Genomic DNA, 448941 nt, shown 5'->3' with positions numbered 1-448941 from the left:
AACACAAATAGCATATGTTGGCAAGAATGAGGAGAAAAGGGTACCCTTATACACTGTTGGTGGGAATGTAAATTGGTGCAGCCACTATGGAAAACAATATGGAGGTTTCTCAAAAATCCAAAAACAGAACCACCATATGGCCCAGCAGTTCCACTCCTGGGCACATACCTGAGAAAAACAAAAATATTAATTCAAAAAGATACATACACCCCACTATTAACAGCAGCACTATTTACAATTGCCAAGACATGGAAGCATCTCCAGTGCACATCAATAGATGAATGGATAAAGAAGATGTAGCACATATATGCAATGGAATACAACTCACACATAAAAAGAAGGATATTTTGCCATTTGTGGCCCTTCATTCCCATTTTTATTTTTGCACTTCAAAAACCAGAATTTTATAACTGGCATAAGCATTTCCATTGCATCAAAAACAACAAACTAACTAGAAATAAACCTAACCAAGGAGGTTACCTCTACTGTGAAAACTGTAAAACATTGATGAAGGAAATTGAATACGAAACAAAGAAATGGAAAGATATCTTGTGCTCTTGGATTGAAAGAATCAACTTTATCAAAATGGCCATACTACCCAAAGCAATCTACAGATCCAATGCAACCCCTGTCAAAATACCCACGACATTTTTCACAGAACTAGAACAAACAATTCCAAAATTTATATGGAACCATACATGACCCCAAATTGCCACAGTAATCTTCTTTATGTCCTTTTTTTCCCTCTACTTTTTGTTCCCTTTTCTTGTGGTTGGTTTGGTGGTGCTGAATTCTTTTAGCTTTTATTTGTGAAGCTTTTGATTTCTCCATCAAATCTGAATGAGAGCCTTGCTGGATAGAGTATTCTTGATTGTAAGTTTTTCCCTTTCATCACTTTAAATACATCATGCCACTCCCTTCTGGCCTGTAGAATTTCTGCTGAAAAAAATCAACTGATAACTTTATGGGAGTTCCCTTGTATGTTATTTATTGCTTTTCTCTTGCTGATTTTAATATTTTCTCTTTATCCTTAATTTTTGTCAATTTGATTATTCTGTGCCTTGGTGTGTTCCTCTTTGTGTTGATCCTGTGTGGAACTCTTTGCACTTCCTGGACTTGGGTGACTATTTCCTTTCCCAAGTTAGGGAAGTTTTTGATTATTATCTCTTCAAAAATTTTCTCAGGTTCTTTCTCTCTCTCTTCTCTTTCTGGGACCCCTATAATTCGAATACTAGTGCACTTCCTGTCCTAGAATTCTCTTAAACTAACCTCATTTCTTTTCCTTCTTTTTTCTCTTTTCTGTTCTACAATAGTGATTTCCACTAATCTGTCTTTTAGCTCATTGATCTGTTCTTCTGCTTCATTTAGTCTACTCTTGGTTCCTTCTAGTATGTTACTCATTTCAGTAATTTTATTCAACTGTTTGGGTATTCTTTATATTTTCCAATTCTTTGCAAAAAACTTTGCTCTGTGCAACTATACTCCTCTTGAGTTCTGTAAACATCTTCACCATCATTACTCTAAACTCTTTCTCAGATAAATTGCCTGTCTCCTCATCATTTATTTCTTCTTTTGGGATTTTACCTTGTGCCTTGACCTGAAAGATATCCCTCTGCCACCTCATATTGTCTATCTATTTGTATTTTTAGATAGTTGAGTTACATTTCTAGACCTTGGAGAAGTGGCCCTCTGTGGGAGATGTCCTATGAGTCCCAGCAGTACACTCCTCTCCGTCACCCAAGGGCCAGTGTCCAGCCGGTCCCAGTGTAGTCTGGCCTGTGTTTGTGGATTCCTTCCACAGGCTTTGGGATTGTTGTTCTCTAATTTCTGGTATCTGCCCCCTGGTGAATGAGGCTGGACTAGAAGCTTATGCAGGTTTCCTGGCAGGAGTCGGCGCCTGCCCAATGCTGGGTGAAACTTGGTCCTGGACCTCTGGTGGGTAGGGCCATGTTTGTGGCTCAGGACGTCTGCCAATGGGTGGGGCTGTGTTCCCACCTAGTATGTTGTTTGGCCTGAGGCTTCCCAGCCCTTAAGCCTACAGGCTGTTGGGTGGGGCTAGGTCTTGGTTCTAATGATCCAATCAAGATGTCAACCTCCAAGAAAGCTCATGTAGATGAACACTCCTGGAATTTCTGCCACTAACTTTTACGTCCCCTGGGTGAGCCACAGCCATCCCCTACCTTCCCAGGAGACCTTCCAAAACCAGCAGGCAGGTCTTCATTCTCTTGGGAAGTGTATACAGAATCTGCTGTGTGCCAGGTCCAAGGACAGAGTCAGTGATCTCATAGGAACCTGGGCCAGACCTGCTTTAGCTTGAGCATTTTCTATTGACCTTTCTTTGGGTTCACTGAACTTGTTTTCTGCTGTGATCAATTTGCTGTTAAATCCATCTGAAGAGTTTTTAAGTCTAGATATTACATTTCTCAAATGGCTACTTCATCACTTGACACAGGTTTTGAAGTTTTCTTTTTATCCATTTGCTCCCTCTTTTTCTCTATTTTCTTGAACATATTTACAATAAAGTCTACTAACTTGAACATATGGATAATTTGGTCTATTTTATTGTTTTTTCTGTCGATTACTAGTAAAAATTTTCTTGCCTCTTTGCATGTGTCCTGATTTTTTTTTTTTTTTTTGGTATGCCAGATGTTGTGTGTAAAGGAACCATGAAAAACTAAAGTTATTGTTGTCTTCTTCCAGAGATGGTTCACCTTGCCCTCTGTTATACAGATAAGATGAGGGGTTGATCACCTCAATCCATTCAGGAATAAGCATCCAAGGAACTTGATGTTAGTTTTACTTAGACTAATTTCACCTCTGTTTTCATATGTCTCAAAGATGAGAACCATCTTGTGTTTATTGTAGGACAGTGCCCCTAGGGAGGATTTTTCTCATCAGTACTGTGACACTGAAAAATATTTTATTCTGCCTTTCCAGTCCAGCACCTAGCTTCTTGTATCACAACTCAGCATTCAGCAAATATCCCATCAGGCAAACTGCCTGTACACTTGGAGTTTCTCTAGATTTTAAACCAGCATACCAGGCCATATTGTGGTCTAAAGATCTGCTGGTGTCTCTTCCCCTAGTATAGTCCCTTTGCCTGATCCTCAGCCCTTGCTTGGACTCAGCAATCTCCATAAGGAAGAAAAGGGTAAGATCGGCTCACCTAGGAAGAGCTCTTCCTTCTTTGGAATGTTAGTTCATTTAGTCTTTTTTGCTTCCACTATTCTCAGACATATGTAAAAATATGATTTCTATAATGTATTCATTTTTTTCCTACATGATGCACAAGATTAATGGCATGCCACCACCTATTAAATATTACTGGAAAGTAGAAATTGATTAGCTAACTTTTTAATCCTCACAACACTTTTATGAGGTAGATACATTTCTCAAACAAGTTGTGTAACTTGCCAAAGATCGCTTAATAGTAAGTAATCAAGGCAGGAGATCTCATTCCAAAGCTATCTCATCCCAAAACCAAGGCTGATAATAACCATGAGAATATATTGCCTCCAATGGATGGGAATATCCTTTCTCAATAGGTAAAGAAATGCTAATTCTGACTTCTAACTGAAGATCTGAAGGGAAGATCATTTTTAAAACTCCCTTTTGAGATTCATTTTTGAGTCAGCTATGTAAGTAAGTTACTTTAAATTCAAGGCACATCTCTCACCAAAATTTTTCTGTAGAAACTAAATTACCTCTTCCTATTTCTCAAGACCCAAGAGATAAACCTCACTCAGTCAAAAACATTGTTGGTCCTATTTTCTTCAGGAAACAGGAGGGACAACTCAAATTTTCTGTGTCCTCCTCCCACAGAATACTATAGTTAATTACAATTCACTTCAGGAATACAAATACATCTAAGGGAACACCTCCATCTTTTGTTTTCATTTTTGGAGTGTAAGTGCAGTGACCTCCTAAACTGCTTGCTTAGAACAGCAAAGGTTAAGATAACCAGAGCAGAAATGGGAAAATCCACAATCAATTTCTGTTTTGAAAAGGGCCAAAGAATAACCAGATGAGAGCCTAGAGGCCAAAAGGCAGCTGGGGTGGTTTGTGGCTGCAAAAGGTAAGTCACAACAGAAGCTACAACATTTAGAAAAACACTGGTGTTTACTCTTTGTGGGTCTTTGTCTAAGAAAAATGTGATAATGATAAAGTGCCTTCTATATACCGTTTTATGAGGAGAAAAACTGAAGATGCAAAGAATCAGAATCTCTCCCACTCACTCTACCAGCAGGGAGGAACTTCAGAGTTGTCCACCGCAAAATTCAATGTATGGACTTACCGAGAATGACTTGGTTGTTCGGTTTTAGGAAAGGAAGTGCTACCTGATGCTGCAGAAAGACCAAACAATCTTATACAGAAAGCAATTGTCTGCTTGAAAGCAGAATTTTACAACTAACGCTAAAAGAGAAAAAAAAAAAAAAAAGGAATCCATAAAATCCCATCACAGGCTTTTAAATATTTCCATTACCTTCTGCTACTTCCCAATCAACCAAAGAAGGCAATGATTTCCATGCATCGGCCATGTCTGGCAGACTTGCTGGTTCATTTCCTGGATTTTATCACTCTGTAAATTTTGATGATTCAATTATACTACCATCAAATGATGTTAAAATGTCACTCTTCCTGTATTAAAAAAAAAAAAAGGAAGCCTTTAAAACTACCTGCCAGTATAACAATCAATAGCTGCTTTTACCATTTGAAAGGCATTCTGTGTATATTTTTGCTAGTCTTCACAAAAACACTGCAAGTTATGCATTTTATTTTTATTTTGTAGATTTAAAAAAAGCTTAGAGTGGCAGGTAATTTGTCTAAAGCCAAATAACCAGTAAGCAATAGGGTTAAGAGTCAAATCATGGTAAAATTCCAAAGCCTAGGTCCTTCGTACAAAATGATTCTCCTATTGGAATAGTCTTGTCTCCTCTTCAGTTTGGTTACAATCTGGCCTCCTGTCTTATCCTTCCTCACTACCATCCCCACACCTTGGCTGTTGGGTTTTAGGAAGGAAAGTGCTACAGATACTCCCCTCTCACCACCTTCATTTCTACCCAAATTGGTCTATTCCCTCAAATATTTTTGTACTTACTTTCTCTTCTGTATCTTCACACACATAATTGCTCCTACTAATATTATTTCTAATCCCTGATCCTATGAAAAGCTAATCTACCCTTCAAGTGCCTGCTGAGATTCCACTCCTTCCAACAAACCTGCCCAAATCACTTTATTTCCTCCCTCCGCTCTCCATAGCAATCTCTCCCTTCCAGATATTTAAATAGCACACGTTCTCTGTACTATTTGCTCATTCATTCATTCAACAGATCTTCATTCACTTCAAGCACTGGAAACACAAAGATGACTGACAGTGAAATCCAATACCATGTGTTTTAAATTATATTAATACATATGTACATATACACATATATATGTTCAACAATATTAATAACGGCTGACATTATTGAGTATTTACTATGTTCTGGGCACTATTCTAGGCCACTTATATGTTCTAGCTTATTTAATCTTCACAGCAACTCTTTGAAGTAAGTACCTTTTCACCTATGAGAATACTGACACAGAGAGGCTAAACAAGTTTCCTAAGGTCACACAGCTGGGAAGTTGGGCAAACTGGTTTCAGAGGTTGTTCTTTCAAAACCACTACCCAATGTAGGTTCAGAAGCAGCAGAGAGAAGGCAAGGCTGCCTCACAGAGGTTTTACAAAAGAGGTAATGTTTTATGGTGTCTTGAAGGAAGATAAGAAGTTCATCAAGGGAATCAAGAGAAGAAAAATGTAATGGATATTGTCGTTGATTCTCTAACATCCAATCCAGTCTCCTTCAGCAACTGCGACGTTTGCAAACACTTGGAAAAGATGTAAACCCCATAAGTGGCCCACGACTGACCTAAGTAAACCAGGTCAGTAATTCCAGTAATTCCAGTACCCTGGCCCACGATCCAGAAACCCAAGCTTAAGAGCATTTCTTTGTAACAGAAATTGGTTCAAGGAGGTCCACAAGATCACACTAAAGAAAGAAGTACTCTTTCTCTTCTCCAGGACATAAGTGAGGAATCATTGAATTGCCCTGGTTGCTACTGGCAGGCATTTTACAACAAAGAAGAGGATCAGCATTAACACAAAGGTTGCTGTCTTAGCCTACGTTCCCCTCACTTAAGCCAGCATTTCACCTTCCACCTGCTCTTCATCCCAATTCTCTAACATAGAAAGTCTTAGTCGCAGTGACACTGCATGCCAAGGCTTAGCACCAGCCTCCTTTCACCACCAGTGGGGTCCTCATTGCCATCTGACCAGTGACTGATCCAGTCACAGAACCCACCCTGACTAGTTTCCAGATCCCCTGCTGGTACCAGTTGTCATAGCCTAGGTTTTCCCCTGAAAGCAGAGCCTGAGGCAGGGGTTAGTTTTGTTTTGTTTTTTTTCACATGCAGATAGTTTGTTTTGATAAATGAGCCCAGGAAACAAGAGTAGGGAGACTCTGAATAATGAAAAAGGGAAAAAAGAAAAGTAAATTCAAGGGCACATTATCAAACTAGTCACTACTGTTGGCAACTGGACATTGGTCTTGTTGGGAAACCCTGAGGAATTATACAGAGTATGACTGAGAAATGTCACCCAAGCGTTGAAGAAGTGAAACATTTATCTGCCACTTTTCATCTCCCCTTGGTCAAAGGTTGGTGCATGGACTGTTAATTTCACACTTGCAGGTGTGCGTGTACAGAAGTGTCCAGCTGGTCCTCCAGTTGGCTCGGCTGCCTCACAGAGCCTTCACAAAAGAAGAGATGATTCTGTGACTGGATCATTCACTGGTCCTCTAGTTGGACCAGCTGCTTCCCAGAAGACTCCCATATCTGGTATTAGAAAAGCCCTGGGGCAGAAAGCAAAAAATACACTGTGCAGCTGAAACAAGGTGCTGATACACTTGGGCAAAGCTGAGTCCTACACTCACAGCTGGATTAAAGGTGGACTGAGAGGACAGGAGGTGGGGCACAGGAGGTGTTCACCCAGTAGTACCAGATGCCAGAGAGACATAAAAAACTCCTGCCAGCTCAAGGCCACCATCCACTGTTAGAATCTGGCAACCTCTGTACCCCTAGTAATGTGAACACATTCACTTCCTTATTGTTTAAGCCACTTCTTCCTTCTTAATCCCCTCCTTTATTAAAAGGAAACTACTAGAAAAAATATGTATATATTTATGAATTGTGGCATGGCAAGTAGCAGCAGGAAGGCAGTCAGAGGTATAGAATTTGTTGGCTACGGTACAGGATTTGTTTACTTCAATGGTTGTGAAGCCTTGATGGTACCTTGTCATCCATGTTCAAAATGTACCTAAGCTACTCAGTTATTTATGTGAAATAAAGCATGCTGTCTTTTCTGTAACCTGGAGCTGAAAGTATGCCCATCCTTACAGAGATACCGAAGAAACAGTCATGTACAAAAGGAGCAAGGAGTTCATTCATCAGCTCAGTTTTTCATTCGACAAATTTAGGGTGCCTCTTGTGTCCCAGTCATTGTTGCTGCCCTCCCTGGGTATACAGAAGGGAAACAGACAAAACTGCCCCAACAGTCTAGCAGGGGAAAAAGACAGTAAACAAATAAATAGTCAAGGGATGGGGAAAGGTAAGACTGACATACATGTTTAAAGGATCAGCTGTTTCTGTAAGGGACTGGGGTGGAAGAAAGGAGCCCATTTAGATGTTCATGCAGTAATTTGGGCTGGAAAAGATGGCAGCCTGGGCAAGAGTGCTGAGGGTGCAGGTGACAAGAGGAGTTCATTCCCACCCACTGTACTGTGCACAGCAGCAAAATCTTTGAGGAAGGAAATGTCTGGGGAGGAAAATGGATTCCAGAAGGAAATGGAGAAGGGAGGCCACTGGATAGGCGTTGGGGGAGGACATCTGATTCAGCTGGAAGGACAGTTGCAAATTGAGAAAGAAAGAAATGTGCCTTACGAACTGAATCCACTTTGATGTTAATCAATAGCATAGGATCAATAATATTGGAATATTCTAAGCACTTTTAATCGCTGAGTTATGTTTCTTTAAATACAATACCATGCAAAGACTGAACTATGTGGGACCCAACAGACATAGAGTTACACAGGCTTACACAGAATGAAATTTGTCCTGTTTAACACATTTTGAAAGTGATTTTCAAATATTTTTACCCTTATGATTTTCTTACTCATAAATTTTTCCCTCTGAGATATATTAAGTACCAACTCCTGCAAAGAAAATTAGATAGAAGGCAGTTTAGATACAAATCAAACTAGAGTCATGATCAAAGCGTCTCAGCAGATAGAATGTAGTTTAGAAATTAAGTTAGCCAAGTTTGAACTTCTTGCATTAATCATTTCATAATTCATATTTTCAAATATTTACAGCTCATTGAACAAGCCTATTTTCTCTTCCTGTGGAAAGACGCTTGGTGCTTGAGGGGCCCTGGGATTCAGTAAGGATAATTATGTGAAGTAAAGTGTGAATGACAAGTGACTACGAAACCAAACTTTTGTGATTTGCTTTGCCTTCTTTGCAAATTCAGTAGAATGGTGAAGTAGGGGGGGAAATTGAATGACCATTTGGGCAGGGAACAGTGGATGACCTCTTTACTAACAAATATTGGAGACAACACGTTCTTCCTTTCAAATGCGGGTGTACTCTGAGTGGAAGCTCCATCATGCCTCTGTGTGATCACAGTCGAAATACCTCGGTTTTCTAAAACAGTGGACCATGTAGCACCGACGAAGAATAGTAGGGGAAGTCCTGAAAACATGGAGTCGGGGAACTAGGGTTTGGTCCTATCTTTGCTACCAGCTAGCTGTGTGGCTTTAAGAAAGTAACATTCCTTCAACAAATGGTGTTAGGGAAAACGGATATCCACATTTGAGAGAATGAAGTGGAACCTTTACCTCATACCGTATATAAAAATTAACCAAAAGTGGAACAAAGATCTAAATATAAGAGCTAACCCTATAAAACTCTTGGAAGAAAACAGGGGAAAAGCTTCATGACATTGGATTTGGCATTGATTTTTTTGGATATGTCACCAAAAGAGCAAGCAACAAAAGCAAAAATAGCTAAGTTGGACTACATCAAAACTGAAAGCATCTGTGCATCAAAGGACACGCTCAACAAGGAACGCACAAAGTAGGAGAAAATATTTGCAAATTATACATTTCATAAAGGGTTAATATCAAAAATATATAAAGAATTCTTACAACTCAAACAAAAAAACAAACAATCCAATTAAAAAATGGATGAAGGACTTGAAAAGATATTTCTCCAAATAAAATATACAAACGCCAGTAAGCACATGAAAAGATGCTCTATAATCACTAATCATTAGACAAATGCAAGTCAAAACCACAGTAAGATATCTCCTCACACCCAACAGGATGGCTATTGTTAAAAAAAAATGAAAGAAAACAAGTGTTGACAAGGATGTGGAGAAATTGGAACTGTTGTGAACTGCTGATGAAAATGTAAAATGGTACTGTTGCTAAGGAAAACAGTAGGGTGGCTCTTCAAAAAATCAAAAATACCATTTGATCCAGAAATTCCACTTAGGAATATGTGCCCAAAAGATTAGAAGCAAGGACTCAAAGAGATATTTTCAGACATGTTTATAGCAACATTATTCACAATAGTCAAGAGAAGAAAACAACTCAAATGTTCATCTACGGATGAATGGATATGCAAAATGTGTTGTAATCATGCAATGGAATATTATTTCAGCCTTAAAAAGGAAATTCTGATACATGCTGCAACATGGATGAACTTTGAAGACATTATGTTAATGGTGGTTGCAGGAGGGGAATGGGAGTTGTTGTTTAATGGGTACCGAGTTTCAGTTTTGCAAGATAAAGAGTTTTGGACATGGATGGTGGTGATGGTTACATGACAGTGTGAATTACCTAATGCCACTAAACTGTATTAAGTAAGTGGTTAAGATGATAAATTTTGTTATATGTATCCTATCATACTTTTTTTTTAAGAATTTTAAGACAGTAAATAGAAAATGCTTTCACAGCATGAGATATACAGGAAATGCTCCAAAAATAATAAATTTTATACTTATTGCATGAAGTTTCTTGAGTGGAAGCCCAAGATGGTCCCATTATGTCAAGAGTTCCTTTCTGGGGAAAAGAAAGCATGTGGTGAGATTACATCATCAGAATTTTTAGAAGTGCCTGAGAAATCACTTGGTGTGATTATCTGAAAAAAAAAAAAAATGTTACAATGCCTTGCCAACCCTTAGAGTCCCTATTTCTAACGTGAAGTGTTTGGACAATTCATTAAATCATTATAAGTTCTTCCATCGCTCATAGTTCTCTATTCAAAGTCAATAGTTTGTAAACTGTATTCTGCAGTTCTAGTTCTCTAGATGAAGGGCAGTCATTTGAGTTCTGGAAGCTTCAGGACCACACACATGCACACACCCACACATACACACACACCCTTGAATCCAGCAGAGATGCTCAATTTTTACATATTGAGGTTATGTTCAATATTCACTTTTATAAAACACTTTTCTAATCTAAAAACATGGAAAGCTATGTTTCTGAGGAAGCCAGGTAAGTGAATTTTTCTGATAAATGAAATTTACCTCCTTTAAGTACAAAACTTTCATTTAAAAATCTATGTGTGGTAAAATAGACAGAGAAAACAAACTTATGATTACCAAAGGGGAAGGAGGGGAGGGATAAATTAAGAGTTTGGGATTAGCAGATACACACTACTATATACAGAACAAATAAATAACAAGGTCCTACTGTATAGAACAGGGAACTACATTCAGTATCTTATAATAACCTATAATGAAAAAGAATATGAAAAATAATATATACATGTATAACTGAATCACTATGCTTGCTGTACTCCAGAAACTAACACAACACTGTAAATCAACTATACTTCAATTAAAAAAAAATCCTATAAAAACTGACTCTTGTTCCATACCTTCTGAAAGAGGATTCCTTGACCATAGCCTGATTGGTAAAGACTTGGCTTTGCCAAGAACTATGTGGTGGACTCTGCTCTACTATAACTATGAGTTTCTGTCCTCCTTTCAAGAAAAACACAAGACTTTGAGACAAAATGAAATTAACAACTCCCAGCAACCCAGTTCTTATTTTTCTCCCATATCAGTGCCCCTTCAATGTTCACCTGCCATCCACACCTGCCTGGTTCCACACCTCCAGCTTTGCACGGGCTGTCACCTCTACTTAGGACACCTGCTCCTCCTTCCTTCAGTCTAGTCTTCTTCTGGCTGAATTCTTGTCATCATTAAAAACTCAGCTCATTTGTTCCCACTTAAGGAAGCCACCCAAGCTGGGTGAAGTGCTTGTCCTCTCATCCCCAAACATCCTTACCATCTGTCTACCAATATATACACATGTATACCCTGGCACGTACCATTTTTTACTATCATATCTCTTTGGTAGTCTTCTCTTTAACTAGCTATATGCTCCTCAAGCCAAAGTCTATGTTCTATTTATGCCTGTATCCTCAATGCAGATGACAGGGCTGGAGTATTTACTACGTGCTTTTTAACTGAACTAAAATAATTTTATGCCATCTTAAAGGTTCACAAATAATTGACCCGTTTTTCAAAGCCAACTTTCCTTGAATTCATAGGTGAGTTTTCTACCATGCCTCGCCTTTTAGTTACATCTAGATAATTGAATATTAACTCCTGTGAACAAGAGTTTTTAATGACATAGAAAAATGCAAATGGAGTGAAGTAAGGAAAACTAAACACAAAGCTGTACAAACTTCAAAATTTTGTCAAAGGAGTAGCGTATATGGTACATGTATGTAGAAACTATATACACACTATATATATATATCTATATGCAAATATTATGGAAATGCATCAACATAGTTAACAATGTTCACACCTCATAGGGATGTCTATAGACATTTTAAAAATATATTTCTGAGACCTCTAGCATCTAAGGAGTTTGGAAGTCACCACTCTGTCCTAACAAGTAAAAAGCTGAACCAACTGAAAAATCAACAACTCTTCTTAGATCCATAAGAGAAATGAGATCCCAGGAAAAACTGCTGCTCCCAACATTGGAGAGATACACAGGCAGATACAAAGAATCGCAATTTACCAGAGCAGAAACCCAGGAGTGGAAGCCCCCGCAGGCACCAGTACTGGGGCTGGAAAATCTGAACTATAACTGGTGAATTGCTGGAGGCTCAGGGTGGACCCCATCTGTGAGATAGGAACTCCAGAGGATGAGGAGAGGGATAAATTGGGATTTGTAGGTACTAACTACTATATATAAAATAAACAAGCAGATTCTACTGTATAGCACAGTTGGCCTATTATGGCCTATAATGAAAAAGAATATGAAAAGGAATATATATACACACATGTATAACTGAATCACTATGCTGTACACCAGAAATTAACACAACATTGTGAGTCAACTATACTTCAATTTAAAAAAAGAAAAACAAAAAAACTCCAGACGAACTCAGCCCTACCGGGCCCCACGCTTTTGTGAGTTTTACCTCCAGAGGCTTGACCAGGTTCTCACAGTGAAGAGGGGAGAAAATTCCACTCATGCTTCCTGTAGGGAGAAGGGGAAAGTGGCCATTTCAAAATATGCCAGAACTTACCTCCCCCCGAAAAAACAATTAAAAAAAAAAAAAAAGCAAAATATATCACAGTATTTTATCCTTCTTAAGGAGGCCTGCTCTCAAGAGAAACTATTTTGCCAGAGCCAAACCTATTAGGCTTTTGTCTGGGCCTAACCAACCTGAGGGAATAGAAATACCCAAGTCTAGCCCTCTCCAGCCATCCTGTCCCACTCAAGGGGGCAGCGGGACCGAGAGGCATTTGTGAAGTTCACAGCCAAGGGGCAAAGGCTCACGGAAAGCCTGAGACTCGATTACAGAACTACAGAACACCTCCCCTCCCCTCACACCTCACCATCCACGACTAAAGGCCTCTTTGCTGCAGTTCCCTCTACCTAATGCATTCAACAAAAAAGCGCAAGGCATACTAAAAGGCAAAAAGCAGTGTGAAGAGACAGAGAAGGAATCAGAACCACACTGTACATTGCAGGGATGTTGATATTAGCAAGTCACTGGGAGAGGGTATATATAGCTCAGTGGTAGAGTGTGTGCTTAGCATGCACAAGGTCCTAGGTTCAATTCCCAGTACCTCCACTAAAAAAAATATATATATATATATATAATTTTTAAAAACAAATAAATATTTACTAATATATATAAAATAGATAAACAAGTTTATACTGTATAGCACAGGGAACTGTATTCAGTATCTTGCAGTAACTTACGGTGAAAAAGAATATGAAAACAAATAGATGTATATTCATGTATGACTGAAACATTATGCTGTACACCAAAAATTGACACAACATTGTAAACTGACTATACTTTAATAAAAAAAATACAAAAAAAGAAAAGAACTCCCTAAAAATAAATAAGAAAATAAACCTTATTACCTCCCCCTCCCCAAAAACAAATAAAAAAAATTTTTTTAAGAAATTAGCAGGTCGTGAATTTAAAACAACTATGATTAATACACTTAAGGGCTCTAATGGAAACAGTTGACACCATACAAGACACATGGATAATGTAAGCAGAGAGATGGAAATTCTAAGAAAGAATCAAAAAGAAGTGCTAGAAATCAAGCACACTAATAAAAATAAAGAATGCCTTTGTTGGGCTCATTAGTAGACTGGACATGGCTGAGGTAATAATCTCTGAGAGTGATGATATGCCAATAGGAACTTCCAAAACAGAAAGGCAAAAAGAAAAAAGACCAAAAAATGGAACAGAATATCCAAGAACGGTGGGACAGCTACAAAAGGTATAACATACAAGTAATGGGAATACCAAGAGAAGAGATAAAAGAATAAAAGAAATCTTCAAAGCAATAATAACCAAGAATTTCCCCAAATTAATGTCAGACACTGAATCGTAGATCCAGGAAGCTCAGAGAACAGACAGGATAATGGGGTGGGGGAATATACTTAGGCATGTAATATTCAAACTGCAGAAAATCAAAGATAAAGAAAAAAATCTTAAAAGAAGTCAGAGGGAAAAAAATACCTTACCTATAGAAGATCAAAGATAAATATTATATCCAACTTTTTCTCAGAAGCCTTGCAAGCAAGAAGAGAGTGGAGTGAAATATTTGAAGTGTTGAGAGAGAAAAAAAAAAACAAACATCAGCCTAGAATTCTGTATTCTGAGATATTATTCTTCAAAAGTGAAGAATATACACTGTCTAGGGCAAACAAAAATTGAGGGAATGTGTTGCCAGTAGACTTGCCTTACAGGAAATATTAAGTTTTTTTCAGAGAGAAAGTCTTGATTCAAACCAACTATCTGGAGCTTCCCAGGCGAAATCTGAAACGGCCTCCGTACAGGGCGGGCTAGAAGAGACAGAAGAGGCTGACCACTCCAGACTGGTAGGTGGCAGGTTTAATAACCAAGGGAACTTGTTATCAAGGTTGTTGCCCAGGAACCAGATCCCTGCCCCTCACTCCAGGTAAACTTGCAGAGAACCACAACTAACTTGTGGTTAACCACAACTAACCACAACTAACTTCTAGCTGTGTTCCCAGCACAAGAGCAGTCTATCCCCCAAAAAACCGGTGCAAGCTGGTTTGGCTTCACAAGTGGGACAGAGGTCGCCCTACAGCTCAATCTGATCTCCTTGTAAAAATAAGATTTCCTCCGTCCACGCCGGGATGGTTCAACTAGCTTCCCACCCAGATGCCAAAGGACCACAGAAGCACAGGAAAGAGGTGGTATCCCAGTTCCAGGAAAAAAACCCGCCAGAAGACCAATGCAGATGCCTCCCCCTCATTCACCTTGCTCTTTAAATCTTGCCTTAATCATCCGCCGGGACTAGAAGTTGATTTGCGAACCGAATTCCCGCCTTTCAGAGTCCCGCCAGTGAATAAATCTCGCGATGCTTCTATCTCCGCTCCGGTTTCTTTTTCGGCTGCGCCAACCTGAAAGGAAGAGGAAAGAACCTTCTCGGCTAGGGCCCAAGTTCGGGTCCCCGCGGCCTGATTCGGTAACAGACTTACCTGTGAGGCTTGTTCTGGGCGCTGTGAGATGAGTAGCTGTCCCCACCTGCCCGCCAGCATCTTAAAGTTTATACAGAGGTCTGAACGCGGTTCTGTCACTCGTACCGTCCAGATGGTCTCAGGACTGTGTCCTTGAAGGCCCCCACCGTGGGAACAGGGGGCAGGTCGCAGGCTCCGAGGTCCGGGGAGGGGCCGAGGAGCCTCCCACTGCCCGGGTCCAGCCCGCTGGTCAGCCGGTGGTCACACCCTCTCAGGGACCTCCCGCACCTGGAGGAAACTGATACAGGCAGCAGTTCAGGTCCACGTGAAGAGAGGAAGAGCATTAGAGAAGAAATAAGTGAAGGTAAATAAAAACTTTTGGTTTTCTTCTTCTTAATTGATTTTTACCGATAACACTTTGTTATAAATAACAATAGCAGCAATGTGTTCAATGATGTATGTTTATGTATTCTATGTATACAGTATAAGCATATGGGGTTGTATGTATAAGTATATGCACCTCCGTATGCTTCTGTTTGAGATACATGACAGCCACGGTATAAGGAACAGGCAAGGGACAGGAGGAAGGAATTAGGAATGTTTTGTTTTTATAAAGCACTTGCTCTACCTGTGAAGCAGGTATAGTGTTACTTGAAAGTGGACCTGGATTATCTGTGAATGTATATTGCAGATTCTATCGGGGGCACCCACTCAAAAAAGTTGAAAAAGAGGTATAACTGATGTGAGAAAGGAGTGAACTTGGAATCATACAAAATGCTCCACTAAAGCCACAAATAACAGGAAAAGAGTGGAAGACAAAAATAAGAATAAAGAACAAGGGCAATGGATAGAAAATGGAAACAAATGCGGTAGATATTAATCCGGCTGTATCAATAATCACTTAAATGTCAATGGTGTAAACACATCAATTAGAAGATAGACTTTGAGGGGGCAGAGTGAAAAACAAGACTCAACTATATGTTGTGTACAAGAAACCCACTTTAAAGACACATGTAAATTAAAATTAAGGGATGAATAGGCAAAGCACAGAGGCTTTCCAGGGCAATGAAGCTCACCTGTGTGGCAGGTGTGTGGTAGAGGCATGTCATCACGCATTTGTCCCAACCCATAGACTGTAACACCAGGAGTGAACCGTAAAGGTAAACTACAGGCTTCGGGTGATAGTGAAATGTCAGTGTAGATTATCAACTGTAACAGAGGTACCACTCTGGTGGGGGATGTTGACTATCGGGGAGGCTATGTGTGTTGGGGGGTGGGGGATATATGGGGGTGCTGTGAACTTTCCGCTCAATTTTGTGTGAACCTAAAACTGTTCTAAAATAAATTCTGTTTAAATAGGGGAAAAATAATCTTAATATCTTTCTGCACTGTCCAAATTTACTATAATGACTGTGTGTAAACAGAGATAAAATATGTTAAAATTCTGTCACTTCCCTTTTCCTACCATAAAAGAGCAGGAGAATCAAAGGGACCCATTGCGCTTCTCCAAGTCTTGAACTGTTTGATGAGTAACACTCTCCGCTTCTCCAGCACTGATTGAACTTGCTCTGCAGTAAAAACATTGAGAAAAGGGATTATGGCCTTCCCAGTCTGGCATCTTTCTCTGGTCTGTGTTCCTAGCCCTCCCACCCTGTAACCCAAAGGATAATGATAAGTGTGACTTTGTGGCACTCTTATGCATAATGCAAAGCTTATTGATTAGGAAGGGACTGATGCTCTCCAACTGTTTGCAGCAGAGTTAGTAACAGAGCATTAATATTTCATGGCTTTCCTGTTCATGTGTGAGGACAACTCAGTCTGGACTTCCTGAGTCATAAGAGAGAGGGCAAAGGCTACTGGGGACTGTACAGTTTCCTCTGAAACTGCTAAACTCAGTGAGACCTCATTCCACATACACAGGTCAACACAGACTCTGTGACATGGGTTAGATACCAAGATGTATATTTATCCAGAAAGCATGTTTCCATGGCAATCTTAAATTCCTGTGCCTGCCTTTCGTCCCCATCCAGTGTGTTAAGTCCACATTAGGCTTCTGCGGGCTTTGCCCATCTGCAATGCAGCTGGGGCCTCAGCTGCCTATGGGCTGCTAATAATCTTGGAAAACGAGGACAAAATCTAGACAATAATGTTCACAGTATTTATCTTGTGATTGCTTGACATTTTGTAAGAATCTGTTTTCAATTCAGAGACATTCACAAAGATTTCACAAGGCAGTCATTGTTAACATTTTTTGCAGCAGCAAAACACTGGAAATCACCTTAATGTCCAATAAGAGGGGATTTTTAAAGTTAATCATGCTACCTGCACGTGCTCTGAAACCATGAAAATCATCCTCTGGGAGGATATTTAATCACAGGAGGGAAGTTTATGATTAGATTATAAAGTGGAAAGGCAGGTTCTCCGAATAGGCTGTAGATGATGTGTGATGCCAGTTTGGACATCTAAGAGATGGGATAGGTGGTCCAGGGAGCTGATTTCACCAATGAACCATGGCTGGGTCTTTCCATATGACCTCATCACTGCCCCTCCAGGTATCCAGGGCCCAGGCTCCAGCTGGGCTCACAAGTGTTGTTGACCAGTGAAATGGGCATTGGCCACACAAGGTCATTCAGATGGAGACTAGCCTTGTCTCAGGGAACAGATGGACAACATTCACGCCAGGTGATTAACATGCTAGAAACACACTGACAGATCTCCATGGGCGTTCCCAGCACGGTGGCGGGGGCAGGGGGACACTAACTTAGTTCCTTGGCATTGGTAATACAAATGCTTACTCATGTGGGACGCGGTGGTCAGCAGGGCCTGACCCCCGTTGCCAACACAGATGGTGCTCACCTTAGTGAAGGCTAGGCAGCAGCTCGATGCTAGGTCCCCTCAGGGCCACACAGGTTCTCTCTGCTCCACCCACCTCTCTCCTGGCAAGTGCTGTGTCCCCCCACTGTGCCTTCCCCCAGGCTGGGGATTCCACATCTCCTCTGAGAGAGGAGAGCTCAGCTCTTCTTCCTTTCTACCTATTTACCCCATGCAATGTTATGCACTGAATTCTTCAGGACATACACTTTCAAAATACTCACATCCCAAAGCTTGACATTCAAGTCTTCTAATTCTGACAAAAGTTTCACAAGGCGATGTTAAGCCTGTAAGAATTGGTGGACTAGAGGGTGGTGAGGAATGACCCCAGGATAAAGTACAAGGGAATCCAGTGGGGAAAAGTACCTAGAACAGTATCTCAAAGTTGTATGCTATCACATAAATGTGTGCATAGAATAAATATTGGAGAGCTGTACACCTTAACAACCGTTACAGTTATCTCCATGTGGAGGGATTAAAGGTGACTTTAGCTGCTTCTGTTGCTATTTTTTTTTCAGGTTTTTTTTAAATGAACATATATTACAATAGAAATGTATTTTTTGTATTAGGTTCCAATGGCCACTTAATAATGTGAAAAATCATGTTTAGTTAAAATTGAATTCCTTTAATTGTCCACTAAATACAGTACTCAGACTGATCAGTTGCTGGTTGGTTAGTTACTGGTTGGTCAGTCCAACCAGTTATTCCTGTGGCATCGAAACAGGTTGCTATTTCTTCAGCTAAGCACCAGATGAGGGAGTCAGCTTGCATTTGAAGTCCATGCTGTATACAAATTAGCACTAGAATCACATACATATAGCCACATTTGCTTACCTTGAAAGCATTTATAACATAATCACCCTGTACTCAAAAGTTTTTAAAGATTTTATTTAAAACTTGTTACTCAAAAAAAGTTATTGAAGGAAATAGAATAAATTCAGTGTCCAACAAAAACAACCTTACTATTCAAGCGGTTTATGTAACCCCTCTTAAATTCCCCCCCAAAAAATATCCTTGCCATTTGCCAACTATGGTACTAATTAAATATAAATTAAATCACTATCCTGGTCTGCAGAACAGGCATAACCGATAGAGTAAATGTTCATTGAATACTATTTTCCTGTCAGGCTGGGTGCACAGGGACTTACTGGACTTGGCCAGGCTGGCTAGAATGGGACTGATCAGATGATGCGTGCAGAGTATGTGGAATTGTTACCAAATGACCGAATTCCAGAGATGGACAGCCTAATGCAGAGAGGATCTGATCTAAACCCGAATCTAACAGGTGCAGACTAGAGGGTCAGAGAGGCCGTGCACTTACCCAGGTTCACTAGCTAGCCCAGGAGACTGGGGATGAGAACCGGGTCTCCTAATCACCCATCCTGAGCACATCCTTGAAGCTTTCTTTTTTTCAGAGAGTAGGAAACGGAGAAACAGAGGTGGGTAATTTGAAAATATAGGGTGGGGGAAACTACAGACACAGTGTTCAGGCAAACCTAGCACACGGTGAAACCCAATAAACATTTGTTGGATACAATTCAGGATATGCTAATAACCTTTCATTTTTCCAGATTCCAGTTTTTTAAGCCAATATAATACGTGCTTATTGTAAAAGATAAATATTAAAGTATACAAAGAAAAAAAATTAACACTCTATCCCACCTCTAGAGGTATCCACTGTTAACCATTACTGATAGTTTGAAGAATATCCTTCCAGATATTTTCATGTATATATATAAATAATTTTCGAACAGAAATTGATTCATAATGTATACACCTCTGCATCTTTTTTAATTTAATGATACATAAAATACATTTTTTCTGCATCAGTACACGTGGATTGCTGTATTTGTTATAATGTCTGAATAATATTTGTCCATCTCTTTCACGCTACTATTCTCCCTTGACCAGGTGAGGAAAATTAAAAAGAAGATTGTGGGGATGGACATTTTATAAATGGTGCTGGGAAATTTGGATAGTCATTTGGAAAAGTGCAACATTACATCCATTGTTCACACCTCACACTAGGATAAAATCCAAGTGGATCAGAGGTTTAAATAGAAAATAATGAAATCAGACAAAGAAAACATGTGTGAATATATTTAACTTGCGGGTGGGAAAATCTTTCCTAACCATGACACAGAATCCAGAAGCAGGAAGGCAAGAATGGATCGATTTGACCACATAAAATTTTAAGAGAGAAATTAATCAATCCAAATCAATGTATGGATTGTTTGCATCCTGTTTCCAACGAACCAAGTATAAACACACACACACGGACAAGCACACATAAGTTTGTGTGCCTACACATGTTTATAAGACAATCAAGAACATTTGAGACACTGATTAAAGATAAGAAAGTAAGTAACTTTTATGTAATTTAATGGCATTGTTGGTTATATTTTTAAAGAGCACATATCCTTTAAAGATATAGATGATAATATTTCTGGGTGAAATAATATGTCTGAAACTTGCTTCAAAATAATCAAGAGAGTGCTGTGGGAAGAAGTAGTTAGCAATATATAGCAAATAAGATTGGCCATGGATTTAATCATTATTAAATTTGTCTAATGACCAAATGGTGGCTCACCATTCTATACTCTTCTTTTTTGTATTGTTTAAAAATTTCCATATTAAACATTAAAATTTAAGCCTACTGATACAGTGATACAGTCAAGAAAACTCTCCTGGCGCTGGGCAAATACAAATTTCTTTGTATAATTACAAGCCATACATTTTCTTATTATTATGGTAATTTTTGTATATTCTCATCTTACAGTTAGATTTCAAGTCCTTGATGTCAGAAATAGCATGTTTTGTTCATCTTTTTTGCCCCTGTGCCTAGCTTGGGGTAGGAGTAGGTGGGGAAGTGTCTCTCAACTTTTGTCATGTGCAGAGAGCTTAATGCTTGAGAACACAAATGCTTGTTAAGGACCACTGGTTTTGGGTAAAGCAGATAAAATTAGTATTAATTTTTAAATATGTTTATAAAATTAAAACTACTAAAATTAATAACACTTTCTCAATGACAAGAATAATTGATAGAGAATACAATTGGCGGACAGAAATAAATGATAAAAATATTTATTAATACTAACAATATTTTATTATAACTGATAAATTTTATAAGATAAAAACAAAAATAAAATATTTTAAATTATTTATGTTTTTGTTGAAGTATAGATGATTTACAATGTTGTATTACTTTCTGGGATATAGCAAAGTGATTCAGATATATATATATTCTTTTTCAAGTTTTTTTCCATTATAGATTATTACAAGATATTGCATATAGTTCCCTGTGCTATACAGTGGGACTTTGTTTATCTATTTTATATATAGTAGTTAGTATCTGCTAATCCCAAATTCCTAATTTATCCCTCCTCCATCTTTCCCCTTTGGTAACCATAAATTTTTTTCCTATGTCTTGAGTCTTTTTCTGTTTTGTAAATAAGTTCATTTGTATCATTTATTAAATTCCATATATAGATAATATCATATGATATTTGTCTTTCTCTTTCTGACTTGCTTCACTTAGTATGATAATCTTTAGGTCCATCCATGTTGCTGCAAATGACACGTCATTCTTTTTTATGGCTGAGTAGTATTTGTCGTGTATATATGCCACATCTTCTTTATCCAATCATCTGTCGATGGACATTTAGATTGCTTCCATGCCTTAGCTATTGTAAGTAGCACTGCTGTGAACATTGGGGTGCATGTATTTTCTTTTCCAATTAGAGTTTCCTCCAAATATATGCCCAGGAGTGGGATTGCTGGATCATATGATAACTATATTTTTGGTTTTTTAAAGAATCTCCATACTGTTTCCCATAGTGGCTGCACCAATTTACATTCCCACCAACAGTGTGGAGGGTTCTCCAAAATAAAATATTTTAAATTAACATGAATAGGAACATTTTGTCAGCTATAGAAGTGATATCCTTTGCAAACTTTCACCAACAATGTCCCTGCATCTGGCTGCGTGGCCTATAGTTTGAGCCATAGGTCAGGTTATACATCTTGTCTTTCCTCCTCTTATGGTTTACTTTCCTCTGTATTTTTACTAAATGCAGAGTGACCAAGCACAGAGTTCAGGTTGTCAGGAATGGCAGTAAATATTGGACGCCTCTTTTATACAGGTTTGGAAATTCAAATAGAAAATGAAGTGGTTTCCTTTTTGGGAGGTGATGGATGTGTTTGTGGCCTTCATGGTTTCACAGGTGTATACTTACCCCAAACTTACCGAGTTGTATACATTAAATATATACAGCTTTTTACATGTCAATCAGACTCAATAAAGTGGTTTTAAAAAAATTAAAAATTAAGTTTTTATTGGAAAATGAAGTGGTTTCTCACTGAATACTACTTTCACTGCCCTGTTGGATGCTACATTGACCAGCAGTCACAACCGAAAGCTGAAGGGTAAACATTTCTGCTTGGAAAATGACTTTGAAAACAGACCTTTTTCACTCCTTTATTGACCATAGCTCAAGAAAGTACTGTTTCATGGTCTGCTGCAGTGCCTGAATGTGGACATGGATTTACATATACCTCAAACATTTTATATCCTGTTTTTCTTCTTGTCTTTCTCTATCAAGTGAAGAAAACCATTAACTATTGTTAAAAACAGATAACTCCCCAGCAGTCAGACTCTTCACACCACAGTTCAGCTTACTAAAGAAATCCTGCTGTCTGTCCTGAGTGTTCATCTAAGAGATATTTTGCCTCTAATGTGAGAGTTTAGACCCCTAGTTTACATATCCAAGATGCTGAGATGTGTAAATTAAGGCATAACGACATTATGAAAAAAAAACTTATTTTAATTTCATCCCTCATTTCAAAGACAAAAACATACCACTCCCACTTTCCAAAACAGTGCACTCACTGAGGAAAGGCGGTGTCTCCCTAACTATGTCTTTCTCCCGTCAGCATGAAAAGATGTGCGCACAGAAGCCCCAGTTTTTTCCTATTCGCAATTGTCAGTACTTCCTTCAATGTCAAATGAAGATGAGGAGCGAAGTGCCAATTATTCTTGGTGAGAAAGCGTTCCGTGGTTTGACATGCCAGAGTCACTTCTTTGATTCATGTGACAGAGCTCTTTCTCGCTGTGAATTCGCTGGTGCTCCATCAATATTTTTCCCAATAACCCTACTTAAGTCTACATCATGGCCCGCAAAGTATTACTGATTAAATTTTAAAAAATCTTTCTTCTTGCAACATGAAATTTCAATGATACACAGAATAAAACTCATCGTGCGCTTCCTTATGTGTATACCTTGGTAACTCCCATGCTGCCACTAGAGTGGGCTGAAGGGTTGCCCCAAAGATATCAGGCCCTAATCCCTGGAGCCTGTGAATGTGACCTGGTAAAGTTTCTGAGGTGTGATTAAATTAAGGATCTTGAGGGGATTATCCTGTGTAGTCCACATGGGTCCTAAACACTATCATCTGTAGTCTTAACAAGAGGAAGGCAGAGACAAATTTGACCGCATACAGAAGAAAAGGCTGTGTGAGGACATATGATAAGAACAACTTTTGTTTTTCTGGGTTGCTGCTTAGGCATTTTACAATATGATAACCCTGCTTACCCCCAGAGTCTGGACATTTAGATAAGGACTTGAGTTTAGGATTCCAGCCATATGTTCCCCCTTTACTTTTCTCAGACCTTTGCCAAGGTATCTTTCAAAATAACTACTAAGAGTTAAGACCCAGAATAATTAGTGACTCCACCATAAACACCTTATAAGTACCCAGGTCCTTGCTACCCTGCTCTCTGCCCTTCCCCCACCTCACTGCAACCCCATACTTCTGGGATCTGTACCACATCCTATGACTCTACTTCAATCGTGTAAATATATTGAGACTGCACTTCAGTCAAAATGGTTACGTGGGTTTCACTTCTCCTCAAGTGGGAGCTGGGATGCTGTTGGAGACACCTGCTGCCTCCTGGTGAGTGGCTTATGCTTCCGCATTCAGTAGGTCATAACCTGCATATTCTTAAGTCTATACACCAGCTCCATACAGGTCTGTACACCAGCTCCATACAGGACAGCAGCAAAGATTGGAATGATGCACTTACAAGCCAAGGAAAGCATGTGATGCTTGAAAATGGTGCAAAAACATCTCTGGTTATATGTCACCGACCAGCCATCCCAAGTTGGACGAGCCAAGAAATTGACCTCCCCTAGAGCATCCAGAGAGAGCATGACCCTGCCAACACCTTGCTTTCAATCCAGTAAAGCCAATTTTGGGCTTCCGGCCTCCAGAACAGTTTGTCATTTTTGCGATGGCCCCAGGAAACGAATACATTCCCTCAGGGGCCATATCCAAAGGTAAAGTCAGATGTCTCCTGGAATTCTCAGGTAGTGGCAGTTGCTCTTCCACACTGTATACTATTGATGTTATTCAGCATTCAACATTGTCAGAATACATTCCACCTGTCAGCAGATCTTTCCATGTCCTGCTGAACAATCATGTTTCTCATTAACTCTCGTGATGGGTTTCAAGCTCTTTGGGTATAGTGTACACATGCCTCTTTTTATTTAAAGAGTACTCCTCTGAATGGTTGCTCTGTAGTTTTAGTCCTTGTGATAAAATTTATCAATTTCATAAGAAAAGCTTTTTTCTAAAATTTGGGGAGGGGGGAAGAAAAATTGATTGATTTACAAGAGGTCTTGTGCTTTGCAATCTAATGATTTTATTTCACTCTTGAAAAAATTCTTAACAGACTATGCACTAGACGAGGGGCAAATGAATCAACAATTCACTGAAATCCAACTTTCAGATATTCATTATTCTACCTCCTTTTTGAAACCAGCTTATTTTACTTGTACAAAACCAATGAACTATAGATTTGATTTGTCCTAAATTATAGAGATTCATACCATTTTTGCTGTTCACTGTGCATATTTCCAACTTTATTATAACTTGTAGCATTTATTAATCCTTTCTTTTGCCTCAAAACCCAGTAGGAATGGTATAACACTTGAAAATAACCTAGTAAATTTGAATATTTGTATCCATTCTGACACAGCAGTTTCAAACCTAGATTTGTAGCTTAAAAGAAACTTTTGCATTCACATGTGCACTAGGAGACATGAACAAAAGTGTTCAAGCAGCATGATTGTAAAAGCAAACCAACTGAAAGCAACCCAACCAGAATGTCCACTGACAATAGAATAGATAAATGAATTGTGCTATAGTTAGGAGTTCATTCTGTCATATGATTATGTGCAGCAGAGGAAATAAATGAACCAGAGCTAAGAACATCAACTTGGGTGAATCTCAAAAACCTATGAATGAATCTCAAGAAGTCCTGTGAGAATAGAACCAGTATTGCTAATATTTTCAAATCTGAGAACAGTATCGGTACTTCATTTTTCTTTACCCTCATGGGCCCTTTGACTTGTCTAGAAACTTGATTGTGCTGTATATTCAAAGAAAACTTCATGCCTACCAGCCAGGCACCAGGAGAACTCAAAAGGCGACATTATTTTGGTAAACTCAACTTCCAGAGTCTATTCCTCTGGCAAGTAATTTGTACGTCAAGAATCAGAAAGAATGTCATCATTTCTCAGAAGCAATGTCACATTAACACAAATGTGAGTAACTCAGAAGGTCAGTTTATTAATTTATAATGAGTAATAACATAACTACCTGACTGACCAAAAGACTCAAGCATGTGGAATGCATGAATTGAACACAGGTCCTCAGATGGTTTCTTGATGTGTGTGAAGAACAAGGATGCTTAAATGTATGATCCAGATATTTAATGGCAACTCAGTAGGAGTCCACCTTCCACAGGAACGTCAGATATACTGGAGAAGGTAGACCCTCCTTGAATGCAGTTTAAAGGAGTACTATAACTTATCTATGCTCTAAGCCTGTGCTTTGGGAGTTCAAGTACACCTGAGGACACTCCTGCAGCACAGTGTGTGGCACAAAGTACACATGCAATAAATACATGGCAAAGATTGCTCAAAGCCTGCAAACATAGTGTGTCTTCCTAGAGCATTGAATATAAGCAACTGCAAGTAATATTTAAAATACTATATATGCACACGTGTTTATATTCAGCAGTAACTGTGGAGAAGGATGAAAAATTCTATGCATACTTCTGATAAAATACTAAGCCAAAATGAAGATGTTTGACTGGCTTCTGTGCCACCTCACCTCAGCAGTGTGAATCACTTCATTCTGCCCTGCCCTCTAAATTCACCATTCCACTGCTCTTCATCAGTCTTTCTTAATACAGTGAACCAAGTTGATTGGATTTATGTCCTGAAAGGAGGCTGACACAGTCAATGGCTCATTGTACATGTTCTGGACCTAGACCTCCTAAGTTGGCATCCCGTTTACACCACTGTTTAGCTGTGTGACTTTGTCTCTGTGCCTCAATTTCCTAATCTATAAAACAGAGGTAAGAATAGTACCTACCTCACAGTGGTGTTGAGTTAATACATATAAAACAGCATTTAGTCCAGTGCCTGGCATGTGGTAAGTGTGCCTCTAAGTGTTGACAATTCTTGTTCAAAATTGTGGGCACGTCTAGTCATCCCACTTCCTTGAAACTGTACCCTAAGGACCCTGATAAGGAAGATGGCAGTGTTGAGGAAAACCTTGTACTCAGAGCCTGTGAGGTATGAGCACTGTCCAAGGTGCCTTGAATACTGGGCCTCATTTAACGGTTACAGTGAATTCTCTGCTGTATACATCCCCACCCAAAAATCTGAAAATAAAGAAACTAAGATTTAGAGAATTTAAGAAACGTGCCCAAGATTACACAAGTGGTAGATTCTGGAGCCAAGATTTGAAATGGATTCTTTCCAACTGTAGGGCCTGTGTTTTCCCACTTGGATAGAGCTTGGGGTGTCCTCCAACTGTTTGCTTAAATATTTACAAACAACCTTAACGGTGTATTCCACAGATAGGTAAACCCATCTGGCATGAATTTTTCTATTCAGTTTTCTGAACACAGCCTCATTTCCCTTATTTCTAGGTTTCTAGATAGAGGGGCTACCATATTGCAGCCTTGTTGCATTGGGTTAGAGATCACAGAGGGAGAACGTCAAAATGAGCCTTTGGGAACAAATTTATTTCACTAAAAGAGGCCCATTTTCCTGGAAGAGAGTAGAACTGCCTGTGCCTGAGCCTCTAGGTTGTAAGCAAGCTAAAAAATTCAAAGATTTTTTTAAAAAACCTCATCAGTCAAGCGGTGAAGTCTCACCAGTAAGCTCCTCAACACTGAGAATCAGACTGAGATTTATTCACGGAAGAAGCCACTGCCAGCTCCCCAGGTTTAATGTTCACACTCACAGCTTCCCTGTGCATGCTGCAGTTTAATGATCAGGAAAGAAAAGTGACCTAAAGACCCCAGTATGTGTTTTCTGTTTACTTTTCGTGGATGCTAAGCCATCCTCCAGGTATCCACAAAGCCATCCACTCAGGGGGAAGCCTGGTCTTCACAGGATCTGCCCCAGCTGAGGGTCCTGCTTACTAAGCAAGACACTCAGGAAAATGCTGCTGAGTGAAGAACCATGGACGGGGTGCGCACAGCAGTCATGTGTTCCCTGGTGCTTCCCCTGGTCCAAAATGTTCAGCCAGGTCTCAGGTCTCTGCTTTGAAAAAAATATTAGGGGAGCCAATTAATTTAATTTAATTTAATTTAAATTTTAACAAACATAGCCTTTAAAAAGCATTTCCTGAACTCCTAATTTATCTCTCCCCCCTTTCCCCTTTGGTAACCATAGTTTATTTTCTGTATCTGTGAGTCTGTTTTTCTTTTGTAAATAAGCTCCTACTGTATAGCACAGGGAACTATATTCAATATCTTGTAATAACTTGTAATGAAAAAGAATATACATGTATAACTGAATCACTATGCTGTACACCAGCATACACCAGAAACTAACACGACATTGTAAATCAACTATATGTCAATTAAAGAAAAAATTAAAAGTAGTAAAAAAGAAAAAAGCATTTCCCGGCATAGTCTTCATTTGGCCCCAGGACACTTGAAAGCTGATACTGTTTTCTCTGTCTTCTAAATGAACTGACTGAGGCTCTGTCCAGGGTGATGGAGACATTAAGGAGGCAGCTGGGGTCTGAGCCCAGCTGAATGTCTCTAAAACTCTCCTGTTATTGCCCTGCATTCAAGTGCATCCAGTGCACACTCTGCACTCCAACTATATGCCAGGCACTGTTCTGGGTGCTCAGAGAAATGGAGACAGGATACAGTCCCTGAGAGACAGTGCACTGGGTGATACTGACAAATAAACAGGCCCATCAGATCCTCCACAGCCATTGCTGCAACAGGGCACTCCACCATGGGGCAAGGCAGGGACACCAAATCTGAGGCCTGAGAGATGACCAGAGATTGGTCAAAGGGAGTGTTCCATGAAGGCTTTGAGCCCAAGACCCCCACCTGAGCAGTCTCCAGTTCGACAGACATACAATGTCCCCCACTATATAGGGCTCATGAGATTCATTTACTTCACGTTTTCACTGTGTGTTTATATACATTCATACAAATGTGTCTATAGACATACAGAAATACGTACATAGATATAGATGCAGATATATCACGTACAGAAGGACAGAAGAGCCATTAAATTCATTGAGTACTATTTTTCCCTATGGAACATTAACTGATCACTCCGTTTTTTCAGTTGTTCATTTATTAAGTTATTTGTTTCAGAAACATTTATTTCCTGAGCATCTATCTATGCCGAGCATTGTGCTAGGCAGCGAGGATACAGCAACAAACAAGATCCCTATCCTCGTGGTATTTACATTCTACCGGGGGAGGTAGATACAAGCAAACTTAAATAAGCAAGATACTTAACAAATTAAGAGAAGGATTATAAAGTAAATAGGATGAGAAAACATAGGGGGCCACATTAGATAGAATGTCGGAGTTGTCTTTTCAGAAGAGGTGATGTCTGGATTGAGACCTGGCAGTTTCAGGAGCACTCCAGGTGGAGGGGACAGCAGGGACAGAGGTCTAAGAGGCAGAAGAGAGCTTGTTGTGTTAATGCTCTGGTTTTCAGCCTCGGCTACCCAGTTGATTAATCAGGAGAGCTTTCTAAAAATACTGATGCCCAAGCTTCACTCTAGTGCTAGGTGTTTTTTTAAGGGCTCCAGGGGATTTTTAAGTGCAATTAGATTGAGTACACTGTGTTAAAGGATCAGAAAGGAAGCCAGGGTGACTGATGCCCAGTGACTAAGGGGAATTAAGGTTGGGTAAATACACAGGTGCAAGTCTGTGCAGGACCTTGTATGCCTTGGGAAGGAATTTGAATTTTATTCTAGGAGTGAGGGGAACTAAAGGAGTGTTTTTCAGGGGCATGTCATTGAGTGATTTAGGTTTCTATAAGATCACCCTGATTACAGAGTGTAGGAGAATGGAGGGTAGACCTCAGGGGCAAGAGTGGAAGGAGGAGGACCAGTGAAGAGGCCATCACAATGGTTCAGGTGAGAAGTGATGGTGTCTTAGACTAGGGAGGTGGCATTAGAGATGGGAAGAAGTGACTGGGTGTGGGCTACATTTTGGAGGTAGAAACAATAGGAATTTCTGATAGATTGGATGTGGAGGGTGAAGGAAAGAAGGAAAGGATATGTGACTCCTTATCTGAAGCCTTAATGAGTGGGTTGCTGCAATGCACTTCTGATACTGACTACCTAGATGTAGATGAAACTTAGCAGGTTTAGGGCATAGTCCTCCACACCAGCTGCAAGCTCTGGGCTTCTCATGCCACCCATGTGTCTACCAACTGACTGCCTCTTTGGGGGTTCCACTACCCTTCAGTGTCAATAATTTGCTAGAACATCTCACAGAACTCAGGAAAACACTGTACTTACAATTTTATTATATAGGATACAAATGAAGACCAGCCAAATGAAGAGACACATAGGCAAAGTCTGGGAGGATCCCAAACGTGGAGTTTCTGTGTCCTCGGGACGTGTCATCCTCCTGGCACATCTATGTGTATCACCAGTCAGGAAGTTCACCCAAGCCCTAGTGTCCAGAATTCTTACTGGGGTTTCATTACATAGGCGTGATCGATTGAATCATTAGCCACAGAACTGAACTTGATCTGCAGCTCTCACGTCTCTGGAGGTTGGGCTGATTATCATCTGGCTCAAGGCCCCAACCCTCTAATCACATGGCTGGTCTTCCTGGCATGGCGAGCCCCTGTCCTGAGTCATCTCATTAGCATGAACTCAGGTGTGGTCTAAGGGGCCCATCATGATCGACAAAGACACTCCTATCACTTGAGAGATTCCAAGGGTTTAGAGAGCCCCTCCCAGGAATGGAGACAAAGACCAGACAATTCTTCATCATTGGTGTGGGGACACTTACCTGGTGAAGGTCATAGTCTTGAACCAGGAGTGTGGTTTTTTATGTGTGAAGTTTGGATTACCTATTTACTAGACAGCCACATGGAGACGTTAGTAGGTGGTTGGATGGATGAGAATGGCCTTGGCTGTGGATTTAAATCTTAGAGTCATCAGCATGTTAATGGTATTCACAACCAGCAGACAGGGTGAAATCACTTAGCAAGTTTACATTAGCAGAGAAGATGGTCCAGGTCTAAGCCCCAAAGCTAACCAGTGTTTAGAATGATCACCACCTAACAGCTCTGCTTTTCCTGCTGTCTCACCTTTATCTGTTCAGACAGCAAAAAATGAAAGTTTATCCCAATTAAGACAAGTCCCAAATTTTATACCATATACAAAAACCTCTTCAAAAATAATGTGTCCCAGGAGCAAGGACAGGTGGTTCCCACAGTGGACACCATGCTCAAGCTGGTGAGGACCCATGCTATTTGTCTTCTAAAACAGACAATAAAATAGGAAAAACAAAACAAAACAATAATCGAGAATATTTGAAACAACACTTGGGATATGCCAAGACATGTTCTTTTCATCAATGTGAACGTATAAAAGGATTTAAAAAAATCAGTTTGTAATTTCAACAAAGATGTTTGTGATTTCCTTTTGTTGATGTTCACTTTCCATATAGTAACTGTAACAAAAATGATTATACTGTTTGAACTTTGGGAAAAAAAAACTGTGTATTCCTTATTGAAAAGGAATTTCAAAGTTGAATTTATTTATTCAACTTTTAAAAGTTAACGTGAAACTACCAGAAATCCAATAGATGAATTACCTGCAAGAGCACTGCCAACTTAGGACCAAGATTATGAGGGTGATATTCAGTAAGATCTTCATCCCAAACCATCCCAAGGGTGATAATAATAATTAATAATAAAAACAGAGTTAACATTCATAGAGTTCTTATTGTGTTCCAACCCTCAGCTAAGTGCTTCATAGAAATTATTTTATCCAATAACATACTTAATATTTGTTGAATGCATGCATTTAATTTTTATTTAATAATGTTTGCTATGTGTTCAACAATAGCCTGAGAAATAGGAATTGTTAACTATCTCATTTTAGAACTGAGGAAACTTGAAGGAGGATTAATAAAATGGCTGCACTTAGGCTAAGAGATGGCTTATTCTTATGTTCGCTCTTAAAATGGTCAACTGACCTGACTGACCAGTTGCTACTTACAGTTCCAGGCCCATTGTTAAAACTAAAACTACTGTTCTTACTGTTTCTACTTTGTTCCAGTAATCAAAGCTATAATCCTGCTTGGTCTCTGAGTCGATCTCCAGGGAGAAGGTCACAGGACTTTAACCTTACAAAATAGCCTGAATTACCAAGAGGACCACACCTTGGGTCCATATAAGATAAAGAGATGGAAAGAGTGACAACCGCTAGCCTCTATAGAACTGGTTGCCTGCAGGCATCATGATGCCATTCTAAGTCTTCTGATGAGAAAATGATTCTGTTGATTGTTATCGATGCTTTATTGTTTAAGCTATGGCTATATAACCAACCCACCCCATCCCCAAGGTGGCTTCACGGTTTTGAAGGCACTAGACTGCTGTGAGTCCCCTTTGCCGAGGTAAAGCAATAAAATTGCCTCTTTTCTTCTAAGCTCCAAGACCTTGTCTCTGGGTTATTTGGCTCATCAGGGATGGGGGCCGATCTTTTGGCAACAAACAGGCTTCGAAAGTTGGAGAAACTTGCTTCTCTGCAAGCCACAAGTTGTGTAACCTCGGTAACAAGGCCACACAGTAAGCCCAAAAGCAAGGATGCTAACTCAGTTCTTTCTGAAGACCAAGCTATAAGAGGCGCGGGAGTTAGAGGAGAGATAGCCACTGATGCCCTTAAACATGTCTTGGATGCATGACTGCTTCACTTAATGTGGGTTTTTTCTGATGGGGGTGATTTCTTACCATGTGCAGATCCTGGTGGTTTCCTTTGCTTCCCCAGCAGATGGGAGTGAGTGTAGATGAGACTGACAGTCTCTCTGCAGCACTGAGATGGCTGTCAGGTTGAGGAAATTTAACAGTATAGTAATGCAACCTGTTGTTCAACATCAGGAGCATTTACTTTGCTTTTAATTGAAGTTTAATTGGTTTACAATGTTATGTTAGTTTCTGGTGTACCTCATAGTAATTCAGATATATATATATATAGAGAGAGAGAAAGATTGTTTTTCAGATTCTTTTCCATTATAGGTTATTACAAGATATTGAATATAGTTCCCTGTGCTGTACAGTAGGACCTTGTTTATCTACTTTATATGTAATAGTGTGTATCTGCTAATCCCAAACTCCTAATTTACCCCCCTCTTCCCCTTTGGTAACCGTAAGTTTGTTTTCTATGTCTGTGAATCTCCTTCTGTTTTGTAAATAAGCTCATTTGTATCATTTTAGATTCCACATGTAAGTGATATCATATGATATTTGTCTTTCTCCATCTGACTTACTTTACTTAGTATGATAATCTGTAGGTCCATCCATGTTGCTGCAAATGGCATTATTTCATTCTTTTTATGGCTGAGTAGTATTCCATTGTGTGTGTGTGTGTGTGTGTGTGTGTGTGTGTGTGTGTGTGTGTGTATCTCACATCTTATCCATTCATCCATAGATGGACATTTAGGTTGCTTCCATGGCTAGGCTTTTCTTCTTCCTCCTCTTCCTATCCCTGAGGCCTCTCTGGGTTGAAGGCACCCTGACTCTTCCATTCTGTTCTAGAAGCTCATCACAGCTTTATGTGGGTGGGTGAGTGGGCTGGCCATAACAGCTCAGGTCGCTGGCATTGTGCTGATTACCTTTTACTTGCCAAATGCCAAGATACCCAAATGTCTTAAGACATCAGATTTCCTGTAAAAACTATTATTCATTCATTATGTATTATTTTTTATTATATAAATATGTCATAAAGATAAATAGGTAATGTTTATTTGTTATAAATGAATGCTTTATCATTTTATAGTAATAAAAACTATCATTTACTAAGTGCCCTGTATGCCTCAGGCTTTTTACAAATATTTTTATTTAATCTTCATAGCACTCAGCATGGTAGATCTGATAATCCCCTACAGGGACTCAGAAGATTTAAAATTTGTTCAAGAGCACATGGTGACAGAGCCAGGGTGCCTGAATGCATGTACTTTCCCACATAAATTCTACATGCAGTACACTGAGTAGCAGTCCCTTAGCCCCAGGCAGAGTTCAGAAGTATCTGTTTATCACTGATGTCAGCCTCTGCCATCTGCATTCCTGCTTAGCTGCAGGTAATAAAGATTGCCCACCTATTTTATTAAACTGAATATATTAGCATGATTTGAACTGCCATTACCACTCAGTGCTCTGATACAGCAATGACCTTTGGGATTATTGACATGCATAGCCCTCTTTGCCTCCACGCTAAACCATGTCACCTGGACATGCTTTTATATATTTAATTTTTTGAAACTCGTGTGTCTGTTTTTATCAGTTTTCTCCCTCCTATCTCACTATTAGGTTGTAAGCTGCCACGCACATCTTGCTGGTGTCCTTCTGACTGCTTCTAGGGCAGCATTACTGACGTTTTGGACCAGTTAATTCTTTCTTTGGGTGGGGGCCTGTTTTGTGTATTTTAGTATATTTATCAGCATTCTTGGCCTCTGTCTTCTAATGCCAATAACAAGTTTCCTTTCCTCCCAGTCATGACAATCAAAAATGTCTCCAGAATATACACTGCTCATACAACTCAGTATAAAAAAACAAAAACAAAAACTCAAGCAAAAAATGGGCACTTGGGTTGTTTCCATGTCTTGGCATCAACAGACAATTGGCTTAAGAAGATGTGAGATAGATAGATAGATAGATATATACACACACACACATATATACACAAAGTAGAATATTAGTAGGCCATGAAAAAGAATGAAATACTGCCATTTGCAACAGCACAAATGGACCTAAAGAATATTATTCTGAGTGAAATAAGACAGAGAAAGACAAATACTATATGATATATATGTGGAACCTAAAGAGTAATACAAATGAATCTATATACAAAACAGAAACAGACAAACACAGAAAATAAATTTATGGTTACCAAAGGGAAAAGGGAGGGAAAGAATGAGGGACAAATTAGGAGTACAGGATTAAGAGATACAAACTACTGTACATAAAATAAATAAGCAACACGTATTTACTGTGTAGTATGGGGATCTATATTCAATATCTTATAATAATCTATAATGGAATATAATATGAAAAATGAATAACTGAGTTACTATGCTGTACACCTGAAACTAACACAACACTGTAAATCAGCTACACTTCAATTTTTTAAAATGTCTCCAGACATTGTCAAATGTCCCCTAGTGGAGGGAGAGGCAAAGTCACCCACAGTTAAGAACCACTGTTCAGTGTGTGCACACGCACACACACACACACACCCCCCACCTCTAATGTCTTCCTTTTTACAATGCTGTTTAAAGGCGGAAACAGCTAGCCAGGCTTATTAGTCAAAAACACAAAGTTAAAAGTTAGATCAACTCGAGTGATATTGTGAAGAAACCACTCCAAGTGTAGTGTGTGAGCTTTAGCCCATGAAGTCTGTGACTTGTTGGCTCAGAGGCCAACTTTCTTTTATCTACATTTTATATTTCCAGCATATTCTGAATAACTGAGGTCCTGAGATCAGTGACCATACAAAAGAAAATGTACTACATTTGCCACTATGGTGATCACCCATGTTCTTATCATGTGACTTGATACAAAGCATATTATCATCTCTAAATCTTCACTTATCCTACAACAGAAAAATACTACAACATTTCCATTCTCCCTGAATCAATATGTCTGCTAATAATAATAAAAAAAAAACTAATTAAAATGTTACTGTAAAGTTTCTGATTCCTTTCTGTGTCTTTGCCCATCCAGCCATAAGGACTACTTGATATAATACTTTATTGATTTTTCTTTGCACAGATAGCTTTACCTGCTCAAATTCTAATCCTCGGGTAGGCTTGCTCTGAGAATGTCTGTGAGGCAAACGGCATGACAGTCTCCCTCACTTAGAGACTTGCTGCCAACGTGCATTTTCCCCGACTGTCAGCAGCATTCCGGAAGAATCGATTTCTCTCTCATCAGAACTTGGTCAACTTTTCCCTGCAGATGTCATCTTGTCAGAAAATGAAACCACTGGGAGTCATTTATACATGCATTTGTTGGCACTCCTTAGTTATCTGGGGTTGCTGACTGGGAAATACATCCTCATCAATGATACTGATGGAATTGCTGGGTCATAAGATGCCTGTGTCTTCAACTTTAAGATACAGTACTGTTTTGTTCTCCAAATGGCTGAACCCGTTAAAAATTCCAGCAGCAGTCTTTTAAAGGGGTAGCTACTCCTTACACAAAAGGGGTGTATAGTAATAATCTTTAGAAATACGTATTACATTGGGCATTCTTTACAATCCATGGAACGCTTTTACCCTTCTAAGGAATTTGCTGTCAGATAGACATGTTTCCATGAGCTCTCTGACCACTGTGCTGAGGAGATACCCCATCTGTTAATCAGTGGCTTATGCAATTTCAAGCAGGAAGCTCCAGTATGCCTCATCTGAATCTCGACCTTCTCCCTGAGTTAACCTCAGATGACCTCTCTTTCTCTTTCTTGTCATTCACTGCTGGTTGGAAAGTGGTTGATGAGATTAAACATTGGATTTTTCCAGAAACCAAAACCATGTATTTGAGTCATGAGTATACCTGTGGTAGATAATTGGGTGACCATCAAAGATGCTTGACCCCCCTCTAGAGTACAGAGTTTTGTGGGGAAGTGGCTCCCCAGTAAGTACTACATTCCCCAGTTTCTAGGCAGGACTAATTCTTCCTAGGAGATATATGCAGAAACGATGTTGTCTTCTGCACGTTAAGTGATTAAGACACACAGGGTCTTCCACACAGTCCCTCTCCCCAAGCCATCAGATGAATGGAAAGAACTCTGTGGATGGGGAAATAGAACTGGGACCCTGAATAATCATATGGAAGGCTTTCCAACTAGTTTGGACTGGGAACTGAGAAATATACTTTTATTGTGTTAATCCACTGAAAATTGGTGTTAATCTGCTATAGGAGCTAATATCACCCAAATTAATAAAGAAAATACATGCAGCTAAAAAAGACTTTAATATAGATGTATATAATATATATTACATATATATATAGACAAATTGGAATTTGCCCTTTTCATATAGAAGCATACATATTTGTAGTTCTCAAGTTCACAGACGCAGGAGCCAAGGGCCAAGAATCTTCAGAAGCCAGCATCTGCTTTTTGGTATTTATCCAAAGGAGTTGAAAACATATCCACACAAAAACCTGCACACTGATGTTTATAGTGGCAGCTTTTTTCATAATGGCCAAAACTTAGAAGCAATTCCTATGTCCTTCAGCAGATGACTGGATAAATAAACTGTGGTACATCCAGACAATGGAATATTATTCAGCACTAAAAAGAAGTAAGCGAACATGCCATGAAAACCATAGAGGAAACTTAAATGCATGTTACTAAGTGTAAAAAGCCAGTCTGAAAAGGCTATATACTGCATGATTCCAACTATGTGGCATTCTGGAAAAGACAAAACTATGGAGACAATACAAAGATTAGTGATTTCTAGGGCCGTGAAACTGCTCTGTGTGCTACTGTAGTGGTAGATACATGTCACTATACATGTATATACAAACCCACACAATGTACAACATCAAGAGTCCTAATGTAAACTATGGACTTTGAGTGATTATTTTGTGTCAGTGTAGGTTCGTTGGTTATAACAAATGCAGCACTCTGGAGGGGGATGTTGATAATAGGGAAGCTGTGCATCTGTAGGGGGAGGGGTATATGGGAAATCTGTACCTCCCTCTCAGTTTTGCTACAGACCTAAAGCTGCTCTAAAAAATAATAATAATAAAGCCTATTTAAAAATATATAAACCAGAGGGAAAAAAAGTCAGCATCTTTGGATCGGCTCTTAACCCCTCTTAGACCCAAAGCCTTTGGAATGTGAGAGCAGTGAAGTCACTGGCCCAGTGGTACCCGTTAAGTGTCAATTTCCCTCATCTCCTCAGTTTCTATCTCTAACTGAATAATGGATGCTACTCCAATCCTGGACACCAGAGGCATAATCAAATGGAACAAATATAGCCACCAGCTGCTTGATCAAAAGTGAAAACAGAAAAAGGAAGCCTACATGCAGAGAAGGCACAGAAAGTTTTCTTGGCTACAAGTGGGCAGAAACACCATCTACTTTTGTATGGTTCCACCGTTGTCCTTAGGGGAGAGTTACTGCAAGACCTCGATACTGTTTTATCATTTTAGAATCATTTTAAGGAAGCAAAGCCTAGCTCACAATATACTTTTACATCACCTTATGGATTTTATTTTGTGTTCCTTATTTAAAAATAATTTCAATAATCCAGTTTTTCCAAAAGCAGTCCTTATAAAGATACTGTATTATTCCCTGACTTTTTTTTTTCAATTGAAGGCTCTATTCCTGACCAATATGCCAGCAGTATGGAGTGTTTTTTTTAATATTTATTATTTTTTTTACTATATGCAAAATCATACATACACTTTATAAAAATAAATTCAGGTAATAGAGAAATGTGAAGGAAAAATAGGGAAAATGGGATCGTGTCATACATTTAGTTTGGCAGCTTGTTTTCTGGATTAAACTGTCGTGGGCATGTCTTCATGAACACCCTTCACACAGCGAGCACCCTTACTACTTCTAAAGACCTGAGTTCTGGCTTTGGAGACAGGAGTGATCAGCTGAAGTTAATTTAGCACTCCTTCAGCCCCATCAGCCTGCTCATTCCAGCCCACTTTACATGAGTGTGGGCAGAAACAGCCCAGCCCAAGGAACTCACCTGGACAGGGATATGGCCAAAGAGGGGAGAGTTTTCCAACCTTGGTCATGACTGGCTCTCCTACAATGGACCCTTTGTAACAGGAACCTACAACCTACAAGTCAATACTGCCAGGGAGAAGATGCTCATTACTTGAACATGGTGGTAGCTGTCCATGGGCAAAGAAGCTCTCTATCTTGGAGCTTCTGGATGTGTCACTCAAAGATCTGAGAATTAAACTAGGCAGCAGGGCCACGCCCCAGCCATGGGCAAAATGCATAGGTATGAGGGTCCCTTCTACACACACAATGGTCTTACAGCTTTTCTCCATCACAAGAAGTACTTAAATAGAGGCGATCTCACCAGGAGGCTGAAGTGGAATCCAGCAGCTGCTCCCAGATCAGTGCACTTCATGCAGGTGCCTGCTTCCTTCCCTAAGATCACTGGGCATTGGCCAGGAGGATGGTACCCAGTGTCCAGCTTGCCTGTTTCAACAGTGACACTGTGTGGCAGGACCAGCAACAGCAGCTGAAAATTCTGGACACCACGGTTTTCCGGTTTTCTCAGCTGAGATGACAGTAACCAGGAATCACACAGTATCCCTGGTGGGACAAGGAGAGAGGATCGCAGGAAAAGAAAAATTCTCACTGTGGGTGGTGTGGGATAATGGAATGACTTAAGTTAAATATAAAATAAAGGTGTATCGTGTATAACACAGGGCACTGTATTCAATATCTTGTAATAACCTATAACAAAAAGAATCTGAAAAGAATATATATATGAATCATTTTGCTGTACACCTGAAATTAACACAACATTGTAAATCAACTATACTTCAATTTAAAACATTTTAATAAAAAACAAACGTCTATCTCAAGCTGATAAACAGTAACAAATGCAGCTACCTCATTTTTGATAATGTTGATTCTTCCACTCCAAGTGCACAAGACGTCTCTCCATTTCTTTGTGTCATCTGCAATTTCCTTCATCAGTGTTTTACAGTTTTCAGAGTATAGGTAACTTCTTTGGTTAAGTTTATTTATAGCTAGTTTGTTGTTTTTGATGCAATGGGAATGTTTATGCTAGTTATAAAATTCTGGTTCCTGAAGTGCAAAAAAAAAAAAAAGTGAATGAAGGGCCACAAATGGCAAAATAACCTTCTTTTTATGGGTGAGTTATATTCCATTGCATATATATGCTACATCTTTTTATCCATTAATCTATTGATGTGCACTTAGGATGCTTCCATATCTTGGCAATTATAAATAATACTACTGTTTAAAAAACAAAGGTAGCTCCTTGTTGTTTTGCATATGTCATCTCATTTACTCTTCACAGCAAAACTTACAAGGTGTGTATTTATAATCATTCTTTAGAGAAACCATAAAGTCAGAAAATTTATGGAACTTGTTTACACTTGTCAAGATGTGGTAAAGTGACTGTTCAGTCCTAAAACTGTCTCCTCCCAAACTCATGTTCTCTTCATGATTCCAGAGAATATGGGGGGGGGGGGGGGATGAAAGGAGCCAATGTCCTCCAAAGGGAAAAGAGTAGTCCCCCATTACCATCCCTGACCCATGTAGGTGTGGATGGGTCAGGAAAGGCCTAAGAGAGTCCACCAACACAAGGATAGCATTCCTACCACCTGAGAATTCCAGTTTCTAACATCACCATCTCCAGTCTAAGCCTTGCAAAATATCTGTGCATTTCCACCTCCAATTTCTCATTGTGTCTGACAAAAATTGATACTAAAATGTATCAATAGACAATATTTTCCTTACTGTTATATGTCATACATTTTCTGGGCACAATGCCCAACTTGGTTTATCTTTATTAAGCTGGAGCTTTATATAAAGTACAGTTGTTGTATTAAATTGATGTGACCCAGCCATCTGCCACTAGCACAGATGTGTGCAGCAATAGAAAGAATTGTCATAAAGGAAATATTCTGTTTTCTAGTACCTTCTCTAACAGCCCAGCATCACTCAGTGCAAAGAAATCTCTTCCTGACATTCAACCTTCTTCTTCCTCCTTATGTTTTGGTCCCCAGGAGCTTTGACAGGACTAGAGGTATATTAATCTGAGATCATTTGGTTGCAAGGAAGGGAAACTTGCTAAATTAGTTCATAGGAAGTTGTGAGTTTGCTGTAAAATAATCTTTTCTCAGTTTTCCTCCATAGAAACATAATGGGCTTAGAAAGCAGCAAGTGTCCAAAATTTCTATCACAAACAAAATGTTAGTGAAATCAAACCTCACAGTTTAAAAGCTAAGGTGTAGCAGATGGAAATCAGGAGTCAGGAAGCAAGTGGAGGTGGAAGGAAGAGAAGTGATTATGAACTTACACAAGATGGGAGGAAAAGTGATGCCATCAGCAATTAATGGAATGAAAAGGGCTAAAATGATAACAGTAGAGGATAAAAAATGATGGTGTATCTGGAGTTGCAGGAGACGGTATGGAAAGTAATGGTATGTATTGGTCAGCTACTGCTGCAAAACAAACTACCCTAAAACTCAGTGGCTTAATATACCACCATTTATTATCACTTGCTCATCTGCAGATGAACCAGAGTTCAGCTGGTCTAAGTTGGGTCTGGCTAGATGACTTTGCTTCCCTCTGTGGGTCTGTGAGTCCACTGGGAGAACTTTGTTCCACATCTTTTATCCTTCTGAGACCAGCAGGCTAGCCAGGTGCTGGCAGAAGGACATGAGGGCAGACCTACTGCACAAGCACTTTTCTCTACCCTGCTTGCATCATGTCTGCGAACATCCCATTAACCAAAGGATGTCACTTGGCTAAGCCCAAAGTCAAAGGGTGAAGAGTAGGGGTGTAGGGATCTGCAGAGCCACAAGGCAGTGGGCATGGAGAAGGGAGGAGGGAAGGACTGGAACCAGTCGGGGCAGGAAAGGTGGGTGGTGGTAGAGATGATAAGATCTCATATAGGTGAGCTCCATTCTACCAGAGTGGAAACCAAGAGAGAATACTCCACAGGATTGATAGTGTAGTGGTACAAATGTATTGTTTAGAGAAGCAAGTTAACACTCAGAGAACTAAAAAATGAAACAGAATTGTTTCCTTTTGGAACTTAGTACCAAGATAGGGAGGGGTGGGTTAAGGCTTATAAACCTTTTCTTTGTTGTTTGAATTTGTAAACTGTGTGTAATTATTAAAGATAATTTTTAATTAATTTAAGCCATTTTAAAACAGACACTGACCACTATATACAATATAGCAGGTTAAAGATTAAAAAGTGATAGTCTTTCCCCTAAAGAAGTTCAGTCTCATGAGGAAGGTGGCACCATAAGCAAATAGTGACAGTACTGTTCCCTAGGAGCACACAGGGCTGAGGCAGCATAAAGGAGAAGGGAACTCAATGCGTTAGGGATGGATCAGATGAAACTTAGCTGGAGTGGAGGCTTCTGAACTGAGTCTTGAAGTACAGGAGTTTGAGAACAACCTCTCTTGCCCCAAATCTCTAGAAATGGAAAAACCTGTGTTTAAGGTCATGGATAGCCTAGAAAGCAAGGAGGAGTGTCTTTGGTGGTTAAGTAACTGTGATAAAGAAGGAAACTACAGCCCAAAATATGCTCAGAAAGCTATTACACCACTTTTGGAGAACTACTCAAAAGAATAGGAAGAAGCAGGGACTTGAACAGAAATTTGTACACCGGTATTTATAACAGCATTATTCACAATAGCCAAAAAGAGGAAACAACCCAAGTGTCCATCAGTGGATGAATGGATAAACAAAATGTGATATACACATAAAATGGACTATTATTCAGCCTTAGAAAAGAACAAAATTCTGGCACCTGCTACAACATGGATAAACCTTAAAGACATTATGCTAAATGAAATAAATCCAGCACAAAAAGACAAATACTGTACGATTCCAATTTTACGAAGTACCAAGAGTCATCTAATTCATAGAGATGGGAAATAGAATGGTGTTTGCTATGAGCTGGAGGAAGGGGGAATGAGGAGTTGTTTAATGGGTAAAGTTTCAGTTTGAGGAGATGAAAAAGTCCCGGAGACGGGTGGTAGTAATGGTTGCACAACAATGTGAATGCACTTAATGCCACTGAACTGCACGCTTAAACATAGTTAAAATAATAAATTTATCCTATGTATATTTTACCCCAATAAAGAAAGGAAGAAAGCTATTGTGAAGCTGGGTATGTGCTGTAGAGAGCTCCCCACTGGAGGCGTGGGATGAGAGGACCAGGGCTGGGCAGAGGATGACTGACACTAGGTAATAAGGTGGAGCCCCAGGAGGGGCCTCATGTAAAGCACACTGCACGTCCCAGTGAGGCAGGAGAGTGTGGACCCCTCAGCTGGAGAGGCAGGGGGGTACAGTACAACTGGATATCATTCATATGGGAATAAAACACCAAACAATACTCCATGTTCCTATGGGAACACCCATTTGTGTAAACACATAGCAAAAGATCTGGAAGCTTAACACTGTCTGTGGTGTCTTTCGGGAAGTTAAAGAAGAATTATAGCATTCCCTAAATGTTTGGGTTTTTTAACACCAAGAATATATCTATGCATTTATATAGGCATATGTTTATAGAATAACTTAAATAATTTTAAATGAGAAAAAGATGGTGCACTAGTGTTTTTTTCTTAATCATGTATTAACCCAAACAGTAGGATCTATTTTAACAACATCCACCAAAGGTTTTAGGTACAATCTTGGTTCGAGTCCTAGCAATCTTCATAGACTTGCAGTTTTCCCCCTTGCAGGGACATCCCCCTTGACTCATCATTGGGGAACATATAACATGGGAGAGTTGTTCCCACTACTCTCCACTCCCCAGTTCTCACACCATCACTCAGCATTTTAAGTGCAGAACACTGAGGAGCTGCCAGCCTTCTCCGCCTCCATGCCAGACCCGCACCCCACCCAGGTCCATGCTGCAAATGAGCAATGCAGCTCAGCCCCTTTGAACTCTCTTATTTTGATCAAGGTGTTTTCGTGAGAAAAGTGGAACTAGGTTTTAGTAAAGGAGGCTTCCATCCTGACTCAGCCACTTATTTACTGTTCAGAGTTGGCATTTTATTTAAATCTCTGTGCTTCTGTTTCCTTGTTTCAAAACTAGTAATGATAACAATGACTGTTACTGTAGGGTTGTTGCAAAAACTAAAGGGGAATACAGATGTTTAAGACAGTCGGCATGAAAAAAATTGAGACATGGAAAATCCGTGTGATTGGTTGCAGACGGAAGGTCGTCTGGGTACAGCAGTTATTTCTCCAACTAAATTGTAAACTCGTCTAGGAGACTGTCCTCTGCTTCCCCCATGACGCTTTTAGGCTTGTCTTCTTCATGGGTTATCTAGCTTTGGTTTTGTTATGAAATGCTTGTCCCAGCAGATGGCAGAAGAGAACTGAGTCAGGAGAACCAGCCTGGGCATTTCAGTAGGCACAGTGAACCGAGTTAAAAGCATTCACACCTTAATGTGCAGGCTGAAACAGCTCTCGATGCTGATTTCACAATTGTTACTGAGCTTTCCTCACAAACTTGGGTGTGAAAAGTCAGGAGAGCAACCACTGTGTCAAAAATACCATGTCACTGAGAGTCACTTACTCACAGTTCCCTGAACATCTTTGAGGTACTGGAGACATAGAGATAAATACCAAATACTCCCCCAGGGAGTTCACAGTCTAGCTGAAATCAAGTAAGGAGATGCCAACTTGCATTTTGAAGGGCTGTACTATAATGACAGCAACTGCCTAATGTGACAGGATGCCAAGTTTGGGCTGCCTGCTTCAAAGCATCTTAGAGACATGGCCATGTGTCTCCAGCCCCACTGTCTCCATTCAAGCCCAGCTCATCATCTCTGGCCCTAGTGACTGCAGCAGCCTTCTAAGAGAACTCCCTTCCAGTCCTAGTCTTATCTCAAGTTCATCCTCAGGGCAATCTTTCTAAAATACAACTATGATTATATTGTACACCATCTACTTAAAAAGACCTAATGGCTCCTCACTGACCTCAGAATAATAATCTATACCCTTCATCTTCCTTATAAGGCCTTTTGTGCTATGACCCCTGCTTTCCTCTCCTGCTTCATCTCTCCCCATCTCCCCTGCAATCTTATGTCAACCCAAAAGATTACTTTCAACTTCCCAACTTTTTTATCCCCTGCTGATCTTAGCCCAAGGTGTTTTTTTCTCTGCCTAGAATACCTTGAAACTAAAACCCATTCCCTCCAACCAGCTATTCTCCTTAATCTGGCTAACTGGTGTTTACCATTCAGTCTCAGATTAGATGTTATTTCCTCTGGGAAACTCTCCCTGATGGTACAAAACTGGATTGAACAAACCTGTGTACCCCATAGCACCCTCCACTTCCGTCTTCCTAACATTTGCCATATTTCTTCATACTAGAAATGTGCGTATCTTCCCCTGACTACTGGAAGCTCCTTGAGGATAAGAACTCTGTCCTGTTCAACAATGTATCCCCATTTCTTGACACAGTTCCTGGTACAGAGCAGCAATCAAAATTAACTGAGTAGGGAGGAGGGTATAGCTCAGTGGTAAGAGTACATACTTAGCATGCACAAGGTCCTGGGTTCAATCCCCAGTGCTGTCATTAAAAATAAATAAATAACCTAATTATCTCTCCCCCCAAAATAATTTTTTAAATTAATTGAGTAGAGGAATAAATAAATCATAAACCACACTTGATTCAGAGAATCGTAAGATTCTTGGGGCATGAGATTTCAGGAGAGTGGGTCTTCCTGTGTATGTCAGCCACAATTTCTATCAAGCTGTCAACCATAAATGCTCAAGACAGGTTGTTCTGGTGCAGATAGGCTGGAGACAGGGAGAAGATCAACTAATCAACCTTTCATCCACAGCAAAGAAGCTTCTATAAACTAAAAAATAAAAATAAAACTTTAAAAAGCAAAACACTTTAACAAAGAGACTAGTCCCAGAGTTTCCTGCATGATTAAGGGAACACACAAGGCATGGTAAGACGTCCAGAGGGAGACTTGCAGTGGTGAGAAGCTGCTACCATCCCCAGGGCCTCTTGAGACAAGAAGAGGAAGTACTGTCACTAGAGCCCAGGGCGAACAGGAACTCTGGAGGAAGGGCTGTCGGGGGAGTGATCCTTACGGAAGGATGCAACTACAGTCACGTGATGCCAAGCCAGAAGAGAGCAGAGGAGAAACAGCCAGGCCTCTTTTAAACCCACCCTCCATCTCCCCTGGTGCCTCCCATTGGCTGAAACTGAAAGCCAGCTGGGAGATGCAGTCCACGGGACTCAGTGGGAAGAGCATGCATCTGGAAGGGGGGAAAACAAAGAACCCACATCCTTATACCTACACCAGCATCCATGAGAGCAGGACTGTATTTTCTCTGTCCTTGGAAAAATGTAATTAAGTATAAAATATAGAGGTTTAGTGTTTAATTTTTTAATCCTTAAATACTTAAAAAATACAGATGAGCCCAGAAATAACATAATAAGCATAACACTCGTATACCTACAACCCAGATGTAACACATGAACTTTTACTCATGATTTTTTCAGTTTATGTTGTTTAAGGAAAAAAACTGCAGATAAATTTAGACGCACCCTCGTCTCTCCCTCTAATCCCTCCCTTCTGCCATAATCTCCTGAGATAACCACTAAGTTGGTATGTATCCCTCTAGTCACAATTTTGCTACAGATCTGTGTATCCATAAACAATATATAACGTTGTGTTATATCACTTTGTAATTTACAGAGTGGTCCCATACAGTGTATTATCCTTTACAATCTTTGAATCATCCACCATTAACCTTTTACTCCATCTGCTTTATTGTTTATTCTCCATCTGTACCCACACAGACACACATACACACTCACAAACATAGCACATAATTTTTTTCTGAATCATTTGAGTGTAAGTCATGCATATCATGCCCCAAATTACTTCAATGTACATTTCCTTAAAGACATTCTATTAGATAACTCTCAGTATAGTTAGCAACTTTAGTAAGTTTTAAATGATTTTTTTTAATCTTTCATTCTTTTTCTGATTTTTTCAATTGACCCAATAATGTCCTTTATAACATCCTCTCCCCTATCCTTACAGTACACAATCCTGTCTAGTCTCAGGTGTTGCATTTAGCTGTCTTGTGTCTGTAACCTCCATGAATCTAGCCTTTCCTTATTGAAATTTTTACATAGCCTTTCCTTATTGAAATTTTTATTACATAGCCTTTCCTTATTGAAATTTTTATTACATACCACCCCTCCAATTTTTAAATAGAATTGCCCTCATTTGAGGGTTTCTCTGATGTTTCTTCACTAGATTCACGTTATATACATTCTTGCCTGGAATAATACATGGGTGATGTGTTCTCAGAGTGTCACATTTGGAAGCACATGAGAATCCAAGAGAGGGAATGTTTTCTCTTTGTTTTAATAAAATATACAATAAATATGAAATTATTTTATCTTAACTGTGACTTGTTATGATTCTACAATCTGAAGATTCGTACTTAACAGTGTTTTCATTAAGCTAGACTCAAAAAGGCATAAGAAAAAACTTTTTTCTTTCTTCCAGTCCCTTCACACGTTCTCTGCAGTTCTTTCCTCTCTCCTACCTGAAATCTCAGATAATAACTTAATAACTACATAGTTTTGAGTTAGTCAGATACAATATCAAAACCATGCATTTATTCAAATTCAGATCTTCCGTTCCATGGTTCAGAAGGCAGGCACCTTTGCCCACTATTAGCTGAAGTGCAGCTCTTCCCCAGAGGGCAGCCACTGCTTGTCACTCTGCTGCCAATCAGAAGCCCCTCTAACCACATCTCTTGATTTTAGATGTTCCAGTCATGACATACCTATCTTCCCTAGGCTCCTCCAGCTTCAGGAGACACATGGCAAGCTTTCCAGGTAACACCACTGAAGTGACTTTCTCTTGGGTTAAAGTGAGGGGGAAGCAACTTCCTGCTTCTCCTCCACGAGGGGTCCTAAGAACACAGCATAGCAATGACTCTCTCCTAAAAATTCCTTCTCTAAGCGTTTTCATCCTTAACCTCTTCTGTAGATCAGAAGGAGGTGATTGTCTCTTATTGTCAGGACCAGTTTTGCAATCTGTTAGCCTGCGTTTGTGACCAAGAGGCAAACTTTAAAATCTGGGTCATACTGTGAACTATTGAATTGTTCTTGACCTCTTGGTCACAGGAGAAACTAAAATGGGTCTTATTTTCACATCCAGTTAGCCATGTCTTTCATCTCTTCTAGAAAATTCTCAGTCATTATCTTTTTTAATTTTGCTTTCCACACAACCTCTCTTTCGCTTTTTTCCACCTTATAATCTTTCTGTGTGGCATTCTGGGTAATTTCCTCAGAAAAAAAATCTTCCAGTTCACTCAATATTCCTTCATCTGTGTTTAATCTGCTATATAACCCAGCCACCAAAGGTTTGAGTTTTTTTTTGTAATTCCAGTGACTATTTTTAATAATTAGAAGCTCAATTTGCTTATTTTCCAAATACACCTTTTCATTTTTAGCAGTATCCTCTTCTTCCATTATAGTTTCTTTCTCTAAAATCTATTTGACTACTTTAAAGATTCTTGTGTTATCATCTCTCTCAGATGATTACATAATTTCAAGTCCTTAGGGTGCTAATCCTGGCGCATGTTGTGCCTGCCAACCACCTCTCGTGGTGGTGGTTTATGTGAGTGTTGTCGTTTCTGCTGCTGCAAGCTAGTGCTTGCTGAAAGTCTCATGCACTTGAGGTTTCATATGAACGTATCCCTTCAGAGTAGTCTGCATTTGCTTCTGTTAACTATTGTAGAGAGTTTGTTGGTCTGGGCCATTCTATCTATAAGGCACTTAGAGAAAAATTTGGACTCAACACTCATGTGTGACACGGGAATGGTTGTTTCCCTTTATCACAGGACACTTTTTCTCCACCCAGAATGTTAGGCATAGACAAGCTCCCTTACTGCTTTCTTGGGATAGTAGGAGTATTCTAGTCCCCTTTTATGAAGAAGGCAGCCACTCCCTGCAGTCGGGTTATACGCAGGAGGCTGTTTTAGTTCTTTGTGTCACGTGCCTCCTGTCACTGCAAAGGTGGTCAGTCACTACCCTCCTCCCACGTTCCTGGGGCCCATACCAAAGGCCAGTCTATCCTTAAGTCACTATAGAATTGGGTGGCACGCCTTGCTTTCCCTGTGAATTATCTCATTTTTGCCATCTGGTAACTTTTTTTTTCTTTAAGTTTGGCTGTATTTATATTTTTCCCAATGTTTTATTTTGAAATTTTTCAAAAAGTTTAAAGAATAGTATGCTCAACATTTGCATACCCTTCACCTATAGTTAGGGCAGGGAAAGAGAGAAAGAGGGAGAGAGAAATGTTTGACTTCCTCTTTGCTGAAGTGCATGTTCGATGTTTCTGTCAACTTTTTCTGTTGAGTTGTCTTTTTTTTTTACTGATTTATAAGAATTCTGGATACAAGCATTTGTCAATTAGCTATGTTGCAAATAACTCTTCCCACTCTGTGGCTTGTATTTTCACCCTCTTAGTGGTGCCTTTTGATAGACAGATGTTAGTTAATGAAGTTGGATTTGTCAGTCTATTCCTTCATGATTAATCACAGGGTTTTTTTGGTTCTTCATAAGAAAATGCTTTTTACCTTTATTCTATGTATTTGTAATAGAAGACATGGGTGTCCATTAGCTCAGTCCAGCATTTTGCCGAAACCTACCGTACAAATTGTAAAGGCAAACAACATAGAAAGAGTGATAAACAATCAAGGAACTTGAGGTTTTAGTCCTCATGACCCCATCTACAGTATTTGTATGACCTACTGAAAACTACTAGTGTTTAGTTTAGCTTTGTCTTCAATCATTTGGTCACCCCATTACGTGTCTCCAAATCAATTAAATATTAATTAGTTTCCCAGGGGTTTTGTTAGCTGAGACCTCAGATGTACATCATACTCAATGAGAAAAAATTTTTAAGTATATTTACATTTGGATGTACTTCCAAGGGTAGAGGTTGGAGAAATCTGTTGCCAACATTATCCAGTTATAATGAGTGAAAAAGTTTAAAAGCAAAGAAGAAAGTCCCTTTACTCCTAAGAATTTCAGTTTTCTCCTTAATAGAATGATCATATAATTTATTACGCAAACCAAGACATTTTTGACAGTGAACGGAAGTGCTATTAATTGCTGTTCTGGAACCTGTTACAAACTGGAACTGTCCCCAGCATCTCTGCATGTAGTGGCTCTGCACAGTTGGAAAGTAGAGGAGCTGTACCAGATGATCTCAAAGATTTCTCTGCTCTCATGGTATTACCCCTAGGAGGGGGAAGAAATGGAAATAGTTGTATTTCTTTAAACTCATTTCCTACTGTGATAAATAGGTGTGTTGCCTCTTCTATTATATGGTCTAATTTTTGATAATCTATGCTATAGTGAAAATTTTAACAATTTAGATAAACTGCTAGGTAGAGGAATGTAAGACCAAGACAGGCTCAAGTTCCCTTTTCTTTTTCCCCAGAACGTGTAATCAAACTCACAACTCCAGCCATGAAGCTGGCTCACCATGCTCACTGAGAGGCCAGTCCAGGGTGTTGGGGGTGCTCTCTGTCTCTGGGTCCCCTCCTAGTGTGTCCACTGGGAATCTTAGTCCCTCAGAACCCCAGTTCTTACAGTTATGTCCTCCATGTCCCAGACACCTATGGCAGCCTGTAAAATTTCCTCACCTATGAAATAATGTTATGTGAAGAAAGTGGAAGAGGCACCAAGACTGAAAGAAAGAGAGAAAGAGAGAAAGAAAGAGAGAGAGAGAGAAAGAAAGAAAGAAAGAAAGAAAGAAAGAAAGAAAGAAAGAAGGAAGGAAAGAAAGAAGCAAAGAAAGAAAGAAGAAAGGAAAGAAAGAAAGAAAAAGGAAGAAAGAAAGAAAGAAAAAGGAAGGTCAAGAGAACATAATTAGAACCCTTGAAACAGACAACAGACCCACCCCCATGTAAATGTAACTCGGAATTTGACAGTGTGGCGTTTCAAACCACTGGAGAAAGAAAGCACAATTTAAAATACAGTACCAGCATATTAGTGATCTATTGCTGCATTAAAAATTATGCCAAAATTTAGCATATTAAAACAATACACACTTATCATCTCAGAGTTTGGAGGGGTCAGGAATCCAGATACTGCTTAGCTGGGCCTTCAATTTCCAGGGCATCCCTCAAGAAATCAAGGTGACAGCGGGGGCTACAGTCTTCAACTCAAGGTTCAACTAGGGCTGGATGCACCTCCAAAATCACCCAGTGGTTGTTAGCAGGATTCAGTTCCTCATGGACATCAGAGCGGGGGTCTCAGTTCTTTGCAGGATGTTGACCAGAAGCCGTCCTTACTTCCCTGTCACGTGTTTCTCTCCAACACAGCATCATGATGGCTTCATCAGAGCACGTAAGCCAAGAAGGCAAGAGAGAGAAAGCGAGTGGCAGAAAGAGAGACTCAGCAAGGTAGAAATCACAGTCTTTCATAACCAAATCACAGAAATGACATCTCATTCCTCTTGTCATATTCTCCTTTTGAGAATATTCTCATATTGTCACATTCTAGGCATGAGGTCTAGCCCAAACACAAGAAGAAGAAATTACACAAAGGAGCAAGTTACCAAGAGGTGGAGAAGACTGGGAGCTGTCTTAGAAGTCTGCCTACCACTAGGTCTTACCCTCAGTCCAAAATTCCTCTTCCCAGTTTTCCCCAGGAGACATAGCAGTGCAAATTGGACTGCAGATGACCTTCCGCTAGTCCTGGTTCCATACGTGGCAACCCAGACACACTGATTTCTACCTCCCAAAGGTATTCCACTATCCTCTACCAGTCACACAATCAAATTTAGCCTGTGTTTTCAGAAACTGAAAATGGCAGACAGTTGGAAAGAAAGCTTATCTAAAGTTAATTAAGAAGCATTAAGGATGCTGCCAGTTTCTTAAATTCTATCCTTGGATAAAAATAAAATCTTCATTCGGTTTGTCCAGTCCACTTGACCCAGAGCCCAACAAAGGGGTATTCCTGTTCACACTCACTGAAGCCACACTGTCTTCCTGAAAGAGTTATCTTGGCCCTAGGCTGTAGCTCAGCTCCTGCAGAGGGACTTAAAAGGAAACAACAGTTCTTGGTCCAAAGCAATAAAAAGACAAGTGAGTCATAACAGTCTGGATTCTCCACCAGCATAAGCAGTTCCGTGAATCGTCTTTGTAAAAACCCTGCCTCTCTATCCCAAGTTGCTCCAAGTGCCAAAACCTTCCATTCAAGAGTTTTATAACTCAGCCCTGTGCTCACAAATGTCACTGCACATAAGAGGGCCTTTGATCTCTAGCCATGCCCAAGCCTGTGGTCTGCAGCGAAGCGTGGTTTGATAGCTATCTGAAGAGAAAAGCGCTTGGGTTTCCTCTCGTCTATTTCTATTCTACTTTTAATAGGCTGCTTAGCCTCAGGCATCTGCCCTCTGCCCTCCCAGCTTCCATCTCAACCAGAAGTAAAACAGGCCTATGGTTCTGTGCTGTGAGAGCTCATGAAATAACAATAGTGGTAGCAGATACTCGTAGAGGGCTCACTACGTGCCAGGCGCTGTCCTAAGGCATTGATGCAGGCAACCCCACGTAGGAGGTTTTCACAGACAAGGAAACGCCAGCACCGAAAGGCAAAGTGACTAAATGACAGAGTCCGTAGGGGGTTTGAAACCAACCGGCACATCCCCAAAGGACGTCTTGCCTGCTGAACAGTAACACACCCCTCCACTGAAAAGGCAAAATATGAAGTCAGATATGTGAGTCCCCTTTAATAAGGGAGAAGCTTTGGAACAAACCCCATAGCTCTAAAAGCACTTTATTTTTCCGGGTGCTGTGCTAGAAATGCCTCAGTAAGAAGACTGAATGTACAAACCTTTGAAATAAACCAAAATCATGAGCTGATTAATCAAATTGAACTGAGGTCCCCATATCAGACTAAACTATGCTCTGGGAGCAGATTTCTCCTGTTGGGGTCCCCCCAACCCCCATTCAAGATAAAGACACAGGACTCTATTACTGTCAGATGTCTTTAACAAGAGACTTTCTCTACTCATCTGAATTGGAAGCCTCTGAGTTTTTAAAGTATGTTGTTGTTAAGGGGAGGAAATTCACCAAATATGGCTAGGTCAGAAGAGATTGGCAGTTCGTAAATAAGACCTAAATTTTCTCATTTCGAACACAACTAAATTCAAAAACTAGTTATTCAAAGGTAAGTCCAGAGTAGTTTCTATCTACAAATAGCTCCTGTAATGAAGACTTCCTTCCTTCTCTCAGTCCAGGTCATGGGGTGGATCCAGGACCCTCCCCAGGAACAGGAGTGGGCATGTGTGTGCTATGGCGAGCCCACACCTCACCCTAGTCAAGGTGATGGCTTCAAGGTTGGTCACGTGGCCAGGGCTGGGCCAATAAGAGCCCCCACAGTTTTGCTGGAGTGATTGAGAAAGAAGTGTTTTTATAGTGGACTTTCTAAGCAGGTAAAATACAAGCTGTAGCTGCTCCAGACCATCACACTAGGGACAGCCTGCCTGAAAAGGGAGCCAATAGAGAAGGAGCAGATAGACAGATTGCCCATGATTTTCTTAGAGCATTTGAATCCAGCTCTACCTGAACATCCTCCTATGCTGTGGAGATATTTTTAATTCTTTTTTTGGGGGGTGGGGGGTAATAAGTTGTATGTATGTATGTATTGATGGAAGCACTGGTGATTGAAACCAGGACCTCGTGCATGCTAAGCATAAGCTCTGCCACTGAGCTATATCCTCCCCACTCTTTGTGTTTAAATCTGTGAATTGGGATTCTGTCCCTTGCAACCTGGAGTTCTGACCAGTACAGAGGAATAGATCAGCTTCCACCTCCTGTTCAGTTACCACTGACACCACAGGTAGTGTGAAATGAACACTCGTGAGAGCTGGGCATTTCACAGCCACACCCATACGCGAGGTGTGTCTGCGCAAGCAATCCAACAGCCATGCACAAAGCTGGAGCAGACTTAAAGAACTAGGAAGGCCCACCCTCCGTCTAAAGGTCATGTGAAGATGGTCTAGAGAGATAATAAACAGCACCCCCCCCACACACACACCCCCACACACCCAGGAGGCAAAAACACCACGTATATTTTCTTCTTAGAGGAAATAACCACAGCAAAGTATGGCTATGAGTCAGTAACTGACTACAATTAGGGGCTTTTCCCCCCTCAGTAACATCTGAATTAAGGGAGAGGGCGCAGGCGCAGCCCAGCACTTAGTAAAGAAGTAACCGCATCTTGCTTGATGTTTCCAGTGACTCAATCCCTGAAGAACAGGTCCCTGCAAGTCAGGAAAAAAGCTTCCCAGGAGAATTTAGTACCTAAGTAATTGGGAGTTTCCTCCTCTCTATTGGAGTCAAAATAAATTTTCCTTAGGTCTTCCACTTTGGGGCCCACCATAACTCTTGGAGTTCCCCATTTTTATTTCAAAAATTTTATTATGCTTTATATATAATACATAGAGAAAAGTGTGTAAAACTTATAGGTACACTTTAAAATAACAGTTAAACAACAATGTACCCACCCCTTGGGTTAAGATACATATTGCAAGTCATTTTAAATTCCATGATGTGTCCCTCTGTAACAGCATCCTGTTCCCCCTCACTCCCTGGAGAATGAAACACTATCCTGACTTTAATATTAAGCATTCTTCTGCATGTAAAAAATGTTGTAGCACAAATACATGTGTCCCTAAACAATGTATTATTTCATTTTGGAAAACTCAGTATAAGCACACCATGGAAGGAACAGGCAGTATCGCCTCTTTTAGATGAAGACTCCCAAGAAAAGCAAAGCTAACTGAGTCTCTGAGTCACAGTCTGGCTCCAACTTCCACCCCTTCTGGTGAAGGTGGAAGGGCCAGGTCTTGTCAGTGAGTCCTCGGAAACACAGAGCTCACCATAGTTGGGCATCAGGCAGGACTGGAGTGTGGGCCAGGCACAGGACGTCCAGCATTCTAAACAGACTATTGAGTATTTTCTGCTTCTGAACCCATGACTTCTCGCCAGCTGTCAGGAGTAAGTGGAAACAGAAAAATTCTGTGCAATGAAATGAATGTTCTCAGCAGATCTAAGTGGCAGTACATGTTAAAAATTTCATTAGTATATGGTCAAGACAAGCCACGTTAAGAAGAGAATACGTAACAGATACACACTACTATACGTAAAATGGTTAAACAACAAGTGTCTACTGTACAGCACAGGGAACTATATTCAATATCTTATAATAACCTATAATGGAAAAGAATCTGGAAAAGAATAGGTATATATGTATAACTGAATCACTTTGCTGTACACCAGAAATGAACACAACATTGTAAATCGACTATACTTCAATTAAAAACTAAAAGGATAAAAAGGAGAGAATATAAAACTCAGACATGTTGTTCTCAAGTTGAAAGAGAAGTAAATGGCAGTGGGGGGTCTTGCTGATGGCAGCACTCAGCCTGTCTTCAGGTCCACCCCTCCCATGCATACCAGCTGGCCACTGCAGCACAGCTCATTCTGGAATCTTCTGCTGCCATCCTCCAGGGGACTCCTCGTCTTCTATAACTCCGTCTCCTAATTCCTATGGCCCATGTCTTCCTTGATTTGTTTTCCATTTCTGGTGGAGTACATCCCCCTTGAGATGAGCTTCTTGAAAAAGATTGCACAGGACATAAAGGCTTCAGGATTTTGTGTGCCTGAAAATGTAGTTTTTCGACTCTCAAATTAAATGATAGTTTGGGTATAGGATTCTAGGATGGAAACCATTTTCCTTCAGAATTTTGAAGGCACAGCTCAATTATATTCTTGCCTTCAATGTTGCTATTGAAAAGCCCAAATCCACTTTTGTTCACAATCCTTTTTATTTATTTTTTCTCTTTGGAAGCTTGTGGAAGCTTCTTTTTGTTACCAATGTTCTGAAATAGCATAGTGTGTGCCTTTTTGTAAGTTGATCTTTATCCATTTTGCTGTGCATTCAATGGCCCCTTCCAATCTGGCAACTTACATCCTTCAATGCAGGGAAATTTTCTCAAATTATTTTTTGATGATTTTGCTTCCTTTGTTTTCTCATTCAGGAAACTCGTATTATTTAGATAGGAAATCTCCTAAACTGATCCTTTAATTTTCTTATATTTTTATTTTTGTTTCCATTTCTATATTTTCAGTCTGTTCTGGGGGTGATTTCCTTTTCTTCCACTGAGTTTTTTAATTTCCAGAAGTGCTTTTGTCCTTTGAGTGATTCTTTTTTATAGCCTCGTATTCCTTTTTCATAGACACTCTATCCTCTCCTTTCCTTCAGAGGCTTTTAATTATAGGTTCTTGTTTACTACTTTTTTCTCCCTGTCCTGTCTCTATATTCTCTAAGTTACTATTGTTCCATCTTTTCACCACAACCTATCACGATAGTGACTTTTCTCAGATATCTAGTACTTTTTGTCCATCTACTCAACATAACCAGAAGAGAAGAAAGCTGGTTGAAAGCTCTGAGCACCTCCTGAGTTTTGCTGACTTTGAACTTCATTGTAGGATTGTATTGGTGGTCCCTTTGTGGTAAAACCCTGATGTCCTTATATTTAGGTCTTTCGTCTTAGGCTGGTCAATTGCTCAAAGAAGAGCCTTCCAATCCACTGCCTGGAGATAAGAGCCCCAGTTCCAGGATTCCGGGAGCCAACTGGAAGAAAAGGGGAAGGGGGATCCCTTCATTCTGAATTTAATGTACATATAGTCACTTAATTTCTCTGGTTTGGGTACAGAGTTAATTTGGTATAGTGCCCACACATACAAACATGTCTAAAGTTTCCCATCCAGAAGCCCTCTGTTCTATCCTGAGACTAAACGTCCAGATCTCTGCGAGGGTGGCTAATGGGCAATCATGAATGACAGGGCACCATGACTACTGTTCACAGCTTTTCAAGTTCAGAGTCTTCAACTGCATTTCCTTTGCTCTTAGATGATTTGTTCCCATTGACTGCTGAAGTGTGGTCCACACAAATGCTGAAATGTGGTCAGTGTGTGTCTACATTAAGCTCTTCTGTGAATGCCCTCTGCAGAATCATCCCTACAAATGCCTGTGAGAAGTGTATGTGAATGTCTTCTCTAGCCGGGGTGGAAGGGATAGAGAGTCCTTGGCTGTAAGTAGTAAAAGAAGAACTCCTAGGTTACATGTGGCTAGAAAAATCTCTCCCATTACCCAAGACCATTCCATCTGTGATTGGTTTCTGTGCCTTCTGCAATCAAAAGTTCCCCCTATGGTTAAAAAAAGTTCTACTTGCTGCCTTTCTAGGGCTTTTTCTGGCTAAGTGTTCCATGTCCACATAGACATGGTTCAGATGTTCATCTACATCATCTCATATGTTCCCTGTGAATTAGGAAGATTGGGTATCGTTGTTGTTGTTATTATTGTTGTTGTTGTTACTCTTCTTCTTTTTCTTCTTCTCATTATTATTACCACCCTTTTACAGAAGTGAAAACAGGCTCAGAAAGGTGGCAGGACTTGTCAAAGATCAGATTACATGCAACAAGCAAAGGCAGGGTTACAACCCAGGTATTCTGCCCCATAGATGCCTCTGTCCACTGTGCCACCACGGCCTCAAGTAAATTAGCAGTCTCCTTGGAACACATGCACTTAAATTTTCCCCGAACAATTTTAAGGAGGAGAAAACTTATCATCAAACTTGAATAAGGGTTGTGATCTCTTTTCACAATTTGTGCTTTTTCTGGGAGGCAGAAAAATCTGAATGATTCATTTCAGGGACCTGGAGCTCTTGCTCTTGAACTATAACACTGAAGCCACCATATGATGTGGTGACTTGAGGTGACAGGATGCTCAATGAGAACTTATGCTGCAGACGAGTGTGACTTCATGACCAAACCAGCTTCCATTTTACTCTGTGCCTCAGCCAGCCCAGCTTTGCCCTAATGTTTGACTTCCTCATGTTCAACTTAGCATGATCAGCACCAAAAACAAGTTGCAACTGTCCTGTCCTTTGAGTTTTACTTAATTACAAAGAACACTATTAGTACTGAGGAAGGTACTCATTTTATTAAGCTTCCAGAACCCTGGTTCCTCTAGTTTAACTATCCGGATTACATTAAAGATAAATACCTAGGAACATCTAATGTCCAAAAAGCCATGTGTAAACTGTATTTTTACAACTTGGAATATAGTTCCCCATAGGGAAATTGTACTGTGCTTTTTAAAGACATGACTAAACAAAGAAATAAATGCTCCCAGGTCAGCACACCAAAGCCTGCCAGGCTTGTTTTTATCCCATAATGTATCTAAAGTATAATGCTAGTATTAGGATTTCAGATACATTTGGTTCTGAGCACTAAATGTTGTTCTCGTAGGAAGACACATTCTCCAAGTGGAAACATCACTGATGCCTAAACAAAACAAGGAAAGGCAAGACTCCTAACATTAAGCCTTTCATGTTTTAAAACACATTAGCTCATTCCATTTGCAGGATAGCCCTTTGAGGAAAGAATTAAAGAGACCAAACCTCAAAATGGTTAGCAATATTTAGTGTATGTTAATAAAATGCTTAAAGACATGAAACTAACAAGTGGCAGAGCCAGAATTTAAACCCACATTTAGCTCAGCCTGCTCTTTCTTCTAAGCTTATGTACTTCCCTAGACTTACAGCCCAAATACTTTGAAATGAGAACAACTTATGCCCAACAGGGTGCAGTAAGGGATGAGATGGATGAAGACAGGTACTCCAGAGCAGGGAATCTCAAAGTTGACCATGCATCAGAATCATGCGGGAGGGCTTGTTAATCAAGAAGTCTCGGCCCCACCCACTCATGTGTTTCCAACTCAGTAGGTCTGCGTTCGGACTGAAATTTCGTATTGCACACAAGTTTTCAGGTGAGGCTGATGCTGCCGGTGCAGGGACACTACTTGGAGAACTCATCCAGTCTTCCCTAATAAGTCATCTCAACAAATAGCCAGTCCCTGAAGCAATGAACTTCATAACCGGTAACAAGGGATAAAATTCACTTAACTCTTGAAGATCTATAATTATGATTAATACACAAAGGAAACTAGCAGATGAATTTGCTTCCGTGGAGATACAATATGGAAAGGAAACAAAGGCTCTCAGCAAGATCACTCTCCATGCATAAATTTCATTTTCTCCAAAGAAAAAAAGAAGCAAACAATGCAGAAAATCAATAGAGAAATGGCTTTGAAAACAGAAGCAATAAGAAGAAAGGCGAAGGTAGAAACAGTATGATAACTACAAAACAATTGAGTTTCTGCTGTTTTTCTTTTCTCAATGCCTACATTGAAGTTTAATCAGTAAACATGCATTTATTGAGTTCTTATGGTATGCTCAGGGATGTGTAGAAAAAAGTATGGGGCATGGCTCTTGACCTCTAGAAGTTACAGTGATGCCTCATGATCAGTTTCTTGAATGCCACAAAGTGACATTCCCAAATAAAACTAATTCCTTAAAGTACTTAAATTCCATTTATTTGGAGTGTACTTTTTATTTTAAAAATATTTCTAAAACATACAACTTCCTATGATTTCAAACCAAGCACAAAGAACATGGTTTAAATTTTTCTTGATGATTCTAGGCCATATTGCAGATCTCTATTTTTGGAATATTAAGTAATGACCATAGGATTTAATGAGGGGTACGTGGCTGTTTGTCCTGCTTAACATAACCCAAGTCCAGTCTTACTATTTGGGGGTTTTCTATCTTAATCAGTTGACACTTTATTTCTGCCTTCATTGGTCCAACTTCTAATACGTCCACTTCACCTCTTTGAATTTACTGTTTCTTCTCTACCATGGATTAGAAACTTCATACTTTGTAAGAAGCAAGACTAAGAGAAAACAGCTCTGAGCGAGGGCCTGAGTTTCTTGCCTGTGAATCACGTGAGCTTTAGGGTCTGGCCTTTGTGACTTCATTTTTGACCAGCTCGCAAGTGATGCTGATGCTGCCAGTCCAGGAACAACACTTTGAGAACTCATTAGAGCTTCTCTAAGGAGTCATCTCTATGAATAGAAACATTTCTTCCTTCTTCTAAATTATCCTCTCAGTGGGCACCAGCTTGAAAGCTTCCAAATATACCTTCACTTTGAGAGGATGATTGGCCCAATCCGCCTGGATCGTTCCTTTCTCCTTCCGGACAAGCCCTTTCAAGATCCTACTTTCATCTTCTGAAATTTTCCAAATACTCAGTATAGGATAATATTCCCTGGCCCGAAATTTGTGTCACCTAATTATTAGATGAATAAATAAATAATGTATCAATCCACGTCTATTATTGAGCATTTCCTACAAGACAGGTACTATTTAGATACTTACATTTATCTCCTTTAATCTTCATACCCATCGTATGAACTAGGAATGCATAGCCCGTATTCTATGCTGAGGAAACTGAAACTTGGGGACATTAAATGACCCACTCATTCAAGGTCATATTTAATGAGTGGCATAGCTGGAATTCCAACTCAAATCTTCAGATCCCAAAGCCAGCATGCTTTCCATTAGACCACAGCTCCTGCCCTGTTGAGAGTAAACTGAATATTGGTATGCAAATGAAGAGGTTATGGTTTTAAATGAGTCAAACTCATGTAAGCATAATGGCCCCTCTACATCACACCCATGGCAGACAGTGTTCTTTCCTGCTGCATATGGAATCCTCAGAATCCTTTTTAACTCAGTATCTCTAGTAGCCAGACCTAATCCATTGGAATAGGCACAGAATACACACCCATGTGCCTTAGCTTCACTTACTTGGAAATTTCATTTTGTGGCATCCAACTTAGAAATATTCCACCTAGAAAGTGAAAAATAAGATGGTAGTTGAAAATGCAGATAGATAAAGTTGGGGAAGAGAGATTCGGCAGAACTGACAGATGATTCCTTATCCTAGATCAGTGGTTCTCAACCAGGGGCAAGTTGAGCAATTCTGGCACCCAAGGTGATACCTAGGAATGTCTGGAGACATGTTTCGTTGTCACAACTCGGGGGTGGGGGTGGGCAGTGCTACTGGTACCTAAAGGGTAGAGTCCAGGGACGCCGCTGAACATCGTACAATGTGCAGGACTCTCGGGTCCTCCCATAGCAAACAATTATCCAGCCCAAAATGTCAACAGTGCCACAGGTGAGAACCTTGCCCTCTGTCACAGCACACGTAAAGGAGGGAGCAGAGCATAGCTCCTCACAGATGCCTGCTGCTTCTCTCACATTAGTAAAATAAAGTTGAGGGAACTGAAAGGCACGGGTTTATGATCTGCTTCTGGTTGCTCACACCTAGTGCAGAGGTCACACAGTTTTCAGTTACAGCTGGCTGCTGGATCCTTTCATTTTCTTCCAACCTAGATGACCTGAAGAAATAAAATGCTACCCACACATCCGGTATCAACATAGCTTTTGGCTTTAATCTCCCAGTTTCTATTCAATCAAGACAACAGGGAAGGATATTAAAGGAAAAGGGAAACTGAAGGGTGGGGGAAAGAGCTGACTAGACTCTCCAAGGAAAACCTCCCCCACGACCAGACTGGTTCTCAGCGCAATCGCGTCGACACTGATGCTGTGAGCATGCTTCCTGTAATTCAACAACCTTCCCACTCCAAGTGTGGTGTCCAGAGCAGCAGAAAGGGCAGCACCTGGTATCTCCTTAGAACTGTAGAATCTCAGCCCTCTCCAGGCCTCCTGACTCAAAACCTGCATTTTAAGATCCCCGAGTGATTTGTATGCACATTCATGTTTGAGAAGCACTGCTCTAGGGTTTCCAAAAGGCAAAATAAAGCTGCAAAGTGAACAGCTGCAAAACAGATGCAAAGCAAATCACGTGGTGTAACATATGACTTCTCCAGGGGATTTATGACTCTCTGTGGACGGTAGCTTGTAATATAGAAAACAGAAATTTGAAGGAATACGTGCAGAAAGTCAATGCCACGTTATTTCTTTTTAATTGCTCTAAAGGGATCCACCTTGGGTTAGATTAAATGTAGTGCTAGTACCTGAAACAGCTTCATGCACCTAATGAGTGTGCAAGTGTTTGGGTGTTTGTTTTTTCTTTTTCTCAAAAGAGAACAAAGATAGAATTTATATTAGGGGGTAGGATGTATAGCTCAGCGGCATAGTGTGTGTTTAGCTTGCACAAGATAGTGGGTTCAATTCCCAGTACCTCCATTAAAAACAAACAAACAAACCTAATTACCTACCGTCCCCCCCAGAAAAAAAAAATCTATACTGATCTTTGACGAAATTAGGTTTGATTTGATCAGTATTTTCAACACATTTCGTAATACCAAAACTTTGTAACAAGAAAAATAAAAGTGTCCGTGTTGTAAGTAACCTAGAAAATAAAGTGAATGGATCAGGTTGAACTTCACGTCCTCTCTCAAGGCACCCACATTGGCTTGGCATCACTCATTCAAGAAATATTAGGTCCCAGAATCTGTGCAAAGGAGACTTTGAAGGAATGCAGCAACCACTGCTGCAAAACGTCGCCTGAGATTAAGTGCGGCAGGCAGCCCTTGATAACTGAGATGGAAAGGGGAACAGAGCTGGGGGAGGAGTCAGTCGGACTGAGAGGAGCAGGAGGAGGGGGAGGAGTTCTGGATGCAGGAGTGGATACGCCGGTGGAGCCCGGGAGCCGGGCCGCACGGGGTCTGGGGGCAGGCCCAGCCTGACTCACACGCTTCCCTGCAGGACGGGCCATGACTCTGCCCGGTGAAGATTTTCCAAGGACAACGTCGCGCAGTTCTGCAGCCTCTTTCCCACGAAGCTGTGCACAGTCTACGAAGGGGAAGACTCCGGAGAGCAGGTCTAGGAAGGGCCGCTAGAGACCGCGCTCGGTCCCTTCCCCCAGGGAACGACAGGGCCTGAGCAAGAGTGTGGCTTTGTTCAGCCCAGGACTGTGTGTTTTTTTCGTAACATCGGCGCTCTGCCTGGGGCTCTCTGCCTAGGCGGGCAGATCAAAACACCAGCCTTGAAGTCAGAGCACCCCGTGGCCCCTGCATCGCAAAGGGTGGGTGGGACGCTGGGTGGCCCCTCAGAGCCCCTCCTGGGACTCCCGGGTCTCTTCCCAGGCTTCCCCTGGGGAAGAAAACTTGGTTCTTTGTAAGAGGCATCTGCCCTCTGACTTCACTAAGATACTGAAGCCATGAGAACTGATTTGGAAAGAAAGCAAAGGTGGAGCAAGAGAATGAACCTCAGGGCTCAGCAAGCAGCCTCCTTCCCTGGGAGGCACCTGAGCCCTGGGACTGCTCCCCAGGAGGCTGGCAAGAGTCGGCGCTATGAGAGGAGCCCATGTGGAAGAAATCAACGGGGGAAATGAAGCAGAGGTTTCTACAGGCTGCCCCGCCTGAAAGAGTGTTCAGAGGCCACTGAATTGTTAAAGTCACTGGACATCTGAAACTGTGGAGTGAGGACTCAGATAAAGCCATGACAAGACAGGCAGGAGAAAGATGCTCCTAAAATGTTTCCTGAGAAATTCTGAGCCAGTGGATCACAATCCTGCCCCCAGGGCAGAGAGACCTGGCCCTTCCATAGGGAAGGGAAATCACACCAACATATATGAGCACCCCTCCAAGCACTGGGCATAGCGCTCTCTGTGTTTTGTTGCTCAGTAACCTAACAGGCCAGTGAGGCAAATATAAATATCTTCATTTCCCTGATGTCAACATAGGGACTGGGAGACGTTAAGTCATTTTCCAGGGTCGGCTGGTAACAAAGTAGCAGAGCTATGGTGCATATTTGTTTGATTTAACTTAAAAACAGATAATACAGTCACATTTTCAAAACTTATAAATAGATAATACAGTCATATTTTTCAAAAACCACAAAGCACAGAAAGATATACAATTAAGAAGTCTGTTGTGCCTACTGAACCCCAAATATTTAGTTGCCCTCATCCCTTGTCTCCTTTGCCACATACACAGGTAACCTCCATCATTTGTTCCTTGTTATACACTTTTAGCATTTCCATTTTAGTGTGCCAGATAATAAGTATATATATTCTTATTTTCCAACAAATCATGGCATCCTGTACATACTGCTCTATGTCTTGCTTTTTTCACTTAACAAGATATCTTACAGATCTTTCCATATCAGCACATTAAGACCTTCCTCATTCTTTTCCTTTTACAGCTGCACAGTAGTCCATTGAATGGACATACCATAGTTTAATTAACCAGTCCTCTAGTGGTGAACATTGGGTTGTTTCCAACCTTTTGCTCCTGTAAACAGTGTTGCAATGAATAGCTTTGTACTCACATCATTTGGCACACGTCAGAGCCAGGAGCCCACATCTTTCTAGCTCTAAACAGTTTATGTTCCCTCCACTCCAAAGCTGACACAGGACTCATTATATATGCCAGCTCTGATGAGTAAATACTCATCCCTTCTCCCTCCCTACCCCCACGACCTTCCTATTTTCCTTTTCTAGTTATGAAGTCTATTTGTATTTGTACAGAGACTTGGACAGAGAGTACTTGCTATTTTATCTCTTTCTGTGGTTGCTTCATTTCATTCTTTAAATACCAAGTGTGACTATAACTGGGTTGTACTGGAGATAAAATCTGCAGATGTTGTTCTGCATAAGCATGGAATTTCTGCTACCAGTTGGATCACACTGTTTCATACATGTGCCAGGGAAGTTCAAATCCTGCATACCATAGCCTCAACCAGGCTTGGATCCCTGCCTAGAACTGGAAGGAGGATCAGCTAGAGGCGGTCTGCTGCTGTAGGGGACCACATCCTCCTTCATTTCTGGCTGTTGACCTAAAGGGACATGAAATGAATAGAGGCAGCATCAGGCAGGCCACGAAAGTCTGCATTCTGGGGAAATAACATGCATCACGCAACCTTGCATCCTTGGCATCTGGGGTCGTTCTGTCATCTCTTTTTACACTTAGATTTTCAGATTTGCCTTTCAAGATACCTTTTTATCTCTCAAAACAGGATTTGGCGATTAGGGAGAGTACTGGGTGGGGCCGGTGGGTGGGACCAGCACTAGAGAACGGTAGGTTGTTTTTTCAGTCATATGATTCCAGCTACCGTCTGCAGAGCTAACTGAGATGGGTTCACCCTGTTTTGGATGTGGTTCATTCCGAGTCCCCACTCTTGGGAGCTTACTGTATGCCAGTCACTATGTTGATGAGTGACAGAAGGCCCAGATGCTCTGGTCTGAAAGAAGATTCAGGCACGTAGCAGATATTGTCAATGCAGATCAGTTCAAAGTGATACCAGGCATGATATAGGCAGAGAAGTAACGCCCGAGGTCTCATCTAGCTCAGAGGAAGGATGCTTAACCCGGAGGCGGGAGCGGGAGTGGGGGGCAGCAGGAAGGCTTCTTTGGGAAAATAAAGCTGAAGTAAGCCCTGAGGAGTAGCAGGAGGTGCACCAGCAAAGAAGGTGAAGAGAAAACAGCATAAACAAAGGCCCTGAAGGGTAAGTAGGTAGAAGACACTGTGACCCAAATCTAACTTTTTTTTTTTATTTAATACTCGAAAAATTGAATAGCAAACTAGCAGCCCACCTGGAGCAAGTTTTAAAGGCGAAAATGGAGGTAAATTTGAATTTGATTCCGTAGTCCTTAAATATTATTCATTCCTTGTGTTCTTACCATAGTTAGATTGCCCTTTGGTGATAAGCTTTCCCTGATCCTCTTCACCAACCTCAGAACGTTTCAGGCGGACAGAGTTCCAGGCAAGCTTTTCTCAACTGCCTCAGCTCTTCTATCTCTTATCTCTGACCCATGACTGTTTTCTTGTAATCACAAGGACGGCCAGAGTTTGCCTTTTTAAAACCGCCACCAGTGCTCTGAACTTACGCAATTCCTGTATCTTTATTCCAGCTGTTGACTGCACCAGGGCAAGTCAACAGCCTTCTGGAAACCTGTAGGACAGCCCTTTCCCCCCAGGAATGGAGATGCTGGAAAGCTTACAAAGCTCGCATCGCTCTGGGAGTGTAACAGGCCAGTATTAGCATCAGAATAATGATCACTATCATATCTCCAGGTACTAGTTGATCCTCTAGATGTGGTTGCGAAATGCATGTCAGAGATTCTCCGTGAAAGGTGGTTTTACAGATGGTCTTCTGATAACAGTAACGCCAGTAACAGGAGCTGGCATTTATAGAACGCTTGCTGTGTTCCAGAGACTGTTCTAAGCCCCTTAAAGATCACCCCTTAACAGTTTTATCTCCTTTAATCCCCAGACCTCCTTCTTAAAGCCTGACAGGCTGCCTAGTGAAAGTTCAGGTGTCCTTGGGTTCGAATCCTGCCTCTGCCACCTACTACTTTTATAATGTCTCTGAACCTCAGCTTCCTTATCTGTGAGTGATATCATAATACCTTCCTTTCAAAAGTAAGTGAAATGATATGGTTCCCAACACATAACAGATTAAAGCACCTGACACACAACAAGCTCGCAATGAGTGTTACTTACCTTCTTCTAAACAGATGATACTTTTATTGAAAATCCTTCAACTTTCAAATAATTTAAGTTGGAAAACAGTCCAGTGCTTTCTGACAATGATATAATTATATCACATCATTCCTCCAAATAGCAGAAGAAAAATCTGGTTTTTTTTTTTTTCTCTTCTGGGGTCTGTATTTCTTAAACAAGACTGTGATTATGAGGAAAGAATGCATTAGAGCAAACCCAGGAGCCAGTTAAGGGCATATTTCCTAATCTGGGCTCTACCCATTCAGGGATCCTCGCCCCACCCCTACTCCCACCCCCATGAAGTCATCAGAAAAGGAAAAAAACGCTTGGGCTCTGAGATCCTGTCCAATTTTAGCTCTAGGTGTTAGGGTCATGTGGAAGTGGCAAGTTTTTGAAATGCTGACATGCTGACACTTAAGCACATGGCCGGATCCTGTTATAGCTCAGAGAAAGTATATAAAGAATTTGGCCTTGGGTGAGATTTCCAGAATGAAATAATGCCCAGCATGATGTAAGGGATAAGGTTTTGAGGTGTAAAGTTTGGGGTTTGAGTTTCAGTGTCACACTTCTAGGCTGTGTGACCTTGGGCATGGGGGAATTGTCCCCTTTACTCCGTCCCTGTGCTCACCTGTAAAATGCAGACACTAGCATCCTCTTCACAGCATCCTTGTGCTGCCCAACAAATGTCCATTCTCTTCTCCTTTGTGGTCAAAAGCTCTCTCCACATAAATCTCTAGGGACTCCTTGCTCAGCCCAGCTGCAACCCCGAACACTTAGTAAATTGTTGGAAATCCACTTCCATATACTATTTCATGTTTCTTTAAGGGGTCTGTGTTGGAATTGTTTCCAGGCTTACAGCGTGCGTCCCACGGAAAGGGGACGGTTTTCCTTCTTAGTTCCTGCTCAAACAGCCTCACCGCCACTGACATCTGTCGTGTAAACCGCGGCACAGCAGCTTCTCCATCACACGCTCCACCTCCAACCTCCTTTTTGTTTCCAGTGGTGACAGGCTTTCATCTTTCTGAAAAAATTTCTCCATCTCCGATTGGGACCATCCCAGTCCCTTTAGTGCCCATGACTGGACTCCCAGTCTCTCTCTATTTCCTACTCCTTGGCCTTTGCTTTCTCTCGCATTTCCTGAGATGTTTCCCGCTCCTTTCAATGACTTTCAGGATTTCTCATCTGCTTTGTGTGGTTCTTCCTTTTCTGTCTCTTGGGGACCGAAGTCGGAACCCCACTCCCTCCTTTTTCCGCTGCTCATCCTGCTATTTTTATCCCCTCATCCCTGCTCTCAAAGTAACACAAGAAAGGAGTGCCTTGAGTATACCTCCAACCATTTAACTGAAGGCATTAAGATTAAGAACTAGAAAGCAAATAGAGCTGCAACAATACCTGTGTTTTATTCAAAATGATACATCAACATCAAAAACGGTGAAATGATTAGTATTAAAAACTTCAACACAGTTACACCTTGGTAGAAGTAAGTGTTGGAGAAAAGGGACTCCTTGTGCACTGTTGGTGGGGATGTACATTGGTGCAGCCACTATGGAAAACTGTATGGAGGTTCCTCAGAAAAATTAAAAATAGAGCTACCATAAAATCCAGGAACCCCACTTCTGGATATTTATCCAAAGAAAAAAAACACCGATTCAAAAAGATATCTGTACCCCCACATTCACCACAGCGTTGTTACAATAGCCAAAATATGGAAACAACCTGTGTGTCCATCGACGGATGAATGGGTGAATAAAACATGATACATATAATTTAAAATAAAAATAAATATATATAATTTAAAAAATGAAACCTTGCCATTTGTGACAACATAGATGGACCTTGAAGGTTTTATGCTAAGTGCCATAAGTTAGACAGATAAAGACAAATACCACATGATCTCACTTCTAAATGGAATCTGGAAAAAAAAAAAAAAACCAGAAATAAATGAACTCCTCCGTGAGAATCTTTGTACTCTAACTGGATATATTTGCCTCCAATCATTTTTCCTGAGCCCTGAGACCCACCATTGCCCCATTCCTTGTCCCATGGACAGTGTTCTCACTCAGCTTGCCTCCCAAGTGGGGCCCTAACACCAATTACAACACACACACACACTTCCCTCTTTCCCCTCTGAATTCCTTGCCCCCAACCCAGGTAGCTATTCAGTTCACCTTGCGCCTAAATAGGCTTTACGGCAACCTTCTGTTTCTAATCAAACTATGACATGTGGCCGATTGCGCTCTTTACCTCGTCACAGGACTGTATTGTGGTTACCGTCACACCCTCCACAGTGCCAGCCAGAGTGCCTCGCTCACAGCCAGTACTCTGGATATTCATCTCACACGTGGCTCTCTGGCTCTGCTGGGTTTCACCTCTCTTCTTTCAGAGAGGGTCTGGCCGTCTCTGAAGAGGGAGCTACAGCTTGAGAAAAAAAAAAGAGAGAGAGAGAGAGACAATTAGCTAATGCTTTAGGAGTCTTGTAGTCTGAGAGAGGAAACGGCCTGGTGGCAGGTCCTTTGCAGTGGTAAACCCCTGTTTTAGGATGTGTCCACTGTGTACCTGGAGGCTGGAAGGAACAGGACTTCAAAAACAGGAGAACAAATTAGGAAAGAAGATCAAGAAATACTGTAACTACAAAATATTTACTCAGACAGGCCTCCTCTCTTATCCTAGAGGCCAGAAAGGAAGTAACTCCTCCCTTTGGAAAACAGGACTCCAACTTGGGGAGACACCCATGGCATTGGCCCCAAGATCCAGAAGACCTAAATGTGCACCATGTCAGAGACCTTGTGCACTGGAGGTGGCCCGTAAATGGTGAATGAGTGAATGTGTGTGAGAGAGAGGGAGAAAAAAGAGAGGTTGGCAAGTATTGTACTCTAAACAAGCCATAAAGATCGACTTCCAGATTCTAAACAAGCTGGATTTCCCTAGAGAATTATAATAATAATAATAACCACAAATGTTTATTAAGTTCTATGTGCAAGACATAGCTATAAGTCCATGTTATTAACTCATTTTATCTTTTCTTTGATGTGGATTATTTTATTTTTTTTAAGGATTAAAAAAACTAGATTATTTTATTATCTTCATTTTGCAAATGAAGAAATTTAAACACAGGGAGGTTAAGTGATTTACCCAAGGTCAGACAGCTAATGAGTGGGAATGTGAAGAGAGAAACATAGCAACTGAACTCAGAGAAACCTGGGTTGGAATCTTGGCCCCATCGTCTATTAGCTGTGTGACGTTTTGCAGATTACTTAAACTCCTCGAATCACGTCTGCCTCGTTGGAAAAAACGGGTTAATTGTATCCACATCATAGGATTGTGTGAAAGTTGGATGAGTCTTGGAACTTTGAGTTTCTTGCAATTGAAGGACTAGTAATTTGGACCAATCCTTCTGCTGAAAACAGCTAAGCATGCTGGATAATTTTTCTTTTCTTCTTCACAAAAGCTTCAAAAAACTGACAAAATGGTTAAAAAAAAAATCCAGGCCTCAATCTAAAAGGAAGCAAGAACCCAGAGAAGTAAGCAGAGCATCAAAGTCACCTTTCTTCTGAAGGCATTTGTTAGTCTGGATCACACAAGCTGTGAAGATGTGAAAATGAGCGGTGGTTTTGATGACTTCTCAGGACAAGGAAGGCAGGCCTCAAGGTCAGGTATTGCCGGGGCTTCCACTGACACTTTTCCAAGGATGCGTGAAACAGAAGTCAACAGGCCCCTCCCACAACACCCTCTGGGACCGCAGGGAGGAAGGCCTTGGCACTAAGCAGAGTCAGGAGAGAAGAAGAGAAAGACAGCCCGTCTCTCAGGGATGGTAACCATGGACTAGCAATTTTGCAGATTCACAGCCTACATCGGCATCACTGGTGTGGTTCAAAAACTCAGGCTATGAATTTAAAATGGTACTGCATGAAAATTAAGATGAGAAAATGGGAGAAAGGGTACAGAAAAGTATGTTGGAGGGCAAGAGAGGCAGACACAATTTGTGTGCTCTCCCCCAGGCCCACCAACTCCCAGTTCTTCACACAAACACCCACACTCACCTGCTCGCCTTTGCAGCAGCTGTGCCTTCCATTGTAGGCACCACTGTGGTCAACCGTCTCATCTCTGGGGCTGGATGGCCCAGGTTCAAATCCTAACACTGCCGCTTACTGGCTGCATGACTTGGAGTAAGTCACTTAATCTCTCTGTCCGTTTTTCCCATCTGAATAAAGGGGGTAATTACAACACCTCCTTGTGGTTTATTGGAATGATTGGATGAGTTCATGTCTACAGAATGTTTAGACCAGTGTCTGGCATATAGGAAGTAATAGAGAATGGGGGTGATACTGATAATGATGATGATTTTCTAAAATGATCATTTCCCCCTCATTTATTTGGCAAGGTTTCATTAATCCTTTACAAATTGGGTAAAATGTTACATCCTCTGCCAGGCCTCCCCTGCCAGTGTACCACAGCATTCAACATGCACATCCCTCCTGGAGTCCTTATCACACGATTACAATGACTGGTTGACGTTTCTGTCTCCCCCGTGACTATCAGTTACCTAATGTGGAGACTAAGTCTTCTATATCACTGCATCCTCAGTTGCTAGCACAGAGCTTGACGCATAACAGAAGCTTCATTAACATCTGATGAATGAAAGAATATATTGATGAATTTACCTTGCCTTTGTGGAACAATTTTTCCTCTAAGAACTTTTTTTTTTTTTTTTTTGAGACTCCTGTCCCTTATTCTGCTCTCACTTTAAACGAAAACCATAAAACTCAGCTTGTTCTCTCACTTGAATTGTTTCTCTGGAATGTAAATGTCTTACAAGCAGCCCCGGTATCTTATCTACTTAATTTTGATCTGCATGAGACATACGGTGTCAGGAAAATGACTAAACCACCATAAAAATGGCATTGGCAAATAAATCAGGCCAATGAGTCATGAGATCAGTGACTGAGAAATGTTCACAAATTCTTCCTGCTTATGTGGGGATGTGGATTTGAATCAACTTCCTGGTTCTGCTGGTTATGGACCAGAAGACTGGGGTTTACGTTCCCAGACTCCTTCCTTATTTGCTATATGACTCTGAGCCAAACTTAGTCTCCCTAGACTTCGCTTTTCCTCTTCTGCTAAATGGGTTTAGTAGTACCTACCAGATAGCAATGTTGTGAAGCCAATAAGATGATGCAAGGCCTATGAAGGGGCTTCATCAATGGTCAAGTGCTTTAAAAATGTAAAAATGGCCAATAATACTTGTCTGTGCTAGAAAATTCCCAGTTATATGCTGGGCGACCAATTCGTACCCTTCAATGGGCGGCTTCTCCCAGAAGACGCCTTCTCTCAGTTTTATAAACACAACAAAGCACTTCACCTGGGAACAAATAGTCCTCATAAAATTTTAGAGACATCTGTTTTGAGAGTTTGGGCAAGTGACTGTGCTTGGTTCCAGAGAAAGCAGCCCTGAGGGGACCTGTTTGGGAAGCATGTAGGAGACTTCATGCTTTCCCCATGACTTGACTTGCTCTGACACATCCATCCACAGACACAAGTGGAAAGAGGTCGTGGGACTGCCCCAGCTGGGTGTGTGAGAGCAGAGGGAAACCTCTCTGGAATGACGTGGCCAAAAAACCAGTTCTGAATACAACCTCCACTAGAGACTGAAATAAAAATGATTCAAATGATTCTCCCCAACCAGGAGGAATCAGACCAAGGTGGGTGGGTGTCAGAGGCATCGAAGGGCATAACCTCCAAGTCATTAAAGACCAGACTCTGTGTCCTGAATTTAGTGACTTATTTGCGCATCCTCATTACTAATTTGGCTGAACTCTTCCCCGCCCCTCTTAGAAAGCCAGAGAAATTTCGTAATGGAATGAGGCAATTTCATCTTGGCTTTGCCTTGGCCCATTAAGACCATATTCTTCAGCTAGGAACCAAGTTACACGTTCATGGAACTACGAGATACTAGAACTTGGAAGGAATTTGGAGAACATCAGTTGGAACCATGGAAGCTGAAACCCAGGGATGATGTGACCCTTGCACAGAGAAGCAGTGCATGAGACCAGAATTCAGGCACCTTCTCTCCCAGCCCATGGCTACAGGACTGCACCCTCTCAACCTCCTGGACCAGAACCTTGAGAATCCAGATGCTTCCTCTTGTCAGCTGTGGTCCAGAGAGAGGGTGGATCTATGTCATAAGTGCAATCTGCTATCTAAACAACCTAGCGACACTGTTGAGGCAATTCGTTTTGAAACTTCCTACCAAGGTCGGCTGCATGATATCATCCTCTGTCTAAAGAAGGTTCCAGTTGTCATTACATTCATTGGAATTGCAGTAATTGCATCAAGGATCAAATATATTCACCCACTCAATTCTCTTCCTCTTCAAGTCTTCACCAAGCAGGCTTTTTCTTCTCTATAATTTCTTCCAAACTGTCCTAGAGTGTAAAGGAGCTGGGTAAGATGCCAAGACTTTGATAACAACACTCTAGATCCCAGTTTAACTTTTATTTAATGTCTGGAGCAAAGGAAAGAAATGAGGTTAAATGCTTCTCTATGCCAGATACATACATTCCATTTGGTATCCCATTTAATTCTCACAACAGCCCTCTGAGTTTGATAACTTATCCACAATTCGCAGTTAAGGAAACTGAGGCAGAAGATAAAATAACTTTCTCCAGGTCACATATTTAGTAAGTGGTAAAGTCACTGTTGAGTCTTTCTGTCTCCAGTGGCAACTGGTCCATCATATTGAAAATTAATTAACAAGGTGTAGTTTATATGCATGTATAACCTACATGTATATATTACTTTATGTGTAACAGACAAATACATAAAGTCTGTTTCTAAGCAATGCCTTGAAAAAGTAATTGCACTTTCAATATGAAAAAAAAAAGCTAGCACACACATAGGTCTCTGTTCTATTGAGTCTCTTCGTGAAGCTTCCTACTGAACAGTGTTTCAAACATTTAAATCACCAGAAGTTAAAGGAAGAAGATTCTCTAAACCACCATGCTAGAATCATATTGGATTTAACATAAATTCTAGTCCTCTCTGGGTCAGATAAATCTGCACTTTTGCTCTAGAGAAAAATAGTATCCCGACTTCATCAAACTCCAAACTAGTTTAAGATGATAAAATGTTATTATTTAGTAAGTGATTATTGTGTGCCAGACATTGCTAGCCTTTTGAATTAATTACCTTCCAGCTATCATAGGAGAGAATTACCATTACAGGCACACCTCGTTTATTGCATTTCACAGATTTTGTGTTTTTCACAAGATGGAGGTGGGGAGCAACCCTGCATCGACCAAGTCTACCGGCGCCATTTTTCCAACAGCATTTGCTCACTTCATGTCTCTGCGTCACATTTTGGTAATTCTTGTAATATTTCAGATTTTTTCATTATTATCATATTTGTTATGTGATCTGTGATCAGTGATCCTTGCTGTTACTATTGTGAAAAGATTAAGACTTGCCAAAGTCTCAGATGATTGTTGGTATTTTTTAGCAACAGAGTATTTTTAAACGAAGGTATGTACATTTTTTTAGACATAATGCCACTGCATACTAATAGACTACAACATAGTGTAAACATAACTTTTATATGCACTGAGAAACAAAAAACTCACATGACTGGCTTTTTTGCAATATTCACTTTATTGTGGTGATCTGCAACTGAATCAACAACATCTCCGGATATATGGCCAGGAGTGGGATTGCTGGATCATAGGGTAAGGCTATTTTTAATTTTTTAAGGAATTTCCATAATGTTTTCTGTAATGGCTGCACCAAACTACATTCCCACAATGGTGTAGGAGGGTTCCCCTTTCTCTGTTTCTTTCACAGCCTCTCCAGCATTTATCATTTGTGGACTTTTTAATGATGGCCATTCTGACTGGCGTGAGGTGAAACCTCATTGTAGTTTTGACTATACTTCAATTAAAGTATATATATATATATATATATATATATATATATATATATCTCCAACGTATGCCTGTATCAGTATCATCCCTATAGTTAGCTGACTGAATTCCCCAGCAAGTAAGAAACAGAGCTGTGCTCATAACTGTCACACCACGATGTCACCCAGCTATAGAGAATAGCACAGAGGAAGGTTCTATTCAGAAGGTAAGGTAGGTTTGGGAGACTGAAACAGCAGGCCAGTGTCCAGAGACAGAAGCCTTGCCTTCAGTATCCTCTGTCCTCAGCTGTGGGGGTAGCAGATCCAGTGATCTAAGCTCCAACAAGAGGTGGCACCACGACTTGTTCTTTGCTCACATACGGCACCTGATGGAGTTCTGGTTTTTGTTCAGTGCAGCTCAGCACAGAGAAAGGTAGCCTTGCCCCCATGTAAGAATTGTCAGAAAGTTCACTCCTCGATAAAACTATGATAACAGGGATGGTCCCCACCATGTGTGGATGAGAATTTCAACTCTTCCAACCAGTCAGTCCAGGGAAACTATTTGGATTTGTTTTGGTTACCAGCTCTAGTAACAGGTAATAACACCGACTTGCGATTGACCTCATTCAGTTGCCCAAGAGCCTCTTGACTTGTTATCTCATCACCTCCATCCTGTCTCTCCTTCTGTGCAGATAAGTCCGGGAGGCCGCCATCCCACCTGTAGGAGGTTTTTCATTCTTCCTCTGGGCTTCTGCTGGGTCACCTTCTCCCTGCTAGTCTCTGCCCTTAGAAGCCTTCCTGATTTTTCACACCCACCTCTGGTCACACCTTCACGCTACCTCGGCATTTGGCAGACAGGCTGTTATTTTGCTCATGAGTATTTAAAATAGCCTCTTTTGCATGTTTTATTTCTCTTAATTAGGTCAGAAGCTTCTCAAGGACAAGGATCATATCTTTTACTTATTTGGTTTCCCACCCATGATACATAGCATCCTCTTCATGCACAACAGACTATCTGAGGGGGAGGACATAGCTCAGTGGTAGACAGCATGCTTAGCATGCACGAGGTCCTGGGTTCAATCTCCAGTACCTCTGTTAAAAAATATATACATATATATATTTTTTGTATACACATATATACCCTTGCCAAAAAAAAACAAAAAACAACAATAACAGACTGTGTGGCTGCATTCGCTGGCTGAACTTTCATTTCTTCTGCCCAGCCGCCAACACCAGGAAAAACATTAACACAAGCAAAAAGGGAAGAGAAGAAGGCAGAGATCTGGACATTCCAGCCTACAGAAAAAGAGATCATTCTCTCAGGGCATTTTCACATGAGTTTCTTGATTGCAAATCAGATTTCACTTAGGCTTTAGTTACTTTCGAAAACAGACAGAACGAAGACTTACTGAAGACCTCAATGTGCCAGTTTCCTTACATACATTAATCCAATTATCCTGACAACAACCATAAACAGCAATAAATGTTTTTCTCGTTGTGGAGATGAGCGAAACAACTCTGAGATATGTAACTAATTTTCCCAAGGCCTTCTGGATTCAAAACCCAGTCTAATTCCAAAGCATATTGTTTTCACTGAAGTGCGCAGCCCCCAGTTCTGCCCCAGGATTCACTTGCCCTTCCCTCTCATTCCTTTTCTTTTTATTTGACAGGTTTATCTGCAGGTTGCACAACATCGACTCCAAGGGAGAATGATAACGGTCCCCTGGAAAAAGGGAGCAGCTAAGGCAGGGAAAGAAAGAGCACATTTTTCTGAGGCCCCCCTGTGTGCCAAGCTGTATGCTAGCTTCTGTATACAGTGTTTTATTTACTCTTCTTAATGACCTCATTATGCAAGTAAGAAAACTGAAGCTCAGGAAGTTACATGACTTGTCCAGGGTCCTGTAGCAAGTAAGCAGTGGAGTCTGGATCCAGCCCTAGGACCATTTAACCCAAAGCACAAGCATGGACCTTCCTAGAAAAATGTGACATTCTACTGAAGTAGTGGGCTCTGTTTCCAGGATTTAGAACTGAGACCTTAGCCTGTTGTCCAGCCCAGTGGGTAATGTGTTAGTCCATATGAGTGGAACAAGGCTCTAAAAGCCACAAACTTCTGACATTAGTTCTGTCAGGCACCTGTGATGTGGCTCCCTGAAGCCCATGGAGGAAACACAAGAGGTCACAGGCCAAAACCACACATCCAACCATCCTCCAAGGGCTGACTTCCCATGAGTATGCTGCCCACACGTCTGTGTGATGACAGGAGACCCCAGAAGCCACCAGTCCTGCTGAACAAGCTTCAACAACTATCTGCATGCCGTCTCTTAGGGAGAAGTCTGTGCTTAACCGTCCTTTGGGTGTGGAGCACATTGGACCAACAACGCACACAAGAGGATAAAACAGATTGTTTTTAGATCAGAGAACAGTGGAGACTTGGTGCTTTCTCCACTCAGCAGTCATTCATTTCCTTCCGGCAACACCCCGAATTTCCTCTGAGCCCCACCCTTCCCTGCTGTTGGGTAGGTTGACTCTCCCTCTGACTCCAGGGGCAGGCAGGTGACCAGACCCAGCCAATCAGAGCTGTGTGTTCCCTTCCTGATCACAGTAACGTGCCCAGAGGAGCAGGCAGCCCAGTGAGATGCAGTTTGACTTCTGCTTGGACTAGAGGGAGAAGGATGCTCTCTCGTTCCTTCTGGGTTTGGACCTGGACAGGATGCTGGCCTGGAGTTGACAGCAGTCACGTTAGCTCTGTGTGGAGCTGGAGAGTAAAGTCACCACAGAGGAAAGCAGAGGTGCTGCTATGGATTGAGTGTCGGTGTTACCCCAAATCCATATGTTGAAATCCCCACCCTGGTGTGATGGTATTGGTGAGGCTTTGGGGGGATGATTACGTCTTGAGGGTAGAGACCTCATCAGTGGGTAAGCCTTCGAGGTCTTTATAAAGGAAACCGCAGAGAGCTCGCATGCTTCTTCCCTTATATGAAGACACAGTGAGAAGACTGGCCATCTGTGAAAAAGGAAGCCGAACCACATCAGACACTGAATCTGCCAGCACCTTGATCTTGGACTTCCCAGTCTCCAGAACAGAGAGAAATAAATGTTCGTTGTTTAAGTCACCCAGTCTATGGTACGTTTGTTACAGCAGCTCAAGCAGAGTAAGACAGACAACAGATACAGAAGATTGTGTCCTAATGATGCTGTTTGACCTCTGAATCCAGCCTGGCTGGACTTTCCAATTTTCTAAGCTAATAAATTCCCACTTTTTGCTTAAGTTATTATGAGTCTAATTTTGTATCTCTTGCAGGAGAAAAAGTCCTGACACAACGGCTTTTCAAAAAAAGTCACTCTCTCTTGAGACTTTGGGGCCCCAGAGTTAATGGCATTCTGATAGAACTTAATCTTTTTCATATCTTTGCTTAACTATCTCCTCAGTAAGGCCTTTCCTGACCAATGTATTTTCAATTATGGCTTCCTCCAACCCAGTAATCCTTGTCCCCTCCCTGCTCTATTTTCTCAGTCATCACCGTGTGATATGCTGCTTATTTCATGTATTTGTTTTGTTCACTGTCTATCTTCCATAACTGGAAAATAAGTCAGAAGGGCAGGAATTTCTTGGTCTGTTTTATCCACTACTATGTCTCCATTACCTGCACAGACCCTGGCAAATGGTAAGCACTCAAAGTACTTTGGTTTAATGAGTGAATGAATATTTGGACAAGCAACACAAGAAAGGATTCTAGATACATCAAAATCTTCCCAGAACTTTTGGATGCAGACTGACTTAGTGTTTCGAATCTGAACTCCAATTCGTGCTGACTTACTGTCCAAAATACGGGTCTCATTGAGATTCAGTTTCTCATATATAAAAAAGGAAAAGTAATCATCTCTACTCTCAGGATTATTGTAAGATTCGGTGAGATGATAACCTCCAGCGCTTGCCTGCCACGTTGTAGGCTCTCATTATAGGCTGTCTACACACAGGGTGGCCAACCAGAATGAGAAAGAGAACTCACTAAACCGATACATCAGGAAAGCTTGCCCATTGTTTGTGAATCCAGGATGACTGAGGAATAACCAGGGATATATATTTGGCTCCTATGACAGCCAAGATTTTTCACCCATTGTTAGCATGTCTACCTGGTTTTAGAGTGGCTGATCCAAGAAAGAAGACTTTTTGGATGGTATGGGAATTCTTGTGGGACACAGATGATAAGTTGCTGGCTCTTGCCAGAAGACGTGACTTTGTATTATCTGCTTATTTATTTAGTGCCATAGACTGAATGTTTGTGTTCTGCAACCCCTACAAAATTCCTGTGTTGAAGCTCTACCCTCAATGTGATGGCATTTGGAGATGGGGCCTTTGGTAGATGATTAGGGTTATTAAAGAGAGACACCAGCAGAACTGTGTGAACGCACGTCTGCTGTTGAAGCCACCCAGGCTATGGTATTTTGTTATGGCAGCCCAAGCTGACTAAGACGCTCGCATACTCTTCCTTTCTCACTGCGCACATAAAAAATGAGAATCTGCGTAATAAAATAGCAAAGTCAGAATAAAAAATATCAGGGCCAGGAAAAGTGCACATTAGCACAGAGGTGAAGATGAAGTGAGAAAGCATGTAGCTTGTGGGGTAATATAGAGTCCTAGCACTGAGCTGTACATTTGCCTGTGAGATTCCAGTTGGCCAAAGGGAAAGAGAGACAGAGAGAGAGAGGTTTTATAAGGGCCAGCAAAGGGCATATTCCCATTGGCTTAAAGTCTAGGGGTTTAGAAACTTCTGGAGTTCAAGGACAGCATCAATTATTCAGCATTATACAAGGTGTGGCTACTTGCCTCCTTCATTATACGATCGGGGCCTTGACAAACATGCCCAAGTGAATAGGTTCAAATGAATACGTTGAGCTTCAAAGAAATCGTCGAGAAGCTACCCATTGAGCTGCCGGCCTTTGCTCATCACATTTAATGAAATGGCTCCTTTGAGCCGGTGGCAACTTCTTTAAAAAAGACTCATATCTTTGACCTATGAGAGTGGAAGTGATTTAAAACCGGGTCTCACTATAGAGCCCTTGAGGTCCGGTTCTAGGTATTCCATGAACCTTATCTGCAATTCACTCTCCTCATTGTAGGGCTAAGCAATCCCAGCTCAGAGAAGTTAAGTAATTTGTCCACAGGCTCCCAGCTAATAAGTAAAATATGAGCTCCAGCAGCCTCTGCTCTTTTCACTCCATCAGTGTTTTTCACACTTTACTCATTTACGTGCCCCCTTCTCTATCTTGGTTTTAATCCTCATAACGTGAATAATTGTTTACCATGTTTCAGCAAATTCACTCACTGTTTTTTAAGTTTTCCTTAGGCAATATGCATGAAATTATGGGTTCCATGTGCTTGTTATGTATATTGTTAATGCACATTAAAATCATTATGTAACTATTAATTTTTAAATTTAAAATTATGTGAGTACTACCTAGTATATCCCTCTAATGATGCACATGTTCAACCTTTGGATAATCTTACATAGCTTCCAGAAGTTAAATAAGGTGGACATTTCCATGAATAGTAACTGTTTGTTGCTGTTGTTTTACGTTCTAAAGTAACAGGACCATTCTCTGTTTTATTTTTTTCTTTAATTGGAGTATAGTCAGTTTATAATGTGTTAATTTCTGGTATACAGCATAATGGTTCAGATATATATATATATCTATATCTATATATATATAGATATATATTTCTTTTCATATTCTTTTTCATTAAAGGCTATTACAAGGTACCTAATATAGTTCCCTGTACTATACAGTAGGTCCTTTTTTGTTTATCTATTTTATATATGATAGTATCTGCAAATCCCGATCTCCTAATTTATCCCTTCTCACCCTCTTTCACCACTGGTAACCATAAGTTTGTTTTCTTATGTCTGTGAGTCTTTTTCTGCTTTGTAAATAAGTTCATCTGTGTCATTTTTTTAGATTCCACATACAAATGGTATCATATGGTATTTTTCTTTCTCTTTCTGGCTTACTTCACTTAATAATGACAATCTCTAGGTTCAATGATGTTGCTGCAAATGGCATTATTTTATTATTTTTTATGGCTGAGTAGTATCCAACTGTGTGCATATGTGTATATATGTGTGTGTGTGTGTGTATAGACACAACTTCTTCACTTGATCTTAGCCAAAAAGCTGAGAAGTGACATGTACCACAACTTATTTATCCTCATCTGTTGATGGACATTTAGGTTGCTTCCATGTTCTGGCTATCGTGTATAGTGCTGCTATGAACATTGAGGTGCGTGTATCTTTTCAAATTAGAGTTTCCTCTAGATATATGGCCAGGAGTAGGATTGCTGGATCATAGGGTAAGTCTATTTTCAGTTTTTAAAGGAATCTCCATACTGTTTTCCACGATGGCTGTACCAAACTACATTCCTACCAACAGTGTAGGAGGGTTCCCTTTTCTCCACATTCTTTCCAGCGTTTATCATTTGTGGACTTTTTAATGATGGCCATTCTGATTGGTGTGAGGTGATATCTCATTGTGGTTTTTGACTTGCATTTCTCTGATAACTAGTGATATTGAGCATTTTTTCATGTGCCTATTGGCCATTTGTATAACAAGACCATTCTTTAAGCAAGTCTCCTCAACTGTCTCTGAAAGCAAAAAAAAAGGTAGGAGCCCAAAAATGTTTTGAACATTCACAATGTTATCACCAGAGAAGTGGCTAGACTTTCAAAGAGTCTGCAATGAGGGGATCCAGTCATTTAGATAAATAGCTTTGGCTCTTCTACTTAAAATAGACATTTCTTAATAGTTACACTTCAAGTAATGCCATGAATAAAAATCAAATAAAAATCTTTGGACTTTGTTTGATAACCACAAGCAGACTAACACCAAATCACATTTAAAGAAGATCTCAACAAGTGCACCATATTGAAACGGAAGCAATAAGGTTAATTAAGTCTTTATGTCCTATTACATACCTAGGGGACCTACCCTCTTTAGATTAAGTGGTACTAAAGATAGAAGGGGATGTGGTGAGTTGAATTTATCTTCAGTATATCGATGAAATGCTCTTCTTGGATTTTCCTTGGTGGACTTTAAAGTAAGTTTGAGCGGTACTCCCAAGAGAGGAACTTTGTATCTAATCAAATGAAGGAATAATCCCCTCAGCACAGATGCAAGGATGATACCATTTGTTCATTCAGCCAACATCCATTAGATGGATGCATAGTGATGCTGGATATTGTGCTGGGTTCTGAGATAACCTAGTAAGATGTGGCCTCTGTCCTCAGGGAGCTCATAGTCTAGTTGGGGAGACAAAAAAAAATATCAAATATAGAATGATAGCAGTATGTTGTGTGGGCACGAGCACTCCAGGATCCCAGGGAAAAGGAATCAATCCAGCCTGAGGGAGTCAAGATAGACTTCTCAGAGAAGAGAAAGGGGCAGAGCTAAGTGGTAAATGATGAGTTGGAGTTAGTGATGAGGTAAGTACAGGCAGAAGGACTCAATCACATATGGGAAAGCACCTTAATGCAGGGCAATATGGTGGAATTGGGGACCAGATTGTTCATGATAAAGAAAGAATTCGGTAGGGCTTAAGTGAAGAAGGGGAGAAAAAGTTCAAGACAGAGATGGATCAGATGATGACAAGCCTAACTAACTAGCTTATCCTGAGAGCTAGAGGAGCCATTTGAAGGTGGTCAGCAGAGATTTGGGTTACTTGACAGCGGCTGCCAGGAATACCCTGTGAGGGCAGTTGATCTCCGTTCCTGGGACTTTCCCTGGATGCATTTGGCACCAGAGCAGCAGCTGCGATTACTGACGGCCAGAAAACAGGGTCTCTCTGGCATGTTATTCGGGCGACTGTAATTACAGATAATGGGCCTCAATTTGCTCGTCAGGAATGTGCACAGTTGGCTCTATCACTGGAATTTGAATATTTCACGTCCTGCTTGCACACCAAAGTTAGACAACAGAAGTGGTCGTGGTTTCTCAGCAACTCGTATGTTGACCTTGGAAATGATCCCAGGCCTTTATGAAGCAGTGGCCCTTCCTTGAAGAGCAGGCTTTCTCTGAGCAAAGCCATCCCCCAGGAAAGTTTTAAAGGTGCTCTTCTCGGGTACCAGGTCTGGGAAGCTAAGCCAGCAGGACCGGCTGTTACAGTGATGCCATGGTACTCTCCTGGAGTCCACGGCTAGTTGGAAGGACTGTGTCCACTCAGATCCTGGTCTTTAACACAGGCTAACATACCCTCACACTTCACTGCCTGTAGCTGGTTTGGTTTGGGGAAAAAAAAGTGCCTTGAATGTGAATATTTCAGCCCCACTTAGGGCAACTATCTTGGAAGCTCTTGCTTCATTACCATTTCTATTCTTTATTTCCCATTCTGGTCCAGGGTCAACCAATTTTGTTTTCTACAGTTTTGTCTTCTGTTCTTGTCCCAGTACTGACCCCTCTATCTACTTAAGAAATATTTAGATAGTATTTGGCCATATACCAAGTAATGTTCTAAATGCTTTATATGTATTAACTCATTTATCCCTCATAACAAAAGTATGTGAGAAATACAGAAAAGGAAGCCCTTACCACACCCATTTTACAGATGGAAAAGTGAAGCTGACAGAAGTGGAAATCAGATCTGAACCAGGCAGTATTGCTCCAAAGTGTATGCCAAACTTCACTTGAACTTAACACATTTCAACTTGTCTTTCTCTAACATCTAAGGTAACTTTTTACTGAGTACTTTTTTTGCGCAAAGCATTTTTCATGTGTGACCTTCTCTAATCCTCAAGACAACTCCAAAAAATACAGATAAAAGAACTAAATCTTAGGGATTTAATCTTTGCCCAAGATTATTCCAATAGTAAGTGGGAATGCTGCTGGCCACCGAGCCAGACGGAGCTCTTTATCCCCCCTAACTGCTGCCTCGTTCTCCCCTGGGTATTCTCACGACTTGAATCCATCCCTGGGACCCTACGACCTTGACACTAGCCACCCGACAGGCCCTGCTCAAGGGGAGCATGTTACCATCTGCCACAATCTCAGAGGAAGGAAATGTAAACTTGCAGTCGGCTCTGTGAGCCCATAGTCTCACTGCTTCAGAGGGCCTCTTAATTAAAAATAGCTGTAACTATTATATTTGCCATTTCTGAAATGCTTTCTAATGTGCCAGGCACTTTATTTTTGAATTTTATTTTTTAATATATTTTTACTGAAGTGCAGTCCGTTTACAGTGTTGTATCAATTTCTGGTGTACAGCACAATACTTCAGTCACATAGGAACATACATACATTCGTTTTCGTATTCTCCTTCACCATAGGTTACTGCCAGGCACTTTATGTACAATATTCCTAACCTGCAGGACAATCCTACAAGGTCAATATTATTATTGCTACTTTACAGATGAGGAGACAGAAATTAGAAGAGGTAGAATAAACTTGCCCACCATCACACGGTTATTCAGATATGCTGACTCCGAAAGCCATGCTTGTTCTGCTCTACCTGCCTCCTCTTCCTGTGAGCTAGATCCAGAGCAAGCCTTTCCAAGGGCTTAGAGAAAACAGAGGGTGGAAGACAACAGGTTTCAACTGTGGGTTGGTGGGACATTCTTTTCTTTTTTCCTTCCTTCCTGCCTCCTACCCTACCTTCTTTCCTCTCTTCCTCATTTCAATTAAAAATGACACTGTGAATAACAAAGCTAACAGAAGCCCTAGACTTGGCCTCCTGTCATCTTTAAAATCCAAGGTCCACCCATGCACAATTACGTCTGCTGACAATAAAATCCCAACCCAGTGTGAATCAGCACAGAGAAAAAAGCAGAAGAGGGCAGGGCTGGGGCTTGGTGCTCAGAGTTAGCCCCAAAGTTATGAGTCAGAAAAGTCTCAGGATAACCTCCTGCCAAGTTTATCCCAGGCCAGGCCTCACCAAGGTGCAGCTGCTTTCACAGCCTCCAGAGGACTGAAGTGGACCGCCCTGGGGAGAATGGGCAGTTCTTCTGGGCCTGAGAGAGACCACTGGGCAGGCGTTGTGGTCACTGACTAAATCTCATTGGTGCTACTGTGGCAGAAGACAGACCTACAGTCACGTAGGTGGCAGTGTACTTGTTTAATTCTCCTCTTCCCTACACCCAGGCACTCAGTAATGTGTGTCTAATTCATCCAAGATGGGGGCACAGATTTATTTGTATTATTCTATAACTTCGGCAATGCGAACTAGCCAAAAATAAAATGTCAATACAATGCCTGCATGCGAACCTAAAAACAAACAGCATTGGTTTGTAGAGACTTAAACAAAATGAAAAAGGCTTGTCATAGTGTGACCTTGGTCCAGGTTCTCCCCATCATTTCCAGGTCCACCTCTCTCTCTTTCTGAATCTGAACTCTGTGGAGTCAGAGGGTGTCAGGATCATCTTGTGCTCCCAGACCTAGGCTCCTATAGTTCTTAATAAGCTGCACTTCTTTCTTCAAAACACAGAAACCAGGAAATTTTCTGCTCACCGAGACCCTCCTAGAGAAAGAAGAGGGATTATGCTTCCATGCCACGTGTAAAGAGAAGAAAGGTTTAGAATCATAAAGATATGGAGGTGAACTCTGCTATTCCTGTCTGCATAGGTGCTGGGCAGCTTTCTCATCTGTAACAATGCAGAAAACAAGACTTAACACTGGAAAGTTGTTGAGAAGCTTGAATGAGAACATACATGTAAAAGTGCCCAGGACAATGTCTGGCTCATAGATAATTAGATCTTGTTTACCCAGTCTCCTGGGCTGACCTGTACATCTTTCTGTATTACCAAGTCCCTATTTTAAATAATGTAAATAAAGTTTACTCTAGGAAGAGCAACTCATTGAGAGATAAAACCGTTTTAAAATATAGATGTATGTACCCTTCATTGTTTTTAAGAACAGTTTAGAGCTTTAGCTTTTTAAACTTACATAATTATCAAAGAAATAAAGCCAACCACAAAATAAGAAATAACAGAATGCAGTAATCCAATCATAAAGGACAGTCAAATGTGCTTATACATATTCAAGAAATTAATCATCTTAGTTAGAAATAACAAGTAGTTCATTTGGGTCCTTTTCTTTTTTCAGATTCCACATATAAATGATATCATATGACATTTTTCTTTCTCCTTCTGGCTTACTTCACTTAGAATGATGATGTCCACGTCTATCCATATTGCTGCAAATGGCATTGTTTAATCCTTATGGCTGAGTAGTATTCCATTGTATATATACTACATCTTCTTTATCCAGTCATCTGTTGATGGACATTTGGTTTGTTTCCATGTCTTAGCTATTGTAAATAGTGCTGCTATGAACATTGAGATGCGTGTGTCTTTTTGAATTATATTTTTCTCCAGGTATATGCCCAGCAGAGGGATTGCTGGATCATATGGTAAGTCTATTCTTAGTTTTTTAAGGAATCTCCATCTGTCCTCCATAGTGGCTGCACTAATTTACATTCCCACCAACAGTGTAGGAGGGTTCCTTTTTCTCCATACCCTCTCCAGCATTTATTGTTTGTAAGCTTTTTAATGATGGCCATTCTGACTGGCGTGAGGTGAAACCTCATTATAGTTTTGATTTGCATTTCTCTAAGAATTAGTGATGTTGAGCATCTTTTCATATACTTGTTGGCCATCTGTCTGTCTTCTTTGGAGAGATGTCTATTTAGGTCTTCTGACATATTTTTATTGGGTTGCTTGTATTTTTGATATTAAGGTGTATGAGCTGTTTATATATTTTGGAAATTAGTCCCTTGTCAGTCACATCATTTGCAAATATTTATTCCCATTCTGTAGGTTGTCTTTTTGTTTTGTTGATGGTATCCTTAGCTGTAGAAAAGCTTTTAAGCTTTATTAGATCCCATTTGTTAATTTTTGCTTTTATTTCTGTTACTCCAGGAGCTGGTTCAAAAAATCCATTGCTGTGATTTACATACAGGAGTGTTCTGCTTATGTTTTCCTCTAGGAGTTTTATAGTATCTGGTCTTACATTTAAGTCTTTAATCCATTTTTAGTTTATTTTTGTATATGGTGCTAGAAAATGTTCTAATTTCAGTCTTTTACAGGTAGCTGTCCAGTTTTCCCAGCACCACTTATTGAAGAGATTGTCTTTTCTCCATTGTATATTCTTGCCTCCTTTGTCGTAGATTAATTGGCAATAAGTGTGTGGGTTTGTTTCTGGACTTTCTATCCTGTTCCATTGATCTATGTGTCTGTTTTTGTGCCAATACCATACTGTTTTGATTACTATAGTATAGTCTGAAGTCAGAGAGCATGATTCCCCCAGTTCCATTCTTCTTTTTCAAGATTGTTTTAGCTATTTGGGGTCTTTTGGGTTTCCATACAAATTTTAACATTTTTTTGTTTCAGCTCTGTGAAAATATCATTGGTAATTTGATAGGGATTGCATTGAATCTGTATATTGCTTTGAGTAGTATGGTCATTTTAATAATATTGATTCTTCCAATCCCAGGACGCGTGTATCTTTCCATTTGTTTATGTTGTATTAAACTTCTTTCATCAGTGTCTTATAGTTTTCCGAGTACAGGTCTTTTGCCTTTTTGGTAGGTTTATTCCTAGTTATTTTATTCTTTTTGGTGTGATAGTAAATGACATTGTTTCCTTAATTTCTTTTTCTGCTATTTTGTTGTTAGTGTATAGAAATGCAACTGATTTCCATTTATTAATTTTGTATTCTGCAACTTTACCAAATTCATTGATGAGCTCTAGTGGTTTTCTGGTCACTTCTTTAGGGTTTTCTATGTATAGTATCATGTCATCTGCAAACAGTGACAGTTTTATTTCTTAATTTCCAATTTAGATTAGTTTTATTTCTTTTTCTTCTTTGATTGCTATGGCTAGGACTTCCAAAACTATGTGAATAAAAGTGGTAAGAGTGGGCATCCTTGTCTTGTTCCTGATCTTAGAGGAAATGCTTTCAGCTTTTCCTCATTAAGTATGATGTTAGCTATGGGTTTTTCATATATGACCTTTATTACGTTGAGGTATATTCTGTCTATGCCCACTTCCTGGAGAGTTTTTTACCGTAAATGGATGTTGAATTTTATCAAAAGCTTTTTCTGCATCTATTGAGATGATCATATTGTTTTTATTCTTCCATTTGTTAATGTGATGTATCACATTGATTGGTTTGCAGATACTGAAAAATCCCTGCATCCCTAGGATAAATCCCACTTGATCGTGGTGTACGGTCCTATTAATGCATTGTTGGAGTTGATTTGCTAGTATTTTGCTGGGGATTTTTGCATCTATATTCATTAGTGATATTGGCCTGTAATTTTCTTTTTTTGTGGTATCTTTGTCTGGTTTGGGTTTACCAAGTCCTTTTTAGAGCCCTAGAGCCATCTCTTCTTTCTAATACAGGACTCAATTATCAAAAATGCACTGAAGGCCATTCTGGGATACTCTGTGTTCCAGAAAGAGAAATGGGCAATTCAGTTATTCTTTCATTCAATAAAATGATTAAGCCCATATTCTGGGTTAGGGACTGAACTAGAAGCTGGGGATGTAAGTGACTTGTGGGTCTCAGTTTAGAGGAAGAAACAGGCAAGTAAGACTATAAAAGTGCAATGTATAAGGGCAAAACTAGAGTCGGGGCATGTCCCAGGAAGAGTATCTAAATGGGATTCTTAGGAACTGCTTGAGGAGGGTGTGTATGTGTGTGTGTGTGCGTGTGTGTGCGTGTGTGTGCGCATGCATGTGTGTGTTGGGAAGTAAGGTATGAAGGGGAGTGGGGGCAGGTGGGAGGCAGAAAGGACAAGCAGGAGTAGACCAGGTGAGGAAGGAAGGTGGGGTTGGCTCTCCCTGTGCCTAGGCAGGGAGTATGAAATCGCCGTTGGTTCTGACCGAGGGGAACAGAGGAATTGCAGGGGGTGGGGCCAAGGCAGAGGCTGGAGAGCTGGGCAGAGGTCAGATCACAGGGGGTCTGGGGAGCTAAGCTATGCAATTTGGGCTTGAAAATGAAATGTCTTGTGAGTGCTTGAAGCATTCCAAGCAGCAGGGTAACACGATCAGATTTGCTTTTCTAAATTGCCGTGATAATTTATGTCCACAGATTTGACTTGCTTTTTATGAACTCATGACACCATCTGCCCCCTCCCTCCCCCCGCCAGCACGCCTGCCCCACAGAGAGAGAAAATTACACCTTCAAAAATTAAAATTGTCGAAGAACTGCATGCAGGTTGGGATTTTGGTTTTGTGTTGACGGTGCTGTTGGGGGTGGGACGAGGTTGGATTTGAATTGGAATATTGATACGATGGCTAGACCGTTTGACTCTGTTTTCACCTGCAGAGCCAAATCCATGGTTGTCATAATGTGAACAGGAGTTTCGAGATTTTTACCAAATCTGGAGACAATGATCTCTCTGACAAACGAGTTCTCAGAGGCCTCTCAGGAGGGAGAGAGTGGGAGGGCGGGCTGTAACCCAGCCCTGACATTTATTAGCAGAAGCAGTTTATGACTGTGAAGCCTCACTGTTAAGGTACCCCCAGTTCTTGCCTTCGATATCTGGCCCTTACCAAAGCTGCCAACTTCTCACTTTCAAAAGCATTTAGTTCATTTAATTAAAAAAATATTATGATTGTGAGAAGTCTATAGACGTGCCCTGAAAATCTGATGACTTCATTTTTTAGTAGCTCCACAACATTTGTGAACATTTGTTTTTAATCATTGCCACTTCTTTTGATCAGATGTACTGTCAGAGTTTTGGAGTTTCAAGGGCAGTTTTTCCTACCAACCAGGACCCATGTATCTGAGGCTCTGTCTCTGTAACTTAAATACAACACAGCCACATGTAATAAAAATCCCACCCACCTTAGCAGCAGACTTAGAAAGTACATTAAAAGCAAAAGCTTCAAACTTTCTGTGTTGCGATCCTGTATTGCCCTCATTCACTGGATGGCTTTTCTAATCTGACATTTGTCTTGGCGGATAAAGTGTCGCATACTAAGCAGGTGATAAGTGGCATAACTCAATGGAAGCATTTGGGAAAGCAAGTTAGAAACAAACGAGGAGCTAGAATGGATAACGTTCAGCACAAACAGGCCAGGTCCCAACACAAAGTTATTTCGAAGACTTGGCAACCCTGCTGAAGTCAGACAGGTTCGAGCTTACTTTTAAAATCAATCTTCTCGTGTGTGTGTGTGTGTGTGTGTGTGCGCGTGCACGCACACATGCATTACACAGTTGCCATCTTTCTGTCACTGAATACTTAGAGTAGAAAATCAGGTGGTAGTTCTGTACTTAAAATGAAAAGAAAAAGAGACAAAGATCTTCCAGAGAAAAACAAAAAGTCAAGCAGATTTCCAAATAGACCCTATATCCACTGTAAGAGCTAAAGTTCCTCCAGCTAAAGAGTGTCTGGTGTCACAAGCTTTGTCCCTCATGTATGCTGAGGCCAAGGCCTTCCGAAGTGGAGCTCTAGTCACAGCTTGGCTGGGAATGATACACCCTCTGGGGTCTGCAGGTCAAGATTTAAGTGCATTAACAGAGGGCCTCTTCAAGCCAAGGTGACAGAGACCCATGAAATCCTAATTGAAGACAGAAAGGGGAAAGAAAACAAAATTAAATCGTTTTTCGTAAACTTCATTGAAGTTTCACGAATTGAGACACAGATGTGAAATTTTAAAAACATTCTCTGATGCCTTTGTTCTGGATGAATAGGTTTCTACATTTGGCAGTTTTGGCATTTGCAAGGCACCGGCTTTGTGTGAGGGGAAATGAATGTGTGCCCAGGAGATAGAGAAGAGAGAGTTGAAGGACCAGCTCTCAGCCTATGCCTGGTCCCAAGGTTTCCTAAGTTCCAAAGGTCTTGGTTTAAGAGCTCTATTTAACTGTGAGAGCAACTCCCAAATAAAAGTGAGACCCAGAACTATCTTCCTATAAATTGGTGACTCATCTGACTCCTCCCAGATTGTGAGCTTCGTGGAGGTGCTGTTCTTCAGCTGGCTTTTAAGACTTGTGGAATTAGCCAGACAGTGATGCAGTGGGAGGCAATTCTGGGTGGAGGAAACCATAGCAACAAGGGCGGGAAGGGAAAAACCAGAGGACATGTTCTGGGCATGTGAAGAGAGAGAATCAAAAGGACTTGGCATCAGTCTGGATGTTTGGGGCAGGGCAGAGGGAGGTGGCAGAGGTGACTTGAAGGTTTCAGTCCAGTTGGTGACCTTTGCTGAAGGATGGGACATAGGAAAAGGAATGAATTTGGAAGGGGAGGTGACTGAGATGGGCATCTGTTGATTTTTGCCTTCCCAGCCTCCATACCACTTGCTTCTATCTACGATACTTCAGTTTTCCTTTGAATACACACTCCATCCTACATTCTCTATTCATGTGGCTCAGGTTGTAACTGACACCAGCTTTCGTTCAATGGGTGGGCACCTGACCCAGGCCTGACTAATCAGAACATTTCATCTCCCAGGCCATCAGGGCAGACTCTGTAATTTTTATATAGAATTGCTTATGAATGCTAATATAGTGGTGGGACAGTGGAACTTTAAGCTGTGTTTGCATAGCAATTTGTAAGATTAAGAAGTCACCAAAAATAGGGGGACCATACAATTATAAGGGAGCTAGTAAGTCTTCTTCAGTGACCTGCCTGCAGTGCTATAGTGCTACCACTACTGCTTTGGGGATGGACATGTGATCAAAGTTGGGCCAGTGAAACATAGCCCTGAGAATTTTGATCAAAGTATTGGGATACAGAAACTCTCATTTCACTGGGGTATGATAGAATGAGGACCTGGAGCTTCTGGTAGTTATATGGTTACTATGAGGGAAGAGCTTTCTGAGAAAGACGCCAAGACAGAGGAGAACAGAGTCAAGAGAAGGAGATGGAGAGAGACAAAGAAGCTGATGGGGAGAAACAGATTCCTAATGGCATCATTGAATCACTTGGAACCAGACTTGCTCGAAATCTATCTCTAGACTTAAATTTTCCTTTTTTTTTTTCTTGAGCCAGTGAACCACAAGAGTCTTAATGAACAGAAAGATGCTGTTTTGTGGCATGTATATTTTGGGTACTGGGAGCCATGTAGACAGTTAAAAAAGAAAATCTAGTGCCCTGGACACTAGATAAAGTGCTGTGAGCACCAAGATGAATTTTTGTTTTGTTTTGTTTTGTTATTGAAGTACAGTCAGTTTACAATGTTGTATCAGTTTCTGGTGTACAGCACAATAGTTCAGTCATACATATACATAAATATATTCATTTTCATATTCTTTTTCATTAAGGGGTACTACAGGATATTGAATATAGTTCCCTGTGCTATACAGAAGAAACTTGTTTATATATCTATATATCTATATATATATATATTTTATATATAGTAATTAGTATCTGTAAACCTCAAACTCCCAATTTATCCCTTCCCACCCCCTTCCTCCCCTGGTAACCGTAAGTTTGTTTTCTATGTCTGTGAGTCTGTTTCTTTTTAATAAATAAGTTCATTTGTGTTTTTTTAAGATTCCACATACAAGGGCTATCATATGGCATTTTTATTTCTCTTTCTGTCTTACTTCACTTAGAATGACAATCTCCAGGTCCACACATGTTGCTGCAAATGGCATTATTTTATATTTTTTATGGCTGAGTACTATTTCATTATATAAATATACCACAACTTTATCCAGTCATCTGTCGATGGACATTTAGGTTGTTTCCATGTCTTGGCTATAGTAAATAGTGCTGCTATGAACATTGGGGTGCAGGTGTCTTTTCAAATTAAGTTCCCTCTGGATATATACCCAGGAGTGGTATTGCTGGATCATATACAGTAAGTCTATTTTCAGTTTTTAAACGAATTTCCATAACAGCTGCACCAAACTACATTCCCACCAACAGTGTAGGAGGGTTCCCTTTCCTCCACACCCTCTCCAGCATTTATTGTTTGTGAACTTTTTAATGATGGTCACTCTGGCTGGTGTGAGGTGATACCTCATTGTAGTTTTGATTTGCATTCCTCTGATAATTAGCGATATTGAACATTTTTTCATGTGCTTATTGGTCATTTGTATGCCTTCATTGGAGAATTGCTTGTTTAGATCTGCCCATTTTTGGATTGGGTTGTTTGTTTTTTTATTATTAAGTTGAATGAGCTGTTTATATATTCTGGAAATTATGCCCTGTCAGTCTCATCTTTCGCAAGTATTTTTTCCATTCTGTAGGTTGTCTTTTTGTTTTGCTTATGGTTTCCTTCGCTGTGAAAAAGCTTGTAAGTTTAATTAGGTCCTATTTGTTTATTTTTGCTTTCATTTCTATTGCCTGGGTAGACTGCCTTAGCAGAACACTGTTAAGATTTATATCAGACAATGTTTTGCCTATATTTTCTTCTAAGATGTTTATAGCGTCTTGCCTTATGGTTAAGTCTTTAAGCCATTTTGAGTTTATTTTTGTGTTTGATGAAGATGAAGTTTTAAGAATCATTCATGTGGTTAAAACAATAATCAGAGCCAGGAGTCACAGTTTTGCTTGGTGCCAGGTATTTTTTCTAAAGGACTTTGTATTTATTCTCTCGTTTCACCTCACAGCAACTATGTGAGTTAAAAACCGTTATTTGGATTTTAGAGATGAGGATATTAGTGCACACACAAGGGAGGTTAAGCAGCTTGCTGTGGTGGCCAGACTCCCAGATGACACTAATGAACCCTGCCTCTTGGTATTTATGTTATTATTTCATCCACTACCCTTGAATTTGGACTGGATCTAGTGACCTGCTTCTGATGAATAGAATAAGAGAAGTGATGGTCTGTGGCTTAGAGACAAGCATTAAAGTGGTGTAGCTTCCAGTCTCCTCTCTCTTTCTCTCAGATCACTCACTCCGAGGAAAGCCATGTTGTGATCAGCCCTTTGAAATATCTCGTGAGATGAGCAACTGAAGTCCATGGTCAACAGTTACAGGAGTGAGTTTGGAACCAGTGGATCTTCCAACGCCAGTCAAGTCTTCAGAGACTACAACTCCTTCACCTGTTGAGAAACTCAGCCAGAGCCACTCAGCTAAGCCATTCTCAATTCCTGACCCTCAGAAACTCTGCGAGGTAATCAATGTTTGTTGTTTTAAGCTGATCAGTTTATGGGTAATTGGCTGCACAGAAGCAGATAATTAAGACAGATTTTGGTACCAAGAATGGGGTGCTAATGTAATAAAAATCAAAGAAGTCAAAATTGTTTTGGAAACACAAAGTGAGTGGATTTTGAGGAGAGCATTAGTGAAAGCGTAAAGTGCCCGGAACGCACTATTTGTCAAATTATGGACTTCGAAGAGGCCACTGGTAAAGACTTGAAGGAAAATGAGGAAAATTTTATTAGAAACTGGATAAAAGGAGACCTTCATTATGCAGTTGCAGAAAATGTAGTAATATTGTTGTCCTATTCAAATACGGAGGGTGGTAGAAAATGTACCTGATTAACTGGGTGATCAAATTTAGACTTCCAGACAGCGTGATGAAGGTGCCACCGGGTTCCTTCCTGCTGCTTATAGTAAAATGCAAGTGAGAGGGATACACTAATGGAAGGATTGTTAAACCAAAAAAAAAGGAGAGGAAAGGTTTGGAGATTCTCATCCTCTCTAGATGGCAAATAATTTTATTTTATTAAATACAATTGTAAAATGACTTCTGAGAAAAGATCAAATCCAAAATATTGCTGGGAAAGCCTGGTCCAAAGAGAAAGCCAAGGGCATGTATATAAAATGCTCTGTTAATACTTCAGAAAGCTTAAAGGTATTGCCTCTTAGTACTGTTCAGAGAAAGCTCTCTAAGGTGTTATGGGTGTGACTAACAGGTTCTCTCAATCAAACAATGGGACTTCTGAAAAGCTTAAGGGTATTGTCTTTTAGTAGAAGTTCCAAGTAGAGAAGAACTATATCAGAGAGATTTGTGAGTGTGGGTTTATTTTAATGGAGTGGACCCCCAATAAGATTCACAGGAGACCCCCTAACTATTTAAAATAATTGTATCAGCAGAATTGTATCACTACCAGCTTGGACTAAAAGAGGTGAAGACAGTAAAATATGTAGAAAGGATTTGGGGCTTTTGAAATTCAATAAGACAGAAGCAAGCTAAGGAATCTACCTAGTTGCAGATACATGCTACTTTTCATGCAAAAGGAAAGATAACTCAGAGAGTGGGACCAAGAGCTATGAGAACCATTCCTGAGCTGAAATAAGACTGTGTCCTAATCTAAGAACTCACAGTATTTTCCAAGATATGTTTAGAATTGCTGTGAATCTGTGATGACTTTGTGCCTCCTGTTTCACCATTGTACACTGGTTAGGTGCTTTGGAAGGGGGACAGATGACTTGTCTATTCCGTAGGATTCACACGTTTAAAGATTAAGAATTATACTCAAGGAGCTATGCTTAATGTCTATACTAAGGGACTTCATTCATACCTGGACCTCATTTAGATTATGAACTTCTGAAATTCTAGACTTTGATGTTACAATGGTCTGGATATATCTGAGAGTCTTGGGATGTAAAGAATATATTTTTCGCAGCCTTGGGATATAATGAGTGTATTTTCCATATGAAAAGAATGTGAATCAATGGGAGGTCAAAGAACAGACTGTGATAGCTAGCCTCCAAAATGGTCCCCACTGGCCCCCATCTCCTAGAATTCAGTTTTTTCTATAATCCTCCTTTCTTAAATGTGGATTGGACCTAGCAACTTGTTACTAATGAATATAACAAGGAAGAAGTGTTGGTACCTGACTTGGAGACTATGCCATAAAAATTAGTGTTGCTTCTACTACGTCTCTGTCTCTGTCTCTGTCTCTGTCTCTGTCTCTGTCTCTCTCTCTTTCTCTGTTTTTCATCATTCATTATGAAAGAAGCCATGCTGTGTGCATTCCTATGGAGAGGACCAGGTAGCAAGGAACTGACACCTTCTACCAAAAGCCAGGAGAGTGAACTTAGGTGTAGATTCTCCAGCTCTAGTCCAGAGACTGTGGCCCCAGCTGACAGCTTTATTGCAACCTCATGAGAAGCCTTGAGCCAAAACCATCCATTTTAGCCATACAGATTCCCAACCCTCAGAAATTGTAAAGATAATAAATGTTTGCTCTTTTAACCTAAATTTTGGTAATAATACACTTGCCAAAGACACACACTCTCTGATTCCATCTAAGTAAACCCTACAGAAGACAGATCTTATCTAAATTGTCTGGGGTTATGGGTAGGAGTGAGGATTGACAAAACAGGGGCACATGAGAACTCTTGAGGATCATAGAAGTGGTCTATTTTTTGTTTGTGGGGTTAGTTGTGCATTTCTCACACTCATTGAATTGTACACTTAAAGTGGGTGTGTTTATTGAATGTATATTTTACATAATTAAAGTTGGATTTAAGAAAAGATGGCAGATGATGAGGAGATTGGAGGAAATGGAATCAGTGATTGTAGGTTAAAAGTGAAATGGCTAATGCAAGAAGAGAGATGGGACAATGTCTTAAGAATGTATCTGTGTCAGGGATTTTATTCCGTTTATTTATTTTTTAGGATAATAGAGACTTGACCAAGTTTGAAGGCAGAGGATAAAGACTAAAACTGTAAAACAAAAAGGTTTAATTATAAAATAAAATTCCAGAGGGGACCAAAATAAATTATATTAAGCAGGTCATTGGAGAGTGAAATACTTCTTGGAAAAGATGGCTAAAAGGAGAGTTAGAGGCTTTGAGCAGGGACTTGGGTTTAGGTAGAGAAGAAGTCTATTGTAGTTTTTGTGCAAATTGATGCTGGAAGTCATATTTTTGGGTTCTCTGCTAAGGTGTTTAGTATTATTCTGTAAGCAGGTGGAAGCCATTGAAGTCTTTTGATCAGGGAAGTGACAAGTTAGGGCTGTACTTCAGGAAAATCATTCTGTAGCAGAGAGAAATATGGACTAGTTGAGTGATATTACAGGCAGGGAAACCTGTTAGGAGACTTACAATCATTAAGTCATAACTTTGCAATTGAATACGAGAGAAGCAGAAAAGAAAACTTGGCCTTGATTGGTAAATGACATTGTGGAAAGAAAAGGCAGAATTTTGGAAATAACTGGATGGGACTGCGGGAAGGGGAAAGGAGGAAATGGAGCAGATGAGGGAGAAGAGATCTTACTTTTGTAATTGAGTCTGTGGTTCAGCAGACTGTCCAGGTGTAAAGGTGCTTGCGGTGGGTGGGACTGCGGGTTGAAATCTCACAGGGTTAGGATCAGGATCAGATTAAGCTAGAGATGAGATTTAGGGGGCATCTGTTTTCCTTTATTGACTAGGGAGTTGAGACTCTTTGAAATGGATGACAGTGTGGATGTATCAGTCAGCTCAGGCTGCTATGACAAAATGCCATAGACTGGGTACCTTAAACAGTAGACATTCCTTTCTCACAGTTCTAGAGGCTGGAAAGTCCAAGATCAAGGTGTTAGGAAGTCCAAACTCTGGTTCCTGGTAAGGGCCCTCTTCCAGGCTTGCAGATGGCTGCTCTTCACTGTATCTTCACATAGTGGACAGAGAAAGCTCTGGGGTCTCTTCCTCTTATAAGGGCACTAACCCCATCATGGGAGCTCCACCCTTATGACCTCATCTAAATTTAGTTATCTCCCAAAGACCCTACCTCTTAATATCACCTCTTTGTATCTTCAACATGCAAGTTTTAGAGGGCACAAACATTCACTCATTCAAGTCATAGCAGTGATAAATAGTCAATGATGTTTTAGAACCAACTCTGTCTACGCTATTCTTTCTGGAAGATGAATTGAATGGATTCCAGGCACCGTTTCTCAAAATGTGTCCTCAGCGCAATATGAGATGTTAATGCATTTTCCAAGAGAAATTGGTTTCACGATGAAATAACTTTGAGAAATACAGGATTAAACAAAGCTAAACAGTTTTTTAAATACAGCTCTTCTCAGAGCCTTAATATGTAATGGTACTATTAATATGCAATGGTACTATGCATGGTGGATCCTCAAGAGGACAGGACTGCGGAATATAAGACATCTCTTGTATTCCCTTAAACAGACAATGCCTCTTCTGAAAAACAGCTCCAGAAAGTAGTTTGAAGGAAAGTATTTTAAAAGAAAACAGTTTAATATCAGCCAAACAGACCTTTGTAATGTGATGCAATAAGAATATAACATCACCTATGCAGTATTCTCGCAAAAAAAAAAAAAAAATCACTTGATTCTACCAAGGAGGGACCAATTAGAAATCCATATTGTGGAAAACACTACAAAACAGTTGACCTGAACTCTTTAAATAAGTCAACCTTGTTGAAGACCAGAAGCAAAAGAAAATACAAAGAGGGGGAACCTTTCTAAATTACAGGAGTCTAAAGAGGTATTATTAATAAATGCAGTGTGTGATCCTTGATCAGGTCTTCTAGGGGGAAATAAGCACAATGATAAAGATCCTTATTGAGGCAGCTGGTGAATTTGAATATGAACTGTACATTGGATAATACAAAGTAGGGAAAAAATAAGATTCTGACTCATTACATTCTATTGATCAGGTCTTTCCTGAAGTTCTTTCATACCTAGGAATCTATACATTGTAAGACCCAAAAACATGAAAATTATAAGTGATATATTTACTCCATTAAAAAAAAAAAGAACACTGGTTTAAGCTGTACTGAAACTATAGCTGCTAACAGTTGTGTGTAGATCAGGACTTCTCTCTTTTAATATTGCAAACTCTGTCTAATTTAGGAAGAAAAATATTGTATTCAAGATTAAAATGAAAAAAAAAAATCTGCCCAAGAAAACCTGAGTTTAGGCCTTATATGAATTATTGGAGTCCTTTTCCATTAAATAGTGTTTAAGGCTCAAAAAACATGGTGTTTCTCTAACTCCAGCTTCAGAAACCTACCATTAGAAATAATTGGGGATAATTATGAGAGCAGCTGAATAAACTGGAAAAGCCTGGGCATAAAGAAAAAAGCAATAGGATGAAATGTGCAGTCCTCAAGCCAGCCCATAAATCTCTCTGGAATCAGAGTAACAGTCCCCATCTTCTCCAAACTGAAACTTACGTTTAAAGTAAACACCAAACCAAATCTAACCAAATCGAAATTATGTTACCCCCAAAAGTGACTCTGGTTTTCCTTTATAGTTATAGGCAGAGAATCTCTGAACCCTTTTCCATCCCTAGAATTAAATCCCCTTGACTCCAGACTGAGAGATATGGCAATCCCTTTTTTGAGAGCAGGGTGTTCCCTTAATCCTGTCTTTTGTGATTCCTTTCCTTCCATGAACCCAGCAGCCCCCTACTCTTCTACCGTTGGAAATATAATGACTTTAGAAGCTTAATTTGATCCCATGAGCAGCCTTTAGCAAAGCTATTGCTGGAAGGGTCATTATGGAGAAAAGCAAGGGTCTCAGAAATTAAATACATTGTTCTATCACTAAGCAGTACATCTGGCCCATATTAATTAAAGGCTAGGCAATCCCTTAGGGGCAGGAGACTAGGTGGCTGCCACATCTATTGGAGAAGTCAATACATGACACTATGCACTTTTTGTTGGAGATTCTCTACTATAATTGCAGCAGGCTCCATGTTTCCCTGAATTTCTTTAATAGCATGTTTTCTGCATGATCAGCTCTATCCCTAGAGTGTTGTTTCCTTATTGTCTGTAAAGGGAGAAGTGGAGGAGGAAATTAAAAGTGGGCAGAGCACTTGCATTGTGCCAGGCAACATCCTAAGGGTTCTGCACAGGTTGTCTTTATGTATTTGTCACTACATGGCTTTTGAGTAGGGATGATCACTTTAGAAACGAAGAATTTGAGCATTCAGGATCTAAACCCATCCCTACTGCTTCTAAAGCTCTGGTCTTTCTAATACAAGAACTTAAATCAGAGTGGTTAGCCGCTCTGACCCCCTAACAGCAGGGATGTAAACCAGCAGAATCTTTCTGGAGGACTATTTGCAATGAATGTACATCAAGTTCCCTAAAAATGTGAATACTGTCTGAGATGTTAATCATAATGATAAATGCCATTTACTATGCATTTATCTGTAATCCAGCCTATAACTCCAGTCCACTACCTCAACATTGTTTTTGTTTGTGCCTGCAGAATCTCTGATACGAACTATAGAAATATATTCTGAACAAGGGCTTGGTTGCTTAAACAGCTGTTTACTGAGCACTTACTCTATAGATAGGCTGAGCCCTCACAATTCTAAATGGAGAAAGGGAGGGGGAGGGGCTGAGAGAGCCCAAGTGAGGGAAGACCTAGTCAGTGTGCTATTTATTCTAAAGTGCATTTAACTTTCTGTTAGTTTTCAACCCTTGGAAGGTAAATTGTGTCAGTTAGTAACTGTGATTTGGAGCAAGTTGTTTAATCTCTCTAAACCTGAGTTACTTTTAAAAGTTGAATAATAGCCCCAGCCCAGGGTTGTGAAAAATAGATGAGATAATGCAAGTGAAAGAGGCATAGTGAAGGAATTAATGGCCTTAGGAACATGTTGTGGTTTGGAACAAACTCCCAGATGGAGACTCTATCAGAATCAATCAACTTGAGTGGTGCTGTCTAGCACAGCAGCCACCAGCCGCATATGGTTTTTGGACATTTGAAATGTGACTAGTCTGATTTGAGATATGTTGTAAGTGCAAAATACACACAGGATTCTTTTGAAGACTTAGTATGATAAAAAAAAGAGTGTAGAATACATCTTTAATAAATTTTTATATGGATTACATGTTGCAATGATAATATTTAGGATCTATCTGGTTCAATAAAATATTAAAATTAATTTCACCTGTTTTGTTTTATGTTTTAAATGTGGCTGCTAGAAAATTTTAAATCACGTATGTGGCTCACCATATATTTCCATTGGGCAGCTTTGGGTTTGACTTGGGGAAGAAAGTTTCTCTCTGTCACCCAAGAAGTGAAAACAGCTCTGGACTGCAAAACTGCCCACCTGGAGCCAGGTTTCTCTCAGAGATTCCCCTGTTCTCCACCCTCATCCTCATCCCCCACTTAAATTCAGCCTAAGTGCATGGTGCGAGAGTGATCTTTCAAGGTGAAAATCTGTTCTCATCCTTGTTCCTTTGCTTCCCCCCCCCCAGGTTCCTTTTGGCCTTTCGGGATAAAAGCCGTACCCTCAGCACAGCAGTGTAACCTGGCTCTGGCTAACTCCCTTCAGTTTCACCTCTTACCCCTTCTCCCTCCAGCTCATTGCATGTGCTGTGTTTCTGCTACCTCCGTGTCTTTGGGTTGGCTCTTCCTTCTCCCTAGAATGTCCTCGCTACCTGTGCACACCCTCCCAAGCCTCTGCATTAACTATACCACCGCTCTTACCCAAGGGATTTTCCTCCAAGACCTGGCTTAACTGTCACTCCTCCAGGATGCCTTGCCTGAACTATCACCCTCTAAGGAGATGTACTCCACTCTGTGCCCTCTAAAGGCAGACCCTGCATCTGCCTCTGTGGGGGCACTTACAGGTCTGATTTCCTGCTGGTTTGCCTGCCTGTTTGCCTCATTTCACTGAGCTCCTTAAAGGTGAGAACTTCCCTTTTTTATCTTGAATCGCAGGACCAAGGCCAAGGCTGGCACATAGCAAACTCTCCACAGGTATTTGCCAATTGAACCAAGAAGCAATCAGAGAATTGACCAGTGATCATCTGCACCTGGGTGGCATATCAATGAGCACACTCAGAGATGCATGTGACAGAAACCTCCACTCCAACTGGCTTTGTTGGCTCATGTGACGGAGGAATTGAGGGATTCAGCTGTCCAATCAATGTCACCGATACATTTTTTTTTTCTTCATTTCTTTACCTTTCCCCTGTGCTGGCTCCACGTGAGGAGATTCTGGTAACAAGATGGCTGATAAGTACACCCCTCCTGTTCCCAGTTAAGAAAAACAATGTCAGTGACCGTGATCCTTCATACAGAGGGTAGGTAGAATTTACCCGTTGCCCCTAATTGGCCTATCTGGGGTCATGTGCCCAACTGTGAACTAATAATTATTGACCTGTGGGTAGAATGCATTGATTGGCTCAGGTTTGATCCTATGCTGAAGCCATGGAATTGAGGTGGTGGAGCTGGCTTCACCCCAAGCAAGGAGCTGAAAGTGGAAGTTCCCTAAGGCAAATCAGGGTACTATTTCTACCAGGAAGGGAATAAAATGTCCGCTGCTATGAAAGAAGAGCCCTGGGGCAAGTTGATTCTAGTGTTCCTTCCTTTACAAAAGTAGACATTTTAGGGATCATGGGTCTCGAGAGAAATTCATATTCTTAAAACAGTGTTGATGTTGTTTTTCCCTTGCTGTGGCATTTCCAGAGAGTCTCTGTAAAATAGGGTTTATCCTTGTTAAATTTATAGGTAGTATAACCTGTGTAAATCAATTGGAGACTATAAATTGACTGGAGAGATAGGTCAGAGAAAGCTGAGACATACAAAATCCTACTGCTGCTTGGTAAAGCCCTGGTATCTTTCCTGGCTTGAAAACTGACTCAGGGAAAGTGAGAAAATTGCTAAACCCCAAATCTCTTTCTGGTGAAATGGGGCACGCTGGACAGAGACATTTGGTGTCCCTTGGAAGGACAAATCTTTAGTATCAGGGACAGTCAGTTTGAGGGCGCCTCACAGTAGCTCCTTCTGTACAAATTCATTCATGCAAAACTTTTGAGTGCCTGCTGTTCCCGCTGGCACTGATAGGTGGAGGAGAGAGAAGGGTAAACAAAATAGACTTCAGGGAGCTTACATTACAGTGGGGGAGAGAGCCATTAACACACACAACTAACCTACTTGCAGACTGGGCTACATGCTATGAAAAAGTTTGAGTAATATGAATGAGAGGAACTAGGGGAGAGGTGGTTATTTTAGATAGGCCGGCCAAGGACATTTTCACTGAGGAGGGACATTACAGCTGGTGCCTGAATGATGAGAAAGTACCAGTCATGCGGATAACTACTTAGGACTTCCCAAGAATACCAAGGGCTTAGCTGTCTGGGGAATAGAGAGGAGACCCTTGCTCCTCAAAGTGGGGTCCCAGACCCACAGCATCAGTATCACCTGGGAGCTCGTTAGAAATGCAGAATCCCAGATCCCACCCCAGAATCCACATTGTGAGTCAGAATCCACGTTTAACAAAATTGCCCAGATGATTTGCAGGCACGGTAAACTGTGAAAAATGTTGGACTCTTGACCTTTTCTGTGGCCCGCTGGAAAGGTGTAAATCCTGCTGAGGCAGGGAGCAGGGAATGTTGATGTCAGCAGTCACTAGAAGGATGACATGGTAATATGTGCTGCTGCCTCTGTAGCAGGCTAGCCTGGCTCCAGCAAAAGACTATGAGGTTTTCACATGTTAGGGTCCAAGAGATTTTCTAGGTTATCCCCCTTGTTTTACAGGAGACTGAGATTCTTTGAGAGATGTGACATGCTCATGGTGGACTCCTTTGGGATAGAGCCAGGACTAGGAGCTAGGAGTCTCCTCTCTCTGTGCCACCTTTTAAATATTGACAGGACAGATTAGAGCAAGTATGGAGGAGGGAAGGATAAGGTGATTGGGAAATAATTTCACGTGAAGTACGGGAAGTGTTTGGCCTTGGTCTTTCATTCTGTGAGGGTGAATTAAGAAAGTATATGTGAGAACCAGGTTCACTTACAGGGAAGCAAATTTCAGCTCAAGCCTAGAAGGACTTCTAAGATTTAGAGCCAAACAACAATGAAAGTGCCCAATACAGGCAGTAAAAATTCACATTGCCTCCTTTCAGGGACTTAGTCACTGGTAGGGAGCTTGCCTGCATCAGGGTTTCCCAAAAGGTAGTCATTTGCATCTTCACATTTTTGGGGCCATATCCTATATAAGTATATTAAATTGATATAAAAATACATGGGTAAAATGTGTACAGTGTGCTAATCTTAAGTGTACAGATGGATGAATTTTCACAGAAGTCTGCACCTTTTTTATCCACCATCCAGAATGAAATACAGAACATACCCAGCACCCCTCCTGATCCTTCCCAGCCAATAACCCTTCTCCTTCTAGGCAACCACTGTTCTTACTTCAGTCACTATCAATTTGCATGATCTTGAACTGCCTATAAAGTGTGTCCATTTTTTTGACTTAAAATTTTTCTATAAGTAGATTCATTTTTTACAACTTCCTATTTGATTTACGAAATGACATCAATGCAATAGTCGTTTGATGTGATAAGCATTTCCCTTCAATACACATTAAAATAAACGCACAGCTATCAGAAGGAGTTTCTTCGTGTACCAACAGACCACATTTTGTTTTTCAGAAGCCACCAGATGATTTCTGAGGTCCTTGAAACCTGAAGACTGTACGATATTGAGGTGATGGAGAAGCCAAAAGTTTATGGGATGGCCTGTCACAATCCTGATACACCGTAGAGCCATCCATCCACCCATCCATCTAAAACACCTGTTGAATATGTAGCTATGACTCTCAGGCACTGGATACGGAGAAGACCTCACTTTCTGATTTCAAGAGGAGGGAAATAGAAGAGTAAATCATTTCAGTGTGTGTTACGGTAAGTGCTACAGCTCAGGTAAGCACCCGCACACAGAGGAAGGGCGGTTTCCGGAGACAGGGCGGAGGGGAGAAGGTGGGTGAGCATTTCAGTCTCCACCTCTACCAGACACCCGACTTTGATCACTTTGCCGCAGCGCAGCAGCTGCGATCAACTTCAGCCTTCCTTAGCAACCGGACCGCACCGCCCTGGTGCCTTCCTATTGGTCGCACAGATCTTGATGGGCAGCTCTGCCAAGCAATCCCAGCTCGAAGCTTTCGGCTCCGCGCTTACTCACGGGAGGGCTCATAGGCGTCACCGCCCTCCCCGGGTGCCCCGCCCATTCCCGAGTGGCTTGTGGCGCATGCGTGGGCGTGTTGGGGCTGTGTGCAGGGCCAGCACGGAGCCGGAGGAACCGCGGTGAAGCTCCTGGGCTCCGCCGAGACCTCCGTGCCCGCTCCTCGCCTTGGCCGCCGCCGTTTCAAGCCGTCGCGGTCGTCGCCGCCGCTGCCGCCGGAGGAGCGGCCGCCTATTGTCTTTCTCCGCGGCGAAGGTGCGGAGCTGCTCTGACTCGGCCCGCGGGGGAGCCCCGGGCGCCTCACGGTGAGAGCACAACTTAGTTGGCTGAGTTTGGGAAGTTTTGTGATTTGAGGAGGGTCGCGGGCCGGAGCGCGGGTCCCTCCCCCTGCGGCGGCTCCTGAGGGCGGGGCGGGGCGAGGGCGCGCGGGCGGGCGGGGATGAATGGCCGGCGGGGGAGCGCCCCCCGGCTCTGCGGCCCCCGCCTCGCTCCGAGGCCCCCCTCGCGCATTGTCTGTCCCGGGGCCGCGGCGCGCTTTCCAGCTCCCTCAGCCCAACTTCGGGGCCGCCGCCACTCCCGGGGTAGGGGGCGCGGCCTCCCGACACGGCCGCGATGCCCCCTCGGGCGCTGGACCCCTGGCCCGTGCTTCGCCGGTCGGCTCTTCGGGGAGCTGGGGGCCGCAATCGTCCGTGAGTCCCTCCCGTCGGAGAGAGTCGGCGAACAAGTGCTGCGGACGCGCGGGAGCGGCTCCCGGGGGCCTGGGCGGGCGGTAAACACGTCACCCGCGCCTGCCTTTGGGGGGCGATCTCCGCGCCTGCTCTCGGGGGCGCGGCCCGGGGACCCGCGCGGGTCGGAGACGTGCAGCCCGAGGGGACTGGCTTTGGGACCGTGCCACCGGCTCAACTCTGCCGGGTTCAAGTGCAGCCATGCTTTGAGACCAAACAAAACTTTTTTTTTTTTTAAATAAATATGTTTTACTGATCCCCTCCTCCCCTCCGCCGCCCTTTCCCCCCTAAAGCCAACAAGTATGTGAAGAGCTTTTAAAAACATGGGGGAAATCCTCAAGAGTTTTTCCATCGGAAGAAAGGATAGGCTTTTTGTTTTTTGTTTTTGGAAATAGTTCTTACAGGGAAATGATTCCATCGCATGTAAGTCTCTAGATCTTGACTGCACTCAGGAGTTCACAATGTAAGTTGGATTGAGCAATATTTCGGTGTTCGTCTTTACTTTTACACTCCTCAGTGAAGTTATTTTGAGAGTTTGTTGCCGCAGACATACAGAACCAGAGGAAAAAGCAGTGTGCCTTTTTTTTTTCTTATTCAACAACTACCCCCTCCCCTCCCAATTTTATTTTCGGAAGAAACTTAATTTTTTTTAAACCGTTGGGTTGCCTAGATCAGGACGAACGCTGGCAGTTTTGGAAAGATTTTTTTTTTTTTTTAATTTGTAAAGGCGTTCTCATCAGCTGAGGTAAATCAGTGTTACAGTCCCGTAGTCTTCCGTGGTCTCTTGGGGATTTGCATACTGCAAGAAGTACCTGCCTTGTTGTCGAGCCTTGGGTGCATGGGTTGTACTGAATTCGGTTCATTTGGTTTATGGTGTGAGAATGAGTCTCTTTAAATCCCCCAGGTGGAACAAGCTTAATTGTCCGTCAGATTCGTGGTGGAACAAAATGACCAGAATGTGTTCCTTTTAGTTGTTAGATCACTTTGTCATCTACTAAATTAAAAGAAAAATTTTGAGAAATATGGAGTATGTCGGTTTGCTTTGACTGGTTTCTCATGCTAAGTGAGTAATGTGGAGAAGTGTTCCCTGGGTTTTTCTGGTTTGGTTGGCCTCATTGTGCTTTGAAGAACCAACTTTCTTCACCTGGCAAAGCTAAAGAAAAATGTCCTAATGGCATAAGCTTGTGCTTTTAAAAGTACAACAGCAAGGTCACTTTTAGGAAGTATAATCCTTGCTCTTAGGCTTTCTTTCCTGGTGGTGTGGTTGTGTGTGCCCGCGTGGGGGGATTGTGGGGAGGGAGGTTCGACAGGTTGGAAGGGGTTGTCAGGGAGGGACAGAATGTAAACAAACACTACTTAGAATATAACGAGACAAGTAGGCCAGTTGCTTTCCTTCTCTGATAGCATGTTATACGTACTTTTGTTTTAGGATTTCTCACACTTCATTTATTTGTTTGACTAATAGTAACTGTATGAGTAGTATAAATGGACTCCTGGTCTGTTAACTCCTCGAGGGCTGTGATGCGGCTGGCTTCTCACTTAGCTCTGTGCCCTCTTTGCTAGGAAGGAGTCTTAACACAGTGCAGGTGCTCACAATGTACTTGAATTGAGTGAGTGCTTGGTGCTTCGCTCTAGTGTCGGGCACACAGAACTGCTAACTCTAGGGACTCCGCCATAATGACACTTCACTTTCAGGTCTGTGATGAAATGTAGTTCAGTTTAAAAGGATTTCTGACCTTTCTGCTTAACCTGTTAATTACTTCTTAAAAAGAATTGGGGTTTAAATAGTGCACTGTGGATATCACAAAGTGGTTCTGATTTAGGAAATTTCTCCTTTTGGTGAAATGATTAGGATTGCAGGACAAATCCATTCACTCCTCTTCCTATTCATTCCTCTGTTGGGAAACGGGGCGGTAGCACAGTTTAGAAGAACATACATTCTTTGGAGCTAGGTGAATTTGAGTTCAAATCCTACCCTTCAGATGACTAGTTGGGTGGCCTTGAGCAGATCACTTACCTTCTCAGAGCTTCAGCTTCCTACTGTGTAAGGGGTAGTAACATACTTTGCAGCGTTCTTAGGAATCAGTGAAACTGGGTGACGTATTTAGTAGCGTGCCTAACGTTAAGTACATGCCTGTTACCCGGTAGCTGTCATGACAATGATTTGGATACATTTTTATATGACTTAGAAAAAAACATTTAAAAAAGTCTGGCGCTTCTGAGTTTAGTGGTTTAGCTATTTCCTTCATAAAGAAGGAATGCCCCTGGAATTGAGAATCTTAACTGCAATTTTTTTAAAGGTGCTTGTTGAACTGAATGTCAAGAGAAGCAGCAGTTTTATCTTCTTAGTCAGCTGTTGGTCTTTGGGACCTGGAGAGCGGCTTGGTAGGATAGAACTCTATGCATTTATAGTGTTTAGGAAATGGTGAGAGATGGATTATTTTTAACACTTGCAATAAGATACCTGAAATAGTTCATCAGTTCCAGCTTTTCTTCCTTACTTTACTTTAATTTTGAAAAATAATAGATACGGATTATAAGTACATTTCTCAAACTTGCTTGGGATAGAACTGGACTGTGGGTTCATGCAGTGTTAGTACACTTCAGAGATGTGAGCAAATCATGCACTTCCCTGCTTGAAGGTGCCACCCTTTGCAGAAGGAAACAGTGATTTAAATCAGTTATACCAGCTTAGTTTAGAATATTCACAATACCAAATGGAATAGATATATTCTAGAAATATGAACCTGTAATGGACATTTCTGTATATTGAATCTCACCTTTCCATTAGTTTTCTTTTAAAATAAGGGTAAAAAGCTAACCATGAGGGACTATAGTAAACCTTTAAAAATGATCAGACTCATACATTGAGGAAAAAAATAAAGCTGAAAAGCTAGATGAACAAACTTGGACTTTTGATAATCTCCTTTGTTAAAGTTAACATTTAAGTGCACTTGAATAAACTTGGTTATTACTGATGGGGACAAGCATCCATTTGGAAGCAGTGGTCCCAAGTCACTGTCAGTCTGTCTTACCCCACTGTAAACCAGGGGGAGGCGAGGAAGCTCTTTGTGGAAGGAGGTTTGTTTCATTCATACGTCCTCTCATTTATGGTCTTCTGGTCTATCTCTGGGTTGATTGGGACATAAGATGGATAGATAACCCATTTTTGTCAGCCCTTGCTCAGAGGATGGTCCCGCAGACCTGATGGTGAGATACTGTGATTGTTACAGATATTTGTGTGGGACAATGGTGTGTTTTCCTTTTTTTAACCTCTTTAGAGCTGTGTTCAGAGCCTGAGGAAGGTGGATCTTACTACTGTGACTGTGTAATGTGGGAATCGGGGTGGTGAGAAGGAAATGGTGTGAGGGATTTACCATTTATGTCACTCTGTAGGCTCTTCTACTGGAAATCAGTTCTTTTGAATTTTCACTTCTTATCATATCATAAGCACATATTTGATCACAGAAATAGCCTTTACCACCTCCAAAGGCTAGTTATTCCTGAATGGTTAGGAATTAAGTAAATTATGCCATGCTGTCATGAATTAGTCTTTTAGATAACCACAAATGTCCAGTGAGGGAAAAGCACCTAGGAGTTATGTTAAATTTCACAGAACCTGAGATGACGCTCTGATGTGATCTCTACTGAAAGCATGTGATATGGAGCCATGGAGCCAGAGGGCTGACTTCTCACGTCTGCACTTCGCTAGTTATTGGCAGTGTGTCCTTGAGCAAGCCACTTCATCTGTCTCAGACCTAGTATCCTTACTTATAAAATAAGAGCTAATTTGGTCTTAATCTCCTCTTGTTGACTGCATTCTGCTGTTATGAGAAGTGCATGCGATAAAGCAGTATACAAATGCCGTGTCATTTTGTAATTTTATTGGTTGACTCCTGGTTTGGATAAAATTCAGATCCTACTCTATAAAAGGAGAAAACATCCAACTAAGTTTATTAGTTTTTCTTTATAAATATTATACCATTATATTTGCTCAGGAAAATGGATACTTCCTACTTTTGGCTCTTACCATATTTCCTTTTATAACATATTTGTCCTGGAGTATTTTTCTAAACTCCGTGCTTGCTGAGAGACGCAAGTTACTCTGAAATCACAGGAACTGACATTGGATGCCAGTGCTTGAAGTCAGGTGAAACCACAATAAACAGAGAACAAAGAATGTCAGAATATTTCAAGAGTACAAAAGAAGTTATTGTAGTTGTCTGCTCTTCACTGAGTCATTTTCTTAAATTTTTTTTTTAATTGGTTTACTCAAATCAGGGGCGTGTGCCTCTTATGTGCCGCATGTTGTACTATGTGTCTTACCTACATTTCTTACTTCACTTTAAAAGCAAATCTATGAGGCAGGAATTATAAACCTGTTTTAGGAGGAGGAAAGCGAGTTGACAGTGGTCACATAGCTGTTAAACTTTGGTGCTAAAATTTGAACTCCGATTATTCTGGCTCTAAAGGGCATGCTTTTAACATCACTGATGCTATCACTGGAAGAGTACATTTTTAAAACAAATCAGGGTTATTGAGATCTTGTTTATATGATAAAATGTACTCATTTTAAGTATATAGAGTTTGACAAATTTTGACAAATGTATTCATGCATGTAACTTAACAGCACAAAGTAGAGAACATTGCCGTCACTCCAGAAAGTTCCCTTGTGCCACGGCAGTTGCTGCCTTCAACCCTGTTGCCTGCCTCACCATAAGCAACCACTGCTCTACTCTCTGTCACTGTAGGTTTGACTACATTAGGGGTCTTCAAACTATAGCCCAAAGGCCAAAGCTGGCCTACTGCCTGTTTTTATAAATAAAGTTTTATTGGGACACAGCAGTGCTTATTTGTTTACATACTGTCTGTGGCTGCTTTGGTGCTACTGTGACAGTAGTTACAAGACACCGTGTCATCCACAAAACTGAAAATATTTACTGTCTCACTTTCACAGGAAAAGTTTTGCTGATCTTTGTTCTACATAACCAAATGTAGTGATCACATCTAAAAAATTAACAATTCTATAATATTATTCAGGACATAGTCAACTTTCCCTGTTTGTCCTCCAAATATCATGTAAAATCAAGGTTCACTCAGTACACTGTTATCTCTTTAGTCTCTATTTTATCATTATTTTAATTTTATAATTTACATTCAGTGAAATTCAGTAGCATTCTATGTTTGGACACATGTATACATTCACATAACTACTCCTTCAATCAAAATATGGAGTGGTTCCTTCATTCCCCCAAATTCTTCTGAGATCCTTTGTAGTCAGCCCATTCTCCACCCCCAGCCCCAGGAAACTGCCAATCTGTTTTCAGTCTCCATGGTTTTTTGCCTGTACAAGAATGTCATATAAATGGAGTCATACAGAATGTAGCCTGTTTTTTTTTTTTTTTTAATTTTTATGCTCAGTGACTAACGGTGTTAAGTATCTTTTCATGTGATTATCGCCATTCTTTGGTGATGCGTGTGTTCAAAGCTTTTGCCCATTTTTCCTTTTTTTTAATGGAAGTATAGTTGGTTTACAGTATTACGTTTCAGTTGTACAGCAAAGTGAATCAGTCATATATATATTTTTCCAATTCTTTTCCATTGTAGGTTATTACAGGATACTGAATATAGTTCCCTGTGCTATACAGTAAATCCTTGTTGCTTATCTATTTTATGTATAGTAGTTTGTATCTGCTAATCCCACAATCCTAATCTATCCCTCTCCCCTCTCAGCAAGGACAGTTTAGAAAGTGTCTATAATAAAAAAGAATGTGAAAAAAATATGTATGTTTATGTATAACTGAATTGCTTTGCTTTACACCTGAAACTAACATTGTAAATCGACAACACTTCAATAAAAAAAAAATAAGAATTTAAAAAAAAAAAGTCTTTTAAAGAGTAGTAATTCTTGCTTTTAATAATGTCCAGTTTACTGTTTTTTTCTTTCATGGATCATGCTTTTGATGTAATCTGAGAAATCTTTGCCCACCCTAAGAGCATGAAGACTTTCCCCTATATTTTAGTTCAAAATTTTACATTCAGGTTTTGAATCACTTTGAGTTAATTTTTCTAAATGGTGCAAAGTATTAATTGAGATTTATTTTTTTGCATATGGGGTTGTAATTCTCCATTGAATTACCTTTGTACCTTTGCTGAAAGCCAATTGATTCTATATGTGTGGGTGTATTTCTGGATTCTGTATTTTGTTCCATTGATCTGTGTCTTTCATTTTTCCATTACCACACTGTTGATTATTGTAGCTTTTTGGTAAGTCTTGAAGTCTGGTAGTATGAGTTCTCTGTGTTAATTTTCAGAATTGTTTTTGCATATTCTAGTTGTTTTGTCTTTCCCTGTGCATTTTAGAATCAGCTTATTGACGTTCATAAAAATCTTGATTGGCATTGCATTGAATCTGTAAATCACTTAGGGGAGAATTGACAGCTTAATAATACTGAGCCATGAACATGATATATCTGTTTATTTAGACCTGTTTTGAGTTTTTCATTAGTGTTTTGTCATTTTTGGTAATTGGCTCTTGCATGTATTTTGTAAGATTTACTTATATATTTCATGTTTTCTGGTGCTGTTGTAAATGATGAGTTTAAAATTTCAATTTCTGGTTGTTCATTACTAGTATATGGAAATGGGATTGAGTTTTGTATGATGACTTTGTATCTCACAACCTTGCTAAACTCACTTGGGATCTTCTACATAGACAATAATGTCTTCGGCAAATACAGGCAGTTTGATTTCTTCCTTTGCAGTCTGTATGCTTTCCTTTTTCTTGTTTTATTGAACTAGCTAGGACCCCCAGTATGAGGTTGAATAGGAGTTTTGAAAGTGGACATTTTTCCTGGTGTTAGGGGGGAAACATTCACTGTTTCACCATTAACATGATGCTCCTTATAGTTTGTTTTTCTAGTAGTAAAGATGTCCTTTATCAGGTTGAGAAAGTTCTCTATTTCTTGTTTGCTGAGAGGTTTTGTCGTGAATGGATACTGAATGTTGCCATAGGCTTGTTCTGCATCTGTTGAGATGTTCTTCTTTACTCTGTAGATATGGTGAATTACTCTTTTTGAATGTTGAACTAGACTTGTATTCTTATGATAATCCTCAGCTGGTTGTGATGTATATTTTATATGTTATTGATTTCAATTTATTACTGAATCTTTTGTTTCTTCCATTTGCCTCCTATTTATGTTCTTTTTTAAAAAAAAAAAAAACACTTGGTCCCCACGTATAATACTCATGATAGTTGTTAAAATCCTTGCTCATTAATCCCATTATTTGTTTCTATGGACTGAGTTTTGTTTTGTTATGGGTCACATCTTTTTTTGAATATCTAGTAATTTCTTGCTAGATCTTGGAAATGGTGAATTTTAAGTTGTTGATTGCTGATTGCTGTTGATTGGTCTAAGATAGGCCAATCCTAAACTCTGTCCTTTTACTCTAAGGCTTGTTTCACTCCATTGCTAAGGCGTGAAGTCTCTGTAGTTTCCATTGAAGAATAGGATGTTCTCTGCTCTGGCTGGTCAGAATATCAATGTCTGCCAGCCCTGTGTGAGCTCCGGGGTTATTTAGCGTTTGGTTCTTGGGTCATTCTTTGCCCTCGTAGATTTTTATGATAAGCACACATGGCTTCAAAATTAGACTCAGGAAGGCCTCTGTGTGGATTTCTGGAGATCCTTCATGCAACTCCCTCTTTTCTAGTACTCTGCAGATTTCAGATTCCTTAGCCTTCAACTACTCTTCAACTTCTCAGCTTGACAAGACTGCCGTGTGCTGCTTGGGCTCCTCATTGTACATGGTCCAGGATGTGCCTCTGGGCTGAGAAAGCTGGTGCACTTGTGTGGCTTGCCTCATCTTTTTACTTCTGTTAAGGAGTGCAGTCCTGTGCTACTGGTTGTCCATTGGCTAAAAGATGTTGCCTCATATGTTTTGTCCATTTTTCTAGTTGTTGGATGGGGGTGTGGCAGGGTAAATCTGGATCCAGTTACTCCATCGTGGTTGGAAACTGAAATCCTTCGAAGAGTATACTTTATTGATGGCGGTCACAGTCTTGATATAGTATTCTTCAAATCTTTGTGGGTGTAAATATCAAAGCAACACTTGTCAAATGTCCACTACCTGTAGCTAACCCTTATTCTGTGGGAAATACAAAAAAATAGATATCTTCCAGTGGAAGAGGTACATGCATAGTACATACATGAGATTAATCGAAGATGTGAAATGCTCTAGTGATGAGCAGAAAGAGCAAGATCACTGTGGTCTGATACTTTCGTATAGAAGTGTTTTCTTCTACATTTTTGTTTCCTAGCCTATATTTATAATTCCCTTTTATGGCACAGGATGGAGTGAGTCCACGGGTAGAGTACTGGCTCTTTCAGGTACATTTGGCGACTTATGTGCTGTGTGGCTTTATGTAAATTATTTGTCTCTGAAACTCAGTTTTCTCTTTCACAAAATGGGCATGTGACACATCTTGTAGGGTTGTTTATCAATTTATTCAACCCATATTTGGGTGCTTTCTGTATATCAGGCACTGTTCTAGGTGATTGGGATTCAGTGACAAATAAAATGTAGTTGCTACCATCCAGGGACTGATGTTTTAGTAAGAGAAGCAAAAAATAAAGGGGTGAAAAAGCAGTTTCGGTGATGTCTGGTGGTGAAAATTGTAGGAAGACTATGAAGAGTATTAGCAAAAATTGGGGAAGTCAGACAGTGCCTTTCTGAGATGAGATTTAAGAGAGACCTGAAGGAAGTGAAGGAAGCAGCCCACCTGCAGATCCCTGAATGGTCCAAGCAGAAGGAACAGAAAGTACAGAGAGCTTGAGGTGGAAGAATGAGCAGGGAGGCTGATGTGGCTGGGTAGGGGGAGAAAGGGGGACGTAGGAGGTAATGTATATGTAGGTAAAGGTTGGATCAAATGGGTTTTTAAGTAAGATAGGAAGCAGCTGAAGGATTTGAGCAAGGAATGACAGGAGCTGATTTAGGCTTTGAAAGTTTTGCTCTGGGTCTAGGGAGGAGTAGCAACAGGGAGGCTAGTTAAGAGTTTTGCTCTAGTTCACTCTAGAGAAGATGGTGGCTTGGGTTAGGGTGTGGCAGTGAAATGCATAGTGGTTGGAATCAACATGCACTTTGAAGATAGAAGAACTGATAGGATTAGTTATGAATTGGAAAAAGATTCAGAGCAAAGAAAGAAATCAGGGCTGGGGGAGGGTATAACTCAAGTGGCAGGGTGCATGCTTAGCATGCATGAGGTCCTGGGTTCAATTCCCAGCACCTCCTCTAAAAATAAATAATAAAACCTAATTACCTCCCCCATGCCAAAAAAAAAAAAAAAAAAGACAATGATAAATTAATAAAAAAGAAATCAGGGATAACTCCTGGGTGTTTCATCTCAACAACTGGGGGGTGGTGGCATGGTTTCCTGAGTGGGGAAGATGTGGAGTGACTTTGCTGGGAGGAAGAAATTGTGATTTCACATCTGGACATGCTGAGTTTGAGATCTGTGAGACTTTTAAGTGAAGATACCAGTAAGCATTTGGATCTGCAAATCTGGAGTTCAGGAAGAAGTCCAGACTGGATACACGAATTAGAGAACCTTAGCCAGAGAGGGGAGAGTGGGGTTATTGTGGGAATTAGGAGTATAATACAAAGCTCCCGGAACACAGTTAGTGGGGGTCCATGGCATGGTAGCACTAATAATAGTGACAGTGGTAAACAACAACAAAAGTTAGGTCTATCAAGGATCTGAATGAAGAAGACAGGAGTGACCTGAAACAGTACCTTGTGTGTTACGTCAGGGTTATAGACCTGCTGGAAAACTTTTCTCCTCTGAGCACAATAAAAATATGATCAGGAAATACTTTGTACATTTCCAGTCTCTGAGGATATCTGTGATCTTTAATGTGATGCAGGTGTGTCATTGCGTGTATTTCACACACATGATACACAAGACAGTTTGGAAGGAGGCTATTGCCAAGCGTTAATGTAGTTTCATTTGAGGAGTGAGGTGATATTAGTGTATTGTTTGATCTTCTAAATATTTTACAATGTATGTATTTTTCTTTAATCTTATTTTCAATAAAGGGAGTTAATACTTTTGGAGCGGCTACTCAGTTGGTGAGCCTCTGGGCTGACGAGTTTCATTTGTTTATGGTTGCTAGCACTACTTCTTCCCATAGATGGCTCTTTGACGATGGTCTATTGTCTTGAAAATTTGAGCCCTTGATCACATTGGGGAGTGAGGGAAAAGAGAATGGGTGGTTTTGCTGTGAGTCCACAACAGCTCCTGGGAAAATTGTTAGCACATGTTCTCCCCACCAGGCTAGATGGGGCACCATTTTGTTCAAAGGGAACATTATGTTGCATTTGCATTGTGATGGGCAGATCGCTTCAGATAAATTGAATTTTTTCCCCCCTAAACCTGAATTAGAATTATCCATTAGCTTAGAGTTTTAGAAGCATTCTTTTCACCAGGTGATAATGGACTTTTTGCAGATTAGACATTTTCCGTAATTTATGAGTGGCTTCTAAAGACAAGCACACTTAGTAGAGTTTGAAATGATAATCTGTAAATTAATTCATCTACCTGGTGTTGCTGGTTGAGTTCTGCCCTGTTTAAAAGTAGTTGTGTTTCTGGAGTTGGAAAAGGGAGATCATTGTGGCACTGCCAGGGAATAATTTCTGTTACCTTTTATAAGCTGGAAGAACGTGATTTTTTGCCTCTTGGATACTTTGTGCACGGAGTGGCTGGGCTCGGAGTACAAAGGAACTCTGGATGTGGCTCTGCAGTTTGGGAGTATTTAGGGGAAAATGTGGCTGCAAGAGTTGAGAAGTAGACATCTAATTGTTCGTTAGGTCACATGAAGCCTTGGGGCCTGGCTGAGGTGCTTTCTCTGTTTGAGGATTAAGGATGTATATGGGTCAGTAGACAGGAATGGCCAGGGCTTTTGCCTGGGCCCTCCTGCTGAATTGGTGCTGTATGTGTATGCTTAGAGCATAGGATAGAATATTTAAAGGACCTTTTCAGTCTAGAGAGAGCTTTTCCTAAAGATCAGGCAATTTCCTAAAAGGTGTTTTCTAAAAAATGAGGTCATTAAAGGGAAGAAGAAACTTTGGGTGCCTACCTGTGTATTGCGTGTTCACTTACATTCTCTTAATTCCTTACAATAATCCTGTATGATAGGCATTATTCTTCTTACTTTTTTGATGAGAAAACTGTGGTTCAGAGGTTTTAGTTTGCTTTTCCCAGGTCAATGAATTATGATTTTCATCCAGAACATTGTGACTATAAACATACTCTGGTTTTGTTACATATGCCATAAGTCACATTTTTTCACTCTTATAATTATATCCAAAGTAGCCAGCTTAAAATTCCAGCTTGTTCTTGTTGTAAATAGAAATCATTGTGGTCTGCCTTTCAAGTTTTCCTAGAATTCCTAAAAACATGCTGGGCTTCTATGTTTGTGCCTTGAAAGTTACAGAAACTTGCCAGAAGAATTGTATTTTACTTCACATGCGGGAGCTTTGTGGATCAACATTAATAATTAACATTTGCATACTCTTTCACATCTTCGAAGTGTTTTACAAACAGTTAATTAGTTCATGTTTAACCTATATTGAAAGTTGAAAAACCAGTTTTTAAGGTTCTTTTAAGCAGTACTGAAACGTTAGGGGGTTAAGAAGTAAGTCTTCAGTAAGAAAAATGTAAGTATGCACCGTACAATATTAAACATCTTTCCTTGATCCCCTAGCTTTGTGCCCAGCCTTGCCTACATCGGCATGTTTTTTGGGTGCACTTCTTCTGCTTAGTGCAAGGGAATGGAATTATGTGGACTGAAAGAAAGACAGGGTTCAGGATTATTGGGGAAAGACCTGGATGATTCAGTGAACTGTATTGCAACTTTCTTTTCTGTAGTCTCTTAAACGTGAATGGTCCTTAATTCCTATGGGGGTTTTGAAGGACGGGAAGTGATTGGCACAGAAACTTTGGCAAGTGAACAGAGTCATTGTACATGCTAATTTCTGGGAAAAATTCTTTCCTTTTTCCCTCCTGGTTTAGGAGATAACTCTGTAACTGAATACTTCGCTAGTTTCCTTGCTTGTCACCTGATTCCAACCCCCTGCCTCGCCCCCACTCCCCCAGTAAAATGACTTTTACTTGGCAAGGTTGTGCAGTTGGAAGAAGATTTGGAAGGAGACACTAATCTCAGTTCAGCTGTGTTTCTGTCATATAACTAGCTGTGTGACCTTGAGCAGGTTACTGCTTTTCTTCTGCCCTTGAATTCTTTTGTTCTGTGAAATAATGTGTTAAACTCACCTTTGAGTCCTTAGAGGAGTGACTGGAAGAGGATATAAAACTTACACTCTTGGACATGAACTGGAACAGAGGGTATTTTCATATTAGTGAAGATTCTTCAAAGTTGCTGTGACTTCTTTCTTCCTATTTTGTTTGAAATAATTTATTTTCTTACTGCTTTTGCCAGTTGCATGGCTACACTTTAAACATCTTTTTTTTTTTCTTTTTTCTAATACGGAGCAATAAATAGAACCTTTTGATAAATATTGTGTCTGGGTGATTTCCTAAGACAAGCCATGCTGGTTCCTTTTCATCATTGCTTATAGTCTGGTCATTCAGAGGGACGTATTCGTGAATCTTTGTCTAGATGATCTTGCCAGAGAAACCTTAGTATGTGATGCCAGGAAGGAGAATTCTGAGAGCTTGGCATACACGTTTAATAACATTTTTATTATGAATGAGAATCTGTTCTTTTAATGGAGCCAGATAGGCATGGCCCTGAGTTTTTCCCTCTACAAGTACTGTTATTTTTCAATTCTTTCTCTTTTTTCCACTGCCCTGTTCCTTCACTTCTTGAAAAAAATCTGAAAACTTTAAAGTGAGATGAATTTGAACCTTTTTGTAACATTAAATACAACCAGGCTTAAGCTTTTCCTCCTTTTCTACCAAGATTTATGATAACATGGTAGGGATGTTATGCAGCTGGACCTTGACTGTTAAAAGTATATGTGAACTTTGAGTCATTGTGATTGAGTTAGTTAATTGTTTAGAGCCACCCTTTTATTTTAGAGGATGTCTTTAGGTAACATATATTTAACTTTTTTGCAAAAAGGAGACTTTTTTGGCCATGTTTTATGAATTAGACAAGATAGAATTTTTCTTTTGAAAACACGTGTTATAGCAGTATCATGAACTATGGAAATAAATGGATTTTTTTTTTCTGAGATACTATGCCAGCAACTAGGTTAAATGATTATATTTCCTGTTTAGGTTTGGTATCTTGGGTTGTACTGTTTTCGGCCACCTCTTTAAGTTTTCCAGATGTCTTTGCCCACTGTTCGTTTCCCCCTCCCAGTTAATTCAGTAAAATTCGTTAGTCACATAGCTTACTGACTAGGTGCCAACAAGGTAAGCCTGCATGTCCGTATTTCCTCCTAGATTTCAAGCTCCTGGAGGACAGATTTTGTGTGCTTTGTTAATTACTGTATTCCCAGCACTGGCGTTATGCATGGCACAAAGCCATTAGTTGCTACTCAGCAAATATTTGGATTGATGAATGGATGAATGAATTTGTAGCACAACTGTATATAAATCACACATGCATATTATTAAAATATTAATAAAATCTATCCTTTGAGAATAAATGAACAGAATTTTTTTCTCTCAGCTTCAATTGTAGTTTGATTTTGGGGAGTTAAATCATCCCTTTTTGGGGAAGAGAAGGTACCATGTTAATTGGAAGACTGGCCAGTGCTGACCAAGTCTGGTGGTAAAATTTGTTCAGCTCTCCCCTGGTTTCTGTGCTCCACAGTGTAGGTCTCTGCCTGTCACTTTCTGCTTTAACCTGTTCAGCAGCTTCATCACTGACATTAGTGTGGCTCACATACAGATGTAGATGTGGCTTGCCTGCCTAATTTTTAAAAAATGTGATCTAAATGCATATTCAAAATAGAACAGTAGAATTGACTCCTATATACCCATTAGTCAGATTCTGGAGACTTAGCAAGATTTCGCCATTCTCTGCAACATCATTTTTTATATAATAGTGATTTTTAAATAGTATTTTTACTTCAGTGTTTTAGTACTATAAACTGTGAAGTGTCTCAGTAAATTATGGCATGGTACGTTTCCAGGATACGGAATAGACAACTTTAACTCAAAGCAAATGAGTGCTGAGTAGCCCTTTTTCCTTTCAGCAGAATCATTACAGAAATAGGACTATAAACCTTCTATTAAGCACTTTTGTATGAAATCTGAGGTTTCTGTCAAATTAGACATGGAAAATTAAACAAAGCTGCACAAATTACTGATCTGTGCAGTTTCTGAGTTCTCCCTTATGTTGGGCTTTCCCCCCACTTCTTCGGATGACTGTTTCTCTTAAATGCTACTACAGGAATGTTATGATTTATACAAAATAATTTTTGGTTTCATGTGAGTAGTTTTTCACCCCCCCCCATAGAATTTAATGATTCTTCTTTCTTTTGAGAATCTGTTTTTCTTCCTAAAATGCATTCCTGTTTATTTTGATTTTTGTGAAGGAAATACTTTTTAGGTAATTGAATACCTTCATATACTTTGTACTTCCTTAATAATTCATTTGGCAATGTATGTAAAAATAGTGTTGATTTTTCTCATGCTTCCTAATTCAGATCATCATCTTAAAAGCTTTCATTTGAAGCCCCAAGAACAGTTGATTCACTGTTTTTCATGGTCCCTATTTGTATATATTGTGTCCTAATCTCCTGAGTTCTCTGAAATACCACACTGCCCTCACCCCAGCCCACCTCCCCCCCACCTCCCCGTGGTAAAGTACTCTTTGGGTTGCTTTGCCAAAAGTGCCTGTGGCTGCCTAAAGATTACCACTTTAATTGTTCGCTGTCTAGGATGCATGCCTGTAAATGGAGATTTTTCTTGCCAGAATTTAAGTGAAAGTAATGGTTTAACTGTGAGATACCTCAGGACCCAAAGAAAATTAAGGAGGAAAATTCAGAGGAAAAGTTACATGTATTCTCTCCGGTCAGCCTTGATGCCTGTTGAAATCTGCAGGGCCTTGTTCACTAATACAACAGCTGTCATTTATTGGGAACCTCTGTTGAACTAGGTGTCTGACGTGTATCAGTTCACCTGAAAGGTGTTTTTATGATTTTGCCAGAAAAGAAAATTGAGGTGCAAGAAAGTTAATTCATTCATTTTAGGTGTACCAGCTTGCTATATGTTAAGGCTTATTAAAGGCTTGCTATATGTTAAGGTCACTCCTGGGTGCCGGGGAACCAGAGATGAACAAAACTAAGACGTAGTCATTGCCCTTAAAGTGCTCATGGTTTTGTTTCTTGATTAATGTGTGATAGCAGCAAAAGGAATAGTAACAGTTGCCATCATCTATTACTATGTTGCATGTGCCAAGTTTAGTACTATGTGTTCTCTATACCCTTGTTTCACTTTAATCCCCCTAGCTCTGAGAGGTGGGGTCTGTTGTCTGTATTTCACAGATGAAGAGACAGGCTTGGAGAGGCTGGATAACTTGCTCAGGGTCACAGAACGTGGCAGAGCTGGGATTGAGTACGAATCTCTGACTCCAGGCTCCAAGCCCTTCATGCATCAAGAACATTTTGACCAAGAGTTAAAATAAGTAATTGTGTGAAAGAAACATCCATTGTGAGCTGTGATTTTGGCAGAACTTAATGTAACTTTGACTTTGCCAGTAGATTTATTTTTATATTAATTTTCTGCTATATACTCTCTTATTCTGGAAGTCATCAGATAGTTTTCATGATTCATAAGGGATTATTTTTTGTCTTTTATTAACATCAGTAATGTACAATCACTCTAGAAACTCAGGAATTACACATAAACAGAAGAAGTACACATATGAATAAATGACACTGCCTGGAAAAGTTTTTGGGTGCAATTGGTGTTTTTCTTTCCAAATTGAATTTGTAGAGGGGGTGTGTGTGTGTACATTTATATATGCCACATGTGATCATATTTTATATGCTCTTGAGTATAAGCAGATTATGAAATATTTCACAACTGTACCTTTACATGATGTCAGGTAACCTACGTAATCATTTTAATGGCTATATAATTATTGTATGGATTTAGATTTATCTCAGATCACCAATTACCTTTGAATATTTAGGTTGCATTTCTTTTTTCCCCTCCCTCCTCCCCTTTCTTCTTTCTGCTGTTGTAAACACTGCTGTGATGAACAACTGTGGACATAATCTTGTATTCTTGTTTACTTCTTTCTCACAGAAATGGAATTGCTAGGGCAAAGACTGTATATTTCAACAGCTTTTAATAGATGTCAAATTGTCTCCAGAAAGCTTGTATTATTTACACTCCCACAGGCAGAGTATGAGTGCTTGTTTACCATTTATTTCTCCATAATCTTTAGAAACAAAGTTTTTAAAAAATCCGGTATTTAAAGGGAAGCTTTAAATGCCATAATAAAATTACTGGTAGAATTACTGAAATACTGGCAACTAATTATAACTAAAAGAACTTTGTATTTCTAGAAGAATAGGAAAAAGTTCATGAAGTGTAGTCTCTACTCTCTTAAGCACTGAAAATTCTTCTAAGATTGGTTCTCTATTATAAGGCACCTAAGGGAACTTTCAAATAAAGAAAGTCACTGATAATTATGTTTTTTTTTTGGCTACTCTTTAATTGTCAGTCCTAATTAACTCCAGCGATGAGACAGGGAAGATGAGATAAGATTTGTACAGATAATATGGAGTAAGGTACTTTTCTACACAAAGTGCTCTATAAGGGATGATCTGTGGCCATTCGGTTCCATATCCAGATGTGTATAAGAAGCTTTAAAAATTAATGTTATGTCTGATGTAATTATGAACATGCACAATTCATATATGTGCCCAAAATCACAGTCATGTGTTGACAATTATGCTTTAAATAACCAGGAAAATAATCAAGTTAAACATTGGTCTGTGCTCCTGACTTACTCATATAGCCAAACATTTTTCTGTGAGACAGAGGTAAGTTAATTGGTCTCAACTGTGATAGTGATTTTAATCAGGTAAAGTTTGTCAAGATTTTCTGTACCATAGGTAGGAAGAATCAGTTGCATAGCAAGTTATATGTCAGGTGGGTGCATACGCCGATGTCCTGGCGCTGTGATACACCTGAGTGTCTCTGTTCTGTTGCACAATCTTAGGAGTATTACCTCCCTGATCTTTAGCCTATTCCTGGTTATAGAGAAAGATTTGCTGGTTAACTTAGTAGATAAATCATATCACTAGAAGTAGAAGAATTGATTTATGATGGCTCTATAACAGTGTTGTCCTGGTACATGTAGATGGTTGTTCAGTTGTGGGAGGACTTCTGTGGTCCTCTTGGAAACACCCATTTTTTTATGTAGCATACCTGATTCTTGAACTGTTCAGATTTCATTGATGTGTCTGGATGTTATTTTGGTTAAGTAGGAACCCTTTTATGTGGAATTTTGAGAACATCCTCTCTACCATCCGGAAGTCTCAGAGGCCTTCTGTTTTGGAAATCTTTTGGGGTCAGATGAGCTTTCTTCCTCTTTCTCTTCCCACATTCCTTCTCCTTCTTCTGGAAAAGACCAAGTTGTCCCCCACAGAGTAACTTTCACTTTTTTTTTTTTGTTAATTTGACTTCTGTGGGTTTGCTGTAATACTTCCTTTGAAGGAAGTCCTATGGCCAAAATCAGTTTGGAAACGTCTAGATTGAAACACCTTGAAAATACCTTTTGATGCTATGATTTGGAGTTTATGAATACTCATCTGTAGTCTTTGTTCTTGGTATAGTTCTGTCACAGGGAAGTACAGGCTTAATTGCTAAGTAACTGCAGAACAATAGATAATTGTGGTATTTTGACTACTTGTCTGTGCCCTGATGTCAGCTGCACATGAGCTGTTTCTCAACTACACAGTTAGAAATTGAAGCACTTTTTACCTCTCCTAACTTGGAGAATTCTAATAAAAAGGTCAAGAAAATCATATTCCTTGCTTATCAAAACATTAGTGCTTCCATCACTTTTGGATGGAAGGATTTAAAAGCTGATGTGAAATCCACTCTTTCCCTGCTGTTGGGATCACACCATATGAATAAAGCAGATTGAATAGTGAGTCGAGGCATGAAGGGCAGCTGCTGTTTATAGTTTCCTGGAGCCGTGGTGACCTTTGAGTGAGCGAAAAGTAAACTCTCTTTGAGTTCAGGCTGTAACACCTTCTGGTTGGTTGGTGGTTTCCACAGTATAACAGCCTGTGCTGATGTTACTACGTGCATTGTCAGTACTCATTAGTGTAGTAAATTACTAAGGAGAGGGGCCGACCAAGAACGAAGCAAAATCACTCTGGATGTGGATAAGCTCAGTGATGTTAGATACATACTAAATGAAAATTTCTCCTTCAGCTGTTGTCCGTTTCCTGTTCTGCCAGTGTATTCTAGAAGCACAGCTTTGGTCATATCACTGCCCTATTTAAACATGGTAGTTCCTCACTGCTCACAGAATAAAATCTGAGAAAGGCCTGGCACAGTTTGGTCCTGACTTGCTTTTAAAACTGTTCTCTCGCCACACTGACCTGTACCTCCAGTGTGTGCCTTCGCCCTTCATGCATTTGAGAAACACATATTGATCACTTTGCATGCCAGTGCTGAGATTGGACTCTGGGGACACACACAGTGTTCCTTCCCATCTCTACATGTCCAAATTTGACTCAGCTTTTGATATAAATAGGATATTTCCTATTTAAGCCCTGCTTCATCCTTACGGTTGGAACTAATCTCTCTTTCTGACTTCTCAAGCCTGTTTGACACCCTGCTTTCTCTCCTGTGTTGTAAGCTTTTATGTTCCATCTTACTCCCTTTACTGGGGTAGTGTCACACCATTCCCTAGCACCGAACTCCCAGCGTAGGGTAGGGACTCAATAATGTTTACTGAGTGGTTGTTAGGCTGTGCCTTCTGTTGAAAAGTCAGTCAATGATTAATTTGTTTTTGTTTGACAAATTGTGTTAGTTATCTTTATAAAGTCCTTCTACCTTCCTTGCTTGCACTTGTGCTTTCTGGCTTTTAATGTATTTGTGCATTCTCAGCAACTTTTGTAGGGTTATATGCAACTTAGTTAGGGCCATATGTGGCAGTGGCTTTTTTTTAAAAACCATATCTAGAATGCTATGTCCTAGAACACACTAACACGCTGATGAGCCTTCTTTACCATTGCATGAGGTCTGTTATATATTTTTTTAAAGAGTTACCATGGAATTCCTTAACGTGACTTATCGGTTAAGTCTAGGGCTTCAGAATGTGTGTCAAACGATTTAACCAGTTCAAGCTTTGTTTTGTCTTAATGTTTTGCTGTCTCTACTGACAGTCTCATTAAAGATACGTACCCTTGATTCAGAGTTTCAAAATGGGTAGTTAAAAAGACCAGATTCTTGTCTATCTAACTTTGTTAGCTTCAATTGTGAACTTTGTATCCACAAAACAAGTGGATTTGACAAGCATCTGTGATTCTCGTCTTGATTTTACAGAGGATCAGGTAAGTTATTTGAATCTGAATGTAGTGTGGATGCAAAACTGGGAGACAACAAAATTCTGGTAGAGTTCAGATAGGCTGAAGGAGACTTTAGATGTACTGAGTGTTTACGCTGTGCTGGGTGCTGTTTATTCACTTCATGCGCTGTCCAGTAAGGGAGTTTTTAATCTTTGTGTTTCATTTCAGGAAGTCTGAGGTCCAAAGAAGCTAGGATGCTTACATAGGCTATAAGTTGGTAAGAGCAGGATCCAGAATGTTGGCCAAAATCTGTCTCACTCCAAAGCCAAGGTGCTTCTGTTGTGAATTGCAAGCAGTTCTAGGTTTTGCTAACGGAGTGGCCTTTGGGACAAAACGCAGGATGGCTTGGCTGTCTCTTGAAGGCAGGACTACATGTTGTGTATGATGCTATTTGTAGAATAATCTTAAGATACAAAGGAGAGAGACTGGATAAGACTGGCTAAGGCTGTGTCGTCTATGATAGTGGAGTAATTCCCTTTGGTTTTGTTAGTGTGCTTTATGTCCTGAGATGAAGGGACCCGACTGAGAGTCCGACAGTGTTGTGTGGTTTTTTGAGTGCGGGTTCAGGTCTTGCTCGCACTTAGCTAGTTTTTGTGACCTGGGACTTGATACTTAGCCCTTCTGAGCTGCAGTTCTCTTGTGTGTAAAATGGAGAAGACAATACCTACTTTATAAAGCGTGTTGCTGGATTTCATCAGGAGCTGTAACTATTATTGGGAAGAATTTTTTAAAATGCAGATCACGTTATAGGATGTTGGAAGGTAAAAGAAGACATACACAGCAGGTACTGACCTTCCTAGTGTGCGTTCCTATTAAGAAGTAAGTTACCGTGTTTGTGTGTTCCTCTTTTAGGATATATGCACAGTATAGCTCTCTAATAAGTTGCTTGCAACTTTCTTTGCTGATTTTTGTAAGTGCAAGTAAATTTTATAATCAACATTTTTAAGCAGAGCATAGACACTCAGGGGAAGAAATCATATGTAAGCATGAAGCTAACCTGATTTGTTTCTAGGGACAAATTATCTTAGATTCTGTTCAGCAAACATTTGAAACAGCATTTTATGAGTTAGACCCTGAAAGAACTGAGGGAGGGTAACGTGCAGTCCCATTTCATGAAAAGCTCATCTCTGGAGGATAAGCATCTTGCTCACAAAACAAAAAGGATAAATTTTGTTGCCAGTTATAAGCACAAGTAGTATTAGCTCATTAAAAAAAAATGAGCAAAATGAATGGAACCAGCCACTGAATGCAAACATAATTTTTGGGTGAGATGGAAATTTGTGGTGTAACAGTGATATATAAAAAGCTCTAAGGAACACGGAATAGGGATGTGACACTTGGACTGGATCTTAAAGAGTGAGTATAGGTGTTTGCCAGGCATGGGTTGAGGAGAGAAAGAACAGCAGCCCTGCAGGGATAGTCTGTGCAAAGAAAGAGGGACGTCAGAGAGCTTGGTGTATTTGAGCAGAGTGAGCAGCGAGGTGGAGTGATGTAGTGCGGGTGGGGTGTAGTCACAGAATTAGGTTGAAAAGTTAAGGTGGAATGGGTGGAGTGTCTTTGTGTCACACTAGGGTATTGAGTTTGTCCTCCCAAAGCTGAAAGGAGGATACTCTGTTTTTATTTTGGATAGTTCACTCTAGGAGCAGTATGGGTGATGACTTGGTGGTGGACAGGAGACACTGCCCCTCAGAAAAGAGGTAGAGGAGACCATCACAACTGTTTAGGACAGAGGTGATGAGGGCCTGAATTGTGCAGTGAGAATAGAGGGGTGTCAGGAAGTCTCCTAGACATGGTCAAGGTCAGATGGATTAAGCTTTGTGAACAGATGGTGGGAAGTAAGGGGGGACTGGAAGTTTCCAGCCTACGCTGCTGAGTGAATGATTGTGTACTTAGGGGCGTGATTCATTATGGGAAGGGGGTTATGGAGGGGTAGGATTCTTGGAGGAGGTAACATTTGAGCTTGGCTTAGATTACCTCTTTCAAAGTGGTTTTTGCTTTTGCTTACAATCTGTTCTAGAGTTCATTTATTCATCCAGAAAACACCATCTGCTTACCATGTGCCAGTATTCTTTATTTTTTTAATTAAAAAAATTAATTTTGGTGAAATACACATAACATGAAACTTACCATCTTAACCATTTTTAAGTGTACAGTTCAGTGGTATTAAGTGCATTTACATTGTTGTGCAACCATAACCACTATCCAGAACTAAAACTCTGTACCCATTAAACAGTAACAGTACCCATTTTCTCCTAACCCCCAGTCCCTGGCAACCACTATTTCACTTTATGAATTTGGCTCTTCTCGGTACCTTATATAAATGGAATTGTATAGTGTTTGTCTTTCTGTAACTGGCTTATTTCACTTAGCATAATGTCCCCAAAGTTCATTGATGTGTCAGAATGTCCTTTTTAAAGACTGAATAGTATTTCATTGTATGGCTATATCACATTATATTTATTCATTCATCCATTGATAGATGCTTTGGGTCTCTTCTGCCTGTTGGCTGTTGTGAATAATGCTGCTGTGAACATAGGTATGCAGATATCTCTTCAAGTTCCTGTTTTCAGTTCTCTGGGTGTGTATACCTATAAGTGTCTACACACTCATACATAATCCAACTTCAAACCAAGGAATCGGTTTCCTCCCTTTTCCTTTAGAAGAAGATGAGTTTGGTTGAAGGTAGGTTGAAATTATCTTTTTCTGGAATTTTGCTGCCTCGATGTGGTTTACTGACCTAGTACCTTTTGAATGGGGTTGCGACCCTTTGTTTTTATGGCCCAATCGCTATGGTTATTAGAGTAAGCATCGTGCCTGATTTTGCTGGGCTGGTCCCACATCACCAGCTCTCCAGTTAGAACCACGTCCTGCCGTACCGTCTTTGTGTAATGTTCCTTTGCCACTGGAGTTGCCTCGAGGCCTGCTCACAGGCTTCCCCGTTCACTTTCACCTGGATCCTAGCAGTGGCTTCCAAACAGGACTCCTGCTTCAGGTTTCTCTTACCTGGACTCTTCCTGGGTGCTGTGTAGTCTGGCCTTTCCAAAACACCGCAGAAGTTCAAACGGAACCTCTTTTGGGGCTTTGTGATGCTTCCAGGATCAAGTTCAAACTACTGTATAACCTTTCTTTCCAGCCTTTTTATTTCCCAGGTCACTACTCTGTTGGGATTCTTGGTCAAGGCATTTTATTTTCATGGGCTGGGCTCAGGCGCTTGACAGTTGGGACCTTTCTCCTTGTCTGTGACTCAGATTTTGTCTTCCTCACTGCGCCCCAAACATGCCTGTGCTCATGCTGTGCCCTCTGCTTGCAGTGCTCTCCCCTCTTCTCCTTGCCTCACTTTCCAAAGCTTAACGCAAATCCATTTCTTTCTTGAATCCTTCTCCAGTGGCTCCAACCCATAGGGGCCATTTTCTTCCTTCAGAATTATTAATGGCATTTGTTTTATGTGCTGTTTTGTCTGGCAGTTGGTTTTAACTGCTCTGTATTGTGTTTAGCTTTTCGTGGGGTGTGTGTGTGTGTCTCCTGTCTTTCTTAGTTCATTGAGGTAGTAATCATGTCTTATACTCTGTACAATTCTGTACACATAGGTGATTGATAGCTATTTACTGATCTGTAGCACTGGTTCTCAAAGTGTAGTCAGTGGACAACCCTGGAGGAGTCTTGAGACCCTTTCAGTGGGTCTATGAGGGTGACACTATTTTCATAATGATATTAAAATGTCATTTACCTTTTTATGCTGTGCAGACATCTGCACTGGCAGTGCGGAAGCAGCCCTGGGCGAGACTGCTCATGTGTCACCGTGGAGCAGGGCAGTGGCACTCAGCTGAGGTCGAGGAGTGGTAACCACATAGTCGTATATGCTGAGTGAAAAACTGTGTCCGTTTCACTTAATGTTCTTGATGAATCAGTGAAAATTATTAACTTTTTCAAATCTCAGTCGTTTAGTACCCACTTTTTAATGGCTTGTGTGACAAAAAGGGAAGTATGCACAAAGTACTCTGCACACATAAGTGTTATGATTGTCTTGAGGAAAAGCTCTAGTGCAGTTGTTTGACTTGGGAGGTGAACTTTTTTTTTAAACGGTATTTTTCCTTGAAGGGAGGACTGAAACTATGGTTATTCAGAACTTGGGTATTATGTGGACATTTTCTTGAAAATGAATAAAGCGAGTCTGTTACTTCAAGGGAAATAATGGACAGGATTTGTTGCCATTGATAAAAATTGAGCTTTCAAGTGAAAATCAGAAATTTGGAGAACTTGTATTTGCTACCATGAGCTTGATGGCTTGCTAGTATTGAAAAAATTTCTCATGAGTTGCCAATGATATTAACAAATGTACCTTTTTTTTAACATTTTTTATTTATTTATAATCATTTTACAATGTTGTGTCAAATTCCAGTGTTCAGCACAATTTTTCAGTTATTCATGGACATATACACACTCATTGTCACATTTTTTTCTCTGTGAGTTATCATAACATTTTGTGTATATTTCCCTGTGCTATACAGTGTAGTCTATTCTACAATTTTGAAATCCCAGTCTATCCCTTCCCACCCTTCACCCCCCTGGTAACCACAAGTCTGTATTCTCTGTCTGTGAGTCTATTTCTCTCCTTTATTTACGCTTTGTTTTTGTTTGTTTGTTTGTTTTTGTTTTTTAGATTCCACATATGAGCGATCTCATATGGTATTTTTCTTTCTCTTTCTGGCTTACTTCACTTAGAATGACATTCTCCAGGAGCATCCATGTTGCTGCAAATGGCATTATGTTGTCGGTTTTTATGGCTGAGTAGTATTCCATTGTATAGATATACCACATCTTCTTTATCCAGTCACCTGTTGATGGACATTTAGGCTGTTTCCATGTTTTGGCTATTGTAAATAGTGCTGCTATGAACATTGGGGTGCAGGTGTCATCCTGAAGTAGATTTCCTTCTGGATACAAGCCCAGGAGTGGGATTCCTGGGTCATATGGTAAGTCTATTCCTAGTCTTTTGAGGAATCTCCACACTGTTTTCCATAGTGGCTGCACCAAACTGCATTCCCACCAGCAGTGTAGGAGGGTTCCCCTTTCTCCACAGCCTCTCCAGCATTTGTCATTTGTGGATTTTTGAATGACGGCCATTCTGACTGGTGTGAGGTGATACCTCATTGTAGTTTTGATTTGCATTTCTCTGATAATTAGTGATATTGAGCATTTTTTCATGTGCTTTTTGATCATTTGTATGTCTTCCTTGGAGAATTGCTTGTTTAGGTCTTCTGCCCATTTTTGGATTGGGTTGTTTATTTTTTTCTTATTGAGTTGTATGAGCTGCTTATATATTCTGGAGATCAAGCCTTTGTCGGTTTCACTTGCAAAAATTTTCTCCCATTCAGTAGGTTTTCTTCTTGTTTTATTTCTGGTTTCCTTTGCTGTGCAGAAGCTTATAAGTTTCATTAGGTCCCATTTGTTTATTCTTGCTTTTATTTCTTCTAGGAGAAAATTTTTGAAATGTATGTCAGATAATGTTTTGCCTATGTTTTCCTCTAGGAGGTTTATTGTATGTTATCTTATGTTTAAGTCTTTAATCCATTTTGAGTTGATTTTTGTATATGGTGTAAGGGAGTGTTCTAGCTTCATTGTTTTACATGCTGCTGTCCAGTTTTCCCAACACCATTTGCTGAAGAGACTGTCTTTATTCCAATGTATATTCTTGCCTCCTTTGTCAAAGATGAGTTGACCAAAAGTTTGTGGGTTCATTTCTGGGCTCTCTATTCTGTTCCATTGGTCTATATGTCTGTTTTGGTACCAATACCATGCTGTCTTGATGACTGTAGCTCTATAGTATTGTCTGAAGTCTGGGAGAGTTATTCCTCCAGCCTCTTTCTTTTAACAAATGTACTTTCTGATGTTGTGTAATGAAAAGTGTTAATATTTGGAAATTCTGCATGACTTAAAGAACCAGCCTTTTCCAGACAATTGATATGTGATGTTAGAAAATCACAAGTGAGTAAAAGATTCTTTCAAAGTGAAAGACAGACCAATGACGTTAATGTAACAGTACATATCATAACTAACCTGTGAGAAACTACCACTTGTCAAGTTTCAGAAGTGTAATTTCAAAGAATATTAGCAATTATTTGAATAGGCTATTAAAATACTCCTCCTTTTTCCAGCTATGTATGAGGCAGAATATTTTTCATATACTTCAGTCAGAACATTGTTACAGTTTGAATATAAAAGCAGGTATTAAAAAAAGCAAGCATGAGAGAATCCAGCCCTCTTCTGTGAAGCCAGATGTTAAAGAGATGTGCAGAAATGTAAAACATTGCCACTGTCTCATTAAACTTCTGTTTTGGTTTAGAAAATATAGTTATTAATAAAAATAAGTTACTTTAATGTATGAGTTCATTGATCTTCAAAATAAGTTGGTATTTTATACATTTCTCAATTGTAATTTCTGATACAATCAGTATCAGTAAATAATATCTCACAAAACAAAAGCTCTTTGGGATCCTCAATTTGTGAAAGTAAAAGGGGCCTCAGAAAACCAGGATGTTTTGAAACCATTGATTATAGGTTACAGTGGATTGCTATAAGCTTCTGAAGAAATACTTTAGATTCTGGCCTATTTGAAAATCTTTACAGGAAAAACACAAGATAAGAGGAATAGTTTGTTTCTATTTGTATTGTACTGAGTTATTGGGCATTTAACATGTATCCAGCCCTACGCCAAAGTACCTGTATTACTTCCTTTAACCTTTGTCTTACAATATATATATTTTCCCCGTTTTACAAATCAGGAAGCAAAGGCGCAGAAAGACAGAGAAGTTAAATCATTGCCTCAAACTTATTCAGGAGGTGAGTAGCAGAGCCAGCCAAGTTTTAGGCCTAGTTCAAGTCTGATTCAAAAGCCTGAGCTCTTCATCAGGATGTTCTGGGAAAGTGGCTGTTACAGTAAGCCAGCGCTGTGTACTCTCCACTCCCCTGCAGGTCAGTCCTTAGAGTGAAAGTGCGCTGTTCGGGTGGGGTTCAAGCAGTGGCTGAAGGTCCTGCCTGTGTTTTCTTTTTAACCCAAGCTCTTTTGTGGAACTAGATCCTTAGAAGGTGAACAGAACTTCACAACAGACCCTGACTTCAAGTCTGAAGGCTTTGTTTCTTAAAGCTTAGTAGTAATTAGTGTGTGAATGGAGCTCACAGTTGGGGAGATTTACAGGATGGCTGTAGTTCAGAGGCCACTGCTTGGGCTGGTAGCCCTCCTTGGCTTCATTCAGGGGTACAGAAACCCTAGGGCATCTGAGTGTCATTTTGGATCAGAAAAGGGTTTTCCCATTGGCAGAAAGGGAAAGGGGGATGGAGTTGAAGGCAGGTGAACATGAGGAGAACAGCTCTGTCTGTCCCAGGCTCTTGGGTTATTTGCTTAGAGCATCAGGTGACTGAGAGGACAGCAAGTGTGAAAGTGGATTGAGAAAAGGGGAAGCCACCCACCCAGGCACCCTGCACAAAACAGACGGTGCCACGACTTCAGCTCTGGGTGGTGAGAGTTGTCACAGTGTGCTGTCAGGCCCTCTTGTTTGGGATCTTCTACAGAACACTTTGTTTCTGCTTGGTAGGAACTTTGCAAGCATTTCTATTATGAGTGTTCCAAATGCTTAAGCAGCTTGACTTTTACTATTGAGATACTTTAAAATTGTCTTTGTAACCCCTTAATATCCAGCCAGTTCTCACATCTCCCCAACTGCCTTCCTGTTTTCTGTTCCAATCAATATTTCGGATGTAGTGGTAGTGTCACTGTCACCCATAAGAATAGCCCTATGATTTAAAACACATGTGGAGACATCGGGGGATGGCTGGAGACACCTGCTGCTGTTCAAGTGAGAGGTGAACACAGGAGACTGGACGGGACAAGGGTCGTTCCTGTTGGACCTGGGTGATGGGATTTGGGAGTTTGTCGTACTTTATTTTTATAAATGATGGGAAATGTGTGAAAAAGAAGAAATATATAATGAAAAACGAACAAAAGATTGTCTTTGTAAATTTGTTTTGAAATTAGTAATATGAACAACTTTATGTGACACACTTTACCTCTTTACCAAAGAGTATGTGTATTTTTATTGTACTTTATTTTAATTATTAAAGTCTCAGTTGTTTTCCTTTTTAACCGCTTCAGTGAAAGTGGAAATATGAGTCCCTGTTGTAGCCCAGAAAGCAGAGGAAGGAGGTGTGATTCGTTTTTTTTTTTCCCCCTACTTTGGCCTTGATCAACTCAAACTTCATTCCCAGGTTCTCTCTGACATCCATACTGCGCCTTCAAACCAAAGTCTTCCTTTTGCTCAGCACTGCTGTGGCCAGTGTGTAATTGGAACTTGTCTTTCGAACTTACATTATGTGAATAGGCTTTGACAGGGGACAAATTTAAACTGTTGTAAAGATTGCCTGTTCATTTCTTAAACTATATTTTGTGGTAGAATTGAATTGCTAATTGTGTTGAAGGAGTTTTAAAATGAAGGGAGAACAAAATGAGAACTTATGAATAGTTGTACAGTTAAAAAAAAAAGAGGCATATGAACATTGTGTTTTTTCCCTCTGAACTAGCCAATAACTGTTTATTCCAATGATAACAAAATTCCCAACCACAAATGAAAATGAGTTTTAGTTAGATGTAGTTGATGATGAATAGAATGAAGATGGAAAATGTGCTATAAATACAAATGATATGTCTACAGAGTGTTCCTTTATTTAGTAATTTGGGAAGAGTTAGGGAGCCCCAGAATTGGATAAGCAAGTTGGTGGACGGCTTGTTTTGTTAATTCTTATGTCAGAATGTCTTTTCTTGGTGTGGAGTCATTTTTAGGATGAATGGTTAATTTGTTCTTGGTTCTTTTCAATGACTGTCTTTGAGGCAAATGACAAATTGAAAAGATGTCCTAACTCTGAGACTGTTGGCATCTGCTTGAGACTTTTTCTTCTCTCAGCCTTCCCATTGTATTTGGGAAGTATTTGACTGGATGTGACTAAAGTGGCCTGGGAGGAGGGTTTCTGTTTTCTGAAGTTGATTCTGGGCTTGTATTATGCAGAATTGCAGCCTTTTGATGAGGAAAAAAAAAATCTACTTATCACCTCTGTGTGATGAAAGGTGTCCTGTGAGCTTTTTTGGTTGAGTTCTCTGGGGTTGGAATGTTTTGATTGTTAAATTTTAGTTTGATGTCTGGGGTGGTAGTCAGCTTACTCTAGAAATTGATCACTTTTCTTTGGTTAGTCTCCTGAACTGACTAACCAAAAAAATCTGAGAAATTTCAGAGAGAAATGAGTTTTTAAAGTGAGACACAAGTATATTGATTATTAGCTTCTAAAACATGACAGGAGGTTTATTAGAGAGCTGGTGCTTGGAGTAAGCTCAGAATTCGTGAATCAAGGGAGATCTGTCCACAGGAAAATGAACAGTCAATATGGTAAATGGCATTAGAAAGATTTGAACAAAGGTGGAAACAGATGATAGAGCAACTGTATCTGCTTTGAGGAGTTGAGGGAAGTACAATTGACCCTTCAGCAATACTGGTTTGAACTTCGTGGGTCCACTGATGTATGTTTTTTCCCCCCCAATAGTAACTATTACAGTACTGCATGACCCACAAACTTGGAACCATGGATAGCAAGGAATGTATGTGCTGGGCCAACTCTCAGTTATATGCAGATTGTCAGCCTTGCCCAGGATCAATGCCCCTAACTCACGCATCGTTCAAGGGCCACCTCTACAGTCTAAAAGCTTGAGAGTGTTACAGAAGACTGAGATGAGGTTACCCTTTTATAAACTGCTGCCGGTTTATGTAAGCAGACACTTAAGAGTTAGTCTAAACAGCTATTTGTTTTGCAGTTTGTTTAGCTCTGTGATAGGTGATTGGAGAAGGAGTTAAATATACGGTGCTCCTACCTCAGTAATTTTTGGGGGTGCTTGGTGAGCAGCCTGATTAACGTTTGGTTCAAGAGACAGCTGGAGGTAGCCGGGTACTGTGGCAGGCTGGTGCCTTTTTGTTCATTCTGTTAGCTTTCCCCCCTTCTTGCTGTTAAGTCGCTTTGGAAGTCATCCATCTCATTAATGCAAAGTCACACCTTATACCTCTCCCTATTAGTACCCATGGGCATGACTGGTAGCGACACTAATTTTGGGGACTCCAGTGGTCAGTGAGTGTGTTCAAGGTGCTTAATTTCTTCTACAGCTAACTAGTTTTTAGTGGGGAAAAGGAAATTTGAGGGCATTTGGGTAATTTGCTGTAACTTGCAGGGCATGTATCAGTCACATCACAATAGATTGTGGAAATTTTTTGTGTATGTTGGAATATCAGAGATAGTGTCAGGGTCATTCCGCTGAAAACTGACCCTTCTGGAAACCAGTATGTTTGCTCTCGTCCCATCCTCACCAAGGCCATAGTTTCCCAATCATCCTTGTTTATTCCTCTTTCTCCCTCTCCATTAAAAGACAGTACATTTTAGGCTTCCTCCACACACACTCCCTTAAAATTGTGCTGTAACATGAAAGATGACCTGTCCCCAATAGAACTGACAATTGTTATCTGTAGTGGAGTTTCATATGTTAGCGTCATAGAGATGTACTAGGTTTCAGTGTGAAATACAGAATTTTATTCACCAAACTGTCTTCCTTCATTTCATCTCAAAAGAATGTTAACTAATGCTTAGCTTGAACAATTAATTTTTGTAATAAGTTTTTCTTACAAGCTTGCTAACTTACAAACACCAGGTAATTTTTTCTTGCGTTCTGTTTTTGGCTGATTGTTTAAGTTCTAGAGTGGTATTAGAAATATTAATATGTTCATGCTATGTAGTATGTTCATCCAAGCTTTTTATTTTATTTTTAAAAATACATACCAGGTGAGCTTTCAGTAGTTTTTGGACTTTGAGATTTTAGGAACCTCATTTTTGAGAGGGAGTTTGACTTTGCTTTTTCTTTGTCTTAATTTAAAATTGCTGTGTATGACCAAATGAATCCCTCTGATATCCTTTTTGGTAAAATCGGGACAGCATTCAGACCTTTAAATTAGATAACTTTATTTATGTAAAAATAAACCAGAAATCACTGAAATGTAGTTTTAGAGTATTGGTCAACGTTGTTGAGTTAAGTTAATCAGTGTCATTAAAGGGTATTTCTCAGAAATAGACATGTTGAAACTTAATGACATCATACAGTTTTTAAAGAACAGCCTTTTGTTAACCCATTGACAGACTTTTTGTGATGCTTACTTAAGCTCAGCAGCATCATTGGCAGAATTTGTGATCCTTTTTTTTCCCTGCCATTTACTGAGTTTCTACCATGTTCTAGCCATTATGTCCTAAGTGCTCGTTGATCCTCACCATGACCCAGTGAAGAAGGTGACATTAGTTTTACAGATGGGGAAATTAAGCCCGAATATTAATCAGCTGTTCAAATGGCAGAAAGCCAAGGGAGTTGTTGGCCTTGGGAATTGAATCCAGGTCTGTCTGGTTCCAGCTTAGCACTGTCTGATAGAAATGTGGTGTGAGCCACATATGTAATTTAAAATTTTCTAGTAGCTAAGTTAAAAAAGTAAAAAGAAACAAGTGAGTTAATTTTTACTATTTCCTTTAACTCAAAATATACAAAAATGTTATTTCAACATATAATTAATATAGAAATTGAGGTATTTTACATTCTTTCTTTGGTACCAGGTCTCGAAGTCAGTGTGTATGGTACATGTATAGGCCATCTCAGTTCAGATTAACTGCTTTTTCAGAGTTTGGTACCCTCATGTGGCTCGTGGCTGCTGTATTGGGTAGTGCAGTCCTAGTGCTGTGTTGTTGCTACTGCGCTGTTCTACTTAAGTTGAAAGGAATGAAGAGTTCAACATTAAGCTAAGTTTTGCATGTTTTTGATTGATTTCAGCTTACAGCATACAGTTGTAGCATTCACTAGTTTAATAAAATCAGTCATTAGAAGTGACAGAGTAGCCTTCTGGTAACGCCAATATTTGGTTGTCTTCCCCATATTTAAAAATTCTCCTCTAAACAGGAGTAGATGATGTAGGTTAAAATAAAATAGTCAAGCAGTATTTAAAAGGCAAGTGATTGCACTTAGTCTGGAGATTTTAAGGAATTCAGTCACATAGTTATCCTTAATAGCAAGGACCACAAGTGGCTAAGTCCACTTTTAACCACAAAAGCGGAACAGCTGAAATAGTGTACATGGGTTTAAGGTTGATAATTAAATCCAGCAGTCTGCTTTCACTGCCTACTATGTTCCAGGCATTGCTGTATGTTTAGGGATTAAAAGAAGACATGGATCCTTTCTCAAGGAGTTAATTATAACAGTTGTTTCCAAAAAGGTGGTTTTTTTCCATCTGATTGGTGTTAAGAGGAAAAATTTGGGGGTGATGGGAAGAGTCAAAGTATATATCTTTTGGGATATTTCACCATGAAAACAGTGTTTACTCTAGATAGAACTTTTATCCCACAGCATTGTAAGATTCCAGAAAGTGTGTTGCAGACTTTTTTGCGTGCATTTTAAAAAAGCATTATATTGTACTGAGAGGGTTGAATTGTGAGAGCCCCAGAAAAAGTTTTAAAAAATACTCTCCTTTTGATGGCCTGTGACTTACCATTATGTTGCCACATTGCTGTTCCTGATAAACCCGTTGATCATGCTGATTAACTTGGTATGCATTTTTGACCAAGCTTTTCATACAAGTCACATCACCTAGAGTATGGCTGTATGTCAGTATTGAACTTGATATTTTTATTTACAGAATTGCTTGGTTGCAAGGTAGATGGAAGTATAGGTACTTAATCACTTAAGTTTTTTTTGGCATTCTAGTTTATTTGGGTTGGGGAGAAGACTAATGTTTTTTCCAAGTTCAGTGACTTTTTCTTTTTTTTTTGGTGAGGGGAAAGAGGAAATGGACAGAAATGATTAGTTAACTAGCACTTATTATTTCAAAAAATTGAAAGCTCTTAAAGATGATATATGCCTTTTGTCAGTGACAATCGTGTATGTATGTCATATTTTCTGTTTCTGAAGGTCCTTGCCTCAGGGCTAATAGGGCATTGAGAAAGAAAACGATTCAATTTCTCTCTGGGGTTACATAGTGAAGAGGATGGGAGAAAGAAGACACACCTTTTATATTTTATCATTTCTAGAAGACTAAGGGTGTCTAACCCTTGAAACAGTGTTCCTACAGAGCAGTGGTAGCTTCAATATGCAGACTTATTGTCAATTCATTTTTACAGTGATCTGCAGAACAGCTTGGAAAGTCTGACTCATGACTTTGGATACAGTTGTTGGGTGCTTTAGCTCAGTCTGTTACCCTTCCTTCTTGAAAGGATGGATGAAATGTAATTACCTTTTATCCAGTGTGAAGACCATTGCCCAGCTGTTTGTAAAGCGGTCAATTGACCATCTCCTGAGACAGAAAAGGCAAATATAAGTTGGAAGTTGATACTTAAAACTGATACCCTAACTTGGACTTGGAGGATGAATACTTTGTTTTTTTACCAGAATATAAGGCCAGAAAATTTTGTTGAGGATAAAAATGTAGATACCAGAGATACATTCTGAAGGGGCTCAAGAGCTTACTATTTTATGTGAGAAAAGTTATCTGAACAGCATGAAATTGTAGAGAAGGGAAGCTGAAATATAAAAGAATTTTTCTTTCCACTATTTACTTCAATATTGGAAAAAAATTTTAAGGATTATATCTAAAAAATAAGATTTCACATTTAAAGGAGTTATTCTTAGGCCCATTCTTAGTTTCATAGATTAGGAAACTTGAATTAATATGGAAGTCTGCAGACCATTTCCAGTAGAATCTCATTAAACAAAGGTACAGACAGACAGTGACTCAAAAATCTAGACAATAATTATTTTGATGTTTGTGTGGTTTGTCAAGTTTTAAAAAATGGTGACCAAAAAAATGGGATAGTCTCATAAAAATAAACAAGTTTTTTGAAATATCTAGGGGTCAGAACAGTCCATGGCATACATAGAATTGGGATAAATTAAGGGAGAATGTTGCTTTAGATTGCGTTAGAGCTCTTGTGTGCTAGGGCGTCTTAAATGGGTGGGCAAAACTAAACCTAAAAATAGATGGAGGCTTATCTGCACATTTGAACTTTTGGAGCAGCTGGAGTGGGTCTCTTAAGCTCTCTTACCCCTCCCAGATAAATAATTCTCCCTCTCTGTTAGCAGCTTTATTGAGAAGTCTTCACTGGCTCTCAGGGCATTTTTGAGGAAGATAGCAAAGGGGCTTGGACTAGAGCACAGAAAGTAGAATGAATAGTGTGGAACATTCAGTGGTTTCTACTACTGTCAAAATAAAAGCAAAATTTGGAGAGATTGCAGGAGAGTAGCAGGTATTTTGCTGGAGGAACGTGTGTGTGTGTGTGTGTGTGTGTGTGTGTGTGTGAGTGTGTGTTCAGGATCATATTCTTTTTTTTTATCTTTCTCTCCTCCAATCTCATGCTCTTGTCCAGACTTTGACAATGTAATGGAAGAAGCAAAGATTCTTTTTCCTCTGTAAATGAGTTAGACTTTCATAGGCCCAAGCAAGGTAACAGAGGGAACTTTTTTACTTTATACACATATTAATGTTGTTTTTGAATGTTTGAGTAAAAGTTCATTTTTCAGGTTGCTATGTTTCAGTTTGTATGCATTGTTGAACAACTGCATTTAATGTTGATTAAAGAATATTTTACTAATGCCACTGTCGCTGCTCTGTGAGTGAGGTCTGCATACCCGACCCCCTTTTGTATCAGTACCCAGAACACACTGCCTGGCACTAAAATAAGTGCTCCAGGGTCGATCAGAATTCCTAAGGCCTTTGTTGCAGCTATAACTAAAGGGTTGATGTGAATAATACAGGTGATGGTGGGCTCTGTCACTGTTTCTCTCTGCAAGAGATTTACAGTCATTTGAATGATTACTATATACCAACCAGTGTGGGTGGTCCTGTGGATGTACATTTCTAGGACCTAATCTCACTCGAGGAGAGGCTAGACTAGTCAACCATCAACTACAGTTGGGAGGTGCCGTGTTACAAGGTTTGATAGTGTGCTTTGGAAAGTATAGGGAAGGGCCGCTTGACCCAGTTTTTCCATGCATTGAGAGAATTAGATGAATGTTTCTTGAAAGAAGTGATTTATATTACCCTGTTCTGAAGAATGGGGAGGGGTTAGCTGGGAAGAGTTGGGGTTAGAGTAGGAAAGGCTTGATTGAAGGCGTGGAGAACTTGGCCCTTGCAATGCGGAAGTACTCTATTCAGTTCTCAGGTTATGCACCTTTTTGACTCATCTATAAGGAAGAGTAATTGGCTTAGTTTGGATTCAACTCCTTTTATAATTTGAACAAAGTTCTTTTCTAGTGGAGCAGTTTAAGAAAGAATTTTTATCAGTTCCTACCCTAACATAATCTAATTAAACCAAACCAAATGCTGCATCCTTCCCAATATATTCCTGTGCATGATTCTAAATTAAGGAAGAAAACCCAGTTTAACTTCATTATGGATAGAAGTTGGTGTTGTTGCACAATTTCTTACATTGGCAGCAAATCTGACTCAGTAATGTGGATGCTCTGTATTAAAATGGATGACTGAAAAATGTTTAACATTTTATTAAAAATAATTTTCTTATTAATATTTTGATGTTTTATTAATTACAGTATATTGCACGGCCAACATACACGTATGCTTCTTGAGTATAGTATAATATTACATATTCAGGTTTATAGTTAATTTTTATTGAATTTGCCTTTATGTTATTCATAAAGAAAAGCTTGGTTGTGAATGATACTTTTCTGGGCATGTTTAAATTATGAAAGATAAAAACTCAGTTCTTGTGAAGTAATTCTTGGAGTTTGACATGATATTTGTTCATTTAAAGAAAGCCTTCTAAGGACTTAATACTAGGAAGACTTATCTTAATTCCAGGAAAGAGGCCTTTTTGAAAGTACTGATATTAACTGGTGGGATAGTTAGGTTTTTTGGAGTGAGAGAAGGTTTTGGTTTTTAAAAATAGCCCCAAAGATATTTAGAAACAAAATTGATAATAAATTGCAAAAAGCTGTTTTATGAAGAAAGAAAAAAAGAGACGTATCTATAAATATCTAATGCTATTTGAAGATCCTTGTAAAAGAGGCTCCAAAAATACTTTGAACAATGTCAGTGTTGGAGTAAGTATTAACTCTTCCAAAAGGACTTTGAATAGGAAAACCCTTGGTTCATTGTGTAATTTCCAATTTTGGCTCTTAAGTGCTTGGTGTAGTAAATGGCTAGTTTTAAAATAAGAAAGCGTTGTTCTCCAAAAGTCTTCCCATTTCTGTTAGAATTCTGTTATAAAAATCTTTAATATTCTGTATTGGTTAGTCAGTAATATTAACAGGTCTTCCCCTTAATTAATCTAATAATAAAGTTTCACTGTTGCATGAGACCTTGATAATTATTAAGCCCATTGCTAAATAGGGCAGTGGGCAAAAGAGCAGTGTTAAGCCAGTGAGGTGAGAACTTAATCTTCTTTTACAGTAAATGAATGAGCCTTTACTGTTTGGGACCTTTGACATTGTCATCAAGCATCATCTAAAATGAAACAGGTAAAAATCTAAGAGAATTAAATTTTCATTTAGGCAGTTTCCCTTGTATGTTGAGGTAACACAGTCTGTGGATAAATCTTTGTTTTTTTATTTTGCAGTGTAACTGACATAATTACACATATTTAAAGTGTATTTTCACATTTGGACTTAGGTTGAGGAAGACAAAGTGGTTGTGAAACTATAAAGGAGAAAAAAATATTCTGAGTTCTCATTGCCACTCAGGGAAAACCTGGTGGAAGATCATACAGGGTAATTTAGATTTATCTGACTAGTGAGTGCAGTTTCTACTCAGCATATTTTGTCATTTAAAATCCTAAGAGGAGAGATGCTCTAGTTGCAATCCTAGATGTTTTTAACGGATGGTGCACTGCAGGAGATTTTGATTTATTTCCAGGTCACACCCTCTTTCATAACCATCTCAGGGGAAGTTTTTTTTTTTTTTTAGGTAATTCTTAATGGCCACCATTTATGTATCTAGTCATGTTGGCTAGAGATTTAGATTGCTCATGTTTGAAATCCTGTTTCAACATGGTCTCCTGGTACATAGGAGTTAAAACCTTGTTCTTCATTCTTCTATGTTTCATTTCTATTCTTTAATAGGAGTAAAGAACCCTGGTCATTAGAAACTTAGGGGTTCTTCCTTCTCCCAGTACACAAAGTTTTGAGAAGGTTATGTTATTCTGAACTAAAAGCTTGGTGGGGTGGTTTTATGACAGGAGCATGAGTGGCATGCAGCGATAATGACTCCCTTAGGCAAAAATCTAGCCACTTGTGGTTTGGAAAAAAAAATCCGTTGAAAATCCTAGTGGAATAAAACTGTTTTAAAAGTACAATGTTAACCATATATGTTTGGTAAGTGCTTGAGTTTAATTTTAAAACTTGAAGAAATCATTGAAATCATCTTGACCAGTTTGTTCATTTTAAAGAGAAGCCTGAGGGTCAAAGAGGTGGAAAGAGACTGAACTGAACTAGCACACTAGATGTGATAAGACTAATTGTAGTACAAGTATTTGTAAAGATCTACATTTGGGTCCAGAAAACCAGTTATGCAGGTAGTCTTGGTTTAATTAGAGCATTAATTGACTGTAATAAACATATTTTAGTCATGAGCAACATGACTCTCAGAGTGGCTGAACTGATCTTGAATGGCATAAGAAAAGTATAATGTCAAAAAAAAAAACCCCAAAAAAGCAAGGACATTCATTGGTGGTCTCTTAGAGAAGAAGACCACACCTTAAGATTCAGAGTATTAATATGTTTAGTCCTGGATTATCTCTTTTCAGAGAAACATTGTCTTATCAAGCAGTTTACCCTCCTGAGCAGTGTTTCAAACCAGAAGACCCTGGCGTCTTCCCCAGGTAACTGACTTCAGGTGTTGTTCCTGGCCACATGAGCAAGTCTGGCTTTTTACCTGTTTTCCTTAACATGATTCTCTTGCCTTTCTTACTGCCTAAAGATCACAGTACCACCTTTCACCTTCCTCCAGGCCTGCGCAGTACAAGGTACCCTTATTTAAAGCTATGCAGGACAGAAGTTGTTGTTTCTCAGTGTCTTGCAAAGTCAGGCCGTGAGCCTCAGTAAAGATGAGGACTCCTCTTTTTTTCAGAGTGGCTGGGGAGGGGAGTGTTAAATGGTCATTTGTGGGTTTGTATTTCTCTGAAGGTCTTGTTTCTAAAAAGGATTTTAAAAAGATTTATGGGCCTTACAGCTACTTTTTAGCTTTCCTGTTGACTTTGCATATCAGAGATGGTAGCTGAGGATAGCACTGAGGGCTGGCATACCTACAGGAATCAAAAAAACAACAGACATCTGAGAAGGCACACACTCAGAAATGGTGCTGGAATGACCACGTGGTCCTTTTCTGCAAGGTTATCATTTTCATTATCTTACCTTCTGAATTCCCACCTGAGGAGGAAGGGAACTAATCTTTATTGAGCACCTAGATAATGAGCCAGATGCTTTACAGCTGTCTTAATTTTTTTTTCCCCTTATCTTACAGTAATGTTCTTACCCCAATTACGGGGTAAGATGAAGAAACTGGCACATGGATGAAGTAATCTCACATAGCTAGTGGAAACTGAAATTTGAATTTAGTGGTGTCTTGACTCAGAGGATATTGTGTGACATTTATTTTATGACCACAGAAGACAAGTTAGTATATTTCTCTTGTTTAGAATGGCCTGACAGCCACCATTCTTTTCTGCCTGTTTACTTTTATACATTTTAGGCCCTTTATCTGTGTTTTTCCCTTTTTCCCTAGGGGGTTTTCTTGAGTTTCGAATTTAGAATCATGTGTTGCCTCTCGAGTTTCCCCAGTTGATCTTCTCCTTTCCTCGCTTCCCTTTAAGGCTGACGGTCCATCTGGGAGTTACTTTTCAGGCCAGGGAAGAGGGAAGCATGGGAGGCAATTCTCTAAACTGCTTCTCAATATTTGTTTTTATTGGACCAATTTCCTTTACTGGTTTAGCATCTGTTAGAGTTCTCCTTATTGACATGATTAGATGCTAGGTGCCCAGGAAAATAGTAACCTCCCTTCTGGCTCTCAGGAGATGGAGGGTTTAGTCTGGGAGCCGAAGTATGCACCACTGGCATTGTGATAAGTTGATAGATTGTGTAACCAACCAATCAAAGCCAAGCAAACCACTGTTTAGCCAGGGAAGGGAGCTCAAATTTATCCAGCTATTGAAGGGAGGCTGTGCTTCTCAGTCCTGGCTTGGCATCAGAATATCTGGGGGAGATTTTAATTCAGCAGATCCGGGGGTCTGCTGTGCACAGTGATTACTGCCATCAAGGGGAATCTTTTCTTTGCTTCGTTCTCAGAAACTGGGAACTTCTTATCTTCTGAATAAACCTCTGCATTTTCCACTAGCCTTTCTCCTGTACTTTAGAAGTAGTTGAACTTTCATGCATTTTGGCTCATTCCCCTTATCTAGTTATAGATCTGTGAATGTAATCTATGACTGACTTAAGCAGAATTTCCAAAGTAGGAGTAAATTCAATCTTTCCAGGGGTTAATTGTAGAACCTAGTAAAGTAGGCTTCATTTATTTGTATATCTTTTGGGATAAATTTGTGTATTTAATAGCAAAGCATCATCATAATTCTGTAAAGTCTCATTCATTTGGACTCTGCTAATTTAAATTTGTATTTTGGAAGCAGACAGGTGCCATTGTTTACCTAGTGTGCTGATCACATGTTTTAATCATTGTAGCAGGTCAAGTAGAACCTCTTCTCAGCAATGTTTTATTGGTACCCAATTTCAAGTTACCTATGTTAAAATAGTAAAAATTTCTTAAGTTCATTAACATTTGTCACTAAATTATCTTTCCCAAGTAGTTCGAAATTGATGGAAGTCCTAAACTCGGTTCTCTGTGTAGAAATATGCTGACACTTTCTCTTCAGTTGTAGAGATGTTGTATGTGACTCAGAATCTCTCCCATCAGGGGAGACAAGTGGCACGTGTGTTAGTGGCTGTTGGTGGATTTGTTTTTTTAAAGCTGTAAATTGTATTTCACCAAACCAGCCTGTCTGATTTCCACCTGTACAGTTAAGTTGTCTTGAAGCTCTTCGTCATTCCTGCTCTTGTGCTTGGAGTGGGTCTTTGTGGTGTTTCTGCTTTTCTTACTGTTTTAATCTCTCTGACAGTTACTGTTTATCTGGGCTTCATTCTGTCCTAATCTTTACCTATAACAGCTAGCATTTGAATACTTACTATATACCAGGCACCGTGCTTGATGGCTTTACACTTACTAGCTTAATATTCATGAAAATACCTATGTGAATAGTACTGTTGCTGTCCATATTTTGCATTTGAAAATGTTTTAAGAGTTTAAATGGTTACTTTAGGTCGTAGAGCTAACAAAGAGCCCAGACACAAATCCACATCTGTGTTCAGAATCCATAGTTTTAACTTTGCTCTGCCAGGACTAGGCCAGATCTTTATCATCAGTTTTCCCTTTGCTGATCAAATCGGTGAACACCTGTATTTCTTTAAGTGGGTTCTCCTGGGGACACTAACAGGGAAAGGGGATAGTCAGTGACTGATCAGTTAGTGGTTTTTTAAATAATCATTAAGGATTGTGATTCTAGGGAGTGGAATAGCCATAAATGTGTCACCTCCCAGACATTCACACTGAGGGTGTAGAGGCTTGTGCTCAGCCAGGGACAGTCAGCGTCATAACGCTGTTTGGAAGCATACATGTTACAAATTTAGGCACCAGGTGTATCGGGAAAATCCAAAATAGCACTGTGTCACTATAGTGATTAAGAGCTTAGGCTGGGCGCTGGACTGGACATTTACACCTTATCTCTGCCAGCTCTGGGACTGCAGGCAAATTTTTCAAGCCTTCCCAGTGCTCGGCTTCTTCACCTCTAAAACAACTGCGGTACTAGTACCTTCCTCCAAAAAGAGATTGTGAGGATGAAACCAGACTACATGAAGTACTTAGCAGAGTATCTTGCAAATAGTAAGCTTCAAAGGTTGCTTTACTATTGTGAGCCAATAGGAAAATCAAAGAAGTATTAAATTTAGATTATGTAAAGGCTCTGAGGTGGAGATGATCAAGTAATGAAATCCTGATTACTTTGTCCTTCAGTGTGCAGCAGACTTGTGTTGGCAGTCTTAAGTTCTATTTCCAGTCTTAGATAATTACTTTAGGAATATAAAAATTCTAAGTTCTGAAATATTTTGCAACATTTTAAAGCGGTTTATGTTTAAAAATATTCTTGCTAATATGAAAATGAAGTAGACGGGAAGAAAATCGGATAGCAGATTATTTTAGCAGACTGACCTTAGGGATGCATAAAAGTTGAAAAACGTGAGATAGAGTTGTACGTACTTGCGTGTTTGGTTGGAGGGATGTGGGCAAAGGCGATGTCAAGTGACAGTTGTTGATGAGAAGAAAGGGTTGATGTAATTGTGTGGATCTGGGGTTTAGTGTATGAAAAAGATGCCTTTAATGTTACAGTGACTTTGAGAAATACCATTTATCTAACCAGACTCTGTCTTGTTTAGTCTTCTCTATAATATTTAAACACATTGTAAGTTTTTGAAAGAAAATCATTAAGGAAAACTATCCTGCTGCATAAAGTGGGAATCAGAAACCATTTACTTTTTAACTAGGGCCTCTGAACTGTGCAGAAATTCATTGTAGGAGCTCTAAAATAAATGATTTAATCAGTGGTTATTTGCTTCGGTTTCCATTTTTGAAATTGTGAACATAGACTGTTTGGAACTATTTAAAGAGCAGCCTGCTTATGTGATATATCGTGATCAGAGAGAAGGAAATGGAGAGTGAAGTCTACAGGCAGGTCGTTGACTCTGTTGGGTAACTTTTCTGTAGAGTGGCATGTGTATTCATAACCTCCTCCTGACCAAAAGTGACCCAGTGCAGCATCACTCTCATCTTAAGGTCTTATGTACTTAAATTTGTGTTGTAATTTTACAGCTACAGGAAAAGTGACATTCTTTGTTGTATCTGGATCACCTGATGAGCTGGAGCAGACGATTTCTAAGAATTTTTCCAGGTGTAAGATTTTATGATTCTTTGTCATCATCTGATAGAAATAAAGACTGAAATAATAGCTAAGCACTTGAAAACATCGTAAGTTCTTAAATTAATAGAAATACTTCTCTCCCCCCCTTTTTTTAAACTAATTCTGAATTTCATTGGGAGGCATTTTAGATGAGAGGTTCTTTCCAACTCTATTTCTGGAGTTCTTTGTTTTCTAGCATTAAATGTTACATACCAGATTAGTTCTCATTTTTTTCCTTTTTGATGGAGTATACACTTTACCTAAGAAAAATAGAAAACAGCTTTCTCTTTTAGCTGTCTCAACTTATTCTAACCTCATTCCTAACTTAGCCTAACTTTATAGTTTATTTTGGCCGTAAAATCCTGCCCACTTTTTATCTGCTATAAAAATGTATTTTTTCCTTCGATGAGGGGAAAAAATGCAAGCTAACGCATATTTATTTTGGACTGTCTTTTTTGCCCATGGTTTTCCGAACCCCTTCAACTCTGTTCATGCCTCTGCAGGTCTTTAAAAAAAGTTGATTGAGTTTGAGGATGGTTGAAACATTTATCACATAGGAGCAGTTTGTAAAATGCGGGAGGATTCTACTGAATTCCCTCTCAAGGCATCATTCAGTAGCTACTTACTGGTGGTGATACAGAGATTACTGTTAGAGTAAATGCATTATCTTGAGATGGGTCTAGGTTTTGAAGGAGTCTGTTATTTTTTATTTGTTTATTTAATGGAGGTACTGGGGATTGAACCCAGGACCTCATGCATGCTGAGCACACGCTTTACCACTGAGCTATACCTTCTTGTTTTATAGGTGGGAAAATATGAGATTATACCTCTTTTAGAAATGCTATGACTACCTAGTCAGTCCCTAAGCTCCTTGGCCTTCATTTTGGTCTGAACCCAATTCTTGGGGCTTCTTGATCATCCCTTCGTATTATTAGCTAAACTTGCTAAACACATGAGTCTCTGTGTTAGACTAAATCCAGAGTGGGTTCATTAAAACCAGGTTGCCACTGAATTGTTAAGCAAGTGTTTGGAAATTCTTTGTGAAGGAAAAAGAACACCCAGAAAGCTACCATGTTTATAGTGTTCTGTGCTCATCCTTTATAATAGTTAGCAATTGCTTTGGCTGAGCCAGTCTCTGCATCCAGAAGAACCAGTCCAGATGTCTCTGCCCTTCCCCTCATCAAAGCAAATACCTGGTCAGCCCCTCCTGTTGCCTTTTCTTTTGACTGTGACTAGCAGGTTCTCAGCTTGTTTACAGACTTGTTCATTCAACTTAAGCTCCATATTTACTAGACTTATTTCTGTCTTATAGGTGAAACACTTAATTTAAATTTCCCCCCTTTTTTGGGAATTTACTCACATGTTTTGAAATGCTTCTTTTGTTGTAACTGACTATATTGTAAACTCACAGATCCCACTCAGGAGGGACTTGACTTTGAGGAGAGAGCTGATGCAAAATCCTAAACAGGCAGTTGTCATAGAGATAAAAGAGCTTTCTTCTACGTTTATCAGTCGAAATTGTTCTATCTGGTATTGCAGAGGTGAATCTTTTTTAATTAACCAGTTTTCACTTACCTTAAGGCCAGTCAGGTACCAAAAATGGAGAGGAGATCTAAGCAGTTGCAAAGATATAAACAGGGTGGTGCATCAAAGCTCTCACACACTTTACTTTATCCTAGAAAAACTACTTTCTCAGAGCCATTCAGTTACTCTTGCCACGTATGCAGTTTGCAGAAGGTTAGTTACCTCTTTTCCTAGCCTCTAGCAAACTAATGATGGCTCTTCAGAAGCCAAGGATTAAGTTTAGGAATGACTTAGTGTGGTAGAAATCGAAAAATAAAAAATCCTAGAGTGGTTTAAACAACGCAAATTGACTTCACTAAAGGGGCTGAAAAAGCAGTTAGAGGAGCCAACAGTTTGATAGGAGAAATTGGAAAAACCATACTGAATAACTGTAACCCTGGTAGGCTGGTCCATTTGAGTTTGAACATTTCTGTTCAGGTCTTTATGTGGTTATGTTTTCACATATGTAGATAGTTAGGAGTGAATTGCTGGGTTAGACTGGTTTCCAAAGTGGCTATACCATTTTATATTCCCACCAGCAGCGTATGAAGGTTCCATTTTTTTTCCCCCACATTTTTGCCAACACTTGGTATTTGTTAGTTGTTTTCATTATGGCCATCTGGTGGGTGTGTATTGGTAATGACTGTTGATGTTGGACATTTTTTCCTGTGCTTATTTGCCATTTGTTTATTTTCTTTGGTGAAGTGCCCATTCAGACCTTTTGCCCATTAAATTTGGTGTTGAGTTTTAAGAGTTCTTTATATATTCTGGATGCACATCTTTTATCAGGTATTTGATTTGCACATATTTTCTCCTTGTCTGTGCCTTGTCTTTTCATTTTCTTACTGGTGTCTTTTGAAGAGGAAAAGTTTAAAATTTTGAGTAAGTCTAGTTAATCATGTTTTCTTTTGTAGATCATACTTCTGATGTCATATCTAAGATATCTTTGCCTTAGCCAAGATCACGAAAATTTACTCCATTTCTTCTGAAAGTTTCATAGTTTTAGCTCTTAGGCTTATTTCTGTGATCCATTTTGGGGGTTAATTTTTGTGTGTGGTATGAGCTAAGGAATTAAGTTCATTTTTTTTGCATGTGGATATTTGCTTGTTCTAGTGCCATTTGTTGAGAAGATTCTTAAAAGTTCCTTTAAAAGTTCCTATACTACTACCTCCCAGTCTTGGATGTGCTAGTGAGCAGAAGCCTTCATTTTCTGGCTGAGTCAGGGGAAAAAGGAGGTAAAGGGTTTGTCTTGAGTCTTGGCCTTATTGTAAGGAGGTCTTGTACCATAGTTTGCTTTGCTTGGTTCTGATTCTATCTATTAAGACATCCACGGAGTCTTTGTAAACAGTGAGCAGAGTTTTAGGCAGCTTGGCTTTAGTTGAGAAGACGCTCTGTTACTGTCTCCCTCTCTGAGAGTGATTATGAAATCTTATTTTAACACACAGTTTAGGTTGGATAAGCCTAGGATAGTATAAGCTAACTTGAACATTTGTTAAAAATAGTTCTAACATGAGAATGATGAAACCCTTCTTAAAACATTTTCTTTTCTTTTTCCAAACAATTATTTCTAACTTTATAAGTAAAGCGTGTTTATTACAGAAACCTGGAAATCACCAACGTATAAAGAAAATCCTTTCTTTCCCCATCACTTCCATCCTGGTTTTGGCACAACAGTACTTTAAATTCTGTGTGGTTGGTATATGAGCTCTGTATAGCATTGTTTTTCTGAACAATATTTTGATCTGCTGATGGATTCAGGCCTGCTTCTTGCATTTCTCATGGGGATGGAGAAGATTAGGAGCTAATATTTGATGACCATCTATTGTGATCCAAGTCTTGTACCTCATAAAGCTCCATGAAGTATTAAAATATTTAGTATTAAACTTGTTTTCCCTCTCTCTGTCCTCCCTACCTCTCTCCTGCTCTTTTACAGGCTTGGGTTAAGTAATTTGCCCAGTGTCATTAAGCTTGTGTGGTAGATCTGAAAGTCAGCGGGAGAATGTAAGCATCTTTCATTTAGAATCGTTAACCTGTGTTTTCTTTTGTTTGTGGCTCATGTGGTCTCCCTTTTATTCTCTATCAGAATTACTGGTTCCTGCTCAAATTAAGTCTTACTTCTCTTCCCCATTCTGGGCTGTGCTTTCAACTCCAAGAACTTTCGTTTTAACCTTGGTAACTTGGTAGCTGAATAGAAAGATAAAGAATAGAGGTAGGATTTTTAACAAGGAAAATTTCAAGTGAATTGATTTCTTCAGCGGTTTAAATTTATTTAGCATTAACTAATAACTAGATATGGATTACCAGGCAAGCCACTTAGTTTCTTCATCTCTAAAATGAATTAGCTACTCAACAAAAATTTTTCTACGATATATCAGCATTTCTAATTTGTGTGTGTGTGTGTGTGTTTTAGTGGAACCATGAAATAAATTTCTGGTGATGTGGTCAGAAGTACCTACCATATGGATCAGTATTAAAAGAACCTCTCTTTTCTCCAGAGTAGCCTTAAATCTCAAATCATGAAACCATCTGCATTTGAGTTAGTGGGTGAGAAGTGTCAGTTGCGGTCTGTGTGTCTGAGTTGGATATTTGTAATCCCGGAGGCTCATTTTGCTTCCTCCTTTGTTTAGGAGTTATTTGTGACTATCAAGGCTTTCTTGACAGCCAGAACCTCCCACTGACACTCTCACTTTAGACGATAGCCTAACTTACTCTAATCTGTTGCTTATGTTGTTGCCATAGTACCTGTCTGGAAACAAAAAGGTAGTTGATATGTTTGTACAGGAATCCAGGTTTTTCCCTCCTCGTTGACATTTGCCAGCAGAATTTTTTTCTTAGTGATTCAGGCCCAGCCTTGGGGGATATAATGAGTACAGAGGTAGGTGAGATGTCTGGACTCTGGACAGTTAAAAGCAGAGTTCTTTGTATTAACGCACTCTGTTAATCACTAAACTGTTCAGCGATTTAGGGCTTTCCACTTGAGCCGACTACTGTTACATGAATTGTATTTATTCCCGACAAATGTTATATTTGGGCTGAACATTAGAACTCAGGCTAGAGTGACACCTCCTGCTGCTACACCTGGCTTGTTCAAACAAACAAACACAAACAAAACAGAAAACCACCGAAGATGGCAGCCTCCTTTGATCACCTTAACACATTTGAACCAGTGAATCGGGGTGCAAAATAATAAAAGGTGGTTTAAGAGGTGTGGAAAAGAAATTCTGAAGGAAACAAAAAGTGAATTATTTTTCCTTCTCTTATTCTAGTGCCAGTGAACCCTTGTAGAAGAAATCCATGTGGAAGTAGGAAGTTGTTTAGAGTAAAATCTTTACTACTTTGCATTGACTGTCATTTTTGCTTTTGCTTTTCACGTGTTCAGAAACATTGGAAAGAAAAGCCCTTTGTGGTTGAGTGAAATACCAACAAACAAAGCATTCTCCTCTTAGAATGTCTAAGGGGAAGTACAGAATGAGTTTTTATCTTTTTCAGAAGACATGACCACGTAGGCTTTGTTGGAAAGGTGTCACACTTTAGTTAACATGTAGTGGGGTTCACCCCGGGGTTCCAGCAGCACTTCCTGGTGAGTGGATTTTGTTCTGGCCGCCTCCTGATCTCCATTTTGGACCTCTTACTTCAGGAAGGCTTTCTTCCCCAGCCTCCTTGCCCTGGGGTGTTCTGTTACCACAGAACGGTTAACTCATCGTATGGTACGATCATCAGCTGTTCTGAAAACTGTTTTACAGCTGAGGAAATTAAGGTAGACTTTGCACAGTGTCACGCATATTGTCCTTCCGTTTAATGTCTTGTCTTCTCTTAGGAAAAGTATTGAGACTTCAGATGAACTCTTCCTTTCTTTTCCCTCAGCCTCTGTGTGCTTACTCAACCAAAAAGCCCTTATCCTCTGATCTCTGATGAATACTGGGAGATTATCTGATGAAAACAGTTCTTTGGAATGAAGCTCTTTGGGGTTATTTACGTTTTTTGAAGATGTTGGATAGTTGTACTGAATACTCAGCATAGTTCCTGACACACCAAAGAAAATGGTGAACAGCTTGGCACTTTACCACTGAAAGGCACTTCTCTAAACCTGCAGCTCTAGGGCTCTCAGTGGGAGTTACAGGCTTTTGATGACATCCCTGAGAGTCAGCCCAGAAAACGGATTGATATGTTCTAATTTTGGAGACAAAGGTAAACTGATATATCTAAGCAAGAAATTTGTTATTTAAGGCATTCTGTGTCCTGAAATGTCATTAAATTCTATTTTCTTACCTGCTTGTCATATTATGGAGGGATTTTATATAGAAATGTGCTCTAATATAAATTCATTTAATTACATCTTCCTTTGGGCTTTCATAGTACTGTGATTTACCTTTATTATAGTTCTTATAGACTGACTTGGGAGAAAGTTACTATCAACTGTGAAAAAAGCCAGTTTATAATTAATTAATTAAGACAGGGGTAAAGAGAGCCAAAAGGCATTCATATTTGTCTCATTGTAATGGCACTGTACCTGAAGTTTTTCTTCCTGTTTGTTGACTTAGCTGTGGAAGTGTCATGATTGGTGAGCAGCTTGGTGTTGCCAGGGTTATGATGGCAGCAGAATGTAAAGATACAGAGATAATTTAGGGGTAGGGAGTTTGACCTTATTGTGAAGTAAGCAAGGGATCTTTGGAAGGATTTGGTCAGAGCATCAATACACAGATATATCCACCTTGTGGGGAAGTTGAACCTTGTGATAATGTGGAGGTTATGCTTAGTGGTGGGGAGAACTATAGGGCAGCTACGTAGTCCAAGAGAAAGGATGAGGACTTGGGCAGTAGGGACAGATAAAGAGACATTGTAGAGGTAAAATAAATAGGGTTGGTTGAGATTACAACATAGGTAAAGGAGAAGAAATAATTGCATGAGAGCTTGAGATGAGACCATGAATGAGGATGAAGGACAGAGAATGAGGGTATAGAAGATGGGTTTGGTGCAGAACATCCATGGGGAGTAGGTTGTCTAGCAGATAATTGACAGTTAGGATGTGGAGCTTAGAAAGAAGGTGGAGCTAGGGAGTCATTGTCAAGAGCAGCTGGCATATAGTGATAGTTGAAACTGAAGGGGTGGGGTGGAAAAGTATTTGTCAGATGTGAGGACTGTCTGGAGGTAGTGAGTTGCCTAGGTTGTCTGGCCAGGTAAACATGCCTTTTCTTCCTACCCACTTTGCCCAGCCCTTCCTAAAGCGCTGGACTCTGATGAAGAGAATTAACATCATAGCATTAAACATTGTATAAATAAGTGACAGCGTAAATATTTGGGTTTCACATTACCTACTGTGAGAGGCAGTACTGCATGGTGACTTGGCATCAGTTCTGGAGCCAGAATGCCTGGGTTCTAAACTTTCCTCTGTCCCTTACTAGCTGTCCACTCACTAGTTGTGTGATCTCAGACAGCGTGTCCAACTTCTCTTGTTCCACTGCCTCTTTTGTAAAGCCGAGATAACCATTATGGTTATTGTGAGGATTAAATGATTTCTTATTATAAAGCCCTTATCACAGAGCTTGATATGTTATAAGCTCAAGTCTGAGGGAAGCTTTTCCTTGACTTCTCCAAAGAGGTAAAGTCTTCCTTTTATTTGTTTTCATAATGCTGTGTACCTCATCTTTGTAATATTGTTGCACTTCTCTATTTATTTGTGTGATTATTTGACTTTGTCCCTCACTAGACTTGACGCCCTCTCAGGAGCACAGGTAAACCTTCAGAGGACTCAGCATTGTCTCCACAATCCCTGGTATGTCTCCTAGCAGGCAGTAGGAACTCTGTAATTATATGTTCAATAAGGGTGTGACTTTTAGTTAATTCGAGTCACAGAAGTAACATTCTAGTAGTAAAAAGCACAAAATTGTGTGACTTGAGTAGAAAATAAGTATTATTCTGTAGTGAAGACAGAGAAGTGGAGCTGGGGAGTAGTGTGGGCTGAAGCCGTCAGGCAGTGAGTCTTAATGTTGAATCTGTGTGTTGGATAATGTCGTACACTGTGGAAGCTGGTCTTACTCTTGGACCTGCAAGTCAGGTAAATGAGATTCTCGTTTTGTTTGGAGCAGAGTGAATGCCAAATCAAACAACATGTGGGAAGACTTGAGCCATGGTTTCCGTGACTTACTGGGTTTTGGTGTGCTACTGGATAGAACTTAATGCTCTTTGTCCTGCCTTCTGAATTTTAAGGAAAGAATGGGGAATGGGTTAAGCCAGGAAAGGAGATATGTAGTCAGAAAATGACAACCTCAGATTTGCTTTTTAGATTAATAGATTTACATTATTAAATCTAGAAATTATTCATCTTCAATAAAGTGGAAAAGTTATGGACCAAGATTTGATTCTCAACTCTCTTTTAAGCAGCTTTATTGAGATGTAATTCATATACCATGTAATTCACCCTTTTAGTATGTACAACCCAGTTGCTTTTAGTATATTCAGAGTTGTGTAAGTCAACACAGTGATTTTAGAACATTTTCATCACCCCCAAAAGAAACCCTGCACCCCTGAGCTGCCATCTTGACTTAGCATTTAATAACTATTTTATCTTAAATAAGTCACCTATACTCTCTGAGGCTCAGTTCATTTTTCTTGTTTGGTCTCTTAACAGCTATTAAGAAATTGAGCCAGATTATTGCGTTCCTTGACTTGAGAACCTTAATTCCTTTTATTGACAGAGGAGAGATTGTTGGTTACCAAAAGTCAGTTCTTTTTCTACATGTGCTAATGAGATAGATTTCTTCTGTCTCTCTCTGTCCATTTGGGTGTTTTGACCTAAGTTTTGGGTGTTTTGACATTTGAAGTGCAGAATTCATTGGTATCTGTACTAAATTCCACCCTGGTACATTTGGTCTCTCGTCTCCTTCCTTGGTACACCCTTTTACGCATTCAGGTTTTTTGGATCTTTGGTCTAACTTTCAGTATATTGCTGTTCTTAATGAATTTCAGATAGTCTGTGTATTTGATCATTTTATCATTAGATATTTCAAGACCTTGGTAGAAGTGTTCATCAGAATTGAACAGAGGTGGGGTGGGGAAAAGTTGTAGTTGTCTATAATAGAAAATTAGTTTCTTGTAGATGTTCATCAGTTATTAGTTTTGCTTTGTTTTTGAAAACATAGGGTTAGGATGGAAACAGTGGGGTATGGGGTGTATTCTCCCCCTCTCACAATGTTTCCCCAAATTCCTGGAACATACTTTAGCCTAGAAGCACATTCTGTGACTTTAGAGCATAGACAAAATCATGTGCTGAAGGAGAAATTTAGTCACCCTGTGCTTCCAGCTGAGGCTACCACGTTCTCTCAGCCCAGATTTCTCCACTCTGTTCCTAATAATATTTTGGGAGATTTGGGCAGGTGTTTTGTTGAAATTCATACACACTGTCAATCCCTAGGATGGAAAAAAAGTTATTAAAAATAACAGAGTGCACACATTGTCTGGTGTGTCTTAATTGTGGATATGTGCTGGGTTTTTAGATTGTTACTTCCCCTTCTAAGGCTTACAAACCATCCCTTTAACAATTTATGTCTGATATTGAGATAGAATTCAATAGATTGCAGTTGATGGAATCTACTTTCTTGGGGCAGACTGCTGTTGCCCCATTCTAATCCTCCATCTCATTTATTCTTAAATAATTTTTCAGGACTCGGGAAGTCTCTCTTTCTAGTCTGGGAGAAACCCCTTGAAGTCAGATACTCTGACAGTGTCTCAATGTCTTGGGCTGTTAATTTTTTTCTTTGCTGTTACTTATTCTTAGTCTGAAGTTCATTCTCCTGAGGAGAAAAGGAGAAAATAAAATAGATGAAGAGTGCTTTCATGTACTTTTGTACACCACCATCCTGAGCAGTAGGTTTTAGATCTTCCTTATTTGTCTTGCCTCAAACATAGAATACCCCAAAAGCCTTTTTTCAGTCCATGGCATTTTTCCAAACTTCAGGTCATTTTTGGAGTAATGAATCATACCCTTTGTGTGGTTTGTGCTTTTCTAAACTATTGTAAGTCCGTCCTTGTTGTAAGCAAAATCAGAAATGTTTAATTGTTTATAGTCACTCAACTGTATACACTTTCAAATGTTTAACATTTTAGTTAAACAGGCCTTTCTGCTTTGGGTTAGAAATGACTGTTAATAAGGTGTTAGAGAAGAAAGCTAATCCTGACCGCTCCTTCTTAATCAAAATCCAGATAATAAGGACTGCACTGCCTCGGGGTCTGTAGGAGACTCACTGCCCTCACTTTGTCCTTTCTTACAGCTCAGGTTGGCCACTTACTCCCCGATTCGTCAGCTCATGTAAAACTGTTGGCTGTGAGCTTTTGTTGTGCTCATGAACCTTCCCTCGAAGTTCCATGAGGTTATGGCTCTGAGGAGATGTTCCTCAGTCCATTCAATACTTGAGAACAATAATAACTACAGTTTATTATCTACTCTGTGCCAGGCGTTCGGCTTACGTTTGCTTGCTTAATCCTCCCAACAGTGTTGTAAGAAAGGTAGGATCTCCTTTTTCCTGACCAGGGACCAGAAGCTTAGAGTGGTTAAATGCATTGTTCCAAACCTCACAGAAATAACCTATTTGATATCTGTGTTTTTTATCAGTCTTTAAAATAGCTTATCTAAAATAGTAAGGGGCATACCTAGAATTCTAATCTAGATCTATTTGACTTCCAAAGGAAGTGATTTTTCTCAGTGCTCTTGGGGGCGTCTAGTGAACTGGTACTGTGCCAGGTGCTTTGGAGGATATGAAATGGAAGAAAACACATTCTTGGCCCTTAAAGACTTTTTTCATGTGGGTGAGGGGAGCCATTGAGAGTTTTTTAGGGGAGGACCTATCTATTTTTGGGGAAGCAGTGGGCTGAATCCATTTATCAGTGTACAGAGTTGGAGCCATAGTAGATGTAGGTGGTGGTTCTCTGTCTCAGCACCACGGTGTTAGTTGTAGCCTTGCGGTGATCTGTATGTCACCCTCTACTTGGACTCAGCTGTTGCCTCAAGACTTGTCCATTGCAGACATCTGTTGGTTGGTAACAATGATTTGCCTTTATTTTAGGCCCTTCCATTTACTATGTCTCTCTTCTCATATAGAACGGCAGTCTTTGGTGGAGTGTGACTGAGTTGTGACTACGTTGCTTAATTGTCATGAATGCCCTGTTTGACCTTTCTGAGACAAAGCATTAAGAAAAGAGATTTGAATGTTTGCCAAATAAAAGTAGGTTCCTTAAAGGGGTGAGGCATCTGCCTTAGGCAGTTTTGAAGAAAATACTACCTTTAAGTATTCCTTTAAAGTAAGTATCCCCTTTATCCCAATTTTTAGTAATATATGCTCATTATGGAAATTCTGGGATATGTAGAATTTAACTCATTATAGAAATTTTAGAATATAAAGTAGAAAAATTAAAATTACCCGTAATTGCACCTTCCAGGAATAATCACTGAACATCTCAGTCTGTTCCTTCCTTCCCTACTATGTATGCAAGTGCTACGTGTCTATATTCGATTTTTATCACTTTACATTGTAAGTATTTGCACATTGCAATCAAGTTTTTCTCATGGTTTTGAGTAACCTTAATCATTCTCTTAATGTTAAATTGGTTATTTCCAGATTTATGTCATAAATAAAATCCTTATAGATTCAAGTGCTTTTTAAAAAATACTTGATTTTTAAGTGTATAATATGCACAGTAGAAGCCAGATTGCTGCTGCCCTGAAACTTGGGGGAATTGTTTTGAATAGTTGGTAATACCTAGAACTGACAGGTTTTTCCCTCAAAACTATTTTACTTTTAGCATTTTGGAGAATTTTTTTTTTTCTGGAAAGCATTATGTCCTATAATAGATTACTCAATAATTTAAATTTTCCCTAATGACTCAGGGCCATCATTTTATTGCTATATTACTAGACTAGTCTCCTCTTTAACGGCTCCTATCACACCAGCCTCTCTTGTTTCTCCAAACTCACTGGCTTCTTTCTGTTTGTTTTCTTTGTAGTGTTGGGTTGGGTCCTACTTTTCTGCATATACTTGTCTTAAGTGATTTCATTTACTGTGATATAAACTACTACTATATGCTAATGATTCCCAAATTTATGATTCTAACTAGGACTTTCTCATGAACTTCAGATCTACGCATCCATCTTTCTGTTGCTCATTGTCAAGAGCTGTTACTCTTGACTACATCAAGGATACCCCAGAGCCGGCATGTCTAGAATTTAACTCCTATCCCCCTTGGCCACAGCCAAGAAATGCAGGTGTTCTCCATAAGTTGCAAAAAATGACAGGGAAACAGATTTTCCCCAAGAGCCTCCAGAAAGGAATGCAGCCTTACTGACACCTTGGTTTTATTCTGGTGAGATCCATGTTATTAGACTTTACAGAACTGTAAAATAATTTTGTTATTGATGTTTTAAGGCACTAAGTTTGTGGTAGCTTGTGATGAAAGCATGAGAAAACGAATATACTTCCATTGTATCTTATCTGTCTTATTATGTTATATGTCTGCTTTCTTTTCACTAGATTTTAAGCTCTGTGAGAGCAGGATTATATATGTTTTCACCTCTGACCTCTGCATGTAGCACAGTGCTAACACACCAAAGTTTGAGCACATGAATTAACTAATATAGTGATGTTTGTATCCTTTTCTTTAGGGACTTCCACTCTTTAAGGACTTTGCCACATAAATCCCCCAAGCTACTTTTTGAGTTACTGTTTTCACATTTTAAATAGTTTTTCTGTCTCCTTCTTCCTGTTAACTTACTTTTCTTACTGCTTGTGTTCTCTTTAAACTATGATGGTACTTTTCCTACAGATGGTTTGTTGCTTCAGATACAGTCTTAGGTGCATCATTTGCTCATGACAATTTAGAGTAGCACTGTTCCTGAGTCCCTTTGGAGAGAAGCTTGTGTAATCTCAGGTGTTGGGGCTTACTACCTTTACTCAGGGCTTCTTTACAGATGTGTGCCTTCCCGTTCTCATAAAGAAATCCAAACCAAAATTTTAGTTGGATAATTTTGATAAATGAAGTTAAATTATTGATTTTCCCACTCTTTTTTGTTAAACTATATTCCAGTGTAAATCTGGCATGAATTCCAGATTCACTTAGCCTGTCACAATTTACCAAGTATAAATTATGGATGAAATACAAAAACAGTACTATAAAGATACTGGAGAGTAACCAACAAAGTGGATTCTGGAGGGCAGTCGATATGTAGGAGAAGGGATTGGGCAATAATCACTGGGTGAATTTCTCATGGGAAACCCATTGTATTGATATTTATGGCTTGTATCACCAGAAGACACAGTTCAGGGAAGTCAAAGCCACTGGAACATGAAGAATCCAGGAGAGAAGAGAGCCCAGAGAGGGGGTGCCCCAAAGTCTGTGTAGAAATTCTGTTCAGTCTCTGGCTGACCCCTGATCCATACATGAATGGGGCAGTCAAGCTAAGGCTTACACTGAACGGAGACTGGAGTTGCCATCCTTGAGACAGAAGTTTGCCATCTGAGTTCAATTAACTGCCTGCTAAAGCAGACAAACAACAAAAATCAAGATTCTTTGGTGGAATGAAATAATCCAGAGTCTCCACAATATCCAGAATACCATCTAAAATTACTCAAAATATGAAGAAACAGGAAAATGTGACCCATTCTCGAAAGAATTTAATCAATGGAGATTGATCCCAAGATGGACCCATATGTTAGATTTAGTGGATAAGGATTTTTAAGCAGCTACTATAACAATACTCAGTTATGTACAGAAAGGTCTACTTGTAATGAAAAGCTATGAAATCTCAGCACAGAAATAGAAACTATAAAAAAAGGAAAGCTATCTGAAATAAAATTTTACAGGGCAAATTTAACAGGGGTGACAGAGAAAAGAATCACTGAACTTTTAGATCAGTAAGAATTATCTAATCTGAAGAACAGAGAGAAGAAATTGAAACAAAAATGAACAGAACCCCAGAGCCCCACAGGCCAGTTTTAAAAAGATCTAAAATATGCGTGCAGTTGAAGTTCCGGAAAGGGAAGAGAGGGAGGATGGGACAGAAGTTATTTGAGGCAATAGGGATATAAACATTTCCTAAATTTAATGAAAGAATTAAGTAGAAATCATTACTGTTTGACATTACTTGTAAGAAGAAGGGGGAAAGGGTGACGTGACGACTGTAGAACCTGGGAAGAATTGAGTCTTGCTTGTCCTCATTTCCCCCAAATGTCTGATCTTAACCAAGCCTGACTGATTTCAGTCCCTTATAGTGCTTCTTTCTGGGTCTTAACACATCCACAGTGTTATGAGGTCAGTAGACTAAGTTGCAGCCAAGACTGAATTGCACAGAATGGTAGAGTATGGTGGCTTTTGAAATGTGCTAAAAGAAAGGACTGGTTTCTTTTGGAGGTCTGTGGTGAACACTGGGTTTTTGTGTGTGTGATGCTTTTCCCTTTGCCTTTCTTCTTTGCTTTCCTTTCCTGCTACCCTCTTGTTTCTGAAAAAGGGCAAAAAGGAGCCTAATGCATTTGAGCTGGACTGGCTACATCAAAAGCAGTGAGGTTCTGTTGATATCAGAGTCAGCTTTGGCAGAGAGCAATCACTGGGGAGGCTTTTGTTGGGTCTTTGCTTTTCTCTCCTAGATGGCGTTGCTGGTGGCAGTGCTGGGAGTCACTCGGTAATGAGTTGTCGTTAATATGGCTTGATTGAAATGTGGAAGCCACAGTCCTGTAATTCTGATCTTAACCTTTAAAAAAAAATGTGTGCTTGCATGCTCACACACAACTAGTATGCACTTGTGAGGCCATACTGGTTGTTAAAAGTTTGAAATCTTGCCCCAAGCCCTTGTTCCCACTTCTCCTTGCTCTGGCTGCCCTTGGACCTCCCCTAGGATGGCCTCTTCCCTTCCAACACATTCCCTATAATCCAGCAACCAAGGGGTGAGTCTGGGAGGAGGCGTGGGTGCCTCCTTCTATTAGGCTTTATCAGACTAGTGACTTCCCTGATAGTAAATATTCAGACATCTCCCTTGTCTGTCCCTCTAGTTCCTGTGCCCATCCACCGGTGTGCACCGGTATGTGTCCTACATAGGTGTGAGACATTTGGTTACAGATTTTGGGAGGTAGTATGGTCTAGGATTGATAAAGAGTTTTGGAGTCAGATCGACTCCAGAGTCTAACTGACTTTGAGCTGGGTGTCCTTAGACAAATTTTTTGAACCCTAATGTCCATTTTCTTGTAGAATAAGGATAATATCTACTTCTCAGGCATTAATTGAAGCTTAAAAGAATCTGTATGTAATAATAAACTTTCCATACAAATATTTATTCCTTTGATTTCCTTTTGGTTTCATCATAGCCAGTTATTCTAGGTCATTTCTAATTTTGTACATTTTTGTGTAATTCTGTTTGAAGAAATTCATTTTACAGCAAGAATTTGATAAGACTGGTAGTTTTTCTCATTCATCTATCTTCACAGAGAGAAGACCGAAGCTCAGAGGTACAATTGGGTTTCCCAAGATCACTCAGTAAGTGATGTAGCTAGAACTTATCCTCAGGCAATCTGATGTCAGAGCTGTGGTTCTTAACAGATTTATATCAAGATCTCCTTAATGGTAAAGTTATGTAGGTTCAGGCTTTTTAATTGTTACCCTATGCTTTTCCCCACTTTACCAATTTACATATAGATTAATGGCAAAACCAGAGAGGCTAAGCTGTGTAGTTTTCTCTTAAACAGAAATGTAATTATCTTTATTGATCTTTAGGCGTGTTTTACGTTTTAACCTCACTGTGTATCTGTTTATAGATCTGCTTCTGTACTCTAGTAGACCGGAGATCTCTAAAAGCAAATAAATATTCAGATTTAGTGATTTTGAATCCTTTAGAGGATTCAGCATCCTACTCATCTTCTTCTCACTGTCTAGCACTGCATCCTACTCATAATAGGCACACTGTGCATTTTACTGCTGACAGTGATGACTTCTATAACTTTTGAAACACCATAAATAAGCTTTTAAAATTTATGCTTTGTTGTCAAGCTATAGAATCTTGGAGTTAAGAGAATCTTAGAGATCCTTGAATCTAAAGATCCTTGGATCTTTTCTTCTGGTTAAACCTCTCTAGTTTTATCAAATGTTACTTCTTAAAACATAGTTTTCATTTCTTTTACCTTTCTCTTTGTTCTCAACCTTTAAAATTTTGTTTTTGTCTATCTTGGTGGGGTTCCCAGGATGGACCATTAAATTCTAGATCTGTTGAGTAGGGATAGTGGTTTGGAATCACGTGTCAGCTTCTTTGCTTTGGACATTGAATATCTATTATTGTATTAACTATACATAGACACGTACACACACGTATATATATCTATGTTAATGATGTATCTACTAATGCATACCAATGATTTGGGCAGCCATTTTATGCTGTCACCTCTTCATTTGAGTTATCAGTCAACCCTTAAGTGTACTTTACAAGTGCTTCTGCTATACTACATCTTTTGTGCGTTTATTTGAGTTAATTGATTCTAGATGTATGCTTTGCATGTTTTCAGTACATAGTACATAACAGGTACTTAATAAATGTTTGAGTGATTGTGATTTTTTGCCTGTTTACTCCCTGAGCTTTTTGTTTCTTTGTTTTTTAAAACATCATCCCCATAGAACCTGTGCTCTAGCCCTACTGAACTACCATTAGTTGTACCCCTGAACACCTCTGAGCTATATATGCCTCTGTGTGAATATGCACACCATTTCATCTCTCTAGAAGAACCCCTCTTTTCTCTCATCGCTGATGTGTTTCCACTTCTAAGATTCAGCTCAAAATTCACCTGTTTCGTGAAGCCTTTCTGGACCACTCTTTCCCATACCCCCTTATTTCTTCCACCCAGATGACTAAGGTATATCATTCCACTTAGTTGTTTTCCTCTCTGTTGCCCTTGGAGTATATATACTTTGAGAGCAAACACTGTATTTTTGTTTCCATCTGCAGCATCTAACACAGTATGCCTAGCAGTAGCTGCATAACTAAACTTTGATGAATGAGTGAATGAATAAATAAACAAATGAATGGGGTCAGGGTCTGATGTTCCAGTCTGTAATCCTTTTGGGTCTGCATTCTGTTACCCAACCTGTTACCCATTATTAAATCCGGCAAGTTTGGTCAGCATGCTCTTTTTGTCTTCATCCAAGTTACTGACTTCAGTGTCCACTAAAGCACGGTTGAGGAAGACGTTTCTGATGCCTGTTTCTGGTATCTTCAAGGACTAAAGTTTCCATATTAATTTTTTTCTGTTTTTGTCTCAGAATAATATGGAAGGACAATAACAACAAAAACTCACTATTTCATGGTTTACATGATAGAGGAATGGCTCAAAATAGCTTACTTTTCAAGAGATTGAGAGTCTATTATGATTATTTGCTCTGAAAATATTGTGCACAGAAGTGGCTCTTGAATATTGAATAGGGCAGTGAATTATTATGAGACCATGTTGGAAAAGCTTGTATTTTTCAGAGTAAAGGAAGTTTTGAGGTATTCCATGGAAACCTACTAAAGCTGCAAGTTGTCAAAAATTGGTATCATCAACCTTTTAAATTTAAACCATGCTGGGGGTGGATTGTGCATATCTCATGCTGGTTTTAATTTTCATTTCCTTGATGGCTACTAATACTGAGCATATATCCTTTTGGTGAAAGATTTATTATTTATTATTGAGATACTTGTCTTACTTTGTTGTAAGAATTCTTTGTATATTCTGAGTACATATTCTTTATCATGTATGTTTTGCAAATAATTTCTCTTCAGTTTCTTCTCCTTTTAGTGTTAATGGTGCCTTTTGAAGAGCAGAATGTTCTTAATTTTGTTATAGTCCAATTTATCCACTTTCTTTCTAGTTTATGTTTTTTTGTGTCCTTATAAGAGATCTTTGACGAGCCCAAGGTCACAAACATTGTCTTGTATGTTTCCTGCAAGAAATTCTGTCTCTTAGATTTAGGTTTGTGATCTGTTGGAGTTAATTTTTATAGCTGGTGTGAGGTAAGGGTTAAGATAAGGTTCATTTTTTGCTCATGGGTACTCGTTTCAGCACCATTTTTTTTGTTTTAAAAAGCCATCCTTTCCATATTGAATTACCTTGACCCATTCATTGAAAAAATGAATGGGCCATATAAGCGTGAGTCTGTTTCTGGACTCTCCTCTTTTGTTGTTCTTTGTATCTGTCCTTAGACCAGTACTACCCTGTCTTGATTATGGTAGCTTTATGGTTAAGTCTTGAAGTCAGGTAGCCTAAGTCCTTCAACTTTGTTCTTTTTCAAAATTCATGTGGATATTATAGGTAATTTGCATTTCCGTGTGCTTTTTCAAATCAGCTTGTTGATTTCTGTAAGAAAACATACTGAAGTTTTTATTGAAAATGTATTAAATTTAACTCAATCTGGGGAGAGTTGGCATTTAACTATGCTATATCTATTTTAAAACATCTTATTTACATATTTTATAAAAGCGTATTTTCGGTTGCAATGTTTTGTTAAATATATACTTAGTATTTCATGGTTTGGGTACTATTATAGATGTTTGAATTTTCAACTTCCAGTTGTCTGTTATAGCATGTAGAAATACAATGGATTCCTGTTTATTGACCATAACCTGCTAAAATCACTTATTTTTAGTAGCTCTTTTGTAGATTTCTGGTGATAACTGATACTCCTGTTGCCTGTCTTAGGGATAAGCAATCAAACTGTCATCCTTCTGTATAATTTTAACTGCAGGTTTTTTGCAGATTCTCTTTGTTAGGTTGATGAAGTTTCCTTTCTATTCTTAGTTTGCTGAGTTTTCATAATGGATTAGTATTGAGTTTTGGTAAACATTTTCTGTACATCTAATGAAACATTTGTGTAGCTTTTCTATTTTATTTTGTTGATATTGAATTCCATTGGTTTACAAAAGTTAAACCAACATTATATCCCAGAATAAACCCAGTTGGGTCATTGTGTATTATCCTTTTTTATATTTCTGGATTTAAATTGATAACATTTTGTTAAAGCTTTTTGTATCTATTCTTGAGAGGGTTTGGCTTGTATTTTTTTCTAGTGGTGTCTTTGTCTGGTTTTAGTATTAGGGTAATGCTGGCCTCATAAAATTAGTTGGAAAATCCTCCCTCTATTTTTTGATACTGATATCGTTTTTTTCTTTAACTGTTTGGTACATGTCACTTTGATGCTGTCTGGGCTTGGAGTTTTCTTTGTGATAAAAGTTAGCTAAGTATTCAAGTTCTTTAATAGGTATGGGGTGATTCTGGTAGATGGCCGTCTCATTGGAGCTTTAATTTGGCTGTTCCCTAATGACTAATGATGTTGAACATCTTTTCATGTGCTTATTGGTTAATTGTACATATTCTTTAGAGAAATACCTGTTTCAGTTTGATTCTTATTATTGAGATGGAAGAATTCCTTAGAAATGCTGCATGTGAGTACTTTATCAGGTATATGATTTGTGGATATTGTATGTGGCTTCTCAGAGGTAAAGTTATGACTCTTAAGCAAATATAAAATGAATATGTTGAAGATTTTATCTAATTCACTTATTCATGAGGTATCCAGTAAGATGTTCAATGTGGTATGTGATTCCTAGTAATTTTTTGTTGTGTGCTACACATTGTCGGTGATATGTTTTAGAGACCACTGTGGTTTTTATCTTCTGAAAAATGTTAACTTTTGTTTTGGCAGGCAACTGGTTGGATTGCACTCAAAACTCCCACTTTAGTTTGTTCTCTGCTGAGTTCTTTTCAGCCTAACAGACTTGCTTTTGCTGGAAACCTTGGACTCTCCTCAGTATAGGAACAATTCAGGGGTCTAGCAACAATCTGGGGAAAGCTTATATGCAGATTTTAAGAAAGCAGTTTTCTGCTAGTGTCCTGTCTACTGTATAAAGTGATCTGGGGAGTACCCTTAGTTGAAAAGGAGTGTAAAAGTGAATCTTACCCAATTCTTTTCTCTTCTTTCAGCTTTCTGCTTGCTTTTGTCTCCTTCCAGTGCCTTCAAGTGGTAGTTTTTTATATTTGGTTCGGTTGTGATTCCTTACCTGTAAGAGCGTTCGTCTGATACAGGGTTTACTGCCTTTACTTCCATGTTGGAGTTTTAGGCAGTGGAGCTCTTTTCGGTCACCTCCAGTCAACTTTTCATCGTGTATATCTTCTACTGAGGTCCTGGAAACCTAACTCAAGAGTCCAAATTTTTGAAAGTGAAAGGAATAGGTTGATTTGGTTGGCAAGATTTTGAAAATGATTTCCATGCTTCTAGTTCTGTTTTGATTAGAGTCCTCGAAAGGCAGGGCTTGTCTTGGGATTGGTATGTGCTGCTAATGGTGACCCGTAGTGGGGCTTTTGGTTGCATTTGTTAAAGCTCAAGGCCGGAGGCTGTTAGCCCGTATCTGAATATCAGCTAAGGAGTGTCTCCTTGGAGATTCCATAACTGAGTGTTTAGATTCCCCACCTCGGTGGTATTCCTTTTTTCTCTCCTACTGGGTGGGGAGGCATTCTGTGGGTGGCTGCATTCTTTACTTGTTCCTTGCCCTGACCTGGGGTAGTGATCAGGTCTATGATGGAAGGTCATGGTACATGTGTCTCTGGTCTGTCCATCTTGCTTTTAACTGCTTTGTTTTTTAATTTTCTGTTCAGTTTAATAGCAAACCTCAAGACGGCTAATGACCTGCGTGAAAAGCCAGTATGCTCTCCAGTATGTGCTGTGGAGTGATCGGGTAGTGTACCTCTTGGTACTTCCAGTTTGTAACATTTAGTATCGTGCTCACAGAAGCATTATTCACTTTGCAGTTTTGAATGTGAAAGACTCCCCGTTCACTCCCTTTAAGTTTGGGCATTGGTTTTGAAGCCTGATTATTTTCTTTATCAGATTTTTGTAGAATTGAGGGGAAAACATTCTCATAAGTTCCTGTTGCTTATGTAACAGCAACTGAAGTTTTTGGGCAGCAGATTTCAGCTGGCGGATGTGAGCCTGTGTTTGTGTAGAAGGAGTCCGTCCATTCCGAGCTGATTCTCGAGCTTGTAAACATTTCCATTTGGATGTGGGTAGGAACATGTGTGTCTCTTGAGTTGCTTCACTTGCTGGTTATGCAGCTGACTTTTTCTGTAGGCCATTACCTGCTACTTTGGAAAAACAGAATAGGGCACATCTGTAAATTAGTCTACAATGGTAAGTTTTGGGGGAGGAGAAAAGATGATTTAGTCTGCAGAGAAGCTTTAAACAAGCATGTCTTGCCTTCCTTTTCTCCCTTCAGTTTTTTAATTAATTAGTGAAATGCTGCTTCCTCCACCAAGCATTTTCCATTTAAATGAATTTCTCTTCCTTCTCATCCTCACTGAGCTTTAGTACTCAGCTCACAAAATCACCTTGCCTACTTTGTTTATATATCTAAGGGATCCAGTGTTTCTATACATGGAATTATGATGAGTTAGAGATGGGAGGAACTTTTGTGATTACCTACTCCAACCCCTTCCATTCACGGAATAAGAAATGGAGGTTATGAGCTTGCTACAGATTAGGGGAGGCAGCAGTGTGGTCTAGAGGTTATGATCTGGGTTCAGGTTCTGGCTCCCACTCTTTGCTAACTGTGCAGCCTGAAGGTTACATAACGTTAATAATGAATCTCTTCATTTGTAAAATGGATTAATATGAGGATTAGCAGGGTGCTTGGGACAGAGCAAGGAAACTCTTTTATAAATGCCTGTGAAGATGCTGATGGTGGTAATTATGTCTTCATTGTTGATAAGCTGTAAAGTGTCAGAACTCTAGAATTATGATGTTTGCTTTCTGGATGAACAAATAACCACCCACTGGTTATGAGAACTGGAGGGTATGATTTACTTGTTTATGGGGTACATATTCATTGTATGGTTTTCGATGAGTATGAATTCTGAAAGCCAGAGAGTGCTTGTTTACCACCTGGTGTATTTCCAGAGTATGCTTGAGAGCGAGAATGAGCGAGGAAGGAATATTTTTTTAAATGCCCTCGGTTGAGTTTCAGAAATGGATTTCAGATGCCAGGAATCAGCTTGTAACAAGAGGATGAGATCAGTTGGTATAATTGGAGCTAGTTGATAATCCTTTTACTCTGTTCCTATTCTGTACAAACATCTGAGCTAGAAAGTGACTAGGTCTCTCCATAGAGATAGATGTGTCATGTGTCACGTTGGGGAGGGAAATGTGGGACAGAGCCTGGAGTCAGTCTTCAACCTTCATCTTTGCTTAGCTTTTTCCTGCAGTGGGGCAGTTTTGTTCTGTTGAAATGCCCCTGGCGATTATTTTAGAATGTGATCTTGAGTTTGGTTATGCCGGCATTTGGGGAGGGGAACAGAAGGAAAGAAAGAGGAATTGGGAATATATTTTTAAAACTCTGAAAATAAATTGACCTATGAGCTTTTATCTCTTGGAGCGGGAGCTGAGGCTGTATGGGCTTGTGGTTTTTACCATTTTACTTCCTGCTGATGGGGAGCCAGCCACAAAGTCACCTGTTCCTGAGCCCAGGTTTGACAGTTGAAAATACCTTTTTCATTTTATTCAAGTCACTTAAGGGAGGATTGGTATCACTGAGGTTTTAACTCTGAGCTTTCAAGCTAGTGACTAGTTGAGCGGGCTGTGTTTCTTAAGGATTCTGCTGTTGCTGCAAGTAAGAAGTATGGACCTTGTTTCCTTGTTTCCATCTTGCATTACTGTTTTTTCCTTACTGGTTGTCTCAAGTTCACGTGTGTCTGTTGGCTGGGTTTGTGCCAGTGAATGTCAAAGTTTATAGAACATCTCTGTGTCACCACTGTACTGCATTGCTACACAGATTAATTGCCCCACAGCAGTTCTCAGAGACAAGTGATGACCAGCTGCTTCATACAGAGGAGAGAGGCCTTACAGCTGTCAAAGGGTTGGATGGACTTTAGTGCCCTCTTCCCAGTGGTCCTGTTACTCTGGTCAGAGCCGTTCATCCAGTCTCAGTTGGCAGGGGATGTTTAAGGTGTTGCTCAGATCTTTGGAGCAACTGTAGTTGTTCAGTCTTTCAGGTAGTCTGGGTCCTGTTGTCTTCTAACCATGACTAATCCAGCACTGAACCAACTGTTGCAGTAGTGGGTGTGGGGCTTCTGTGGGGCCTGTTTAATTTACGTGGAGAATCAGAAAGCCAAGATCTCAGAGCTCTCTGGAGAGTTTATTTGGACTATTTATAATTTGTTCTGTCCACAGTCTCTGTCTAGAGCACACACTCAGATACTTGCTGGATTGAATTATTTCCTTTTGTTGCCTTTCAGTTACCTTTTGTTTGCATCCTTTACATCTTTTCTCCTTCCCTTACCACATCCAATTACTTTTTGGGTGGCCTGGGCTGGTTGAAGACACATGTACAGGTACCTGTCCCTCCAACCCCCTACTCGCAGTTAACAAACCTGCAAAGCGACAGTTTTACTTTTAGGTCAGTATGCCTGGAAATCTTTACTCTTTTTCCCCGAAATTAATTTATTTTTTGACTGCAGAGATTTTTCAGGAAAAGTGTTCATTGAAGTGTTCATTCTGACCAAAATATAACACTTGGGTCATTCTATGATAACACTGATTTTTATGAAACATCTGTGTAATATATTTTGAATTTTGAAATGTTGTCATTTTAAAGGAAAGGGTCCTGTGTAGTATGTGACTTTCTCTAGCTATGTTTTTGTATGTATTCTATGCATATTAAATACTTGAAGTTTCACATGCATAGAGATATGGTCTGTTTCCACATTTACTGGAATCGGCAATTCATCCTTACGCATTTCAGTCTTGAGCCATTTATCTCCTAACACATAGCTAGAAATGCTAAATGCTTTAAAGCAACAGGTCTGTGTTTTTTTTTTTTTAATGACAGTCTTATTTTCTAACTTAGTTCAAGTGGGGAAATTGATTTTCCATTCCTTATTGTATGTTAGTAACGTATGTGGCCCTCCAAGAGTTTTCTACTAAGAGGAATTCAGAAAATTTGAAATTCAGGGAATAATCTCTAAAGTTTCTCTTAACTCAGTTATTTCAAAATCCAAAACAAGTATAAGTCTGGACAATAACCTTACAATAATTTGGTGAAAAGCTGCCTTTTGAATCATTATTTTTACATCATTTTCATGACTGATCAAGTTAGGAGAATTTGCAGAACATGTAGCTGATTTTCAGCTCAGTTGAGACATGATCTTACCAATTCTTTACCTTAGTCTTGTCAAACACTTGTTGTGTTTTACAAAACAGTATGTCTGAATTGAAAGTGAATTATCTTCATTGATATCCAAACAGAATTAGCCACAACTCTTGTAAATTACCATTTTCAGAATGCATAGGTACTTCCTCCTCTACTGTGGGTACAGTAAGTGCAGATTCAGTTTCCTTTAGATCCCCTCCCCTCTACAGTGTGACGCGGAGGGGTTATTACTGAGAGATACCTTCTCCATACAGTGAGAGGCTGAGAAACAGTTCTGTTATGTTAGAATACTGATACATTTTTGTCCCCAAATAGCTAAATTCTCTGCTAAAACTGCTAATCAAGTTATCACAGGTTCTCTAGCATGTTACAGTTCTACATGGCACCTAGATTGTTAGAAATAGGGGTTATGATTTTCATGTGCTTTTTTTGATGTATCCTAGTTTGTTTCCACCCAAAATAAATTTATCAGTAATAAAAAAAAATACTCTCTGCTCACTGTAGAGGTTATAAAAACAAGAATGACTCCCCAAGGGATAACTCAGGCTGGGAATGCTTTATGAATAGAAATTCTCCTTTAAAAATAAAGATTTTTACTTAAGAGGTTAATAAAATGATATTTTTAAAAACCCTAAGAGAGGGCTGCTGAAAATATTGGGGTTTCTTTGACTCTGCAGAATTTTCATTTAATTACAAAATATACAAATTTCTTTTATATGAAGTCTTTATTGCTCAAAACTTTCCCTCCAATTTTGAGATGGCTTAAAAAAAATACAACACAACTACTTCTCTTGTGTTTTAAAAATGCCGTTGTCCTCAAGATGTTAAAGACTTACTACTGGAGAATCGTAAGATTGGAGGTGATATTTAGCCTTTACCCTTGAGGTTTGAGAACTATTTTAGTAATTTAAAAGCTAACATTGACATTTCTAGCATCTGTTTCTGATACCTCTTCTGCCTGCCACTTGGAATAATGTGATAGTCCTTTTGTCATGTAATGTGGCCAGGAAGGTGGGCTTTGTGTCACTGTGAAATAATTTCTAACAGAGTGGCCCCTCCAGGCCTTGGGATTTGTCCAGGTTAGGTCATCCAGCTCAGTAATGTCTGCCTTTGTGCGGGAGCCCACTTGCCTGTATTTGGCCTTCCCAGTAGTTTACAGTTGGTTTAGCCTATCAAGTTGCTTGCTCTTTGGCTGATAGAGGTTGGGGAGGTAAAGGGAGTATAAAGGCTTGAATTTGGCAGTCTCTTTACCGGATATCTATTTTAACCCCTGCTGAGGTTAATTTACATAAAGCCCAGCTGTGTGTGAATTTTTCTAAATTTAAAGTTTATTCTTATTACTTCAGGGATAAGATTGTCAGCACTTACTGAATTTATCGTCTTACTCTCCTGTATCTGAACCTCCTGGCAGCGTACAGTTCCGTTTCCTTTGGGTAACAGGATACAGCTGGCGGCAAGATTCTCACCTGTGGAATAGCCATTTGGAGTTTTCTTCTCCATATAGTTCTTTGCAAAGCAGCAGAAACCATTTTTGCAGGAAACCACAAGCCTGTTTTAAACACCAAAAGAGAATTGAAATAACATGTGCAAGTGTTCCTCTTCCCAGCGGTGAGAGCCTAAATATATGGTGTTAAGCAGCTCTTTGCCCTCCCCTTTGCTTTGAGATTGTCTGGTTGGATGATGCTGAATTCCCCGACTCTGCTCCCTGTTACCTTTCTGGACAATTACGCAATTTGATCCGGGCTGGACTTCTTCACACTTGGCAGGATCCACACTACCTTTAGTGAGCCACTAGATAAACCTGGGGCTAGACTGACCTTAGATATCTTGATTTTCATAAGATTGACTTTTGTTCTTATAGCTGTGGATCCTTTGCCGTCAAATGATGCAGAAAAGCTGCGGAATAGTTTTTGTCTCTGATGTTCATGTCAGTCAGATATTTCTTTAGTATTTATTGGGTGCTCGGTATTGTGCCAGATGCTGTGGCAGGAGGGGCAGTGGTGTGGAGGAGTGTTGGAGAAGACATCTACACTGTGTAGACTGTAATAAACAAGTGAAGGAGAAAAGGCAGGCACAGAAATAAAAGGGAAAAAACCAGTATGTGACTTCTTGCTGATTGAGTGGGATAGCTTATCAGAATTAATCCTATTATCAAAACCCACAAGGTGCAGGGCGTTTTCATGAGCAGAGGAATGAGGGCTGGACTGAGCATGGTGCATGCAGATGGTGTGCTGGGCTGGATGGAAGATATGGGGTTGGGGGAGCAGAGTGCTAAATAAGGCTGCATAGATAACACACTGAACACTGTTCAGAGACAGAAGAGGTAGTGGAGGGAGCCTAGATGGCCTCTGAGAGTTCACCATAGATAAAGGGCATATTTAATAGAGCACCGTATCTGTTGTGGCCCACCTTTCCTTCATCAATACCCTTCACTTAGAATTAGGGATCAGCACAGTGATTAGGATGGTCCAAGAGATGGAGTTGAATGTGATGTGAGGTTAGTGCTGAGATGGCTAATCATGTAACCACACCAGGCAATAAGAGCAGTGACTTAGTCTGAGTATTTTCTTATTGCATAGTAGTATTTAAACAATTTATGCACATCTTTTATTCTTATTTTTCCTCATTTTACACATGAGAATAAAATTTGGCAGTTAAGTACCTTGTCCAAGGTAATGCAGCCGGAAGTGCAAAAGTTACAGCTCAGATCCACGTCCGTCTCCTTCTCTGAATTATATTGCTGTTCTCTTTTTTTATCCTTCTCAGTCATCTACTAGGGGTTGCTAAAGAATTCTTAAATGCTAGAAGATTGTCTCCCTAGTCTAGATGGGAACTCTGCAATCATCTGTTCCTTTAATATCTTCATTATTCATCAAAATGGCTTACAGAGAGTTGGTGTAAAAATATGTATGATAGAAGAAACATAGTGAATTTAACCTCTCTGCTGGCAGCTGCCAGTCCCAGGCTGCGCATGTGTCTGTGGATGCAGCATCTGGGCTTACGAGCCCCAGGGTACAGGGCTCCACCTCTAGAAGAACTAAGATGGGTTAAATGTGTTCCCAAAACTGGGATCCCATCTTATTTTAAAGCTTTTCTCCCTCTCCCTCTCCCTCTCTCTCTCGGAGGATCTTAGTGCCATCCCCTAGAATTTCCTAAAGAAAAGAGGTTGGTGTCCCAAAAGAACTTTTCTAAAGGATTGCTTACTGCTGTGCAGACAGAGAGGAAGCTGCAAATGAAAGTAGCATTTTAGGAAGGTTGAGTCAGAGGTGTGAATGGAGCCTGGAGAGATTTTCTCAGGGTGATAAGGCCTTGGCACTCAAGTCCACAAGCAGAGACAGGTAGACTGGCAATGATTCCTACCTGGGGAAGGAGGGTGGTATAGGTTGCTTCTGAGACCCCTTCTAATTATAAAGCTCTGTGGCTGTCAGGATTTGGCCAGGTTTTGGAATGATTGTGGAAATTGATTGGGAAGCCAACCTTTGCTTGTTGCACCTCCAGGAAGCCTTGTGGGGTTCTGGCCTGGCCTTACTGGTTGTAACCCACAGCTCAAACCCATGCTCTGTCTGGGTTTGAGTTTAGGCTGCATGATTACAAACTTCTTCCAGGGCTACTTATTATGAATCTTTGAACCTGAAGCTGTGAATGACCAGACATTCGAGCTGAACTTAAAAAAAAAAAAAAAAAAAAAAAAAAGCAGAGATTCGTTGATGCCAGTGCCATTGCATGGCTGTCATTTCTTGAGGGTAGAGCTGTGTGTCACGGTGGTTTGTTTATTTTCCTGTTTTCCTTTCTTGGCTTCTAAGGCCAGGTAGCTTTGAGGTGCGTGCATTTAGATGAGTACCTCTGCTGACTTCTCCCATCATCTCCTGCTGCTCTTCTCATTCTCTGTAGTTCTTGAGACCTTACTGTGCGGTCTCGTCTTCGGTTATGCTGTTTCTTCTGCACTACACTTCTCCTAGGTCTGCTTGGTGAAACTTGCCCTAGGGCGGGCCTCTTCCAGCAAGCTGTGTCTGGGCCTCCACCTTAGAGAGTTTATAGCTCCTTCCTGATCCTTGTAAATTTTTTTATTATTGTACTTACTGTACTGTAATATAATTATCCATTTACATATATGTGTCACTTATGAAATTGGTAGGGGCCAGGTATTATTTATCCCTAACGCTCAGCATCTAGCTCTGCATGGAATATTCTCAGGGCTCAGAAATGTGAAAGTATCTGCCGTTATTAAGTCTTAATGTGCTGGGCAGATATTATGCACATGGATAAAGAAAAGGTGGCCCTAAGCACTGAAAAGACTGGTGTACTCTCCCATAGGAGAGCAAGCTCTAAGATGAGTATGAGAAAGTCAGAGTTTTAAAAATAAAGGTTAATTTCCTTAATTATTTTAATTAATAAATTATTGTGCTAAGAATTTGATTTTTTTATTTCATGGTAATTACTTTGATTATTTGTGTTGTGTGTTTGCCCTGAATTCAGGATCATTCTGCCTATTGGGTAATCCAGCATTGGTAAAGAGCAAATTAAATGAGTGAATATGGGTGTTAGTGTCTTGTTTGGTTTTTTAGTCTCAGTTTGCTATATCCTTTTGTTTTACTTTGAGTATTGCTCTGTGTTAGACACTTCGTTCTCTTCATGTCCTACCTACCTTCTTTGGGCTGCCCTTCCCATCTCACCCCAGTTCTGACCAGTGCTTTGCTTTTTTCTTGGTTTGTAGTAAGAGAGAAAGACAGAGCAAGGCTAACTGAGCCACGAGAGAGTCAGACACGTTGTGAGTCTCAACACCACTCCTTCCAAAAGTGTGGGCCTTGATTCCAAAGCAAAAACATCAAAAGGTCTGGTCTCCTGATTTGGACTCTCTGTTGGTGGAAGTGGCAGGAGGGGGCCGGGTAGGAGGGGGCCGAGAGCAGGAGGTGGCATTATTCAGCAAGGCTCCAGCTGGTGCTCACGTGTGCTGAGGTTTGAGAATCAATGCTTAAAGCTGCCTGCTCAGTAATCAATCAGTATGCCCTTAAACAGAAGAACTCAGACATTTATGAGGCTTCTGTAAGATTTCCTCAGTCCCTTAGTCAGGAAATATATTTGGTACATGCAGTATTTAATATTTTTTTGTAGAATTTGACATCCTCACCAGGAAAAGCCTATCTACTCTTTGTACCTTGCTTCTTTTTCCATTGTTCAGACTTCCCTGCTCCCACCCCCAACCAGTGCATAACATGTTTATAGCCAGCGGCCCAGATTCCTTAGGAATGAAAGAGAAAAGAGTCTTTGGATCCTGTTATTTTCCTTGAGGAAGAGCTGAGCATTGACTGTTTTACAAGAATCCTGAGTATGCATTGTCATTTCCATGTTAACCCTCACCCCAAATGTTTGTGGGTTTCAAAGGATTTACTGTAGCCCAATCTTAGCAGGGTCCCTGGCCATGGAAATTCACTTGAAGCACATTTTGCCATGAAAGTACCCTGTAGGTAAAAATCCTCTGTTTACACTTGGCTGCATCCCAAACAGCTGTCCTCCCCATAATGACACTGGGGGTGGTTGTGTGTGTGAGTAGGGTAGTTTGCACATCTTCTTTGTGAATTTGGAAGCTTCCCTGTTGTGAGTGAGAAAAACCATGCCAATTGAAGTGATAGGTTTGTCAGACGTGGACAGCTGGTCCTTGGGAAATGGGCTGAGATCACCAAGCTAACAGGTTCAAGAGTTTGCAGTTTGTAGTTTGCAGTATAATCACCTGTGAGTGTTAGGGTCCTGTGATTTGCACCCCCTGGACGTTTCATTAATGGTGGAACACCTATTAAAGGCTTCTGTAGTGTAATGTGTGGCTGTGGCTGAAGAATAGTGGGTGGGTTTATGGTTACATGCATATGGGTGCAGCCATTCTTGTTTTAATTGCCTTGCTTTTACCAGCTCTAGGGCCTTTTAGTAGATTGTAGAGTTCTTCAGTTTGCACGTTTAGGAAAAAATGTCTTTTTACTCATTTCTGGTTCAGTTGCAATATACGGAAAGACGGTGGACTGAAACCAGATGTATAATGTTTTTCTGATTTTGAAAGTAATATCTGTTCATTGTTTGAATAGTTATGATTAAAAAACAGATAATTTAGGAATGAAAATTCCCTCTAATCGCCAGAAAAGTGTACCTTTAACATTTTGGTATTTGTTCCTCCAGATTCTTTTCTATGGTTATTTTGTTACATTTTACAATTATAATTTACCTACCAGCATGTTTTAAGACAGAAATTTTTTGGTACCCTAAGCTTTTCATTTAACCATTTATGGTTTTCAAAGTATTTTACATGATATTCTCCGTTGAGACCCAGAAACCCTGCCAAGAAGAAGGAACAGTGGCTTCTACTCTGTACCTGGCAAGTGTGCTTAAGTATTTTACTTGGATTGTTTCTTTTAGTTCTTCCACCAACTCCATAGTATACTCAGGAGTTTTAATGCCTTTTCCACACATAAGGAGACAGAGATTCAGACAAGTTAAGTGACTTGTTCATGCGGTTAATTAGTAAAGGACTTGGGACGCCTGCCCATTTAATTTGATTTCTTGTCTAGAGAATATTGTGCCACATTCTAAGCCTTCCCTGTATTGAGAAGTGTTTTTTTGATGAAAATGTTTTTGAGACATATAAAACTGTTGAATGAGGACATATTGCTTCTTTGGCTTATTAAGAAGTATTTGTTAGTTTTTTGACCAGGAGTTGGCATTCTGTGGCCCACTGGCTGAGTCTAACCTGTTGCTGCTTTTTGTAAATAAAATTTAATTGGAACATGGCCACACCAATTCATATACATTTTGCAGGAGAAACCACGTGACCTGCAAAGCCTTAAGTGTTTATCATCTGGCTCTTTACAAAAATGTTTGCTGGCACCTGTTGTGGATGCCAGTTTTTATTTAGGCATGAATTTTTTTTTAATAGCTTTTAAGGTTTTGCATTCTTTTGCTGAGGTACATTGGTTGGTGGAGGTGCTTTCTGCCCATTACTTCCCCCAAACTAATCAAACAGGCATATCACTTCATGCCTGAGTTCCTTTGTGATCCTTTGTAGTGACTGAATTTCTGTATAATCGTTTTCAGGTAGAGTGAATTGCAAAAAATTCCAAAACCTGTGCTCCTGTTAGCCTTCATCAGCACTGCCTGGCCTGGTGCTGGTGCATTCTGATGATGGTGTGTGCATTGCACCCTGTGAAGGAAAGGCCGATGATAGTTTATATTAAAGTGCAGGAAAAGATTGTAGCAACAGTCTTTGCTTTCTAATCCCCAGCAGCCTGAGACTTGTTACATGTGGGTGTTATGGGAGGATGTAGATTTATATAATTGAGACAGTTGCATTAAAATTGGATAAGTCTTGTTTTGACATAAAGTGAACATGTTACATTTATACAGCAGTTAACTATTAAGTTTAGTTTTTTTTTTTTTTTTTTGAGCATTTTGAAATAAAATGCAAAATGTGGGAAGAACAGAAATACTGAATTACCATGCTTGTCATTATTTCACACCCCTGGAATTTATGACTCCTCAGAGCTCTAGCTGGCTACTACTGAATGGCAGAGTTGGTGAACATACTTAAATTATATCATTTAAGTCTCTGAGTTTTGATATTTTCTTTTCTTCATGGTCTCTTTCAAATGGCACGCAGCCTTTACTGTCCCGTGTTGTGCTTGTGTTACGTGAAAGCAGCCTGGTAAACTCGTGAACTTGCTCAGAGTCATTCACTAGTTAGTTACGGCAAAGGAAGACATTTTAGGGTTTTCTTTCTTAAAATTCCTTGATGAAATGCTTGCATGGACATAGAGCATTTCTTTAATTCTCCTTTTGGGAAACTTAGTCAAAAATCTCTTTAACAAAGCAAAGACTCCAGTGATCTTCAAATTGGTCATGGAGTACAGATTGGTTCTTAATTGCGTTTGCTCTCGCCCAAAGACTGCCTTCCTGTATCATGCTCCTGTTTTTAGAACAGTTCTCAAGTAGTGTAAGTTTGTTTAAATGTGTGAAATAACTTGATACATTATACTTAGCAAGTTTTTGGATGTCTTCACCTCAGAACTCTGAGCTCGCAGTTTGAGGACCAGTTTGAGGGTCTGGAACATTTTTCATCTATTATCTGTATCCCTTGTTTTCTTAATCTCTTTCATTTTGGGTAAAAGTCAACTCAGAGGCCGTCCCTCAGCACCGTATTTAAAACTGTATCCTACTTATTTCCTGTTCCCTCTTCTCTGTTTTGTTTTTCACATAGCACTCACTTACTAATCACTTTCCAAAAGCCATTTATTTTAGTGTTTTATTTATCTGTGTTACTCCTGGAATAAGCTCTGTGAAGCCTCTGTGCCCTCAGTGCCTTGAGTACAGTTCCTGGAACACTGGATGCCCAGCCAGAGTTGAGTTAACAAAGTCGGGGAGAGCCTCTGTAGAATGAGGGCTGCGGGTAGGGCAAGTCAATTGGTGGCATCAGACTGGGTTAGAATCTGGGTTCTCCCACCTCTTGGTGTTGGTATTAAATAATTTAATCATCGAAAGAATTTTTTTCTGCTAATGAAATGGGGAAAAATAATATCTTTTTATGGAGATTAAATATAACATTGGATATAAAGCTCTAGAAATATTAGTCCTTTCTTTCCCCCTTGTGTGTCAGCATTGAAGAAGCCTAAAGGCAGTCTGAATTTACCAATCCATTGCTTCTGGGGTCATTGCCTTGATGACTTTTGACAGATTTATTCTTTCAGCAGCCTGCGCTGCCTGCACAACAATGACCTGTCCCTTAGACCAGTGTGGGTGGACAGACACTTTTGTCATCCTTTGCTAATCCTCATATCAAAGTAACTTGTATGGGTTCTGGCTTTGAAATATGTTTAGTCGAGTTCATGATTCTAGACAGTTCAGAAGGCATCAGCCCTTCCTTAGAGCCAAGTGAGTTTCACCAGATCTTTCATCCAGATGCAGTGGAAACCACTCAGATATGTTCATGTATATGGTCCTTACACTAGTCATTCTGGGTTTTTTGGCAAATTCAGAAACATCAGAGGGCTGGTGCGTCACTGGTTTGTCTCCACAGATATCTCTAAACCTTATGGATTACAAGGTGTTAATTCCTGTTTTGATTTCCACTGAGATTTCTTCTGCTTGGGAGGATAGGAATACTTCAGAAGTTAGTTAAGGCAAATTGGTTCATAAATTTATAGGTTCTTTCAATCATTTGTCCCAGGCAAGTCTGAACAGGACCTGGAAACCTGATTAAAAGACAAGTGAGCACAGTGAGCTTAGTATTAAGTTAAATGGGTATTGAACGTGTTGAGAAAGTACTCAATCTTCAGTCTTTCTTTTTTATTCATGCTTGCTGTTTGAATCTGATGGGCAGGAAATCTTTGTTTTTCTACCAAAAGAGTTGGCTGTTGCTACATTTCTCAAGCTTGGTTTCCAGTGTGGATTTCTGCAGGTGATTTTAGCACCTAGGGGTACAAAATCATTAAAGGAAGGCTGGCAGGAAGGAAAGGGTGCCCTGAGCCCAGGAAGCCTGTTACAAGTGTGGAGGGTAGACCGGAGAATGAATGGGGTTGGGGGACAGGGAGGTGGTCAGTCATTGTGGGGAGCCCCCTGGCTATTAGTCTTTCAGCAGAACACATTGAAACCCTGGCCTGCTGCTGGTTGGGGGTGGTGGTTTTTAGGATCAGTGGTCATAGATACTTTTTCACAGGTGTGCATTAACTTTTTCTGGGTGAGCCTTGATATCCTCAGACACACACAGCACGAACAGACTGGCAGATTTATGAGAATTTTAATATTGAAAGGATTCTGTTAAGTTATGCATGGTTGCTAAGGCATTGCTCTTCTAAAAATTTGGTCTTTGATAACCTCCAATTTATGCTGTTTGGATTTCACTTATTTGTTGGGTTTTTGTGATCTGGTATAATACCAAGTGTGGGATTTTACCTTTTTTTTTTTTTTTGCATGAGTGACATTTCTGTATTGTTGTTTGTATTGCGGGTTAGTATGTGCCTTATTTTAATCCAATTACTGATTATGGGTAAGACACTTAAGATCAAATTATAATGAAATCACTTGGGTTAACTTCTCTGACTCTTACGCAGATGGGATTAGCTTATTCTCAAATTCATTGTATTTGGCAAAAGACCTGCCCTTCTGAAGTACACAATTCTGGATCCACGATAGTTTTGAATTAGATGAAATCTTGGTCAAATCACCAAGTTAAACTTTTAAGAACATGCTGTTCTTAATATTCAGAGATGTATTATATTTCCCTGAAAGGCTTCTCTAAAGTTCTTCCTAAGATTTTTGTGAGAGTTTATTTAATGAAGGTAACAATAGGGAATTCAGCTATGAACTTTGAGGGGAGTGATAACTTACAATTGCTGGAGGCCGGCTGTAGCTGCCCTTCTCTGAGAGGAGGGCTGGGAGGAAGAGGCCCCCTGGTGTTCTCTTGCCCCTCCCCTCTGCCCCATGCTCCCTAGTGGGGCCGGGAAGGACCCTTCTTTGAGTAGCATTTTGTGAATTTGGGAGGTTATGTAAAAGCATAACTGAACACACACTGTTCTTGCTTTGGTAACTGCTTTTAATATCCTGTTGGTCGGTTGTTGAAACAACTTCTATGACAGTGAAGCCTTTTGTCTTTATTTTTCAATTGGGAAATCTTTCCTCCCTACTTGAAAAGATTGAATCTGGGCTGCAAGGAATTCTGGAATACTTGACCTTCTTGCCTTCCCCAACCTCTAAGGAAAGCTGGGTATCCAGTAAGGATTGTGCTTATGTAACCATGCTTGACATCTAGGGGACTTGAGGTGGTTTTTGATAACTTTTGATTTTATTCTTATGTACTTCTTCCTTTTCTTTTTCAGTGTCCTGGGTCATGAAACTTAATCCACAACAAGCTCCGTTATATGTGAGTAACTCACAAGATTTCATTTTGTACTTACTTTCAACGTTTACTTCTTATAATAAACTCCAAAAAAAAAAAAACAAGAAAAACCGCTCTCATGTGGTTACCAAACAAATTTTTAACCATCTACACGTGAATTGACTGGCATAATACACTTGAGGAGCTGAATTTGATTTAGTAAATATTAAATGACTAATAATGCATGGTGCTGATCTGAGAACAGGTATCTTTAAGACTTGGGAGGTGGACTGATCGGGGTGATAAGATGCACTGATAAGACAATTACATTGTCCTGAGAAATAGTACTGTGGCTTCTTATTTTTACCTACAGTACCTTTCTGTAAAAGTAGTGTGGGGAGCTTCCTGCTGCTATCGTGATGTACCCTGTATTGCAACTAGGTGGCACTCTGTCATCAGCAGATTTAAGAGTCTGCGTGAAAGCTGATACAACATCTCCCTTGTGAGGGAGTTATAAGGTGAAGTGGGTAAATGAACGAATCAAGGCCGGAAAAGGTCGCTCAGGCTTCTGATCTTCAGAATTGTAAGAAAATAAATTTGTGTTGTTTTAAGCCTCTGAGTTTATGGTAATTTGTTATAACAGTAATAGGAAGCTAATACAGCGGCAGTTTGGGAACGTTCGTTGGTGGTGGTAGTGTGAAGGGTAGTTTAGGAGAGAGTAGAGGCAAAGAGATGAGTTAGAAGTTTTCTGATCTTGCCATCATGGAATCTGAGGACTTTAGAGTTAATAAAGACTGTAGATGGTATCTGCTTCGACCACTCCATTTTAGAGATGAGGAAATGAGTTCTGAAGATAATGTGATAAGGTCACACAGCTCATTGGTGGTAAATTGTGATTTAAATCTGTGTTTTCCAGGCTTTGTCATAGAAACCACTGTAAAGCTTGTTAAGCTTAAAAAAGCCTTGTTCTGTTTGGGAAGCAGGGATCTCTCTTAGAGATCATTTCTGGGGACTATTAATAAGTGTTTTATGTATAATTTATGTGTTTAATCTAATTGGGCAGGATCTACTGAAGAAGAGCATTTTAAACTTCAGATTTCAAGTATGTCGATCAGCAATAATACTTAATGGAGCAGTTGGCTGGCTCTTTTTAAAAAGGAGAACAGCACTGTCCTTTACTTTCAGTGAACTGAGCCAGGTCTCAGGGATTTACTCTGTTTGGGTGAGAAAAACACAGTAGTCCCACCCCCTCATTTGCAGTTTCCTTTTTCTGCAGTTTCAGTTACCTGCAGTCACCATGCTTCAGTAATATGTGGAAAATTCCAGAAATAAACAATTCGTAAGTTTGAAATGACGTACTGTTTTGAGTAATGTGATGGAGTCTCTCACCATCCGACTCCATCCCATCGGGCATGTGAATCATCCCTTTGCTCATCGTATCCCACCCATTCATCACGTAGTAGGTGTCTGGGTTATCAGATCAACTGTCGTGGTATCTTGGTGCTGTGTTCAGGTGACCCTTGTTTTACTTAATAACGGCCCCAAAGCGCAAGAGTAGTGATGCCGGCAATTCAGATGTGCCAAAGATGTACTGTAAAGTGCTTCTGCTAAATGAAAAGGTGAAAGCTCTTGACTTAATAAGGAAGGAAAAAAAATTTGTATGCTGAGGTTGCTGAGATCTACAGAAAGAAAGAATCTTCTATCCATGAAGCTGTGAGGAAGGAAAAATAAAATCATGCTAGTTTTGCTTTTGCATCTCAAACTGCAAACCTTACCACCACGGTGTGTGATAAGTGCCTTAGTTAAGATAGAAGGGCATTAAATTCGTACAGTAAGATATTTCGAGAGAGCGACCACAGTCACATAACTTTTATTACAATTTTTATTGTTTTTTTGTTATTAGTTATTGTTGATCTCTTTACTGTGCTTAATTTATAAATTAAGCTTATCGTAGGTGTGTATATATAGGAAAAAACAGTATACTCAGGGTCAGTACTCTGCACAGTTTCAGGCATCCCCTAGGGATGAGAGGGACCACTGTAGCTGTTCTGTGACAGTCTGTTGGTGAGGGGGTCAATCTTCTGCACCAAGAGAAAAATGTGCTAAGCAAAAGAATAGAAAGAGTGTGTTGAAGTTTTTCTCCTAGTTTATATTTGAGATAATCTGGGGGTGAGTATCATCAACGGAAGAGAGGAAATTGCTAGTTAATGAGGAAAAACACTGGATCCTGAGAACTTTTATCTGAAAGTTAAGAAAAATAGACTGGATGCCAAATATTCCAAATAAACATTTTAATCAGTCTTTGAATAAAAATGTGTCCAGAGTAAGCTGCAATAGTTAAAAATGTAAGACATGTTCCAGACTGTACAGGTGGCAGTACTGTTGAATGTTGTAATGAGTTATTTTTGATGAAATGTTCACATGCCGAACCTGGAACTTCGGACACCAGGAGCTTAACATGGCTGTGTCTTGGTTTCCTCATCTGTCAGCTCTGTGATTCCACAAGGACATCCTTTGTGTTAGGCAAACTAGTTATGTCAGGGATTTCCCTCAGCCTCTACAAAAGTATTATTGCCAGGTGAATTTGTAAGAATTGCAATTTCAGGACCGTTGGGTGGTGGTAATAAAAACTTTGACAAGTTTAGTAGTTTCCCTCTAAGTGGTGAGGGTCTAGTTTGTTTAGTGGGAGTGAAAATGGAGAGGCAGTGGCAGAGGCAAGAAATGCTGAAAAGAAGCAGTAGGACCAGATGTTTTATTTGATATGGGAAGTGAAAAAGTAGAATGAGTGACTGACAGTTGATTGAGAACTCAAGCGTGAATGACAACTGATGCCATTGCCAGACGTGGCAAAGAAGGAAGGTGACAACTTTGTTCTTTCGCCATGTTGAAGGGCCTATTGATGTTCTGTTGACAGCTGGAGATGTAGGCTTGGAATATGAGGCCAGAAAGTTAGTTTTGAAGTGGAGATAGTTTGAGTCATCTTTAAGAAATTAGAACTTTAATATAAAATAGATATACAAGTTTCTTCTGTAGAGCACAGGGAACTATATTCAATACCTTGTAGGTAGCCTATAATGAAAAAGAATGTGAAAACTATGTATATGTATGTGTATGACTGAAACATCATGTTGTACACCAGAATCGAGGCAGCATTGTAAACTGACTATACTTTAATTAAAAAAAAAAAAAAAGAAATTGGAACTTTTGACTATGAGAATCAACAAGTTCTTTGAAAAGATGGAAGAGTGGGTGGAATTAGAGTAGTAAACTGTGGCAGAGAAGGCAGCCGTGAATCGAGAGAGGAGGAGTTCCAGAAATCTGGGCTGCACTTGGGCCTTTAAAATTTTATTCCTAGAGTTCTTTCATTTCAGTCACACATTAGTAATGGAAGTGAATTTTGGGGTGGAGCTGGGGAATTCTTTCTTTCAGGAGCCTGTCTTGTACAAACCCTTTTTTGGATGCTGGAGATTTAGCCATGAACAAAACAGAAGGGTCCCTGCTTTTGTGGTACTTGCATTACAGCAGGGAAAAGGCAGATAACTTACAAACAGGAAAACATCGGGAAGAACAGTGTTATGAAAATAAATAAAATACTAGGCTGTGATGTGATTGTGCCTGACTAAGGGCTATTTTCGATTGGGTGGTCAGGGAAGGCCTCTGAGGGGCAGGCCATTTAAGCTGAATGACCAGAAGGAGCCATCCATGTGCAGATCTTGACACAGTGTCCTAGCCCAGGGGAACAAGTACAGGAGACTGAGGGCTAGCTTGGTAAGCATGAAGAACAGGAAGGACAGCTGGGACTCAGAGTGCAGAGGGGGCGAGGTATGTTCTCTCCTGGATGAGGTTGAAGACTCAGGGAGGGGAAGGCCTGATCTTGAAGGATTTCACAGACCATTTGGTAATCTCACTGAGGCCTGCGTTCCATCACCTCTGAATCTCAGCACAGCATGCACCTCTGAGTGTTCTGTGAACTTCAGAGCCCCAGTGGCTGGGGTCAATTGGATGTATCCGATTTAGCCTAATGTGCAGCTGCGGGCCCTGGGCAGACTGGATTGTTAGGTAGTTTAAACATAGTATGTTGGCCTACCCATTTGAGGGAAAATAGTTTTAGTACTCTGTAGTCATCTTTAAGATCCATGTTTCAGATGTAAATTGCATATTCTTGAATTAAGGAACTTTTTTTGGACAAAGCAGATTTGGTTCTCTTTTATCGGAGGTTAGTGTAATTAAAAACATTCTGCTTGTTTTTATATTCTTTTATGATCGAATTGCTTCTGGGAGGAAAAAAATTTTCAAACCTTGCTGTTCGTCCATTTGTGAACCTGAATAAACGACGTTTGGTGTGATTTCAGGGCAGTCCTTTCACCTTCTGGTTTTCTGTGACTACTTCACCTACTGGTGTGACACTCATTTGTTTGCATCACCCATGACCTTTGTAAGCGACAACTCCTTAAAAATAAGAGTTCATATTCATATCCCACCTCTTAGTCTAAACTACACATTTGCATACACTGTCATTTGGTGCACACAGCAACCTTGTGGGGTGTGTGTGGAGGAAGCTTCATTCTTACCCTTATAGTACTTGAGGAAACAAGAGCTCAAGATGGTTCATCTGGTAAATGCAGAAGTTAGGGCTTTACTCAGGAATTGCAACTCTCAAACCCAGTCTTTCCTCTGTACACCAAGCTGTCTTACACTGTCCGTAATTGTTGCATAAAGCACGCAAATCTCACAGCACTTCTTTTGACAGAACAGCTGCCTTTCTTAAAGTTACTCTTATTTCCAAGTTTCATTATTAAATTTACCTTGTGTGAGTCTTGCCTAGTTAGTGATGTCATCTTTCTGACTGAAAGTGTGGCTAAGAAGGAAATAACTGTGATAAAATGTCTTTATTGTGAATCTGTAACTTTCTTACAGTTGTAAGGAAATACGTACAGCATTCCTACGAAGTGTAGCTCAGAGTGTCTGATAGAATTTTATTCTAGAGATGGATTCTGAGAAATAGCTAACTTACCTAGTCATTCAGTGAATTGAAAAGGCATGCTAGAAATAGTGCCTCTATCTCCTGAGTCCTGAATTATTTTATCTCTAGCCCTTGTGGGACTTAACACTTGTTTACTGTAAACAACATACAGTAAACTATGTGACTGCTGATTTTTTTTTGTTAATGTAGTACTTGTACCCTTGGGCTCACTCACTATCAGGATGAAAGCATAGACTTTGCCCAGAAGAGATGGAGGACGGGGAATGATATGAGATGATAAAAGACAAAGCCAGGCAAAGGTTGGTATTTATAAAACACAGAATAGGCCCCACCTCAACACCCACACACTGAGCACTACCGGACTGAGCCACCTAGCAACTGGACATTAGCAACAGTAAATAAATCCACCTCCAGACTAACAGCTGAAAAGGAAGCAAGATTTTTAAACTTCCGAAGGAGGAGGAAGGAGGAGGAGGAAAGGTCTTTGGATGCCTCTTATCTCATGCCCCAGGCTTATTCTAGAAGAAATCTGGCCAGGCCAGGCCTGAAGCTCTGCAAAGCACAAGGAGACTCTAGGGGTGGAGAATAAGGAGAACTGGGTTAATCCTGTGTTTTATATGCCAGGGAGAGTCACTTCCATTCTCTCAACACTTTACTTTTCTGGACAGAAGCTTGTGGTGATGCACCCAGGAGGCTGTCCCACAGTCAGCTCTCCATGTGGGAGTGAGCTCTGTGGGAGAGGTCAGGACTGGAGAATGGTTTGATGAATCATAGGGAATCATTGTATTTTAGGGGTGATGGATGTAGGGAAGTCAGTCATAGCCACCCTGGCGAATTAGTTGATCAGGTACTTTACTTAGAGCTTCTTCAGGAGGATGGGTGGCTTTGTAGCCCTGGACCAGTGAAAGGAAGGTCAAGGCCCTGGAACAGCAGAGCGTTTCTCTTGTAAAGTGCAGCCCCTGCAGCTCTTTGGTGCTTTTCTGTATGAGAATAATGTTCTTACTGTTTTCCATAGTGTTCCAGTGGGCACTGGACACTTTATGGTTAATGATACTCCGGAATGGATGGCTGTGGCCCTAACACTGACTCAGAAGGTTTATGTTAGGTGCTAATGATTCGCTAACTAAGATGATCATAAGAACACATTTAAAGAGGGAAAACTTGGGGTGCAGTTCTCAAATTCTTCAATAATAAATTGTTTTTTGTTGTCCCCAAGATTTGTGGTCTATCGAGCACATCTCTCGGTCTCCCTCAGGAAGGCCAAAAGGCTTTTTTTTTTCCCTTACAAGTTAAACACTTTAAAAGCAGAGGGATATTCAGATGTGAGAGGTAAATTCTTTTCCAAGCATGCTGCAAAGTTATATGTGGGATAATTATCATTACCTGCCATATGATTGGATAAAACCCACATTTATTAAATTTTCGAGGGGAAGAGCCGTTCTAATTACAAAACAAATTTCCAGAACCCCAGCAGATCTGGTTTATTATGTCCTTCTTCCTTTCTCTTTTTCCTTAGCACTGAATGTATTTGCATGTAACTGCTTCTGGGAGGAGGCAAGAACCTGCTGGCGGTGGAGGAACATTATAAGAAAGAATGCCTTCAGCACTGAATGCCTTTCTGCATCTAAAATAAGCAAAGCAATGTCCAGCGATCGTAACTATTTCTGTTAGAATGGGGACCATTTCTTGAGGTTCTCTGTTTTCTCAAGGAAAGGAAAGGGACTGGTGTTGGTTGAGAAGCCCCTTTTGGCAGGGTACCATGGTAGGTGCTTACGCACGTTCCCTGAGTCAGTCATCTTCACAAGAGGCAAAAAAGATTTGGTCAGTATTTTTACTTTAGAGCCAGTGAAGTGAGGCTTCAAAGGAGTAACTAACTAGTCTAAGGTTGCAGCTATGCTGGACCTATGGTTCAAATCCTGTGAATGAATCCAAAGCCCATTTATATAAGGGAAATCAGAAGAGCCTGTGCATTTGACTCACATTGAGATCTTGAGAAAAACTTGAGTGATTTCCTGCCACTGCAGTGAATTCTTGTTAACTTGACTTGTTTCCAGCCTCAGTGAAGACTTGGGCTTTGTGCACTGGATTCATGTGCTCTGTGTGTGCTAATCAGAACTGGCCTCAGAGCCCAGGTGGCATCAGAAGATGGAGAGTGCAAGTGAAGACGTGCTCAAAGAAGCTGGTTTAAAATCAGCAGTTAAAACAATTTATTCCTGAGTAAGTGTACCCGGTATAAATAAAATTGTGAAGAGCGGCAGAATTTAAGCTATCCCAGCTTTAATGCACTCAGTTGCCTCATTGTAAGGAAGAGGACCTATTTGGTAATGGCACCGTTTTATCTCTTCCTAGGGCAATGTGTTTCCATAGCAGGAGTTGAATAACCTGGCTGTGCCTCTTGCTTGGCTGTTATTATGTTACATTTTGCTCCTACAAAGAGAGCTTTATCAGCTTTTTGATCTTTTAAATGAATTACCTGTCTTTGCCTTAACAATACATGTCTGATGGGTCAGCTCCAGCATTTTGTGGACTGGAGGCCCTTTCCAGCCAGATCTGAGGACTGTGTTTAAATAATGACAACTTTGTCATTAGTGCCAGAAGAAATAAGGAAGTCAAGTGTTCCTCAATCTAGCTTTTTGATGGTTTTACAGAGCAAGAACTTCAGTTTCCTTTGGTTGGACTTTTTAATCCATCTCCAGAAACTTGCTTAGCAATTTCTTATTTTTCCTTGGCATTTTCAGAGCAGATGAAGATACATAGAGGTCAAAGACTTCTCAGGTCTGTCTGCAGGATCCTTTTACAGTAACTTGGTATTTCCCAAGTATGTGAATAACCATGTGTACGGGTGGGGGTGGTGTTAAAATTTCGATTTGCTTCTAGTGAGGAGAAGTCTTGCTGTCCAGCGAAGACCGAAGTGTAATGCTCTGTAGCTTTAGTTCATCCCAGGTATGTGTGAAGCACCTGTTACGTGAATGGAGCAGCTGGTCTTTGAAGATTAGATTCTTTCACCCGGGCTCAGGTGCATGAGGAGTTAAATGACAGTGCAAACAATACCTGTTCAGGTGATGGATGAGTTCCACAGGCAGTGATGGTTCATAGCAGGGAGAAGAATGAGATGCTGGCAGAAATGATAGGCCTTCAGGAAAGATGGGGGCTCTATTAGCCTGGATTAATTTGGCTGCGGAGAGGAAAGAGCAGAGTGAGAGAAGGAAATGCAGTCTTTGAAGTCAGGCCTGGATGTTATCAGGGGCAGTGAGGGTTCTGGCTTGACTGGAGAGGATGGTTCACATTGGAGAATACTTGGAGATGAGGTTGTATAGGTCTCCTCTGTTCACTAGCCATATGTTGCTACTTAAATTAATTAAAATGAAATAAAATTAAAATTTCATTCCCTTCATTGCACAGTGCTTAGTTGCCACATGTGGCTGGTAGCTACCAGTGCAGTGCAGGTATAGAGCATTTCCATCACTGCAGAAAATTCTTTTGGCCAGCACTGATACAGGAAAATATAGCATTTTACAAACAGGATCCAGAGCAACTGGAGATCTTCTGACTGGGCAGGTAGACGCGTGATGAGAGTAGCACCCAGAGCGACACTGATGAGAGGTGTAGAGAGCAGAGGAGGAGCAGTGAGAGGCCACCAGGTGAACAGGCCTGTTACTTCACTGTTACAGCTTGCTGACTGGGATGTGAGAACTGTTACGCTGTTCCCAAGACAAATGGATCTTGTCTGGTAGAATGACTGAAAGCATCAAAGAGCCACAGAAGGGACCACTGAGGATTTTAATATGAGAGGCAGAGGGAGAATGATGTAGCACCAATTGGTGAGGAGTATTCAGCTGCCTTGGCCACTGGAGGGAGAACAGTCATGTTTTACAGCAGCTGTGGGTGGGGGTTGTTAGTAATGAGGATTAAATGATATAAGCATATTTAACAGATGATAGAAACTTTAAATACGTAGTTCTTAAAGAGGCCCATCTCCTTTGTTTTGTGATGCAGCGCGAAAGCAAATAAACATTATATTGTGCAGCTTCCTCTTGCATCTTCTGCACATGCACTTGTATTGACAGCTCTTTCTCTGGTTTGCTTAGAAAGGGGAGGGGAACTGCCATTTACTGAGTCCCTTCTATATAAGATGACTTACATACATTATCCCCTCCCCTTTGCAAGGCTCATATTATAGAGGAAGGAGCATTGCTAGTCAGAGGTGAAGCAGAGATTTGAACTCAGAGCTCTCACTCTTTCTGTCTAGTCTCTGCAGGTAAGGATGGTTTCACTACCAGTCCCTCAAATTGATAGACCACCCTCTCCTGACCTGGGAACTAACCGAAAGCCTGATGCTTATGTCACGTTTTACATTTCACGGTTGGCTTTAGCACTGAATTCTACTTCCCACACCCTTTTCAAATGTAAGGTAGAAATCCTACAAACCTTGTCTACTCACAGCAGTAGTCGGTGTGTGGGGTGACCTAGACTGACTTCCTGGATTGCTCTAGAGCCCTGGTTTTCCAAGTGTGGTTCCTAACCACTGGCTTGAGCATCACCAGGAGCTTGTTAGAAACACACATTTTTCAGGCCCCACCCAGACCTACTGAAGCAGAATGCTTGGAGGGGGTCCCTACAAGCCATTTGTAAATATGCCCGTCACATGATTGTGATGCACCTGTGTTTAAGCATGAACCAAATGAAAAAAAAGATAGTTTTAAAAGCCCCTTTCTTATGAATTAAATTGGAGCATTTTGAGTAGAACTTCCAGCATATGGCTGACTGCTAACCCATCAGCAGTGGTTGACTGTGGAGATACATGGAAAATTATACACATTAAGCCGGATATTATTTCAAATAGACGGATCTGTGGCAGGTTCCTGAGTAAATTATTACTGGATTATTGACTCAGAATAACATCAAGTGTGTAGTATTGAATATAGGACTGCTTATTTCTTGGCAGGAGGCAGTGATGATTTTCAATTAAGAGAGTTAATGCTTCACATTACTCTTCACAATATTTTTATGTCATTTGGGATTTCTCACAATTTCTTTCTTGTTTGGTTGTGAATAATTAAAGCCAGATCTGCTTTATATAGTTAGCAGAGCAGTTCATGATGCCAGTGGAACTGATAAGAGCACCTGGGTTTTGGATTGATGTTGTAAACAGGCTTGTATAACTGAGTTTTGGACAGCATAATTAAAAAAAAAAAATTGAAGCCAGCAGCCAGCATTTGCGAGTTTAAAACTCCCAGTTATGGGCTACATGCTGAGTCAGTGGTGCTTCAGGTAAACCAGTTGCTACTCTGTGTGAGCTAGCCTTCTGCCATGTGAGACAGTTTTTGCATCTCTCCCCCTCTCTGAAATACAGTGAACCCTCTCCGCCACCCCCAGCACACTCACAAAGAATCCTGCTCATCTTTCCGGACACATTTCCTGTCACTTGTTTCTGTGGAGCCCTTCCTGGACCTTCAGCCTCCTGTGGAATCTTTCACTCCCCTATCCAGGCCCCAGCTACTCTGTATGGACTTTGCTATAACATCTCATATGCAATAAATGAGTACACTTTTCCTTATGTGCCTTTTTCCATTTACTGTGTGCACCCCAGGGCAGAGGCTTTATACTTAAATTGTTTTTATTACTCTCATTTTAACTTCGGCTTCTATCATAGTACCTTGCACATAATAGATTCTCACTGTTTTGTTAAATAAAATTAAAGCTGTTCAGGAAAGAGCTTTGCTCCATGGATGGATGAGATTAATCAAAGATTAGGTTTTTTTGGGGTGGGGGGTAAGGTTTATGACCCTGAAGGATAGGCCACTATAGATCATCACTTGGGAGATGAAGCCACACAAGGGACTTTGTGACCTGGAACCAGTGACAAAGTGTCACCTTGACCCCTGAGATAGGGCCTCTAGAAAAACTTGGATGATACTTGGTGAAAACTGAATTTCACCCCAGACAGTCTAATACTTTTGTATTGTGTATGGGCTGTTTGCTTGGAACTCTGTGTTTGCATCTCTCTGTACTCATTTTATTGGTTGGACAAGCCTGTGAATTAGGATTGTTTTCTTATTTTACAGATAGGGAAACTAAAACAGCAGGATTTACATTTTAAAGTTCTAGTACAAACTGTTATGTGTAAAATAAGCTACAAGGGTAAATTGTACAACGAAATACAGCTAATATTTTATAACTATAAATAAGAGTATAACATTTAAAAATTCTGAATCACTGTATTGTACACCTATAACTTAAATAATATTGTACATCAACTAAAAAAAGTTGTTATAATCTGTTTATTGTAAGACTAAAGATTTTCATTTCCTTCTTTGGAATTTGCTGTGTCACTGAGATAGAAATCTTAGTAGGTTCACGGAGTACAGATACAGTTACTGAATCTAACTCAGAAATCCATAGATAGCTCCAGACAGGGAGAACATTAGGGACTTGTTTGTATCAGCAGGGATGTGGAAATTACATTCTTCGGAAAGGTACACTGACTTACTGATTAATGAGCTGGTGATATGCATCTTTAGTACTTTTCCTTATTCCTACGCATTTCTCCTCCAGAGATTCTGATGGTTTCCTTTTATGTGGGTCCTCATCCTTAAGTAGGTAGAACATTGTTCGTACTTTCAGAGATTTGTTTAGTTGTTTACTGTTTTTTAAACTAAAAAAGAAGTGTTGGCCCTTGTGCATCCTTGCAGCCCTTCACAAAGCTCTGTGTGGATTAATTGCTGACCCTGTGTGATATACAGAGCATCTGGCAGCTGGGGCGGAATTTTCAGCTGTCTCTCTTTGTTATGTCCACAGAAGGAAATGTGAGTTTTATCTCACTACTCAGGCAGTGGTACATTCCTTTTTTGGTCCATGGGACCCACCAGTCTGATGGTGGATTTATTTTCTTCCATTCCTGTCATCTTGAACTAGTTGAAGGCCAGAGGTGATCTTGAACTACTGTCGTGACTATGAATTCCTCTTTGGTCACTTCCTGTGTTCCTAAATTCTACTTTGAGTAAAGTTTATTAAGTTTTGCCAGCATTGTCTAGCTCATCCTACCTTGTGTAGTTAAGGGACCCCAGGCAGCATAATGTTAAGAAGGTACTCTTGTGGGTGTTTCCCATAGCCAGTATCTTTTCTCCACAAACCCCTGTTTTTCAGATCTCCATAAAATTGTTTTATCCTTGCCACATCTATGGGTGTGATTATATGTTCTCCATATCTTACTAAGTCTCAGAATTAGAAGTGGGTCTTTATTATGAAACAAAAGTGGGTGTTTTAAGAAATGGTGTACTGAGATTCCAGCCTCAGTCTTCCTGTAGATTATGGGGCTGTGGTCTTGATTTTTCATTTGCTGTGAGGTATGTGTATGCAGTAGAAGGCAGCAGAAATGCTCTTTGTGTTAAAACGGTTGGGAGGGAGGGCAAAGCTCAGTGGTAGAGTGTGTGCTTATTATGCACAGGGTCCTGGGTTCATTCCCTGGTACCTCCATTGAAAATAAATAAACCTACGCCCCCCCCCCCAAATAAAATGGTAATCCTAAGATTCTCCATTTATTGAATACCTTCTAGTACTTACCCACTGTGCTGTATCTCCTACATTCATTTTCTTATTTGACCACCCTACAACCTCATGAGATAATATTTTCTGTATTTTAAAGATGAGGAATTAGGGCCGGAGAGCTTCAGTCACTTGCTGAAGTCGTGCAGCTGGGAAGTGTAGAGGTGAGTTCGTACTAGCTTTTCTTGATTCTGAAGCCTGGGCTCCAGACATCAGGATATGCTGCGGTGTGTCGGCTCTTCCCCTCCCTGGTGCGGGAAGAAGTGGGTGTTGCTGAGGACTTGATGGGATTATTGAAGGCAGAACAGAGCAGTGAAAAGCAGGATTGTTTGGGAAGAAGGGGAGCCGTTTAGGGACAGGCACTAGACCTTCCGTGGGAGCCGCACCAGTGGGGAGCCGTGCAGTGCGGGCTCCTGGCTCTCTAACTTGGCATCACCTGGAGGATCTGTTTAATGCACAGGTTGCAGGGCCGCTGCCCCAGAGCTGCTGATTTATTGCGTTTGGGGCAGAGCTGAAGTTTTGCATTTCTGATAGGTTTCTGGATGATGCTTCTGGTTCTGGGGCACCACTTTGAGAACCCGTGTAGAGAAAAGTTACTTCTGTGCAGGAGTCAAGTAGATACAGGTTTAAATTCCTGCTCTAGTACTAACCAGCTGTGGGAGCCTTGAGTCTTCATCTGTAAAATCAGCAGGATAAAACCTGTATTGTAGGGTGTTTGTGAGGATTAAGTGTGATTTTAAAATGACAACATCTAGCACTTATTGAATATTTACCAAGTACCAGATACATTGAGAAGTGCTTCCCATATATAATTTACTCTTCAACTGTTAAATATTGTTGTCCCCATTTACAAAGACCCTAGCACACAGGTGTTGCTCAGTCAGTATTCCTGCCCTTCCCTGTCCGTATTTAAGAAGGCCAGGAAATGTGTAATACACCTTGGTTAGATTTTCATAGAGCTAATTTATTTCTTTTTAAAATTTCGGTACTTTAAAAGGAAAACTTAAAAGAAAAAAAACCTGAATATTTATTTGCATTGGTTTCACCATGTAAGGCTGGATAAGAAAAATGTTGCTCTCATCTGAGATGATAAAATACTTCTTACTACTTTGTGGTTTTTAAGTATTGTGGGTTGTGTAATGCCCATATAGCTATTTACTATCACTTAGAAGGCTTAACCATCTTTATGCTTTATAATTTACTTTTAAAATTAATCATTTTTTCTCTTTCTGCATTCCTTTATGACTGCTTTTCAGAGGGTTTCATAAAGCCAATTTTGCCATCCAGTTAAAATCCTTCACTCATAATTAAATATAAACCCAAAATAGTAAAATTTTTTGCTTTATTTGGCTTTGTTTGAGAAATAATGTGTTTTACTAGGAGAGAGTATATAGGAAAGTAAAGACATAGAGATTCTGAAATGTGGGCTATTTTTATGCACATGGTGGGGGTAAGTAAGGTGGGGGCATTTATTTTGGGTCTGCTGTGTGCTAGATACTTGGTATACCTTGTTAAAATACTACTGCTTAAGGGGATTATATAGTAACCCTAATCTGTGTAAGACAATTAAAGTGCTGCTGGTTCATAGTTAGCACTTGGTGAAAGGCCCATTGTTAAATTGTTTCATGCATGTCAGATATGTGAATATAGAAGATACAGTTTCTCCCCTTCTGGAGTTTACAATCTAGCAGTTCCCAAAAAGGACCGGAGGTAGTTCCTAAAAGAATCACGGAGCTAGTAGCAAGGGAAGCTGGTATTCTGAGTAATGTGACTTTAGAGCCAGTGATAATGCCTCCTATTCTGTGTTTGCTTCTTCCCTCCTTAATCTTGGTGTAGTTGACAGTGTCCCACTAGCAGGTCTAGAATATCTCTTTTCATGGTCTTAATGGTTTGTCATATCCTGGATTAGGAATGAGTTCAACTTGACCTGCTGGGTTCCCCTCCCGTGCACGTACCCATTGCACAAACAGCCAGCTTAAGGAATTGGAGGAGACCTTGATCTGCATGCAGTGGGTGAGACACAGTGTGTAAGACCAGGTAAGGAGGCCTTCACCTGAGAACGGAGACCAGGTGTCTACTCAGGAAAGGCAACCATGTCTTGTTTCATACTGTCCTCTCTTGGGCCGATCATTAGTCAGGTGAGAGGAGGATATGACAGGTAAAAGGAGCAGCATGGCCTAGTAGTGAAACAAATAGTAAAGAGTGAGGCTTAAACCTCTTGGTGTGCTCTTGAACCGTATGCGGTGTGGTATGATTGCAGGACGTGTGGGGAGGGGCTGTGAGGGAGAAGAGGCTGGAGAGGTGAGCAGGGGCTAGGTTGGGGAGGGCGTGTTTGCCGCCAGTTGACGGGGCGTGCTCAGGAGGTCGGATGTTATCCTGCTGGCCATCTATGAGTCTTGGGAGTAACTTCATCCCATTGTATTTTGGAGATTCTACTGCTTCCAACTGTGTGGCTAGCCTAAAAGCCTGGAGACCCGATTTCCTAGGTGACTTTTGAGGAAAACCAAGAGAACTGACCAGGAAAGCTGAATGAGTAAGGGTCAGAGATGGGTAGACCAGACGTCAAGCTGGTAGATTTTTTTTTTTTTTTAATGATAAAATGCCCCCACTTCAGTCGTCTGCTCTCTGGGGGAGCAGAGAGATTAATTTGTCTAATCCCCTCCAGTCTCACTAAATTTCTATCAAGAATGAACAAAAACCTTTATGATCTCTGCATTTTAACTGAATATCTGGTCCTGTTAGCAAAGGGGACTATCCCTTTAAGTGTTGACCTAATTACTCTAGCAGGTCCAGAGAGTTGGGAAACATCTGTGAAAGGGTGAGGCTGGTGCTTCTTTTTTTTTCAGAGCCACCAGCCAACCCCGTCCAACCAATTTAGCTTTGCTTATTACCAAGAACGGACTGACAGACAGGGTTGTACATTGAAACAAAAAGGTTATACTCTTAGAATTCTAAAAAAAAAAAAAAATCTTTTTAAGGAACACTTCTGGTTAAAAGGGCCATACATTAAATGATTTCCAAAGTTTAAAAATTTGGTTCCTTTCCCAGCTGAAGTTTCAAGATTATTCCCCATTAAACAGAATAGTCTCTAAAACCATTCCATAGCGAACGCAACATACTAATTGAGCGCCATCTGCTGGTTTTTTTGTATATATGTATTTTTTATTGAAGTACAGTCAGTCAGTTTACAATGTGTCAATTTCTGGGGTACAGCATAATGCTTCAGTCATACATGAACTTACATATATTCATCTTCATAGTCTTTTTCACCGTGAGTTACTACAAGATACTGAATATGGTTCCCTGTGCTATACAGTATAAACTTCTTGTTTATCTATTTTATATATATTAGTATCTGCAAATCTCAAACTCCCAATTTATCCCTTCCTATCCCCTTCCCCTGGTAATCATAAGTTTGTCTTCTATGTCTGTGAGTCTGTTTCTGTTTTATAAATCATCTGCTGGTTTTATTTTAATGGACCAAATAGGTGGTGCTAGAAAATCTTTAAGAATTTGTGTATATCTTAGTGTTGAAAAATTTTGAAGCTAGAAGACAGTATGAATTTTGATTATCATTAGTAGTAGTATTTTAAATAATAGTTTTGTATTAACATTGGGAACGGAATGCTTTTGGCAGGAATAAAGGATTAAAAATGAAGATTATAGGGGTTTCATTGACCCTGTATTTTCATGTGGCCAAAGATGAACCTGGTTGAAGTAAATTAACTTCAAATGTGAAATAAAATAGTTACATGTTTTCTAACATTGAAATCAACCACTGTTCATATGGAATGAATGTAGTTTATGCCCCGAATTAGTAACTTTTCACAGTTGATTTTGGTTCATGTCACTTGAGGTGCTTTGAGACTTCTTTTAAGGAAAGTGTTATAAAAAGGGCTTTGCTGGCCAGTCTGGAAAGTGGGCTTTATTCTGAGGGGAGTGAAGATTACCTGAATATTTTTCCACTTGAGAGAGAGATGGGTAAAGCTGCTGAGGTAGATAAATGGGGACGATGCTGTTATATTCTCTTCTTGTCACTGGTCCTTTTGAGCCTTAGTTATATTTTAAGTGACTGTTTAAGGACCACTGAGCTCCAGTTTGGCATAGCCAGAGAATTAGATTTGAGATCTAATTTCTCATCTAGTCATCTTAAGTGTTTAAATGGGTTGACGAGAGAGAGGCAGATTATTTCCAGGAAGAAAATCCAGTTAGGAATTCATCCATCCATTTGTCCATCCATCCATCCATTATTAATTGAGTACTTAAATACACTTTCAGGCCATGATATTGCAGTGAGTAAAACAAATATGCTCCCTGGCCTCATGAAGCTTACATAAAAGTTGGGAAGAGAGGAGGGAATCAGGGAAATATGCAACTAAATATATGCCCTTAGAATTTCATGCATATAATATATATGTAGAATATATACTGAGTATGTGTATATAAACTCATGTATACACACATACACACAAGGAAATAATACATGTAAAATAGTGAAAAGTGCTATGGGGAAAAACAGGGCAAGATAAGGAGAGTTGGGGCAGGGGAGTTCATATTTCATGTAGGACAGTCAGGGAAGACCTCACGGATAATGGGACGTTTGAAGAATAATGATCACTAATATTGTATAAAAGTTGTTTATCATTTTCTCATTTGATCTTCCAACCATGTGTAGAAAGTAGATGGGGGAAGTAATGTTAAGCCTTCCCGGGCTTCTCTGGGATTAGAGTATAAAAGCCAACATCCTTGGCTTTTCTTTATGTCCTCTTTCTTGCTTATGGTTTGTATGCTCGAACTATGGCACATTACTTCTCAAATGGACATTGTTTGTTCAAAGCACGTAGGTGTAGACAAAAGATAAAGTCACTCCAAGGAGAGAGAACCACAGTGATTATTTTAAAACGTGAATCAGATTATGTCCCTCTTTTCAGAACCTTCCAGTGCTTTAGCTTCAGACTAGGACAGAATCCAAAGTCCTACCTCGTCGACCATCCAGTGTTGATTCACGGCCCTCTGTTGTTCCGTGTACGTGCTGAGTTTATTCTTGTCTTGCAGTTGCTGGGCTCTTTGGCCTTGAACACTTGTAACCTGCTTCTTCATTCAGGTTTCTGCTCAAATGTGACTTCCCTTAGTAGCCTTCCCTGACCCCCCTGCCTGAAACAGACTCTCAACCCCACTTTGGACACATTTTAATCCCTTACCTGTCTTACTCTCTGTAATAGAACTTTCCCCTTGGTGTTACTTATTATAATTTGTTTTACTTGCTAAAATGAAAGCTCTGTGAGGCCAGAGGCCTTGCCTCTTTCATGTTTATCCCCTAGTTCTTAAAAGTGCTTGACAGATATTTGATGATCAATAAATACTATCATGAATAAACTCATTTTGCTGACAGAATGAGTTTCTAGTGGTTATTTATCAGGTCTGTAGCTATGAAGTGACTACTTCTGATCTTATTCCCGAGCCTGTGTTTTTCCTACTTCATGACCCTTTGTCGTGGCAGATACTCTGTTAGTGAGGAACATATTGCACAGAAGAAATAGTGGATCCTACATAATATTGAAGATTTGTGTGTATGTGGGCACATGCACTCTCTTGCTGTCACACACACACACTGAAAGTTTGAAGATACTTGAAATAAAAATAAAGACTTTTTAAATACAGATAAAACTTAAACAAACAGGCAAAGCAAACCTGATGAGCTAGTGCTTTGTGATGGTGTTATTTGCCCAGAAAAACAAAGCTACTCTGAGATGCATACAAGTTACTTTGGGAGGGTTATTAAAAACCCAGCAGAACTCAACAGTCCTGTTCAGCAAGTTGGATTTGGGGTTTTTCCTTCTGCTGGGTCTTCTGTTTTCAGCCTGATGGCAACAACATCATACATTTATGTTTGTTGTTATCTTAAAGGCACTCAGGTTACATTTTGCTATGACTGTGCCTTACAAACTGGCCTTTTATTTCCTAGAACACTCCAGTAAATTAGGTGGCACAAATTATGATTAAAGTTTGTGGTATTCTCCTTTTGAGTGAGTCCCAGTGTAAAGAAGGACAAGGAATGGTACTTCGGGATGCTCACAAAGATAGAAATATGAGATTGATATTTCTCTGAGGTTTGCTGATATTATATTGATTTTTGTTAGTTTAATAATATCCAGTGTTTAAAAACTCTGATTTGGCAGCTGTTTTCTGAATGACTTGGATTCATTTAGCCTTTAATCCTTACATTTTTTGGCATCCCTGATTCTCTGTTCTTTGGTTTCTCCTCTTCTCTGGCTGGCCTTTCCTTGCTTGGTCTGATTCTGCAGATCAGTTTCTTCTTTCTCTCCCCTACAGGAACCTGAAGGTCTAGTCCTTGGCTCTCTGTGACCATGGAGACTCGTTGATGGCCCAGGCTTCTTAACTTAGTTCACGTTGACTCTCAGATCTGCCTCACCAGCTCAGACCTTTTCTGACAGCCTGTCCTGCTGACTACCTGTTGGATATGTAATATCTACAATTTTCCATCCTTCTGGTGTATGAAACTTGACACTTAAAGCTTATTGTTCTTTCTCACAAATCATCTCCCCCTCATATTAGTGAGATGCCCCTTTTTCTGCTAATGTCACTTCATGTTTACTCTCTTCCTGTCTTTGTCCAGCCCCCAGTCAGTCAGTTACCATATTTTATCAAATTATTCCAACCACATGCCTTTCTCACATTTATTTCTTTTTAGCTCATCTTGGTACCATAGTAGTTTAAGCTCCTTTTGCTTTCTTACACTATGTTTTTGTAATATTTTCCCCGGATGGTTTCCTTTCCTCTTTTCTCTTTTTCCTTTTAGGATACTGCTGTGAGATAAACCTCCTAGAACACTTGCAGCTTCTAGCATGTTACCCTCCACTCCTCTGCTACCCGATTTTCTACCAGTACATACCACACAAGGCTGTATATTTTTTCTTGCCTACACACAGGTTCAAGTATGAATTTTTTGGCTTGCCATTGATACTCTTTTTAAGCTGATCTCTGCTACCTTTGTTCATTCATATAGTTATTGGAAAACTTCATTTTGTTAGACAGGCACTGGGCGAAGCGCCCAAATGGGTGCAGTTCTTGCTTTTCACAAGCTTCAGGTGGTGATGAGAAGTGCGTGCAATAAGGTGGGCTAAGCGTACACTTAAACATACTCTGTCCAGGGCTTTGTCACACATCTTCGCATCCTAGCAGCCCATGTGCCTGGGTTTGAGTTTACCCTGAATGTGACCCTGTCTCCTGCTTCATCTCCCTCACCACCTCTGGATGCTCGTCTTCCTTGTCTTCAGCACTCTCTTCCTTCTAAACTGTCGTGGTCCTTTCGGTCTCTGCAGCTCGCTTGCTATTGACCATGTGTTTTTTTCTATTGATGATTACCTCTTTGCAAATACACATCTCCTTTTTTGTCACCTAACTCTGTTTCCTGCACTTAACCTTAGCATCAGAATAGTGGGAAGAATACAGACTTTGGCATCCTACTTGGGTTTGAATCCCGACTTTAGCCCCTTCTAGCTTTGTTCTTACACAAGATATTACAGATTCTCTGGACTGCAGTTTTCTCATCTCTTAAGCAGGGGCAGAGATACTGCCCTTGCAGTGTTTGTAAAGTGGCTGGTTCCACCCTCTGACCTGCAGTGGGCCTTCAGAAAAGGGTAGTTGTTGTGGTGGTAGAGTGCGTGCTTAGCATGCAAAGGCCCTGGGTTCAATCCCCATTACCTCCACTAAAATAAATACATCTAATTACATACCCACTCCCCAAATAAATAAATAAAATAATAAAGGCCCTCATCTCAAAAGACCAAAAAAACAAAACAGAAGAGGGTAGTTGTGAGCCAGTGTTGGCTCCCCGCCCTTTTTCCTGTCACCAAACTCGCTGTGGTGTTTATTGTGTCTGGACTATTAATTTAGTGGTTAAAATGTCTGCTGTGTTATATTAGTTGTTTTTCCTCTTTCGTCGGATAAGAGATGATTGTGCAGGAGTGAGGACAGGCTCCCTGCGTCCAGCCTGGAACCTAGCACCAAGGCCACTTTATAAACAGTTTGCTGTTGATAAAGAGTTTTTTCACATCTGTGTTGATAGAGCTTGTCACATCCCCAGTCCTTAAGTCCTTTAAAGCCTTTTGAATGAAACACTTTTTTTCCCTCATTTTTATGTTCTTAAAACTTTATATGTGGAAATAATTTCAAATTTATAAAAAGTTGTAAAAGACAGTACAAAGAATAACCATATTTTAGTTACTCAGGATAACACCTGTTGTTAACATTTCACCCCACTTGCTCTATCGTTTGCACTCTCTCTAATACCTGTCTACACCCACAGTGTTTCCTTTACTGTCTGTCAGTAAGTTACAGATATCCTGGCCCCTTATCCCTAAGGCCCTTCAGTATGAATTTCCTGAGACTGGAGCTTCCCTCTTCTAAATCACAATGAGTTGGTTATTGTTTTTAGTTGTCAGGCCTCTTTTAACTTCTTTAATCTGGGACGTGTCCACAGCTCGCCTTTATCTTTTATGGCATTGGCCATTTTGAAGAATACAGTACATTTCTCTCTCTCTCCCTCTTTTTTTTTTTAATAAAACATTTCTCATTTTTTGTTTGTCTAATACTTCCTTGTTATTAGATTGAACTTTTGTGTTGTTGGTCAGAGTACTGCTTAGGTAGTTTTGTGTCCTTCTCAGGGCATCACATCTGGAAGCACACACTGTTCATTTATCTTTACTGAGGATGTTTATTTTGACTGTCTGGTCAAGGTATTGGCAGAGGTCTTCATTTGATAAATACTACTTTTTTCTTCCTTGTAACTAGTAAGCAGTCTGTGGGGCGATACTTTTAAGACAATGTAAATGTCTTGTTCCTCATCACAATTTCCCCCTAGATTGAACATCCACTGACAGTTTTTGCCAGAATTGATCCTCTACCATTATGGTTGCAAAATGGTAATTTTACTACTTGTGGCCCAGTCAGCCTCTTCATTCCATTATACATAGGGTTCTCCCTTCTCCTCTGTTTAATTTATTTATCTGTTGTTAGGATGTCTGTTTAATTTATTTGTCTATTATTAGGATGTCTCTTGTTAGTATTGTTAGTGTAGACTCATGACTTCCTGTTTTTCATTATTTATAATTCATTACTGTTCTTAATTGAAAATTCGGTCCCAAGTTGTTCCAGATTTGGCCAGAGGAAGCCACTTCAATATGCAACATGTCCCCGTCCTTTTTTTCTTTTTTTAACTGGAACGTTTGCTTATTTTCTGTCAAAACAAGATGTCCTTGTCTTGTACATCCCATGACCTAGCACTGGAAACAGCTATTTCTTTGAGCCGCCTTGGTTCCAGTACTGAAGAATGGTATTAGTGACCAAAATCGGAGTGTTAGGTATACTTACTGCTACTGGATGTCCCTCAGTGGTGTGAGCCTTTAGTGAAATTTAAAACCAGCTGCCCTGAGTTTCCATGGGATAGGCTTTGCATTTCAGATAATGGAAAAGCCAATCCCGACTGTCAGTCTTTGGTTGCTTTAGGAAATGACTGGGCAAAATGGTATGTCAGTTGCCAAAACTCTGTATTTAAAGGTGAGAATGAAGGTAATTGCATGAATGCAAATAGCACCTGAATTATACAAGAACTCACTTTGGAGTTACTCTGTTGGTACTGTAATAATTGGCACCTCATGGAAAGATAATACTTTGGAGTAATGCTCAGTATTTACCTAGTATTACTTCCTTTGTTTCACGTTTCCCATGTGAACGCTGGGTATATCTCTTGTCATTTTGCGATTCTAGAATGAAAGTTACTGTTACAACTACCGAATTCTGGGACCCTCCAAGAATGTCTTTACTAAGTATGTCTCAGAAACGTAACTTAATTTTATACTTTTTAACTTTGAGTATCTGGTCATATAAATTGTTTGAGAAGTTATTTCTTGGAAACTTCTTTTTTTTTATTATATATTTTTAAACTTTTTTTAATTGAGTTATAATCATTTTACAATGTTATGTCAAATTCCAGTGTAGAGCACAATTTTTCAGTTATACATGAACATACATGTATTCATTGTCACATTTTTTTTCGCTGTGAGCTACCACAAGATCTTGTATACATTTCCCTGTGCTATACAGTGTAATCTTGTTTATCTATTCTACATTTTGAAATCCCAGTCTGTCCCAGGAAAGTTCTTATTTTGGAATAATTTCAAATTTATGGAAAAATTTTAAGACTAATACAAAGAAATCGCATATACCCTAAACCCAGATTCACCAGCTGTTAACATTCTGCCCTGTTTGCTTAATTAATCATTATCTCTCATTTTTCCCTGAATCATTTAAGAGTAACTTGTAGACATGCTCCTTTACCCCAGATACTTCATTGTGTATTTCTTAAAAATAAGAATATTCTCTTACATAACCACAGCACAATTACCAAAAACTAGGAAAATTTTAACACTGATTCAGTGTTAAATCCGAAAACCTCATTCAGATCTTGAATGCTTGTCCCATTAATGTCCTTAATAGCAATTTGTTTTTATTGTTCAGGATCCAGTCCAGGATCATGTATTGCATTTAGTTGGAAAGTCTTTTTAGTCTCCTTTAATCTGGGGTAGTACTTCAGTCTTTGTCTTTCATTAGTGCCTTTTTTGAAGAGTATAGACCAGTTTTGTTTTTTTTTTGGTTTTTTTTTTTTTTTGGTTTTTTTTTTTTAACAGAAAGCCTTTCAATTTGGGTTTGTGTGATGTTTTCTTAGGACTAAATTGAGTTTATGCATTTTTGTTAGGAACACGAAGTGATGCTGTGTACCCAGTGGGTGGGATCAGAAGACGTCTGATGTTACTTTGTTTCATTATTTGTGATGTTAACTTTTTTGATCACTTGATTCAGGTGGTGTCTGCCAGGCTTCTATCTTTCCCTTTGTAATTTATAAGTGAGCAAATTATTTTTAAAAATAAGTTTTTTTTCTTTTTAAAATAATCGATTTTTATTTTTAAAAATTGGAAAACACAAAAGCACGAAGTAAATTAAAATTGGCTTCAACTACTACCTAGGAATAACTATTACTAAAGTTTTGGTGTCTCCTCTTCTTTCTTGTCAAATGTGTGTTTTGAGCACCTACTGCTTATTCTAGACAAAGGGAATAGCTCAGTGAATGAAACATGCTCATGGGGCTGACATTCTGGAAATAGTAATAGCTATCACTTAGTTGTTTATTGAGATATAATTAACATATAACATTGCATTAGTTTTAGGTGTACAACACAGTGACTCAGTATATATATATATATTGCAAAATGATCACCACAATAAGCTTAGGTAACATCCATCACCACATATAGTTAGAAAACTTTCCTTCTGATGAGGACATTTAACATCTGTTCTCTTAGCAACTTTCAAGTGTGCAGTACAGGATTGTTAACCAGTTAACTGTAGTCATCATGCTGCACCATACAGTGATTATAGCTGTCGTTTATTGAACAGTTACCATGTGCCATGCACTGCTACAGGTGCTTTACTTTTATCATTTACTTGTTGCCATGACCACATGAGGTAAGTGTGACTGTTGCTCTCTCATGGCAGAGACCTTAGTGTACCCCAGGTTAAACAGCTGGAGAGAGTGGTGTGCTGTGTCTGCTGTGACGGAGGCTGAGGCCGTCCTCTTAACCACTGTGGTGTGCTCACAAGTTCTCAGCCAAGTTTGAAAATTAGAAAACACGTTGACCTAGGGTGGGGATTATATTGAACTCTTGGGAGCAGAACGGTGGCGGCATTGTTGTCCATGACCCGAGATGCTTTGTACTGGCCTAAGATTTCCTCTTATAGCAAGCCCTCTGACTCCTTGTAAGCAGTGACCTCTCTTGATTGGGCCTTCCTTATAGAAATTCTCTTCCTTTCCCCCTTTTCCCTTTTGCTGACCTGTTCTCAGTGATGTGATGGTTAAAAAGAAAAAAAGCAAAACCAAGCCAAACCCTGCTTTGTAACATTTGCCTATTTCAGTGGTGTTAATACTCCCATAATGGTTGTTTTCGAGATGTCAAGCACCACATCACTGAACAGAGTTGGCAAGAGATGTGTACTGGGACAAGATGCAGTAGTGCATCATTATAACAGGGGCAAGAGATGGAAACCTCAAGAGCATAGGTAATAGTCTGATGTGGCAAAATAATTAAGAAGTGGTGACTTTTGAGTATTAATTACATCTATTTAATTGTAAGCTTATGTCATTTGCTTTTTATTAATGGCTATGTTTTAACACCTGGTGTGTGGAACTCCTGAAAATACGGAAAGCTCTTCCAAGCCCATCCTTGCCAGCTCTAGCGTACCACCACGGTTATCTTTCTGCTGATGGGGCCACCTTTTAGAAACCTTAATGACTGACACCATTTTGCTGTCTCAGAGAGCAGTGCTGTCCTTTCTTTTAACACTCGTCCCACAGAACTGCCTAGCAGTCTCATTCCCCAAATTGCTGTCTGTCATCTTCCCTGTTTCCAAGGCCTGGCTTGTCCCCACACTGCTAAGTCACTCTCCTCCGTCCTTCAGGTGCTCTTCTCCTCCCGTTCCACTCTATCCCAATCAGGTTACTGTCCCCAGTGGAAGGAAGGCCCCAGACCTCACTGGTATCTTGGGCATCGAGAGTCTCTCAGCAGGATGTTAGGTCTAATGTGGAAAGAGAATCCTTGATCTAGAAAAGGAAGGTTTATTCTTTGAATTCCAGGTTAGAAATGTAAATGAAAAACAAATTTTCTTTTACTACTTAATAAGTATATAAAGGTGATTACAGTACTATTAATACAATGTATCCACTATATAAATGAGTTAAAGATGGGGAGAACTGGGACCATAACTGCGATTTAAAACCCAGTAAGTGATTGGTGGCATTTTAGGATTGCAGTGCATTTATATTTGGGGGGGGTCACCTGTACTTGGGGCCTAGTAGAGATTGTCTATTCTGTTAGTTCTTGTGCCATCTGTCAGCAAAGCTAATTAGGACCCTGGAAAAACTGTCAGGTTCAAGAATACATTTTTCATTAATAAAGAAACATAGAAATTACCTTGGTAGCACTCTATTTCTTGAGTTCAGATTCCTGGAGAAATGGAGATGTGGATGTACTCTGTCCCCAGGGTTAGGTGGTCAAACTGAAATTTTAATCAAAATGTCTTGAAAATTGCCCTTGTTATAATAAGTTCATCTGTTGTAGTTAAAAAAACACGACAGACTTGTTAACTGGCAGCCAGATTGATTTATCTGCCTGTTCCTTGGGGCTTGTCCTTCCCATGAGCTGTAACGTCATTTACCAGGGTGTCCCTCAGGGATGATGTGATCAAAGCAACCACCTCAACAGAAATTCTTACTTAGATCTGTTTTTCACTTTTGTTTTCTAATCACCACTCTGCTCGATTAATCTTTTAAGGCCATCTCAAGTAATTCTAAGTGCCTGGTACTACTGCAGTAAAATAGGAGTCATGTGGCTGAAATGCAGAGTAAGAGTGTTTATTATTTGCTCCCAGTGACTTTATCAGAGTGCAGAGGATACTCCTTCAAGGAAAACAGGTACTTTGATTCCAGGTGCCTTTGGAACCTAAATTTCAAGTGAGTTTGAAGTGAGTGAAGCTTCTCTGTTCCCTTCTCTTGAATATTTTGGGTAGTTGACTCAAATTTTTTTTTAAACAAAACTATTAAAGCTATGAAAGCAATTTAAAGCTTATTTACCTTGGTCTTAAGAATAAAAAAGGTTGATATGCAAAGCTTTGTTAAAAGGGTTTCAACTGCCGATTAGCCATCTTCTCTGACCCCCGTTAAAAGAAGGCCCCAGATATCACTTGTATCCTGGGCACAGAGAGGTCTCGTGGGTTTCGTGTGGAGAGGAAATTCTTGATCTTGAAAAAGAAGATATATTCTTGGAATTCCAGGTTAGCTATCTAAGTGGAAAAACAACTTTTCTGTAACGGCCCACATTATAAGTAGTTTAGGCTGGCAGGCCCCACAGTGTTTTTGCAGCCACACAACTCTACTGTGGCCCACGGCAGAGCAAAAGTAGCCATCGACATTGTGTGAGCAGGTGAGCGTGACTGTGTTCCAGTAGAACTTTATTTGTGAACACTGAAATTTGGGTGCTATAGAACTTTCACATGTTAACACATATTTTTCTTTTGATTTTTTTTCCAGCCATTTAAAAATGTAAAATCCTTTCTCAGCTTGTGAGCCACATAGAAACAAGCAGAGGGCTGGATTTGGCCCATGGCTCAAAAGTTTGCCAATGTGTGCTCCAAAAGATGAAACTTTAAAACTTTAATTTATACTTTTTTTCAGGTTATAATGATATTTCAGTACCTTGAGAAATTAATTCTTTTCATATGTGCTGCAGACATTTTAACTGGTTGTGGTTTATCATGCCAAAGTATATTAAACATTTTACCAGCCTAAGCTTTTCCAAGAAAAGAACTTACACACAAGCCCAAAGTGTAATTCTAAATAGTGACTAAAGTCAGTGATGATTCTCTTTTACTGACTTTGCTATTCTGCGTGCTAGGGTATTTTGGAACTTTCCAGTTCAGCAGTCATAGTGAGTTACAGCTTATCTGTAGTTCATTCTGACTTCTTAACAGCAGATTAACCCCTACCGTGTGCAGAACACAGCGCAGAGCACTGGGGATACAATAAGAGACACTCAGGACTGTGGGAAGTACTGTGAACTCCATTTCCAGAATCAACCTGTTGGAGCATTTCCTCTACTAGACTTGATCCCAAGCTTGACTTTATTACAATTTTTGATTTTCATAGTTTAGTGAAACACTACCTGCTGCTTCATCATGCTGCAGACCATTAAGTTGTGGCCGCAGGGTGGCATGGTTCTCTAAGAGGCTTTATTATTGCTAAAGTGGAAAAGAAAAAAGATGCTCTTAAGTAATGAGAATTCTCTCCCCTGTTTAATGTTAAAATGGCCTAGTTTTCTCTAAATTGGATTTTGCACAGTGCATTATTAAGATTTATACAATGCTGAACCTCAGTGCTTTAAAGTCTTGTTTATGGTTACAACATGAATTATATAATGTTTATGACTGGGAGAATGGTAATTAGGACTGTGTTTCATAGAGTAAATGTAATTTAGCCACTGACCTCAATTTTTAAAAAATTAATGTATCAAAATTGCTAGAATACTTGCAAATAAAAGGACAGAGATGTCCTAACTTCTGAATAGTTGCAAGATCATGGGCAGAGTTACTGGCACAAGGTTTATGTCTGATTCTATGGGCTTAGTGGAGGGCTGGGTAGAGAAGAGTAGAGATTCCAGATGGTCAGGAAACACCAGTTGTTGGAAAAGTGACCCTCCCATTTTAATAGATTAAGAATATTGTCGTAGACTGAGAGGTGAATATGTTTCAAGAGTTCTCACATATTAGCTGTAAGAAGAGAAGGTATTATCTCCATTTATACAGTGAAGGAAACTGAGATTTAGGGGATTTAAGTAAAGTCTTTGTAGACGGAGTTTAAACCCAGATTTGTCTGGAGCCCAAGCTTACGTTCTTTGCACGCCACTGCTTCCAGGCCAGCTGCGATAGAGGCGCTCCGTGTTTCTTGGAGAATGGGTGGACTTGGCAGTGATTTGTGGGGTGTAGAATCTAGAGAATTATTGCTACAACTGGAACACAGAGATTGAGGGGCATCTGAGTATAAGGATGCAACTGTTAAATATGCTTCCTCCATCCTCTCTGCCTTATTTTTTGGATTTTCCTGAAATTTTTACAGAGCTTTTCCAGAGAGCTTTTTTATATTCCTTTAAAAAGTTCTTCACATAAATATACAGCTATCTTGTTGATTTACTTGTTTGTCTAACCCCCCTCCACTAAAATTTAAGTTTAAAGGGGACAGAGATCTTATTTTCAGGTCGTTCTGTATTCTCAATGCCTAGAATACTTCCTGACACATACGTGCTCAATCAGTGTTTATATTTGTATAAACTTAGTAGATTGGGGCAGTGGCATACAAATACATTTGATTTTCCCTTAAACTTGATATTTTGTAACGATAGAGTCCCAAGAGGAGCCTAACGCAAACTCTCTCTCCCTTTCGTAGGGTGACTGTGTTGTCACTGTGCTGCTCGCTGAAGAGGACAAAGTTGAGGATGATGTAGTCTTTTACTTGGTATTTTCGGGTTCCACCCTCCATCACTGTACAAGTACGCGGAAGGTCAGTTCTGATACCCTGGAGACCATTGCTCCTGGTAAGTGTTTGAGTAGAATCTTCACTAACTCCTGTCACTCTTTTATTCCACAGAAGTCATTAGTATATTCATATTCACTCTACGCTGTTCATTAGTGCAGAGTGACAGGACGAATGAGTCAGGGTGGTAGAACTATTGTTAGATCTTTATTTTAAATCCATTTATGAAATAAAATATCTTGTTTATATCTTGTTTGTTCCACAAAAATCTGAGCCTAACTAGAAATAAAATGGTGTCATAAATTGAAAGACAGTAATTAGGATCAGCAAAAATACCAGTTTATTGGAATGTTGAGGAAAACTAAAACACATTTGGAAGATAAAAGTTATTGTGTGGTTACTATGATATAACTGCAGATTTGATTCTAAATATAGTGGCAAAAGCAAAGGGAAAACACAGTAACACATTCCTCAGTATCCATCAGGGAAGGACTTTACAAGTCTTCTGTTAAAGCCAAAGTTTCCTCAAATTAACGGATTATAGTTCATGGTGGAATGAATACTTAATCACTATTGCATTTGTAAGTTTAAAATGAAAGTGTTTATTTATTAAAAATTCTTTACAATGTTACTCAGTCATTGCTTCTTCCACCAGAAATGGCTTATAAAGTAATGGCCATCTCTTGACCTATCCCAGGCACCTGAAGGTGTATTGATTTGTGTTTGGAAATGATCTTCTTTCTTTAATTGACCTTGCCTCACAGTTAATAATTGACCAGTTTTCATCAGAATATAAGAGAGGGCGCATTTAAGGGGAAGGCCTAAAAAGTGTTAATAGTTGAACCATTTGCCTTTAGGGACTAAAATGGATTTAGTTCTTATTGGAACTTTCCTGTTACCAGTATTTATTTTATATAACGTTGATTTCACTTTGTTGACACAGATGTTGTAAAAAAGTACTAGTTCTTGAAGCCCCTTCAGTATGTGGCCTTGGTGGTATTGTCAGATTGCCAGCATTCTGTTGCTGTGCCGTTTTATATAAAATAACTTCATGTCTTAATACCTGCCAACTCCTGGAAAGCACACCACAGTCAAGAACTGGGATTATGGCCGTTGAAAACTTTTTATCCTCCTGGCTGACAAAAGAGATTTTGAAAATACAGGATTTAAAGGTTCTTGGCACTTCCTATGCGTATTTCCCCCAAACTTTTAGGGATAGGCAGTTTGGCAAGGAGTTCAGGATAGGTACTGATTTTTTTTCCTGGAGAGTATTAAGTATCCTTCTTTGTAACTTAAAGCTCTAGTTGCCTTGTTTCCCGTGATGTCTATCATGTCAGAAAGGCTTATCTGGAACTTGAGGTCTGTTCTCTGTCAGGAGCCATCCAGTATCACCACTGCCGAACATTTATCACATGTGGGTGATGGTGAGAACCGACTTCTCAGCGAGGTAGAATCAGTCAGTCTCTGGTTGGGCCCTTGTTAGGAAAGGAATGGAGGTAATTTTTATAAACTTTTTTTTTTCCTGCATTAGAAATGCTTTAGGAGTTTGTGTGTGTGTGTGTGTGTGTGTGTGTGCACACGTGCATGCTAGCACTTACGGAGAGAGCGAGCAAGGAAGCATGTAACTGGGTAGAGGAGAGTGTAAGTGAAGCACAGCTCTTACAAGGATGTAGCCCTGTGCCCTCACCGCTGTCCTCGGTCACCAGAACCAGCAGAGCCCAGCCTCTTGGTGGAGAGGGATATGCCTGGCGGCTCTTACACCTTCAGTGGCAAAGTACTTAAATTCGGGTGGGCTGCAGGCAGTTGCTCTCTCGGATTCACAGTCCCACTGTACTTGTATGACAGCCAAGAGCTCTGAGTTTGTGCCCGATCCTTGTAGCCTGTCCCTGACCTGCCTTTCTGAATTCCAGTCCCCATTTCTTCCCTTGCCTCTGTCTGACAGCTCTTTCATGTGTCTCAGGACCCTTCTTTTCCAGCCCCACCCATCTCCGAGTGTCCTTTTGTGCTTACTGACTCGAGTACCTTAGTTCTGTGAACCCCAGCTGACCAGAATGGATATTGTATTTTGCTCTTTCCTCCTCATTTGATCTGAATCCTCAGAAATCATTCCTGACCGTTTGCTGAGGTCCTGGAGTACCTGGCTTCTCCTTATTTTTCACTAATCAGCTCTCCTCCCTCAAATTAGGACCTTACCCATTTGCCATTTTCTCATAACTTGTCCCCTTTGCTCCCAGTTGACCTGAATTCAGTCAGGCTGCTGCCTGAGGCCCCTGATCACAGCAGAGGCGACAAAGGACTAGAGTCCTTGAAAGACCTTCTTGTTCAAGCGAGCCAAATGAACAGTAAGGCAGCCCTTCCACATGTGAGCCTTTGATGTGTCTGCAGGGGGACCAGCAAGCCTCCCTCCTTGGTGAAGTGGGAGCTTTGTTCACTGTGGAAACAAGGGAGGCTTCCCGAGTAGACCTCGCTGCTCTGGACGTCATGTGTGGGGCTTTCTGTTCACTTTTTCAGCTGCTGTCGTCCGGCTTGGTTCAGTAATTGCTGTGGGGGTGGGGGTGAGGGTGAGGGTGAGGGGGTGGACAGAGATGGAGGGATTTGGGGAGTTAAGTTACTTTTGAATTTCTTGTTTATATCATGGAGTTAATATTTTTGTCTAGAATTAAACTGCCTTAAGTCTGCTTTAGGGGATTTCTTTAACTTGTTCTTGCTTTCCTTCAAGTCTGCACTCAAATGTCACTTTCTCAGTGAGGCCTTTCCTGTCCACCTTGTAAAATTAGACAACTGCCTCCTCTCTGCACTTCCTGCTCCCCTTCCTGGCTTTATTTTTCTCCATTGCACTTGTCAACCTCTAACACAGTATATGTTTTATTTATCTTATTTGTATTCTACCTGCCTCTACTGGAGTGTCAGCTTTATGAGGGAGAGGACGTGTGTCTGTTTTGTTCACTGGTTATGCCAGGAAGGCTTGTTCTGTGAATTCCTACCACTTGATGGGACTGCATTTCCACTGTGTTGAACTCATCCTGTTTCTCAGAAGCCACCCTTCTAGAAAGGTACACACACACACACACACACACACACACACACACACCCACCCACACACACACCCACACCCACACACACACACACACACACACACACTCTTTTGAACATTGCTAAAGGAGCCTTTGGCTTCTTGACTTGAATTCTTGGCTGGGGGCAGGAGTCTGTGTTCTCTCTGCAGAGCTACCTCTGATGATTTCTGTGCGTCAGTTAACCGTATCGATAGCCTCAGATTCCCTGTCTGCTGAGGGCACTGTCAGAGTAGTCAGGATTGTTCATACAAAGTCTGTACTTGCTTTGTGCATCCCAGTTAGTTACTGGGTAAATGTGCACGGTCTGTTTACAGCAGCCGCTGCCAAGAGGGGTGTCCCTGCACTCTTTCTGCTCATGTGTGGGGCTAGCTCTGCAGTTCCTAGTTGATGTGGCTGACTATGGGAAGAAAAAGAGCTTTGTGCCTTGATCTTGCTTTTAATGTCATGTTTCATCAGATTGCTGGCTCTGATTTTTCTTTGAGTCCTCTGCATGTTTCATTGTCAGTGTTGTGTTATATTTTAGTTTTTACTAAAACTAGATGATTGATTGACCTTCAAAAGACAAGTTACTCCTTGATGGTAGTCTGTAACCTTTTATTTTGTGGGGTGAGTGTAAAGAATAAGACATTTCTTAATAGTCTCCTAAAATACCTCTTCAAGTTCAGATATTGAGATTATGGTCCATCTTTTTCCTTTTTTTCTTAAATTCTTGCTTTTTTGCTTACTTTCTTGTAGAAACTCACAATGAATTGTGCATGTATATTTAATTATAAAAAAAAATCGTAAAGGCTTTTTAAGGTAATCTTTTCTTGCCTTACCGCCATAGAAAGACTGTAGATGTGATACAGTCCCCTCTTTTTAATATGAGATTATGTTAAGAGTAGTAACTTCTTAGGGGACAGTTAGTTGGAGCCTTTGGAGATTTTATCTGCCTTTGAATTGTTTGTATGGTTTACAGTGAGCATGTTACTTTTAACATATATAGTAGTTTTTAATAAAAAAAAAATTGAAGACTTTGAAAGCAGTGTCCTCTGTTTTGAAAATAAAGCCATCTTTGTGCTAATTAACATTAGACGGGAGAGGGGAGAGGGAGAGGAGAGCTTCTTGGTAAAGTGCATGTCTAGCATGCACAGGGTCCTGGACTCAGTGCCCAGTACCTCTGTTTTAAAAAAATAAACCCAAAATTACCTCTCCTCCATTAAAAAAAATTTTAAAAACAGTAGGCAAACAAGTTTTATAGTAAAATACTACATTCAAAAATATCTATGAAGTGGCTGGTTTAAGAATATAATTTGTTGTGAAATACAGCCTGAAATGAAAATATGTCTCCAGAGACAAAAGGTGTTGCCTTTGCAATAAATGAAAATAAAATATCTCCATTCTTTTCTCTTCTTAGAAAACGAATCCAACCCCAAATACCATTTTAACTAAACAGTGACTTTCCTCTGGAGATGAAGCTGAGTTTTCTTTAAGAGACTGTAGGACTGCTAAGTAATATAAAGAAATCTGAGTATCCCTGGAAGATAATTCTTGGGGGATACAGAGTCGTGTCTTACTGTGTTCATTTTTATTAATAAGACCAGATTTAGGCCAAGCAAACAGTAATTGCAGAATGGTAATGAGACAGGATGTTTAGTGGATGCTGCATACTGTTTTTGTGGAAGGCTTTGGTACAGAGTCTCTCATAAGAGGAAATCTTTTTTTTTTTTTTTTTTTCTAGCGTGTCTGTTTACTTTTAGAATTCACAGCAAGGATTTTTGTTTCACCAGAAAACTGCAAACATTCATTGACCCCAAATTTGACTCAGGTCTTTTGTATATTACTTTACTTTCTCACTCATCAAAGAGAAGGTACTATATAAAGTAGGTTTGTGATTAAAAAAAATTACCATGATGAGAAGTCCTTCAGGGCTTAATTAAAAATCAGTGCTTACAGCTCAGTTCTCAACAAGTAGTCCTACAGTTATATCATGGTGTGACTCGGTTCTCATGAACCAAGCCTCTATTTCTAGCAGCAGATGTGCAGAGGTTGCCAAATTGAATAACGCACTTGAGAAGAAGTTCTTTAAACTGGCCCAGTCAGAGAATTCTGGTACCCCCTCTCTCTCTGTCAAAATAATCAGTTATTTTTTATTGGACATTGTCTAACAGTCTCCCTATTCTCAAATACTTCTACTATAAGGCTATTTCAGTGAGAAAGATGTGATTTTATATTTTAAAAGACTTAAATTACTATCCCAGGGCTGGTTATTATATATAGTGGCTGGCTATCCTGGAAAAACAAACTGGGAAGTAGTTGAAGGGAAACATGCCCGCTGTCTACTGTCCGTTGCAATGCTTATGTGGAAATTGTTAATTTCATCACCTTAGAACTACAGACACACCACTGGAATTGAGCACATGCGTTATAATGGGGCCAGTATCCCCCCAGGGGGGTGAAAATTGGTTCTTAGGAGTGTAAAAAAAATCTACTCTTTATATATAAAGCACAGATATAGATATGCAAATGTATGGTATATCTGTGGTATTAAAATTTCATGGGGTAAAAGGTGGCAAATAGAGAAAAATGTTGACAAAGACTCCTTGGGGAGATGACAGTGAATAAAAGGTTGAGAAGCACTGCCTTAGAGTAGGGATTATTATAGTTCAGATTTTCAGCATTAATTAGCCTCTTTCTCCCCCAAAATGTACATGATTCCTGGGTCTGCTGTTCTTTCACCCCTCTGCTTAAGGACTCCTATACATATAGAGGTGTTCTATACATACGCCAAATTTGCACATCTACTGATAGACCGCTGAAAACTAACAGTAGGCACATACTTCTGCACATAATCCTATCTCCTGTTAGAGGGTGAGTCTGAAGCCTGAACATTTCCTTTAACCCTATATAGCCACTTCAAAGGAAGAAAAAGACACCAAATTCTTAAATACTGTGATGCCTAACTGAAGAAGTAAAAGATGTTATTTTTATATTTTCCACCACTGACATCTAATGCAGCCTTTCTTGTAGAAGATGGAGGAGTGGGACTGGGCTTGGCTGGCCCAGCAGGCCCTTTCAGGGTTCCTTTTTGGGTAGCTGGTCAAACAAAGTCCCAATTGTTTCATCCTCAAAAGAGACGGCCCGGATGGGATGTGTGCCACTTTTAGCCTAATAGGAAATGAAGTAATTCTTGTGTCATGCTTTAGCAGATTTGTTTATCTGCAGCAGCATTTCGTTTCCATGGGGATGGGTGCTTCATGTAGTGATAAGCAGCCTGCAGAGAAGCTCTCCAACCTCAGGAGCACACACCTCCTGACCTGCCAGTTTAATAAAGGTTTGGATTAGATGTTTTTAAGAGGGCCATCAGCAGTTAAATTATTGTTTCCCACCTGGGTGCTCCTTGTTGTATTTCGTGTATTTTGCATTCTTCCCCCTTCCCTTTATTCTTTTCAGTTCTGGAGTCGGGCACCGTTGAGCTCAGAAACTGTGTGACCCTGCTGCAGAAGCTCATGGTAGAGTACTAGGGATCTCTTCTCCTTGAGTCACCTGAACAGGAGCATTTAAATGGCTAATCATAATAATAAGTACCAGTTTTACATGCCTGGCTTTTGCCAGATGGCTTTGACAGCCATCTCTGATGTTTTTTAGCAACCCGGAAGGTTGGCAGTGTTCTCAGTTTGTGTGCAAACAAGCTTCAAGGTTTCGTGGCTTTTTCAGGGTAACCTAGGCTGTCTGCAGTGGAGGTGAGACTCAAACCTGGTATTTTCTGACCCTACCGCTGGTTGCCAGTGTACTTCAGGGCCTCTTACAATTCAGTTTGGGTCAGGACTCTCCCACCCCACCATTTACTTCATGTTTCTGTTGTAAATGAACCAGACCTGATGGTGGGATATATTCAGAAGTCAGTTTTTAAAAATGGAATTAAAGTTTAGACCATGTGTCTTTAACAGTTCATCTCTCTTCCCCTCTCTAGACTGTCTGGGGGTATTTCCCTCAGAAGCAGTGCAGTAAAAGTTTCAGAACTTCCCCTTTTAAAAGGACTTGGGATTTTTATTTTCCTTTTCTGTTATCAGGAAATGGAGTAGAAGGAAAAACACCATGTCACTAGCTGAAAACTTGTCCTCTTTATGCGGCAGCTTCTGTTTTCATGTAAAATTGTAGTTACTATGTCACATTGGATAGTTTCCCATCCCTTTGTTTTTGCTGTGAAGATGTAGCCATCATTAATGCTTTGCATTTCATGTGTGCAAAGGCAGTCACAAGACTGATGGCCCCTGGAGATGGTCATGTCTTGAGTGCTAATTTATGGTAGTAAGAGATTTTATGTGTGCAGATGCAGTGATTTCAGTTTTATTAATAGGTCCGTATTATATAACCTTTGTTTGAAAAAGAACAGTTGATTTTTTTTTAGATGCTTTATCTAAAAGGTTGTAGGGATTCAAATATAATCTTGTGAACCACGTGAGCCTAATAGAAAACATGAATGTGAGAGGGTAGCCCTGCCAGCCCTGTGTGGTTGGTTTCCAGACGGTGGGGCGAGGCACTTTTGAGGCACTTTGTTCGTGATCAGTAGTAACTCTTCCAGTTTACTCAAAGATTAATAAAGACTGATCCAGGAAACCCTCAGTTCTCCCCTCCTCTTTTAACCCTCAGTTTTTCTCTGGAAAAAGCAGCCTATAATCATACCATACAAATCCCAGATTTATGGCACGTTTTACTCAGGGTGATTCATAGTTTCTCCTTCAGATTGTGAGTGCATGTCTGAAGGGAAAATATTGGGCTGGCCTTGGGTGGCGTCTCCTGGATGTCTATTTCACGGCCTTCTCTGACATTCTGACTTCCCTAATACATGGTTTTCTTTCAGTTCTACACAGAGTAGACAATAGCTCACCCATCCACCTTGTCAAATTCTGCTATAAAGCAGCAGAAGGAAATAATGCATGCTTATGCTGCTAATAAGCCCATTTGCACCCACACGCACAGACATACACACAGACACACCCCTAAACCTTCTTCTCTTTCTCCCCCTGTTGTCCCCACCCCGTACTAGCCAAGTAAACAGTCATTTAGCAGTTCCAGGTAGATTTCTCTGTAGATACATTATTTCTTCACTTTCCAGTTTTGAATAAGGTGATATTGTTTCACCATGGCTTTCAGCTGTGTATATGTGAGATGAGGTTGAAGATCTGGATTGTGGCGTGAACCCTGTGTGTATACAGGAGGTGGTTTACAGAGCAGTGATGTTGTTTACTTTTGGTGGCCATGTGACTCCCTTTCTGGCTCAGGTGCTCAGGTGTCTCACCTTTGCACAGGCTTGGGGAAGGAGACGAGTAAGAAAGGTTAAGGATTGTTTAGATGGGTGGGGCGGTGGTTGTTACTGTTTTAGATCAGTTAGTACCTCTTTTAAGACGGTGTTTAAGTTATGAAGGCAGAATTCAGTTTGGACCTCTAATTATTCACATTCTCATCATTTATTGACATTTATTCATATTTACCTCACAGGACTCTCAGGAGTTTATAAATTAGCTTAATCCTGAATAAATGAGAGGAGGCTATAATTGGTGAGATTTATGAATGAAAACCACAACATTCTTAAAGTACAGCCATCCCTCAGTATCCGCAGGGGGATTGGTTCTGGGACCCTCCCCCCCCCCCCCCAAGCAAGATCTGCCGATGCTCAAGTCCCTTATTTGGCCCTCCATGTCCATGGTTCTGCATCCATGGATTCAACCAGCTATGGGTTGTAAATACAGTAGTACATATATGTAGTATGGGAAAAAATCCACGTATAAGTGGACCCATGCAGCTCAAACCCGTGTTGTTAAAGGGTCCACTGTAATTATTCTGACTGAAATATGTGTTGCTATGTCTGTCTCTCTGTCTACCTATCTTATCTGTCAATCTCTCTCTCTCTCCAACTAATTTAACTAGAAATGAGGCTGTGCATGTTGTTTTGGGTGATAGTATTAAAGAATTTGAGAGGAGTCTTCTAAATTACACCTCTTCATTTACAAGATTAGGATACTGTCTAGATTTTAAAGTGTTAGAGAAGTTGTCATTTACCCGAGGACACGTGGCTAGGAAGGAACAAAACAGGTTTGAACCCAGGTCTGTCCTAACACTCGGCATCCAGATGTAGCCTAGGTAATACTTTCCTGAAGCTGTCTTTTGCAGTAATTATTCCATCCCCTGAACTTACACTTTGTGTCCATTCTTATGTTTTTGAAACTGTTTTCTGTTCCTGGAATCTCTTGCTAACTTTCCCTCCCTAACTTCTGCCTGGTAAACCCCACAGGCTTGTGCAGCTGCAGGAATCACAGCCTGCACAGGCTGCCGTCTCACACTGTACGTGAAGGAAATGAGTTCCAGAGAAGCAGAGCTGGTGTGAGCTCACACAGCTGCGGAGTTTCACAGCCAGGATTTGAACACAGCATTTTTCTTCCTTTCCCGTTGATTCTTCCAGACCCTTATTTCCTCTTCAAGCCTTCTTGTGTCCATGAATCTTGGGTGGAGGGCCAGACACGAGAGCAAAACACTTGGGTTCAGATTCAAATTGTGCCACTTAGGAGCTTTATAACTTTGGGCAAATTACTTAACATTTCTGTGCCTTCACTTCCTCGTCTGGCAAATGAGGCTAATAATAGTATTCACCCCTAGGGTTGTAATGAGGAGTAAATGAACTGTTGCTCAGAAAATACTGAGAATGGTGCCTGGCACAGAGAACAGAACTTAATAGAGAAGTGATTGATTGGTTGGTTGGTTGGTTGATTGATAGGTAGGTAGGTAGGTAGGTAGATAGATAGATAGATAGATAGATAGATAGGACAGGACTGTGCATCTGAGTTCTGAGGGTTGCAGTGAAGAACCCCTGGGGTTGGAGAGTTGGGAGCAGGATGCCTGTCAAAAAGGGGTCCTTCTTAACTACCACCTCTCTTTTGCCCACCTGTGAAATGCGCTGGTCCTCTCCCACGAGTCGCGTGGTATTTGTTTCTGTAGAACCAGCCCCTTTTTGCAGAGATCTCCATCTTCTTTGATTTTCTCCTTAGAGACTGTAACTGCTAGAGGGTGATTAATCACAATGCCCTGGGCTTGGTGGGTGTCCAGATGTTAGTTGTTAAAAGTTACAGAACATTTTAAAAGAAACACTTTGTGCCAGAACAATATCCAGACCTTTACTACCTGAATCACTTGATTTGTTTCTGCTGATAACTGTTGTCTCATGTAATTAGGCTAATTGCCTTTCGAAGAAAGGTAAAGATTTGTTTTTCCAATTTCATTTCATATAGAAAATTCAGCATATTTACTGAGCTGAAATACACACATGGGCATATACACACAGCCACACACGTGTACATGTGTGTAAGCTAGAGGACGCCTCTGTTTCCCACGGCCTTCACAGGAAGAATTCAACTCGAAGGCAGTGGCAGCATCTGGTGGAGTCATGTGCTTGAATGGAGAGTGATCTGGAACCTGTTCAGGAACCTGTTACTCTTGCTTAATAGTCATACTGGCCTGTCATTCCAAGTGTTGGGCTCCTTGCAGGCAGGGACATAGCTGTTACCCTTCCTCCTTTTTTTTTTTTTGTAAGCAATGTGTTGCAAAACTCTGGCATCATGATACAATCGGCCATGACCTTTGGCATCTGACTTGAATTTGAATGATGAATTCTGCTTCTTAATATCTGTGTAACCTTGAGCAAGTTATTTCTTTAAGTCTCAGTTTTCTCATCTGTAACCCAAGGACAATACATACCCCATACGTTTGTTATGTGGAGAAAATGACATGTCATATGGTATGTCGTAGGTTCTTGGTTACTGAGTATTTGTTACCACTCTCAACTTACACAGCGGGGAGAGATTTCTATTGTCAGCAGGTAAAGAGCTTAAGGAGGCCCCTGGGGGAAAAGTGTGTGGAAATCTATTTACTTATTATTATCATTGGACACATGGGAAAAAAATGACTGTTTACTCTTTCAAAGACGGCAGAAAGCTTTGTTTGTTCTGTCAAGTGAGAAGCCTCTGTTAGCCTGTGCCTGTGGTCTGAGAGGTCGGATTTGAGGACCCTCCACCTCGCTCCTCAGGGGAAAGCGGCCTCTGCATGCAGCGGGGTCCCGACAGGCCCCAGTGCTCTGCCGCCTGTGGTTAATCAGGCAGAGCAGCAGGGGCATAACTCAACCAGGACAACTCCCCTTTCTTTTTTCTCATCAGGAAGATATTTTATGAAAGAAATGATGATGTTAGGAACATAGTTGCAGATAGTGGAGATCAGGGCCTGAAAGTTGAGGAGAAACGTGTTTGATGAATACATTCTGCATGTTGGAAATACTGACTTCTGTGAGGCTGAAAATCCGGAGAAAGTCTGATTCTCCAGGAAGGTGCTCTCCACAGGATCTAACCCTGCAGAACCTCTGCTTGCACACAAGAGGGGCTCTTCAGGGTGGTGTGTTAGCCTGCTGCGTGAGCCCCTGCCCTCTGTTCAGTGGACGCCATGGTCTCTGGCGTGCCTGCTCGTCCTGAACCCGGCGTCTAGCCGCAACTTTGCGTCATCCTTGTGTGAACTAGGCCATGTCATTGAAGTCCTCTTTACAGGAAGGAACGTGTATCTGAGAGCAAAATTATTTTCTAGGCCCTGAATTGCTACTAATAATAAAATAAAGTCATATCGTACTTTCCAAAGTGCTTCACCATTTGATCTGTTGTGTTGTGGTGACAATAAGGCAGGTGCTGGGGAATCTGTACAGTTCCTGCCATGGGACCTGTGTGACTCACCTCTTGCCTGCTGGGTTTTCAGAACTAATGCAGTTCAGTAGGTGTTAGACTCCCCACTGCATGCTAGGCCCTAACACGATCTTTGAGCTTCCTTTCTTTAATTTGTTCAAGTTGAACAGCAGTAGTTCAGTATATGTTGAGATTTTCAGAGACTGAGTGCCAGACACTACGTTGCAGGCGTGACAGGCCACTGGAATACAAAGTTGTCTGCTGTTTGGTAGGGGAACTGATTCATATTTGCGAGTAACAATTTGAAACAAGGGCTAGAAATGGAGTTTTAAGAAATTGGGAAGATTACTGCCAGGACTCAGGGGAAGGAGGGGTTTCTTTTAGGCAGGGGAACTTGTACATCACGCAGGAAGAGCAGAGAGGACCCCCCAGCGTCTTCGTTTCAGGAGGAGGGCTCTAATCCTGTCTTCCTTGCTGCACGTGTTTCCTTTAGGTCATGACTGCTGCGAGACAGTGAAGGTGCTGCTCTGTGCTTCCAAAGAGGGCCTTCCCGTGTTTGTGGTGGCCGAAGAAGACTTTCAGTTCATCCAGGACGAGGCCTACGATGCAGCCCAATTCCTGGCAACCAGTGCTGGAAATCAGCAGGCTCTGAACTTCACCCGCTTTCTTGATCGGTCAGGACCGCCGTCTACTGATGTGAATTCCCTTGATGAGAAGGTGGCCCTGGCATTCAGGCACCTGAAGCTGCCAGCGGAGTGGAATGTGTTGGGGACAGATCCGACGTCACATGGTAAGAACTTAAATGGCCCACGGTCTTTGAATTTGGATCCTTATGTTTTTGGATGAGGCTGCTTTTATATGGTGATGGTCTGTCTCTACGTCTGCCACTGTGGCTGAACAGACCTTGCACTTACTGTAGCGAAGTGACCCCGTTGGCATCTCCTCTGGGCTCTTCAGCTGAGCTCTTAGGCCTGTTCTTGTGGTGAAGTGACGCCAGAGGGAGCTTGCTGTAGTCATCGTCAGCTCTCATGTAAAGTAGTGGGGGGCTTGGGTGGCAGGACACCAGGATGCTCAGAGCTGGAGGCTGATGCTGCCAGGACTGAGGGGAAGAGGGGTTCTGTTCTCATCTTTCAATAAAGCTGTTGGTCTGAAAAAATAAAAGAAAGCAGAGGGTGGCCCATTGCCCTTCCATCCTCTCCCACCCCGTGCAGAAAGAGACCCGTCCTTCACGAGGAGGGAAGTAGCAGAGTAACTTGTGCTATTTTCTTGGTGTTTAATTATCAGAGACAGGCTTTTATTATTGTATTCTCAAGTTCTCTAGAAATTCCATGAAATTGGAGGAAAGGAAGAGGCTGGGAAGTGGGTGGGAGGAGCTTGAGAGCAGGCTGAGCTCTGGTAGACCCCACACGTTTTTAGCCAGAGGATCTTCACTTGCTTATTTTACCTACTGGCCCTCCGTAGGCGAGTTCATTGAAGGAAGGGCTCCATTGTTAAAAACACTGATGTAATCAGTGTCTGTGTGTGTTCCTTTTATTCAGACAGGGGATATCCCACATATTTATTCTTGTGGCAAATGACATCTTCTAAATGTTGTGAATATGTATTTGTGAATATGTATGTATCTTCAGTGAAACAGTATATGCCTGGAGTCCAATAAATAATGTCGTCTTTCCCTCCTGAGTTCACCATCTCCTGGAGAGATGTAGGAGTTCCACGGATATAGATCAAAACGTTTGCTGTGTTAATGACAAAAGCTAGGTTGGAAAGCTGACTTTAGATTGCCTGACTGAAGGGGTTGCTTATCCCTTCTACTTTATCTCTGAAAGAGCTGGACAATCACAGGGCTGCCCTTCAGAGTCCACGCAGCTTTGACTGTTGTGTTATGTAAGGAGGGCAACCGGAAGTCATCCTCCCTGCAGGCAAGCGGGTCCTGAGGAGAAATGCCCAGAGGGGCCTGAGCGGGAGGCCCCGCTCAGTTCCTGCTCCCACAGACCCATCAAGTGGGTGCATTCTTCCTCCCGTGGAGGAATGGTAGAGAGGTGTTTGCTAGCTTGGGTTCTCTTAAATCCACCGAATTTAACCATTAAGGCTGTGACCAGCTGTAGGAATGGTGTCCCCCACTCTCAGGGGCTTCCTGTCAAGGCGTTACCAGGGCCCTCCTGCCAGGTAAAATACAAAAGAAAGTGTGGACCCTAAAATCACATGAAGGAAAAAAAAATGTGTCCTTTTTCTTATTAATATAATGTCTAAGAAAGCTCTGCAGTGCTGAGATCTAGACATGAGAATATTTGCTGTTTACAGGGCTCTGGCACCTTTTCAGAAACCTGATGTCGGGGCTTAGTACCTCTGGCCTCTGCTCTTTCTGTCTTGTGATGGGGATGCTTATTCTGGTTGTCATTTATAAATCAGTATCAAGAAGGATTGCGCTAGTTATGTGTGGGGCTTAAAGTTTTATGTGTGTGTGGGTTTGCTTTGTCTTGTTTAAAGAAGGCACAGGAGTTGGATAGTTAGTTCATGTCACATGATTAGAAAGAACTATTAGAAAAGCACGGGTCTGAGACTTTAGACTTATCACTTCCCCTCTCTGGGCCTTAGCATCCTTCCTTGTCTTTAATAAGGAACTTGGCAACTTTAATATTTTTGTGGACTTTCCATGTGCTTCTTCAGTTTCTGTTGTATAAAATTGCTCAAGCAGTGCTAGCAAAGGCTAAATCACATTTGAACATTTAGGGAAATGCCTTAAAACCACAATAAGGTGCCATTACACACCTATTAAGGAAGGCTAAAATTAAAAATACCAAGTGCTGGCAAGGATGCAGAATAGCAGCTCACACATTGTTGGTGAGAATGCAAAATGTTACAGCCAATCTAGGAAGCAGGTTGACAGTCTCTTATAAAAGTTAAATGTACATTTATTACATGACCCAGCAGTCTCACTTTTGTCTCTTTAGCCTAGAGAAATGAAAATTTACTCAAAAAAAAAAATCTTTGCACAGATGTGCCTATAGCAGCATTATTTATAATTACCCCAAACTAGAAACAACCCAAATATCCCTCACTGGGTAAATATATAAACAACCTGTGGTACATCCATACAATGGAATACTACTCAGGAATAAATAAGGAACAGACTGTTGATGTGAGCAACAACTTGGATACATTTTAAATGTATTGCACGAAGTAAAGAAGTCAGTTTCCGAAGTTATTTACTGTATGATTCCATTTATATGATATTCTAGAAAGAGCAAAATTGTAGGAACAGAAAATGGATCAGTAGTTGCCAGAGTCTATAGAGGAAAGATCTGACTGCAAAGAGGTATCATAGAGGAGTTCTTTGGGTATTGGACTGGTTTTGTGTCTTGGTGGTGGTGGTTATAAGAAGCTATGTGTGTGCTCAAACTCATACAACTGTATACCCTCCAAAAGTGAATTTTACTGACATGAATTAAAAGCAATTAAAAGAACAAAAGAAATTGAACAAGTTAGGTGTATACTTTACAAGGTGAAATGCGTGCAAGAGACTTGCAGACCTGTCTTTAAGTCAACGCTGGGATAAGGAATCTGATTTCAAGTGCTGGACTCACATTCTGCAGTTTAAACTCTTCAGTTAATTGTGGATTAGAAGCTACAAACAGATATTTTAAGACTGAGTAGCATTAATTAAGAGGTCCTTGCTTGCTGTTGAGTGACAAATGTAAAGGAACATTCTGCTTACATCAGTGAGTTGCACATCAAATACTTTTTTTTTAAAGGTGTTTAAATAAGGAAGAAGGTACGAAGTAAGCTTGTCGCCTGGGATAATAATGCAGTTTAATAGGACACCTTGTTACATAACAGGACTACTTCCTGTTGAAAGCTAGGATGTTTACAGGTATTCCAGCCTAATGCTTGTACAAAGGAGTCATGTAAGATTTATGGTTAATCCTCCCACTCTAGTTGTTTAGATGCAGTGCTTTTTAACTTTTTTTTTTTTCAGGTCAGTAACTCCTCTGAAAATAGCTCAGATTTCTTCTCAGGAAAAAATACTCATAGGGGCCTACCTGCAGACATTTACATATTGTTTCAGGGATTCATAGTCTCCCTGAACCACAGGCTTGAACGTGGAGTTCAGAGCTCTTGGTTTAGACTCAGCATTAGAGTGGAGAAGCTTAGGCCATGGAGTCGGTCTGTTTATATGCTGGCTTCATTGCAGGAGTTTGTGCAAAATACTTAATCTCTCTGTTTCTAAATTTCTTCCCATATGAAATGGAGGAAAGTATGTCTGATAGTGGGTGCTAGTTTGCAGGCTCTTCACTTTTAATGTACCATGACCAAGATCCACCAACATTTTAGAGACAAAACATGGATGAGCTCTGATGAGGGAAAGTAACATGTCTTATGAAAAAGATGAAACAGTGTGGCACTTTATTTAAAAAGAAAAAAGAAAAAACGACAACAAACTCTTTGAAGCAGAATGAGATTTTTAAAAAATTTCTAAAGTCAGTCCTCACTTTAAACACCTGCAAGAGGGAGTTTGTCCACGTTATTCTTCCCGGTGCTCTTTAATCCCTAGTTAGGTAAAGCAGCTTCCACGCTGTACTCAGATGGAAGTCACATGGCTTCATCTGGGTGGAGCGTGAGTGGTGGGTTGGGATACTATCCCTCTGAGTTACCGAGTTTCGCGTGTGTCAGCTCTTCAGTGCCTCTGTGGTTAGTGAAAATGGTGAAGCCCAGGATGGGTTTTCCCCTGAAAGACCCCACACAACAGCAAGCAGCATAACTCTTGGTAACAGGGTGGGCTGCTCAAGACTTGCTCTGAAGAAAGCAAGGAGGAGAAAGGTTCTGGGGGAAGTCTGCCTTCTTAGTCATGGTGTTGTATAACTAATGAAAAGAAGAGCTGATCATCTCTGGGGTGGGAGTCTTCCCCACATAGAGACATTTGGATGGACAGAAGGGTGAGAGAGATGTGAGGAAGGCTGCACTAAAAACAGCCTGTGTGTTCTCAGTTCTTTTTATCTGATGTTGGTTCATAGAACCACAGCCTTAATCATTTGGTGTTTTAGTTCCCACACTTTTTCCAGATTGCTTGATAGCTTTCCATGGAAATTTTTTTCTTAGCTACACTCTCTAGTATTTTTGTATGTTTTCAGCTATCATAGCTACTAAAAAAAGAAATAATAAAATATTAAAAGCTATTTTAATAATAATGTAACATTATACTAATCTAAGGGATTGACACCAAGACAAGCGGTGCCAGGTAATGCCAGTACTTTAGCTCCAAAAGATTTTGTTGTTTCTCAAACCTCGATCCTGCCACAAGGTTACAAGTGCCACTTTTCCAAAAGCCCATTTCTCACATGGGCCTGTTGTTTTCCTTCTCCAGGGGATATGAAAATTCCTGCCTCATGTGGGACTTGAGGTTTATTTAAGAAGCAGTACAGACTGGTAGAAAGAATGGACTTTGGAGCCTCCTAGATACAGATTCAAGGAGTACTGTGAGCAGGGCATCTCCGTAGTTGATGGGGGAGGAGAAGTGCGTGGAGTCTTTGATTACTGTTTTGCTCATGGAACTTAGGACGTTTTGCATAGTCAGAAAATGTGATGATTCGAAAAGATGCAGCCATCTAGCATGCTCATCGGTGTTGAATGCCTGCTAGGCACACATCTCCTTTCTCTGCAGATCTGAGGGAGTGTGTGTGTGGTGGGGTTGTTGGGGGGCGCTTCCAGCATATAAGTAGATAGCAAGCAGGACTTATGACATTTTCGATTACCTTCTTGGTGGCTAGAAGCTGGACCCACATAGAGATTTTTCCAGTTGAGTATGGTTAAAACAGGAAAACTAACCAACCAACATGGCCTATGACATAACACTTCAGCATAAAGGGAATGGAGAATTATTATCACGAGTGTTCAGGTGGAAGACTCACTGGGTATAATTTTCATTAAGAAACCAAAGAAAAAAATTTGAAGAGGTCCTTTAAAAGATTGAAGACATAACGCCTATTATGAAATTGGAGAAGGAAGCACCAAAGAGAAAAATTGGTTTAATGAGTACTTTAGTCAGGGTCAACCAGAGAATCAGAACCAGTAGGAAAGTATGTATTAAGATTTATTTCACGGAATGGCTTGCCCAGTTGCGGGGGCTCACTAAGCATGCCCAAAATTCGTAGGGCAGGAAGAGAAGAGAAAAATCACGGCCAGCTCAGACCCACCAGCAGGAGCCAAAGCTGCCATCCTCAGACAGGAAGGGGAGGCCCTGAGTTGGATGGAACTCCACAAGCACAGGCCGAAGCTGCCCTCCACAGGCAGGATTTCTTCTCTCTCCAGGGAAAACCTCAGCCCTGCTTTTAAAGTCTTTCAACTGATTCAGTTAAGCCTACCCAGATTAGCCAGGATAATCTTCCTTATTAGATCAACTGATTAGGCGCTTTAATTACATCTGCAAAAAACCCATCACAATTTGGGCAGAGATGGAAAGGGAGTTGGCTTAAATGATGCAAGTACATCCAGAATCCCATAGCATAATTAAATTCAAACTGGGGACAAAGGACCCAATTGACATCATAGGAAATGCAGTTAGTGATCTGAAAAACAAAGTTGAGTAGCTCTCAGCATACATAGGGAAAAGACAAAGGATCTTGACAGGGGAAAAAAATACCAACGTAGAGAGTAGAGAACAGAGATTGACTCTAAATTGTAGGGGCTCTGGAGTTTAAACTAGGACAGAGGGAATAAGAGACAAATGGAAGGTATGGAAGGTAATAAAATTATTTTTGGAGGAAAACATAATGAAAAGGTGCTTTTTAAACTACAACATTAGATCGCGTGCATGATTGCTTGAAGTTCTTACAAAAAGAGAGGAAGGTGTGGTTTCTAAATTCAAGATAGAAGAATTTTCAAATCTTGATAATTTTTGCTGTGGGCAAGGTATTAACCTGAATTCATCCGCAAAATGAGGATAACAGGACCTCATGGGTTATTGTGAAAAAGGATGAAAAAAAGTAGAAACCACTTAGCCCAGGCCTGGCACTTAGCAGGCCTTCACCTGGTATTGCTTTTCTTATTATCTGTTGATGGCAGAGAGGGGGTGACCTAAAAGCAAATGTGGCACCTGCTGCGAGGACCTTAAGGTGAGATTCGGGAGCCCATAGCTGCTGGAATTGGGGTGCCAGCTTTGAGCAGGTGCATGGCCTTGTTGGAACACTACTCTTAAAGGCTGAGCTGACTCAGAGCAAATAAGGGGCGAGAAATGGTGGGGGTGTAGAGAAAACTACTTTAAGGAGGTGTTGCTTAGTAAGGCTGGAATTAACCAGTCTCAAAAAAAAAAAAAATCACACAGTTCCTGGGCAGTGCCTCATTAGCTTTTTTGTATTTGATAAGGATGACAGAGTGTGAACAACTGTAAGGCACAAGTCAGATGGTGATATTTGATCTTTGCTGAAGGTTCTTTCTGTCCTTTAGTCTGGCCTGGCTACCTCCCCTGAGGTGTTGATAATTAAAATTTGTACCTGCATCGGCAGTGGCTTCTTTGGCAGTGTTGATTTCTTTCTAGCCTTGTGCCTCTGCTGAACACCATATAAACCCTGAATTAGTAGTGTGCAGAGTTCTGTAGGGAAAGTATGAAATATGAACGATGGCTTTTGCTTGCAAGGAAATTTACCTTGGCAGTAGGGAGACCAGACTAAGGCACACATGACATTAGAAGACAGTGCGGTTCAGTGTAAAAACTCAGGTTCAAAGATGTGTTCATTCTTATTGTGCTGTTCACATACAGAAGCACCGGAGACTTGAGTGTAAGGAGGAAACACTGGGGTCCGTCCAGGAAGTCTGCGTACGCTCAGTGAAGGAGTTGAGACCTGTGGGAAGCTGTGGAGAATGAGAGATGTTAGCTCAGCTGAGGGGATGAAGGCAGGCACAACTCCAGGGCACCATTCCAGACTCCAAGTACTGCTCCCTGGGGCTGAGTAAGGCCCAGCCTTATGGGCTGTGCACCGCAGCCCTGCAGGGCCTGTAGCTCCCGACATTGCAGGCTGGGCACAAGAGGACGCCTGAGGCAGAGAGAGAGAGTTGCTGGTGAACCCAGGATGCAGCTGGAAGTTGGGAGGGACAGAGAAAAGAGCATGGGAGGGAAGGAGCCTGGCACTCATTCAGTGAGTACCTGCTACAGCCAAGCAGCAGACTAGCATCTCATCCACTCCCTCTTATTTGTTACTGCAGCCCTAGGGGTGAGGGGATGGTACCCCACCCCAGGGATGAAGAGAGTGAGCTCAGAGAGGTGAGATGGATGATGCTCAGTCACACAGGTGGTAAATGCCAATATGAACCCAGCTTTGTCTGACGCCAAAGCCCTTCGACATTCTGCCACTTTCAGAGTGACTCACTACACCAGGAAGGGGCCTTCCCATCGGGTGAACTAGGCCCAGGCACACGTTTTTCTTTCTGAAGTTGTTAGCATATCCTCTTGGAGTTAGTCTTTTGTTTTACACCTGGAGATGCATTTCTTTCTTTCATTAAACCAACAAAAATAAGCTGACAGTGCCAGCCATTTGATTTGCCCTTAATGTGGGGGAATAAAAAGAGCTGTGTGTACTTAACAAGCAGAACCTGTTTTTAGTGTTTAACTAACCGACTCCTGTCTGGGTGTTGTTTTTTAAAAATTTTTTTTAAAGTAATTATATCCTTGATGATACACCCATCTAAGCCCCGACAACTATTCCCCTTGGATCCCCATGTGGAGGCTGCACTCACTTCTATTTCTTTCTTTATTAAGGGAAAGAACATATGTGTGGAGTCACCCTTACAAATCTGCCTGTATAAATTGGTTGAACAGATGCATTCAATCAGAATAAGAAATGGCTTGACTCTTTTGTAGAACAGGCTCCTGTTGGAGATTTTGCTTCTCATACTTTTTTCTAGCTTTGTTTTGTCTTTAGTTGAGAGCTGATTCTACTTTGCCGCAGTAAAATTGTTCATGTTGTATGTGGTGGCTTAACTGTAGGACCCTAGGTCCTTGGCAGCGTTGGTGTCTACCTGACTCATCTTTCTGTTTGCTTGCTTCGTGTCTTCACATTCTCTTCAGTTGTTTCCATTTTCTTCCCCATCCACAGATGGCGGCCCCAGGGAAACATTGATGCACTTTGCTGTGCGGCTGGGACTGCTGCGGTTGACATGGTTCCTGTTGCAGAAGCCAGGTGGCCGCGGAGCTCTGAGCATCCACAACCAGGAAGGAGCGACACCTGTGAGCTTGGCCTTGGAGCGAGGTTATCACAAGCTGCACCAGCTTCTAACCGAGTAAGTGCTCCTTCTCCCCATTTCCCTTCTCTCAGCGCCAGCCCCACCCCTCGTTCATAGAAGCCCTGCCCACTTGGCTTCCCAGTGGGCGCTTGCCAGGAACTGAAACCTCAGCCCTGCGCCTTGCCTTTCCTGGGGCTTTGTCAGCCTGCTCCTGCTAACCACTGCATTGTCTGAGAGTGACACACGTAAGTCATGTCACCGTTTTTTCTCTCCTCTGTCTCCCTGCCTTCACTGCTTCTTGCCTCTTAACATTTTACTGAAAACTCAGAGTAAGTCTGGTCTGAGGGGTAGCACTCCATTACCATGGTATCCAGCTTTTCCCGGTTTAGTGCAAGAGGAAACGTTTTTCTTTCTTTTTTTTTTTTTTTTCGGTATGTCTCCAAGACTAAAAAGTTAACTAGAAACAAATACTTTAATGTAGTAATTGTGTATGGAAAGTATGCTGAACCACAGAGTTTTGGTTTGAGTGTAATTTTTATAAATAAAATTGAGAGCAGTGATGTCTTCATATGAGTAGCGGTAAAAAGCCACTGAGTTGTCCTGGAAACGTGCAGTAGGAAATCCTGTCTGTGTGTTTGTGGGTTCAATTGTTATACATTCTGACTCTTTAGATTGAAGGAAGGTTGTTAGTCAAAACATTTAAAGAGTTCTATTTTCTTGTATAAACAAATAAATGCATTAAAACAGCTAACACTTTTCATTGCAATATTTATGAAAGGTAGACAATTTCAAGTACAGTTTCTCTTGTTTAATATGATTTTTACTGGTTATGGTCATGATCATCTTTTCTACCACATTGGCTAAACAAGAGTAAATCCCATTGGATTTATGTTTTTAGCAATTGAAGGAACCTTATATATTCCCAAATTCTCAGATATTTTGCCACGTTAGACTTAATTTAGTTGCATTTTATTTTTTTACCATTTTAAGCTGTGTGTGGGGGTAATCTAGAAGGGCCAAGAAGAGATCTCAGAACATAATGCTACTGACTGTTATATAAATAAGGTTTTTTGTGTGTTTTTCTTTACCTGCTCTAACTTTCCCAGTCAAGCCAGACAGAAGGTTCTTTGCAGAAAGCTCTCTGATGAGTGGTACAGATACAGTGCCGGTAGGAGGTCACACCTCATCTCAGATGAGCTTTGGATACTTGAGCTCTCCTATGACAGTATTCCAGAGAGTGATATGTTCCATTCCTTCCTACTTCCCATCTGGCCAGTGACTGGATTCCTTCTGCTCGTTCTCCTCATGGCCTTAGGAAGACAGGCCTTGTCCCAGAAGTGGAAACAACTCGGTATAACTATTGTGAAGTTCAATGCAATTTCTCTCTATTCAGTCTTAGAGCTCAGAGATTTTGCTGGGAAGCAGAGTTGGTTAAGGACTGCCATCCAGATGGGGAAATAGAGTGATTACAACAGCCTCATTCTACGTGGGGCGAGGATGTCACAAGACTTATTGCAGCACAGCTTTAAGGAAACTGGAGTGTGTTTGTTCTTGGAGAAGATTTTTTGGCTTGCTTCATAGTGCTACCGCTGTACATGTGGGAAAGCCACCTCTCCCCTTTTGGAGGGAAGTAAGTAAGGGAAAGCCAACTTGAGGTTTTCTAACAGAGGACTGCAGGAGGGGAATAGGAGTGCCTTGCTGTAGACCTAGTCCAGAGCTTAGATTCTCCTGGCTGTTACTGCTCTGCAACCTAGAAAAAGTGCTCTGAGTAATGAGTAACAATTTAAAAAATGATAAGGAGGTGATTTTACTAAATCCCTCACTCTTACTGTAGTATCAGTAAACTTTGTTAGAATTTCAACCCTGAAGAGTCAGGAAAGATCATCTTTAACAGATGAGGAAACTGAGATCCAGAGAGGCAAAGTGACTAGATTAGAGCGACAAGGTGGCCGGGCCAGAAATAGACGTCGCATCTCCTAAGAGGCCGTCTAGAGTGCCTTCCACTCCTTGGATTCAAGGGCCCCAAGAGTAGACTTCATGCGGTCCACATCCTTTGAAATTACAGGTAAAAGTTTATGCACCTGTGTTTCTCAGTGAAGAGTTTGTTTTGTGAAATCCACAGAGACATTTGTAGAAAGTTAAGATGTGCTCCACTGGATGATGGTATATTTCTAATAGTTCACTAAAATCGTTAGACGTGGGCGTTCTTACCCCTGCCCTCTTTCAAATTGAGTGTTTCCATATAGGCCTGTCTCTTATCCTCTCTCTTCAGTTAATATGAAATTGAAATATGACTATATACAGTTCACGTTTACTGTGTAGAGTCCAGCCGTAACTGAAAAATCAAGCTTATTTAACTCCTTCTATACCTCTCCCAAAATAAATTTGTTGTTTTAGTTATTTGCTATTTTTTTTGAGGAGGAAAAGGGATGGCATCGTGCTGATTAGGGTCCAAGTTCTGTTTGTGTTTGTGTGCCTAAAGCTTATTTAGAAAATCCACTCTGCTGAAGTGAGCCATTTCTAAGTGAAAATTGACTCAGCTGTGCTTAGAGGTGGACGGATTCTCTAAATAAGACCCATGTCTTTAGGGAACTATGTTCAGCACAGTTTTGGCAGTTTCCCTTTTCTGTAACCTGTTAACTTTCACTTAGTTCAGTGACAGGGAAGAGGGAGATTTTGTTGACTCACTGTTGTTTTGCTTTAGCTTATGCTTTGATCTTATGTTATGAATATGGATGCATCTGAAGTGAAAATTCACCTTAATCAGAATGTTACCTACCAGTCTTTCTTGAGAAATCTTACCCCTGGAGAATACCTGCACCTACTTCTGCTTGAAGGTAGATGCAGTCAACTTCCCTTTTTGAAGAAGAGTTGGTTGAACACGCTGTGTAAGGTCCCTTAATTAGTGATGGACAGAGTAGAGAGAGAACCCACGTCTCCAGGCTCTTAGTTTAGCGAATGCTAGCAAGTGACGGCATGAGATGAGTGCTGCTTTGGAGTCTCCTAATGAGAGAATGTTAGAGCCAGGTGCTCTCCGACATCTCACTCACATATGACAAACAGGGAATCTTGGGCCCTGGCTCATTCATTAGAACTGAGACTGAGAGGCAGTTTCAGGTAATGGCTAAGTGTGCAAACCTTGGAGTCAAACCTAAGTTTGCATTTTGGTTCCACCATTTTTAACTGTAGTACTTTGGCCACATTAACTTTCTAAGCTTCAGTTTCTTCATTTGATTTTTTAAAAAGGATAGTAATATCTGCCTCCTAGAATGATAACTAAAAGCTGTGAAATGTGAAAAATCAGAGTTTATTTGTCACACAGTTTATGGTTATTTCTTGGAGCAAATATAGGGGTTATATATATTTCAGCTTAAAGAGAGACAGGGTAGTACAGTGGAATTGCTTAGGGACAAAAAGCTTAATTAAATCTAAGCCTCCCACTTTAGTAGCCTGTGTGACTGAGAAAAGTTACCTACCCACTGCGAGTCTCCTGTTTCTCATCACTTATGGATGATACCTAGTCTGCCTATTTCACCAGGTCGTTAAAACCAAGTGAGATTTGTGCAAATACTTTGTTAAAATCTATGGGCCCTATGGCCCTATGGGAAAGTTTCCTATGTAGTCATAAAATCAGCGAAATGATAGTGCACTGATCACTGAAACTCACATTCCAGTTGGTTGATCTGCCCAGACTGTCTTTTTTGGTCGTATTTATCTAGTTCTCTGTGAATTAAAGCTAGCAGAAAGGTTGGGAGAGTTGTGAAGCAGACTAATTTTGAATCCAGGGTCTACCTCTTGAGGCGATGTGATCTTAGGTGATTTCACTCACCCTCCCCAAGCCTCAGTGCCATGTTTGTGACATGGGAAGAATGAGAGGACTGTCTTCAATGGGATGCTTTGGGATATGAATGGAAGAATGCATAACATCTCAATGGAAGAAGGGCAGGACACCGTGACTGGCATAAATGTTACCTATTACTGTCCTTTTCTTAATTTTCCTTTCCTTCTAGACCTGTATCAGTTTTCCCACACACTAAGGAAAGTTGGCCAAAATCTGTTCATATCTTCAGGAGCATTTGAAGGTACCTATTTGATAAGAGTTTGAAATTATTCCCTGGCGTAATACATAATGCTTTACAGGCTTGGTTTAACTTCCTGATACGTGCTGTGACGCCGATGCCTCTGGGTTGGTGGGAGGCGTTTACAGTGCTGCCTCCCTTACAGGAAGAGTATTTCTTTGACGAATTTCCACTCTGGAGTGTGGACATAAAAGTGCTAAAGTATTTTATTTGCCCTCAGAGTGAGTTTAAAAGTATTTGTCCTCGTACTTTATCTCATTTTCAGTATCAATTCAACAAATCTTTATTTATTGAATGCCGACGGTGCACTAGAAATCCTGGTTGGTACATTACAGGTAATATTTCATTGAAACACTATTACAACCTAGTGAAACAGGTATTCTCTGTGTTTTACAGGTAGAATATGCAGGCTCAGAGAATTAAAGTAACTAGCCCAAGGCTTTATCGATATGATAGAGCTGCCAGTACACTCCGTTCTTGGAGTTCTGAGGCCCATGTTCTTCTGCTACAAAAATTTGATGGGGGCAAAGGCCCCTGAACTACTGGATGAGCAGCACTTAATAAGGAAAGGGTAGTAGGCTTTGCATGTAGTCCTAGCCTGTTCTTTCCTGAGGAGAAAAAGATCCTTACTAAAGTAACTTTACATTTATATTGCCCATCGTATGGTTTTAAAATTATGTTTGGTTACACTTAGGCTGTCTTTTTACATTTTGATTCTCCCGACAGCTTAGTGAGGGGCAGGGTAGGTATTATTATCCGTATTTTATAATTGAGGAAACTGAGGCCAGAGAGGTGAGTTGCCCAACATCACAAGGCTACAAGCCAGACTCAGGCTCAGAGTCCAGGAATGATCGGCCCAGGCTGGGACAACACATGTGCACACGCAGAGCACAGACCCAGCCTGGCAGACACGGGGTGCTCCATCAGTGGTTTCTCATTGTAGCATGCAGTGTTGGCCCCTCTCTGAGAGTTTGTGTCTGTTGTTCCTAAGGCCTTATTTTGTCCCATTTGCACTTGAAACCTGGGTTTGGGGTCAGGTGGTAGAGTAACTGGTACTCAGGTGTACGTATTTCACAATGGAGCTGAGTCCTATTGAGCAAGATGTTCTGTTAACGTAGTGACTGCCTTTTCTGAGTCCTCTTCAAGTCCTTGACAAGTGGGTCCTCAGTAGCCCATTGGGTGCAAAACAAGTTTGGAGCTTTTGCTTAAGAGGGGAAAGGATGAAACAAATGTACAAATTTACCTTCAAAATAATAGAGCAAAAAAAATTTTTTTTTAATTTTACATTTCTCTGGCCTTAGTCTCATTCATCTATCCATCCATCTGCTCATCTGTCTATCCCTTCATCCATCCATTTATCCATCCATCTGTCCTCCCTTCTCACTGTGTGATCTGAGTCTTTGTCTTTTGATAAAGATAAGGTGGTAGAACTGAGTGGAAACTAGAAAAGAGGGATAGGCAGTAACAGTTACTGAATTTTGAATACCTGCTACATTGGTGCTTTACATGTGTTCTTACTTAAAACCGCTCAGCAAACACCTGAGATGTAGTTAATACAGTCAGTATTCTTCTGCAGATGAGAAAAGAGACCCAAAGAGACTAAATATATTACCCGAAGCCATATAGTTATTAGTAAGTTGTCATTATTCACAAGTTTGTTTTTAGATTATTTTTAAATTCTTTTGACAGAATTTTGTGAGGAGGCCTGTTTGGAACCATTGTCAGATTTTTAACCAAACTAATTTAATTACAGTGGTTCATAGATCTGATTTCCAATGACTCCTTCCTCCCTCCCTTCCTTTTGTAAATTTCCAGCCGAAGCATTTTAAGACTTTTGACATTTTATAGTTTTTAAAAATCCATTCGACTAGTAATCTCAGGATTGCCCTATCTGGCAACCCTGTGGAAATTTGCAGAATGCACTTTCTGAGGATAATGTTTGTATTTATATAAGAATTACACTAGTTAGCATTTGTTGTATTTGTGTTCGGCATTTTGTATAAATTCTCATATATTCTGTCCTCTCCCAGACTCTTCATTCTTCCCATGTCACAAACATGGCACTGAGGCTTGGGGAGGGTGAGTGAAATCACCTAAGATCACATCGCCTCAAGAGGTAGACCCTGGATTCAAAATTAGTCTGCTTCACTACAACTCTCCCAACCTTTCTGCTAGCTTTAATTCACAGAGAACTAGATAAATATGACCAAAAAAGACAGTCTGGGCAGATCAACCAACTGGAATGTGAGTTTCAGTGATCAGTGCACTATCATTTCGCTGATTTTATGACTACATAGGAAACTTTCCCATAGGGCCATAGGGCCCATAGATTTTAACAAAGTATTTGCACAAATCTCACTTGGTTTTAACGACCTGGTGAAATAGGCAGACTAGGTATCATCCATAAGTGATGAGAAACAGGAGACTCGCAGTGGGTAGGTAACTTTTCTCAGTCACACAGGCTACTAAAGTGGGCATATTATCCTCATTTCACAAGGTGATCACCTTAGCTGGTAATGGCACAGTAATTTGAACCAGGTTGCAAATCCAAAACTTAATGGACTTTGACACTGCCTTGGACCATCTAAGATGTTGGATGGGTACTGGAAGTTGGTTGGAATAATAAAGCTATTCTGTATGTCTTGTGTTTACTTCTGTACCCTCTTGTCTCTCCCTACTGTATGTGTGCTGTGTTCTTGGTGTGTAGCATTTAGGCCTCAGAGGTTTTCTTCAAAGAGTTACGAAGTTATACAGCTTAACCTGTGGTAACAAACTCTCTAGCAGCAGCATGTGATTTTGAAAATGTTTGATTTCACTGTAGAGCGAGGAGAACATGAACCTGGAGTGTAGGACTTGATGGGCCCGTGTGAGGGAAGGATCAGTTGTCACCTACCCTCTAAAAAACACAGACCTTTAGTAACTAATAAAAACATTATTTTTATTTGGTCAATTTTGAAGTTTTCTTAAAGGCATATCAATAAAAGAATGATTTGAAAATTTTACCTGTGTTTATTATTAACAGAAATAAAAATGATTTTTAAGCAAGGAAAAAAAGATAAAGAATATTGAATAAACATTTTGGCTAAAATCAGTCTTGGCCAAAGCTGAGTATCACCAGTGTAGAGTGAAATTGTGTCATATGAGAATAAATATGAAATAGTATAAGATATAATTCTATATCTTTATTAAAATTTAATAGTTTCGTTTTAAACATTAGACCTTATGGTGGAAGAACGATAATTTCTCAGCATTACCAGCTCCGAGATCACTCTTGATTCACTAAGCGGCATACTCATTTTCTCCTGGCATCTCTGTAGCTCTAACTAGGTGGGCTGTAGAAAATGGTAAATTAGGAACGTTCTTCCAGAATATGTTTTCTAAGAGGAATTTTGTGCTTAGGATTCTTGGTTTAGTGAATCTTGGAAGAGCTTTAGCCGCTGAAGTTGTTCAGCATTGTAAAACAATCATTTTTGACAAAGCTTTGTTCAAATGTTTAGTGTCCATATACACTAATACCTACATACTGTGCCATTGTATTTAAAGGACTTGAGCATCTGCAGATTTTGGTATACCTGAGGGCTCCTGAAACCAATCCCCCGCCGATACTGAGGCCCGGCTGTATATAGTTGTATTCTCGAAGTATTTTTAGTAAAGTCCGTTGTTTTGACATTTAATTAGCAAAAAATCATAACATATTTGGAGCACCTCATTTTTTTCCTAAATCATTTCTTCATACATTTATATCTGGATTGAAGATGATTTGTCATAATTGTTATACATGATTTTGGCCATTTTTCCTTCTTGTAAAATTTGGAGGTGGCAGTGTTGACATTCTGCTTTTAATTTTTTTCTTATAAGCCGTGATTGATTTACAAAATAGAGATACAAATGGGATTTTGAATTGTGAATTACAAATACAGAATTTTTCCTCCAAAGACACATGACCTAAATGGAATGAGATATATACAATTAAAAAAAATAATTCTAGTGAATGTTTATTTAGTGTTATAAATGATAGTTAATAAAAGTTAATCAGAATTAATTTTTATATAATCTAATATCTGTAGTTCTTTGCATCATTTAGATTTTTATAAACATTTGTGGCTCAAAAAAGATAAAATGGTCCTTGTACAGTTATCTAGCCAGTGCACTCTCTCTTAATATCCATATCATCTGTTAGGCTGTTTCTCTACTAGTTTAATCATTTGAAAACTCTTCTATTCATAACATTAACAGTTTTCAGTCATTGATTATTGTAGCATTTTATAGTAAATACACATTTGTGCTTTAACTGGCCATTAGAATTGCTGCATCAAAAGCACATAAGGACATTTGTACTTTATGTAGAGAACGCTAACAGAATTATTTCCTTTTTTTTTTTTGACACTATTGTATTGGTGATGTTGCTTCACTGATATGATAGTAAACTCTGCAGTTAATTGATCGTTGATCACATACATGTTCAGTAGGCTTTCAACTATTTGTTATTAAAGATGGCAAAGCTGAACTTGAGTGCATCCCTGTTAATCATCCATGAGCCTCAGTTTCTCATCCATAAAATGGGAAATGATAGCATATACCTCATAGGCCTGATAGGACTAAATGAGAACATGCTTGTCAAGTTCTTAGAAATGTAGCATATCCCTTTATTTGAAGTGTAGGAATGAAGATTCATTGGAAATAAGATGATCACTCAGCTTTCTCTGAATATGGCATCTCTGCACCACCATCCCATTTCTGACACATTTTTTCCTGGTCAAACTCACCCTGCAACTGCAACACTGTCCCTTGAAACAGCAGGGAATTAGAGCCCCATTTTCTTCTTAGGGCCCTTGGGAGTAAATAGTGGTAGGGTGACAGGGAAGGTTGCCTGACAGTTACCCCACAAGCAAGGTCCTTGTGCTTTTTGTTTTTCTTTTTAACCCTCGAATACTCAGAAACTGCCTCTGTTTTGCTCATTAGAATTATACCAGCCCTAGTACCCCATATAGTGGCAGTTTATTGAGCACTTTGGGAGAGCCAGATGCTGTGCTGATCACACTTTACATTTGAGTTCATTTGTTCTCACAGTAAACCTAGCACTTCCACTTTACAGATGAAGAAACTGAGCTGCAGAGAAATTTAAGTAACTAGCCCAAGATCACACAGGCGGTAATGTCAAAAAAAAAAAAAAAAAGAAAAAAAAAAGAAAAGAAAAGAAAAAAGGGAAACAAACCAAGTTGTTCTGGCTTTCCAGCTCGTGTTCTTACCATTACCATATAAAACTTGTTTTGTATTATTTAACAACAGAATTTACAACAAATTGCTGATACCCAGCAGTTGCTCAAATTATGTGCCCTCTTTCCTTTGCACTGTTCCCGTTCTGGTTGTTAAGAGCAGAGTAGCAGTATTCAGTCAAAAACGGAAGGAGGGAAGACAGAAACTCAGAGTATGGGTGTTAAAATTTCTAGTGAATCTGCACGTGTGTGAGTGCATAACTAGTCTAGCAATGAGCTCCCTACAACCACCTCCTATTCATTTTAAGGTGGATCACTGTTCCCCCCCCCCCCCCCCCGTGCTCCGTCCCTCCTTCACCTCCTCTCCCCTTTCCCCCTCCCTCTCCTTTTTCTGGCATTAGCCTCTCCCACTCCATCTCCGTGGAGTTATGGTTGATTTTGTAGGACTTCTTGAGGTTTGGCACTGTTAGGGTGATGTGGTTTCATAGAAGATATTGCAGTAACCCTCAAATAAGGAACTAGGTGCTGCACTTCCTGTCCAAAGTAGACTCAGCAAAACATGCCTTTTGGGAGGGCTGACCTGGCTGTTTTTCTCTGCTTTTAAAGCCAGGACCTGAATAGGATGGGCTTGCAATGTTCGTGGTGTTCGGGCAGCTATAAGTGAGTATCAGCTTCCAAACTGATGCACTGTTTATTCTCTGCCATTTGATCTGGCTTTTTGCTGTATCTCAACAAGACCTATCTTTGAACTTCCCTCTGAATGACTAGTGTTGTTAGTACTGGAGAAGTATTTTTCTCTTGAGTTGATTTGACAGGGTTTTCCGTGTATGTTAACATGAAACTGAGCCTTTTTCTTGAGTTGCAACATGCTGGACAAGGTTAGAAGACAGAGGTTGATTGGTTGTTGACAGTTGCATAACAGATGGGATGCTGGGAAATTGGTTGAAATTAACTCTGACCTTAATGGATTTTGTTGTACCACATACATGAACCTTCCGTTTTGGGGCCGGCCATGAATATACTTATTGGGATGCTGTAACCTTGTCTCTGGGGAATGGCCTCTTAATCTGTGTTTTTCCACAGTTGAAAACTTGCTGTGGATCCTACAAAATATATAACAGAAAACCTAGTATAGATTAGCTTCTGATAAATATTGTACCAGACTTACAGTTTGCATAATTTGAATGCAGTCGCAGTTTGAAGCTGTGAGAGTGTATGACTGGATTGTGTAGAGAGGTACAGAAGTTTTGGAATTAGGTCTGGTACAGAGTCTGGCCTTGGCACTTACTAGGTGTGAACTGGGGCAAATTATTCCTTAAGCTTCAGTTTCCTCATATGAAAAATGGAAATACACCGGCCCCTGCCTCAAAGTTACTGTGAGGATTAAAAGTCAATTATATTTGTCTGGTACCATTGATAGTTAATATTGATAGTTTCATTTTTTTTTCCCTCTTTGCCTTCCTCTTTTGAATATATTCTCACCCTACTCAGAATAAAATCATAGTTCCTACATGATTAGCAGAGCTTCATGATATCTGAACCCCATACAGCTCTCATCTCATTTCATGACATTTTCCTCATTCCCGTTGCTTTCTTTTGCTAACCTCAGGATCTTTGCACTTGCTGTATCCTTTGCCTGATAGTCTGTCCTAGTAACTCTGCATCCTGGCTCTTTCATATGAGTCAGATCAGTTGTCATGACTCCTCAGAGATTTTCCAGACTCCTGTCTGCAGAAGCCACTATCTCCACTCAAAGGAAATTTCTGCCATAAGCACCTTGTTTTGTTTTCTTTAAAACACTTGTCTCTAACTATAATCATGCCCCTCTATACTGTAAGCTCCATTATGGTAGGAACCTTGGCTGTCTTATTTATTCATCAATATATTCTTCATACCTAGGAACATGATAGTTACTGCTTGAATATTTGTTGAATGTTTGAATGAATAAATGGAAAAAAATGTATGACCTAGACCATTCATTTTCTGAAAACGTGGTTTTTTAAGATATCCTGAGATAAGAGCTTAAGAACGTACAGAGAAGAGCAGATTCCAGGTAGAACACATTTGTAATACAATGGCATACCATCTGTCGTGTTATCTTTTCAACAGACTTTTGGAAACATTTTATTTGGTAACAGAAAAAAATATATATATATACACGAATGTTTGAAAATCAAAGTATTTATACAGAGCTCAATACATTTTCATATATTGAGAAGTAGCATTTTTGTAATTGCCTCATGTATAATCCAGTTCCCTCCTATTTAATAGGACTTAGATTTTCTTTTTAAGCTTTTACAGAGTAAGTTAAAATTCTCTGTATATTTATGCTGTGAATATCTTCTGGGATCTTTGTATATGCATACCATTTTAGAGAATATTGCTAATATGAAAATGATTTTATTGGTTAAGGTATGAGTGTCCAGTAGAATAGTATCTTTTTTTTTAAGGCAATCTAATAAAATAATTTGCATTTAGCTTTTCTTTCAGTTCATTAATCCACATAAGTTACTATACTAAATTACCTGAGAATAAATTGCTTGGAATTAATAAAAGAATTTCTCTTTTAGTCCTCATTCAGCCCTTTATTCTGTGAAACCTTGATTGGTTTACCTGAACTTTGTTCTCCATCTATACACAGAACATCAGCCTTATACTTGGAATATTACAAATGATATTTATAATGAAAGAGCTCTGAAAGACTGGGTACTGCTTTACAGGGTACGGTCATCCCTCAGAATCCGCAGGGGATTTGTTCCAGGACCCACCACTGATAGCAAAATTTGCAGATGCTTAAGTCCCATAGTTGGCCCTCAGTGACCACGGTTCCACATCCACAGACTCAACCGACCACAGACCATGTAGTATTTACTGTATGTATTTATTAAAAAATACCTGTGTATAAATGCAGTCATGCAGTTCAAACTCAAGTTGTTCAAGGGTCAGCTGTATTATATTTATTATGCACTGTAATTAGTTTCTGGCATTGCACATTTGATTCAAGGAAATCATGTCAGTAAATTACAGAAGCTCTTTTTGACGTAACCGTTAAAGTAGATTTTTGCATGCTTTTGATTTTCTGAAAATAATAGTAATAGTAAACCCTGTTTGAGACTGAACTTTTAAAATCCCCTTGAATATTATTGAGTTAGTTTCCAACTTTTCCAGGCCTGTGTGAAGTATGCCTTGGGAGAAACGGAAATCGGTCTAGTGGATCTGTAGCTGGTACCACATTCCATGTTGCTGTCTATGCCATGACTTTTCTTTCTGCTGCCCATGGCCTGTCTCCCCAGGGTCTGTAGATGTTAAGGACGTAAAAAGTGGTTCCTGGCAGTCTGGTGGGATCTTTGTTGTTAACACATTGCTGTTCAGAATGAGGCAGGTCCTGGATCAGGGCTGATCTGCCAACTCTTTGTCACTGGTTCATGTTAAGCATAATGAGAGTATGTGTTTAGAAACTTTTATAGTAATTTGACAGAGTAATTTTATTCTGTTGGACCTGTTAAATCTTTGAGCTTAAACTTTGTGTCTTGTAAATTTTATTTTTTCCTAATAATTTTTAGATTTTTTGCTTCTATGACAAATTGGAAATTTTTTAAAAAATCTAGTTCTTCATAAATAGTTTGGGAATTTTTTGTGGGACACGTGACTTTACTTATCTTACGCTGTAATTAGGAATAGTAGATCAGTATTATGTGTTTCTGCAGAAGTGGCAAATTAGAGGAGAGAGACCTGAAAAAAGTCACATGTATTCTGTGAAAGAGACAGTGTGCCTTTATTTTGACCTATTACACTTGTCTAACTGCTTCTAAATAAGATTAATGCATTTCACCAGTGAATTATGAAGAGTGCTGAATAAGGGCAGTGGGATTTATAAAAATACACAAGATCATTAGAAGCCTATAGACTTCTTTTTTTATTATTATTATTATTATTATTATTATTATTATTATTAATAGGTTCTTTAAAAATTATTTTTATTGAAGTATAGTCATTTTACAATGTGTCAATTTCTGGTGTACAGCATAATGTTTCAGTCATACATATACATACATATATTCATTTGCATATTCTTTTTCATTATAGGTTACTATATGATACCAATTATAGTTCCCTGTGCTATACAGTATAAACTTGTTTATCCATTTTACACATACCAGTCAGTATCTGCAAATCTCTAACTCCCAATTTATCCCCTCCCACCCCCTTCCCCCCTGGTAACCATAAGTTTAGACTTGTTAAGTATGGGCTCTTTTCTTAAATTTTAATTACAGTAACCTGATACAAAGTCAGGTGAACTTCATGCCTGAAGATAAGAATCCTGCCCAGACTAATGAACAAAAATTCTCTTTTTTTCTTGAGCTGGAAAAGCTGGTTTACAGAATTATGACTTCATTGTGATTAAAGTTACCGGTTTCTGTAAGTAGGACAAATAGCTTATCTATAGAAAATGGAATCTTCACCATTGGAACCTGTTAAATCAACTGATTTTAATGCTTACCATTCTATTAGAGTTTGAGATTCATATTTAGCTCTTAATCTTTCCATTATATTGAGTTTCAAATAAAGTTTAAAAAAATGGATGAGCATTCCTGTCCCTCTTTTGTGATTAGTTGTTTAATTTGGTAAGCATATAAGATTGCTATTTGATTTTGCTTTGTGTATTTGCTTTGTGAGAAAGCTAAGGAAACTCTTTAACGTTTTTAAGATGTGTTCTCTCTCTTCTGGTGCTTGGATATTGGACTTTTCTTACTGATCTGGGTTCTGTTCATTAGTCTGAAATTACTTTAAACAGTTCTATTTTTTTCAAGTTTCAGACTATTTTGTAAGTATTTCTGTCTCTTTCCCCAATTTAGAATTTGACTTCTGTCAACAGTGACAATGTCCTCCGTTTCCAAATAATTTCCACGTGTCTGTGTCTCTCCCTCTCGTTAAGTAACACCAGGCACTTTGCAGGCAGAGGAGATAAGTAGTTACCAAGACAATAACTCATGGAATAGGCAAAGGATCCTGTGAGAGATCAGCCTAGCTTTATACTAAGTGTAAAACCAAGAAGTACTTAAACAGAAATCTCTGTGTATCACTGAGCTGACCTAAGTCATCTGGGGAGCGACAGGGCTGAGAAAGAGAGAGTACCTTACAGGGTGAGTAGAGATTGGTCAGTCTGGGTTGTTTCTTAGCTGAGGGTCTGTTTGAAGTGCCCGGTGTTCTGGGGATGAATTAAGTATAACTGTTTCAGAGTCCAGGCTCAGACTTCTGTGTCGTGATTTATTTTTCCATGTTCCCTTGAAGCAGCTCTTGGGGACACCTGCAGTAAGCTGCCTGCCTTCTGACTTAGGCCAGAAGGTAGGAAGGTAACAGGGAGGGAAGAATTAGTATTTTTTAAACAATTAAGTTACACATAACTTATTCATAATGCCACCACTGTTAAGACAGGTTTATTTCATTATCAGATATTAACCTCCCACACTGCTTGGACTTTCTTAAATACTTGCAGCTGATATTCCATTTTGTATTTTGATATTTTCACTTTATCATACTCTTTATCTATTTCTTGGGTCTGTATAATTATTTTTGAGGCCCTCTAAAATATTCTGTTTATCACAAGTATTTAAATCATTTAATGTTTGATGTTAATTTTAACCTTAAAAAAAAAAAACCCCAGAAATTAACTAAGCGAATGCTGCAGTGAGCCTCATTTTTTCGCCTGTTGTTTTTTCACGTCTTATAAATCATTTCTATAGGGTAAATTCCAGGGGATTACATAATTAGGTCAAAGGATAAATGAACAGCTCCAGTATTCATTGTCATCTTGCCAGCCTTAGCTCTACTTTTCTTTTTTAAATGAATCGGCACCTGTAGGTTACTTTAATGTGGTGTTTTACAACCTTGGCCGCACATTAGAATCACATGGGGATTCTAATTACACATTAGTCTCCTGGGAACCTTTAAAAAAAAATATTGATGCCTAGGGCCACCTCTAGAGATTTTTTATTTAATCGGTGAGAGGTACGGTCTGGACATCAGGAATTTTTAAAGCTCTCCAGGTAATTCTAAAACGCAGGTAAGATGAAGAACTTTGCTTTAGTGGGAAAATTTAGTGCTTAGCATCGTGTCTGAAGATTAATTCCCGAGAGTTACTTGGTGAGTCAGGTTGGTGGCTTAAATCTGATTAAAAAAGAAGAATCAACAACTAGGTACCTTGATCACATCAGTAAATATTTAGATGTCTGTCTAGTATAAACTTGACTTTAATTTTTATTTACCCTGTAAGTATTGGTATGATAGATATTGATGTATGTATAATTAATATGGTAGGATATTGAAAATGGTTTTACAGAATCTTGAAAGCAGTGCAATAAGGTTAAACTAGAAAATACAGAACTTTGGCTGTTAGAGGAGTGAGGTATTCCAGAAGTCATGGAACCATGGAGTAAGAGGGCCCAGGTAGCCCCTGAGGGTGGAAGGGAAGAGAGAAAAATGACCATGGACGGCATGGACCACAAACTGTAACCATGTCCATAATGCACAGTAATCTAGAACTTAAATCTCCAGAACTTAATCACCCAAAATACGTGTATTAAGAATATTTCATTTGTTTTATTGGTCTGCATTTTCTAGTGCAAAATAGACAGTAGAGATAGTTTTGTGGGGCGGTTTAGAATGTCAGCCCAAATTCTGACTCAGTTTCAGTTTCCTCATCTGCAAATTGGGGTAATATCTTCCCTCACAAGATAGTTAAGAATAAATGAGGTGATACATGTGATATATAAACACATTGCTCAATATTTGATAACATTATTACATAATTAAACTTAGCACTAAAAGAGGGTGGTTATGGTTGTACCCCCAGCTTGTGGAAGGAAATAGGACCTAAAATTTAATGAGTACTTACTAACCATGTATATAGCAATGATATCTCTATCCATGTATCTTTTAATCCTTGCAACAGTTTTGTAAGAGAGCTAATATTATTCCTAATTCTTTTTTAAATAGATGAAAAGACTCTCATAGAAGCATAATTTGTCTTAGATCAGACCGTGGTATAAACAAGATTCTGCTCAGACCTCAGTTCTCGTGCTTTTCCCATCATATTGCCCAGGGATTAGCCTCTAGGGAAGTCTAAATACAACATAATGAGATGAATTTGCGATGATTTGTTATGACAAGTGGGATATTTTTTCCCCTTAGGAAAAAAGGTAGGTGCTAGTTAGTGTCAGTTTTGTGAAAAATGTAGCCAACACTTTGGGGTGTCATTTTTGAGAAAAACTGAAGGAATAAACATGCAAGTTGATGTTGTCCTTCATGTGGGTAGCTTGTGCTCATTTTGCAGATAGTCAGGTAATGAGAGTTGTGGACTGTGCCGCTTGTCCTGAATGCTGTCAGAATCTCATCAGACACCTGAGAAGGACTGTGGTTGATCTGCTCATTCTGTGAGTGACTCAGCCAGCAGAGGATAGGCTTTAGAACTTCTCATCAGAGAAGGCTTGTGTGTTGGAAAATGTTCTGCCTGGGGTGAATGTTCTTTTAATTTGTGAAGAAATGGTTCCCCTAAAGACCTGTTTGCTCCCTGCTGACTTCACATGACCCGAGACGCTTCCTGCTGTGGCACCTGTTGAGGCGTTCCTGTAAAGACCAGCCCTTTCCACCTGAAGCAGTGCAGCATTCAATGGTGGGGGAGCACAGGCTTTGGGAGTCAGTCCCACGTAGATCCAAGTGCATTACTCCATTATGTGTGTGCTGTGTGCTAGTAAGGCGAGCACCAGTGTTCCCTGACTGCCGCCAGGGTGCCAGGCATTATTAGATACTTTGTTTCCTGTTCCCTCTAATCACCACAGCAGCTTTTAAAGGGACTCTTACTATCTTTTTTTCAGATCATGATGCATACTCAAAGAGGTTACATGTCTAGTCTAAATTCTCACTTTTTTGGAAATGGTAACGTTTGAGGCCAGGTTTATCAAAATCTGTTGTGTTATATGCAGAGCAAATGAGTTAATATTTCTGAGTCTAAATTTCTCCTCCTTTGAACTAGGGGTAGTACTTCTTTGAAAAATTCATATGAAGATTAAATTACGTGGTGTATGGCCTGTCTCTTAGTGGGTACTCTAATATTAGTTTCTTCCCTGCCTTAAGTAATCGCAACATATTCGCTAAATACTAATCGTAGAATAGTCAAAGAATTAATACCTCTGCCTTTTTAAAATTAATGTTTTAACATTTTTTGAAAAATTCTAAACTCAGACAAGGTGCAAGAATAATACAGTGAGCTGCTGTGTATCTAAATTCACCAATTGTTAACATTTTGTTGTATTTGCTTTGTGTGTGTTTGTATGTGTGTAGATGGATGGATGGATAGAATTTTACTGAGCTCTTTTGAGAGTAAAGTTGCCCCTTTATTCCTAAATATTTCAGCATATTCTTACAACAGTACAGTTATCAAAATCAGTAATACAACATTAACATAATATGATTTTCTAATATATAGTTTATATTCACTTTTCACTAGCTGTTGAAAATATCCTTTCAAGCCATGATTTTTCCTCCTGGTCTTTATCATACACTGAATTCAGTTGTCATGGATTTTTAATCTCCTTTGCCAACTTTACCTTTTAAGCCATCACTGCCACTCCATTGGGTCTTACTAGATTTACTTCTTTAGGTTATCTTTCCCTTCATATAGAGTGAGTTCTTAGTGATTTCAAACCATTTGTAAACATCTTGAGGATAACAGAGGGATATCCCTACTCTGCTGTCCTGGAGTGAAATCCCAGCAAGTATTTGAGTACCTACAGTGTGTCAGGAGATGGAACAGGGTAGTGAGACCCAGCAAGTCGGCAAGTGTGTAGTCCTGGTCCTGTCCTCCACAGGGGTGACAGATGAGTGAAGAGGAGGTTATGGTGCAGAGCAACAAGTCTTTCAGAGCTCAGAAAAGGAAGACTGCCCTTGGAGTCATGCTGGACACTCTAGATAAAATTCAGGGTGCCATGAATGGTTGAAAATTACCTTATTAACAGGATGATTGAAAGTTTCCAGTAATCATGATCTCAGCTCTTTATATCTTGAAGCCTGTTCTGAGATCTAGTTGAATGTAACAATCTAAGAAATTCTAAGAGACCCCAGTACCATCTGGTGTCATAGTAATGAAATAATGCACACTGTCACAATTGGTAGTAAAAATACCTTCTCCTTTCTTCAGCGCGGTGCTGTCCTCATTGGGATGAAAAGGGAAAGGTAGTGGAGATCTCTGTAAACCTTCCTGCAGCCTCTGTACTCCATCTACAAATCTGCCTTTCACTCAGCTGAGGCTCTGGTGCCTCTTAATTCACCAACTGAGATAACCAGAATTTCTAGTTCATTTGTGAATGTGCCTTTCTGTCCTGCCAGACTTGATTTGAGTACATAAAATCTTCGTGTGTATTTCTAAGGTAAGTTTTAGATACCCAGGCATATTCTTCTCCAGAGCAAAAATACAAGGCCAAGGAACAACTTGATTACTAACTAGACACACAGAGGGCTTCTAATCAGGAGAATGCTGAGTAGTTAGTCCACAAGTGTGAAGGAGACTAAGCAAGGAAAATGACTTTAAAATGGGAAATGTGGTAGCTGTCCATAAAGAAGTCTGTACTTTGGGAATTGCAGAACATTTAATTACTCCTTGGATTCCAGGTATGGGCCTCATAGCCCACCTAGGAGGGAAGGTGGTTGGAGTGGGACTGGGCCTGCTGTTCCATCACTGAAGCAACTCTGTTTCTGCATATGGTTTTGTTTGAAACTGTTCAGCTACTTAGAAGTTTGAAAGCTAGTGTCTTGGGTGTTTTTTGTTAAAGTCTGTCTAAAGCCTCTGAGCTGCATTTTTCACTTATATCTACGGTCTATTTGTTGCATGCTCAGGGAGCCCTGGAGAATGTTCACATTAAGCAGGTGATGTTGGATTGTTTGTTCGTTTGAATTGTTTTACCCCTACCAGTATTCAGGGGGGTAGTTGACAGTATTTATAGTCTGTGTTACCTCTTTTCAGATGTACATATTCCAGCTTGTGTCATAATTTAATTCACAAGGTTTTTTCTTGGTAGTACAAAAAATGTTACTTTTACAAGGTGTATAGCATTATAATTTTGATAAAATATGGTATATTTAGTGCATAAAATGCCACATTCATAAGGGTAAAACTCCTATTAGATTCTTTCCTGCTTTTTGTTTCCATGGAGGTGACAGTAACACCAGTAAGCCAAACTGTGGCTGTCTGATTCATGTTTGACTTTAAACTGTGTTTGTACATTTATCCTTGAGAAAGGTATCATATTTATCCCTGTAGCCCTGGCATCTAGCACAGTGCCTACTGTGTAATAGGTGTTCAGTAAATGTTTCATTGAGTGGTCTTCGAATATCACATTGTGAAACAAGACCATAAAAACAAGATTGTAGTTAGGAGTAATCAGAAAAAGGAAAGTAATTAGAAAAACCCATTTAATTCAACAGAAAGTAATAAATTATACAAAGAAAGGAGAAGTAATTGTAGTTCGTTACTTGGATCGGCTGTGGACAGCAGCTCTAGACACATGATAGCACAGACACTGAACACTGATGCAACCGAAATTATAGCTCTTAACGAGGAGGAAAGGACAGGCTGTGGGCGTGTGTTTTTAGGGGAAGGGGGCAGGTAGTGAGCTGAGCCTGCATCTTCTGTGTTGGGAAGTCAGTTTGTAATGCCTTGTCAGTCTCAGCTCCTTCGTTCCCGCCTTGTGCGTGTCTGTCTGTGCTTCGTGATCCTGGTGTTTGGAGATGTGTAGTTTTTTATATAACATGACCCCAGAATGTTAGGCCAGGTTTTCATTTGTTACTCTGCCAAAAAAGTTAGTGATAAAGAGAAGTTCTTCATATACTCTTATTTTTGTATTCTGTACTTTCTATCTTGAACCTTCTGTGAATTGCAGCTCCGAGAGACACCATCTCAGTCCTAAGGAGCTTGTATTCTAGTGAGAAGGAATGACAAGGACATAAATTATTAAATAGCTTTTAACATATTATTTATAATATGTAATGAATTATTAAAGTGTTTTTTAAGCCATAAAAGAGTAATATAATAAGATCAGTGGGTGAACAGGTTCTGTGTCCATAGAGAGAACAATAGAAACAGAGATCAGGACACCAGACTGTGCAGGATGGGTGGAGTTTGGATAGGCCGGCATGTCTGGCTCATGAAGTGTGCGTGGGGAATGGGCGTTTACAGTGTGGCTGCAGAGTAAGATCTACAAAGATAAATCTACTAAAAGAACGTTGGTGCTTTACTGTGGAGGTGTTGCTGGCCAGGCAGAAGCATGGGTGGTGCAGCACGGCCTCTGTGAAGGGCTGTTGCAGTGTGCAAGGAGACAGTTGTTAGCTGAGTGGCCTTGGTCCATGAAGTTCTGTTGCTCTCTGCTTTATGTGTCCGTACGGTAGATCTATGCTTCATGGCATGCTTAAGATGAAGAGAATGCCTAGGTGGTGTGGGCATACACAGTACACACACCACTCCCAATGCAAGAAGAACAACAAAAAGTGTTGGTGGCAGCAGGTACTCATGGAAGCCAGTGGGAGAATAATGGCGTTGACTAGTCTTTGGTTTCTAAACGGGCTAGGAAGCAACAAAAATCCACAGGGATGATGAGTTGGAAGATTGCAGGGTTAGCACTTATGGCAACAAGAGCACATTCCTCTGGAAGGGGAGAATGGGAGAGATGGATGGTAAATAGACTGTGGTCACAGAAAGGAATTTCCCAAGGTTTAGATATTAGAAAAGAAGCAGTTTGAGAATTAATAGTGGTGAGGTTGGTAAAAAAAAAAAAAATCCATTTTGTTGGAAATGGACTTTGCACTTTTTAATTGCCCCTGCCTTGGCAGACAGTCCCCTTTTAGCTTATTATATTTGGTTCACACTGAATGGTGTTGTATAAATCAAGTTTTGTTTTCAAAGGCCTTTTGTTTTAAAAAAACAAATTGGAGTATGGTTATAATGGTAATCTGAGTAAGCAGTTATGCCAGTAATGTCTGTCAGACAGTTAAGCAGAGTTCATGGCAATGTCAACCCAAGCTCCAAAGCTCACAAGTCACCGCCCCCTCGTTTGGTATAGCTGATTGGCTGCTTAATTGAGTCATTCAGTTGAACTTTTAAGTGACTGTCTTACAGGTACTTTTCTGTTTGTGGTCACTTTACTCAGCGTAGAGCAGCTTGGTAAATATGTAAAACATTTAACAGAGCATATGCTAGGTTCATTTTAAGCAGCTGCTGGGGTGTCACCCTTGAGTGTGGAAATTACAATAGTTTCCTCTTGCAGCCCCCTTGTTACCCTCAGTCAGTGCGTGGCTCTCCAGTTTGTTACCGGTTTTCCACTACAGCATATTTTTAGCTTTCAGATTCCAGTTATTCACTGGTGAATTGTTACAGACAGACAGACAGGTGCGGTTTAGTAGACAAAGCACTGAGAGAGAGAGTTGAAGTAATGTTTCCCTCTTATTTTGTCAGTGGATGGCATGTCTGTTATGTCTTAATACTTTAGTTTCTTCCATTTTAAAACATGATGATGATCTCAAACACAACCTTCCGCCTTCTTCCAGAATCTCTAGGATACTTTACCAGCGTACTGGGTTCATTAGAGAGAACCACATAAGAGATTTCCTGGTTTTGTTTTGGGGGGAGATTAGGTTTGTTGTTTTGTTAGTTTAACGAAGGTACCGGGGACTGAACCCAGAACCTCGTGCATGCTAAGCACGCCCTCTGCCACTGAGCTGTACCCTCTCCCACCGAGATTTCATGTTTTGAGGCCTATCCCAGAAATACTTTACATATAAGTGCTTTGTTTAACTATGAGGTATATCCATAATGATGTGAATTGAGCAGAGTTGTTTTTTAAATTAAAAAAGTTATAACTTACTTAAGTACTTAAAAGTACTTCATTCAAAAGAGGATTTGATAATTATATTGACAAGCATAATGCGATATGACATTGTAGTAGCTTTTTTTCATATAGTTGACCTTGAGAATTTTGAGAATGCGTTCTCCACCTATTTGTAATAAACATTGGTGTGCCGTTGCAGGGATTGGAGTGATTAGTTCTGTCCTTCCCAGTATAATTAACTGCAATTAGCATGTGATATAACCCATTTTAAGGGAAACGCTTAATAAGCCTTGCTTTTTTGGAAAGCGAGGCTAAAACCATCCTACTTACATTTCCTCATTATATGGTTGTTGGCATAATAGTAACTATTTTAAGGTCCTAGTCTTCTCTTCTGATCAAAAGATTGTCCTTAGGGAGAAATACTACAGTTTTCATTTAACCCATTTATGACCCCTTGTGAAGAGGATGGAACAGTTAGTTATATGCCTGAATTACTGGGGAACTGTACAAACCAGATTTTTCCTACAGAGCCTCAAAGAGCAATGAGGTGAAAAATTTTACATAAGACTTTGAGGGTTAAATCTATGCCTGGGAGACAGAAAAAAATATATATATATTTTTTAACATATTATTATATTATACACATGATAATATAATATTAACCAGAGTTTGCTTGCTTCCAGGGAGAATGCTGGAGAACCAGACTCCTGGAGCAGTTTATCGTATGAAATCCCTTACGGAGACTGTTTTGTGAGACATCACCGAGAGCTGGACATCTATACGTTAACCTCCGAGTCCGACTCACACCAGGAGCCCCGACCTCCTGGAGACAGTTGCACTGGACATATTTTTAAACTTATGAACATCCAACAGCAGCTAATGGTAAAGAAGAAAAGTTTCATTTTCAGTCTTTGGTGACCTCACCCCTTCCCGCAATGAACCTTGTTATAATTAGAACATAAAAATGCTTCCCTTAAAGACCGTGAAGCCTGCAGAGCAGTTTTACCTGCATAGGTGTTACCATGTGCAGATGCAGAGCTGGCTTTGGGGTGGCAGCAGCAGGAGGCTGAGAATGTTTCAGTGGTGTTTGCCGGGCTTTTAAAATAATGAAATACACTGATACACATTGCAGATACAGAAATATGCAACAACTAGAACTAAACTTCCCTGGCGTAAAAGGAAACTTGTTTAACTCTATACATTTGTTGGTTTAAGTTTATAAAATGAAATGAGCTAAACAGTTTCTGAGATTGTTGCTAAAGAACAAGAACCAGATTTACTCAGAAATAGAGGCTTTTCACAACTATTGATGATGAGCATGTTTACTATATTTGAATCGATAGTTATGTGCTTTAGAAGATCAATAAAAAAATTAAGATTTTTATAATCCACTCAAGCCTTCAAGATAAAGCTGTTGCCAGACATAAAAACATTACAGACTCCCTGGTAGCATTTATTACGGATAATCTAAATGTCATATGGGTACATCTCTCTTGGCCATAACATCTGAAAGGCTAAGTTTAAATAATTTTTCCTCCGATTTTATTTCATAGTTGATTTGATTTGGAAAAAGCTTGGCAGTAATTTCATTTAAGGTCATCTAGGGTCGTCAGCTCAGTGCCAGAGGCTTCTCTAGGAGCAGGTCTTGTTTCTGAGGCCAGCAGATCGAGACACTTCGTAGAAGGGTTGAATGGTGCGCCTGCTTCTGCTCCTCCAAACTGTGTTTGTTCCGGAACAGGTGTCATTTTATTTTCCTCTGGATGGACTGTCAGGAAGTCAGATTTTCCTTTAGAGCTCTTCTTACTCGGTGAATGATAGTCCGTTTGAAATAGCAGTTTGCAGGTGCCAAAGGTACCTGCAAGGTATAGGTATAGTTTACAGGAAACCATGAGAAGTTAAAACTGTGAGAGGATGCATGTGTTAGGAGCTTCTACAAATTCTCAAGCAGTACCGCTTTTTTCCTCCAAATCTCTCTGTCCTGTAATGTTTACCCTTTATTCAGCTTAATGACCTGATTTCATCCCTAATTTTTAGGAGACCGTTGCACTCTCAGTAGGAAGGGAAGCAAGCAGTTTTGAATACTCTTAAGGAGCACAGGACAGAAACTTTTTAGTGAGAATCTGCTTTTCTTACACTGTCTTATTAGAAGGACTTTCATGAGCGTAACACAGTTTACACTTACACGTGTGAGCTTTTTCAGTAGACCCAGTAAAGGGGCAGGAGAGACTGATGGTGGGGTAGTGTAAGTGTTCAACGTCAGAACCGAGTGAGTAACTGAACCAGATGACCCTGCGCAGTAGGTGTGCATGAGATTGTTCTAGTAGGTCAGCTAACAAGTGAAGAGCAAACCAGACATTTTAAAAAGTTTTTATGTGTTGAACAAACAGTATCATTAGATGGATTCCTGAAATTTTGATATAAATACTCTTTAAAGATCAGCTGCATTTGTTCTTCTGCATTTTTTCCTAAGCCTTATTTGCATGTACTTCTGATTTCTGCTTAATTCTAACCTTAGATTTTACATTTTATTTATTTTCTTAAACATTATATTATAAATACCTTTTTCTGATTTCACTGCTTTTCATAGTTAACATTTATATGACAGCATAGCATTTTCCATCGGATTGCTCAACCATGATTATTTTAACCATTCTCATATAGTTGGTTATATCTGTTTTCAAAGTTGTAAAAACTGTTTTGAGATGACATATAACACTCTCAAACCACAGTACCATCTGGGAATAATCAAGAATTAGGCATTATTAGTTTGATAGAGTCTTATTTAATATTCAGCATTAAAGGAACAAAGGGATGACTTTTATCAAAAAGTTAAAGAATATTGACCATGCCAGTCTTTTTGAAATATAACCCCATAACTAAAATTGTTAAGCTGGATTGAATGGAGCATAGTTTGGGAATTAAAAGGGTGCTGCGTAACTCCTTGCTGAGAATTTAGGGTGCAGGAGCATCTGTCTGTGCCTTGCGATTGAAAAGAGTTTACAAGGCTGGTCAGGATTTGTTTTTCCTTGTATGTACGAGGCAGCATGAAAGCAGCCTCTGCCCCTCTGAAGACCCTTTAAAAATATTTCTCAGCTGCTCATTTGAATATATCCACTGTGCTTTTTTAAAATAAGGTTTTTGAGGCTCAATTTTAATCTACTTTTGTAAACATAAGTTTATAATATAGAAAATAGTCATATTGTATATTCTTGCCACTTTATTATCCCAGTGGTTTTGTAGCTATAAAAGGAAATTGATTATCAGGAGCAAGAGAGAACTTACTTGTGTTTATTTAGGTTTGTTTATCATGTGACCTAGAATGCTAGTGAGTGTTCTCCAGCAGGATTTTTGCTTGTAATAAAGTGTCGGTGACATCTTTTCCCATGGACAATTATTTAAAAATATCTTCCATTTTCTCCTAGAAAACAAACCTCAAGCAGATGGACAATCTTATGCCCTCAGTGTTGGCAGCACGAGAACCTTCCAGTCTGCCCAGCCTCCATGATGCAGATGGTCGGTTTCCTCCCTGTGCATCAGAGCCCACAGTCAGCCAGCAGTTTGCTTCTCCTCCTGAAGATGCTGAGAGCTCTCAGTGCTGCCATGGGATCACTGTGGGGCAGGCTGAAAGTTCCTATGACATGTCAAGTGTGGTTAAGGAAGAGAATACAGACTGTTCCTGTGGGAAGGAAAATACAGACCTGGAGAAGGACGGAGAGGTGGAGCCAGCACCTACTGTGGACTCTGAGGCTCTGTCTCATCCTGACGGCTGCCCTCAGAGCACACCTGATTGCAGAGGAAAGGGCACAGAAGGCCTTCCGTCCTGTGGAATCACAAATGAAGAAACTGGAACAAAATCTGCTGCTGCAGCCACAGACCAGGAGTCTCTGGGCAGTGGAGGCAGTGTCCTGCAGGGAGGTGTGGTCATGGAGCCCGGCACTGCCCAGCCTCCCGCTGAAGGCGGACTGGTGGTCGGTTCCACAGGTGCCAGTGTCTCGGAGGTTGTAGGGGAAACGGAGGGTGGTCTCATGAACCCAGACACCACCATCCAGAGGAACAGGCTTGAAGTAGGGGAGAGTACCAAGGAGAGATTTGAGGATTCCAGTGTCTGCACAGCTGGAGTCTCTGACATAAAAGTCACAGACGAGCCTGTGGATAAAGCCAGTGTTCCAGACGACGCCTCTGCCACTGGCTCCCTGGATACTGACAAGCCTGCAGAGTCTTTACTTGCAGTCAGTCACGGAGAAGCCCCCACTGAAAAAACTGCAGAAACGGAAACTTGTAGATGTAGTGAAGAGACCGCTGATGCTCCCAGAGCCGAGAACTCTCAGGTAGTTCCAACTGCTGCAGAAGACAGGAATTCAGAAGGGTTAGAACCTGACACTCCCTTAGCGAGTGTGTGTGTGGCGGTGTCACCCTCTGATCTAACCCTTCCCAGGCCACAGACAGATGTTACGCCAAATCAGACATCAGAAACGGCTTCATCTCATGTTCAAAGCCAAAACAGCAAACCACCCATCTGTTCGACAACTGGAGATGATCAACTTTGTGCTGCCTCTGCCTGTCAGCAGAACACGGTGACTTCTAGTGGAGTGTTGGCTGCAAAACCCAGTGATGACATAGTGACCCAGCCTGAAAGTAGCACCACAGGACTATTCACCACACAACACCCGCCCACTGTCATCTGCCCGGAAGGCCCACAGACTGACACAGCCCCCCCTGACCCGACTAGAGAGACCCAGGAACATGTGGCTTTTTGTCCTCTCAAAGTTGCAGATACAGAAAGCCAAGGAAAAGATGTGAAACTAGAATCATCTCTAATAGACATGCTTGAGGGGCTTCCACATCCGCATGCAGTTGTCCCCGGAGCTGAGAGAGAACGGGTATCAGACCAGGCAGTAACATCAGGCAGGACTTTCTCTCTGGCAAGCAGTCCCAGCAGTGAATCAGTAACCAAAGATGACGCACTTTCTCTTGTCCCCTCCCAGAATGAAAAGGGAACAGCAACTCTTGAACCATACACAGACTGTAGAGATGGCCCAGACGGACATTCGAATGATCCAGAGAAGCAGCCACGAGAAGACGGTGCAGCGGACCTGTGCGCACTCTCTTCTGCTCTAGGTCTTCAGCCCGGCATGGGGAACACCAGCCCCGGAGGACTTGGTGGGGAGCATGAGAGTCCCTGCCTCCCAGCTTCCCCTGAAGTCCTGGAAATTGAAGGAGGCACTGACTCTTCCCTGCTACATGTGGGTGAGGCCACTTTGGCTTCTGATTCTGTTTTGATTGAAGAAGAAAACCAGGTGGTTCCAGAAAGCCCTGCAGCTCAGGGCCCAGATGACAAGGATAAAGCAGTGAGCTGTTCCTCCATCAGGGAAGACACTCTTTGTTCAGGAACGTTGCAGGAAGAGCAGAGAACACCACCTCCTGGACAAGAGCCCCCAGGATTTGGTGAAGAACCTAGCTCAGCTGTCTGTGCTGAGGACAGAGTGCTTCGGCACGGTAATTCACTGGGCACACCCTTGGCCTGTCTTAACGCAGAAACTAAACATAACAAGGAAGTGGCCCCACCAGTCTCACTGCTGACTGAAGGTGGGGCTGCACAGAGCCTGGTGCCACCAGGAGCAAGTCCAGCTGCAGACGCAAGCCAGGAAGCCTTGGGTGCAGAGCAGAGCAGCTCACCACCGTTACCAGATGGGTCTGAGGCTCTTAACTGCAGTCAACCTTCTGCTCTGGATGTTGGAGTGGAAAACACTCAGTCCCAGGGCAAGACCCCTGCTTGTGAGGTGAGTGGAAATGTGGTATTGGATGGTGCCGTGGTCCAGGGCACGGTTGGAGCCAGAAGAGAGGATATATCACACAACACCCATGACGTCCCGATTCCACAGGTGTCGCTGGGCCAGGAGAAGAGTATGATCCTGGGAGCTTTACCAGATGAAGCTGTGACTGACCTCCAGGGCGCCGCAACCCCAGAGGTGGCGTCTCTTGGTCAGCAGGAGGGGAAGCTGGCTGGAGTGGACAGCAACTGCAGCGTGGGTGACTCCAAGGGGGCACAGATGAGAGAGGAGGCACACCCTGTCCCGCTGCAGCCCAGTGCAGCAGACCTCCCCACAGAGCCCCAGCTCTCGGGCTGTGGTGACGAGGTCCCAGGCAGGGAGAGAGGCACTGCCCCACTGCCCTGCACTCTCTCTGCCAAAGCTGCGCATCTGCCTGAGAGAGCAGACTCGATCGAGGCAGCTGCGAGTCGCATAGTGGATGCTGTCATAGCACGAGTCAAGGCCTCGGGAGCGCTGATGACGGAGGGGAAAGTCAGTCACATGTCGCTGCCCAGTCCTTCCGAGTCGGGCCCAGTGACTGAACAGCTAGAAGGTGCTGCTGCGAGGAAGGCGAGTGCTTTCCAGCCTGTGGGGACCCCACACATGGGCACTATTCGTGGAGAAGCCTCTGGGAGCCTTGCAGGTTGCTTTGCTGGAAGGGAGGAGCCAGAGAAGAGTATTGTGCCTGTCCAGGGACCTCCACCGGCAACAGGTAAGCAAAGCAGAAATCAAAATCAGTAGTTGGAGAAACAGATCCCCTTCAGAGTCTCTGATATGCTGGTAAAAGTACAGGTGTTGTTGTTTGGTGGCCCTGTGTTCATTGGGTAGGTTGCCAAGTTACTAGTCAACACCATCCGGAAAGGCTCGTCATCTCAGGCTTGGGCAGATTTTGCTTCCTGTGTGCCAGACTCCAGGCTTGATTGCTTAAAGCTTATAAGTGCTCTGTCTGTCACACTGGAGCAGTGGCAACTTTCCTAACCTGGAAAACAGTGCTGAGATCCAGGTGCTCTAAAATGATAATAAAGGAATATAGCAGATGTTTTTATTCACATGGCTTTAGTCCTTTCTCTCAAGAACCATAATAGGGCTGAAAAAGTGTGTTTTATTTACAAGCCTGAAACTTCTTTTCCTCTCCTAGCATCGTAGTCTGTGTCCTGAGCAAACTTAGTCAGAGTGATTTCATGAACAACTGTAAGTGCCGTTCCAAGCCGATGGCCCAGCGTCCCCAATGGTGGTATTAGGTCACTGGTGGAGGTTAGGGGGAAGGGAACTCCCCCCTTTTCCTGCCTGAGCCGCAGACCTCCACAGACCTGCAGTCCACTGCCTGTTGCTCTTGGGCAGCAGTCTGGGAATTCAGGACCCTGCACAGCGCAGGGGATAGGATGCAGGATTTCCGCCCAAGCCTCGTCTGCTGAGCTGCTGTCACCCGGCAGTCGTTGTGTCTGCTTATCTGGGTGAAGCAGCTGCACTAAGCAGATTGCTCACACAGCAGCCGGTTCTGTCTGTGGGTAACCATGTCCAGAGAGAGCAAAGAGAAACCACTGTGGCTCGGTGGAAATGAACGGCCTGAATAAAATTTCTTACTGGGGGGCTTGAGGCTAAAGTTCAAACTGGAGTCGGACTCAAGGTTTTGACTCCGGAAGCCATTCAGGGTTCAGTTTGATTCCCACCTGGAAACCACCACCTGTTACCAGGTATAGACAGAGGACCCGTCTCCATGCTTGTCCCCAGGCTCTTGTAGGTAAGAAGCCTGTTTTGTTTTTATTGTTTGATTGTTTCTGCTGTTCTTCCTAATTTTTGAAAACCCCTTTACTGTATTATGTGTTAAGACTGTAGGGGTGGGGTGTGGAGAAAAAAGAACAAATAGAATAAGAAAAGAAGTTGCTTTGGAAAAAGAGCAATTTAAATAGTGGTCGTTTTCCCTGATAAAGGGTTTTTTAGCCATTTATAATCTATTTTTCCAGTTGAGGGATTTAAGAAACCTGAGGTAGTATTTTTGATGACTTCAGGCTTTTTGTTATATTAGTGTTTTGTATTGTTAATGAGAGAAATTTGTCGACTGCTACTCAGAAGTTTAAAGGAGAAGGTCTCTAATTTTTAAAATAAAGCACAACAACAAGTCTATTTTGGGGGCCCTGGCAGGTTGATGTTTCAGAAGAACGGGCGTGGCTGTAAGCTGACTCCTGGCTGTGTTCTTTCCGTTTGGGTGCTGCATCTTTGGCCACATGAGCTGAAATTATTTCTCTTTCTGGCTCAGTGGTCAGAATTTAACCCAAGCAAGTACGAACTAAGGTTTGTGTCTATAGTACATTATGAGAAAAGGTAGAAACCAGGAAGAGTTTCAGAGTTTGAGCTGTAATAGGACACAAATGAAGTAAAGATGCTGAGACATTATATTTAAGATTTTAAACTTATGAAGGAAAATGAGAAGAAAATGAAGTTTCAGCAGTATCTGTGGTTTGGGGTTGGTCGGTATGTGTGGGCGCATTACTTGTTCTGCTACCAAGAGGAGTCGTGTGTGCTCCTCAGAGAGAAATAGCCAGTGATGAAGAAATTGGTACTTTCTTCAGAAAATAGCCAGGATTGGGGAAAGCCCCTGGTCACACTGCCCCAGGGAAAAAGCACCTGAGTGTGATCTCAGACCAAAGGGTATTTTCTAGGAAGTTGACATTCCATTTGTGAATTTAACCCTACTGTTTCATAAGTGAGGAAACACCAGTTTAACTACTGGTTTGGCCCGAGCCACATGGCATTGGCTTCTGTTTTCATATTCTGTTGTCGGCAAAGCCAAATAGAAATTGAGATGAGGAAAACACAAAACTTCCAGTTAGAATGAGGTACCCTTCACCCGTCAAGAGCGTTGACCCCAGTGCTGTGGGAAGTTGTGCGTGACAGGGCCAGGCCAGTCCCACAGAGGCTGCCGACACCCCGCAGGTCTCAGTAATCTGTTAACTGTTGTGACTGGTCGCTATTTGCCAAGATAGGTATTTTCAGGTGATGGGTATAGGATAGTAAGGATGTGCCAAAAATCACATCCCCAAATAAATAAAACAAAAATCATCAACGACCCTCCCCCCATCCCCCCCAAAAAGCTATCTTACTCACTTAGAAATGTTTTAATCAAGGAATACTTCTAAGGGGGTTGCTTAATCAGATTTTTTTTTAAACTTAAATGACATTTTATGCAGTGTAAGACAGATTTTGGTTCTTTGGGTAAGGAAACATGTTTGCCCGTTTTTTAAATTGCTAGTAAGATGATACAATTAGAAGTGAGGGCACAGAAGGGAGACTTAGAAATGTTCATTTATAGGAATGTAACTTTCCTAAATCTAAAGTAGATCTTTATGCATCTCATAATATGCTACGAGAATACAATCTTAATATAATTTATTCTTTAGTGAAAGAAATCGCTCTGCCCTTTGGTGTAGGGAACATTTTTCTCTGCTGGAGTAGTGGCATGACTAGATTAATAACAAGAACAGAAAATTTTCCAAATGAAATTGAGGTGATAGTTTCATTTGTCTTTGGATTATCAAGGTTAATTTTGACTGTTTAACCATCAGTCCCCCTTAAAGAAGTGTCAAAGCCTAACTTTGCCTCAGACATCATTTTACCACTTCCTTCATGTATTTGCTTGACCATATAGTAGTCAGGTCAAAAATCACTACTGTTTGGTCTGTTGAGCATAATTCTAAAGAAAACATGAAAAAAAACTTTTTCTTATGAGAAGGAATTGCTAGTTTGTGATTATTTCTTCCTAAACAAGACATAAACGTTAAAACAAAGAATAATTGGCTAGAATAGTTCAGTCTTATCATTTGCAGTGATGGGTAGATGATTGTGTGTAGTATGTTTTTAAAGAACATTTGACTCTTCCCAAAGGCTTTATCTCATTCTCAGTGGCTCTTTCCTTTTTGTCCTGTACAAACAGTGTGCAAATGTCTCTTGCCTCTTTGATAATGGTCAGGATGGACAACCAGCTTAAGCTGTTAATCTGTTCCCTTAAAACTTGTGAGTTTACTTTTCCATACGCAAGTCAGCACCACACTCATCGAATTGTCATGAAAAGTCAGTGAAAATGGAAGTTCAGTGGACATTGAACTAAATCTTTTCTTAGATGCAAATCCATACAGAGGCCAGGGAATAGCTCAGCTCAGGGGCAGAAATGAATACTTTCTGTTCAACACAAAAGCAAAAGCAAACACGCGAAACCTGGAGCATGTTGTGTACATAGTAAGGCCCAGGAATCAAATGCACTTTGTAACTGCCTTGTTCTCTTCAGAAATGCCAGGCACGAAAGCTGGAGATGAAGTGGATTCTGTGAGTGACGCCAGGGAGAGCTCAGTCTCTGAAGAGGTGGGTGCAGGGGACGTAACGTCTACACCTGAGGTGACACCAGGCCCGAAGACCCAGGTGGTAAGTGGCATCAAGTTTTCTGTGTGAGCACACTGTGTGTTTAGCCGGCTTTGCTGTGTGTGGTTCATGGCCTTGTTTTTTTAGCTGTGGGGATTTTTTTTATTCACAGTAGAGTTTTCCCCCCTCTTTCTCGTTCCCTCACGTACACATGTGGACGTGTGGTTGCAGTGAAGCTTTTACATAGCAGAGTTTTGGAACAGACCCTCCTGCATGAATCCCTTGGAGACTGTAATGAAAAAGATTTTCCCTCTGAGCACAAGACTTGCCAGTTTGTCATGAGATTTAACATGTCACAAAATGGGAATTACCACAGAAAGGGATCTACTAATCCTCCTTAAACCTGACTCTTCTTTCTTTTATATGGAAACCAATAGCGAAAATGAGATTTTAACTTAAAGCTCAATACTGACTAAAGTATGAAGTGTATCATTTTTAGTGATTGAAAAAAAGGTTCAGTAGGTTTTCCTAACAGCTCTATTGAGACATAATTCACATAACCATAAAATCCACTCGTTCAAATAAAGTGCACAGTTTAGTTTTTTACAATGTATTTATGGAGTGATACACCCATCACCACTGTCTAAAACATCATGCCAAAAAGAAACCCCCATTTTCATTATCAGCCGTCCACCCCCACCTGCCTCAGCTGATAGGCACTGATCTCTTTTCTGTCTCTATGGATTTGCTCATTCTGGAACTTCACGTATGTGGGATTATACAATGAGGCCTTTTGTGACTGGTTTCTTTCACTTAGTGTACTATTTCAAGGTAACAGCCATGTTGTAACATGAATCAGTATTTCATTTCTTTTTATTGCCAAGTAATATTCCATTGTGTGGGTATACCACACTTTGTTGTACTTTGGAATTGTTTCTTTTTAGCTCTTATGAATGATAATTGCTGGGAACAAATTATTTATGTGTAAGTTTGTGTGGACGTTATGTTTTCATATACTTTGAGGTGGGTGTGCTGCATCATATGGTAATTCTGTATTTAATATTCAGTAAGTTTTCAAAAATGGTTTTCTTCAGGGACTTGAAATTATTTTCTTGTTTAAAGCTATTAACTTGTAAAAGAAGGGAACTTAAACCTGTTGAGAGAAACAGTGCTCTAAGCTTTAGATTCCATGCTTGTTTTAAAAAAAACCTTTTAGAAAGAAGCTGAATAATCAAGTTACTGGACTAAATCGTAATGCCCCTCAGAGAATTGGCCTTCCTTGTCTAGACTTGGGAGTGTACTGTTTTTGCTGTTCAGTGGGTTAAGAGGCATTTTTTCTCAAAGTTACCCCAGTAGGTAAACAGAACTATACCGTCCCAAACTGTTTCAAGTGTATGGACTGTGATAAACAAGCTTCCTTTTATTGGAGTGCAGTGGCAGGGAGGTGCTGACTGTTCTAACCCACCCCTTTTACAGATAATATTCATGACTAATGCCTGGGTGGCTGCTTGTACAGCAGGCCTTATTCAGACAAATGTTGCTTTTGCCCCTAGGGAGAGAAAAGGGAACACACCCTGTATGGGTACATGTGTCTTTGTTTCCAGAAACCCCTAAAAAGGGGAAGGAACAAGCTCACATCCTTGAATTCAGATGCCTCTGTTTGTCGGTCCTCCGTCTTAACATCCTGCTAAGTGGTGTCCTTCAGCACAGCCTGATGCTTGGCTGTGGACGCTTTGCTTTCCCATGAGGATAGCTCTGTCCGAATTGTATTTTGACTAATATAAAGAAGAAAACAAATACTTTTAAAAAAAAAAAAAAGTTCCTTCTCTCCTCGTCTCTTTCCTGTTCTTATTTTCGTTCCAGTTTTAGGAGTTTAGAGAAAGAATATTCCTTGGGCTGGTCATCATGCCTCATTTTACAGATACAAGAATTAAACCCTTGGAGAGTCACGTGACTAGCTCAGGGTCTGATCCTTCTAGAGTCGGAACTTGTAGTTTTGATTCTAGCCTAGGGCTTACGGAACAGAGTGCCTTCCTCCCTGACTCTTACCCAGGCTCTCTGACTGTGGGTGTAGTCTAAGGAGCATCGGTACGTGAGAACCACATGATTAGTCTGTTGCTGGGGGGGTATCTGTGCTTTGTATCTGCCTTCATTTAGTATCATTAGAGAAAGCATATGTTAATGGGATTTTTAGTTCTTGAAGATTTTCAGGTCTGAACAGTGGAGGTTTCTGTGTTCACAGCATTCTTAAAGTGATGTAAAATCTGCCAGAGTTGCCTCATTTGCTGTGAATTGGAAGGATGAAGCATGAACATACTTTAATCCTGCCCATGTCCCACTTTCTCTTTTTCCCACTTAACTCTTCGCATACTGTGTTCATTGAGAAGTTCGTGAGCTTTTTTTGGTAAATGACAGAGAGTAAATATTTGGGGGTTTGTGAGATATTCGATCTCTGTCACAACCAATCAGCTTTGCTGTACAGTGTGAAAGCGGGCCATGGGCTGCTTGTAAACAAGAGTATGACTGTTCCAATAAAACTATTCATATAAATTTGAATTTCATATAACAAAATCATTTCATATCATGAAATACTCTTTTGAATTTTTTTCAGTCATTTAAAAATGTAAAATCTACTCTTAGGGTTTTTTCACGGGCTGTACAGAGATGAGCAGTGGTCCCCTGGCCTCAGAAGGTCCTTGTGCATCAACAGATGAAATGAGGGAGAAAGCACAAGTTGTTTTGGCTTGTGGTGAAAGCTCTGGCTATTAAGCTGCATGTTAGAAGGGAGAGAGCCAGTTCTGTGTGTCTCCGGACAGTGTCTCCAGGGCTCAGCTTCCTTACTCTGGTCATCTTTGAGCCTTAACCTTCTGGAGTCTGGGTTTGCAGTCTGAAAAGAGCTTGTGACTGTAGTTGAGGGTGGAATGGGATTTGTTTAGTATTATTTAATCCAGTCTTTCAGACGCATGCCCAGTCTGTATGTTGGCCTTGGGAATAAGCCAGATAGCTTCATTGAATCATTGTTTCACTGAATCATCCCCTTCCAAATGGAAAATGGGAAAATTTATGTATCTTATGCTTTGCTACTGTCTTGAAAACCTGGAACAATGGTGCATTTATGGCAATTTTCTAGTAAATGTAAATGGAGAATCCATTTTAAATCCTTTTAGAAGTCTTCCTGTCTTGTAACCTTCTCTAAGCATATAATTGTCAGTGCATGGTGACCTCTGTCAAGTGTGGCACCACTAAGTATTTAAAGAAAAAGGTACAGTTGGGTTATGGTCTTTAGTCCAGTAATCTGATATGTCATAAAAACCAAGGAGTAGTTCTTCATTCTTTAACCTGTTTAACCCATTGTGCTATAAATGGGCCGTTCCTTTAGAGGTAGGTCAGTAATGCTTAAAATCATGATTCATAAAGGAATTGGCAGTATCGAGAGCAGTGCTCGTATTCTTGGAGAAAACACATGCATGTGTGAAATGCTGCAGGTTTCTCGACACTTGGTACACGATCCTCATAGATACTTCCTAACTGGGTCGAAAACTGTTCACAATTCAAGAGGCCAAGTTTCACACATAATATGATCCATTCTCATTAGTCACTTTGTCAGCATTTTATAGTTGTGGTTTGTTATTAAGTGTTACCAAAGCCTTAATACTAATCACAGTTTAATTTTCAACATTATCCCTTCTTACATACATTGCTAGTTTCAAGGTTTTCAGATTACCTTTTGTTTTCATCTTTTTTTCCCTCAATGAGTTAATATGTAACAAGTACATAGAGTCTGGCACATGATTAAGTATGGCTTAGCATTATTATTATTAATTAGTTTCATAATTTCAGATTCCAATATCCTTTTTACACATTAAATAATCAGTGGCGTCAGGTGGTTCCTAAAACAATCAACCCTCAGTTTCTGCTTCTTGAACATTGCCATGAAGGCCTCAGAAATACCATCAGACAGTCATTCAAGTTGGGAGACAAGGAGCTTGTTTACCTCTGAGACCTTTAGAATTTAAGTATCATCCGAAGTCTCATACCTTTGCTTTCTAGGAGAAACAGATGGTTTCTGGGTGGTTAAGTGACTTGCCTTGTTTCACAACTAGTTAACTCTGTAAGCCAGACTACAACCTCTCTCCTGTGTCAGTAATGTGTCTGCAGCACTGTGGTTTCCAGAAGAGCCATCCGAGGCTCGGTACACCTCTGGGGAGTTCAGTTCACTTGGATGAGTTTTTGCATTTTAAACAAGTACTCCTGCATGATGCGTATACACACTAAGATTCTAAATCCATTGCATTATCCTCCCATGCTTTCAGTGATAGTTGGAAAAATTCCTTTGGCCATTTTAGGACCTAAGCTGATTGACTTTTAAATTGTCTCATGTTCTTACTATAATTTGCTTAGCTGTAGCTAAATACCACCAAGATGGTATTTGTCCAGAGAGGTTACTTTCAGTGCAGAAATTGCAAAGATTTTCCAGACCTGCCTTTTATTTTCTAAAGAATGGTATGACTCGGTACAGAGATGACATTGAACACCGAAGTCCAGACCAGAAAGCCTTCTGGGACCATTGACCTTGAGAGTATGCTTGCTCCGTGGTGGCCAGGAAAGAGTTCCGGCTCCTACTCCACTTCCCTGGTGCTGCCAGCCAGCATACTCCATGTCTTCTGTGAGTCTTTTCTCTTCGATATGTGGCCAAGTTCTTTAGGAAGGAGCTGGCTTCCCTGGGATGTCTGTTTGTTGAGGTATTTCTGTAATAATTCCTTTTTCAAATGCTCATTGCATAAGTCTATTAGCCATAGAGAACAGTTAATTCAGCAAACCAGTATCTCTTGTCAAGACGCTCATGGTGTTCACGCACAACTGTACAATCCCATATGTTGAGTATTAGGTTACTGGGAAAGTCCACTCTTCACGTAGCACACACTCCCCAATCAGGAAAGCATTTTAAATCAGAACCATGCTCCCCCCTTTTTAAAATCACTACACAACCAAACATTAAATTAACTGAATTTCCATTCTTAATTATTTTTACAACAGTATTGATATGTTTCTTCAAGGTTGTGGTAAGGACAGTTTTGGACTATTCCTGGTTAAAATCTTGGGTTCTCTTGTACTTTTGATATTTTCTGTATTTTCTTTCTCTTGTCCCAAGGGGGCGAGCTTGCATTTCCATCCATAGTCCAGAGGTCTCCTTAAAAGATTTTGTTTTTGTGTGGCTGTTCACAGACTTCATGCTCAGCTGCCATAGGAAAATACAGCGGCTCTCAGGCTACTCGGTAACTAACTGGACAAGCCGTAACACTGACATTCAGAGTGCCTTACACATCCTACCCTCTTCTTTTAACAGCTTTCAATTTTTAAAAAAGGTCCTTTAAAAAAATCTATCTGCTGTCATATTTACATACATAGTTTTGTGGTGTACATGCCACCCAGGAAAAGGCAAAATGGACTTTTAATGTCACCAATAAGTCTTTTCTGCATATATTTGGCATTTAAGAGAACCAGCCTCCCCCGCACCACACCCAGTTGTCACTTTTGGGTCCAAAGCTAGAGCTAGCTTCAAGCAGGGGGAAACTTACTTTTCAGCTTTTTTGTACAAAATGTTTGGAAATACTCTGGATGTCTCTTCTGAGATGGAGAGTTAACAGGGAATTCTGCAGTTATTCTTCTAGAGAAGATAGTTGCAAAAAAAAGAAGTGCCTTGAAGAACTCCAGATCGTAAAGCCAGAAGTGGAAAAACTACAACCTTAGTGTAAAAGTACCTGTAGATATGAGTATAATTTAATGACTTGCTATACATTTTTTTCTTTATCCTAATTGAGGTGTAGTTGATGTTCAATGTTACTTAGGTTTCAGGTGTACAACATGGTGGTTCACAATTTTTGAAGGTTATACTGCATTTATAGTTATTATAAAGTGTTGGCTGTATTCCCCGTGTTGTACAGTATATCCTTGTAGACTGTTTTTTCACATAGTAGTTTGTGCCTGTTTATCCCCTACCCCTATCTTCACCACCCCCACTTCCTTCTCCCCACTGGCAACCACTAGTTTGTTCTCTGTATCTGTGAGTCTTTTTCTTTTTTGTTATATTCACTAGTTTGTTTTACTTTTTTAGATTCCACATATAAGTGATATCATACAGTATTTGTCTTTCTTTCATTTCTTTTTTTTTTTTTTAACAGAAGTACTAGGAATTGAACCCAGGACCTCATGCATGCTAAGCACGCTATCACTGAGCTATACCCTTCTCCTCTCTTTGATTTATTTCACTTAGCATAATATCCTCCAAGTACATCCATATTATTGCAAATGGCAAAATTTCATTCTTTTTTTATGGCTGAGTGGTGTTCCACTGTATATGACTATGCATCTTTCAGTGACCTTGAGGAAAATATTTAATTTCTTTGGTCTTTATTTTCTTGTTTGTATAACGGTTAGGTAATCTCTAGTTTCTTCCAGTTCTTAATTTTTGACTAGTGTGTGATTCTAAAATGATTGGAATACATTCATAAGTGTCGGGGTGTATATCTTATTGTGTTAGAGTCAAAGGACAATCACAAGGGACTTTTTAAAGTCCCACTTCCTTTAATGGCCAAATTCTTACTAATCATTTTTTTCTTTGAACATTTTCCAATGTGTTTTGCTCGGCAGCCTTACTTTATATTAATAATCTGCTTCTTTCTTTTATAGAACTGCTTACTAATAGGTCATGTGCATTTTGGAGGGGACATGTGTGCCTTACTGTTTCCCACCTGTTGGGATAGAAGAACCAAATCTGATTCTTACCACTCTTGGTCCATTTCTTATACTCCTCGTTTCACTTCTGTTCATTCGTATCTCACTATATTGACAACCAAGGCTAGTGGCCAAGCACATTGAAAAGGTCATGGAGCTCAGTAAACAAACTAAGGTTTCACTCCCACATCTGCCACTTTGATCTGTTTGTTTAGAGGCTCAGTTTCCTCATCTGTAAATTTGGGATAATGATGTCCACTTCAAGGGTTATTTGCACTAACTAGAGTTACTGTACTGTCTAGCATGTGATAAGCATTTTATAAGCAGTAGGTGTGATTCTAATCTCATTTTAAACTAACTCAGAATTATCAGACCCACTCAATACTCTGTGGATAAATGATTGTAAATAGGTGATAATTAAAATGGTCTTGGAAGAAATTACCCATCATATCAGGCCATAGTGGTACTCATTTAACTTATTATGTCACTTTATGTTGACTGTGAGGATGCACTGATTTATTCAGCAACTGTTCATTGAACTCTCCGGTAGGCCTTAAAAATGCTGAAATGAAAATTGTTCAGTCTCTGCATTCAAAGGTTTGTATTTCAGTGGGAAGAGACAATTATGAAACCAATAAGATACAGTCTGGCACATGTTAAAATATAGGTAAATTTAGTGTTGCTTATGAATAGGTATCTTTCAGTAAGATAAACGGTCAGTTCTTCTAAGTTCCTATATACCCCCTGGGAGGAGGGAATTTTCTAAAAAATGATGTATTATTTTTATGCTGTTTACCTCAAGTGGCCTTCCATGTTTCCTTGTGAAAGTGGATTGTCTGTTGTGAGAGTGAAGATCTGTGCATTCTGTGTCAGAAACACAGGCGTGGGTGTGATAGTTATTCCTGCCAGTAGACTTGAAAGGGCCCCCACCAGGCGATCTCTCAGGAAAGCTAGCGTATTGCTTCTGACCCCGGGTTCTGTGTTCAGCTTACTGACCTAAACATGACTTTGTGGCTGCTTGTTTTTGTCTCTTAAGAGAGGAAGCTTCCGTTGTAGAAAAACTAAAAGAAAAGTGTCGTTTGATCTGTGCAAAGAGGCCTGGGTCCTTCTCGGTGAGCCATGATTAGAGCAGTTGTGGATTTCTCACACTGGGTTTTGATGATGTAGTTTAAGAAGATGCCTTGCTGATTGGCCACCATAAGAGTCAAGGTCCACACTGTATATGGAATCGTTTGCTTTATCCAGAAAGGGTTTCAGAGGTAACTATTTTTGGTATTTTTGGCCTCTTAGCCTGCTTAATTAACTTTGTGATAGAGCCTGTGGCTTTGATTTCATTTATTTATTGATTTAGTAAACATTAAATGACTGCCTTTCCCTCTCAAGGTATTGCATCAAATATCTGGGAGATTTTTTTTAAAGTTAAATATTGTCTCTGCCCTCAGCGTAGTTAGAGGCTAGTGAAATGAAGAAAGCATATGCAGGTGTAATCGCAGTCTGCCGATGCTGCACGTGAGATGTGTCATGAGGTGCTATTTACATGCCGTAGGAGCCCACAGAGAAATGAATTCTTCCTGAGAAGTGCTTGTCTGCAGTGTGGTTGTGTCTCCTTGGTGATAACTTTGTTGTAATACACGTGGTATAAATACTCTTTAGAAAGTAGGGCTGGATTCAGAGAACCTTTGATGTGCTTTCCAGCTTTACAGTCCTTTATTGCTTTCGCAATGTACTTGGCCCTTCAAAGATCTAAGAATTGCCAGAAACGCCCCAATTTGCAAGGAAACTGATCTAGTGACAATCTAGGTTTAAAAAATCCCACTAGGAAACTGAGAAAAGTAACATTTACCAAGAGAACTATGAAGAATAGAAGTATTCGGTAGTATGGGAACCATGCAGGAATTAGAGTAGTTCCGGTGTTCATGTATTTCCATTCTGCTCCCTCCTTGCCTCCTTCGTGTGGTGATATAGACACTTTGCTTCCATTCTGAGGGCCCCCCAAAGCCCCATCACTGCTTGTGGGTCCAAGAAGCTGTTGTCACACGGTCTTAAGTCAGTGTCGCATAGGTCATCTTCCAAGGGATGCTAGTTGATGGTGAAAATACCTTCCATAAAATTCAGAGCAGAAAATACTCTTTAGGAGCAATTTAAAATATCTTGAATGTCAGTCTCACTCAGAAGTCAGAGTAAGGCAGTCATTTATTATGTTAATCTTCCTTATCTGGGCAGCATTTGTTGGCATTCCGTCCTGAGTCATCAGGACTGACATATGTTTAAGAGTTTTGAAAGCCTCGTCATTTTGGGGTTGGAGTTTGGGGTCGAGCTGAAGTATCAGAATGGAATTGATTTTTCATGTTTGGCTCCTGAATTTCTTTTGAAGATAGTTGCAGAAGATGATTTCTGAAACTGTTTGAACTTATCATGGTAGGAATAATTGGAATAAGTGTACAGCTCCCCAAAGTGGGCACTGTGGAAAATACTTATTTGAATGTATAAATTTGACTTGGAACTTTCATTTGTGTGAGATACACAACAGTCCCCCCTTATCCGTGGAGCATACGTTCATCCCCCCGCGGATGCCTGAAACCCTGGATTGTGCCAAACCCTATGTACACCATGTTTTTTCCTATACTTAATGTACCTGTGATAGTTTAATTTATGAATTAGACACAGTAAGAGACTAACAATAATAATAAAATAGAACAATCATAACAATATATACTGTAATAAAACAAGTGAATGTAATCTCTCTCAGAATATCTATTGTACAAATTTAACGCCTTTTTCATCTTAACTAGGCACTTATCACACACTGTGGCCATAACTTGTGCAGTTTGAGATGCAACAGCAAAACTAACACTATTTTCTGTGTCCTTTTCACAATTTCACAGATAGGAGATTCGTTCTTACCATAGATCTTAGCAACCTCAGCATACTTTTTTTTTCTTTTTTTATCAAGCCTAGACTTTTCACATTAGAAAGCACTTTATGGCTTTGTCAGGTCCAAATTGCCAGCCTCACTACCCTTGTACCTTGAGACCAGTATTAAATAAAATCAGGGTTAGATGAACACTGCCCTGTGATTCCAAGATAGTCAATCTGATAACCAAAACAGCTACCAAGTGACTAGCGGGCAGGATACCCTGGACAAAGGGAACAGTTCACAACCCAGGTGAGACAGAGCAAGATGGTGCAAGATTTCTTCAGGCTACTCAGAACAGCGCACAATGTAAAATGTATGAATTGTTTATTTTCCATATAATATTTTCCGACTATAGTTGAGCACAGGGAAGTGAAACCATGGAAAGTAAAACCTCAAATACGTGTGTGTTTCTTTTACGGCATAGAACTTGAGATACTTTGCAAGCATCACAGCTGGGAAATCCTGTTCAGCCCCTTCCCTGAGGCAGTAGGAAAAAAAAGTGGAGGGGAGGATAAATAATGAAAAACTGAATTATTCTCTTGCTTGGAGTCTCCTTGAAGTAGACCAGTGGAAGAGTGTACTTGAGTTGGGGATACCTCACTACCCCTTTGGTTTGTTTGCAAAAATTGTATGGGATTGTAAGATTTGTAATGGGACCATTTAAAGGTCTTTTCTGTTTGTATTCCAGAGTCTGTAACTAGAGGGATTCAAAATCTTCTAGAAAAAAGTTGTTACAGAATCTTAGTGTAAGGAAGCCTTGTAGCTCTGTCATGCTGTCTGTGTCCCCTGTAGTTTGCAAGGAAGGGACTTGAGTCCAGAGTACCCCAGTGCTCAAAAGGGCCCGCCCTTGTTTGCCCAGCTGGTTAGTGAAGAGTCACGCCTCAGACCCTAAACCTGGAGCCTTGTTGCGGGCCCACCTCGACCCGAGAGACCACCTCATCTGACTACAGTCAGCTCCTCAGTGTCACGCAGTGAGCTAAGGCACCCCGTGAACCTCTCCAGGCCTGTGCTCCGTCTGCAGGGGAAATCCTTAAATAGGACCACCCTCCCTGATCAGTGACCCTGTTCTGTCTCATGAAATACTCGCTCCACCTGTACCTGGAGAGGAATCCTGGGAAGGGCACACTGAATCTGCACCGCCTGCTGTGCCCTGGTTGATGAGCTGGGGCGTCCACTATCCAGGCAGCTCTGCAGCGCATCCCTCAGCAGATCGCCGTCTTGTGTGGGGCCTCGTGCAGATCCCAGTGTAGGGCGATCTGGACGGATGTGAGAGTCTCACCCCTTGTTGCCTACTCCCTTCCAGAGCATGGCATCTTTATTTTGACCTGTTGCTTGTTCTGGGTTGCCTTCCCTGTAATTTAATGCAAATTGTTACCTACCAAAGCAGGGGGGTCTTTGGTTCCAAAAGAGCTTGCGTGAGTTGGTTAGGATTCCACCTTGGTTTAATGATGTATCCGGGCCGAGCCACAGTGGGTGAATGGTGTGAGAAAGGGAAGAGCTCAGTGCTTGCCTGCCCCTCACTAGGGAGGTGTCCCACAGCCCTGGGAAAAGCTGAATTATAGGATCTCCTTTCCAGGGCCCTTTATCCTCCTGTTTCCATGAAAGTAATAACTTATGGAAATATGCTTGTGGTCTATTTTGTTTCTGACATCATCAGTTTATTTCTTTGCCAGCCTGCCTCCTTATTTTGCCACCCCAAATTCTGTTGTAGTCATTTCTCCCATTGAATCATCTACAGGCCAAGCTCTTTTTAGGCAGAGAGGACTGGGGACAGAGTGAGCTGGCACCAGGCCTCTCCCTGCCATCCCAGGCTGGTGGCAGAGACGGCCAGAGAAGAGCCAGGAAGGACCACGGCCTCAGCTACGGGCCTGTTACCAATGACCCAGGGCCTGGACCGGTCTGGAGGGGACGCATGACCAGAAGCACTGCAACCCGTGTGTTCTGTGACCTCCGCTTTGTGGGCACCAGGACATTCATTCCACGAGGCTCAGGAGATTTTTCTCTCATTCCACCCCTATGAGGCCAGGGTTTGATTGTGGGAAGCCACAGACTGACTTGTCAGCAGGGACGGCATGGAGAGAGCGCACATATATCCATGCATGAGTTCCTTACTTTTAAACAGTTACAACAGAAGATTCCAGTGGTAAATCATGCTGTTAGAATGTGTGTTCCCTTCCTACAGCAGTTATTTACTGTTGTGCATTTCCAGAACTAAATCGAGCCTTTAATTTGCAGACATCTACTACTGTTCTGTGTGTTGAACATTGTAATAGGAACTGGGGATGCCATGATGGGTAAAATGACTGAGACAGGTCCCATCCCTCAAGAAGCTTTGCTGGGAGAGACAAAGGAGCGAAGCGGTGGTTGGTGCCTGGGTCATGGGAACTTGGGGAAGGAACCATCTCCTGTTTAGGCCTGTATGTACCAGTGTCCCTTCTCTTCAGTTTTGATGGCATTTTACCATCAGCATTAAGCAGAGTTCTGCTGAAATACTTCATTCAGGGGATTTTCCCCTGTTGACAGCCTTGCTGGCCTTAAAATAGGGAGTGAGTCTTTTCATTCCAGTTCCAGAAAGTGATGCCTGTCATGATTGTTTGCCGTGGAACGGTTCCGGCCTCTGTCAGCATCATCCACAACACAATAGTCTATGTTCCTTCCTAGGAGTCATTAGGTTTCCCTAATGGGATGATCTGGAGGAAGCAAAGAGCTCTGGCCCGCCTCACTCGTTAGTACCGAAACCTGGTGCGGTGTCTGCTTCACATCAAGCTCAGTGGATCGTTTTTCCCCTTGTCTGAGGCTGTTCTTTCCTCCTTGAGTCAGGGAAAGGATTTAAATCCTGGCTTTCTTGACGTGGAACTTCAGTGCAATTGCTGTTGCAGCTGAACCTGACCTGCAAGCTGGGAGCAGACATGTTTCATGATTGGCATATAATGTGGACAGTGCCCCAAGGTTTGCTTTTTCGGTCAAAAGACTACGTCCTTCGGCTTTGAGAAAGAATTTGTCATTGACACACTTCACCCCCATTGCACCCAGGCTCTGTGAAGCCAGTGGAGGAGGTTCTTAAGAGATGCTGTCAGTGCCTGAATACAGGTGATTGACACGTGCTGCTTAGTGTCATAGTTACCATGTATCTCTACCTGCACACTCTGGTTTTGGTGTCATACTGGGAGCTGCTTTTTAGCTGTCCCTGGATGGGGTGAGGGCTGGAAATTCATCAGTGCCTAATAACACCAAAGTTTCTTATCTTTGTTTTATTCCTGATGGGGCCCTTTACTGTCAGGTGTCTGTCTCCTGGCATGGCTCTTTGTTTAAATAGAAACAAGATAGTGCATACCCTTTCAAGAATATGATCTCTAAATCAGTCTTGTGTGTGTGTGTTCTTTTTTTTTTTAATTTAAACTTAGAGTCCCTCTGAGTTAGCCATTTATTAGTGGACAGACATGAATGTGCCCCGAAGGTGACTGACGTGAAAACTTGCCTTCATTCTTCTTGCGTAAGGCTAGTTAGTGGGAACATGGAGCCGGAAGGAGGGAGGTAACAAAAAGGAAAGGGAAGATGAATGAGAGCTTTAATGTGGGGGTTTGAGGAAGCAGAAGGGTAACGAAACATGAGTCTCTTTACAGCATCTGCAACTAACCAAGCTCTGAAGGCATGAAATGGCAACAGCTGTGAAAAGACCCAGGTTGTCTAATTCTTCTGGCAGTTGTTCCTCTGTTCCTCTAAGTTCCTGTGATTGATCGCCCCAGCATACAGTTGGGAAGACGAGATCATAAAGTGAGGTATTACCAAAAGAAGAGCTAGCTGATTCTTCTCCTGAAAAAGGTTTTATCTTGTAACCGACTAATTTAGGCTAATGAGGGAGCTAATTGCACAAATCTAAATAAGTTAAAAAGTGGAAATTATCAAAATATTTTTAAAAGCAAGGCTCTTGCTTTTAGGTATACAGTTATTCAGGAAATTTACCAGCTGTTGCTAAGTAGCTAATTTAATAGACAGGACTTTAAATACTGGCATTCATTTTCACAAAACAAATGTTCCTTTAGGAACTTCTTTTTAACAAAGGAATAGTAATTAAGACATTTGACAAATGCTTTTCATTGACTTTACATTTTAACAAGGTGGCCTTTTAAATGGATGTCTGCCCCACTCCCCACCCACCCACCACCAATTGCACATATGCTCTGATGACCACAAGGAGTAGCCAGGCTGAGAGAACTCAGCCTTGGCAGGGAGAAAAAAATATATGAAGTCTTCTGCCGTGTTTTTAACTTCCATTTCTTAGAACTGGCTTTGGCTTCTCATTTTACCTGCCCTGAGTGAAGACCATCTTACAGTTAGATTAGAACATTTCCACTCTACAGAACCTTTGACAGGTGATTCTTTTTGGAATATCAGAGTTTTCACATAGCTGGAGGTAAAGCCTTAAGTGCTGGACCTTCCATCTGGGAGTCTGTTTCTAAACACCTGTGTATTTGGCTGGCTTCTAGAATGTTCATCAAAATTTATCCTTTTCTTGATGTCTGGGGAGTATCATTATGGCTGTCAGTTGACTGTTACATAATAAAGATGTACCTCAGTGGGCAGGGCACTAAGCCTACTGGCAGGACAGGAACTTGGGTTAAGGATTTACTCATGTCACTTTACCTCTTGGCCATTTGCTTCAGTCTCTCAAAAATGGAATGGAACACGGTCAGCCATATGTCTGTTAGAAAGTGTCTTTCGGCTAAATTCATTCGCACGTAGATCATGGAAACAGTCTCCTCCTGAAGAATTTCACTTGCTTTTCAGAAAACCATCTCTGCTCTTCATTCCCGCTGTATCACCTCAAGCCAGCAGCTTTAGTCAAGAGATTATGCAATTATTTGGGCCTCACTTCACGTGTAACTAAAGGCATAGACTCTGATACCTACAGTCTCTTAAGCTAGAAGAAGGCTTTCACCCCAGATTCATTCTTCTTGCCCCAAATCAAAAAAAAAAAAAAATTCTGTCAAATTTATCGCTTCAAATTTCTGGTTTAGGTAATTCATACCCTCATCTTCTCCTACCTGGACTCTTTGGTTTCCTTACCACTAATTTCTTTCTGCCTTAAAATTCTCAGTTCTCAAAACTTCAGGTCTCAAGATTCCTTTATACTTTAAAAATTATTAAGAACTCCGAAGATATTTTGTTTATATGAATTATATCTGTAAATAGTTACCATCTTGGAAATTAAAACTGGTGCATTAAAACTATTTATTAATTCATTCACAGTAACAACAATAAACCCACTACTTGTTAACATAAAGAGCTTATTTTCTTGAAAAATAACTTTTCCAAAACAAAAACAAAAAGAGAGGAGTAACATTGTGTTGCCCTAACTTGTTGTAGAAACCAGTTAGATTCGCACATGTCTTATCCATTCAGACTGCTGCAGTAAAGGAAATCCAGCCTAACAGATACATGCTTGAGAAGGGAGGGATATTGTAATAGTTTAGCCAGATAATTGTGATACTCTTCTTTGACACTAGGTGAGAATTCTTAAAAGTTTTTAAAAAGTTACTTGTAATGTGGAATCTGAAATCATATCACCAAACTTTTTGTACTCTAGCACGTTAAAAGTCACTGGTGTATCTTGTCCTTTGAATGGATCTTTTATCCACGCATTGTTTCCTAGCATCATGCATTGGTCATCTGGGAAATACTGATTCGCCAAATAATAAAACTTCTCCAAACATTGAACATTTCATTCTGCAATATCAGAAAATCACACTTGTTAGTATCACCACCAATCTCATCAGAAATGTCTTTAAGTCTTGGTAAATTGGCAAGTTCCCAGTGGCAGATGCGAGTTTTCCCAAAAATCTCATTTTCACTTGAAAGTCTGGATTTTGTCATCAACAATAAATACTGCCAGTTGCTTCTTCTGAGAGACAGGTTCACTTTGTTTATTTCCAGGAAAATACCGAAGTTCAGAATAGCCGTCCCTTGTTCAGCAGTCCTCCCTTCAGATACAAATGCTGCTCTCCATTGGCTCACAACATACAACAGTTGCATGAGTGATTTTCCTCAAGACCACCGTCGTAGGTCCTCCATAGAAGTATTTTATGTCTACTTTCCATTCGTCACACAGACTATTAAGAATATGAAATTGAATGACATTAGTAAGTTTACAGCTTCATCAGGGACATTCTGTGTGAAAAAGTTTTTTGTTTTTGTTTCCTGTACTGTAAGTGTGTGGCAGCGAAGCCTGCAGTGACTGCTGGTTCGCCTTGGTACCAGTCCCTTGATTCGTGCTAAGGCCCGTCAGTGCAAATGTCAACACAGCAAAAGGGCAAACGATGTGTTAGCATTACTATGAAAATAGTTTCGACCCCACAGATGCCCTGGAAAGGTCTCTAGGCCCCTGGAGGTTTTGCAGGCCACACGTTGAGACTCCTGCTCTAGCTCATGTTAGAGATTCTTGCTAAACTGTGTGGTTGTGGCACAGACTTCACTGTCTGGTTCCTGAAATGACCTAGGGGCCCATCAGCACTGCTGTCAGTTCCACAGCCCAGCTGCCAGCCACCCCGGGCTCATCCTTACCACTAAAATCCATCGCTGTCCTTGCTCGGTGTGCAGTGTTACTCGCCACAGTGTGTATCACACAGACAGGCATTTATCAAGCAGCGTTCATGGTGGGTATCTTGAAAGAAGAAGGAACACAGGAAGAACTTCGGCAGGGCTTGTTTCTAGTTAATTGACAGTTCTTGGCAAGCATTACTTCAGTGGACTTTACCTAAGAGTATAGTTACTTCATTTATCAATTTCTTTCCTCAGGGCACTGAAAACCTTCCCTTTCTTCAAATTTTTTTTTTCCTGTTTCCAAAGCGGATGTATCTGAGGCTTTTAAGTTTTGTTAGATCAGCTTTAAAAAAAAAAAACCAAACAAACATTTAATCAGCATGGCAAGAGTTGCATCTACAAACTAGGTGAAGGGGAAGGTCCTCATTGATAACCCATTAATACCTGTATTTAGGATTTAACCAGGAAGAGTGGTTCATCTTTCTGTCTGTGTAGAATTCGGATAGTTGCCTTTGTAGTGACACGGAACACACTGAAAGGCTTTTTTGGGTTTCTCAGTGTGAGAGAGGTATAGAGCCGTTCGAATTCAGACCCAGGAAAACTCTGCTTGTATGAAAGAAAGATAGTAACAGTGAGCTGTGTTAAGTAGTACTGTGCTCTTTTGAAGACTGCAAATGCTTATTATTACAACATCCTCATAGGGGAGGCAAAAGAGAAGTATTAATAATAGTCTTATAGTTGACAAGTTGTAGGGACAGAGAAAAGGCCTTCTGTGTGTCCATCCTGTTCAGTGCTGGGAGTGCAGGGGTGACCCTAATAATACTTTATACTCTTTCCAGTTACTTACACTGTCTCCTTGTGTTCCCTGATTGTCAGATGTACTGTCCTTGACATAGTCAGTGCTATGCAGTCTTCTGAGCCGTTAACCACACATATGCGTGCACACTGTGTATATCTTTGGAGGAATTAGCAAAATGCTTCCATGAAACTTGGTCTTTGAATAATTGACCATTGTGTGCAGATTATTTTTTTTAATTCACTGGGAACAAGTTGTTTTTTCTTTTTCCACCAAGATTTGTGTTAAAACAATCACATTAATTTTGAAAAGAGAAATGGGCATGTTTATTTAGGTAGGCACTAGAATATCATCAGTCTGTTAAAAATTATGAGCAAATAAAATAGTAACCTAAAAGTTAATATGCATTTGGTCAGATAAATCTCCAAAATGGACAATCTTAGAGAACCACCCATTTTTATTTTAAAAAAGCATTCAGAGTAGGCAGAGAATTCTGTTCTTTAACTTGCTGATTAATTTCTGATATGTCCCACTTACTGATAAGGCCTAACTGCTAATGCCATTTGTGCCTCTGTGTCAAAAATCCATGGGTACTATAAATGTATGGGTAAAGGAGCTTCTGAATCTAGATTGCCTGCGCCGTTTTGATCTACTCCTGAGAATGGGTTATCTTTCCTGAAAGTTCCTCTTCACACAGAGAGATGAATGTTGATTCATTCACATAAGAACCGTTTGTTAAATACTAAGGCCAAGAACCTGCAGGAAATCCAACGAAATAGATGCTTTGGTCTGAGAGACTTCTACAACAGGTGTCTAGATAACTGATAACCGGGGGTGATTTAAGTGTGGTACGAGTGCTGACACAGTTCTGATAGAATGGGAGGAAGGACAGGCCAGTATTTTTTTTTAATTGACAGATAGTTGATTTACAGTGTTGTGTTCGTTTCCGGTTTGGCTACACATATATATGCATTCTTTTTTATATTCTTTTGCATTACAGGTTGTTACAAGTTTTTGAATGTGGTTCCCTGTGCTGTACAGTAGGACCTTGTTTATGTTTTAGGTAGTAGTTTGTATCTGCTAATCCCCTACTCCTAATTTACTCCCTAATTTGTCCGCCCTTTCCCCTTTGGTAACCATAAGTTTGTTTTCTGTCTATGAGTCTGTTTCTGTTTTGTGAATGAGCTCATTTGTACCATTTTTTAGATTCCACATGTAAGTGGTATCATATGACATTTGTCTTTGTCTGACTTCCTTCACTTAGTGTTTTGACTGTGGTGTTGAGTGGTGGCGTCATGAATGGGATGGCATTTGAAGGACTCTTAAAGATTTGCCTGGTTTTGCTTCTGTGGGGAAGACAGTGAGGGCAGGATCGGGGACATGGGTACAGCCAGTTGTCAGATCTGATGTGAGTACAGTGAGCTGACCATTGAGGCTGCAGTGGAAAAGTCTCACGAGGAGAGAAATGGCCAGAGGCTGTCATGGTGCAAGACTGTTTTCAGAGTCACCTCCTAGAGCCCCCTGCTCTTTATCCCAGTGTGCACACTGGTATTTCAGCTGTCTGGGTGGGGATTGTTTAGGGACACTTTAAGTTCAGTCCAAATTAGGCACTTGGGGATTGGCCAGGAAAAAAAATCTATAAATATCTGTCTTTTTCTTACTCCTTTCCCTTTGCCTCGGATGAAAAGCCTTTTTTTTCTTCTTTTTTTTCTTTTTTTCCCAAGGCTGACTCTTCCATCTCAGTTCCCAGTCCTGTCTTGACCTTTTAAAGAATGGCTTCTCCATAAAACAGCTCAGCATTCAGATGCCCGGTAGCGCCTTTAATCTTCGCTTCTGGGGCAGCCACCTACCTTCTCCACTGATTAGAGGAAAGACAACCTACCTTTTCTTTCTACTTTCTGGTCTCATCCCACAAGATACTTTCAGGGAGAAGATGGTGGTCTGATTCAAAGCAAAGGAGTTTTTTTCTTTCAGTTGTAACCTGAGTCAGAATTTCCAGCTCCTTGGTTTTTTCTTATATGTACCCTTCCTTGTAGACCGACTTAAATACTTCTTTAAGAAAAATAAGGCCAAAATATAATGATGATAATAAAATAAAAATGTTACATCAACTAATACTTATGTAGTACTCATGCCTTAGGCACTATACAAAATACTTTGTGTATTAATTCATTTTTTCCTCATAGCAACATTTTTCTATTACTATATGTCTTTATTATTTTTATCCTCTGGCAGCAGTGTTAAAAAAGTAGGTTTTCTTCTTGAAGGATTTTTTTCTTCTCTCTTTGCTCTGTCTTTTGGACAGTTGATAGAAAAAGCAAGTTATACCTCTACTTTCTGTGCTTTTTTTGAAGGCATGACTGTACTAGTATGTGTTTGCCTTGGAGGGACGAGGGAAGACTTCCATGGGAAGCTGAATCATTTTTTGGCTTGTATGACTGCATGACTACGCTAGAGCTATTCTTTGTGCTGTGAAGTGAAAAATAAGAAGGATAAGTCGAGTAATTTCCTAATGTAACACATTTTCATTTTATGTGGGATTCAAACTTCTCCTAAGGATATGGTTATTTTGAACACGAGTTTTCATGTCTGGCCAGGACTTTTATCCTTTAAATTCAGAAACTCGTTTAGGCTATTCATCTTTTGTGTATGTTAACACTGACAAGCTTTTTTTTTCCTCTTATTTAATGACTAAATCTGGTCAGCCATCTGAAAAGTCTTAGGATTATGATTGTGGTAATAAACGAGTGCATAATCAGTTATTCGTCTGGCCCTTGGATGCCTGGTTCCGTTTTTGGCACTCTGGGAGAGAAGTTTAAGAAGTACCTTTGCCTTTAAGGAACTCACCATTCTACTTGGGCTCAGACCAACACGCAGCATCAAGGAATACAGGATGACAGTGAGTGCATCACAGCCCAAGGACCATCGTAGCTCACAGAGTTATAGGGAGAGTGAGAGCAGGCAGAGAGCTTAATGTAAAAAGTGAGATTTGAAGGGTAGATTTTGATTAAGGTGGAGAGACAAGGTAGGGAATTCCAGAATCCACACTTGTCCTAAGAGCCAGGGGGCACTCGGGTAGGAAGAACCACGTCCTAATTGTGGAACCTTGAGAGAACGACCGTTTACTTATCTTGAGGAATAGTAGTAAGTGAGATTGAATAAGGATCATGGAGAGTCATGATATCCAAACAGGAGAGATTAAGCTTGATGAGGCTAAAGACTTGTACCTTCTTCCTGAATCACAGGACAAATCATACCACTTGTTTCTGTGCTGAAACATCTCTGGTGGCTCCCGGTTGCCTCTGAATAGTCTAAACTTTTTAGCGTGGCATCCTGTGCTTTTACAGTCTGGGCGGTCAGTGCTCTTCCAGCTGAAGTCATAGATGCTCGTACAGGAGTTTGATGCGTCTGACTAGGCAGTTCTGTCATACCTGCCTCTCCTCAGCATCTGTACCTTCACTCACAGTCTTTATAGGTGATGCCTGCTTCCTCCCTCTCACTTTCTCTCTCTCTGTCCTTTCATGTTAAACCCACACCTTCATGAAACTTTTCCACCTACTCAGTTCAGCCAGAGATCCTTATTCCTTGCTGAAACCTTGCATTTCATTTGTACTACCACGCTGTCTCATACCTCTGTTTCACGCATTGCCCCTGCTTTGTTTCCTTGAGGTCCCAGAAATGTCTTATCCATCGTTACATCTCTCGTAACACTTCACAGAGCACCATAGCTACAGCAGACATCTGAATATTTGTTGAATGGTTAACTAAGTTTGGTTAATCTTCACTAGTTTGCTACTAATTGGCCAAGACATACTGATGATGACAGATTCCCATGAGGAAATTCTGGTCGTTAACTGTCAGTGTTTCCCTGACCTCACTGCCTTTGTTCTATAGGATGAGGTTTGTTCTGACTTCCATAGGTGATCGTATGGAAAAGGAGTTTCTTACTTGTTGGCTGTTCCTTTCTGTTCCCATATTCTTGCCAAAGCACGGTCTGCCCTGCCTCTCTTCTCTAGCTGTTAGGAAACCCTTGTCCATATTCCTGACCAGGTTGCAGTGTGCACCCGGGTGTTCTCTTTCGGTCTCTGACAGGAGCTCTTGGAAAGAATTGAAAGTATGCAAAAGAACAGGCAATAGAACTCACTTTGTGTTATTGGCCCTTTTTTTCTGTAAATTAATGCTTCATTTACTTCTCAGAAGGTTTTTTACACACTGAAGTATTTAATACCAGGTTAGCCAACCTGTAGCAACCATTATATAGTGATTCACTAAGTCATTCTGTCTGAAGGGAAAAATGTCTTGAGGGAAAACCAGGAAAGGTGGCGTGTACAAGCAAACCGTAAAGCTTCCCCTGTGAAATGGAAGCGTATGGAAATTCAGCTTTCACCACTCCTGCTGCACCAGAACTTGCCCTCACCGAGGTCCGTGAAACATTCACATAGCAAAATCCAGGTGTCTTACTGGCTTGGCCTTTTCACAGCATATGGCACGGTTTGCCATTCTTTCGTTTTGTTTTCTTGATGTCACATCGGTGCGTTGATTTCCACATCTGTGTGCCCAGTCCCAGCTGTTCTCCTGAGCTCCAAATGTACACGTTCATCTGCTTACCTGGCTCTGCTTGGATATTTCTGCGCTACCTCAGATTCCCTGTGTCTAAAACCTCTTTTCATCTCTCCCTGCACCTCCTTGCACGGCCCTGCACCATTTAGCTGCTCACCCCGAGCAGAATCCTAGTCAGACATGACCCTTCTTTCCCGCACTCTCCCGCCCCCAGGCCTGCTAATGTTAATTTCTTGATCTCCACTTTCATCGCCTGAAGTCAAGCTACCATCATCTCTCATGCCACTCAGGTAGCAGCTTCGCAGCTAATCTCCCTGCCCCTTGTCTTGCTCCCTCCTGTCTGTTGAGCGTGCTCTAGGGGAAGAACAGTGGTATTTTTGAAACACAGAACTGATCATGCCTTTTGCTTGCTAACAACCCTTCATGGCTTTTTTCTTTTGCAGTGATTCAGGCTTTCAGATATACTTAGAGTATGTTTATCCGTAACTGGCCTCTTTCTGCTCCCAGGCCTGGTCCTTCGCCACTTGCTCTTTCTTGCCTCTGGGCCTTAGCTCCTAGTCCTCTGCCAGAACCAGCACAGAATCCAGCTCTCCAGCTCCCCGACTCATCCACCAGGTCTCAGTGCGGTCAGCATTTCCTCAGCAGGCCTTTCCTGGGCCTCAGAGTGTCGCTCCTCTAAAGGCAGGTGTTCCTGTAGTCCCCTGTCATTCCTCTGTTCTGACACTGCTCACACGCATCATTGTAACCATCGAATGGCTGTCTAGTTCACTGCTGTATCCTCAGTGCCAGACATAAATTTCAGTAAGTATCTAATGACTGAGCTCACTTCATTTGTTGAAACGCTTGTTGAAGACTGAGGACAGGGACACATGAGAGGTTGTAGTCTACAAGCACAACAGTATTACGGGTTTTCCGTGTAAAATTTCTTGGCTGTTTAACTTGTTACTGATACTAAATTTGCTGTTCTTAGCATTCCACGTTTTTTAAAATACTAGTGTATTGTAGAGCCACATTCTTTGGGAAAATTTGAAAATTCAACCAAAAAAATTTAAATGTTTACAAAATGCTCTTTAAACGAGGAAAGATGTAAAATAGGTTTTAAAATCACAAGATTATAGTACGGAAGAGACCTGTTTTGACATGTCAGACTGACAATATAGGAGAAGTGAGCTTACCTCACCACAGGCTTACATCCTTCTAGCGGCGTGCTCCGTGTTCAGAAAGCCAGTTTGATCTTAATTATCCCAGTGCACATAACAGCAGAGGGTTTGTTTTGGTGTCTACATCACACGGAGGACACTGACTAGAGAGCCCACAGTCGGCTGCCCTGTGGCGTGAGGAACAGTTGGAATCACGATCCAGAGGAGAAGCTTTGAGGAGGATGGTGAGTCGTTAACAGGCATCTTCGAATGTTTGAACTGCTGCCGTAAGAAGTTACTACTGTTTGTTCCCAGGAGAAAAACTAGGAACAGTATTCCCATTCATTCTGGAGAAGATGGGAGGACCTTTGTCCATGTCCAGAAACCTTCAGTCTCTGCGTAGGATGTGTTTGTTCTGATTTTTCTAACATATTGCCACAGTAAGATGCTATAAAAAAATTAAAGGTCAAGTTTTAAAATGTTGGCAAAGGAGTTGAGCCTATTTAATGTATTGACACACTTTTTACCTGTACTTTCTAAAATTAGGGCCTTTGTCATTTTCATTGAAAAAATAAAATGTTTTTTCTATTCTTTGGCATTCGTGTAAAATCAAATATAAGAATACCAATAATATGAGTGATAAATTCTAAATTTTCTTTCCTCAGATTTTAACTTACCTGTTCTCTGATAGCTTAATTTTTTTTAATTTAGTATATTACTCGAGGCAAAATAAGATGCATATGGAAAAAAAGATGCACAGAGCTGAGTTTAATGCAGGCTTGTTTTATGAGCTCTGTGGCCTGATACAGCTGGCTTAAACTCTGAGTGCTGCTGCTTCTCATCTGCAGACAGTGATGTTTCACCCTGTAGCTTTTTATGAGGAATAAATGAAGTTAGTTCATGTGGGAGCAACTGGCAAACAGGAAGCACTCAGTACATGTTGTTATTAATAAATCTTGCCCCAGAGGACCTGTCCTAGAGATTCAGCTGTCCTATCACTACTTTTCCAAATGAAATTATCATTTAGCTCTCTCCCTACCTCCCCTCCTCCCTCCTTTTATTTCACCAAGCTGTTGGTAATTTTAGTAAAATTTAACATTTGTGTGCTTGTTCCACAAGACCTATTGCCTATGAGTCCAAGTTTGTGAAGAGACTTTTTATTTAATTGAAGTACAATCAATTACAATGTGTCAATTTCTGGTGTACAGCACAATGTTCCAATCATGCATATATATACATATATTTGTTTTCATATTCTTTTTCATTAAAGGTTATTACAAGATACTGAATATAGTTCCCTGTGCTAGATAGAAGAAATCTATTATCTATTTTTATATATAGTAGTTAATGTTTGCAAATCTCGAACTCCCAGATTTATCCCTTCCGACCCCCTTTCTCCCAGTAACCATAAGATTCTTTACTGTGTCTGTGGGTCTGTTTCTGTTTTGTAGATGAGTTCATTAGTGTCCTCTTCTTTTCTTTTTTTAGATTCCACCTATGAGTGATAACATATGGTATTTTTCTTTCTCTTTCTGGCTTACTTCTCTTAGAATGATGATCTCCAGGTCCATCCATGTTGCTGCAAATGGCATTATTTTATTGTTTTTTTAATAGCTGAGTAGTATTCCATTGTGTAGAGACATATTTAGAGTTTTGTCTTTTCTTACTCTTCCACCTTAATTACTTTTTGCCATTGTTATTGTTGTCAGCCAAACTGCTGCTACCAGCTAAAGTTTCTTCTTGAGAAACGCAATAAAGGGTTAAAGCAGAGGTGCTGCCTGCTGCTGCCGGATGATAATCTGGGGAGAAATGCTGGCTGATTGGTTGATTGCCCTTTAGGCCTTCCCCTGTTCCTTTAGTCTCTTAAACCTTTGAAACTCCAAATCTGTGAGTGGAAGAAATTTGAGGAGTGGGGGGCAGTAGTCTTCCCTCTCCTGGACCAATAGTGCTCAAACACCTAAATTGAAATTAAAACACCTAAATTGAAATTAAAAAGGGAATCCTAGCTAGAAACAATGCCTTTGCAGCTATTGTAAATAATTTCCTTCTTTCTCTTTTCAAATACTCAAACACCTTATTTGAAGCAGTCTGTTATTTTAAGCAGACTGAAGTTGCTCAAGTGGAGGCTATAATAAAAAATATATATAATATTTTATCTGTATTTTAGTCAATTTCACCACCAACAAATATGTCGCTCTGGATGACTATTTTTTTTTAATTTAATGAAATCATAGATGAATGAAAATTATTGACTGTGGTCGACATTTCCTTCCTTCTCCTTTCATGTGAAAAGTGGAGGTGGAAAATATAATTATGCAAGAATATACTGCATGTTTTCTGCAACAAGTTTTGAGAGAACTTATCAATTCCTGTTTCTACTCTGCATCTACCCACATCCTATGAGCTATATGGCAAATGATAGATTTGTAGGTCTCAGACTGACCATATCAGATGAAGAAGGAACTTCAGATGTGATCTAGTGTCCAACCCTTCTCATTTTTCAGTTCTGGAAACCAAGATCCAGGGAGTCAAGCTAATTATCCCAGGGTGCTCAGTGAGATAGTGGCACATCTAATGGAAAGCACCTTTGATTTTCACCCTGTGCTCCCTGCAGAGACTAAATTGATCATTGGTGGATCTTTCAGCCAATGACATGCTTCTACTTTATGTTCACTTTGGGGTTACAGGACAAATGTTTGGGAGCAGTAGACAGCCCCCCCCCCCCCCCCATGCTTACTGGCCTTTGTGTTCTGTTTGGATCTTCAGCATACCCACTAGGTGGTGTCCTAATTCAGAAGCTTTGCTGGGGAACTTTAGATAGGGTTCTGGCCTCACTAGAAGAGGAGCCAAATAGAGTTGACCCACAAGAATGCTTAAATCAATCATTTGGGTAAGGTGTTAGATCTTAGAGTTAAATACTAAGAGCAAATTTAATTCACAAACAGAAATGCAATCGTTAAATTAAAATGCATGAAATATTTTTATACTTCATTTTCCGGACTCTTAAAGAACATACGTTAGGCCCATGGTTTGAACAGACTTTAAGCACTGGTTGCTTTTATTGAAGAATTTAGGACTCCTTGTTGTGGCTAGAGGTAAGATGGAGGGCACAGAGAGAAGGGAGATATAATTAATCTCGTGAATAATTACTGTTGTAAGAAATTGTAAATAATAAGCATATTTTGCAACAAGTTCCCAAAGTTAGAGGAGAGGAAGAAATACTCTCAAAATGAAAATTCATAGGTCTCAGCTCTGGTTTGGTTATAAAATGATTGGTTTCTGTGTTTCAAAATCCTAACAGAATAACTTCAGTAGTTCCAGATGTTTTTGATAAAAACTTGGAATTGTCACACCAGCAGCAAAAGCACAGGACTGCAGACTCTGTCTTCTGTGGAGAGTACTGAACAGATCCAGAGGGGAAAGCAAAACAGACTCTTTTTTTCCCCACCCAGAGCATTTGTTCTCCAAGAAGGAACAGACTACGTAAGGACAATTCCAAATCCTTTCAATGTATTTATGTGTACAAAAAGGGTAGGAAATCTAGATTTCCAGCCTGTGGCACAAAACCAGCTGATTGTCAGAAATAAAAAAGTTAATCTGTCTCAAAACAGTAATCTTGGCCATTTCAGACAATTATTATTACTTTGAAACAGGTTCCTCTCTAATTATATAAACTTGAGGACAGAGTCGTTGTTTTTTGTTCTTTTTGATTGCCTTTGCTGCAGAGCACCAAATTATCTATTAAATCAGTATAGGTTATCTACATTTAAGTCAATAGTGGGGCGAGGCTGGGAGTGGAAGGGCTCTGTGGTGATGAAAGCACCTGTGATCCCTAGGGAGCTGCCTGGGACCCTTGGGAGCAGGAAACATTTGATTCTCATTAAGACAGAAGGGAGCGGCAGTAAAGAATAAACCATATTGAGGACAGAGGGGAGGCAGCTTTGTGTTTATATGGGGAGGAGGGAGAGTTCTAAATTACAGCCTGGTGAAAGTTCATACAGAAAAGATAGTTTATTATCCATCTTTCCCTACACTAAAGCCTTCCCACCCTTTTGGTAAGCCTGAGCTAGAATTTTATTTACAGCTTACTAATTTATCTCTAATCAGTTTCTCTCTAATGAAAAGCGACATCTGTTTCACTGTCCACATTGGTAGCATCACAGAGCCAGGACTTATGGGGCATGTGGGGAAGGGGGGGTCACACCTGCCTCCATGCCGTGGATGAAACAGCGAGGGATGGGGGCAGGCGGAGGCTCTGAGTTGGGTAGGACTGTCGCTGTGGTGTGTAACAGATGGCGAGGAAAGTGCTTGATTCTGTGGGGTTTGCTGCCTCTCCTTTGAGCTGGTTAGCAGCTTGAATGCCTGGCTGGAGGAGATGGTGATTCATCCGACCTCCTAGAAAACCTCGTGTCACCTACTGTTTACAATATTGATAGAAATTCAGGTATTCAGTCTCTTTTCTTCCTTTCTGTTGTGGCGTTGGAGCCCCCTCCTTCGCCCTCCCCCGGTCTAGCCAAGGACTCCTCTGGCCACTCGAGGAGAATGTCAGCCTCCTGATGCTCCTAGAAGGGGAACATCTTTTCTTCTTTTTTTTTTCCCCCTTTCTCCTCTTTTCGTTCCCCCTTAGTTCCTTTTCCTCCTTTCCCTCCCAAATCATTTACGACCCAAGAGAGAATGACTTCTGGAACAGGTCTGCCCCTGAGAGTCCTGGCTGGGCTGGGGCCGGAGGGTTCTCAGTGAGAGAACAGGCGTGAAGTGCTGGCCGCACGCTGGGCTCAGTCCACATGAGAGGGGAGTTTGAAATGGAGGAGTCCCAGCCAGGTGACAAGTCCCAAAAAGTACTGCTACAAGTACCCATTCATCCCCCTTTCCTCTTAAATTTTCCTTAACCCCTCCTCCCAACACTCCCTCCCTCAGTGCCAAAGAAAAGGCTGACCTTGTGATGATTTTCAAGCCTTGTCAGACACTTTTGTAACCCCTTCTGGATCCCAGAGACGGAGCCCTGAAATATTTGGCTAGCATTTTTCTCACATTAAATCACTGGCTTGCGTTTGGCAGGGAGATGCAGGGAGATGCAGGGAGATGCAGGGAGATGCAGGGAGATGCAGTGTGCGCCTTGGGTAGTTTCAGTTTCCCCTACTTCGTGGAATAGATAAGTATGTTGTAGCTGTCTGTGGTGTTCAGGATGACACCCCTGCCTTTATTACCATGCTGCCCACATCAAAGCACTCAGGGTGCATCTGGAAATGCCTGACAGAGCCTTTTTCATAGGGGACAGTGTGAGGAGGAGGAGGAGGAAGCGGGTTGGAAAAGGAAGCCTTGTTTTTCTCTTCTTCGTCTGTGGATGAATCATGCTCCCACCACTGCAATTAGGTTTTCAAGCCTCCGAGGCTGCTGGTGCAGTGCTGAAAGGGCAAGTGCTGACGTTCTTGAGAGGGGGGGCCGGGGGCTGGGGCGGGGAAGGGCCGGCGCCCAAGCAGGGAGGGAGCAAGGAGCCGGGAGTGGTCTTTTTCCTCCTTTCACTCTGCTGTCATTAGAGATTTTCTACTGAAATCACGACCAAGCCCTCCTGCCTGGTGAGCAAGAGGCTGATTCAGGACTCTCTCCTTTGAATAGAAATCTCCAAGCCTCTACTTTTTTTTTTTTCTGTAAAGGAAAAATTGATTTTTCACGTCTTTTGTTTTTATTTTTTAAGCCAGAAGAGGATTTAATGAGATAATTTTTTCCTATCATTCCTTCGAAATAGAGACGTCGTCTCTTTCCTTCTCCTTCTCGCTTCCCGACGGAGTACATATTGGATTTTTATTGCCTGCACGGGGTTCCTCCCCCACGTGTGCCAGCCATTATGCGCAGCCGGCTAATTCTTAGCTTTTCTACTGGAGTTACGGCCAGTGTTGGAGACGATGTGTGCTTTTCTTCCAGTCAAGACCTACACAAAGTATAGCATCGGGGGCACTTACTGCTTACGTTGTGAATTGTAAACTCATCATCCCAGTGCTCCGAAGTTGCCAGGAAGTTCTTAGTCAGTTCAAGGAGTTGGGATTCTGCTTGGTTTCTTTTTAATTCAGTTTTTGACCCTTTGAGGGTTTTCTGTATAGAGGAGTCTGGAAGGCACAAGTTCCCTCCAGCTCACCGTGAGAAACTTGGAACTGTGGGCTTGCAGGTGTGCACTGGCCCCCCGAGCTGACACTGGGTACATCGCCTGCACCTTGTTTCCTCTCTTCTGCATTTGGACAAAATGTATGAACGACACAAGAGGCGCTACAGCCTCTGTGACATCTCCAAGGTGGACAGGACTGTGGATGTGGTGTTGCTGAAGGTAAGGGGCCACGCGTCACCCATCCCAAAGCTCAAGCTCTTCCCTGTCTGAATCCAGGAGCTGGGTCCCTGGCCACCCTGTATGGGGAGGAAGGCTGAGAGGTGTGTGCAGGTGAACATGGGGAGTGGGGGTTGGCTTGGTGATTTTTAGGGTTCTTAATGGAATATTTGAACAGATGCAGTGGGGACTTGAGCATCAACACTGAGCCACTTACTGTTTCAGTGTCATTTTACTTGTTTAAAAAATGGATTCTTATGCTCAGGAGGACCTCGTAGTCTTGAAAATCACAGAGGGAGAAATTCACCTTCAGAGGTGCTCCTTCCTGAGATGACTCTGTCTGTCCCTTTGCCCCTGACATCTCCACGCCTCTGCTCCCCACTCCAGGCCTCCTTTCGGGGAAGCTTTCTCTGTCAGTCTTTCTGCCTCTGTCTCTTAGTCTGTCTTTTGCCTGAGTCGTTTCCATCTGTAGTTTTCTGCTGTCTCTACTTAAGCTCTTTAGGGGAGAGAGAGATAGATGGTGCTTATTTCCATTGGAAGGGTCTCCAGACAGTCAAAGTGGCCCTTTTGGCTGGACCTGACTGCTTTTCAGATCTAGCCTCTGACTCTTGATAGCTGTATTTGTTGTTTTCTCCATTAGTGATGTTGGGTGTCTAAGCAGGATGGGGGCGGGGACTCTGAGTAGCTAATTGCTCACAGAAGGCATCCTTGAATCTAAAATTAGTAAGGACTCCACCAGCCATAAGATCGGAGTCTGGGAATGTTGGACAACTCAGGGAGCACTTTTTGGAAGTTTAGCAGTTTTCTGGCAAAGGCAGGGGAAATTGGAAGCCAACCAAATGCTTCTCAGATGCCAAAAGAACCTCAGTACCTGAACTTGTGAGGGTGTGGAGCCAGGGGAGTCTCGGCAAAGTAGTATTGTGCTGCCCTGGTCAGGGAAATGGTGCAGCTCTTGTATTGATTTATCAATTCAGCTTATTACTTGAGACTCCCTAATTTTTTTCATTGGTCCATTGAGGCCAAGAAATGTCTCAGAAGGCTAGACACAAAAGCCAGTGAAATAATAATAATACCATGCCAGACAAGGGGTAGGTGAAGGAGCTGTGACTTGTGGTGGAGTGGCGTCATTGTCCCTCCTAATCGCTGTCGGGTGGTGGTTTGACTTGCCAGACTGAGGCAGAGAGCCATGGTTAACTTGGCATTTTGAACTTGATCCAAGATATTATTCATTTTAGTTTCAATGAAATGTGATTTCTGCTCTGAAATCACAGTGATGTTTTAAAATTTTTTGTCCTCATATATTTAGGAAAGCCTCATTTTTAGGCCCTTTATTTGCTTGATTCTGACTTTCACTTGTTCTGGGGGGAAAAGAAAGGAGAAGTGGGGGGGTAGAAAATCTCAGTCTAAGTACCACAGGGAACATGGTGCATGGGAAATCGTACTGAAATGTGCGATACTCTGCTCTGTCGGCACAGGGAAGCCTGTATGAGTAGAGCTAAATCAGCAACAGGTTTGTTAGACTGAAAGGAGCTGTTTCACAGTTTTAACACAACACTTCCATATACAGCATTTCATTTGAGACCGACTTGTCAGGCAGCAACCGTTTCCCCCTATTTTCATATGAAGAGTTTGAGGGTTCTCATGAGCCAGGGTGAGGGATAAGAAAGACTTGAGTGATGTGATTTTTTTTCACAAGGCCACAGCCAGTAAAAGACAGTCTTTTTAGATGAACCTGTATGTTCTTTTTTTGCACCGTACTGCCTACTGCAAAGTGAAAGATTTTCAATAGAGAAGACTTTACTTCTCAGAAAATAAGTAAACATGGGGAATCCTGAAAATGCCCTGTTTCCAGTTTGAAATGAGAGAAGTCAGCTTGTTGCTAATTTCTTTGCTTTGGAGATAAAGAGAAGAAAGTGAGATCGACTCCCTGAAGGAGAATTAATAGCCTCTTCAGTGCCAGATGTGGTGCTTGGTCCAAGGGGCACACAGGTCTTTAAAGCTGTCGGACTGCTTAAAGACACACAGTAAGTAGAGAAACAGAAAGCACAAATTACTATAAGTGATTTGATAGAAATAAGAAGTGTGCTGTATAGGAAGTCATGGGAAGATCTCTTTCAGATAGAAGATATTTCTGAGGTTCTGACATTTTAAAAATTGTTCTCCAGGGGATAAAAAGATGCCACCTATATTGAGGGAAGTGTTCTAGGGAGAAGGAACAGCAGATACAAAGGCCCTGAGGTAGGAAAGGATGAGGGCCGTGTGAGCAAGTAGGGGTGGAGTTGTAAGTGGGGCCTAGAAGAGCTGGGCCCTGACAGCTATGGTGAGGGGTTTGCTTTGCTTGGATGCGTTACTTCCCAGTGTATGTTTTTAAAAGATCATTCTAGCATGTGGGAGGCTCTTAGGCTGCCATTATGGTAGTCGGGGCATGATAAAGTGGTTTTGTAGTCTGAAGTGGGAAGAAGTGGATGGATATGAGATACAGGCATTTAGTTTTTACAATCCCAGCTTTGTCTCATTTTACATATGGAAAAACAGATTCAGATAGTCAGTAATTTTCCGAAGCTCTCACAGCTCATACGTAGTAGGTAATAGGAAGCAACCCCAGGCCGGATTGTTTTCAAAGCTCATACTTTTTCTTGCTGTTCTAAGACCTCCGCATTGAGTCAGCCAGTTCCTTTTATTCTATCAATGTGTATATCAATTTTTATTTAAATATATTTTTTTTTAAGTCTTAGACTTTCTATATTGGCAAAAGTCTTAGAAGTTACCTCAGTCATGTCTTTCCCAGTGCAGGAATTTCTTCTGCAACGCTGACAGGTGCACAGCTCATCTAAATTCATTTTGTCACACAATTTTTAACAGATTTTCCCCCACAGTTCTTTTTTTAAAATCACTTACAGGTGTTTTCCAAGTATATTCCATATTGAATTTCAGTGTCTTTAATCAGTGTTTTAAAAACATAATTAATTGGATGTATACACCACCTCAGTTCTCAAGTGAATATGTATATGTTCTCACTCCCCTTTTGTCTGTGGAAGTTTGCTTTTTATACTAAGGAGCTTGTCATTTTTACCTCTATTCAGTATGTCTAAACACTCAAAACAGTGTCGCTAATTCATATTAAATGTTCAATAAGTTTTGTTAATTGAATGAATTAATCTTTTAGGATTTGTAAGTATGGATTCATAAGCATCATGTTATGTAAACGGTATTTAATGTACTGATAAGGTTGGGATAAGAACAAAGATGAATTACGGCAATCATGGCACAATTTAGATTGTGAGCCTCTCCCTTTGATATTTCACGTTTACAGCCCCGTTCCCTCCCATTGGCACCCTAATGATTCACCGTAGATGCGCTTCAAAATTTTCATCCTCTGCTGTGTACCTGTACTTTCTTCGGCTTATTCTGCATTCTGATCTGTTCCCTTTGTCAGTTTTGTACGGTTAGTCTCACAGTAGCCTTTGTGCATCAGAGCCCTCCCATCAGATTTCCCAAAGGCTGGGTGCATTGGTCCTCATCCTCAGATCAGCTCTTGGTTCCCATCATCAACCCCTAAAAGCCTCTGAAATCTTATCTCCTTGTTTTTTCCCTAAATAATAAGGCATAGGTTGCCATTATTCCTTGCTCATTGACTTGTGTATCCCCCAGCCCAGTACACACATACACATTTCTCTTCCTCACCATATTGGTTACACCCCCTCCAATGCATATATGACTTCTGGCCCTTATGATAAGTGCTTGGTAACTGTGAATCATGTGCACAAAATGGGGTAAGGAAGAGTTTTAATTGTTGGCAGAGGCCCTTTGGTATCAACATGCTCATTTTCCTCAGCATCCTTCGGAAAGCTAGCACTGCCCTCACAAGTTAGAGAGTGATAGATATAGGTCTCTGTCTGACGCGGTTCAGTAGCCAACTCTCGGTGGCATGTGTGAGAGACCACTCTTAGCACAAGGGGACACCAGGTATCAGAAACTTGCTGCAAATCCAGTGGACCAAAAAGAAGGGGTGACTGCTGACTTAAACCGATTTTAGTCCAGGGACCATTTCCGTTTTACTAACTTTATAACTTTGGGTACCTGGAAAAATATTACCTACTAGTAATAACATGATTCTTCTTGTTACTGATGATTTATTGAGAGCATGCTTTGTAGCTAGTAATTCACAGTATCATGTGAATGGCTGAAAGATTTGCAGCCATGTTTTGTGTGCACTGAGTGAAAATATTTACAGAGGAGGATGACCCCCTCCCCATCCACGATGTCAGGCAGGCTACCTGACCTCATTAGGGGGAGTGCAGAAGGAGTAACTTGTCTTTAATTCTGGTGTCACTTTCCAGAGAAATATACATCCTTTAAAAAGTTTACTTGCTCTAGACACTTCCATGCTGCTTCAAACAAAAGACATAAGCGGGCTAAGGATTAAAGACAGCTATGCCTGTCTGCTCAGTTATAATCTGAAGAGACTTTGACTCAAGTGTTGGCTTCCATGTCCGGATGGTGGGGTTTTTGCTTCCTTTTGTTCAGCCTTATAACTCTGGCTGGATCTCCTGAGACAGTTGCAGAGGAAGTAAATACAGGCAGTGGCTGGGAAGGCTGGGTGTAACCATGAGCTGTATTATTAGGATGTTCAGATATAAACAGTAGCAGAAACTCTGCCAAAAACAAAAGGCAATTCCCTCTCCACTGAAAATATGTCCGACTCTATTTTCAGACTAATGGGAACACAACGTGGGTGCAGTTTAGATAGTCACAAGGGGTCCCAGGCTTTGTGACAGGAATGAAAAGCTAACCTGGATGGGTCAGCATTTCTTTTGAGTTAATTCCTCTTTTCCCACGTTCCATATGCACTATTACTCACCAGAACTTTTGGTGTTGAATATTGGTAGTGTCCATGATCTGGTTGTCATGGAGGTAACATGAACAAAGGACTGAGTTTGTTTTTTAGCTAAAGAGTCATAAATGGAGTCAGAGCCAGAAAGTGGGTTTTGGTAACTTACTCCTCCAAAAGACATGGATTTTTAATGGCAAAGTCTCTGCTTTCCTAATTTCTAGCTACTTACTAAACAAAATCTCAGAATCGTGTTGAACTAGTCCCTCTCCTACCCATCCAGTCGTCTGCCAATCCTGTATTTTGCTAATAGTTCAGAGATTTCATAGGGCAGAACCTGGATAGAGCAGCTCATAATCATTATCTTAATTTTTCTCTTAAATCTCAAATTAGTCATCTCAACACTGTCGTTTCTTTCTATTGTGTCTCCTCATTCTTTTGGTGATCAGAATCTTCTGCCAGGCCTAGTCTCGGAGCTGGCCAGGGAGAGTGTTGATACTACGAAGAACCAGGTCATCATCCATTAATCTAGGAACCTGAGTCTCAGAGGTCACCTTCTGGAAAAGAGACTAACATGAGAACAGATGTGTTACTATGTGTATAGTCAGGGCCTGGCATTTTATTCAGCTCATGGCAAACACTGCAAATGTTTCAAATGGAGCCACGTAGCGTGGCCCTTGAGTTGTCTCGTTGTGGGAGTGAGAAACGATGGAGTTGCTGGAAAAATAAAACTGAGATGAGGGCAAATTTATCTGTCACGTCAGTGCTTCTGAAACAGGACAGAAGGAGGAGAGATGTTTCATAATCCAGTTTGTATCTCTGAAACAGCCTTCTTACACAGTAAGCACAGTATTCTTCACACATGAACACGATCTGCTTGGTGTTGCTGGCGCTGTGTCACTGTGTACGGGATGTGGCTGAAAATGCTGATACATGTTTTGACATTCTTTCCACACTCCGTGCTTCAGGAGTTTGTCCTCGGGTTAATGGCATTGACCATGATTGGTAGCATCTGGCCCAGATTACCAGCTCTCCCTCTGCCTAAATCCTTTTCTCTAAACAAGCTTGCTTATCTGTGTCTGCTGCACACTCACTTTTTTTTTAATTGCAAGGGGGGATATACATAATGTGACATTTACCACATTTAAGTGTACAGTTTAGTGTCCTTAAGTACATTCATATTGATTGCAACTGTTACATCACCACTATCCATCTCCAGAATGCTTTGATCTTTGCAAACTGAAGCTCTGTACCTGTTAAACAGTAACTCCTCGTTTTCCCCTCCCACTAGGCCCTGGCAACCACCATTCTATTTTCTGTCTCTTATGAATTTGACAACAAAAGGTATCTTATGTAAGTGGAGTCACACAGCATTTGTCCTTTTGTGACTGACTTATTTCACTTAGCATAGTGTCTTCAGGGTTCATGTTGTAGCATGTGTCAAGAATTCTCTCCTTATTTTAAGGCTGAATAATATCCCACTGCATGTGTATACCATGTTTTGTCTATCCGTTCATCTGCTGACGGCCATTTGGGTTGTTTTCGCCTTTTATCTGTTGTGAATAGGACTTCTGTGAACATTGGTATACAGGTACCCGTTCGAGTCCCTGCTTTCAGTTCTTTTGGGTCCATACCTGGAAGTGGGATTGCTGGATCGTGTGGTCATTCTGTGCTTCCATTTGGGAGGAATCACCTTACTGTTTTCCGCAGTGGCTGCAGTGTTTTACATTCCCAAGAGCAATGCACAAAGGTCTTGTTTCTCTTCATTCTCACCAACACTTGCTGTTTTCCGTTGTTGTTGGATTTTTTTTTTTAATAGCCACCCTAATGGGTGTGATGTGGTATCTCACTGTGGTTTTGATTTATTTGCATTTCCTTAGTCCATACTCACTTTTGTGCTATTTATGTTTGTAAGAAGCCAGTTCGTATGAGCTTTCCAGGCTACTCCGTCTGCAGACATGTGTTATCTAACACGAACGCTGCCTTCAGTGTCTTCTCTCTTGGTGTGTCCTGCCTCCGCTCGCTCACACATTCTTTCACCTGTTACTCAAGGTCAGATGAAGCTAGTTCCAACCTTTCTCTCAAGACCCATAACTTTGTTTGAAAGGCATCTTAACACCTCAGACTCAACATAGTCAAAGACAATGCATCGCCATCCTCTCCTCTGGATTTCCTGTATCTGTTAAATTGTAGAGTTTTGGTCCCTCTTTCTCTTATTTCTGTGGATTCTGCCCCTTGTACAGCTCACTGACCTGCTGCTGCCTCTGTGTCCAGAGCACCCCCCACCCCCCGCCTGCAGACTCCAGCAGCCTAGGCACCTCCTACCTGGTCTTCGTGTCCCAGATGCCCCACGCTTCCTTCCTCCCCACCATCCCACTTTGTTTCTACGCTTGTAGAGTTATGTTCCTAGTATAATATCGATTTTTTTCCCCATTCCCTTTCTTATATAATTGAGGAGGGGAGGGTCCACTCTTGGTAGAAAATAAAGCTTAGATTCTTTATTGTAGCCATATCTCCTATTTCCTCAGTTTATACTTCTGAACACCTTTGGGCTTTTTGTGCTTCTCAAAAACATCTAAGGAAAAGCCTCTGCTCTGCGTTATAAAGGTGTGCTCCGGAACCACTGACTGGACACACACATGCATGTTTTTGGTAAGGGAGCCATGGCTTCCCTCAGATTCTTGAAGGCGTCTGGGCCAGAAAAGGCCATGAGCTCCACCTCTGAAGCCTCCTAACTGCTTTGCCTGTTCTCTTCTTCGTGTGGCTGGAGTGCCCTGCTCTGCCATCTCGCCCTTGAGCATGTGTACCCCTTGGAGGTACCACCAGCTTTGTTAAACTTTTCCCAAATCTCCGAACCAGAAATTATCTTCCTTCATCCTAGGGGCTTCCTTACATCTGTGGGTTTCAGGTACTCAGGTGTTTATTATATTTCACAAACTAATCGGTGTCTCCCAGCCTGTGGTCCACAGTTTGTGGAGTTATTTCACTGAGTCTGGTAATCCATAGACCCATGTGCTTACATACATCTGTCATCCTGGGACATGGAGGCAGATGTAACCTTTGACATTTTAAACAAGGGTTCCTCATACTTGTAAACTGTGGGACCTATTGTGCAAATTGTCGTCAGGATCGGGTCTTAATCCTCTTTCTGACTGTTGCTATACCTTAACACCGTTTCTTTCCTAAAAGTGGGTACTTTATAGAAGCTGACCAGCCAGCTGTGTGGATAGATCAACAAGATAGCTTTAGGAAGACTTCTCATGCTAGATTTCCCCATCCTTTCCTGGTGAGGAAGTCTTAATATTTTTCAATATTGGTTTTACTTTTAAATGTTTGTAAATGAGTCCTAATTCCGAAGAAGGAGCTGCATCATTGCCAGATTTCCTGAAGTTTTTTTGTATACTTAGAGACAGCCTTTGTAGCACGTGACTGTTAATTAACTGTTAGTGATTGAAAACATAGGCTCCCAGAAGTAGACAGAGCCAAAACAAACAAAAAACATTTCTTTCAGTTCTAGCATTTTGATATTCAAAAAATTGGCACCCACAGTTTCACATTTTAGTTGTTTCATTATGATAATACTTGTTTTCTGAATATTTTTGTCTAAATTAAACAATGACTCTATTTTCCAACAAATTTTCTCCAAAGCTGTTAAATATACTTTGCCAGACTTAATCAATTTGATATTGCTATTAAAAATTGTTTAAACAATTGTTGAATTCTGAGACAAAGTTAAGAACAAGAAGAGACACTGTAGGGGTGGGAAAAGAGTGCTGGACCGAAGTGAGGAAAACTGGGTCCTCACTCTGTCAAGTCTCTTCACCTTCTGTGGCCTCTTTTTTTTTTTTTTAAAATGGATCTAGTAGAGGGAGGCAGAGTGAATCCTAAAGGTTCTCCCGGATTCTGGTTCTCTGTAAAATCACTGAAGATGATGAATTCAGATTATTCACTAAGTATCTACCATCTACCCTTTGAGGAGACCCATAGAATAAAAGATGGGCTTCTCTTCTCAACAAGCGGACTGTCGTTTGTGCAGATAAAACTACCAGTGCAGTATAATTCACACGCGAAGGTAGCTGTCCCTAAATCTAGCCTCACTGAGGGTGTGCCCTCCTCAGGGAAACTGCAGCATGCCTCCTTGAGGGACAGGAAAAGTTCAAATCTAAGTGATAGGACTTTTCAAACTTGAAAGTACCATGAATTTTAAAATATAGCGAGATGCTTTACAGTTTTAATTCTGATCTCACCTATTTTGTTAAAACTGTTCTTTCCAAAGTCACCATAAACCTCACAGGTGCCCAGTTCAGTAACTTTTTATTTTATTTTTTTTTAATCAGTTTTGACTTCTCAGTGGCAGTTGGCACTGTGGACCTACCTCGTCTTAAATACTCCTACTTAGGTTATTTTCAATTACCCACTGACTATTGCTGTGTTAAAGGAACTAGAGGATTATAATGTTAAGGTGTTTGTGAGTTGCAAAAACTAAAGCATAGATCATACTTCTATTTTGGGGGTATGTTTTTTTCTTTTCGGTTTTATTGAGATATAATTTACATAAAATAAAACTGACCTTAAGTTCACAATTTGATGAGTTTTAACAAATGTTTAACTTGTGTAATCACTACCACAGTCATAATAGGAAAATTTCCGTCACCCCCACAGTTCCCTCCTGTCCCCTTGCCATCAGTCTCTTCCTCCAGTCCCTGTTAATCACTAATTTTGCCTTTTCTGCAGTATTGTGTAAAGCAGGTAGTCCTTCTATCTGGCTTTTTTCTTTTAATTTAGCCTAATGATCTTGAGATTCATCTATGTTGTTTGTATCAGTAGTTCATTCCTTCTTATTGTGAGTCTTTTGCATTGAATGGATGCATCACGAATTGTTTATCCATTTAGCCAATCTGGGCTGTTTGTAGTTTGGGCTATCTATCATGAATTAAGCTGCTATGAAAATTCCAGTAAAAGTCTTTGTGTGAAGATATGTTTTGATTTTTCTTGGGTAAATACCACAGTGGGGTTGCTGTGTTATATGTAAGTTTATGTTTGACTTTATAAGAAAGTGTTAAACTGCTTTCAAAAGTGACTGCTCTATATAGCATTCCCCCAGCAGTGTATCAGTGTGTCAGTTTCTCCATCTTTGTCAACACTTGGAATTAGCAGTTTTTAGTTTTAACGATCCAACGGATGTAGACTGTTATTTCCTTGTGTTTTTAATTTACTTTTTCCTGATGATTAATGATGTTGAGCATCTTTTCCTGTGTTTATTTGCCATTCATATATCTTCTTTGATGAAATGTTCAAGTCTTTTGCCTATTTAAAAAGCATGTTGTTTGTCTTATGGCATCGTGAGAGATTTTTTGTTATTGTTGGTTTATATTTTAATATTCTAAGTTACCAATCCTTCAGCAGATAAATGTTTTATAAATACTTTTCTCCCAGTCTGTGATTTGCCTTTTCATTTTCCTGACAATGTCTTTTGAGGAGCAGATTTTTTTTCTTATTTTGATGAAGTCACATTTATCAGTTCTGTCATGCTTTCCTTTATGTATGCCAGGAAATCTTTGCCTAGTTAAACCTAAAGTCACAAAAAACATTCCCCTATGTTTTCTTCTAGAAGTTTTGTTGTTTTAGCTTGAACATTTTGATATTTTGAGTTTGTTTTTATAGATGATACAAAGTTTGAGATTTGGGGTAGATTTTTATTTGTTTTCATATGAACACCCAATTATTGGAACATCATTTCTTCAAAAAACTATTCTTTTCCTCATTGGAATACCTAGACATCTTTGTCAAATATGAATAGGTCATATTTGTGAAGGTCTATTTGTGGATTCTCTCTTGTTCTGTTGATCTGTATTCCTCTCATTATACCAGTACCACACTGACTTTATTAATATGGCTTTTATAGTAAATCTTGAAATCGAGTAGTGTTGAATTCAGGAGAATTAACAATTTAACAGGATTGAGTTTTCTGAGCTATGAACATGGTGCCTCTATTTAAGCCTGCTTTAATTCTTCTCAGTAGTGTTTTGCGGTTCTTAGAGTACAAGTCTGCTCATATTTTCTTAAATTTATGCCTAATTTTATTTTTTGATGCTATTGTAAATGGTATTACTTTTGATTTTAATTGTTAACTGTTCACTGCTAGTACATAGAATTAGTGTTGATTTTTTTGTATGTTGACTTTCTGTCCCATAGCTTTGCTAAACTCATTTATGCTAGTAGTATTTTTGTAGATTCCTTAGGATTTTCTACATAGACAGTCATGCCACCTATGAGTAAAGTAGTAAAACTACTTCTTTTCCAGATCTTTGCGTTTTGTTTCTTTTTCTGCTTTACTGCATTGGCTACAGCCTCTGCTACAATATTGAATAAAAGTGATGAGAGTGGACATTCTTGCCTTGTTTTTTGATCTCAGAGTGAAAGCATTGAGTCATTTAGTCTTTAACCATCAAGTATGATGTTAACTGTAGGGTTTTTTTTTTTTAATAGATTCCCTTTATAGGTTGAGGAATTTCCTGTTTCCTGTGTTCTATGAGTTTTATTATGGACACATGGTGAATTTTGCCAAATTCTTTTCTGCATCTCTTGATAATCATCAGTTTGTGGTGGGTCTTGGACTGTTAATAAATTGATTCTCAAATGTTAAGCCATGTTTCAAATGTTACTGCGGTAAACTTGGTCATGAAAGGTTTATCATTTTTCTGTATTGCTGGATTCAGTTTCTTAGTTTTGTTTAGGATTTTTGCTACTATGTTTCTGAGGATATTGATTTATGGTTTTCTTAATGTCTTTGTTTTAGTGTCAGGGTGATGCTAGGCTCATAAAATGAGCTATTTGTTGTTCCTTCTTTGTTTTCTGTTAAGAATTTGTGTAAAATTGCTGTTATTTCTTTGTTAAGTATCTAGTGACATTCACATCTAAAGCCATCTGAGCCTGGAGTTTGCCTTATAGGAAGGGTTTCAACTATGAATCCAATGTCTTTAATAGACTAGAGATGTTTAGATTATGTGTATCTTGTTGAATGAGTTTGGGTAGTTTGTGTCTCTTATGGAATATTTCCACTTCGTCTAATTTGTTGTATTTATTCTTCATAATATTTCTGTATTATCCTTTTCAGTGTCTGTAGGATCTGTAATGATGTTCCCCTCTAATTCCTGGTACTGGTATTTTATAGCTTGGAATTCTTTTTCTTGGTCAGTCTATTAGTTTTACTGGTATCATTGGTCTTTTTAAGGAGCCAGCTTTTGAGCTTATTAATTTATTGTTTTTCTTACTTCTATTTCATTGATTTCTGCTCTGTTTTATCATATTCATTTTGGGTTAATTTGCTCTCTTTCTAGGTTCTTAAGGTGGAAGCCTAGATCATTAAATTGAGACCTTTCTTTTCTAATATAGGCATTTAATATTATAAATTTGCTATAAGCATTCTTTTAGCTGTATCTCACAAATTTTTACATTTGGTGTTTTTATTTTTATTCAGTTTGAAGTATTTTCCAATATTTTATGTTTCCTTAAGATTTCTTTCTTGAGTCATGGATTCTTTTAGAAGTTTTTAAAAAAATTTTTCAATATTTGGGAGTTTCCCGGCTATCTTTTTGTTTTGGTTTCTAATTTGATAATCTGGTAGTCAAAGCGTACTTAATATGATTTTAATCTTCAGATCTGAGACTTGTATTATACTGTAGAATGTGGTCCATCTTGGTGAACATACCATGTGCACTAAAAAGAATGTGTATTCTGCTATTGTTGGGTGAAGTGCTCAGTATTTGCTGGCTAAATCAAATTGATTGATAATGTTTTTCAAGTTTTTTCATGATAGTTTTAAAAATTTTATTATTTTTGGTGGCGGAGTAGTTAGGTTTACTTAATTATTTTTAGAGGAGGTACTGGGGATTGAACCTAGGACCTTGTGTGTGCTAAGTGGTTGCTGTACTAATAAAAATTATATTATTTTTAAACTAATAAAAGTAGGTTATGTTTAGATGGTTGGGAGTTGTGATGGCTAAATTTAAAAAAATATTTCAGAGGGCTGTGTTTGCTTTTTAATATGCTTTAGAGTCACATAGATTTGTGTTCCGTTGCCAGTCCTGCAATTTATTATCTTAGCAACTCCTCTGGGCCTAGTTAGTCTTTGGATAGAGATAATACAGACTCCTCAGAGCTAGTGTGAGGATTAAATGAGGTAATATACATAGAATTCTTGATCTAATACCCAGTGTTAGTAATTCTTGAATAACTAGGAATTATTTTTGCATTTTTCTGGCTTGCAAACTCAGCTGTCAAATATCTATTTTAGTGTTTGATTCATTTCGCTGGTTAACTTATTTTTCTTTTTTATATCACCTTTGGCCTGCACCATGATGTTCCTCTTTGCTTTTATATGCCTAAATTTTATTGACAGTCTCTTTAAAGCCTTAATTGAGTATAGGTTGACTTGGTTTTCTGAAAAAAAAAAAATTGTTCTGACATTGTGTTACCTGCTTGGCAATAAAGTATTAGAGGAAAACATAGGCGTGCTGGTGCAGTAGACATACCTGCAGGAGCTATAGAACCATCCCATGTTACTTCACTGTCTGAAATTCATTCTGTTTTTCTTCTCCTTCAGATAAACCGAGAAAGCTGGTGTACCATTGAGCCGTGCCCTGATGCAGCATCTCTTTTGGCTCCCACGCAGAGCCCAGGTACGCAGGGATTTTCCAACTTCCGGTTTGTTTGAATAACTGCATCCAAACTGTCCATTTTCTAGAGCCACAGTCCCATTCTAATAACAGGTTGTTTGATTTGGAGATCTGTCCTTCCTTAGCATGTTAATGGGGTAAATCACAAGAAAGGGGTGTATGTGATTTGAGTCGGCAGGCGTTTTGTCTCACAGTTGAAAATGAACACGTGTAATATAATTACCTAAGCTCCATTTTAGTGGTAAGTTTTCACGTGTGACTTTATGATTTATTAATCCACCTGTGAAGGCATACGTCCTTTGCATATATGTACAGGTGATAAAGTTTTCTTAGTATGACAAAGCTATAAATATGTATTATTAAGGACTAAACTTGTGGCTCTCAGTTTTGGCTGTTCATTGAAATTATCTGGGGAGCTTTAAAATATACTGAACTGTGAATCCTCCCCCTAGAGATTGTGATTTAACTGACCTGGGGTGTGACCTGGGCATCAGAATCTTTTAAAGCTCCTTTGGTTCCTCTGCGGTGTAGCCAAGATTGAGAACCATAATCTTTGGAAGTATTGTCAGCAATTGAGTCTTTCCTTAAGTACCCATGAGGTATTAGTAACATCAGATGAGGGTAAAATGCTCTTAAGACCTTGCTTGTTAATGACACAGCACATAATTTGTGGTTGGTTAGGAGTCCTAACTTTTTACCCAAGTTTAGCCACTAATTCACTATGATGTAAGGGCCGTTCCCTAATGTCTGTGTGCTCTGTTGTCTCCCACCCCTGGAGCATTACTGGCCTTCCCTGAGGCAGCAGGGAGTTGGGGGAGTGGTCCCAGTGACACAGCGAGCAACGTAGGTTGTCCCTGAACTGCTACGTGGACACTGGTGGTTTCTGGGCTCTTGAGTTAATGCTTTACCCAACAGAACCTCTGTGAACTTGCCCGGTTTTTACAGACCTGCTCTAAGAATTGCTGAGCCCTTGTTCACTAGCCTTTTAGAAACAGTTTGGCTGTGGATGTCCTGCAGTAGTAGTAAATTTTAAGACAAAAGGTTCAAATCCTCTACCTCCAGAGAAGTTTCCTACTGATTCTCAACCAAAGGAAGTGTTGGAAGCAAACACGAAAAAGAGATGTTTTTTCCCCCCTATTTTTCTGTCATATGGAGAAAGAGGTAAAGGAATTATGCTGTAGTTGTGTTTAGGGTCTGCGAATATTATAAGATTGACCCTGTTCACAGATTTAACTGACACTTTTTCTCGTCTAGTCCCCTAGAATCTTCTACTTGAAAGTTTACTACTTACCATGTTTTGGTTCCTTAAGCTGTATGAGGGTTTTTCTGAAAGTGTAATGACTCCCAGCCGCTTAAGCAGTGAAATTGTCTGCCATGTAAAGGTTAAATGAGGTTGCCTCACAATTTGAATATTCATAGGAAGTTTCTCCACATACTGCAGTTTATTTTACTCATTTAAAGAAATGAATTTTGAACCCCTGTGTTTTTTCCCCAGGGCATAATCTTGAATTCTGTTGACCTCCTCCATACCCCAGCCCCAGAAGACTTTGGTCTTTTTAGGGTGGTTCTTTTTAAACCTCAGTTTAGCAGACAGAATCCAAGATCTTGACGCTTCTAAACTTCAGACCTGAGATTGTGATTTTTAGGCATAGGTTTTGTTGTTGGGGTTTGTTTGTTTGTTTGATTTATTTAGGTGAATTCTAGGTACTTTCAGTCTTGCAGGTTTCTTTTACTTTTAAGCATAGCTCAAGAGAGCACTATAGACTAAATAAGATAATAACTTTTAAAATCACTTTGCATACTTTTCAATTCTGGATGAACACACACCTATTTAAATACAAATAAGTACAGATGCATTATGATTAGCATGGCTCAGCAAAGCCCAGTGAGCGTGCTGCTGGTAAGTTTTCCTACCCTTCCTCAACTGTAATTTGTTTGCATATATACAATTTAAACCCAAATAACTAGATAGCACTTTAAAAGTGCACATGTTGCTAACTTTTAAAAAGCAAGTGGCTCAGAACACAGAAGTCAGACAGATTTATATATGGGCCATAAAATGGAACTGGCCCACCTCAAGGTGTAGTGTCCTTACTGGATACTTGTCAGATCACACGTTAGGTTAATGAAGCCTTAACGCCATTAGGCATGTTTATCACATGCCTGCCGTGTGCTGAGGGACAGAGTTCTGGTTACTATATGTATAAACCCTTTCTAACTGTCATTACAACTATTTTAGGGGAGGTGTGAATCACCCCATTTCACTGCTATGGAAATGGAGACTTAGAGGGTCAGATTACTTTTGCCTGGGATCCTTTTGCTATAAGTAGTCAGATCTAGATTTAAGCCACATCAGTCTAACTCTAAACCAGTGATTGTTGTTCCTGTTTATATTTTTGATTGCTGCTCCACTTTATTCATTAGGAAGGGGGCACATAGGAAGAAGGAAACATTGCATTCACTTTGGAAACTTGCTGACACGTCTGACATGGGATGTAGATTACCTTTGCCTTAAGACCCCCCCCCTTCCATATGTGGGAGTTTTATAATGGCTTAAGGTCCTTTTCTCTCCCTTATTCCTTGTTTTCCTACTCTCCCCTCCACCCCAGCTCAACAGTCCACATTGTGTCACAGCAGCAAACTCCCATCCCTTTCTTGGTTTGTGGTCCCTTGGAGTGCTGGCTTGGATTTATTTTCTGGGTGAGGTATTCCTCCCAGGGCTGAGTCTGGATCTTCCCTGTGAATTTTCCATTAGAATGTCTTGAGCTACTCTGTTTTCCAGTCTGGAATTTGGACGTGGTCTATTTGACTGCCAGCTGGACGGCTAGCAGCTCAGCATAGTTGCTGTGACAGCCCTTTCTTTTCTTGGCCAGCCCCCCTGTTTTCCCCTCAACCATGGAGTGGAGTTTTTGATTTTTCCAAGTGGGGAAACAGAGGGGGAACAAGTAGAAAAATCACACCCACCAACTCCACCTAAGTTAGTACATAGTCTGAAATGTGGAAAAAAAAACCCTCCAGAATACCCATGCGTTCCAGTCTTTTAAAGGAAGGGTTATTCCATTGAACTAACACACTCAGAAGGAGTTTGAACCAAGGTTGAAATAGACTAAGGTCACTTTTTTCTTTAACTGGAACATTTTCAAGGTAATATGTTGGCCCTGCCTCGATTCCTGCAGCATCCTTCATGTACTTCTGTGTCGAAAGTAACCTCTTAATATGTTCATTTCTACTACAAGATTGTAAACTCCACCCAACCTCAGCACACACACCAACATTAAACGTCTCTTTTTATTTGGACAATCCCTAGTATCTAGTCAAATGCCTAACTAATAGAAAAGGTGGTTTTTTGTTTGGGAGGGGTAATTTGTTTGTTTGTTTTTAATGGAGGTACTGGGGATTGAAGTCAGGACCTTGTGCATTCTAAGCATATATTCTACCACTGAGTTATCCCCCCCAAAAGAGGTAGTTTCATTGACAGGTGATTCATGACCTGTATCAGTGCAGTGCCTCTTTGATTCTTCCTTTAAAATTCCTGGCTACTACAGGGCAAATAATTTTTTTTATTAATAATCACACACACACACACACACTCTCTCTCTGTCTCTCTCTCTCTCTCTCTGTCTCTCTCTCTCTCACTCTCACTCTCACTCTCACTCTCTCTGCCTTAGCATAGATTCTAAGAATTTGGAGATATTAGGGGTCATCTAGTCCAATCTCCACTTCCTCCTTCTGTGTAGACAACTTTTTCAAAACCTCTTGCCACACCCACTCAGCCTCTGCTCTAGCCCTCAGCCCTTCTGGTGAACTGACTCATGACTTTATGAGGCTGCCAGCCCATTGCCCAGAGGCCCTGTTGTAGTGAAGCTTCCACTCTTCAGGCTTCATTCTCCCTCTCGAACCTCACAGAGCAGATCTGCAGCTGCCCTCAGACACGTTTTCTTGAAGCGCCTCGCCTCTGCCACCTGAATGTATCTCAGGTGTTTCCACTGAGGTGGCTTCATTACCATGCGTGCATTTTTGTCAGTCACTGTATTTAGTTTATTTAGGGACAAACAGAATCATATAGGTGCAGTGTATCTGGCACATGCTGGTTGGACTATCCCCATTTTGGACTTGAGTACACCGTCTATTAATAGACCCTAAAGCTGTTAGTGGTTTTGTTTGCTTTGCCATCTCCTTGTATTGTCAGCTCCTCTTGAATTTGCTTTCAACCAAAACCTCTACTAGGTAGCCAGGTTATCTACTCTATCCCTCACCACCTAGTATCACCTGAGGATTTGATAAGCATACCTGTATGTTTTTCCAGATCACACATTAAAATGCTAAGTGAAAATGCTTTGCTCTTCAAAACTTCTTGAGGAAGGTTGATATCTTTCTTGGTTTCACTGTGTCTGTTGCTATTAGATGACATGTCCCTTTTTACAGAGTTAAAGGAGAAAATGTGTTAAATACTTTGCTAATTTAAATATAGTAAGTCTTTAGAATCCCTTGGTGTACCAGTGTGATCTTTCTGTCAAGGCCCCCTGTGTCTGGTTCATCAGAGTCTGTATCCTAGTTGTTGAACTGAAAACAGATTCTGGATGGTACATTTTTCTTCACATTATTCCTTCAATGTCAGATCTATTTAAGGTAGAAGTTAAATAATTGCACTTCTGTTGTTACTTGATAGAACCTGTAAGTTTAATACACGGCTCTGTTTATTAGTTATGCTCCCTCCCTCTTTGTCTTTTATCTCACTATTTTGATAAAGTAACAGGTTTCCAGAAAGAACTTAAGTTTCAAAACAGAAATTGTTCACAAAGTCTATCACATGGTTTCCTAATAAAGAGCTTGTGGTTTTTGTAGCAAAAGAAAAAAAAAAATTCTCTAGCTACCAGGAAGAAAAGATTACCCTCTAAACACCTAAATGTAGGTGGAATTATGGTTCTGTATCATCATTTTATCTTTTCTACCTATGATTTGTGTTATAAACTCATGGTTATCCTGTAGTAACTGTAGCAGAAAATTAAGAGTACTGATTTGAAAGCTAACTAATTTGATTGTTTCCTAAAGCTTCTTAATATTAGAAGGGAGGGAGGGGTGAAGGGGTTGGTTGATTTAAAGGGCTGATTGTGGAAATGAAAAGAAACTGCATTTTTTAAAGCAGCGGTTGAATAAATCTTTTTCAGACTGTGAAAGCTTCCTGGATGTTGGACTGGGCAGAGAGTGTGCCTCAAAACAAGGTGTACTTAAAAGAGAATCTGGGAGTGAGTCTGACCTCTTTCACTCACCCGGTGAAGAAGTGGACAGCCTTATCTTCTCCAAGGTACTGTTTGCCTCAGGATGTGACTCCTGCCAGTAAACTGTGACTCCTCTGAGTCTTCCAGCGCTTCTCTCCAGCTCTTATGTGATCTTACAGGAGTGTAAATGCTCCCTTTCAGAGAATGAAGCTCTAGGTTGCTGGGCTTTAAAAAAAAGGCATTGGCCGTTTTATTTTCTGTAGAATCATGGCTGCTGACATGCAGGTTTTGAAGCTCACATTGGAGCCTAAAGAAATGGAAGTTCCTGAATGAAATCAGATGATGGTGACTACTTCTCAGTGGGCAGAAAGAGACCACAGCTCAGACTGTATGACGTGATGTGTGTAAACTAACCATAGAGTCATTTCTGATTAATGTGTTTCGGCCTGGAGCTCAGTGCTGAGCCTGATGACGTCACCCCTCCTCATCAAGTCTGCTTAATTGGAACTCTCCACATCTCCGCTCAGGAACCCAAGCTTTCTCCCTAGTGAAAAGCCAAGCCCATCCACATGAATCACCTTGTGTTTTCATACGATTTGAGTCTGTGAGGGGTTGGGGGATGCAGGCGGTTTGCTTTCTCTTGCTTACGTTTGTATCTAGTTGCAGCAAGGTTGGATTTGTCTCCTAAGAGTAGCAGAGGGCTTTCCCACGGCAGGCTCAGCAGATGGTACTCAGTCATGTGCCACGAGTGGTTGTCTTCCTAGAGAGCAGGTGAGGAGGCAGAGACATGGCAGCTGTGAAGACGCCCGTATGAGGCTTCACGATGGCTTTGGAGAGAGCGTTTGCATTAGTGGCTGAATTAGGGTCTCCAGGGCAGCATGGTGATGCTGGGTTTGCAAGTTCCGCTCGAAGAGTGGAAGCTTAGGGTTCTGGGATCCTGGTCTGAAATGTATTTAAGCCCCTGTGAATGCACCTTCAGACGCTTCCCTTTCATTTTTGCCTGGTGGCGCTCGTGTGCCTGCTTGGCCTCCCTGAGCCCGTCTCCGCCGTGTCCTTCCCCTGGGGCTCGTGGTCTTGCACAGGCCCTTGGGAAGACCCCTGAGCTCCAGCAGTCCTCTCATTGCTGCTCACAGTGAGCCGACTTGAGGGATTCCGTCAAGTGAAAACTTCACACACTTGAAAGATCTGTTCTTCTCTGAAGTTACTAAAGGAGAGGGACACCAATATGATTTTTTTTAACCAACAGAATTTAGGTAATTTTCACTGTGATTTTGAGGTTTTCATTGTAAGGACTTCTAAAGCAGCTGCCTCCCCCCAAGGGGATTGCCATTCTGAAGATGCGTGTCTCTAAAACTGTATTGCTTTTGTCTGAGATAGTATCTCGAAATTCCAACCTTAAAATGGAATCATTGATAATCACTGAAACTGGGTCATGGAGACGTGAAGCTTTGTTTATATATATATATATATATACATATATATATGTATGTATGTATGTATGAAAGTTTTCTCAGAAGTTTCTTGCAAATTGGAAAGTCTCCATTAAGAAATACTTGCTCGAACCTCCTAGGTGCATAACAGCTTTCCCTGGGTGTTACTGTCTCTCAGAATGGTAGTTATTTCTGGTCACTAAATTGAATGATTTTCCTAGATGTGGAGAATTAGAATTTCCTATATTTTGCCTAGTTATTCAAACTGGCGAGAGCATCTAGGAGATTGTTCACACAAATGGCCGGTGGTACATTTAGCAGTTTCTTCGGGATGACTGGACAGACACAATTTTTAAAAGTTGAAACATACCCCAGAGTTAACGTTTACCTACATTTTGCAGTGGAGTGCCTCAGGAAGTCCAGAAGTGGTGGCTGCACTTTGACCTCTTCGTGTACACACGAGTGTCTGGTGGCCTGGGACGAGATGTGGAGGGTCCTTACACTCCAGCTGTCTGTGACCAGGAGAGGTTTTGCACTAGTGTTTTTCTGTAGCATTCACAAAACCAGGGGTTCACGTGTGCAAGGAAAGGGAGAGGCAGGCTAGTATTTACAAAGTGCGTACTATACACGAGACACTGAACAGAATCTTTTACCTGTGTGATCTCATTTCATGCTCCTAGCAGCCCTGCAGGGGCTGAGCACACAGAGGCTCTGATTCGTAAAGAAGTTTACTCAGAATTACTTAGCTGGTAAGTAGCAGAATTGAGATTTGTACCTAGGCCCAACTCTAAAATCTGTTCATTTTCTGTTATTTGGCTCTCATTCTCCAAGCACCTGCTTTAATAACCAGTGCTTTTATATAGAAGCCTTGGCATGGCAGACAGGCCAGCAGCTACTTCCTTAAAAGCCTTCCTCTGTGGTCATCTGCACAACGTGTGCTGTGAAACATCAGACTGTCCCAGGGTTTCTTCCCAGGCTCTGGCCCTCCCACTCTCCCTTCTCTAAAAAGTAATCTGTAGGCAAGGCATTGCGACATCCTTTTCTGTGAACCGTGAGTGGTGCGTTAGGTCACTTCCTCCTGCAGCCGCTTGTGTGACTCTGGCCTTACAGAGCTCTCTTGAACAGCCTGCAGTGTATGTCAGAACTTTCCACCTTAAGCTTATGTTTCCATTCAGTATGCCTGCCTCCTGGCAAGTATGACTCTTCGGTGAGTGTTAGGAGCTCCTTGTTTATTCTTATGAATATTTGCTGGTTCCTAAGGTCTTTCTATTCTGTAGATAAACAGCATAAAATTTAAATTTTGTTTTTAAAGTGAGAAGAAATCCTAGAATTCTCTTCAACATTAGCTAAGAAAGAATGAATATAAAATACACAGTCTGGGCCACGCTGTTATCTAAAAGGATGATTGAAGTCAACAGAAAATACTAAGAGTTGCATCTTTTCCCAAAGATAAAATGAAACTCTTAAATCTTGTTTTTTTCTCCAAGTTATAAGACATATCTACAGTTGATTAAGAAAATCAAAGTAAGTCCCCTAAGATGCTAACCCTTAAAGGAAAGTCCTCTATTTTATATGTGGTGGTTTGCTCTCAAGTACTTGATCACCAAGTCAAAAATTTTACCTTTTATTTTTAACCTTTTAGAGATAAAAGTAAATATATTTACAGAATCCAAATTAGAAAAACTATAATCACTTGTGCACAGTTAACTGAAATTATTATGATTTCAGAACTGTGAAACAAGCATAATGCTTGCTATCAGATATTTAAGATACTTAAAATATTGCACATAAATAGATTAAGTGATAGGCATATATTAGGTGTTTAAAATGTCAGCTTTTATTTTCAAGGCATGTGGCAGAGTGCCTTGTGTATAATATAATAGATAATAATTTATAAATATTTGGTGAATAAATGAATGAAAATTAAAGGACTAGTATTTTGGCAATATAAAGCATGATTCCTTCCAGTGTAGTAATAAGATATAAAGTGTAGCTGTTTCTACATATCTTTTTATATAAGTGTATGTAATGTTTAAACCTCTCTTTATACATATATATATCTCATACCTATATGGTGTGTGGGTATATATATATCATACCTATATGGTATAATAACTCTGGTTAAGAAGGCCAATCGGGCATTTTTTTCCCTACAACACTTTATTTAAAAAATTCTGAAACAGAAAAGTTGGAAGAATTGTGCAGTGAACACCCACCATTGAGATTCTGCAATTAACTTTTTATCGTATTTACTTTCTTACTTAATTATGCATCTGTCCTCATTCTTTCCACCCACCAGTCCATCTAATTTCTTTGATACATTTCAAAATAAGTTACAGATATCAGTACACTTGACCCCTAAATACTTAGAATTCAGTATTTATTTATAACATTTTTTGTTTTTTATAAAATTTACATGCAAAGAAGTGCACAGTCTCAAGGCTACCATTGAATGACTTCCCCCAGCTTTACTGAATTATAATTGACGAATGAAAATCACATATATATATATGAAGTGTATGGTTTGATGTTTTGACATACATTGTTAAGTAATTACCACGATCCCGCTAACACATCTGTGACCTCACATAATTACCTTTTTTTGCGTGTGGTGAGAACACTTGAGGTTTACTTTCGTAGCAGATTTCATGTACCCATTATTATTACCTGTAATCACCATGGTGTACATTAGGTCTCCAGGACTTAGTCATCTCATAACTGAAAGTATGTTCCCTTTGACTAACATCTTCCCATTTCCCCCACCCCTCCAGCCCCTGCAAACAGCCATTCTACTCCATATTACTTTCCATCTGACATGATTAGATTTCCCATTTCAGTGAGATAATGCAGTATTTGTCTTTCTGTGTCTGGCTTATTTCACTTAGCATGGTGCCCTCAAGGTCCATCCATGTTGTTACAAATGGCAACATTTCCTTCTTTTTTAAGGCTGAGTGATTCTTTATCCATTCATCTGTCTGTGGACACTTAGAGTATTTCCATATCTTGGCTACTGTGAATAATACTGCTTTGAACATAGGAGTGCAAATACCTCTTTAAGATAGTTAGTTCTGCCTTTAATTTTTTTTGAGGAACCTCCATACTGTCTCCCATAACAGCTGTACTTCAGTGACTTTTGATAAATGCATCCATCCATCTTTGTAACCCAAACCCTTATAAGAAAGTATCACTTTGGAAAGTTTCCTCATGCCCCTTCCCATTCTGTCTCCTCCAAACCCCTGGAGGCAACAACTGTTCTAAGTCTTTTCTTCCACAGGTTAGTTTTTTTCTATTTCAGAACTTCCTATAAATGGAATAGAAATATTATAATTTCTTTTGGATAAGTACACAGGAGTCATATAGTAGGTATAGGTTTAGTTTCATTAGGAGTTTTTGCCAGACCTTTTTCCAAGTGGTTGTGCCATTTTCATTCTTGCCAGCAATGAATGAGAATTCTAGTTGCACCACATCCTTACCAACAAGTGTAATTGTTTTGTTTTGCTTTAACTTCGGCGTTTCTGGTGTGCGTGTAGTGATACCTCATTATGATTCTGATTCGCTTTTCCTTGACGACTGCTGATTATATTAAACACATTTCATGTGTTTATTGGGCACTTGTTTATCTTCTTTTATGGAGTGTCTGTTCAGATCTTCTGCCCATTAAAAAAGCTGATCTGTTGTTGAGAAGTAGGAGTTCTATATATGTATCCTGGATACCAGTTCTTTGTTAGATTTATGTTTTGCAAATATTTTCTCTCAGTCTGTGGCTGCCTATTCACTTTCATAATGGTGTCTTGATGAACTGAATTTTAAAAATTTTGATAAAGTGTAATTTATTAGTTTTTTATGGTTATTGCTGTCTGTGTCCTGTCCTGTTACTGATTTGTCTGCCCCCAGTTGCAATAATAGCTCTGGAGTTTTTAGCAATAGGATTGAATCCTAGCTGTACTTAGAATCACCTGGAGAGCTTGAAGAAGAAGAAAGGAAAAGACAAAAAGAAAAAAAGACTGACCCTTACCCCAGAGCAGTTAACTCAGAAACTTGGGTTTATTATGTAACCTTATTGAGCTTCAGTTTTCTCACCTGTAGAATGGGAATAAGAATAGCTACTAAATCAAACAGTTGTGAGGAGTAAAAGAAGTCCTACATCTAAATCACTTAGTATGGAGCCCCACATATGATGTGTATTTACTAAATAATTATTATTGAAATTTATATAGTAGTTATATTGTACATATATTTAATAGTTTCTTAAGCTGTATATACACAGAGTCATCATTTAATTTAGACTTTTACATTAACTTTTTTTTATATAATTAGTTTGTAATTTCACTCTCCCTAGTTTATTTGAGCTTAAATTAAACGAAACAGAAGTATTCCTGGGCTGCTGGGTCGGCTTAGCCCCTGCTCTTGAAGCTGGAACTGTCTGTGTAAGGCTGGTGTTAGAAAGATCAGCCACCCTCATACCTTTGTAGTGCTCAGAGGGCGTTCTCTTCAACGCCTAATGGGTTTTGCTAGCCTGATAACCACGTGCAGATTTTCACGATTATATAAACCCCAAGGAAAAAGAAGCTGATGGTAGAGAGGATAGGTATCTTGTGTGCTCCCATCCTCTCCTGTGCAGGAGGAAAACCAGTTATGAAAACTCAAGGGGGAAGGATTCGTGGGTCAGTCTCAGGTACAGACTCAGTCTTTGTTTCCCCAGCACGCTTGCTCTCTCGTGAGCAGACACATCTCCCACCCACGCCTTCTCTCCTATTTCTGCCTTTTTAAAATCTCTTCTACTTTTCTGCCCTTAAACCAGTCTTAATACTCATCTTAAGAAAACAAAAAGCACCTTGTATTTAGCAGACAGTTGTGTTTGGGCCATTTACTTATAAGAATGAAAAAATTACATATATGTGTATTGACTTTCGGGGCTCGCAACATTATTCCGAATTGTCTGGCAGAATGGGATCAATTTAACTAACACATTTGACTTACATGGAGTCAAAACTAAGTTTTTAAAACTGTGTTAAACTGATCCCATGGCATCATTCCTCCAACTGGTGATAATTTCCTAAGTCTTGAAAGTCATTTAATTAGCAAACATTTTAAGAGAGAAGTCCTTTCTAAAGAAAGACTGACACAAAACTCAAAAACCCTTAAGAGGGTCTTCAAATGTCAGGCATGGAACATTTCATTTCATGTCAGAAGCCACAATTTTTTCACCTTCTTACATTTATAGATGGAAAAACGGCATCCCCCAAATCTGGTACTTTTTTTGAGGAGGGAGGATAATGGTAGAAGTAATAGTTTTCATACCTGTTATTTGGCAGGTATCTGTAAGAACTTTAGTACTAATGAATTCAGGGATTGGAAAGGGAATATTGCCCCCTAAAAAACAACAAAAAAACCCCCAAAAGTTTTAGAAACCCTGCTTTTCTTCTTTCCTCTATTATCCATAATTTAAATAGACAGTATCTTTCAAAAGACCTTGTATCAGTTTCTAACTTCTTTAGGTCTACAGATCATCATGTTAGATAAGGGGGAAAGGGACTTATCCACAGACATACTTAGCCGTGGAAAGGTAGTGACCTTATTCCAGGTTTGTTTTCTTATTAGCCACTAACTACTTTCTAGTCTACAAAGATAGCGTAAAGACATGATGAAGTTGGAAATTCTTTTGAGAACGCTAACAAAAACTTGGAAAAAAGTGATTTAGGCCTGAGTCAAAGAAAACCATTTACCTTAATACTTAATAAATGAGCCCAGTCTTAATTTCTGTATTTGTCCTATTTTCCCCTTTCAAGTAATAACTACTTGCGCATAATAAGAGTTGAAAGGTACAGTAAAAATATGTAAGTGTAAGAATATTATACTACGTGAACTACATTCTTAAATTAGGAATACAGAACTAAAGAGATCATGTAGTTACTGTGGAGAAAAAAAACTCCCAGGCCTTTTAGTTTTCAGTTGTTTTGTTTTTTTAAATCAGAATTAATTCTTTTTTATCTTTTTAATTGAAGTGTAGTCAGTTTACAAAAGCACACACCAAGAAATGCCGTAGCACACAGCAGGAACAAGGTTGTGTGGACGACGTGTGCTAGGCAGATGTCTTCATTTTTACAGAGAAGTACCTGTTCTACCATCTGCAAGTCATTTCCAAATTGGAAAGAGCTAACTTGTAAGAATATGTGATAAATGAGTAAATGGAAACTTCAGCTCAGAGCTATCATTTCTTTTTGAAGCCTTATCTGTTTTTGTAACAGGCTAGTCACACATTTTGCTTTATTGATGCCCATTCTGTTTGTCCCTTGTTATTGTTTTGAGACTTAGAAATTTAGGCAGCTTAAGGGTGAGTGTATTAGTTTCCCAGGGCTGCTGTAACCAATTCCACAAATTTGGTGGCTTGAAACAATAGAAGTTTATTCTTTCATAGTTCTGGAGGCAAGAAGTCCTGAAATCAGTATATCAGAGGGGCTGCTGTCTCTTCTTGTAAGGACAAGACTCTTACTGAATTTAGGAACCACCCTCTGTACTATGACCTCATCTTAACTAGTTACATTTGCAAAGACCTAATTTCCAAATAAGGTCACATTCTGAGAAGGACATGAATTTGAGGAGGACACTATTCAACCCAGTACAGTGAGAAAGCTAAGACATCCTAAAAGTGTCTTCTAAAAAGTTGGTATCCATGACCATTTATATTTTCCCTCTCTAAGGAGAATGGCCCCATGAATAGAAACTCTAGGATGCCCAGATCAATCCTCACTAACTTAAAAAGAATAATCAATAATTTTATTTGATACTGACTTTGAGATCCTGTCCTTACAGGGTTTTTTTGTTTGTTTGTTTGTTTGTTTTTTGGTTTTGGGGGGTTTTGTTAAGGTGATGAAGATAACAGAACAGGGCAGTTTTAGTTTAAATCAGCCAGGGTTCAAACCTTGTTTCTGCTGCTCACTGCCTGTGTAGTTAGCAAAGCCCATGAGACAGTCTGGGCTCAGATTTCTGGCTGTCCAGTGGTCCCCTCACATCTTCCCTCAGTCTCATCCCTCACACATCATATAAAGAGCAATTAATCTAGAAAACTGGATTCTACAGAGTGAAAAAACTCGTGAGCTGGTGAGACCCAGCCAGAAAGGTATAAAGAATGCTTGTAGAAGGTAGAGTGCTTTTGAAGTGTTATGTTAAGCCTTAAAGAGACACTACTAGTATAGGAGTCGTTTTCTATTTCAAAGCTAAAAGCGCTCATTAGTTCCCGTAATTTTTAAAAATCTCTCTTGAAGAACTGTAAGTTTCTTTACTCGTAATTAAAACCTTGAGTAGACAGACTAATTAGGAAAATACTGTGAAGAAGAGAAAAAAAACCACAGACCGCCTTTCTCTATTCCCTGCTCCCTATCCTGTAAGAATGCAAAATAAAGGTATTAAGACAGTTCATTGCCCACAAGTGTAACTGAGAGCATGGTCATGCTTTCTTTTAGACACTTTACTTTTGGATAAATTTAGTTTTTGAATGCCACAAAGCTCATCCTGTTCTGCCCGTCAAATTCTGTATTCTGGTGTCTTTCAGCAAGTAGAGAATGTCAGGCTCCTGGAGTCAATGGCTCATTTCCTGTGAGGCTCTAGAGGTTGGCCGGGGAAGGAGTGCCGTCAGTTTATCAGGCTCCATTGCCAGGACTGATTCTCTTATGTATAGTTTGGCTCAGTAACACTCAGCCAGGATTCAGTTAAGTGAGAAAAAAGGGTAGATTTTTTTCTTCCATGTATGTATTCGTGGCCAGGATTTGGGCATTTGTGGCAGACTCTAGGTGGGATCATAAACTATTCTGCATTTTTCACAACACCACTGAAAACGATCAGACTTGCTTTTGGAATAGAAACTTCAGCACATCATTATTGCAGCCCAGCAGACTATCTTGTTTAAGCGAAGGCTTATTAAAAAAAATTAAACCTACTATGATATGAATTTAGAGTTTTCATACAGCAGAAACCCTGGAGACATAACTTCCCTTCATTTCAGTTGATGGTATTGACTGAAAAAAAAAAAAAGACTTGAATTAGATTTTTACCTCTGTAAGAAAGGGAAGATTATGTACTTCCTGTGAAGCACCTATAGGAAAAGGGTGGGAAGAGCATAGACCTGGACCGTACCTTAACAAGAGGCTGTTTAAGTCTAGCTGTGATTGTGCTTTAAGAAAAAAATCTATTTGCTGAAGCCAGTCGTGATGTTGCACATCCTACCCAGTATGAAGGCACTGGCTCAACAGGAATAACTGAGGCTATCTGCTTGGTCCTGCCATTTTCAACCATACGTGCTTTCTTTCCATTACAGCCCGAAGAAGAGCAGCTGGCCTGCGATACCACTGGATGCAGTTCCTCCACTGATGACACAGCTTCCTTGGATCGACATTCTTCTCATGGCAGTGATGTGTCCCTCCCCCAGATTTCAAATTTGAACAGGTCCAGAGACCAGCAGTGTCTGGATGGCTTCTACAGCCACGGGGTGGGAGCCGAGGGTCGGGAGAGTGAGAGTGAGCCTGCTGGCTCAGGTGAAATGGAAGAGGAGGAGATGGACAGCATCACCGAAGTGCCTGCCAACTGCTCTGTCCTGAGGAGCTCTATGCGCTCCCTGTCCCCTTTCCGGAGGCACAGCTGGGGTCCTGGGAAGAATGCAGCCAGTGATGCTGAAATGAACCACCGGAGGTGAGATGGCAGGGTGTTTATTTAGTCTCTCAGTGTCTGCTTGCTTATGATTTAGTGATTTGATGTTATTGTTAGTAAAAGATTTTAGGAGAGACCATGGTGTGGAAGACAGAATATAGGCTTTGGAATCAGGAAAATCTGTGTTCAAACTCCATGTGGATAACCTTGGGCAAGTTACTTGACCCCTCTGAGCTTTAATTTTCTCCTCTGTGAAACAGTTGCCTTTCAGATATTAGTAATAGTAAATATTACAAGTGAAATGTATCAGTCATATAGTGGGTGTTTAGTAAATTGTAACACTTATTCAGGCCAGATTTGTTCATGAAATTCGCAGATTAGAAAATTTGGAGGGAATAGTTTCATGTCAATTTTGAATTAAGAAATAAACATGAAATCTTATAGACTCAACACATCTAAGTTTTTCACAGTGCCCCATAGGAATTGCCATCTGTTTCTAATGCAGAAAGTTTTTGTAAAGTCTAAATTATCAGTATTTAACCCTCAAGAGATCATAATAATTATTAAATCATTTTCCACATATCATCCAGCCTTGAGGGTCTTTCACGAGAACGACCCAGTCTCATCCCTTCAGTTTGGAAGCAGGCTGTAAGAAGATAAGTTGGATTTGGCTTCTGACCATCGGCTGCCTAGGTGAATTTAAGCAGATGGTTTTAAGTCTAAAGAACAGGTGCCACATGCTTACTGTATGTACAAAGGTGTGCTTACTCCAAAGCTACTTTCTTAATGAGGAAAAACAACTAAGGGAGGAGGCTGACAGTTGTTGCAAAACAATTGATATAAACAGCTCACCTAAGCAATTACTGGTTTGTTTGCTATTTTTTTTTTTTAATTCGTTGCCCTCATGATGTTTTGGCTCAGATTTCAACTGTAAGAAGTACATGTTACCTAATTACATTCATCACTCATTTATTCTTTTATTCATCCAACATATATTAAGTACCCACTACATGCCAGGCATTTCTAGGTTCTGGAGACACAGAGGTGAACAAAACAAAGTCCCTGCCTTTATGGAGCTGATGGTAATGCCTTACACTTTCCTGATTTGCTACCCTTTTCGGACTCCTTTAATAACACACAGTCTCATGTAATTTTCCAGTCCTCTTCATGAGTCAGGTGGTATCCCCATTTTTGAAGATGAGACTGGTGCACGTAGTTTATACAACTTACCCAAGGTCAGTGGAATCCAAGTTTCCAGTCTCCTGGTCAAGCACTGTTTCTACAATTTCATGTTACTCTCTGATGGAGTTGAGGGTGCTAACCTTAAAACTTAGCACTTGCTTTATCTGATGGTAGTTTTTATACACGTTTGAAATTATATGAAAAGCAGTTTCTAAAAGTTTTTCTTCCCAGCTTTATTCCGGCTGTAGGGCTTTTTTTTTTTTTTTTTTTTTTTAAAGATCATCCATACCCCAAGGGAAAGTAAGGATGGGGGAATGATCCCTACAGCCAGAATTCCCTTCCTGAAGCAAGAGAAGCATCTTCATTTGACAGACTTGTCTGAGATGATAACCGCATTGAGAAATGAGGATTTATTTCATATATAATGTATTTTTCTTTATAAACCACTGTGGATCCCTTTACCATGACTTTGACTTCGGAGCTAGATGTGACTTTATCGATCATGTAGTTCTGATGAGGAAATTGAAGCTCAGAGTAAAAGATTTGCCCAAGATTCCATGGTGATTTTAGGACTGCGCTAAAATTAGAACCCTTTCACCCAAATTGTTTGTATTTTCAGCCTATGTGATGTCATGGAATCTCCTGTTTGAGTTTATCAGTAAGGGGTGCCCAGCCCCACAGTCCCAGTACCTCTGGAGATGATGGAATGAGAGTTAGGGATCACTTTAATTAGTTTGGCTAATTCTTACAGTATTATCTGCATATAGTGTAACCTGAATTTTAAAGTCTTACGAAGACGCTTTCAAAGTTCTGAATGGCCTTTTTTTCCCAAATCCTTTTACAATTTCCTGGTCACCTGAATTTACTGCTTGGAGCAAGGAGAGAGGGAGCAAAGTAGCCCTTTTCAGAAGTTGTCAGGCCTCTCTGGTCCTGATATTTTCTTATTCCACATTCTTTCATTCCCTTACTTCCTATACTATTTCTTGTCTCTCTTCCCAGTGTGATGTCTGTATGTTTCATGCATTTGTACCCATTTTGTTTCATCTCGACACTGACCTCTTCCACCATTCATTTTCAGTTCAATGCGAGTTCTTGGGGATGTCAGGAGGCCTCCCATTCATAGGAGAAGGTACAGAGTTCACTAACTTGATGGACTAACCGTTTGCCTCTGAGCTTATACTAACGAGCGTCTCATTGTGCTTCATCCCTGATTAAACAGTCTGTTTGTGAATAATGTCATGTTTGCTTCAGGCAAATAAAATATACTTATTAATTGCTAATGTCCATTCTGTAAGAAGTGGTTTCTCGAATTTTCCTATTCTACTTTTTTTTTTTTTAATTTTAAAAAGTGTTTTTTCCATCTTGTTCTTTTTGGTGTTCAGATCACTTTGATAATATGGTCTCCCCAATGGTCTCCCCAACTTTATCCAGGAGAATTCAGAGAAATGTCTGTTATGCCTCTGTAATAGACCCTGGGGAGTACTTTATCCTTCTTTCCAGAAAAATGGGGACGAACCAGAATATGGGTGTGTTCGTGCATAGGTCCTTGGATACTTTCAACACGCTCGGTAATAATGTGGTGAAAGCCTTTATTCCCAGGCCACCTGGCAGTTTCCATTCCATTGCTGATGTGGTCGTTCCTTGAGGCAAGTAAGAGGCGTCGGCTGAGCTCTCAGGGGCCCTCTGGTTTTTCAATTCCTTCATTATTTTTGTCACATAAAAATTTGAAGCTAAGAGTTATAGCGCTTTATAAGCTGAAAAGTCATTTCTAGCCAGAAAGTGCTGATTTGCTTTAAATTTTTCAGATGCTAAGTTTTATTTTACATTTACTATTTAGAAGTCATTAGTGACTTTTTTTTCCATTATTTGGGAGAAAAATTTAGAAATCTAAAACTAATGGTTAGATTACTGTTAGCTTCTTTTATTAGAAGACAGTTATAAAGAGGTATTTTTAACTATCGGCTGAAGCTGTTTGTTGGGAAGTGGGCACACAGTGATCTTTCTTTCCTACTTCGTCTTCAAGTGGGTGTTTCCTTTAATTCCAGATTTTAGGCACCAAGTTGAGCTCAAGTACAAATGTTCTCATGAATCTTAGATAACTGCACTCAACCTGGTTAAGTTTTTCTTCAGGGGAACAAGTAGTTAAATGCCTTTTCAGTAGAGGTATCTAAAACCTTTAGAGATATATTTGACTCTTCTTTAAACTCTTCAGTGTGAACTTATTAAAAGCATGCACTAGATGGCACTGGAAGATGACAGGATGCTGGACGCGGTCCAGGTTAGCATATAGATACAGCTGTCCCAGCAGCTCCAGTTACAGCTTCGCCTTTAGTCATACTTCTGTAGGAGACCAGGAGGTACAGTTTTAAATTTTGTATTAAGCCTTAGCTAGTAAAATTCCAAATATTAAAAGGTTAGGGAGTGGGATATATATATATATATAAAATATATATATATTTTAAAGAATCTAGAACTAACTAAATCTCAAAATCCAAAGAACCATGAAGTGTTCCTCCCCACCATTTGAGGAATTCAGGAAATTACGGTGTGCTTTCAAAAATACACTGAATTGTGAAAGGGGTTTTTTGCTACAAGAAAGAGCAGTTTTTCTGTTACTGTAGGACCATCTGTAGCTTCTTTCCTAGGTTCTTAGAAAAACTTTTCTGTCTCCCTGTTACTCTTCATCCTAAACTGCATCCCAGTTTCTCACGTCATTATCATTTTTTGAGAATAAAGAGATGTTTAAATCTGTAGAAGGGCATTATTTTTTAATGAATGGTAATTTGGCAATGTGTATTCAGTTACTAATTTTTTCCACATTTTGTTTTTAATAAATTGGATACACAGGCATAGTATGCCTTTTTATTAACAGTTTAGAGATACAAAATTAAGTGAGTAATTTCAAAGAATGGACTCGTGTGTGTGTGTTTGTAACTATATCAAGGCTGGCTTCCCTCGCGCAAGTAAATTATAAGTCAGTCTGATCTCACTTACCAGACTAGTAGAGATGTCTCAGCTATGTAGTTCCACTTTCTGCTTTTGCACTTGGGAGCTTGATACCATTGACTTGATCTGATTTAAAGTGTTTACCATTTGAATTAATTTTTAGTGATATTTAAAGATTTAGAAGAACCATAGGGGTAGCTTATTTTTACTCTCCCACCTTTTTCCTTGTCTTTTTCCCTCTGTCGAAAACTCCCACTTGTCAACAAAACAGAGTTATTAGGTGTATTTAAGATAAGGTGGGGTTGTTCTTTGGTGTCTGCAGCTCTTCCCACTTGAAGGTTCGGAGGGAGCTGATTGATTTTACTGTAATCCCCCTTCTGAAAACAAAAGCCTGTCCCTTAGAACTTTAAGGCTAAAATAGCAGCAGTGTCTTTTTTTTAAAGAACAGCTTTTGTTAATCAAGAATCCTGACCTACGGATCGAATTTCTTTTACAGAGTACCTGATATTTTGAATTGATAATTTTTTTTATTTGGTTTTATTAACATAGCCCTTCCAACCCCAGATTTTTCTGTTCTTGCTGCTTGAGAATAAATTTCAGTGCTGTGATAATCAGCACTGAAGGAAGTAGTGATCGAATGGATGTTTTTTAATCTTGTGGGAAAGTGGGTACAAACTTAAAATTAAGGACAGGTTGCTAACTCAGTATTACACAATCCCTTTTCCTTTTAAGAGAAGAAATCCCTTCATTATTATTAAAATGCAAAGAAATGTGACCACTGTTAACATGCTTTATCTTCAGCAGACAGGCCTAGTGAATAGGGTTTGAAGATGAGTGTAAGTGTTGATTGGGTATCATTATGAGAGATTTATGAATTGTCTGGCTTAGATGAATCCTTAATGGAAACAAATGAAAAAAACAGATGACTCAGTGAGCGTACCTCCATGCAGTTTGTCATCATTCCTTTTAGTTAAAGATTAGAGATAACTGTGGTAAGGGAGACGTGGGAGTGGTGGGGTGTGGGGTGTGCAGTGAGCTTGACCCCAGTAGCGGAGGTTGAAACGCCTTTGGGAGCATGCCCAGAGAGGAAGCCAGAGCCCCAGCAGGGTGGTTCTCCATTCAGGGTTTGCTAGAAGGAATTCTTGGGTCTCAGATTGGACTTGTTATCCTGTAAAGACTTCGCATAGTCATTTCCAACGCGTTATCTAGATGGACATCAGTAGAAAAATGTTCAGTTTCCATGGTTTTTGTTCCAGCCATTTTCTAAATTCTCAGTCAATGTTACATTCCTAATTTTTTGATAATCAAATACATCCATCTGTCTCTAACTGTGTCCTTTCTTTTTAAACTCAGTAACCCCATCCCTGTTTCTTCTTTTCTTCTTCCATTTCTATTTCTGCCTTTGATGTCATCCCCAGTATGAGCTGGTGTCCCTCTGGTGTGCAATACTCTGCTGCCCTGAGTGCTGACTTTAATTACAGAAGGTATGGTATTATGTGTCCAGCCACCAAAGTGGGAATCAGAAAATATGGCATTTGAGCTTTTGGCTTGGAGCTGGCTTCTTTCTGTGTGGCTGGAATGCATATGGTGGCCTGCTTTGTCTGTGAGCACAGTATTCTACGGGCACCACTAATCCAACTGAAGGGGTACAGCCAAGGAGTTGGATGGTGTACCCCGATGCATCCTGTTTGTCTCAAGTGGCTGTAGATTTGGTGTTTTCCGCACGGACTTGACCCTCTGGTATTGTAGACCACTTTTCTCTTTGTTTTGATCGGTCCTAATTCCCAGATCCTAGGAATTCCCACATCCTGAGGAGAACAATACCAGAAACAAGACAGCTAATCAGATGTACTTATTTCTGTTATGCTTCCAAATCCACCAGTCTCTTTAGATTCCAAGCTCACAGATTCCTTATCATTTCTAGTCTTCTCTCAGCTAAGCACCAGATTGATTACTAAAACATTTCCAGGATTAAATGTTTTGTAAGCATAGATCTGGCTTTCTCGGGCTTTACAAATAATTCATAATAGAAAACTAAATTTCTTCTTCACTTAGCCCGTCTTCTTATCCCTGGTATTGAAAATGAGTTTTACAGAGACATTTGCTTGTAGTTAGTCATGATTTCTATTGTCATATTGAAATAAGAAAAATAAAATCCATTGTTTCATTTATTCACTAGAGAAAAATAGAGGCATATGGTTTCAGTTCATAATAAGTAATTCATGGGAAAAAAGCAAATGCAAGCCCTTCTGGACTGCCATACGTGAATTTTTGGTAGCAATTAACTCTGAGAAGAGATAACTAAATAGCTTAAATATACCTTCAAATACAATTCCAGATGCTGTAGCTGAGGACATGGTCAGCCACAGCTATATTTTGAGATCCAGTTGTAACAGATGTGAATTTTTTTGACTAGCAACTCCAAGGATGATGGATGGCTGACTTCTCTCGGTAGCCTCCTGCTTACCGGGGGAAAAAAAAAAAAAGCTTTTCACTCTACAGACCACATAGTCTTTATTCCAGGGATCCAATTTTAGACACCAAACCCTAAGTTAGCTTTTCTCCCCTTTGTCAATATCAAGACAGAAAAAAAAATTAAACCTCTTTTAGACTTACTAGCTTTTCAGCTTTTGCCCTTTAAGATGTCACATGTGCCTGTCTGCAACTAACAATTCTCAGGAAGCTGTCAAAGCAGTTGTTGTCCGGGCAGGTGTGCACAGATGGTAATGCTCATATGTAACATGGGTTTTCTGGGGTGGATGTGTACCTGTGAAGTTATAAAGATCACTGAGACTGTAGTTGAATGTAAAGTTATAAAGGTCCGCTTGATGATTGCAAGGGCAAGTCTTAGTCTCCCTGTTTGCCTTCTGGGAGTTACTTACGGTCGTGTTCTCTCTGTGCCGTGTAATTCTTTGGCATTGGCAGAGTTCAATTCTGGCAAAGATTAATTACATCAAATTCAGGGGAAAAAACACAGATAAATAAAAGATCATTAAGATAATGTGGTCTGTCCATATGGTATATTGAAGAAAATCTAAGAAAATGACCTTAAATGGTCCAACATTTGAATAAGTTGAATGAGGTTAAAAAAAAAAAAAATCTCTAAGTGTGGTATGTTTCTCAGCATACCAAGATCTGTGGGGGGAAGGGTAGGTGGTGCACATTTGACCATGCCCTTGTAGACAGTTTTGCTAGCTGACATAGAAGTACAAGCAGGGGAGATACAACGGAAGGGATTTTGTATCCTCTGTCCTTTCTGAGACTCAGAAATAAAATGAATTAACTCTTGTGTTCTGTGTTCAGTTTCAGCCTAGAAGGCTTGACAGGAGGAGCTGGTGTTGGAAACAAGCCATCTTCATCTCTAGAAGTAAACTCTTCAAACACCAAAGAGCTCAGGCACCCTTTTAGTGGTGAGGAGAGGGGTGACTCTTTGATGTCACTTTCAGAAGAAGATCTGGAATCAAGCCAGAGAGAACGTAGAATTTTTGATCAGCAGGTAAGACTGAAATGGGTAATACGTTGCTAATTTGGGAAAAAAATTGATTTTATTTCCCTGAATGTGTCCTCATAATAGGAACAAAGAAGGCAGGACCTGTGTTAATATAAGGATAGTAGCTGTGATTACTTCCCCATTATGTAATATACTCAGAGTAGCACAAAGTAGGTTTTTAGCACTTAATAGTAATTAAGGAGTGCCACTGATCTGCATAGATATAAGTATTCCAGCTTCTTTAAATTAGGAAAGTATCCAGGATATTAAATTGAGTATTTTTCTTCTTATCTGAGGACTTTTACCACCCCAATAGTAACATGAATCTTAAAGCATGTCACACACCATTATTAAATCTCCCGATTCTCAAAAACATATCTCAAGTTTCTCCATCCTAGAAAAAGAAACTTCTTTTTATTTGTCTCATCGCACTGTGTGGGAAACAACTGTGTATTCTCCCTGCTTCCTTCCTGTCACTGCCGGAATGCTTGACACAGCACCTGCACTCCCTGCCCTCCCTCCCCCCCCCTCCTTGTGCACCACTCTCACGCTCTTGAGACTCCTGCCTCGGAGGTCGTGGGCTTCCTTGTCACCCACACCAGATGACTCTTTCTTAATTGTCATCTTCTCGGGCCTTTCATGATCACTTAACCACTTCTGACAATCCCTCAGGGAATTTTTGAGTTGCGAATTTGAATTACATGCTTTTCTAGCTTTCTTCCCTACTCCCAGTCCTTTTTCCTCTTCTTGGGCCAAGGAGACCTTGGATTAATTTCTGAGAGGATTCCGGGATACACGTCCAAATGAAACATTTTCAGTCAAACAAATAAAAAGGTTAAACACCTATCTTTGAATAGGTGACTGGCGTTTTAGGTAGAAATAAAATGAAACATTTCAAACTAAACAAACAAAAATTTTAAACAACCTGTTCTTGAATTGGTGACTGAAGTTTTGTGTAGAAATATAAGTTTTTATTACATCCTGCTGCATAGCAACAATATGACCAAATATAAATTTGGCACTGGAGGATTACCTTAGTGATGAATGTGTCACTTATGCTCGTGTGAAGCTTATGAGAATTTAGGCCTAATGAAAATCAAACTGAAGGCCTAAGGAATGTTACCGCCTTTGCCCCCCACCCGTGGATTCTTGGCCTGATACTTTAGAAACAGTTGGAAGAAATAACAAGAATATGTGGAAGATATTTATTGAAGTAAATGCTTTAGATTTATTCAGCCTAATGGTGTAACAGAAAAAGGGAGGGAGAAAAAAAACCCAGAAAACAATTCTTTGGTGACAACTGAGAGCATCTCTGATAAATGGAAAATCTGAAAAGTATGTTGCATTTTATTGTATAGAATCCTTTGGAAATCATTTGTAAGACCAGGTACCAAAAGTGTGTGTTTGTGAACAGAATCATAGACTTAGAACCAATATATCCCTTTGGATTCCACTTAAGTCTTGTGTGTGAGAACTTCAAGCCCATTTAAGTGACTTCCCAAGGCCTCATGACTGGCTATTAGCTGAACAGGGTTAAACTCAGAATTCCGGGCTGTTCGTCTCACTGCTGCTTCCATGTCTTTGAAGCAGATGAGTTCTAATGAGGAAATGAGGACATTTTCTTTTTCTTAATACTGTTTATGGGATAACCTTTTCCTGAGCTGGCATTCCTAGGACTCTAACAAATGGCCCCATCTTTTAGTAAGTGGTCTCTTTCTAAGTGGCCTTTCTGTTGAGTCTGTCTAGGTAACGTTGTCGACACTGGAGTTGCCTCGTGTGTTTACCTGCCTGGGGCTCTGCTCACCCATGGTTTTCTGTCTCACGTGCAACCTCCGAATGGCCGCTTGAGCTGCTTGTGTCTGATCTGCACCAGTTGCCTGTAGCCAACTTCCTGTTGAAAGGCGGGGGCCTTTCACTGAGATCATTTTTCAGACCTCACAGTTGTATTCGAAACACAGCAACTGTTTGCCTCAGACTCCATGGTTACTCATGGAACAAGCCCTAAATAATCAGAAGTCCTTGGCGCACTTGAGTCGCATTCACACTACGTGTGCAGATTTCAGCCTACTATGAAGGGAGGGGGTTTACGATAACTAAAGTTAGTTAACAGGATGGCCTCTCTCAAAACAAAAGGAGAGGGAGTCCTTCGTCACCGGAAGTGTGCTAGTAAACACTGGTTTACTGTTAGGAGTTGTGTTGCAGGAAGTTCTGCAGTCAGTTGGAGTACATGGCCTTGAAGTGGCTGAATTTACTGAGGGAGTCAGATTGTCAAATTTCAGTCACCCTCATATACAAGTAGAAACAATCTAATCTTAGAAGAGGAAATGAAAGCGATTTAGGCTTCTGTCCAGATGCATGGCTACTTTGCTTGTGATCTTAAAACACTTTCTATTTGCATCTCTGTTTCCAACTCTTTTAAAATCAGAATGATATTACTGGAATCCTACTTACATGTCTGTGAACGGTATTTAGATTCTCAAAGAGCAAGAACTATATATCGTTTGATATTTCCAGTGGAATTATTTTTGTCTGATTATGGTTAGAAGATGTTTATTAAGCACTTACGAAGTTTGAAACATTATTAGGTATTGTGAGGGATACAAAAGTACTGTGTAAAGGGTAGATACTCTATTTATCCCCATTTTACAGTTAAGAAACTTAAGGCTCAAAGAAGCCAGATAACTTCTCTGAAGTTGAGCAGCTGTTTTGTGGCAGGGGAGACTGGGCTACAAAGCCTCTGCCTTACGTCTCTTGCATGCTACCTTAGGCTGAGTCAGGATGTAAAGTTTTGTGCTTATCTAAAAATGCAGAGTGTGTACTCAGAACCTGTTTACTTTTTTCCCTCACAGACATGCCACAGATCTAAACAACAGAGGTTTAATTACTGTACATCAGCCATTTCTTCTCCACTGACAAAATCCATCTCATTAATGACCATCAGCCATCCTGGGTTGGACAGTGAGTATACTATACTTTATTAAACTAAATATATTTTAAATAGTTTTCCTATCTTTTTTTGTTTCTTTTCATTTTAAGACCGTCTGACGTTACCTTGCAGAATTTGCCTTCCTCTTCCTCTGAATGCAGGGCTGAACAGTTACAGAAAGATGACAGAGTTCAGCTTGGGGATCTTCCTCCTTTTACTACATAAAAATCTCCTTAATACATTAAATTCATTGTATTCTTGAGCCTAAACCAGACACACAGGTTTTAAAACTTTTTATTTTGAAATAATTTCAGACTTTAAAAATAGTTGCAAAAACAATACAAATAGTTACTATATATTCTTCACCTGGGGCCCCCAGATGTTATCTTAACTCTTGTCTTATCCATCTCTCTTCCTCTCTTGATCACTTTCCTTAAAGATTTTTCTGAAACACTTGAGAGTAAGTGACACACTTAATGCTTTTAATGTCTGGATGATATTTCTTATATTACCTCAGTACACTTATCCAAATTTTATCCAACACTAGTTTCCTGGGCTCTTCAGAAGTATCAAGCTCATGAAGAATAAAGAAAGACTGAGATACATTTTCAGTTGCTTAAGCAAATGCCAAGATGGTTACATCCTAAAATGATTAATGGAAATGTATGCAGATTCAGGATCCACGGGCTATGAAAGTTACCTAGAGACGTCTGGCGTCCATAAGCACAGGGCATTTGCTAATTAAAGATGCTCAAAAACATATTTGAAGTGGGGATGGTATAGCTTAAGCAGTAGAGCACATGCTTAGCATACATGAGGTCCTGGGTTCAATCCCTAGTACCTTCTCTAAAAATGAGCCAGATTACATCCTCCCCCCAAAATAAAATAAACAAATTAAAAATAAAAATTAAAATTAAAAAAAATATGTATAAAACATATTTGAATTGGATCCAGATGTTTGCCACAGAAAGTTTTCTTTGGGAAATGCCACTTTTTTAAATTTTGAAAAGTTTTTTTTTTTTTTTCCATGAGTAGTTGTAGTATGGGATCTTGATATAAAGATTTAAATTCTCATCAAAGAGGGTATGATACATTACATTCTTTGCTGAAAGACCATGTATTCAGGAGGCTGAAGCAAAGGGAAGAAACTCTCCTGGTGTTTCTGGTGTTCTTCAGTGTCCCCTGATAACATGTCTCATTTTAAAAGAGTTGGGAACAGAAGTAGCTGTCCTGCATTAATGGGATTTTTTGTCTCAATTCATGGCTTATGAGAGGCCTAATCTTTTTAATTTCCACAGTGGAGTTAAGGCATAATGGGTAATTTTATTAACTTTGTCATCGTTTTCATAAGATTAGTGCTTCACATGCAAATCTGACTTGTTTAACTAAAGGTGCCTAATAATGACTTAATCTCAAAGATAAAAAGTATAACCGCACATAACCCTAACTGAAATAGCTGTTCCTGGTTTTATTTGGGTTTTGGTGTGCTTTAGTGTAGATTTGGCTTTGGGTTAGTAGTTTTGCTGGTATAGAATGAAAATTACTGTAACAAAGTAGTTCATAGCGGCTTTGATGAACCTGGAGGACCAGAGCCAGGCAGGAAAAGGAAAGCACCCTCCCATGTGGCGTTCAGCTCTGCAGACCCTCCTCCGTGGCCAGGGTACCCAGGACCACCAGACTGGCCCGGAGGGAGACCTTTTTCCTGTATTCTGTGATACACTGTCTTGCCCAGTACATGAAACACTTCATGATTTTTCCTCCATAAAGCAAGACGGTTTTTGATTGTGCTTTCAGTTGCCAGCCAGACACTGTAAACGCTACAGCTAACCCCCAGAAAACTCCCTCCTCAGGCGCCAGGACGCTCTGGCAGGCCCAGCCCTTCGTGTTGCTGGGAAACCCGTGGCTCAGCTCGCGGGAATCAGTCGCAGACTGCTGTCAGGAGCAAAGCTTTAAGCAAGCGTTTAATCCTTTCATCCAAATAGAGTGCTCTCATTCTAGTTTATAATGTACACTTCATGCAAGTGTGAAAGTTTAAGTCATATACTCATTACCTAGCCCCACTAACTTCCCTCAGTTAGCTCATACTATAATTGGAGGACTCATCAACTTGAATGATAGTGTTTCTCCTTAGTCCCTTCCCATAGACAGTTAAATTAATTTTCCCAACTGTACTTTTTTATTCTGTTCTAGAAACATAAATTTTTCTTTGCAGATGTAAAAAATCCTGGCTGTTGAACACAGGACTAAAATTGCTGTGTGCTATGCCTTTAAGCCTCAGGATAACTGAATGGTTCTCAATTTGCCACAGAAGCAACTCTTCAGTTCCAAATCGCTTATGTATTCCGCATGATTCATTTTTGGTCGTGATCTTCCTTGCTGAAAGTATCATAATTAAAATCTACCCAGTGGCTTGAAAGCCTAAAGTGTGTGGTACACCTCTTAAGAACACTTAGTGGCTGTGTGACCTTAGGTCCTTGAACTATTAAACAGGGCTGATAATGTGATAAGACTTAAATGTGAATTTATTTTAAATTCACATTAGCATATTTCTGGCTTATAGTAAGCATTTGTTATAGTATGGAGTGAGTTCACAGTGTTCAGACAATGCTAGGGTCCGTTTTTCTCTGACCAGAATTTAAGCAATGTTTGAAAAAAAACCAAAAAACCCTAGAACATTGTCCTTCATTGTCTTTAAGTGGCTATGTCTCATGAGCGTCCTTGTCTAGGAATGAAACACTTTCTAAAATGAGCCTTATCTCACTACTTCTCAGCTCTTGTGTTCTGTCTTCTTCCTTTAAAGAAATTAGCTGCTTCCACCACAGTCTTTCATGGCTGTTAACATTTGAGCACTTCTCAAAATGTATGTCCCCTGAGCTGTTGTCCGGACTGTCTCATTGTTGGGTCATTGGCTACATTAGAAAAAGACAAACTCAGCATTATTCCTAAACTGAAATGTGTTTCAAAAATCCATTGATGTAGAGGAAAATACTGAGTAAAGGTGGTGACTGAAATATTTCTGTGTCATTTTCTGGGACAGAAAGTAGAAAGGTAGCAGCTTAGAACTTAAGAATAAATTTCATTTTTGCGTGTACAGAATAATTCTGTTATTACAGACCCTCCCTTAATAAGACTTTATTTTTAAACTTTTCATTGCTTGCACCCAGAAGATGCTTACAAACAGTAGAGAAAACTGATTATTATTAGTAGTAGTATCCTTGCTAAGCAGTACTCAGTGACAGTAATGTTAAAAGGAGAATGATACCCATTAGATGTTGTAACCTCAGGGGCTTCTTAATGAGGTTTCATTTTGCCCTTCACTTTGCATGGCTTCTTATCACAAAGAACGATGCTCACAAGTGGCACCTGTCCTGCTTTACTTGTGGTATATGAATTGGCATGCTTTGCTGGGAGCACTAGATTATAATTGTATAGCTTGCATTAGACTATGAAAGCTAAGTGGGTCTTAAGAACTGAACTATGGCATTTACATATGTAAAGTGCATCAGATCTACAAAGCTAAATGATTCATGTGACCAGAAATGGTGCGGGGGACCTCTGGAAAGGGGCATCGATGCTACTGAGGATCTTTTATCACTGCTTTCTGTGCTTAGTTTCTCTGCTGTGGATAGTAAGATGAGACTTTATTGGAATGCATTCATTTTCTTAGAGTAGTTCTATTTGGAAAAGATAACATTTGTCAGAACAAAAATTCAGTCAGGCAGATAGACTTTTTATATTGATCTTTTGACTAAATTGCAAGGCTGGAATATATGCATATTCATTTTGAGTACATGATAAAATTGAATCTCTGTGTTAACACAACACATTCTTTCCACATATGTTGAAGATCCTCCTTATTCATACAGGTAGGTTTTTCTTTATGATCCATGATTGTGTGACAGAGAAGGGGATATTCTTAGAATTTGTGTAACAAGAGAGCTTATTCTCATTTCCTGACTTTGCTTCACATTTGGAAATACTTTAGAACACACATTAAAATGATATCTTTTGTACTCAACTGTTACTGCCTAAAAAGCCCAATGTACATGAGTTTGTGCCGGTCGTTCTTTGATCTCTGTCATGTGCGGTGGATGCACACAGTGGTCTGATGTCACATAGCATTTATCTGGGGTGTGGTAGGTACAGGGCTTTTTCTTTCATTTTACTTAGGCTGTTGAGCTTCCAGAAAGCCTGACAGAAGGAAGTTCATTTATTAATGTTTATTTATTCATAGCTACTCTCTGCTGGGCACCAAGCTAGACAGTAGCAGGAGGAGGATGAACTCACAGATACAGTTCGTTTTCTCACCACACTTGAGCCGACAAATGTGAGAACAGTTGAGTGCAGTAGAAGATGATAAATGCAGCCACTGAGAAACATCAGTGCCCAGGACTTGAGCGATCAGAGAAAGCTTACTGAGGAGAAGTGATGTCAAAGTTGAGACCAAAAGGAAACCAGGAATTCACTAGGTGAATGAGTATGTAGAAAGCTAGACTGAGGAATTTGGGCTTCTTGTCTAAGGGCAATGGAGTGATTTAAGTTGACTAAATTGATTGATTAATTGATTCAGACACTTCAGAGAGACCACCTGACAGAAAGTGTTGGAGAGGAGAGAGGCTGATAGATGAGTAGAAGGCTATTGCAGGATTCAGATGAGAGCAGGTGGTGGCCTGAGCCAGGCCACAGAGCAGTGGCAGTAGGAGAGAAGTTGGTGTTCAGGGAATTCTAGAAGACAGAACCAAAAGGAATGAGTGAGTTATAATACCAGGATTCAAGGGTGTACCCAGGTTTCTATTTCAGATAATTAGTTAGATGTTGGGTACCACTCACCAAAGGAATGAAGGAGGGGAACAGGTCGCAAAGAAGGGATAAGCTGACTCATGAACTTGTTGAGTTTGAGCTGCTGTGGGATGTCCACCCACAAGTGAGCAGTGAGATGAATGAGGTTTGAACTCAAAGGAAGGAGCTGATTGAAGAATAGAAAGTCATGAGTCACCAGTATATCACAGGCAGATTGTACTTTAAGAGGCAATGGTAAATGAGGAGGTTTGGGGTGAGCGAACAGAGAGTAGAATGCAGACTCCAGGGGAACCCAACTTACTCCAGGTGTTTCCTTCACTTTGAAGGAAACAAAAACCTCCCACTGAAAATGATGACTATGAAAAATAAAATCCTTATTTTCATTACCTAGTAAGTACATGTTTGTTGGATGAATTTTCTTCAGCTGTATTAGCATTCTGCATACTTAGAAATAAAGATGAAAATGTTGAGTACCTTACATTGTTCATCTAGATGGCCTTTCCCAGAATCGTTCAGGCCAGGGACATGATTCCATTCACTGTGGGTCTGTGGTGCCTCCCACTCTGTTCTGGCATACTTGGTGCCCCCTCTAATATCTTCTGTTAACCCACTCCTCAGACCGGCGGCGGACGAAGCCAGCAAGGCAGATCTCCTTCTCCGTCAGCACCTCTCCACTCCTCCTTAAGTCTAAAACTCTCTTTTTTCTTGGCTCTTCTTATTCCAGTGATGAGGAGGAGGAGTTGTATAGTAAGTAAGCCACTTTGGGGTCCAATGGCTGTTTTCCAGGGTGCGACCAGTGCTGAAAATGCTTTGGGCTTGGTACTAAGAAATTGTTTGGGGAATTCTGTCCCCTTGCATGCCATCATTTCTAAATCATTTGTCCTCATGCTTTGCTTTGAAAATTAATTTGGATAAAACAGTTTTTGTCTTTTGTACACTACCTATGCTCACTGACCCAGTGGCCTGATTCTAGGGCCCGAGACATCATCCCAGAACACATAAGGCATAACGGGTTCCCATCCCACCTTGTACATCTTGTAATGCTGAGTACTGACTTGACAAAACTTTCCATTTAATCGCGTAAATTTCATTTTCATTGTTTTGCTTTTTTGTCTCATGGGACAGATATTTAGATGTCCATCTGTGATATTCAGAAGCTAATGTTAAACTTTTTTCTTCTCACTTTTCAGACCATTTCTTTAAAAATACCTTTTCTTTGAGATTAGACCACATTAATTATTGCATGGAAGTCAGATACTTATTTCCCTTCTGGTTTCTTTCCTTCAGAACTTTAATTTTTCAATCCTTTCACTACACTAAAGGCTTCAGATTACTGTGTCCTTACTTGATAAACCTGAGTTTAAAAACTTTATACAAAGTATCAGTTTTAGTAAAGTTGGAAATGAATCCCCCTCTACCGTGAAAATCACAGTTTTCAACTGTGCAAGATTTCTAGACTATTCCAGGATTGCTATTTTTAATGAAAAAACTATTTCTAATATAAAGTTACATAATGAATTATTGCCATTTCATACAACTAATGTGAGTCTTAGGCAATTACAGTATCCATATCACTAAGCATCCTAATTCCCTGCCGCTTGCTGATCCTAAGCGTTAGCAATATTTAAGTATTTAATATTTAAGCGATATTAAGCTGAGTGACATTTTTGCATTGTTCTTAAAGGAAAATGGCTTATACACAAATGGAAGTCTTATATGTTCAATACTTTTTTCACAGTTAAGAGGTGTTTGGTAAACAGGCACATAAGATACTCACTGGGAAGCTGTGAAAATCCCCCACAACTTTGAGTGTTCAGAAATCCTCAAGGCTGTTTAATCTCAAAGTGGTTGTCATATGCTGGGAAGTAGGTGAGCGTGGCAGGGGGAACAAAGGTTCCCGTAGTAGTTCTGCCACTGATATAAAATTGTGATGGCACTGGCTTCCCACTTAATCCAACATGATGGAATCATAAAGTATAGAAGCTTGAAGAAACCTTTGAATTAAACATCCAGCATTCCTCAAAATGTGTTCCTTAAACTCAAAAATACCAGTGAGAATTAAGAGGCAGGGAGAGTTTAAAAAAAGAAATGATTGACTTGGCCATATAAATTTAGGAGACTCTGGTTTAAGCAGGTTTCAAAGGCTAATGGTTACATTGTGAATTTCCGAGGCAGCGTTCAATATGCTGTATTTCCCAAACTTATTAACTAGATGACCACAGTAGGTGCTGACTGTGTATAACCGCTCATGAAGCTAGTTTCCATGGAACACTCTTGACAAAGTAATGACTGTGTCTATCCAGTCGTTCCAATCCTAGAATGTTACTGTATTAGATCTGCAGGTTATTTTATGCCTTTTAGAAAAAGTCTAGCTGAAACAAGCTATTTACCTGCAATAGTAGTTCACAGGCTAACTTCAGTGACAGATTTCTTTGCTTTTGCTTGTAATTATATCACAGAGGGAACCTTGGCTATATCATATTCTTGGGATGCTTTGAAAACTTGATGGCACTTTAGGAATCTCAGAGGCATTGATTTTAGAAACATTTGTAGATTAGTCACTATTTTCAGAACCACACCTGAGAGGTCATAGTAAATGAATTAAAATTTGTTTCAGCAGCAAAAAAGTTAGAAGTCATAGATGCTCCCAGTACTCAAGTCACATATTTGTTAAGTTTTTAATTTGTTTGACAGAAATCTGCTAGGAGCTTATTCTTGGCCAGGCTCTGTGCTGACTGGTGTTTTTCTTTACGGGTTTTATTTTTACTTTGTTTACATTACTAGGGTGGTAACTTACTGGGTAATTGATTAAGTGTACAGCAGAATCCTGGCAGCCTGAGAGAATTTAATGCTGCTTATATTATTCAAGGCTCCTTGTGTGGAAAAAGTTTTAAAGCCACTGATCCACACACACTACTGATTTTTGTTTAAGTAAATGAAGGCATTCTGAAGTTAAAATGCTGATGGTTTCACACCTACATCGTGCAGAACTGGAAGACAGATCCCAGAACTTACTCCTACTGTTCACCTTTCTCCTCTGCCTGTTATTACCATGCGTTACAAGTGAAATGGAAGAACCCCAAATAGGTAAAAGGAAAAAGTACAGAAAGCAACCTTTTGAAGACTCAGAATTCATTTTTAAGTGTCATATGCATCATTTCCACCTGCTGACTTTCTGTTAACCATAACTACAACTCTGCATTTCTATTCATAATCTAGAACAGTTTGGGAGTTTAAAAGTTTCAAGTTCTGGTAATCTGGTAGCAGAACATTTTCAAATTTCTATCCAATTAAAGTTTTACTCACAATGATCTTGGGGATTCTTGAAACCAACAACAGGGAGAAAGGGTGTGTTTTGTCCACATCATAACAATAGTTACACAGAGCAACCTTTTGTCTGCCTGGAATCATACACAGTTTTCTGTACCTGATCTCCTAAAACTTGGAAACCATTTATCATTGTGTGATTGCGGCCTTTCTCTCATCTAAGTCCTAAAGTAGTTCAGGCTTGATTAACATGTTGTAGATTAAGTGTTGGTATTGTTCCTTTTTGTTTGTTCTGCTTATTGCCCTATCTGTCTTAGCCTTCGATCTAATGACGCCCTCGGTTTAATGTCTGATAGTTATGGAAGGAGGAAAAATGTATCAGCCCTACTCCTTTGATCAGGATCAACCTGGAAAGGACCTTAGCATCTGTTTTACCTTCCTTGTTTCATAGATGAGGAAATGAAATCAGAGATCTCACCCCAAGTTAGCGACAAGGCCTAGACCTTACAAGCCAGCTCCGATGCTCTTTGCTGTTCACCGATCCATTTCCAGAAATGTTCAGGAAAGTATCAGACACACATTAGCTAGATTTTTAGTGTGGAAATATATGAAAGCAAAATTAACAGCACATAGAATATGACATTTAATTTCCTATTGTGTATTCTTTCTCTGACATCATCTCAGAAAGATGGCCTGTGGGCTCTGAACATTGATATATGTGTATTCAAGTATTTTTTAAGTTGATCTGGGGTTTATTCGGTTACTTGAATCCTGGATTAAAAATTTTTTTTCCTGTGAGAAATTCACTGCCTGTTGCTGCCAATTTCTGGTACTAATTTCACTGTTTTCTTTTTCAATTTTTCCTTCTTCCAAACCCTCAGGAGAAGAAGGCACCCTGCACTGGCTTTCAAAGGCTATTTTTGCTTTATCTGTGTTGTCATAAAAATGTTAAACATTTTATTTGTTATCTGGGTAAAATCCTTTTGTTCTAACTTTTTTTTTTTTTCCCTTTTTTTTGTTTTCTAGATTCACGACCCTTCCACAACACGAGTGCTAATCTGACTGGAAGGTACTCTACTTATATTTGGTTACTCATTTTCCCAAGATGTAATGAAGGAAATTCTAAACGTCTTATGATGTTTATGCAAAAAACTAAGTAATTGAGCTCATTGAATTCTTATTTCCTTGACTGATAAATTTGAAATAATGGTTAAACGTGGTTTTGCATTGAAGCTAATACCCTTTTAACTTAATGTCTTCAGTAAATTTCCACCTTTATTCTTTACACGAGCCTAATGATAAAGATACACTGTTTGCATTCATTCCCATAGATTATATGAATATTTGACTTTATGAACTTTGCTCTCTTTGCTCATGGGAATTTTTAACTCCTAAGTCTAAGAGCATTTTGTTTCATAAATGTGTGTGTGTGTGTGTGCACGCGTGTGCATGTGTGTGTATTCATGCAGCATTGCTATTTTCTTAGCCATTTTAAGCTTTAAAGCTATTTTCTTGTGTGTGCGTTGACATGGCACACACCTCTGTCCAAGCAAGTAAATTGGTTCTTTTCTTGATAGCAGGCCAGCGATTGCTGTTTTGACTTGCTTATTTTTATATTCCTCTTTTCATGCTTATGAGATTAAATATTCTAATTTAAGTATAATTTGGGTTCTGGTCGTTGCCCTACAATGTTTTTTAAGTTGCCTTCCTTTTCACAAAGGTGTAGGGGAGGGTAGTAGTTCAGTGGTGGAGTGCATGCTTGGCATGCACCAGGTCCTGGGTTCAATCTGCAGTACCTGCATGAAAAAAAAAAAAAAAAAAAAAAAGAACTGTGAAACTCCTTTCACAGAGGCGTCAGCTGTGACTCAGTGATCCAGAACTCTCAGTATGAATGCTCTTCTTTGCATTTCTGTGATATTTTACTTACTCTTTGTTCTTTGTAGAGCAGTGATTTTCATATCATTTTCCCTTTATCTTAGTAACAGATGGCTTTATATTGTAAACAATGCTTTATATATAAATAGACTTTAGCTACTAAAGAGGACCCTTGTGGTTCTGCTTGTCTGCCCTCTTGTAGAGGCCCTTGAGGTAAACACTACTTTTCTGTAAAAGTTCTAACATAACTGTTCTAGAACACCTAAGAAGTCTGAATAGATTTCTAAATAATAGATTATGTACACAATTACACATAATTGTGTACATGGTAGATTATGCATATAATTGTATATGTGTATAAGTGATTGATTATATATGCAAAGGCCCAGCATTCTTTGAAGAAGTCAACAATTGTGAATTTCCTAGAGTCCAAACATGCCCATGATGCATGGACTTAGAATACAGGTTTCCTGCACACGTAAATTGGTACACATGGATCTGTGTGAAACTCCTAAAATGGATCTCTCCACACTCAGCGTCATTTCTGCCTGCTGTTCAGTGTATCCCCTCCTGAATTGTGTGTAGCTGCATTCACATATTGATTGTCCAGTGCGTTCAAGATTGAAAAGAGGGGTGATCTCTGCTGTGAAGGAACTTGGTTATGCATTCAGTCATAGAAATTCCTTGGTTTGCATCACACACGTGGGCTTCTTTTCAAGCACCTATTTGATGCAAAGAAGTTTGTAAATTGGGTGCTATTTTAGATTAAGAAATTTCAGATAATATAATTATAATTGATAATTAGGCTCTTTAATATTTAACAATCAGATCACAGAAAACTCATTAGTAAAACACTAATAACTGATATAAGAAGACTTAGCCAAGTCTTGGCAACAGAACATGGGCATTGTGCTCCATTCTTGGATATTATTGTATAAAACCACTCAGCAGCCTCTGTCCACCTCTTATTTCATTTCCTATTTGCATATGAATATGTAAGTTGGCTGTAACTTGTAGCTAAAATAATGCATGACGGTGATGGTTACAAAGCATTGTATGTAGGGTATTTTAATTTTTAAAAATTAACTTCTGTAATCTCTTTTAAAACTCTTTTCTTTTCTATTTAGTATTACAGAAGAGAACTTTAATTTCCCACCACAAAGCCCTTCCAAGAAAGATTTTGAACTGAAGAGTGGAACGAAAGTCAGTCGTACATTCAGCTACATCAAGAACAAGATGTCCAGCAGCAAGAAGAGCAGAGTAAGTCCTGCCATGGGCACTGCTGTGTGGCCGCCTCAGTCAGCTCTCAGGAGGCTCCTGTCGCAGCCTGCACACAGCTGAAGGCTAATTAAGTGGTGGGGACACATGGTTCAGAGATGCTCTCTGAACTAACCTAATATGAAGAAAAATACCAGCAAGAAAAATAACAATGAGAGGTGATACCACTAATTGAGTTTTCACTATGTTCTAAGAGCTTTCCGTGTATTAATCTCATTTAATCCTTTCCACAACCCTGTAAGGTAGATACTATCTCCCTTTCCTTGGCGTAAAGTACCTTAACTAGGAAAAATAAGGAAATAAACATTACCTGTAATAATCCCACATTGACTCTTCTAATATTTTTTTAAATGTATTTTTAAAAGGAAAGAAAGAAAAGGAGTTATCTTTTTAATACCATTCCCAGTGCTAAACCGAAAGATTCAGTTTCAAATCAGCAGGGAAAAGCTTTGTGCCTCTCACTTCCCTATACTCCATTCACTCGCCCTCCAACAATATAAGTAAGTAAAAAAAAAAAAAAAAAAAATTAGAAATCAGTTAAGAAGTTCTTGCCAAGGAATCACTATATACGTGTGTGTGTGTGTGTGTGTGTGTGTGTGTTATACAGGTGCATGTACATACTTAGTACGGGAATAAACAGTGAAGTCAGGAATATTGTAAAAGTACACACACACACACACACACACACACACACACACACACACACACACACACACACACACTCCACACCCGCCAAATACAACAAGCTTCTTAGGCCCTTAGTTAAGTGAGCTGGTAGAAATAGACCCAATGTTTTGTAAATAAGACCTCTTCTCTTTTAGCATATACTAGGTTTGGTTATGACTCAGATAAATCCTGCCACTAGAATTGTGTTTTCATTTTTTCTGCCCAAGTGCAGAATGGACAGAAAGTGGGCAAACTGGAAAAGATGCAAAGAACCTAGCAAGTGGTTTCTAGAATAGTCACATATTTAAGTTTTATAATAGCCTTGCTTTGTAATTCAAAAAAATTAAAGAGGGCAGAATGCTTATCAATATTCTACATACGACAGCAAGGCTTAAAATAGAGCCATATCTGTTTTAGTTATCACTGCTGGCTTGGACACTGGTTGGCATGAACAAAAGAAAATCTTGAAAGATCAGTGTAAATGGGACAAGTAGTATTGAGTGACTTCTGTAGTCCACCCAGAAGAACTTAAACCACATAGTCTTTGCCTTTAAAGTTTTACAGTCTGTCTGGATGATGTAAGATGTTTCTGTTGTTTTTTGTTTTGTTTTTAAACTATGGAATCTTTTCTTCAAACTGTTAATTGGAAGACCAGTAAAAAGTAGAGATTTCCCCTCTCCATCCACTTCCCCAGTGCATTGATTAAGGGCAGAACAGTGACTTCACCACTGATCACATTGATGAGTAATACAGACAGACGTGAACGAAACGATGTAAGACTGAATTTAGAAACTGGAGCCTCACCTTTGAAAAAGTCTCACCTCAGCCTCCTTATTTTACAAACTGAAGCGCAGAGAAGTGTGCTTGAGGTCACAGACTAGACAGTACCTTGTCATCTGACCTCCAGCAGGAGTGCTCTCCATTTCATGTTTGCTCTTAAGCAAGATTTGAGTGTTACTACACAGTATCTTTTTCCTTTTAAGTTTTTTAATAACCTCAAGGGACTGGAGTTTGCTAGTGGGGAGATGACGAGATGAGGCAGGAGAAAAGAAGGTAATTTGGGTGCGAGTGAAGCCTGTCATCAGTGACAGAACTGCATCACTTAACCTCTCGCATCCGATCTTCTCCTTTGTCAAAGTGATAACACTATTTTGCAATGAGACTGGTTCCTCTTTCAGACTCTTGGCTTCAAGATTTGATCTCTGGGGTCTAGTGCTGTCTCTAGCAGTGGAAACTCTCAAACGGTTTCAAATGTGTAACCCTGGATTGCAATCCATTTCACATCATCAGGTGTTTAGAGTGCCCCAGTAGCAAATATATTAAGACGCTTCGGAGTCATCTTTGATCACTGTTACTAGCTCACTTTACACAAGATCGTTTTGGAGCCTCCTGTAGAATAGTTCAGCTTTTGTCAGTGTACCAAAAGATAGGAAGAAATAGGGGAAGTGGTGAAGTAAAACATTTTATGTTAAGTTACATTGAACACCTTGTCTTTGTTTGCCATTGTACCGACAGTAGAGCTTTGCCGTTGAGAAGTGTTTTATTCTCTTAAATGGTAACAAAAATAAGTGAATATTTTCTTGGGGTGATGATGCTAACTCTGCTGTTTTTCTTAACTATTTACGGTTGCATTTTCAATTTCTTAAGCTTTATGGAGAAGTAACATTCAATAGTTAAGAAAAGCAGTAGGTTTTTTATGTTAGCTAGTGTAAATGCTATATAGTGTATGTGCTATACTATATGTATAATATTTTATATATATATATATATATATACAATATATATATTTTTTTCTCATACCTGTGGCCAGTATATGAGAAATTTTTGAGAAATTGAGAACTGATCCTTTATATGTCCTTTTAAGAATTATCACTAACTAGCTGAGTTACTAGATAAATGTGTTGAATCTTTTTCTGAAAGAGGGGGAACCTAAACAGGAAGTTTAACAGGAAGACTGGCAGTTTCTGCTTCTGTCTTTTAGTATCTTCAAGAGTTAGTACTGTTTCCTGCTAAGTAAGTTTGCTTGCTACAGAATATTTAAACACTAACATGCATAATTTCCACATTCATAAAGGGAGTGGGGTGACCCTCTTTAAAACCATCCTGTCACACTGATTTTCTTTTTTCTGAGCTTTTCCTCTTTGCAGACAACTAGGAGGTGTTTTAGACAAATTCTTAATCTAACTTGAAGTAGGCATTTTTTTATGCAAGGATTAAATTCTTGCCCAGCTGTTAATATAATCCATAACTTCATAGCAAGACATTCAGCTTCAACTCCCATTTCCTGTGGTGTGTCTAAATAAGAACTAAACCTATCAGCCGAGTGTAGAGTATAATTTTTTAGAGGCTTGAATCAATGTTAAATATAATTCTCTCTCATTCCTTCTTCAATTAAAGATTTGCACTATGACAGTTGCTTAATCTCAGCTTGCTTCACAGTTTTCCGAAGAGTTCTCTGATTTTTTTATTGTAATTACTTGTCTAAAATGGTAGGTTCAGAAAGATGAAAAATCATTTTCCTTCATTATATCCTAGTGTAATTGTTACCTGCGTCTTTCTCTTTGCTGCTGCTAGTGTCTCTTTTCCCAGCAGTTTTAGAAACATTTTGGCAGGTGTTAAACACGGAAAAGCCAAACTTCAGAAAACGGCCAACCACCACCTTTTCTCAGGCGACTTCATTAAGATGTTTTCTTAGGAAACTTAAGTGTTCTTTATAAAATGAGGAGTCTGTTTTTAAACAGATGTGTTCCTTCACTTCTAGTGTTAAAAAATTGTTCCTGGTCTTGCCAGAGTTTCTGTCATGCAGCTTAAGTACCGTCCACACGTCCTGTATTTGGGGGGATTTGTTCTGTTTCATGTTGTGTGTCCTCTGTAGCCAGGGTAGTTGGCTCTGCTAGCAGCATTCAAATAGTTAAGTTTGTCTTAAGGAAACAAGCAGCCTGAGCCCTCCCTCCTTCCCTTTCTCAACCAGTCTCTGGCTTCCTCTTTTGGTTTCTCTCTTGGTTGCTCTCATGGCCCCTCGGAGCTGCTGGGCTCTGCCCCGCCGGCATGAGCCCCTCCTTCCGTGAGAGCACAGTTCGTGGCATGGGGGTCGAATCATGTCGATAAAATGGGGTCGGTTTCATGAAGCACCCCTCATAACAGTGAGATCCATAGGACCAAAACATGGGGAGGTAAGAGCTTGACTTCTTTAAAGCACTAAATTTGAGTAAAAACAGAAAGAGACAGTGGATTTTGTTTTGTTTTGTTCTTACCCTTGGCAGAGCTAGTTTGGATTTTTGCAAAGCATAAGGAAATTATTTACTCAGATTTGAAGAGCACTGCAAGGCTTGAGAGAATAACTTAGTTGCCACAGATCTTTTTTAACCCCAGGAGCATGCTTTTTTGGCTTTCCTGAGCGAACTGTCAGATGTTCTTCAATTTAACATTTTATGTATGGAAAGGCCTTATGCAAAATTTAGTTAAAAGAAAGAAATTATTTGAAAAAACTCAGTTTTTGTTATTGATTTTTACTAGAGTTTTAGATACTTTAGCAGTTACTAATTTTCACTCAGAACTGTTTCCTGTTTTGTAAAGTGAAGTAGTTTGTTTTCTTTCTTCCGCTCGTTATTTTTTATAGTTCTAAAGTAGCAGTTCGGCTCTTAGAGTTCGATTACATGTGTTCTATTAACAAAGGACTTTATTTTTTATTTTTCATTTATTTAATGGACGTACTGGGGATTGAACCCAGGACCTCATGCGTGCTAAGCACGTACTATACCGTTGAGTTATACCCTTCCCCCAACAAAGGATTTATTAAATGAGTCATAGACTTAGCAAACATTCACCATTTCAGAACAGCAGTTGGGTTCTGAATAGGAACTCAGAAGACCTGGTTCTGATTTTAACTGCACATACCATTTGCTGTGTGACCTTCTGTGAGTCAACAGACGTCTCCTGCCTTTGGCAGTAGAGTGCAGTGAATGTGAGTGAGCTTTGTGGCAGATCTTGATCTTAATTCCAGCTTGGGCAGTTACTGGTGTGTGGCCTCCAGTACAGAATCAGACATGTCTAAGGCCTCAGTGTCCTCAAACAAGAAGTGGAGATAATAGCTGGTACTTACTGCACGGGGTTGTCATGAGAAAATTCATGCCAGTAGCTTACTACAGTGCTCAGCACATAGTAACTGTTCACTCTTAGCTGCTGTTTATTATCTTTCTCTTCTCAGTTAAAAAATGGGAAACATAATGCCAACCCTAGTCATCTCAAAGTTATTGAATCCGATGAAATAATGTATGGAGAAGGCATTGATTCAAAATGTAAGGCATTTAGCAGTTGTCATAGTCACTAACTGTGGGGTATCTATCTTCCAGAAAGTTTTTTCATTACAGCAATTATAACCCATTTTCCAGGGCATACAATACTATTGTTGTAATTTTTTTAATTCCTGGAAAATGGATACCCCGAAGTTAATGATCATGACAACTACTAAATGCATTCTTCCTACCTCTGAATTGTAGTTCATGGTCTGGGTAATTCGAAAGAAAATTATTAATCTGATATTTTTTAGAGTTGTTTTTTTTTTTAATTGAAGTACAGTCAGTTGCTGTGTCAATTGCTGATGTATAGCACAGTGTCCCGGTCATGCATTTACGTGCATATATTCATTTTCATTCATTTGATATTGATAAACCAGCCAAGTGTCTGCCTACATGTGCTTATAAAGGACCTTGTTTAGAGAGCATATAGTTAAATCCCACAGTCCTAGTCTCCTAAAAGTAGAGTGCACCTGAAACATCCTGACTGCTTTAGGTACTTCATTAAGGATCTCACACTCATTAATTTAAAAAAAGTTAAAAACTTAAAGAATTTTTAGGGTTTAAATCCCTCCTCCCCTCAATTTGAAAATTAGGCCAAAATTAATATCTGTGAACCCTGAAATTCTATTTAGTAAAACAGAAGATGTACATATGGGGGATGTGTAGTGTCTTTAGCTATAGTAAATAAAGGAGGAAACATCAGGGATGTGCCCTCACTTAGGGATATGTGATTGGTGGGAGGCAGTCAGCGGGGAACCTCGAGTCACTTTTCACGCTTCCCAATCATTGTCCTGCCCCTCAGGCTGGTCCCAGAACTGTTACCATCCCATCTGCTGCTCCCTGCCTGCAGCTGGCCCTAAGCCTGTCACTTGCTTCCCGTGTGGGCTGAGCTGTGGCTGACTGAGGAGGATTCGCGGCCACCGCAGACTCCTCCTCCTCCAGCACCAGAAGCCTCTTTCTCTTCAGTGTTGGTCCTCAGGCATTGTGTCTGTTGGAATAAATAACCAATGAATAAGCCACTGCCCAGTCTTCCAAAGGTTTTTCTAAGATAGCTTGAATGCTCACAACTTAATTTAGAATAAATATATATACGTATGTCCAGGACAGTGTTCCTAACTTCTGTCCAAAACGTTCATCAGCCATTGTTGACCATACGCCAGCTTGGGGCCCTTCTAGAAGGGAAGGCCTTCTAGTGTTCAATTAACTGGTGATTCTTTTCTTTGGCAGGAAAAGGAAAAGGAGAAAGATAAAATTAAGGAGAAGGAGAAAGATTCTAAAGAGAAGGAAAAGGACAAGAAGACTGTCAATGGGCACGCTTTCAGTTCCATCCCTGTGGTGGGTCCCATCGGCTGCAGCCAGTGCACGAAGCCCTTCACCAACAAAGACGCCTACACTTGTGCAAGTAAGAGACATGCCCCTGCCTGCATGGTGGAACTCTCTTGGCTCAGAAAAGCTCATTTCTCGTTTCCTGTCCATCCCACCCCTTATTTGTTCCTTGTTTATGTAGAGAAGTAACCCTTTTTCTATCTTTAAACATCATTGAAGAAATAAGTTCTAGGTATATAATAACATGCAGCCTATAGTTTTGGCAGACAGCCCCAACTTCAGATATTCTGTCCTGCTGTCCCGAAGCCACTACCTTATTCTGGGTCCATGTCAGCATTGAAACAGTCTCAGAGCGGTCCCTTGTCAGGTCACATATGCTCGTTTTTCATTCTGGTGCTTTGGTATATGTTTCAGCCATTGACCAGCGTCAAGTCATGGTAACTGCCCAGGGAGGAGAGCAGTTCGGTGTGCAGAGATGTTCCATGTTGTCCTCTTACTGCCCTGCTTACAACCCCCTGAGAGCCGAGTCGGTTAACTGAACGTGGTTCCTTGTTTTGATCAGATGCTCAGAGACAGATCGGCTAACCTTTTCTGTCAAGGAGCAGATAGCAAGACTTTCTGGGCAGCACGGTCCCTGCCACAGCTGCTGACCTCTCCTTCTGTGGCACCAAGGTAGCCACAGACAGCACAGAAGACAGTGAGGGTGGCTGTGTTCCAGTGAAACTGCATTTATGGGCAGTGAAATTCAAATTTCATGTTATTTTCATGTGTCATGGAATATTAATCTTTTCTATTTTTTTCAACCATTTAAAAATGTAAAAACTACTTGTAGCTCACAGGCCATACAAGAATAGGCGACGGGCCAGATTAGCCCATGGGCTATAATCCGCAGACCCTGGCTCTTAGGCGCCAAGTCTCAAAATTTTTGTGGTTTCACGCAGATAGAAATTAATAACATTCATAGTGCAAACCAAGGTAAATCAAGGAGGCTGCTTGTGGTCAGAAGTGACCAGTGTGGAGGTCCAGTCATCCAGAAAGCCAAGGTGATTTTTCATCATGTTAGACCTGCAGCCAGTTCAGACAAAGCAGTGACTAATTCAGACTCCAAGAAGCCCTTGTGAGACCATGATGTCATGACATTGTCTTGTTTTCAGTCATTTGGGTGAAGTATCCCAAGTGATTTGTTACTAAAAATAGCTACTGAAATTGGAAACTTTTAAAAGTTTATTTGAGCAGATTCACCGTTACTGCAGTAATAATTTCCACTCTCTTGCTTTCTTGACTTGAAGAGCAGGGGTGGAGGAGTGTGTAGCCCGCTGGCTGTCTACTCTCTGCTCCAGCTGTTACGACCTTTTAGACAACTGTCGTGAACACTCACACGCTTGTAAAAGGCTCCTTGTGGATATTTTATTGTCTGCAGCCCTATTTGTTTCTAACAGTCCTATTTAAAAAAGAAACAAATCCTCCAGGGAGCTCTTGTCTTTTTATTCATCCTGGTGGGCAGATATCACACACATTTATGTCCTCCTTCATGTGTGACTTCCCAGGAGATTGAGAACTGCTCCAGCACAGTAGTAAGTTCTATGTGACCTCTCAGAAGCGAGAGACTGTCACTGCCCAGTATCCCTCCAGCATTTCACTCTGCAGCCCAGGTTCTAACAGGACTCATTCCTAGGACACCAGTTGCACGTCGCCAGTTTAGTTTCTTAACCGCTGGACACAGTCAGCTTCTTGGTACTGGAATAACCTGGCTGCCTAGGGCAGCGGTCACCAAGCACTTTTTAGTATTATCTATCATTAAAAGATTTTTAGTCTACTCCTACAAGATGTGCATATTTAACATAAAATTGGGTACGTGTCCTGTACTATACTTATAAAGAGCTCATTCTAGGAATAAGACAAGTCAAATTTGCCATCTTCTTGTTTGCTGGTTAGTGATTAGTCTCTTTAATACTGTCTTAGGTGCATAGTTTTCTTTGCAAGAATTTGTGTCTCCTTTTCACTTTATTTTAGTTGAAACTGAATATAATTTATAAGCTTACATTATTGAGCATCTGTAAGTTTCCATTCATCACAACATGCTGAAAGTAGACGGACGAGGAGGGCTGTTCCGCAGCCCTGACACACACCTTCGAGTGCTCTTCCTCCCTCCAGAATCCTCTAGTATCACATGTGATGAGAAGCTGCCTAACATCAAGGCTGACTGAGCCCCCAGGGTATCGATCTAAGTCGATATAAATGAGAGCTGTAAAAATGTCCTCCTCTGTGTCAAGGAATCATTTCATTTTGTGCATCCTTCCTACAGAGGGCCTGTTCTCCATTTGGAAGCATTGGTCTCAGAGAAAAATAGGGAGAAATCATATTTCTTGATTGGCAGCATGAAATTGATATTCGAGGAACTTCATCAGTACAGCAGACTGAACACCTGCTTTCTGCTATGAAACATAATTTTTAATATATATTTTCAATAAAATGTACTTAAAAAAAACTAATATATAACTGAGCTTGCAGAGAAGAAAATCCCTGCAGGCACTCAGAATCAGAGTAGTACAGAGCACCCCCCTCAACTGGGGACAGGGTGTGTGGTCTCAGGGCACATAGTGCCATCTGGGACGGAGACCCCTGAAGAAAACCGAGAGCTTTGAAGACTAACAGCCATGCTGAAGGGCCTGGAAAAATTCCACCCACTGGCCCTTCAGAAGCAGCAGAGAAAGTTGCCCTGTCCCCAGGACCCTATGTGAGAATTCTGCATCACATAAATCCAGGGTCCAAATTTACACCATCCATATCTCCTGGAACCCCGAGTTAAGTAAGGAAGCAAACCGCTATGAAGATGAGTTAGCGGATGCACAGACAAGAGAAGATGTTGAGAGTTACTAAAGGGTTAAAATGAATAAACTCCCTAATGAAAGAACAGGACACAACAACCAAGGGGTAGATGTGAAAGATAAAACTTCAGGAGTGAAAGTAGTTCTTGAAGAATCTTCGTGGAGATTTTTCAAATATCTCAGTATTCTATATCATCAATGATTGTTCCGATTTATATTTGTATATAAAGGAAAAATGGCTTCCACTCTGTCATCTGCTTGTAAGGGGGCAGCTGGGTGAGTATTCTAGGAAATTTTGATAACTTTAGACTGGATTTATTTTTTTGCATTTAACTCTCAATAAGTATGTATTTGAGTTTCTTATCTCAAATGAAGTTATTCAACAAAGATCAGTTTCCTGAACTCTTTCAAGGTGCCGTGTGATTCATTCAAAAGCAGTTCAACAAATGCTCCTTGAGCAGCTTTATATACTAGTCACCTTTCTCTTACTCTTTTTCAATTGAATATATTTGACATATAACATTGTGTAAATTTAAGGTGTGCAATGCATTAATTTGGTACGTTTATGTATTGTAATCTGATTGCCATAGTAGCAATATTTAGCAACTCTGTCACATCACATAATTATCCTTTTTAGTGGTTGGATATATAATTAGAGGCACCTTTCTCAAGTTGCTTATTACACAGTGGCTTGTAAGAAGATTTCTCAAGGTTAATCCTTGGTACTTACTCATTGCAGCATTATTCCTAATGTGGAAAAATGTAAAGAAAATAATATCCAGTAATAAAATACAGTATAGTCATTAGATGGAATATTAGGCCAATAGTGAAAAGAATAGGCTAGATCAAAGGCCAGCAAACTTTTTTGTGAAGGAACTGATGATGAGAATCGGGCTGTTAGGTCTCTGTGCTGACTGTGCTAGTCCGCTCTTGTAGCACAAAAGCAGCTCTAGACAAGACAGAAAGTGAGCTGTGTTCCAGGGGACCTGTGTTTACAAAACAGATGTGGGCTGCCTTCGGCCCCCAGGCCATGGTTGGCCACTGGGGTAGATCTGCAGGTAAAAGCACATCTCCAAGACATTTTGGTAACATGAAAGGCAATGAATAGAACTGTATGTATGATCCTAATTTATAGAAAAAGAGATAAATAAACAGTAGCTGTTTATGTAAATATATGAGAATATGTCAAAGGCTATACACCAAACTATGTACTTGAAGAGATCAGGAGAAGAGAGTTGGAAGGGGAGTAAGGTTTTATTTTATACTTTTTGTGTTGTTTGAATTTTTCAAGACTGGACTTAAGTATTGTTTGTATGAGTAAAAAAAATGTAAACATTGGACCACTGATAGTTTCAGAGGCTTTCCGGGTTGTCATCTGCTCTCTGATGAAAGAGCAAAGTATGTTGACAGTTCAGGAATTTGATGGACCAAGAGCAGAATCATCTGTGGGAAACAGTCCGCTTGACAAAAGTTGCTGATAGCACCACCGTGAATAAGAAGCAGGGGGGTTGACTCTACCAGCCCCCAGTTCTGAGTTCTGTGATGTGACATATTATCAGAAGGTTTAGGGACAAAAGAGAAGGAAAATCTTTTTTGAAGACCCCAAAAATCATTTTCTTTATGCTCTAGAGAATCATAGGTCTATGCTTATAGTGAATAGATGACTCTTCCCATGATTAGCTCCAGATTAAACTTTTCAATTTAAATTCAGGCTGGAAAGAGTTACCTACTCTGCGTCAGTGTCTGGAACATCTTATTACTACTCCTGGTCTTTGTATATACATTATTTCTAGGTTAGAACAGTTGAGCTTTACCCTCCTTGGCTATATTAACTCTTAGTCTCCGTTAGACTACAGTGACTCAGAATTAAACCTGCAACTGGTATATGACTGATTAGTCAGACAGCAAAAGTATCCACTATAATGTAGAACACACCTCTTTTAACCAGGCATCCTAAACCCATTTTTGGTTTTTTCATCCCATTAAACATACGTAGAAGTTCTCTTTTACTGGACTCCCTCCACGATGAAATACAGCGTGGGCACCTCAGACTGTTGAACTGTTGATGCTGTCAGTACAGTGTGCGCTAGAATTCCCCCTGGAGATGATCTGGGTACCTCGTGGAAACCTCTATGGCCCAAGGATACCATAGCAACCCATGGAGAATCACTTGTGTGGGGCCTGGTACTGATGAGGAAAAGCTAAGCGTAAGAGGCTTGAGACTTGTAGACTTTAAGTTCTCAACCACACCTCCGTGTAGTAACTGAATAGTTTAATAAATAGGACAGTGGTCTTCAGAATAAATTTTGTGTAACTGGTGTTTTGGAAGTTCCTTGGATTTTTGAATTTATGTATATTTTAAACTAATTTAAAATTTGCATTAAAAATACATATGCTCAAAAGTATAACCACATTTTAACATCAACATATTAACTAGCTGTCAACCTACCTACTTGTTTGGATTTTTCCTTGCATCTCTAGTTAACTGAAGAATGAAACATTGCAAGACAAGTCATTTTTTTTTAACATTTTTAAAATTGAGTTATAGTCATTTTACAATGTTGTGTCAAATTCCAGTGTAGAGCACAATTTTTCAGTTATACATGAACATACATACATTCATTGTCACATTCTCTTTCGCTGTGAGCCAAACAAGTCATTTTTTTAAATTTTTTTGTTCCTACTTACCTATGTAATTGAAGATGTTCTCTATATTATGTACATAAAATTAAATACAGACATAAGTTAGATACTGAGGTAGGTATATGAATTGCAAGTATACTGTGCACCTGATTTCTCATTTTTTTGATTCATCAAAACAGCATCATTGTTTTTTGTTGACTTTACGAGTAAATGTTAAAATTATAACTCAAGAATCTATACTAAATACTTTACATATCTGATAGCACACAATATGACAGTATTTTATTTAAGGCTTTCTAAAGATAGAAAACCAGTAAAAATAGCAAGTTGGTTACTAGTTCCATGCTAACAATGTTTGTAATAAGTTAGGCTAGCGGTTTTTTGGTTTATTTGGTAATTTTTAATATTAAGTCACCCAAGAAGTCTATTTCTTCTGGAAGCAGATTATTTCGTGGAGTCCAGTGTGTCATCACAAGAGTCTTTTCTGTTTGGAGAGTGAGTCTGGGGAGGAAGTACCGTCATGTCCTCTGCCAGCAGTTCTTTGATTTATGGAAATCACTTGATCTAACTAAAATGTCCCAGGTTATCTTAGTTCTGCCTGTTCGGCAAAACAAAGTAGAGTTAGTGTTTTTTGAAGTTTAAACTGAAAGCATCAGGCAGCAAAAAGGAACTGTGTGGTAGGGCCTCCTTGTTGTTACCCTAGTGCGGCACCTAAGGTTCAAAAATATATTTTTAATTTGCGTACCACCCCACCTCAGAAACCTAGGGGCGCCCTGTCCCGACTGTAGCTGTACAGTCAGTTCCAGAGGTAGTGCTGGAACAGCTCGACATTTAGCAGTGCCGTTAAGGATTGTGTGTGACAGTGTGCGCTTGTAAAAAGAGGAGGAAAATAATCAAGGCTTGAGAGCAAAGGAGCAGCGTGTAGTCATCTTCCCAGAGGAACCGAAGTAACGGGCTGCTCTTCTCCAGCTTCCAGCGCTTGCAGTGAACGTGTGTGTGTATGAAGCCCCATCTGTCATCTTGGCAGGAAGTGGAAAATATGAGTAATTTGGGGACTCAGAATCTTTTTTCTCCTCCCTCCATCTCCTCTCGTGCTCAGGATCTTCCCAGGAGTCTCAGGAAATGCAGCATCCGTCCACCTCCTTTACCTCCCAGGAAACCCTCATGCTCTGAGCTTCTTCCCTTTTTTGGTTTAACATAACCTCATTTGCTGACCCTGGAGCCTCAGACCCCAAGTGGCTGCTCAGTTTTGACTCGTGGTTTAGAAAAATCAGCCACGTGGTTCATCAGGATGTGTGTTATGGTGGCTGGTGTTGATTTCCACCTATCTTTCACATCTCTCTTGTCACTTTAATATGTCCTTCTGCATGCAAATATTGAGAGATTCAGCAGGATAGAACTTTTAAAATAAGTCAACATCTCTTGACTCCAGTGGAATACATTTGGGCTAGCCTGACGTCATAGTGGTGGTGAAAGCTGAGTCAGTTATGTGGACTTAAGTAGACATGGTCAAGATGACAGACACTAGAAATACCAAGGAACAGAGCCTCCCTGGAGTCCCTTTGCAGTCTCCTCCTGGAAGACAGACAAACGGAGAGAGCAAGAACTGAAGCCCTTGTCAGGACTGCTTCAAAGTTATTTAATTTAGGAGAAACCTGGCAGGTCCCTCTCCCCCTCCCCAGCCAAAATTCTACTCTTGCTTTAGGATTTCTTTGATTTTAATGGAGAAAGGAGAAGTGCATCTTTCCAGTTCTTCATGCAGTTATGTAAAGCTTCCTTTGGATAATCAGCTGTTCTTTCCAGCTGCCGCAAATAACTTGGTCTTGCGAATGCTTGGTGGAGTCCTTCAGAGTAAGGAATCTGTTTATGTTTGGGGTTTTGACTCTTGCCAGTGGTTCTGTTTTGTTTGCTTTAAACAGATGTAAAATGATATTGAGATTATTGTTGATTTATTTTCTGTTGTGTTAGCAGCTTCTGAGTACTTTTGTGGTAGGTTGCTTCTCTTGGTTAAAAAAATAAACAAGTAGACCGGCTGCAATCAAAGTAGGAAACATAAGAGTTTAGAATGTGTGTGATGCTTGGAGTTTGCTTTTAGATTTTATCCGGAAAGACAGCTCTCTAGACAGTTTTCTTGCATTTAGAGTTCATTGCTTATATGAAATAGTAAAATACATACAACTGCTGAAAGAAAAGAAGTTTGTTTAGGGAAAAGGAAGGTAAAAGAAGAGCCTGAGCAATAAAATCAATTCTTAATCAAACAGAGCACTTTCATTTGGGTTTTTATTTGTTTGTTTACCAATGTTCCTATGAAAACTGCTGTTCAGTGAGCACTTCAGCTAAGATGATTTGGCTCTTTTTTGTGGCTTTCCTCTTGTTCTGTACATCAGCACTGTGGTTATTACACCAGCCACCAAAGAACGTCCTACGTGCCTTGTGTATCTCACACTCCCCAGAGAAGTTACGGAAACAACTTGGGAGCACGTACTTCTAAATCGTTGGTGTTTAAATGTTTCTGGTTGGTTGTTGTTTGTTTTGTTTGAGTTTTCTTGGTGAGGATTGACACGCTGGGAGGAAGTTGCACCTTTCTATCCTTAAAGGGAGCTTTCCAACGTGTATCCTTAAGAAGGACCAGAGAATCTCCGCTTCAGCCGGCAGTCCTTGGGCGTTCATGCCGTTGTGTAATTTCGTTTCATTTTGGCCAGCCGCTCCTCCTATCCTTCTTTAAAGCTGATTTTCTTAAGCTGGTCTCTCTAATGGGTGGTTTCATTTTTCTACTAAAGGAGAAGAGTGTATAGTAACTATACACTCAGTTCACCAAAGATCTCTGGTGGGGTGGTAGTAGAGGTTTAAAAACAAAATGCAGCAACAGGTAGACGATAGTTCCCAGTCCTGTGGGTTTTCCTTCATGTTCTTCTGTTTGATGCCTCCTTATAGCAAGAAAAGAAGTTGAAGGGCTGGGCTGTTTGCTTTTAAGTTCAGAGGAGTCTGATTAGGGTCGGCTCTGTTCCCATAAACCACGGTGCCAAGACCTTTCTGAAGAACTTTGAAAAATGAAAGCATGTTGCTTACTGCTATTAAGAAGTCTTTTTGAAAAATCAGTAAATAAAAGGCCAAATAATTCTTTGATCTCCCTAACAGCATGGTATGGTTTGTGGCAGAGAATTTGAAAATGTATTCGATTTGTCTCTGATTCTTGTGTTCTTGAGAATTGTCTGTTTTCCGAAACAGACGTTTTAACCTCATGACTTCAGCTGATGTCAGTGGGGCCGAAGTTTCTAAATCACCCACGGACACCACTAAAACCATCCTTGTGAACTGAGTCCAGGACAACTTGGTAACAAGTTGAGTGTTTTTCAAGTAGGTGCTTAAGTGTGTTAAGCAGATGTCCATGTAAACTATTTTATCTCTTAAGATTTGTGCCCATATTATAGAGTACATTAAAATTTCAGCTGGGTTGTGGATCTGGGGACTTGTCTCAGTTAATTTAAAAAGTGTTATTTGTGTAGGAAGTTGTTGGCTAGAAGTACATTTAAGTATTTCTGCCTTTGTGATTCATCAGTTGGAGTTGCCTTTTAAATCTCACTGACTTGAGAACTAAGCCTGTTTAAAAGAGGTGGCACCACTCCCTCAAAAATTGACATCACTTGCAGGGAGAATATATTTCAGTGGTAGAGCACATGCTTAGCATGCACGAGGTCCAGGGTTCAATCCCCAGTACCTCCATTTAAAAAATAATAGTACGTAAATAAACAAACAACCCCCTCCCAAAACAAACCCCCCAAAAACAAAAATAATAAAAATTTTGAAATTGCTATTACTTAATTCTGTGTATGGTGATGGAACTGGTGGGGAGGAAAGGAACGGGAAGACTGCAACTTTGAAATAAGCTCTGTCCACAGTATGCTGGATGGTCACGTCTATAGATCAGGATCAGTGGCAAGTTCTCCAGCAACTCCTCCGCCTCCTGGGTTGCTAATTGATGCCAAAAACAACAATTTTCATCGCAATGAAAGAGAAAACGCTCTTTTGTAACTGAAAGACAATAAAATCTAACTGAAAAGTGTTTTAAATTGATCACAAATGTGATTAAATCTTTTTTTAAAAAAAGAATAAGGAAATTCAAGGAACTTCGAAGGAATTAGAATTTGGGTTTAAAAAAAGAGCATACATGGATAACATTGCCAACACCTCGGTACCCATTAGTCAAAAAAAAAAAAAAAAGGTGACATATTGTCAGACTGCTTTAGATTATTATTTAGTTTCGAAGAAGTAAACCATGACAACTAAGGCTGAATTCCTGTTTCCCTGCCTAATCCCATTTCTTTTCCTTCCTCCCCAAGGACTACCACTATTATGAATTCAGTGTATACGTAGCCTGTGTTTTATAACTATCTCATACACAAACAATAGCAAAAACTTTTTTTGTTGTTTTTAGTTTTCGTAAGTGGTACCATACAGTGTATCTCATTCTGTAATTTGCTATATTCTCCTCAACATCATATTTGGGGAATCAAGGCAGGATATTGAAGATGGATCTAGATTACAGACTTCTAACTCTTAATGGTATTTCATTTTATGAATACATCAAATCTGTACCTCTGCTAAATAATTTGGGTTATTTCCAGTTTCTTTCTGTAAAAAGTGCTCCAGAGAACATCTTTATGAACTTGTGTATGTTACCAAGCTGTATATTCATAAAGTGAGCACACTTGCAACTTTACTAGATGTTGCCAAATTACTCTCCAAAGTGGATGTATCAATTTCTAGATCCATCATCAGGTGATGAAAGTTCCTACATCACCATATCCTCACCAATACCTAGAACTGGCAGACTCTTATTTTGGCCAATCTGGTTGGATATGAAATGATGTTTCTTTATTGTTTTAGTTTGCATTTCTCTAATTTCTAGAGAGGTTGAGCACCATTTTGTTTTTTTGTGAATTGCCTGTTTGTAATCTTTTACCGTTTTTTTTTCTGTTGAGTTCTTTATCTTTTTCTTACTGATTTATGAGATGTCTAAACAGTTTTAAGATAGTGTTATTGGGTGTGGCACTACATTTACTACCACTTTGAAATGTGTGGTTTTCTTTGTCCGTGATATGAATCCATTGGTTTTCTTCATATGCTTATCACCCATGTTTTAAAGTATATTTGTTTAAGTAAAGTGGAGTGAACGGAAGGTTCTCCTAAAGGTAACTAGGCAAGACTCAGAGAGGGTAAGGAGGAGTAGGATTAAAGAAGGTGTGTGTGAAAGACAAGGAGGAAAAAGGTGGGGAGGGGAGCTGAGAAGCCTGTGCATAAGAGAGAACGGATCGCCTAGGCCCCGGAGCAAGACAGCTTCGCAGTCCGGGGCATCTATGTAGCAGGGGAAGGGAGACTTGTACCCTGAGTAAGGACGGAGGTGCCAGTGGGGGAACACATTCTGTCTTGCTAGAAAACGACTATAGACATTTGCCTCAACTACTTTGTTATGCTTGTTACTGTGGGTCCAGCAGTTTGGAGCTCACCTGCCCCCCCACCCCCACTTCAGACATTTAGTGCTTACTATGGGCTGGAGGCTGGGAGTAGGGATATAAAACTTAAAAAGGCAAAGTTGGACTCCCTCCAGGAGTTTTCTGTCCAGGGGAGGAGTGTGGCCTTTACAGTACAGCCATGATGCAGGTGTGGTATACCATGGAACACCAGGAGCGCAGAGGTGGCGAGTCTGGTCTTCCCCGGGAGAGTCAGGGAAGACCTCACAGAGTGGAGTCCTGCCAGCCTAGTCAGGGAAGGAAAATGGAGAAAGGGGCACAAGTGCAGAAAACAGTTTGTTCAGAGCTCAGATGAGACTGAATACGGCAAGGGGCTAGAAATGTACACAACACGTGATGCGCTACGTCACGGCTAAGTAAGACATTTGGGCTTTATCCTGAAGGTGATGGGGAGCTGGAGGCAAAAAGTTTTTGAATACAGTCATTAAAGACAAATGATCTAGCCTCTGACCCTTTCAGGAAGACCATTGGCTAGTGGGGTTTAAAGTCTTCAGCCAGCGTTCACCAGAGTCTAGGTCCTGGAATATGAGCTGCATTGCCTCATGTGGAGAAGGACAGAACAGCATTGACATCTCAGGACTTACGTGGATTTCTTTTTGCGATTCTACTTGTTTCTGAGTAGTAAGATGATTTCTTCATCAAAATTTATCCTTATTTTCAAGTAGCAGAGAACTAGAGAAATGAATGAGGGCTAGTGGTTTCCGGTTCTTAAGAAAAATATCCTCAAAATGTTTCCTTTTGTTGATTGGAATGAGTCAGTTCTCAGGGGTCGTTTTCTTCAGAGGCCTCCTTGTGCCCAGAAAGGGACGTTGCTGAGAAGCTCTGGCATTAACATTCACTGATACGTACCTGCTTAGTAGCTGCTGACTCCTAGAGCAGCTTCGCGACTTACATGCAAAGATCACACACAGTAGAAGGTACAAGTTGCACAGCACCCAGACGGCTCCCTTGCAGCCTCCTCCTGGAGAAGAAAACAGTGGAAGCTGGAATAGAGCTGTCACTGGGATAGAACCTCCCAGGTTTTCCCCTCTTGTCGATTCTCTGAGTTAGCCTTTCCCAGGACAATCTCTCCTCCTGCTGCCATTGGTAAATGAATTTGGATGTCTCTTCTGGTTTATTAACATCAGAAAAATGGCCAGACAGTGAATTTCACATGGGGTGGAGCTTCACGAGGTTAGCGAGACAGGAAGCTTAATACGCCCAGGAATAAAGGGCCCAGAGTGAAGCTTCACCCCAGCCTGTTCCAGACTGGTTCCCGCTCTGGGCCATCCCTGTGGCAGAAGTAGGGTTGCTCCTGATTACCTGTTTGATGGTGGTAGCTTCAGCCAGGATTCCTCCAGTTGGAGCTGTTGGTTACTGAGCCCTTCCCTGACCGGGCCTGGAAGGATGGGTCTGCCCTAGTGATAATTCAGATGGCTAAGGCATTGAAGGCTCTTGCAGCAGAAACCTTATAGAAGAATCCAGTGGATTTACTCTCTTTAACAGATGTAGCATAAGGAGTCTTACAGAATCACAGAGAAGAGGAACGTGGGGGAAAGTGTGGTCCTTCCTTCCTTTTATAGATGAGAAAACTTCAGCCTGCAGAGAAGGGCCTTGCACTAGGGTCACATGAACTGAGTGGTAGAGCCAGGACCCAGATCACCTTGAGCGTGGGAGCTGTTCCTCTGTACTCCTTGTCGTGTTGGTCAGTTGATATTTGACTGTAATCAAGGTGATGTCAGGGCACTTGGCTTTTGGACGAGACAGACATAAGGTCTAAAACAGACATCTGAATAGGTGGCATGAGCCAGGCACTGCACTCGAGAGACGTAACTGAAGGTTCAGCAGTAGATGAAGGAGGTGGAGGAGAAAACCATCAGATTATCACAGCACGTTGCGATTGGTGGCATTAGGTAAGAGACCTGTGACCCAAGTAGGCAGTGAGGAAGGAATGGGGGAAAGTCTTTGGGGCCTGGGATTCTGGCCGTCTCCATACTGGTATCCCTCCCACCCCCTCCCCTCAGAGCCCATACGTACGAGCCCGTGATGAGTGGGTTCCCACGGGCAGGACCTGTGAGACTTCCTGAATCAGTGTGTGAAACACTGCCTCGTGGATGGTATCTGGCTGATTTTCTCAGGAAGCCTTTCCCTGGGGAGGCTCTCGTCATTGGGCGTCCCCACAGACAGATCCTTTGTTTGTCTCTGCTTCACCTCTGGCCTCCTGGCACAGTTCTGTTTTATGACTTCATAGCAGCAGTACAAGCTGATGGTGACCCTTCTGAGGCCTAGGGGCTGGGTTGCTGCATCAGTGGCCCCTGTAGGCCAAGGAGTGAGAAATGAGAGTTGGGATAAAACCGTGTCCTTGGCAGACTGTGGTCTCTGCTTCATCTTTCGGGAAGCCTCCCACTTTCTCTTGAGTCAGGGCTCCTGGAGGTGCTTTGGGGTAGTTCTCATGACCTTTCTTCTGCAGTCTTGACTCAGGGCGGGTTGCAGAAAGCTCAGGGCAGCTAGGATCCCAAGTGGAAGGACATAAAGCAAGTTTTCAGACTCACACTCCACCTTTGACAGTCATGCAAATTTCACAGCCCTTGTTAAGGGGCTGCATGTATGTTACTTGTGAGTGTTACTGCTCTATGTATATGTAAATGTCTACATACGTTATATACATACATACTATTTGTGGCTTAGACTTACATACTGACTGCGGTCAATATGTACTTTTTAGTTTTCATAGCCTCTCTTACTTTTACTTTTATTTTTAGTAGCCTCGCAGCTTCCTGCCCAAGAAGTTCCAAGTTTCTAGTTTTTGCTGGTCAGAAATCACATCTGCTGTTCTCCCTCCTCCTCCCAATGACACCAAGTGCTTGCTTCCTAGAAGAGGGCTGCGACTTGTAATTTCAGCTAGAGGCACATTCTGATGTGTGTGTGACTTCACCTGGAAATCCGTAGGTCGCTATGACAGCGGAGAATCTCGAGGGTCTATTTGCTGTATTAATGTCACCTTGGGTTTTGCATTTTTTTTAGATTGCAGTGCTCTGGTCCACAAAGGCTGTAGAGAAAGTCTGGCCTCCTGTGCAAAGGTCAAAATGAAGGTAAGACATTTCTGGCTAAACCAATAAAATCCACAGATTTGGGAGACTTATGGTTGAAGGGGTTTGTTTGTTTGTTTAAATCATTTGGTACCAACTTTGAGACCAAAATAACCAAAAATGATTCTCTCTTTTTTGGAGGAAAGAAAAGGTTCTTATTTCACTTTTTTTTTTTTTTTAAGTTTCTTTTTTTTGAATGGCTTTTTTAAAAATTGAAGTATAGTCAGTTTACAGTATTGTGTCGATTTCTGGTGTACAGCATAATGTTTCAGTCATGCATGTACAAACATACATTCCTTTTCATATTCTTTTTCATTGTAGGTTACTACAAGATATTGAATATAGTTCCCTGTGCTATACAATAGAAACTTGTTGTTTATCTATTTGGTATATAGTAATTAGTATCTGCAAATCTTGAACTCCCAAAGAAATGATTTTCTCTTAAGTGATGAGTTCTCTTCTTAATTAACACACGAGGGGTTTGTGGCTTTGGGAAGATAAAATGCTCTCAGAACTTCTCCATGTTAGATACACATTTCTCTGTGATTCTAATCCCTCTGTGTCCCTGTTAAAGTGGTTTTCCTCTTAACTGTGTCCACAGACCTACTGTGCTCTGCACACACCCAGCTTCCTCCTTCGGGACCGTGGGGACAACGGGTGGGCGTCAGGGCTCTGACGTGCCCAGGGGCTGGGGAATGTCAGGGTCAAACGCAGCCTGTCTGGCAGAACTTTTCTCAGCAGGTTCGTCTGGGTGACTCTGATCACGTGACAAGAGTAGGAAGTTAGTGGGCTCTGGGAACGGATGCTGGGTGGTAATAACCAGACACATCTATCTAGCAGATTCTGGGTGGGGTAAGGCCCAGGGATTTGCCTGTCTAGGAAGCTCTCAGGTGATGCTGATGCTGCTGGTCCCAGGGCCATCCTTTGAGAAGCCCTGAGCCTAGTGTAAAGACCGCCGACTTCTGCACCTCGCCTGGGTCATATTCAGCCCATGGACGTAAATTTTGTTTGGCTCATGGAGTTTTGGGGGGGAGGGGGTTAATATATTTATTGAAAAATAAATCAATTTATTTTTCATATCAATTTGGACTTCTGATGTGTCCTGAAAAAAATGGAGTCTCTGACAGCCCTGCTATTTCCTCTTACCCAGCAGACCCACTCCCCACCTTGCTCTTTTTTTTTTTTTTTTTCCGTAGTACTTATCACCTTCTCAGGATCTGTTTAACAGTCTGTGTTTGTTTATTGCATTTAATTTTTATGATCTTCACCTCTCGTCCCCCCACCGCTAGAATATAAGCACCAAACTTTCCAGGCAGTCTGAAGTCAGGAGCATGTGACCCATTGGTGGACCCTGAGCACATAGAACGGTGTCTGGCTCGTAGGTCCTTCCTTAACTGTTGAGAGATGGATGGCAAGTGATAGTCAGCAGCTGCCTCCTCAAACGAGAGGGTTGCCACTTCCCATCACTGCCATGCGTTACCTGCCTGGCCCTGTAGGCATCTGAGTCGGTGATCTCTGATAAGGTGATATTACTGTGAATGTGCTAGAGAGGATGGAGATGACAGGAATGTAGCGTATCCCACGTCAGAGGCTGTAACGGAAAAGGAGGAGCTCCATTTTAAATTACTCTGTTTCCCCTAGGACTCATTGCTTCAGTCTGTAATTTCTCACAGGAGTGTTTCTGTTCCATTCTACAACAGAAGTCTTGCAGTGAGCACTCTACCTAAGATTTATTTAACGCCTTATAAACACTACTCACTGGAGAAATAGAAATGAAAAGGGCTCTTAAGGAACCAGTGTTCTGGTGGGGAAGATGGATGAGTAGACGGTGACCATAAGTGGGGAAAAAACTAGGTGGGGGGTCTGTGCAGGATTTGGGGGAGGGGGTGCCAGTCACTGCCTTGGGTGAGGAGAAGAAAGATGCTAATGGATGGCTTTACCAAGGAGGGTAACACTCAAGTGATCTTGAAATAGAAGGATGCCATGCCTGTGAGGGTGAGGAGAGCATTCCAGGCAGAACAGAAGAAATAGCGTTTGCAGAATCAGAGTGCTTGGCAGGCTCAGAGGAGAGCTGGTGGTCCCCTGCCATGGCTGGGATGAGGATGCCGAGGACCACCGGCAAAGAACAGCAGGGGGGTAGGAGCAGCTGGTTTTTTCCTACTCTCAGCCTCGAGAAAGTTGACGGAAGATAACTTGTAAATGCAGTCTTCATGTATTTATTTTCTTTTACTTTCAGCAGCCCAAAGGGAGCCTTCAGGCACATGACACTTCATCACTTCCCACGGTCATTATGAGAAACAAGTGTAAGTAGCTCAGCCCACCTCTCATAACTCCTTTTTGACTCTGGTTCAGGACTGAAACACACTTTTGTGATATTCATTTGTTAAGATTTGAATACCTATGTTGTGACAAGTTAGAGAAGGTTGCGGATTCATTGACCAGAAGCTTGACCATCAAACTCTCTTAGAAGGTTCTAGAATAGTGTGTGTGTTAGCTTAAAAGGCGGTGCCACAGCCCTGTGTGTTTAAGCGAGTGACCCCTGTGCATTTCGAAATTCCTTTTCCATCAGTTGACAATTAAACCTGCTTTTTAGTGCCTTCAGAGTTGCGTCAAATAAGACATTGCTTATTAAACTTCGTGATAAACTGTTATATAAATAGTTCTTTTTTTTTTTTACCCCCAAGGGCTTCAAGTGGTACACAGAACTAAGTAAATCACACTCTCTCATTCACATCAAACTGCTTTACCAGTCTGTGCAAGGCTCCACTTTGAAAAGGGGAAAATATTAAGTAAAACAATTCTCCATTCCCTATCTCACTCTTTTCCCCTCCTTAGCACCCACTGTAGTATATTCAGTGTAAATTTTTTTCTAATCTGCCATGTCTTTAGACATAGTATACCTCTGAAATATCTCTTACTGTTTTGTGTGTTGAATTTAAATTAGATGATATGACTTTAGCTTATCCATTCTGCTGCTGCTTTTTCACTCAACATCATTTTGAGATCTGCACGTTATTGTATGTAAGCTATTATTTCATATTGCTGCGTGGTATTCTTTCATAAACATAGACCACATTTTAATTATCAGTTCCCCCAAAGACAGGTATTTGAGTTGTTTCCAGCTACTGCCATAAATAATGCAGTAATGAACATCACCTTAATTAACTCTTCGGGAACCTGTGTGAGACTTACCCATAGGCAGTGTTTTTCAAAGTGTAGTTCCTGGATCAGTTAGAAGTGCAAATTCCTGGGCCCTACCCAGACCTGCTCCATCAGAAATTCCAGAGGTGGAGCCCAAGGATCTGTTTTAATAGACCCTCCAGGGGATGGTGCGGCCCACACTCCAGCGTGAGCACCACTCCTCCCTGCCTGTTGGTCCTGCGTGCCTCCCAGCGGCTCCATCAGGAGCGGTCATGCAGTCCGCACTTCCCCGGAGGGTGTGTGGTCCCTTTAAACAGAAGTCCACCTATCACCAGTCCTTGCATAGAGACTGGAAGAAAAGTTTTACCAGACTGTCACCTGCTTGAAGCCCATTTTAACACCTTTTACAAGTGCAGTCTTCCGTAAAATGTTTTGTCTGTGACATTACTCCTTGTTTCAGAAACCTGTTTCCTTTCAAATCAGATAAAATAACATCCTTCCAAAAAAAATACTGTTGCATTACCTCTGACCCCCATGTGTTTTCTTATTCTTATTTCACCCCACTGAGCCAGCACAGTGGGAAGAGCACAGGTTGTGGATTCAAGTTACGGGCTTGAGTCCCAGCCCCCCACTTAACAGCTGGGTATCCCTGGACATGTCCTAAATCGCCCTGTGCCTCGTCTCCCTCCTCTCTGAAAGGATGATAATATATATCAGCAGGTGGTACTAGGTTTAAATGAGATGCTACCTAGGAAGTATGTAGGAGTAGGCCTCTTACATCCGCCAGCCCTTCCATCACAAATAAGGATGCTGAGGCCCAGAGATACTAAGCAGCTTACCTGAGTGGAGTGGATTGGTTTCAAACAAGGGAAACCTATTATTTTCACCCCCCACCACCGTGTGCTGCTTTTTAGACACAAGTTGTTCTTTATAATTTCCAGGGCTCTGCATTGCATCATTCTGTTCTGCTTCTCCAGCCGTTTCACTGATCCCTTATATGTATCTCCCCTGCTTCCTCCTCTTGTTGCCTCCCTTCCATACGAGCACTGCGAGTATTTCTGCCTTCCTTCCTACACTCCTGCTCTTTTCCTTATGACCTACCCACTGCCTTCTTGTTCTTCAAGAACCAGAGTTTTTTCCTCCACCAGATTTTCTCTGCTCATTGACCTCCCTTCTGACACACTGAGGGTGTGCTCCAGGCTCTCGAATGTTTACGCATCTTCTCTTTCGTACCAGTTGCCCTTCTTCTCTGTTGTGGGGCAGGGCCCGTGTCTCGTGCTTCCTGCAGGAAGGGTCTGGTCATGTCGCGCTATGGCATGTTTCTGGTGCTTATTATATCAACATCTTCTAAATAGAATTTAAATTGGAAATTATTGGTTTCATGAATTTTATCAAGTCAGAAGCATCCTGAAATACTGTGCAGTCATAACAGCCGCCCCAGTTGTGTTTCCTTCAGCTCCTGACGTGCCTGAGGATGAGCAGATAATGCAGCTCGTGTCTGGGACATGAGCTCAGTTCCCAAGGAAGAATAATTTGCTACGCACTTGCCAGTGTGACTACTTTAGCATAAAAGTAGAGCTCCAGTTCCCTCTTTGGTCACATTCAAGAGAGATACACAGTCTGAGGACAAGTTAGCTATGTGATGTTAAACAGGTGTTGCATTTTCCTCATCTGTAAATTAAAGGAGTTAGCCAAAATCTGTGCTCTCAGACACTGTGCAGAAGGATCACTTGGGGAGCTGGTAAAATCAGTGTGGACTCCCAGGTCCCACCCCCAGAGGACAGGGAGGGCTGGGGACTGGCACATCCAACAAGCCCTGCAGATGACCTTGGTAGGTTCTCCCAAAGAGCACTGGCTGCAGTGATTTCTGAGGCTCCTTTTGTCCTTAAAATTCTTTCAACTTTATTTTCTCTTATTTTGAATTAGTTTACATTTTTAAATCTGTGGTGCTTTCTCATTGCCTGATTTCCATGACACCCCACAGGTGACCACTTTTCTTAGTTTTGTATTTATCTTCTTCAACTTTCTTTAATAAAACAAATATTAATTTGAATTATTTATTTGTTTTAAATATGGAAAATAGTCTGATGTTCACTTTGTTCTGCACCTTAATTCGGCCCCCCCCCCCAAATATATTATCCTGCAGATCTGTGTCAGTTCAGGGAGAGTGTCCTCATTTTTCTTCAAAGCTTCGTAGTGCCCAAGTATAGGGTGTACCATGATTTAGTAATTGATCTTCTTTTGATACTCAGTTTGTGTCATTTTCAGTCTTCTGCTTTTACCAGACTTAGCACTGAATAAGTTTGGACTTATGTCATTTCAAACAAACAAGTGTGTCTTGTAGAATAAACATATCCTACAATGGGATTGCTGGATCAAAAGGTACAGGCATTTACAGTCTCAATAGCTGTTGCCAGACTGCCCCCTGGGAGTCTTGGTACCCACTTATGCAGCCAGGGTAAATCTCTTTGAAAGCAGTTAGCTTCCGTTTGGCGGCTGTCAGGTGAATCAGGGCCATTGGGTGTAGACAGGTGACACATCAGTTGGCATCCTCTCTACCTTGCAGCCTCCCAGCCCAAGGAGCGTCCTCGGTCTGCAGTCCTCCTGGCTGATGAGACCTCTGCCGCCCCCATGTTTGCTAATCGACGGTCCCAGCAGAGTGTCTCGCTCTCCAAAAGCGTCTCCATACAGAACATTGCTGGGTAAGTGGGGACATAAAAATCGCCCAGGTGACAGAAGCATAATAATTTAACAAAAAGGTTCTTGGAGGAAAAGCGTATAACCTGACGGACTGGCGCACAGCCGGGTGATCTGCGCGCGGGGAGCCGGACGAGGACCATGTTCTCCTGCAGCCTCGGGATCGCCCCCTGTAACAGGATCCCTCCCAAACCCCATTCTCAGGCCGGTTCTTCTCCGCTTCTGTACATGATCAGCCCTGCTTGTAAAGAACCTGCATCCTAAGAGGAGTATTTTTAGATCCAGATAAGAAGTAGAAATAGGAAAAAAAAAAAGATGATTTAATTCTGAATTTTGGATTGCAGCCAGCCACTCATGTTTTCAGATGTCACACTTCACTGCTGGTCAGAGGAACCTGGAGGGTGGGAGGTTTTTTGGGGGTTTTTTTGGTTTTGGTTCCCCTCCCCACCCCACTCTTTTCCATTCTTGCCTCTTGACTCTTAAGTCACGGGAGTGAGTAACGAGTCAGTTATTACAGTGGGCTCCCGGTCACTCATCTGCACTGAGTTCCTTTTGCGGCCCCTACAGAAAGTTGCTGTGGCCCCTGACTGTTCAGGCCTCGGCTGTCTGCGGTGAGCACAGGGGTGATTATGATGTTGCTGGCTGTTTTGAGTAAGATGCTTGCTTTCCCATCAAGTAAAGAAGTCATCTCAAATGTAGGACTCAAAACATCTCTTGCAGCTCTCTTAACCTAGCCTGGAGGAAAATTCCCAACTGAAGGATGCAGATCTCCTTTTGTCCGTATTTACTAACTTCTGTGCTGGCTAATGTTTCCTCCCCCTTTAAAAAAAAATTTTTTTCAGGTATTTTTATATTCTTTTGTCTTTGTATTGTAATTACCCAAAGGCCTTCTTTTCAGAGTTGTTAATAAAATCTTTTAGTATTATGCCTTTGAAAGTTGGCCTTTAAATAAAATTTAGTTTCAGATGACTCTGGCTCACTCACTGTGTTGTACCACGAATAGTTACTGGTGCCCACTGTGCTAGTTGGTGAGTTGGGGTTGAGAAAGTCCAAAGAAGACAGTTTAATATAAGTGCTTGGTTTATAGTTATGTAGGCAACATGGGGGGAAAGTGTGGTGGTTAGACATGAATTTCAAACAGAGAAATCTCTTATATAATTCGTCCGAGGTCTGAAGGAAGAGCTTTCTCCTTGCTGCCTATCATTAAAAAACAAAACAAAGCCCAAGGCCCAGAAAGTTCACATTTGCAATGATGCTAAATGCCTCCAGGCCTCCTTAATGGTTCGTGTTGCACGTTACTGGGTTCCTGACGTGAGGAATTTGTCTTCAGTCATTGTAGCGCTTACAGCCTGCTGTCACAGCATAGTTTTTCAGATCCTCACTTAAGTCCGCAAACCATGGCTTATCAGAATGCGTTTGCCTGTGTGTTTCTTTTGGTCCCCAGAGTTGGCAATGATGAGAACATATCAAACACCTGGAAATTCCTGTCTCATTCAACGGACTCACTAAATAAAATCAGCAAGGTCAATGAGTCAACAGAGTCCCTCACTGATGAAGGTAAGAGGAAGTTACGGCCTGTATTGCACGCACCTGTACAGACTCTGTGCCCGTGCCATTGCCCAGAATGCATGTGCTGACGGCATAGTGGTTTTTGCCTCTTCCTTACCCGTGTGAAGATTCTCTAAACTGTCTGTAAAGCTTCAAATGCTTTATAATGAGCTGGTGATCACACTTGCCCAGTTGTTAGATAGTTGTCCACTGAAGGATGCCGTTGATTTTAATGTGGTCACACTCCAGTACAAAGGCTCTTTCTTCCCCTAGCCTTCTATGAACATTCAGTTCCCAGCTCTTTGGCGCAGTTGTAAGCCTATTCTCTTAAACAGATAGAGTCACCAGGACTCTTACTGCTTCACATAGGAATCATGTCTTAACCACGTTTTATTTATGTGACATTTATCATCCTTAACCAAAGTCTTGAAGATAGAGTATGTCACTCCTGAACAGAACATTATCTTCTCTAGTGAAATACGCATTCTGTGAACATCCCCCATATGAGTGCTCTCGTGAAACTACACCCTGAGGAACGTCCAGTGTAGGTGTTTTAGAGATCACAGGTGCAAGATTCTGATACTGATTTTTTGGTATTTTGAGGAGTAGGTACAGACATGAATGAAGGACAGCTAATGGGAGACTTGGAGATTGAGTCCAAACAGCTGGAGGCAGAGTCCTGGAGTCAAATAGTGGACAGCAAGTTTCTGAAACAGCAAAAGAAAGACGTGGTCAAACGGCAAGAAGTGATTTATGGTGAGACTGCTCATTTGCTCTGTTAATACTTGATTTGCTTTATCTGGCATTATTTATCAGGTGGTTTATTGGGTTGTGGAAAGTCAATTTTCAAGTATGTAGCATCTCAAAGATTTTCTTCAAAAACTTTGAGGAGAGAGGAGGATATAGGTCAGTGGTAGAGTACATGCTTAGGTCCTGGGTTCAGTCCCCAGTACCGCCATTAAAAAAATAAAAATAAATAATAATATTTAAATAAATAAAAAACAAACAAATAAACCAAACCTCCACTCCCCCCTAAAAAAAAAAACACACTTTGAGGTATAGACATGGTCTTATTTCTGTCCTTTTCTCTCTCTTCGAAATTGTTTTCTTCAGTTTTATTGCACGTTGTGTTTAATCCGAGTGCTTATCTATGCAGCAGTCCTAGAAGGAGCTCCCTAGTGACAGTGCAGTTTAACTCCCCAGCTACCCTAGAAACTAGACTAAACACAAGTCTTTTCTGGGATATGGGAACACAGTAAATTATGAAAGGTTTGGAATCCAGTGAAGACCACTCTGGAAACCGCCATTTAAGTGTGATGGAATCCAGTGTGCCTGTCAGCAAATAGCGTGAGGTCGGGTGAAAAACAGAGGAATAAGATGAAAACAGGTCAGGGAAAAGACGGTTGCTGACCCAGTTTTAAAGTTTAAACTGGGCTCTAAATATCCTTAACACAAAAGTTGGGCTCTTAACAGCAGCAGACGCGTGAGAACCCTCCAGGAGAGCATTCCTGACCGTTAGGCTTTGCCCCTGCTCCAGAGCTGATGCAGACGGAGTTCCACCACCTCCGCACACTCAAGATCATGAGCGACGTGTACAGCCGGGGCATGATGACGGACCTGCTCTTTGAGCAGCAGATGGTGGAGAAGCTGTTCCCCTGCTTGGACGAGCTGATCAGTATCCACAGCCAGTTCTTTCAGAGGATCCTGGAGCGGAAGAAGGACTCTCTGGTGGACAAAAGCGAAAAGAACTTTCTCATCAAGAGGATTGGAGATGTGCTTGTGCATCAGGTAAGCAGTGGAAGGGTCTCTTCTCACACACACCTGGGGAAAGCGGAGCTTTGGGGCCCCCGAGCTGTGGTTCACATCCCAGCTCTGCCGTTTGTTCTCTGTAAGCTTAGGCAAGTAATTCAGTCTCTCCAGTCCTCCGTTTCCTTTTCTGTAGATGAGGACAGTAGACTTTCTTTTTTAATGCTGTAAATGTAAAAGTTAAAAAACATATATGTAATAGACTTTAATTTTTAATGATGTTTTTAAAAAGTAAAAGAAACACATACACGAAGTACCTCGCATATATGGTAGACACTCAGTAGAAGTCATGTTTTCTTTCTCAGAGCCTGCGCCACTATCAGAGGTAGTGTAGTTTAAGAAATCAAAAAATATTTGTTGAAAGTCTCAACTTCTTATGCCTCAAATCAAAAGGAATTCATTTATCTAAAAACCACCTGAGCCTAAGAAGTTGACAGGAAATCATCTATAAAATAATTCATAAAATATCTCTTGCTAATATTTCCATCAAAGTGTGTTATGGTTTCAATCCTACATCAGAAAAAATTTGGCTAAAAATTATTTTGATACTTTCAGATGTATATGTCATAGGCAGTTTTTAATGTTTATTTTTAAAGTGTTCTTTTTGGAAAAAAAAATCTTTTTTTTTTTTTTTTTTTTTTTTTGCTAGTATAACCTTAGCAGGCAGAGGGGCATAACCTCACATCTGACTACGTCCTTTTCACCAGCAAAGCTCTGCCTCATTGTAGAAGCAGAGACTTAACGTGCTGGAATGTTTGCCTGAGAATTGGAAATTCTGCCCTCCCCTTGTATTCACGAGCCTGTGCCCCTCAAGTGTCTATTGGGCATTTACTCTACCGTGTGGAACCAAAAGGTACATGTAGTTTAGACCTCAGCCCTGTGGAACTCACATTCTAGGAGTGAAAATAGGCATGTTATGAAATAAATGCAGATGCATTATAAATCAATAAAAAATGTTAAGTAAAAAAAATGCAAATTCAGTCTGGTGGACGCTTTTACACTGACAAGGCCTCAGAGTGGGAGCGGCCAGCTCTCCAAGTGAGGACCCTCCCTGCCCAAATGTCCCCTCTCCTGCCCTTTTCCGTGTCTCTCCCTCTGCCCGTCTGCCCTCAGACCTGCACAGGTTACTCATGTAGCCTTGACTTGTGCTGTTTGTAGCCCCTTGTGTTTGTGCACGTGCTCTAGTAAGACCCTGACAGTAGGATTCATGTCTTAGCCCCATGGTGTCCATTTGTTGGTTCTGAGTGTCCAAGCTCAAATCACCCTTATAGGGCACGTGTGATGGCAGCAGATCACTTTAAGTCTCTCTGCCTCAGCTCCTCCTGTGACAAAGGGGAAGAGCAAAGGCTACACTGAACGTTTTTCCAAGTTCTCTAGAAAGGATCAATTTGTGTTGTCTCCAGAGACTGTTAGTACAGCAGAAATCTACACATAGCATGTGTCACAGGGCCCATGTACAGAAGCTCTCAGGTTTACCCCAAAGTGCACGTATCTTCAGATAAACCATTGAGATTACACATATTTGGGAGTGATTTAAGGGTCACAGAGAATTGTTAGGACTGCTGAACCAAGGTAAGGAGGATAAACATATCCCCAGGTAATGAGAGCTGGTTCTAATGTCTAATCATGAAGAACTTGTAGTGAGTTTCCTTATTTTATTACTATGTTTATGATAAGTGGAAGTTAGAACACATTTTGCATTTCTTATGTGTACAGTATATAACAGATATACCTGTATTATTTTTAATATAGGTGATGGCTTTGTTGAAATATTCATATGCCATATGATACACATTTAAAGTGTGCAGTTCAGTGTTTTTCAGTATATTCATGGAGTTGTGCGGCCATTACCACCATCACTTAGAGAAAATTTTTATCATCATCACCTCCACCAACTTCCCCAGTCCTAGGCGGAAGCTAATCTACTTTCTCTGTTGATTTGCCTATTCTGGACAGTTTATGTAAATGGAATAAAACAGTATGTTGTCCTTTGTGATTTGCTATTTTCATTCACACGCATCTACCACATTTTATTTATCCGTTTGTCGTTTGGTGGACACTGGGGCTGTTGTGAGGAAGCTGCTGTGAACATTCGTGTGCATATTTTTGTGTGGACTCCTGTTTTTATGTCAAGGAGTGGAATTGCTGGATCATATGGTAACTCTGTATTTAATTTTTTGAAAAAATGCCCGACTGTTTTCCAAAGCTCCTGCACCATTTTAATTTTGGGGGGAAATTTATGAGAAAGCTGTCTTGAGTTTTACAAATAGCCTGGAAACTTTGTACAAAATGATAACATAAGTTTCACACCCTGAGTCACGGCATGATTTCTGTTCTCTTTCCTCTGCAGTTTTCAGGTGAAAATGCAGAACGGTTAAAGAAGACGTACGGCAAGTTCTGCGGGCAACACAACCAGTCTGTCAACTACTTCAAAGACCTTTACACCAAGGATAAGCGTTTTCAGGCCTTCATGAAGGTATCTATGTGAAACGTGAAAATCCCCATCGTTGTCCAGAGTGCTGTGTCACCATCAGTTTTAGCTAGAGGCTTCTCCCCCGGGTGGTTCCTGACACTTGGTTTCCTCCCTTGCAGAAGAAGATGAGCAGTTCCATCGTCCGGAGGCTTGGAGTCCCCGAGTGCATATTGCTTGTAACCCAGCGGATCACCAAATACCCAGTTTTGTTCCAAAGGATATTGCAGTGTACCAAAGGTGGGTCTCTTTTCTGACTCAGTCTTGTTCGCCAGCGGCCTGTTTTCTGTATGTCCAGCAGCACTAGGGAGCCCACAGAAGAACTCTTCCATGTCTAGTTCGACTAAAAGAGATCCTGTGGTTGCATTAAGGATTCGGTAAAACAAAAACATAAATAAAAAACTCGTTGCTCCTCTCCCTCCCTAAGAGGATTGGGTTCTTCTGCTTTAGAGCATAGCATGTAATTGCATGTTACCTGTCACACTGAAACGTCTTAACTGTTCAGAATCAGACTGTGACAGAGCGAGGAGTGGGCATGTGACCTTTGACCTGACAGCATGCTCACAAAGGGAGAAGAATGACGTGGAGCAGGAAGGCAGGGTTCCCCATTGTCTGAAAGGATCCGTTAAAAGCAGAGTGATTCTTCTCTTCTCAGACAGCACAGTGGAGCAGGAAGACCTGGCTCAGTGCCTGGGCCTGGTGAAGGACGTGATTGGCGCTGTGAACAGCAAAGTGGCAAGTTACGAGAAGAAAGTCCGTCTCAGTGAGATCTACACAAAGACAGACAGCAAGTCGATCATGAGGATGAAGAGCGGTCAGATGTTCGCCAAGGAGGATCTGAAGCGGAAGAAGCTTGTGCGGGATGGAAGCGTGTCTCTGAAGAGCACCACGGGGAGGTTGAAAGGTAAGGCTCACTTTTGTCTGGGTCTCAGTGTGTGCCCGAGGGGAGCAGGCGGAATCCGAGTGTGTCTGCTTAGAAATTCACCGCCAGGCCGCTCCTGGGGACCTGGGTCCAAACATCACACAGGAGCAGCAGTCGTTCACTTGCTCCTAATCTGTCAGGAGGGACTGGTTTGAGATGGCTTGCAAAACCATATAAAATATAATAAAGGTAACAAGAAAATGATGCAGTCGGGAAATGAAAAAATATAAAAAACAAAGCAAAGGGTAAGATTAATACAAAAAGGAAAGCTGTTTTGGAAGGCGTGCTCCCCTACGAGAGATGGACAAGAAATTCGGGTCTGGAGTCTGGCAAAACAGTTGCCAGGAGGGAAGAACACCCGTTGGTTACACAGTTCCTAGGGTCTCTGAGATTAAAAATCCATCACGCGTTCTGAAGAAATGTTAGAGGAATTTTCAGCCCCTGAGACCTTAGAGAAACGTAAGTTTAACTCACATCAACTAGATTTATTACTAAACCTTGTTGTTCATATCTTTTATCTTTCTCTAAGCAAAAGAGATCATAAAAGATACTCATCCGCATTTGGTTTTAGTCTTTTACTTTTAAATGATGAGCTCCATCAATTTAAGGAAGTTAGGAGGTTTGTTAATTCATCTGTACACCTGGTGGTGTTTTAAATCATTATTTTCATCAAACCTGTATTCTCTGGGCCTGTATGGTAACTCCAACCGCACCAGTAGCCTTGAGCATCCCAGCCTGCCTCCTGGCCTCAGTGAGCTAAGCACACAAAGCCCCACTGGCATAAAGCCCACGTAAGTGAAGTGTGTGCTGCTGCCGCCTCCGAGGGGTGCGTCCTGCTGAGGTTACTGCTGTCAGAACTCCCAGGAGTCCTTAGCTAGAGCCTCACCATGCTGATACCAAACAGTGAAGAAGTCCCAGGCAGTCTGCTCGGCTCAGAGGTGAATGAAGCAGGATCAGCGTGAGGAGACTTGCAAGGATGATCTTGCTCTCGCAGTTGATCCTGGGTGCTGGAATGGAGGCATGAACTCAGGATGGGGAGAAGGGGTGAGAAGCAGCATTTGAGTTAAGTCTGGAAGGATGAGGAGGGAGCCAGGCAGAAGGGAGGAGTAAGCCTGGAAACATGGAGTTGAGGGGTCTGGGACATCAGGAAGGGGGGACAGTCGGGGCTCAGGCAGGCAACAGAGTGAGGTAGGGAGGACTGGCAGGAAATAAGGCTGAAGAATCGGCTGAGGGTCAGGTTGGAGCAGGTGCGTACTCCAGACTAAGGGGCTGACAGCAGTAGTGGTGATGGGAGCAGGCAAAGAATGCGTTCAGAATCAATGGCTTTAGAAGGAAAGGGATGAATTAGAGTGTGTGTAAGACAGCCGCAGGGGCTTTGGAGAGTCTGTAGGAGGGAGGAGAGACTGGGGACTGAAACCTGGGGGAGCAGCTGTTGGAGGGCCTCAGGGAAGGGTGCACCGGGCAGGGTCATTTCAGACAAAAGAAATACCCCTTCCTGCCACCAACCAGCTGGGTGTCTCACTGCTCCAGAATGAGCTCCATGATCCCTGAGGCTCCTTCCTTCCAGCCCTAATACTGTGTGATGTTCAGAGTCCCACAGTGGAGGCTCTGACCACACTGCTGTTTCGAGGCCGTCTTCGAGGCAGGCTGGCGGTTGAGAAACGCCTGCCCTCTCTTGGAAGGGTGGGTTTCCTAGAGCTGCTGCTGCCCCGAGCCAGCGCTGTGTTCTTTCTTACACAGCAGTTTGTTTATTCATTCCCAAAATAAAAACTAATAGATCCCAGCTGTTGGAATAAAGTTGTGGTCAAACCAATGGCAAAAGGATAGGTTTTCTGGCCTGAAAAGTCTCCAGTGGAGAGAGGAGTTGGTGTTTAGTCATTTCACCCCCTGAGTGAGGTCATGCGGAGAACAGCCAGTACTGTGTTGGGTAACCTTTGAAAGGGGTGAGATTGTTTTTCTCTGATCCACTGACACTGATCCTATAAACTTCAGGATCCAACAAAGTTGAAACTTGTGTTTTAGAACTTTTGGAGGGGGGGCAGTCACCTGAACTATTTAAAAATAAACTTGAAAAAAAAACTTGTCAAAACTAATGGTAGTGCATGGAAAATTACTGTGGTCCAGGCTGAAAAACTAGACCTCCCTAGGAATCAGACATCCTTGCTTCTGTTTTCTCCATGGCTTTGCAATGAATTACACAGAGAGGGGACCCCAGTTGTGGCAGAAGTGATTGAAAAGACTAGAAGGGGCCTGACCCCCTGGGAGGAGGCTACATAAGTGAGTTCCACTCTTTCCCCAAGGAGTGGTAGGCTCCCCTTCCCAGAGTAAAGGTGATTCACAGGGCTGGTCTGTTGGATTTCCAGGAATGTCACATTGTGTCCTGAAAGGAATAATGGAAAATGTCACTGCATGCTCCAAGAGAATTAGAGCAAGAGTTGGTGACATTCTTTTGAGTCCTGGATCCAACTGGAGATGTTAACTTGGTTTTTGTTTTGTTTTAATTGAGAAGAGAAGGCTGTTTCCATGGAGCAGAAAGGTTGAGGTCGACTGTGATGTGTTGGAGCTGAGGACAGAGTCACTGTTGTCACGTGTACCTGTGAGATCAGTGGGCGTTGTCAAGCCGTTCTTGTCCTCCTGGGCGTGTGGAAGAAGCCTGCTTTTCCTTAGACTCAGAAATGTTTATATCACCTTCTGGCAGCTTTCCTGTCTGCTGTTCCACGCCTGTCCCATTACTATGATCAGAAGTTGAGAAATATTATGACCTGGGATTTTGTGGGATATGTTGCTGTTTAACATCTGTTAAAATCCTGCTTTGCAACTTTAAAGTATTTTATTTTTAAAAATCTTGCATTGCGGGGAGGGTATAGCTCAAGCGTTAGAGCGCATGCTTAGAGTGCACAGGGTCCTGGGTTCAATCCCCAGTACCTTCTCTAAAAATAAAGAAAGAAACCTAATTCCCACCCCACCCCCCCCGGCTTGAAAAAGGAAAAAGAATCTTGCCTTATGGGATATATCTTTCCAGCACTAAGCGCTCAAACCTTCCCATTTGAAAACGCTGCTAGAAATCCAATGACCAGATGTGGGTCCTGCAGAAATATCCAGTCCTTGCCTCGGAGGAGTGTGGTCTCCATCCATTGTGCTCTGTGGGCGTACTGCTGAGTTGTCCTAAGAAAGTGCCCCAGAGGTGCTTAGCTGTGCCGTGGTCATTGTTCTCTCTTCCCTTCCCCCACTTTACAGAGGTTCAAGCGGTCCTGCTCACTGACATTTTAGTTTTCCTTCAAGAAAAAGACCAGAAATACGTCTTTGCATCATTGGTAAGCTGGATTAATTGCTCATCTGTGTGTGTGACTGACAGTATTCAGAGCAGCGAGGGGAGGTGCGGAGTGTAGCACTGCTCCCCCGTGAAAACTGACTGGCTCAGGACAGATGTCTCTGAGTCATTTCTCACACACCCTGGCAATTCTCTGCCCACCTCCTCCCAACCCCGCATTATTTGTTCCTTCGTAATCCCTTTGAGAGCCTTGGCCATTTGCTCTAAAAAGAAGCCTGTCACTGGAGTATTTCTCACACATTCTGTCTTATAAGTCATACAAATTTGTAACATTGCCAACCAGATTCTGACAAGCCTGAAAGGGACTCATTGCTCGATGCTTCATAGCCTCAAAGTCTCATTTCCTTTTTGGAAATCTTTTTCTGTTTGATAAAATGTAAGTGAAATAACAAGCTCTTTCTTTTTCTCCTAAATTTGCCCTTTTTTGTTAAGCCATATGCTTTCAAAAGGCGCCCAGTCTTACCTTAGATGGAAGTTGTCCTTCAGAGTTAGAATATTGCATCCATGTCTTCTATCTGCCCTCTCCCCTTTTTCCAGGACCAGAAATCGACAGTGATCTCTTTAAAGAAGCTGATTGTAAGAGAAGTGGCTCATGAGGAGAAAGGTTTATTCCTGATCAGTATGGGGACAAAAGATCCGGAGATGGTGGAAGTCCATGCCAGCTCCAAAGAGGAGCGGAACAGCTGGATCCAGATCATCCAGGACACGATCAACACCCTGTGAGTCAGACACCCCGGCCCCCCTGCCCCGCCTCCTGGTGCCTCTGTGGTTTCAGAAGGGAACGGGCAGCCTGCAGAGTAATCGACATCTGAGGAACATTTGCTTCTGTTTTGGCCGTTTTAGGAACAGAGACGAAGATGAGGGAATTCCCAGTGAGAATGAGGAAGAAAAGAAAATGCTGGACACCAGAGCCCGGGAGCTGAAAGGTAAAGCTGGTGGGAGGGGTTCAGACCCCTCACTGCCTGTCAGGCATCGGTGGCCACGGAGGGGGCCCCTGCTGCTCCTCGGCTCCAGGCTGTCCTGGCGGCACTGGAAACAGAAGAGAAAACAAACCTGAGCCGGCACAGGTCCCAGTGAGAAAACGGCTGTAGGAACGTGTCCGATGCTAGATCAGGGACATCGATTCTCTTGTCTCGGTATCAGTGTCCTTGGACCCTGGTGACATTCTTTCTACTTTATCACGGAAGAATTTGCCAGAATTCACGGTCACATCTAAGGTTAAAACAAAAAGGAGAGAAAAGTACTTGAGGAAAAGAATTTTCCAGTTAGTCTGTTTATCACTGTGCCGCACGGCATGTTCCAAATGCGTTACGAGGTAATTTGGGAGAGGTGTGCTTATGGGTTGTGTTTGACTACTGTTTGTTGCGGCCTTTCATGTAGTCTTATCAGCATCCTGGCAAGATGTGTACTCTAACCCCATTGTGCAGATGAGAAAGCTGAGGCCCGCGAAGGCCGGGCAGCCGAGGGTCACATGCATAGTTCATGGTGGAGCCAGGACCCTGCTCCCTGTCTTCTGAATGCCGGGGCCGAGCGCTCTCCCCTCCTTGCCCGTGCTCACTGAACGTTCCGAAGTAAAGACGCATGTGCTTTAGGCGGAAATGAGGCCCAGAGTCAAATAGGTGTAAGCACCCAAGGAGTATAGTTAGTCCTTCAAGCTGGGAAAGATGGTAACATTCTGTGTCAGTGAGGAGAAGAAAAAAAAAAGATGGACAGAGCTAGACTGGTGCTAGCATCACATCAAATTTCCTGGCCTGTGACTAGGACGGCAGAGAGGAGTACTTCCTTCTTGTAACATGTGCAAAGCACCTGGCCCGGCCTGATACTAGGTGCTGGGGGTGCAGAGTCCTGAAACAAAGTCCCTGCCATCGGGAGGCCCGCACTCCGGTGAGGGAGACACATGTAAATGACAGGCCACCTAGGCCATGGGCACACGTGAAGTGTCTGGGACCCACGAAGCCCGCCTGCGGTTAAGTCTCAGAGAAGCTGACACAGGAGCTCTGTCTGGAAAAACTGACCTCCAGATGAAGAACAGTTAGGTGAAAAGTGAAAGAGGACTTGGCCCATTTGCCAGGGAGTGGCGTGTTTGGTGTGTCTGGAGAGTCAGGGCTGAGGGATGGGAGATTTAGCCAGGAAGACACCAGGTCTTAAAAGGCAACAAGGGAATGACATGATTTTTTTTTTTTTTTAGCAAAATTTAAACTTACATTTTAAAAAAATTGGTAATGAAGTGAGTTGGGAGAATTGTTTGGGGGTTTGGGGGACCCCACTGAGGAAACTGGAAAAACTAGTTGGGAGATTCTTGGAAAAGTCTGGTGAGAATTGGGTTGGAGGAGGGATGGATGTGGGTAAGAAATAAGGAACTTCCATGGATGGTGGGGCAGGTGGAGACAAAACGTCTCCCCAGTGTCCAGCTTGGGCAATGGGGGGATGAAGCTGATGGGGACTGAGGAAGAGATGAGAGGCTACAGGGAGTCAGTGGGGCAGCAGGAATGGAGAACAGAGCTTTCTGACCTGCAGAGAGCAAGGCATCCAAGTGGAGATGGCCACTTGACAGTGGGACTCAAGATCTGGTGCTCAGAAAAGTGGATGGGGCTTGGGGTGCTTTCTGTGTACCAACACATAGGGAGTAACTGAGGCCATGGGAGTGAATAAGGTCCCTGAGAGGAAGGTGTGTCAGGTATAGAAGGCAGCCCAAGATGGAGCCGAGGTGGATCCTGGCGGGGGACCCTGATACTCCCTGCAGAGGGCAGGTCTGTAAAGTGCCCAGGGAAGGAGTGGTAGGAAGGAGAGAACCAGCAGTGTCCTCAAAGGGAATGTGCTGGGGGGTGTGGGTGTGGGCAGTTTCAGAAGGAGGGAGGAATCATCCATGCTGGAGAAGATGAGATAAAAGACATCATCAGATTCAGTAGTGAAGAGTGAAAAGAGCAGGTGCAGAGTGATGGGCAAAAGCCACAGAAGAGTGTATGGGTTGAGAAATGAACAGGAGACAGGAGAGTGGAACAGAGTTCAGACTTGTATCAGAAATGCTGGCGTTTGCCTGGAGAGACCCTGGATAGTCTTCCAGGTAGAAAGTCCAGATTAGAAACTGGATACTGCCTCTGATGAAGAAGAAAGGGGGTGTTCCCTGTCCTCCCTTGCACTGCCACAAGGTGGCGCTCGTGTCTTAGTCGTCTCCTCACACAAAGCAGTCGAGTCACCAGACCTGTTGTCTGTCCACCTGCAGAACAACTTCAACAAAAGGACCAGCAGATCCTGCTCCTCCTGGAAGAGAAAGAGATGATTTTCCGGGACATGACTGAGTGCAGCAGCCCCATGCCAGAGGATGGCTCCCCAACTCACAGCTCTAGAATCCTCTTCCGCTCCAACACAGAGGAGGCTCTCAAAGGAGGACCTTTAATGAAAAGTGCAATAAATGAGGGTAATTGACACCAATAGTATCTACCACTTTTTCCTTTTTTGTTGTAAAACAAGGCACAAATAGAGAAAAGAGGCCAGAACATACTTTGCTTTAGCAAATTTTTATCAGGTGAGCATCCTGGTAACTACTGCCAGGTCAAGAAATAAAATGTGGCCAGACCCCTAAAAGCCCTTCCAATATCCTGTCCCCATCAAAGCTCTCTCCCTCCCTTCAAAAGGGAACAGGTATTGTGACTTACAGTAATCACTTAGGTTTCTTTATGGTTTTATGGCCAAGTGCCTATCCATACACACTGTGGTTTAGTCATGGCATAGGTTGTTGATATGGCTTTTAAGAGTCTTAATTTATAGTAAATTGAGTCTTAATTTACACCCACCCCACCATCCCTTTCTTTTCCACAAAAGTTACCCTTGAATAACCAGAGCTTTTTGACCTGTATGTTTCTCTTTGTGGATTTTATGGTCATCGTCTGAAGGTGATTAGTACTTTTAAAATATTATTACAGACTCATGAATTTAAATATATCTGATGGGCTTTCAAGTCGTTGCAATTCTTATCCTTATGAAAAGCTCAAAAGGTCCTCTCTTTGCCAGTGAGTGCCTCTGTTCGGCCTCTGAGTCCTTTCAGCGTGACCCCAGCAGTTGTTGAGAGCCTCTTTTCTCTTCGTATATTAAGGTGATCTGGTCCCGTCTTGTGATGATCTGCCCATATCTGGAATCAGCTGTTTTCCTAGATCCTCTGGCTTCTTTCAGTGGGAAATGATGTTTTAAGACCACAGTCTAAGTACTAGGGATGGTCACTGCTACTTGGGTTTTCGTTGTTACTAGGTTGGGCCTTTTCAGTGGACAGCTTGGGGGGAAATATATGTGTATGTGGCAACGAATTCATATTGATACGTATTTTATGCAAATTGTGGGCTACAGTGTTTTTACTTAATTAACCTCTTCTGTATTACATCTGTATCTCCTCTCTTCCACGTTGTGAATCCTTGTTCTCAAGGATACATCATTGAAATAGAATATCCTGTATTTCCACCCTGGCTTTGTCCTACCTTAATACACATCAGAATTATAGTACTAATACGACTCTCACTAAATATGATTTTTATAAGCTATTCTCATACCCCCTTTTTTTAACAGTTGTACTGTGTCTACACTGTCAACTTACAACCATCATACACGGCGCTTTCTCCTTTTTAGCCCTGACCCCATCGTCTTCATTCTGCAAGGACCACCACCAGTTTTTATGTCATGTCCCTCCAATCATGCGCCTTTTCTGAGATACCTACCAAAGAATAAGCTTCAGACATCCAGAATGACTGGAGGGACATGATGGGTTTTTCACATTTCAGAGATGTACTCTCAGATCACACCTTTCAGTGTTTTCCCTGTTTCCTTGCTTTGATTTTCTTCCTCAGGAACTCCCCCATCCGTGTGTTGGATTATCTTCGCCTGTCTTCAGTACTCGTTGCTTTTCCATAATACTCTTTGTATCTTTATCTTTTTAATGTTTAAATATTCCTCCTGTTTTCTTAAGTCATTTTCCTTTGGGTGTACTTGCTCTCATTTTCATAATTTGACTTTGTTGGTTTTCTGTTGCTCATTTTTATGTGAAATAAATTTCCTAAATTTTTAGGCTCAGATAGCCTTTTTCACTTCACTAGACTGTTCTGTTGTTTTCATCCAGCGTTTTTAGAAAATATTTAGAAAATATGATGGTTTGTCTTTGAAGATTCCCTGCCTCTGTTTCCTCCCTTATTCCACCTGGACCTCCTTTTTCCTTCATCTCTGTTGCTTGTCTCCTGCTCGGTGAGTTTTTGTTGTTTTGGTTTGTTTGTTTGATGTTTACTAGCTCACATTTAATAGATTAAGTTACTGTAAACAATTAACCTCAGATTTAATTATTTAAATTCCCTCAAGGATTTTAATCTACATTTACAAATTTAAAATATCTGACTTTCACAAGTTCTTCAAAAGCCTCCCAGGCCAATACTATAAGCCTAACGACCAAAATGTTCCTGTCCACCTAAGCAACTCCTATGAATCACATAAAGCAGAAGCAATAACACAGTGGATCAGGTCAGGACCGCTTACTTATACATTTAAATGCTCTTAGAAACTCAGTAAGATTCTCTTAAACCTTTTTAAGTCAAAGTCACAAGTCTAATATTAATTAACCATTTCAAATTAAAATCGATTCACCTCTCACTTTCTCCAGTACACCAGATTCTTTTAAATGTGTTAAACATCTTGAAAGAAAACATACAGAGATCATCGCAGCTAGCAAAAGGTAATCCTAAATTTAATACAAAATAATATTACTGGGTTTTTTTTTTTTCATTTTCATACTCTTTTTCATGAAAGGTTATTACAGGATACTGAACATAGTTCCCTGTGCTGTACAGAAGAAGCTTTGTTTCTTCTTGCTCAGTTTTTATTCCACTGTCAGCATCTCCTCCTTTCTGGGGGACACTGCTGCCCTGGAGGGGACCCCCACGTGCTCAGATTTGAGAATTCAGATGTTTAGAGTGCTCTAGCCCCTGACCTCAACATGGGAGGGGCAGAAGCCCTCCCCAGTTCTCAGATTGGCCCACCTTACTTTCTAGAGAACTCCTTTTGGCTGCTTTGGATCTGACTCCAGGAGCCATGCTCCTTTCAGTAAATTACTCTGCCTTCCCTGTGCCTTTTCAGATTTCCTAGATCTCAGGTAAATAAGGCTGAAGGTTTCATCTCTGCATTTCCAACTAAAACACATTTCTTGAGCCAAGAGCTTTCTCTGAGCAAAGGAAGTCACGTAGTCCCTTTGGAATTTTCTGATCAAGTTCCCTGTATGTATAATGTATTACCATGAGATTTTCTTTTTCCCATTGAAAGAGATGTCAGTTTTGTGTGTTTCCTTTCTTCCAGTGGAGATCCTTCAGGGTTTGGTGAGTGGAAGCCTGGGAGGCACACTTGGGCAGGCTGTCAGCAGCCCTGTTGAGCAAGAAGGCGTGGTCGGCCCTGTTTCCTTGCCCCGGAGAGCAGAGACCTTTGGAGGATTTGACAGCCATCAAATGAATGCTTCCAAAGGTCAGTGATTTTGAACTCATGGGCTTTATGGGCAGTCCTTAACCATCCCAGCTGAAAATGACCTGTTCTCCAGTAACGCCATCTCTTCTGTCCCAGTAAGTCGGTCAGTGTTTTCGTGAGATCCTGGTAAGTCTCTCGCTGCTCAAACACTCAGGAACCTCTTTCAGTGTCTCGTTCATTTTCTGTAATAAACCATATTTTCCTGGGTCTCAGTTAAGCTATAACCAAAGGAGTAATAACACTTGCTTTTTCCTTTCTGCTTCTTGTTCTTCTGCATCAGTAAAATTATTAGTAATCACTTTGTTGCCACCAAGCGACTGTCCTCTTTTTTTGGCATTAACGGGATTCAGAACTATTCTGTCCCTAAGCGATATATATCGTATTTTCTTGGCTAATCTGTATCACAACTTTAAAAAAACAAAAAATAGAAACCTTGTTTGTTTGTTTTGTTTGTTTAGGAAGTGAGAAGGAAGAGGGCGACGACGGCCAAGACCTTAGGAGGACAGAATCGGACAGTGGCCTGAAAAAGGTATTTCTTTCTAAAATACACCAGGTCCTCCGTGGCACCTCCCTCTGAGTTCATAATCTTTGAAGTTAGTCCAGTTTGATTTTGTTTTGAATGCTGTTTTTGCTGTTTTTATTTGTTGCTTTGTTTTAAGAGGAAAGTATATCTTGAAGCAAATAGTACAATTAAGATCCCCACGTTCTTGACTGTTCGGCCTCTGTGGCTTTGGACACCGTGTTTACATGCACAGCTCTGGCCCCGGGCTGGGCCAGTTTCATTCGGAGTCTTGTCTCAGTGCCCCACCCCAACCTGGACTCTGCAGGGCTTCAGTAACCGTTCCGCCTCAAGTCTCCACTACCCCACAGCCTTAGGAAAGAACAAAAATGGGAAGTCACAGTGTAACTTAGACACACACTTAGTAGAATTTTTGCCTCACAATCTTCATTTTTTTTAATGCACATTTTTGTTTGTTTTATAGGGTGGAAATGGTAACCTGGTATTTATGCTTAAAAGAAACAGTGAGGTAAGAACATTGTGAGCTATTTAAAGGAATATGACTCTGTTATAGTTGCTAGGTTAGGAGTGGTCGTTTCTGTTCTGCTGTAATCAACCAGCTGGCTCCTGGCTGTGACCTGTGCGTTTGTCAGTTTCCCTTCCCTGGCCCCTGGGCATCATCTTGTCATTTTGCCAGAGTGACTGTTTCCTCAAATGGCCTCTGCTTCTCTGTCCTTGAGACGCCCCTTGCTTCCTCTGAACATGGGCCGAGAAGCTCCCAGGGCCGTTTCTTTCCATCCAAGCACATTGGGTAGAATTTGTAGCTGCCTCTGCTGTCACACAAGCCTGGCACCAAAAGCCACAGTCTGGAACACGGCAAATTAACTTGTCAGTAATTCTGCATAGTAATAGCTTCTGCTACAACTCGAGTTGCGTTTGCCTCTTGAAGCACTGCTTTTCGCTCCTGTGTGTGTCGCTCTAAAAGTAGCCATGGTGTCCCCTAGTTAGAGATCAGGTTCCCATGCAAGTCTCTGACCTTCCCTCAGCTGAGCTCCGCTGACCCCACGGGATCACCCCCTTCTCTCACTGTCTCCCCCTCTCCCTGGGTCCTTCTTAGGAAATCCTCTTCAAGACTACCAATGTCCCCAGACTTGGTTGACTGAGCATGTGACCGTGTGTGACACGTGACAGTGGCATGTCAGGGCATGCCTCTAAGGATGTTCTCTGTGTTTCTTCCTGATTCTACTGTAATTCCTTCAACCCCTGAGGAGCCTTATCTTGACACTTCAAGTTAATCTTTCCGCTTTCCCCTAAAACACAGAAGGATATTGTTTTCTGTCTGTCGGCATGTGTGTTGACTGGTGTCCTGAAGAAAGCCTCTTCAGTGTGTTCATCCTTGAATGAAATAAACCTGCGCAGTTACTCTCTGGTGCTGCTTAAAAATTAGCCCTTAGTTGACTTTTCCACTTGGCAGCTTCCCCCCACATTAAGCGGGAAGGGCCGGGTCAGAGAGGGCAGGAGGCGGGCGGCTGTCAGGCCTTCCGGGGGGTTGTACACCGTGGGTGCCCAGCCAGAGTCAGCTGGCTTCTGTGACTTCCCCTCTGTTTATTAAGAATAAACTTAAATGAGAGGTAAAAAGTATTCTCAGGAGAGCTAAGCCTGATCATTAGGTTTTTGTGTTCTAAGTATTGTAAAAGGAATACATGTTCATGGAGATTTGAAAAACATCCAATAATGTAAAAAATGAAGAAAAAAAAAGTAAACATCCCAACACTGAGAAACAGCTACTGTTAAATGTTTGGTGTTCATATTTCCAGTCTTCTTTTTCTCCAAGACATGTATTTGTGTGTCTAAGTTTGTGTGAGTGTGAATCGTGTAAGAACAGTTTCACACAATTTGTATCCTTACTCCCTGGGGCTTCACGTCCTGCTATTTTCCTCTTAACACACAGGACGAGCGTTTCCCGGGGGCGCATTCATACACAATTTGCTGTTTAACAGCTGCATATTATTATGTTCTGTGGCATAATTTATTTAATCTTGCCAGTGGTTAATCCTTTCTCTGCTTTTTTGCTTCTTGAATGATGCAGCCAAGAGCATCCGCATGCGTTTTTTTGCCTGGCTCTGACTGTTTCCTCAGCGTGCCTGCCCCCCCTCTCTAGAAGAGCCATGCAGTGCTTACCCCGTCAGTACAACAGCACCCATTCTCGCCTCACTTTCACCCACACTGGGAGTTATTTTTTAATTGACGTTTTGTTGGCTAGATGAGTTTCAGGGGTTATTTATCTTTTGCATTTATCTGATTTCAAATACAGTTAAATCACTTTCAATATGTTATATAATTGGCCATTTGTATTTCTTCTCTTGTGAATTGTGGTTTATGTTCCTTCCCTGTTTTTCTACGAAGGTGTTCGTTTTTCCTTCTTATTGATCTGAGAGCCTTTGTTTTAAATCAGATTTTTTTGTTTGCTTTTCTGTTCAGTTTGTCCTTTTTTGCATTTTAATTTTACACTTTTACATAGTAAAAGTTGAAATTGTGTGTGTGTGTGTGGTTTCTTCTATTGCTTCTGTCCCTGAAGAGGTTTCCCTGTTTCAAGATGAGAAAACATTTGCATTTCTTACAGCTCTTTTACAGTGGTTTTCTACACATAACATTTCAATCCATTTGAGTGGGTTTTTTTGGGAGCCAGGATCCTAACTTAATTTTTTTCCAAAGGTTTAGCCAGTTTTCTCAGAACAATTCGTTGAATATTCTTTCCTTCCCTGTTGATTAGAAATGCTACTGATATACTAAATTCTACAGTTTGCTTCTGGGATTTCTGTTCTGTTCTGTTGGTCTGTGTGCCATTTTTGTGCCAGTCACTTTAAATCATTGGCGCTTTAAAATACCTTTTAATGTGTGCTCAAGTCCCACCGACACAGTCACTTTGTTTGATCTTGTTTTGTTTTTCTTGGCTCCTTGTACCTGCTAATTCTCTGTGGTGCTTTCAGTGTGAAAATACTAGATTCAGATGCAAGCCCTTTGCTGTGTGCTGAGGGGGGTTCTTGTCGGATGACACGCCCTGTGACGGGGTCTGAGCCTCAGACTCTGAGGTGATGGTCCGTCGATTCCCTTGCAGCAGGTCATCCAGAGCGTCGTCCATCTCCACGAGCTCCTCAGCACTTTGCAGGTACGTGCGCTTCTCTCATCCCTTCACTGCCTTGTTTCCAGACAAACAGTGAGGAGGGTGTCGTTGGCCGGGATCCTTAAGGTTTATTGGTTGCTTATGGGTAAATGGGGCTCTCAGGACGAGAAAGGTTACAAGATGCAGCAGTTAGACCATCTTGGACCTTCTAAGACCAGAACTGATGAGCACATGGGGTGCTCCCGGGCACAGAGGAAATGGTTTCAGTCTAGAAGGGCTTTGGTACGATGACAAGTTTCCATGTTCCATGTGTCCGGTTGGCATTTGGATAGGCTGGCTCTCCCAAAGCAGCTACTGTTGTGGTTTCTGGGGATATCCTTAAATTGTGCTCACTTCCTTTCTTAAAGATCTGAGCAAGCCAGTTCGTACCTCCTCTTGCCTCCAAAACACACCTCCCAGCTCACGTGCTGGTCACAGCCAAAACCCATTGGACCAAAACCAGAGCCCCCGCAGCACACTGCCATTCCTTTTTGGCCGCTGCCCAGGGTTGTCCTGGAGCCTTTTCCCCAGAGCCGTTAGAAACCAGAGGGGAGCTGTCATCTGTCCGAGGGATCTCTGCCCGGGCAGAGGTACATGTCCCCGCCTGTCTCGCTCCCAGGGGGTGGTGCTGCAGCAGGACAGCTACATCGAGGACCAGAAGCTGCTGCTGACGGAGAGGGCGCTGACGCGGACGGCCTCCCGGCCCAGCTCCCTCATCGAGCAGGAGAAGCAGCGCAGCCTGGAGAAGCAGCGCCAGGACCTGGCCAACCTGCAGAGGCAGCAGGCGCAGCACCTGGAGGAGAAGCGACGGCGCGAGCGCGACTGGGAGGCCCGCGAGCGGGCGCTGCAGGAGCGCGAGGCGCGGCTGGCGCTGCGCGAGGACGAGCTGTGGCGCAGCCGTCAGGACCTGGACCGCGACCGCGAAGAGCTCCAGCAGAAGAAGACCAACTACCAGAGCGACCTGGAGCGGCTGCGCGCCGCCCAGAGGCTGCTGGAGCGGGAGCAGGAGCAGCTGAAGCGGGACGCCGAGCGGCTCAGCCAGAGGGACGTGTGCCAGGTACGGAGCGCGGTCGGGGCGGTCACCCCCAGGGCTAGGTGGCGAGGCGAGTAACCAAGAGCCGTCTGTGCTCCGAGCATCCCAAGAGAGTAGGCGGAGCCGGAAAGGCTGATTTTACAGCATCTGTTTGTATACCACAAGGGGGCGGGCGAGGAAGTGAGTTTTGCTCTCCCCTCTGCATCACTGAGAGGTTGAGAGCAGAGGGAAGTGGTGCTGGGGCTCTGTCCAGGGGAGTTAATGGCCACCTGGGGCCGACTGGCCCTTCCCCCAGCCCTCGCTGCCTTAGGCTGGAGTGGCCTCAGCGTCTCTGGGGATGGTGGTCAGTTGTCCAGGACTTGGGGAGCAGTCCCTCTGCATTTTGCCACATGAGAAATCAGAATGGCCCCACCAAAGGGAACTTGTAGCTGAATGAGGGCAACACACCGAGGACACGGGCCCCCGGAGCACAGCACCCATGCTCACAGAGAGCAGGTGCCCACGTGAGGGGTCGGTGGGCATCAGCCTCTGGGAGGAGCCCATCCCAGCAAATAGATGGGAGGCAGCCCCTCTGGGAGAGATGAAACTCCTGCTGGGGGATGTTCAGATGCCTGGGCTCTGCATAATTTCTGATTTGTCTCACTGCTGTTGATGAAACCTTTCTTCTTCTGTAGCTGCTACTTTTATGGGAAGGTTTTACATAAATGGGAAGCACACTGACTCCTGAGTTTATTTCGGTGGTTATTCTGAAACAGGGACACTTGTGGCAGGTGGGAAGCTTGGCTGCGCACAGACCCACCTGTCTGTTGATACTTATGTTGCCATTTGTTTTATCCACTGACTTTGGACAGTGAAAGACTGAGAGACAGACATCTTCCAGAGGACGCAGCCTGGCTTCCTGCGGAGGTTTTCACTGATGTGGGGGAGCAGCCAGTGGCTCCTCTGTGTTCTTTATGACATGAGGATGGATTCCACCCCCATCCCAATAGTCAGCAGGGCTTCCACAGGGAAGGCTGCAGGGCACAGAGACAGCACAGAGTAGACTGATTCTCTATCTTTGGTTTAACCTTTGACTGGGATCCTGGTATAAGCTCGCTCCACCTCCGCCCTTACCTGAACAGGCCCTTATAATCTCTTAGCCCTGAGATAACTATCTGTGTCCCAGTGTAAATCAGTCTTCGGCTAGCAGCTCTCCCTGTTCCTTCAGAGAGTGGGAGTTCTTTTCTAAGCGGCCTCATCCAAGGTACTGTTAATTCTTTATGAGGCTGATGATAAAAATATTACTGGTATCAAAGGTGATGTTTTTAACACTTTCATAGATACTACTTGGGGGAAGGAGTAAATGGAACTGAGAAGTTGGGAATCTTTGTGCAGTGCATTCTCTTGTGTCCAAGGAGTGGGTGCACATGGGGCGGACACAGGCAGTGATCTGGGCAGCGGTCACTGAGTGGCACAGGGGTGCTGCTGACCTCCACATCAGACCCTTCTCTTGTCCACCTGCAGGTTTCCCATCAACACACCAAGCTGCTGAGAATCCCATCTTTCTTACCAAGTCCCGAGGAGACCCCCTTGCCATCTGCACCCTCGATACCCAAATCAGGGTCCTTTGACTCAGAACTCTCAGTGTCCCCAAAAAGGAACAGCATCTCTCGGACACACAAAGAAAAGGGGCCTTTTCACATACTGAGTTCTACTGGCCAGACAAACAAAGTACCAGAGGGTCAGAGCCAGACCGCAGCATCCACCTCCACCTCCATGTCCACCTCCACCCGCCTGTTTGGGTTAGCTAAGCCAAAGGAAAAGAAGGAGAAAAAAAAGAAGAACAAAGGAGGCCGCTCCCAGCCTGGTGGTGAGTTACACACACCAGGCCAGGTAGTCCCTGGACCCTGAAGAGTCGGTGGCTTTAGCAGCATGGGAGGGGTTAAAAAACAGAACAGTCATGCATTTCACCAAAGCCACTTGCTCTGCCTACAAAGGACTATTGGAACTTCCCCTAAGAGCACAGATTCAGAGAGCAGTTAAGAACCCTCTTTGCGTGGCATGTGTATGCAAAGTTGAGGGTGCGGGTTGCTTTTCTCGGGCACGTGGTGTCCGGTTGAGGGGCTGAAACTCACCTGACTGAGGCAACTGCAGTCTTCCCTCCCTTTCCAGGCCTAGTCCAGTAATAATAATAACTAGTGCTCGGTGGGCACTTTCCAAGGGCTGCTTTACTCCTCCAAGTGAGGTGCATGGTGCTAACCCCTAGACAGGCTGGGAAACTGAAGCTCAGAGGGATTACCTGGTGTTCCTGCCGCCACAGGGCTCGCGATCACACCATGCCACACCAGGGTCTCAGTCCTTCTCGTGAGAACTGCTCTCTCCCTTCTGTGTGGGAGACGAGAGATTCCTGTTCCCAGGCCTACTTATAAACAGCAGGCCTAGTGTCTCTGCAAAGTTAAGAGATAACTGTAGACAGGACAGCACTGAGGACCTCATTTGCTCTGTCAGTTGGGAAGCCCCAGCATGCAGGAGTTGATTGCCCACCAGCCCGTCATCTGTTTGCATCCCAGAAGAGGAAGAGAGGGAATTTACCAGTGAAAAGAGCAATTTTTTTCTGAATTTCTCTTTCCGTCTTGGTTTCCCCTTTTCCAGATGGCCCTGCATCGGAAGTACCCACAGAGGGAGAAGAGATCTTCTGCTGACCGCGCTCCTCTGCTGAGGCAGCTGCCTCCTGTCCCGGCCAACGGTGACAGCCCCACCTCCTGCTGTTCTGTGTGCACACTCCTATCCTGATGCCCGGCTCTGCCCTAGGTCCCATACCAGAAGAACAAATGGTCTTGGAGGTCAGAGTGGGGAAGGAGGCCAGGATTGGTGACCCCACAACTCACAGGTTGGGGCTGGCCCTACTGAGGATGTTACACCAAGAGTAGTGGCCTCAGAAGCCCAGGAGATGGTTTTGGACATGTCAGGAATTCCTAGAGGCTGAAAGAGTGTTTCCAGATGAGGTCTGAGACTGACTGCCTTTTATTTTGGGGAACAGAACCAAAAATCAAAGAGCAGATAGTTTGGACCTGATCTGTACAGGTACAGTACCCATCTGCGTGCACACAGGGAGATGCCAGATGGTGCACGGCCTGCACCAGACGCCTAGTTGGCTGGCTCAGCTCAGCTCTGTGCAGGGGGCGCTACCTGGCTCTGCTCAGGTAGTGTGCTCGGGGTCCCCCCAGCCCGGCTCCCTGAAAGCCCACCCATGCACACCTCACCCCTTTGTGCGTGTATGTCTTCTTTCACTTTAGAAGGGACAGCAGATGTTTGTGGAAACCAGTGAGAGAGGCTTGATGTGTTTAAAAGGCACCACCTTGATTTGGGTGTTTCGGTCACTGGAAAAAAAAAAAAGTAATCTTATCAAATCCAGAAAAAATCACTTACTGGCTTACAAAGTTACGTGCCCATGTATCCTGGACATAGATGAAGTAGAGAGGCCTCCTCACCATTACCCCTGCACTGTGACACTTTTTGGTTGTCACCAGCCATTTAGAAGAGGCCACGGCCTCCTGGCAGTATTCCTGAGACCTCGTGGTGGTTCCCAGGGAAGCCCCTGCTGCTTGGCCCTCGCCGTGGGAGAGGGCGGCCCTGTGGGTGCTCCTCCGCTGGGGTCTGCCTGCTTCTCCTGTCGCTGGGCAGTGCCCGCCGCTGTCGCAGACAGTTGGTGGAGAAGTCAGTTCAGGCAGTGGTGTGAAGCCCGAACATAGTGGTTTCCACCAGTACAGACTGAGACAAGCTGGCCCAGAGGGGATGGCTGGGGAGAGTTCTCCGTCTGTCAGGAGGCCTGGCAAAATTTGATTTCTTAAAAATCTTTTTAAATCTGAAGGCCTGTTGTTTATTGTACCCTGCCCCTTGGAGATGCCACCAGTGCTGCCTGTTTGTTCTTTTCCTTCTCTCCCTCTTTTTCTTGTCCCACTGTGTTTGGATCTGTATTTCTTGAGGCTCGTCACCAGCTGGGAGGTGCAGTGCATTTCCCCCGAGGCCCCTGCACCTACCATGAGGGGAGACCCTGGAAAATTCTGTGCTTTAAGTGTAGCCTTTGGTTCCTGCTCTGTGCCCCTCAAGAGCATGGGTCTTTGAACATACTTTTTAAAAACAAAGAAAAAAATCTGTCACTTGGTGCTTGTTGATGAATTGCAAGCTGGCCTTGCAGATGGAGATATTTATCTTTCAGTTTATTTGAAAGAGGTCTGGTTTAAAATTTTGAGCTTAGATTTGTTTTATTTATTTGTGTGTGTGTGTGTGTGTGTGTGTGTTTGTATTTTAAGGGTGAACACACCAGCCCGGTGGTGCAGCTGTCTGGTCAGTGCAGGGAGTGAGGGGCAGCCCGCGTTGCTTTGACTCCTCTGTGACTGTCAGAGGGCCCCGAAGTCCCAACAGAAAATTAAGATTGGGGAAGGGGGTTGTTTCCTTCCCTCCTCCTACCCCCACTTCATATTTTGACCAAGGGATGTTGTCTTCTTTGCTTGAGAGTTAAGAAACTTACCACCCATGGGCTCCATTTGCCTAGTTTTATCATGGAGATGTCTTACCCTTCAGAAACACACTTTAACAACAGAACCAGATGATTTTCTATTGAATCATCATGTGCTTCCCCCCGCCCCCCGCCCAAGACCCTTAGCCAAAACGTTGCTTCTTGCCACCAGTCTCTTTAGCTCCAAGTGACAGCTGGCCTGTCAGGTCCACATGGAGCTCAGCGGTCTGTCCTTGTCACTCCCTTGGCTTTCCCCCTGTGGGTCCCTGTCTCACAGAGAAGAACTCTGCTGGAAGGAAGGGCTGGTGTGTTCCCCTCTGTCTGTGTCCCCGGAGGCCAGGCCTCCCTGTCTCTGGGCTTGAAACCAGGGCTCAGTGCTGGTGGGATCTGCTCTCACACAGCCTCTTCACAAAAGCATCTAGACACTGAGTTTCTATACATAAGTGCACAGCTGGATTTCAGTTTTAAAGTGTCTTTTACTCCCAGCTAGTCAGTTATAAAGTTTCAGTTGCCTTGAGTGTTTGGTGGTAGTTTTTCAGAATGGAGATTTCCCCTTTACCCACACCCTACTAACTTAAAATAATTCGGTCATGTTCTGGTTGGACAAGTTGAGAATCAGAGACTCAGAAGGCAGCCTTCCCCCAGGACGCAGCCTCCAGTGAGGGGAGACCACTCGCCCGGGCCCGGGCTTCTCCGCGCCTTGTCCTGTTTCCCCGTGAAGGAGAACTCGGGGATTTTGTTGTGCTTGGGGAACTTCGGGTTGTTGCTGCTCCTGCTTTTGCTTATGACCTTGAGGCCTGCTCTGACCTTGAGACCCTCCCTGGTCAGAGTCTAAAGCCCCGTCTGGGTTTCCTTCCCGTGGGAAGGGACTGCCTCCCAGGGCGGCTCACACTCAGTTCCCCGCAGTGCCCCACGCTGGGCAGGCTTGCTTCTCCACCATGTTCGCAAAGTCAGGTGCCCGAGCTTGTGTTTAGGTTTTGGGGGACAGGTGGAGACACCAGCCAGAGTCCCCAGGTTCCCAGAGTCTAGTGAGTTTCCTGGAAGGAGGCTGCATCTTCTCTCAAAACTGACTTCATCTCAGTCGTCATCCCTGTCGGGGGGGCGTGTGCACTTTAAACACTCTCAACGGTTAGCTTCACTTTGGAGACAATCAGCTCTGATAACTGTTTTCTTTGAGAATGGAGAGGAGTAAACACGTGCCAGTTGCCATAGTTCAGCCTTTGCCAACATTCCATCCTGTGCCCCGTGAGAGCTGGCTGTGGGGAAGAAATCCCTGCTGGGATTTTTTTTTGGAAAGGTACGAATCTTACCTTTTTTCCTCTTGTGTCTCAGGGTAATACCACTAAATGTTATTCCTTTGCTGATATCCCCCCTTATTTGTTGTCTTCCCAAGCGCCTAGTATTAACAGTGGTGAGCACAAGTTTTTAAGACCCTTGGAGTTTGTTGTGCCTTTATTTGGGGAGTGGGTTTAGAGCATAGGGATTTAATAAGTAAATTTAAATAAAAGCACCATGACCTCAGCAGCCAGGAGTCCATCCCGAAGGTGCTGTCACAGAAGTGCTTTGTATTTCATCTGTTGGCCCCAGAGCTGCTTTTTCCACAGCTGGTTCTTTCTCCCCAGGGATTTGGTATCGGCCTTGGAGCTGCAGCTGTCCAAACAGCGTTGATGGGGGGCCAGTTGTGCTCAGAGGACAGCCAGGCCCTGGGAGGGGAGCTGAGGGAGCCTGTCCTTGTGAGGGGGCTCCAGTGGCCATAAAGAGGGTGCTTGGAAGGGACCCCAGACACTGCCAGGGGGTGTCGAACCCCCACCCCACCCACCTGGACACTCTTAGAATGTGGAAGCCCAGGAAAACCCTCCCGATGGTTGAGGGGATGTCTGCCTTGCCTTCCTGCAGCAGGACCGGGGGGGACACGCGCCAGTGGTCCTGGGGTCGCGGCCCCGCCTGGCGCTGTGGCTCTGATGGATCCTCAGAGACAAAGAAGAGGACAAAGAGTTTGTTTGGGTTTGGTTCTTCATTTTTCTTTCAATGTAGCCTAACATTCCTAGTTAACCAGAGCTTTGGAATCTGCTGCCTGCTGGCCAGGTTTTAAAAGGAAAAAGCCTTTTAATGCTGCCATAGAAGAAGGAAAAAAAAAAAGGAAGGGAAAAAAACAAAGGCTTCTTTCCGTGTACCAGTCTAATTTAATTTGTCAAAAGCTTGACAGGCCTTGAGTTAGTTCTCCATCTCGCTAAGGTTCAAAGACGGGCAGACCCAACTGGCTACGTCTCTCCTGCCATGGCCATGGCAGCCTGCTCCAGACGCCCCGGCTGAGCCCCGCCTCTGCTCACCCCCGTCCTCACCCCTCTTGATGGCCTCTGCCTTTTGCAGCCACCTGCCAGGATGGGCAGCTCGAGAGCACTGACGGCGACCCGCTCGTCGGCTGGCCCATGGTCACGGTTTAGCCTGTGGTTCCGGCGTGTCACCCCGCCAGGCATGCAGGAGACGCAAGAATGTGCAGGAGGGCGATTACATACACCTTATACCTCTGCTCTCGTTCGTTGTTCTCAGATGCTATAAGAACATTTCTGTGCTGAATCCTATTCAGTAAAAAGGGGTTAAAACTCAGATGCTGTATATTAATTTGTAATTATGTATAAAGTAAAGCAGTTTTAAACTGTAAAGATTTTTTTTCATTGTTTTCTGGAATTTTGTCACAACATATTGGCTTTGTATTTTATTTATCTTCCATTGTAGTTAGTGGCTTCAAATTCTGTAAAGTTCCCCTCGACCCTTTCAAAAAAAATAAATAAATGTCCTGTAAATCTCGATGGTGACTGTAATCTCTTCCTGTCCCTGTTGGCTTCCTGCAGAGTCCCAGGATACTCTGGGTTCCCGGTAAAGGGGCACCCCCGCCCCAGCTCCCAGGGAGCTTCTCCACAGTGAAACCTCGTTTCTGTACTCTCGGGAACAGGACCCAGGACGACAGCCCTGAAGCACGAAGCGGCTTGTGGGGAACTCAACGTCCCCAGGAGATGGACCCTAACCCGGGACGCCAGGAGTGCAAACCATTTCCAGTTAAGTCAGCGCAGTAAAAAAAACATCCTCTGCAATCGATTCTGCTACATAAAAAAGATGAATGTTTGCCTTTCTTTGCCAACTTTTTTCATCCCAGCCCACCCCCGAACAAGGGCAATTACCAAAAACTAATTCAGGAGGAAGAATTGCATTTGCATGTAGCCCTACAGGGATTTAGTGGGTCTGATCCACTGAGAAATTGCTGGAATACACAGCGGGAGCCGTTGCTGATCCTGCCTGCGGGTGCCTGGGCCTCTGTTCCTGAACTGCTGGCTGCCTCTCGGAGTTGAAGCCTCCTGTCCCTATGAAGGCCCCTCAGTCCCCCGGGCCGCAAGGGGCGTGGGCACAGCTGCCTCGGTTCTGGCTCTGCGCTCGCAAGCTCCCTGTCCCTCCCCCAGCGAGAACCAAAAAGAAGAAAGTCCTGCCAGGCTCCCAAGTGTCTTCCCTCACTCGGTGAACTTAGAGGACTCAGATTCGTGAAAAGTCTTGTAGCCTGGGCAGTGGCTGCCACCCCGTCAGCCTGTGAACACTGGACCCTTTTCTCCGCCCCCGCCCTTGGCTGTCAGGGCGGCCACAGCGTCCCGCCGCCCCCAGCGGGGCCAGGAGAGTGGTTCCCATGACCTCCCTCCTCCACTGGCCGCTGTGCTTGGGTCTGAGCCAGGGACAGGCTCTGTGTGGGCGGCAGGAGGAGGGAGGAGGCGCCCTTTGTTCGAGAAGAACAGCAGAAGCACAAAGCACTCAGGGATCCGAGAACTCTGGCCCACCGGGCCACTGGGTCTCTGCCACTCCCGGGGAAGAAGGTGCCATGGATGAACCGGGCTCATTCTTGTCTGAGGCTCCCCTACCCGAGGGGAAGCCCAGTTTGGAGCAGGTACAAACCAACCCAGGATGGGCTCTGCCCAGGAAGGGAGTGTGGGAACTAATGCAACACGACAGAAACCTGAGTCACAAACTCACTAAGAGAGGAGGTAGGGCTGCCAGAAAGTCTAGAAAAGAGCTTGCTGGGCAAGGAGGACACGCAGTGCACAGGTTTGTAATCTCCTGGGAAGCAGGACCAGAGACAGAATCGCAGTGAGCTGCGCTGCAGAGCATCAGAAATAACATCAGGAAGCTCGTCCCCACATCCCTCACTCAGGGCTGGGGGCCTCCTTCAAAGCGAAAAGCATTTGGAGGGCCTCCCCCACCAGTTCCTGCTCTGGGATTCTCTGGAGATTCCTTTTTCCTAACTTTGCCCCCTTTCCTTCAGGGGCCTCAGGTCACCGTGGGAAGATTGCCCAGAGGCTGGTGGAGCAATTGCAGGTGAACGGTGATGCCACCCATGTGGGGTCCCGAGAGGAGACACAGGTGGAGAGGAGGGTGGGACTCGGTGTGCCCCGGAGTTGGGAAATGTAGGCCTCAGGGCCCACCAGCCTCCCACCACACACTCCCTCCCAAGGCCTTTGGTGTCCAAGTTACAGCCAGGCTCGTCCCCAGGCCCCCTCTGGCCTCTTTCTTTCATGTGGTAATGGCTTGCTGCACACAGCTCTGGACAGTCCCGCTGAAGTCGGGCTGCTCCTCCCTCCAGATGGCTTGGTGAGACTCCTTCCTGGGAAACGGTATCTGGACCCTTGGGATGAGAGTGGGAGGGGAGGGGGCCCGGGAGGGCCTCTGGGGGAGAATTGGGTAGGGGGGAACCAGGAGGTGCTGGCTTCTTAACAGACCAGCTGAGGACTGGGCCTGCTTCTTTCTCCTTCCCTCGTCACCACAACCCTCTGAGGGGCCCTGAACTTCCCACCCCACCCCCAGCATCTTCGGGGTGGGAGCCAGGCGGTTGCCGGGACAACGCCCATTCTTCCAGCCTTGCCTGTCTGAATCCAAAAGAGTGGGACACTGGTCACCTGAAACTACTCCCTCCACCCAGATGTGGCACGGGGCTGGGGAGAGGGCCAGGCTGGGGTCCTGCTGTGCTGAGGGGGCCATGGGGTGAGTGAAAGAATGGGCACAGACAGGATCAGAGAGTCAGCTCCACATTCAGTCCTGCAGTGTAAGGGCCGAGTGACCTTGGACAAGTTACTAAACCTGTCTGTCCCCGCTTCCCCTGTTATGCAGGAACCAGGGTACCTAGCCTACAGGTTTGCTGTGACGAGTTGATGAGATGCCAGAGGTTGGTCCCCAGCACACAATTCTTGATCCCCAGCCTGTAACCGGCAGCAGCAGCCTGTCATCGCCCCTGAAACCCCATTCTTGACCTGTCTGTACAAGGAGGCAAGCACCCAGAGGTGAAACGACCTTCTCCATCACCTGGCACCAGCACCCAGCACAGGGTGTGGCCTGGAGCCCCTTATCTCTGGGCTCAGAATACCTGTCCCCTCTTCCCTTACTGGGCTCAGCTAAATTGTCACTTCCTTCAGGAAGCCTGCCCTGACTGCCAGGGCAGACCCAGTCCCTCCCTGTCTTCCCTGAGCATCTTGGCTACATGGAACCACATGGCAGCTGGACCCACCTCAGCCCTGCCTCTATAGTCACTTCCCCCGGCTTCCAGGCCAGAGCGCAGGCCAAGCCCCAGTCCCCTGTGCCTGGAAACAGGCTGATGCCCAGCCCTCACGCCCTCATTCCAAGGCTGCAGTGTTGGGAGTAAAGGACAGCTGGGACTGTCCCAGGGCCCAGAAGAGTCAGGGGCCATTGCTCTGCCAGCAGGGCCAAGTCTGGCAGGTGACCCTCATTTATTTCTGGAAAGGTTCCCCCTGCCAGGGTCCTCCACCTGAACTGTCCAGAGTCCTGCTGCCAGTGCTGGGATGGCTACCAGCCCCCTCCACTCTGGGACCAGAGAGCCCAGGGGGGCTCTCTCGCCCTCTCCTACTAGGGATGAGAGCAGCTCCGGGAAAAGGGGGCTGGGAGAACCCAAGCAGCCAGGTCTGGAAACATCCACTCTGTGTGTCCTAGGCCAACACCCTTAACTTCTCTGAGCTACAGTTTCCTCATCTGTAAAATGGGGATGATGGCACCTATCCCATGGTGTTACTGTAGAAAAAATTACTTGTCCTTTCTTTTTGCTTGGCAGGTAGAGACAAGACGAAGGCCTGGATCTTGAGAATGTGCATACGGTGAGCATTTTACTGTGACTTCAGGGTTCCCATATGGTTTAAGATTCATCTGGGTCAGAGAAAAGTCTGCCAGTGTTTTATCTTCTTGGGATGACCTTCCCACGAAGGGCCCAAGAGCGATGGGCACTCACTGGCTGGAAAGCCACTGGTCTCATGTGCCTGATGCCATTGAACTTGACCTCCTGAAGGGGGCCTGGGTCTCTCATTTGTGGATGATCACACCAAGGCTCGTGGAGTTAGGTAATCGGCCCAGCCAGAGCCAGCATCAGACCCACGCCTGCTGACGGGCAGACCCAAGATCGTCCCTCAGACTAGTGCTCCCCAAAGGACAGTCTGTGGATCCCTGCATTTGCATTATCTGGGCTGCTTGTTGAAAATGCTTCTCCCTGAGCCCAACCCCAGATTCAGTGAGTCAGAGACTCCTGGGATGAAGCTGGGGAATTTGCAGCCTTGACTAACTCCCTGGGAGCTGTATGCACACCACAGTTCGAGTCCCGGGCGCACCCTTGTGCTCCTGTCCCGGAAGAGCGGATTCGGGGGCAGGAGGAAGGAAGGTGCTGTGGCAGGTACTCCACCCCTCAGGCGGTGAGGTCCTCTCCACTCCGCAAACAGCAGCTCCCTCCATGCAGTCCTGCTCTTGTTCTGCAGATGATTCTCCACGAGCATCTTGGCTCTTCACAAATCTGTTAACAAATCATGGGAGCAGCCGCATGAGTCTTGGTGAAGTACGGGCTTCAGTCTTCATCGGTGAGGTAGGAACCCTATGAGCCCACAGGGCCGTTGTGATGAAGAGATAACAGGACAGAATCAATGCTCCGTAGATACTTCCTACCATCTACGATGTGCGCTGACCTTGTCACTGAAGGGCTGGGGGACCTTGCATGCGTCACATCCACAAAGTGGGTGGTTGGGCCTTGTGCACGTTAGAATCATTCTGGGGCAAAGTGGGGAAGGTTGAGCCTTGGCCGCCCAGGCCACACCTCTGGCGGATCCCACCTGAACCACTGGGGTGGGGCTCAGGATTCGGACATTTTAGGGGTCCTGGGTGGTTCCTGCCTGCAGCTGAGGTTGAGAGGCTGGATAATCCCCAGGCTTGAGCCCAGAGATCAGCTCTGTTCTGTAGGTGAGGCTCCCTTCCCCTGTGTCTCCAAACAGTCCCTGAGATGGAGCCAGCTCTGCATCTGATGGAAGCCTGAGCTTTGAGTAGCCTGGTCTCCAGGCCTGAAGGATGACAACTCTCTCCTTGGGGCTTGACTCCCACTGGAGGCTGTCAAGCAGCAGGATAAACACAAGGGAGAATGAGGCAGAAGTCTTGCCCATGGGAGGAGTACACGGGGGACTGGGCCTGGGCTGGGGGAAAAATCCAGGGGCCTCCAGAAGTAATGGAAGATGCTAGGTGGATAAGACAGGCTGGGCTGAGCCCAGCTCACTTGGCCCAAACGCTGCCTGCAAGGCCCAGATTCTGATGCCAACCTCCAGCTCCCTTCCCCCAAGGATTCTAGCCCATCGTGGTCCCTGCCCCAGCCCACCTGCCCTTTCACACCCATGTCCTCTCTCCCAGCCTGATATGAGCCTCTCCTCTGCAAGGATGTTGTCTTAACATTTCGGGGCTGTTTGCTGTTTGATATGATTATAATTCACATTCCCTAAAGAATATATGGGAAGCACTGAGATTTATTTTTAAAACATTTTTAAAAACCTAAAATCGACTGATATTTCATGTTTTCTTTGTACACATTTTTTAAATTGAAGTATATTTGAATTACAATGTTGTGTCAGTTGCTGGTATACAGCATAGTGTTTCAGTTTTATATATATATATATTCTTTTCCAGATTCTTTTCCATTATAGGTTATTAAAAGATACTGAATATGGTTCCCTGTGCTGTACAGTAGAACCTTGTTGTTTATCTATATTATGTATAGTAGTTTCTATCTGCTAATCTCAAACTCCTAATTTATCCCTCTTCCCTCCTTTCCCTTTTGGTAGCCATAAATTTATTTTCTATGTCTGTGAGTCATTCTCTGTTTTGTAAATAAGCTCATTTGTATCATTTTTTTTAGATTCCACATATAAGTGATATCATATGATACTTACCTTTCTTTTCCTGACTTACTTTGCTTAATGTCGATGGACAATTAGGTTGCTGCCATGTCTTGGCTATTGTAAATAGTGCTGCTGTGAACACTGGGGTGCATGTATCTTTTCGAGTTAAGAGTTTTCTCTGGATATATGCCCAAAAGTGGGATTGCTGGATCATAGGGTAACTCTGCTTTTAGTTATTTAAGGAACCTCCATACTGTCCTCCATAATGGTTACATCAATTTACATTCCCACTAACAGTATAGGAAGGCTCCCTTTTCTCACATCCTCTCCAGCTTTTGTTTGTGGACTTTTGAATGATGGCCATTCTGACCAATGTGAGGTGATACCTCATTGTAGTTTTGATTTGCATTTCTCTGATAATTAGCGATTTTGATCTTTTCATGTGTCTATTGGCTATATGTACGTCTTCAGTGGAGAAAAGTCTGTTTAGGTCTTCTGCCCATTTTTTAAGTAGGTTGTTTGTTTTTTTGTTATTGAGTTGTATGAGCTGTTTGTATGTTCTGGAAATTAAGCCCTTGTCAGTCGCATCATTTGCAAATATTTTCTCCTAGTCCGTAGGTTGTCTTTTTGTTTTGCTTATGGTTTTCCTTTGCTGTGCAAAAGCTTGTAAGTTTAATTAGGTCCCATTTATTTGTTTTTGCTTTTATGTCCATTACCTTAGGAGACTGTTTTTGTACATGTTTTAAATTGAAGTATGGTTAATATACAATATTGTCAATCAGGTATACAGCATAGTAATCGGTGGTGTTTTTTTGGCAAATTATATTCCATTATAGGTTATTAAAAGATATTGGGTATAATCCTCTGTGCTATACAGTAGAACCTTGTTGCTTATCTATTTTATGTATAGTAGTTTGTATCTATTAATCCCATACTCCTAATTTTTCCCTCCCTCCGCCTTTCCCCTTTGGTAACCATAAGTTTGTTTTCTGTGTCTGTGAGTCTGTTTCTGTTTTGTGTCTATATTCATTAGTATTATTTTTTGGATTCTATATGTAAGTGATATCATATGGTATGTCCTTCTCTGTATTTCACTGAGCATAATATTCTCTTAGTCCATCTATGTTGCTGCAAATGGCAATATTTCATTCTTTTTTATGGCCGAGTAATATTCCATGGTACATAAGTACCACATCTTCTTAAACCAGTTGCCTGTTGTGGGCACTTGGGTTGCTTCAATGTCTTGGCTACTGTAAACAATGCTGCTGTGAACATTGGGGCACATATATCTTTCTGAATTAGAGATCTTGTTTTTCCAGATATATACTCAGGAGTGGAAATGCTGGATCATATGGTAGCTCTATTTTTTTTTTTTTTAAGGAATCTTCATACTGCTTTCCATAGTGGCTGTACCAATTTATATTCCCACCAAAAGTCTTTGTACACATTTTTATTTAGCAAAATTAAAATCATGTCCTGTAGACATTCATATCCTACTTACTTCATTTCACATTTTCGTATGAACATTGGGTGCTTAACGTTCCCCTTTAAAGATGTATCGTTGTTGGGGAATTTAGATACTTCTAACTTCTCTAAACTTCTTTTATAGTGTCCTTTTTGCCTATCTCAAAGTAAAAACATGTTTTAATTATTAGAGAAAATGGAGAAGCTATTGGTAAGTAGAATAAATAAATAAAAATCAACAATAGTAAGAACTTCTGCTCCCCAAGATGGGATCATAGGGACTGGATTTACCTAGCTACCTAAAACAACCCAAACTCCAGACAAAATATGTGGAATAATGGTTTTAAAGACATTGAAAATCAGACAACAAAGTACAGCAGTCCGTGACTCTGTGCTTCCCAAGCGGGGGCTGAGGTCCTGTGATTGCAGTCACCGTTGACTTACAAAATGAAAATCAGGGCTGTGGCAGGAGGAAGTACATGTGCCAAGAAAAGGGAGATTGTGGCCTCTGTGCCGAGTTTCAGTTGGCCCTGGGCTTCCTGGCGGCCACGGCTACAAGGGAAACATGTATTTTTGATGGTGTCTCCTTTGACTACCCCCTTCCTGAAAATCTAGAATGCTTTCATCTTCCTAATAATTTTTTTCCAAACCCATACACAAAAATGATTCAGTTGGAAACTTATATGGGGCAAAGGACATGGACATCCTTGAAGGAAGTCCGTAATCTCTCTCTTTACCTGAGGAGTAAAGGGACCTTCTCAAGGAAGGTCACCACATACAAGGGGGCTGCAGCCTGGGCCCCAGCTGGCCTGTCGTCAGGGCACAACTACACAGCCTAACTCAGCAGCCCGGGCTTTGGGGTGTTGTTTCTTCTCTCGTGTTAAAATCTCTTCTTTCTCCCTGAGAAATGGGGAGCTGGAGAGGGAAGAGACAAGACCTAGTGTCCCCTAGTCTGTGAAGCCCTCATAGGGGCGTGGAGATGTGACCCAGGACACCAGCGTCCCCTATGTAAAGTGGACAGAGATAGAGTTGTCTTTAAGTCTTTACAAAGCTGAAATGAGCTAATGTGTGGAAAGAAGCCATTCAGTCTCAAAGTGTGCTTTTCCCTCCATGCAAGTGTCTGGATGAGTCAAGTGAGGGAGGAGCTGCCCCCCCCCCCCCGGTCCCTCCCATGGCTGAGCTGCTTGGGAGGGACAACCCTGGGTGTTGCAGGTGAAGCAGTGTCAAGTCGACCTGCAAACAACTTCAGAGTCACGGGGGCCTGGCTGGGGTGGCAGAGCTGTGATGTGAGCACGTGGGTGGGCCTGTCACCCACAGGGAGGGCTCAGCGCCTGCCTGGAGCCAGTGCCTGGTGTGGAGTTGGTGCCCCACACATCAGAGGACGAATTAGTTGATTATACAGTGCAGGAGTGTCTGGAAGCTTGTTCCAGGGCACCAGAGCAAAGCTCCTCCTCTCTCTTAGCTGTAGAAAGGCCAGGAAAATGGTCCAGTCTTACCCAATTCAACTCAACAAACCGGTTACTGAGCACCTGCCAGCTCACTTTTTAAGGAAAGAAAGAAATACACATATTCTTATTTAAAGTCTCTTGACAGTCCTTCCAGGTAAGTGGAAGGACTCTCCTACAGATGATGAAAACGAGTCTCAGCATATCCTGCCAGATTTCAATCTGGATTCGCTGGGCTCTGAAACCTGAGTCTCTTCTGGTGCAGGCTCTGCCCTTTAACCTCAATGCCTGTCTCTTCCACTTAAACCACCCTGCACTCCATAACCTCTCTGGGTATAACGTGGCCCAAAGCATCGACAGGACAAGGAACGTGACATGTACAAAACTGTTCATGATGATCCAACTGATAACCACTGAACCCTAGACGGGAACCAGCCCTGCAGGTACGTGCGGAGGGGAGGCTGAGCTGCGGCACGGTCTCGGCACAGGGGACGGTCACAACACTCGGCCAACAAGAGCCGCGCGGTAAGAGAAATGAAAAACAAAATTAAAGACACTGTGAAATATAAAATATCTGAATACGTATAAAATGCGTGTAGATCCATGGCAATACCGCATAAGTAACTGATTTTATTTTGTGGGTTGTACCTAAGCACTTGTCTTCCAAGTTTCTTGTTCATAGTATTTTACACTTTACTTTTTATTACTGATTTATTTCCTCGTTTGGCATCACACTTCATTTTCATTAAAATTTCTTCCTTCATTAAGAGAGCGGTATCCGTTTCCAAATACTAGGGTGCATATTTACAGCTGAGCTCTTCAACATACAAATGGAAGTACTGCGTTAAAGGAGAAGTGAAACCAAACTGTCAGCCAGATATTTTATCTTTTACAGCAAAATTGCCTGTGGCCAATTACTTAGGTAGCAAAAATGCTTAGGGCAAAGATTCCTAGGGAGAAAGCCTCTGGAGCCCCGAGGAAGGCCCTCTGGACCACGGAGGCGTGGCTGAGGAGTGGTGAGGGGAGGCAGGTGGCGCCCCCCACCTCCTGGGAAATGCAGCGTCTCTGGGAAGGCTCCCAGGATGCTGAAGCCTCCAGGTGGCCTAACTTCCTTAGTCTTTCCTGCACCGGAAGCCAAAACCCATGAAAGCCCTGGAGGTCCTCTTGGGACCGAGGTCCCCAGAGATTCCTTGCCCCATCAATGGTGGGAGGGGCCCCCCTCCCATCCCGGATTTGGTCTGGCCCCTGGGGAGCCAAGGAACCTGGAACCAGGCCTGCAGGGCAGTGGCTGGTGCAAATCCCAGCTCCGTCACCGCAGCAGTGGTGGCCGTTTCCGCTGTAGCGAGGGCTCTCAGGTGTTCAGTGCTTTACAGACTTTGACCTCAATCCCTTCCGTTAACCCTGTCATCATTAAGTCCCTAGCAGGGAATCAACTGTTTTATCCAAGCTGCACACAGATGAGCTGGCCCCAAACTCAGCAGGCCTTGCCCCGGGGGCCACGTTCTGCCCACTGCAGCCTGGGGCCTCCTACCCGCAGGAGCTCTCGGTGAGGAGCTTTAACCTCTCGGCCTGCTTCCTCGCCGGCAGGAAGAGGACAAGGATGCCCACCTCCCAGGGGGTCGTCGTGAGGATTAAAGGAGGTAACTGTGCAAAGCACTGGTGTGCTGTGCAGGGGCAGCACAGCTGCAGCTGACAAACGCCAGCACACACACAGGGCCAGGCTCTTGAAGGGGCCTGATGGCTCGCCCGGTGTGTCCCACTTTACCAGCTCAGAGAAGGGGAAGCCGGTCACTGCAGGCAGCTTCCACTCCAGACCAGGCACACAGATGGAGAGGGTGCTATTGTCCCTCAATAGCCTCCCTCCCTTTCACTCAGAATAGTGTTTTACTACACTTCCCAGCCTCCCTTGGGAATGGGCAGAGGTTATTTGCCCTTTAAGAGGCTTGCTGGTCATGTCATCTTTTTCCCTTCCCACTGGCTGGAATGCAGATGAGACGGCAGGGGCTGGGTGGCCATGTTGGGCCAGGAGGTGGCAGCCTGCATGGAAGCTGGCAGAGCTGCACAAGAGGAGCCTGGAGCCCAGTCCCATGGAGCCACTCCAGCCTTGGTTCATTTACACTCAGACCATGGCTGCATAAGCAAGAAATACACCTCTACTTCCTGTCTGGGCTGTTTGTGTAGCCAGAGGCTGACCCCTGGTGTCTAGATCTCAAGCCTGCGAGGTGGTGCTTGCCTTGGCTGCTGTCAGCACTGCAGCAGGAGTGGACACTGTGATGGGGTCAGGGTATCCCTCCCCGGGCTGGGCCTCAGGGCTGTCAGGGCATCCCTGCTCTTGGCTCTTCTACCAGCAACATACTTTTGAGATCCGCTCATTCATTCAAGATCAATTTTATGAGACATGTGCTGTAATACCCCTACTTCAGTACGTGAAGCACTTCTTCAATGTTAAGGCCCAGTTTCAGCTCTAGGGGCCTGCACACCACTGAGGTTTAGACCAGAGGTGCCCTCACCCAGCTGCTGGGCTGCCCGCCCTGAGGGGCGCCTTGAGGTCAGATCAGATACCAGCCTGGCCGTGCCTGTGCCCACATTCTTTTTTTCCTTAACTGAAGTATAGTTGATTTACAATGTTGTGTTAGTCTCAGGTGTACAGCAAAATGATTCAGCTATGTATGCGTATGTATTTTTCCAGGTTCTTTTCCATTATAGGTTATTGTAAGATATTGAATATAGTTCCCTGTGCTATACAGTAGGTCCTTATTGTTTATCTGTTTTATGTGTAGTGGTGTATATCGGTTAAGCCCATACTCCTAATTTATCCCTCCCCGCTCCCTTTCCTCTGTAGTAACCATTAACCATAAGTGTGTTTTCTACGCCTGTGTCTGTTTCTCTTTTGTATATAGATTCATTTGTATCATTTTTTGTATCATTTTTTAAGATTCCACATATAAGTGATATCATATATTAGTCTTTCTCTGTCTGACTTCACTTAGTATGATAATCTCTAGGTCCTTCCATGTTGCTGCAAATGGCATTATTTCATTCTTTTTTGTGGCACAGTGATATTTCACATCTTCTTAAACCAATCATCTGTTGATGAGCACCTGGACTGTTCCTGTGTCTTGCTTACTGTAAACAGCGCTGCTACGAACAATGGGGTGCATGTATCTTTTTGAATTAGAGTTTTCATCTTTTCCAGATATATGCCCAGGAGTGGGACTGCTGAATCAGTTTAATTTTCAGATTTTTTAAGGAACCGCCATACTGTTCTCCATGATGGCTGTACCAATTTACATTCCCACCAACAGTGCAGGAGGGTTCCCTTTTCTCTATACCCTTTCCAGCACTTATTTGTAGACCTCTGATGATGGCCATTCTAACCAGTGTGGTGATAGATACCTCATTATTGTTTTGATTTGCATTTCTCTAGTAATTAGCGATGGCGAACAACTTCTCACATGCCTGTTGGCCACCTGTATGTCTCCTTTGGAGAAATGTCTATTTAGGTCTTCTGCCCATTTCTTGATTGGGTTGTTTATCTTTTTTTGACATCGAGCTGTGTGGACAGTTTGTATATTTTGGATATTAACCCCTTGTCAGTCACATCACTTACAAGTATCTTCTCTCATTCCGTAGGTTGTCTTTTTGTTTTTACGGTTTCCTTTGCTGCATGCAAGTGTGATTAGGTTCATTTGTTTACTTCTGTTTCTATTTCCTTTGCCTTGGGAGACTGACCTAAGAAAATATTGCTATGATTTATGACCAAGAGGCTTTGCCCATGCTCACTTCTAGTTTTATGGTGTCATGTCTTATATTTAGGTCTTTAAACCATTTTAAGTTCATTTTTATATATGGGGTGTTCTAATTTCACTGATTTATATGTAGCTATCCAGCTTCCCCAACACCATTTGCTGAAGAGACTGTCTTTTCTCCATTGTATATTCTTGCCTCCTTTGTTGTGGATTAATTGCAGATGTGTGGGTTTATTTCTGGACTCTCTTCTGTTCCATTGATCCGTATGTCTGTTTTTGTGCCATTACCACATTGTATTGATTATTGTAGCTCTGTAGGATTACCTGAAGTCTGGAAGAGTTATGCCTTCAGTTTTGTTCTTTTTCCCCAGGATTGCTTTGGCAATGTAGGGTGTTCTGTGGCTCTCTATAAAATTTAGGATTATGTGTCCTACTTCTGTGAAAAACATGGGTATTTTGATAGGGACCACATTAAATCTGTACATTGCTTTGGGTGGTATGGCCATTTTAACAACATTAACTCTTCCAATCCAAGAGCGTAAGATATCCTTCAGTTTCTTTGAATCATCTTCAATTCCCTTTATCAATGTTTTACAGTTTTCAGCATATGGGTCTTCACCTCTTTGGTTACGTTTATTCCTAGGGTTTTTTTGGTTTGTTTTTTTTTTTTTTTTGATGTGATTTTATAAGAACTTTCTGATATTTCACAGTGTAAAAAACAAAACAGATTTCTGTATGTTAATCTTGTATCTTGCTACCTTGCTGAATGTATTAGTCCTAATAGTTTTTGTGTGGAGTCTTTGGGGTTCTCTATAAGAGTATCATGTCCTCTGCAAATAGGGACAGTTTCACCTCTTCCTTCCCAGTTTAGATACCTTTTAATTTCTTTTAGTTGTCTGGTTGCTGAGGCTAAGACTTCCAATACTATGTTGAATAGAAGTAGTGAGAATGGGCATCCTTGTCTTGTTCCTGAGTCAGTCAGCAAGAAGGCTTTTTTAGCTTTTCACCACTGAGTGCTATGTTGGCTGTAGGCTTGTCGTAAATGGTTTTTATTATGTTGAGGTATGTTCCCTCTCTACTCACTTTGGTGAGTTTTTATCATGAATGGATGCTGAATCTTACCAAATGAGTTTTCTATGTCTACTGAAATGACCATGTGCTTTTTATCTTTGTTGATGTGGTGTATCACACTGATTGATTTGCTTATGTTGAACTATCTTTGCAACGTGGAATGAAGCAAACAGGATCATGGTATATAACCCCTCTCACGTACTGCTGAATTCAGTTTGCTAATGTTTTTATTTTAAATATTACCATGTTTTTCTTAGTCATATTTCCTTACTGTGGCAGCAGTGGGAGGTAGAAGAATGTAAACTATCTTCATGCACAGCGGGTGCTCTACTGACCAAAGTTGATGCAGAAAGGGTATCTTTTGGCGAAAATTTCTCAATGTGCTTGTATGGGCTGAGGGCAGCCCTGGCAGAATGCCTATGGCCAAACTCTGAAGTGAATTCTGGTGCCCAGAACTGACCCACTATGGGCCAGGAGGCATTCTGGGGAGGAACTCGTTCCCTGCCATACAGTCATACCCAGCCCAGGGATGTTCAAGGAAAAAAAGTTGTCGAGTCCCTCAACCTTGGTCCTAGTCCTCAGTCCCAACCCCTGATCCTGGGCTGAGAAATGAGCACCAGGAGGATCGGGACCAGGCCGTTCCTGGGGATCCCATAATGAATCCCTGCCACCAAGCAATCTCAGTGCATCCAGTTGTCGGGGTTTGCTACTATTTTGTTGATTTTTGCATTAATATTCATCAAAGATATTGGCCTGTAACTAACTAACTTTTTTTTTTTTTTTTTTGTAGTGTCTTTCTGATTTTGGTACAGGGTGATGATGACTTCACAGAATGACTTTGGGAGTGTTCCCTCCTCTTCAGTCTTTTGGAAGAGTTTGAGAAGGGTCAAAGTAAGTTCTTCTTTGTATGTTTGGTAGAATTCCCCAGTGAAGCTGTCCAGTTCTGGACTTTTGTTCGCAGGGAGTTTTTTGTTTTTGTTTTTGAATATATATTCTATTTCACTTCTAGTGATTGGTCTGTTCAAATTATGTTTCTTTTTGACTCAATTTTGGCAGGCTGTATATTTCTACAAACATTTCTTCTAGGTTGTCCAATTTGTTGGCATGTAACTGTTCATAGCATTCACTTACGATTTTTTTTTTTTATTTCTGCAGTATCAGTTGTTATTTCTTTCATTTCCTATTTTGTTTATTTGGGTTTTCTCTCTTTTCTCCATGGTGAGCTTGACTAGAGATTCGTTGATTTTTATTTCTTTTCAAAAAACCAGCTCTTAGTTTGTCTTTTCTATTGCTTTTTAAATACCTTTTTATTTCCTCCTTTCTGCTGACTTTGGATTTTATTTGTTCTTTGTCTAATTCTTGTAAGTAGTAGGTTAGGTGGTCGGAGATTTTTCGTGTCTCTTTAGGAAGGCCTGCATCGCTAAGAACGTCCCTCCTAGGACTGCTTTCGCTGCATCTCACAGATTCTGTGTGGCTGTGTTTTCATTGTTGGTTGTCTTGAAGTATTTTCTGATTTCCTCTGGTTTGGTCATTGATAACAGTGGTTTATTTAGTACCATGTTGTTTATCTCCATGTGATTTTTCTTCCGTTTCTTTTTCTGTGTGATTGATTTCTAGTTTCATAAAGTTACGGTCAGAAAAGATGCTTTAAATAATTTCCATCCTCTTAAATTTGTCAAGGCTTGTTTTGTGTCCGAGTATGTGGTCTATCGCAGAAAATGTTCCCTGTGTGCTTGGAAAGAATGTGTATTCTGGTTTTCTGGACCTAGTCTCCTGTAGATATCAATTAAATCCATTTAATTATGTCATTTAGGATCTCTGTTGCCTTACTGGTTTTCTGTCTGGAAGATCTGCCCACTGTTGCCAGTGGGTGTTAAAGTCACCTACTGTTCTATTCTTGTCAGTTTTCCCTTTCATGTTTGTTAGTATTTTACGTTATTTAGGTGCTGCTATGTTGGGTGCATATGTTAATGAGCGTAATATCTTCTTCTCATATTGATCCTTTTATTATATAACATCTTTTTGGTCTTTTTTTAATGGTCTTTGTTTTGAAGTCTATTTGTCTAACATGAGTATTGCTACTCCTGCTTTTTTTTTTTTTTTACAACTATTGCATTTTTTTAAAAAATGAAATACAATCACTTAAAATGTGTCAGTTTCTGGTGTACAGCACAATGTCCTAGGCATGCATATACATACAAATATTCGCTACCCTCGCTTTCTTATTTCCATTTGCTTGAAATATCTTTTTCCATCCCTTCACTTTCAGTCTGTGAGTGTTTCACCCTAAAGTGAGTCTCTTGTAGGCAGCACATTGTAGGTTGCTTTTTTATCCAGTCTTCCACTGGATGTCTTTTGATCAGAGCATTTAGTTCCTTGACATTTAAAGTAATTATTCAAACTCTCAATTTATCCCTTCCCACAAACAGCATATGATACTACTTGTATGTGGAATCTAGAAAGAAAAAAAGACACAAATGAACTTATTTATGAAACAGAAAGATTCAAAGACATAGAAAAGAAACTTATGGTTACTAAAACGGGGTGGAGAGGGATAAATTAGGAGTTTGAGATCTGTAGATACTACTCTATAAAATACACAAACAGTAAGTTTCTTCTGTAGAGCACAGGGGACTCTATTCAGTATCTTTTAGTAACCTATAATGAAAAAGAATATGAAAACAAATATATGTATGACTGAAACATTATGCTGTAAACCAGACATTGATACACTGTAAATGGACTACACTTCAATTTTTAAAAATGGAAGTAATAACCAGTATGTATTTATTGCCATTTTAAATTGTTTTCTAGTTGATTTTGTAGTTCTGTTCATTTTTAATTTTTCCTTTTGTGATTTCTTTGTTCCTTTCTTTTTGTATTATCTACGTTATTTGTATATTCGACTAATTGTATACTGTACGTTATTTGTGTATTCCTTTCCTTTTGTGTTACACTTGAGTTCCTTTCATTTCGGTTTTTGTGAACCTACTGAATGCTTTTGATTTGTGGTTATCCTGGTTTTCAAGTAAGTTAACCCGTAGCATTTCATTTTTTTTCACTTGTCTTTCTGTCTGCTGTGGACTGGGTGAGTTCCATCATTCTGTCTTCCAGCTCACATATTCTGTCTTCTGCATCATTTCATCTGCTAGTCATTGCTTCTAGACTGGGTTTTCACTTCAGCAACAGAGCTGTCTAATTGTTACTGGTTCCTCTTTATAGTTTCTACTTCCTTGTTACAGTGAATTGTGTTTCTATCGATGGCCTTTCTTAATTCCTTCAGTATTTTTATCACATCCTTTTTGAACTCAGGATCAGCAGACTGATGAGGTCTGTTTCATTATTCATTCTTTCAGGGGATTTCTCTTACTCTTTTAATTAGGAGTAGTTCTCCTGCTTACTCATTTTACTTAGCTTCCTCTGTCTCTATGAATTTAGGAGAAACAATTATCTCCTGTGGTCCTGAAGGTCAGTTTTTATGTGGGTACATCCCTGGGTGTATATATTGTGAGTTCAATACATCTGGTCTGAAGGCTGTTTTTGGTATGCCAACTACGCCATTCCTCAGAGTGTGCTGGCTGTTGTCGCCATGATAGGGGGTGTGTTTGGTGTTGCGGTGACCAGATCCTGCACTGGGATGTTGGGTGGGGCTGCCATGTCTGTGCCCACGTCCTTGAGTCTATGGTTCACAATAGCTGTGAAAACGTGTGAGAGCGCAGGTGAATGAGCATTACAGACGTTGTTGTGATAACTGACGCTGGCTGCTACCAGAGTAATGATGCCTTAAGGATGCTTGTGTTATTTCCACACAAATGAGTGTCAACTGGGAGCTCACAGTCTTCAAGTTCACCATGGAGGGTATTTTTTCAGGAAAGGAGCAATCAGGATTCTACATGGAATCAAGGTAAAGGCTTCTGCTGCTAGAATAATCTGGTGACAAGAAGCACTCTCCTCTGGGCCCCTCGAGTCCTTGGGGAGGGCGGGTCTTTGCCAAGCCCACAACCTACCTGAGGGGCAGACTGTGAGCCCTGGCTGGGGCGGTGGAAATCGGAGTCTGCCCTTGCCTTACATCCCTCAAGGCTGGCCTCAGCAGCCAAGGAAAGCAAGATTCTTCTTAAATCTTTTATTAAGTTAGAAACAGATAAAAGCAACACAACTTTTGGGGAAAGCACCACTGCGAGGTCCTTTGTGCTGTGAGAAGTGTGCTATTCTCAACTCAGCACTCCAAGAGCCCTCCCCCACAGGCAGGGTGAGCTCTGGACCTGGGGTGCCGCTTCCTCCACGGGCCTTGGGGCCTCCCCAAGTTCTCAGGCAGAGCCATCTCCTTGGACCAGCCACCTGGCTTCTGAAGAGCAAGAGGCCACCTCTGACAGAGGCAGGGTCCGTAGGTTCAGAAGAACCTAGAGATGTACCTTCTGCTTTTGGCTTTTTCCCCAGTGGCAGCTGATGGTCTGCAGCTGGTGCTCATCTGTGAACAAACCCGCCCAAAGGCCCCGCTCCCAGGAGATGCCCACAGGACCAGCACCACATTATGGAAAGCAACCTGCTTTGGAGCCCCAGTCCTGAACCAGCCCAGCAGCACCGTGCAGGTGGCTGGCAGCCTGGGAAGTCACAGGTTTTGGCCCCAGCACCAAGAGCCCCCTCCTCTCCAGTGAACACTGGGCGAGCAAGGGACCAGCCCAGAAACGCTCAGTATGAGGAGGACTGTGGCAGGAGCCAGCCTCTCCAGAACCCTGGCTGCTGAGGATGGACACAGGAGGGACCCCGTGACTCAGAAGGTGGGAAAAATGAACAAATGGCTGGCAGTGTTCTTGGGAACAATCCCTACCTCTGAGTTCAGGGGGCAAATGGGCTAGATCATTACCAGCTGGAAGGTCAATGGCGAAGGATAGTGGGGGCTGGTGGGGCTGGCCATCCTCCAAGTTGAGATGAGCCCGGCCCTAGAGGGATGTGCAGTGAGCACCCTGGGGCCCCTCTGTGGTCCCCAGCTCCTATCTGCTTCTGGTCTTGGGAGGGCGGGCCACATTCCAGGGCTGGTGTAGTCCTGGCAGGGGATGGGGTCATTGGTGCCTCTCAGGCTAGGCTCCGAAGGGAGGTGAGAGGGTGGCTCCAGGATATCTCCTTGTTTAATAGCATGTGTCACCCAGGAGCCCCCCACCCATCTGTGTCTGCACCCGGGCACAGCATCCTGGAGCATGGCTGGTCTGACCGGGAGGTGGCAAGGTCACTGGGGACAAAGCTCGACTCTGGAGAGGGTCCATTTAACCCTGGGGTCGGGGTGTCATTTGCTAATGACGCCTTGTGGGCATCGCTGAGGTCACCCAAAGGTTCCCTCCCTCCAACAACATGTCAATTTTCTCCTCCGCACCTTCTGCCCTCAGTCCCAGTGCACACGTTCCCAGAGAGGGAAGCTGTGGCCAAAGGCCAGGCCATCAGTGTTGCCACCACCCCCTCGCCAAACTCAGGCCCCCCCCTACCCCCACCCAGCCAGGACTTGCTGCAACAGGTGACCCCAAGGCTCTACAAATGTCCTCTCCAAGGCCAGGGGTGTCCTGGCATCCATCCTCACCCCTCTGGAAGGTCCTTGCCCCTGCAAACCCCTGCCAAGCAGGAAAGGCCTCGGCTAGACACACGGGCACTGGTGACGGCTTCTCTTTCTGAAGATCAGAGCAGCCCCCGAGGCCGCTACTCCCAGAGCTGGTGGGGCCGGGCGGGGCGTCCTGCTGTGGCAGGCAGGGTCAGGGCCACCATGTGACAATGAGGGCTGCAGCCGTGGGGCAGGGAGAAACGCGTAGAGTCTGTGGAGGAATGAGAGGGAGAAGATATGAATCACACCCACCTTGTTCCATCCTAACCTGGAACCAGATGAAGAGCCAGAGGCCACGTGGAAGGCCCAGGTGTGAGGGCGCAGCTCTCGCTCAGCAGCAGTGCAGCCACGCATCGGTCCTTCAGCCCTGAGCACCCTCCACCTGGCGGGCACCGGGCCAGGGAAACAGGAGGACAAACACAGCTACCATCCCCAAGGATCGTCCTCCAGTGGGAGAAACTACAGGTTTGTACAAAAGTATACACAGCCATCGTACACTGACCGTGCCAGCTGTGAGAAATAAGAAACTAAGAGATTAGAACCAGGACTTTAACTGGGGTGGACGGTGTAGGAAGGTGGTGAAATTTAACCTGAGACCTGAAGGACAGACAGGAGTCTGCTAGAGGAGCCAATAGCAGTCTGGGCAGAAGGAATGGCATGTGCAAAGGCCCCAGGGTGGGAATCTGGCACTTTTGAGAAACTAAATGTAGGCCAGAGAGATAGAAACAATGAGGGGCAGAAAAGATCCGAGAGCCAGGGGACAGCCAGCCCATTCACTCCTGCACTTGACATGTTTACCACACGGCCCTGCGGGATGGATGCAGTGGTAAACGAGGCAGGACAGTCCCTGTGGTCATGACACTCACACTCAGAACTGGGTTCTCGATCACTCTGGGGCCCGCTCTGAGCTTCGTGTTTCCCCGTGCAATGAGGACACCTGCCTCCCAGGGAAGGATGGAGTCATCTAATGCACGTGGAAGGCTTGATGTAGACCCTGGAAGCAACTAAGGAAACCCAGGTGGGCACAAGGGTTTCCTTGTGACCATTTCTACAGCCTAACTCACAGCAACAGCTTGGCACAACCCTAGCCCGACGCCAAGCAGGGATGTGTCCAGAAGTGGTGCCCTTGGCCGGAGAAGCAGGTCCAGGAAGGACCCAGAGGGGTGTGGCGGAGGAATGCTCAGGACAGCGAGGGAGGGGCTGGGAGTTCCCACGAAGGGTCTTCCATGCTGTCCCCCAACCCCATTTCCATGCTGGTGGCTCACTTCCACTGGCCAGCGTTCAGTGCCACGGGCTCAGAGGTGGCCCCAACGAAGGAGGCAGGCTTGAGCCATGGGACAGTTCCCTACGCGCTGAGCTGCCCCGGGGTGGGGGGTCTCACCCCAGCTTCGAAAGGGAAGAGAGAAGAAGCCCCCCACCACAGGCGTCTCCAGCCCTCCAGGAGGCGGGGACAACCCCACCTTTGCAAACATCAGGTAACAGTGACTGCACGCTTGGTCTTCAGCCTGGGGTGTAGCCACCCGTCCACCTGTGTGGCCTGGGTGGGGTGACCGCTGTGTCCTCAGTGGGGCTGAGGAAGGCCCCCCAAACCCCTCCAAGCTCCTCCCAAGCTAGAAACTAGGTCCCAAACATGCCAAGATGGTCTAAGTGGGTGAACCCCAAGCTCAGGGACCCAGGACCCAGTGCTGGGGAGGAGGGGCTCTGGGTGACCCCTGGGCTGTCCCAAGGAGGAAGTGGTAGCACCCTACGGGCATGCTGAAGGCAGAGGAGCTGGGAGCCGCCCGGCTCCCAGACTCCTCCTGGATCACTCAGGCACTTCCCCGGGCCTTCCTGGGTTGGACCATCCAAATTTTTGGCAGATACTTCTTGGAGAACTAATTTCCTCATCTCTGCAGAGCGGATGTGGGGTCAGGGGTCACCCACACCACCTGTGTGCAGCAGGCCCCAGTGAACCCTGTTACTGCCTATGGGTGTGTGATCCCAACAGTGGGGCATGGAGCCTTCCAGAAGGAGGGGCTGGCCGGGGACATCCAGAGGGCCCTGCCACCCAAAGCATCCCAAAACCATTATCACCGCCATCCCCCACCCCGATCACAACCTCGTACAAAGGCTGACTCTGACCCCAGCCCCCTTTCTACTCACCTAGTTTAAGCAATACAATTTTTATGCCCATGTTCCTGAGGGGAAAGCTGAGGCTCAGGGAAGTTAAGCAACCAGGGTCAAGCAGCCAGCAAGAGTCAGAGCCAACAGTCAAGCGGGCTTCCCTTCCTAAGCCCCCGGCAAAGTAAAGGGTGCACTGGGTCCTAATGCCTGACCTGCCCCCCACCCCTCCCACTTGGGGAAGAACTGCCCTCCAGGGCCCTGGGGTCGGGCAAACACTGGACAGGGGCAGAGCTGCCCAGGTGATTGTAGGAACAGGGACTCAAGGAAATGCAAATGTTCCCTTTGAAACGCACTCCCCAGGAGACCAAGACATGTGGCTGATTAGACTTTTCTCCCAAAGAGGGAGAGAGCAGGTTAAAACAAAACAGAGAAACCTTAAAAGAGAACACAGCCCCATTCCCCTCCAGGCTGGCCTGATGAGGCCAAACACCCCGTGTGCAGGGATTTGATGCCTTCTCTGGGCCTGCCTCACCTGCTGCGGGCGTATCCCTTTAAGGGCCTCGAAGGCCTGGCTGGATCTGATTTAATAGCTGAAACATCAGATTGCATTCAGAAGCAATCCTGCTAAGTATGAGTGCTCAGCCGTTCGAGTCAGCAGCCGCCGGGTCATTAAGGAAATGAATTTTTCAGCTCAGGCCAGCTCCTGACGGGGCTCCTGTGAGCTGAACCGCACAGGGCCCAGGAAGGGCTCCTCAGAGCCCCCGGGACCCCACGCCTCCTGTCCCCCATCCACCTAGGGTCCCTCAACCTCACAGCCCCAAGGGCTGGGAGCTGGGACCTGACCATGGAGGACCTCCTCTGGTGCTTCTATCACCCCATTCCAGGCCCTGCCCCCAAGCCCCTGGCAGGCTGGCTCGGGAGACCTTAATCCAACCTCAGGACTTGCCACAGATCCCGCCCCAGAAGGGCTGCAGGAGAAATCCTGCCCTCCCCTCGGAAGAGGCCCTCCAGGACAGGCTTGGTCCTTCCTTCTGCCCTCTCTCCCCTTCCTGACTGCCCCCTCGGTCCAAGGACCTGGGCAAGTCCATCCTCCTGTCTCCCTGTCCATCACAGAGAACACCTGCCTGTGTCCCTGTGCTCCCAGCATCCTCTGTCACCTTCCCTTTCTGTGTAATGATCTCCAGTAACGATGGCGCCAAGAACAGAGAGCACCCTACCTCGGGGTAACCGAGGCAGCCCTGCAGCAACCCCGCTGGGGGCTGGGAGGTTGGGGGCTGTCCCTTACCTAATCATGACGCCTGCTTCGAGGAAGACCTCTCCAGTTTGTGGAGGGACAGGGGACAAGAGGCTCCCTTGCACACCGGCGAACACACAGCTGCCCCGAGGAGAGGCAGGACCCAGCCCCAGGGCTAGCTGGTCCCAGAGCCCCGGTCCCACCAGCTGTCCCCAGCGGTGCCCGCCCACCTAGGCCAGCACCTGCCTCCCTGCGAGCGCTCGGTCCACTCCCCTCACGGGCCCCCGGCATGGGGCTCTCACCTTGGCTGCACCCTGGACTCACCTGGAGCTATACACGGCTACAAGGCCTGGGCTCAGAGACCCTGACTCAGGTGGTCTGGGCTTAGAACTTGCAGAGCACAGACTCTGGCCTGGCCCAGAAAGAGAGCTGGCCTTGGCCCTTGGCTTCTGGGAGGTGACCTGGATCACATCTGATAGACAGGAGTGTCTGTTTAGGGTCAGGGTGGCCACATCCGTGTGACTTCAGGTGGGGGCCTTGGGTCACACTGGACCAGGTGATGTGAGAGTTACCACAATCAATCCATCATGCCTATGTGATGGGGCCGCGATAAAAACTCTGGACCCCAAAGCCTGTGTGAGCTTCCCTGCTGGGCAATCTTCTGTGTGTACTGTCACTCACTAAAGCTGGCAGAGAGACACTGTCCTGGCTCCATGGGGAGCACACAAGGGATGCTTTGCATTTGTACCCCTAGCCAAGGCTCTGTTCCCCACACCTCTGCCCTTGGCTGATCTGATTCTGTATCCTTGCCCCATAATAAACCATAACCATGAATATACACCTTCAGTGCATTCATGAGTCCTTCCAGTGAGCGCTGGATCTGAGATGATTCTGGGAAAACCTTCCCTGGCAGCTGATGTCAGAGTGAGGATGCCCTCAGCTCTGCACACAGCTGTCAAAGACCCCAGTGTCTCTGATCTGCTGGCATGTCTGGGAACCACCCCCCAGTCTAAGGCTGTTGCCCCCATCTGGCTGAGGGGGTACATGCTTTCCAAGTTAAGGGGCAGAGCCAGGCTTTGGCTCCAGAGTTGAAAAAGGGTCCCAGAGCGCCGCCCTCCCCGCCACTCACTTGCCGCCCCACCCAGCCCAGCCTTCACCCAGAGTGGGCACAGGTGCGGGGGTGCCACGGGCTCACCTGGCCGGGCTCTGCAGGTGTTCTTCACGCGGGCAGGTGCTTCCAGGTGCTGACGAAGGCGGTGGGGATGAGCGAGTAGGGCACGGTGGTGATGCAGTTCCACGTGTCCGAGGTGGGGTCGTAGCAGTCCAGCGTCTTACACCGCTGGGTCCCGAAGTAGCCCCCCACCACGTAGAGCTTGTTGCCCGAGGCCAGGGCGTGGCAGGACATGCGCTTGGCGGTCATGTCCCCGATCCGAGTCCACTGGTTGGTCTCGCAGTCGAAGCGGTAAGCCGAGGCGGCCGTGAACTCCGTGTCGCCCCCCATGATGAAGATCTGGCTGCCCAGCACGGCGGCGGCAGTGTACCGCCACGGCTGGGGACACTCGGCCTTGATGGTCCACCGGTTCTCCGAAGGGTCGTAGCACTGGACTTTTGACACCATGTCCCGGTGGATGCTGGTCCCCCCGAAAACGAAGAGCTTCAGCTTGGCGCTCACGACCGCGGCGTTGCTGACGCCATCCCTCAGCGGGGCCACCATCGTCCACTTATTAGCGCCGGGGTCGTACTTCTCCACCTGCTTCAGGGAGACCGACGGGGAGGCCGGGAAGACACCGGCCAGGGACGTGTGTCCCCCGACCACATAGAGGCAGTTCTCCAGCTCGGCCGAGCCGTGGCCAAAGCGGGCGATGAGCATGGGCGCCGCCTTGGACCACTCCTCGTGGACAGTGTTGTACACCCACACGTCCTTGGAGACCCCGTTCTCGGAGCCCCGGCCCCCGGTCACGTAGACCTTGCAGCCGATGGCCGAGGCGCTGAACTCCTTGCGGGGGCTGGGCAGGTCGGCCTTGGGGATGATCTCCTTGGCCTTGTGGTCCACCTGGTAGATCTTGTCGCACATGAAGGTCTGGCCCCCCAGGATGAGCAGCGTGTGGCCGGCCCTGCGCGGCCGGGCACAGGGGCTGGTGACTACGCCGTCGTTCTGCAGGATCCTGGTCTTGCAGCGCAGCGCCTCGTCCACGATGAGCCGGGTGCGCTCGTCGGCCATGAGCAGGGCCTCGCCCGACACGGCCTCCTTCAGGCAGTCGGACGGCAGCAGGGCCAGCCGCACGCTGCGCAGGAGCTCGGGCAGGTGGGCCTTGCGCCCCTCCAGGTCATGCTTCACCCACTGGAGGATGGCCTCGAAGACCACGCGCTCGTCCTCCGTCTCCAGCTCGTCGCTCGAGATGAGGTCCAGCAGGGTGTCCTTGGACAGGCTATTGAAGTCCTCGCTCTGCCGCACGGTCTCGAAGTGCACCAGGCACATGCGCCAGGAGAACTCGTAGAGCCGGCGGCACTGGTGGGCGTCCGACAGCAGCATCATGCCCAGGCAGTTGGACGGGAACAGGTTCTTCTCCAGGAACTCGGCGGCCGCGTCGCGCACGTCATGGAACTGCAGCATGTCGCCCGCCTCCAGCAGTGACTCGGCGTTCTCCTCATTGATGGCGATGCGGGACGAGTAGGCGAAGTCCAGCAGCAGCTCCAGCACCTCGGGGTGCAGGTTGTCCTGGAAGTTGACAGTGTCGTCGCGGCTCTCCCGCAGGCCGTGGCTGAACATGGCCTCGAAGTAGCGGCTGGAGGCGGCCAGCACGGCGCGGTGGCAGGGGAAGGCGCGGTCGCCGGCCCAGAGCGTGACATCCGTGAACATGCGGTGCTTGCGCAGCGTGTTGAGGTGGGCCAGCACGCAGTCGGGGTGCGAGGCCTTGTGGAACAGCGTGATGTTCATGGAGCCCGCGCTGCCCCGCGACTTGCGGGTCTCGTGGACGCTGACTGACATGCTGAGCTGACCTGCTGGGGAGACCAGGCCACAGGTGAGAGGGGCCGGGCCCCGCACCCCCGCTGCCCTCCTGCGGCTCCCCGCTCAGCCCCTGCCCTCTGCTCAGCTCTGCCAAACCCAGGCCCAGCCCCTCCCCTCCACCGGAGGGCCAGCAACCACTCAGGTGGCACAGGCTGAAGTTCAGACCAAATGCTTTTGGACCAACTCTGCATATGAGCCTCCCTGGGTGACCTCTCACTGTGCCTGCCTCCCGTGGCTTCAAGAACATGCACATGGTGCCCCCCAGCCTGGTTAAATAGGTGGCAGGGCAGCGCTAAGTGTGCCCTGAATGCATTCTGCTGTCTGAGGACGCGGGTCCACGGCCCCACTCTGCAGCCGGGGAAGCCAAGGCTCAGAAAGGCCAAGTGGCTGCCTGCAGTGCTACAGCCAAGCCTCCCACGTGGGCGGTCCAGCTCCAGCCCACTCTCCACCCTCCACTGGCCCAGGGAGCCACGGGCTCCTGCGGGGAGACTTTTGGAAAAGGTTCTCAAGGAGCCGCAAACACCAACAGAGCCTTACGCCCTCCTCTGCCCCCAACAGGCCCTGTCCTGAGCTGGGCTCCAAGCAGGTCTGGCCACAGCCCTCACCCTCCCTTGTCCTTGGCAAGTTCCCCAAGAGCTGCCATCCCAGCCCAGGCGCTCAGCGTAGACACGTCTGCCAGCCCAGGGCTCTCCAGAGTCGGGACGAGTGAGGCTGTGGAGGTGTCGAGGTGGGCCAGCTGACTAGTGGCTCAAGTCAGGACACCTGCTCAATTCTGAAGTCACCACAGGAAGCCAAGACAAAGGCCCCGGTGAGAGCTGAACCAAGTTCACCTCAACCGAAGCAGCCGGAAAACCTGCAGCTGTCAGAGCCCCCTGGTCCCAACAGGCACCGTGAGGGCCTCGCCTGCCCCCTCGCCTGCCCTCCTCTGCTGGGCCCCGGGCTCGGGATCAAAGTGCTGGTCCCTGGGGTGGACAGACACAGGCTCATGACCTGCCTGAAGGTGGACGATTCAAAGCACATTAAAGTCCAGCCAATGGCACGACCCCAGGACCCACTGCCACGCTGTGGAAACCAGGCTCAGCCAACGGGCAGGCAAAATCCTAGGTCTCAAGAGAAAGTGGCCAAAAAGCCAACCGCAAAACTAGCCCCGGCCCCACCTAAGTCAGCTTTGTACTTAAGTAATAATCTGCTCAAGGAAGGCCACAGCTCATGCTTCACTGGACTGAACTGTAAACTAGCGTCCAAGTGCACTGCTGCTCTCTCCCTTCCTGGCAAAGAACCAGGGAAGCCACAGACAACGTGATCAGAGCTGCCTGGGCAAGGCCCCCGCTCCGAGGCCAGGCCAGGGAAGGCACAGGGCCTGGGCCTGGCCTTGCTGCTCCTGCCCCTGAGCTCCAGGCAGACTGTGGACCAGTGACCTGCCAGGGACACCAATGAGCAAACCTGCCACCGTGGGCCACTGGGCTCTGGGGTGAAGAGGTCAGCCTTAGACAGGGCTGTACACGGTGGTCCCCACTCCACCTCCCACCCTGGGGGACCTTACCGTCCTCTGCAACTTAGGTTCTCTTCTGTAAAACAAAGTCCCTGTCCTCCTCAGGCCTCTGGGAATCCCTCACTCATTTGCAGAACTTGACCCTGGAGCCAGGCGCTGGGACCGGACATCCCGGAGATGAGCTGGCCGCAGAGGCACACCGGCTGCCCTGCTCACCCCCAACCTGAATTGCAGACCTCACCACAGTTCCCCAAACCTTGTGTGACGGCTAAATCCTCATTCCGCTCAGCCCTCCTTGATCATCAGACACTTTCCTAAACGTGCGGTCCACTGGCTGACTCCGTCCATTCCGTCCATCCCGCCCCCATTGCCTGGCCTGCTCAAGAGACATGGCCTTTGGTCGGTATCCAACCCAGGGGACTGGCTCTGAGGACTACACTTCAGGGCCCTGATGCTGAGGTTCGGTCTTGGTTCCATCCTCAAACACCTGCTTTTCTGCAGGTCCCACCCGCTTTGGGTCCCCGAGCACCTGACTGCACCTGCCCAGCACCCCTGCCCAGCCAGGAAGCTAGGCTGCTTCTGAGCTCCAACTGAATGTGGTCTTGAATGCAGAGGTTTGGAAACCCATGTGTGGTGTCAAACTCCTCCTGGATTCAGCCCCGGGCAAGAATGCCAGCTCTCCGCCTTATTAACTACAGCCATGTCACCAGGACGTCACTAGTACCTGCTTCTGGAGGGGAAAGGAAGAGGTGGGCTGAGGGGCTGCCCGCAGGGCCTGGCCTTGGGGCCAGCCAGAAAGCGACAGCCCTGCTTCCCTGCAGGGTCACATGTGGACACGTGCTCTAAGCCTGTCAGGCAAAGGCCCTCTCAGGTTTCCTGGCCCTGGATGGCACGCTTCCCTCCCTGGGGCCCAGGTCCATGCAGGAGGCAGCCGGCACTGGGAAGTGGGTGCGGGCTGGGCCCACCTCCACTCTGGGGGCTGTTAACCAGGCCTCCCTGGAAGGGACCTGGAAGGGCCCCTCAGGAGGGGTTGGGGCAGGACCAAGCAGGACTCCAAACTGAGAAAGTGCCCCAAAGCAGGGCAAACCCCAACAGCAGCCACGTTTGCCCCGAGAATGAGGTCAAGGGGCGGCCTCCCCCAGGGCCAGGCTGAGCGGGCAGCCCGGGGCCCCAGAGCTGGCTGCGGCACTGCTCAGCACCAAGAGGCCTGGCCGCTGGCGCGGGCCAGGAGCCAGAGACACAGGCACACACCCAAGCGGGCTCCCACCCCCACACAGCTGCCAGCCCGGGCTCCTCCGAGCGGAGCCGGGAGCAGAGGCACCTGCCCGGCCGTCTCCCTGTCTGTTCCACCTCCTCTCGGGAGGCGCCTGGCCCTGAGCCAGTCTCCCAGCAGCAGCCCTGATGGCCAGGACTCCAGGGGGTGGGGTCTCACGGGCAAATACCTGGGAGCCTGTTGCCTCAAACCTGCTCCTCCGCAGCCTGGGAACCCACATCGACGCCCTCCTCGGTGCTGAGACCACTCCACCCCACACCCACCCCACACCGAGTCCTGTGGCCCCGCCTCCCACGTGTGTCCCAGACCTGACCCCCCCCCCACCTCCGCCCCTCCCCCGGGCCCGCAGGAACCCCTGACCAGCCTCTGCTGCTGCTCTGGCCCTCCACGGCCTGCGCCACCCAGAGAACAGAGTGAGCCTGGGGAAAGCATCACCTGGATCCCATCGCGCCCAGCTCAAAACCCCACGGACGTCCCAGCACGTGCAGTAGAACCCCGCGTCCCCACTGTGGCCTCCAGGTCCCCACCGGCTACTTGTCCTCGCATCCTGGAACGTCCCAGTGAGCTGCCCCTCAGGCTGCGCTGGACTTGTCGCTGGGCCTCGGGACCTTGACACGTGCTCTTCTGCCTGGGAGGCTCCCCTGCCCGGGAGGCTCCCCTGCCCATCACATTTCTCCTGAATGGCTCACTCTGTAGCCCTGAGAGGGGCCACTTTGTTGCGGTCACCTCTCCCACACCTTCTCCACTTCTGCCCTCACAACACCCACCACAACTCAGCATTACCCGCTTATCTGCCCTGAAGGCAGGCCTGGTGTGTGGTGCTAACCCATGGGACCCGGCGCAGAGCGGCTGCTGCCTGGACCGGATGATGAAGCGGAGACACAGAGTGCACAATGCTCACCTCCCTCCACATCCACGGCTGTGCTGGCCTGGCTGCCCTCCAGGCCCAGAGAAGACCATGGATGCTGCCAGGGTGGATGCGACAATGGACATGTGTGGTGGACACTCAAACCCCCTCCTGCTGGCCCTGACCCCCCGCTGTTCTCAGGAACCACCTTCCTCCACTGCAGGCTGTTTGGACAAATGGGATCCAAGGCAGGGCACTGGGCCTGGCTGGCCAAAGCAGTGCATCACTGGGCCCCAGCATCCTCCCAGCCACTGTGATGGGCGCACACCAGGATGGGCAAGGAGAGTCTGCGATGCTCACTCCACTGCGGGTGACGCAGCAGGCTCTGTCCCCACGCTGCCGACAGTGAACCAAGGCCGGGAGTGGGAGTGCCACCCGAGATGGAAGCTGCACAGAAGAGGAGAGCAGGGCCCCTTGTCCCTGCTGAGCGGAGCCAGTCGGTCCCTAGACGTTCTGTCACATGCTACCTGGAGTCCTGACTAGTACGAGGGCTTGCTAGGGTGGCCTGAGTCGGGGATCAGGCCACCCCAGACACCAAGCACCAGTTCCATGAGATGATTCTGTGTCCAGTACCAGTTACACACCCAGTCCTATGCAGGAGCTGGGGGGTGGGGGTGGGGGTTCCAAGAGAGTAGAAGACAGAGGTTCCCAGCGGCAGGAGGGGTGAGCGCTGAAAAGTGTGGCTGCAGAATCACGTCTGTCCAGCCTCTTGGACACCTGTCTTCATGCCTGCCCCCCCACCCCCCTGTCCGGGGCCACAATAAATCACACACACTCACGCTGTATGCATCACAGGAATGTTTTGATTTCCTAAGTGTCATCTTGGGCTTGGATGGACTTGAGGCACATAAATTAACTGCGGGACCCTGCCACACTGCAGACGAGCAATTTATCATCCTGCTAAGAGGTATTGATCCCCCTCAGACAACACCTCTGCTCCCCAGACTGCAATCCTTCCCTGCAGGGAGGCGGTTAAAATGCACCAAGCAGCAGTGTGCCCGGCCCATCTCTCTGGTGGCTCCCTGGAAAGTTAACTAAATACACAAGGAGACAAAATAGCCAAGAGGTAAGACCTTCAGGAGAAAGCTTGCCAAGCTGTCCAAAGATTCTGGTGACTAAGCTGAAGGCCTCTATTCTCAGAGAAAGACGCATTGGGGCGAAGGCAGCTGCATTTTTGGGGGGCTCTCTGGGAGGCCCGACTGTCCCCCTCCCCACCTTCCACCCCCAGCCAGGAGTTAGGGATTTTCAAAATGAGGTGTCAACCCCATTGTTTGTTCTTCGCTAGAGGTGGAGGGAGCAGGAATAGCCCAGGGCCCCACTGGGGGTGGGGTATGTGGGGGCATAGCAGGGAGGAGGCGCAGGTAATGTGATTCTGACTTGCTCATCTACCAGAAGCTTCCCAAACCGTCCCCACATGCTGGCGGGGAGATGGTGATACAGAGACAGGGTTCCCGCCCTGGTGGCTGGCGGTGTAGACGCCGGGAGACAAACCAGCAACCAGGAAAGAAATCAGAACAGGACACTGTCACTTCCTGGAAGCTCTACGAAGAAAATACAATGGCAGTGGGTCATGGGGTGGTAAGACGGTGGTGGGCTCATCTCAGCCCCTGTGAAGCGGGGACACGTGAGCTGAAACTTAAGTGATGCACTGGAGCCAGGAGGTGACACCAGGGAAAGGGGGGTTCTGGCGGGGAAACAGCAGGTGCCGAGCCTGGGCAGAAACGATCGGCCTTTTCAGGGAAAGGCCAAGGGCAGGTGGGGCGCCTTCACTCGGGGCCAGCGGTATCTGAGCCCCAGTGCCAGTGAAGTGGACGGCCCAGCTGCGGCAGGCAGACCCCGGCCTGGAGAAGGGAGGGCAGCAGGTATTTACTGAGGAGCCGTATATCGGGGTGTTCTGCCCGGCTATACCGACACACCTGTGACAAAGCAGCTGGGAGGGAAGGAAGTCAAAGCTCAACGCCAGTGGGTAGGAACAGGGTCCCTAGAGACAGCCCCGCCCTGACTGTGTGACCTTGGGAAAGTTAATTCGCCTCTCTGGGCCTATTCTTCTCAACCATAAAGCGATGATGAAAACAACCGCGACTTTACAGGGTTGCGGTGAGAGCTGCATGAGAGAGTCAGTGACAGGCATTTAGGACAGCCTGGCCCTCTCCTGCTGACTCGGTCAGCTCCTTTACTATTGTTGTGTCATTACCACGGTCACTGAATAAAGCACACAGCACAGTCCTGACCTTGCTCCACCCTAACCTCCACTTTGGCTAAGGGGGTTTTCACTGTCTACTCTAGGCATTTTTAAGTTGTTTGACTTTTTAAACGAGTATGTCATATTTTTGTAATCAGGAGAAAAAACTCAAGGTTTCCACCCAGCCTGCTGGATCCGGGTTACTCCTGGAAATGTGATAATGAAGGGCCCCATGCTATGAGGTATCCCACCTGGGCCCGGGGCTCCAAGCGGATACCCCGTGATGCTGCCAATCGAATCCCCGCCCTGCCTGTGTCTGGGGGACACACACACTTCAGGGAGCTCACGGGGCGCAGGGGCAGCCAGCTACCCGATTTTCAAGTGGAAAACAGACTGAGCACCTTGTGAAGCAGACAGATCTAACTGTTAACTGAAAGCGAAATCAGTATGACCACGGTAGCTGAATCAGGGCCACAGATCATTCCAGATACAAGCGGCTTATCGGACAATGGGCCCTCTCCCTAGTCGTTTCTGCCGTTCAATGGCCCTTTCTTCCAAAAGCAAACAAAAAGCAACCACATATATATTTATTCAAAAACTGTAGATACCTGATGTCTTTTGCAAATACAACAGGTTAAAACTGTTCATATTTTCTGTGTATTTATTTCTTTTGATCTTGTTTTTCAGCTGTTGATTGTGAAAGATTTCAAACCTGCAGTCAAGCCGTGGGAACTGTGTAACACACGCCTTCTGCACTCACGTGGTTTGTCTGCTGGGTGCGACCCTGCGCCCACCCCAGCCCTCAGCCCCACCCCACCCCTCCTGCAGGGGAAGGGGCTGGCCGTGGGGGCAGTTCTAGAATGGAGCGAGCCTCGGGGCAGGGGTGAGGGTCCTGCTCCGTACACTGCTTGGTAATAACCGGGGTTTCTCTTCAGGCAGTACCAGATTGTCCTGTCCCAAATAGCTCCCCAGGAAGGGTGGGCGCAGGCCAGCCCGCCCTGGAGTGCACCCCCGCAGGGCAGAACCCCAACCCTTCCACCCCTCCGGCAGCACACTGGGACAGCCTGCATCCTGCCTGCCGGTGTACCGTCGGAAAAGGGACACACACACACACACACACTCTGTCCTAGAGGGCAGTGAACCCTGAGACCACCCTGCAAGTGGTCCATCTGCACCCAAAGCTGGGAAGGAAGGTGGTCCCTGCAGACCCAGGGGGCAGGCAAATGCTCCAGCCTTTCTACTTAACGCACACGACTGTCAGGCGCACTTGAGGAATGGCAGCCACTTTCGCTTCAGTGACTGACGGCCAAGGCCCACGCCGCCGGCAGACTCCCCGGCGGCCGGCAGCCGGAGCTATGACCCTGACAGACACTGGGGGGTGGAGCCAACTCGACCGGCGTGGGCTGTGGGCGCGCTGCGGGGGGGAGGTTCTGGCAGGCGCACGGCACTGGCCTTTCCCAGGGAAGGCAGGGGACAGGAGGTAAGGGGTCAAGGCCTGCGAAACTCTGCTGAGAGATGAAGCAACACCTGTCGCAATCAGGAGGGAATTCTAGTCAGGAAGGGAGCCACACAGTGCATGACGACCGTGTGCCCACACTGTGCCAGGCATCTCACATCTCACAAACCTCGTGGCTTCAGGGACAGAGACTTACTTCCTGCCCAAGCAACATGCCTTATGGTTTCACTGGTGGTTGGGGGAGGGAAAGAGAGGGTTCCTCTCATCACTGCCACTCCCAGGGACCCAGATAACAGAGCAGCTACAGTGCCACCAGTCACCATGCCAACAGGAGAAGACAGAATGCTCTGGAAAGTGTGGCGCTGACAGCTCAGTGCTTGGCCTGGGAGGACACTTCTGCTCCCAGCTCACTGGCCAAAACCAGCCACGTGGCTTCACTCACCCAGGACAGAAGTGCAATCCTCCCAGTTGTCCTGCTAGCTCTGCCATTTGCAGATAAGAGAACAGCAGCTCAGAGACGAACGGGAATGACAACAGCCCTACCACGAACACACCAGTGACTGAGCGACTCTGTGCTAGGCACCGTCCTGAGCGCCTCTTACAGGCCAGGACACTGCGCAGGGGGCCGTGGGCAGTCACGCCCTGCCACAGGAGGGGCCGCCTGGGCCACGTGGCCAGCCCAGCAGATGCAGCCGTGGTCGATCGGCACCTCCTTTTCTGCCCAGGATCCTCAGTTCTGAGTGTGAGCTCCACCAACCAAGTGAGACAGGCAGCCTCAGGGGCTCCGTCACCTCTCCTGAGGAGGCAGCACAGAAGTGAAGCGTGAGACACAAAGACGACAACCCCAGGGAACCTCAGACCCAGCACAGATGTTCTCCCGAGAGCGGGGGGGTGGAGAGCAGGGGCTCTGTCCTGAGGAGCAAACACTGATTCTTATTTGTTTTATGTACAAAGCACAGATTCACATACAGCAAGCACAGACACACAGTGCACTTGGTATTGAAATTCAACGGGTCGGGGGCCCGTGTCGAGTGCAATTAGGAACAAAAGGTCCAAAAGGTTTGGGGGGTGAGAGGAGTGATAAGGCTGAGAAACACTGCAAACCGAATAACTATTTTCACTTTGGCTTATTATTTTCATCCTTTATCCCCAGACAGACAGTTTACATTGTTGCAATTACAGCATGTTACTTCACATTTTTAAAAACTGATTCACACAGCTTGCATACTCCCACCCTTCATTCACCACTGGACACAGGGGGCCTAGGGGCTGCCCGCGCGCAGGCCCTGGGATGCGCGGTCATCCGCTCCTCGTGAACCGGGCCAGGGTCTCTGGGGTTGTCAGCTGTAATTTTTAACGTCTGTGAAGCAGATAACCGCCATGACTTCCTAATTCATTCATCCCTAGTTTTTTGAATTTGTAGCCAACAGTGTCTTTGCTTATGTGGAATTACTGTATTCTCTCGAGATAAAAACTCTGGAGAAGAATTACATGTCTGATGTCATGCCGTCCTACAAGCTCTGTTTGCCATGTTTAATGAAACCACCCCTGCAACAGAGAGGCTTCTTTCAGCTACGGGAGGGGTGGCTCAGAGCCCTCCGCACTCGGCAGGGCAGGACAGGGGGCAGCTGCAGCCCGGCCTCCACCGCCCCGCCGTCCCTCAGCTCGGTGGGGCGGCCTGGACTGTCTCTGGCCCCTGGAGCTGGGGGTCCACGAGCCCACCTGCTGCTCCAGACGGGAGCAGGGCCAAGGAAACAGACACCACTGCTCTAACCACAGAGGGACAAAGAACTCGGCGCTCAGGTTCACCCATCTGTTGAAATAACTTGTTTCCTTTCACGTGGCCAAAGCCAGACAGAGAAACAAAGGGGGTGCAGAGAGCAGCCCCCCTCCTGGCCCTGGGTCCCTCCCTCTCCAGCAGGCCTGGCAGGGCCCTTGGTAATTGAAGGGGGGCGGTGGGCGCCTGGGGACCTGGAGGGAGGCTGTCTCTCTTCCTGTCTCACTCCCTGAAAGATTCGCAGAGGCCCGCAGATGGAGCCATTAAGAGCACTCTGGCCTAGATAATCACTTTCAATGAGCCACCTGGAGTGACAGCCTGGGAGGAAAACGAACACACAGAACAGAATTAAAAAAACAAGAAAAGAAAGAAATAGTAAAGCACCAGCCACTGACCGCATGTGGGTTCCGCCCTCCCTGTGCTCTAGCGGCCTCGTCCTACTCTAGGCTGGCAGTGCTGGTGTCCAACCAGAGCGGGAATGTCCCTCAGCTGCCAGCGCCCAGGACACAGCTCTGTCTTCCCCTTCCCACGGAGGGCGGAGGGCCAGGGAGTGTGGCTGGGGAGCGAGCTGGCAAGATCTTCCCAGACTGACATACGCACGTGCCCTCTGCCCCAGCCCCCGCACACCTGGGGATCCTGCCCACGGCCACACTTGCGCATCTCCTTTTGGCTGCGAGTGAAAGGCTGGAAACAGCCTCAGTGTTCACGGGTTAAGAGGCCCAGGGAAATAAACGTGGGCTCATTCACACAGGGGAGCACCACAGAACGATAAATATACAGCAAGCAACTGGCTTTCTGGGCTAAAATGAAAAGCGCTGTGAGCAGGATGCCACCGTTCACACCTGTTAAAAACCAACCACCTAGGTACACACACAGACACGTCACATACACACACACCTGCTGGGACCGGCGCACACTGTCTCTGCTGGGCTGGGGGAGAGACTCGTTATGGTAGCTACCCCCGGGGAGGAGAACCGGGAGGCTGTCTTCACCGCACACCCCCCAAACCCGCCGGACTCGTGCCTGAGGTAGGGTCACTTTGTTTTAAACCTTGCTGGACTCCAGCCTCGACGCCAGGTGCTGTAATGCCTTCTTTCACTTTATGCTTATAACACCTCTTCTTGTCCCCACTGTACAGATGGGCAAACTGAGGCACAGAGAAGGTGAGAGGTACACACACAACCTCCGTACTCAAAGCTGTTTCGTTCTAAAGTCCCTGCCCAAATGGCACAACGTGGGCTCTTTATAAAAAAGAACCACCTTCCCAGCTGCCAACGTGGTGTGTGCCTGAAGAAGAGATGCTTATTTCCCATGAAAAACACCTGACTTCTCAAGTGCCTCGCAGCCACTTAGCAAACTTGACTCTTCCCTCTGGGGCCTCAGGAAAGGAGGAAGCGGGTGGAGGGGTACCTCCTTCCAGCCAGGCCGAGGGCCACTGTGGAGAGTGCCCGCTGCGATGGACAGCGGACAACTTGAGGATGCAGGCCAGGCCTGCGTTACAGGCTTGCTCTCAGGCATCTGCCGCCCTCCCTGCCTGGCGGACCTCAGTCTGGGACGTCCCCGCTTGCCACCACTGCCATCTCCGTGCTGTGAGGCCTGTGCCTGGAAAGTTCAAATACTCAGTGCCTCAGTTTCCACATTTGTAAAACGGGCATGAAAACAATCACACCAGCCTTGCAGGACTGCCGAGGGACTAAAGCGGGGGAAACAGGAGGTACAGAGCTGGGCTCAGGGCCCACCCCCAGGCCCCGCTCTGCAGGGGCTTCAGGTAGCACAACTGTTCTCGAATGGTCTGGTCTCAGGATCATTTCACAATTTAAAAATGACTGGACAGACTTACAGACAGAAAACAAATCTATGATTACGGGGCGGGGGGGAAGGGGGAGGGGTAAATTGGGAGTTCGGCATTTGGATACAAACTACTTTATATAAAATGGATAAACAAGGTCCTACTGTACAGCACAGGGGGCTACATTCAATACCTTGTAATGGCCTATAATGAAAAAGAATATGAAAAGGAATATATATATATGTATAAATGAATCACTGTGCTGTACACCAGAAACACAGCATTGTAAATTGACTATGCATTAATTAAAAAGAAAAAAGGAAATATAAGGAAGAAAACAAAAACAATTGAGGACCCTAAGAGACTTCAACCATTTATGTGGTTTGGCCTATGATATCTATCACATTCCAAATTAAAACTGAGAACAAATTAAAACGTATACTAGTTAACACAAAAACAACAAACTCATTAAATGTGAGCATAAATAAGTTACTTTTCATAAATCTGTTTTCAAAAAAAAATTTTTTTTTTTTGAGAATAGTGGCTGGATTCTTAGACCTGCTTCTACATTCAATTTGTTATAAACTGTTTTCACTGAGGACTAGAAGAAAATCCAGCCTCACACAGACAGGTGGTTGGAAAGTGAAGGCTATTTTAAAAGCCTTTCCAGATCTTTGTGGATGTGCCTTTTCTGTTAAGACATTGAGACCTGACAAGCAGCAGTTTCTTCAAGATTCGCTGCGATGCGGGGCCTGAGCCTGCGTCAGTGAACCCACGGGCCCCGGGACTGTCTGACCTCCAGGATCGTCTGATCTCCGGGGCTGTCTTGCACTCTGAACGGCTCGTTTAGCCATGAGTGACTTCATAACTCTGTGCACCGGTCATTTGGAAAACGCTGGTTCACGGAGTTATGCGCTTAAAGAGAACGGGTGAATAAGCCAATAGTACCTGGGTGTTACATGAGAAGTTCTGGACCTCGTGAACCCCGGAAGAACCCCAGGGACCCTCCCTGGCCACGCTTCGAGGACACTGAGTCAGCAGAGCACCCTCATCCTCCACATTGACCGTGTTTGTTTTAAAGAACTCAGAGAAAGACACTTCCACACAAAGTGGTGGGTAGTGGGAGTGGAATCCCCCCGCCCAGGGTCTCAGCCCCTCCCCAGTGTGCGGACGTGTGGGCACCCAAGCCGGCCCTCTGAACACACGCCCACCCCCATCACCGCCTTGAAGAACCAGCCGGCTCCACTTCTCCCTCCCTCCCTCCATCATCAGAGGCCTTTCTCTCACCACAGGACCCCTCATTTTCCCCCAAACAACAGGTCTGGGTGGTTGGCAGAGGCAGGGCCCGAGCCGGCAAACTGCAGGGCGAGTGTGGGCCGCTGCCTCGGGCTTTGCAGTTGGTGATTCTTGGTCTCTTGAAATTACACACATAACGTGTATTTAGAGCCAAATACATGGGTGCCCAGAAACTGCAACTCATTCAGATACATTTTTAGCTTATCGTTTGGCCACCAAGCTCCACTAAATCCTCCTTCCCAGGTCCCTCGTGTGGCTCGTCCCACGCCAGAAACAAGGTGGGGACCTCGCGCTGCAGGCTGGGCTGCCGTGGGCCACGTTCCCAGTCTTTCCCACTCCCGGCAACCACGTGCCAAATGCTTCACTTCCGACCACCGATCCCTCCTGCTCCAAAGCCGTCAGCAAGGCTCTGACACCCAGTCTTGTGCAGTCTGCTCCCCGGCCCCTTCCCCCACCACCCGCTGGGGCACCTCGGGCCTTTCCAGCTCCCCCCACCTCCTGATTCTCCCACGCAAGCCCGGCTCCCTCTCTCCACAAGCCCTCTTGTTTCAGGATCACCACCTCCTTTGGACTTGACATCTGTCTGGCACGTACAGGGCCTTGCGCACACAAAAATGAACCTGACAAGTAATTTCTGAGCACCTGCTGTGCTGGCCCTGTGCTGTGCACCAGGAATGCGGCAGACAATAAACAGAGCATTTTTGTCTCGTCTCCTGCGATTAACATTCTAACACCCGTCGGCCCTTTGCTGCAAAGTTGGGACAGTCAGTCCTTCTGCTGTCCAGCATTATTTATTCCTTCTGGTCACCATGTACCTGTGCCCTTACTGTTATTTCCAACTCCTCAAGGCTGGTGTTCTGTGTCCCTTTTGCTGCCTAGAATACATCAGATGTTCAATGATACTGCTGAATGGGATTGATCACAGTAACCACTGCAATAAGAATCAAAAAAATCCACATGAGAGGCCCCCAGGTCTGCCGCATTAACCTGCAACATGATAGGTATTTTTCATATTTAAATATTTTAAATACTGGGTGGGAAAGAGCAGCTCTTATCCCGTCCTAAACGGTGTTCTCCTTAAATCACAGGAATCAAACTGACATGCTGGCCTTGAGCAGCTTGACGGGGTGGTTAGGCGCTCAGCCTGGTTTCAAATCCCCACAGTCCCTGCACTGCTGTTTCAACCTGTATGACTGGCCCAAGAAACTTACGTTCTCTGAGCCTCAATTTTCTCATCTGGAAAATGGAGTTGAAAGTAACTGTCCCTGCAGCAAAGTGTACCCTGAGAATTAAATGAAAGAATGCACATAAAGAGCTCAGCACAGTGGGACACGCACAGTTCACTCCGTTTGTGAGAGCTACTATTATCAACACCGTTGCTGCAGCAACCCCTGTTGGCACTGGCCCTCAGGACAAAATTTCAAAGACGGCCTCCTGATCTCCACCCCTGGTCTTATTCCCGTGACTGCGACCGTGTTACCTACATGACAAAAGGATCTACAGATCTAATGATGATGTTACTAACTAATCAGGTGACCTTAAAAGAGGGAGACTCTCTGGGTGGGCATGACCTAATGGTGTTCTCCAGATGACTGCACAAGCGGATGTCAGAGATCTGAAGCAGGAAAAGAACAGATGCTCCACTGCCGACTTGGAGGTGTAAGTGGGGAGCAGTAGGGGGTGGGAACCACACGCGGCACAGACTGCAGCAGCCTGCGGGAACCACAATCAGTGTCCAGCGACAGCCAGGGAAGAGAGGGGACGTCAGTCCTACAACCACCGGGCATTTGATTGTTGCAACCTGAATGGAATGAGCCTGGAAGCAGGTTCTCCCCCAGAGCCTCGGGATAAGAGCCCAGTCAAGCTGGTATGTGGATCTTGGACTCTCTGGCAAGAGAACCCAACTGAGGCAGCCCAGGCTTCTGACCCACAGAACTATGACCTAACAAACAGATGTCAAGTCACACAGTCTGTGGTGATCTGTTACGTAACAACAGAAGCGAACAGAAGCCCTGCTTGGCCCCCAGCCATAATGCATATAAAGTAAAAACCTACCAGGTTCGGGGGCGGCTGGCACTTTCTGCATCCTTAATGCTGCACAGGTGACGTCTGGGAGCAGGCACGGTCTTACCCATCTCTGCCCCTAGCACTCGGCAGGGAGGCTATCATATAGTAGGTTCGCAACAATTTCATTTAACAAAATTTCAACTTTCTAGGCAATCGGCTTCATAGTCACACAACCAGCCAATCCTAAGGTGTTTAGGTGCACCAACCCAGGCAAATCCCAGCAAGGGGCCCTATTCTGCCTAAAGGAAAACTGCAGACACTGCAAGCGGCTCAGAGGAAGCCACCCAGCACCCAGGCTAGGTAAGCGTCCACGTGCAGATGAGTCTTGCTTTTACACACCGACCATGCCGTGGTCCCTGCCTCTGCCTGCGGCCGCCTCCTAGGGCTCAACTGACCAGCCAAACCCTGACATTCTGCTTGTAATTGTACCTTCCAGTAAAAAGGCCCAGTTGGAGTGGTAAAAATAGACCTGCAACTTCCCGCAACACGGGCAGACCAGTTGATCCTGGTGCCCAAAAGGAAACCTGGAGACTCAATCTTGCTCTGACTCCACAAGGCCCCTGCAAGCTGGGGGGGGGGGGCAATGGGGGGGCCCAGCAAGGGCCTCTCACTCCCCTCTCACTCCCTACATGCAGAATCCAACCTTCAGAATGGAGGGAAACGTCATAAATACAGAAACGCGCCTGCAGCCAGGAGGCCTCCTGACCAAAGCCCTTTGGGGGGCCCCTCAGTGCCCTTGTTTGTCTGCTATCACCCTCCCCACATCTGTCCACCTTCTCTACGGCCTAGTGCCCCCGCAGGTGTCCCAACCAGGTGGCGCTGGTTGGGATGACAGAAGCCCCCACCAGGGCTGAGGTCCCAGGAGGCAGCAGGGGACCTGCAGCCAAGCCTGGATGCTGCCCCCCAAAGTGGGGCCCCTCTGTTCGAGCCCACTTGGGGAAGGACAGAGAGCCTGGCTAAAATGTCCCCAGGCCCCTGAACCCAGCAGCGATGAATTCCTCCAGGGGCCCAGGCCACCACTGGGCTGCCAACCTCCTGGCTCCCCCATTGTGGGGCCTGTGGGATTGATGGAAAACATGGGCCTGGTTTTCCTTGGCCCCGGATCCCATATTTCCTTTATCAGTCCCAATAGCTTTCCCTCCTTCAATCTCCAGATGAAGTACAAGGGCCCTTTTGTCAATCTTTTGCTTATTTTAAAGCCTTCTGTTACAGGAAAATAGACATGGACCCCCAACATAATAAACGTGGAAATTCACAAAGTTCTAGGAGCCCCAGCCTTTGGCCTCTACCAACAGACAAATGGGGGATCAGTCTGCAGTGGCCAATACCCCTTTCTGAGGCTTTTCATGGACCAGCTCTACCCGCCTGGCTCGTTTCTTTGACGAGGCTGGGTGAGTCCCTCTGCATCTCAGGGTTGCCAGGCCACCCCACCCCCTCCCCGGACCCACTGGCTGTTTAGAAACACTCGCATCCATTCAAATGTTCCAGGCGTCAGATCTCTGCCTTTCACTAGTGAAACCCATGATGTCTGCAGAGCTTTTTAGCATAAAATGAACTTTCAGGAATGTTTTCCCATGCACAATGCGCAGCAGCCTGGCAGGGGGCAGGGCAGGGATTAAAAGGGCCTCATTTCACAGATGAGTATGCAGGGACAGGGCGGGCGACGGCTTCACTGAGTCCCTAGCCGTGATCAGGAGACCAGAGAGAGGCAGAGCCAGCACTCGCTAAGCCTTGATCTTCTGGAAAAACAATGATGGATTAAAATAAAAAGAGGAAGCCTGAAAACACTGGATCACCCTTCTTTTTTTTTTAAAGAAATAATGAGACCATTTTTCCCCTATCACATTAGCTAAAAGGGAAACTGGGGGTAACATCAAGTATGGGTGAGAGTGTCGGGAAATGGGCTCCCAGACACCATCAGCAGGGGAGTCAACTGGCTCAGGCTTTGTGAAAGGCACTGGGCTTTGACAACGAAAATTTAAAGACCAGAAAGATGTATGATCAAGGATGCGCATGACTTCACGGGTTGTGGGGGGGGGGGGTCAGGGAGGGGAATCAGATACAACCCAAAGTCTCCGGCTAGGAGGCTGTAAGATGAGAGGTGGTCATCTGGCTGCACTGGGGAATATTACGGAGCTATGAAAAGGGAAAGAGCACCACTATACACTAAGCGATAAATGCCGTGGAAAACTGAGGGTGACCCAAAGTACGTAAGAACAAAATCTGTGTATGGAAAGGGGGACCAGAAGGGGGAAGACCACACCGCCGACAAACACCAAGGATGGGGCCACTCACACCGCGCTGCTGCTGCGTACTGCGCATAAAGGGAATCTCCCACTGCACGGCTGAAATTAAAGAACAACTTAAAAGAAACCTGTTTTCCTTAGCCTCCTTACAAATCAGGAGGTTCCAGAACGTAACGGCTGCAGCAGATCTCTGGGTCCCATCTCAACCCCCACCCCAACCCATGATGTCCCAGCCTGTGCACCTGCCCACTCTGAGCCTGGCACCCCCTTCCTCAGACCTTCCCGTGGCTGCCTCTCACCATCTTGGAGGTCTCAGCTCAAACATCACCAGCCCGGAGAGGCCTTCTTCAGACCTCCTTGTCTAAATGGATGCCCCACCTTTTCCTTGCACCTCTCTGTCCGCCTCCCGCAGCCCAGCCACAGCTCTGTTCATGTGGTCTGTCTATTGTCTGCTCCCCCTGGTGAATGGGGGCTCCAGGACGGGGTGAGGGGAGAACCCTGCTCCGTTCTCGGCTGCAACACAGAGCCTGGCAGAAAACAGAAGGCAAAAACCGTTCACTGTACACATCTAGAACGGTGACCCCAATGATAGTCCGCTTGCTCCCGTGTCCAGTGAGGGCACCGAGGCAGGCTGCTGGCAGGCCACTCACACCTGGCGCTGAGCCACACACCTGCCTACCTGTCTGCCTCACCTGCCAGAAGCCAACCTTCCGAGTAGGCCCCCTCTTTGAACCTGACTTTCTCTTTCCAGTTTTTAGTCCAGGGTAAGCCATTCAGAAAACGCTAAATCAATGTCTGCTGCCTGATGGAGCCACACGTCTTGCTCCCTCCCAAGGCCAGGAACAACAGAGGAGCTAACGAGTGAGAGTGCTAGCTGCCAGGGTCTTGCGAGCCCGGAGAGGGCACAGCAGGACTTGAACTCCGGATGCTGGGTGCAGCTGCTGGGGCTTTCTAGAAAAAGACCTCCTCCGTCTCTTGGCCCTCACACCTTCACAGACAAACCTGGCAGGCAGCTCATGCTGGGGTTTCAATGAGCAAAGCTTCTCTTATCTTAATTAGGAAATTAATTCCATTCAGCCTAGACTGATCTGCGATCAGCCTCTCCTTGGGGGCCCAGGTAGAAAATAAACACGGCTTTCAGTTTCCATCCCACTCTGAAGGATGGCTGAGGGTTGAAGGCATCTTCCTGGCAGACAGAGGTGGGTGAGGAGTGACACCCACGGCCAGCCTGGCTCACCCTCTGGCGGCAGGTGACACAGTATTCCCACGGCCCTGCTCAGCCCCCGCCTCCTGCCTCCCCACAGGAGCCATCAGACTGGTCTTTCAGGCGCCTCCTTGGCAGAGAGTGTGACTGCAGGAGGCGGGGAGCCTGGCCTCTGCCCCCTGGGCTCCCTCCTGATCCCTCTTGCTCCTGGGAGCTCTCTGTCCATTTTTCCTCTCAGAAGTGGCCCTGGGCTCTCTGCCCAGGGAACACTCTGCAGGTTAGGTCCCACCCCATTGGTTCCGGAGCGGGTCACCCTAAGTGCACCCACACCTGCTGCCCAGCTCCCTCACCGGGACCAGCCAGACCAATTGTGGGAAACAAGCCACCCCCCACCACCCCCACCCTCGACTGGGCCCAGCCTGGTTCTTCTCTGACCCAGTCCTCTGGCTTCACCAGCCCCTTGTCCACGGCACCCAGTGCCTGCAGGCCTTTCACACCTGCACCCCAAACTCCAAGGCAGTGAGCAGAGGCAGGGAACGCAGAGAGGCCCAAGGGAGGAGAAGGTCTGACTCAGTTTTCACTCACTGGGAAAGGGAAAAAAAAGGGGGGTACTTGCCTACTGGACCCCTCTCATCCTACAAGTGGAAAAATGAGGGGCCAGAGAGGGACAGCAACCTGCCCAAAAGCCCACAGCACCCATTAGAGGAAGAGCTGGAACTCGAACACCAGACTCCTGCCTTCTAACTTGGCCCCTCTGCACTCCACTGGCTGCCTCTCAAACTCTTTCTGCCCATGAGAGCTATGCCAGTAACTCAAGCCTTATCAAACTACTTAACACCAGAGGTTGCAAGCACTTTGGAGATTTCACAGCAAAACATTTTAATAGCAACACAGGAGAGCATCTACCCTTTTTAAAGAAAAGCAAATTGAGGCCCAGAAAGGTAAGGGGACCTACAAGAAGTCACACAGCCAGGTAGGGGCAGGACAGGACTCCAGACCCCCACTTAAGTGCTCCTTCTGCCAAGTTCCAGGTGGGAGGGTTCCAACTGTGAGACAGTTGGTGAAGAGGTGGAGTTGGCTTTGGGCATCAGCCCATTGAAACACAGCGTGGTCCAGAGAGCTTCATCCAAACTCTGTCCAACCCAGGGGTGCAGGAGACCACTGTGGGGGGTGGGGGAGTGGCTGGGGAGATTTTTATGTATCTACAGAAAATACAGTGAAATTTCCCAACTAAACTGGATTTCTGAGACCACAGAACAGATAGGTTAATAAGCCACACCTGTCTATCACTTTTTCATCCAAAAGGGCACTGGGGGCTGGGAAGGAAAGGTTTAGCAGTGAGAAAGAACAGTCTACTGGTGCTAGAGGGAAGGGGGCAGGGTGGGTGGCAGTGGTTGGGGCCCCAGGAGAGAGCTGACCACAGACACACAAGCAGCATTTGAACCCAAGTCTGGTTCCCAAGCCCATGCTCTTGCCCCTGACCTGGTGCCCAAGAGACTTAACAGGGAGCCCTTGCATTCCGGAGCCCTCTCTGTCCCCCATTCACACAGTCCCTCTTCCCTGGTCCTAACAGCCAAGGGACCTGTAGTCAGGTTGACAAGGTGAGTGTCTGAAGGTGACCAGTACCAGCTTTAGCCACCTTTAGATGGGGACTGGAAGCACCGCTGCTCAGAGGGCAGGAGGTCCAGGAAAGGGAGTGGAACCTGCTGGGGAGGCTGGGCTGACTTCCATCACCTGGGGACAGACCCAGACTCCTAAGGGGAAAGGCCTGCTGGGATGCTGTGAGCAAAAGCTGTGGACTCATACACTCTCCCCGCCCCCGCCCCCACCCCCCAGATGTTCCAACTAAGTGTTTTCTGGCTGGGAAAACACTTCAACAGCCTTGGCTGCCTGAGGCAATTCAATTATGAAATTTACCACATTAGATGAAAACCAGCATCTTAATCAGCCAATTCATTTGTGTCTGGCCACTCTGTTTTCTCGTGCCAGCTCTGCTGGCCCCTTCCTTGGCCAGGCCACACCCACACTGATGGCTGGCCCAGAGGGATTAAGGGCTCAGGTGATGGGCCAGTCTTTGGTGCTGCTGGGGTGGGTTCTCCCGGGATCCCTTGGGATCCCCCAAGCAGAGAGGCTTTATCCAGAAGCCACGCATCTTCCTGGGGTCTCCTGGGACAGCTGACTTCACAGCCCAGACCACAGCCCTGCGTGAACCTTTCCATTGCCTCCCACCTGTGTCCTGCCCAACCTCAACCTGCACCTGCCTGGAGGTCAGCAATGAACTAGCCTCTGGGACAAGTGTGAGTATGGGGGGGAGGCCGTGGCCTGTGACATGACTTTCTCATCATTACCTAATCAAGGCATCTTCTCTCCACCTGTGCCCATCCTGCATCCCTTCAGCGCCCCTCACTGCCTTTATCACTGGGGAAACTGTGCACACCTCCACGTGTCAGGGCCCCTAATCCACATGTCAGCCGCAGACTGGGTCCAGGAGCTCCCCAAAGGCAGGGTCCCAGTCAAGACGTTTCAAATTATGATCAATTAATCAATTAACAAATGAATGAGCAAACCACCCAGTAAATGACACTGGCTCCAACCACCTGGCTCATCACAGTGATAGATGGGAAGAACCAAGCCTGCCTTCACTGCAGTGGGCGAAGTCCAAGGCCTGGGTAATCGTCCTCTTTCCTTCCTGCTCTCCTGTCCCACACTCAGTGCCCAATGGTTTAAGATGCTACTAAGAGGCGTCAAAGCTGTCTCCGAGTGGAGTGTGCAACTCGCCCACTGCTCTCTCTGCACCACCAACATATATCCGGCTGCAGCCCGAGCCCAGGACGAAGGTCTCTACCGCTTCTCCCTACCTTGCTTGTAACAACCTCCCTAGAGTCACTTCCTGTCAAGGAGAATGACTCAAGACTGAGATAGCTGCCAGGCCTGGAAGAAGACTGGCTCGTCAACCTCCAAAAACATGGCTTTGGGACACAAGGACCCCATGTTAGAAGGACACCAAACCTACCCCCAGTGAGGTGGACCTTGGGTCCTACTTCTCCCCAGCCCCTAAAAGCAAGCCTTCACCAACCACCCTCAGCAGCCCTCACAGCACACCTGGGCCCACTGAGCATTAGCCCCACCGTGAATAGGGAGACAGGCCCAGGGTCCCTAAGGGCCTAACCCCAAGTCACAGTCACCAGACTCTGGCCAGTGATAAGACTATGGGTTCCCGCCTCTTCTCCCGTGCCACTGGCAACTTCTCTCCCTCAGTCACACCACCAGAGTGAACCCAAAAGGCCCAGACACTGGGCCTTCTCTGCCCTGACTCACCAAGGAGGACCAAAGCTCAGGAAGCCCTCCCTCTGCCCAAAGCAACCCAGCAGGACCAAGAGAGCCCGGATTAAACCGGCAAGGCACCTGCGTCTGCCCCAACCACAATCCCTTTGACTAAGTCTCTACAAAGATTTTCCTTCGTTCAAAGATAGTGGTAATGAACTTTGGGGGCTTTGAAGCAGCAGCACAAAAAAAGCGTATGGTGCCCCTGGGAGCAGTCTTCCAATGGGAAAGCTTCTTAAGCAACCAAGAGTGGGGAATGGAGTTGGGGTGTGACCAATGTGGGGTTCTCGAGCCAGGGTAAGATGGGGAGAAGAGGACAGGCTTGCTCTGGACCTGCTAGGGTGGCAGACACCCCAGGAGACAGGTGGACAGGACTTGGGTATGTGACCGTTCCCTCTGCTGCTCCAAAGCTCTCCAAACAGAGACGAGGAGCCCCGTCAAGTGGGACATAAACGGCAGGGGTCCAGGGGCGGCGGACGGTTCGCATGGACGATCTTTCCCTGGTTAAACCTCTGGGCCCTCGCTCTGCACGAGGCAGGCAGCCATCTGGCCCTCGGCGTCAAGTGCGCGGGGACTTCGCCTGTCCCCGGGCGCAGAGCTGGGCCGCTCGCATCCTCAAAGACAGGCAGCCTCCTCTTTCCAGGATCGATAGTAATTTTTTAAAAAGAGAGTCTGTGGACTCAATGAATCAAGCACTCCCAGGGGAAAGAGTTGCAGCTCCCGCGCGCAACATCCATTTGCAAAACAATTCATTCCCTCGCTCAGAGCTTTCAACAAATACCCTCTCCAGCTCCCCAGGCACGCGCGAGGCGGGAGGAGGAGCGGGCTTGGGGAGGGGGTGGCTGACTACAGTCCCCACTCCCTACCATTGTCCCGGTCTCCAGCTCCCCCGCCCAGACCTCCGGTGGCCGTGGCGGTTCCGGGTACTCCAGCCCTGCTGCTGCTCCCAGGGCACGGACCCACAAGGCTCACTCTGCCGGGGGCTCCCACGGCCCGGCGCGCAGGACCCGGCGTCCCCGGTCCCGGCTCGGGAGTGGGGGGTGGGGGTGACAAGTGCCAGTGGCGGCAGCCGGGCGCGCAAATAGACCGGCCCCAGGACGGCGCCCCCAGCCCAGCCTACCCCGGTACTCACCGCTCGTGGCGCCGCCGCCCGCCGCGCTCAGAGGCCCCTCGCCGCCCGCGCGAGGCTCCGCAGCCCTCGCTGCCACCGCTCCCCTCCCCCGGCTCGCCAAAGCCGCCGACCGCGCTGCCTCTGCGGTTCTGCCCGGGCACCGCCAGCAAACTAGTTTCTCCGGCCTTCCCGCCCCGCAGCCAATCAGAGGCGGCGCTTCTATGACGGATGGGCCGCCGAACCTGTACTTCAGTTCGCAAGAGAAAGGGGTGGGCTCTGGGCTGCTCCGGCTCCGCGAGGGGGCGGGTCAGGGAGAGGAAAAGGACTTCGACCAGATTCTTAAAGGGACAGACGCCTGCCCGCCCCCTCGGCCGAAGTTTGCGGTGTTTGAGAGCTTTCCGAAGGAGAGAGCTTTGTAGATTGCAAATATTTCCGGTCTGCGGAGCCCCACTTTTAGTTGTGAAAGTGTTAAGGAAACCCCTTCTTTTTATTCTGGGCTTGTTTCAGTGTTTGGGGTTTTCTTTAGCCTCTGAACCCCATCTGTACTTGGAATATGTACTTTTCAGGGTACTTCAGCTCTCCTACCCTTGTCATTTCTAAGTCCCTTTTGTAAACCAGAGTTCAAATATTTATTCATTCATGTATCCATCCATTCATTAATTCATTCCGCAAACATTTACTGGACGCTTGTACAATATGCCAGGCTCAAAGTGGGGAAAATGATCTATAATTTCTCCCTTTTTTTCTTTTTCTTTCTTTTTCTCTTTAAAACACTTGTCTTTTCTTTTTCTAATTTCTCCTTCTTGCCTTTTGGGTTTGCATCTCTTTCCACCACTTTAGGTTGCTTGCTGTATACCTAACTTCTTCATTTGTCAAGTGGCAGGTAAAAAGTCCTCATAGGATTCTTCGCGGAATTAAAGAAGACAAACCCCTATGACAAAATATGTGTGCGATAAATGTATTTCTTTTCTACCTCCCACTGAAAATGGATAATTTAGGTAGGTCACTTAAGGATACAGAAAGCCCTGCCCTTGTAAAGTACAGAAGATAAGTGCTCTAAGAGTCAAGCATGGGGCGGGAGAATTCTCAAGAAGCAGAGGTCACACTGATGGGAGGTGCAGGGAAGGTTTCTGGAGGGGGAAGAGATTGCAGGAAAGATTTGGAGGAAGGGTGGATTTTGACTGGTGGAAACTGGGAAGGAGAGCCCATGGGTGAAAGCTGTTTAGACTGGACAGAAGAGATTCCAGGCTTAAAAGGCTGTAAGATGATATGGAAGACACCAGGGGAGGCACTGTGGCGGGAACCAGTATGGTATAGAGGAAAGGGTTTTGAATTCCAGCTCTACCCCCTCAAGAGCTGTTTAGGACTGGAAATAGATTGCTCAAGGCTCTCTGAGTGTTGGATTCTTATTGGTGAAAAGTGACACAGCAGGACCCTGTGGGGTCCTCCCTGGTACAAATTCTTCCCGTGTCCCCCATTTCTTGTTAGCAGGGCATAGGCTTCATTCAGCCTCCTTCATTGACATTCCCTGAGTTCTAAAGGCAGCTTCAAACAGTTCCCTCAGGGAAAGGAGGGAATGCAGAGGAAAAGTGAAACAACAGTAGTGCAGCCTTGGGGCAGGGTCCTGGTTCCTCCTCAAGGAATATACTTAATATCTTTGAGTTCTTCTGCAGGAACTAAGGCCCCACGTGAGTGAAGCATGGCAACTTTAGGCTGAGCACAAGATTCCGAAACTGCCCTGTTACCTCTCCACCAACCAATCAGGAGAAAGTCTCACACCCTGCAGCCCTCACCCCAACTTTTGCCTATACGTTCCCCTCCAAATCATCGGGGAGTTCGAGTTTTTCAAGCATGAGCTGCCCATCCTCCTTGCTTGGCCGAAACCTTTAGCTGCTCCAAAGTCCAACATTTTGGTTTGTTTGGCCTTATGGTGCATCGGGCACACGAACTTTTGTTCCGTAACAAAAGGAAGATTCTAGCACCTATTTTTCAGGGTATTGTAACGATTACATAAGAGAGCACATGTAATGGGACTGGCATCTAATATGTGCTCAATATAGATTTGTTTCTCCATTTAGCTTAGATCTGGGAGGGTAAGACACAAGAGTTCCGATATCCAAGAGCAGTCCTGGCCTGCTAGAGGTAAGAAGCTAGCCAAGTGTGCTGTTAAGGTGACTCCCAAGGGGGGAAGGTAGCATCAAAGTAATTGATCCATTAAAGAAATGACAGAGATCACATTTGTAGTTTCAGCCTCCTGCCGATTTTCTAGAGCTGGAGTATTTATGTAATTGTTGGTTGGACAAAGCTCCATGAACTAAATTGACTCTTAGCAAGTTCATAACCATTGCTAATTATTCCATTCAGGTTCTCTGAGAAATTCTAAGTGCCAACCATCTAAAATCTGATCTACATTATCATTTTTCCCTTCTTCAACTCCAATCTTAAATTAGGTCCTGGAATATATTAAAATTAAATGTAGGCAAGGGAACAAAATCAGACCAAGAACACGTGTTGAGTCATTGGTTTTAGATATGATTTGAAAGGAATGGAGAGGACGGAGCTTTCTTTGCCATCTGTCTCCGTCCTCACTGTAGACCCTGGAGCGTAACCCCATCATAGCCCCTACCAGCCAATGTCATAATGACCCACATACCTGTTAGTCCACCCCATTACACCGGGAGTTTTGGGAGGGCAGGGACCACGACAAACTCTGTAGGTGACTTGGTTCCCTCACACAAGTTGTCCACACAGTTTTGAAATCCTGTGAATAAATCTCATCTTAGTTAGAATCAGATTTTGCTATACTATGCCAGAAAACCTAAAATAACTGTGAATTTTAAAAAGATGGAAGTTTGTTTCTTGCTTATGCAAAATAAATCTAAAGTTAAGTAATCCATGACTGGTTAGCAACTCCACACTTCTCAAGAGCATGGGTGCCTATATTTCCATCCTACCATCTTTAATGCTTGGTTTCCATTTGTTGATGCCTCTTGGTTCAAGATGGCTGCTGAAGCTCCAACTACAACGTCAATCTCTCAGACAGCAGAAAGGAATAAGGGTAGAAAAGCAGATGTGAGCCTCCAAACTGTGTTAGCTCCATTCAAGCAGGCTGCAAAAATCCCACATACTTCCATTTATATCTTACGTAGACATTTATATGAATGCATTGCCTCTCCAAACAAAGTCAGAGTTCTTTCACCAAGAAAGAGGGAACAGACTCTTGGTGTTGACCAACAGTCTTAGCCAACACCTTTTTCCCCACTCCTGGCATTGCCATCTGTCCGTATTCCTGTAGTTCAGAATCTAAAGTCTTAGACATTCTGAGATGATGTGCAGAATTCAATACATATTTATTAATAGATGATAGAATTCTTGGTGCTTCCACCTCTCAGGATGTTCCTTTTGAGTTTCCTCCGCTGATTCCTCCTCACTTCCAAGATGTCCAAATATTGGAGGGTCTGGGAAGTGAGGGCAGATAGACAACACCTCTTCTCTACCTCCAGTCACACTCTGGCTGATTTCATCTCGATCCATGCCTTGTGTGCACATAAACACTGGTAGCTCCAAATCCCACGCAACCTCTCCAGGAACTCCCGGCCCACAGGTGCCTCTGCTTAGCCAACATCTCGGCTTGAATGTCTAAGGGCCCCTCACCTTAACATGCCCCCACTGAACTGCTGATACACCTGGCAAAAGATATCCTGCTCTTCCAGTGGGCTTCCCCATCTCAGGAAAGGACAACGCAATCTTTAGATCAGATAGAAAATCCTGGCACCATTCTGTCTCACCCCACCTCCAACCCCTGTTCAGTCTGAGCACTTACCGCTTTTTACTGCCCCCACCAGGCAGCGCCAAACCACTGTCTCACCCCCCCTCCCCTGCCCCCTGCACTGCAGCAGCCTTCCAGCCGCATCTCCCACCACTGTGCCCCCTAGAGCCCATTCTCAACACAGCAGCCAGAGGGGGCTTTTTACAACATAATCTATGTCCTTTAACCCCTCAAAATCCTCCCGCAGCTCCCATCTCACTCAGTGAAGGTCAGCGTCCTCACGTTGGCCAACAGGCCTGACCTGATCTGGCCTAGACCACCCCTCACACACACCTTCCACCTCCCTGCCCCTCACTCACTCTGCTCCAGGTCCACTGACCCCTTTGCCAGGCCTCACACAAACCAAACCCACACTCCCTGCGGGGGCCTTTGCTGACTCCACCCAGCAAGCTCTTCCCCTAGATGTCCACGTGGTTCCTTCCCTGCGTCCTCAAGTTGCCACTCAGATGTCACCTTCCCCTATGGCCTTGCTGACCACCTGCTTCAAAGGAACCACATTCCTGGAATCTAAAAGATGACACGATGGAACTTATTTACAAGACAGAAAGAGATTCATAGACACAGAAAACAGTCTTATGGTTACCAGGGGAGAAAAGTGGGAGGGAGGGATAAATCGGGAGTTTGGGATTGGCTGATACAAAGTATTATGTACAGAACAGACAAACAACAAAGTCCTATTGCACAGCACAGGGATCCATATTCAATAGCTTATAGTAACCCGTACTGAAAAAGAGTAAGTTCATATACATGTGTAACTAAATCACTATGATGCAAACCATACAGCAATACAACACTGTGAGGTAAAAAAACAAGCAAACAAAAACACAAAAACAAACACAAAGGAACCACATTCCCTACCCTGGCAACCCCTAGCCCTACTCCTTATCTCCAAAGCACTTACTTCCACCCGAAGTTCTGTATATACTATATATATATCTATATATAGAGAGAGATATAGATATATAGATACACATATATAATAGATACAGATATATATGTTGATAGAGAGAGAAAGCAGCCCTGACGTCTGGGAGCTGGCCCTGCACGCACAGCTTGGCCTGGCTGCTCTGCTCTTAAACAGTTCAGCAGAGCATCAGCATCAGACAAGGCCCCTCTGTGACCATGGTGGGCAAGACAAAAACAAGGCCGCTCCATAATCATGTCCGAACACAGCAAACACAAGCATTGTCTGAGCCACAAAATACCAAAACCAAAACCACCTCTCCTGGTTAATGGGAGTGACTATTGCCTTTTT

General features: G+C 42.1%; 2 protein-coding genes and 1 long non-coding RNA gene across 20 annotated transcripts; 1 reads left to right on the top strand and 2 right to left on the bottom strand.

The window, feature by feature from the left end:
* Positions 1 to 103411: 103411 nt before the first annotated feature.
* On the top strand, positions 103412 to 396694 carry AKAP13 (A-kinase anchoring protein 13). Of its 15 annotated transcripts, XM_032469408.1 has the most exons (41): positions 103412 to 103649; positions 180363 to 180406; positions 208960 to 209107; positions 221310 to 221606; positions 229903 to 230086; positions 252883 to 253081; positions 255622 to 257979; positions 258082 to 258721; positions 262292 to 262425; positions 304802 to 304877; positions 310043 to 310179; positions 319838 to 320208; positions 322427 to 322477; positions 325713 to 325778; positions 327598 to 327790; positions 330634 to 330742; positions 336129 to 336257; positions 339804 to 339846; positions 341780 to 341912; positions 348122 to 348296; positions 362226 to 362293; positions 364527 to 364593; positions 367998 to 368133; positions 369573 to 369685; positions 370280 to 370432; positions 371214 to 371464; positions 373833 to 373958; positions 374075 to 374192; positions 374608 to 374856; positions 378112 to 378188; positions 378743 to 378924; positions 379049 to 379131; positions 381429 to 381623; positions 383841 to 383912; positions 384530 to 384691; positions 385150 to 385220; positions 385675 to 385719; positions 388309 to 388359; positions 388973 to 389410; positions 390890 to 391235; positions 392018 to 396694. In XM_032469408.1, exons 2-41 carry the CDS (start codon positions 180374 to 180376, stop codon positions 392065 to 392067), a joined length of 8529 nt encoding a protein of 2842 aa, XP_032325299.1. In that variant the 5' UTR covers positions 103412 to 103649; positions 180363 to 180373; the 3' UTR covers positions 392068 to 396694. The 15 variants fall into 15 exon arrangements, with proteins under 15 accessions (XP_032325299.1, XP_032325295.1, XP_032325293.1 ...); XM_032469404.1 differs by having other exon boundaries at positions 255622 to 258721; positions 370286 to 370432; XM_032469402.1 differs by having other exon boundaries at positions 255622 to 258721; positions 370283 to 370432.
* Positions 253725 to 255648, bottom strand: LOC116660290. The gene is made up of 2 exons (XR_004315743.1): positions 255482 to 255648; positions 253725 to 254054 (listed from the first exon to the last, which is right to left on the bottom strand). It is a non-coding gene; the product is annotated as an uncharacterized LOC116660290 (long non-coding RNA).
* Positions 396695 to 413907: 17213 nt separating the features above from the next.
* On the bottom strand, positions 413908 to 444029 carry KLHL25 (kelch like family member 25). Of its 4 annotated transcripts, none has more exons than XM_032469417.1 (3): positions 443879 to 444029; positions 419919 to 421726; positions 413908 to 415597 (listed from the first exon to the last, which is right to left on the bottom strand). In XM_032469417.1, exon 2 carries the CDS (start codon positions 421710 to 421712, stop codon positions 419943 to 419945), a length of 1770 nt encoding a protein of 589 aa, XP_032325308.1. In that variant the 5' UTR covers positions 421713 to 421726; positions 443879 to 444029; the 3' UTR covers positions 413908 to 415597; positions 419919 to 419942. The 4 variants fall into 4 exon arrangements, with proteins under 4 accessions (XP_032325308.1, XP_032325309.1, XP_006178610.1 ...); XM_032469418.1 differs by having other exon boundaries at positions 419919 to 421723; XM_006178548.3 differs by lacking the exon at positions 443879 to 444029 and adding an exon at positions 431216 to 431267 and having other exon boundaries at positions 419919 to 421723.
* Positions 444030 to 448941: the final 4912 nt, after the last annotated feature.

This window comes from Camelus ferus, chromosome 27 (assembly GCF_009834535.1).
Source record: "Camelus ferus isolate YT-003-E chromosome 27, BCGSAC_Cfer_1.0, whole genome shotgun sequence".
NCBI lineage: Eukaryota > Metazoa > Chordata > Mammalia > Artiodactyla > Camelidae > Camelus > Camelus ferus.
Note: the sequence above shows the minus strand (reverse complement) of the source record. Positions and strands in the feature narration are given on the sequence as shown.

Coding starts and splice junctions, on each gene's coding strand:
- AKAP13 (XM_032469401.1), top strand. CDS start 180,374: ATGAAACTTAATCCACAACAAGCTCCGTTATAT. Junction 253,082..255,621: donor ACATCCAACAGCAGCTAATG/GTAAAGAAGAAA, acceptor ATTTTCTCCTAG/AAAACAAACCTCAAGCAGAT. Junction 385,221..385,674: donor CGGACAGTGGCCTGAAAAAG/GTATTTCTTTCT, acceptor TTTGTTTTATAG/GGTGGAAATGGTAACCTGGT.
- KLHL25 (XM_032469417.1), bottom strand. CDS start 421,712: ATGTCAGTCAGCGTCCACGAGACCCGCAAGTCGCGGGGCAGCGCGGGC.